This window comes from Hemicordylus capensis, chromosome 4 (genome assembly GCF_027244095.1).
Source record: "Hemicordylus capensis ecotype Gifberg chromosome 4, rHemCap1.1.pri, whole genome shotgun sequence".
Taxonomy (NCBI): domain Eukaryota; kingdom Metazoa; phylum Chordata; class Lepidosauria; order Squamata; family Cordylidae; genus Hemicordylus; species Hemicordylus capensis.
This window is the reverse complement of record NC_069660.1, coordinates 224,705,731-225,272,905: the sequence shown is the minus strand read 5'-3', so window position 1 is coordinate 225,272,905 and position 567,175 is coordinate 224,705,731. Positions and strand designations below refer to the sequence as shown.

General features: G+C 43.7%; 3 protein-coding genes across 22 annotated transcripts; 2 read left to right on the top strand and 1 right to left on the bottom strand.

The window, feature by feature from the left end:
* Positions 1-119,795: 119,795 nt before the first annotated feature.
* Positions 119,796-241,415, top strand: ZNF236 (zinc finger protein 236). 16 transcript variants are annotated; one of them, XM_053247162.1, is made up of 35 exons: positions 119,796-119,925; positions 124,179-124,285; positions 127,771-127,913; positions 133,158-133,322; positions 134,476-134,654; positions 137,435-137,559; positions 141,806-141,978; positions 145,241-145,387; positions 148,022-148,093; positions 151,053-151,217; positions 152,185-152,410; positions 153,162-153,434; positions 156,320-156,523; positions 158,738-158,882; positions 177,285-177,545; positions 183,706-183,956; positions 186,097-186,198; positions 189,963-190,114; positions 192,099-192,199; positions 193,063-193,214; positions 193,793-194,005; positions 194,330-194,600; positions 196,922-197,025; positions 197,473-197,838; positions 199,100-199,245; positions 201,313-201,556; positions 202,647-202,826; positions 213,808-213,966; positions 215,116-215,294; positions 215,847-215,975; positions 227,095-227,292; positions 229,186-229,315; positions 238,066-238,242; positions 239,751-239,886; positions 240,068-241,415. In XM_053247162.1, exons 2-34 carry the CDS (start codon positions 124,237-124,239, stop codon positions 239,873-239,875), a joined length of 5,706 nt encoding a protein of 1,901 aa, XP_053103137.1. In that variant the 5' UTR covers positions 119,796-119,925; positions 124,179-124,236; the 3' UTR covers positions 239,876-239,886; positions 240,068-241,415. The 16 variants fall into 16 exon arrangements, 15 of the variants coding, with proteins under 15 accessions (XP_053103137.1, XP_053103130.1, XP_053103142.1 ...); XM_053247158.1 differs by adding an exon at positions 122,552-122,699 and having other exon boundaries at positions 119,815-119,895; positions 239,751-241,415; XM_053247159.1 differs by adding an exon at positions 122,552-122,699 and having other exon boundaries at positions 119,818-119,925; positions 239,751-241,415.
* A 19,456-nt stretch (positions 241,416-260,871) lies between these two features.
* On the bottom strand, positions 260,872-475,698 carry MBP (myelin basic protein). 4 transcript variants are annotated; one of them, XM_053244441.1, is made up of 9 exons: positions 475,609-475,698; positions 395,929-396,001; positions 361,998-362,091; positions 294,056-294,483; positions 274,091-274,201; positions 272,168-272,203; positions 269,564-269,596; positions 266,066-266,200; positions 260,872-262,671 (listed from the first exon to the last, which is right to left on the bottom strand). In XM_053244441.1, the coding sequence occupies exons 2-9, from the start codon at positions 395,974-395,976 to the stop codon at positions 262,615-262,617; spliced, it is 942 nt and encodes a 313-aa protein (XP_053100416.1). In that variant the 5' UTR covers positions 395,977-396,001; positions 475,609-475,698; the 3' UTR covers positions 260,872-262,614. The 4 variants fall into 4 exon arrangements, with proteins under 4 accessions (XP_053100416.1, XP_053100417.1, XP_053100413.1 ...); XM_053244442.1 differs by lacking the exon at positions 475,609-475,698 and adding an exon at positions 448,530-448,628; XM_053244438.1 differs by lacking the exon at positions 475,609-475,698 and adding an exon at positions 431,101-431,156.
* LOC128322689 (uncharacterized) lies at positions 466,019-508,525 on the top strand. Of its 2 annotated transcripts, XR_008305886.1 has the most exons (9): positions 466,019-466,172; positions 466,682-466,705; positions 467,441-467,475; positions 468,694-469,518; positions 469,700-469,825; positions 470,005-470,046; positions 470,131-471,511; positions 472,755-472,817; positions 507,514-508,525. XR_008305886.1 is itself a non-coding variant. In XM_053244437.1 (7 exons), the coding sequence occupies exons 1-7, from the start codon at positions 466,141-466,143 to the stop codon at positions 470,427-470,429; spliced, it is 1,383 nt and encodes a 460-aa protein (XP_053100412.1). In that variant the 5' UTR covers positions 466,019-466,140; the 3' UTR covers positions 470,430-471,639. The 2 variants fall into 2 exon arrangements, 1 of the variants encoding a protein (XP_053100412.1); XM_053244437.1 differs by lacking the exons at positions 472,755-472,817; positions 507,514-508,525 and having other exon boundaries at positions 470,131-471,639.
* The last annotated feature ends 58,650 nt before the right edge of the window (positions 508,526-567,175 follow it).

Genomic DNA, 567,175 nt, shown 5'->3' with positions numbered 1-567,175 from the left:
TAAGTGGTCTGATTAATGGGCCATTATATTCTTCTTTCATCCCAGTTTCCACTGAGAAATCAATCTGTTTGAGAAATTCCTTTGTTACAAGGTGGGAGGTGGGAGCAGTATAACAACCTCATCCGCCTGTATGCCTTACAGTTGGTGTAGAACCATATGAGATGTGACATCATCCTTTTCTCAGTCATGTGGTTCATGATCTGGACCTCTCAAGCTCTCTGGAGAGAGATTCACCTGTGCACTTGATGTGTTACTGTGTGTGATGTGCTGTGTGTTGCAGAGTGCATTTGCACATCACGTGCTGCTGTGTGTTCCTGCATGTTGTTGCACATAGTGTTCTTGTGCATTGTGTGCTGCTGTGCATGACATACCGTGGTGTATTACTGAGCAGGGGTGCGGGGAAAATGGATCAAGGGGGGGATAACTGTCCCTTGCCACCAGTGTCTGGGAGGCCACCAAGGCTCCTCCTCACCCTCAGCCAGGCCATCCCCTTGCCCCCTCCTGCACACAGCCAGAGAATGAAGTGCTCACTGGCTGGGAGTGTAAGGTGCTCCCCTCTTCTCCCCAGCCAGTGTTTCAATGAAATGCTGACTGGGGAGGATGGGAGAGGGTCTGAATTGACCCTCTCTTGGGCAGTAACCACACCCCTGACATCAGATGCCCAAACCAGGGACAGGAAAACTCTGCAGGGACTGACTGGCCCCATCCCGGGTACTGGCTATCTGACATCAGGTGCAGGGGGGGCATGGCTTGGGATGTGCACATGCTTTGCCCATGCAATTAAAAATCAAAAGGGGCGGGGGAGCCGCCAGCAAGACGTCATCCTCCGACTGCAGGCAAGCTCCCTATGTCCCTGTTGCTGAGTGTGTTTTTCTACTACATGTTGCTACATGTGCTTGCAAATGACATACAGGTGCTCACACAGAAAGTGTAATTTATGGTACCTACCTTAACCCCTGTGCAATGTAAGCAGCGGACATGTTCAACATAACTTCTAATTTCAATATTGTTGGATCTGTAAGTCCCTTAACAACTTACTGTGCTCAGTCACACTAACTGTCTGTTATGGGGTCCAAAAATGGGACTCCCCGCACACACCCCTTGACACCCCTACAAGAAGTGCCTGGCATGGCTTGACCTCTTTTGGGGTGATAGAGTCTGGGAAAGGAACAGTGTTTAGCACAGAAGCGAAAGAGCAACTTAGGGAGTCAGGTGAAGAAGGGGACATGGCTATCACTTCCTATCATAATGGGAGTCTACAAAAGGCTCCCCGGCACCCCAAAATATACTTCCTGCATAGCCACTCGAAGGTATTTCCAAGACTCACATGGCAGGTCTCCATAGGCCTTCTTTTTCCATGTCTCCACATTCCTCCCCTGGGAGTTAAAGCCATTGAGTCATCTCCTTTGGATTTTTCTAAACTCAAAGGCTAACGGAACAACTTCCTATAACCAGTATTTTGTTATCATGATAAGCCTATCTCCTTGTCTAGTTCCTTTTTGATTCCCTTTTAATATGGCTTTATATGGGAAGAGCCTCCAAGCAATCAGTTACTCAACAGGGGACTGATTTAGCATCCTTTTTACCCTATAAATTGACCCTCAAGCTCCTCCAAAATGGCGCAGTCTCTAGTGTGCATTCAAAAGACTGTTAGCCCTCTGCCTGTCACCATCACACTCCATTTTTCTCAGTAGAGATGCCAGCTTTCTTCTCTTTACATCAGACAGGTAAATATAAGGACCTTCCCTTCCTCCCATTCTAGAAAGTTTTTGTTTTTCCATTCCCAAGTCCTAGTTTCCTATTCTCTGTGTTTGTTAATGTGCAACTATGTAGGTTAAAAGGGTTTTAGATCTATTGTTCACCCCCCAAAAGTGGGAAATAGGTACATCCCCTTTCCCCATGGGGAGGGCAGTTAACTCCTCACCAGAATACAAAAAGAGTCCTTGTAGCAACCTGCAGGTATGCCTAAAGACCACAGACACATAAGAAGTAGGTCAATTGGGTGGAATGATCCACCCAAGTCTTGACACCACAAACAAAATAGATGCACATCCTCCTACAGACCACTCTCTCATGAGAGTTTGAGCCTTACTAGGCTTTTACCACTGATACATGGCACATTAGGACAAGATAAGGCTTCTACAACAATGTTGCTTCAGCAACTGCTTCTCCTAAACTGAGATCTTATATAGACCTGCCTCCAGGATCCAGTCTCAGGCTTCTTCCTCTAGTTCCAACAGCTGTAGACGTTTAAAGGAGCCATGACTGGTTTCTTAACCATAGGCTCCTGTGACAGTGGAGATTCCTCTGCCACTGGTGGGTTTCTACGGAGTCCTTGGAATCAGATGATATGGATAGAGGGTGTCCTCAGGGCATACTGGGGACAATGGTTCTTCTGATTCAGCTGTCTCTTGTGGTGCCTGTTCTTCTGAATTGCCCTCTTGGAATCCTGGTACTGATGGTTGTTCACTAGAGTCCATCGTTAGCCTGTTAGAACTGGGATGCACTTGTGCTGCAAGGGGGTCTATGATCCATTCTGGATCCTCATCCTCTGAGCTCTCTCCACTTGAGCTAGATGTGTGGGATGGCAGGCTGGGGTTCATGACAGCTCCATTCGCTTCTCTGAATCTCCAGATGGGCTCAGTTTGCTTTCTCTATCCAGACTTGTTGGGGCTTTCTGCACACTTTCTCTCTGCTACCTTTTGTATTCTCCAGATCAAGTCAAGCTAGATATCTCATATCTGTCCCTCTCTTTTCCCCATTCATTCTCCAGTTCTCTGGACCAACTCAGTTCTACTACCTCTACCTGAATTTGTTTGGGTTCTTCTTGTCCTTTTCTCCCTTATACAGTCCTCCAGACTGACTCAATTTACATTTTTGTCTCAAACCCACTCAGGTCTCTCTCTCTCTCTCCCCCCCCCCTCCACTTCCTCCATAGATATCCAAATCAACTCAAACCACTTTCTTTCCCTGCATTTGTTCAGACTTGTTTCCCTCTTTCTTCTGCTCTTTCTCCAGATCTTTCACTGAGTTTCTTTTGTGCCTGACTCAGATCTATCTTCCTCTCCCTCAGCATCCTCCTCCCTCCCTCATCCTCAGAACTGCCTACACATTTAAAGAGCCAGTAATGGCACAGCGGGGACTTGATTAGCAAGCCAGAGTTTGCCAGTTTGAATCCCCACTGGTATGTTGCCCAGACTACGGGAAACACCTATATTGGGCAGCAGAGATATAGGAAGATGCTGAAAGGCATCATCTCATACTGTGTGGGAGATGGCAATGGTAAACCCCTCCTGTGTTCTACCAAAGACAACTACAGGGCTCTGTGGTTGCCAGGGGTCGACATCGACTTGACGGCACACTTTACCTTTACAGCAGACATTAAGCATTAGCACCCAGACATGTGTCCACCTTTGCGTATTCTGTGTCACATGGAAATGCTCTGCATGGTTTATCACATCCAAGCCTCCACTCTGTATTTAATAAAATATATTTTTATTTAGATTTTAAACCTGTGGTTGTGACTTTCTGGGTAACTGCCTACTTTATAACCATTGCCTAAAAAGTCCTCAAAGGGCACAACAGCACTCCCCCTCACCAACATGTCCATGCATACACACCTTCCCTTGCAGCTCTGAGAACGAAACACAGACACAGGAAAGCTGAAAGAAGCCACTGCAACTAAAATTCTTTACACCAGCCCATAGGAACTGCTCGCTCAGTCTTGAAAACCCATAGGATTAGCATTCAGACAAAAAGTCACTTCTGATCACACTTCTGCAGAATAAATACTTCTATAAAATCCTATCAATAAAAATTAAGTATGTCGGATGTCGGACTTTGGAACTGTAAAATTGATAAGTTTAGGTTTAGAATTTAAGTTTTCTTATTAAGAAGTTAAAACTTCATTCAGATAAATGGTGATTGAAAGTGAAATATTTTATTTTGTTTTAGCTTTTCCAACTGATGGGACTGCATTTGATATAATAAAATGAGTGACTCCATCTTTGCACCATCAGGTTGAAACCTGATGCACCAGGTTTCAGCCTGAGACATTAAACCCTCAAAACTACATTAACAATGGAAATGGTGATAATACTTAACTGTGTGGCATGACTAGTGGTTGCACCTATAAAAAGTTCTCCCTTTTTTAGCAGCAGAGTAAAACACTTAGTAAACAGTCAATCTGATTTTAATCACTGGGTTTTGTGTATTTAAAGAGTTACCTAGAGGTTATTAATTATTTCTGCAACTGACTTTCCTCATAAAAGTGGGTGTTTAATCAGGCACCATATATTTGTCTGATTAACAGACAAATCAACAGCAATAAGCTGGATCTTTTGCCTCATTCCACTGCCGTCCTTGTAATTTAAATATCCTGTTGTGTAAGTATAAGGACAGGAAGTGAGTTATACAAAACCTTACAATAACAATATTAAGTTTCAAGTAAGCAGATGTGCTCTGTGTGGGTTTTTCCTTCCAGTTGCAGTATAAGTTTTCCTATTGCGACAAGGGATGATCTTTCTGTCAGGAAAAACTGCTTTATAGAAACTCTTCCAGAATAAGTGTTGCCAGTTAACACATAAATACTTTCCAGATAATAACAAATTACACTGCCCCATAATGCAAGGCTTTAATTATTTAGCTTCATGCTTTATTTGTTCCATGAAACCAAAAACTTCTTTTCAGTAGACAGAAGCTTGATGGCAGAAAAGGTTTTTAGTTATACAGTCATCCATTGGTGTGTCATGCTTTTATGCAAATCCACATTACAAAAGAGATGGTAAGATAATCTTATATTTCATACATATCACAATTAGTTCCTCATCAAAGGCTCTTGAGTAAACTTAGCAGTCATGGGATAAGGGGACAGGTTCATGTGTGGACTGGTAACTGGTTGAAGGACAGGAATCAGGGGCTAGGAATAAATGGACAGTTTTCACAATGGAGTGAAGAAAGAAGTGGGATCCTTTAGGGAGCTGTACTGAGACCAGTGCTCTTTCACTTATTCATAAATGATCTAGATGTTGGGGTAAGCAGTGAGGTGGTCAAATTTGTAGATGACATGAAACTATTCAGAGTTGTGAAATCCAAAACAGATTGTAAGGAGCTCCAGAAGGATCTCTCCATACTGAGTGAGTGGGCAACAAAATGGCAAATACAGTTCAGTGTAGATAAGTACACAGTGGTGATGACAATGACATTTGACAATAGTCATCAAATTGAAGAAAAAACCCCAATTTCACATATATACTGATGGGATCTGAACAATCAGTGACTGACCAGGTGGATGGCTCATTTAAAGTGTTGACTCAGTGCATGGCACCTGTGGAAAAAAAGCACATTCCATGCTTGGGATCATTAGGAACGGTATTGAAAAATAAAACTGCTAGTATAATAATGCCCTTATAAAAATCTGTGGTGTGGTAACATTTGGAGCACTGTGAACAGTTCTGGTCACCGCATCTCAAAGGGATATTTTAGAAATGGAGAAGGTGCAGAAGATGGCAACCAAGATGATTGGGGTCTAAAGCACTTTCCTTATGACTAAGGGAAGACATGATAGAGGTCTATACAATTATTCATGGAGTGGAGAGAGAATTTTTCCTTCCTCTCTCACAACACTAGAACCAGGGATCATCCTATGAAACTGATTGCCAGGAAATGTAGGAGCAACAAAAGGAAGTACTTTTTCACACAGTGCATAATTAATCTATGGAATTCTGGCCACAGGATGTGATAATGTCCTCTGCTTGGATAGGTTTAAAAGGGGCTTAGACAAATTAATGGAGGAGGTCTATCAATGGCTACTAGTCTTGATGGCTATAGTCTACCTCCAGGTCTAAAGTAGGATGTCTCTACATACCTGCAGAGGAGCAGAACAGGAGAAAGAGCATGCCTTCACCTCTTGCCTGTGGGTTCCCAGAGGCATCTGGTTTGGTCACTGTGTGAAACAGGATGCTGGACTATATAAGCCTTGGGCCTGATCCAGCAGGGCTGCTGTTATCTTCTTATATAGTTCTCCTGATACAACTGCAACAATCTTTTCCTCTAACTGCATTTACAACTTGGTTTCATTGTGAAAAGTCATTCTTCCTTTGAGCGGCATAGAAATAAAAGCTGATGTGTAGCAACAATACTCTGCTTGTATCTTCAAATGTTTTGGCCTTTGAAGAATTCTCTCTCTTTCTCTCTCTCTCCCCCCCCCCTTTCTCTTCCTTCCTTCCTTTCTTTTTTTCAGTGATGTTTAGATTTTGTTTTTATTATGTATCCAAACACCTTTATAATTAAAATGAATAATTGTGATTGAAGACTATAGACAATTCACTCCCTACCATTGAAGCTGGTAACAAAAGTAGAACGCTATTTGTGAACCTATTTTCCTCTAATAAGATTATAGGTACGATTATCCTGTTCCCACTGTTCAGCCAAACCCAGCCAGTTTTGACTGTGAATGCACAGAGGGGGTGTGGGTAATTGCATGTACAAAGACCCAAAGCCTTGCTTCACTGATATAAATGAAGTTTTGTCACTGATTTCAGCCCCACCAGAGTTTCTTTCTGTTCATCCGGCTATGTATGATAATGATTGTGAAACAGAAAAGAAAAGAAATATCATATGGGAGGTTGTAAGCATTGGGATCACACCAGTGTCAACTCCCATCCATACAATGCTTTTCAAGATGAATGATCTATTGCACAAAGCATGCATGCAACTTGCATTTCAAAAATAATCTAACGTTACTTACAGCATACTCCTATGCATGTTTATTTGGAAGTAAGTCCTACTGGCTTGCTACATAGTAAATGTGTTTAGGACTGTAGCTTTAGGAAGGGTTCAGCTATTACACAAAACTATTATTAAACTTATGGTTTAGTGTTCGTAACATAAGACTTGTGCTCGTACTCTCCCCTTCGCATGCAAAAATGTACAGCTTCTGTTTGTGGTTTATAACATTTATCATTGCATCTGAACCCAGCAAATCCCTATTAATTCTAACTATAGTTTGTGAACAAACCACATACTGATTTGATATCTTGGCTTGTTCACAAACTGTGGTTGGAACAAATTGGAATTTGCCCAGATTTGATGTCTAGCCTTTCTTAGGAGAATTAGCCCTAATTACAGGCGTTCCAAGTTCTTGATTCGGGCAGGGATATATTTCTCCTAGGCCATGCCTGTTTATACTTTTCCTGTTCTCTATCTATCTATTTTATTTATCATACTTATATACTGCCTGGTATGTGCATCTCTAGGCAGTGTATAATTCAAGAACAATTAATATAATATATTTCAAAACAAACTGAATACAATTGATGTCAAAAATAAACAGATTTATTAGTCAAATTATAATAAAAGAAAACATATAGGGGAATAAAACATATACAATAACCAGGTATTATGGGTAATAATAAGGAAATTTACACCAAAATGATAAGCACGCCATAGTTTATAAACACAAACAGTGATATGATTACTTTTACCTCTTTTAAAGGTGTGCATTTTTAGATACTTTGTCATGACTGAGCCAAGTTGTCCTCCATAATAGACGGGAAGAAAGTCTGCTTTCTCCATTCCAGCTCCCACATGATCACTTTCCCTTCCTCCTACTTTCATCTTGACAAATGCATGCCTGCCCATCAAGAGTGTGCACAGCACTCCTGCTCTGGCTGGGCACTCCTCCTAGCCTGTTTGGGGTCATGAGAACAGCCCTCCTGCATCTGAGATATTTGTATGCATCTGGATTTTCCCAGGCTTCTGTGCTGTGGCCTCTCCAAGAACTGGGAAATGCTAGGTGGGTATGATGGGGGCCTGCTTTTTCACGCCTGCAATCTACAGAAGCAAATGGTGAAGATAAGCAGCTTACTGGAGGACAGGGCAAACGACAGAGGGTGGGTTCAGATTATACTCCAAAGTGCCTTCCCAAACACATGGTGTGGGGGTATTGGCATTCACATCTCCCCCTACTCACAGCGTGCCAGCTTCTCATTGCACAAGACAGTTCATCCAAGCCACTCCATGATACACACTATAAATGCAACATAATTTGTGCACTTAGGAGGCAGCATGCTGGCATGCCAGGGGGACTTAGGCATATCTATGGAAAATAGCACCCAGGGCAAGCACTGAAATTGCGCCCCTGTCCAAACATCTGGCACAAACTTAGAATAAAAATTGCTTTGTTCCAGTAGGGTGGGAAAAAGTAACTTAGAAGGGAAATACAAAAACAAGCCCACCTCCCACACACAAAATCAGCACAAGGTTCCTGTAAGAATTCAGCAGAGAACTGGGTTTTCCAGCGGTCCCCAAAATTGTCGCTCCCCTATTGACTGAGCCGTCCATGATTGATCCCTACAGTGAGCATAATTCATTACAGTAGAGGTTTTCAAATGTGTGCCCTCTGATGTTGCTGGACTACAGCTCCCATCATCTACAGCCAAAACAAAAACCCACTGTGGGTGATGGATGTTGTAGTCCAACACCTGGGGACCCATGTCTGAGAACCCCCTGCACTCAACAACCGACAAACAAAGAAATAACTAGTTTGACGTCTATGTTTTTACATTTGTATTCCACTCTTCTTCTAAGGAACTCCGGGTGGCATATATGGTCTCCTGCATTTTAGTCTCTAGTATCTGAAATAATTAAACAAAAAATTGTGAACTGGGGAGGAGGTGGGAAGCAGCATGGCACTGGTGTACCCCCCCTTCAAGTGGTGCCCAGGGCACGTGCCCTGTCTGCCTCACCCTAGATACACCTCTGCTTGTGTGCCCATGCTCTTCCCACATATGTTTATGAGGGTGGTTCAGAATAGCATCCAACTCAGCGTTGCAGTGCATTTGAAAGTACCTGCCATATTTATTTATTTGTTTGATTGATTGATTGTTTGTTTGATTGATTAAAATCCTATTCTATCTCAGAGTGACAGCATTTTTTCAAAATGTTAACAGTTCTATCCCCAAGGAGCTAACAGTCTTATGCTCTAGTATTCAGCTAGTTTCTGTACTTGTTACAGCTGTGTCTCATTCACCCCCTTTCCATACTTCTGCATAAGAGAGGAGAGCTGGTCTTGTGGCAGCAAGCATGACTTGTCCCCTTAGCTAAGCAGGGTCCTCCCTGGTTGTATGAAAGGGAGACTAGAAGTATGAGCACTGTAAGATATTCCCCTTAGGGGATGGAGCCGCTCTGGGAAGAGCAGGTTTCAAGTTCCCTCCCTGGCTTCTCCAAGATAGGGCTGAGAGAGATTCCTGCCTGCAACCTTGGAGTAGCCGCTGCCTGTCTGTGAAGAAAATACTGAGCTAGATAGACCAATGGTCTGACTCAGTATATGGCAGCTATAGGCAGAACCTATGTTCCTATGAAGAGATGTGCAAATTATGCCAATCTAACTCATGCAGAAGTGAAGCATGAATAACCCTTAGGTGCATGTTTAAACATGAGCAAGATACATAACCAGATGGAAAATAGTTACTTCTCTTGGACATAACATAAATCCCGGCTACCTGAGCAAAGAGGTACTTTTTACAGTGGTGGTTCTCTTATATTTAGCTCCTATTCAACCTGGAGCACATCCTTCCAATGGTGGTTGCTGGTGTTTAGCTTGTATTTCCTTTTAGATCGTGAGCCCTTTGGGAACGGGGAACCATCGTATTCATTGTTTATTTCTCTAAATAAACCACTTGGAACACTTTTATTGAAAAACATATAAATGCTTGTAGTAACAGTAGTCGTGTCTTGTAGCATAGCTAGAACTAAAGTCTTCAGCACTAACCTAAAGTCAAACCTAATAGTGACTTTCTTATGTGGTTTTACATGTTGGCTTGTGTTTTCATGTGGCACTACCAGAATCCAGGCAGAATCCTAGTGAATATAGAGAAAAATCAACATTTTTCTGTTGCCCCTGCACCCCCAAGCACAAAAAACCAACAACAACAAAGCATCAGTGGGCAGAATAGTGTTTGGGTTGTATTTATTTTATTTGCTGACTTTCTTCAAAGGCTTTTAAAGCAGTCACCTCTCATCGATTTGACCCAGAGCCTCTTGAAAACATAATTCTGATAACAATATTTCAGCACTTCTCTTAGCTCAATATGTGTGCAACCAACAGTTTTTCAACCATCAAGGGGTAAAAATCAATTCAAGTTTTAAGGTTTAAAACACATTTTCTCAGTCTTTACATCTGCTTAATTGCATGCCTCCCCCAAAACCTTCTGTGAGTTATATTTCCTGTTTTGCAGGAATCTGTCCCACATTTCACATCCCTCACCTTTAATTTAACTGCAAATTGATTCAGTATCAGATTTAACAGCCTTTGGGGTTTGCTGTGCAAATGGTTCTGTTGCCTATTCATAGAACCTTATAATGGGACTTAACTCCAGTTTATCCATGGAACTGTCAGGCTCTCTGGAAAATAATGGCTGTTGACAATTGTAGAGTTAAAATACAGGATTAATGATCCGCTTTTAATGTGCAAATAAGGCATTCAACATTCTCCTTACCAGCACATTTAACTCAAATTCAGTGTTGAAACAGGTAGTGTAAGTTGATTCCTCAGCCAAAAACAGCTTGATCAACTATGTTAGAACAAATCCTAGATTTAAACATTACCAGCCCCTGAATTCCAACACCCTTGCACACGCACACACTTTGCAATAGACATGCTCTCATCCCACCCAGCCTCTTGCCTTCCCTTGGCAAATAGCTAGGAATTTCCTGAATCAAAGATGCATCATGCCTGGTTCACCCCTCTGAATTTTGGAGGGCAGAAACAAAATGCCTCCTAGGGGGGCACAAGGAATGAATTATCAACATTCTTCAATTAGCACTGAGCATTTGACTGAACACTGTTAGAGAACATGCTGGGAATGGAGGCCCCATTGTTTTGAAACAGCACCTTTATTTGTTTGTTTGTTTGTTTGTTTATCATTCAATTTATATACTGCCCTTCCTAAAGCGGCTCAGGATGGTTCACATTAAAACACAAATATACACAATAAAACAATTAAAACCAGATGAAAACGGACAGCCCTCGGGGAGTTTCCAGTGTCCAGAGCTGGTGACCCTGTCGAGGCCTTGGTTGATCTCTGGAATGGAGAGATGGCCCGGGCTGTTGACACGGTTGCTCCTAAACACCCTCTCCGGCTTGGTGGAGCTCGTTCAGCTCCTTGGTTTTCCTTGGAGCTTAGGGCGATGAAGCAACTAGGGCGACGGCTGGAGTGACGCTGGAGGAAGAGTCGTCACAAATCCGACCGAACACAGGCTAGAGCCCATTTTAGGGACTATGCCGTGGCGGTGGGGGCGGCGAAGAAATGCTTTTTCTCCGCCTCCATTGCATCTGCTCAGTGCAGACAAACAGAGCTGTTTCGTGTGGTGAAAACCTTGCTCCACACATCCCCCCGGACAATGGGGGAGGAGTCATTTACAGCTCTTTGTGATCGGTTTGCCTGTCACTTTGCAGATAAAGTCGCTTGCATCCGTGCTGACCTGGACTCCAGAGTTTTGGCAGTTCCGGCAGATGTGCCTTTGGTACCATCTGGTCCCGTTGTGTTGGATTCTTTTCGGTTGGTGCGGCCTGAGGATGTGGACAAGATCCTCGGCAGTGTGCGGGCGACTTCGTGCGCTCTTGGCCCTTGCCCTTCATGGTTAATAAAAGCTGCCAGGGAGGGGACAGGCAGATGGTTGGAGGTGATCGTTAATGCTTCATTAAGGGAGGGCAGGATGCCATCGTGCCTCAAGGAGGCGGTGGTAAGACCTCTATTAAAAAAGCCCTAACTTGATCCCTCCAACCTGGACAACTATAGACCTGTGTCTAACCTTCCCTTTTTGGGCAAGGTGATGGAGCATGTGGTGGCATCCCAGCTGCAGAGGGTATTGGATGATACGGATTATCTGGACTCTTTTCAATCTGGCTTCCGCCCCGGGTATGGGACTGAGACTGCCTTGGTCGCTCTAGTGGATGACCTACGCCGGGAACTAGACAGGGGGAGTGCGTCCCTGTTGGTTCTGCTGGACCTCTTGGCGGCGTTCGATACCATCGACCATGGTATCCTTCTGGGCCGCCTCTCGAGTATGGGAATCGGAGGCACTGCATTGCAGTGGTTCCAGTCCTTTCTTGAGGGGAGGGTCCAGAAGGTGGTGCTGGGGGGCTACTGCTCGGCCCCGTGGCCGTTGGCCTGTGGGGTCCCACAGGGATCGGTCTTGTCCCCCATGCTGTTTAACATCTACATGAAGCCGCTGGGAGAGGTCATCCGGGGATTTGGACTGAGTTGTCAGCAATATGCGGATGACACTCAGCTCTATCTCTCCTTGTCATCTGATCCTAGGGAGGCGGTGGATGTCCTGAATCGGGGGCTGGAGGCCGTGATGGGGTGGATGTGGGCTAGCAAACTGAAATTGAAGCCTGATAAGACGGAGGTACTGTTGGTCAGTAGGAGAACCAATCGGGATGAGGAGATTTTACCGGTTCTGGATGGGGTTGCACTCCCCTTGAAGGAGCAAGTACGCAGCTTGGGGGTACTACTGGACCCGGCTCTGCTTTTGGAGGCTCAGGTGGAGGTGGTGGCCAGGGGTGCCTTTGCATGGCTTCGGCTGGTGCGCCAGCTGCGTCCCTTTCTCAAGAAGGCAGATCTGGCCACGGTTACCCACGCCTTAGTCACGTCGCGGCTGGATTACTGTAACGCGCTCTACGTGGGGCTGCCCTTGAAGAATATCCGGAAACTGCAGCTAGTGCAAAATGCGGCAGCGAGGGTGTTATCTGGAGCTGCCCCTTGGGAACATATCACCCCCATTTTGAAAGAGCTGCACTGGCTGCCGGTTCGTTTCCGGGTCCAATTCAAGGTGCTGGTTTTGACCTTTAAAGCCCTTAACGGTTTGGGCCCAGGGTATTTGAGGGACCGCCTGTTCCCAAGGTTTGCTGCCCGCTTGACAAGGACATCTGAGGGGGCCCTGCTCCGGGTGCCGACAATGAGGGAGGACCGGCTTTCGTGCACTCGGGACAGGGCCTTCTCTGTTGCTGCCCCTAGACTCTGGAATGCTCTCCCGGTGGCCATTCGTTCCTCAGACTCCTTCACGGCTTTTAGAAAGCTTTTAAAGACTTGGCTTTTTACCCAGGCTTTTACATGATCATTTTTACTGCGGCTTCTCTGTGTTTTTATCTGTTATGTTGTCGTGTTTTTATGCTTGTTTATATGTTTTTAGCTTGATGTTTTTATTGCTTGATGTTTTTACTGCTTTTATTGTATGTTTTAATTTTTGTAAACCGCCTTGGGGTTTTCTTTTAACGAAAGGCGGTATAGAAATGTAAACATAAATAAATAAATAAATAAAAACTTTACAGCTCTCCTGAAGGCCTCCAAGGAAGGAAGACGTATATCCACAGGGATTGCATTCCACAACCTAGGGATGGCAGTTGTGAAGGCCCAATCACAGGTTGCCCCCAGATGAACTGGTGGCACTCGAAGACTGATCCTTCCTAATGATCTTTTTTCTTTTCTTTTCCTTTTCCCCTTTTTCCTTTGTTGCAATAAGGTTACAATATGTAGACATAATCAAGGATATTAATAATAATAATTATTATTATTATTATTACTACTACTACTATAATAATATAATTATTATATAATTCAGCCATCCCAGGTCCTTGGGAAAGACTCGATGTCTGGATAAAACAAACCAGTCAATAACACCTGTCTGACTGTGTAAACAAGAAATAATAATACATGTAAATATAACTGATGATCTTAATGAGCACTGGAGGTCTTGTTGGGAGAGACCCTCTCTCAGGTAACCCGGGCCTAAGCCATCCAGGGCTTTAAAGGTAATAACTGGCACTTTGTACTTTGCCCAGAAACATATCGGCAGCCAGTGCAACTGTTTAAGAACAGGCATAATTTTAAACTTCCCAAACTTCAAAAAGTAATCTCAACCCAATGTTTTAATTGAATTATCCATTTGCACAAATCATCCTTAGTAAATTGGTCTGATGGGCTGATTTCATATCAAGGTGTGGATTGGGTTACAGCCAGACATCATGCTGAGATATTCATCCTGGAACTCATAATTAGCTCACTTTCTTGTAGGTTTATGAGATCACCCGGCATTCTGTGTGTGTTTCTGTTTGTGTCCCCCTATCAACTTCGCAACACCTGAACCAATATGAACCAAATCGGGTACAGCTGTAGCAACACACAGGGACACCTCAGTAGTGCAGTGTGGGATTATGTCATCCACCCCAATCCAAGATGGTGGACATGTAAACTTTTGAGGTGCAAGTGGGATAATTTGTGAACCAAAGAGATAGAACAATATGGATGCCCAAATGGCATGGTGTGTGATGATGTCATCCACTCCAATTCAAGATGATGGCCGCATGAACATCTGAGGTGCAAGCAAGCTTGTGGACTGTCTAACCAATTTAAACAAAATTAGGTACAGTTGCAGTGAGTGACACATAAGGACACCTTAATGGCATAGTTTGTGATGATGTCCCCCACCCCAATTCAAGATGGCGGACATGTAAATATTTGAGGCGCAAGTGAGCTAACTTGTGAACTGCCTAACTGATTTGAAGCAATTTTGCTACAGCTGTGGAGACACAGGCCCTCTCTCTCAAGTGGAAGTTGAAGTTTGTTAAAAATTTTATTACTTTAAAATCAATTATTTGGCTTGATTTTACAATAGCTACTATCTCTTTATTAGAAACTTCTTTATTAGCAATTAATTTTGGCTACAGTTATGTTATTATTTTATTAATTGTTTTTTCTGTAAGCTGTTTTGAAATGTTTTTACTGAAAAATAGGAATACTGTTTCAACAATTTCAACATCAGTTTCTATTTGAAACTAATTATAGATGTGAAGATGGCAGAAAATGATAGTGTTTGGGGAAAACACGCTCAGATCTGTTTATTGATTGGCACCTGACATTTCCAGGGAATGTGCCAGCATTATGGAGGGGTATTCATAAAATATATGAACACATTTCAGATACACTGATATACAAACAAATAGGTCTGACCCTCTAAACAAACAAATAAGTCTGACCCTCTAAAAATCACTATATTTATAGTGATTTTATAGTTTTGATTTTAACTGTTAATTGATTTTAATTGTTTTTATTTTGATGTAAACCACCCTGAGCCATTTTTGGAAGGGCAGTATATAAATCGAATGAATAAATAAATAATAATAATAAATATATCACTGTATCTGAAATGTGTTCATATATTTTATGAATACCCCTCCATAATGCTGGCACATTCCCTGAAAATTTCAGATGCCAATCAATAAACAGATCTGAGTGTGTTTTCCTCAACCACTATCATTTTCTGCCATCTTCACATCTCTGAATTCGTTTCAAATAGAAATTCCAAGCTACACCCCTATGCCAGCGTACAAAACAGTACTGAGTACCACTTCTGCCTCTGCAAGACTACCATTCCCCAGACAAGAGAGACCCTCTCAAACCAGTCAAGAGGAACTGGCTTTTAATTAGGTGTTCTGTATATCTTCAATATTACATACAAAAGTAAACACAGGGATAGTGTTTGCTTAAATGCCTTCCAGTACCACAAAATGATCAGGCTTCTATATTTAACACGAACAAAAGAAGGGCAATTTCTATTATAATATATAGATCAGCTTTCATATTTTTTTTTTAAATTAAAAGTTTAATAATAGACCCTTACTTGGGCTTGAAGAATTGTATTATAATTTTCAATTGTTGTAGAATCCCATTAAAAACTTGGTTATGTATACAACATTAACTATTGAAGAAAGTTTATATTCATTTATAACTGAACAATATATTTTAACCTACAGTGTAATAAGAATTTAATACATACTGCAATGATGGGCAATTGTTGGAGGCGGAGAGTGGGATTCTCTTTATTTAGCAGGGGGAGAGTAACTGGCCCTATCCACCCCCAGCACAGTACTTCCATTGACTGTTGCTGGTGTCTGTCTGATGTTTCTTTTTAGACTGTGAGCCCTTTGGGGACAGGGATCCATCTTATTCGTTTGTTATTTCTCTGTGTAAACTGCCCTGAGGGTGGTATAGAAATTGAATTTTTGGAAGGGTGGTGTAGAAATTGAATTAATAATAATGTGTCGAATAGTTTCGCATTATTGACCATTTGAAGTGCGTCTTCTTCACTGTCCTTTATATATTCTTCAAGGCCTCTTTTCTCCTCCTCTGCTGTTTGATGGACTTGCAGCATTCCTCTTCTGCCTGAGCTGCAAGGGAGGTATAGCCTATCTACATCACTGCGGGGGTGCAGAGATGATGGATGGTCATTATTTTCCTGGCCTTACGATCATCATTATTTCTTGTTTACACAGTCAGACATCCCAGGTCCTTGGGAAGGACTCGATGTCTGGATAAAACAAACCAGTCAATAACACCTGTCTGACTGTGTAAACAAGAAATAATGATGATCGTAAGACCAGGAAAATAATGACCATCCATCATGCTCTGCACCCCCGCAGTGATGTAGATAGGCTATACCTCCCTTGCAGCTCAGGCGGAAGAGGAATGCTCCAAGTCCATCAAACAGTAGAGGAGGAGAAAAGAGGCCTTGAAGAATATATAAAGGACAGTGAAGAAGACGCACTTCAAATGGTCAATAACGTGAAACTATTCAACACCAATGAAAGAAAGCAGGCCTACAAGAAAGAACAAGTCAAGAACCGAGCAGAAAAATGGAAAAATAAGCCACTGCATGGTCAATATTTGCATAATATAAGTGGAAAATCAGACTCACCAAGACCTGGCAATGGCTTAAGAATGGCAACTTGAAGAAAGAAACAGAGGGTTTAATACTGGATGCACAAGAACAGGCACTAAGAACAAATGCAATAAGAGCAAAAGTCAAAAAATCCACAACAAACAGCAAGCACCGCCTTTGTAAAGAAGCAGATGAAACCATGGACCACCTAATCAGCTGTTGTAAAAAGATCGCACAGACTGACTACAAACAAAGGCATGACAAGGTAGCAGGGATGATATCTGCAAAAAATACAAGCTACCTGTAGCCAAAAATTGGTGGGACCATCAAATTGAAAAGGTTGAAGAAAATGAAGATGTAAAAATATTATGGGACTTCCAACTACAAACAGACAAACATCTGCCACACAATATACCAGATATAACTGTAGTCGAGAAGAAAGAAAAACAAGTCAAAATAATCGACATAGCAATACCAGGGGATAGCAGAATAGAAGAAAAAGAAATAGAAAAAAATCACCAAATACAAAGATCTACAAATTGAAATTGAAAGGCTGTGGCAGAAAAAGACCCAAATAATCCCAGTGGTAATTGGCGCCCTGGGTGCAGTTCCAAAAGACCTTGAAGAGCACCTCAACACCATAGGGGCCACAGAAATCACCATCAGCCAATTACAAAAAGCAGCTTTACTGGGAACAGCCTATATTCTGCGACGATATCTATAACAATTGACAATAAAATTCTGGCATCCCAGATCCTTGGGAAGGACTCGATGTCTGGATAAAACAAACCAGTCAATAACACCTGTCTGACTGTGTAAATAAGAGATAATAATGCTGTACCTGTGTTCAGATGTCTGTGTATGTAATGTTTTTGTATGAATGACTGTACCTGCATTAATTTAAAAAGTGAACTTGAGTACAGAACCCTTCAAACGCAGGATACAGATAGGAAGTGTACAGCTGTATCTGCATTGAACGTAACATGTGAACAATTTACATGTTCTGTGTACAGATCTGTACCCATATACACTGTACACAGATTTTTTGATGTGTGAAGAGAACTAGAGAGGTGGTTACATTGGCTGGAAATCCTCTCAACCTATGCACATAGAATCGAAGGCAGGGAATGTTGATTAACAGGAGGGAGTCTCTGACCAAATCAAGTGTTGATGGGGAAGGGGCAGCCAGTTAGAGAAAGAGAGATTCTTCCTTGGGAGAGGCATACCGTGTGTGGATCTGGATAGACAGTCTGAGTGAAGCAAGCAAGACAGAGCTGGAGATCTCCTTGGCCAATGGAAGTAGCACTATGCAACTGCAGGCGCACAGTTGTGTAATTGCAACACTGTTGGGGCTGCCTGGCATGTGTGCAGCAGCGCCACCATTTATGCAACACTGTTGGGGCTGCCTTGCATGTGTGCAGCAGCGCCACCATTTATGCAACACTGTTGGGGCTGCCTGGCATGTGTGCAGCAGCGCCACCTGATGGGCCATGCCAGCACAGCATTGCACATCATGTCAGTCAGTGTCCCCAACAGTGTCCCCTACATATCATCTTTATATAATGGAACAGATTTATCTCTGGTCAGTCAGTGCTTATGTACACCAAGTGACAATTTTTACAATAGGTATCCAGACCACAGACATAATGCTTTTCTCTTGCCACCCCCAAATATTCGTAGCTATAGTCGCTGAGAGATATAAACAAGCCTGGAGCCAGCCTATGTGACTACCGCAGACACCCAAAGTGCAGCATTGCACATTCCACTTGTTCTGAAAATCAAATGCTTTTAATTCTTAAAAATAAAGAAAAGCTTCTATAAGATTAGATTAGAATATTTGGTTGAATTTGCAGATCCATGTGTCCAAATTTATCATCTTACATGACAGGAATAAATCATGCATGCAGATTATGCATCAAAGTCATGCAAGGGGCTAGAAATACAGGTTTCAAAACAAAACAAAGCTATTCAAAAATTGAAGAAATGGTGCCTCCTTCCCAGGAGAGTCATTTGATCTAAGGGTATCAAAAAGGAAATGTGTATTAAAAACAATGGATATAAAGAAGGAATAGTCATGACAAGTGCTCTTGAAATACACTGTCTCTAACCTTGATCCTTCTCTTGGCCTCTGAAATGGCACCTTTGTTTATTTGAAGACCCATATAACAGCTTGTGATAGTTCCAATAGTCTTACAACATATATCTTTCCAACATGTATACGTGCGTTAAGCAGTTCTGAGTAACTTTTAAGGCCTAAAAAGCAAGTTGGATTACCAATGCAGCTGATGCAATATTTCTAAACACCTTACATCGAAACTTAAATCTGTTTGAGGCTGTCATGGGGAATTGGGTCAGCTGGCATTTCGTAACTCACCTTCCAGCCTCGTATTTAAAACTAATGATCATGAGATCATGGGATAAGCTAGAAAGCTGAGTGGAATTCTTTTATAAAGTTAATTTACACTCTGCAGAAAAGACACTGACGTTCATCACAGACTGTGTGAGTGGAAGCTGGTTTTATAGTCAAACTGCTAGACAAAGCATGCTATTTTTGCAGTCCAAGAAGTGTGAAACATTTAACATTACTATTTTAACTTGTATGAAAATGGTACTCACATCAATTTTAGGATTAGAAAAATCATTATTATTGAAAAGGTTATTGACTTTTGCTTCCCAGTGATAACACTCTTGTAACAGTCTATAAAATATTTAGATCATTCTTGCCATCTCCCAAGAAATTTAAGTAGCATTCCTTTTAAGCAGAATAGACACCACTTTTCTCTTTACAAAATAATTAATATAAGTACACAAAAATATTTGAGAATGCTTGACTCTATCTATTTGCTACAGCTGATTGGACTCTTTCTTTAATGTAAGGAAACTGGAAAGGAAATTGTATATTCTGAGTGGGTGGCTGCTGACTTTAATTTATAGAACCCGAAAGACAATTGTCTGCAACTATTATGAGAGGGATTATTTATTTATTTTTTGGTAGATAACATATCACTTGTGCAGAGGTATGTTGCCCTGTTGCTGAAGGGTCAGGTGGTATGAATTGCAAACATAACAATATGTAGAATGTTTTCAGGCTAAAAGGAAAGAATTAATTGATTCATTGAACTGTGCCTTTGATTGTTTGATGTTCCATTTCTTCATTAATAATAAGGCAGCGATCTAAAGTTCAGGGCAGGGTGAATGTCCTTAAAGTGCTAAATCATTCCTATTTTCATTAGAGGCTGCTGGAGCCACCACATGAGCTGAACAAAATGTCTCTTTCCTATGCAAAATTAGGATCCTATTATGTAGATACCACATCCCGTTTTAGAAAGCTTGACACTTTGGCTTATTTTGTGTGACTTCACTTTAATCAGAAGAAGGCTGCAGTCTTACACGTAACTAGGCTGCTTTAAATCCTATTGGCTTCAATGATATTTAGGCAGCCTATATATAGAACTGTAGTCAAATATATCTATATCTATATCTATATCTATATCTATATCTATATCTATATCTATATCTATATCTATATAGACTTCTTAAAAATGCCTTGTTGAAATTGTAATTCCAAAATCATTTGTTTATCAGAATTTCTATCTTTTCTGATCTTTTGACATCCAGTGGGAGTTTTGAAGTTTTCTATGTACTTAGTTGTCATTTATCATGGCAGCTGGAAAACACACTGACATAAATTTAGTAAGAAAAGGTGAAAACGCAACTGACATCTCAAGGCAAGATGGAGTTGGGTTTGGCTAGTTTATTTGTGGTAGGTAAGAGATGTTTTATACTTTTATTACAGAGATCAGCAAGGTTAAAGAAAGAGCCTTGGGGTTGGAAATCTCAACTCCACAAGTATACAGAATAGCTAAAGAGCAGATCTAGTTTTGTCATCTATAGGCTCTCTCATGCAACAGCTTTATTCCTCAGTTAGAAATAATATCATCCTTGCACTGCTGTTATCAGTGTCAACAGAGATGTAATGCTGATGTGCAGTTTCCCTTTTTCTGATGCTCTGCTGCATTTGATGTTAGTACTGAAAAACAGTGTGCCTAAGACCTGGACCTGTTCTGGCTTCCATCTTCTGTCCGAGTCCATGTTATTGAGCCAAGGGGAAACGTCCTTATCCTAATTCTATTGGGCAGCAAAGGAGTTTGCCACTGAGGTCAAAGGAAGCAGGATCCGATCCAAATCAGCCAATTGGTTCTTCTTCTTTTTTTAAACTGTTAAAAACTTTGACAACTCCCTTGCAAATACAGGATGTGGTTCTGGGCCTGGAGTGGCTTTTTTGGCACTGTAACACTAACTGTGTACTTTGAGATTTTTTTTTAATTTAGAAAGCAAACCGTTTGTGCTGTCTGTGATTGCTGGGGATTACCTACCATAGCTGTTGGGTTCTTTTGGTGTCTGTGTCCACCCCACATGCACTTACCTTAATTATAGTTGCAAGAAGGTTATAATTCAATAAACTAGGAAGCAATGATTATATTCCGCAACTACATTACAGTGTATCATTTAGCTGTGGAAAATATTACGTGATTAACTTAGTGTGAAAGGAAGAAGCCCAGGACTCAGTTCTGCCATGTCTTCTACAAACAATTCAATTGAACTGAAGCAACTACAGATATAGTATAAACTCAACAAAGAACATTAAGAAGGTGCAAGCTTGTCACTATTCACTTACAAGGGGTCAGTACATAGTTGTAGCTGATTTCATGCACAGCTGATCTTAAATGTCTCTACTGAAAACATCAGGGAATCAGTGTGAGCACAGTAGGAAATTGTCAGCCCCCCCCCCCCGCTTAATTTGGATTTTCTTCTTCTTCTTGCTTGTAGCCAGCCCCCAGTAGTGTTAATAAATGGGGTTATTATCAACTGTGCTGATTTTTAAAGTTTTCTTTTACAGCCCCAAGCTGCACCTTTGCTGTTCTGTGTGCCTGTTTTGATTTGGCTGAAATTGTTCTGTTTTCAAGAGAAGCAAATTTCCTTGCTCCATCTAATACTGATTTTTTAAAAAACAACCCCCAAAATATGTCTATCCTTTACATGTGGATGGAAATCTTGCACTGACCTTTAGCTTACCCATCAACTGTATGAGCTAAACTAGTTTGTCCCAGTGCTTGAATTATGGGGAGGGGGGATTAGGAAGGCTTAATGAAATCTGCAAGCCCTCAACTATGGACAGCCCATGTCGTTTTAGGCAAACAAGGTACTCTGTAGTGTTTGAAAAAAGGGAAGCTAAGTAAAATAGTAAGATGGCCAGGTCCCCACTGGGCTCACTATAAGTCGAGAACTGACTTGGCAATTTAAAATGCAGGAGCTGAATGCCTAGAGTGTCAAGCACCAAGTTGAAGCCATGTGGTGGGTGAGCACATGAGAGCCAGAGCCTTTTCACTTATGGCACCTCAACACTGAATACCCTCTTGGTGGAGATTTAGACCCTTGTTATTGTCTCATACGCAAAGGGCTGGTTCACATCTCATGTCAGTTAAACAAAAAATGGAGACCCAGTGGTGCACATACTCCCATTGAACATGACATCTGAACTCAGGATTTTCTGGCAGTCTCTAGTTGGTATAGTGTAAACCCAGCATTAAACCAAGCTCCTTAACCTCAGATTTGAACTCAGCTTATCAATGTCAGCTTAATGGGGGGTTGGCGTTGCGCCAACCAGAGATTGCTGAAAAACCCTGAGATTAGACTAGAGATCTGCATTTGAGTGATTCAAACTTGAATCGAATGACCTTTAGAATAAAGGGCCTGGTTCAAGTTTGAATGAAACCGACCCTGATCCAAGCTCGAATCAGTTTGAGTGATTCAAACACTATTTTGTCTTTGTGGTTTTCCCTTGCTGATTGAGCGGTTTTTTGTGGGGGGGGGGGGTTGGCACTGGCTTCTGATTGGCTTGAGATCTCCTTGCTTCTTGACTGGCTTATCATACAAATCAAGTGTTGTCATGGAAAACTGTGCCCCATTGGCTGGGAGGAGCCAAGGGGGGGGCAAAGGAGGGATTTTCAAAATGTATTTAAGGGACTGCTTAGAGGCAGAGAACCATGTTGTGCCTCAGGAGAGGAAAAGGATCAGAGAGAGACTGCAGCAATTCAGCACTGGTGGTGACCTGTGGGTTATCTTTCCTTCCTTCCTTAATTTTATTCATATATATATATATATATATATATATATATATATATATATATATATATATGAAATAAATATGTTGTACCAGTAGCAGCCCCAGTGGCTTTAACTGGGTACTTGATTTCCCTCCCCTTATTTCAATTGTTTTTTTTCTTCTTGCTTGTAGCCAGCCCCCATTGGCTTTAATAACTGGGGTGCTCTGCTGATTGTTTAATGTTTATTTTGCGGCTCCAAGCAGCACCTTTGCTGCTGCTGTGTGCATGCCTGAATGTGTGTATGTAGGCTGGTGAGTTGACTTCTGACTGGTGCCCAACCTGTCAGGCTCTCTCTGTTTCCCCCTTTTCTTTTTACAAATTTATTTTTAGGTGAATGGATGCTTGACTGGGGCCCACCTGCCCTACCCCCAGCTGTTGAGTCCTGGTGTCTCCTTGGCCCAAGAGAACCTCTGAGAGCCTCCCTGGCAGGCCCCAGCCAAAGAAGCCAGAAGACACCAGGTGAGCCCCCTGCCCTGGTCAGGTTATATAATCCAGAGTTCTTTACACAGGGCCTCATTTGAGGAAGAGAGGGATTAGGTACTAGTAGGACTGTAGGACAGGAGGGGTTTGGGTTAGAGAGGCCACAGTAATCTGCTGCCCTTTGTCTTCCCTTCCCTTAGACTTGCCCCATTGTTGCTCACTCCCCTCCCCCCCACATCCTGCTTATTTATTTGGGGATATTTACTATTTCTAGCTTATGTGTGTACACTATAGTGCTATAGATAGGACTGTGTGTTGAACACACACAGCATAAGTAGACCATCCCCTACCCTACCCCCCTTTTAAAATACCCACCTTAAAAGTGCTTCTTCTCCATCCATCAGAGTTAGGGCTTCAATTTAAAGATGTCCAGGATGGTGCAAGGCAGTGCCAGGAGCAGACTGCTAGGCAGAGGGAGGAGGGGTGACACTGCTGGTCACGGTGGACAATGACAAGATGGGCCTACTTCCCAAGTTGTCCCCACTGCTGTGGTGCTGTGCAGGCACACCTATTTGGAGGAGCCTGGTACCACAGCGCAATTGCCTGTGGAAGCTGAGGTAGAATTAGTTCCTCCAATGTGAGGTAAGAAGGTCTTCCTGTGGCAACAGAGGAGGTGTCATTGGCTTAGCCCAGCCAGATCGCTCTCGCCATCTTCCCCAATCCCTGTTGGCAGTGTGATCCTCTTGTCTGCGACTGAGGAGGAAGAGGATGTACTTCTGCTTCCTGGACTTTCTCACTGGGGGCAGTTGTGGTGGCAGCCCCCCCCCCCCCCGAGCAAAACAGCAGTCCAAGTAATACCACCACCACAACCAAAATGGTCCTGGACCAATAGCATCCTGGTGTAGGACTACTTTGAGCTCTGCCATGGTGACCCAACCCATGCTGCCTGCATCCACTGCCAAACACAGGTCAGCAGGAATAAGGACCCTAAGCATTTTATGACAATGAAGATGCTCTAGCACCTGTGATGGCATCACCAGGGAGTCCATGCTCCTTCTGGCAGCAATAGGTCTGGTGTGCTCTTGACTAGTGGCAAGGCAGCTGCTCCTGGGAAGGTGTCTATGCAGTGGGTGTAGTCAGTGGGCAAGTAGACTGGTTGTCCAGAGCCTCATCTCATCACCCAGACCACTAGGGGTGTGCACGGAACCAGCCTGTCCAGTTTGAGCCCAGACCAGAGCACCCCCTCGAAACCCCCCCCCCCAGTTCAGTTCGGTTTGGGGAAGGGCTCATGGGCATATTTATTTATTTATTTATTTATTTAATTTAAAAATTGACTTGCCCCCTCCAGGGGAGTTGTTGCAGGGGGGCGGTCTGTGGAGGTTTCCTCTCCCCCCCCACCAGCCTCCCTTGATGCCAATACCACTGGCCAGCTCACCTTTTAGCCCCTTCGGGCTTTACCCCTCCTGTGAGGTGGCCATTTTGTAGGCTGCCGCACCTGCGCAATTGGCCTCCAAAATGGTCACCATGCCAGAGGGGGAAGGCCCAAATGGAGCCTCCATCAAAGGAGGCCGGCAGGGGGAGGGGGAACCTATGTGGACTCCGCTGCCACCTCCAACAACTCCGCCAGAGGGGATAAGTCACTTTTAAATTTTTTTTTAAAATGTTCGCAACCCCCCTGAATGGTGTGTGTGTGTGTGTATGTGTATGGTGGTGGTGGTGGGTTGGTCTGGGGTCGGACCAAACAGGGGATGGTTCGGTTTAACCCTGAACGGTCGTATAGTTGCACATCCCTACGGGCCACTGCCGAGATGATTGCTTTGGATGACCACCCATTCCAGGTGGTGGAGAATGCTGGTTTGCGCCAGCTGCTCCAACTGCTTGCCCCCGACTACAACATCCCCTCATGCACCACCTTCAGCAGGCAGGTGGTGCCCTCTATATACCGGGCATTCAGGAAGGCCATGTGTGGGCTGTTGCGCCAGCAGCGCCTGACACAGCATGCACTTCACTGCCAATCTGTGAATCAATGGCAGTGGGCTGCTTGTTTCTTTCCCGTCCTTCACAGTGCACTGGTGGGGGCAGGAGAGCAAAGGGACATCTGCTGGTGGTGGTATGGCCAACCGCTCCCATGCAGCAAAGCACAGGTGGGCTGTGCTGTGCGTTCAGGTGCTGGACACTGACCAGACAGCAGGGTGGCTCTCTGGTTAGTCAAACCTTTGCTGAGGATTCATGGTCAGATATGCACCATGGCCCATGATGAGATGGACTGGTGCCCTGATCCATGTGTCAGGCTGTCATCCAGGGCTCAGCACCAATCTGAGGCCATGGTGTTAACCAGACACAAGCTGTCAGTCTGTCAGGCAGAGATGTTTGCTAGAGAAGAAGAGAAGAAAATAGACTTCTTCTCATGGTAAGAGAATAAGTTTTGTTCCTTGTCAGACTCCATCAGGCCATGACTGCCCTGTCCTGCTCCTGTTTCTCTGTGGCAGGCAGGCAGGCAAGAAGGAAGAAAGGTTGGTTTGATTCTGTAGTTTTCTCAGCACTGAGTAAGTATAATATTTTTGCTGTGCTATTGCTTGCTGTTAACTATCTTGTTTTGCTGGATCTCAGATTGATAGGCGGAACAGATTGAAAGGTGGAAGACTGTCTGCCTTCCTTGAATTGTGTTTTGGTATGTTTGTGAGATGGTGTTGTGATGAATAACTGACAGTGGCAGCTCAGCTGTGTGTATATAATATTTCTTGGTGATTGCTGTGATGATCTCAATGTTTGGCCTCAAGACTAATTTGTGCTTCACTCACTGCTCTGGTTTGCTCTGTATTCTGCACTGCAAGGTGTTCTCACATCAAAATGTGTCTGAAGACATTGTTTTAGTTGAGCTTATGGCTATGCTTTTTGCTAAGCATGCTGCTATGGCAGCTGTTACAATGGAGTCATAATTGTGTGAGAGAGCAACTTGTGCCAGTGATGTTACTTCAGCTCAGGCACTGTGGCTGGCAGTGGCTTTTGGGTCAGTCAATTTTGGACTGTGTTTGATGTGTTTTCTATGTTGGAAGGGACAGATTCCCTTTTACTGTGTGCTTCTAATCTGCAATGCTAAATTTGCAAGGCAGGGATGCAAATTGCAATGCAAAATGTGCCATGTGCACAGTATAGTACATGTGGGGTTTTGGGGGGAGAAAGGTAAAAGAAAATTAAAAATTGCCCCTTGTCCATTTATTTTGTGGGTTGGGTGGTAGTAGTAACCATCATGCCGTACCACCCAACCCATTTTGGTGTCCCTAGGACCTACCCAAGGGGAACATTGGGGTGATTCAAATTCCCCATTGTTCCCTATGGCTGAATCACTCTAATTGATTTGAGTTGATTTGTTGAAACAGCTGGCAATGGCTGCTGTTTTGATGAATCAATTCAAGTATTTTGCTATTTGATTCAGGCTTGAATCGAATCACAAAATATGATTCATGAACATCTCTAGTTCAGATGAAACACTCTGTGGAAGTTCATGTGCTGCTGGGATGTTTAAACAAAACATTTTGTTTAACGGACATGAGATTGATTGTGTGAACCAGCCCAAAGATTGTAAACCTGATGTTTATTTTAAATGGATTTTATATTGATCAATGTGTTACATTTTGCTGTAGGCTGCTCTGAGCACTCTATGAGCAGAATTACAGGATATAAATGTATTACATAAAGATGGTGGAGATTAAATAAATAAATAAATAAATAAATTTGAATAATAGGCATTATACATTTGGTGTCAACTGAATATTTCTGTTTAGCTGTTTATCTAAGACTGTATGTTAAGCAACAGGAGTACTCCTCCTCTTTTCTATCCCTGTTCTTTGCAGAAGCAACCAGCAAAGCAAAAATGTCTTGTTCAGTTACTAATCCTGCCTACAACACTGACTTAGGGCATGTCTTAACAGGAGGTTCTTACAGTTCTGGTGTGGTGCCTAAGGAAATTATCTGAGGTGTAGGGAGCAATAACTGCAACAAGAAGATGTGGTGTGGGGCAAGGCCTTTGCACAGCCTGGTTTGTAGCTTTTCTGACTAAAAGGAATGAATTGTCATGTTCTAGAGAGCTGTACATGAACTGCTTCCTTGGTGCTATGATTCTCAGGTTGTGGCTTGGGTATGTATGACCCCTGCTGTGCCTGTTCTTATTGACTTCAGCAGTATTTGACCTTGTAAAACAGAGGTCATCACTCCCAAACATTTCTTGTTTAGGCTTGATTATAAGGTTAAAGTTCAAACTAGATTAACCGAGCAATTCAACTCAGATTTACCAAGCTTTCAAGTAAATTATACCAATCCAATAAGAAACCTCAATGGATTTATGAAATATACTTGGGTAGATTCATGTAATTTTTGAGTGACAAGAAACTAGTCTAAGTCATTCGGGTTTCATTGTGCCTTTAACTGGTTTGGCTTGGCTCTAAATCTTAAGGAAGAACAAGGGCAGCCTTCTGAAAAAACCTCCTACTCTAAAAACAAAGGAACAGACAAGAGATGCCATTTGGGCAAACTCCTCCATGAAGTCGCAAACTTTCACACAGCCCTTCTCCTGAATTTTCATTTTGATAATCTGGATTTGAGCACATCCTTCATTTGTATGACAAAAAGAGTTGCATTGCAAAAAGAGCATCCTTAATTCTGCATCACAAAAATAGTACGTTTTATTTTAAATGCACATGAAAATCATATACAAGTGGGTTCGTTCTAAAGTATACTTACCTCCACTAGCTAATAGTCCATGAAAGAGCAGCAGAGACTTAAAATCATGAACTCTCTCCTTCCCCGCCCCCCCAATTAGCAAGAAACAATTTTTGAGGCAATTGGCAGCTGAGGGGTGGCTGATTTTAGGATGGGAAATGCTGTGCAAGGGGAACAACTGCTACCTCCCTTTCCCCTGGACTCCTGCACCTTGGGTTTGATCTTAATCAGCCTACTCCTCACAACTATGTTTTGTAAAATAAACATGTGGGAATCCCAGTGACAGAATTCTAACATGCTCTTAAAGCAAAATCTGTTTTCTAAACTATTTTGTAAATTAAGCAAAATCTTAACTCCTCATTGTCGTGGGAGTAGAAAGGAAAGATCTGACTCTTTCCACTCTCCTCCGGGCAGCTGAGCCCTGAACCGTAACATATGCCCTGATCTTTTTTTATGGGCCACTCAATCTTGGTCATATCCGCCCCATGTCATCAGGCACAACAATTCCACCAACTTTTAATGTAATTATTTTTAGTTTTCTAATAATATCATTTGCAACAATACATTCAATCCATGTTAAAATTTCATCAAAGAAAGGGAATATAAAAGACGGGGAGGTAAAAAGAAGAAGAAAATAGAGGTGGATAACAGTGAAAATGGGAGAGAGGAAATATAGCAGGCAATGAGGTAAAATCTGCTTCTCTGGTAAATAAGTATATCTACTAATATCTATACATTTAAGCATCTTGTGGCTAAATAGTGAAGAACTCTCAAGACAAAAATACTATTAAGCTAAACGTGGAAATTTTTAAGCCCAGAGACCCACTGTCTAGTATGTGTCTGTCACCTTGATCTCAGATAGCAAGATGACACAGCCATCCAAACAGCAACAGATTGCAAATGTATGGATTTCCATCCCTGGACATTCTGATGCTTTGCAATATGTGCTGTCGGCCACAGCCATGTTCAAGCCTTCCTTTAGAGCAGCAACATGCTACTGTAACATTCTAGCTTTGTACCTTGTTAGAATGTTCCATTAGTTTGGTTCTCCTAGTGAACTTTCTAGAGGTAACACAGGTGTCTGTACACATTATTGGACTTGGGAGCATTTGGACCAGTATTGTCACTCTTCTAAGACTGTTTTCCCACTTGACAAAGACAAACGGAGGTCACCATTTCACCATTGTAGTTTTGTGGACTTGTTTATAATGGACTATAGCACTCTCCACAAAATGGACTTTACCATTTCTTCAATGCTATAGATTTAGTTTCATCTATGTGATTTCCTATTTTATTAGTTTTATCTTAGATATTGAGGCTATTCACACGACCACTCAAAAGCGGGCTAAGGGAGACCAGCCTGCTTTCAAGCGGTTGTGAGAACCGCTGGGAGCTGTGCGACTCCCAGCAGTTAGCCCACTTAATTGCCCCCCCCTTAAACGGGTTTAGCGGAGCTCCCATTAGACAGAAACCGTGGCATCCATGGGCCTACACATGTGCTACCTAGTTGCATCAACTGCTCTGCCCACATTTTATGTTAGAGATAAGCTACAATTACGCACTCCTAGATTCTTATTTACCTTAAGCAATATAAAACTCATAAGCTGATGTCTTGCTCAGAAAGGGTTTCCTTTCAATCAAAACTTCTTAGCCTATGTTCCAGTAGGCTTATGAGATCACCCAGCATTCTGTGTGTGTGTCCATGTGTCCCCCCACCCATCAACTTCGCAATGCCTGGACCAATATGAACCAACTTGGGTACAGTTGAAGGGACACATAGGACACCTCAGTGGCATAGTGTGTGATAACGTCATCCACCCTGATCCAAGCTCTCCGCTAACCCCATTTTGTCGATTGTGAGTCACCATGGTGTAGCTCCGTGCCATGGCAACTCACAAAGAGACCCCCAGCCTCAGGGGCATCCTGCGCACTCATGTGGGTTATCCTGGGTCTTCCAGTGGCCAGGCAGCCCCTGATCCCCACCCCTACCGGCTCCATGATGGAGCTGGTAATCACGTGGGCAGCTGATCTGGCCGCCCAGGGATGGCTCCCCATTTGTGTGAAGGGCTAAGCCCGCTCTCCCCGCAAACCAACTCTAGGCGCTGCGCTTTGATCGTGTGCAGCGCCTCATTCTCTGAGAATATCTTTGATTATAAAATTATACTGGACCAAGTTGTTTCATGGTCTCTATTGTATGGTTTGTGCATAGTATGGTGGGGATCTTATTGTTTCTTGTTTGCTTGCTTTAAGAGATCCCAGTATGCATTATTTATCTTTGCTTATGTAGTCCCACCTTCTCTTTTTGACCCCACTTTCTGGGTCAAACCAGTGTTAACTGCTGCTCTTCCCCCTCACCTTCCAGGCACATACCAGCCCTTGTCTCTCAATGCTGTGTGAGTTTTGATGCATTCCCCAGCTTAGTGCCAAAAGGGAGAGTAAGGCGGCAGCAAGACACAGGGGCCAGCCCAGCAAAAGTGGAGGCAGACCACACTGGTATAGTAAGGAGCAGCTCACATGTGCCCCAACAGAAGGGCAGAGCATGCATTGCTTGCTCCCAGCAAAGAACAAGCAACACATGCTCTGCCCTTGTGCTGTGGCCAGTGCAAGCCACTCCTTGCCATACTAGCATGGGCTGCCTTCAGTTTCACTGGCCCCTGTGCTCTCTCCCAACCCAAAAGTGGACCTGCCTGGTGTTGGAAAAGAGAGTAAAGGCTGACCCCTGGGTCTTGCTGCTGTCCTCTCTCTTAGCATGAAGTTTGTCAGCTTTTGATGCTGGAGGAAGCACATGGCAGTGAGAGACAAGGTTGGCATGGATCTGGAAGGTGAGGGGGGAGGACAGTGATTAGCACTAGTATGATCCACAGGGCAGGGCTAGGGAGGAGGAGGGGTAGGCCAGGACAAAGAACACTGGGTGCAGCAGCAGAGGTGAGATTGTGGTGGCACAACCAGGTAAGTGAGTGACACCTGTGGTGGTGGTGAAGGGTGGGGTGCCTGCACTCGCCACCCCATAGCCTGAGGTCATTGCCTCACCTTCCCTCGTGTGGGAGTTGCCCGTTTGTTGGATATATCAGCAGTTCAACCTCAGAAGAAGGCTCAGATTCTGCACATGTTTCAAAGTGCTTGAGCACTCTGCACATGTTTCAGAGAGTTGGAAAGCAGCAAGCTTCTTTTGTGTAGTGTTCTAGCCCTCTTGATCCAGTGTGAAAGTGATTATGGGAGTGCCATCATGCCTCCATCCTACCAAAGGGGCACAGTCATCTCTTGTGGCACAGTCATCTTGTGTGTTCCACCTCTATACAGGTAATTCTGTAATGACACAACTAGTTTGTGAAAAGGGGTCTGTTAGACCCATTGTTGAACTCACTTACATTCCCCATATTCTTTGAGAAGCCTTTGTACCACAGAATACAATACAGTCCTCTGGTTTGAAATAAAAAAATGAAATAGCTAAGCAAAAAACCCCTTGGTATGGTGCAGTGTGCCAACTGAAACTAATAGGACTATTTTGCAGTAAATGGATTGAGAATCTGCAGAGCCTTAGTTTGTAAGCCCATTAGACAGAAACCGTGGCATCCATGGGCCTACACATGTGCTACCTAGTTGCATCAACTGCTCTGCCCACATTTTATGTTAGAGATAAGCTACAATTACGCACTCCTAGATTCTTATTTATCTTAAGCAATATAAAACTCATAAGCTGATGTCTTGCTCAGAAAGGGTTTCCTTTCAATCAAAACTTCTTAGCCTACTTTCCAGTAGGCTTATGAGATCATCCAGCATTCTGTGTGTATGTCCATGTGTACCCCCATCAACTTCACAATGCCTGGACCAATATGAACCAACTTGGGTACAGTTGAAGGGACACATAGGGACACCTCAATGGCGTAGTGTGTGATAACGTCATCCACCCCAATCCAAGATGGCAGATGCGTAAACTTTTGAGGCACAAATGGGCTAACTTGTGAACCACTTAACCGATTTGAACCAAATTTGCTACAGCTGCAGGGATACATAGGGATGCCCAAATGGTGTGGTGTGCAATGATGTCATCCAGGCCTATTCAAGATGGTAGTCACGTGAGCATCTGAGGCACAAGCCGGCTAATTTGTGGACTGTCTAACTTAGGCATTCTCAATATTGGGTCCCCAGATGTTATTGGACTTCAACTCCCATAATCCACAGCCCCATGGCCTTTGGCTGGAGATTATGGGAGTTGAAGTCCAATAACATCTGGGGACCCAACGTTGAGAATCCCTTGTCTAACCCACTTGAACCAAATTTGCTACAGCTGTAGGGACACATAGAGACACTTCAATGGCATAGATTGTGATGATGTCATCCAACCCAATTCAAGATGGTGGACATGTGAACCTTTTAGGCTGCGGACAGTCTAACTGATTTGAACCAGATTTGATACAGTTGTAGTGAGTGACAAACAGAGACACCTCAGTGGTGTAGATTATAATGATGTCATTCACCCCGATCCAAGATGGTGGATGCATGAATATTTGAGGTGCAAGAGATCTAACTTGTGGAACTAGATTTGAATAATAATTAGAACAATTGTAGATACAGTGAAAGGAAAGTAGGCTGATTAGTTCTTATTAGAACAACTTGTTTTCTTTTAGAACAATGGTCCACATGTGATCCATTACATGGCAACAGTGCAGGAATTCACAGATGCAGGACAAGGAAGCACCACTATTAACTACTATATGAATATACCGCTTTTCAATCAAAGCTCTCAAAGCAGTTTACACAGTAAAATAAATAAGATGGTTCTCTGTCCCCAAAGGGCTCACAATCTAAAAGAAACACAAGGCAGACATCAGCAAGAGCCACTAGAGAGATGGCATGCTGGGGTTAGATGGAAGCCCCTTGCTTTCCCCTTGCTAAATACAAGAAAGTCACCACTTTAAAAGGTGCCTCTTTGCTCAGCTAGCAGGTACCAGACAGAGTCCACAACCTTGTCTGTCTGTGCTTCAGTGAACAGCTTCAAGTGACTTATCAGAATTTTGTTTTGTAGTTAATTGGAGGTACATATGGACATGTGAAGCTGCCTTATATACTACGTCAGCCAACTGGTGAATCTGACTAAATATACACTGAATGGCAGCCGCTCTCCAGAGGTTCAGACAAGGCTCCTTCCCCGTTCTACCTGGAAATGCCAAGGATTGAACTTGGAACCCTCTGCATGCAAATATCTATATGCTCTGCCACTGTTCTGCAGTGCTTAGTCTTAGCCACTCCTTATTTTCTCTTAGGGATGGGCAGAATTCAGGCTTGCAAGATCGACTTTGTTTCTTACTAGAACCCCATGTTTTACCAACCAGAGCTAGGTGCAAAATGATGCAAAACTGATGAGAGAGAACATGGCTGAATGTCAGCGCACATGCTGCACTTGGTGTGATGAGTCCTAAATTGTGCAGGAAACCAAACTCCCCATAACTAGCACTAAACAAATGTTTAATAATAGCAAGTATCACTGTGTTGGTGATTGGATTAAAAACTTCCTCTCGTCAGAAAAGTGCCTTGATATTTCCATGCCCTTCGAACAAATTTCACATGGAGACTGTTTATAATTGTTCTAGTGAAATTCTGTTTGCCTGGCACAAAGCACAAGAAATGCTTTGTTGCATTTATCCAGGAGGACTATGATTAAGGATGCTTTCTCTGTGTCACTCCATCATTTAAATTACCTGGCTTTTAATTATCCCTGATGAGGCAAAAAGGGGGGGAAAAGATTTGAAGATTGGGGAAAGATATATGGATCAGATCTTATTTCTTTTTCTGTTATTTCCCCCCTTGCAGGCGGGAATCCGGAGTTCTTCGCCAACTTAGCTTTAGTTTTTCTTCACACTTTGGATCTCAGCTGACAAAAACTAGAGCAGACTGAAAGAACTGTGCAAAACACAGAGGGAAACAGGAAGGGGGGAACCGTGATCCAAGTAAGAGCAGCGACACTGTTTAGTATTCAAGAGACTTTCTCTAGCCTAGAAACCAGGCTTGGTATCATATTGCAAAAGGGCTGTCCGGCTTCATTGCACTCCCTCAGTGCTACATATTTACTTTTGTTACTATGTGTAGCAGCAATTGTATTCTATCCTTCCTGCTAAGACCCCGAAGGCAAACAGAAGGTTAAGTATAAAAGGAGGAGCAGAAGGGGAGAAGTGGGTGGGAAAGCCAATGAGGAAAGCAAAGGGGAAGATCACATTGCTGGAGAAGAAGGAGTCGGGCAGAGGGATGAAATTAGAGCCTGTGTGGCATGAGAGAAGAAGAACAAGTTTGAGCAAAAGAAATGCAAGCGCAGTCTATGGTGAGAAGTGTAATATAAATGCAATGTGACTTGCTCTGCTGAGGTTGCAGATGGAAAGAACATGCAATCGAACTTGGCCAGAGAAAGGGAGGATTGAACAGAAAACACCTTTTGCGCAACCAATAGCACCTCCCTGAAAAATGACAGTTCACATTATCCAAATCCAGCAGCCCAAACAAGGAAGTAGCAGGCATGTCATATATACACTCTTGTTTGCCGAACACCCAACTTTTCACCCACACATTGAACTGAGAGTCACGTCCTTCTGGTGAAGTGCTTTGCAAGCTAGGAATCGGGATGCACTGCTTAAAACAGTCATGAGATACACTGAAGAGCTGACCCACTGACCTCCCGAAGAAGAATTAGCTGTTGCTTTCATTCATGTCCGAAAGAGAGTTCTCTCCTCTTCCTCCCAGCCGCTAAGCAACATATGTCAAATGACCTTCTCTCACTTCAGCATAGCTTTAGGAAAGCTATGACCAATGTCCTTGAACTGTTTTGGATGCTTTGCCTTGCGGCCTTTGCATGGGCTAAGCACATGACATACACATGGGTTCTAAACACCTCGCTTTGTCTGTGTCCCCATAAATTAAGGCAAATGACATTAGTTGCTCCTGCAGAGGTCATTCAGGAGGCCATGCCTTATTCTAAACACACTTTCACATTTTTTGTTAAGCCCTGTTCAGACATTACATTGTACATACAGGTGTCAGCACACATGTACATGTTTTTGTGTGAATGACTGTATGTGAACTTGGATACAGGTCCCGCAAATGCAGGATGCAGATAGGAAATATGATACTTTACATGCATATACCAGAGATGTGTTGAACATAATGTGTGAACAGAATTATAAACAGGAGTTTATCCTCCATGTTTCCCCCCATAAGAAGCATCGTGTTCTCTGGTACCATAGAAGGTAGCATGATTTATAAAGTCTTGGCTGCAGAAGTGACTTTTGAAGGGGAACTTAAGATCGGGCTGAGAGAGATTCCTGCCTGCAACCTTGGAGAAGCTGCTGCCACTCTGTGAAGACAATACTGAGCTAGATAGACCAAGGGTCTGACTCAGTATATGGCAGCTTCCTATGTTCCTATGTAACTAGAAACCTCTTAGATGATGGGTGTATGTGTGACAGAAACAGGTAGTCCAGATTTTTAAAAAAACCAAAACACCTAGAAATGTCAGGCAATTATAACAAGCAACAACTGCCATCTCCATTCAGCTTAATGACCTTGGGTCTGTTACTATCTTTCAGCCTAACCTACCTCACAAATCTGTTGCGTTGACAAAATGGGACTACCCCATGTAGGCTCTATGCTGCTCAGAGCTCCCTGAAAGAAGGGCATATTATTTATTTTTTATTATTTTATTTTATGTTTACATTTATATCCTGCTCTTCCTCCAAAGCCCAGAGTGGTGTACATGTTTATGTTTATCCTCTCACCAACCCTGTGAGGTAGGTTAGGCTGAGAGAGACGTGCCTGGCCCACAGTCACCCAATGGGTTTGAATGGGGATTTGAATTCAGGTCTCCCAGACCTAGTATAATACTCTAACCACTACGTCACACTGACTGTGAAAAATAATGTATACAATAAATCATTCATTTGTGTCATGAGGTCATCTGCTCACTCAGACCTATTCTAATACAATTTAAATGGCCTCACCCTGGGCTTGTGATTTGGAACTGCAATCTTAAAAAGGCATACTTGCATTCAGGCTAATTTAGTAATACTTCAATACAACAACAACAAATATTTATATGCCATTTTAAAACAAAAGTTTCCAAAGCTGTTTACATAGAGAAATAATAAATCCATAAATAATATGGCTCTGTGCCACCAAAGGGCTCACAATCTAAAATGCAAATGCAAACATAACATTTTAAAATAGATCACCATCTAGGGACTCATTCAAGGGGCTTTTCCCATTCACCTGTTGAGCATATTGGGTGTTGCTTGAGGGAAACCAAGTACTTTTCGCCAGGGGCGTAACTACTATTAGGCAAGGGGAGGCGGCTGCCTGGGGGCCCCCATGCCTTGAGGGACCCCCCCAGAGGCAAGTCACATGAGGCAAGTCACATGACTATATATTGTGAAGTGTGTGTGTGTGTGTGTATCAGCGAGGGGCCTATTTAAAATTTTTGTCTCTGGGCCCACTCCAGCCTTGTTACGCCCCTGCTTTTCGCCTTGGGGTCTTCCTGTGCTCAGCCTGAGAAGGCAGTCTTGTGAATTGGACTGCTTGTGCTAAACTCAGGATGGCCTCTGTCAAAAGTGAGGGCCAACATAACAGGGAACAGCAGGCTGAAGAAGCTTCATAAATTGGGACTGCTAGGATCGGGGATACTGGAGGAGAAGAAAAAAACGGTTGATCCTAGCTGTCTGAAGGGATATTTAACATATGGAATGCTATAAACAAGTTAAAGAGGAAGGGCAGAGAAGAAGAAAAATATGCAAATGCCAGCAAGATTGACAATGGTAAGACACTTGCATAAGAAGCCACATGGAGTGAAATAAATGGTCAGGCTCCGCTTGTTAAAACACTAGCCTTAAATATACATATCTAGCTAACATGCATGCACATGACTGGGGCTTATCTCTTCCTGAGAAGCTTTGATGACACAGCTTTCCTGATCCTTTGCAACCTGTATAATCTGTGTAGGCATTGACTCTGTTAGCACTGTATGTAATCTAGAGATAAGCAGAAAGGACTGTTATTAAATGCTGGCCTGTAGCAAGAGTCATCTAGATTACAACAGACCTATCTACCTTCAATGGGTTAATTGAATAAGGATGGGCTGAAAATTAGGTTAGAAACAGCCAGCACAAAAGTAGGATATGGTGTTTGTAAGAAATCCATTCCTTCAACCAGGCCAGATTTTGAAGAACGCTTTGTTACAGTGCTATACTAGGTGGTGGAACATATACATAAACTGGAGAACAGGGAAGCAGTCTAGTACAGAAGGCTTGTGTTGCACCATTTGTAATCCCTGTGAAGAGAACTGCAGAATTTCAGATGATGAAGAGACAAAATACCTGGTTAAAAGGTTAGTTTTAGGCCCATTCACATGTTACTTTCAACACTCATACAAGTGTAAAATGTACACAGGTACAGATCCGTACAGTCATTTGCATGTTATGCTGAACGCAGATACAGAAGTACATTTTCTATCTGTACCATGCATTTGAAAGGCCTGTATACAGGTTCACTTTAAAAATGAACACAAGTATAGTCATTCACACAAACATGTATGAGCGTACAGACACTCATACAGCATAATGTCTGAATCGGGCTCTTATTTATATGTAATGTTCAACACTCAGATGAGTGTACACAGGTACAGTTATGTTATGTTGGACACAGGCATAGCAGTACACTTCTTATCTGCACCATGCCTTTGAGGAGCCTATCCCCAGGTCTATCTATCTATCACATTTGTACACCGCCTCAAACTTTCATCTCTGGGTGCTTAACAATAGCATAAAACAAGTTAAAATATATACAAAAACTTAAAACAATTTAACAATTTAAAAATCATGCACAAATTAAAACATTAAAATTTTAAAGAACTGGAAAAGCTTGGGTGAAGAGGTGGGTTTTCAAATACTTTCTAAAAATTGTCAGAGATGGGGAGGTTCGTATCTCAGTAGGGAGCACATTCCACAGTCTCGGGTCAGCAACCAAGAAAGCCTGTCGCTGTCACCAGCCGAGCTGGTGGCAACTGGAGACGGATCTCTCTGGACGACTTCAATGGGAGGTGGGGCTCATAATGAAGAAGACGTTCTCTTAGATACTCAGGGCCTAAGCCATTTAGAGCTTTATAAGTTATGACTAGCACTTTGTATTTTGCCTGGAAACCTATTGGCAGCCAGTATAACTCTATCAACAAAGGAGTGATGTGGTCTCTCTGAGATGACCCAGAGGCCAACCTGGCCGCCGCATTCTGTATCAACTGAAGCTTCCAGACTATGTACAAAGGCAGCCCCACATAGAGCGCATTGCAGAAATGAAGTCTGGAAGTTACCAACATATGTACCACTGTTTTGAGGTCATTCATCTCAAGAAATGGATGCAGTTGGCATATCAGCCAAAGCTGATAGAAATCCTCACCTCCGGCCACCTCCTCAACCTGAGATACCAGGGAGAGGTGTGGATCCAGAAGTACTCCCAGACTGTGAACCTGTTCCTTTCGGGGAAGTGTGACACCATCTAGAACAGGGAGATCAAAATAGTCTCTAGAGTTCTGACCCCGCACAATAAGTACCTCAGTCTTATCTGGATTGAGCTTCAGTTTATTCTCCCTCATCCAGACCATTACTGCTTCCAGACAGGCATTTAGGGAGGATATGCCATCTCCTGAAGAAGTTGATATGGAGAAGTAGATCTGGGTGTCATCAGCATTCTAATAACACCCTGCTCCAAATCCCCTGATGATCTCTCCCAGCGGTTTCCTGTAGATGTTAAAGAGCACTGGAGAAAGTATGGAGCCTTGAGGGACACCATACTTAAGCTCAGATTTTGAAGAGCAACAGTCTCCAATTGACACCATCTGGAATCTATCTGAGAGGTAGGAGCGGAACCACTGCAAAGCAGTGCCTCCCACCCACAATCCCCTCAGACGTTCCAGAAGGATACTATGGCCAATAGTATCGAAAGCTGCTGAGAGATCCAAAAGGACCAACGGTCATGCTCCCTCTGTCAATTTCCAATTGGAGATCATTCTTCAGGCCAGCCAAGGCAGTCTCCACCCCATAGCCTGCCCCAAAGCCATTTTTAAATAGGTCTAGATAATCAGTTTTCTCCAAGACCACGTGGAGCTGGGAGGCCACCACCTTAGACAGGCTTCTTCAGATGTGATCTAATGATTGCCTCAGGCAGGTGGGCATCCTGTCCTCAGGTAGGGGGGCATCCTGTCCTCCCTCAGAGAAGCATTTATAATCTCTACCAGGTCCTCTAAAACAACCTCCCTGATGGATAGTATAAGCCATGTTGGGCAAGGATCAAGAGAACAAGTGGCAGGCTGCACCTTTCCAAGCAAGCATCCTCAGGAGTTACAAACTGAAACTGATCCAGGGTTATCACATAAGAGGAGCTGCTGGACACCTCAGCATCACACTCTGTAACAATTGTGGAGTTTGAATCTAAGTCAGCCCGAATACGAGAGATTTTATCCACATGACACCCATGGATATGAGGAACCCCTCATGCTTCTCACTCATGTTTGGCCAATAGGGCCTCACAACTCCCTCCCTTTTCTCCATCCTCCACTGCCTCTCCTCCTCTTGCACAACTTGGCTTTCCCCTGCCCCACAAAGTTCAAGTTCCCAAAGCAGCCAAGTTTTTCCAAATGCCCACCTTCCTCCAGCATTGCCGGGCTCCGCTTCTCCCTTCGTCAGTTGGCAAACAGATTCAGGCACCAAACTTGTCATTCTGCCACAGCTGGTTGCCCCCTTGCCCCACATCTTTACTCTTACCTCGCTACCCAGAGGCATTACCTCATTGCCTCTTCTTCCTCCTAAGCTGTACCATTGCCCCAGTCCCACCATGGTCACATGCAGAGTCCCTCCCGCTGCAGTGGGAAGCTCTCTTCCTTCTCCTCCCCTGCTCCAGTGCACCAGCTGTCTAAGCCAGAATACAGAAAAGATGAGTGCAAAGGCCACTCATGGTTGTGCAGGGGTGCTGAAGCAAGGGGACCTCTTCCACCTCTTCACTACATGACCGAGATCCTTTTGCAGCAGTGTTCCTGCATAGCAGCACCTAGTCAAACAAACAGTTTGCAAGTTTGCAAGAGTTTTTCAAAAAGAGTTTGCAAGAGTTTTTCAAAAAGAGAAGGTGGTATAATCTTGGGGAGTCATAAAGGGTGCAATTAGCAAGATGAGCTGGCGTAGGCCCTGGCGGGGGTCACAGAGGGGACCAAAAAATGCTTTTGAATGGCAGTGCTAAGTCTTACCCCACATTACTGGGAAGGATTAACTGAGCCTGAAACTGCTCAGGGAGGAAGAAGGAGGTGAAATTTATTAGGCAAGGGGGATACTGCTGTGGTTGTTTCTGCCTCACCTAAACTAGCCCTTCTTGGAGCACACCTGCTATGATCATGAAGGAGAGGGGACAACTCCTAGGATCAGCAACTCATGGTAAGGGAAAGTTGCACAGGAAGCAAGTCTGAGTGGAATAGAGGGCTGACAGGTGGAGCCAACATTCTCACACAGGTAGCTACACTTTCATCTCATGCTTTCTCTCCATACAGTACAGCAAAAATGCTGTAGTATCCCACAGTGCCATTTCAACACTCTCCCAAAGGGCAACTTTTTAAACACACTTGTATTAAGGGCCAATGGTCATGAATCATCATGAAAAAAGCCATTGGCTGTATGGCACTTGCTGTTACTGTGCTGAAGTTACTGTAAATCCCTCTCTCATGTGAACACCCCCCACCCCACCCCCAGAGGTGCTCTTACCCCTGGACTTCCGGGCAGAAGTCCATGGCATCCAAAGCCCCTGCCCACCCCCCATCCACTTTAGTCTGTCCTGGGAGGTGTGGTTACCCAGCTGAGCATGATGATGGTTAGAGTTCTGGACTAGGACCGGGGAGACCTGAGTTCAAATCCCCATTCAGCCATGAAACTAGCTGGGTGACTCTGGGCCAGTCACTTCTCTCTCAGCCCAACCTACTTCACAGGGTTGTTGTGAAAGAGAAACTCAAGTATGCAGTACACCGCTCTGGGCTCCTTGGAGGAAGAGCGGGATATAAATGTAATAATAATAATAATAATTATTATTATTATTAATAATAATAATAATTATTATTATTTACAGGAAAGGGAGGCCTCCAAAGGCCTTTAGGTCCAGGCTCCAAAATTACCTAGGTGCATCTCTGCCTACCCTAAGCATAGTGAAGCAGGAGTAACTCACAGTTTTGAAAAGCTCCTGGAGGGATGCTGTGCTGGGATTAACTAGGAACAGCTGCTCTCTCCTTGGTAACGATGAGAGCTGCTCTAAAAGGTGCCTCTGCCCAGTTAGAAGGGGTGAACTGCTAGTAGCCGAACAGTAAGCTAAGTAGGCTTGTGCCCGAAACGTTTCGGCAGCCATTGAAAAGGCCGCCGAAACGTTTCGGGTGTCGGGGCAGATTCGGTGATTCGGCGCCGGCGGGGGTAGGGCTTTAAGGGCGGGGGAGAGTGTACTCACCCCCCCCGCCGCGTTTCCCCCGCCGGCGCTCTCCGAATTTGAAGCCCCTCGGGGCGGCAGCGTTCCTCCTTGCCGCCCCGTTTGCCCCCTCGGCCGGAAGTGGCCGGAAGTTCCGAACGCGCGTGCGCGCGCACGATGGGCGCACGCGCGCTTGGAACTTCCGGCCACTTCCGGCCGAGGGGGCAAACGGGGCGGCAAGGAGGAACGCTGCCGCCCCGAGGGGCTTCAAATTCGGAGAGCGCCGGCGGGGGAAACGCGGCGGGGGGGTGAGTACACTCTCCCCCGCCCTTAAAGCCCTACCCCCGCCGGCGCCGATAAATATCGTGCACATCCCTAAAGCTAAGCTCATAGTAACGTACCCTTGATTTTAGTGGTTTCCATTCCATTGCTGGTGGAGCCCATCAAATGGCAGATCATTCCATATTGTAACTTCTATTTGGTTAACTCTGTTTTACATTATTCCACGAGTCTGTACATATTGTTTTGCATGGACCTGACTGAGGAAAAGGGGGCAATGCTTTAAAGTTAACTTTAAAGACAATTTTAAGGGAGTGCAGTAAACTAAACAGCATGTTATTAATTAAGAAAAACCCGTAAGCATTCACAGACATAAGCTATATCGTGAATCATGATATCCATTTTAACTAGCTGACCAGAGCTTGCTTGGACTATGCTTTACTAACTCAGTAGGACTTATGTCCCAATAAATATTATTGGACTATAACTGTTGAGCTACAGTGGCTCCCCCTACACCCACTGGCTTCTCCCCAAGTCTCCTAGGCCGGCTTTTGTTTGTCTGTTTTGGGCCCATCTAGGCCCGCTGCATGTGCATGGCAGCCATGTTTTTTGGTCTCTGTGCATCTACATGGGCCATTTGTGTGACCATGCAATTTACGTGGTCACACAAATGGCCCGTGCACATGTGCAGAGGTAAAGAAAATGGCCTCCATGCATGCAGAGAGGGCCAAGACAGGCCTGAAACGGACCCAAACTGGGCAAAAGCTGCTATCAATGGCTACTAGTTGGAGGGCTATAGGGTCTCCTATAGGAACTCCCAGCCTCAAAGGCAGGATGCCTCTGAGTATCAGTTGCAGGGGAGTAACAGCAAGAGAGAGGGCATGCCCTCAACTCCTGCCTGTAGGCTTCCAGAGGCATCTGGTGGGCCACTGTGTGAGACAGGATGCTGGATTAGATGGGCCTTGGGCCTGATCCAGCAGGGCTGTTCTTATGTTCATATGTAAAAGCTAGCCTGGGAGACTCAGGGGGAGGCTAGATGTGGTAGGAGGAGCTGCTGCAGCCACAGCATCTCACCGCTGTAGCCACCGAAGCTGCCTCCAGGGCAACTGTGATCGTATGAGTACTTCAATTTACTTACAGCCATGACTTAGGGAACCCCCTGCCACCCGCCTTGCACCAGGCTCAAACCAGCCTGAGTGGTTTGGCTCTATCTCAGACCAAACTGAACCTGGTTCAGTCTGAGGTTGGGCTTTCAAACCGAATTGGTTTAAGTGCAAACCGGCTCAATTTTGAGCTTGTTTCCACACACCTTGTCCTGGTCCTTGGCAGGTGCAGAATGATATTCTGCATATTTATTTATTATTTATTTTTCTATGCAAATTGCTTTGCGAATTTTTGTTGAATATATATATATATATATTTGTTGTAGTAGTAGTGGCTTGAAGGCCATCCTAGTTGCGGCATCTACGTATGGAATGTCCCCACGCCCCCAAGCCTACATTGGTGAGAACGAGCATGGTCTAGTGCAGTGTTTCTCAACCTTTTTCGAGTCAAGGACCGCTACATTCTTTGTGTGCAGTTTCCCAGACCAGCAGTTAGTAAAGGGGTTTCAAGTTTATCTATTAGTGCTATACTGCAGGCATGCACAACTCAAATGACCTGGTGGGCCAAAACTGACCGTGACTTGGCTCATGGGGGCCAAGGTCAATTTTTAGGGTGCTGATTATTAAAGTAACACTTAGTATCAATCAATTAACTAAATCAAATTAAAGTGAAATTAATTAAAATGAAGTTCTTTTGAAGTTCTGGCAGGCCAAGATTAATTTAAATTAAAATAAAATGAATTAAAATTTCTAATAAAATAAATACAATACAATCTGTAAAAAATACATAACAATAAAATGCATTGCTCTTCCTTTCCACCTCTGCCAAATCATCACGTTTGTAATCCCCAAGTCGTACCGAGGAGAAAACCCTCTCCATGCATACTCCAGCATGGTATTCGTGGCGGCAGCTGCCTGGCTACCTCCCACCCGGCTGCCCACTCACTTCCCGTGCCTCTCCCAACTTGGGCTTCAGACACAGTTTCTCAACTCTGGTGAGAATGACCTTTCTCAGCTCCGCCAGGAGAGCAGAGAGAATGGTGCACCTAGGAATCCCTACCTTGTGCCGTAAGCTCCCCTCTCTTTATGCATATACAAATCAGCTTTCTTTTGACTGGCTGGAACGCGATAGTCATCTTGAAAAACTGCCCCTCTCATTGGATAGCTCCTAAAGCGCATGCAAATGAATAGCCTCCCCTCTTCTCTCACCCCTATGTGTATTACTGTGATGAGAATTTTCAAACAGTAACTTTACACGTCTCTTACTATAAGCAAATAGTTCCAAGCCCCCACCCCTCTGTATTTATCACAAGGCAAAATTCTGCAGTCCCAGCTTTGAGCTAAAGAGAGTGCTGAGTCTTCTCAGACCTGTTCTGGGCAGCGGAAGGGAGGAGGGAGGAAAAGGAAGCAAGAAAGGCTTTGGAGGCATGGACCAGCACCCAACTCTTCACGGACTGGCACCAGTCCCCGGACCGGCTGTTGAGAAACAGTGGTCTAGTGGTTAGAGGGTTGGACTAGGACTGGGGAGACCGGAGTTCAAATCCCCATTTGGCCATGAAAATCACTGGGTGACTCTGAGCCAATTACTTATCTCTCAGCCTAACTTACCGCACAGGGTTGTTATGGGAATAAATAAACATAACCATGTAGACTGCTCTGGGCTCCTGGGGGAAGAGCAGGATGTAATTGTAAAATAAATAAATAAAAATTCATCCTTTCTGCATTTCTGAAGCAAGCTGTCATCCTTATTATAGTAAGTTATGTTGCTTTCATCAGCTTTGAACAAGTACAAAAACTGCAGGTGTGGTGTGGAGGAAAAAGTACTACAACTTTGTACTCCAATAATTTCTTTACTGTATGTTGCAGTAGAAATGGCTCTGGAACCACTTACAGAAGCACAGTTGCTAATGGATCCCCTCACTCTTTCTGGGTATTCAGTATTGGTGTTGGATGTACTGTGCAAAAAATAACAGGATTGCACTGTTTTGATTCTGTACCTTTATTGGTCACTTTAAAAAAAGAAGAAGCAACAATTCTTCCTGTATTACTGTGACAAACTGAACATCTAGGGCAACCATAAGCCTTGCCAATGTTTATTATCATTGGAGGTGAATGCATGGCTGAGCTCCATGAGCACATTGGCGCATCCATGATAGAGGCTGTTGTCTTGAGATGACACCAGTGTAATTGTAACCTAACATGTCACGAAAAACTGGCCCTAAACTGTCTTACTCTGAAAAGTTTTGATAGGACCACTAATTCTACTCTAGTGTGAACAATTTTAAAAGTACAGCCTAAGAGTCAAATTCTTGAGAATTCTTGGACTACTTAATTAAGTAAAATAGACTTGAAGGGGAAATTTGCTTTGTGGCTTCATAATTCATATGCCAAGCACTTGCCTACTCCTGTCCTAAATTAACAGTGCAAGCTCTGGGTATTATTAAACTACTCCTCAGGAAAAAAAAAAAATCAAGCATCAGAGATGTGCAAAATGTTTTGATGTTGAAATGTTTCAATTTGAAACAATTTGAAATGGGCCATTTCGAGTGTTTCAAGCCGGTTTTGAGCTTGAAACAAAACACCCTCTAATTAAAAGGCCTGTTTTGAGCTCGGAACAAAACAACCCCATTTCAATCAAAACGTTTCAGCATTTCAAGCGCCATTTTGAAGGCTTGGTTGGTTTTCTGGCACTGGCTTCCAATTGGCTTGTGATCTCCTTGCATGTTGGTTGGCTTGTTATCATACAAATCAAGTGTTGTCATGGGCACCTGTGCCCCCATGGGGAGGGGGACACACACAAAAGGATGGAATTTCAAAATGTTTTCAAAGGGACTGGGAGGCAGAGAGAGCCCCTATGCCTCTCTTGAAGAGGATACATCAGGATAGTAAGAAGGAAGGTTTAGTTTTGTGGATTTCTTTTCTCAGCACTGAGTATAATATACTGTGCTATTGCTGTTATAACTATCTGGTTTTTCTGGATCTCAGATTGACAAAGGTAACACTTGGGTGCCTTCCTTGTAGTTTACTTTGTCTGTGAAACAGTGTTGTGGCGAGAAATGGACAGTGGCAGCTCTGTGTGTGTGTGTGTGTGTGTTTAATATTTCTTGGTATTTGCTGTTATAAGCTCCATGTCTGGCCTTGAGACTAACTTGTGCTTCACTTACTGCTCTGCAATCTGAATTGCAAGGTGTATTAAGTCAAAATGTGGTGGAGGTTGCTCTAGTTGAGCTTATGGCTATGCTTGTTGCTAAGGGCACTGCTGTGGCAGCTGTTGCAATGCTAGGAAGTAACACAGAGTCATGATTGTGTGTAAGAGAGCAACTTGTGCCAATGATGTTACTGCAGTGCAGGCACTGTGGCTGGTAATAGATTCTGGGTCAGTGATTCTTTTTTTACCATTTTTGGACTGTGTATGAAATGTGTGTTCTGTGTAGCAAGAGATGGATTCCCTTTTACTGTGTGCTTCTGGAGTGTTTTTCAAGGCAAGGTTGCAAAATGCATTGCAAATTACAATGCAAAACCTGTGTGCATGCACTCTGTGAGTGCAGCTTGTTCCAGCCATAGGGAGCAATGGGGCACCTTGAAAGACCTCATTGTTCCCCATGGGTAGCTCTTAGGGACACCAAAGTAGGTTGTGTGGTAGGGCGTCATGGGTGCTACCTACCACCACTGTTCCCTGTAAGAGGGGAATCCCAGATGTTGTTGACTACAGTTCCCAGAATCCCTAGCTGTAGTGGGCTTTGGCTGAGTATGCTGGGAGTTGTAGTCAACAACATCTGTGTCATAAATCTGTTAGCTCGGCTAACCCAACACGATTTACAACCCCTTCAGCTCTCCCCCTGTGAGTTAAACAGAAAGTAGCAGCGAAGCTGCATGAAGGAAAATGAAAGACTCACAAAGAAAAATAGTAGCAAATGAATAAAGTCCCCTGAACTGAAGTAGGTACCACACTCTATGATAACTGAGTAATAACTGAAAAGAAAACAACAGAGCAAGAAATGACTAGAACAAAGGACATCAGAACAAGGAATTAATGGAACAAGAAACAACAGAGCAAGGAAGAACAGAACAAGAGCAAACTGGAACTCTAAAGGTTGAGGAATTCTAAATAGGAACACGGTCTGCGGTAAGCAAAAGTTGCTAACAGCAATCTGTGCAAGTCACAGACTGCTTAATATATGGCTCATGAGAACTGGCAGGCAATCAGGCTTCCCTGAGTCAGCACTTCTCCTTCCTCTCCTGTGATATCCTGAGCCTGCGTGTCTCCCACTGAGCCTTCCTCTTGAGACGTCTTCTCAAGACAGGTGAAATCCCAGCCTCCTCTTGATCAGCCTCCTCCTCAGCCCTCATGTCTGGCAGCTGTTCCAATTCCTTAGCTCCAGAGTCTGATCTCCCTGCCAAATCCTGTTGCTGTGCCTCTGAGCCCTCACTACCAACCGAGTCCTCTCGTTCCTCCTCTGACTCTTCTGAGTTGGAGGGCTGAGCCATGACAATCTGGGATTTTCTGTTACAGGGAACAGTGCACCCAACGCACAAAAGAAATGGGAAAATGGGTGATTTTTAACAAAGTTTTATCATTCCCCCCAAACAACTTGTTTTTTCACCATGCTTTATTTAGTCACAGGCTTAGGTAACACAAGCACACCTGGGATATACAACAACGTTTTTGTTGTGAGTTCATACTTTATATGTACCTGTATGTACACTTATATTTCAAAAACATCTTTCTCTGACTGGTTACTATGGTGAGGGAGAGTTCTTAATCCTGTGGAGGGGTGTGTGAAGAAACATTAAAACCCACACAGGGCAGAGTGTGCTACTGGTGGTAAAGAAGTTCAGCCCAAGAGATTATCTGGAGACATTAGGGTGAGTTCAAAAAACAAATAAAGATTTTTTAAGAAACTAAAACATCACATACTAAGAGAGAGACATTGAACAACATATACAAACAGGTACTAGCCTTCAACAACAACTGAACAGTTCTGACAGTTTTCCTCCAAGGGCAAGCTCTGGCCCAGGTTCTTCCTCTTTCAACAATAAGAATGTATTCAGTAACTAAATAGCTGTGTCAAATAGTAGGTGGGTAGGGACAATTCCCCTTTCAGAACATATCTTACACCAGTAAGCCATATAAACCAGCAAGGTTATTTTATCACTGTAACAGGAACAAGGGATAGATGGAAGGAATAGTCCAGGCACAGAAAAGGGAAATATTTACAACAAAAATAGAACAATAAAAACACTGTAATCTACCCTATGATTACTACTGGTTTAAGTGGATAACCATTAACATAACCAACTGTTCTGCAGGTTCACTGGGAAGAATCTCCACAGTGACTGGTCTCTTTTCCACCAGTAACTACAAGTTACTCAGTTTGGATTTACCCATTAAGACCACAGACTGTTGAGATTTGGTTGCATCCAATAGTTAATAAAGGATAGTACCTTCATGCCACAGCAAATATAAGGAAGACTGGGGGTTGGCTGAGAGGCCAGGCACTCTTTTCCCCCCATCTTCCTGAGCTGGGAGATTTGCCAAGCCAGTCCTGCCTCCTTCCTTTGGCCTTGACCAGCAGATAAGACCTGCTGTTGGAATTCCTTCTGCCAATTTGAGCCACTGTCCTAATGAGTTGCAGCTGTGGGGACCGGTTTCATCAACCAAGTTCCAGAGTCCAGGGGAGAGGTCGGGTTTAGGAAGTCTGGCTTAAAAGGACAGAGGTAAGCCAGAGGCACAGCCACTGGCATAGCTGCTGGAGTGGACACCAGTAGGTGGGCTGCTTGCAGGCAGCCACTGAAGCTGACTGTGAAAGGGGGCTGGCTTTTGGTGCTGAGCCTTTGATGTGGGAGTGAAGTCTGAGCGGGAGTTATGCTCAAGGTCTTCTGGTTTAGTTGTTTGTGTGTGTGTGTGTGTGTGTGTGTGTGTGTGTGTGTGTGTGCTTTGGTATGTTTGTTCGTTTCTTCTGTTTTAGTGGTTTGTACCAGGCTGCTTACAGGTATGTGTCTGGGCTCTCTCGTTAAGGATGGAGCAGGGGGTGCGGTTGATGAGGCGGAATAGAGGATTGGGTGTTGGCAGGCTAGCATGCAGTTACAGGGGAGGGGAGTCCAGTAACTTAATTACTGTTTCCCCTTCTGGCTGCCCTGTCACCTCTCAGGCCTCACGGAGTAGTTCCAACTCCCCACTGAACCTATCCATGCTCCTTTGTAATGCCAGGTGGGCTCAAAATAAGACCGATATCATCTATGATTTGATTGTGGATAAAGGAGCCGACCTGGACTATATAACTGTGATCTGGATGGGGGAGGCTAGTGGTCTTGTGTATGCCCAACCTCTTTCCCCAAGATACTCTGTTGCTGAGCAGGTTCGAGGAAGTGAGCGATGGGGTGGGGGTGGGGGTGGAGCGGCTGTGGTCCATAAGAATAACATTTCCCTTACCAGGATCTCTATGAGATAATTGACTTATAAGGAATGTGTGTACCTTAGGTTGGGGACTCAGGATATATTTGGGATTCTGTTGGTGTACCGTCCACCCCACTGCCTAACAGACTCCCTAACTGAGCTGATGGAGATGGTTGCTGAGTCACCCAGGCTTTTGGTGCTGAGAGATTTCAGTGTCCACTTTGGGACTGGCTTGTCTGGTACTTCTCAGGAGTTCATAGCGGCCATGACAACTATGGGCCTATCCCAATTAGTCATAGGAACACATGTTGCTGGTCACATGCTGGATTTGGTCTTTAGCTCAGATCATGGGGGTGTTCTGTGTGTGGGGTCTCCATTGTCATGGATGGACCACTTCCTGGTTAAGGTTGGTCTCACAGTCATGTCTGACCCCTGAAGGGATGGTGGTCCTATTAGAATGGTCTGCCTGAGAAGGCTGTTGGATCCAGCAGGATTCCAAAGAGCCTTGGAGGGTTTTGGAGTTGGTTCTGCCAATGATTCAGGTGATGCCATAGTGGATACCTGGAACAGGGAACTTACCAGGGCAGTAGACACAATCACTCCTAAGTGTCCTCTCCAACCTGCTTCAAAATTAGCTCCATGGTATATGGAGGAGCTACAGGAGCTGAAGCAGCAAGGTAGACAACGGGAGCACAAATGGAGGAGACTCATCTTGATCACCCAGTATAGACTCCATTTGAAGGCCTATGCTGTGGCAATACATGTAGCAAGTAAACGATTTTATTCTGCGCATATTACTTCTGCAAGTTCTCATCCAGCAGAGCTATTCCGGATTGTTAGGGGTTTAACTCAAGTCCCTTCTGTTTCAATTATTGTTCCAGAAACAATGTCTCACTGTAAGGCATTCAATGAGTTCTTTGAAGATAAAATCTCTCACATTTGGACTGATCTGGACTCCATTATTTCTGCAGGCCATGTTAGGGAGGTGTCCAGCAATCCCTCTTGCAAGGTTTGATTGGATCAGTTTCAATTTGTGACTCCTGAGGATGTAAACAAGCTGCTTGGAGCAGTACTGTCTACCACCTGTTCTTTGGATCCTTGTCCAGCATGGCTAATTATATCTTGCAGGGAGGTTGTTGAAGCTGGCCTAGTTGATATCATTAATACCTCACTGAGGAAGGGCAGGATGCAACCTTTTTTAAAGAAGGCAGTGGTTAGATACCTTGGTGACGGATAATTATAGTCCAAACTCCAGCCCTGCCATGGTTGGGTAAGATGATTGAGAGGGTGGAGGCTGACCAGCTCCAAGTGGTCTTGGAGGAAACTAATTATCTAGATGTAAACTTCACTTGCAGCAGACTTTGCTTGGTTCTGGAAGTTGCTTTATAATCTGCAGGCACCAGTGCTTTGACAATAAGCCTGGAAGAGCAAAATAACAAAATAAAAAATGGGAGAGACTAAGCCCAAGGAACAAGTCAAATTGCCACTATTGAACATGAGGAAGCTGCACATACTATAAAAAGGGTAATAGTATTCTACTTTTAAGGGGAGAGGGGAAAGAACTGAAGAATAGGCCTTTATGTGCTTTAAAAGTGGTGTTTATGTTTTTGTAGTTGTAAAGGTAAAAAGTTGACTATCTAGAGGCTGTTTGTTTATAACGGCCTGTGAACTACCTCTATTGGAATGGTTGGTTGCTAGGCAGCCATTTTGTTTACTAAGATGAGATATAAATAGACGGTGTTTTAAATTTATGCTGTGAGCTTACAGTAGAGCTTTCATTTAAAATACAGAGAGTTGAGGAAATGAAGTCCTTCAGACATGGGCGTTGTTAGCCCTGGGCCCATGGCATGTGCCCCAAATGTTTTCCTGGGTGCCCTGGATCTGTTTCCTCCCATCACCAACTTTGTTTTCAGATTGAGGGACCTACTCTTGGAAAGAGGAGGCCGGCTTGGCAGATCTGGAGCATGGTGGTGGCTCGCTCTTGGGGCAATGACCCTGGTAGCCCGCACACTCTCTTGGCAGTCCAGAAGGACAAGGCAGAGCTGCTGCGGCTGTTGATTCTCTCCAGGGGCTGGTGGCCCTGCAATTTATACCCAGCAGCAATGCATGCTGCTGGGCTTAAATGAAGAAATGGTGCTAGCATTGCTGAAGATCAGAAAAGAAGAAAGCTTTTAAAAAGTGGGGGAGTGGGGGCAGGGAATGCCATACCTTTGCTGCCATAAAGAAAAAAACCTTAAAGGAGGTATGAAAAAGGCACAATAAATAAGCTACAAAATCAGTACTAATGGGGGTAATGAAGTTAGAGCCTATGGGCCCCAGATTGTTTCAGTACTTGGCGAAGCCCCTGCCTTTAGAACTGATTGGTTGTTTGAATAACCTGTTGGATAATGCCATTGGTCCCTTGTGGCCAAGTCAGTGGGAAAGAGGAGAAACAGAACCCTTTCAGCAATTGGATGGAAGCCTGAACATTCCATATTGGAGGGTATATAAGCAGGGATTTAGGGGAAGTAGGACTGTGGATTTTGTTGGGGGACATTAAGTGGGAGGAAGCCTGAGGAAGAAGACATCAGTCATGGAACTGAAGGCTGAAGTGAGCTGGTCACTAGGAGGAGACTTGAGTGGCTGCTGCAGCAGACAGGAGGTGTGGCAGCACTCTGAAAGTTTCCTGGGAGAGCCTGTACCATCTTCAGTAGATGACATATGTGTGAGGAGGGATCTTGGTGGCTGGGGTATAGGAGCTAACGTGAACAGAGTTCAAGACTTCAAGGAACCCTACAGTTGTCAGTTTTAGAACGGAATGGAGTATCTGTGCCTAAAGATTCAAAAGCACTGCAAGAGCCAAGGAAAGTCTGCAGCAAGTGAATTGAATCCTAAAGGGCCCATGTATCAGAATACGTACTGGGCGTGAGTTGACACTGAGAGGCGGATTAGGGGAATTGGCTGAAGGTTGAGCTGAAGGTTAGAACAAGATTTAGGAGTGTGCAGAAATGGGCCGTTTCTTGAAATGCGTTCCGAGCTTGGAACAGAATGACCCGCTCTGAGGTGGAATGTTCCGACCCTATTCTGAGTGCCCAATTGTTCTAATGGAATGTTTTCCACATTTTGCATTCCGTTCGGAGCTTGGAATGGAACGCAAAATGTGTTTCATGTAGACCTCTAACAAGATCAGTTCTTTCTTATCGCCCCCATAGTTAACAACCAGGCAGTATTTATTTTTAAACCCTTTTATTTAAATATTTAATAATATGCAACATTATAATATATACTTTTAGTATAACCCAACAGTATAACATGTACTTTAGTAAATAGCCTCATACTTTTTAAAGCTTGCCAAGTCTCAAAATTTGGTTCTTCCATGCTCAAAGTCAACAGCATCTAAGTGGTAAGGTGTATTTTTTCTGATTTTAAAAGGCAATGGGGCATGCTGGAGATAAAATTCCATCTTGGAATGTCTTATATACATTTTGGATTATCTTATATACCCTCTGATATATCTATGTATTGTATATATTGTAGATATAAACCACCTAGAGATATCAGTTGTAGGCGGTATATAAATCCATGAATAAACCAATAAAATATTGCCAGTATCAGAATAACCCTGTGCCAAGGTTTTCCATCATGGAAAGGAAACTGAATTCCCTCTTTCCCTGTAGCCACCTGTGCTTCCCAGATGATGTCCCTGTGGGTTGGGGGGGCCTTTGGGGACATAGTTTCAATGGCACAAGTAACTGAAGAGGGAAAGGGAGAATCACCAAAAATCAAGTTCTCCCTTGCATGACAGAAATCCCTAGATAATAAAGTTGAAGATTTTTTAAAAAATCCTCTATATTTGGGGATTCTGAAGGATCCTTGGTCCTTTCAAGGACCAAGCTTTCACAAAGGTAGACAGGCAAGGTAGATAATTGGAAAGCAAGTTTTTAGGATGATTTATTTCCATATAGTAGGGACATACTGTAAGTATATTCACAAAGAAGGATGCAAGTTAGGTTAGGACTTGCTGTTTAATGGGACAGTAGGATAGTTAGCTGGATAGTTAGCTGAATGAACCACCCATGAAACAGGCAGTGTTCATTCCTGATTATTTATTTATATCCTACATTATTTTTTTTAAAGCCAAGACAGCTAACAAAATTTAAATACAATATATAAATGCTATGCCATAAGATTAAAACTTATATAAAAACATATCATAACAAAAAGAGGGAGGAATAAATGAAAAAAACCAACCCAGCACAGTAGTTGGAACTCAAAGGCACAGGAGAACAGAACTGCTTTTGCCTAAGACCCCAAAGGCAGACAGAGTAGGGAGGGAGTGGACCGCCACAGAATGAATATTCTATAGTCTGGGGGCAAAAGCAGAGAAGTCCTTCTCCTATGTGCACAACAACTGAGCCTCCCTTGGTGTGGGCATGGGGAGCAGAACCACTTCTCCTGCTCTTCTGTGGTGGGCACACACCTGAGGAAAAAGGCAATTTCCCAAACACTTGGGGCCTAAGCTGTTAAGGGCTTTAAAGATAATCAACAGTACCTTGAATTGTGCCTGGAAACAGACAGACTGTCAGCGCAGCTCTTTTATGCGGTTGGCACCAACTTGTTTGGCGGCTACTCGGGAATGGGCCTTCTCTGTTGCTGCTCCTGGACTCTGGAATGCGCTTCCTGTTGAAATAAGAGCCTCCCCATCTCTGGCAACTGTAAACCGCCCTGAGCTGTTTTAGGAAGGGCGGTATAGAAATAAAATAAAATAAAATAAAATAAAATAATTAGTATTTGGGGGAATTTGCTTTATATTCTTCAGGGGTTGCTTAAATTCCCCAAACCAAGACCCTTAAATATAGAATTATGAACTTTTACATTGTTCTAAATGCACACTGGCAAATTTAATAAGCCTGGAGAAACTTAAGTTCTACCAGAAGGGAGTTTTAAAATGCCTCGATAAGCCAGTACCAAGGCCAGAGAAGATGACCTTTTTAGTGTGCTGTTTATTCAGATCTTAACATGCAGATGTTAGAAAAAAACAAGATGAAGGAAATGCATCCCTTAGGCCAGATACCACAGGATGGAACAGAATGTTCCCAGCACCACCTTCTGGAATCTGCCTGTTGGGCGGGGACACTGTAACATGGTAGCTCCCCTTCTACTTCTTCTCTAGCAGGCCACTAACGGTGTGCATAAAACAGATTTTGTGTTTTGTTTCAAGCTCGAAACAAACCACAAAATGGTCGAAACATTTAACTGAAACAGTGGCCAAGCAGGCTGTTTCGATGAAACAAACTTGAAACATTTTGAGTGTTTCAAATGTTCCGGCCATAGGGAACAATGGGGAAACTTGAAGCACCCCATTGTTCCCCATGGGTAGGTCCTAGGGACACCAAAGTGAGTTAGGTGGTAGGGCATGATGCGTGCTACCTACCACCCAACCCACAAAAGAAATGGGTAAGTGGGCAATTTCAAACAAATTTTTAACCTTTTCCCCAAACCCCCATAGGATCCCAGAAAAATTAAATGCTCCTAACTAAAGAAGCAGGCTTTACTTGTGTGTGTGTGTGTGGGGGGGGGCTTTTTTGGAAGGGAGCGAGCAACAATGGGGTAAGTCAAAGGGAAAATGGACTTGCATCCTGACTTATGTTGATGATTGATTATTACATATGAAGAAAAACAAGACAGCCATGAGATTGTACAGCACCTAAAAAAGAAAATAGAGGTGAAGGGACTCGGAAGCGTCTCCTATTACCTTAGCATCCAAATAGAAAGAGAAGGGGATAGGACATTCCTTCTCAACCAGAAGCAGAAGATAAAGGATCTTCTAGAATGCTTGGGGCTGACAGATACCAACAAAGTCAGTACACCAATGGATGCAAATGTTTGGAAACAAGATGGAGACAGCAAGCCTTTACCAGCCGACAATCAATACAGAAAGGCAATGGGAAAACTTCTGTACATAGCCACAGTAACAAGGCCAGATATTGCTTCAGCAGTGGGAATCCTGAGCAGAAAAGTAAATGCACCAACCAACAATGATTGGATTGCTGTCAAAAGACTGGGAAGATACCTAAAAAGTACTGCACACTTCACGTTGGAGATTCCAGCAAGCAGCAATCCCAGACTAGTGGGATACATGGATTCAGACTGGGCCGAAGACAGAACAGACCGCAAGTCCACAAGTGGACACCTGTTCTTATATGGAGATTGAGCCATAAGTTGGGCTAGCCACAAACAGCCACATGTTGCGCTCTCATCCACAGAAGCAGAATATATTTCTGTAGCCGAAGTGTGCAAAGAAGCGGTGTGGATACTCCAGCTACTATCAGACTTTGGAACTGAGGAACCAAAGCCCACAATGTCTGAGGATAATCAAAGCTGTATCCAGATCTCCCAGATGGAGAAGATTAAGTCTCAAATGAAGCAAATTCCCATAAAGTATCACTACATTTGAGACATGCAAGAAAAAGGGGGAATCCAGACATGCAAGAGAATCCAGGGGGAATCTCTTCTGTACTGCCTAACAGAAGAGATGGTGGCAGATAGATTGATTAAGCCAATGCCCAGAGACAGATTCCAGATGCTTCGTGAAAAGGTGGGAGTCGTGAGCTGTTGCAACAGGTGATGAGAAGGGGTGTTGGAGATGGATTTCTAGTGCATCAACCTTTTGTACTAATGGCCTACTAAGGGCACTGGGAGCAGAGGTAACTCGTGAGGGTCTCCTTACCTGTCCGTGCTTTCCTCTGCTTTATGACCCCTGCTTTGACTCTTCAGGTATTTCCTATAGTGAGTCAGTCCTCTTCCTTTCTTCTTAGAGAGCAGATGCAAACATCTCTCTCCATACCTCTTCATTATGTAGCTGATAGATAGGATAGGTCTTTCCTATCTCAAATGTACTTCACTAGTAAATCTGTTTAGCTTAGATTCTACAACAATCTCCATGTGTGTTCTTTAAATGTACTTCACCATTTACTTCATAACTGCAACAACTAAACTCTGCACTCTACTCTGTAACTGGAGTGGGTAGCTTCTTTTGGCGCTTTGCAAAATAATCACAAACCCCAACAACAACAACAACAACAACAACAACAAAATATCTTTATTTACCGCTTTTCAAAAAATGTTTCCAAAGCGGTTTACACAGAGAAATAATAAATAAATGAAATGGATTCCTGTCCCCAAAGGGCTCACAATCTAAAAAGAAACATAAGACAGATGCCAGCAACAGTCACTAGAGGGATACTGTGCTGGGGGTAGATAGGGCCAGTTGCTCTCCCCCTGCTAAATAAAGAGAATCACCACATTAAAAAGGTGCCTCTTTGCCCAGTTAGCAGGGGTTAGCAAACAGAATGAATTGGTTGGTACAAGGCATTGGTACAAGCTCTCTTCCTGAATTGCCACCCTCTGTGTTGACAAGTATGGTTGTGGTGTCCATGACAACCAAATAAATCTCAAAAATGGTTAAAAAAATCCACCCAGACAGTACACCATGAAATCACAAATGCAAAACAGATGCTGGGCCATCTTCACTGAAGACTGTAATCTGGAAACGCATGGGAGTTTCTGCCCTTGATTTAGTAGTTTTAAATGCCATAAAGCTGTTTATATTCACTGTCAAAATATTTGCACTGCATATGCTCACAGTCCCTGTGGTGGAAATGTATTATTTTTCCCCTACTAGCATGGCAGAATAAGCACCAAACAAAGATGTATGCCTCCTGTTCACTGCTGGCACAGGGCAGCAGTTTTGCCTTGGCCAAAACATTTGTTAATGAATCATCAATGTGTGTTGCTTGTTCCTTTTACCCTGGGTAAGCTTCCTGAAAAATTACAATGTATGTGCACTTTTTGCCTCCCTCTAACTGCAAGGCTTTCTGTGTCGTCCTTGTATTTGTTGGTTGATTAGGCTTACTAATCTTTGTTAATGGATGGTAACATATTAAGTATTTTAGGGCAACTTAGGGCAATTGTAGTATCACTGGGTGTAGGAAAATATGTTTCTCTACACTAGAACTACCGGTATTGATTCTTTGGAAAATATACTTAAAATGGTTGAATTTATTTATTCATGAATAATCTGATCTCATAAGAACATAGGAAGCTATCTTATACCAAGTCAGACAACTGGCCCATCTACAGAAGTTGAGCATTCAGTCAGTCTTTCTTATGGCCTTTGACCAATAACACAACATTTAAAACAATATAAAATTTTAAACATAGCCATATAAATAGCACAACTGTACATTGGATCTAACCATTAGTGAGCAGAGTGTGGTGAACTCGTATTGCAGAACAACAGAATTTTGCCACTGTGTGTGTGATAGATGAATTCACATCTATTAGCAGATATCTGGTATAGAATTCATCCAATCGATCTGGCAGATTATGTAAAAGAGGGTCTATATAAAAGGCACACCACAGAAACACATGTGCAACTGATTCAGTCTCATCAGAGTTACAGTGGCAATATCTCTGTTCAATTGGAATTCTATTGTATCTACCAGCCAATAATTCTGAAAGGAGGCCATTCATATGGGCCCTCGTAAAGGCCCGTCTATGTTTGAGGAAAGTGAAGAGAAACAGATAATCTGCTGGGCGAGTTCTCATCCCAACATAGAGCAGAAGGAATTACCTAGATGTCCTTGACAGGTCTTTCTGAAACTCAGTATCCCAGCTCCTTCATTTAATAAGTTCTTTGGTCCTGTCTAAAGCCACAGAGAGGACTGCCTCAGGTGAAAGAGCATAGGTACAGCATTTCCTGACACAGTTCTCCCACCAGCTCGAGCAGTACCTATCCAATAGTAACAAAAGAAGGAGACCAGAGGACAATATGTTGTTTCTTGCCCAGTTTATTAGTATTAGATACCTAGTATTAGATACCAGGCTCTGGCTTCTATTGAGATAACGCCCAATTCCAATCTCAAAGAAGCATTAGAAATACATTTGGGTCTCTGATATAGAGGCTAGTCTCACGATCGCCCAAAAGTGGGCTAAGGGAGTCTAGCCCGCTTTGGGCCGATCATGTGCTGCAACGGGACCCGTACGGCTCCCAGCAGCAGATCTCCATAAATACCCCTCCCCTTAGATGAGGTTAACGGAGTGAGCGCTCCATTAACCTCAATGTTTTGGTCATGTGTTGATGCGGCGTGCAGCGACACACAAGTAGACCCCTTCCTGGGCTTGGGGGGTCTCTCCAGGATGCCCCACACACTCATGCGGGGGCACCCTGGAACTTCCGGGGGCCACATGGCCCCTGATCCCTGCAGCCCCTGCTGGCTCTGTGACAGAGCCGGCAGTCGTGTGGGCAGTGGATCCGGCCGCCCAGGGCTGCCTTTGGGTCATCTGCGGGGAGAGTGGGCTAAGCCCGCTCTCCCCGCAGACCTCCTTTCAGCACCTCACACTGCTCGTGTGACTTGCCTCATAATGTTCTTAAGAACTTGGCTTGGACCTGTTCCAGAAAGAGAAGTTCAGCATTGTCTACTTTGGCTGGCAGTGGCTCTCCAAAGTTTCAGGCAAGAATCTTTCCCAGCCCTACGACAGAGGCCAGGGATTGAACCTAGAACCTTCTGCATGCAAAGCAAATGTTTTACCACTGAGCTGTGGCGCTATCCTCGTGGATGGGATGAGCAGTGAGGTATCCGTGTAATCAGGTAACTATGTAATCATTCCCAGTAATCAGGAGATAATCATGACAGTGAGATCATCGTGTCTTGAGGATAATATGACATTATTCAGAAAAAAACCCAAGTGGACTTCAGTGAGCACCAAGAAAATATCCAAGCTGATGAATGGGCAATAAAATGGCATATGAGATTTGGTATAAGCAAGTGTAAAATGGTGCATTTGGTATAAAATTGTATTTTGTTGCCCATATTGGTGGACAATGAAATAGAATCTATTTTCCTAGTGTCATATGGACACAGATGGGATCTGAATTCCCTATGACCTAGGAAAAAGCTCTGGAGGTCACAGTGGATAGCACAATAAAAATGTCAAGCAAGGATGCAAGTAAACAAGACAGACAAGGGGCCAGTTCAGATGAACACAGCCCAGCACACACAATAGTGTTGGGAACATGCAGGGTTTTGAAGCACGTGTAGAGGGGTAATTCAGATGACCGTTCCTCTCATACCCTGCTCACTGAGCAAAGAGGCACCTTTTTAATGTTGTGATTCTCTTTAGCAGGGGGAGAGCAACTGGCCTTATCCACTTCCAGCACAGTATTCCTCCAGTGACTGTTGCTGGTGTCTGTCTTATGTTTCTTTTTAGAATGTGAGTCATTTGGGGAGAGGGATCCATTTAATTTATTTATTCCCTATGTAAACCACTTTGGGAACTTTTGTTGAAAAGCAGTATGTAAATATTTGTCATTGTCATCATACAATTAAAGAACATGCTGAGAACACTTCAGTATGTCCACCAGTGACACAAGGTGGGTGTGCTCTCAACAGGGATTCCATCATTTATTTATTTTTAATTTATTTTTACATTTCTATACCACCTTTCGTTAAAAGAAAACCCCAAGGCGGTTTACAAAAATTAAAACATACAATAAAAGCAATAAAAACATCAAGCTAAAAACATACAAAACAAGCATAAAAACAAGACAACAGATAACAGATAAAAACACAGAGAAGCCGCAGTAAAAATGATTATGCAAAAGCCTGGGTAAAAAGCCGAGGCTTTAAAAGCTCTCTAAAAGCCGTGATGGAGTCTGAGGAACGAATGGCCACTGGGAGAGCATTCCAGAGTCTAGGGGCAGCAACAGAGAAGGCCCTGTCCAGAGTGCACGAAAGCCGGGCCTCCCTCATTGTCGGCACCCGGAGCAGGGCCCCCTCAGATGTCCTTGTCAAGCGGGCAGCAACCCTTGGGAGCAGGCGGTCCCTCAAATACCCCGGACCCAAACGGTTAAGGGCTTTAAAGGTCAAAACCAGCACCTTGAATTGGACCCGGAAACGAACCGGCAGCCAGTGCAGCTCTTTCAAAATGGGGGTGATATGTTCCCAACGGGCAGCTCCGGATAACACCCTCGCTGCTGCGTTTTGCACTAGCTGCAGTTTCTGGATACTCTTCAAGGGCAGCCCCACGTAGAGCGTGTTACAGTAATCCAGCCGCTACATGACTAAGGTGTGGGTAACCGTGGCCAGATCTGCCTTCTCGAGAAAGGGACGCAGCTGGCGCACCAGCCGAAGCTGTGCCCCTGGCCACCGCCTCCACCTGAGTTTCCAAAAGCAGAGCCGGGTCCAGTAGTACCCCCAAGCTGCGTACTTGCTCCTTCAAGGGGAGTGCAACCCCATCCAGAACCGGTAAAATCTCCTCATCCCGATTGGCTCTCCTACTGACCAACAGTACCTCCGTCTTATCAGGCTTCAATTTCAGTTTTTTAGCCCACATCCAAGCCATCACAGCCTCCAGCCCCTGATTCAGGACATCCACCGCCTCCCTAGGATCAGATGACAAGGAGAGATAGAGCTGAGTGTCATCCGCATATTGCTGACAACTCAGTCCAAATCCCCGGATGACCTCTCCCAGCGGCTTCATGTAGATGTTAAACAGCATGGGGGACAAGACCGATCCCTGTGGGACCCCACAGGCCAATGGCCACGGGGCTGAGCAGTAGTCCCCCAGCACCACCCTGGCAGCTTTTATTAGCCATGAAGGGCAAGGGTCAAGAGCACACAAAGTCGCCCGCACACTGCCCAGTCTTGTCCACATCCTCAGGCCGCACCAACCAAAAAGAATCCAACACAACGGGACCAGATGGTACCAGAGGCACGTCTGCCGGAACTGCCAAAACTCTGGAGTCCAGGTCAGCACGGATGCAAGCGACTTTATCTGCAAAGCGACAGGCAAATCGATCACAAAGAGCTGTAGATGACTCCTCCCCCATTGTCTGGGGGGATGTGTGGAGCAAGGTTTTCACCACACGAAACAGCTCTGTTTGTCTGCACTGAGCAGATGCAATGGAGGCGGAGAAAAAGCATTTCTTCGCTGCCCCCACCGCCACGGCGTAGTCCCTAAAATGGGCTATAGCCCGTGTTCGGTCGGATTCTTGACGACTCTTCCTCGAGCGTCGCTCCAGCCATCGCCCGAGTTGCTTCATCGCCCTAAGCTCCGAGGAAAACCAAGGAGCAGAACGGGCTCCACCAAGCCGGAGAGGGCATTTAGGAGCAACTGTGTCAACAGCCTGGGCCATCTCTCCATTCCAGAGATCAACCAAGGCCTCAACAGGGTCACCAGCTCTGGACACTGGAAACTCCTCGAGGGCCGTCTGAAATCCAAGCGGATCCATAAGCCTCCAGGTGCGGACCATCTTAATTGGCCCACCACCCCTGCAGAGGGCAGACGGAGCAGTCAAACTAAACCCCACCAGGTGATGATCTGTCCATGACAAGGGAGTGGTCTCAAATTCCCCCACCTCCAGATCATTTATTTCCCGGTCGGCAAAAACCAGATCCAGAGTGTGTCCCGCCACGTGGGTAGGGCCCGATACCAATTGAGACAGGCCCATGGTTGCCATGGAGGCCATGAAATCCTGAGCCGCACCCACTGGGGGGCCTCAGCGTGGACATTGAAATCCCCCAAAACAATACGCCTGGGGGAACCCAAGGCCACCTCCGAGACCACCCCCGCCAGCTCAGGTAGGGAGACTGAAGTGCAGCGGGGTGGTCGGTACACCAACAGAATCCCCAGCCTACCTCGGAGGCCCACCCTCAAGGACAAACACTCGAAATTCTGAGATTGCCTGACCGGGCACCTGGAAACGGGGAGAGTCTCTCGAAAGATGACTGCAACTCCTCCTCCCCGACCCTTGAGGCGGGGCTGCTGCACGATCTGGAAACCTGGAGGACAAAGCTGAGAGAGACCAACACCGCCCAGCGCATCCAACCAGGTCTCCGTCACACATACCAGGTCAGCACGCTCATCCACAATCAGATCGTGGATGAGAGATGTTTTTGCGTTTACTGACCTGGCATTCAGCAGCAGCACCCTAATCCTCGAAGGAGTGTTCTCAGAGCTCCCTAGGGTCAGAGGGTTGGGAGAAGGGCCGGAAAAAGGAACAGGCCTCAATTGCCTGGACCGATTTCCCCTGTAACGGCCTGCCCAACTCCCACCGCCATACCTCCCTCTGCCCGCTACCCGTGATATTGCCACCCCCACTCCAGACCCACTTTTTCACTCTCCCAGACACATCAATATGTATAATAATATTATGATCTGACTGTTCAATTCATTTCATACTAATTCTTGAAACTAAACCTGTCTGTTTTGCGCTGTCACCATCTAGGTTATTTTGTGAAAATTCCTGAAGATTATCTTTATTGGGAGAGAAATGTGCTGTAGGTCCAGCTCTTTGCTGTCTCTGCTTTGGATTGTGTATTTGTGTGTTTAAAAAAAAGGATCTGAGAAAACCTTCATTTCTGTATTTTCAACTATAGCAATGAAAATTCATCAGAAACTAGATTCTTCAGCTTGTAGGTACATTAGTACACTAAATGGAGCTTTCAGCAGCTGAATCGCGGCCTAATGCGCCTTTGCTTACAACGGTGAATGTTGTCCAATTAGTTATTTTCAGGTCTCCTATGACTGAATTGCCATCTATTGTATATTGTTCCTTTTGTGATGCATTAACTTGACAGGACATCAGATTTACTTGATATAAAAAGAGGAGCAGAAGAGGGAGGGGCCGCCAAGCAAAGGAATATGTTGGTGTGATTCTTTCAAAAGTATTGCTAAAGAAGTGTGTCAGTTTCCATGGCAATGACAAGACTTTTTTGTGTGAATAACAGAAAATTAGGTGTTCAAATAAGCTCCTGTACATAATCAGCATGTGAAATATTTCTTGCCTCAGACTTTTAAAAATCATTATTATTAATGAATACACATGTTTAATGTGTAAATCCAGTGCAACCTTCTTCAGGAGTTATACTCCCAAGGTCTGTAATGACAGCCAGTTTCAGCTATGTTCTAGGGAAAATGTTATAATGAGTCAGAGAGAAATATAAATGATTGAAGGAGAATGTTCTGTTATTTTTGTGGGATTTGCATGGAAATTTTTATTGCTGCATGATGACCGATATGATTTTTCAAATGCCCAAGAAAATGTCAGTGAAATGCAGCCTTATTATTTATTGGCTCTGAATATACTTCAAGCAAAGGAGTAGAAGATATTCTAAAAGAAAAGTCTAATAGCATCTAGCTGCAACTGTATGATATGTACAGAGCAAACTTAACTGTAAAGAGTCATGTTAAATGTTGAAATAATGATGAAAGCACCTCAGTGTCTTTCACTGTGTATACAGTCTTCAGAGGAACACATTATATGGAGTAAACAAATGGACAGCATCCAGACTATTAGTCATGACTAAGCCATCTTAAGTGGCACAATGGGGAAATGCTTCACTAACAAGCAGAAGGTTGCTGGTTCAAAGCCCCGCAGGTTTTTCCCCCAGACTATGGGAAAAAACCTATATCGGGCAGCAGCGATATAGGAAGATGCTGAAAGGCATCATCTCATACTGCGCAGGAGGAGGCAATGATAAACCCCTCCTGTGTATTCTACCAAAAGAAAACCACAGGGCATTGTGGGCACCAGGAGTTGAAATTGACTTGACAGCACACCAGAGGCGTATCTAGGGAAAATAGTGCCTAGGGCAAGCACTGAAATTGCACCCCCTGTCCAAACATCTGACACCCATCTTTCACATAACTTTACCATAATATCAGCTGAAAAATACAAGTCAAGCTCATTAATCTTTTAATATTTAAAAAAATATTTAGCAGTGGACGTAGACCACTGACCAAAAAATGCTGGAAAATTTCAGTATGCTGGGGCTCATGAAATACCCAAATACTATGTGGAGGTGTACTTGGAAAACTAAACAGAAGTGCCTGTCTAATTCTCTACTATGCATTGTAGCATCACTATTACATAAGTTTTAAAAATAAATGGAGAATTTGGCTTCTCCCAGATACTCTGAAAATAATTAAAGGATATGCAGAGTAAACTGTGTCACTGCTTGGAATATATTCAAGTATTTCAGAAAGACAGTTAAAATGAGCAAAAGAGAGCAAGAAACTGCCAGTGGGCCTTAATACTAAGGATTTCACACTGATTCAAAGACAATCTCACCATTAACAGCCATATTATTAAGACATCACATTTAACTCACTTATCACAAGACGCAAGTAAGAGCAAATGAATACAATCCTAGCTCAAAAGCTTCAGCTCAGTATTCACAAGCCCTGATTCTCTGTACATAGTGCCAAACTAAATCAGTGTACAGTGACTTATATTATATTAAAAATTTTTAATTTTGTTTACCTGTAGCCCCTTTGGGGGGCTTCCTAAAGGCTGTGGGGGGGTCTGCAAAGGGTCCCCCTCCCCCTGCTGGTCTCTAGGGCCTCGCAGGGACCATTTGAGCATGTGCGGTGACAATTTTTTTTAAAAAATATATTTTTAAAAATGGTTGCTAAAAACAAAATGGCCACCATGCATGCTCAAATGGCCTCTGCCAGGCCTGGCCTGGTGCCGTTTGAGCATGTGTGGTGGCCATTTTGTTTTTGGTGGCCATTTAAATTTTTTTATTTTGGAAAATGGCACCCCCCTTCAAGTGGCGCCCGGGGCACGTGCCCTGCCTGCCCTACCCTAGATACGCCCCTGCAGCACACTTTACTTTTAAAAAACACTGAGAAGCCACCTAATGGCGCAGTGGGGAAATGACTTATCTAGCAAGCCATAGGTTGCCGTTTCAAATCCTCACTGGTATGTTTTCCAGTTAATGGGAAACACCTATATGGGGCAACAGCGATATAGGAAGATGCTGAAAGGCATCATCATACTGTGTGGGAGATAGCAATGGTAAACCCGTCCTGTATTCTACCAAAGACAATCACAGGGCTCTGTGGTCGCCAGGAGTTGACACCGACTCGACAGCACACTAAGTAACACAGAAGTCAGTGAGATAAGATAGTCATGACTAACTTAATTCTTCTGCATGACTGTCTGAGATTTTCGACAGAAGCCTTAAATCTCGCAATCAACTTCAGAGCAGGATCTTTAAATCTCAGAGTAGAACCACTCATGCTGGGCCATTCCCTGTATGGATTTGTTGTGGTTGAACCCCTGCTACAGATCGCCTTGGAAAACTAAGTGCTCCCTGTGCTAGCTTTGGGCACACATCTTGGAATTTGGTGCCAAGCCAGGACCCTGCTATCTTTCCTTGCCTGTTGCTTTGGCAGAATCTCTGCAGATGGGACCACTCAATCTCCCCGGCAAGATTTACTCACTTTTGGTTTCACTCACAAAACAGCAGATTAAAGACTGGTATTAAAAGTTCCTCTTTACTCCCTTTACACACACTCTCTCTCCCCCTCCCCTCTTTTTGCCCACATTTCAACTCCAAGATATTAGAGCCCTCACTTCCTCCTCCCACTCCTTTTCCTTCTCTGGGAGTTGCTTTCACTTCCTGTACAACCACAATTGGTCAACTTTGGTCTTGTGCCTCTGCTTTTTATAAATCAACTTTATCCCTAGTTTCAAAAGCCTTGCCTCCAAGTCTGTTGCTCCACTGGGGTAACCTCACATTGTCTTGCCTCTGTCTAGATCATGGCCCATTTGCTATACATGCCTGCAAGATTGGTTTCAAGTAATTTCCCCCACTTTGTCCCAGAATTAGAAGAATTTTGCTGCAGGACAGGAGGGGAGCAATAGGAGCTCTTTGGGTGGGAAGAAACTGGATAAAAATTATTGGAAGAGAAAATAATGACAACTCTGGGCACCCAATGAAAGAGTGATAAAAATGGGTGTGGTCATGCCTCACTTAGCCAGCCAATCACATCTGCACTATTGAGTGCAGGGAGGGGAGGGGAGGAAGGAAGAGCAAAGACCAGTGCCTAGAGAGCTACTGCAGATGAGCCCAGGAGCTACCACAAGCTCCTTACAATACGACTCCTCAAGGGCAGCTTTGCGGGGAGGTGCATGGCAGGGGCAAGAGTACCCCCCCTTCTGTGCCCCCCTCAATTTGTTCTGTGATGCCACCACTGTGACTCCTTAAACTAAACCATAACCCCCCCGCCCCCACTGAGGTGAATAGCACCTGGCGTGGAAAGCTGATTTCAGTTGGAAAAGTTGTCCAGGTGGGAGGGTTAACTTGTCCCTCACTCAGTGCCACTTGCCCATTCAAATGAACATTGCCACCATCCCTGGCATAATCACATCTCCTGCACAATGTCTAGTCTGGCCCAGTCAGCTGAGCTTTATTTTGCTTATTGGCCAAACACTAAACTAACATTATAGTATTTTACAAACCCAACATAACAGAAGTTATTTTATATTGGGGTGATGGGGAACGTGTGTGTACAACATCATGTCACTTCCAATATAGCCTTAAATACAGCACAAAATTGATATCTGGCATGAATTTGGTTTGCACATTATATACATTGCCCAATATATTTTTGGGTTAACGGTGACTTCCTTTTTATCATTCAGGCAGCTGTTGCCACAAAAATAGCATTTGATATGAGACTAGCAGTTTTATTTGAACAGCAGAGGTACTTGATTTGGATGAGGCACCTATAAACAAGCTGTTTCTCTGGTAGAATCTAGCGGGTGCGTTGTCATCTTCCCAATTTCTTTTTGCAACGGAAGGTAATTTTGGCTGGAGTGAAAAAGTACCTGATCCCGCCCCCCACCCCCACCCCATTACCTGTAGCTACATTTCACCTAGTCATGTCAGAGTAATGTACAAGAAATGAGGCTCTTGAAAACAATGACTTGGAAAGAAGGGAGACTTTTTTTGTTGTTGTAAAGGGAACATGCTAATAGTAGCTCACAACTAGGAATGTAGGGCTTACTGCATCTTAAGTGATGTATAAATATTCCCTGAGTTGATTCCACAAAGTGAAATGCCCTATGTTGAAGAAATATATTCAAAAATTGTCAAAAAAATTGCTCATAGCTGTATGAAGGAAATGCTCATGTTAGATAGTTTGTGACTTTCCAATTATATTAATGATTTCAGAAGATGGAAGGAGGGTAACGTTCAGAATGGATTTTGTAATTATGAGCCATTTTGTAAAGTTTAAAATTGATTTTGTAATTATGCACCTCAGACAATATACAGGCGGGGGTGTCTGCATCACTGGTGGCAGGGGCGTAGCAAGGTTGGAGTGGGCCCAGAGACAAGATTTTAAAATGGCTCCCCCCTCACTGAAGCTCAGTTAACGAAGTAAAGAAATCTTATATGAGGCTGAATAGTGGTAACAAAAAGCATAGTGTTTATATATACATACATACATACATACATACATATAGTAAATTGTGGATGATGCAAGTCATTTAATGGTACTAGAGGAAGACATGCTGTCCTGGTAGCTCCAGGTCTTAACACTCACATCAATTTTGAAGGATGAATACAACTGAAGGAAGCCTGGGTGGGTGTTCAGCTGGGGGAGTCAGTCATGTGACTTGCCTCTGGGGGGGGGCCCCCAAGGCAGTGGATCCCCAGACAACTGTCTCCCCTTGCCCTATTATAGTTACGCCCCTGACTGGTGGGGATATTTGGCCCCAAACCAGGAGCTCATGTGGCTTCAGAAGTGATAAGTAATGTGGTACAAATCAAAATTTGTCTTCATCTATCTAACCCCCCCTCCCCCCCTCCCGACGTTAAAATACAACAAGGCGGATAATATGAGTGTTTGACTTCACAATAATGAAAAATGATTAAATATTTTCTAAAAGGATGCATATGTGTTTCCTATCTGGCTGAGAAATATATAGGTCTCAGCTCAGTGTGATGATTTAAGAATGCTGCTAAGATGTTTAAATGTCAGTATTTATAATGTAGAAGGCAAAACCACCAGAGGTATGGCTGCCCTCCTAGCACGATGGTGCTATAAATTAATGAAATGCTGCCCATCTCAAGTTCATTTTTAAAGGGGACTAGCCTCTTGGGTTATTTGTCCTATTGCTATTTGCTGTCAAGAACTTTGGCTTTCATGCTGATACAAGCACTTCATTCCAAAATAGGGTTTCATCAAGGAAACCTCTAATGAATAGCTCTAAAGCATCGAAGCATACCATTTGCATTGACTTGTTAGTCAAGCTGGCAATACTAAATGTACCCTACGCTCAGCTATGCTGCTATATTTCAGTCATTTCCACTCTGTGGGAAAACAGATGAACTTGTGAAAGATGGGTAGAAAGAAGCACCAGGAAGCTGATGGTTAGATACAGTGAATGCTGAAGCAATTTGCTTTTAAAACTATGAACATTATATTCTCTAATATTTCCTGGCAGAGCTTCAGTAGCAAGAAAATAAGCATTTCCATATGTAAGAAAATATTCCTTTGAAATACAGATTTTTTTTTCTTACAAGAAAGAAACACAGGAAGAAGCTGTTATGTTTTAAAGGTAAATGTTCATTATTGTTTTTTTACCATGCTGAAGATTTTGTACACTTATTCTGACTCACACTAGGGAGATAATCACATTTCTAATCTGAGATTAATTTATTGGACCAAATCCAGAGCTGTATTTAAAAGCCCACTACAAAATACAGTTAACCACATCTGAGCTAACAAATTATGGGCATGATCCAGTCAAAGTGAAACACTTCAGAATACCATTAATTTCAAATCAGTGGGTCATGGGCTATTGTTTTGATGCTTTATTTTGATGCTATATTTAATAAAATAGCAGTAAATATTTCATTGAGATTAAACATCACAGTTTCCCTTGGTATGCGGGCTACAGAAGCCTACAGAACATGGATAAGAGATTTATTTCAAACATGTCAGCTTTCTTGTTAGGCCTTCTGTGCTCAGTCTTCTTGTCAACACGGCACAGTCAGAGCAGAGGAAGGAAGATTTCAGTTACATAACATTTCTATCTGATCTTTGGGCCAATAGGGCCCCAAGATGCAATAAGAGAAAAAGTATGATAATAGATGGGTTTCTTCCAAAACCTGGTGATGAGAACAGTGGCTGTATCCTAACCTTTTGTGCTGTGGCACTCCATGGTTGGAACCTCCTTCCATTCATGGAAGAAGAATGGCACTCACAAAAGGGGTCCTTCCATAATGGAAGGACCTGTGAATGAAAGCAGATTCCAACCACAGAGTACCAGAGTATGAAAGGAGACAATCCAACCCAGTATCTTCATGACTACAGTTTAAAATCTTAATAATTAGCATTGCTTGAAAGTGTATTGTTTACAAGTGTGTTTGCTAACTATGGGTCCACATGCTAGATCTAGACCCTGAAGCAACTTCATAATGTCATGTAAAATGTTAGGGTGCAGTTGAAAGGTTTTGCTCACAGTTTCACCTTAACAGGAAAAAGAGCAGTGAGGTGTTGTGTGTATTTAATAGCAATATTATCGGATTGCTACAATGCAGAATGTACCATGTAGAAAGCCAAAGGGCCCATGACAACTGAAGGGAACTTTCAGGATTTGTTCCTCACCACTAGGGATATGCATGTATCGTGTTTTGAGAAGCAATTTGGAACACATCCCCTGCCCTTTAAAATAGAGGAGAGCAGGTACATTCCTGCTCCTCCGCTTGCTGCCACTTCCTGAATTGGCTGCGCTCCTCCCAGCTATCTTCATAGGTGAACGGCGCTGTCTCCAAGCTGCCCCCATGAGATGCTGGCGCACACATTGCTTCTGTGTGGTTGCTCTCCTCCATTTTAAAGGGGCAGGGGATGAGTTCTGAATCACGTCTTGAAACAGGATTTGTGCAATATGGTTCATGCAAAATGGTTCTAGACCTCTATTTGTTAGGGCAAAGGTACTGAAAATTTTGGCCAGGGTTTTCTCCAGAAATTGACATTCTTTTTAAGGAGCTGATGAGACCCCTAAATTTCAAACAAAAATTAATCATACTCTGAATAATGCTATTCTCAGTTAATACGTTTGTTTGTGCTATTAAACATAAATATTTGCCTTGTCAAGTAACATTCATAACCCACACCTCCCACCCCCCGCCCAAGAGATAAATGTCAAAGGATTTGTTGCTGAAGAACTGCCGAAGAGATCTAGCAATCAGTAACTTTACCGTTCCCTTATCAGTTGTTGAAATGCAAGATACAGAAAAGAGGGCATTTGAATATCTCATTGCTCATACTGATTTCCTCTGAAGAGAAAAGAAATCTGGCTATAAAATATTCCTGACAGTTATTATTACTGCATTCTCGATCAATAGGATTTCTCTCTGGGCTGTATTGTCCAGATGTCAAGAGGAAATTGTGGATCAAGTAAGAGTATTTTATATTCTTGATGGGCAACATATTACTTGTAGTCTCCAGCCCACCATCCTAATGGGCACAATGTCAGTCAATCAATCAGTGTGAGTGTAATGTTGCAGGCTTAACTCTTTCTAGATTTAGTATATCCAAAATGGTACATATTAAATGTAAAACTATACTTGCATAGAGAATCAGACCAGGGAGTGGTGTCCAGTCCAAAAGCAGCTTCTGCAACATCCTCTCAGAACAGGTAAACTTGGGAGGATAGGGAAAATCTAGAGTAAAGGGCATATAATGCAAATCCACGTATTCTAGATTTTGAGAAGATAAGCCATTCCACCAAACATATTCCCAGTCCCCTCTGTGAGCTGCTGCTTGAGTGTGTAGCAAGGCAAGGAGGCTGGTTTTTTAAAAAAACATTCTGAGCTCTGGTCCTTTGGGTGACTTTAGGGAGATATGCCATATGCCCCAGACTGAACATTTTCAGCTCTTGAAATTAACTCAGCTTGACAATGACCATACCTCTTGTTGACTACATTTGCAGCTGAATAATAAAGGTTGACGAATATGATGTGAGTAACTCAAGAACTTCATGTCTTGGCTGTACTTGCTCAGGAATATGCTTGTTCTGGCTGCAAGGGGGCAGCCAGTTTCCCAGAGGGCAGCTCTACATGTGGACTTGAAGCTGCTTCATAATGCGCCAGACGGACCACTGGTCAGCCATCCCAGGATGGTCTATTCTGTTGCCCTTGAGGGTCTTGGGCAGAGGTCTTTGCCATCACCTACTACCTGACCCATTTTAACTGCAGATGCCAGGGATTGAACTTGGGACCTTCTGCATGAAAAGCATGCCCTCTGCCACTGAGCCGTTTCCTTTTCTCCAGACATCTAGATGAGGTATGAGAGGCCAAGAGACGGTCACTCAGTGAGCCTCATGGCTCAGCGGGGATTAGAACCCACATCTTTCCAGTCCTAGTCCAGCCCTCTAACCACTACATTGATTTAAAGGCACTGAATGTATCTTTTCTCCTTCCCTTTCAGGTTATAATAATAACTATTATCTTCTGGTGTATTTCAGACATACACTTGGGAATTTCCTCTGAAATGAGCAACTGTTCTAGTATCAGAATGTGTGGGTCCTGTAGTTTAGGGTAGTCACCTGGATGTTTTGTGTTTTTTTTTAATGGTGTGGGTGTCCAACCCCCCAACCCCTTATTGTGCTTGGTGAGTCTGGTGTGGCCTCAGCCCTGTGCTTTACAACTGCCTCTTCACATGCATTGTATTGAACATAATGGAACAAAAGAAGGCTAAGAGTTCAGCCTGGGAAGCACACTGTCAAGAGGCTCTAGGATTTATTTAGCTGTCTCTTTTGAGTGGTTGCGTTGCATCTGCCAAGTGGTGGCCGGAAGGCTAAACTTAAATGAACTGTGACTAAGAACTGGTGACATTGCCGTTCCACTCTGTGTAAAAATTCATGGAAGCCACCCTTCATTTGTGGCCAGGGTTTTGCCCTAGAACCTGTTTTCAATTTCAGGGCTAAGCTCAGAACTTGTAGAATGCATAGTCATGCATTTTTTATCAGAGCACCTGAGACACGGTCCTGGAACCTCACCAGGTGATCTATCGATGTGTAGACACTACTTTTTGTAGGGGCCCTTTAGCTGTGTCTGAAGAGTGAGTGATCATACAATTGATGTATTATGTGTGTCCTACAATACAGAACTTGTTTGCCCAGGGAGTCACTTTTGCTCTTTCCTTTAAAGTTTCCCTGAAACTTAAATTTAAGGATTTTAGGTTATTTAGGGATGTTCCATTGGTGTGCTTTTAAAAACACAGTTATGAGTTTGGCTGCCTTGATTCTTGTCAATAGGCCTGTTATGAGGCAACTGATATGAGTTAACAACAGCATGATATGAGTTAACTGATATGAGTTAACAACAGCAGTGGCATAGTGGGGGGAAACGGCGCCCAGGGCAAGCTCTGGCCCTGAAATTGCGCCCCCCTGCCCCACCACATACCTGTGTGTGCCCCCCGGTGAGTGCAGCGGTGGCTGGCGGGCGGCGGTGGGACTCGGGAGTGAGCGCGGTGGTGGCTGGCGGGCGGCGGCGGGACTCGGGAGTGAGCGAGGTGGCGGTGGCTGGTGGGCGGCGGCAGATCGCCGCCGAGTGCAGCAGAGCAACGCCAAGGCCTGCCTTCTGGCCCGGCGTCGCTTCCCAACTGCGAGGCGCACCTGCGCAGTTCATTAACTGTAGTTGGGAAGCGACGCCGGGCCAGAAGGCAGGCCTCGGCGTTGCTTTGCTGCACTCGGCGGCGCCAGCCACCGCTGCGCTCACTCCCGAGTCTCGCCGCCGCCCGCCAGCCACCGCCACGCTCACTCCCGAGTCCCACCGCCGCCCTCCAGCCACTGCGCGATCCAGGGGCGGTCGGGGGGGCATGCCACTTTTTGGCGCCCCCCACGTGGCCCACCGGAGTGGCGCCCAGGGCACGTGCCCTGCCTGCCCCCCCTATCGTTACGCCCCTGAACAACAGAATATAAATATTTTCCAGTTTCTGGAAATCTCTCTTCCTTTTAGATGGTGAAACCCTGCAGCTAGTGGGGCAAGGTAAGAGAAAAAGCGAATAGTAGTTCTGAATTTAGACACAGACAGGTAAGAGAGCTCGGAGTTTTTAGCTGGAATGAAATAAAGCTGAGGCATCCTTGGAATGCAGCTGTTTTTTGTTTGTTTGTTTTGGGTTTGTTTGTTTTTAAACCTGCTGCAGGATTAATATGCCCTATTCAGATATTAAGCTAAAAGATGCTAGGCATTTTAGCAATGTCTAAAATGAGGCTGGAAGTTCCACCTCGGCCCCATCACTCACCCCCATCTCTGTGGAGCTCATGGATGCAGCAGCATTCATCTGAAGAGGCGAATACCTTATTGGTGAATGTGGGTGTTTTCATGACTGGGAGGCTGGGATACCCTACTTAGCCTCTCCATCATGGAAGTGCCCACATTCATGGATATGGAGTTCACCTCTTCAGATGAATGCTGCTGTTTCCGTGTGTGGCCCATGAGTTGTGCGCTTCGAGAGTTAAGTGATGGGATTGGGACAAGACCTCTGACCCCATTTTAGACACCATACTTGCACACAGCATCTTTTAGCATATGGTCTGAATAGGGCTGTGGTTGTGCTGTCTGATGGAGGAACCTGCTCCCAAAGTGCTGTGCTTTTATTGTTGTGAACAGCAGATATGATAAAGACACCAGAGATACCAAGTGCTCTCATTCAAACAAAAACAAACATGTCTGTGGTACTCTTTGGCTCCTCATTAGTAAGGGACATGGGATTGCTTAATATGCTTCAATACTTGAGTTGTTTTGTTATTTTATGCAAGTTCTCTGAACATGTTATTTGTAAAACATCCTGAGTGAGGAGGAACTATTTAAATAATGTCATCATTACCCCTCAGACCAGTTTCCAGGTTTTTCTGACTCTAATACTCTTCTGTTTGATTGCGCAAATGCCTATCTGTCTGACACATTAGCTGACCTCCACAAAGGACAGGAGAACAGAATCTAACTACGCTAAGTGTCCAATTTCTTTCACAAGTAGAAAAGAATAAAAAGGATCAGCACTTAATTCAACTGAGACTAGCAGATAAACAGAAGACATCAAAGGCTGTTTTATAACTTTTGGACCTGATGTTCTTTTGTGCAGATAATGTGCATTTGTTACACAATTGTTGCTGAGGCCTCGGATGTCTTTCCTTAAGGTGGTGCCTTCCGTTGGAGAGATATTGTATATTGCCAGTACCCAAGTGACAACATTTTGAGGCTGTTCTCACGACAGGGTTAGGCTGGTCATGAAAAGTGGCAGGATCTTCATGGATTCCCTCCGTTCCCCACCTGGCTAACCCTCTTAATGAACGGGCTATTAGCCAAAGCTAAGAGTGCACTTGCACCTTTATCCTGGCTATCGAGTATCGGTCTCCTCGGGCTGAATTAGAGCACATAGAGTTCCCATCTGATGGGGGAATCCCCAGTGCATGCCGTGTGTTGCATTGTGGATACCCGGAGGCCGGAACAAGAAGTTTCAGCCCTAAATCCCTCTGCCCCGTTCCATGGAGCTCTGAGCAGGGCTGCCCGTGTTGGCGTGCAGGAGGCATGCCGAGGACAACCTGCTTGGTCGTCTGCTGGGAGGTAAGTGCATCTAACCCTTTCTCACTGATCATGAGAAAGGAACCTTTGTTATTAAGAAAATTCTGTTTTGCTGTACCTTTGCCAGCTTAGCATGTGCACTGTGATCATGGATGTCACACAGACTGTATGACTATCTCACACACACACCTGTTGGATGATTGTTCATCATTTGTGAACAATTCAGCTTCTTCCCTGGAGCCCTTGGACCACACTGATTGCCTGGAGGATTCTTCCTTAGCTAACCTAGATCCAGCCCTAAACAAACACTTCTTGAATCCAGGAAACTATCCACATGCTTTTTCTGTGGTTTGAACCACTAGCCCTGTGTGACTTATTCTGTCCTGCTCTGGGTGCTGCCACAGTCTCTTCTCACACAAGGACCAGGTTGTCTCAGACCCTGGACAGCTCACAGGGCAACAGGCCAGGACCACAGCCAAAGCTAATCAGGGAGATCCAGAGCTAGTTTACAGCAACAGAAAGGGATTACTCCAGCAGTGTCTGTGAACAAACTGAAGAGTTTTATAGGCCTCCCTCAGATGTCATGGGAAACCTGAGGCTAACTCACCTCAGGTTAGCCTCCTGTGATGTCTGAATTATTGGAACCATGGTTGCAGAACCCAACCGCAGTTCCAATTTCTCCTCCGAACCTCCAAACGAACCCTCAGTTTGTAGTAAGGTACACTTGCAAAACTGAGGGTCTGGAGGCTCCAATGTTTTGTCCGGATTAGGCAATTCACCTAAAGGAGGAAGCTCTTCCCACCAATTATGTACAATTGGCTGCTGTGGCTTTCTTTTCAGGGACAGAGAAAGCCTGCACAGCCCATTCCTAGCCCTTTGCAGTCTCCCAAACTGCAGATCTTAATAGTCTGGGAGCGTGCTGGGAGACTCAGAGGCCAACTGTGGGTCCTTCGGACCCTCAGTTAAAAGGTACATCTGAAGGTGCTCATAGGCTCCTCTTAAGGCAGGGTGGCCTGGCCTCGCCCCTTCCAGGAACAAGCTTTGGTCATCTTAAAGGGGCCTTTTCCAGTTTTGCAGGTGCCTGTTCTGATGGTGCTGGGAGGCCCTTGGACAATTTCGCCAACTCAAGGGATGTCTAGGACCAAGCTAGACATAACTTTAACCATTGGCATTGGCACACATTGGGGCCCTTGAGGGACATAGATGGGAGGAGTGTTAAAACTCCTGTGCTCCCCTGCCACCATCTAGCTCTCCCATGTCCCACGATCGATTGATTGATTGATTGATTGATTGATATTTATATGTCACCCTACACCTATAGGACTCAGGGTGGCTTACAAGCAATAATATACACAACACCTTTTCAGGTGTTTTCACCTTTACAGGAGAAAATGAAACCACACCAAGACCATGGACTTATTAAAGACAGATCTACTTCAGTTCTTCGTTGATAACTCTTGGAGTTCTTGCCGCTGATTTGTTGTTACTGTTAAAAATATTATTCATTGTGGCTGCAGCTTATTCTGGTGATTTACATAATATGCTGCTTTGTTGGTGCACAATGTTTCTACATGATCTTGGCAGTCAGGATGTGGTAAGGCAACTGTTGCTTGGATTCTGTTTTTTTTCCCTTTTTCTTTTAATCTATTGCTCAAATCCCATGCTTCAGCTATTCTATATTTAATTTGAAGCAGCCACTTCTTTGCCATGGATTTGCACACAATGACTGCAATAAAACATGTGGTTTCAATATGTGAAATAGGCTTAAATGTGCCGGATGGTGGCCTTTTACTGCAGCTATCATCCCACATGGAAGAACTTTGATAGCAAGGCTTATAGTCCTAGATCTTCATCTGGATTTTTATCTCGCCTCTTTTCCTGAAGACTTGAGGCAAATTTCAACTTTTAAAAATAAATATACGACACAGAAAGTGCTAAAAGAATAAACTGTGACCTTTATTTATTTACATGTATGTCATAAATTATTTACATTTATACAAAAGTTCCCTTAGCTCAAGGAGAATGACTGTGTCAAGAAGGCAGAGCAGCTGAGCCAGTCTCCTCATGAGTCACAGACAGTGGAGGCTGGGAAGAGAGGTAGGAAATGGGAAGAGCATTGGAATAAATCATTCCCTTCTTCCACTGCCACCAGGCATAAAAGAAAGGATGCTCAGTTTGGAAGAGGAGGAGAATCTTACAGGTATGATGGGTCTGGTACCTGACTGAGAGTTGCCTCCTATGGGAAAAGCTGTCGGGGAAAGCCTCGACAGTCTAAAAGCAAGACACAGATAGTTTCCATTGCATACAGCTAAAGACCTGAGCTTAACTAACTCTAGGCAGATGCCATAGCCTAGGAATGCCTAGGCCAGTAATGAAACCTGAAGTCTGATATTCTCTTTGGGGAACTGATATCTACCTGGGAGTACACAAGCTTCTGACACCCCCCAAAACTCTCTAAGACTCTCTATGTGCTTTTCTGTCATGATGCATTTGAGAATTCATTCACCCTTTACTCCTTCAGCCCTTAAATGAATTTTTAGAAGCAATTCCCCACCATATGGACTTTCTTCTACTGTTCCTTTCTCCACCAATGTTAGTCCTTTCTTTCCAACAGAAAAACTCTGAACATTTTCAAGTCACACTCTCATTCTGCCTTGCATCCCCCATTGCCTGTCTGCTTGACATCCTTACCTCAGGACATTCTGTCCTAGAACATACCCAGTGCTTGCATTAAGAGGAGAAAGGCATGGGGCCATTACTGAAATCCACAAGTTCCATATCTGAAAACCTCCAATCTGTTAAATCCTTCCATAGCCTTCAAAAAGTAGTAGCTAAGGTGACCAACCCAAAAGGTCATGAGGCCCTCAGGTCCACCTGTAATTCAGTAATTGTATTTGCCACCTTCTTTCTGCCCTTCCTCTTCCCAAGCTTATCATTTTCCTCCAATAAATGAGATGCTTCATCTCCACTTCCTTCCATATAGCAACTTCTTGTTTTGCCCCAAGTTGAATGGCTGGGCTGCCCATAACATGCCACATTTAAAGATGGGAGCTCTCATCTACTTCTGTTCCTTTCCCCTGCAGACTAAGTCCCTGGGGCAAAGATACTACCTACTCCATGGTAGAATAGCTATGCCAACACTTGAGTATTAACACCACAAGCCTTATTGAAAATTGATGCCTGGTCAGTGCCTTTGAAAATGGTCACCTTTTTAGGCAGTCTGGATGAATTAATATTTAACAATCAAATCTCTAATAAATATCTCGCAAACAGTTAATGAGTCTCTGTGTTTGACCAACACCAATGCCAACTATTTCAGACCTGGTTGCTGTTTTGTTTTTAAATTAAAAAGGTTTCTGGCACTTATTTTTTATAATGCTATTCAAGAAAACACTTTGAAACAATTCCTGTTGCACTGGACTCTCTCTGCTAAGCTACAGGGCTGTTTAAAAAGTCTGACTGACCTACTTTGAGTGGGAGCATAGAAACCATGAGCATCCATTAAAATAGGAAGGTAAGACAAATGGGCTTGACTGTAACAGTTACAGACAGACTTGGGTGCTAGACAGCAACATTTCCGATAAATGGTTGTATTCCTAGAGTGTTAAGAATGTAATTGAGCTACAATCTGAGTATATTCCCATGGTCAAACCACCATATGAGAAGCTCTCTCATTCTAGGATACCTTTTGATCCTGCCAAGTGGTAAGGATGACTTCACCACAATTTAGGTGTAGATGTGTTGCTGAATGTGTGCTATAAATGATCATTTGGCTGCACCATCATACAGTCCAGATGGACTGAGGCTTCTTTATATTCAAGTACCCCTTACTGATTAACCAATAGTTTTTGATTCTGCTGATAAGTTAGTTAATTTAAAAATTCAGAGCTCTATATTGCTTAACAAAAGTTGCAGGAAGAAAGGGAGGGAAATTGTGCAAAATAGATTCCAAAACAAAAAGATCAAATATTCAGACTGGAAGAAACAGAGACAGCCCTTTGAAAACATAACTGATAGTAATGAGTTTCCAAAATGTATTATGTATTAAAACTGCATTCCTGCCTATTGCCATATGAAACAAAGCAACCCAGGATAATCCAGCCAAAATGGCTACCACTAAAGCAGCAGCATCTACAATAGTATAAGTAGCTGAGCTTGCATGTAAAATAGCCTAACATCATGATGGCGACATTCATACGCTGATGAAAGCTGCGGCTTCAAGTTCAAACCGTAAATCACATCACAGATGTTCATCCAACTGCGGTCCAGCAACCTCTGGTTTCAGGAGAGGAAAGCCCCTCCCTCTCCCTGGTCCACCAAGGCCGATTCAAGCAAGCTCCGTAGCGCATGTGATGCTAGACTGTGGGCAAGACATCAGCATGTCACTAGAGCGGCTGCCATTGGCCACAAACTTCAAGGGAGTGTGCCAAGTGCGATCATGCCCTTTCGGAGTAGTCTGCCTGCCCTTGACATGGAAAGGGCATTTAAATCCCTTTAAAAGCCATGCCATACCAGTGCTTCTTCTGACAGCAACTGCACCACTACCCTACTAAGAGCACTGCAACAAAACTGTTCCGCACAACCACAATATCTGGGGGGAGTCTTTGGGGGGCATTGTTTCCATGTTGCTCACGAAAGGGAAGGGAACATGATGATTTCCTAGGAGGAGATATGTATATGAGGGAGGGCAAAGGATCCTGGCGGGTCTGTCCTGCCATGACCTAGGATGCCAAAGCCGTCCATGCAGACCAAACCACACTCCTGCTGCCCTGGCCGCTTGCTGCCAGAGGACTAGTATTCTCATGACAGGGCCAGTGTATTGGGGAGGACCATAGGATAGAACACCCTCAGTCTTCCATCACACTGCTTGTTGGGTTGTTGAGCTTTTGTGGGCCCACCCGCTCTCTCTGGTTAACAATAGAACAATTACACTGCAACCCCCTCCACCCATGGGAAGCCATGCATGGACCCAAAGGAGATTGTGACACTCTATATGTCGGAGCCTAGCCGCGTGTGAGGACAGGGGGAACACCAGGTGCAGGCATGGATATTTATTCTCATTCAAAGTTACTGGGTTTGGGCCGGCATTGCACCTTATGCAGATCTGCCACCATGAGAGGGGAGCTCCTATTTCCAGCAACCATGGAAGAGCGGGGTAGCTGTTTGGGGGGCACATGCAAGGGTGGACATGTCCAATCAATCAATCAATCTTTATTACAGTCATAGACCAGCATAAAGTATATGGGTGATTAGATGTTAAAAGTGAGAGAAGATAAAAAGTGATTACATATAAAATGGTACATATTAATACTAAAAGGACTAGAAATACTAAAAGTAGTAGACAATATGCCAAAATCATGAGGGCCTAAAAGCCTGAGAAATAGTAAAAGTCATAAAAATACACTAAAGTCATAAAAAAAATGAGGGGGGGGGGAGATAATGGTGGACATGTCCAAGTGGGCAGATGGCAGGCAGAGGGCATGCTTTGGCAGTTTCTTGGTGGTGATCACCAAGACAGGGAGAGCTGTTGGAGGGGTACCCATTTCCCACTGCTGGCTTGTACAGAGCAACCTGACTGGGCAGCATCTGCTGTCCAGTCCCCATGGCCTGACATACTCATGAGAGAGCAGTCTGTGGGAGAAGGGGGATTGTCACCACACATTTTTAGTGCTTCTTTCCGACACCCCTGTCCCCACAGACGGTTCTTCTCAGGAGTTGTGAGGGGGTGTCCCCATGACCTTACACTCTCGTGAGTGAGTGGTCTGCTCAAGATCAGCATCCATCACCATCACATATGAGGACTCTCCCCTTTCAGTGTTGGTAATGCTGTTCCTGCTGCCTGGCCCTTCTTATGAGTAAGCCTAGGGACCACACAGGTGTCGCCAAGGGGAAGGGGCTGGGACCCTTCTTATGAGGACCTGCTTATGATGCCACCTGGAGTGTTTGTGCTTCTGAACATACATAATTGTAGCTTCATTCTCGGGGAGCAAAGCACTCAGTGTCTGTCCTGTCATCCCGTCCCCTTTCCCTCCTGCTTGCCAGGAGTGGGGAGGCAAGGGATGAAGTAGGAAGAGAGAATGCTTTTGTGTGACTTTGCTTATTGACAGACTGACAAGTTTGGGATGGGATGTGGTGACTGGGTTTGTCGGGTTGGAGACAGGAGGAGCGGGGTGAGTGCTCAGAAAGGTGGCCAGCGGGAGGTGCCTGAGGTATGGAGCGATCCTGGGCAAGTCTGCACCACTGTCTCTATGACTGCAGTTCCAAAAGCTGACAAGAACCGTGGTTGTGGCGCTGTCCATATTCGGCCAAACCTGGTTTCGGTGGTAAACTGTAGTGCAAACTGAACATTCGAATTGGAGTTTGGCGAGGCAAACTGCAGGTCACTTTCAGCTTGAAACTGTGGTTACATGCATTCAGACATAACAGGGTTCCAACCTCTGCTCTATTTAACTCCATTTTCATGTTACGTTCGAATCCGGCCTATGTATGTTGTCATAATTTTACTACACTGTTGTTAACGTGGAGTCATATCTGCATTACAAGATGTAAGCATGAACATTTTTACTTGGAAGTAAGTCTTCTATATCCAGTGTTGCATACTTCCTTGTAAGTAAGTGTGTTCAGGAATGCAGCCTTTGGAGGCCAAACTACTATATGCCAAATGTATCATTGTATTATATTGTATTGTATTTTCTTATTTTCTTATAAAATTGTCATAGGGGATGCAGTCCTGACTAGGACCATAGTATGGATGGTGTATGTGTCTGTGTGTGTGTCTGTGTGTGACATAACCCTTTCCCCCCTGCATCCAGTCATGACAAAAATCAAGAGGTTTCCAGAGTCAAATAAAGTTTATTATTAAACTTTTTTTATTTATATATATATATATATATATATATATATATATATATATATATATATATAAAGTTTTTTTAATGTTTTGTATTGTTTTTGTGTGTGTTGTGATTTGTTGTGCTTTATGTATTGGTATCGGATTTTTTTTTTAACATTGTGCTGTGACCTGCCCAGAAAACAATTAGTTATGGGGCAGTTAACAGATAAAGTTAGTTAGTTTTTTAATTATTTTTCTTAATTATTATTAATAATTATTATTGTTATTATTTAAATTATTTAATTTATTATTATTCTCTGCCCCAAGAGAGAGGGTAACATTAGTGCCAATGCCAGATTTCCACTAGGGCAGGACTGATTTTAAATGGGATTATAGCATGGGGGGAAAGGATTAATTCCAGCTTCCACCACACCATGTTCCTGATCTGGAAAGGACTGCAACAAAAGGCCAAATGACAGTAAAAATATCAAAGTGGTCCCATCTTTTCTTTTCTTTTCTTTTCTTTTCTTTAGTTAGGCTCCCCTGTGGCTATTTAAAACAAAAGCAAAGGAGAAGCACAATGATGCTTTTACTATTATGTTATTTGTTCTTTTGTTGCAATCCTATCCTGGTCCAGCTGGTGTTCTTCCAGGATAGGATAGCACTGTAAGATCTCTGCTCCCTCCCACCCTTTAAACAGCTTTACTTACAGCACACTTCTAAGGCTGACTACAATAGCAGGTTGATATTTAGGATAGCATCTGATAGCTACACCAGCACAAATCATGTGCCTTTACACCGACATTTTGTAGTAAGATGAGCATCATAGGCAGATTTTTCAGAACAAATGTTTTGGATTGGGGTGCAAATGGTGCTCCCCATCTTCTAAAATAGAATTGTAAGAGACATTTCTTTCCATCTTCTCAGTCAACACTTTCAACCACAGATCCACATTTTCCAAAGCATAATTTTAATGAATGACTAAAAAACACTGAAACAAATCTGAAGGGGGGTAAGGTTCTAAATTTGATTGATAATTGCCTTCATCCCTCCTCCCATTCCTACCACTTCTCATTCCTGATGCTTTTCATTCATTAAACTGATGTATTCCGACACCTACATTTACGTATGGGTTTTTAAAAAATACAACAACAAAGGATTGTATTCAATGGTATATTCAAATATTTCAAGCTTTGACTCTTGTGTAGTTCGAGCACATTTTCTGAAAAGAAAATTTTCTAGAAGTTGGTTGCCATCTTCTGGGGGATGGAGAAATTGCACTGTTTTTAGGTAATGAATTGGCCTTCAGTTTGTTTCAGGAGATTGAGTAGTTTTGCTATACTAGGCTCTTCACAAGGCCAAAACAGCTAGCCCCTATACAGAAGCAAACTAAAGCCACCTTCACAGCTCAATTTGACAACAATCTTTTTGAGAGTTAACGTGGGTCATAAACTGTTTTAGTTCCACAGACTTTCAAACCACAGAGATGAAAATAAGCACACCTTTGCCTTCATTATCTGTGGTTTGAAAGTCTGTGGAACTAAAATAGTTTATGACCCACGTTAACTCTCAAAAAGATTGTTGTCAAATTGAGCTGTGAAGGTGGCTTTAGTTTGCTACTGTATAGTGGCTAGCTGTTTTGGCCTTGTGAAGGTCCTAATCTTTTTGTCCTAATCTTTGTACAAGCCTTTAATGAATAGGCAAAGATTAGGACAAAAAGATTAGGACCCTTAGTGAGTGGAGACTAATGGCAATGAATGATTTACAATGTTAACTACAAAGTAGGCATAGACTGCATTCACACATAACGTGAAACTGGAGGTTGATGAGCCCATGGTTAATCTTTCAAATCATGAATCGCATTGCAGACATTCGTCCAATTGTAGTCTGCAACCTTCATATTCAGGGCAGGGGAGCCCCTCCTTCCTGGTCTATCGAGATTGAATCTTCAAACTGGCATACAGGCTGGCAGAGGGCACGCTTTGACAGTGTCTTTGTGGCAGCTGCCAAGACGAGGAGGACAAGACCCATCCCTGCAACTTGTATAGAGCAACCTGACTGAGCAGCATCTGCCATCTGGCCCAAATGCATTTCTCCATGGCCTGACACTCTTGTGAGAGAGTGGTCCATGGGAGAAGGGATCCCAGAGAAGAACTTATTTTCCCTCTGTTACTCAAATTTCCTGGAAGGTGTGAGCTCTTTTATACATATTACTGTCTCACGGATTCAGCTCTGAGATTACAAAAATTGTAGCTAAATTTTTCTACATTGCCATTAGGTTAAGGTCCCTGTTGATGAGCCCAATTGATGAGCGCTTAATTGCGAGAGCTGTTTATTGTTTTTAAGTAATTTATTATGAGTGATTGTATTTTGTTTTATTGTGTTTTAGCATTGTTTATTGATTGTTGTATTGGATATATTTGTTACTTCTATTTTTGCTGGCCAATGGCTGTAATAAAAATGATGATGATGATGATGATGATGATGATGATGGGAGAAGGGATGTCATCGCACATTATTAGTGCTTCTGCCCAACACCCCTGTCCCCACCGGTGTTCCCTCTAACAGGAATTCCCAGATGTTGTTGACAACTCCCATAATCCCCAACCAAAGGCCACTGCAGCTGGAGATGCTTAGAGTTGTAGTAAACAACATCTGGGAATCCCTGTTAGAGGGAAAACTGGTCCCCACAGACAGTTCTTCTCATGAGCTGTGAAAGGGTATCCTCATGGCCTTACACTCTTATGAGTGAGCAATCCATTCAGGAACAGCATCCATCATCATAGATGTCAAATTGCTCCTTTCACAGGAGGCAGTGCTGATCCTGCTGCCTGGTCCTTCTCATGAGTAAGCCTAGGGACTGCATGTGTTCTCCCATGGGAAAGAGGCCGGGCCCCCACTTCTCCAAGATGATTGTGCAAAAATAAGATCAGAACTATTCAAGCATTGCTGGTTGTGGCTACCCTTTAAACCTGACCCCAGGTATTGCTGCCCTGCCATAAGTTGCCATCCCAGTGCTCTAAAGGGGTTGCCCTGCTTATGTTGCCACCTCAACTGCATGTGCTTGTTAACATACTCCTTTATCACTCCATATTTGGAGAGCAAAGCACATATTGCTTGTTTTGCTGTTCTGTCCCCTTTCTCTTCTGATTGCCAGGAGGAGGTAAGGGACAGAGTGGGGAAAGGGCATGCCCCTTTGTGACTTTCCAATTTGATAGGGTGACAAGCTATGATGGGATTTGGTGGCATCCTGTTGCCAGGCAACTGCTTTGTTGGAGCAGGGCAAGTGCTGGGAGAAGTGGCCAGCGAGAAATGCCACAGGCATGGAGTGGGCGTGATGCTGGGTGGGTCTGGGATGCCATCTCTATTATTACAGTTCCAGAAACAGCAAGAAAGCACAGTTATGGCGGCATCTGCATTTGGATGTAACACTGCTGCTGCGAAACCTCAGGTTGCGGCGGTGGAACTCATTGCAAACTGAAGGTTCAAATGGGAGGTTGGCGAGGCAAACTGCAGGTCGCTTTTGCCACGAAACTGCAGTTGCACACATTCGGACATTCACAAATTCAAATCTCTGCCTATTTAACTGTGGTTTCGCATTACGTGTGAATGCAGCCATAGAATTACTGTTGCAGGAAGAACAGCCTGAACCCCATATTTCTCTCTCCTCACAACATCACCATTCTGCCAAGAATAATATTCCCTGATGCAGCAATGCAATCTTTATCATTGATTTGGCATTCCTGGTGCCTTAGACTAACAAAAAGATTGTAATAGGTCAGAAAGGACCATGCCAGCATAGCAGCAGCCTGAAGGTATGGCCAACTGTATAACAGGGCTGAAGCGGATTGAAAAGCATGTCAGTTCTGACTCAACTTTCTGGCTTGAAGGAGTTTTTGGAAACTGGCACAATAAGAGTTGTTGGGCAAAGACTGAAGGTTGATCAGACACTTCCCTTTTACAAGAGCCCCAAACACCACCCCCTTGAGTAATGTGTGAGAATCACTGTCCAGTAGCAACAAAAGAACCCTAAGAAGGCCTTGGCAGCTTCAAGTCAATCAAGCCGTTGTCTTTGAGCCATTAAGCATCATTTCCAGCATGGTTACATACACACCTAAACCTCGGTTGTGGCCGGCGGGAGCGGCAGCAGTGAGATGCCTTTAAGAGTCCTTATCGGCGATACTGATGGCACTAGCAAGCCATAGGGAGCAGTGGCACACCACCTGGCGTCCCAAGTGGTGGCTGCTCCACCTACATCAATCACCTGGTCTCTGCACATATGCATCACCATTTGTGTGGTCAGCATGGCGTTGCTGACCATGCAAGTGGCCGCTGTGCATGCAACAGAGGCCAGGTGACTGCTGTAGGAGCACTGCTGCTCCCCGCAGCTTGCAGGTGCCAGTGGCATCACTGGGAAGGACTCTTAAAGGTACCTCCCACCACCACCCCCTGCGCTGCCTTCAGTGGCCGCCATTGCTAACCCTTCCTTGAGCACAGGGAAGGTGCCGCTATAAGAAAGGAACCTTCCCCCCCACCCTGCAAAGTGTGCATGGTTTATGCGCCCTTACCAGCCCGCATGATGTGTTTTTCTTGATCCCATTGGACACCTCCATGTGTCCCACGTTTAGCAGGCTCTGGCTTACTGTTGGGGGACTAGTAGCATTAAGTCCAAGCTGCCTTTCCACTGCACCAGAAGCCCTGCTGACTCAGCCCCTTCCCTGCAACTTCTCACTCTCCTGAAGTGGGTCAGTGTGAGTTTCAGAGTCACATTCCTGAGCTGTGCAGATCCTTCAGTCATCTTCATCACCTGAACAGCCTATCCACCTCCTTCCACTCAGAGAAGGGCGACAATGACCTTGCAATCAGTGCCCACCAGCTGCACAGAAACTTAAGATAGTTACAGGTGAAACTCGGAAAATTAGAATATCGTGCAAAAGTCCACTAATTTCAGTAATGCAAATTAAAAGGTGAAACTGATATATGAGACAGACGCATTACATGCAAAGTGAGATAAGTCAAGCCTTAATTTGTTATAATTGTGATGATCATGGCGTACAGCTCATGAAAACCCCAAATCCACAATCTCAGAAAATTAGAATATTACATGGAGCCAAGAAGACAAGGATTGAAGAATAGAACAATATCGGACCTCTGAAAAGTATAAGCATGCATATGTATTCAGTACTTGGTTTGGGCCCCTTTTGCAGCAATTACTGCCTCAATGCGGCGTGGCATGGATGCTATCAGCCTGTGGCACTGATGAGGTATTATGGAAGACCAGGATGCTTCATTAGCGGCCTTCAGCAATTCTGCATTGTTTGGTCTCATGTCTCTCATCCTTCTCTTGGCAGTGCCCCATAGATTCTCTATGGGGTCAGGTCAGGCGAGTTTGCTGGCCAATCAAGCACAGTATACTGTATACTTTTCAGAGGTCCGATATTGTTCTTTTCTTCAATCCTTGTCTTCTTGGTTCCATGTAATATTCTAATTTTCTGAGATTGTGGATTTGGGGTTTTCATGAGCTGTACGCCATGATCATCACAATTATAACAAATTAAGGCTTGACTTATCTCGCTTTGCATGTAATGCGTCTATCTCATATATCAGTTTCACCTTTTAATTTGCATTACTGAAATTAATGGACTTTTGCACGATATTCTAATTTTCTGAGTTTCACCTGTATATTTATTGGGATTCTATTTTCTTCACTTGGTCTATCACCCCCTTCTTTCTCCCCTATGCTATGATCCTCCCTAGCTTGCATTAGGTAGGAACTAGGTGCTCTGCTTAAGGTCCAGCATTTTGTAGTTACCGGCTCCCCAAGAGGTTGCCAACTACTGCTTTAGTCTTGTGTGCATCTGTTCTTTAATAAACTTAACCCTTGTTTTCCAAAGAAGCTTGTCTAGACTCTGTCACTCCCCCTTGAGTACTTTAATTCTGACCCTGACTTTTCCTGCAATCAGCTTTCCAGCTACCTTACAAAACATTGTTGTATGTATGTTTGCACTCCACTCGAGTTCATTTCCCGACATAAGTTGAAAGCGTTGTCACTGAGCATGATAACAACCACGCATCTGATCAAACATGGTAACACTACAGTCAGAAAAACACATTTTCTATTGGGTGTCTTAAACAGGTCAGTTTTTCTTGTCATACTTCTTGTAGGGATATTCACGAACCAGTCTGGAGGCCATTCTAAAGGCCTCCGAACTGGTTCGAAGGCAGCGCTGGCTCAAAGGTTTGATGCTGCTGGGGGTGCCTCTTTAAGGGTGGGGGAGGGTACATTTACCCCTCCCACTGCTCCCACCGCTAGCTCTCTGTTTTTAGTGAAATCCATGGAGCAGCAGTGTACCTCCCTGCCGCCCCTTCCCCTGTTCTTGGCTGGAAGTGGCCGAAGGTATCACCTGCACGTGTGCCCATCGCATGCGTGCGTGAAGTGCAGGCGATACTTCTGACCACTTCCATATGCTGCCGCCCCATGGATTTAGTTAAAAATGGAGCGCCGGGTGTGGGAAAAGCAGCGGGAGGGGTAAGTGCACCCTCCCCTGCCCTTAAAGAGGCACCCCCACTGGTGTTAAACCGCACCTCCGTGGTTCCGTGAACATCACTAACTTCTTGTTTTAAAAAGTACGAAACGTTTCAAAATACACACTACCAAAGCTGTGAGATCCAATTCCCAAGCAAAATGGCAGCATTACAAAGTCCCATAGGTATAACTGGAGGGTAAATGCCTACTCTTAAGGCACAAATTAATATCAGCAATCAGTAGAAAACATGAACAACAAACAAGCAGTAATATTAAATAGGTATGGGGAAGAGTATGAGATGGATTTTTAGGTATTGGACCATTGCAATGTAAAGGTGAACAAATCTTCAATGGGGTTTGGGTTATGTAGAGCTGCAGTGTTCTGCTACATATGCTGAACACAATACTCTGATTCCATTGTGATGAGAGGATTTTGTGCTACAGGGCTTGCAAAAATAAGGAAAAAGCCATCTGTTAGAGATTTTAATATGTTGGGGGCTTTATGTCCACCCTGAGCTACAAAGATTATACTTTTCTTCAGGCACATGTAGCCATGCTTAGTGCATAAATCAAACTTATTCTGTTTCATCAGCAATGCAATATTCTTCCTGGCATGCTATCACCTGTTTGGGAGGGGGTGGGGGCAGGGGCAGCACAAAGAATGACAAGCTACACTTATGTGTATAATAGTGTTATCAAGATGCTAGAAATTGTCAATATCTATCAGAGGTGAAGATGCAATAGAAAAACCAAATCACTTTACTATCAGTCTTTGAATAAAAATATGTGCTGTAAGTCTTGTAGAAGAAATGAGTCTCTTGTAAGCAGACAGGTCCTCAAAGGAGGGATGTAGCCTAGGCAAAATCTTATATGTTCTTTATCAAAAAAGAAGCAGAACATCCTTCTATTTTCATAATACAGGTGACCCTCATTATTTGAGGGGGTTCCATTTTGGCCTACAATCGCAGATAACAAAACTGTGAATAATTAAACCTTGTCAATGGGAATTGGTGGGTTAGGTTCCAGAGGCCAGGAAAATGACCAAAAACATACCAAAAAGACAGGGTAAAAACAGAAATAAGGATGGAGCACAGCACTGCCTTGGCCACTTCAGATCTTCCGCTCTCCCACTCTCTAGCTCCTCCAGCCAGAGGCTTATCTAGGGAAAATAGCGCCTAGGGCAAGCACTGAAATTGCGCCCCCTGTCCTAACATCTGACACCCATCTTTCAGATAACTTTACAATGATATCAGCTCAAAAATACAAGTCAAGCTCATTAATCTTTTAATATTTCAAAACCTATTTAGCAGTGGACATAGCCAGACCAAAAAATGCTGGAAAACTACATATTTCAGTATGCTGGGTCTCATGAAATACTCAAATACTATGTGGAGATGTACTTGGAAAACTAAACAGAAGTGCCTGTCTAATTCTCTACTATGCATTGTAGCATCACTATTACATAAGTTTTAAAAATAAATGGAGAATTTGACTTTTCCCAGATACTCTGACAATAATTAAAGGATATGCAGAGTAAACTGTGTCACTGCTTGGAATATATTCTAGTATTTTAGAAAGACAGTTAAAATGAGAGTAAGAGAACAATAAACTCCCAGTGGGCCTTAATACTAAGGATTTCACACTGATTCGACATCACATTTAACTCACTTATCACAAGAAGCAAAGTAAGAGCAAATGAATACAATCCTAGCTCACAAGCTTCAGCTCAGTATTCACAAGCCCTGATTCTCTGTACATAGTGCCTTTAAAAAAATTTACCTGTAGCCCCTTTGGGGGGCTTCCTAAAGGCCGGGGGGAGGGGTCTGCAAAGGTTCCCCCTCCCCCTGCTGGCCTCTAGGGCTTCGCAGGGACCATTTGAGCATGTGTGGTGGCCATTTTTAAAATATATATATTTTAAATAAATGGCCGCTGAAAACAAAATGGCCACTGTGCATCCTCAAATGGCCTCTCTGAGGCCTGGCATGGCCTGGGGCCTCACAGAGGTCATTTGAGCATGCACGCTGGCCATTTTGTTTTCGGTGGCCATTTTTTAATTTTAAAAAATGGCGCCTCCCTTCAAGTGGCGCCCGGGGCATGTGCTCTGCATGCCATACCTTAGATACGCCCCTGCCTCCAGCAAAGCCCCCCCCCCAGCCCTCTGCTCCAGTAATGTGTAATCATGAAGTTTCCTCACCCCACAGTTGAAGTCCAGCACTTAGCAGCACAAGCCCCAGGCCTGTTTGGTTGGTAGGTAGGAAATGGGGACCAGGTTACACCACTTCAAAATTGACTCTTGCAAGCTTTGAATGTTGCATGAAGGACGGGAAGGAGGAGAGGCTGTCAGCAGCTTCTTCTCTTTCTTCTTGGAAGCTGTCAGGCACATGGTAAGAATGAGGAGTATGCCAACCTTTTCTGCAGGTCCAGCTTCTGGTCTCCTGGCTGCCTCAGAGTGGTGCAGGAAAGGGGTATATACCATCACCCTTATTCCTTCTCCTGTGCTGCTGTACTGAATTTCACTTCACTTTTTTTGGCCCAGTTTGTTCTGAAATAGTTGAAAGATAATAGCTGAAACAGATCACGTTCCAGATGTACGTTTTGGACAAACTCCATGATTTGGTCAGGCAGAAGTCCAAGATGCAGGGAACCAGAATTTTAGGGCAGGGACAGGCAATGGAAACGCAGAGCCTAGAGATTAACACCATTAGAATATAGATCTCTGGAGACTTCCTGAAAGTCCTGATGAAAAACATGCTTGAACTTCCTGGGTGCTTGCTAAATAGGCAGCATAATAAATCAGGCTTCAATTAAAAGAAGGTGGGCTGATACACTAGAATAATAAGATTCAAAAGGCCCTGGCCTCAATGCAGTGGTTCATAAAATAATTAATCTCCTTTTAATGTGTCTATTGATTAATCAATTGAAGTAAGTATTATAGCACTCCAAAAGAGGCAATATTATGAGGCTATATAATGAAGAATGTGGAATAAAGGCAAAATTATGTGCAAATAATTCTTCATTGGGGAAAAACTTTTAAATAACCCTGCATCAGTTCTAGCATACAGGTTTCATAAAGCAATACCATCAGTAGCATATACTTCAAGAGAGAACAGACCCAGTTTTAAATGAACATTTCAAATGTGCAATGGAAGAAATAATTGCATTGATTTGATCAACTGTTACAACAATCTCTACCTTCTTTAATATAGGGTGACACTAACTGGTTGATATTATTGCTTGCATGCAGGTAAATATCTTGAAATTCTACAACAAAGATTTTTGGCCTTTGTAATTTATAAAAAATAATGCAGTTCACTTTAGTAGCCTCTTGGGACACAAAGATTTAGAGACAGGTTCAGTTTTCAATTTTGGAACAGTTTGGAAAAACACCAGGAGAAATTGCTTACTTGGAGTATTGCAGGAGGCACCTGGGTACTTTGGAACTTGCTGTCATCAATCTGTACCCTGTTCTCCTAGGTGTAGGATTTACTGATAAGGAACATGTGTCTTTTGCTAATAAAAACCAAAATTCACATGGGATGCTGTGCCTTACACTTGGAATTTCATCTGCAGAGAAAAGGTTTGCAGATAAAACTAATCAGTTCAAGAACAAAATATTTTACCTGCAGGGTACACTACATCTTACACATATATACTGCCCCTTTGGGGACATCTGTGATCCCTGAGTATTATAAAACACTTGTTCTCCCGTTTCAAAAAGTGCAAGAATCCAACTCCTACTTGGTTGATCAGTTTATCAAGTCAGGATTCAGAACCTTTTATGGTGGTGTTTTCGAACTAGGGCCACAAGAATCCACCCACAAGTGATTTCTTTGAGTTGCATTTATCTTTTCCCTCAAAATCCTTGTTCTCTCTAATGACTGGGGTGGTAGTGGTACAGAGTTCACTTAGGTGCAGATGTCTGTTGTAGTGAGATCTACTGCTGGGTTCATCTGTCTTATGCCATCCACACAGAGCCCATGTCAAATATTGCTGGAGGAGCCCAATGAGTGGTAGCAAGCATGAATTGTCCCTTTGCTAAGCAGGATCTGCCCTGGTTGCATTCGAATGGGAGACTACATGTGAGCGCTGTAAGATATTCCCCTTAGGGGATGGTCCGCTCTGGGAAGACACCTGCATGCTTTTATGCGGAAGGTTTCAAGTTCCCTCCCTGTCAGCATCTCCAAGAGAGGGCTGAGAGAGACTCCTGCCAGCAATCCTGGGGAAGCTACTGCCAGTTTGTGTAGGCAATACTGAGCTAGATGGACAAATGGTCTGACTTGGTATATGACAGCTTCCTATGTTCCTAACATGTCATAGCTGTCTGCAGCTAGCCAGATATGTCTATCTGCCAGCTAGCCAGATATAAAATATCAGAGAAGTTGGGCTTATTCCAAAGAAAATGTGCACAGGACTGCAGCCTAAACGTGCATCTGCCTGTGAACATGACCATACCAGAGACAGACTTAGCTACCAAGGGCAATGTTGTGTTCTTCAGAAATTCATTATTTGGTCTCCCTAACCGATGGTTCCCCTTAACAACCTCTGCTTTACACTAGTTGCTCTCTGACTACTTTAAGTACCTCCATTGTCAGGAATTAACATCAGATCCTGTAAGCCACAGGCACTTCAGAAAACAACCACGTATGGTCTTTAGCACCTTTAGATTGGGTGGAAATTGCAAACATTTGTGAACCATCATCTCTTTCTGAGATACTTTCTGAAGATAGGCACCTCTATCTTCATAAATGAATATCAAATCCTATTATAATATAGCCTGTTGAGCACCAACCTAAGTTGCTTAAAAGTACTTTTGATGTTACCTAGGTATCCCAAGACAAGGCGGGATCAAACAGCACCCCCAAAGCTGAGAACCTGATCTGTAAGTGGAAATTGAATCTCACCTCTAGGACAGACTGAGTACCACCTTGCCTAACTAAAGCACCCACTTCCATGATCTGTTAAAGAGTTAAAGTTCCTCTCTCTCTCTCTCTCTCTCTCTCTCACACACACACACACACACACACGTGTCATAATTTACAACACTTATTTGTATGCTTTGTGTTCAAAAGCTACAGATTGTTAGAAGGAACACATGACTAAATATCTTAAATTTTGCTTTCCATAAGTACTAAATTTTTTGTTCTTTCTAACTTTCCACACACTACGGAAAAAACCCACCAAATTTAATTAAGTACTTTTCCCCCTTGTAGAATATTATCTTTCTGAAATCATGTGACATGTATGTACTTGCTGGCTTGTGGGTAAGTAACATTTTTTGTTAGTAGGTACTTTTGTTTGCATTATTCACAAAGTTATATACTACTACAATCATAGGTGTGGAGAAGGCAAATGTCCCTGGGCCCGGAGGGTCAGAGGGCCCACAAGGGGCCCAGAGGCAGAGGCCTCCTGCGGGGGGGCCTCCCGGTGAACTGGGAGGCCGTCCTGCCGCTGCTGCTGCCCCATCTCTGCCTGCTGCCCTGCTGGTATTTCTCACATTCGAGCTGAACCATGAGTCAAGGCACACATGCATCCACTCCCTTTCTCTTCTGCAGCAGCGGGGAGGAAGGGGGGGCCACCAGAAGCTGGTGCGGCTCTTTCTGTTTCGAGGACACAAAGCAGCGGCTCCACTGGCAGCTGTGCAGGGCTTGGTAAGGGCTGCATTTCCCTCCTCCCTTCTGAATGGAAACGCGGCTTTGTGAAGCGCCCTTGGATTTACTATCTCTGGACATTACGATGGGGAGGAGGAAGAGGCAAGCAGGCTGCCCCACCCCCTCGTGTCTGCATGGGGCATGGCTTGGGGCACGTGTGGGGGCGTGTGCATGCTTTGTGTGCGCTAGAGGGGCCCCCTTCCTGCTCTTTGTCCCCAGGCAAGCCCGCTACACCCCTGACTATGATGAATCACCCCTGCTAACTGAGAATCCATGCTAACTTTTTCTATGTAATGTATGATGTTTTCGCTTTGTGGGTTTTTTAAAATTTAAGTTGTAATAGTATTTGGGTTTCTGAAGCAAGCAAGGTAGGCTTGGAATCATAGGAAGAAATGATAGTTGGATTTTCCTTTCAGAAAATAAGGGAGTAGTTAATGAAAGATGTTTGAATGTTTTCTCCAGAAAGTGAAGTTGTTCTTAGTTCCTTTATTAAGTGGGAACAGAGACACCAAAATGACATTCTTTGTGTGCAGGGCTGGATAAAGCTAATACGGGGCCTGTAGCATATGTTATAAAGGGACCCTAATTTTTTTTTAAATGCACACATATATATATTAAAACATAAATTATTTACTTGCAGAGTAAAATGATTCAATTTTTTCATTTGCTTTATTTTGGAGTATGGGAGACCAAGCCACAAACTCACAGTGAACATTTATATACCGTTTTTCAATCAAAATTCTCGAAGTGGTTTACATAGAAAAATAAAGAGTGGATAGATGATTCTCTGTCTCCAAAGGGCTCACACTCTAAAAAGAAAAATGTGGTAGGCACCAGCAACAGCCACTGGACAAATGCTGTGCTGGGCCTTCTCTTCAAAGGCACATTTAACAGAAAAGGGATATTTTATCTAACATGGACCAGATAAAACAGGTAAAGTTTTAACTTTAATTCCCAGTTGGAAGCCAGGCGTGCGGGGCCCTCGAAAATGCGGGGCCCTGATCCAACATGGCAAGCGCATCAACTTTAGAGGTGCAAGTGGACTAATTTGTGAACCACCTAACTGATTTGAAACAAATTTGCTACATCTGTAGAGTCACATAGGGATGCTCAAATGGTGTGGTGTGTGATGATGCCATCCACTCCAATTCAAGATGGCGGCTGCATGAACATCTGAGGCGCAAGCAAGCTAACTTGTGAACCGCTTAACTGATTTGAACCAAATTTGCTACAGCTGTAGGAACACATAGGGACACCTCAGCAGCAAAGATTGTGATGATGTCATCCACCCCAATTCAAGATGGTGGACACGTAAACTTTTGAGACGCAAGTGCACTAACTCGTGGATAGTCTAACCGATTTGAACCAAATTGGCTACAGCAAATAATACAGCTGAATGGACACATGGGGATGCCCCAATGGTGTAGTTTGTGAAGATGTCACCCACCGTGATCCAAGATGATGGATGCATAAACTTTTGAGGCGCAAGTGCACCAACGTGAGGACTGTCTAACCAATTTGAACCAAATTTAGAAAAGCTGTAGTGAGTGACACACAGGGACACCTCAATGGTGCAGTTTGTAATGATGACATCCACCCCGAACCAAGATGGCTGACACATGAACATTTGAGGCGCAAGAGATCTAACTTGTGGACCTCAGTTTGCACCAAATTTAGTCCAGATGTAGAGACAGTGAAAGGAAAGTAGGCTGATTAGTTCTTACTAGAACAACTTGTATTCTTTTGTATTTCTTCTGTTAATGTAGTTTTGTAACTTTTGTTTGCTTTAATTATTGAGAATCACTCCGAATATCTTTAGGACAGAGAGCTGGGATAGAAATGTTTTAAACAAAATATGTATATTATTAAAGCTATTTTCCCCTTTTAATGCACATATTTATTGTGCTATAAATTGATGGATCTGACAAGTTTGATTAGCACAGTGGCGTGGAGCACTGAGGATTAGAAATACAGCTCTTGTTCAGCCTACTTATATGAGACATTAGTACAGTGCCCTAGTGCATTATTATTTTGTGCTACTGCTATGGCCACAATTGATCCAGGTCAGGCCAGAAGGTAATGTCTCCAGGACCACATTGACTTTTGGCCACTCAGGAATGGACGCAGGTCAGCCACAACTGTTAAGAGCCACATGTTGATGTGCTGTTGGACCTTTCTGCAAATGGGTCCCCAGTGGTTAGTATGTTCACAGCTTTGGCTGAGTTGCTTATAGATGTGTTCATATCACCAGCTCCAGAATTTATCACGTCACCATTTGGGGCAAGGGACGCAGTAACATCTGACTTAGGAAATGCTCCCTCTGCATGGTAGAGTATGAAAAAAATTATTGTAGAAAACACAATATACTAAGGGAAATTTCAACAAACAGAGGTGGTGGGTCAGGCACATCTGGGCACATAACTGAGAGAAACTGGGGGCACTAAAAAGTTTGTGAAGAGGTTGGGCCTCTGATTCGTTCTCCTACTGTGCAGATTGATATGAGTCTGAAAGATGGAATTGTAGGAAGCCACTACACAGTCAGAGAGAACTGAGATGTTCAAACTAAGGCCCTGGGTGCATATGTGCATATGCCAGGGACTAATAAAGCAGTTGTCTGTGGTAACCATCCCCAATAAGATATCAGGATATCCACAACATGTGGATTTTACCTGCTAGCTAGTTAGTCCCAGAGACAGATTCCCTTAAGAAGACCTTTTCATGTACCTTTTCCTGGTCTCTTCCTCCCAGTCCAGCCAGGGTTTGCTTCTGCATACTGCTAAGAGATGGGCAGGATTGCAACAGACAAAACATCCAGGAAATCATATCGTATTTCCTATAAGGCTGTGATCTTCACTGTTTTTAAAGCACGGGGGTCCTTTGGCAAAAAAAAAGCCTTCACTGTGAGAGCCATTTCCCACTGTGCTGACCTCCACAAAGTACTATACTTTTCTCAGTGCTGAGAGGGCCCTTTAAAAGAGATGAGACCCTCTCTTAAGATCTTTAGGAGGAAAGCATTGGAAAGGGCTACACTTCTCGGCACTCCGTGCATGCCTTCCAAGCATGGGCGTCAGCAGGGTGGGTAAGGAGCAGTTGCCCCCCTGGATTCTCCCAATCTACATCAGTCAGTGCTTCATTCACACTTGCTCGGGGTTATTATTATTCATTTGTTTATTTTTTAAAAAATATTTATTTAAAGTATTTCTATACCGTGCAAAACCTGCATCTCTGGGTGGTTTACAATTAAAATCATTGAAAACATTACATCAATTAACAATTAAAATCATTGAAAACATTGAAAACGCAATATTAAAAATATTAAAACTATAAATCTAATTAAAAGCCTGGGTGCGTAAATGTGTCTTCAGTGCCTTTTTAAAAGTTGCCAGAGATGGAGAGGTTCTTATTTTAACAGGGAGCACATTCCATTGTCCAGGGGCAGCAACAGAGAAGGCCTGTTCCCGGGTAGTCACCAAACCAGTTGGCAGTCACTGCAGACGAACCTCTCTACATTATCTTAACAGGCAGTGGGGCTCATGGCAAAGAAGATGTTCTTTAAAATACCCAGGGCCTAAGCTGTTTAGGGCTTTATAGATAATAACCAGCACCTTGTATTTTGCCCGGAAATGTATCAGCAGCCAGTCTAATTCCTTCAACACAGTCGTAATATGATGGTAATAGTATTGACCTGGCTGCTGCATTCTGAACCAACTGCAGTTTCCAGACCATGTACAAAGGCATAAGAACATAACAACATAAGAATCTGTTGGATCAGGCCCAAGGCCCATCTAGTGCTGCCTCCTGTTTCACACAGTGGCCCACCAGATGCCACTGGGAGCCTACAGGCAGGAGTTGAGGGCATGCCCTCTCTCCTGCTCTAACTCTCCTGCAACTGGTATTCAGAGGCATCCTGCCTTTCATGCTGGAGGTGGCCTATAGCCCTCCGACTAGTAGCTGTTGATAGACTTCTCCTCCATGAAGTTATCCAAACCCCTCTTAAAGCCATACAGGGTGTTGGCCGTCACCACATCCTGTGGCAGAGAATTCCACAAGTTATGTGTTTTTTGTGAAAAAGTACTTACGTTTGCTGGTCCTAAATTTCCTGGCAATCAATTTCATGAGGTGACCCCTGGTTCTAGTGTTATGTGTGAGGGAGAAGAATTACTCTATCCACTTTCTCCACACCATGCATGATTTTATAGACCTCTATCATGTCTCCCCGCAGTCGTATTTTTTCTAAACTAAATAGCCCCAGGTGTTGTAGCCTTGCCTCATAAGAAAGGTGCTCTAGGCCCCTGATCATCTTGGTTGCCCTCTTCTGCACATTTCCCAGTTCTACAATGTCCTTCTTTAGATGTGGTGACCAGAATTGTACGCAGTACTCCACGTGTGGGTGCACCATCATTTTGTATAAGGGCATTATAATATTAGCAGTTTTATTTTCAATCCCCTTCCTACTGATCCCTAGCATGGAATTGGCCTTTTTCACAGCTGCAGCACATTGAGTTGACACTTTCAGTAAGGTGTCCTCCACGACTCCAAGATCCCTCTCCTGGTCAGTCACCGACAGCTCAGATCCCATCAACATATACTTGAAGTTGGGGTTTTTTGTCCCAATATCCATCACTTTACACTTGCCAACACTGAACCACATTTGCCATTTTGTTGCCCACTCACCCAGTTTGGAGAGATCCTTTTTTGGAGCTCCTCACAATCCATTTTGGATTTCACTACCTGAAAGCGTTTGGTATCATCTGCAAATCTGGCCACCTTGCTGATTACCCCTACTTCTAGATCCTTTATGAATAAATTAAAAAGCACCTGTCATAAGAACATAAGAACAGCCCTGTTGGATCAGGCTCAAGGCCCATCTAGTCCAGCATCCTGTTTCGCACAGTGGCCCACCAGATGCCGCTGGAAGCCACAGGCAGGAGTTGAGGGCATGCCCTCTCTCCTGCCATTACTCCCCTGCAACTGGTACTCAGAGGCATACCCTTGAGGCTGAAGGTGGCCCACAGCCCTCTGACTAGTAGCCATTGATAGACCTCTCCTCCATGAAGTCATCCAAACCCCTCTTAAAGCCATCCAGGTTGTTGGCCGTCACCACATCCTGTGGCAGAGAGTTCCATAAGTGGATCACACGTTGTGTGAAAAAGTACTTCCGTTTGTTGGTCCTAGACCTCCTGGCAATCAATTTCATGGAGTGACCCCTTGTTCTAGTGTTGTGTGAGAGGGAAAAGAATCTCTCTCTCTCCACTTTCTCCACGCCATGCATGATTTTATAGACCTCTATCATGTCTCCCCGCAGTCGTCTTTTTTCTAAACTAAAAAGCCCCAGGTGTTGTAGTCTTGCCTCGTAAGAAAGGTGCTCTAGGCCCCTGATCATCTTGGTTGCCCTCTTCTGTACCTTCTCCAGTTCAACAATGTCCTTTTTAAGATGTGGTGACCAGAATTGTACGCAGTACTCCAAGTGTGGTCGCACCATCATTTTGTATAAGGGCATTATAATATTAGCAGTTTTATTTTCAATCCCCTTCCTAATGATCCCTAGCATGGAATTTGCCTTTTTCACAGCTGCCGCACATTGAATAGACACTTTCAACGGGCTGTCAACCACAACACCAAGATCCCTTTCCTGGTCAGTCACCGACAGCTCAGATCCCATCAACGTATACTTGAAGTTGGGGGTTTTCGTCCCAATGTGCATCACTTTACACTTGCTAACATTGAACCGCATTTGCCATTTTGTTGCCCACTCCCCCAGTTTGGAGAGATCCTTTTGGAGCTGCTCACAATCCGTTTTGGATTTCACTACCCGGAAGAGTTTGGTATCATCTGCAAATTTGGCCACATCGCTGCTTACCCCTGCTTCTAGATCATTTATGAATCAATTAAAAAGCACCGGTCCCAGTACAGATCCCTGGGGGACCCCACTTCTTACTTCCCTCCATTGTGAAAACTCTCCATTTATACCTACCCTCTGTTTTCTTTCTTTCAACCAGTTAGCAATCCACACATGTACTTGTCCCTTTATTCCATGACAGCTAAGTTTCTTCAGGAGTCTTTGATGAGGAACTTTGTCAAAAGCTTTTTGGAAGTCCAGGTATACTATGTCAACTGGATCACCTTGATTCATCCACATACTTGTTGACACTCTCAAAGAACTCCAAAAGGTTTGTGAGGCAAGATTTACCTTTGCAGAAGCCATGCTGGTTCTCGCTCAGCAGGGCCTGTTCTTCTATGTGCTTTACAATTTTATACTTGAGTATGATTTCTATCAATTTGCCTGGAACAGACGTTAAGCTAACCGGCCTGTAAAGGATCCGGATTGCCCTTGGATCCTTTTTGAAAATCGGTGTTACATTTGCTACTTTCCAGTCCCCCGGTACAGAGCCTGATTACAGGGATAAGTTATATATTTTAGCAAGGAGGTCAGCAATTTCAGATTTGAGTTCTTTGAGGATTCTTGGATGGATGCCATCCAGCCCTAGCGATTTGCTAGTTTTCAGTTTTTCCAGACAGTTTAGAACATCATCTCATGTCACTTCTATCTGACTCAGTTATTTAGCCTCCATCTCCGAAAAGTCTGTTTCAGGAACAGGTATATACTCAGCATATTCTGCCATGAAGACAGATGCAAAGAATTCATTTAGCTTCTCTGCAACCTCCATATCCTCTTTAACAATCCCTTTCACTCCTTCATTCTCCAATGGTCCACCCTCCTTCCTGACAGGTTTACTGCTTCTGATGTATTTAAATACATTTTTGTTATTCTTCTTGATGCTTTTAGCTAAATGTTCCTCAAACTCTCTTTTTGCCGCCTTTATTACCTTGCATTTCTTTTGCCAGAGTTTGTGTTCCTTTCTGTTCTCCTCATTTGGGCAGGCCTTCCAATTTCGGAAGGAAGTCTTCTTCCCTTTTATGGCTTCCTTGATGGTACCTGTTAGCCATGCTGGCATCCTCCTGGACTTAGTGGTACCTTTCCTCCTTTTGGGTATACAGTCAAACTGGGCTTCTAGCATTGTGGTTTTGAGTAAACTCCATGCATTCTGGAGCAAAGTGACTCTCTTGAGTCACTCACTCCCTATAGCTTTCTTTTCACCATACTCCTCATTTTGGAGATGTTTCCTCTTTTGAAATTCAAAGTGTCTGTGTAAGACTTCCTTGGTGATTCCCTCCCACATGTATGCTGAATTTGATTGCGCTATGGTCACTGTTCCCTAAATGGTCAATGACACTGACATCACACACCAGGTCCTGGGTGACACTCAGGATTTAGTCCAAAATTGCCTTCTCTCTGGTTGGTTTCAAGACCAAATGTTCTAGGGCACAGTCATTCAGCATATCTAGAAATTTGACCTCTTTGTCATTACCTGACTGTGAATTTACCCAGTCTATGTGTGGGTAATTGAAGTCATCCATTATTACTGCTCTGCCTCGCCTTGAAACCTCCCTGATTTCCTCCTGCAACTCCCAGTCACTGTCAGCGTTTTGATCCAGAGGGCGATAGCACATCCCCAGTAGCACATTTCCTTTCAGGCCTTGTATTATCACCAACAGGGTTTCTGTGGAGCACTCCAGTCCACCTAGGTTTTCTAGGCAGCCCCTCATAGAGCACATTGCAGTAATCGAACCTAGAGGTTACCAGAATAGCACATGTACCACCATTTTCAGGTTGTTCATCTCAAGAAACGCAGCTAGCGTATCAGCAGAAGCTGATAAAAAGCACCTCTAGCCACCGCCTCAACTTGGGACACCAGGGAAAGGTTTGGATCCAGAAGCACCCTCAGACTGTGTACCTGTTCCTTCTGGGGGAGCGTGACTCCATCCAGAACCAGCAGATCAAAATCATCTCCCGAGTTCTGATGCCGCTCAATAAGTACCTCCATCGTATCTGGATTCAGCCTCAGTTTGTTATCCCTCATCCAGCCCATTACTGCCTCCAGGCAGGCATTTAGGGAGATTATGCCTTCTCCTGATGATGTTGACATGGATAAATAAATTTAGGTGTCATCAGCATATTGATAACACCCTGTACCGAATCTCCTGATGATCTCTCCCAGCAGTTTCATGTAGATGTTAAACAACATTGGAGACAATATGGAGCCCTGATGGACACCATACTAAAGTTCAGATTTTGAAGAACAACAGTCTCCAAGGGACACCATCTGGAACCTGCCCGTGAGGTAGGAACAGAACCACTGCAAAGCAGTGCCTTCCACCTCAATCCCGCAGACGTTCCAGAAGGATACTATGGTCAATAGTATTGAAAGCTTCTGAGAGATCCAAAAGGACCAACAGAGTCACACTTTCTCTGTCAATTCCCAATTGGAGATCATCCATCAGGCCCACCAAGGCAGTCTCCACCCCATAGCCTGCCCAAAAGTAAGTTTGAAATGGGTCTGGATAATCAGTTTTCTCCAAGACCTGTTAGCCCCTGCTAACTTGGCAAAGAGACATCTTTTAACGTGGTGATTCTCTTTATTTAGCAGGGGGAGAGTAACTGGCCCTATCTACCCGCAGTACAGTACCTTCAGTGACTGTTTCTGTTGTCTATCTTATGTTTCTTTTAAAAGTGTGAGTCCTTTGGGGACAGGGATCCATCTTATTTATTTATTATTTCTCTGTGTAGACCACCCTGAGTGATTTTTGGAAGGGCGGTATGGAAACCGAATAAATAAATAAATAAATAAATAAATAAATAAATAAATAAGACCACCTGGAGCTGGGAGACCACCGCTGAGGAAGCGTTACTTTCTCTGCCTCTCCGAGCTCCCAGTGTCAGCACTTGAATGAAGTGCTGACTGGTACTGATTAGAAGAGGGGCGGAGCTTCCCCTTTCCCCAATACTGGCCATATCCTGTGTCAATATCAGATACAGAGAGGCATGGCCAGTAATGGAAAGAGGGCAGCTCCACCCCTTTCCCAATCCATCAGTCAGCCCTTTGTTTAGCTTTGTTCAGCACTGACTGTAGCTTCTTTCTCTGCCTCAGAGAGGCAGAGGAAGTATCCCATATCAAGTGTGAACAAGGCACTGACTGGTGCAGATTGGGAGAAGGGCAGATCTGCCTTTCTTCCCAATACTGGCTAGGCCTCCCTGCATCTGATGTTGATGCAGGGTGTGTGGTTAGGGCGCTTTTGCTCACGCACCCATTTACAAAAGGGGAAGGAGCCACCAGTGGGAGCTTAACCCCTCAGAAAAGATCCTGCAGATGCCTATGCTTCCAAGATGGTGTTGGAGCTCACGAAGCACAGCACTGCACAGTGAGAAATGGCACCTCTGCATGGTGCTAGGGGGACTATGTAGAGGCTAAAGTTCATACAGGCCCAATATAAAATTAGTCAGGGAGCTGCACTTTGGATTGAAGGGGGCTGCCCCTGATCCTTGGGCCTTACAATGAAGAACTCTGTTATAGCACATTTGTGTAGAGTTTTGCTGTGAACTGGTCATATGCCCTGAGATTTCAAAGCTTGTTTTCAACACCAGTCTCTGTTCTGAAATATGTGCTTTCAGCCAAGTACCAATATCATGTTCTTTACAAATGAAATTAAAAAGTAAGACTTTGAGGTAGGCTTGAACTTTGGCAACTACCTTTTCAGAACTGAACGTTGTATACACACCTACAAGAATACAAGCCTTCCTAATGATATGCCTGTACTTTCATTGTCTTTGCACAAGAAAATAAAATTTAAAACTCCACCAAAAATAGGAAATTGTGAAAAGAAGTTTTCCACGGAATAAATGAAGGTTATGATAAACAGCACTTTATTTACACTGATAAAGGTAACTAGCTAGCACAAAAATGGTGTGTATGAAAATGGGATGTCCTATTGTTTATTCAGAGGTTTGAAAAGAAATAGGTCAGTTAGTTTGTTTCCATGGTGACTATTATTGAAATAAGACAAACTGACATCAAAGCTGATTTTTTCTCTTATTCGCTACCTTCTCTTAAGATCATTTTCATCTGAGAACTCTACTGGATATTAACACAATCTTTGGACAAGCTTTCACAATCAGATTCTTTTGTTGTTAATTAACAGGAAGAATGTATGGTGCAGAATATCCCATCAGAACAGCTCAGTTTTATGAGCCAATGATATTCCCAGCTACTCCAAAGTCATCAATACACATTCAACAAAGACAAGGCCTTGAAGGCTTGTCTTTGTTAACATTTACTTGCTGACTAAGGGCACCATTTGGATCTACTGAAGTTAATGCACATATTTGTTTAGTTCCATAGAACAGGAATCACAAAGGAAGACTTCAGAGTTGTTCATTCCTTCTGCTAAACACTAGATCCCACTAATGAGTGAGTGAGTGAGTGTGTGTGTGTGTGTGTGTGTGGTGGGGGTGGGTGGGTGGGTGGGGGGGAGAATCTTGATCCCAGATTAGACTAATGACCTGAAAATTAGCTCCCACTGCTCTTGCAGCTAATGACAGTTAGAAGACAGCAAATCCTAGAAATAATTGTTTTACTTTCCAGATATTTGTGTGGTATATCTTGGTGTGATTATGTGGCCTACAACTGGCATTCTGTCTGTAAGCATATAATTTATATAATGCGCATTTTTATAGACACATTTAATTATATAGAAATATAAAAGTAAATTTCTTAGGTATTCTGTAGGATCAGCATTTCTGAAGCATTGTGAGTACCCCCATATTGCTGATATTGCAGTTCTACATCTTGTTAGTCTTGTGATAGCAGAGCTAGCTCATGCATTGATGGTGACATTCACCTTGCGTTTTGCTGGAACAATGTACATATATATTTGGGGACATTTGGGGTGTTTTAAAAAAATCATTTGGGCTCCTTTTTCCCACTTTGGCACTTTAAACTTAAAATGTTTCCTAATGGACATTTCTAACCCAATTAAATGAAACTGTCACTGCAGTCCTATTCAGGCTTTACATTGTACGTGCATTCAGGTGTCTTTATACATGTAACACTGTGGCGAATGCAAACTAGCTACCGCGGGGCACTTGGGAATTGGAGTTCCAAAGTGCCCGGACTACTCTGAAGTCTAGAAGGGTTGGGTGCAAGGGGGAAGGTGTGGCGTATGATGGTAACCAGTCATGATAGGAGCCCTAGAATAGCTAGACCCCCTACAGTTGGAAGGCTTAGTTCATGAGTGTGCAGTCAAACAGAGAGCTGAAACACCTTGGTGTTTCTGTTTTCTCTGGTGAATTAAGAAGGGCTAACCCCATGAGAAGGCTAACCCCTGCTGCCAGCAAGCCAACACAAAGACGGGTCAGAAGTGTGTTGGGTCTTTCTTACTGCTTTGACCTGGTCTGCTAGCCTGATGGCACCCATAGTTACAATCCCCAGGATCCTTTGCTTGCCTTAATAGACATATCCCCTCCCAGGAAGTCAATAAGATCTGTTACTGGAGTACCAGACGAGCAGCCCCAGGCCTTCTGTGGTCCAGCAACCAGTGTCTTTCCCCGGGATTCTCAGGCATGTCCCTTGGCCTGGTTCCCACCCCTCACCTGCACCTTTGGGTATATTAAGATCAAAGAAACTAGACTCCATTGATAACATCTGAGAACCCCAGGAAAGGGGCTAGACTGGGCATTAAGTCAATGAAAGGGCTCCTACTGCACTCCTTGCATGGGTATCTATTCTCCTTTTATTTAAATCATGCTTCCCCAATGCCGTTCTGTCCCTTTAAATGCAGGAACAGCAGGGATGTGACATCCCTGTTGCCAATCAGCAGGAGGAGGAGCAAGGAGATGGCAGAGGGTGGGGCATCTGCTCCAAGAGGTGCCAGTGAGAAATGCAGCTGCCCTAGAACTGACACATTTTTGGCTGCTCTGAGCTGGCCTTTCTATGGCTGCAGGAGGAGCTTGCACATGAAATCCACATTATAGCGGTGGCAGAATTCGGTTGGCACAATGGTGCCTCAGGCTTCAGCAGTAAAATGTACTACAAACTGAGGTTCAAATCAGAGTTGCCAAAACCTAAGGGGTATACTCATGGGTCAAATGGGCCATAAGCCAGAATTTGGCTTTTTTAAAGCCAAATCTGGCCACCTAGGTTCAAATTCAGGTTTGGAAGTGAAAACAGAGCCATGTTTGGGTGATGTAATTATGGCTTCATGCTTTCGGATGATCACAAACTCAAACCTCTGGTACGTTTACCTCTGGTTTGTCATTATGTCCAAATGGGGCCTAGTTGGCATTATGTCCAAACGGGGCCTAAGTGTTGTGTGTAGATGCATGCAACAAAAGCTCAATGGCTTATTTTCTAGGGGGGAAAGCACATTTAGGAGGGAGGGATATAGAGCAGAGAAATGGGGGGGAAGGAAGAAGAGAGAAGGTGCTTATCTCTTTCACCATCAATCACTTCTTTGCTCCTCAGCTGCTTTTGCCCTGTGGAGTTGTCTCTTCAAATATGCATATAGAACCCCAGAGTTGGAAAAACAAAGCAGGGAGGAAGGATGAGGTAGCAGCAGCGGGTAGGAAAAGCCCCCACCTCCCCTGCCATTTCTCCATTTAAATCCCCTTCCTGTAGGAAAAACAGCTGTCAGGCTTTTACTAGATGCCTGTGTCGGTAACATGCAGTTCCACCCCACACTGTATGCTATTATGCAGTATAATTAATACTAATCCTATTAATTGCTGTATCTGTTTTAGTCACAAGACAAACATTACTCGCGAAAGAACACAAACTAGATGACTTGGCAGTTGGTGAAAACTCTGAACTTGTATAAAGCTTCCTGCAATAATTTCCCTCAGGAAGAAGAAATGTATGTCTGCAGACCCTCCAGAATCTAGAAGCTGAGCCTCTGACTAAAATGAATAATTCTCTATTTTATACTTCCCTGACAGATATTTTGCTGGGTTGGCCTGTTAAGTCCTTTGTCACAAGTAACCACATTAAAGTAAGGTCAAGCTTTTCAGCATGCAGGAGAGTCAGGAATGAAAGCTTTTTAAACTTGTTTAACTCCTTTGAAACGTACAGCTACCATGGATTCATACAGTGTATTTGCTTTCTTTGAAATCCATAAATAGCACTCACCATGTTTTCTCTGAGGTCATTTTGCTCTGCTGAGCTCCAAGTACTTTTTCTATTCATCAGTTGCTCAGTCTGTGTACTTTGGTTGATGACATCAGCACAGCCCCATTAAGTGAATTACAGCCTTGTATTCTCTCCAGAGCGATCTCTAATCCTGTGCCTTAAGTTTCCTGAGTTGAATGGACTAAAATAGAAACATATTGGTGTGCTACTATTTTGTGCTACTATGAATATTGCAGTTCATAGGCAATGTGGCTGTATTGCTCCTTGCACATCTCTGTTTCCTAAAGTTATACTCTGCAGAATCAATCATTGATTAGTGAGGCAACAAAAATCTAAGTGTGATACTCAGAATATAGCACTATTGACACAGAGAGGCCAAATTCTTACCCATTTACTGTATACCCAACTGGTTACCAGAGTCCAGCTGAAGAGGGCTTTGGTATCCCTTAAAGCAGGGCTGCACAACTTTGGTCTTCCATCTGTTGTTGGACTACAATTCTCATCATCCCTGACTACTGGCCACTGTGGCAGGGGATGATAGGAGTTGTATTCCAACAACAGCTGGATGGCTGAAGTTGTGCAGCCCTACCTTAATAAAAGCTGCTGAGTGGTTGTCAGCATAGCCTACCACAATACAGCTGGAATTAACATATTCTTATATCATGTAATTAAAAAAAAAATCCTAGGAAGTAGGTTGTTTTGATTTACCCAGTTACCCAGTCAATGACAAAGTTAGGTGATAAGGACATTCATATAATTGGCAATCTCTATGGGACCAAAAAGCAGCGGTTATTGTTGAGGATCAATTGACAGAATGTATAAATATCAAGAAGGGTGTTCGACAAGGATGCATACTTTCACCTCTTTTGTTTAATATCTATTCTGAAGAAATATTTTTCAAAGCTTTATATGAGGTAGACGAAGGAATTGCTGTTGGGGGTGAATGAATAAAATAATCGTAGGTATGCCAACAATACAGTATTAATATCTGATAATGAGTATGATATGCAGGCAATGTTAAATAGAGTAGTACAAACAAGTGAATAATGTGGTCTGACCATTAATACCAAGAAAACTAAAGTCATGGTCATTACAAAGGGGCAGCCTGATGTGCCAAACACTATAGTGGGAAATAATGTATTAGACATAGTAACATATAAGTATTTAGGTTGCAGATTAAATAATAAATGGGAGAATACACAAGAAATAAAATCAAGAATAGAGCAAGCAAGGGGTGCTTTTACTAAAATGGGAAAAAATATTATGTAATCATGAACTTAATTTGAATTTAAGGATCAGAATGACTAAGTGTTATGTTTTCCCAATCTTGCTTTGTGGAATGGAAAGACGGATGCTCATCAAAGATATGTGTAAGAGGCTTGAGGCTTCTGAAACATGGATGTATAGAATAATGTTGAAAATATCCTGGGTAGAAAGAGTCACCAATGAAGAATGAATTAAAACATGGAAATTTTAAGAACAACAAAAGAAAGGAAACTGGAATATTTGGGGCATGTGATGATGTCAGCAATCTGGCCACCCAGTAGGGAAGTCTAGGATGATAGTTCACCAAAAGACCAAACTGGGTTGAAGAAGTGAAACACAGCTCAGAAATCTCTCTCTCTCTCTCTCTCTCTCGCTCTCATTCTCTGGCTCAGGCTGAAAGCTGTCAACACCAGGGATGAGATACGTTGCCTCTCAGGTGGCAGGGATTCAAGGCTTATCAGCCCTCTGCAAGAGGCACTTACTTCTCCTGATGGTTTCCAGCTGTGCTCACCATTGTGTGACACGCCTCTGCTGCGGAGTCAGTGGGGGTTGCCTGCACAGCTCATCCTCCGGTTCATCTGTTGCTGTCTCTGCTGCCTCAGACTGCTGTGCCTGCTCTGAAACATCAGATGGACCTGCCTCAGCAGTCTCTTGGGAACCGACAGCCAGGCTCTGCCCCTCAGGTACCCCTGCATCGGCTGAAGGGCTGTCAGCTTCCCCTCTCTCCTCTCTATCTGAGAGCGAGGGTGTGACAGATAAGACATTATAGATATCATCTTCTGCTATTAATATTGCAAGGAAAGTTTGAGGGCAGGAGGAGGACAGGAAGAAGGAAACCATCATGGCTGAAAAACCTTAGAGACTGGTATGGTAGAAGCACTGTGCCACTATTTAGAGATGCAGTGTCAAAAGATCAAGTAGCCTTAATGATAGCTGAGCTCCAATAGGAAAAGCAACTAAAGAAGACGAAGACCCAGTCAATGGAAATTTGGACTTCAGATTCTTCCATTACTAAAGATAGCACTTTGTGCCAGTGGCTGCTGGTAGCTCCTGGGACTGGGGAGTGGGGGCACTAGGCAGGGCAAGTGATGGGTGTAGCCACAGGTAGTGAGAGGTGGAGCCAATTGTGGGCAGCTGTGGAGGTAGAGCCAGGACTAGGTGGGTGCCTTAGCAATAATTGACAAAGTGAAGATTTGTAGCTAATGAGTGGGATCAAAATACAAATACAAACATACACACAAGCACACAAATCTCAGTTGCTCATCAGCAGAGATGCAGAGAAATATGAAAAACATCAGTTGCTTTATAGGGATGTGCAAACCAGTTCGGGGGTTGAGGGTCAAACCAACCCCCCCCCCCCCGGTTCCGTCTGGACCGGGACCAACCCCCCACCCCGCAAGTTTGCAATTTTCTTTTATTTTTAATTTAAATTTTTTTTACCTCTAGCTCCTTCGGGGGGCTTCCTTTAATTTATTTTTTAAATAGCCACTGTCCATGCACACATGGCTTCTGCAAGCCCCTTGGCCATGCCAGGCCTCTTAGAGGCCTCATTTGTGCATGCGTGGTGGCAGGCAAAATGGCTGCCGTGCTGAAATACTCAGGCCCAAACAGAGCGGTAAACTGGGCTGCAGTGGTGATTATCGAGGCTGGTGGGGGGAGGGGAAACTTCATCTCTCCCCCCCCCCCCGTGGCCTTTAGGAAGCCCCCCAAAGGGGCTAGAGGTTAAAGGGGAAAAATTATTTTTTTCAAAAAAAATTGTGAACCCCCCTGGACTAAACCAAACCGGGGGAGGTTTCAAACGGGGGCTGGACTGAACTGGTCCATCAGGTTCAAGTGAAGTTCACACTCGAACCGAACCAGGCCAGCTGCTTCCATGCAACCCCTATTGCTTTATAGTGCTTAACAGGACTACAGGACTTTGTTGTTGTAAACTGCCCAGAGACATGAGTTTTGGAAGGTATAGAAGTGTGTTAAACAAACAAACAAATACAGCAGTGTGTAGATTTGCATCTAACATGGCAGGATCAAAACACAACCTCATGCCCAAAAGGCTGCTTCTGTTGAGAGTAAATGCATTCTGAAGTCACTAGGGCATCTCTGGCTGCCCAATTATTTCAAAAATGACTACTACTGCTAATAAATAACTCTGAGCCAGAGTGGTACAGTGGTTAGTGTTTTGGACTATATCCAAGTTCAAATCCCCATTAAGCCATGAAATTCATTGAGTGATTCTGGGAGTTACTTATCTTTCAGCATAACCTTCTCATAGGGCTGTTGGAAGGATAAGTGTAACCATGAGAACCACTCTGGGCTTCTTGGAAAAAGCACAGGTTATACATGTAAAAGTAAATAAATCTATATAAGCCACAGGCAAAGCAGAGACAAAGCCAACTACAAAAGTGGAGAACAAATGCATTCTGAAGTTACAAGAGCAGCTCTGCTTGCCTATTTCAAAAATGCATACATAAATAATAGAAAAATCACAGGTTTTTCAATGATGCTTGCAGCAGCTATGAACCATCTCCTGTAACTTAGAGGACACCATGGGAAGCAAAGATGCACAGGAACACCCTCCCCCCACTCCATGCCTGCTGAATAGCTGGGTGCCACTCTCTTGTGCCACCTTGGGTGCCCACCACTTAGCCTAGATGTCCATCCTAGCAAACAACATTTTTTTGTTTTAATGAAGATCAATTCCTTAATCCTTGCCCAATGAATCATAACTTAGAGAGGACATATAAAAATTACAGATACTGGCCACAATCCAGAGAAAAACCAGATTAGCTCTCTGAATAGCAAATGGATTTTTAAAATTATTTTTCTTCCAACAGAATCTATTCCTTCTCTATACCATATCCACACGAAAAGCTATTTCTGCAATTATTTCAAAAGCAGTTTGGACTCAGAAATCCATGCATATGCCCTAAAAGATCTTTATGGCTTCTTGCACCATAATTAGGTCCAGTCTTACAGTTTGCTGTTTCTTCTAAAGTTTCATAGCATGTCATTTTGGAAAAGGACCATAATTCTTCCCATACAGATCAGATCGGATAGCAAGGGAGAGAAAGCAGAGATTGCATTCCTCCCCTCCAAACAAACACAAAGAAGCCAGCAAAAGATCAGACTTACCACCAGACAGTCTACTCTCTTACCAAAATGGTGATTGAATTTTTCTGAGTAGCTAAAAGAAAAAGACTTCCCCACCCTCTGGGTACTCTGATTGGCTGGCTGAGGAGTCAATCAGCCTAGTCTCTCTCTGATTGGTTTATAGGGTGGTCCTAGGACTGCCCACTTTGTAAAAACGAAAGTTTTTGGAGGGTGAGGGCAAAAATGAAAGTAAGCATGCTTACTGGATCCTGTCTTATTAATAACTGGTATTTTTAAGCCTGTTATAACAACGGGCGCTAGGTTCCCCCCCCTTCTTCTTTCTTCCTTTCTCTTGCCTTTTTTTTTAGTGGTGGATCCTGGGTGGCTGGGCGGGCGAAGGGGGAGTTGGATCTGGCCGCTGCTTTAGTCTACGGCTCTGTGTGTCGTGCTTTGTGTCACTTGTAGTTCTTGGTGCCCATTTGTGCTCCTTTAAGAAGTGCTCCTTTCTGCCGTTCCGGGGCCGCCACCATTTCTCCTCTCTCTGCGGCCGGACTGAGAGTTCTGCCCCCGCAGCCCATAGTGCCGCCCGCCCCCGCCGACTCTCCCTTCCTTGCGGCCGGTCCGGTCCCTTTGCCGCCACCTCTGCACTCCTTGCGGCTGTTCCGGACCTGTCGCCGCTGCCCCTGCTCTTTTTGTCCGGCGGGCCAGATCCAGCGCCGCTTCTCCGATACCCGCGGCTGGCCTGGAGCCGCCGCCTCTGGCTTCCTGCGGCTGCCGCAGCCGCCTCTGCCCTTCCCATGGCCGTCTTTGATACCCGCGGCTGGCCTGGAGCCTCTGCCTCTGGCTCCCTGCGGCCGCCGCTGCCGCCTCTGCCCTCCCCGTGGCCGTCTTTCCCCTTGCCGGGCAAGCAAACGAACAACATGGCCTCCTGTTGCCTGTGTCCGTTTCTGCCTCGGCTGTACTGGGCATGCGCTCTGCGCATGCTCAGAACGGCCGAGGGAGGCACGGACACACGCCTTGGTGTCCACGGACGGACACCAAGGCTTTTATTAGAGAGGATAATCTTTTAAAAGATTTGGGGCTTTTCATTTGTTCTTTGCTATCGTTGCCCACCTCCCAACTCTTAAAAAAGTTGCAGGCAAGAGCAGCAGGGAACAACAGAGGGAGGCAGTAGGCACACAAAATGGAGGCACAGACAACATGACTGACTGAGAAAGCTATGATAAGCACCACCCACTTTTCCCACAGATAAGATCCACTCCTGCTTTGTTCACTGCAACACTCACTACTTTAGGGTCAGGGAGGAGTGGCAATGGCCATTCTAAGCCAGGGATTCTCAACCTTGGGTCCCCAGATGTTACTGGACTTCAACTCCCATAAGTCCCAGCCTCAATGGCCTTTGGTTGGGGATTATGGGAGTCAAAGTGCAACAACATCTGGGGACTCAAGGTTGAGAGCCCATGCCATATCTGCTAGGTTAGCTATGACACATTTCCTTTTTACAGCGGAATAGAGGTCCTCAAATACACTTCATAGGCGAGGACCCTCAGTGTTCTCCAGAGCCTGTAGAAAGCTGGAGATTCTCAAACCTTACACAGAGTCTTGGAAAGCAAGAAGACACCTCACTGCTTTCTGAGGCTTACAGAAGCCAATGCAAGGTCTGGGAGAACTCCCACCCATGTCCAGCCTCTGGAAAAAGTCAAAGGATCTTCCTGAACTCATGGAGCTTCTCAAAGAGACTGAGTGCAACAAAGATAACCTCCCACCATCTACCAAAGGAGTCTTGTGCCTTGCAGTCATGCTGGTCTACCAAGGTGATCAGGGTGCTTCCAAAGCACAGCATCATATCCAAGTCAAGACGCTTTGGGCCGGTGGTGAGCACAAATTCAGCTGCCTACCTAAGGGCAGCCAAAAATGCATGGGCCCCAGATAACTGACGCAGAAGCTTTTAGATGGTTGGATGGACGAGTAACTTTCCACCTGCTCACACATCCTTATTGTGAATGATTTCTCACATGGATGCCAATTGAAGGGTTTGCTTGACATCAGCTTACCCAATGAGGATCATCTTGTGCCAATATTTCTTCCCAAACCTGCTTTCCCATGTGCATATATTCCGATGGGAATTTTTGTGAGATAGCTATTTCCCAATCATACACATTCAAAGGCTGAGCAAACTCTAACTCTTCAGCCTCACTCCCTTTCTGTGGTCTTTTTTTTTAAACCTGTGGGCCCTTTGGGACAGGGAACTACCTTGATTTCTTTTTTCTATGTAAACCTCTTTGAGAATTTCTGTTGAAAAGCAGTATATAGATATTTGTTGTAGTCTTCAGCAGAATCTGGTGCCTAATAAATGCCCATTACTGGGAAGGGATGACTTGCCTCCATAAGGGCTGAGTGAATGCCACTGCTCATCCTCCATTTTTACCTCAGATAGCTTCAGCTAGAGCTGCTGCCTGGAAAATGGTGACTAGGAGAGTAATACCAGAGGGTGAGGGCAGAAAACTTGGTCCGAGTGATCGTGGTGCAACATGGAAGCTGCAGTGTTTCTATACCTGATGCTGAATTCCTCCACATGATTTAATTTACTTTACCCAACATAAGAGGAATACAGTGTTTTAAGCATAAATTAAAATGTTATTTGCATTTAAATTTTTTATAGCATATCTTCCACTCTGGCCCGGTTGTTCAAATCTAGGTTTAATGTGGGTTACGGACATTAGTGTGATTGTGTGAACCCATACCAAAACAGGAAGCGAAGATTCATCTCAGGCCATACACTACCTTGGTGTGGGTTCACACAACCATTCTAATGTCAGCAAACCACATTAAACCTAGATTCAAACAAGTGTGTGAACCAGGTCTTATGTTTAAATTTTTATTTACATTTAAATGTAAATTAAAGTATAAAACCCAAGGGGGGAAAATATTGTGTTTCTAACCACATACATAATCTCTACATTCAAAATAAGGAGAGGGAAGAGCTGGAGAGCAGCAGGCACATGAAAAGGGAGAGGAATTATCCCCTGAAAGTTTTCATCTTGTTTCTCAAATGTCTCACACCTTCTTCTGATTTGACTGTTGCAATAGAGTCATCAAATTCTGGGGAAGACAATAGATTTTTCTGATGCTGGACTCAGTGTGGGGAACAAGAGCTTTCTTCAGAGATTATCTCCAAGTTCTTCTGCTTGTGGGCTGCGAATAGGAGACACATACCCCATACAGAAAATTGTATGTCAGAACCACAATTCAACTCCTTATAATGCAATTCATTTCTTTAACTTTGGTAACACAGACAGTTTAATTCAGTTTTTAAAAAAAGAATACAAATAATGAATTTAAAATTTGTAGAGGATACCAGTCCAGCTGGGGTGGGCAGGTGCCAGATTGGTCACAGTGCCACCTAGTGGCCTTTATGACAAATGCAGATTCCTCAATTCATTCCTGTATGTAGTAAATTTTTATTGACTACACTAGTTTTTTTAAGCCCGTTAAAATAACGGGCGCTAGTAGACCACTATTGCGTTCTCTGGCCCTCCTCCTCCTGGCACCCACCTGGGCCATGCCCGGAGTCCCTGCCGCTCCTCCACGGCTCGCCTGGTTGGGCTTGAGCATCTGCACCTTTCCTTCTGAAAATTTAAACTCTTAAAAAAAATTTTTTTAATGAAATGCCGGCTCTGCTTTAAATAAAGTTCTCAGCACAATCAGCCAGGAGGGAGCCTTAAGTTGTCCTCTCACAAGGTGTGGTCCCTTTGCTTGCACTTGAGCTCAGCAATACAGGTGGGTTGTCAATAGAATCAGTGCCAGCTGTAATAATAACAACCACCCAGGGAAAGCCAGGCTGAGCTATGGGGATGGGAAGGAGTGCGGCAGAGAGTGGCAGGCAGTTCCTAATACCTCAGGGAAAGCAAGGACGGGATCATTCAACAACAGGATTTGAAACTGATCAACTCTGGAGTCCAGCCATCCAGAGCAGCCAGCCAGCTCAGCTCAGCTCAGTCTCTGTGGCTGTCAGCTTAACTCTGCTGCTGGTTCCTGTTAAATAGGACACAGACTCGGAGAGGAGCTGCCTGCGAGCCTGTTTGCTGGGAGTCGAGGCGGCAGGGGAAGAGAGCAGAAAGAAGGTGGACTTGGCCAGAGCCCAGGTGGGGAAGCAGAGCATCCCCAGTTAAGCGCTCCTGCGTTGCCCTGATGAAGAGGAGAGGAAGGCTCTGAGGAGGGCACTGGGGGAAAGCAAGAAGACGGAGCGAGGTGGTGGGATCCCTGCGCTCTGGCAGGCACAAAGGAGCTCGAGGCTTTTCCCATTGCAAGGAAGTATCAGGAGAGATTCCAATTCATTCTTGGGTGTTTTTGGAGCCAGAGGGGGGCTGATCTTTTCACAAATGTTCTCAGTTTCTTTCATCTCAACCCCCTCGTGCCAGATTATCTCTCTCTCCACAGCTTTCGCAAACCCGAACCAAATCCTCTCACCTTTCTGTAGTGTGTGAATGTAAGAGCCTTTGGGAGGATTTGATTGCCCATCAAAATAAATGAACGAGGGGCGGGAAGAGGAGTGGTGGACGTGGACTGAGCTTCGGGCATATTATATACATCTAAAAATAAAGCCAAAAGGGAGACATAACATTTTTCAGGAGCAGGCACGGGGGGTGTGGGGGGGGGGGAGAAGCAGCGGCAGCGAGAGAGATGTGGGTAGGGGGAGAGAAAAGTCCGATTCTAGAAAGAAATTTCGCCCATTGGAGCCCACAGTGGGTGGGTGGGTTGCAAAACTCTCCCCTGAATGAACCCGAAAGAGCAGAAGGAGAAGCTGTGAATGATGCACCTCAGAAACAGTGATCCCTCCTCCTGCATTCCTTGCCTGCTTTCCTCAGCTGGCTTCCCCCGCCGCCTCGTTCCCCCGCCCGACTTTGGCGGCGGCCGCTTCTTTTCGGCCCACCTCTTCTCCTTCTCTTGGAGTTAGCTGTGTTGGCCGCTAGTGGGACCGGGGCCAGCCATCCCCTGCCTCCGCCACGCTGCCGGGCGGGACGCCCCTGCCAGTGGGCTCAGTTTTCCCGCCGAGCCCACTGCCGCCAGTGGGCTCAGTCTCCCCGCCGCGGCCGCTGCCGCCAGCGGGGCCAGTTCTTCCGCCGTGGCCACTGCCGCCAGCGGGGCCAGTCCCCCCGCCGCGGCTGCCGCCGCCAGCGGTGCCAGTCCTTCTGGCTGCTAGTGGGCCCAGGCCCAGCCTCCCCTCGCCTCCGTCTCCACCTCACATCTGTGGCCGGGCTGCCCTGGTTGGCCGGGCCCAGCCGCCGCCGCCTCGCAGCCTGGCAAGCCGCCTCACTCCCGCCTCTCATCAGCAGCCGTCGCCACCGCCTCTGCTCTCCCCAGGCTTTCCCTTCTCTGCGGTTGGGCCGTTTCCACCGCTGCCCCCCCCCCGCAGTCCAGCCGGTCCCGCTGCAGGTCCTGGTGCCTGCAGCCGTTTCAGCGGCAGGGTCGGTCCCGCCGCTGCCGCTTCTTCCGTCCCTGTTCCCTGCTTCTCCTCCACCTGGCCTGGGAGACAACATGGCTGCCCGTGTTTCTGCGGCCATATCTTTCTTGGACGTTCTGGGCATGCGCAGAGCGCATGCCCAGAACAGCCGAGAAAGACACGGGCCGAAGAAAGACACGGGATCACGCTTTAGCTCTTTATTATAGAGGATAAGATAATACCCTTCTTTCAAGGTATGCAAGCAATTTTTCTCTCATGATGAGCTATGGAAAGCACATTGAATATAGTAATGACAACCCTTCCATCTTCCAAAATACTTTCTTAAAAAAACTAAAATAAAATATAAAAGTAAATGTGATACACCATGAGCCAGGTCTCATGATCAGTGAGACCCAGTTCCTGGGAGTGCGCGGGGAGAGCGGCCCCCGGAAGCTCCAGTTTACTGGAGCTCCATAATGGAGCTCCATACTGGAGAGACCCCCGGAGCCAGGAGGTGGCTTTTTGCCTTCCCTCCGGAGGTCTACTCGCAAGTAGCCACGGTGCGGAGCTGCGCCGCAGCTACTCACAATCAGGCAACCCAGGTTTGCGGAGCGCTAGCTCCGCAAACCCGGGCTAAGGGGATGGCTACTAAAGCGGGCTAGCCACTCGTAAACCACCGGGCTCGCCTGTGAGCCTGGTGGTTTACACGATCAGGCAAAATCGGACTAGGCTCCCCAGCCCGATTTTGCCTGATTGTAAGAATAGCCCCCATGTTAGTCAAATATATAGATCAAAAACAGAATAAGCCAGCACCCTCTAGTCTAATATTTTCATTCATGAGCTTTTGTGGGTTAAAACCCACTTCCTCAGATGCAGGTTATAACCCATGAAAGCATATGCATTAAAATATTAATTTAAACAGGGCTACCCAACTTCAGCCCTCCTACACATGTTGGCCTACAACTCCCATCATGCCTGATTATTGGCTGCTGTGTTTGGGGATGCTGGGAGCTGTAGTCCAAAAAGCAGCTGGAGGGCCAGTTGAGTAGCTCTGGTCTAAAAGGTACTGCCTTATTCTTTTTTTGATCTAATATAAAAGGCATATTGCTGGTACATTTAATTATCTGAATATCTACTGCCAGCATATTTAAGTATCATTTATTTGATAATCCCACCTTATCCTAAAGAGGATAATTTCATATCTAGTAAATAGGCAAGAAAACTTGCAAACATGAATAATGTTACGATAATCCTACTGAATGCAAAATACTTTGGACCCCATGTTAAGTATTATTATTAAAAGTATTCAATTAAAATAGCAAATGTCCAGAAAGTGTTCGCTCCTGCAATGGAGCCGTCAAGACTCTTTCTCCTGGGTTCTCCTTCCTGTCCCAGATTGGCAGTCTCAGGCTCCAATCCTATTATGCCTCTTTACCTAAAAGCAAGCTCCATTGACAGCACAAGCCTATGCATGCATACTCAGTCGGTATAAGTTCTATGCATCCAAGGAAGTGCAGATAAGTGTAGGACAGCCATGTTTCCAGGAAGGCATGCGATCTAATATTAAGGGACCACTTTTGCAAATACCATATCACTTCCTCCAGGGATGGTTACTATACACAGAAGTAAGTAGCTTGCCTGACATGTGTTCTTGCAGAAAGTTTGTTCAATAGCTGATACTTCCTAATCTCACCTCTGACTGGCCAGTGCCTTTTTGAAGGGTCAGACTGCTACATCCTTGCTGCCAGTGCACTGCCACTCCCAACATATTTCTGACATAGTTTGGCCAAGCAGACTAGTGACACTCCTGTGGCAGCAGGGCCAAGAAGCACTCCTCATACTTTGAAGTAGCACCAGCAGAGCTTGTACCATTGGTGGAAAATCACTGGTGATATTGTCAAGTGCAGAAAGTTGAATGCCCAGTAGACCTGGAGGTTAAACTGGATAGAGTAGAATTAGAATGCAGCTTTTTAGAAGAGAACTAACAGCAATCAAAAGCAAATTCAGTATCAATAAAAAGATAAATCATTAAAGCTTTTGAATTATTGCGGGGGGGGATCTCACTCAGCAATAGTACAGGAGGAAACAATTCTGGAAGTGGGGAACAGAAGCAAAAGGGGGGTGGGCAGAATATAGCAGTTCTCAAATGAAGATGCTCCAAGTTAAGATGAATGGCTCTTGAGAGGTTTGTAAACTGCCACCTTGTTTCAACTTTACAACTGTTTCAACTTTAAAAGACTTGCTGTAGGAAAGGAGGCTCTGCTAGATAGCTGTTGGTATGCTAGAGACCACCAGGGCTGTATCCTGGAGAGGCCCAGAGAGCCACAGAAGGATTGGAAGCGGGAATTGCAAAAACCACCCTCCTCATGCAAAACATTTCTTGGCATTCAGAACATTAGTCTGGATGTCAGCCACTAATTCTAAGCTTGCCCATAGATCCCATCAGGAGGAATTTTAACAGACATAGGTGATGTTTACAGGTATAAGCCAGAGGAAATCAACCTTCAGACAACCCTTCTGATGGAAATGCTATTCTTCATTTTAAAAACAAAAAGAATAGAGAGGATTTTATGCCCTGCCCTTCAAATCCAGAAAAGGCAGCTCTGAATGACCTTTTCTATGACCTGGTACAAACAGAACAGCAAAACATATGGATGGAGGATGGTTGATTTGGGTTTAAGATAGCGAATATGTTAAACGAAACCAACATCAATAGACATTTTGCTTGTATATCATGTTTATTGCAATAAAAATGTTAATAAAAACGATAAGACTTTGAAAGGGGCCCTTACTGAAGTGTTCCCTTTGAATAACTGCTTTTTGTAGCCCAAAGAAGTGCAGATTACAGGATCAAGGCTCCAGTCTGTTCCCTTTGAACTACTCCTCCAAAAATGGTGAGAGGTCCCAGCTTCAGGATTCCTGAATCAGGAACTCCAGCAACCCAGTTTTTCTTCTTTTACGAACTGCTTTTTTTTACAGCCTTGTACAAAGCAGAGGTCCCAGCTTCAAAACCTTCCAGCGTGTTGTTCCCTTTGACGAATGTCCTTCGGCAGCCCCGCAGGATGCAGAGGTCCCAGATCCAGACAGAGAGCCCCCTTTACTCCCCAGGATGAAATGAGGTTGGCGGCTAAGAAGGAGCTTCTAACAAGGGCGGCGGCGGCGGCAGCGCCCGGCTCACCCCCAGGAGGAACAAGCCACAGACGGAGCCCACCTCTCGCTCCCCCCGCCAATGCTTCGCTCCAGCCAACTATACAGGCAGCGCAGCCGCCCACGTGGCTGACGGAGTCTTGCCCTCGCGAGACATCCGGGCTCTGCGGTTCTGCTTTTTCTCCTCCCCCCTTCGCCGCGTCACGGAAAGGCGACGCAGGAACTGCGCTGCCGCTGTGGGGGGAGCCGCGGAGGACTAGGTAATCGCTGGCCGGGAAGAGTCCGGGTGAGTCTCCTCTTCATCTCCCTCCCGAAGGTGCGTCACGGGAGCGCGGGAGAGAGAGAAGGGGGAGGCGCGCTGCGGCGGGGGGGAAGGAGAAGGGGCGGAGCGAGCAACAGCCGGCAGTGGCTGGAGGCCCGGAAGACCGGGTGGGTGTGCGCCGCCGCTGCAGCGCGAGGCACCGCCGCTCGCCCCGCAGACTTGTTTATCTCTCTCCTCGGCTGCCTTCCTGGTCGCCTGAGGCGAGTGGCGAAGGGATGTCTGCCCCCAAGCGGGGTGGCGGGGGGGGGGGGAGGAGCCCCGCCACAGGCTCCGAGGAGGGGAGCGGGGAGAGGTCCCAGATGCAGCCTGAAGCGGGGCGGGGAGAGTCCTTCCTTCCTTCCTCCCCCCCCCACCCCCGCTCTGAGAAAAGTCCTCCTGTGCCCAGGATGGTGATGATGGGCAGTGAGGAGAGTCGGCTGTGCCGTTTCCCCCCAAGGGAATGTTTAGTGGGAAGAGGAAGGAGAGTGAGAGGAAATCTCCTGGCGACCTCCGTGAGAAGCAGCATCATAACAACCCCCGCCCCGCCCCCGTAGATTTCTAATGTGAGGGTGTTTTTTCTTTGTTTTTTCTTTTGTCCCCCCCCCCCTCCGCCTTTTGTTTTGGTCTAATATTTACCGTCTGTGTGATCTTGCCAGTGTCATTGCAGAGCCCCATAAGGCTCGGCCAGTTTTCCTCTTGTGATGCCACCCTTATGCTGGTATTTTTGAAAGTCTGGGAAAACCAACCTGAAGCTATTGGCAATTAAAGGGAATTGTTGTGCTTAGGATAAACATTTCCCCTATAAATGCATAAGATTTTACTCTGTCATGGTTATCACATGGTCCTTTCTCCATGGAGCTTGGCCCAGCATAAGCATAAGTATGGCCTTGCTGGATCACATAATGGTCCAAAGCTTCACACACTGGTCAGCTAGATGCTTTTGGGAAGCACCCAAGCAATTTGTCATGAATGCAGTAACTTTCTCCCACCGTTGACTCCCAGCAACTGTTGACTCCAGCAACTGCATACTGCCTCTTTAGCTTCTATTTAGCAATCATGGTTCATAGCTGTTGATAGATCTATCCTCCATGAACGTGTTTAATTCCTTTTGAAAGCTAAGTAAGTGGCCTGCCATATCTTGTTGCAGTGAATTTCATTAAATTAATATGTAATGTATGAAAAGTTATTCCTTTACTCGACTGCACTATAACTCAGTGAGGTAGGCTGAGAGATGCTGACTGGCCCAAAGCCGTCCAGTGAGTTTCAAATTCATTTTTGTAAATTGGTATGTTTAGCTTTGGACCAGATGTTAGGGATGTGCATGAACTGGTTTGTATACTCCCAGGTGATGGTGGGTGGGGGTCCTTTAAAGGGCAGGGAGGATGCCCTTACCTGCCCTGCTGCTTCCCCCCCAATGGCACTCTCCCCAAAAGCATTGGTGTGGGGTTGCAGCGTACCTTATTGCAGCCCTGGTGAATGTCGCCACGCAAATGGCCGGCATGCGTGCCGTGCGCACACACGTCTGCCGTTTGTGTGGTGACGTTCACTGGGGATGCAAAGTGGTACACTGCAGCCCCACACCAACACTTTTGGGGAGAGCGCCGATGGGGGGAAAGTGGCACGGCAGGTAAGGGCACCCTCCCTGCCCTTTAAAGGAACACCCCCTCCTCTGAACTGGCTCGAACGCCAGACTTTCAAACTGGTTCAGCGCTCCAGAAGAGGTTCGTGTACATCCCTACCAAATGTTATAAAATAAGTGACAAGAGTTCCAGTGTCTGGGTCGAAGTGCACAGAATTCTCTTAAAAGAAACATCTGGCCATCAAAATCTTTATACTGTGCTCAGTTGTGCACGTTTCATTTTATTGTTGGCATCAAAGTGGATGATAGGAAAAAAAGTGTTTTATTGCAAGCAAAACCTCAAAATTTATTTTTTTAATTTTATGACCAATTATAGGTTTCACATTTTGGTACCGATTAGTAGTGTCTGAACTTTTTTAAGTGGATGCTAACACTTCTCAGACCTATGTAAAATTTGCCCTTTACTGGTAAGCTTTGTTTTGTGAATTCTTTGCACAGATGATGTGTGAACAAAACAAAAATTATTGTCTATAGATGACACATTACAGCTTCTTATATCATTGGCATACTGCTAAACTGTAGCAGTTTAGTGCAGAGAACATAAGATCAGCCCTGCTGGATCAGGCCCATATAGTCCAGCATCCTGTTTCACACAGTGGCCTGCCAGATGCCATTGGAAGCCTACAAGCAGGAGTTGAGGGAATGCCCTCTCTGTTGCTATTACTTCCCTGCAACTGGAACTCAGAGGCATCCTGCCTTTGAGGCTGGAGGTGGCCTATAGCCCTCCGACTAGTAGCCATTGATAGATTTTTTCTCCATGAAGTTCTCCAACTTCAAAAGAATCGCATGCAGTGCAATCCTATGCATGTTTGTTCCGCAATGAGTCTCATTGTGTTCAGAGAGGCTTTTTCCCAGGCAAGTGTGCTTAGGATTGTAGTTTTAAAGGACCAGGCAACTATCCTTCCACTTTGATACAGGACATACAGATGCATAGTCTGCATTTCTGATCTGGTACTGGACTGCTTTGAATTGCTTCTCTCCACTTGCCCTTTTGTCTTCCAGAGCTTGGAGAAATTAAAGGAGAAATAAAGGCAGCCTCACAAACCAATAGTGTACACATTATTTTTTTCACACAATGAAAAAACTTATGAAAATATTCACTGCAAAGTATGATAATGACTATCATCATACCATCTAATCTTTTTTGAAGGTTAGTCAAATTCATGGAGGGTAGATCTATCACTAGCTAGGATAGTTGAATAGAACCTTAGTGTTCAGAGGCACTGTCCTTCAACACCTAGGAGTCTAGGAATAAATTTCAGGGAGTGGCCATCAGCTTTTTACCTGTTTGTTAACATCCAGAGGCATCTGACTGGCCCGGATCTCCCAAATTATTCTCTACCACCCCCCATTAACTTCTTCACTTTTTCTCACTTTTCCTCACATACCTCAAAGAAAGAAAATATCCAGATTTTCTCTCACCATCAGGTCTATCTTCCCATATTGTCTCCTACCTTACACACACACACACACACACACACACAGAGACAGTCTGTTCCCTCTAATTTTTTTTCATCTGTGTGCAGAATGAGTTTTGTTCTGGGCAGTATCAAGGCAGTGTGCGTGTACATGCATTCAGAATGAGGCCTTCCAGATTCAACCTGAGTGGGATCTAAAATTAACTGAGTGGACATTAAAAAAGACTTGTGTGCGCACACACACCCTCACATCTTAGAGGGAACACTGCTTACACAGCCCATTCATCACTTTTTAGTCACAGGTTAGAATTAGTTGCCAGGACAAGCTTTCCCATTTGGTCCTCTCCCATGCACACAGCCCAGTTGTAATGTCTGTTCTTGTAGTGCCACTTTCATGCAGGAGACCAAAGGTGAGGAATTTTGAAATGTACAGCTGCTATTCAGTCATACTGCCTGCAGATTATGCCCACCAGCCCGCCTTCAGCATGCACACCTCCACTTTGGCACAGCACAGTCACCTGTATGGTACTCAGAACAAGTCTATGAACCTTTTGTGCTCCCATGCCAACTTCAGCTTGAAGCCTTAAAAAATATCCCTAAACAGTTTTTAAAATTGTGCCAGCTATGTGTGTGTATCTTGATTTTGAATAATTGGGTTCTTGGCCTTTTCCAAATATTGGGGCTCAGCATGCTATGCACACTGAAGAGGCTACCAGTGAGCCTTTTCCTTGCCTTAACAATTCCAGCATGACAGGTTTGGGGTTGAAATGGAATTGAGGCTTGGAGACATGAAACTCTGCACAGACACTGACTTCCCTAAATTCTGTATAGCTATATGCTATAATTCTATAATGGCCACTGCCAATATATTCCCATACCTGGAGTTCATAGAGACGGTTGCTTATGGCAGAGTATGAGATTATCCATTAAACATAAGTTCAAGTGGCATTTTGTCCATGCTCAGGTCATCTGTTTGCAACTCCTGGTTGCAAATAGTCTGAATCTCTCTCTCTCCATGCACTGTGTTTTACAGGTGCTTTAGCTATAGTGATGGTATACAGATAGACCTGGAGAGAGAGAAACTAGGATTTTTCTTTCTTCCCTTTTGTGATGAGCAGAGTGGAAGTCTTAAGGAATTAATTGGGATGGCGGGCGGGGGATGTAGTATCATGGAGAGAAATTAATTTGGGGAATCTTCTATTCTGTTCCAGTCCCACTGAGCAACTTTTCACTTCAGGAGAGACTGAGAAGATTCTTAAACTTCCCTTGATGGCAAGACATTGCTCTCACAATTCCACAGATCGCTCTCTTGGTATAGGTGAACAAAGTTTACTTTCACATCTACTTCTTGTGGGTTTGAATCTCAGATGGGAGTTGCTTGTACCGTTCTGTGTTTCTCACACTGTTTGAATAATTGGTATGAGTCAGAGGTCATAGAATAAGCAAGGAGACTAGACTGGAGAAACCTGGAGTGAACAAAGTGGGAAAGGCAATAAAAGAAGTTTACATTAAAAACAAACAAACAAAAAACAAGCTGGGATAATGTTTATGGGAATAATTCTGAAATGATGCCTAAATCCTAGGGATGTGCATGAACCAGTTTGGAGGCCCTTTTACTGGCCTCTGAACCGGTTTGAACCCTGGCTGGTTTGAAGATTTGATGGCAGGAGGGTGTCCGCCTTTAAGGGTGGGGGAGGATGTACTCCCCCGCCGCCACGTTCTCCCCGCCTGGTTTCCGCCGCCAAAGCACAATTTCCAAAAAGTGTGTCTGTTGAAGGGTGTTAAAGGCATCCTCACCCTCTGTTGAATTGGCCCCTGCTGGTTCCATGCACATCCCTACTAAATCAATTGATTTCAATTAGTTTGACCTGTCTAACTTTTCTTAGGATTGGCCTGTAAAGAACCATGCAACAAAATGGAACATAATATGCAGATTGTTTTACAAGTTTTCTTTCCTCTAATGAGGTTGGATTTTGCATTTTGTTATGTGTGTGTTTTGTTTAGGATTTGATAATAGATTGCAAGTTCAGAATTGTCCCTGTAACTTTATATTTAGATGCTTATTGTGTCTGCAATCCCCAAATTTATTTAAGAATAATCCTGCTGAAATAACTAGGACTGTATCAGCACAAGCTGCTGCTTATATGTTTTAGCCACCAAGGCTAGAAACCAGGAATCTTCACTTGTGCGTGCAGATTCCTCAAGTGGTGATCCACCAGAAATGTAGACTGGAGAATGTTTCAGGGCAGCGAAATACTAAGGTTCTGAACAGGCTCTGTTAGATCGGAAGGGCTGTAGACGATTTATTATTTGGGCTGGATTTCTACCTGTGCAGTGAGTTCTCCTGGTTTGGTCCATTAGCTTTAATTGTTAACATGGTCGTTTGACTCTAACTTCCTGGCACAACTGCTGTCAGAACAGCCCAAGACTTTTGGGCACTTGTCGCGGTCAAATGCTGCCACCCACTGCCACTTCACCTGCCCATTTGCTTCCTGCTACTCAGTGGTAGTGCAAAGAGCCACTCCAGGTTGTACACCTCCTCCTTGTTATGCTTGATTTAAAAAGGAAGAATGAGACCAAACAGAAGAGAAAGTGTGGAGGAGAGGAGAGTGGTGAGCTACAACATTTCCCCACCCGTCTCTTCTCCTGTCCTGCTCCCTCCACTAGGGATGTGCACAAACTGGTTTGAATTCTGGCCGTCTCAAAGGTGTGGTGCCGGCGGGGGGTGGGGGGTGGCTTTAAGGGTGGGGGAGGATGCACCCCCCCCATTTCCTCCGCCAGCGCGCAATTCTCTAAAAGCCCCTTAGGGCGGCAGCGTACCTCCCTGCTGCGCCGTCCTGACGTCCGGATATGACCGGAAGTACTAGCTGCGCCTGTGTGCACCGTCTGCTCACCTCATGTATGTCGGGTGCGTGCACAATTGCACATTGTGTGTAGCCGCTAGTAGCAGCTAGTACGTCCGGTCATATCCGGACAACGTTGGGATGGGGTGGCAGGGAGGTACGCTGCCGCCTCGATGGGCTTTTAGGGAACCTCGCGCTGGCGGGGGAAACACAGCGGGTGGGGGGAGTGCATTCTCCCCCACCCTTAAAGCCATTCCCCCCGCCGGTTCCGTACACATCCCTACCCTCCACTGCCTCCTTTTCAATCTAGCACATCAAAGAGGAGAAGGAAGGCTCTGAGCAGCTCTTTGCACTGCCACTAAGCACTAGTGGTGGTCAGCAGGCGTGGTGGGTGGCAGCAACCTACCCCCTCTGCCTGCAGTGAATTTGCCTGCTAGGCAACCCTTTTAGTTTATTATGACTGAGGCTGGCCCTGGCTCTAACTGGTTTGTAGCTCTTTGCTAACAGCTGCCTAAGGCTAAGCCTTGACTATGATCACCTGGGATATCTACACACGGAGCCAAGGGTTTCTGATTCTAACCCTGGTGGCCAGAACATATAGGCTGCAATTCTCTTAACTGTTGCTACAGTACCAGTGATTTTGGTATTGGGGCTATATATTTACATTTGGGAATTGTAGACACAATGAGCGCTCTAAATATAAAGTCATAACTCTGAACTTACAATCTATTATCATTGGTTTTCCCCCTTAATATTGTAAAACATCAGATTAAAGGGGAAAGGTTATCTTGCATTGATGTATGCTGCCAAGAGCTCTTACGCTATATTTTTTATTCAGGTTAAGCTTATCTTTTACAAAATAACAAAAAAAGAACAAAATAGTATAACATTGCAAAAACACATGGAGACTTTTGAGCAAGTGAGATTGCTTCATTTTGTAAAATGAAGCATCAGCCATTTTTTTGTAATTTTGAAAAAGATACAAGAAATACAGATCATTAGGCCAATACAAGCATTCTTTTAATTACAAAAGGCATTAAATCAAATTATGGAAAAAAGTGCAAATGATCTGATATTGTCCTGGACGTTATCACTCCAAAATAATTAAAACATAACCCATTTTGTACAAATTTGTTTTGTGTCTCAAGTCCTTCACAAGTTCTTATGTAGCTTGTAATTTCTGACATAACCACAGCATCCCAGATACTATAGAACTACAGAGTAAGAGGACTTGAGATAGATTTTCCCCAGCAATGAAGTATGGACATTTTTGCCGCAATTAACAGGTTAGTTACTTATTACACATTAATTACACATTAATTTCTTTAACAAGTCCATGCATATAATTTAATAAAGTATACAAAGGATTTTCAGTTTCTCTGTAACTGTAATTTGTTCTATGTAATACAAAACAAGTATCCAGACCTTCATGATCTTTTCACATCTAGAAATTCCAGAAACAAAAGCAGAAAGGTCTAATCTGCAGGAGGGTTTCCTTCTTTGCTGGTGTTTCACAAAGAATACTTTCAAGATTAATTTTATATAGTTATATTGAATATATGAATTGGTCATATATACCAATTCATTTTCAATATGTTCTTTTCAGGTTTGAAGTGATTATAATTGTTAGATACATTTTTCCTAAATATACATGTGCACATACTGTGGTATTGTTACTCTAGATCTCTTCCATGTTTTTAAAGGTGTTATCTTTAAACTATTGAAGGAGATAATTTGTTATATCAAATTTGTTGTTGTGATATCAAATTATATTTAGATTATATATAATTTGTTATACATTCTCTTGCTATTAGCATGATGCATCAAATATTCAAATGTAGTGGACTCCCTTATTGGGCCATAATTTCTCAGTATTTCAACAACAGAATGTCTAATTTGAAAGTACTTTTTCGAACAGAAGCATAGTTGTATTCAAAAAAATGTTGTGCTTGTTTTATAGATGGTGTTCTAACACTGAATACAGAGAACAATAATTATTCCCAGCAAATACCAAACTTTCGCAAGTGTGAGATTTGTTTTCTGTCTTTTTCAAAAGACACACAGTTCCAACGCCACATGAGGGATCATGAGCAAAATGACAAGGTGTGTATCTTTATAAAGTTGGGTAGCTTTTATGACAAAATGGCTGAGGTGGAAGGTGTGCACATACCTACATTTAATTTCATCTTGAATAAGCTTCCAGGGATTCTTTCATAATTTAATATTTGAGGACACTTAAGTCTTCAAAACTTAACAGAATTTAACTTTTAAGTTTAACAGAATTCCACAGAATTTTCTCATTCCCTTCCCTCATACATATCCAGCAAAATACAAGATAAACTTTATGTGGATATTTTATTATACATAGGCTGTTAATAACTAGCTGTATTAGGAATTACAGCTTGTTTGATTTACTGAATGTGTAAATATATTGATGAGGTATGGAACAATAATATAGAAACTCAAGCTTTATCAAAAATCTTTTTCTAACTTTCCAAAATTTTCCACTGCTTTAGTGTGTAATCTATGATAACATTTTATATTTACTATACAGTATTGCAAATTAAATATCTGGATTAATAGTAGGGGGAAAATAATTTTTCAAGGAAATATTGTGTTTGCTTTCCTATCTTGAAGCTGAATAGGTTAGGATCTGGATCAAGTTCTGTGGAGATCCATAAGAATGGGTTCTGCACCTGTGCAAGAGACCACACGGTAGCCATGCCGCCGCTTGTCGAGGTGTCCAAGCCACGCGTGCAGCATGCTATTTAAGGGGTGGCTAGATGTTGCGTTCCTCAGTTCTTTTCCGACGCTGACAGCCCGGTATCCAGTACCACCGACATCAACTCTCCACATGTCAGTATTGTCGATGTCAAAGCAGGTGACTCCATGCCTTCAGGCACCTTTACAGGTCCTTTAGGCCAATGATGATGAAGATTTGCCTACTGATGTCGAAGCCAGGCTTGATGCTGCTAGGAGTCGCACAATTATGTCCATTTTGGATTCATCTTCAAGCACCCCATCAACATCCCCCTTCAAGGATGTTGATGGACAAGGATCCACCCACGGACGAAGGCGCTCCTGCCACCGTGAGTACACAACCTGTGTCACTCACTGCCGAACACCTGCGTAGCCCCCTTCCTTGGCACAGCTGTGGTTATGCACATGTTCTGTCTGCAGCGGCTGAAGACTCAGCCCCCAACCTAGGAGTCTGTTCTTCAGGCACCCCTTACCAGCAGCCATGGAAGCCATATATCCCTCCTTCCACAGCTGTGACAGTCACTTCCTCGAGGCCATTGTCTACCACAGCATCCCAGACAAGTCTGTTGCCTACAACACAGAGGGCAGTACAAACTACAGGCCCGTCCATACGCACAGTTGCCACTCAAACGACACCACTGTTCACAGTGGAGTTATCTACTGCACATACACAGATAGCCATTCCATCATCTTCCAGTGGTTCAGCCTCAGAACACTATGGCTCCTTGGATTTTGAATCTGACCCAGAAGGTGAAGATACCTTGCTGGAGCCCCTACAGACGCTGCCCCGACAACCTGTGTTTCACCAAACGAAGGAATGAAAATATACCACTGACATGTCCATGCCATGGCAGAGGCATTGGGACTAGACTTGAGGTCTGAATTGGAGACAATAGATGACCTGGTCTATGATTTCATGCTTAAAACACAAAGCACAGCTCCGGTGGCCCTTCCCATGCTCCCTGTAATCACTAGGGCAGCGAAATGCGCATGGGAGGTTCTTCACATCTCAACCCCCACTTCAAAGCACCTAGAGAGTTTGTACAGGATACAGGACAAAGACAATGCCTATCTTTTAAAGCACCCAGCACCCAATTCCCTAGTAATCAATTGTGCGACTGCTTCCAAAGCTGGGAAACAGCATGTAGTTCCACCAGAGTGGGAGGGAGAAAGTTAGACTATTCTACCTCCTGTTTATCCATCAAAGTAGCAAATTATGCTGCATGTACAGCCAAATATGCTCATAGTATCTGGGAGACTCTGCAATCCGATTTAGACTCAGTGGCCCCTGAGGATTTCAAGTGTAAGTTCCTACAGACACTTGAATGTTCAGCAGAATTGACCAGGCAACAGCTGAGCATAGCCAAACATTTGGCTGAGTCAGAATCCAGGTCCCTGATGGCAGGCAGCCGTAACTCTGTGCAGACATGCCTGGCTGCGTTCAACCAACCTCCAATCAGGCGTGAAAGACAAAATTGAAGGACTTCCATTCGACGGCTCTGGTCTCTTCAGTGACACCACTGACAGCACCACGGAGCAAATGAAAAAATCAAAATTTACGGCAAAGACTTTCACGGCGCAACCTTCAACGTCATCTTACACACCAAGATATCACACTCCATATTAAAAAAACAACGGCCGTCCTACCGCCAGTAGGATCGCCGCGATTATAGACGGCAATACAACCCATACCACAAGCGGAATTTCCCCCCCAAAAGGGAAGCAGACGCAATCTTGTTCATCCAAGACATCAGACACCCAGAAGCATATTTGAGAGACAAGTCAGTCCACTGGCAGCACTCTTCTCCCCATTCCTGCCTGTGGGGGCCTAGTGGCTCACTTTCAAGGTCACCCAGTGCATCCGGCGCAGTCTGTCCAACAACTTCTGGGCCTCATGGCGTCTTGCAATATGGTACGTCGCTACACGTGGCTGAAGATGCGAAAGCTCCACTTGTGTTTTCTATCAATATTCTGCACAACTGTGGACAGCCAGCGGAGACGCCTACTTCTTCCACCACAGATTCTTAGATGACTGTCGTGGCCAGACCGCAGGAACCTGCTTTAGGGTGTACCCTTCCAAGCGCCATTACCATCTGTTTGATCACAACAGATGCCTACCTGCAGGGCTGGGGGGCCCACTGCGAAGGTCGCCAAATTCAGGGCCGGTGCACGGCGCAGCAAGGTTGTCTGCATATCAACTTCCAGGAGCTCCTTGCAGTTTTCCAAGCACTTCAGGTGTTTCTGCCTCTCATATAGGACAAGGTTGTGCAGATACACCTTGACAATACGACAGCTCAGGCCTATATCAACCGCCAAGGCGGGACTATGTCTCCGAGCTTATGCGCTCTCAATGTTCAACTGTGGCACTGGTGCATCCAGCACCATGTGTCTCTGGTGGCAGTTCATATCAAGGGCCTAGAGAATGTCTTGGTGGATGAGCTGAGCCTTGTGTTCCTCCAGGACCAACACCACGAGTGGGAGCTCGACTCGTGGCACATAGTTCCCCTGTTCCATCGCTGGATGCAACCTACGATGGATTTATTTGCAACCTCCAAGAATGCGAAGTGTGACAGCTTCTGCTCTAGAGCAGGACACGATCCCCTGTCCTTGGAGGATGCCTTCCAACTAGACTGGTCGAGGGAAACGCCATACATGTTTCCACCACAACCACTGATTGCCAGGGTGGTGGCTTGTCTCCTGTCCGAACCAACTTCCTGCATCCTTGTTACGTCATGGTGGCCAAGGCAACTTTGGTTTCCACAAGTACTCAGACTATCGGAGAATTGATACCACCACCTGCCAAAGGTGCCAGACCTCCTCTCCCAGGACAACGGACTCGTCTTACACCCAGACATCAACACCCTTTGTCTGACTGCCTGGCAAATAAGCTTCTAGAAAAGATTCTACTAAATTAATGGAAACCGTCTACCAGACTGAACTACCTGGGAAAGTGGCTCCGGTTTAAGACGTATGCCAGGACCCAAGGTTTTTTGCCTGGAAATGCTTTTGTCTGGAATGTGTCCAAGCTGAATCGCAGGGCTTGGCTAATGTTTCTTGGAAAGTCCATTTAGCTGCTCTCTCCTTGAAACATGTGGGTTGTGAGGGCAGGTCTTTGTTCTCACACCCCCTATTCAAGGCTTTTATGAAGGGCCTCACTAATGTCTTCCTGCCAATAAAGGCTCTGATAGAACCCTGGAGCCTGTCGTTGGTACTATCATCATTGACACAAGCTCCTTTTGAGCCAATTACTGCATCATCCTTGCGTCTAGTCTCCCTAAAGACAGCTTTCCTCGTGGCAATCAGCACGGTATGGTGGGTGAGCGAGCTGACAGCTCTAATGATAGACTCAACATACACCAGATTCTACGTGGATAAGGTCCTCATTTGTTTGGACCCATCCTTTCTTCCAAAAATTGTCTCTGACTTCCACTTGAACCAGGACATTGCCTTCCCAACCTTCTTCAGAGAGCCGTCAACAAGTCTGGAATGTGCCATGCACTCCCTGGATGTGCGCCGATCACTCCTATACTACCTAGACTGCACTAAGGGGTTCTGAGCTACGCCACGTCTCTTTGTAGCCTACAAGGGCTCAACCAAGGGCTCCTGTATCTCCAGACAACATCTGTCAAGGTGGCTAGTTGAGCTAATCATACTTACGTACCAGCTCCTGAACAAGTTTCCACCAGTAGCCATCAAGGTCCACTCCACTTGGGCCTATGCTTCCTCAGCAGCACACCTCTCGGGGATCACCTTCCTGGACATCTGTAAAGCAGCGACATGGTCCTCGGAGATGCCTTTCATTAGGCACTATGTCATAGATGTGTGCTCTGCTGTGGAGGCGAGCTTTGGGAGAAGTGTACTTAAAAGGGTTTTGTAATAGCACTTCTGCACCGTCCTCCTTAGGGAGCTTGCTAATCACCCATTCTTATGGATCTCGACGGATCTCGATCCAGATAAACTGGTTGTTCACCTGTAACTGATGATCTGGTAGAGATCCATCGACATCCATAAGACCCTCCCGTTCCACCCCTATCCAGTAGTGCTCTGCTATGTGCATAATTGTGTGCTCGCCGTTTCTCATGATTCACCGTGTCAACTTACGAACTCACCTGTTCGACTGGATAGTCGTCCTCCTTGTTCATCCAAGAACTGAGGAACACGACACCAGCCACCCCGTAAATAGCACGCTGCACACGTGGGTGCGTGGCTTGGACTCCTCGACAAGCTGCGGCATGGCTACTGTGTGGTCTCCTGCGCAGGTGCAGAGTCCATTTTTATGGATGTCAACGGATCTCTACCAGATCATCAGTTACAGGTGAGCAACCTGTTTTTCAATTATTTCCAAAAGGTATAGTTTGAAGAATGCTTTAAGGTGCATTGACAGAAAAGCAATAAATTCAATGGTATATAAATAAGGTATTGAAAAGAGACTCATTGGGAGGATTCAGTCAAGATGTCTTACAACTTGGCAATTGAAACTGCCTCACTTGGGGTCCTTATTGTGAAATGAATTCTGTTTTATATTTTGTACGCTCAGTGAGGAGATTAAATTTAAATATTGCCTTAATTTCATTGTCTCATAAATAGCCTCATCGATGTGACCAGTGTCCAATGTCGTTCAATGTTGAATTCAACCTTACACTGCATAAATGTACCCACAATGGAGAAGACCCTTCTTGTCCTGTGTGCAACAAAAAATTTTCCAGAGTGGCTAGTCTTAAAGCTCATATTATGCTACATGAAAAGGAGGAGGTAATTATATTAAGCTACTTCTTTCAAGTGCTCATGGGCTACAAGATTAATTGTGTTCCAGAGTCCCCAGATCCTTACAAGAATGTTATTTACATCAAAACAAAGGACTGACGGAGAAGATGCCCTTCACTAATCATCTTATTTTAATAGACAAGGGAACATACAGAGTTTTACCCTATAGTAACTGCATTTCTATAATAAAAAAACAGAATTATAGCACTTGCAAAGGAGCAATGGCAAAGAAACCCAATTCTGGTTTTATCTTATTCTGAAACAGCCTTTGAGGATCGTAATAAAACAAGCAGGACTAAAACTTATATTTTTGTTCATTTCTAAATAAAAGCTTTGTTCAGTCATAATTCCAAAATGATGCATGGTGCTTTAAGCTTTCTTAAAGTTTTAGATGATTGTTTGGCATCTATTGCTGTTATTATTGTCTGGTTATTGACTGTATTTTTAAAATAATAGTATCTGATGTATCTGATCCTTGATTGTAAAATAAATCTGATCTGATCCCCCAACAAAACAAAACCAAAACCAAAATGATGTATGATGCTAAATGACCATTGTGCTCACACTCCTTTTCTTATCTCATGTGATCTGAATCAGTTTGCTATTTCTTGTTAACCACACACCATAATTTACTGTTATTTCAACACTGGGTCACCATGGTTTGTGCTGGTCTTTGAAACTGAGTTTCAAGCTATAATTTGAAGTTTATATGCAGTCCTGGTTTGCAGGGCAAGTGCAGATGTAATGGCAAGCTATGGTTTGTGTTGAAGAGCCAGCCAGTAACTAATTGACTCTTGAATATGCGAGCACAATACTCATTCACATATTTTGCACTATACTTTGGAATTACTTGTGAATCAACTGATCAGATTGGGAAGACCTATAAGCTGGTTTTGGAAAGCCAAGGTATCTTTGTAGGATTTGATTGTGAAATTATATATTTAACATAGACCATTGGTTACAGATTCTTATTAGCCTCAGGGAGATTTGAATAAGTCCTCAAGGTATCTGAATTGGCATATTTGGATTTCTCACCATTTTCTTTTGAAAAGTTAGGACACCTTCCTGAGTGGCAAAATATTGCCATAAAATGTTTTTATTTAATTCTAGAAGTTAATTAACCAATCTACTATTTTTACAGAATCTTATCTGTTCAGAGTGTGGGGATGAGTTTACTTTGCAGAGCCAGTTGGCTCTACACATGGAAGAACATCGTCAGGAGTTGACTGGAAACAAAACCCATATCTGTAAAACCTGTAAGAAAGAAGTTGAAACCTCTTCCCAACTAAAGGAGCATATGAAAACTCATTACAAAATAAGGTGAGAGTGGCTGGATATTTGCATGTTCAGGAGTCTATTGGGAATTGACAACCTGCTGTAGTTGAGCTATCATGCTTGTCCTTCTCAGATCCACTCTGGATTACTTGGATAGCTCATCCACAGTGGATGAGCTATCCATATTGCCATATAACACAGAATTTTTGCCAAGACATAATTTGTGGGAATCCACAGTGGTCAAGAAAGCTGGCATAGTTCTGTGTATAACTTCATTATTTAATTCAGTTGACTTTTCCAGATATCACTGAAAGTCTCTGAGGAATATCAGACATATTTTGTTTCACATGGCCACTGTAGAACTTGTGACTTGCAAGAGCAACCCAGGGCAAAACAAACAAATGATTATGCTGAGTAAGATGTATTTAGGAAAAAAGAACATACAGGTGGACCTCACTATATGTTGATCCAGCAACCGCAGTTCTGTGTATCTGCAGGCAGATAATGAATGCCTGTTAGCATACGCAGTAGGGGAAAACGGCAGAAAGGGGATTAATTCTGGGTATACGCAGGTCGGGGGTGGTAGGAAATGACCTCAGAGGTCATTTCCAGTTTCCATTTTGTGGAGGAGAGCCATTTTAGGGCTCTTTTGTTAAAAGAACAACAAAAAAACCCCGTGATTTTTCACGGAATTTCTGGGACTTGACGGGGAGTGTCCTTGGGCTCCCAAAGGCCCACAGAGCACGGTAGGGCACTTTATTTGGCCCATCTTTTAAGGTTTTTGGATGCTTTAGGATTAAAAGTCCTAAATACTAGTCTAGGAACCTAACTCCTTTGTTCCCATAGACTCAATGCCTCATTATCCGTGGTTCCGTTACCTGAGGTAATATGTGGGAACGGAACCCCTGTGGTAATGAGGTAGAGTGTTTTTTTATAACTAGTACGCTGACTTGGTTTTAGAAGCTTAGCTGCATAGGTACAGATGTACTTCTTATATATGAAGTGTCCGGCTCTTCACCCCATTTTTATAGGTGTAAAGATAATGGGAATCGGGTGTATGAGTGTAGCATATATGTGTGTTTCCATATATGTGTACACATTTTCTACCTCCTGTGGTCTGGCCTGGTCACCTTGCTGGAGCTATGACTAGTTACGCCTTGGCCTGTACCTGGCTACCCTTAAACACCTCTTGACAGGCTGCACACACACCCTCTCCCTGCACCCAGGTCTCATTTTTTTTTTTTAGACATGATTCCATTGCCATGGTTACCTTTGGGGAGGAGCAGTATCTCGATGGCAAAGCTCATGCTTTGCACGAGGAACTGGGCCCAGGTTCAATCTAGCAGTTTCTAGGGAAGGCAGGGAAAGATCTTGCCTGAAACACCAGTGAGTCACTGCCAGTCAGTGTAGACTATACTTACTTGGAGGGACCAATGGTCAGATTTGGTCTAAGGAAACTTCATATCTTTGCCCTTCTTGTTACTCTTATGTTGCAGTTGCCTTGCTGCTAAGGTGAGGGGTGAGGATAAAAAGCCTGCTTGGCACATGGACAGTCTTTTTCATTCACTGCAGGCCATGACTCACTGGGAAGATCCTCCACATTCTGCATTCCAGGATGGGCCTCTTGATGCCCATGTGTTGCACTGTATTTTTGGAGAAGAGTGTGAATGGGTTGGGGGGCTGCTGCCTCACTGTGTGTACTGTATTTCCATATCTGAGAATGTGTGAATCCACTTATAGTGCAAAAAATAAGCATTACAAAGAGTCCATCAATAACAAATCATGCTGAAGAGTCCTGCCTGCCCCTTAACTAGCATATATTGTCACATATTGCCTGTGTCTATGGATTCTGGTCTGACCAGGAGATGACAAAATCATGCTGATGACATCAAGCAGTGCAAACTTATCCTATATCAAAGGATGAATAACTTGAAGCAGAATGACATCATCAACTCATGGAGTAAGGCGCTATTGTCAACCTTGTAGTTCTGTCTGTGAATCTGAAGTAGTTGCTAGGAAAGGTAAACAGTAGTTTAGATATCTTAGGCCCAGCACTAGCCTTCTCTAGGCTAGTGCTCCAGTTTGCATGGCTGAGGACCATTGCAAACCTCTTCCTTATTTTATTTATTTATCATATTGATATACCTACTGCCTGATATGTGTATCGTTCCTTACACCATGCAGATAATGTTATGTGGACAGCTAATGTCTATCTGGTGCCATATTCTTCTTAATGGCTTGATTTGTGTCTTCTCCCTTGGTTTTTTAAAATTATTATTTAAATAAATTGACTGGGAAGTCCATCTTCTATCTCCATTTTTTGGTAGCTTATTCCACAGAGCCTGTCTCATGTAGCTGACAATTCTTACTCTGTTCTGTGGAGAACTTGAAGTTATCTCTGAATCAAAACACAACCATGTATATTTCATCCCTAACTTATTTCTAACCAGCCTGCTCAGAGAGTTTCTCCTCTTTGACTAGGGCTACTCCATCTGTAAATAGAGAGGAAAAGGACTAAGATGTTATAAGAACCCCAGAGACCCCACATGGTACTAACCAAAGGGCAGTTGGTGGTGTTCTTGTGCTAGGTACTTGGAATTGATTCAGTGGGCAATGTTTGTAGGAATTATGCTTTGTACTATATTGAAATTTGCTGTCAGCATCCATCTTCTGTATTGTGTACCTGATTTGTATTTCTAATTGCAATTCTTGCTTGATCCCAAATCCGTTGGGACAACAAGATGAATTAGTTTACCTTTCAAATGAGCTGGTGACTAACGGATCAAATGCACTGTAACATTTAACTGCTTCATACACATCCACAGGGTATCAAATACCAGGTCGTACAATAGAAATATCGACAGAAGTGGGTTTACATATTCGTGTCCTCATTGTGGAAAGACGTTCCAGAAACCAAGTCAATTAACGCGACACGTTCGAATACACACGGGTAAGGTGAATACATCCACAGCAAATATATTTGAAATTGCAGATAGACCTGTGACTTGATTCAATATTTTTTTCCTAATTGGTGCACACATTGCTTTATTTATATGTTCTTTCTCACTACAGGATAATTAGATTCTTACAGCCACTGATCTGTATTCTCGCAAGAACAATGTGATATTCTGTACTGGCCTTACATAAAACAAGTTTGTGGGCTTTGCATATGTCATAGCAAAAAATGATGTTAATCCCATATATGTAGCAGGTATTTTCAGCAAGTTACAGAATGAACCCCATACTTTCCACTCTTGGAACTTTTAGTGTGAAATAGCACTTAATAATATAATTAGCTATGCAACTGTGAAAATGGTGTGAATGGCATCTGCCCTAGTTTTGAATTAAAAGCTCGATGTGCACTGCACAAAATTGGAGAAATTTCTTAAGGTTCACGCTTTACCTCTGCTGCGTGTATGACCTGCATGCTGGGGTATATGAACTGCCGATAGGCATTAATGGGCTTGTGCATAGTATTATGGCATAATACTCACACACCCACTTTCCTAAGTGGTGGGAAGTTTCAGGAGCAATGCTACCCAGGTTTAGCTTCCTTTGGAGGCGAGATCATTGGAGGCTTATAGTACCTCTGTAATACTTCACTTAATTACAGATTTACACATTGAGCATCAAGTGGAGGTAAACAGCAACACCTTCCTACAAGAATCATATCAGAGGGACCCTGTACCCTAAGCTTGCTTCAGCTTAAAGCTTACTCTCTTATATCTTCTCCATTCAGTCTGTCCAAAACTCCTTCTTTCTCAATTTGCTTCTTTTGTCCTTACTTTACAGTTGCACACCAGGCCCTCTTGTCAAGAGGAGGGGTCCGCAGGTAGGATGTGTGACAAACCTGGATGGTTTTCCATCTTCAGGATGAGATCTCTCAATCATTAGCTCACATTAAGAAGTTTTTTTAGTTTATTTAAAAATACAGTCAATGACCAGATAATATTAACAGCAGTAGATCTCAAACAAATCATCTAAGACTTTAAGGAAGTTTAAAATAACGATAATCCAGATAACTCAGGTCGTATCTTGCAGACAGCAAAACAATGTTTTGCGACATTTAAAGAAGGGGCAACATTAATATCAGACAATAAAATTTGCAAATCAAATGCATTTGAGTGCCCTGGATAGTTTGACAGCATGGTAAAATTAATCGAGCCTGAGCATCTCTAAAATATGGTCAGAGGTGCACCTAAGTAATTTGGAGCTTGGACCTAAAGGTCTTTGGAGGTTGAGCATCATTTTTTAATGTGTATGTTCTTGAGGGTAAAAACCACACCATCCAGGACAGACTAAAGACAATTTGGGGGCCTCCAGGGGATGTGGGGGCCTTGGACCTCTGCCTCAGAGTACAGGGGTAAGAGTGCCTCTGAATATGGTCAGTACAATAAAACATGAGCAGAAGATTCAACCACCCCAGCTCCACACGGGCAAACCCTGGTCCTGTAAGGAACCTTATTGAATTTACCTTCAAGTACAGCAAATATTAAATCTAACTAACGTCAAGGCTCTTCTTAGCTTGGGAACCATGATGGAATTCGCATTAAGAAATATGAACTGCCCTTTCCCTCAATCATTAAGAAATAGCAGCATCCTTCATTCCAGGCACTCTGGCCAACCGAGATGGCAACAGTGATGGAGAGGAATCTGGAAACCGGATCCTACAAGGAATTGTTGAGGAACTGATACATTTCGTATGGTGAAGAGAAGACTAAGGGGAGATGTGATATCCATCTTCTGATATCTGAAAGGCTGCAAGAAGGAGCAGACCTGTTATTTTTTTGTTCCTGAGGGCAGGACTAGAACTAATGGGTTGGAATTACAAAGAAGCCAATTTAGGCTAAACCTTAGAAAGACTTTCCTGACTGTAAGAGCTATTCAATGGTGGAATAGTCTGCCTTGTCCAGTGGTGGAAGATGCTGAAAGGCATCAAATCAAATCAGCTTTTATTTCGATCAGTGACCAGAACAAAAAAAAGAGAGAGAGAGATCATAAAATGGCAATACGCAGCTTGCATGCAATGTAACAAAACTTGGCCACAGAATTAGTACTCATACTATCAAATTTAGACAGTAATAAATCAAGATAAAAGTCATCTGAACGGCCAGAAAAAGACTTCAACAAGGGTGAAATAAAATCTAAACGGGCATCCCTGTAGAGGTCACAATAAAGAATAAAATGTGCAGTAGACTCAATAGCACCTGAGCCACAAGGGCAGAGGCGCAAAACGTAAGGAGTCCCCTTGAACCTTCCCTTAAGAACAGATGTTGGAAGAACATTAAGACGTGCAAGGGACAAGGCACGCCTAAATTTAGGAAATGTTATGTTACTTAGGTAATCAGCAGGCTTAAGATTGTAGAGCTGGTTACCTATATACAAACCTCTAGGTATTTTGGAGCCTTCAACCTGTAGGTCAGTATCAATTATTCGCTGTTTAATAACCTTCATAGCTGTGGTAAAGCCCATCCTAGCAAGTTCTTCAAGTGGGATCCCATAAAGCTGAGATTTTATTTTGAGCAACCGTTTTCATCTCGAATCAAAGGAGTCGGTCATAGTGAGAGGGACTAACCCCACTTGTGAGAACTTCAATTTTAACCAGAATAGGAAAATACATTTCCAATAAACCGATTCCAAAGTATGAAGGCCTGCCTCCTGTCTAATAGCGGCATTTGAGACACTATTTGGGACCTGGAAAATGGATCTAAGAAATTTTGTCTGTATGGCCTCCAGAGGTGAAAAATTGCAGAAAGGGCCCAATTGTGCACCATACATAAGCTGTGGATGTACTTTAGCTGCAAAGAGTTTAATGGCAGCAGGTATATATGCAGCGCCCTTCGTGAAATAAAAAGATCTAATTGAATTGGCCGAATGCTGGGCTTTCTGTATGGCATAGTTCAGGTGGGTCTGGCGGCATGAAGACTTGGCATAGTCTTCCTCCTGAAGCATGGAAGACTATGCCAAGGTATAGAAATATTTTAACTTGTTCAATTAATTGGCCATTTATTTTCAATGCATGGGGCTTGGGGCGTTTGGCAAATACCAGTACTTTAGTTTTCTGGTAGTTTACCTCAATGGCCTCCTGAAAGGCATCATCTCACACTGCGTGGGAGGAGGCAGTGGTAAACCCCTCCTGTATTCTATCAAAGACAACCACAGGGCTCTGTGGTCGCCAGGAGTCGACACTGACTTGATGGCACACTTTACCTTTACTAGGCATTGCCTTAGGCAAAGACCATGCTTGAAGCCCATTAATAATAATCAGATCTCCATATTTTTAATATTAGCCTTGCAGTTATCTGCTCACCTGTTTGCATGGAACAAGGAGCAGTTGCTTCTAGACAACAGCTTGCTGCTGTTTCAGTTTGTGTTTGCCTCTTAGATTTAAATTAACGTTTTCCTCCCATAAGGGTTTGGCACTATAGTGCAATGCTGATGTCATACCAGGAGCAAGTATTTTAACTTTGAAAAGCTTGATATATCATGCAAGTTGCTCTATAACACTCAGACTAATACAGTAATTTCTAGGCTGTTATCTCGCTCTGTATGTGTGTAAATTAAGAGATCTGCAAAGATACTTAATTCCTGTTCTTATGTCTACTCTTATTTTGGCAATCAAAACTTATCTCTTTTTTTGTCCATTTTGTTCCTGGTAATGAGATGACTCCAGTTTATATAAATCGCTTAATTTAATGAAAAACAAAATAAATGTTAGTTTTCATTAGTACTGAAGAATCTGGTTTGATGAGATCAGTTTCTAGGTGAAATTGCAGAAAATGAACACAAGAGGTCATCCTGCCTCTAATTTTAAAATAAACTTTCTCAGGTCTCTCCCCCCCACCCCCCAACATATTTGATTTACAGACAACTTGTGCATGTGTCCAGTAGTCATTTAAATAGATCCTTTACACTGAATACAAAGACTTTTTAAAAAAAATTGTGTTGAGTCTTCAATTATTGCGCTTGAGGTTTGTTTATAATCTGACCTTTTCTATGTCACATATACATTTGGAAGTAAATAGCACAGTTGATTACATTTATAGGCAACTGGCAAGCTCTTCAAGAAGCAAACTTCATGTATTGTATTTTATACCAAATCCATTGTAAAATTAAAATAAATTGCGATAGTTTAATGTTGCTCATGACTAATGAGAGCGCTTCTCTCTGTGTAACAAATATACTTTTTGTTTTAGGTGAAAGGCCATTTAAATGTAGTGAGTGTGGGAAAGCATTTAATCAGAAGGGGGCATTACAAACCCATATGATTAAACACACTGGTGAAAAACCCCATTCCTGTGCCTTTTGTCCTGCAGCCTTTTCTCAGAAAGGCAATCTTCAGTCACATATTCAGAGAGTTCATTCAGAGGTAAATAGCTCAGTTGATTACATTTATTGGCAATGTACTTTATATAAAGATCTTTAATGTCCATTTCAATATAGTGAGTCCACACTTTCTGAACCATTAATTGCATGGTCCATTGCTAGATGAAATAAAAGTACCATATTTTCACGTGTATAAATAACCTGTGGGTGGTTTATTTTTTTGCAAACAACAAGGGAGGGCAGGGATATAAAAGCACAGGCTTTCTTCAAAAGCATTAATATCGAATCTTCCAGTCCCACTGGTCCCCCAATCCTGCCCCATCACACTCCACTTGCTAGATCACCATCCTCCATTTAGGAAGGTTTGGGTGCTGATCCAAGAAGGATCAGCTCAGCACATCTTGCGGTCCTGGGCAAGTCTTGGCAAAAAGCTGAGCCTGAAAAACTCCCCTCCACCTCTCTCAGAAGCTGATGGGAGTTGTGCTTTGAATGTCTCCCAGAAGCAACCCCCATGACTGCCTGTGGGACTACATTTCCCAACAACTCTTGAGCATCCAGTGGCTGCTCTTGCATCTCATCTGCTACTTTAAAGATAAGAAGGGGGTGATAAATTACATACAGGTGAAACTCGAAAAATTAGAATATCGTGCAAAAGTTCATTAATTTCAGTAATGCAAATTAAAAGGTGAAACTGATATATGAGATAGACGCATTACATGCAAAGCGAGATAAGTCAAGCCTTAATTTGTTATAATTGTGATGATCATGGCGTACAGCTCATGAGAACCCCAAATCCACAATCCCAGAAAATTAGAATATTGTGAAAAGGTTCAACAGTCTAGGCTCCAGGTGTCCCACTCCAATCAGCTAATCAATCCATAACACCTGCAAAGGGTTCCAGAGCCTTTTAATGGTCTCTCAGTCTGGTTCATTAGAAATCACAATCATGGGAAAGACTGCTGACTTGACAGTTGTGCAGAAAACCATCATTGACACCCTCCATAAGGAGGAAAAGCCTCAAAAGGTAATTGCAAAAGAAGTTGGATGTTCCCAAAGTGCTGTATCAAAGCACATTAATAGAAAGTTATGTGGAAGGGAAAAGTGTGGAAGAAAAAGGTGCACAAGCAGCAGGGATGACCGCAGCCTGGAGAGGATTTTCTGGAAAAGGCCATTCAAAAGTGTTGGGGACTTTCACAAGGAGTGGACTGAGGCTGGAGTTAGTGCATCAAGAGCCACCACACACAGACGGATCCTGGACATGGGCTTCAAATGTCGTATTCCTCTTGTCAAGCCACTCCTGAACAACAAACAATGTCAGAAGCGTCTTACCTGGGCTCAAGAAAAAAAGAACTGGTCTGTTACTCAGTGGTCCAAAGTCCTCTTTTCTGATGAGAGCAACTTTTGCATCTCATTTGGAAACCAAGGACCCAGCGTCTGGAGGAAGAATGGAGAGGCACACAATGCAAGATGCTTGAAGTCCAGTGTGAAGTTTCCACAGTCTGTGTTGATTTGGGGAGCCATGTCATCTGCTGGTGTTGGTCCACTGTGCTTCATTAAGTCCAGGGTCAACACAGCCGTATATCAGGAGATTTTGGAGCACTTCATGCTTCCTTCCGCAGACGAGCTGTATGGGGATGCTGACTTCTTTTTCCAGCAGGACTTGGCACCTGCCCACACTGCCAAAAGTACCAAAACCTGCTTCAGTGACCATGGGATTACTGTGCTTGATTGGCCAGCAAACCCGCCTGACCTGAACCCCATAGAGAATCTATGGGGCATTGCCAAGAGAAGGATGAGAGACATGAGACCAAACAATGCAGAAGAGCTGAAGGCCGCTATTGAAGCATCCTGGTCTTCCATAAAGCCTCAGCAGTGCCACAGGCTGATAGCATCCATGCCACGTCGCATTGAGGCAGTAATTGCTGCAAAAGGGGCCCAAACCAAGTACTGAATACATATGCATGCTTATACTTTTCAGAGCTCCGATATTGTTCTATTTACAATCCTTGTTTTATTGGTTTCATGTAATATTCTAATTTTCTGGGATTGTGGATTTGGGGTTCTCATGAGCTGTACGCCATGATCATCACAATTATAACAAATTAAGGCTTGACTTATCTCGCTTTGCATGTAATGCGTCTATCTCATATATCAGTTTCACCTTTTAATTTGCATTACTGAAATTAATGAACTTTTGCACGATATTCTAATTTTTTGAGTTTCACCTGTAGTACCATGCTACCACATATATATGGTATACGATATATAAGGTATGCAAGGGAGAAAAGGCCATTGGACTGTCAACCCCCTGCAACCTGTGGAATCTCACAGGTAACGAGCTACCTTGGTACTGTATATTTCTGCTTGAGATTACTAGCTGAGATCACTATGTGCAGGAAATGAATATGTATAGCTTCTGGAGCATGTGAAAGAATTTTTTTTTAAACAAATGCTTCCTTGCTGAAGAGCTATTTTAACTCAAAACACATAAGATTTTATGGAATGTCCAATTTTATTTAGACATGTACCACTTTACATTCTGTGTGTATAGAAAACTGGTGCAATCCCCTGAACTCACCATCAAGGTGAGGAGCAGGTCTTGTGGTAGCAAACATGAATTGTCCCTTTTGCTAAGCAGAGTCTGCTCTGGTTTGCATTTGAATGGAAGACTACATGTGAGCACTGTATGATATTCTCCTTAGGGATGGGGCTGCTCTGGGAAGAGCATCTGCATGCTTTCATGCAGAAGGTTTCAAGTTGCCTTCCTGACATCTCTAGATAGGCATGAGACAGACTCCTGTCTGTAACCTTGGAGAAGCTGCTACCACTCTGTGTAGTCACTACTGAGCTGGATGGACCAGTGGTCTGACTCAGTATAAGGCAGTTTCCTATGTGGCTACAGCACCAACTTAAAACCTTTCTTCTTCTTTTCTCTTTAGTCCCACCCCCCTTTCATCATTTAATTTGCTCAAGTCCAACAGTAATTTAATTTCTTTTCTTTAGTTACGGTACATTAAAAAACTCCAGGATACTGCTACTTATAGTTGAAGTATTTTTCAGTTTCGTGAATTGAAAGTGGGCTTTAATTTGTGCAGGGAAAGGATTGTGCTATACAGAATATTTAGGAATATAGCTGGGCCTTTTCAAACCCTTGAGTTAGTTTATAATTCAAACTTGTCTGGGTCTCTCAGCTGGGGAATAAGATGGAGAGTATATTTAAAGAACTCCTAGTTTAAAACTTTGTTTTGCTCTATAAAATGCAATGTTTTAAGATTTGGTTTTTTCCCCCTCATTTGCTCCTGAAGGTGAAGAATGGTCCTACATATAACTGTACAGAGTGTAGTTGTATCTTCAAAAGTTTAGGCAGCTTAAATACTCATATCAGCAAGATGCATATGAGTAGCACGCAAAATGCAGCAAGCTCTACCACAGAAACCTCTCCTATTACAACGGTAACATTTATATCTTATTCTCTTTCGGTCACAGGGATTTTGAATATGCTTGTCCATGTGTATATTATCTATATGAGCTATTTCTGTTTTCTCCAGAGGGTGCAAAATCCATCAGGAATGTCTTCTCTTCTGGTCCCACTGAAATTCATGGTGGTTTTGCAAGAGCACAGTGCTCTTTAGCAATTCCCATTCATTTCAGTTAACTATGCCAGCAGAAGTTCTCATGGGACTAAGGTTTTCATGGCCTTCAGCATTGTTTTTGTCAATAGATTAGTAATGTTACAAACTTAAGCAGGTTGCATGACTTGTTTCCACCTGGGCCTGTCTGCATTTGTGGGCTTGCTGACTTGTACAGGCTTAAATCTCCGTGACTACAGCTGATTGATGTATGACATCCCTGATTTGAGGATGTGTTCTCCTTGAACTTTTAGTCTTGCCTTATGAAACAGATTTTCCCTGCCATTGAATCTGTGTGTGTGCGTGTGCGTGCATGTGCGCGCGCGCACACACACACGCGTGTGTAAGATCCAGACTTCAAATTGCCCACTCTATATACAGCTGATGTAGGCCCTTACCTATGAAATCTCACCCCACAGCAAACTGGTTGGTCTTTTAAAGTACTTCAGAAATATTTGTGTGTGTTTTTTTTACATCAGATTAGTGAAGTTTCTCTTTTAGAACAAATTTTAATGAAAAACTATTTTTCTGAGAGCAGCAATTTTAAATTTTTACAGGGCTATATTCTGCACAGACTTTGGATGTGTACAAGCCGTTCGTGCACCTGGCAGCAAGGCAGGGAGCAGTTCCCTTAGAAAGCAGGTAAGGAGCTCCTTACCTGCTCGTCCCTGCCCTGCTTCTTTTCCTCCAGCAGCTCCCCCTCTCCAGAATGCTGCACTCGGCTGCTGCGCTGTTCCCTGCAGCCTCCGTGTGGCATCAGCATGCATATGGCTGGTGTGCATGCTGATGCCACATGGAGACTGCAGGGCATGGTGTTATGGAGAGCTGGCACTGCCGGTGGAAAAGCAGTGGGGTGGAGACAAGCAGGTAAGGAGCTCCTTACTTGCTTTTTAAGAGAACCACTCCCTACCCCACCAAACCAGTTTAAACACCAGCGCCCAAGCCGGTTTGGTGCTTCTCAGAGGAGGCACCGAAATGGCTCATGCACAACCTTAGCATAGTCCCTTATCAGCACTATGGTCCTGCTGGGACTTTTGTGCAGCTTCAGAGGCAGCCTCAGTGGTATAGTGATGGGGATGCTGCTGAGTTAAAGCGCTTTTGGGCAGCAGCACAGCTTTCCATTGGGAGAAAATGTGTTTTCAGTAGATTAATCAGTTCTTTTAAATCTGCATACTCTTCCATGTGAGAAAAATATTTCTGGAGGAGAAATAATATTTTGTTCTTAGATGATGCATATAGGAGTCATAGTGGGGAATTATCTTAGAATTATCTTTTTCTCTCTCATACAAATGATGCTTGCTTTCTGTGGATTTTTAAATCACAAAAATATAAATTATAATCAGCACAAAATTTTCATATATCATGAAGCCTTAAATATCAATATAGTACACCTAATGGTGCAGCGGGGGAATTCTTGACTAACAAGCAGAAGGTTGCCGGTTCAAATCCCTGCTGGTACTATATCGGGCAGCAGCGATATAGGAAGATGCTGAAAGGCATCCTCTCATATTGCACGGGAGGAGGCAATGGTAAACTCCTCCTGTATTCTACCAAAAGAAAACCACAGGTCTCTGTAAAGAAAACCACAGAGCTCTGTGGGCGCCAGGAGTTGAAATCTACTTGACAGCACACTTTACCTTTACCTTACCTTACAGTATTCCAAATTTTATTATATTAATGTATCCAAATATTTTCTAAGTAAAAGATGGAATGAGAGGTCATTAAGGTCATTCATGAGAATCGTTATTCTTAGCCAAAAGATTAAAATATCCTAATTTAATTATGAATGCTATATGTATGCATATAGTTAACAGCTGAAAAGAACTTGAATGCATTTGTATTATATCTCACTTTCCAGAACACTCTAAATAGTTGTGTTTGAAAATAAGTTTCCTCTGCCTTCCATCATTTAATATTGTGATTTCTCTTTGGTTTTTTCAGCTGTGTTTCATCCACTCTTAGCAAGATGGTTGCTTATTTTTCAAAACTTTCCCCATTTTTGGCAGTTACTAACATAGATGCTGTAAGGAGGTTAGCCATGTGCTTATAAACAACAACATACTTGTGGTGGTGTTTCATTCTTATGAAATAACAACAATGAGCCCTTTGCTGACTGATTAATTAGGGGCAAGTTTTTAGTCAGTCAGAATGTTTTAAATCTGATACTCCAACTGATTGATTAAGCATTGCAGTCCTGATCCTGCAATATTTTTACACTTCCTGGCTGACATACTGCACAGTGAAACATCCAGTGGAAGTAGCACTGTGCAACTGCATGGATGCTGTTTTAAGTTGTTGCACAACTGCCCTGTCTTGCAACACCCTCCGGGCTGCCTTTCATGTTGCACAACTGCCCTGGTGGATCCCTAATGCCAGTATTTTCACTGTGTAGAGTGTTGGCTCCTGTTTCCTTTTAGTACAGCTGGTTAATATCTTTGCTGTTCTCTTTTTCTATAGGATTCAGTCACTCAGCCTCTGACATTAGCAACAGTTAACTTGTTGCAGCCTGTTGATAATAAATGGAAGAATGTGAGTATTCTAGTTCTTAGATTAAAATAGTCCTATTCAGTCATTCTCAAACTAGGTACACTGTACGCAGGTAGCAGGGGAACAGAAGCATGCAAGCAGTCGCATGCCCCATTCTGATTGGCTCCTTCGTCATGCCCTCTGCTCTTCCCAGGTTCTGTGCTTGTCTGAGGAGGGAACTGCTGACCTTGGGGATGCTGACCTCTGCACAATTTAGACTCCTGGAACGTCCAGGGTCCAATAATGTGGAGTGAGTGTCCCTAGGTTTATTGCTGAAAAAAGGGTTGAGTTAAGGGGCACGTCAGTGTGGGGAAGTGTATTCCTGTTCCCCTGCGTCTGGATACAAGTGACTGACTGAATATGGCTCATGTGTCATTGCTATGATGTGTACTCATGGATGTCTGTTTGAAGAATTTTCCATTTATGTTAAAGAGATCCAGTAATCTCAAAGACGGACTTCAGAGGACGTTATGCTTGTCTGCCAGTTTTAGACCCCATTGCTGTCATCCAACAAGGGGAGACTTTGTGCTGCTCCTTATAGTGCTGGAGAGTACTGCTGGAGGGAAAGAATACCCTCGTCCAGCATCTGGGCTTTGCAGAAAGTCTCCCCACAATAATATTGCACATTAATGTGTATGTAATAATGAAGAGATGATCAATATGGCCAGTTCTGACAATGCTGATTACCTATTTGGAAGGGGGCTGAATCCAAGCACCTGCTTCCTCTTCCCCAACAGGTGGTTAGTGCTGTCAGAGCCAGTAATATGTGTGGCAGTCGAGTGGGGTGATCTTCATGCAAATGAGCAAAGATTGTGCAAGAGCATCTCTGGATTGGGACGAGTGTGCTAGATATGAATGTAAGAGAACATTATTATTATTGCTAGCTGTTTAATAAACATAAACAGTAATGTTAAAATATTATTTAAACACTCTTGAAAAATATGGGACTATGTGTGCATTTATATCTCTCTTTTTGTAGAACAATTCTATATAATTGTGGTTGTAGGTTTAAGATTTATCATTGCCTGTTGGATATTTAAAATGCTTTTTCTTCAAAAGATAAAATCTTTCTTTTGGAGTATAAATTGTTTGCCAAAGAGAATAATGAAGAGCATGTTAATATGGTTGTACAAAACAAGAACATACTTCGATTTTATTTTATGCAGAATGTTTTAGGTACAGTACCTTAGAATATAATGGCCAACATTCTCTGCAGCCTTACAAGGGCGGAGCAAGAACTCTGCCCTTGCAGCTGTGGTTGTGGGTGACTAATTGTGGGGAGGAGGGCACGATTTTTGCTTCTGTTCCCTCCCTGCAAAATCCCTGTTGGCTGCCAGGAATATGTCTCTGGGCTCTGTGGACAACCTAAAGTGGAAGTAGATGCATAGGCAGAGGACAGGAGTGCACACTGCTGATCTTCAGGGATATCACATGGAACAAGGCTTAACCATGGTTCCATGTTACATCTGAATCAGCTCAATGTAACAAATCAAGGTGGTGGTTCATGGGGGGGAAATGAGGTATGTTAAAATGTTACGGTATCCTGCTATCCGAATGAGCACTGTAGAGCTGCAGCCTTGAAGGTGATCTTCTCTTATGGTGTGTGAAGGAGAAGTATGAAGTCTTCTGGTTTCCATTTTTAAAATAACTGCAACTCTACATGTCATATAAACTCAGGGAACTGTGGCTAGTTATAACTATGGTTTGTTCACCAAGCAGCATCTGGAACCAGAGTCTGATGTCGGTTTATTTAAACAAAGAATAATTAAAATTAACCACAGTTTTCAGTGCAGAGCATGGGGTAGCTAGAAGCCCAAGCTTCAGTGAGCATGGGGTGAACTTCAAGAGAGGCTCCTGAGGAATCTGCAGAGAAACTGCTACTTCCACAGATATCAGCCTACTGATTGAGATAGAACATAGTGGCACAAAGCCCAGTGAGCAATCTCAGGCATCTTTAGCAGAGAATGTTGAGTGAATCTGCATACAGGCTGCTAACCTCCTCAGACTTCAGCCAGTGGTGGCGAGAATGGAGTATGGCAAGAAACTGGTGAACTTGTATAATCTCTGACATCTTCAGCAGAGGCTACTGGTAAAAGATGCAGATGGGTTGCTACCTCTTCAGACGTAGGCTTGCTGCTCATTGTATTTATTTCTCACCAAATCACTTCATGACTTGGTGGACTAGCTTTGTATGTCAGTTTAGGCTTCAAGTTGTTCACTTTGGGAAAAACCCTTGGATTTTGGAATGGATTTTATAGAATCAATTTCTTAGTAAAACAGAATACAGGCAAACCTTGCTATTCTTAACCCTGACATCCACGGTTCTGCATATCTATGGTTGGGCAATTGATACCTGACCTTGGTATACGTGGAGAAAAGAGGTTAAATTTCACATATCCACAGTTTTGGGGTGACTACAAGATCATTTTCCATTTTGCAGCACTAAGCCATTTTGTGGCTCTTTTGGGGGGATTGCTGTGATTTTTCACATTAAAATTGTGGATATGCAGCTTCTAGGGGGCATTTCTGGACAGCAGAAGACCTGCGGAGCGCAATATAACACTTTATTGCAATTATTTTAGCCATTTTTAGCTTTTCCTGAGCTTTCTTCTTCTTCTTCTTTTTTTTTGCACTTCAGGAACCTAGTCTCTCCCCCCCCCCCACACACACACCATTGCCATAGACTTAATGCCTCATTATCTGCAGTTTCAGTACCCGTGGAAATTGGCGGGAATGAAACCTCCGCAGATAACAAGGCCCACCTGTATTCTTTATTGTCAAATTTTGAATGTATTCCTCGCCCAGTTCTATTAACATATGGACTACTTCAAAATATACAAGTAGGCCTATTTTACTTTTCTTAAAAAAATAGCAGATAAGTTCCAAATGTGTTTGCATATACTTTTTAATTCCTCTACAAATAATTCCTTTGTATTCAAGGCTATATTTATTTTGTCCACAGACAGAAAATCCAGTAACTTCCGTTGCAGGACATCAAGGGCAACAGTCTGTAACTGATGTTATTCAACAACTCCTTGAGCTGTCAGAGCCAACTGAAAATAATCAGTCCCAGCAACCTGGTCAGCAACTCAGCATGGCTGTGGGCATCAACAGAGACATTTTGCAGGTAGGGAGACCCCATGTCCTATTTTGGACTCCCATTTATAGCATGTGGACTTCTATGTTTGACTTGACCCCGGCATATCAAGCAATATGCTAAGTTTCCTTTTAAAAAAAAAATTAGGGGACCAACTGACTCCTCTTCCCCACATTCTTCCCATTTTTTTTCTAAAATGCTCCCTAGTTTCAAGCTGGCAGCTGAAATTAGCAGAATATCCTAACCAATATAAGTGCCTAACATTGAGACAGAAGGGCGGAATATAAATAATTTTAATAAAATAATGAAACAATGAGCCTCCTTTAGGAGGGGGGATGCCAGCTGAAGATGAGCGAGAGGCCTGCGACTGTTTCTCCTTCATCTTAATAATCCCCCATAGTTTCTGTACCTTCCCTTCCCTACAGAAACCTATGCTATGATTTGCTTGTGCTGCAAATCCACTACATCCCAGGATTCTCTAGAGTTGAGCATTTGTATGGGAATTGGAGCACAACATCTGGGTCCCCCTTCTAGCTGGCTTCAAACTTGGATTCTTTGGTGTGCAGAACTGTCATACCTCTATCTGCAGCATTAGTAGAAATAATAACATGGAATAATGATGAAAATACAAATATATATTAGTGGATGGTATCCCAAAGGATTTATTTATTAAATCTGATTGAGCAGCAACTTTTTCCAAATCATGGTGCTGCTCTGATGATGTCTAAAGAAAATTTCTAGTTGGTAGACTATGGGAATTGTTATAAGGTACTTTTGCTTTAATTCTAGATACTGCACTAGCATTACAAACTACTGTTACTTTTTTTTCTTGGATGAGGAAACTTGAAAACTTGTATAACTTTCAAATTAACAGTGAAACAAATCAAATAGAATTTCTTGAATAATGGGTTTATTAAATACTTGCTTAATTCTGTGGGTAGAACGAACTGGAAATAATTATGAATCTTGCTTTCAATTTAATTATGTTTTTTCTTAGCAAGCCTTGGAAAATAGTGGACTATCTTCAATCCCAGTGTCAGCAAATGCTGACTGTAGTGATAGTAAGCCTACTCCAACTCAGGATGAGAATGCACATGTTCAGAATCTCTCTAGTCATCAAGTGGACTCTAGCAACACAGAACAAGTTAAAGAGCCCGAAAATTTAGATAAAGCGGATAAGAAGGAGAAAAGGGTTCTGAAGAAAAAGTCGCCATTTTTACCTGGTAATACTAAAATTGTTAGATTATATATGATACCTGTTGCTTTTCTGTCAGAGCTATTTCATACTGTGTGGACTTTTCCCAGAGAATATGATTCAGGTTACATCACTATACACTGAAATATTACAATATAATTGCTTGTATATTCTGTCTCATTTTCTCCTATCAAACCTGTATCAGTATGTCTTTCTGTATTAGAAATCTGAGTTTGGACTGCTTTTTATCTACATGACATTCACAGGTGATAAATGTATTTAGGAAAGGTGAATGTGCATATAGCACTTGGTCATCATATTTTGTAAGCCTGTGCAAAGTTGAGTTGCTTTGCTTTAGGGACCAGTTTAAAGCTTCTAGAGGTCTCCAGTTTGACTGGGCTCACTTCGAAAGGGTCTGCTTAGCTTTGAGCTGAATCCTTCAGCAGCTCAAAGTGAAGCTTTGTCCACCCCCACCCGAATGTTTATCTGGACCGGTGGGTGTAAGCACAAAAGATTCTAATACTTCTCTTCATTCTTGATGTGAAGAATAACCAGTCACATCCCATGGCTTAACTTTTAAAACAACATCCCCCCCCCCCCATTTGCCATGGAGGGAAATGGTGGGAATTTGTTGTACTTTTTTGAGACTGCAGCCATTGCAGTTTGTTTTGATTGTTCTTCTCGCATTCTGATTTCTCCTGTGAGGCTGTTGTATTTGTGATATTTTAAGCAAACAGAATATGTACTTTTCGTATCAGTTGTGTAATTTTCTGTTTCAGGTTCCATACGTGAGGAGAATGGAATACGATGGCATATTTGTCCGTACTGTTCTAAAGAATTTAAGAAGCCCAGTGATCTTGTGCGACACATTCGCATCCACACTCATGAAAAGCCATTCAAATGTCCACAGTGTTTCCGGGCCTTTGCTGTGAAGAGTACTCTCACAGCACACATAAAAACACACACCGGCATTAAGGCTTTTAAGTGCCAGTATTGTATGAAGTGCTTTTCTACCTCAGGAAGCCTAAAAGTGCACATTCGTTTGCATACAGGTAGGACCTCCCATATATCCTTCTAGTATTAGAAGAGTTGTTTAGGAATAGAAAATCTTACCAAAATATTAAGAAGCAATAGTCTTTATAGGCCTTTAAAAACCTTTTTGTTTGTTTGTTTGCTTGGTCACTCTGAGGAATTTAAGTAAAACTTCAGTAAAACAAAAAACCCACTAATACAAACATCGCAAATATTTTGGATATCTAGATTTTGAAATGTGACTAATTCCTATTTTGGGAAGAAAAAGGGGGGAAATCGCAACATCTTCACGTGCCATAAGTTGTATTTACATGCCAGCAATACTGTGTATAACTAGAATGTGTGCACTCCAGCCAACATCATGCATTGTCCATAATATGTATTTATTTATTACTATTTTATATCATGAATTTATAAAAACGTGTGGTACAACAAAACAAGTCAAAATAATAAAAAACAAGACAATTGAAACTACACAACTAAAATAATTATAACAATTAAAACCTCAACTAAAAACCTGATTAAACAGGTGTGTTTTCATTGCCTTCCTAAAAGCAACCAGAGATGTTAAATATTTTACTCTATTAGGGAGTGTGTTCAAAAACTCAGGGGCAGCTATAGAGGATACCCGACCCGAAGTATCCAGCAGTATAGATATGCACAGAACTGCGGCGGGGAGGTTTGAAGGCAGTAGGGGTTTCTCTTTAAGAGCCGGGGAGGATGTGCGGCACGTCGGCGATTTCCGGTCATATCTGGAAGACCAGGGTGGCAGGGAGGTACGCTGCCACCTTGATCCGCTTTGTAAAACATGGATGCCGGTGGGGGGAAAGTGGCGGGAGGAGTACGTGCACCCTCCCTCACTCTTAAAGAGAGACCCCTAACGGTTCTTTGAACCGGTTCCATGCATATCCCTGTCCAGCGGCAACTGTAGGCAAACCTCTCCCGATGTCTGTAATAAGCAGTTGAGCTCATGCCAAAGAAGGCATTCGCTTAGATACCCTGGGCCTAAGGCATTTGGGGCTTTATTGGTAATTACCAACACTTTGTGTTTCACTTAGAACTATATCGGCAGCCAGTGTAGGGCATATAAAATGAGTAATATGGTCTCGCCAAATTACCCTGGAGACCAACCTGGCTGACAAATTTTTCACTAATTGAAGTTTCTGAACTACATATGAAGACAACCCTACGTAATCAATTGCAGTAGTCAGGCCTGGAGTTTACCAGTATGTGCACTGCTATTTTAAGGTCGTTCTCTTTCAGAAACGGATGCAACTGACGTATCAGCTGGAGCTGATAAAAAATACTCCTGGCAACTGCCTCAATCTGAGGTACCAGAGAGAGGTTTGAGTTCAGAAGTACCTCTAGACTGCTTACCTGTTCCTTCTGGGGGAGTGTAACCCCATCCAGGACAGGAAGATCTATCACGTCTCCTGAATTATGACCCCTTACAATTAGGGATGTGCATGGAACCGGCGTGGGTGGGGGTTTCAAAGGTAGGGGGTTGCTTACCTTTAAGGACCGGGGAGGGTGCCCTTACCACTCCTGCCACATTTCCCCCGCCGGCGTTCAATTTTAGAAGTCCCCGTCAGGGTGGCAGCATACCTCCCTGCCACCCCGGTGTCCTCCTCGGCCGGAAGTTAATGGAAGTACCTGGTGTGAGTGCACGTCATCGTGCGCATGCGTGACAGGCACTTCTGTTAACTTCTGGCCGAGGAGGGCAGCAGGGAGGTATGTTGCCTCCTCAATTGGGACTTTTAAAATTGAGCGCCAGCAGGGGAAATGCGGTGGAAGGGTTAAGGGCACCCTCCCCCAACCTTAAAGGCATGCCCCCCGCCTTCGAACCACCAGAACCACCAGCTGATCAAACTGGTTCAGAGGCCCATAAAGGGCCTCCGAACCGTTTCTGTGCACATCCCTACTTACAGTAAGCACCTCCATCTTGTTTGGATTCAGCTTCAATTTATTATCCATCATGCAACCCATTACCACCTACAGGCTGTCATGTAGGGAAGTTATGCAATTTCCTGATGAAGCGATCATGGAAAAATAGATTTCTATTTCAGAAGTTTTTTGTAGATGTTAAGGAGCATTGGAGATGGAATTTGTTACTGATGAATTCATTTATAGAGTTTAATGTGTGTTGGCTTAGTAGCTGGGTAAGCATAATAGGTTACTGAGATTAAATATTATTGGTTGTGTATGGTAGATACACATAACTTAAATGTTGTACTTACGTTTGGAGAAGGAGATGGGCACAACTTCATTGCCTCACCACACAATTGCTATACCCATTTTTGCCAAACAGTAGTTATAGGGAATAGTTAAAATATGTTTAATTTGATAAAATATTTTAATATACACCCTATAACATTTTTATTATAATTATTTATTTCCTGTAATATTTTAATGTCTTCTAATTTTATTAATATAAAAATATCCCTATACACTAATGTCTTGATCCAGAGAATGAGTCCCAAGTGCAGAAGATGCTTCTTTATGCAGAGCTTCTCTGGATTAGGAACTATGGGCATAAAGTAGATGCACAAGTGGATGTGCATCCAAATACTGATGTAAATATGCATTTGATTGTGAATGGAAATGTGTGCTTTGCTGAACATTCTGTTGCACCTAGCCACACATAACTATGCAGTTGGGTATCCACACATAACTATGAATGAGTTTTGGCAGTAAAATATTGGGGCATTACAGAGAAGCTGGACGAAGTGTGTGAATCCCAGATCTTGCCATGTGATCAGAGTGTGTGGAAGTGGGGAAATAATATCTGTATAGAAGTGCAAAGGGCAAAATGTTTCAGTGAATTCAAGAAATGTAAGATTGATTACCTTTTTTGTTGTTGTTTATTCTTCATATTAAAAATAATGCTTCAATTTTCTTTTTAAAGGGATTAGACCTTTTGCTTGCCCTCACTGTGATAAGAAGTTCCGAACTTCAGGTCACAGAAAGACACACATTGCCTCTCACTTTAAACACACGGAACTAAGAAAAATGCGGCATCAGCGTAAACCTGCTAAAGTTCGACTAGGAAAGAACAGTGTTCCAGTACCTGATATTCCTTTGCAGGAACCTATACTCATAACAGATTTAGGTAAAATATGTACAATATGATTTTGCTTGTAAAGAATGGGAAATATGTTCACCTGTGCATTCTTCCTTACTTATTTACCAGATGATAGTCCAGGTTCTGGGGTACTCTCCCCTCCATCCACTAGAAGGCAGGTTTTCTTGAAAAATGAAAGACTTGCTTGAGGATTTCAGCTAAAGTTGAAACCATGTCTTATGTCAACCCTGGGATATAGTTAGCTGTTGCTAATCAAATAAAGCCCTTTTCACACATTATGTTCAACATATGTACAGTCTTTGCACAATGTATGCACATACACAGGTATAGTTATTCACACTCCTATGTTCAGCATGTGTACAGTAATACACTTCCTGTCTGCACCATTCATTTGAGAGGAGCTGTACCCAGATTCAGTTTTAAAATGAACACATGTGTAGTCGTTCATACAAACCCGTCCACTCATACAATGTAATGTCTGAATAGGATTTTTATATGGCAGAAATATAAGAAATACAGAGTAGATTACTAAAGGAAGGGAGTCAAAGCAGAGACTACAAATCAAGTGCGGATCTGGATAGTGGGTTCAGACCTTCATAATGATTGGGTTCTGCGCCTGCGCAGACCATGCTTCGGATAGAATTCGTTAGCTCCTCGCAATGCCAACCACCAGCAGCACGTGACTGCAGTACACTTAAGCGGCGGTTAGGCGTCCCTTTCCCCAGCTTGTCTCTTACACACATGCATGTAACATGTAAAGACATGTTAAAAAAAACAAACCCACTCCAGCAGCCATCTAATGAAGTCTCTCCGACAGCAAATGTTGCAGGGTTGAAACCAAGATGATCAGGGCCCTAGAGCCTTATGAGGCAAGGCTACAACACCTGGGGCTTTTTGGTTTAGAAAAAAGGCGACTTTGGGGAGACATGATAGAGGGCTAGAAAATCATGCATGGTGTGGAGAAAGTGGATAGAGAGAAAATCTTCTCCCTCTCACGTAACACTAGAACCAGGAGTCATCCCATGAAATTGATTGCCAGGAAATCTAGTACCAACAAACGGAAGTACTTTTTCAAACATCGCATAATCCACTTGTGGAATTCTCTGCCACAACATGTGGTGATGGCCAACAACCTGGATGGCTTTAAGAAGGGTTTGGATAACTTCATGGAGGAGAGGTCTATCAACGGCTACTAGTTGGAGGGCTATAGACCATCTCCAGCTCCAAAGGCAGGATGCTTCTGAGTACCAGTTGCAGGGGAGTGACAGCAGGAGGGAGGGCATGCTCTCAACTCCTGCCTGTAGGCTTCCAGTGGCATCTGGTGGGTCACTGTGTGAAACAGGATGCTGGACTAGATGGGCCTTGGGCCTGATCACAAACACGAACATGTGGATGCACCAGCTGCACGCCTCCTCTCCCACCCCTTTGTTGTCTTCCACTTCCGCAACATGCTCACTCTGACAACAGCCTTTTTTTAAATTGCGAAGCAGGCTTCACCAGAGAAGTTGCTCTGGTGAAGTCACAACAACAACAAATGTTTATATACCACTTTTCAACAAAAAGCGGTTTATGTAGAAAAATGAAGAATAAATAAATAAGATGGTTCCTGTCCCAAAAGGGCTCACAGTCTAAAAAGAAATAAAAGATAGAAACCAGCAGCAGCCATTGGTGGGATGCTGTGCTGGGGGTGACATGGGCCATTGTTCTCCCCCTGCTAAAAATAAGAGAATAACCACTGTAAAAGGTGCCTCTTTTGCTCAGTTAGTAGGGGTTCAAAAGCTTCAATTTGCCTTGAGTTGCAATATTCACCTTTAGTTAAATTACTGATTAAAATAGGAACTTTGAAACTTCATAACTTCAGAAATAGGCAGCAGATTTTTCTCAAATCTCCTTGAGATTTTGACATAATCTAGATTGTCAAAAGGAGAACTTCTTTGGATAGGAACAAAAACAGTTGCAAACATGGTGAAGATTGTAGTTCAAAGCAGGCTTTTAGAACTGCTATAGTTCAGCCATTCTTCATTGGAATTTTTGGAACTTGGTCAGATCATGCTCCTTACCAGGTAGATACTCTATGCCAAGTTTCATACTGACAGGACTGAAGAATCTTGATATTAGGAGTAAAGTGTTCTATTCCTTATTGCTGCATTTAATTTTTAATTGGGGGAAACAATATGCTAGGCATAGTTCATTTTGGGCTTGGAAACTTTATTAATATTTCTGTTTTTCTTTTCCATGCAGGTCTCATTCAGCCAATCTCAAGGAATAACCAGTACTTCCAAAATTTCTTCAGTAATAATTTTGTTAATGAAGCAGATAGACCATACAAATGCTATTATTGCCATAGAGCATATAAAAAGTCTTGCCATCTTAAACAACATATCAGGTAAGTTCTGCAGAATAAAGGAATGTTTATGAATTTTTTAAACATTTGAAGGAATAGCAAATAATTCCTCCTCTGTTGCCTCTGTCCTGCACTACCTTACTTAAGACCCATCTTCATTCCAAAGGCATGTAATTAGGTCAGGGAAGACAGAGAGCTGGTCTTGTGGTAGCAAACATGACTTGTCCCCTTAGCTAAGCAGGGTCCACCCTGGTTGCATATGAATGGGAGACTTGAGGTGAGAGCACTGTACAATATTCCCCTCAGGGGATGGAGCCGCCCTGGGAAAAGAATCTAGGTTCCAAGTTCCCTCCTTGGCATCTCCAGTATAGGGCTGAGAGAGATTCCTGCCTGCAACCTTGGAGAAACTGCTGCCAGTCTGTGTAGACCATACTGAGCTAGATGGACCTATGGCAGCTTCCTATGTTCCTATGGTGCTGCAAAAAACAGAGATTGTGATATTCCTTTTTGTTTGCTCATTTGGTTGGGAAGAAAGCATTTCCCTCCAACCTAAATAGAGCTATCAGTCTGCACAATGCCTATTTTCTGTTCTCTGAGCAAATAACCAAACAGTAACAGGTACTGGTGGATAAAACTTTTAGGAAAATCATTTTTCCTAGTTTTTTATATATGATTGACCAAAATAGGGATGTGCATGAAACAGATTTTACGTTTTTTGTTTCAACCTTGAAACAAAACACAGATGGCCGAAACGTTTCGTCGAAACAGCGGTCAAACTGGTTGATCTGGATCGTGATCTGTTGTATCCATAACATTGGGTTCTGCGCCTGTGCAGTGACCTCACGGACTGACTAACTAGCTCCTCGTGGCGCCTCCAACTGCCATGCACGTGCTCCTACTATCCCTTGCAGTTGGGGTGCATTATACTCAGTTTCTGTTAGACCGTCGTTGCGTCTACACCTTCGGACTATTTGCTCCTCAGGAAAGAATTGTTTTTGGATAATGACTCGGAATGGAAAGCGACCAGTGAATTGGATAGTTTGGACTTTGGACTGTACAAGGATAACGTTTTTGGATCTGCCTTAAAACAAAAAGTATACAAATGATGTCTGAGGCAATGTCCGCCAAACCCAAGACTACATTCAAATGCTGCTCTGAGTGCCGTGCAAAATTACCAACAACGGACACTCACGATGCATGCTTGTTATGCCTAGGAGAGCAGCATAACCCAGCGAGCTGTAAGTTCTGCTCCTCGTTTTCTAAACAAACTTTAAAGAACAGGGCGCTGAGATTGAGGGCTGCGCTTTATGATGATGCACTGCGCTCTCCGACGGCAAGACCCTCGACATCGACACCGATACCCACATCGACATCGGGATTGGTCTCGAAAGCCTCGGTACCGGAGCAAGACCCTCCTCTGGTGGATTCTGCTAGTCAGCAGTCTAAAGCCACCGTGGTGCAGGAGTTCAAGCGGCCAGAGGAGGTGGAAAAGAAACGCCACTGGCATCAGCGACACAAGCATAAATTGACCACAGACGAAGAGCCGGAAGGCTCGCCACCCCAAAAGCGGACTAAAAAGACCTAAATCCGCAGCCAGACTCCGTCGCCAACGGTGGTTGAGTCAGAGTGTGAGGATTGGGATTCCACAACAGCGATCTCACTGTGGGTGACGATCTCGCTGGAATGTTTGGAGCGTGATACGAGAACGCTGCCACTATATTCTCAACCGACGGTATTGGAACAGACTGCGTCGGTATCGACATCGGGACCAAACTCGATGCGGAGCGTTGTCAAAGCGTTGATATCGAGAGAAGACTCGGCATCGAAGTATGCATCGACATCGAAGGGTGCATATCAGCGGTGTGGTGCAATGGAGCTCACCCCAGCTCATACACCAATAATGTCACCAGCCATGATGCCTCGGCAGGTTTATTGCACGGAAGACTATTTAGATTTTGGAGAGAAGGTAGCGGCAGACCAGGCTACAGGGAATCCAGGGATGAGGACAGACTTGCTGGCTCTCCTTGACTCCACAGATAGCACTCCATCAAGATCAGCGTTCCATAGTTTTGCTGGTACCGAAGTCAACCAAGGCACCGGCAGGACAGTGCTTTCTATACCAAGGACGCTGATACCGAAGACTACCTCAATGTCACCGGGACAGACACCTTCAATGTCACCGGTACAACTGCCCCACATGTCACTGATGTAGCCCCACTGCTACATTATCGAGGCCCATCCAAGTATTGGCAACCACTAGCCCAATGGGTTTTTTGAGGCCACAATTGGCAGCTACCAGCCCGATTGGTTTTTTGAAGCCACAGATGACAGATAGGTCGATGTTGACCAGACCATCACCATTGTTTGTCCGCCCAACATCAACACAAATAGCTCATTCATGTGGTTTTGCACATACACCGTCAGTGGTGTACCCTATTGATTATGCGGACTATAAAATTTGGAAAGTGCAACAGGAGGCTGGACTCCTACAGCCATCGTTACACCAGGATAGAGGTGTGATAGCCACCACATCTGTTCCAGCGGCCCAGGCTCCTCCAGAATTGATGGCTTCTGCTCCAAGGCCTGCGCCTTCTAGGTCAGCAGAACCCAGATCTGAACCTCCAACTGTGGTGAAAAGGAATAATATTCCTGCCACACCTATTGGGATACCAGATTCTGGGCATGCAGATTCCTCAGACACCTCTGACACTGATGATGAGGACTCTACAATTCCGACGGAGCCGTTAGAACCAGAATTGCCGGCTGATGTACCTCCAAATACTTCTGTGTCACCAACAGAAGAGTTAAAAGCTTACCATATCCAGATAAGAGAGATGGCTGAGGCCCTAGGTCTTGAATTGAAACAACCAGAGTTAGATTTAAAGGATCCAGTCTATAACATGGTGGCGAAGGCTAAGGTATCCCATCCAGTCTCTTCACCCATGCTTCCAGTGATAGCAAAGGCAGCCCAGTCTGCATGGGAGGTCTTGCAGACGTCTACTGCCACTTCACGGAAGTTAGAGGGCCTGTATCGGTTACAAGAGGAAGATAACACCTACCTCCATGAAACATCCAATACCAAACTCCTTAGTGGTGGAATATGCCTCTTCGAAGGGTGGACAGTGGCATTCAACACCCGGTGATAAGGAAGGGAGGAAGTTAGATGTGTTGGGCAGGAAAGTCTATGCCACCTCAAGTTTGGCAATTAAGATAGCCAGCTACTCAGCATGCCTAGCAAGGTATGGGCTCCACCTATGGGACGTTCTATTTCAGGACTCCGCTGCTATGACACCCGAGGAGATTCAAGGCCATTTCAAACAAACGTATGAAAAGACCACAGTTGTGACAAGACATTTGCTTAGCACATTTAAGCATGCAGTGGAGACGGAATCTAGAGTGATGAACACGGCAGTAACGCTGCGCCATCCACTCCGACAGCGCACGATGACACAAGCTTTAGTACCCAAGACCAACAATACCGGTCTTGTGCGTGCCGTCATATCCATCATTCTCAGATCCCCAAGAAGGATGGGGGTATACGAGCAATTATGGATCTGAGGGACCTGAACTGTTATGTAGACACCAGGAAGTTCAGGATGATTACCCTGCAGGGGATTCTACATCTCCTAGTTCAAGAAGAATGGGCAGTGACCCTAGATTTGAAAGACGCATATTTTCATATAGGGATATGCGAGAAACATCAAAGGTTCCTTCGGTTCACGGTAGGAGATACAGCATCCCAGTATGTAGTTTTGCCGTTCGGCCTCTCCACAGCTCCACGAGTATTCACCAAGGTAATGGCGGTAGTCGTAGCATTCTTAAGAACAAGGGGGATAGTGGTTGGACGATTGGCTTCTGTTACACAAAGAGAAAGAAGAGTTACTTTCGCAGATCCAGTTTGTGCTCCACCTCCTGGAAGATCTGGACATCAACGTAGAATTGAAAAAATCCAGATTGCAACCACAGCAAAGGGTGAGCTATATAGGTGCGGAGTTGGATATGCGAGAGAAGAGAGCATACCTGCCAGAGGCCAGACATGCGCACATCAAGAGCATTGTGCAGTTGTTCCAAAGGCAGCCACGACAGCCAGCAGTGGCAGTGCAGAGACTCATGGGTCTCATGGCATCCTGCAATTCAACAGTTGACAACACACGTTTGCATATGCGGACAGTTCAGTTGTGGTATCTCAGCAACTTTTGACCGAATTGCGACAGCCAACAAAAGATGCTTACACTTACATTTCCAGTACTGAGGTCTCTAAACTGGTGGACAGTAGCGGCCAACATGCAAATGGGTGTCCCTTTCCAGCTGCTCATCCCTATGTATACTCTAACGATGGATGCCTCCCTATACGGCTGGGGTGCGCATTATCAGCATCATCAAGTGCAGGGACGGTGGTCCATGCACCAGAAAAGAAGACACATTTTCTCGAACTCCTTGCTGTCTTTTTAGCACTGAAGGCTTTTCAGCCGCTATTGCAGGGGAAAGTGGTACAGATACACCTAAACACCACGGCAATAGCGTACCTGAACAAACAAGGTGGAACAGTGTCACACTCACTAAGTCTATTAAGCCAACAGATCTGGTCCTGGTGCATAGCTCGGACCATAACTCCAACTGCATTACATATCAAGGGGACAGACAATGTTCAAGCAGACATCCTCAGCCGAACACTGTTGAAGGACCAGCGCCATGAATGGGAATTGAACATGGACTATCTGAGAGCAGTCTTCAACAAGTGGGGTTAGCCGAGTGTGGATCTGTTTGCGACTGCTGTCAACAGAAAATTTCAGAGATATTGCTCACGTGCAGGTCTTGGCAGAGATTCTATGGGAGATGCGTTCCAAATCAGATGGAACGAAGACTTGTTTTACCTGTTTCCACCACAACCGCTAATAATGCGGGTAGTCTCCCAGATGCTGCGGGATGCCACGAGGGGGATCTTAATCACACCATGGTGGCCAAGACAGCAATGGTTCCCATTGGTGCTCTGGCTATCGAAGGGAGTTTACCACAAATTTCCAGGGCGCCCGGGTTTGCTGACTCAGAACCGCGGGACTGTTCATCACCCCCAACAAGAGACCTTGAAGTTAACGGCGTGGTGCATAGGTTATTAAGAAAGATACTACTGAATACTAGGAAGCGCTCCACGCGCTTGAATTATAACAGCAAATGGAAAAGATTTACAATTTATGCTAAACGACATGGTTTTCTCCCAAGGAAAGCCACTGTCAATCAAGTACTACTATATATGACGACTTTGAAGATGGCAGGATTGGCAAATGCTTCTTTGAAGGTACATTTGTTGGCTATCTCTTCAGAACATAAGGGATGGGGGGGCTCTACAGTGTTTTCCCATGCAAAATGGAAGAGATTTGTCAAGGGGTTGAATAATTTATTCCCACCATTGCGGAAACTACAACAACAATGGGATCTGACACTAGTACTGCAGGTTTTGTTGCAACAACCTTTCGAGCCAATGGCCAGGGCTTCCTTGCGGTTAAAGGCTTTAAAGACTGTGTTTTTGATTGCAATCACCACAGCCAGAAGGGTCAGCGAGCTTGTAGCTCTTCGGGTAGATCAGCCATACACGCAGATTTACCCACACAAGGTTATAATGGGCTTAGATCTGCAATTTCGGCCAAAGATAACATCTGAGATCTGGATCGTGATCCGTTGAGCCCATAAGTGAATGGGTTCTGCGCCTGCGCAGGCACCTCTCGGGCCAACTAGGTAGCTCCTCGCGACGCCCAACCGCCTTTCTGCACGTGCTCCTGCATTCCATCTATATAGTGCGGTTGGGCGTCTTCCGTTAGTTTCTGTTTGACCGCCACAGCGTTCAGACCTCGTGTGGGCTCCTCGGTAGACAGAAATAACAAACTTTACTTATACGGCTTGAAAATTGGTATTGAATATTGGACAGGATAAACGGAATTGGATATTTGGCTTGACGGACTAAGTTAGACGACAGATTGGACTGATTTATCTGGCTTTACCTGGACTGCTAAACGGAATCGGAAACTTGTTTAACGGACTAATTTAGACGACAGATCGGACTGATTTCTTTGGCTTTACTTGGATTGTTGTTGAATTTTGCAAATTGCTTCACGGACGGTGTTGACGAACTACAGTTCGGATTGCTTACAGACGGACTGCTTACGAAAAATGGAGAATAAAACTACGTTTAAGCGTTGTGTGAGGTGTCGGGCAAAGTTGCCATCCACCGACCATCATGATGCCTGCTTGTTGTGTCTCGGTGAGGAGCACAACACGGCAGCTTGTAAAATTTGCTGTGCATTCTCGAAACAAACGAGAACAAATCGGGCGTTGCGCCTTAGAGCCGCGCTTTATGAAGACGCACTCCGCCCGCCGACCCCTCGCCCTGTAGATCCGTCGACATCGACTATGGCATCGACATCGGCTGCGGTATCGGGTGCAGGGAGTCACGGAGCTGTCGCAGTACAGTCTAAAACCGTGTCTGATAAAGCTTTCAAGAGACCTTTGGAAGTCTCTTCGAAGGAGCACAAGCGGAAGGAAAAAAGACATCGACGAGAGGAAAGCGTCGGGCATGAAGGTGAGAAGACTGGACATAGGCTGAAAACCCCATCACCTTCCTCGGTGCAGGGATCGGAGGGTGAGTGGAATACAGAGCATCGAACTTCAAGCCCGGTCTCGACACCGAGAGCCTCGACGTCGAGGACACTCTCGACATCGAGAAAGGAACGAAAAGGCATATCATCGGTACCATCACCCTCGACGCCGAAGCCCTCGACATCGAGGAGTGAGCACAGCGGGATCATTTCGACATCGAGCTCGACATCGACATCGAAGGCGAAGAGCAACCGTGACTCTTCGGCGCCGAGAGAGACTGTACACCGCGTCTCCCTCTCCCCTGCACACACTCCTCAACAGTCTCCCTCGACTCCACGGAACCAGGGAAGCCACCGCTCTGATAGAAGTGCGACTTCGGCACTCAGGAGCCTGATGGCATCGGATCCGAACACCCCTGCAGAATCCACATTCCAAGGGTTTGTGAGTGCAGGATTGGATGAGGAGGAGGAGGAAGGGGAAGAGGAAGTGGAGTTGGAGCCGGCGCTCCCCCATCCAAGGACTCCATCGCTTTCCCCAAGAGTGGCAGCAGAACCTTTGATCCAGTCACCCTTGGCTGTGGTACCACCGTTGCCTGGGTATTTGGATGACAGCATACGCCATCCAACAACTCAACCCTCGCATACGTGTGGGTTCAGACACACACTCCCGCATGATTACGCGGAATATTTAAGGTGGAAGGCGCAACAACCCGACCCACAACCTCGGGAAGAGAGTCATCCACCTGCAGCCGCTGCCCACAGGGAGAAACCAAGTGGGAAGCGGAAGAGAAAGAGCACTCCGCCACCACAGAGCCCATCGTCCAGAGAATCTTCTCCTGGGTCAGTGCATCAGGACTATGGTACTGAGGATACGGATTCTGATCGAGGCAGTGGACAGACAGAGCTTCCACCTGAAGTACCACCTCGCCTTTCGAAATCCCCAACTGAAGAACTCAAAGCGTACCATGTAATGATTAGAGAGATGGCAGAGGCTTTGGGGTTAAATCTGCAGCTGCCAGATACTGAGTCTACCGATCCTGTTTACAACATGATGTTCCAGTCAAAGGCTTCGCATCCAGTATCTTTACCCATGATACCGGCTATATCAAAGGCAGCAAAATCAGCATGGGAGATGGTGCATTCAGTGAATCCAACTTCAAAGTGCATTGAAAATTTGTATCGGATATGTGATGGAGAGGACACTTACCTGCTGCAACACCCGGATCCTAACTCCATTGTGGTGGATTGTGCATCTTCATCCAAGGGCGGCCGTCGACACACGACTCCTGGAGATAAGGAGGGCAGAAAAATTGATGTGTTAGGCCGCAGGCTGTATGCTACTTCAAGTCTAGCTATCAGAATTGCAAATTACGCAGCGTGTATGGCGAGGTACACTCACCTCCTATGGGACAATTTGCTCCATGATTCGACCTCCATGTCCGCGGAGGAGCTGCAAACTAGGCTCCATGAGGTGTACGAAAGGACGACCGCAGTAACAAAACAGCAGCTTAGTACTTTCAAACACTTAGCTGAAACTGAATCCAGAGCCATGGTGACAGCAGTCACCATGCGTCGCTATGCCTGGCTACGTGCAACATCTCTCCAGCCAGACATGAAAGACAGGGTTGAGAATCTGGCTTTTGATGGAAAGGGTCTTTTCCATGAGAGTACAGACACTACCATGGAAACACTAAAAAAATCTAAATTTACAGCAAAAACTTTCATGGTGTCCACCTCAACAACTGGCTCCAGAGCATACAATCCCAATAGACAAAGGCCATATCGTTACCCAGATAGGGGAGGCTTCAGGAGACAGAACAAGCCCTACCAGAGATCTAGAGGCTTCCGGAACAACAACAACAACAACAGAAACAAAAGCCAAAATAATCGTCATAACAACAAGGAGGCTGCAAAGCAGTCGTTTTGATTGCAATGTCAGCCCACTACACTTAGACACAATTGCCAGGACCACTACCATCGGCCCTGTAGTTGTCAGCTCAGACATCAGACTGGCAAGCCATGCTATGGCATGGCACAACATAACATCAGATCAGTGGGTTCTGAGGATTGTGGAGACGGGTTATGCAATCGAGTTCACAACTCTACCCCCGTTCTCAGGGCTCCGTTTCACGAGATCAACACCAGTGTTGGAAGAAGAGATAAAGGTGTTATTGGAAAAGAGGGCAATTGTGACAGTGCAGTGGGCGAAGAGGTTGTCCAGATTCTACTCCCGCTATTTTCAGATACCCAAGCGGGATGGGGGGATACGGGCAATCATGGATTTGAGAGACCTCAACGATTTTGTCTGGACCCGGAAGTTCAGAATGACGACGTTGCAGGAGATTCTACCCTTTCTGGAGCAGGAAGAGTGGGCGGCAACGTTATACCTGAAAGACGCTTACTTCCATGTGGGCATCCAGGAAAATCACCGAAAGTATCTACGCTTTACGGTGGGGACTACGATTTACCAATATACTGTCCTCCCTTTCGGACTATCAACAGCTCCAAGAGTCTTTACCAAGGTGGTGGCAGTGATAGTTGCATTCCTTCGCACTCAGGGCCTAGTGGTCTACCCGTATTTGGACGACTGGCTCCTGGTGAGCAAGGACAGAAAACTGTTGGAGACTCAAATTCAAACGATGCTACATCTTCTCCAGGAATTGGGGGTAAATGTGAACTGGAAAAAGTCCAACATGACCCCAAGAAAGAAACTCAGTTTCATAGGTGCCATCCTCGATTTAGAGCAACGAAGGGCATTCTTGCCGATGGAGAGATGCATTCAGATCATCGCGTTGGCAACTCGATTCCACAACCAACCGGACCAGAGAGCAAGGGTGATCCAGAGGCTTTTAGGCCTGATGGCTTCGTGCAACACAACGGTTCGTTACACGAGACTACGGATGAGACCCCTTCAACGGTGGTTCTTGAACCACTTCCGTCTCAATGTGGACAGCCAGAACATGCTGTTGCACCTTCCCAGGGGTGTACAAGCTTCCTTGCAGTGGTGGATGAAGGGAGTAAATCTCTTACAAGGAGTACCGTTCAGACCTCTGCTTCCGAAAGTGTGGATCACAACGGACGCATCCCTACAAGGGTGGGGTGCGCATTGCGCCCGAGATTGCATTCAGGGTCAATGGACGCCTCATCAGGCAGAATACCATATCAATTATCTGGAGCTAATGGCTGCATTTTTGGCGTTAAGAGCTTTCGAACCACAACTAAGGGGATCTGTGGTACAGATCCAGATGGACAATACTACAGCTATAGCTTATCTAAACAGACAGGGAGGGACAGTTTCTCCAACACTCTGCACCTTGTCGATGAAGTTGTGGGACTGGTGCATCGCCCATGCCATATATCCAGTGGCGATTCACATCAGAGGGGTGGACAACCACCTGGCGGATGCTCTCAGTCGGAGCACTCTGAACAACCAGAGACACGAGTGGGAGGTCAAGGGAGACTGTATCAGACAGATTTTCGATCGTTGGGGCACCCCTGCGGTGGATGTGTTTGCCACGGAGGGGAACAAAATTTGCAAGAGATACTGTTCTCGTGCGGGAATAGGTGTGGGGTCTCTGGGAGATGCATTTCAGTACGAGTGGAGCAAAGGGCTCCTTTACCTGTTCCCGCCGTTGCCTCTCCTAAATCGGGTGTTGGCACAGATCCTAAGGGACGAGGCAGACTGCATACTGGTGGCCCCGTGGTGGCCACGTCAGCCGTGGTTTGCCCTGCTGCTTCGCCTGTGCAGAGGGCAGCATTACCGTCTACCAGCAATGTCAGATCTCCTGCAGATGGCAGGGGGCAGGGTACTGCACCCAGAGATAGAGACCCTAAAACTAACAGTGTGGAGAATAAACTTTTAAACAAAATTCTGTTAAATAGCAGACGCAGGTCTACTAGGCGTAGCTACTTCTGTAAGTGGAAACGATTTAGAGCATATGCACAGGCGAGTGGATTCAAAGCACGGACGGCGTCTGTGCGCCAGGTGCTGCTTTATTTAACTAGCCTGAAAGTGAAGGGCCTAGCAAATGTATCATTGAAACTACATCTGGCTGCTCTATCCTCGAGACTTCCGGGGTGGGATGGAAAGACAGTATTTACTCACCCCGAATGTAAAAGGTTCATGAAAGGGCTGAATAATCTCTACCCTCCACTTAAGAGACCTTTGGAGCAGTGGAGTCTGTCTTTGGTGCTTTCTGCATTAACGGAGAAACCCTTTGAACCGTTACATGAGGCTAGTTTGCGGTTATTAACGCTAAAAACTGCATTTTTAATCGCAATAACCACAGCGAAGAGAGTGGGGGAATTGTCAGCGCTAAGGGCGGACAAACCTTACACACAATTCTACCCGCATAAGGTGGTGATGAGGTTGGACCCTAACTTTCGTCCAAAGGTGATAACAGGGTTCCATCTGAATCAAGAAATAGTCTTGCCAACCTTTTTTAAAGATCCTCAGTCTCCTTTGGAGAAGGCACTGCACGCTCTGGACGTGCGTCGTACACTGCTGTATTATTTGAAGGGGACTAAAGAGCACAGAAAGTCAAATAAACTGTTTGTGGCCTATAAAGGCAGGAACAAGGGGAGGTCGGTGTCTCGGCAACGTATTGCCCATTGGCTAGTGGAACTAATCTTGTTGGCTTATAGACTGCAGAATGTAACGCCGCCAAAAACTATAAGGGCTCATTCTACTAGAGCCTACTCAACTTCGGCAGCTCATCTGTCAGGGATTAAGATGGATGACATCTGTATTGCTGCAACATGGTCATCGCAACAGCCGTTTATAAAACATTATGCAGTGGACCTGCGCATGGTGCGACAGGCGGAATATGGGCGAAGTGTGTTAAAAAGGGTGTTGCCTTAGAGGGCATTCTTCTGCACCCACCACCACGGAGGGTCAGCTAACTAATCACCCATTCACTTATGGGCTCAACGGATCACGATCCAGATAAACAGGTTGCTTACCTGTAACAGGTGATCTGGTAGTGATCCGTTGAGTCCATAAGACCCGCCCAGAAGCCATCCCCACTGCAGAAGTAGATTCATCAATTGGCAGATTGCGCATACAAGGCGGTCTGCACAGAAAACTAACGGAAGACGCCCAACCGCACTATATAGATGGAATGCAGGAGCACGTGCAGAAAGGCGGTTGGGCGTCGCGAGGAGCTACCTAGTCGGCCCGAGAGGTGCCTGCGCAGGCGCAGAACCCATTCACTTATGGACTCAACGGATCACTACCAGATCACCTGTTACAGGTAAGCAACCTGTTTTTTCATATCAATGCAGATATAGTGCTGCCCACCTTTTTTCAGAAGCCGAAGTCACAACTAGAAAACGACATGCACTCTTTGGATGTCTGGTGTGCGCTACTTTTCTACTTGGATGCTACCAGACATCTGCACAAGATCAAAAAACTCTTTGTACTATACAAAGGGAAATCTACGGGCCGTCCGGCTTCTAGGCAGCCCCTAGCCCAATGGATTGTACAGACGATAAGGTTAGCTTATGTGGAGAAAGACGTAACGCCGCCCACAGCAATTACAGCATGTGCTACTAGGGCTTATGCATCCTCAGCTGCAAGCCTGGCAGGAATTTCAATGGCAGAGATCTGTAGGACAGAGACATGGTCCTCAAGCCAACTCTTCATAAGACATTACACAATTGATTTGCAACAAATGAAGGAGGGAGAATTTGGGCGTGGAGTTCTAAAGCAAGTCCTGCCATGAACAGCGACCCACCACCGGGGTAGTAGCTGGCTAATCACCCAATGTTATAGATACAACGGATCATGATCCAGATAAACAGGTTGCTTACCTGTAACAGATTATCTGGAGGCGATCCGTTGTATTCATAAAACCCGCCCAAACCTCCCCGCCGTATAGGAGGCAGGACATGAACTCATAAGATTGCCAGAAACGGCAGCTGGCGGACCACCAGAAACTGAGTATAACGGCGCCCCAACTGCAAGGGATAGTAGCAGTCATGTGCATGGCAGTTGGAGGCACCACGAGGAGCTAGTTAGTCAGTCTGTGAGGTCACTGCACAGGTGCAGAACCCAATGTTATGAATACAACAGATCACCTCCAGATCATCTATTACAGGTAAGCAACCTGTTTTTTCGACGTAACAAAGCTCAAAACATTCTGTGTGTTTTGGCAATAGAGAACAATGGGGAAACTCAAAACACCCCATTATTCCCCATAGGTAAACGTGGATTTTGTGGGTGGTAGGGTGTGATGGGTCCTATGGTGGTTGGGGAAAGGTTAAAAATTTGTTTAAAAATTGTCCACTTGCCAATTTCTTTTGTGGGTTGGGTGGTGGGTATTACCCATCATTAGGGGTGTGCACAAGCTGGTTAGGCTGTCTATTCACAGACCGCTGAACTTGTTCGAGCTGGTTCGGAGGCAGGGAGAGGGTTGTTTTAAGGCCCCTTACCTCCCCCGCCGCATTTCCCCCACTGGCGCTGCTGTCAAAATCACTGGTGTGGAACAGCTATATGCCCTTTTGCTGCTCTGGTCAGCATAATACTGGAAGTGGCTGGCGCACATGGGCAGGGGAAACGCGGTGGAGGAGGTTAGGACCAGTGGTCCTTCTAATTTTTTCCATCTCTGTGCGGAATAAGTTTTTTCTGGGCAGCAGTATCAAGGCAGTGTGTGCACATGTGCATTCAGAGTGGGGCCTTCCTGAATGGGATCTAAAATTAACTGAGCAGACATCAAAAAACTTGTGAGTGCATGCACATGCCTTAGAGGGAACACTGGTAAGGATGCCCTGCTGGTGCCTTAAAGAAACCCCCACCCCACCCTCCCGGGAGTGCATGGAACCAATTCCATGTGCATCCCTGCCCATCATGTCCTACCAGGCAACGCACTTTGGTGTCCCTAGGAGCTACCCATGGGGAGGGAATAGTGGGGTGTTTTGAGTTTCCCCATTGTTCCCTATGGCCTGAACAAGCTGCACTCAGAGTGTACTGCACATGTGTTTTGCATTGCAATTTTGCATTTTGCAACCCTGCCTTGAAAAACGCCCTATAAGCATACAGTAAAAGGGAATCTGTATCTCCCAACACAGAACACACATTTCAACACAGTCAAAAAATGGCCAAAAAAGAATGATCCAGGATCCACTGCCAGCCACAGTGCCTACACTGCAGTAGCGCCATTGGTGCAAGTTGCTCTCTCACACACAATCATGACTCCTTCCATTACTTCCTAGCATTGCAACAGTTGCCACAACAGCACCCTAATTTAGCAGCAAGCATAGTTATAACCTCAACTAGAGCAACTTTAGCCATATTTTGACTAAGTATACCTTGCAATGCAGAATGCCGAGCAGACCAGAGCAATGGGAAGCACAAGGTAGTCTCAAAGCCAGCCATGAAGCTCATCACAGCAATCACCAAGAAATGTTACACAATACACACACACACACACACACACAGAGCGCAGCCACTGTCTATTTCTCACCACAACACTATCTCGCAAACAAAACAAACCACAACTCAAGGAAGGAAGGCACCCAAGTTCTACCTTTGTCAGTCTGAGATCCAGCAAAACCAGATGGCTATAGCAGCAATAGCACAGCATATTATACTCAGTGCTGAGAAAATAAAACCACAAAATCAAACCCTTCTTCCTTCTGTCCTGCCTGCCACAGAGACAGGAGGACAGAGCAGTCATGGCCTTGGGCAGCTCAGCTCTGAATAGGATGGAAATAGCAGAAGACAGCATGGGTTAGGTCACCAGGGCAGAGCTCAAAGTGATCCCACACCATGCTGCCATCGGAGCTGGTCCATTCCCTTTTCAGTAGTGGTGGTACTGGGACTGCTGGTTCATTCTGGGGGACTGCCGCTGCCCTCTGTCTGGGGCTGAGAAGGTCCAGGAAGCAGAATGACTTCTTCCTGCTCCTCCTCAGTCTGAGACAGGGGGATTGTAATGCTAAGGGGGGTTTGGGAGGATGGTGAGACTGCTTTGTCTGGGTTAGCAGCCAACACAATCATCTCCTCGTCCTTTGCCACAGGAAGAGCTTCTTCCCTGATGGGAGGCTGTCTCCCCTAATTCTAGCTCAGCCACCACCAGGCAGATGAGCCTGCGTGCAGCCACATCAGTGGGTTTGACTTGGGAAGTAGGCCCCATTTGCCATCCCCCACCAAGATCAGCATCACTCTTCTTCTGACTGCCACTCTGCTCCTGCCTCTGCCTTGCACCCTCCTGGACATCTTGGGGTTTTTGTTTTTTTTTAAATAAAAAATTCAAGCCCTAGCTCTGATGGGGGTGGGGGAAGAAGAAGCGCCTTTAAGTATTTTAAAAAGGAGTGTGGTGTTGGGTGATCTGTTTAAGCTGTGTGTTCAACACAGTGCTATCTATTTGATCTCTCCTAACCCACCCCTTCTGTCCTACAGTCCTTCCTGGTACCTAATCCCTTTCCCAAACTAGGCCCTATTTAAAGAACTCTTACCTTCCAGTGTCTTCTGCTGGAGTCTGTCTAAGTGCTGCTCTCAGAGGCACTCGGCCTGAGCAGACACTGGGACTCAGCAGCTTTGGTTAGGCCAGAAAGGCACCCACCAGTGTTTTTACTAATAGGGATTCCCAGATGTTGTTGACTACAACTCCCAGAATCCCCAGCCTCAATGGCTTTTGCTTGGGGATTCTGGGAGTTGTAGTCAACAACATCTGGGAATCCCTGTTAGAGAGAACACTGGCACCCACTCAATCAAAAAAGAAAAAGCTGGAGGGGACCCCCAAAACACCAGGGAAACAGAGAGCGCTTGGCAGAATGGGCACAAAGCAGAAGTCACAAAACACACCAACCTGCGTAACAAAAAATGAACTCCAATCCAGGCACACAGGAGCAGCAAAGGTGCAGTTCGGGGCTGCAACATTAAAAAAAAACACCAGTCAGCATAGCATCCCAGTTATTAAAACCACTGGGGGCTGGCTACAAGAAGAAGAAGAAATCCACAGGGGGGTGGGTAGTGGGGAAACCCACAGCAGCACTCAGTTAAAGCCACTGGGGTTGCTGGTACAATTAAAATATGGTGGGCGGGGGGCTTTCTTTCTCCCTTCTTAAATACATTTTGCCTCTCTTGGCTCCCCCTCCCTTCTCCTTCCCCAGCCAATGGGGCCACGGTTGCCCATGACAACACTTGATTTGTATGATAACAAGCCAAGCAAGAAGATCACAATGCAATCGGCAGCTGGTTCCAGAAAACCAATCAGCAAGGGAAAAACAGGCCTCCGAAATGGCACTTAAAACATTTAGATTGCAATGGTGTTGTTTTGTTCTGTCCTTGAAGCAGGCCCTGTATTTAAAGGGTGTTTTTGTTTCAAGCTCAAAAAGTTTTGCACATTACTAGACGAAAACATAAGAACTTGTCATTCTGTATGATCTAAAGTAGTGACCTTCAATTTTTCAAACTGTGTTCCATCTTTAATCCCAACCTTTAATATGTGACCTGGTTTCAATACTTTAAAACATGACTTTTTCAAAAATTGTTGAGGGAAGGATGGAGAGCAAGAACCTGTTAATTCTCCTGGCTGCATCAGCAGCTTTCTATACCATGTCCTTCTGGTTTGCCTTTTCAGGTTAGGACTTTTTGGAGCTGCTTTGTAGTTCCATTTCAACTTCACAGATGCCAAATTGAATTTCTGGGAAATTGTTGTTTCTCCCTGCACCCACAGGGATTGGTTTTGTTTATGGTACTGTTTAGAATTTACATGTAACTGCTGGGTGGCATTCAAAATGAGGCTTCATCAGTATACTGAAGAGAAGCAAATGGAGTAGATTGGCATCAGATCCAGGTGAAGCAGAGCCTTTTTTCATCTTGCACTGATTTTCCAGCTGTGTCCTCCAGAATAATAAGACTGTTGCGACTGTCATACACAGCTTGGTAGCTTATAGTTTGGACTATTATAATACACTGTGTGCTCTTGAAGACAATTTGGGAATTTCATTTGCTTCACAATGCAGCTGCATTTGAATAGTATTCACGTGAATCATATGCGTCTATGGAGAAAGCCACACCGGCTGACAATCTGTTTCTGAGTTACATTTAGAATTCTGGAGTTGACCTTGAAAGCCATCTGTGGTTTGACATCAGGATACCTTATAGAATGCCTCTTCCCACATGAACCTTCTTGGTTACTTAGATCATCCAGTGGTTCTATTCTGAGGGTGCCTTCCTTGACCGAAAAGAGGATTCTCATGCACAAGAACCAGAGTCTTATTTGTAGATGCCCCATTTATGTTGCATGCCCTCCCTTCTCCCAGTATCTGCACAGCTAGTAGGGATGTGCGAGCTGGCGCAGACTCAAGCTTGAACCAGTTAGGTTTCAGGGCTCAACCTCTAACCGGGCCCGACTCAGCTCAAGCCTGGTTCAGGACTGCCAGACACCTTAGAATTAGGTTTTTTTTAAAGGTTGGACTTGCCACTGGCGAGTTTGGTGGCCCGGGGTGGGAGGTGCTGCAGCCACGGGGTGTTATCTGGTGGCTTTCCTCCCCCCCCACCCGCTGGCATCCCCTTCTCCCCAGTCTCCTATGGGTTATTTTGGCCCTCTGTGAGTGCACGGCAGCCTGCTAAAGGGCCAAAACGGTCTGTAGGAGATCTGGGGGAAGCCTCTGGAGACCTCCCATGGCTGCAGCAGCACCCCGCAACCAGGGCTGCCCAACCCAGTGGCGGTGGTGAGTCGGACTTAAAAAAAACTGATTCTAATGTTTCTGACACCTCCAAACAACAACTACTATTTATATACCACTTTTCAACAAAAGTTTCCAAAGCGGTTTACATAGAGAAATAATAAATAAGATGGCTCCCTGTCCCCAAAGGGCTCACAATCTAAAAAGAAACATAAGACAGACACCAGCAACAGTCACTGGAAGTAAGATGTATAGGGTCAGTTACTCTCCCCTTGCTAAATAAAGAGAATCACCATCTTTAAAAGGTGCCCCTTTGCCCAGTTAGCAGGGCCCACACCAGTTCAAATCTGAACCAAATGAGGCTCCAAGTTTGGGGGTGCCAAAACCGAACATGCCCAGGCAGACTGGTTTTACACACATCCCTAACAGCTAGCTCCATTTTGGTTATTGGTAATAACATGAACCTCTGCTTTTAACTGCACTTGGGTATTACGTTTTTAGTTTTGGCTTTTTTATATGTGTATTTTTAGAATTCGTTCTTCTCAACTGCCTTCCTGACCCAAACTGGGTAAAAAGGCAGGATAAAAATGTATTACAAAAATAAATACAAATAATGAATATTTTACGTTGTATAATTTTATGGCTTGCAAGTGCTGAAAGCCGCTAGTGTGAATTTCACTCAATCCAATATGCATACCTTGCCTCCTGTTGATAAGGCAACATTATTCCACCTCCATACACCCTGCAATGGCAGCATCACATATGCTACCCACTATATATATTCTAAGTATTAATATCCCTACTTTCCATCAATGATGTATTAGGTTAAGTAGCAACACACTTGTTGGTTATGACCTACCATTTAAAAATCAGTGATCATTCCAAAATTCAGTACTCTTGATTTATCTTAATTGTGGAATTTAGGAGGTGTAGCAGGTAACTTTTAGTTAACAGTGGTATGTTGCAATCCTTATCCCAGTTATTTAGAACTAAGTCATATGTAAGAGTTTTAGGTTTTATATACATTTTAAAAAACACACAGTTGTATAATGTAGCATCGCGTGAATGTATAATCACATTTTCATCAGTACCATTTTGCCCTGTAAAACTGAGGATCAAGCTTCTTTCCCTTGATAATTAATAAGCTTGAGCAGTCACATCTAGTTTGTTTTTTTGTTTCCCCTTCTGTCACTTTTTGATTGTATTTTATCTGTTTTTAAAGATCACATACTGGTGAGAAGCCATTCAAATGTTCTCAGTGTGGAAGAGGTTTTGTGTCTGCTGGAGTGCTAAAAGCACATATTCGAACGCACACTGGCTTAAAAGCTTTCAAGTGTCTTATATGCAATGGGGCTTTTACAACCGGTGGGAGTCTGCGGAGGCATATGGGAATCCATAATGATCTTCGACCATATATGTGCCCATATTGTCAAAAAACATTCAAAACATCTTTAAACTGCAAAAAACACATGAAAACACATAGGTATGTACTTTTAAGTTTCTGAAAATCATTTCAGGATTCAGTACTTGATGGTGTATTGATTGATTGTGGAATATTTTTTACTCTTGGAATGTTGGATCTGTCAATATACTAACTGAATTCATAGTCAGTCTTTGAATAAACTATTATGGTATTTACTGCAGTGAAAGGAAAGTGAATGGAGAGTCAAATTTAAGCACAGAACACAAATTTTCAGCAACATAATGATTTTGCCAATTTATTAAGAGATGCAGCTGTGCCCTTCTCATTCATTGGCTGAGCACCTGAGGTGTTGCAGAATGCTCATGAACACTCATAACTGCTAAGCAGTGTTCCCTCTTAACGGGTTCCCAGATGTTGTTGACTACAGTCCCTATACTCCCCAGCCAAAGGCCATTGCAGCTGAGGACACTGGGAGTTATAGTCAACATCTGGGAATCTTTAGAGGGAATACGGCTGCTAAAGTAGTTGCATTAAGACTTTCTGTTGTCAGATCTTTTCACATCCACTATTCTGCTAAGGAACTCCTGAACATCTGCCAAGCTATCTCCACATTGTAAAGGATTCTGGGGAAAATATTCATAGAGCACACAGTTAATTCACACAGAGTACTTTTGAACTGAGAGTTCATGTGTCCATGAGCCGTTGTATTGCAGGGGAAGACAGGTGATGGTGGACAACTTGTCTTTTAGAAAAGATTGTCTTATATTATTGGTATTCTTATTTGCAAAACCTCAGAGTTTGCTAGAGCATGATTTGAAAAACCACAGACTAACAAAGATTGCATACTTGAAAATGCATCCTCATGTAATTCGCCCAGTCGCTTGGCACACATGTTGCTGTGCAAGAGCCTTAATAATTCTGAGCACTGCCTATGCTCTGAAAGTGCTCTGTAAGACAGGAAACACGTCACAATAGCACACATGCTAGAGGACTGGGGGAGTTGCACGAGGGCTCCTGCCACGTGCCCACAGAGGCTCAAACCATGTGTGCGTCACCAGCTTTGGGGCAGAAGAGGTTGCTTACTGTTTTAGGGATAAGGTGTAGAGAAGTGAAGAGAGAAAAGTCTTTCACAGCAGTGATTAACTGTTAGGCTGAGTATGTGAATGTTGCAGGGGAGTAATGGCAGGTGAGAGGGCATGCCCTCAACTCCTGACTGTAGGCTCCCAATGGCATCTGGTGGGCCACTGTGCGAAACAGGATGCTGGACTAGATGGGCCTTGGGCCTGATCCAGCAGGGCTGTTCTTATGTTCTTATGAGTGTTCACATACAGTGAGTACATGTGAATTGAGAGTGTGTAACTTAATGGTGTGAATGTAGGGAATGTGAGTGAAATATGGTCAAGAAAAGGTAATGCAAACAAATCATGTCTGAGAACTGTTGTGTGACTCTTCATTTATGCATGTGTACATACATATCCAGCCCATGGAAAATTGCTTTATCTTAAAAATTATTGCTGCTTTGTGATTTTTTTCCTTTTAAACGATTATTATCATTATTACTGTGTTTGTGATTATTCTTAAGAAAACTAACAATCAGAAATTGTAGAACAAATCAGGACACTTAACTTACTGGACCTGGAAATGATCCATTGTCAGTCATGAGAAATGCGTTACTGAGCCTGCTCAGGGACCTTCCAGATGGATTAATTGGCTCCTCTCTGGCACACCTCCATGCACATGCTCAGTGCCTTCCTTTTCTCTGCAGTCAGGCGCCATTTTGATACAGTTTATTTTCAACCGGTTATATGTCAAGACTTGTGGGTTTTTGCTCCCCAGAAAAGAAAGCATTATTTTGGACAGATTTTACAATGATTTTGAGACTTTGGACTGTGCGTTGACTATTCTTTGTGTTCTGGACGTCGGATTGGTCGTTTGATACCCTACGCTGTTAGAAGGGAGATCGCTGAGAGAAAGAAAACTACTTTTAAACGCTACTCTCAGTGTAGAGCCAAATTGCCTTCAACTGATGAGCATGATCTGTGTTTGCTGTGTCTGGGTGAACAACATTTCCCGACGACTTGTAGGATTTTCAAGTTTTTTCCAAAGCAAACTTTAAAAAATGGGGCATTGTGCCCCAAGGCAGTGTCATATGGCGACACACTGTGTCCACTGAAACCAAGGCTGGAGTCGACGCCGAGATCAGTCTCTACAGAACCGACACCCTGTGCGTGCACATTTTCAAACCCTGATGGATGATCTTGAGGAGATTGTCTTCAAGATCTTGAGGAGATTGTCTTCAGGAAGCCAAAGACTGTCGGTACTGGGCATAAGAAACGTAAGCAACATTGTACTTCTTCTGACAGTGAATCACCACCTTGGAAAAAGCACAAATCGAAGACACCGTGCCCATCAAGGTCAAGAACTCCTTCGTCATCAACAGTTCAGTCTTGGGTGGCATCAACATTGGTGGAATTTTTTATATTGAAGCCTTCGACTTTGAGAGACTCTAGAGTGTCCACCGAATTTTTGCTCCCGCCGTCGACATCAACGCATTCATTGACATTGGTGATGCTGACCACCACGGTATCGACAGTCGATACCGAATTTGGTACTTTTCATCGAATGTTCCGAGTTCATCTTTGACAACGGTAGCTCCACAAGCATACGTTAGCTTTGTCTCTGGCAAGAATGCCTGTGAGGTCTCTACTACTGTTTTTCGATACCACTGATGGCACCCTTCTGGATCAGGGGACTGCAAAATTTCTTATAAACATATTGGATTTCTCCATGAGCACTCTTTCTGGATCTATGTTTTAGGGATTTCTAAGTGGAGGCTTAGATTTTGAGGCTGATGAAGAGGAGGACTTGACTCTGAAAACCCCGTCAGTGTCCCCTTTCAGAACTGCTACAACTAGACCACTCTTTTCATCTTTCCAACCAGTGCAGATGGCGAGTGTAGTACCATCAATTACCAGTACTTCAATGTGGAGACCAACGTCAACGTTTGTACCTCCACAACCATATGTGTCACAAAAAGACCCTAAGAACATAAGAACAACCATGATGGATCATGCCCAAAGCCCATCTAGTCCAGCATCCTGTTTTGCACAGTGAACCACCAGATGCTGCTGGAAGCCACAGGCAGGACTTGAGGGCATGCCCTCTCTCCTGCTGTTATTCCCCTGCAACTGGTAAACTCCCCTGCCACAGGCTTATGGCTTTAGGCACACTTTGTGTCCAGCCACACAGCTGGGTTGGGCTGAATTCAAGTTGTGGAAGGTGCAGTATATGCGGCAGGGACATGTGCCATGACAACCATTGCTGACTACTCAGTAGTGAATGTTTCCAACACAACCCCCTGTGCCTTTACCTCATAGGTCAATCTCTGGGGTTCCATTGGCAGTTAACCAGGGTGTTCAGACGGCCAATTGAGATACCATTAGCACCTGTGGCACCTGAACCACCTCAGCTTCCAGTCGTACCTGCTGGAGAAACTTCGGAACCACTTCCATCATCACATCTGTCAGACGTGCTGGTTCCTGAGGAACCCCTGGAAACATCTGACGACTCTTATGACTTGTGAATCTTCAGATACTGGCACGGATGGGGGTGCCGGTGCACCAGAAAATCCATAAGATCCACCTTCAGATGTACCCCACAAACCGTCCACCTCGCCTAATGAAGAACTAAAGTCTTATACTAAAATGATACAACAGATGGCAGGGATGCTGGGTCTAGAGATAAAACACCCTGCAGCCGATCTTGAAGACCCTGTCTACAAGATGATGGCAGCTGTTTAGTCCATGCAGCCTATTGCTTTGCCCATGTTGCCAGTTATTATGAAAGCAGCTAAAACTGCATGGGAGGTGATACAAACCTCTACACCAACGTCAAAGTGTTCGGAGAGTTTGTATCGTATTCAGGATGAGGACAATTCTTACCTATTAAAACATCTTGTCCCAAACTCATTAGTTATAGACTGTGCATCCTCTTCTAAATCAGGCCACCGGCATACTACCCCTTCAAACAAAGAGGGCAGAAAATTTGACGTCCTTGGGCATTGTGTCCGTTCCACTACTAGCCTATCCATTCACATTGCAAATTATGCAGCTTACATGGCCCGTTGTTACAATTATTGTCTTTGGGATTCCTTGCAAAAGGAAGTTGCTATGCTGAAACCAGAAGAGTTTATGAAGAGATATGATGAAGTGCTTAATAGGTCAGCAGAACTTACCAGGCAACAGTTAAGCACTTTCAAGAACCTGGCAAATGAGTCCAGGACAATGACCATGGCAGTTTCTCTCAGGCGTCATGCCTGGTTGCTCTCTACCACACTGCAAAATGACATGAGAGACCAGAACATTTACCATTTGACAGAAAGGGTCTCTTTAGCGAATCCATGGATATGTTAGAAACATTTAAAAAATCAAAATCTACAGCCAAAAGTTTTTCAACTGCTGCTTCTTCTACTCAGGGCCCTTCCCGCTACCATAACTATAATCATTAGTGTGCTGGTTTCAGATATCGGGACTTTAAGGAGTATGAGAGACAATACAAACCTTATCAGAAGAACAACTACAGCCAGAGGAATAAAAACCAAGGCCCCCATACTGGAAAGGACAATGCCAAGCAGTCCCTTTTGATTTCCAAGATGGTCCACCACTTGTACCGTCATCACCAGCTGAAGCCATAAACACCAGTGTGTTGGCCATCAGTGGTATGCCTTCAGTAACACCTCCTTTGCCACCCAGTATGATCAGATTGGTCAGTCATGCTTCGGCATGGCACCAGATAAAATCAGACCAGTGGGTTTTGAGCCGCTTCATAGAGCAAGCTTGCAGTATTTGATGCTCAAGACTGCGTTTCTGATTGCTATTACTACTGCTCGTTGTGTGAGTAAACTAGCTGCTTTATGGGAGGATTCACCATATACACAATTTTTTCCTAACAAAGTGGTTATGCATACTGATCCAGCATTCTTACCTAAAGTAGTAGCGGATTTTCACTTGAATCAGAACATAGTGCTTCTATCTTTCTTTCAGGAGCTTGAAACACGACTAGAAAAAGTGTTGCACTCATTGGATGTCAGAAGATGCTTCTACATAATCTTAGAAAAACGGAAAGTATTAGATGTACTAAAATGCTTTTTGTATTGTTTAAGGGTAAAAATAAGGGCATGTCTATGTTGAAAATTAGGCAAAGATTATCGCATTGGTTGGTGGAACTAATTTTCTGAACGTGCAAATTACAGAACCAACAGCCTCCAAAAGTGGTAAAAGCACATTCCACAAGATCATACGCTACTTCCTCTGTACACTTATCTGGTCTTCGCTTCAAGGACTTGTGTGCAGCTGCTACATGGTCTAAACATTTACCTTTCATAAAGCACTATGCCATAGACTTGCGTATGGCTGCAGAAGTCAAATTTGGAAGAGAGGTACTCAAGAGAGTTCTAGAGTAGTGAGTTAAAAGGCTGCACCCTCTGCCATGGGGGGAAAAGCTGATTAGTCACCCATTTCTCGTGATGACAATAGATCACTTCCAGATAAACAGGTTGCTTACCTATAAGGTGATCTGGAGGTACTCCGTTGTCAGTCATGAGACCCACCTGTACCTCTGTGCTGCAGCATCAGGACAAGGCTGACTTACCTGTTTGGTCACTTGATTGGACAAGACGATCGTCTGAACATCAGGCGGTTCTTCAAGAAACTGAGTCAAAATGGCGCCCAACTGCTGAGAAAAGGAAGGCACTGAGCATTTGCACGGCAGGGAGGGGCGCCAGAGAAAAGCTAATTAATCCATCCGGAAGGTCCCTGCTCAGGCGCAGTAACTTCTCATGACTGACAACGGATCACCTCCAGATCATAAATTATGGGTAGGCAATCTGTTTTACTGTCAGTACAGATGTTAAGTGCAAGCTTAGGTGGTTTCCTGTATTTAAAAAATCATTGGTTATGTAGAAATTAATCCAAACAGCTATATAGTTACGTTTCCTTGTTGAGCCTTCCAAGTCATCATTTTGTAAGTACTATTTTGTTACCAGTTTACAGGCAAACATCTATGGAGATTTGGTATTACTGAAGCAAACTGAGAAGTAGGTCATCTAAGACAGAGATTATGCTGTTTCAGATGTTCTCAAGTAGATTTGCTTCACTAAAATCAGCTCCTGGTATCACCCCATGTCTGACAGTGCAAGAGACGTCTCTTCCTCCTCTTTCAGGTATGAACTTGCACAGCAGCTGCAGCAGCATCAGCAAGCTGCTTCAATAGATGATACAACAGTAGATCAACAGAGCATTCATGTTTCTACTCAGATGCAAGTGGAGATTGAAAGTGAAGAGCTGCAGCAAACAGAGGCTGTCACAACAGATCAGGAAGCTATTTTGGACTTGGACCAGCAGCAGGTTGTCGACACAGAAGAAGCGGGACTGAGGCCACAGTTGGCTGATCAACCACTGGGGCAAGATGAAGGTAAATGTTCAAAGCATATCAAATACATAGTAAAGAAAGTCAGTGTAAAGGAAACCAAATAGGTGACTCTAAACCCAGTTACAACATTTAAGGTTAAAAATGCACCAAATCTGGTTTGCAAAAGTACACTAAAATTTTGTAAAAAGTTTGTCAAATTTTGTTAAAAGCATACTATTGTCTACACTTAAACCCTTTCAAATCCTTAAATTTTCTTATTGTTAATTTAGTGTAGTAATGCAGTAATGCAATAAAGAGCATTAAAAAAACTATTTGACATGTAAACTCCACTATTTCATTGCTGAAATGATGTAATTGTCTTGATCTTGTGCGTGAACCATTTTGTGGCATCTGCCAAGCTGTGACTCGTTATTGATGAAAAGTTCAGACTTCGCAGATTTGCAGACAAATTATATTTTCAAATATTTATCATATAGACAAAATTTGGCATCCAGCGACTGTTGAGGCCCCGCAGATTATATAATATTTCACAAAGGAAACTGTAGTTTAAATATAGCATTAATTTGGGCTGCCTTAAATCCACAAATCCCAGTTCTGACCTTCGGTTTCAAGTTCAAGACCACACCTGATGCCACTTTGTAGTGGTGTTGGACACAGGCATATCTTTTTCAAATTTCTGTGCATTTAATTTTTTCACTTGTAAGTTTATACCACCCGATAACTTCCTTTCTTGTCAGTGCTAGACACCATTACCCAACGCCTGTTCAGACACTGCTAACTAAGGAGAAGTATTAGCTTGGTAAAATCTGCAGATTCTGATGTGCCCCTGCCTTTCAGTATGGAAGAGAGTTCAATCAGATCTGGGCTCCAGCTCATTAGTTGGACAGAATACTTCCTTTACCTGCTTTTACTTTGAAACAATGAGGATGATAGGTATTGAGTGTCGGCCAGGGCTGCAGGTTGCTGTATCTGAATCCAGGCCTGGAAAGACAGTTCCCTAATCCAGAGACCTTGAGCTCATTTGTTACTGCTGGGAGCTAGAGTCTGAAGTGTAATACAGACAGAAAGCAATACTGTGACTACACAAGGGCATAAAGCCAGATTCCTAGTATTTTCACCAGACTTGGGTCAGACCAGAAGCTTCAGATGCCTGCTAATTGTAAAGGCTGATTCTGAATGCCTGTTTGCTTCTGTGCCTGAAGACTGCTTCAGGCTTGAGTGCATATAGTCCTGGGTAGGTTATGTGGTGCTTAATTTAAGACCTAGAGTCCCTTATGACAGGATGTGTGTGTGTTTTAGTGTTAATTGTGGCATTGAGCCAGCGTGGTGTAGTGGTTAGAGTGCTGGGTGACTCTGGGCCAGTTACTTCTCTCTCAGCCTAACCTACTTCACAGGGTTGTTGTGAAAGAGAAACTTTAAGTATTTAGTACACCACTCTGGGCTCCTTGGAGGTAGAGCGGGATATAAATGTGAAAATAATAATATTAATACTTCGGGAGATAGTGTTCAGGTACATGTATTACTGCCTAGATCAGATGTTTTATTCCTGTTATTTATTTATTTATTAAAAGACCTGTATGCTGGTATTCTTCATAAATGAATTTATGGCAGCTTACAACAAAATTCATTAAAAAAATTAGAGTAAAACCAGTCTCTGAAACCATAAAAGTGTAGGAGAAGGCTGTTAAAACAAGGCATTCACAAAGAAATATAGTTATGGGAAGGCCAACTGGAATAAAAAGTCTTCAACTTTCATTTAAAATTGAAGGAAGGGACAAGTCTAAGATCAAGTAACAGGGGCTTGTCCATGTATCACCAACTGCTTGTGCTTCAGAAGGTGGTGAAATGTGCAGGAGAGGCTCTTCGCATGATCTCATGGGCTGGGCAGAGCTATGTGGGATAGGCAGTCCTTCAGGTATCTTGGCCCTAAGCTAATAAGAGGTTTAAAGGTCAAAACCAACACCTTGAATTGCACTCTGTCATCAAGGGATATGACAGCTTCTGTGAGCTGTAGGTTCAGTTCTGGTTTGGATTTTCCCCTCTTGAACTTGCCTGGTCAGATTTGTTTGAATTTGCTATACTTTTTACCATCTCCTAGCTTCCAAAATAGTTAAATCAGTTTGACTGGGTAATTACTAAGCTGCTTAATTTCTTTTTTCCTGATTCATATTAACAATTTCAGATAGGTTTGTGACATCCCAGCATGCACTGCAAGATAATATAAATCAATTTGAACAGCAAACTACAGCACAACAATCATTTGATCAACAAGGATTATCACAAGGTTAGTAAAATTATCAACAATAATTTTCAGAGTAACTTTTGTCAACAAGTTTTTGGAATTTTAGCTTCAGCAATATGTAACTGTACATTTGCTGCAATCCCAAAATGTTATCGCATGCACGAAAAGGAGTCAGTGCATGTGAATCAGAGGTTCAAAGCCATTTACATTTCCCTCCATCCTAATCTGTGAAACCAAAGATTTGGAATTTGCTGTCTCTGTATGTTAGAAGTAGAACTTGCAGAAACCATCATAGGCCACTGTTGTATCTCCTTTTTCATCTTTTTTTAAAGGCATGAACCTAGTTTTAAATATTTTCTCCTAGAAAACACTTCTTTCTTATTATAGCATACTTATTTCATAGAAACGTACATTATTCAGTAGAGCTGTACAAAGCATGGTTAAACATCTATATTGTACAAGATTCCTATTCTACTTGGAATGCCCTCTGCAGATTTTCCATACTTTGAAGTTTTCTTGAAAGTCCTGGAGCCCTTCAGGAATTTTGAATTTCAGGTAGGTGTATATGGATACATGTGTTTAAATTGGTGGACCCTCTCCCTGTGTCTGCATATATGCTTCATTCTCCGCAGTTCCCATTTTTTTGCCAGTTAGACAAGAAAATGAAAGTCCAAGACATTTGTTTTAATCCTTTTGTGTTTACAGACTGTATTCATTTTTGGCATGTTGATTACTTTGGGATTTCATAAGGAAGGGGGAAGTGTAATCTCGATGGATTATTTAGTTAGTTATTTAGTGCATTTATACACTGCCCTATACTAAAAGTCCCTGGGCGGTTCACAATATAAAAATCATTAAAACATTAACATAATTAAAACAATTTAATATACAATAAAAACTCTAAAAACCAAAACGATAAACTAAACGCCTGACTAAACAGGTATGTTTTCAGTTCCTTTAAAACATTCAGAGAAGGGGAAACTCGAATTTCATTATGAGCGAGTCCCAGGGCAATTCTAGAAAAGGCCTGGTTTCGAGTCACCACCGAGTTGGTCGCAACCACAGCCGTACCTCCCCACAGGCGGTGGGGTTGACAAAGAAGAAGGCATTCTCTTCTATACTTTGGACCCAAACTGTTAAGGGCTTTATAGATAATAACCAGCACTTTGTATTTCACAAGGAAACTTATTGGCAGCCAGTGTAGTTCTTTCAAAAGGGGTGTAATGATCTCTTCAGGTAGCCCCGGAGACCAACCTGACTGCTGCATTGTTTACTAACTGCAGTTTGTGAACTACATACAAAGGCAGCCCAACGTGGAGCGCATTGCAGTAGCCAACCCTGGATGTTACTAGCATATGCACCACTGTTTTAAGGTCGTTAATCTCCAGAAATGGACGTAGCTGGCGAATCAGCTGAAGCTGATAGAAAACACTCCTGGCCACTGCCTCAACCTGAGAAATCAGGGAGAGGTTTGGATCCAGAACTACTCCCAGCCTATGTACCTGCTCTTTCCGGGGGAGTGTGACCCTGTCCAGAGCAGGCAGATCTAAACCACTTCCTAAGTCTTGACCTCTCACAATGAGTATCTCCATCTTGCTTGGATTCAGTCTCAGTTTGTTCTCCCTCATCCAGCCCATTACCGCCTCCAGGCAGGCATTTAGGGAAGTTAGGCCATTTCCTGATGAAGCTGACATAGAGAAATAGATTTATGGATTGAATTGGAGTTCCTGCTCCTTCCTTGTGCCTCCCCCTCCAAGAAGCCACACTTGAGGAATGAGCAATCATAAAGAATGGCATATGGTGTGGCATAGGGCACTGCCACTGGAGGAAGAGGTGAGGGGAAATCATGGAACACTGCCCCTTCCCCTGTTTGAGTGAAAGTGCCTTCTGCTCCTGCTAGGATTCTTGGATCCAGCCCATGCTAGCAGTGTAAGTCACTACCATAATTTGCCATTAACTGATATTCCCAATATGAAAGATTGTCAAATTATGTCCTGTCCCCCTGTCCCCGTCCCCCCACATTTTTTATTAATTTGGCAAAATAATGATTTCTCTAAGATCATGAACCCACTTACCGAATGTGGCTTTATATCTAACTTTTATCTAAATGCAAGGATTATTTTGTACCTCCTGCAGATTGTGGTTGGATGCTATTAAAATGAAGTGGAATCACAGAAGTTACTGTGGTTAATTGTATGGTCTCTTTTTGCATGCACATGGAAACACACATACTGTACATGTGCGCATATATGCACATAGCATTGTTGGCCTTTTGTTTTGTGGCCTTGTTAAGGTTATGGCTTGTGGTTTAATTTGACCTGGTATTTAAAACAGTATTTTTGGCCATAAAGTTTTGTTTATGGGATTGCTACATTTTCTGATTTATGCTCAAGTGAGACAGGCAGATTGTGAATTTAGATTCACTAAATCTGGGTGGCAATTTTGTAGGGCTGCAAATGATGAACGATATGGGAAGTTCTTATTTTTTTAAATCAAACCCTTTGCTAGAGCCGTTCCTATTTGAACAATTCTCTCTATTTCCAGATTACCAGGAATCAAAAGAAAGTCCACCATTCCAGTGTTTCAAATCATTGCAAAGTGATATGGTGATAGTGCCTTTTTGAGTACTTTTTTTGTTATTCTTCTAATAACTCTTATTCATTTAGTATGGTTGGGAAATGAAACAGAATCAAACAAATTTTGACATTGCTTTAATATTTTTCTGAGTGGTGGCACATAAAATTAGATAATGGTCTGCTGGAACAGCACTCCAGGGCAAATTCTGGACATTAGTTAGAGGCTCAAGGAAAGATTTTCCCTTCACTACCCTGAAGAACCTTAAAACCACTGGGCATACTGGCTGCTATAATATGTTAGCAAAGGGAACCACTCATTCCTAAATTTGCTTTCAACAGCCGACTTCACTGGCCATGGAACTTTTGTTCAAAAAGGGGAACAAGCAGTGAATTCAAAGAAATGCCTTTTCTTTGTATATAGTTGTTGTTGTCCGTCCTTAGACTAGGTTTTATGTGACAAGGAAAGAATATTAACATTTCACTTTTAAAAGTAATTTCTACACCACAGTGTTTTGCATTTGTGTGATAGGGCTATAGGGAGCATGATACTAATGTAGATAAGGGAGCTGGGTCAACCTGTTAGACACATGCATACATACAATTAAATTCAAAATTTGAATGGCTCTTAGATAATTAAGGCTTCTTAAGGAAACTTCACACTCTGTTCTCTGGAGGATATTGTTGGAAAGAAAGCAAAATACAGGTAAGTAACCTTCTTGCTGTGAAATTTAGTGGATATCCAGAATTTTTGTGTGTTACTGTTTTTCTTCCAGTTTAAGAGAAATTATTCTTACCTTCCCATAAGCTATCATTATGGTGTTCTTTGTTATATGGCCAAATTCTGTGTGCTGCTGTATTGGCACAGTAACACATAGGGTTAGTTTCTGTTGACCCCATGCCATTACTGTAGCCTTGGCATGCATGCTTACCAACAAGACCCCATTTTGAATGTGTATGGCAGTATCAGTTATGGACAATTTCACAGCTCTAACAGGGGCAAAGAAGAGTGGGGATGTTAGAGTATACTAGAGCTGCAAAGGGCAGCAGAATGTATTGCATCCTTTAGATTTATATGCAAAGTTTGGAAGAGAGTTTCCCTTACATTGCTGTTCACAGGGATCAGAATGCCACTATAGGTGTATTATACAGTTGGGGTGTTTTATTTTACAGAATGTTGCAGAAAGTCAAATGTAATATAATACAAAGGCTCTTAATTTTTGTGTGTGGCAGGTTTTACAGTTAATGATGGCTATAGTCAGCCAAATCAGTTTCCAGCAGTACAGCAGCTTCAGGATTCAAGCACCCTTGAATCCCAGGCTCTTTCAACAAGTTACCATCAACCAAATCTGCTTCAGGTTCCTACATCAGATCCTATTAATGTAGTAAGTATTTATTGAAAGGTCTTTCTTATTTATTTATTTTTACATTTCTCTTCCTCTGAAGAGCCCAGAGTGGTGTACATCGCTTATGTTTACCCATCACTAGCATGGTTCAAACCATTGCATGTTTAATATACATACGTACAGGAGAACCTCCATTATTCACAGATCCGCGTATCGGCGGGTGTCTAGTAGACACCCTTTTCCAGTATACACGGATACTAATGGGTCAAAACCCATGTATCTGTGGTTCCTAAAGGGCTGGAAGTGACCGCAGAGGTCACCCCCAGCTGCCATTTTGTCGAGGAGAGAAGAGGATACCGGAGGAATCATTTTGTGGCTCATTTCTTGTTTAAAAACTGGAATGTTTCTCGCAATTTTTCACAGTTTTGTGTGCAATTTCATCCTTTGGAGGGCTTGCCTGGGCACATGGGGCACTCACTGAGCACACCACAGTAAGTTTGGGGCAGTTTTGGTTTCCTGCCTGATTTTTCCCTCCATCTTGGAACCTAACCCCCCTTTCCCCATAACCCTAATGCCTCGTTACTCGCAGTAATTAATAGGTGAGGAGCGGAACCGCCGTGAGTAACGAGGGTCTCCTGTACGTGAGTGAGTGAGTGTGTGTGTGTGTGTGTGTAACAAACTGCCCAAATGGTGTATTGCATCATTTCCCCAAAGTATCTGGATTCATGAGTGTGTGTGTGTGTGTGTGTGTGTGTGTGTGTGTGTGTGTGTGAGAGAGAGAGAGAGAGAGAGGGGGTGGGGAGGAGAGAACAGTGTGTTTTCTCTGCTTAGAGCACATTATCTCAGTACTCTTTACAACATCTCTATAATTTAGGCTAGTTGCATTATCTCTATATTTGTGGGGGGTGGGGTGAGGGGAGGAGGATATTCTGCTCTTTAGTTGAAGAGTTCTCAAAGTGGTTTGCAAAGTAAAATAATAATAAGATGGTTCCATGTCCCCAAAGGGATCACAATCTAAAAAGAAGCACAAGACAGACACTAGCAACAGCCACTGGGGGGATACTGTACTGGGCTAGCTTGCCTAAGGCCAGTGACTTAGTTCATGGTAGAGGCAGGATCAGAGCCAGTTTCTTAACTGCTGTGCTACAGTAGCTCTCAGTGTGGATTGTAGAGGATGATGATTATTTTCTTACGAATCCTGATGAGGAATAGGATGAACATGCATCTGTTCACCAATTTTGAAGGTGTGTTCAGTTGCCACACAAGTCCACTGGTTAAATCCAGGGTTTAACTTCTCTTCTTACACATTTCAGTGACTAAATGTATGATAAACAACCTCAGAACAGTGGCACATATGCTGGTAACCTCCAGACTGGATTACCGCAATGCACTCATGTGGGGCTGCCCTGGTATGTAGTCCGGAAACTACAGTTGGTACAGAATGTGGCAACCTGGTTGGTCTCTGGGTCATCCAGGAGAGACCATGTTACTCCCGTACTGAAAGAGCTACACTGGCTACTGATAAGTTTCCTAGCAAAATACAAGGTGCTGGTTATAATCTATAAAGCCCTAAACAGCTTGGGCCTTGGGTATTTAAGAGAACATCTTCTTTGTCATGAACCCCACCACCCGTTGAGATCATCAGGAGAGGTCCGTCTGTAGTTGCCACTGGCTCGTCTGGTGGCTGTTCTGGGCTTCATAGCCTTCTCCTATGCTGCCCCGAAGCTTTGGAGCGCGCTCCCTACTGAAACAAGAACCTCCCCATCTCTGATATCATTTAAAAAGTCTTTAAAGATACATCTGTTCACCCATGCTTTTAATTAAATATTGTTTTAATAGTTTTAACATTGTTTTGTTTTAAAATTTTAAATTGTTGTAATGTGTTAACTTTTTCTCTTGTCATTTATTTTGTTTTAACTACAATTTTAACCTGTCACCAAAATGACTAAATTTAGATCTTTAATGTGTGTTTTTAATTGTTAATATTGTTTTGCTAAATAAAAGATTATTATTTTATTTCCAGACTACACGCTTGATACAAGATCAGTCACAAGAACTTGAGCTGCATACTCAGCGCCCCCCATTTCTGGAAGATAATGAAGATCAAAGCAAACGTTCTTACAGGTTCATGAAACTTCACAATTAGCCATTCTGCTGCTGGCAGGAAACATTCATTCTCCTTTAAATTTCCTAGTAGGGATAGTGTCAAGGGTCAGCTGATTGGCCACAGGCCCAAGGACCACGCACATTGAAGGGCCCCACTCAACTGACCCCTGAAGATCGTAGAGTGTCCATTGTTGCCCAAGATATGGGTGGCAGTGGTGGCATTTCCCATTTCCCATGAATGTTTTAATAGCCTGATATAAGAGGAGTAACTTCTGTGTTCCTTTTGTTCTTATTGTTTTGCATAATCTTGGTACCCTGCAATAATATAAATTGCTAGTGACTGTCTACCAAAATCATTATGGTTATCCAGGAACAGCATTTCACCTTATGATCCATAGGAACATAGGAGGCTGCCTTATGCCATCTAGCTCAGTATTAACTACACTGACTGGCAGCAGCTCTTCAAGGTTTCAGGCAGGTGTCTCTCCCAGCTGTACCTGGAGATGCCAGAGATTGAACCTGGGACCTTCTGCATACAAAGCAGATGCTGTACCACTGAACTATGGTCCCACCCACCCCCGCCCTTACTATGCAAAGCCTATTTGTGGCACACAAACATGTGGTCCGCCGATTTGAGTATTTAAGTTCAGAACCACTGAGGCAGCTGAAATCCCAAGACTCCTGCTTAATCTGTTAATTGGGTGTTATGCTGCTGAGAAACATCAAGGCCACTATAAACTCAGGAACTGCAGTCTCTGATAATAATATCAGTTGTTTCTGGTATTTAACCAGTAGCATATTAAAACTTGGTGCTTTTCTTTACAGATAATTCTCAAAGCATGAGAGTCCATTTTATTAAAAGTAAACTTTAATTTTAATAGGTGCGAGTATTGCAACAAGGGTTTTAAGAAGTCCAGCCACTTGAAGCAGCATGTACGTTCACACACTGGAGAGAAGCCTTATAAATGTCAACTGTGTGGTCGAGGATTTGTTTCTTCTGGAGTCCTTAAATCTCATGAGAAGACGCATACAGGTGATGACATACTGTGTAATGTGATTTGGTTCCTTGGCAAAATCCTTTTAGCTCTATAGCTACAGAATACTATACATGTTTTTTGAACATAAGAATATAAGCAAGAACTTGTCTTGCTGGATCAGACCAAGGGGTCTCTAGCCTCTTGTTTTCAGTGGTGGCCAGCCAAAGGCAGTGAGTGCTCCCAGGCAAAGCTCATGACTGTCTCAAGCCTCTGGTATGCAGAGGTAAACTAACTCAGAATACACAGGTTTCATATATCCATTATGGCCAATTCCATATTGGTATTCTGTATATCCTTTATGAATTTTTCTAAGCTAGTGGCCATCACCACGTCTGTGGGCATGAATTGGATGCAAGCCCTCAGCCCAGTTAGAATGTGGCTTAGATTATTGTGAGCAAAGCTTCATTCCACTTGGGCTTGTGTGCTTCCCCTTTTCTCTCATGAGTCTAAACCATAATTTATATGATCATCTGAACCAGAATTGAAGCTTAGAAACTCAGCTTTCCAACCTTTTCTTCATGGGGACATGTGAGACAACCAAAAAAGTTTATGGTTTTGGTTCACTTTCATTCAGGAGTTAAAGCATTCAGCTGTAGCCTTTGCAATACATCCTTCACTACTAATGGAAGCCTTACTAGGCATATGGCAACTCACCTGAGCATGAAACCATATAAGTGCCCATTTTGTGATGAAAGTTTCAGAACCACAGTTCACTGCAAAAAGCACATGAAAAAGCATCAAACTGTGTCCTCAACAGCAGCAACAAGTGGTGAAACAGGAGGAGGAGGTGAGCAACTCTTTCTGGTTAAACCTTAGCAACCAATTTGAGTTAATATTCCAGAAATATTGATTTTTTAAAAAATCTTAATGTGTTAGACTACAGCACACACCAGACATGTTGTGTAACTTGAAGATGGGATGGGTACATAAACTACATTCCTTATTCTTGTAGCTTGATGGGGACCCACACACTGCCCACTTCAACCTTTAAAACATTTGTGCTTTTATTCACATAATTTTTCATTAATGTCCAAGAAGCTTGTTTGATGTTCTTAATAAGCATTTCAAGATAATCTAAATAAAATGTTAATGCTTCTCTCTAAATATGCAGAAGATGATGATGAATCCTCTGAAAGAACTACCTCTAGAAAATCTAGGCCTGGTGTAATCACTTTCACAGAGGAAGAAACAGCTGAACTTGCAAAAATTAGACCCCAAGAAAGTGCTACTGTCTCTGAAAAAGTTCTTGTTCAGTCGGCTGCAGAAAAGGACAGAATTAGTGAAATCAAAGACAAGCAAGCAGAAATGGAGTCTGAACCAAAATATGCCAACTGTTGTACTTACTGTCCCAAAAGTTTTAAAAAACCTAGTGATTTAGTAAGGTAAGGTGTATAATATTCAAAAGCTTAAAAAAAACCCTATCTTAAATAAGCTACTTAAACATCTTCTTTATATTAATGCGATTGATCCAGTCTAGAACAGTGATCTTCACTTTGACAAAAAACTTTTCATTGTCAGAACCAGTTCTCACTAAGCTGACCTCTGTGAGTGCTGTGCAATTCCCAGTACCGGGGGCAGAGGGGAGGCCTTTAAGAGAAACAGCCCTCTTGAGCCCCAGTGCCATCTTACAAGGTGCACATGGACTGCTGGGAAGTGTAGTCTTTCCCAGCACTTTGTCCATAGAGCAACTTCCAAGATTGTCCTGGGCTCAAGAGGGTTTAATTTCCCTTAAAGGAGCCCCACAGCGCTGTGAGAATGCAGCACTGCACAATGGAGCTGTGCAGAATATTTGGCTTCAGCTGAAGGTTCACACGGACCTAATAAACAGTTAGTCATGGAGCCACTCTTAGATCACTGGAAGCCACCACTGGTTCCTGGCCATACAGTGAAGATCACTGGCATAGAGAATCACATAAGTAACTCAGCATGCCTAGTGATGCTTTTGACATCTTTTCAAATTACCATTCTGTGTCACAGTGAAAGACACTTGATATTCATAAGTTTCAAGTTTTCTGTTTGGCATATGAGGAGCTTAGTGTTCAAGATAAAAATATCAAAGAGCTCTCTGAATTGTGACCATTATGTAGAAAGTTGTCACATGGGAATCCACAGCTTGTTTTTCATATCAGGGCTCAGATTAATCAAGTATTTTTGGATGTGTGTCAGCAATAGGTATTTTTACTTTCTATTTTTTTTAAAAAAAATCTCTCTCACACACAAACACAGATTATGAAGTATAGCATGGGATTGAAAAAGCACTTCTCTGCCGCTGGATGAGGACATCTCATGTGGGTTGTCCTTCCCACGTGCTCCAGTAGGCAAGGCTACATTAATTAAGAAAAGAATCTTAATAGCCTTGGAAGGAGAACCCCTCCCAGTTCTTATAATCCTGTATCTAGCTCCAGAGGCAACCCTTTTCTCTTTAGCTAAGCCTGCTCTTCCTCTCTTTCTTCCTCCCAAATCCTAGTTTTCTCCCCTATCCTTGCTCATTTTTTACCCTTCTCTTTGCTATATTAAAAAACCCTTTATTATCTCCTTGCTCTTCTTCCCTTTGGGGAGTAAAATATGGTGAACCTTTCCTGGCCTCTGCTCCACTGAGGGAAAGAGGAAAGAAAGAAGACCTCTGTTTTTCCTCCCCCGAGGAAACACCATCAGCATGCAGTTTCTACCTGTGCTGTGACCTCAGGCACACTGATGACCACTTAGTCGCCGCTCACTGTTGAGGGAGGAGGAGAAGGAGGCACAGACCCCATGGAAGGGCCTTCCAGCCCATCCACACTCAGGACCAAGCGCTGGCGCTCACCATCCTCCACACCAGGGGACATCCCAGCATCTTCTTGCCTATCCTCCCTATCCAGACAACCCCTCCTCTTGCCCCTTTACCTGCTCTTCCCACTGAAGTGCCTGCTACATGGCAGGCTTGGTTTAAAGGGATGTTGGATTAGTGGCTTTCATAGCACACACTACCCAAGCCAACTAAAAAGGACAGACATAGGGATTCCTTCTCCTCATCTTGCTCGTCATGCTCTCCTAAAAAGAGGAAGACAGAGTCATAACAGAAGAGATCCTTAGGTCATGAAAATGAAAATGTCTAAGAGCTATAAGAAAAGTAAGGGCAGCCGGGATTCTCCATCTCACTCCTCTGCATTTTCAGGCTATGAGTCCCCAGATTTCCACTCCAGGGAACCTGATCTGAACCCGTGAGCCCTGGGCCCCGTAATTGATCTAGATGGGCCAGATAGTGTCCCAAATGACCCCGATAATCCCATTCCAGGGACAGAAGATCCAGATGTAGAGGTTGACTCCAGGGAGGAGGGAGAATGGTCAGATGATCAAACCGCTGAAACCCTCTCTAGATCTTTTTGTCTTTTTCCATCAGATGATTTTACATATTTATTTAACAAGGCCATTTATACCTTGAGGCTCCAACAAACGAACCCACAGAAACACATTCCCCCTTCCAGAGAAGCACTTGTGTTCCCTATTGCCAAAACAGCATGATCTGCTCTTTACTTTTCCTTATTGTTTCTCAGACATGGTCAAATGAGTGAAAAACCCAGAAGCATTTAGGAAGCCCACTCCTCTTATTAACAAGTAGATGGAAGATTAACAAGCAAGGCCACCTTGATATATTTGAAATTGATATATTTGTTTCATTCAAATTCATTAAGCATATAGTAACAGAACAATTATTTTTGGCTAGGCATGTTCGTATCCATACAGGAGAAAAACCATATAAATGTGATGAATGTGGGAAGAGTTTCACGGTAAAGTCTACTCTGGATTGTCATGTAAAAACACACATGGGTAAGTAAAACTTTGTCTCCTTCCAATTCTGTTGGGTAAAAAGAGGTACATTGTTATACTTAAACATTTTATGCTGATATATTGGCCAGAATGTTTCGGGTTAGAATGTGCCCATTTTGTCCACAATTTTTGGACTACAGGGACCTAACCACCACGATGCCATTGCCCTAATTTCTTGATATTGGCGGCTTCCTTTTCTGGGGTAATGGCGGGGAACAGAACCCCTTTGAAGACTGAGGTTTTCCTGTATTTAAATCCATTAAAATAGCTCTTGATGTGCTTCCTCCTTGATGATAATCTTTAAAATATGAGGACTCCTCCAAACAGACCCTCCAAAAGGTGAAATGCCAAGTTTCAGCATCCACACGCTTTAAATCCAGCATAAGTACAAGGAGAAAACGACCTTTATTTCCACCCTTTATCACATTCTGATTCTTTTTCTTTTAGGTCAGAAGCTATTTAGCTGCCATGTATGCACTAATTCATTTTCTACAAAAGGAAGTCTGAAAGTGCATATGCGCCTACATACTGGAGCAAAGCCCTTTAAATGTCCTCACTGTGACTTAAGGTTTCGAACCTCTGGGCGCAGGAAGACCCACATACAATGTCACTTTAAACCAGAGTCCAAAAAGGTCAGAAAGCCTGCACCTCGTACTTCAACTGAGGGACTACAGCCGGTAAATCTTCTTAATTCGTCCTCAACCGATCCTAATGTTTTCATCATGAATAATTCTGTGCTGACGGGCCAGTTTGACCAAAATTTGCTTCAGCAAGGTCTCGTGGGTCAGGCTATACTTCCTGCTTCTATGTCAGGTAAAAATTATTGCTTTCTATTATTAGTTTACAGAAGCACCAATCCCTGATTTCTAATAGTTGTGGTCTGGGAAGGAAAAGTTCTGTTTGTCCACCAAAGAAAGGATAAGTTTCAGTGATTTTAGAACTGTGGCACCATCACTGCAGGAAGCATAAGAATTCCAACTATAAGAGTAATTAAGTACTGAAGTATAGTTAACCTACTAAAGTGAGACATTTCCTTTCTTGACACTTTGCAAGATAAGTATGAGGAAGCATCTTTTGCAGGTAATCCTGCCTCAGGACAAGTGTTGAGCTGAATGGGTCTTTAACTTTTGGTTATGTGACTTAAGAGTTTGTCAAATTTTGGTTTTCATCCACTTATAACACAAGTTGAGTTTGAATGGTGATATTTTGGCTTGTTATTGAAACTTGGCTCACATAAAGACTAACCTCCTTGTACCTAAGAACATTTTGCTCATGCAGGAGGGCAGGGGCAGTATTTGCCAATAACCCCTGAAAATATGTCTTCAAAAGTCCCCAAACTCTCAGGGACATATTTTAGGGAGCAGCAGAGAGAGGAGGAATTGGTGAAAATAACTCCTCTCCCATAATGCATGTGAAATCTTAGATGTCCACATTTTAACATTATGTGAGCCATGTTTGTTTTCTTGAAAAGAAAACCTAACTAAATTGGAGCATATAAAGACTTCATTTGTTTGTCTTTTTAGCCTACTTTCCTTAAGGAAAGCAAGCTTATGAGATCACCTGGCAATGTGTGTGTGTCCCTTATCAGCTTCATAATGCCTAGAGAAATATTAACCAAATTGGGTACAGTTATAGGGACACCTCAATGGCGTGGTTTGTGATGATGTCATCCACCCCAATTCAAGATGGTGGATATGTGAACATTTGAGGTACAAGTGAGCTGACTTGTAAACCACCTAACTATTTTGGACCAAGTTTAGTCCAGTTGTAGGGATAGTGAAAGGAAAGTAGGCAGATTGGTTCCTACCAGAACTGTATGTTCTGTGTACGGACCATTTGTTGTTCTTATTGACAACCATGCTGTGTAAAAAATCAGCTAGGGCAAGAAAGTATTTGCTTTTCATGAATGCTCATAACGAAAAGTATTTCGATATCATTTACTGATATGATGGTGATGATGTGTGTTTTTACATAGTGTGAATAATTGTATATGTTCAGCCATAAAGGTAGATCTTGTTAACGTATGAAAAGAGTATAATGACATAATTAAAATTATTACTGTTTTCTTTGCTAGCTGGGGGTGACTTAACCGTCTCCTTGACAGATGGTAGTTTGGCAACCCTTGAAGGGATACAGTTACAGTTGGCTGCTAACCTGGTTGGGCCAAATGTTCAAATTTCTGGAATTGATCCTACCAGTATTAACAACATTACATTACAGGTGTGTTTTATTATCTTTTATAAACATTATGCCAGAACTTATGCACAGATAAATGCCTGTGTTCTTATGGTTCCCCTTTGCTTTCATTCTTCGTCTTCTGTTTAATGGCTGTTTTAAGTTGTAAGCGAAGAGTTAAGTTTGGTTCAGATATCTTCTATCTTTAGCTGTTTAGGCTTTGCTGCTGTATACGTGTGTGGTGTAGTGGTTACAGTGTTGGACTAGGACCAGGGAGACCTGAGTTCAAATCCCCACTCATCCAAGAATTGCTCACTGGGTGACTCTGGGCAAGTCATGCATCTCTCAGCCTCACAGGGTTGTTGTGAGGATAAACATATCCATGTACTCTGGGCTCCTTGGAGGAAGAGTGGGATATAGATAGATAGATGATAGCTTGTGTCAGATCTAGATCTAGTTCTGATGAGAGTAGAAACAGCTTCCTGTAGGTAGTGCTGTTTTTATTGAAATCTCCTGAAGGGAAAGAAGGCTGATTAGATCATCATGTCCATGGCTGTGCTTGTGTCTGTCCCTGCCCACCCTCCGCAATAACTTTTATGTTTGCAGTCTGACACAAACTAAATTTACAATATGTAGGAAGAGATCATGATGGGTGGGGTGGGGTATTTTGTTCTGCCACCTTGAAAACAAACATGAGGTCATCTGACTTGTATGTTGAAAAAAATGGAAGGTAGAGAATCTATTAGTTCTACTTAGAATGTCTTGGTTTTGCATTTATAATTTTTAAAGCTTTTGGGGTTTTTTTGTTCCTTTTCCCATTTCAATTGGAAGGGTAAGAGTCTCACCTAAAGACGTTTTCTCATTGTCATCTCATCCCATCAAAAGGGTTCTGATTTGGGGTGTGCAGTCTATGGATAGAAGAGAGCATCTCTCACCATTCAGAGAGATGAAGAGACGCTCTTTCCTTAGAGGAGGGATAAAAACTTTTGAAGATCTACCATTATTTTTAGCAGAGGAAAACGTATTGACTGACATCCAACTAACACTGCACTGGTGCTACATCGGAAGAGTGACTTTCACCAGTCTGCCCTTCCCTCTCAAGCCCACCATGCCTCCTGAAGATATGTCCCTGAGAGTAGTTTATACTTTTTAATACAGTGGTCCCTCGACTTACGAACTACTCGACATCCAAAGTTTTCGACTTACGAACGACATAAATGACCGGAAGTCGTTGCCGGTTTAGATGCGGCTTCCTCGACTTATGAATTTTTAGATGCGGTTTCCTCGACTTACGAATGTTTCCAGACCTCCGTGGGTGCGCTTTTCGACTTACGAAAATTTCGACCTACGAACGTGCGTTCGGAACGGATTGACTTCGTAAGTCGAGGGAACACTGTACTTAAAAATATTAGATTTAGAATATTTACTTTTACTGCCCAAATTACAGTTTGTAGCTCATAATAGTTGGACAAGAAGCTCTTATTTCCACCTCAGAGCAAATTTGTACATTATCCCAAGTGGTTCTGCAAATATCTTGGGCTTCCAGTAGTTTCACTGCTGCTGTGATATTTGGAAGGGAACCTGTATAGCTAATGTTTGCAAACTTTGATGCATATCCAACTTGTGAATCTTAGCCAAGCAAATATTCATCCATAATTTTTCCATTCTTCATTGATACTTAGAAGGATTATCTAGGAGGAGATGTTGTTCTAGATAATCCTTCTCCAATAAGACCTGAGCCCTCACATCCTTTAAACTATACCATATTTAGTAAATTTGTGGAGGCATTGGCTAGGCACACATGATTTGGAACCTGGAACCACTCACATTTGCACAATATCCTGTAATATGGTTTTTGTAGCTGAATTCAGTGGCTCCTTTGTTGCCTGTTGATTGCTGGCTTGACATCATAAACAGAAAGTCTGTGCAGTACCATAACAATGGATACAAATTACCCAGCTTTTGCTATAACTAATAAATTACTGTCTCTAGTCAACGCCAAGTGAATGTTGTGGATCATGGCCACTAAAACTAGCCTGCTTGAGGAAAATGTTTTCTTTAGAAGTTCTAATATTATGTGAAGAAGTTCATATATTAATGTTTGTTTTTCAGATTGATCCCAGTCTTTTACAGCAGACACTGCAACAGAGTAATGTACTTACCCAGCAACTAACTGGAGATCCACATTTAGCTCCTTCAAACGCCTCCCTACAAACTGCAGACAATTCAGTGCCAGCAAATGTAGTAATACAACCTTTGTCAGGTTTATCCTTACAGCCCACTGTTACCTCGTCAGCAAATATGACAATAGGACCCATGTCTGAGCAAGAATCTGTATTGACTACTAGCACTACTGGTAAGTACAACTAAGAACAACAGTTTTCCAGTTTGACATTTTTTTGGTCCAACTGGAGTGTGGATGAAAAAGTTGCCCAACTTTTAAATAAAAGTTACTTTGTTCATGCTTTCTGAAAGTTATTATACAAATAGTTAACCTGAATTTCAGTAATACAGAAGACCTCATTTTCTGCGGGTCATCGTATCATGGTTTTGGCTGTTCATGCTAGGGCCATAGGGACCTGGTTTCCATTATCACGGGGGTGACTACAGGATATTTTCACCTATTTATGGTACCTGTGCATGCAGCAATGACTTCTGGTGGCATTTCCAGTGGCAATTCTGACCCGGAGGCAGCACAGAGCCATTCTTGGCTCTTTTCCACCAATATATAATCAAAAACCAGAAACTTAGGAGATGTCAGGGGGATTGCTGGAGAGCAAGGTATTGTGCCTTAGTCCTCTTATTTCCTGTTTTCTCCCTTCTTTTATAGTGATTTTGGCACACTTAAGTGTGCTGAGGAACCGAACCCCCCAGGTTCTCATAGACTTGAGGTTTCTTTATTCTCGGTTTCCATATTTGTGATTGTAGGCGAGGACAGAACCCACATGAAAAATGAGGGCCTCCTGTATATATTCCCTTAGAGAGGAGCGGGAAAGTTCTAAGTGGCTATCACTGAAACACTTGGCAGCAGAACCTTAGTATTCCTAAGGGTTCTGTCTTGTCAACAAGTCAAGACAAGACGTTGGTATTCCTAAGCAACATTACAAATAAAAGAAGCTTTTCCTATCTCATAAAACCATTTGCTGAGAGGGTAGATAGTCTGCAGCCTGTCAGGATACAGCCCCTTCTCCAGAATTATTGTTCTCCCTTTGAAGAGAATCCTCTTGGACTCTCTAAACTTCCACTGCAATTAGGTGGGACGTGCCATGCTAAGGCCTGCCCTACTATCTCCTGACTGTCATATAGCAGGCAAAATGATAGTAGTTTATTGTTACAGTGCTCCTTTTGAGCACCCTTTTTTGGTGGAAAAGTGGCCCATACATTTAAATAAACAAAAGCAACAAATTGAAGCTGGCCATTGAATTTTTCACACTATTTATGTTTAGGTTCACAGGATCTCTCTCAGGTTATGACTTCACAAGGCATGGTATCAACCTCAAATGGTCAGCATGAAATTACATTAACAATTAATAATTCAAGCCTGAGTCATGTTTTAGCTCATGCCTCTAGTTCTACTAGTACAAATTCATCAGGAAGCCCTCAAGAGATCACCCTCACCATATCAGGCAAGTAAACTGATTCTTTGTGCAATTCATTTCTGATTCCTAGTCTATGACTCTCTCAGTAATATATGATGATCCATTTGTTAGTGGCTGATTTCTCCATCGGCAAGATGCAGCTGTTGCTGAAAGTAAAATCTGGAAGAATAAACACAACTTGTGAGCTTTTAATATTAAATGTAATTGCTTTAAAAGTGGAGGAAAATAGGCCTTTGCTGGCCTATTATTCCTTTAGATGTTTTGTTGAAGAAATTTAATAGAAATTTATTAGAAAGTGTCTCGTTTTTCCTGCTTGTTACCCTACATTGGTCCAGGATGTAATTTGATTTGTTAAATAGTTTTGTTTTTTAAAGTATTTTCACATAACATCACATTTTTATTGAGCAAGATAAGAAAAATGGTGAGCAAGTTCCATTGCCTCTTGCCACAGCTTAGACCTGTCTGGTCTTCCTAGCTGCCAGTAACCGCTTGTTCTCCCCCCTTTCCCATGCTGCTGTGATTTGATTTGGGGAAGATTAAAAGAAGACTCACCTGGTCTCTTCCTGGCTGCCTGCTGCTTGCTCTTCTCCTACTCTCCCTGCCTAGCAACAGTGTGATTCCTGCATCTCCTTCACGTGATGGGAGTTGGGAATAATCCATACAGAACCTGGTTCTCTCATGATTGCAAGATTCCCTCAGTTATCTTCACAGTGTTATAGCCAGAGTGAGGCTAGGCATGGCAGAGGGAATAATTTGCAGATGGGAAGGGAAGCAAGCTGGCTGATGGTGTTTGTATTGGCCTGCAAAACCAAACCATTACATGGTCAGCATATAGCTTATGAAGCATTATTATCCATTTTACTTCAGACAGATGCGATTGTGGCATTAAGAAGTGGTTTATTCTCTGGTAATTGTTATGTTTTCCAATTCAGGTTGTTTCCCTTTCCACACAACAATTAAGCCTCTTTCTTTCAGCCAAGGGGTGTGACCAGGCCTGCAAGCTGCCCGCCACCATCTCCCAGCTGCCTTCAGGGCGACTGGGTTATTCAACAGCAGATCAATGACAAGGAAGGAGCTGCCTCGGACTGCCAGTCTGTAGTTTAAAGTCTATCCTTAGGGCAGCCAGGAGATGAGGGAGGGAGATGGTGCTAGGCCAGTGGTGGGGCCAGTCTTACCTGTCCACACTGCCCTTTCCCATCTCCCTTCTGCCATAGGAATAGTTTTAAACTGCAGATAAGTATCATAGGGCTAGGATTTCCTTTCTTGCTACTGATCTGCAGTTTAATATTCCAGCTGCCCAGAAGGGTAGCAAGCCAAGTGAGGCCGTGCTGGCCCAGCCTCCTGACACTGGAGTGGGTATCAGAGAGTTGAATCAGAATAGAGGGGGGCTGGAGAGCAGCAGACAGGTGAGGTGATGCCTGCAGGCGGTGGGGTGGGGGAGGGATGGGACAAGATGCCCACGCTTGTGGGACAGGATGCCCACACTTGCTGCCCCATTGTGTAAGCACTGCCTGAGGCTATAATCTCACCTCATGGTCAAGCTGCACCCGTGAAGGCCATTTTGCATGGTGTGCCAAGGATTCCAACATTGCTGGAGTAAGTGTAGTTATCTTCTACTCAAAGTCTGAAAGCCTGTAGGGCTATACATAGAAAAATAGTTTGATCTAACAGCTTTTGGGCAAAGATATCTATCAACTGTCCGAGCATATTTTATCCTAGCCAAAACCACTATTTTGCATTCTTTGCCTCCTAAAGTCATGATCAACTAATACAATTTATGTTGTTCTGTCCTCTGAAACCAAGTCCTTAGATAAGCATTGCAGTCTTAAAGATCATTGGAATTCGGTATTCAGATTCCACGTCATTTTATTCATTCATCACTTTTATGGGGGTAGGGGAGTGATTCTGTGTTGTCTTCATACCCCTGTGCAGGGGAAATAGCTAGCTTCACATAGACCATCTAGAAACTCCTATACAAATCATTTGCTTAACAGCAAATTTGTTTCATGGATGGCACCAAAGGGAACCCCCCAACAGAAAGCCCTCTCAGCAAAAAGCTCATATAATTACATCAAAAGTCAATCCTCTTGACAGCGTAAGCCAATTTTTTGATGGTTAGCGGGCACAGTTCCACATATACAAACATCATAAAGCCTTTATTATATAAAATAATAATCTAATGAAATACTTGAAAGTATAATGTTAAAAGTGTAGCAGTAATTTCTTTCAAGATCTTTTAAGGTAATCAATGTTCCCTCACAAAAACGGGTTCTATGCCTGCAAAGTCACCCCCAAGAAGGATTCTTCAGCTCCTGAAGGCACTCTTGACTCTGCCTACTGTGTGCGAGGCACATCCATTATTTTTGGCGGTTAGAATGCCTGTTACTCAGTTCCTTCTTTACTTTTGTGGTGTTCACCTCATGAAGGATTTGTTCCTCTCTTTTCTCGATTCCTGAAAGAAATAATCAATAGTTTATTCTGCCTCTTCGGACAACGGACTGTTTATGGTTTCTTTTTTGGATTATATTTGGCTATTGTTCTAATGGACAGAAAGGACTTTTAAAAAGTGTACTTCTTGTAGAGAAACTCTCCCTTCCTCAGATAGGCATGATCAATGTTCAGTATGTATGGGTGAAAATCACAACGTTAGAACGTGCAAAATTAGCTTGTCCTCTATACAAACAAGGAAAAGCAGAAAACTCCATCTAAGAGTGGCTTTGTATGTGAGCATGCTGAGACCTCCAACACTGATGCTAAGGTTGCTGCTACCATCGACTTTGGCATCTTCTATGTCAGTTGATTGTCAACCCTCGGGATCGAAGTTGACTTCAAAGTGTTCACCGAGATCAGACTCTCAGGCACATCACTCTGAAAAAGAGCATGAAAACTCATTGTTCAAGAAGCCCTATATTGTCAGCAAAGATCCTCGACACCGGCATTATAAGAAAGCCACTCAAGCTCGAAGTATCATGAACTTCAGCGATACTTCAAAACCAACTTCATCCACAGAATTTTTAACATTAGGTTCGGAGAAGTCCTTTTATTCCCCACCCCCCCCACCCCAATCTGCTGTCCAGGAAGGTCAGCAAAGATTTCCAAAGTCTCCAGTTGCATCGGCATCAACTTCGATATTGAACTCGGTACTGGCACTGTCCTCAGAATCAGTCGCCCTGACTATCAGTGATGCCATCAGTGCCAAGACTGACAGTGGACATCATATTGCCCCAGCGTCAGTGATCAAAGTGAAACAATTTACTCCTCAGAAAACTGTAGCTGGCACCTCTAATGCTTCCCCTCTAGCTGTGGACTTTTCACCTGATAATCCTCCAACTAGCTCAAACCATGACAACAGGTTTGATTCGAGTACAGGTCATCACTCTTTCAAGGCAGCTTCCTCGAGTATACCAGGACGGGACAAATCTGCTTCTAGGAATTTGAGGTTGCTTATAGGCTCTATTATCTCCACTCCATAAGGTTCCACCAGTTGCTTCTCTATGCATGCACTGGATGCAGAACAAGAATTAGAAGCCATGCCTGTCCCTAAGACTCCCTCAGCATCCCCAGCAAGGGTGAAACTTTTGTACTCTCACTGCTATATGCCATTCTATCATTGGAGGGAAAGGTACCACCATTCTTCTCCACATTATTCATCCATGGGATGTGCTGTGGAATATTGGAGTTGCCTGGGAGTTTTAGACCCAGGTTATCTACGGGGTCTTAAATGCTTCAGAGATCCATATTGTCTAACATCACCTAGACTTGCTTACAGTTTTGATGAATATAGACTGTGGAAATCCAGGATAGATTAAGAGGTAATCTTGAGAGGGTAAATACCACTAAAGATCCTCCTGAATCCACCGAGCCTACCAAAGACTCTCCATTTAAGAGACCTTCAATTCTTATGCAGCCTCCTCAAAAGGAAGTATCTGAAGAGTCTGATTGAACTCACCTTGATATTCCTGATGTTGAAATTATTCATCACTCCCCTCCTCTTTCAGAGAAATCACCTGAAAAGAAAAGAAAATTCAGATGATGATTATGATTCCTCATCTTCTGAGGGAGATTCTGTGCAAACAGAGAATCCTTCAGATCCTTTTCTTGATGAAAATGTAGCCAATCAACCATCTATCTCACCAACAGAAGAGACAAAATCTTACAGAATCCAGGTAGTGGAGATTGTAAAGGTTTTAGGATTAGAGTTAAAAACTCCCAACACATGAAGTGAAAGACCCAGTGTATGATTTCATGGCCAGTTCCTCTTCCACTCAGGTAGTGTCTTGACTAAAAAATCAAAATCAGCATGGGAAATACCATCAGCCTCTTCCTCCACATCAAAGAGACTGGAAAGCCTTTACAGAATTCAGAAAGAATTGTGCCCTTTTTCTTTTTAAGCATGCACCACCAAACTCAGTGGTGGATTGTTACATGAACATCAAATCAGGCAAGAAGCACTCAGCCCCGGTAGATGAAGAGGGAAGAAAGCTGGATACCACGGATCACAAATTTTACTCCTCAACTTGCTTGCCAATTAAGATAACCAACTGTATGACCTGTATGGCCAAGTACTACTATCCTGAATGGGACACCCTTAAGGATGATCTAAAGAATGCACCAAAAGGTTTATGTGACAAATTCAAAACAGTTCTTGCCAGATCTGCTGACATCACAAGATAGCAATTAAGTACTACCCAAACGCCTTACAGAAACAGAATCTCATAGCATCGCAAGCACAGTCTCCCTGAGAAAGACATGCAGGGCTTCTATCGACTTTCCTTCTTTCTGATATGAAGGGACAAAATAGACAATTTTACCTTTTGATGGTGAGGGTATTTTCAGCCTGTAGACTGATGAGACAATGAAGTCCCATTATACAGCAAGAACCTTCACTTCTACTCTATCACAATACTCCTACTCTCCAAAATTTAAGGGTTACCACAGGCAGAAATTCCCATATAAACATTCTGACCAGAAAGACTGTAATATGTCATTCAAATACAATTGGAAGAAAACCTTTGGTCAGAATTAGACACAGCAGCAAAGAACAAAGCAACAAGATCAATCAACACAAAGTATTTGACCCCTTGGTCCAAAATTTATCTCGAGTGACAACACTGCCCCTTATCAGACTTGCCCCTTTTCCACATGCATGGTATCTCATAACATTAGATACATGGGTGTTGAGAAGTATAACAGGATATGCAACAGAATTCACCAGCCTCCCGTTTTCTTTGGAATAAAATACTCCTAAATTGGAAGGGGAAGTCCAGTCTTTGCTGGAAAAGGGGGCTATAGAACCAGTTCCTCAAAAACGTCAAAGGACAGGTTTCTACTCGTGATACTTTCAGATTCCCAAGCTGGATGGAGGCCTCTGCCCCATGATGGACCTATGACACTTATTCGTGAAAATAAGGAAATTCAGAATGATAATGTTGCAGGGCATTCTTCCCTTACTAGCCAAGGAAGAATGGCTTTTGACGCTAAGCTTAAGACACCTATTTGCATATAGGGATTAGACCAAGTCAGAGAAAATTCTTAATATTCACTCTGGGACACAAATTCTACCAGTACGCAGTACTGCGTGTATTTTTAAGAAACAACTAAAAACACATCTTTTAAAAGAGGCTTTTAAGTGTTTTATCTGCTGCTTATATCTGCTAGGTTCTTTAGTTTGTATAGTTCTCAGTTTTTAGCTTTTTAAATAACTTTTAATTGGAAACTTTTTTTAAAAAAAATGTAATTTTATTGTCATTTTAACCTGAGCTTTTACATTAACTTGTTTAATTTTATTAGTCATGTTTTACAGATAGATTGAATCTGTTTTATTAATGTTGTGATCCGCCCTGAGCAGTAGTGTACTGGAGGGGTGGGGTATAAATATATTACAAAAATAAATACTGCCCTTTGGCCTTTCTATGGTGCTGTTTTGTATATGTTTACAAAATGCATGAGTACTGTAGTAGCACACTTAAGAACACAAGGCATATTCATTTTCCTATCGCTCGACAATTGGTTATTGGCTTCAGAGTTCAAAGACACCCTAGTCTTCCAAGTACAATATATTCTAGATTTCTTGCTGGAAATGGATACCAGAGTAAGCTGGAAGAAGTCAAACCTACAACCCCAAAAAGAATATAATTCATAGGTGTTATCCTGGACAGAGAGACATAAGAACAGGCCTGCTAGATCAGGCACAAGGCCTGTCTAGTCCTGCATCCTGTTTCACAGAGTGGCCAGTCAGATGCCTCTGGGGAGCCCACAGGCAAGAGGTATGTGCATGTCCTCTCTCCTGCTGTTGCTCCCCTGCAACTGGTATTGAGAGGCATTGTGCTTCTGAGGCTGGAGATAGCCCACAGCCACCAGACTAGTAGCCATTGATAGACCTGTCCTCCATGAATCTGTCTAAGCCCCTTTTAAAGCCATCCAAGCTGGTGGCCATCACCACATCCCATGGCAAGGAATTCCATAGATGAATTATGCGCTGTGTAAAAGAAGTACTTCCTTTTGTTGGTCCTAAATTTCCAAGCCTTCTGTTTCATGGGATGACCTCTGGTTCTAATGTTGTGAGAGAGGGAGAAAAATTTCTCTCTGTCTACCCTGTCCACTCCATGCATAATTTTATACACTTCGCTCATGTCTCCCCCTAGTCACCTCTTTTCCAAGGTAAAGAAACCCAGATACTGTAGCCTAGCCTCATAAGGAAGGTGCTCCAGGCCCCTGATCATTTTGGTTGCTCTCTTCTGCAGTTTTTTCAAGTTCTACAATATCCTTCTTAAGATATGGTGACCAAAGCTGTACACTAAGACAACACTTTCAATGAGCTGTCCACCACAACCCCAAGATCTCTCTCCTTGGTCAGTCACCGACAGCTCAGATCCCATCAGCGTATATGTGAAGCTGGTGTTTTTTGCTTTGCTTACTTGCTTACTTTGAACCACATTTGCCATTTTGTCGCCCAGTCCCCCAGTTTGGATAGATCTTTTTGGAGTTCCTCACAATCAGTTGTGGATTTCACTACCCTAAATAGTTTAATGTCATCTGCAAATTTGGCCACTTTACTGGTCACCCCAACTTCTAGATCATTTATGAGCAAGTTAAAGAGCACTGGTCCCAGTATTGATCTGGGGGACACACCTCATTTTCTACCATTGTGAAAACTGTCCATTTAGTCCTGCTCTCTCTGTTTCCTGTCCTTCAGCCAGGTACTGATCCACACATGAATCTGTCTCCTTATTCCATGACTGCTAAGTTTACTCAAGAGTCTTTGGTGGGGAACTTTATCAAAAGCTTTTTGGAAGTCCAAGTATACTATGTCAACTGGATACCCTTTATCCACATGCCTTTTGACACTCTCAAAGCACTCCAAAAGGTTAGTGAGGCAAGACTTTCCCTTGCAGAAGTCATTCTGGTTCTCCTTCAACAGGGCCTGTTCTTCTATATGCTTAACAATTTTGTCCTTAAGTATGCGTTCCATCAATTTACCCGGCACCGAAGTTAAGCTGACCGGCCTGTAATTTCCCAGAGCCCCCCTGGACCCCTTTTTGAAAATTGGAGTCACATTGGCTACTTTCCAGTCCTCTGGTACAGAGCCTGATTGTAGGGACAAGTTGTATATTTTTGACAAGACAAAAAGGACCCACTTCCCAGAAGGCAGAAGGCTATTGATTGTCCACACAATCTCAGTCTTCACAACAAATCCAAAACAAAGGGTATGTGCTATTCAGAGATTATTAGATTTGATGGCCTCTTGCACAGCCACAGTGAACCATTCAATGTTAAGGATGCATTGCCTCCAAACTTGGTTTCTATAGATGTTCAGACCAAACTTGGACAGTCAGAATATGTGGCTCACTCTTCCTCCACTGGTGATTTGGTCCCTACAGTGGTTGACCAAAGTGCTCACACTATCGGGAGATGTCCCATTCAGACTTTCAGCTCCATCGATAACAGTTATAACAGATGCCTCACTAAAGGGCTGGGGAGCCCACTGTGTGCGGTATCCCACACAAGAAAAATGGACCCCACAGCAGAGCTCTCTTTACCATAAACTTCCTAGAATTGCTAGCAGTACTACATGCACTAAAATCCTTTCTAAAGGACTAAAAAATCAAACAGTACAGATACTCCTGGGCAATACAACAGCAATTGTGTATCTTGATCATCAAGGAAGGATAGTCTCACTATCCCTCTGCAATCTAGCACTTCAGTTATGGGATTGGAGCATACACCATGGTGTACCTCCAACAGCTCTAAACATCAATGGAGTGGACAACACTTTAGGAGAGACTCTCAGCAGCTACCTAAACTTCTCCAAGCAGCACAAATGGGCGATGAACCAGGAGATTATCCACAACCTCTTCAAAAAGTGTGGAACCCCCCTGATCAATTTATGCACGACGCAAAACAACAAGAAATGCAAACGTTACTGTTCCAGAGCAGGTCTGGGGAAAGACTTGTTGGAGAATGCCTTCCAAATGCCATGGAGGCAAAACCTCTTCCCTCCTTTCCCCCATTATCCAAAATAATGAGCAAGATACATTAGGAGGACACAGTGTGCATTCTACTCACTGCATGGTGGCCCAGACAGCCATGGTTTCTAATCCTGCTTCATCTATCACAAGGACAGTGCTTCCAACTCCCACAACCTCAACATCTGTTCTCCAAAGAGACGGGTCACGTCTTCCACCACAACATCCAAGTGCTGAACCTGATAGCCTGGAGGCTCAACTTTTAGATCATAAACAAAAGGAGGGAATTGATAAGACATAAATATAAATATAAATGAGAAAGATTAATACACTATGCAGCAACTAAGGGATTTGATCCCTACAAACAAACCTAAACCTATTCTTAACAAACCTAAAAAGCCTAGGCCTGTCAAATGCTTCCATAAAAGTCCATGTGGCTGCTTTCTCAGCAAGACATTCTGGGTGGGATGCATGTTCTGTGTTCACCCATCCCAGCTCAAATAGGTTCTTGAGTGGGATCAATAACTTATTTGCCCCAGTCAGAGAGCCTATTGAACCCTGGAGCCTCTCGTTAGTCCTTTCTATGCTAATGGAGCCTCCATTTGAACCTCTGCTCTCCACTTCACTTAAGTTACTCTCTCTAAAGACTATTCTTGGTTGCCATAACATCGGCAAGGAGAGTCAGCGAGCTAACAGCCCTTAGGGTAGACTCCCCTTACACAATATTATTTCCAGACAATATTGTTTTAAGGACAGATACAGCCTTTACATCCAAGATTGTCTCAGACTGCCACATAATTCAAGACATAGTTTTATCTTCTATCTCCATGAATCCATTTGCTCCTCTGGAGATGTCAATGCACTCCTTGGATGTCAGGAGGTCCATGCTATATTATATGGAAAGGACACAAAGAGTTTCAGGAAATCCAGTAGACTATTTGTTTCCTTTTAAAGGAAAGAAAAAGGAGCAACCTATCTCCAGACAAAGACTGTCATACTGGCTTGTGGAACTAATTTTCATATGTTACAATAAACAAGGTGTGGCCCATATGTCAGCCATAAGTATGATGGACATTTGCAAAACAGCAACTTGGTCTTCGGACCTCCCTATTATGAGATATTATGCTGTGGACATGCACTCAGTGGTGGAGGCCAATTTTGATCAGGCAATTCTAAAGAAGGTGCTGTAGCTGCATCCTATACCCACCACCATTCAGGTGAATTCGTTAATCACCCTTTTTGTGAGGGAACACGGGTCACCTTAAAAGATAAAAAGGTTGCTTACCTGCAACGGGTGATGTTTTGGTGATCCATGTTCACTCACAAAACCTGCCCTGCCTTCCCCGCTGCTAGGATGCCTCCACAGAATTAATGACTTACTTGACTTCACCCATCAACACTCATCAATCCATATCAGCTGTCGATCAGAAACTGAGTAACAGGCGCTCTAACCACCAAAGATACCAGAATGCCTCGCGTGTGGTGGATGGAGCACCTTCAGTTGCTGAAAGATTCTTCCGCGGGAGTTACTGTGCAGAACCCTTTTTATGAGTCAATGTGTATTACCAAAATATCACCTGCTACAGGTAAGCAGTGTGTGTGTGTTTAACTTCATCGCATATTTCCGGAGCGTAATTCACATGATCAAGATTTCTGTGTTGTTCAGAACTACCCATGACAAATTCAAGGCATCTTCCAGCTCAACATGAATAAAATCAGAAGTCATTAAGAAAAACCACTTACCGCTGTGTGTAACAGAATTTTCAGTCCTCCACGTTCTCCACCAAGGCCTTTTGAGAAGTAATCTTACAATTATTTTAAGAGTCAGAGGTCCTGAGCTGTTGAACTTAGGAAGAAATTTGCATTTGGAAATAGAGAGGTCTCAGTGTGGGATAAAACAAAATTTGCAGTTTCAGAGTTGCTACATAACACTTACTCCTCTCCTCCTCCCTCGTGCATATTCTCTTGACTAGTTTATAACAAATATAATATTTATGAATAACTGGCAATGGTGTTTGTTGATAACAATAGCTGGCCTTGGAAAACCATAATATACTTGGCTGACATCTAGCCAACCAAGGATACAGCTGAGAAGCGTGTGTGAAACAAGAGTGATTTTCGCTGATCATGTCTGACCTCAGAAGTGCCCTGTGTCTTCCAAAAATATGTCTTTGAGGGCTGCAAAACCCTCAGATTCTTATTTTTGGATACACAGATGACTGCAGAGGGAAAGGTTTGTTTTGAGGTTTTTTGCCAAAATCACCCATGCACAAATGGAAGCACACTTGGTCTGGATATCTGCCAGGCATACCTTGGCATATCTAACTCCATCTATGGTTTGTTGTTTTAATTGAACTTTATGTGTTTCTTTCTGATATCTGTTTAACTTAGTGAAAGTAATTTTTATGGTTTGATAGGTTCATAACGTGATGTTTTGATAGTATTACAAGTATTTTTTGTGTGTGTTTTGCTATTTTAAAAGAACCCTTATATTCAAAGAAACAAAAATATTCAGTAGATCATAGATTCTATTTCCCATTTAGGGCAAGATCTTATTCAGCACAATTCCTCTGGTGGTAGTGAACTAAATGGAAACTTAAGACTGGCAGCACCAACTATTAGTAATCAATCAGCAGGTGCTACATTAACAATAAGTAATGATCAGCTCCTGTCTCAGAGCCCAGCACTCAACAGTACTTCAGGTATGCATTCTATAATTTTAATCAAGTATATTTTTATATTATATTTTTATCAATTTTAAATGACTAGTTTAAAAACTAGTCTAAGCCAGTATTTTTAGTACTTTTTTCTCCTTTTTATTAATTTCCCCATTTAAAAATTGCATTAGAGTGTTACACAAAAATATGTTGTTTCAAGTGCTTGATATAAATGTTTTTATCCCAGCCTGTCATTAACAAACCACATTTGTGTTGATTAATATGTGTACATAGCACTTGTTGTGGAAGATTGACAATCATGTATTTATAAGAAATATGTTATTTTCCAATTGTAATAAACCCCCTTGTATTGTACGCAGCACTAACTTGTAAAAGAAAATGGAGCGAAACCATTGTTTCCATTTGTTATATACCCTACCAAACTTAGACTTGTTTCTGTTCTCCCTTTCTTTGCTCCTGTGTTGCCTAGACAAGCAGAGCTACTGCTAGTTAGTACAAATTCTATAGCTTGTGTTGACAGAAAGCCAGAAACAGTTTTCTTGCTGACAGACTTTTCTTGCTGCTTACACACAGAGGCCTGCTCAACTTAGGCCCTCCAGCTCTTTTTGGACTACAACTCCCATAATCCCAGCCATATTAGCCAGTAGCCAGGGATATTGGGAGTTGTAGGCCAACATCTGCAAGAGGGTTGAAGTTGAGCAGTAGTTTTATTCTAAAGTGCACGGTACCTTGACATGGGGAGGCAAGCAGATCACTGACTGGAATTAATGTCCTGTCATTCAGAGTTGATTTAAGTCCATTGATTGTAGTAGAGAGCAGGAGCATGTTTGAGGAGTAAAGAAAGAACGAAGTGTCTCGGTGAAGCAGTTGTTACTTTTAAAAATGCACTCCCCCTTCCTAAAATGTATATCTCCGTGTATTATATGCATCATGGACTGAGGCTGTTATTAAAGGAAGGAAAGTGCATTATAATTGAAAAATTACTGTATGCTTGTATACATAGCAACAAACGTTTTTGATCTTAAACTTCCGTTCATTAAATAGTGGAGGGACTCTCTCTTAATCTGGAATTATTTCTGTTAAAACTGGAATTGTGTGCACATTTAATCTAGTAAGACACCTTATTAGATGTCTAGGTACATCTAGACTTTTACAATGTTGTACTTTTTACAGAGCTAAATGCATCAAGTGGAAACCTTCCTTCAACACCACCCCTGTCTCAACCACCTCAGAATTTAGTAATGTCATCTCCTGGAGTAGGGGGAGATGGTAGTGTCACCCTGACTTTGGCTGATACTCAGAGTATGTTATCTGCCGGTCTTGATGCAGTGACACTTAACATCACATCGCAGGTTGGTGTTATTTACTGGAAAATTGTTCTGTTCTGTTCCTAATGTTTGTTAACTACCGTTGTAAACTAGGAGAAAGTAAGCCTGAAGACAGCTTTAGATAGCTATTAACTACTGCAAAAGATTTCCTAAGACTTTCTTAATATCTCCAAAGTCATATTATTTTTAAGATGTGCTACAAAATTCTTAAATTGAACCTCTTTGACTTTTGTCCTCAGATGACTTGCCTGTTACTTTCCCATTGACTTTGTGGTGCATCTGCTGCTGCCAGCATTTGAGAATCAATTTGTCAACTGCTATTATTTTTGAGAAATTCTCATTTATTTATTTTTTTGAGACAGTACACACTCAGAGGGAATGGGAGATTTGCTTGAGGGATGCCAGCAGTCCCTTGCAGTCCCTCGAAGAACGCCTGCTTCATTAGTCAGGATGTCAGCCATTTACCCTCTGAAATCATGAGACATTCACAATTATGTTAAGGTTTATAGCCTTACTGATTATGACAGTTTTTATTTTCCTCTAGATGAAATTGCCAAATTAATTTTCTCTTGGCAGGGGCAGCAATTTCCTGCTTTACTCACAGATTCGGCTCTCACTGGACAAAGCAATTCAAGTTCACAAGTTATACTAGTGAGTCATACACCACATTCAACATCTGCAAACCATGACGAACTAGCATATCAGGTAAATGGTTTTTTATAAATTTGCCTTGCATATAGACACAAAGCATGTTCACATTGTGTTCTATCATTAGGAAAAACCTTTTCACATTTTCTTATCCTAATTAATTTAATCTAATTAATAGTTGAGAAATAACAGTTGAGACTCAATATTTAGCTGAACTCTACTTTTTCAAGAAGAATTTGTGAAGCATCGTATTCAGAATTATTTTGGACTTTCCATTTCTCCATAGCTGTTGCTGACCAGATTGGTATGCATTTTTGTAATCTCTTTTCAAAGCCATCTAAGTCTCAGCTTAAACATCATGCTGAGCTAGCCAGGATTTACCTGTGTGATGCTGTTTCCCCCAAAATTGCCTTTAAATTGGTTTGCCTTGCCTATGTGAGCACTGCTAGCATGCCAGAGATCCATAACCTAGACACAAGTTGTGCTGGCCTGCTAACATCACACACGCATGCATGTGCGCATGCACACACACTCACACTGTTTAAGGCCCTGGTTTAAATGAAGTATCGGATGTGTACAGTACTACATGAGTAAGATCTGGAAGAGATCCGTTGTCATCAAGGGAATGGGTTACTGCTCCTGCGCAGAGACCCATGGATGGATTAACTAGCTCCTCTCTGGCTCCCCTCCCTGCTGTGCACAAGCTCCGTGCCTTGCTTTTCTTGGCTCCTCAGTTTTAGAAAAGAAAGTGTTACTTTGGACAGATTTTCTAGTGCTAACTCGGACTGTGACCTCAACTATTCTTCATCTTTCCTTGGACTTCATTCTTAGATATTTGAACTTTCGATACTTTGACTTCAGACTGTAGATTGACTATTCTTGGGACTTTGATTCGGACTTGAAGACTCCCTTCCATGGCTTTGCCATCGGGAAAAGTCATAGCTGAGAAAGAAAATGACATTTAAGCGTTGCTCTCAGTGTCAGGCGAAACCTCCCTCAACTGATGAACATGAACTCTGTTTACTCTTTTTGGGAGAGCAACAAGTCCCTGCTTCTTGTAGGATTTGCAGATCCTTTTCAAAGCAGATGCTGAAGAATCGCTCTTAGCGCCTCAGAGCCACTCTCTACAGAGATGTCCTGCCAACGCCGAGGCTGGAATCAACAGCGATCTTTTTCTGTGTCTGCCCCGGGGTCTGTGTGCATAGTCTCAAAACCTGTCTCAAAGCCAATCTCGAGAAGATTGTCTTCAAGAAGCCCAAGTCTTATGACCACAGGCATGAAAAGCACAAGCGACATTGTGTGGCCTCCGATAGCGACTTCCCGCCTCCAAAAAAAGCATAAGTCGAAGTCGGCTCATTCTTCGAGGTCGAGGATGCCCTCGCCATCGACAGTCCAATATCAACCACCGGTGCCGTCGTCAAGCCTGTCGAAGCCACCCTCTGATACAGGGGCTGGTCTTTTTGTGCCTCTTTCAACGCTGTTGTGTTCAGTGCTTCTGACCACCCCATCAGTCTCAACAACTACTGCCATCTCGGCATCGATGTTGACGCCAGTTTTCCCAATTCCAACTACTTCAGTCTTCCCCTCGACTTCGATGTCGACAGTCGGTATCGATGCTGGCATCTTGCACCATGCTAATCTGTCTTCTCTGACGGCTGCTGTTGTTCTGCAGCAGCATAAACCGCTGTCTCTCTTGCCTGCGAGGACACCCTTGAAATCACCTCTTAGGCTCTTTGATACTGCAGACGATGCCTTGTTAGATGAGGGTACTGACAAGTCCCTGTTGAGTGCTTTGGACTCCGCCACGACTACATCTTCGGGTTCTATGTTCCAGGGATTCCTCACTCCTGGTTCGGATACCGAGGCTGATGTCAATGACGATGTACCCATTCCGAAGGCACCTTCGATGTCTCCACTTTGGATTGGAGCCAGGTCTTCCACCTATACAGTGCCAACGATTGTTCCACCTGCCACTGCTTTGCCCTTGAAACCAACGCCTTCCTTTGTGTTGCCTCCTTTGGTACCTCCAAAGGACCCCATTCATGCCTGTGGGTTTAGGCACAATATTTCCCCATCCGCACAGTTGGATTGGGCAGAATTCCAATTATGGAAAACTCAGCGGATGCTGCAAGGCATGTTACCTCATCAGCCTATGCTTCCTGCACCACAGTGTGTGCCGCCTGTCCAGCCTCTGACAATGCTGCCTCCTAAACCACCTGTACCACCTGTGCTCATGAGCCAGTGTGTTCAGATGACACCAATGCCACCCACGTTACCAATGAAGCCCCCTCCTCAGCTGCCAGTTCTGGACCTGCCTGCACCTGCCCATCCACAGGCTCCACCTGCCCAGTTGAGCCCTTGGAGTCTTCTGAGGGAGATTCCTACGATTCCTCTGAATCTTCTGACATGGACAGCGACGGTGACACACCAAGACATCCTTCTGATCCCCCTTTGGATGGGCCTCCAAGGCTTTCCACGTCTCCCAATGAAGAATTGAAACCATGGACTAAGATGATACAACAAATGGTGGAGATGCTTGAACCTGAAATCAAACATCCTGCTGTTGACCTACAGGACCCTGTCTATAAAATGTTGGCAACCGTGCAATCCACACAGCCGATTGCATTGCCTATGTTGCCTGTTATAGTCAAGGTGGCTAAAATTTCCTGGGACGTCTTGCAAACATCAGCCCCTACGTCGAAGCGTTTAGAGACACTTTATCATGTATTTCAGGACTCGAGGAATCATGTCTTCCTATACCTCAACAATTGGCTCTTAGTGCACAGAAACAAATGCAAATTGGAATCCATATCCAGTTCACTTTTCATCTCCTGCATGACTTGGGGATCCAAGTCAACTGGGCTAAGTCCAGACTTCAGCCAGTTCAGACTATATACTAGGGATGTGCTCGAACCAGTTCAGAGGCCATTGTAGAGGCCTCCGAACTGGTTTGAATGTGGCGCAGTTCGAAGGTTCGGTGGCGGTGGGGGGGTTGGTTCTTTCAGGGTGTGGGGGGTGCACTTATCCCTCCCACCGCTTCCTCCCCGCCGGTGCTCATTTTAAAAATAAAAATAAAATTCTTGGGGCAGCGGAGTACCTCCCTGCTGCCCCTGCCCCCATTTTCAGCTGGAAGTACCATGTGTGTGTGCACATGTTGCATTGTGCAGTTACTGATGGACAAAATTCGATTGTGCAGTTACTGATGGACAATTCTATGGCAATAGCCTATGTGAACCGCCAAGGAGGCACAGTGTCCCAGTCTGTCTGCTTCCTAAGTTCCCAGCTATGGACTTGGTGCATCTCCAGAAACATCTTCGTGACAGCTCTTCACATCAAGGGGCTGCAAAACATCTTGGACAACGATCTCAGCAGGACCTTTGATGGACAGCAACATCACGAATGGGAATTGAAACAATCCTGCCTGGACCGTCTTATACAGAACAGGAGACTTCCCCACATAGGCGTCTTTGCTTCGGCAATGAACAAGAAATTTCCACAATAGCGGGCGTTGGACATGCCTCCCTAGGGGATGCTTTTCAACATCACGGGGAGGGGGGACCTACTTTACCTGTTTTCCCCTCTACCCTTACTCAACAGGGTAGTTGGCAAGCTGATACGCGACAACGTTCAAGCCATCTTAATAGCACCTTGGTGGCTGCACCAAACTTGGTTTGTGTCGTTACTCAGACTGACAAACGGCAACTTCTCTCACCTATCTCTGGAACCGGACTTGCTGTTGATAGACGCGGGGGAAATTTTGCACCTGTCTCTATGAACCTTGCGGCTCATGGCCTGGAAGGTTGGCTATTGAAGAATATCCTTCTCAACTCTAGAAGAGCTTACACTTGAAAGAGTTATGCAAGTAAGTGGAAGTGTTTCAAGGTGTATGCAAAGGACCATGGCTTTCGGCCACTGAAAGCTTCTACTGAGATCCTCCTGTATCTCACTAGCCCGAAGGATGCTGGCTTAGCTAATGTGTCCCTTCAGGTCCACCTTGCAGCTATTTCTTCTAAGCATGCCGGCTGGCAAGACCACTCTGTGTTCTCGCACCCGATGTGCAAGAGGTTTTTGAGGGGTGTTAATAATCTTTATTCCCTTCTCCATCCGTGCTCCTACGGAACAATTGAGTCTCTCCCTGGTTCTAGCCTCCCTAATGGAAGCTCCCTTTGAGCTTCTTCATGAAGCCAGTCTACGTTACCTAACGCTTAAAACTGCCTTTTTGATAGTGATTACTACCGCCAGGCGTGTGAGCGAACTGACTGCTTTGCGCGCAGATGCACCATATACACAATTCTATCCTAACAGGGTTGTGATGCATACCGACCCGACTTTCCTGCCTAAAATGGTTACAGACTTCCACTTGAATCAGAATATCGTTCTCCCCTCCTTCTTTCAAAATCCTGAGTCTCGCTTGGACAAGGCCTTAGATTCCCTTGATGTACAACGTTGTCTCTTCTACTACCTGAAACGTACAGCGAATATTAGGTGGACGAAGATGCTCTTTGTCTTGTTTAAAGGCAAGAATAAAGGTCTTTCCGTCTACAGACAGAGGCTTTCCCATTGGTTGATGGAGCTTATTTTTCTAACATACAAGTTACAGAATCAATAACCTCCAAGACTCATCAAAGCACACTCCATGAGAGCGTATGCTGCTTCCGCTGCACGTTTATCTGGCCTCTGCTTTAAAGACATCTGTGCTGCGGCTACCTGGTCGTCGCACCTGCCTTTCATCAAACATTATACTGTTGACTTGCGTTTGGCTGTGGAAGCCAACTTTGGGAGAGAAGTACTCAAACGGGTTCTCCAATAGTGGGTGAAATGGCTGCACCCTCCACCGGGGGGTGGGGGAAGCTAGCTAATCAACCATTTCTCATGATGACAATGGATCACTTCCAGATAGACAGTTTGCTTACCTGTAACTTATTATCTGGAGATGATCCGTTGTCAGTCATGAGACCCACCCGTACCTCCCCGCTGCAGCATTTTCAACACAAGACTGACTTACCTGCTCAGTCAATGAATCCCATGCTGTGCGGGTAAACTATAATCAGACAGGTCTCCAAGAAACTGAGATGAAATGGAGCCCGGCTGCCGAGAAAAGCAAGTGCACAGCAGGGAGGGGCTCCAGAGAGGAGCTAGTTAATCCATCCGTGAGATCCTTGTGCAGGCACAGTAACCCATTTCTCATGACTAACAATGGATCAGCTCCAGAGCATAAGTTACAGGTAAGCAACCTGTCTTTCTTCTTGTTTGCCAGGATTGTGTTTAAATTGAGCCTGTGTTCTTGCAACAGCTGGCAGTAATTAATTCTATAATTTAACTATGCATGATGTGAAATAGTACCTTCCTGAATGTATTAACAACCAGTGTCCTTGAATTCATATATTATGCAAGAGGAAACAAATATCTCTAGTCCTTAAATGCCATTCATAATTTTTTATTTATTATTTCTTTAACACACTTCTATACCGCCCAAAACTCACATCCCTGGGCAGTTCACAACAAAAAACTTAAAACAGTAGTTAAAACAAAATAAGTGACATAGTAAAAGTTAAAACATTACAACAATCTAAATTTTTAAAACATTTTAAAATGATGATAAAACTGTCAAAACAATATTTAATTAAAAGCTTTGGTGAATAGGTGCTTCTTTAAAGACTTTTTAAAAATTGTCAGAGATGGGGAGGCTCTTATTTCAGCATGGAGCACGTTCCAAAGCTCTAGGGCAGCAGTGGAGAAGGCCCGTCCCTGAGTAGCCACCAAACAAGCTGGTGGCAACTGCAGACGGACCTCTCCTGATTATCTCAATGGGCGGTGGGGTTCATAACGAAGATGTTCTCTTAAATACCCAGGGCCCAAGCTGTTTAGGGCTTCATAGTTTATAAACAGCACCTTGTATTTTGCTCAGAAACTTATCGACAGCCAGTGTAGGTCTTTCAGTACAGGAGTAATATGGTCTCTCCAAGATGACCCAGAGACCAACCTGGCTGCCGCATTCTGAACCAGCTGTAGTTTCTGGACTACACACAAGGGCAGCCCCACATAGAGCGTGTTACAGTAATCCAGTCTAGAGGTTACCACCATATGTACACTGTCCTGTGGTTGTTTATCTCAAGAAATGGACGCAGCTGGTGTATCAGCCGAAGCTGATAGAACACACCTTTGGCCACTGCCTCAACCTGGGAGACCAGGAAGAGGCTCAGATCCAGAAGCAGCCCTAGATTGCGTAAATGTTCCTTCTTGGGAAGTGTGACCCCATCCAGAACAGGCGGATCAAACTCATCTCCCGAGTTTTGACCCCTCACAATGAGTAACTCCTTCTTATCTGGATTCAGTCTGTTTGTTATCCCACATCCAGCCCATTGCCTCCTCCAGTCAGGTATTTAGGGAGGTTATGCTCCCTCCCAATTATGTTGACATGGAGAAGTAGATTTGGGTGTCATCAGCATACTGATAGCACCCTGCATCAGATCTCCTCCCAGCGGTTTCATGAAGATGCTAAACAACATCTGAAACAATGAGGAGCCCTGAGGGACACCATACATAAGTTCAGATTTTGAAGAACAACAGTCTCAAAGAGACACCATCTGGAACCTACCCGAGAGGTAGGAGCAGAACCCCTGCAAAGCAGGGCCTCCCACTCCCAACCCCTTCAGATGCTCCAGAAGAATACTATGGTCAATAGTATCGAAAACTGACGAGAGGTCCAAAAGGACCAACAGAGTCATACTTGCTCAGTCAATTCCCAATTGAAGATCATCCATCAGGCCGACCAAGGCAGTCTCCACCCCATAGCCCACTCGAAAGCCAGTTTGAAATGGGTCTAGATAATCAGTTTCCTCCAAGATTGTCTGGAGGAAATTTCAAAGATTTATATCATTATCTCTGCACTCTTTTTCTAAACTAAAAAGCCTCACTTCTAGATCACTTGCATTTGAGTCATCAGTTAAGAAGGCTGATTTTAAGGGCATTCTGGCTGAGTTTACTTTTTAATTTGTCAGTTAAAAGCTCTGTTGAGCATAATTTGAGCCAGCATGGGGTAGTGGTTAGAGTGCTGGACTAGGACCGAGGAGACCCGAGTTCAAATCCCCATTCAGCCATGATACTAGCTGGGTGACTCTGGGCCAGTCACCTCTCTCTCAGCCCAACCTACTTCACAGGGTTGTAAAAGAGAAACTTAAGTATGTGGTACACCGCTCTGGGCTCCTTAGAGGAAGAGCAGGATATAAATCTAATAATAATAATAATAATAATAATTTTCCAGATATACTGCCTGCAACAGTGATTCACATGTGGATTTCTCTCCAATGTCCTCTGCAGTGAAGACTTATACAGATACTTCATTTAGCTTCCCAGCAATTTTCTTCCCTTCCTTCACAATCTATTTTGTACCTTTTGGCACATCTATCTAGCATATATGTTGCCTTTATAACTGGTTTCCTGATTCTAGTAGAGATAAATAATTTTTGTATATTATTATTATTTTCATTATAATTCCACATAAACAAAATATTAGTTTTGCTTATCAGTCTCTGCAGCTTCTTCCCTTTATTATAAATAGCTGTTTTTAAACAGCAACTACAGGTGGACCTCACCATCCATAAGGGCCCCATTCCTTCAGATTACCGCAGGTAACAAAACCGTGAATAGGGAGGCATTGAGTCTATGGGATTGTTGGATTAGGTTCTTAGACTAACCTGCCCCCTCTGCCCAAAAAAGTGAAAACAGGCCAAATAAAGTGCTCTACCATGCTCCACATCTCTCTTGGCATCTAGCAATGCCCCCGAAACGTCCCAAATGGTTCCAAAAAGTCACAGATTTTATTCCATTTTAAAAAAAAAGTTTTTGACTAAATGAGCCACAAAATGGTTCCTGCAAACAAAATGGCAGCCAGAGATGACTGCAGAGGAACCTCAGGTACATGGGTTTTAACCCTTTCGTATCTGTAGATGAGGTCGGTCTCGGGTGTCTATTTGATACCTACGGATACTCGAAACAATGAATAGCAGTTCTGTGTATAACAATGTTTGCTTGTACTGTATTAGAAAATAATGTTTCTTTAGCCAACATCCATCTGTGTTATTCTTTACTATTTCCCTCACACTTGATTCTTGTCTTTTTCCTCTTTTCATGTCTTGTTTTGAGCTTAGGAACATAGACAGATGCCTTATACCAAGTCAGACCATAGGTCCATCTAGCTCAGTATTGTCTGCGCAGACTGGCAGTGGCTTCTCCAAGGTTGCAGGCAGGAGTCTCTCTCAGTCCTATCTTGGAGATGCCAGGAAGGGAACTTGGAACCTTCTGCATGCAAGCACAGAGGTGCTCTTCTCAGAATGGTCCCATCCCCTAAGGGGTTTCTTACAGTTAATGATGTGCAGAATGTTTCGAGCTCAAAACATTGCAACTCAAATGGGACCATTTCAAGTGTTTCAAGTTTAAAACAGGACACCTTTCAAATAAAGGGCCTGTTTTGAGCTCAGAATGGAATGACGCAGTTCTGAGTCAGAATGTTTCTAGTGTTCGAGCACCATTTTGGAGGCCTGTCTTTTCCCTTGCTGACTGGCTGGTACTAACTTCTGGTACTGACTTTCAGTTGGCTTGTGATCTCCTTGCTTCTTGGTAAGCCAGTGCCAAAACAAGTCAGCAAGGGGAAAAATGGCCTTCAAAATGGTGCTCGGAAGACTTGAAATGTTCTGAGCTCATTCCATCAGAACTGGCTTGACCAGTTGTTCCAACAGAACATCCCACACACTTGCATTCTGTTCCAAGCTCAGAACAAAACAGAAACCCCACTCCGTGCGCACCCCTACTCACACATGTTGTCTCCCATTCAAATGCAAACCAGGGTGTACCCTGCTTAGCAAAAAGGACAATTCATGCTTGCTACAAAACCAGCTCTCACTTGATTTGTGGCCAATCCCATATGACCGTGTTAGCAACCATGTTACCTCAATTGCATATCCTTCCATAAGTTTCACCTGTGATTAGTTGCCTCACTTCTCATTTAGGTGTGATCAATATCATTTTTACAAAAAAAATTCCTTACAAATGTTCTTTGCTCTGAACTTCCTTGCCTGATACTACTTTTTGCTACTTCCACAATAATAAAGTAATTATCACTCTAGAAATAATTGAATGTCTTACCTGTTTTTTGGGAGGTTAATGTCTCTTTCAATCTCGATTGAGTTCAGTCAAGCAATTGACTAAATTAACATTTTTTATTTAGTATTCCAAGAATAGTGCAATAATTTATGTATTTTAAAAAACATTTATTCATATTGATTAAATATGTTGGCAGCATTGGGAATACTGCTCTAGTCAAACAAACAAAGAAACAGCCTGTAGCGGATAGGGTTTAAGCCTGGAGCTTTCAGCCACTGTGCTTGAATTGCCTCTGGTCTTTGCTCACAGAGTGGGAGTGCTCAGAAAAGTGGATTGATGGAGACATAAATCTTACGAAAATTATCAGGTAAGAAAATTTCTGTACTCAAGGTTTGCTCACATCTGGAAAGCATTTGTCTTTTTTTCTGATATAGTTTTACCATTTGTCATTTGGGCAGAATGTGATGGACTGATTCCTGAAGAGTGGCAGAAGGGTATTCTGCTCTCTCATGTGGACCAGAAAGGGAAACCCAATCTGTAAATTATCCTGGGAGGTAGCATCTCCCAGCTACAGGTGGGCAAAGTACAACTGAGCTTGTTTTTATACAAAGCCCCTTATATTATAAACAATCCCACTCAGATCCCTCTCTGTCCTTCTTTCCTCCCCCTTCCCTGTTCAAATGGGAGCTATAGAGCTATAGACGTATAGTGAAAAAGCAGTCTTAATGCTCACAGGAGTGGGAAATTATTATGAGGACCCAGAGGACAGAACTGATGTTTATAGTGCATCACCTAAGCATGACAGATCAGTACCTAGAAACAGTTGGATGCCACAGGTTTTGTAGCTTTTAAAGCTCCAGCCTGAGATCGTGCTGATTCTAGCCATAATGCAGCAACATTAGTGTTGGTCAGGTAGCTTATATAGAGGTGGTTCTGCCTGAATCCTCGTCAACAGCTTACTGCTCAGTCACATGTTCTAAAATGACAGATACAAGCCTCCAAGGATAGGTAATCCACTGTGCTAAAGTGCCTGTTGGATGGCCTTGCAGTCATTTTGAATAGGACCAAGGAGGTTACTAAGGAGGGAGAACTTAGTTTTCTCCTTCAAATATGGCACTTGACAGAAGTTTTAGAGGACACCTCTTTCCAGATAGTTACAATCATAGAAGGCAATAGGCCCTTCCATATGGGTTTTAACACATTCTATAAAGGTAGAGCTACCTCAATAATGTTGTGAGCACACTCTCTTCTTGGAAGAAATCTACAGGGGAGCCATTTATACACTTTCAGAAGCAGGGTGTTTCAGGCACCCTGCATTGTCCCAGTGAAGACACAGACATCGAGGAACTTCCAGTGGTCATGGCACTATTCCAGAGCAGAATATGTTCTTGCCACTGTCAGAAGAAGGAATTTCTTATCTGTGAATTCCTATTCCAGTAAGTGGCATAAGAGTATTCTGACCTTCCCTTCTAACACTAGCACTTTCATTCCTACATAAGTTTCAGACAAGGACTTTCAGGGATTATTTTTCTCTTTCCTGTTAGTTTATTTATTAGTTGTCCCAGTTTTTTCAATGTTTTAAAGTTGTATATCCATTTGGGGATTGGGAGAGGCATTCTCCTGTGATGAATGACAAATTGGCCCTGCTTTGCTGGTCCATGTGCAGAGGGGTGTTCTAGGAGCAGAATAACTTCCTGCCACTTGCTGGAACAAGAATTCACAGGTAAGAAATTCTTTGTCTCTGTAAAATTGAGTGAAAATATATTGTGCCTCCTTAATCTCTTATCTGTGTCTTGTTTTGTAATGACAGAACAATGATTATAAATTTTTAAAAAATCTGGGAAGAACAAGTGTCAAAAATAGTAGTTTGCCTCATTGTTAACTATTCTATTTTACTGAAGAGTTGGACTAAATGTTACATGATATACGCGTATATCATCACTGGTTCTGTTATCATGTGTTCTTCAAAGCATGGCCTTCTAATAAATAACTAGTTAAATAATTCGTGAGTTCAGGTTTACACATGTTTGCTTCCCATAATGATTTCCGTATACATTTTATGTCACTGTTACAGGTGAGTGAGGTTTCTCCAAGTTTGTCCAAAAGTATTCAAGCTGAAAAGGAGCCCCGTGTGCACCAGTGTTTTGAATGTAGTCAAACCTTTTCTTCAACTGCCATGCTGATGCAGCACAGTAAAGAAGTTCATGGCAAGGAAAGAATCCACGTTTGTCATATCTGCAATAAAGCCTTCAAACGGGCAACACACCTTAAGGTAGGTGATAAAGCTAAGAAACTGTTATAATGAAAATGAAATGTGTTCGTTTTATCCTCTATGTCTAGAGAAAAGGAGTGTTCATTTTTAGCAGTAAGATCTGCCTCAGCATGGTGGTATTTGCTGAAAACCAAGAACTGCTGCATTGCTAGCCGTACCCTTATAAACAGGTTTTCATTTAACAATGAATGGGAATGCCTACAAAATTATTCCCATCTACACTTTTTCTGGGATATTGGGGTGCCAATTACTTGATTTTATTACTGATGTGCCACTGATGCATTCGTATCCCATAATTCTCCAGTTTTTGTATCCAGTCTCTGCTCAAGCTACTGCTTGCCACAGTTTTCAGTTTGTTTGTTTTCTTACAAGCTGCAGATGTACTTCAGCCCGTAAAGGCATTGATTAAATCATAGCTCTCAAAGAAATCTTGATGCGATCAGAGTTTTGTCTATCTGAGTTCATTTTTGTGTTGTGACAGAATCAGTACACATTGGTAATCTGTAATGAAAAGGGGAGAGTGAGAGAGACTGAAAACTTAACTTAAGCAGACATATGCCCCATCTGAAATTTAAGTTACCAGGAAGCAGGAGGAGCAGAATGCCAGACAGAATGACTGCTCGGAACAATAATGGAATGGGAGGATCCACTTGTCTCTAATAATGGAATGGCCCGAAATAGATTGCCGGCCTTGGCATTTGTATGATACACCTCTTCTCAAGTACTCTCTTTTTACAGGGGAGTCTCTGCCATGAAGTATCTTACTGAAGTATTGCACCTGCTCTCTGGAGCACCTTACTTAGAGAATCAGCTGGCTACCTTTCCCTCCCTGTTTAAGAGGCGGACAGAGATATTTCTTTGATGAGAACTAGTATACAGCTGTAGTTATAGTGTTGGACTAAGACTGGGGAGACTTGAGATCCAATTCTGCTGTGAAACTCATTGGGTGACCCTGGGCAGTCGCTTCCTCTTAGCCTAGCCTACCTCACAGCATTGTTGCATGGAGAGAGGGAGAAATCTGCATGCATTTTATTATAAATTGTCTGGCATATTGAGAGAGAAGTCTTGTGGACTTCTTGATGAGGAAGCAGAACAGAAATAGAAGAAATACATAGTATATATTAAATTCTGTATTTTAGTATTTAATTCTGTAGTTATGGAAAGAGAAACAAACTTTCATTCTGGTTATTAGTGGCTCCTAAACATGTCTATAAGTGTGGCCTTCTTTCCTTTTAAAGCCTGAAATTTGGTAAGACAGGCTGCTTCTTTTTTCAGCATTCTTTCTGCTGAAACAAGACAGTTGTAAATGGTCTCTTTTCCCATTTCCCCCCAAAATGGTTTATAATTGTGTTTAACTTAGCATGGTGCTGCCTTTATAAAGGGTTATGGTTTTGGCCTCTTAAAACAGACTGAATTTCATCATTGCTGGCCTTATACTTTGTAAATGTTCACAAAGATCCAGTTCAGATGATCTGAGCCTAAGGAGCTCTGAACTTACATGCTCCCTCGTCCCCTTGCATGCATAAATCAGGAGATGAAACTAGAATCTGATTCCAGTTTCATATTTTGGCTTGTAAGCTATAGTTCAACCACAGTTCCTGGATTCAGATGATGCTGTGTTTAACAAACCAGGATTCCTTCCTCACATCCAGGCACACAAGGGGAGAAGGAAAGGAAAGAGTGGAGGAGGGATCACACAGGCTCAGGCGCAGCTCCTTAGGCTCATGTTCACAGTCCAATGAAATATGGTTTGTTAGATAATCTCATCCAGAACAATAATATGTGGGAGGAAACCCAGTACTTTAGCATGATTTGTTTTTAACCTACTAGTCCTGTAATATGTTTCGTATGTTAAAATGAAACACAAAAATGTTTGCTGTGTGTTTTGGTTAGGAGCATATGCAGACACATCAGGCTGGACCATCACTAAGTTCCCAGAAGCCAAGAGTATTTAAATGTGATACTTGTGAAAAAGCCTTTGCTAAGCCAAGTCAACTGGAAAGACATAGCCGCATTCATACAGGTAACAAGTTCACATACAGGTGACTAGACATTTACTGCTCAGAGAATTTATTTTTATTTTATTTATTATTCAATTTCTATACCGTCTTTCATAAGGCATCCCAAGGCGGTTTATAAAAGTTAAAATACAACAGAACTCTAATAGTATAGGAAATAATCTGCTGGTCAGTAAATGTAGGAGATCACTTGGATACATGAAGAGGATTCTATGCAATCCATGGCTTCATATTGTGGTGTATGTACAAACTGGAGAATACAGACTTGTGAAATTCAGACTCTGTGATTGTACTACTCTGAGAGAACAATAAACTTTTCTGCCTATGCTTCTACATCTATTTAGTTTGTGACTGACAGTTTTCAAGACTGTGCCCTGACTATAATTTCAAGATACTGGGTTTTTTTTTTAAAGATGTCCCATGCTATTTTTCTAAGGAGAACATTTTTTATTTTTAGAATCAGTGAGGTCCAGTGAATAGAGACAATTGGATCCTGGAAGCACAGATGTTCAGTTTTCCTAGTAATCAGGTTCTTTTGGATATAAGAGTACAAAAATTCATATTTCTAAGTATTGAGAAATTTCCTAAAAGCTTCAGTATTCTCATGAGTGACTGAAGAGTCAGTTGGTAGTAAGCATTCTTCTATATGTAATAAAACTCAAAACAAGTACAGGTGGACCTTGATATCCTCAGATTCGCATATCTGCGGTTGAGAAAAAATCATGGTTTCCATATGTGCAGCTGCAGCCTGGAATGGAACACATACACGCACACACCCAGCAAAGGTTCAGAAAGACAAGTACTTCTACTTTGTTTCCACTGGAATTGTGGCAGTGTCCTAAGTTAGCTGTGCTTTTGAATTACATATAGTTTCAGTTTAAACTTATAGATGACTTAAAGATATTCTTTCTGGAATAAGAATGTAAGAATTGTTTTGCTGGATCAGACGTAGGTCCATCTAACCCAGGAGTCTCTCTTTAATATTGGTCAAACCAGATACATTTTGAGGTTCTCAGTCCTCATTGAGTAGTTCCAACTACCCACAGAACCTGATCATGCACCTGACAAGTTTGAACCTGACAAATTGGTTCAAAATAAGACTGAAATAATCCATGATTTGATCATGGATGAGGGAGCCGGCCTGGCTTGTACAACTGAGGCCTGTCTGGGAAAGACTAGCCACCTCATGCTCAGCCTCTCCCTGCTGGGTACTCAGTTGTGGAGCAGGTATGCGGAAGTGGGTGGAGTGGCTGCGAGCCATAAAAATAACATCTCCCTTACCTAAATCCCTCTCAAAGAACTGGCCTATATTGAGTGTCTATACCTTGGCCTGGGGACCAGGGATAGATTGGGAATTCTGTTGGTGTATTGAGCACCCTTCTGCGCAACAGAGTCCCTAACTGAGCTGAAAGAACTGGTTGCAGAGTTGGTGTTGGAGTCACCCAAGCTTTTGGTGTTGGGAGACTTCTGTGTTCACTTTGGGACTAGCTTGTCTGGTTTAACTCAGGAGTTTATAGCAGCCATGACAACTATGGGCCTATACCCATAGTTATAATTATCCCAACTAGTCCCAGAGCCAACACATACAGCTGGTAACACTCTCGATTGGGTTTTTTGCTCAGATCAGGGTGGTGCATCATGGGTGGGGACTCCTAAAGTGTCTCCATTGTCATGGACAGACCACCATCTGGTTAATGTTGGTTTCATGGCCACAACCCACTTCTTCAGGTGTGCAGGACCTATTAGGATGGTCCACCTGAGAAGGTTATTTGATCCCATAAGATTCCAAGAGGCCTTGGAAGGTTTTAGAGTTGGTTCTACTGGTGATTCTGGTGATGTCCTGGTAGAGACCTGGAATAGGGAACTTGCCAAGGCAGTAGATGAAATCGTGAAGTGGGTAACTTCTCAGCTTGACTATTGTAATGCGTTGTACTTGGGGCTGCTTTTGTATGTTGTTTGGAAACTTCTGTTAGTTCAAAATGCAGCAGCCAGATTGGTCTCTGGGGTTTCTCGGAGAGACCAAATTGATGTGAATTCCGGTTCGTCCTTGGGTCCGCTTTTTAGCCAATCAAACAGACTCCATGGGAATCAATTAGAGGCGTTCACTCTCTCACTCACTCACTCTCTCTGTTCACACTTTCATTCACTCTTGCCTCGATTCCCAGATGTGGCGCGTTGTGACGACTGGCGCGTCCCGGGCCCATAAGAATCCTCCACAGACAAAACGCTGTGAGGCGCGCTGGATCTCATTGTCCCGTGACGGGTCAGACTGTCCACCCAAGTCACATCCGAGTCACGGCACCAAATTGATGTGAATTCCGGTTCGTCCTTGGGTCCGCTTTTTAGCCAATCAAACAGACTCAATGGGAATCAATTAGAGGCGTTTATTGCACTGCAGTTGCAACAGGTAATCAGAGGGCCTTACGCTCTCAGACTGATTACAAATTGGTTATAGGTGCATCTTACATTTATACAAACAATCTGAATGATGCTGATACCCTAGACATAGTATACGTGGCAACAAAATGGTGGACTAAGTATCTAGTACGCATGCGAATGATTCATTGTTCATCTGGTGATCACTCCTTATTTGGTTACATCCTGTTTTCTTAACTGTCAGCAAAGAACAGTGAGAATCATGTGAGAACCAAGTTTCTTTAGATACAATTTAGTGGAGAGAGATAATGACGTTGATCATGTGAGGCCGTGATGGCTCTGAGCTGGCCTGAGGTTACTTTAAGTCAAACTGAGGTTTTCTAAGTAAAATGGAGTTACTTTGGCTTTCTAAAACACATCAATATTATGACTGTTTATAATCAGCTGCACAGGCTCCCGATGTGTTTCTGGGCAAAATACAATTGCTGGTAATTACCTTTGAAGCCCTAAATGGCTTAGGACTGGGTTATCTGGGAGAGTGCCTTCTTCAGTATGATCCCCACCACATTCAGAGAAGTCCATCTCTGACTGCTGCCAGCTCTCTTGGCAGGATTCAGGATCAGGCCTTCTCTGTAGCTGCTCCTGGCCTGAGGAATGCACTCCCTATGGATATTAGAGGCTTAAGAGTTTTAGCAGCCTTTAAAAGAGCCCTTAAAACATATATTTTTAGTCTGGCCTTCAGTGATTACTGAAATGATTTTTAAATGGTTTTAATTTTGTTTTAATTAATTAATTGTTTGTTTGTTTGTTTGTTTGTTTGTTTGTTTGATTTTTAGACCGCCCTTACAAAATAGCTCAGGGCGGTTCACAAACATCAAAGACCCTTTAAAACAATTTAAGAGCACTGGAAGGCCAGGCCGAACAGGTATTTGCTTTTTTAATTCTGTTTTTTATATTTGTGAACCGCCTAGAGCCATCTGAGTGAGGTGAGATAAAAGTCTAATAAATAAATAAAAAGGCTTAAAGATCTCTCCTTGTTTGTACCCAGTATGTGATGTTCACTGCTATACATGTACATGAAGTTCCATTTCGCTGTCTTGGCTAATAGCCACTAATAGACCTTTGTCAGTCGGTTTTACTGTGGGAATATCAAAGTCAGTATTTCCTTCTCTCTGCTCTTTCTACACCATTTATAGTTTTGTGTGTCTGTCGTATCTTACCATAGTTGCTTCTTTTTTGTGAAGGGTTGGGGGGGAATACTTGAGCCTTTTCTTGTACAGAAGGTGATCCAAGCCTTTGATAATCTTAGTTAGCTTTTTCTCTGCCTTTTTTCTAGGCTTCCAGAAGGCATTGCAAACCCTTTGGCATGGCTTCTCCCCCAGAATAGCAGTAAAGATCCACTTCAGTTTCACTTCCCTGGGGCAGAAAAGGCACCCTTCCCTTCCCTTCCCTTCTCTTCCTTGTGAGCAGGCTGGCAGGTTTTTTCTTGAGCTTTGCTGAGATAATTTTTTCCTGCTTCTCTTTTCTCTCCCATCACCCCACCGTCCAGCACATCTTAGAGTGGGACTGGGCCCTCCCCTGGAGTGGGGATGTTGTTTTTCCTTCTGGCCATGGTCTGCGATGGCTGGATCTCCCTCAGCAGTGGGGTTACTGCACAGCTCTGTACCATGGCAGCATCTCATGGCTCACTTTGACCCACTCCTGCCGAATACAAGGTTGGAGGGCATGTCCAGTGCCAGAAATGGCAACAAGCCAAAGAGGGGAGGTGGGGCTGAATGCTCCACCATCCGGTAGGCTGGGTATGACACTACCAGTGGGCACATCAGCATCCAGTACCACATATGGTGGCAAGCCAGCAAGCATTTCAACACGCTGGTAGTTGGTTTTAGCTTGCAGATGGTTACATCTGCATCCAGTGCCAAGAAGAGTTTGCAAGCCAGGTGTGCTTCAGGCAAATGGGCACTAGTCCTACCTTCTCCACTTCATAGAAGGTAGGCAGAGAACAGCAGCACAGGTGCCTGTGGCACAGTGCAGGACAGTGGCATATGAATACTAACTCCACAGGGCAAGGTTTTGGTGTGAGACACTGGTAGGGCTGTGCATGGAACCAGTATTTACTGATGCAGTTCAAATTTGAACAGACCCACTCTGGTTCTGGTTCTGGCCGAACTGAGCCCGATCAGGTTTGACCTCCGAAGCAGGGTGGACCAGTTCAGGTCAATGCTTGTAAAGGGGAATCAGGTGGGGACTCCCCCCCCCTTTACAAGCAAAGGGGGATTCCTTTAAGGTCAGGGGGAGAGGGGGACTTACCTTCCCAATGGCCGTGGGATGCTGGCAGCAGAACACTCCTCTCCCCCCCCCCCGCTTCCCCACTAGCAAGAGCACTGGGCTATCTACTCTAATGTCCTCTGTGTTCTGCAGTTAATGCACAGAGGGTTCTGCAGTTAATGCACACATAACTGGGCCTCAGCCACTGGTCTGGGCTGCTATTGGGGAGGCTGATGGGGGGTTCTTAGAGGAGCCCCCGCTGCCAGGAAAGTAAGTTTTCCCCCACCTGTGCTTGAGGTGAATCCTCACCTTTACAAGCATTGCTCAGACTGGTTCTGTTTGAACTGGGGCCGGGCCGGTTCAAATTCGGACCGGCTCCCTCTGGGGGGGGGGGGGGGCTGTCCAGTTTGAACTGGGCCAGTTTGCCTCAAATTGGGGGTTGAATCGAACCAGTTCACACACCCCTAGAAAATGGTGCCCAGATTGTCATAGAGGGCTTGAGGCCCAACCACATCCCTTTCCTGATTTTTCTGTGGCCTGGGCCTATCTCAAGCTTTTGCAATGGGTCAAGGCCCTGGTGAGTAAGGAAGTGTCAGAGGCCAGACATCTAAATAAGAGGGGGAACAAATCCTATAGCCCATGCATCCATTCATTCCTCCTCCCCCCATACTCCTTGCCTCCCCCTTTAGACCTTCACCCAGAGTTAGGGTAATGGGCTCTGGTATGAAGAGCCAAGGAAACCCCCCCCCCCCAGCACCTCCAGGGCATCCAGTCCTAAAGAGAGGGTGCAGATGCACAGGTAGCTACTTCTTCCGAGTGATCTGATGTTTCCTTTGCATTGAACACTAAGGTATCAAAGGAGATGGGAAGACAGGCTTGGGTAGACTTCTACCCCTTCAGGACAAGCTTCTTCAGGGTGAGCATTCCTCACCTTGCTAGTCTAAACATGCACATGCTGCAGGTCATAGAAGAGGTAGCTAAGTTGCTAGAACAGGTGGTTGCCCTTCCATCCAAAGGGGTGAAGACAGTTTTTTCCAAGGAATTGTCCAAATACTACATGGTTCCATTTCCTAGGTTCTTTTAACTGGCTTCTTTTATAAGCAAATGGACCAGCTTTTCCAAACTGTGTCCAGTTCATTACTGGGTCCTTAAAAGTAGAGATGTGCACGGAACCGGGCAGGGGTGGTTAGAAGGTGGGAGGTGTCAGACTTTAAGGGCGGGGGGTGCACTTACCTGTCCGTCCTTTGGGGCGGCAGTGTACCTCCCTGCCGCCCCATCCCCTCTTCGGCCGGAAGTACCTGTCGTGTGCTCAAGCCCACCCGACATGAGTGCACACACACACTCCAGGTACTTCCGGCCACTTGTGGCCGAAGAGGGGATGGGGCAGCAGGGAGGTACACTGACTCCCCAAAGGACTTTACAAAAACCGAGCACTGGTGGGGGGAAAGCGGAGGGAGGGGTGAGTGCACTCTCCCACACCCTTAAAGTCCACCCCCCCCATCTTCAAACCTCCCACTGTTCATGCACATCCGTAGAGCTTCTTCAGGTTCCTATGGCTGTGGCGACATTGACTTCTTCAACCATTATTCCTGCAGATGTGGAAGAGGGACCTAGAGATTCATGGGGCAAGAGAGTGGATGCTGTGCTGCACAGGGCTTTTGAAGCCTTGGCTGCTGCCTTCTTGGCATCTGTCCTTAATTTGGTCTTCTCTCAAGCAGTCTACCTCTGGGTGGAGGAAAATATTCTGAGACTATTCCAAAAGCAGTCTTTAGATGACCTAAAGAAAACTGCAATTCTGTGACAACCGTAATTGTGGCTAGGTAGAACATCTAGTTGCAAAACTGGCACATGGTTCTGGGTTCAGAGGCCAGACTAGTCAACTCTCCTTCTGCATCCAGACTCTTTGGAGAGCATCTAGAGATGTGTGGGTGATGGGCTTCAGCGTGTGGTGTTTGCCCCCATTCCAGATTTTGCTTCCTCCTCCCTGCAAATTTGGTGAGGCCTCAGCAGGCAATGGAGGGTGCAGGGGAGTGGAGAAGTTTCTTCACCTGGATCCTCATCTCTCCTAAACTGTGGTTGGCTTTGCTTCTACCTCTCTCTTTGTGCCCTTCTTGCAAGCTATTTAGGACTCCTGAGCCATCCTTCATATCCTCAGGGGCTCTCTCATCATCGGCCTGGCATTTAATACTTCCTTGCAGCCTCTACATGTCTTGCAGGAGTTCAGGGTCCAGTCTTGCGAGATTCCAAGTTATCACGAGACTTCGGCTCTCTTTCTCTCCCCCCATCCCCAATTGGCCAAGCAATTGCTTCACTCAGGATCAGCTCTCCTCACTCTCCGGCCCTTCATCAGCCTCCTGAGGCAGTGTTGCTTCCCACAGCCGCACCCGAGCCCTCCATGAAGGGAAATGGACAAGATGGTTTTTGTTGAAGCCAGAGATGAGATGGCCTTGCCTTTTGCCAGATGGGGCAAGCATTGATACATACTTCAGTGGTTTTCTCATCTGACCCACAGATGGTCAGCACTCACTTTTATAGACTGTAATACCAAAGTGGGTATGATGTATGCCATACATCAAGGGCTCTCTTAGGTGCCCTTTTTTCTGCATCCTTCCTTTGCCATGGGGCACAAGAACAATCTTTAGCCTGACCTCAAGTAGCTACAGGGATCAGGCAGTGTGTGGTAGCAGGAGATCTACTCTCTTTTGCCCTAGCTTGAATTCATTCCATGACCTGCAGTCCGTTGTGACTTGTCACACAAAGGGGGACTTCCTGGCTTCTATAGACCTGTCATGTATACATGTTTGGGTCAGAAAAGCATATCGGCTGTCCCTGTACTTTTGTTAAAAGAGCCACTTCCCAAACAGCTCTGCTGTTTGGGTTGACTTCATCTCTCAGGTTATTCTCGAATGACCTTGTGGCCTTGGTGGAGGCCTGAAAGTACAGAGGTCTATCTCTACCTGTACCTGGATTATATCTTGATCTGGTCACTTGCAAGTGAACAGGGAATTGTCACTGTCAAGGGAACCCGTCACACCACCCTGGAGTGTCTGCAACATCACAGTTACGTGATCACCAGTGAGAAGGAAGACTTCTTTGTCTCCAGTGCAGAGCATAGAACAGGTTAATGTAGTCTCAGACATGATGCTGCCAAGATTCTGCCTCAGAGGGCAGGTGAAATAAGGTGGTCCTGCTAGCGCATCAGGCGTGGGATCCCACTGACCCCATGACTCGGCTACCGACTCAGCTACAGCTGTTGGTCATAATGGTCTTGTGCCAGGACATGAGTCACAGGTTGAAGTTTCACACTTGTTCTTTGCAGAGTCTTTTGTTGTCTTTCCAGAACAAGATTTGCCTCTCAAGCTCCTCTGCAAGCTTCAGTCTTGTGGAATCATTGCCTACCTTTAGACTAGTGATTGGATACACTTTGACTTTGGGGGGTGGGAGGAGGATGCAGTCTAATGGCTCCACATCAGGGAGCAGTCTCTGTAGATGCCAGATTGTTCTAGTGGGAGGGCCTACCTGAAGGATTGGACAGTTCAGGAAACCTGAGGTGAGGGCATGGAAGAACATCAGTTGGCTGGAACTACAGGATCTAAAGTTGGCCCTCTAGATTTTCTAGATGTGGTTTGCGATCATGTCTTGATCAGAATGGACTTGTGTAAGCCCAAGCTTACATCAATCAACAATGTGACAGGTTGTGATCATTTAACAGGAAGGCCTGTGATTTCTTGATATGGGTGGATTATCTGACAGCATTAGTCAACAGTGGCAGATTGGCTTAGCTGGGCCTTGATTCAGGAATCAGAATGGCAGCTGCATCCTCTAGTATCCTTTTATTTGTTTGTTATCTCTCTTTGTAAACCACCCTGAGCCATTTTTGGAAGGGCGGTATAGAAATCGAATTAATAATAATAATAATTAATAGTAAGGAGATAGCTAGGGAAGTAATTGGCTGTTTTCACCAAGCTTTCCATAGTAGCTCCAAGATCTCTTTCCTGGATGGTCAGGCAGGTCAGGGCCTATATGTGTGTTTTGTGGTGTGGGTTGGTGTGTTTTGCTTCACTGTGCATCTCTTTGCACTTTATCTGTTAATGTTTCCTGTTTGTTACAGGAGAACGACCATTTCAGTGTACACTGTGTGAGAAAGCCTTTAACCAGAAGAGTGCACTACAGGTTCATATGAAAAAACACACAGGGGAAAGACCATACAAATGTGATTACTGTGCAATGGGCTTTACCCAGAAAAGCAATATGAAACTTCATATGAAGCGAGCTCACGGATATGCTGGTATGGAACATTCACTAAATGATCATTTATGTAGAATACCATAGGGCTTAATCCTCCTCTGTAATTTACAGCAAGACTCAGAATTTCTCATGTCCTTGGATTGGATTGGATTGAGCAGTGGAAGTATTTGTTCTTCTTTATTCCCAGCCTTTGTCTCTTGGCATTCAGAAGTGGATAATTGTTGCAGGATGTGTGTGTATTTGTGCTGTATAACTCTTTCTTATATTAATATGAACCTCAGTCATTCAGTTGTCATGTTGTTAAGGACAACTACTTCAATCTTGCTGCTGAGGCTAAGGGAGCATTTGGGTAGATTCCCTAATTCTTTCCAGTCCCAGCCATGACTCAGGCAGGGTACTATGAGAAATCCCACAGTCCATTCCCCAAACCACAACATGTTAGGGAGAAAAATAGGGTTGCTAATTCTAGGAAAGACCGATCACTGATTTGAGTTCTTGAAAGAAGACGCAACTGAACTTGGATTACTACAAAGCTGCTTAAAAATACAGGATCAATCACAACTTATGAACTCTCTCTATATACATATTTTTTAAAAAATAAAACCAGCTCTCGGTGAGTATACATACCTATCCTAGCAGTTATGTACCATAGGTTTCAGCTGATAATCATACAGTTCCAAAGATGTCATAGGGAAGAGCACTGTTGTCTGAAGCTTGCACTTCCCATCTTTAAGTGCAAGAACACTATCCTGATCCTGCATTTCATAGTTTTTGTCATTTATAAGTGGTGATTTTTGAACAAGAGTGCTATTTTTTTCTGTTCCTGAATCCATGCTGGCATTTAAATATATATATATATATATATATATATATATATATATATATATATATATATATATTTTAACATTTTCTATCCTGCTCTTTCTCCAAGGAGCCCAGAGCGGTGTACTACATACTTAAGTTTCTCCTCACAACAACCCTGTGAAGTAGATTAGGCTGAGAGAGAAGTGACTGGCCCAGAGTCACCCAGCAAGTATCATGGCTGGATGGGGATTTGAACTTGGGTCTCCCCGGTCCTAATCCGGCACTCTAACCACTACACTACGCTGGCTCTTTACAGTGCTATCTTGCGTATTCTTACAGTTAGGACCCCTTACAAGGATCCAGTGACTTTTAATGGCACTAATGAACATATGGAACTCGATTTCCCTCAATGGCCGTTCCATTAATTTAAATGGATAGAGGGGTTTAAGCATGCACATTCCTTAACATAGGTAGAGCTGCTCTCTTTGTAGAAATGAATGGAGATCCCAAAAGCAAAATCACTTTTGAGTACATTGCATCATAATTATTGTGTTGAACAGGAATACACATTTGTAGGTAAATAATACATAAATTTTTACTGGCTTCCATCTTCTTTTCCAGTTAAAAATTGAATTTCTCATTGTGTAATTTAGTAAAGTAGCTTTTTGTATCGAATTCCCTTGTATTTATAGTAGATCTTGTGCGATCCCTCTTAGCATTGTTTCTCTTGCACATTTATGGCAGGCACAGTACAAGAATCCACCAGTCATCAAGGACAGGAAGGTGAAGACATTAATCGTGCTCTGAACTTGGAAGAAGTTGTTCAAGAATCTTCAAATGAGTGGCAGAGTATAACCAATATTTTTTGATAACAGATAAGGTGAAAGCTTAAAATTAAATTTTTTTTAAAAAGCTTGAAATGTTTCAGGACTAGAATTTTTCTAAAAATAATCATTTGTGGATTTTTACTATGAAAACGTCACGTGTTGAAAATAAGATAATATAGCTTTTTAAATATTTACAAAATATCTAAAGAATTATTGTCTTTTGTAAACTTGTAGGATATTGGAAAAACATCAGATAAACTTTGCTATATTGTCTACAATCAGTGATCTCAGGTACATGGAACTTGTTCATCTTTTCAATCCACCATAAATGTATTCAGTTTAAAAAAAACATTGTACCTTAGTATCAGTGAAGGCTGGTTAGAAGGTAGGCCATACGGGCATTCTTCCAGTCATAAGGATGTCTTGACTATTTAAGATTCATTGTGGTTGGAAGAAAAATATCACTAAATTAGATGCATGTACTAGAGAATTCATGCCACAGTGCAGACATTAAATGTCTGGTATTCTTTTAGTCCATTAATTGGCAATATGTTGTGGTGCTGGTGTTGCTGACATGTCAGAACACAATGGACCATATTAACTTTATTTCATGTTACCCATTATTAATTTCTCAAATTCTGCTTGTTCAGCTACAGATTCAGCAATAATAGTTCAAAAAATAAATAAATCCCAAAGTAACAGCAGAGTCTCCATAAACTGAGTAACAAACGCATACATTTTATTTGTAGGTCTATGTCAGAGAAACCTTAGCTGGATAGTTATGAAAAACACAAGCCATATGTTAAAGGTGGTAGAACATATACAACTCTACATTGTCTCTATCAGACCATGTGAGTTGCAGTGCAGGTTATAGGTAATACAGACTGGTTTCCACAGACTGCCCCAAGTGCATAAATGCCTACTTTTTTCAAGCCATTTGTCCTGAGAGCTTTTTTTTTAATTTTTAAAACTACCTAGACTTTTCAGTACATCTCTGAAAAGTCAAATTTACTCAGAAAAAGTATAATCATATCAGAAGAAACACTGGAATAAAGCATATGTTCTGTTTTAGACATTCCAAAGACAGAAAGATCTTGCTTAATTTTACTTTTTTTTTTGGAATTTATTTATATGTTATATATATGTGTATGTATGTATATATACAGATATTTAAGCCTCTATGTGGCTGATGGGTATATTTTGTAAATAATAATTCCAGTTTCAAGAAGTGTTCATAAAGTTTTCAACTTTAGATGCACTTCAAAATCAGTATTGATTCATTTTATTGTAATGTAGACGTGAATTTTACCTTTCTGAAAAATAATTGCTTTTTATTTGCTCTTGGTTCCAGAAAGAAACTATCTGTATATATAATTTACATTTTGTGTATTATAAGACCGGTACTTTCTATTTCCTCAAGGGGAAAAATTACTGCTTTTGATAGGACATCTCATAATTCTTTTGTTAACTCTGGACATATGTATATAAGTATTATAGCTGGTGACTTGAAAATAACACTTTTGTTATGTGGAAATATTTAAGTCAGATATATGTTAAATAATATTAATTTTTTTCAAAACTGTTTTGTGTCCGATATGTTCTTTTTCAGAAGGTTTAATGGACATTCCTTTGATTGATAGGGAAACATTGTTAGAGTAGTGTAGCTGAGTAGGTATAATAAAGTGCCTGGTCTGGAGTATTTGCATAGGCTTACTATCATCATACCTAGTTTACATGGTACAGCTGCACCAGTTCAGTCCCACCATCCTAACTTCCTGTATTGGTGCTATGTCCTTGGCGTGTTTACCTCACTTTCATTACACCATGGCTCACCGTAGTGCACTATGGTGCACCAAATCCTCTCTGCACAGCAGACCATAGCATTCTAGGGCCTTTTTTTTTTTTAAAGGACCACTTGTAAGTTTCAATCATGTTGAAGAACCTTTTTCGGTGTAGTTTAAAATATTTACACATTACTTTGTGCCAGATGTTATTTTGGTCCTTTTTCAGTGGAAGAAACCAGGTCAGTATTAAAACAGAATTCTTCTGGGTAAAATGACATCATGCAAAATGTGGAATCCACATTTTGATTTGCAGCATCCTCCATTATTTTTACTTGTCTTCATCCAGTGGTCCAGAACCTCAGATGCACTTCATCCACTAGGAGGCAAGTAAGTTTGAAGAAGAACATTCAGACATAGGCCATCCTCTCCATAGGCATTCTTTTCCTTCGTCATTTGGGAATGGATGCAGGTTCACTTCCTGGCCCTTGGGACTGGCTACAGCAGTTTCTGTTTGTTTGGTTTTTAAATTCTTTCCCCCCACCTTTTATTGCCTACCAGGCAATAAAAAGGAAAATCCAGGCTCTGTTCAGCCTGTGTCAAACCAACCCTAGTGCTGCATTCAACCCCCAACAAATATCTTCTTCCCTCTTGGAGGGTCAGAGTGCTCAGAGCCATATTTCAAGGGTCTGGCCTGAACTTTACCAAAGAGGCCCTGAACAGAAGGCCAGTATCAGGTGCCGCCTCTTCCCTGCCCATTTATGGTTTCTCCCCCCTGCTTTCAGTTTGCACTGGAGTGAGGGCAAGAAGAGTGACATGGTCTGTACAGGCTAGGCAGGTATGCGTGGTCCCAGTATGGGGGAATTGCAGCCCATCTCACCAGGACAAGCAGTCACCAGTTTCTTTGCCATTAATCAGCTGTGTGTCTGCTCCCCAGGGCCCGGTCTCATGCTGGGACACTGAAGGTCAGGCTGGAATTGGAACTCCTGTGTCTCTCTTTCTCTCTCTCAAACCATGCTGATCATGCAAATGGCTGCTGTGCATGAGCAGAGGCCAAATGCATGCCAATGTCATGCAGAGGCAGCTGGGGGAGAACGCCGCCGGTGCTCACTGATAGCTGTGGGGAGTTCCATGCTTAAGGAAATGGACCTGCTCTCTGTGTTAAGGGGATGTGTAAGCCCCCTGTTTTAAAGGGATGTGGTGCAGCTTGGATTCCGAATCATGTTTGGTGCACATCCCTACTTGCAACAATGATTTTGCATTCCAAATCAGACAGTCTTAATAAAATTAATTTTGCACATAAAAGCAGAAGAGGTTGATTTGAAGTCAAGCTCTTGATTTAAAGTTTTATGTGATGATTCAGCATTTGCTTGCTTCTCATGTTCTCCGTGGAGTCCCACAGAGTTGTCCTGTGCTTGCACACAGCATTCTGCTGAATTATGAAGAGTACTACCTAGCGAGATGGCTTTCTTCCTCCTCCTTTTAAGAGCAGAGTTTGCACACCACAAGTCTAGCACATAAATAAATACATTCCTTTTCTATCTTGATGTCATACTTTGTCAGGAGATGACATTTTATTTATTTTATTGCAAAATTGAGGAACTTTGGATTTTCTAGGAGCTAAACTGGATGAAGAACTGAACACAACAGTGAGAGGAGGAATTTTGTTTTCATTGATGTGTTTGGTGTGCCACCTCTTCATCTTCCCCTCACGTTGGCTTCTTTAGAAGCAGTGTTTGAGCCTACCTGGACATGATCGCCTATGACTTTATAGCACTTCTTCCAATAAGTGGCTGCTGGTTGTGATTACTTACTGTTGAGAGAAAGCTGCTATCCTTATCTTCTTCCATTTTCAGCATGATTTCCAGTAGAGGATGGGGTTGGGGTGCTTTGCAACTCCATAACTTTGTATCCTCTCCTGGTAATCCTCCTGTATATATAGGGAGAATGTGTGGAAAACAGATAATTCTCAGCACTCTTGTTTCTAGCCTTGTGCTTGTGTGTTTCAGTCTGTGAACAGCATCAGTTCTGGCACCATGTCATGTATGAGTGCCACACATTCAATAGTGGCTCTGAGGCAGGATCTTAGGACTCCCTTCTTTATGTGAGCATTCAGACACAAGATGGCTTCCACTGCTAGCTTTTTTGGCCATCAAAAGCTTCCCTCAACCTCAAATTGTAAAAAGGCCAGATGAAACAAATTTGTGTTTTTTGTTTGTTTGTTTTGTTTGGTCAACTGATGGAACATCCTCAAGGAAGGGGACCTCTGGGAAGGGAATTTCATAACATAGGGATAGCCACCAAAAAGGCCCCCTCTCACATGGCACCAAGTAGACCTCCCAGGTACTGGGAAGAGGGCCTCTCATGATGTCCCCATGGAATTAACAGATTCCTGCGAAACTAGAGGGCCCCTGAAGTACTTCCATCACAAACCATTTAGAGCCTTTAAAAGTCAACACCAGGACCTTGAATTGTACCTGTAAACAAACTGGTAAACAATGTTGTTGAATAATGACTGGTGTAATATGTTCTGGGGCCTTGTTGGTCAAGACCCTCACAGCTACTATTTGGACCAAATGAATTTCTGATGAGCCTTCAAGGACAACCACATATAGAGTATATTACAGTAATCCAATTGAGAAGTAATGAGGGCATAGATAACAGAAATGGGTGGCTGGCACACTAACCCAAGCTGGACAAAGACCCCTCCCTACTGACCAAGGCCAACATGTGAGCATCTAGGTGTAATGCTGGTCCAGGAGAACTCCCCAGCTGGAAACCTGCTTTTTCATGGGGAGCCTAAACCCACTCAGAACCGTTCTGTATAACCAGATTGAAAGGAATTGTGATAATCAGTTTGTCCAAGAATGGCAAATTGAAGATTGGCCAATTAGCTGTGAAGAATCTCTGGGTCAAGGGAGGGCTTTTTCAGCAAGGGACGGATCACTGCCTGCTTTTATGCCCAATAGAACCAAGACCCCACCAAAGAAGTATTCAACAGCCCCCTGACCCAATAAGTCAGCCACCCTCCAGCTATCTTCATCAGTCATGCAGGGTAAGGGTCTAGGCAGCATAATACAACTTACCTTAGTGCAAACACATAGGAACATAGGGAGCTGCCATTTACCTAGTCAGGGATGAACAATGTGTACTGGGATCTCTATATCAAACACACGAGTAGCAATGAGATTCCCCCTTATATATTAATGTATAACAAACACTGCTGATATGAGTGTCCTCTATGTTGACATAAGAGGTTCTGTAAATCTGAAGGCACACTCAACTTCTAATAGAACCAACATTCAAACAGAGACAATATTTCATAAAGATACACTTGTGAGGGTAATACAATTCATAGTATAAAAGTCAATATAATCTATATCAAATTCACAATGGTGACCCAGTGATCTCTGTTTCATTGTTAAACTTTGCCAGGTGTATGACAATCTTAGAGGAATTAGAAAGTTTCATGGCAACTTGATGACACTGGTGGTATTTGTAATGGCCAGTAAGGCCATGTTCAAACATTCTGCTTGTCAAGCAAAGTTTCCCTCATCGGACGGCCATCACCTTTGCCTTCTGTGTTTGGGGGAATTGCTCTTGGTGCATTTGTGCATCCACTGCCGGAAATGTACGTGCCAAATATGTTGCAACAGAACCTCACAACTTCAGTCAGTGCTGTGGGAGAGAGCTCTGTCAGCCTCAGTAAAGATGGAGTCAGTTAGCACGACATCATCAGACCACCCATTAAGTTTAGCCCCTGCTAAGATGGCAGACTCGCTGACTACAAGGCATCAGAGTGCCAACTTAGCCTCTCTCACCTCAGCGCTGCCGATGAGTCCTGCAACGCCTGTGGACCCGCTGACCTCAGGATAACTAGTGCCATCAACCTTGGGCCCGCCTTGAGGACTGGTGAGAGGAGCGATTCCATTGTACTCCCACCCCCAACTCAGCAGTCACATAGACCAAAGAAGATCAAAGAAGAAGAAGCACCCAGTCACCCAGTTATGCCACATGCTTTTCCAAGATTGTGGGGGAGACTCAGACATTTCAGCTCACTTGGGATCGAGAGAGTTCATGCCCCCTCCCGAGCAGGATGGATATCACCGCTCACTTCAAAGGAGCACAAATATAGATAGATACTGAAGGAAGCAGTACTCATCTTCCCCTTACATTCAGGACAGATACAGCTATTTCTCTAACGATCAATATAGTCCCAATGACAGAGAAGAGCTTCACAGGAACTGGTATGCAGACAACATACAACGCTCCCACAGTTCTCACCATAGAGAATGGGTCTCTTATTATGGCCATAGATGCCATTCCAGATCTCGATCCCGACTACCTCACTACCACAGCTAGTCCAGGTCTCAGATATGGCATCATAATTCTTGCCTTAGGAGATCTTGATCCCCTTCACAGCTTAGACGGAGCCACCACAACCCTGAACAACCTTGTGATCTACATCACTCTCTTCCAGGCATACCAACCTCGACATCAGTCCTGCCTATACTGCCACCATCCATTCCAAGGCAGAGATGGTGCAGCCAACATCTCAAACTTCAGAACAACATAACCCCTCAGCCTTCAGAACAACTACTACAGTCTACTGAATCTGACTCTGACTCAGATGCTGACTCTGCAATCTTGAGTACTCTTGATGTAGCTTCTGGATCCACCCCAGAAGACTGGGTAGAAGACTCAAAATCTCCCTTACCTTTGGAGGACCTACGTTCATTCTCAGAGCAAGTGACCAAGGTGGCAACTGTTCTTTGTCTTCAACTGAAGGAACAGCCAAAGACTTCTTTAAAAAAAAATAAAAAATTCAAAAGACTGCTTCTTTACAGAATTAAACTATGGCTTTACCCATGAATCCAGCACTTTTAGAAATTATACACGGCACTGGAAGGCAGGGCCAAACAGGTATTTGCTTTTTTTAATTGTTTTTTATATTTGTTGACCGCCTAGAGCCATCTGAGTGAGGTGAGATAAAAGTCTAATAAATAAATAAAAAGGTTTAAAGATCTCTCTTCGTTTGTACCCAGCATGTGATGTTCACTGCTATACATGTACATGAAGTTCCATTTCGCTGTCTTGGCTAATAGCCACTAATAGACCTTTGCTCAATTCATCTAACCCGGTAGTCGTCATTGCATCTTCTGATAGTGAATTCAGTTAGTTGACGACATGTGAAAAGATCCTTTTGTCTGCCTTGAAACTGCTATCAGTCGGTTTTACTGTGGGAATATCGAAGTCAGTATTTCCTTCTCTCTGCTTTTTCTACACCATTTATAATTTTATGTGTCTGTCATATCTTACCATAGTTGCTTCTTTTTTGTGGAGGGGGGGGGAGAATCACACGTCCAGATGCTGAATCACACATCTAGATGCTATGCTGTGCAAAGAGATAGATTTGTTACTACAGAAGGGAGCAATAGAACCCATTATAGGCCATCAACCATTTTCCTTACTTCACAATTCCAAAGAAAGATGGAGGTTCCATTTGGGCTTTCTTCTGTCCAGATGGTGTGCATGAAATGCATGGCAGCTGTTGTACGATGCCTACAAGAAAGAGGCATACAGATTTTCCATTTCCTAGATGATTGGCTCTTAGCAGCCCCACACCTGTCCATTCTTCAAATATACCTCCAAAGGACCATGTCCTACTGAACTGATTGGGTCTCAGGACAAACTACAAAAAGTCTCAATTGCTACTCAACCATCATATAAAATTTCTAGGCATTGTCTTCTATTTCAACAAAGCCGAGCTTGGGCTACTACAACGACAACATCACAGATCTCAGTTCCATCCTTTGGAAGGTGGCTTGCCACCCTGCGAAAAGGAATCAGCATATGTTAGGTCTCATGGCATCCACAACAGCAGTTCTGCCTACAGCCCAATTATGCATGTGCTCTCTATAAAGGTGGTCCCTAGATGTCTTCCAACTTCAATGGGATCACTAGTCCAAGATGCTTCTTATTCCTCTTACTATTCGAAAAACGCTTGCTTGGTGGGTTCTCAGATCCAGATTCTGCAATCCACATCCTTTGTCAGACCAGATCCGCATGGCTACATTGTCACAAATGCACTGGAAAGGGGATGGGGTGCTCATCTCAAGGATCTTTGTTTAAATGGTCAGTGGACCCGATGATAAACTACTTGGAGCTTTTAGCGATATTCAAAGCTCTCAAAGCCTTTCAACCAGACACTATGGGATGTCATGTACAGATTTTGACTGCAGAATGAAACTTATTAAAAATTAAACCGAGCTGGCGGTAACTGGAGACGAATCTCTCCATATGACCTCAATGGGCAATGGGGCTCATAATGAAGAAGACGTTCTCTTAAATACCCAGGGCCTACGCCGTTTAGGGCTTTATAAGTTATAACTAGCACTTTGTACTTTGCTCGGAAACCTATTGGTAGCTTGTGTAGCTTTATCAGCAAGGGAGTGATGTGGTCTCTACAAGATGACCCAGAGACCAACCTGGCCGCTGCATTCTGTATCAACTGAGGCTTCCAGACTACGTACAAAAGCAGTCCCACATAGAGAGCATCTCAGAAGTCAAGTCTTGAGGTTGCAGACATATGAACCACTGTTTTGAGGTCATTCATCTCAAGAAACGGGCGCAGCTGGCATATCAGCTGAAGCTGATGGAAAGCCCCTCCGGCCACCGCCTCAATGTGAGATACCAGGGAGAGGTGTGGATCCAGAAGTACTTCCAGACTGCAAACCTGTTCCTTTTGGGAAGTGTGACCCCATCTAGAACAGGCAGATCAAAATCATCTCTGGAGTTCTGACCCCACACAATAAGTACCTCCGTCTTATCTGGATTCAGCTTCAGTTTATTCTCCCTCATCCAGCCCATTACTGCTTCCTGGCATTTAGGGAGGTTATGCCATCTCCTGAAGAAATTTACATGGAGAAGTAGATCTGAGTGTCAGCATACTGATAACACCCCGCTCCAATCCCCTGATTATCTCTCCCAGCAGTTTCATGTAGATGTTAAATAGCATTGGAGAGAGAGTATGGAGCCTTGAGAGACGCCATATGTAAGCTCAGATTTCGAAGAGAAACAGTCTCCAAGAAACACCATCTGGGATCTTTCCGAGAGGTAGGAGCGGAACCACTGTAGAACAGTGCCTCCCACCCCCAACATTCTCAGATGCTCCAGAAGGATACTATGGTCGATTGTATCGAAAGCCACCAAGAGGTACAAAAGGACCAATAGTCGCACTTCCTCTGTCAATTCCCAGTTGGAGATCATCCACCAAGCCAACCAAGGCAGTCTCCACCCCATAGCTCACCCGAAAGCCAGTTTGAAATGGGTCTAGATAATCCGTTTCCTCCAAGACTGCCTGGAGCTGAGAAGCCACCACCCTCTCAATTACATTGCCCAGCCATGGGAGGTTGGAGAGAGGCCTATAGTTGCTCAACTCTGAAGGATCTAATGCAAGCTTCTTTAGAAGAGGTCTAATAATTTTCTCCTTAAGACAAGGAGGCATCCTGCCCTCCCTCAGAGAAGCATTTATGATTTCTACCAGGCCTCCTACAACAGCCTCCCTGCTAGATTGATTTCTACCAGGCCACCTACAACAGCTTCCCTGCTAGATCGAACAAGCCATGTTGGTTAAGGGTCAAGCGAACAAGTGCAGGCATCACTGTTTCAAGCAGCTTGTCCACATCCTCAGGAGTCACAAAGTTGCTGGACACCTCCAATTCAGACATCGAATTAATTGTGGAGCAGGGTTGCCAGAACCTAAGGGGTATACTCGTGGGTTAAATGGGCCGTAAGCCAGAACTTGGCTTTTTAAAAGCCAAATCTGGCCACCTAGTTGTGGAGTCTCCATCTAAGTTGGCCCAAATTCGAGAGATTTTAAATTCTTAAAGAAAAATTCTTTAAACACATCACAGTGGGTAACTGATGGCTCCAAATTCTGATTCAAGGAAGTGGGAGCGCATACTAGCCCCCTCACAAACCTGAACAACTCTGCTGGGCGTGAACTCTCAGAGGCAATACGGGCAGAAAAGAACTGCTTCTTTGCCGCACGTATTGCCTGAGCATAGATCTTTAAATGTGCTTTATGTTGTAATCTGTCAGATTCGAGTCGAGTCTTTCTCCACTTGTGCTCCAGTCGCCTACCTTGCGGCTTCTTCCCCCGTAGATCTTCCATATACCAAGGAGCCAGTTTTGAAGTGGTTTGAAGTGAAGTAGTTTTGATGTCTTCTGCCCTGGTGAGCATATTTTTCCAGTTCTCCACCAGGTTATCAACAGGATCACTGGCAAGGCCAACATTAAATCTCTCCAAGGCTTCTTGGAATCCTTTTGGGTCCAATAACCTCTTCAGGTGGACCATTCTAATAGGCTCCTTGCCTCTGCAGAGGTGGAAAGTAGTTGTAAGCCTAACCTTAACCAGATGGTGGTCCATCCATGAAAATGGGGAGATCATAGGAGTCCCCACCCATGGAACACCACCCTGATCACAGTAAAAGACCCAATCAAGTGTGTGACTTGCAGTGTCCGTCGATCCAGAGACCGCTTGGGATAGGCCCATAGTTGTCATGGCCACTATGAACTCCTGAACCACCCTGGACAAATTGGTCCCAAAATGAACATTGAAGTTCCCCGGCACCAAAGGTCTGGGAGACTCCAACGTGAGTTCTACGACCAAGACCGTGTGCTCAGTAACGCATTCTGTTGGGCACCAACAGAAGTCCCAATCTATCCCTGGTCCCCAAACTTAAGTACACACATTCAATATGGTCTGATACCCTAACAGGGACCCTGGTAAGGGACATGTTATCCTTAAGGACCACAGCCACTCCACCTCCCTGCTCACATCCCCTCATCTGCTCCTGTACAGAATACCCTGGAGGGAGAAGCTGGGACCATACTGGGCCACTAGCCTCCCCCAACCAAGTCTCGGTGATGCACACCAGGTCGGTCCCTTCATAATCAATTCATGGATGAGTTCAGCTTTATTTTGACCGACCTGGCATTGCAAAGGAGCAAGGTAAGGCTATGTGGGTTGTTGGCAGTGCTCCCTAAAGTCACAGAACTGGCAGGACAGCTGGAGAGGTAGACAGCTATTAAATTTCTGATTACCAATGTTACTTCTATTCCCTACCACTGGAATAGCTGCCTCACAATCAACGAAGGCACCCTCTGTCTCCCCTTCTCCAGACAAACCCAAACACATTACAACTTCTTCAACCCAATCTCAATAACAAAACTGGCACACCTACTGCTACAACTCCTTAAGCAGCCAAACTGAATATAGTGTACTCTGACCCTCAGTCCTACCCGAAGGCTGGCACCAAAGGTCGGCTGGCTGTGGCGGCCACCTGCAGGCTAGCCCCACTGCCTGCCGCAGCCCCCTTCCTTAAAAAGCCTCCCCAGAGTCCTTCCTCTCACGAAGGACTCTGGGCAGGGCTGGTGTAATCAGTCAGTGCCTACAGGTGGTAAAGGTCAGGCGGTTGAGGGAAGGGAGGTTCCCAGTCAGACAGCAAGACTGTGCTGGTCTAAGTTGTTCCAGCTAGCAAACAAAGGGTGGGGAGGAGGCAGCTATAAGTCTCCCAGCCGTCCAGCAAGAGGCTTGATAGTAAAGAGTCAAAGCTCACCTTCTCCGATCTCCTTCCCAGTTACAGATAAGCAACCTGAAGATTAATACCATCAGTGTCATCAAGTTGCATTGAAGCTTTCTAATTAAGATTGTCATCCACTGGACAAAGTTTAACAGCGAAACAGAGGTCATCATTGTGAATTTGATATAGACTGTATTGACTTGTATACTATGGATTGTATTATCCTCATATGTATATCTTTATGAAATATTATCTCAGGTTGAATTTTGGTTCCATTAGAAGTTGAGTGTGTCTTCAGATTTATAGAACTTCTTATGTCAACATAAAGGATACAATATGAGAAACAATAAGTTCCCCACCATGCAATAAAGAGCACGCAACAACTTGATCCAGTATAATTTTATAATCAAAGATATTCTCAATCTAAGAAAAAACAAAACAAAACAATTGGAAACCACATAATTGAAACTAAATATGTTACATTAGAGGAATGGTGAAGTCCATTGTGTGGAGAGTAATAGAGTCCATTATGAATTGTTTCTTTGCCTGGTTGGAATGCTGTAGCGGACTGGTTGTTTTTACTATATCCTTTTGTAACATAGATGGTTTTACACATTGTGAGCTTTGTACAAGTTTTTTCCTTGATATTTTATAATCATGATATTTGTTATAAGGTGCCCTTATATTGGGAATTTTTTGAAGGTATTCTCATTTGAAACATGATTACAATCTAGATAACAATTGAGTTTTATGTTTCTTAGAAGATTGGATTTTGAAACATTTGGACCAGTGCTGTCACTTCTCAAAGACTGTTCTCCATTTGATAAAGACTATCATCAAAACTGGGGTCACTGTTGTGGATGTGTGGACTTGTTTTTAATGAACGGTGTTACTGTCCACACAATGGACTTCACCATTCCTCTAATGCAACATATTTAGTTTCAATTATGTGATTTCCAACTGTTTTGTTTTATTTTTTTATTAGATTGAGAATCTCTTTTTAGATTATAAAATTATACTGGATCAAGTTGTTGCATACTCTTTATGGTTTGTGCAATAAACATGGTTATGATCTTATTGTTTCTTGTTCGCTTTATACCTAGTCAGACTATTTGGTCCATCTAGCTTAAAACTGTTTGCACTGGCTGACATACTGTGCAATGGTATGCCAGCCTAGTAATGTTGGATGCACACAAGTTGAGCAAATGCAAAGTTTGCACAAATGATGTTAAACGAGAGTAAGCCCATTATTTATTTATTTATGTACACTTATATACCGCTCTTCCTCTGAGGAGCTCAGAGTGGAGTACATAGTTATTTTAATCCTCACAACAACCCTGTGAGGTAGGTTAGAACATTATTTCAATTGTGTGCAGAGAACTGAACTTAAAGTAGCTATTCCGCTAATATATTATAAATGCAGTATAAATGTTATATATTAGCATTTAGACTGTAATGTATTGCTTGCAAGAGCTTCACATAATCAAGCTCGTAAGGTAAGCAATTTTTATCATTATACCCATATTATTCCTTTTTTGTTATTATTTGGATGGCATCCAGAGCAATGTCAGCATAAGCCATTTGCTCTTTCTCACAGTCCCCAGAACTACTCAAAAAGCCACTCTCAAGGGTCAAGGGACCCACAGCAAAGCATGGGATATGCTGCAGTTGGCTGTTGGGGACAGGCAACTCTAGAAAATGGGCAGAGACAACTTCCACTCATGGAAGTTCTGCCCACTGAAAATGTCTCTGCCTAGTTTCCAGGGCATCCCTGCTCCCTTACAGCCATCCTCAGCACATCTTATCTTATGCCATTGCGAAGGTTCACTTGGCCCTTGTGATTGGCTTTTCAGGTGGCTCTGGGGTAGAGAGGACGGTGGGAAGGAGAAAACATCTTGCTCTGGAATGCTCTGCATACCACCCATTATGACTTAGGTTTGAAGAAATGTACTAGGTGTGCAACGTAGTCCACCATTGTTCTTCCCTTGTTGCTCTACGGCAGGGCTGTTCAACTTGGGCCCTCCTGCAGATGTTGGCCTACAACTCCCATAATCCCTGGCTATTGGCCACTGTGGCTGGGGATTATGGGAGTTGTAGTCCAAAAACAACTGGGGGTCATATGTTGAGCAGGCCTGCTCTATGGGAAGGATAAAGGTGAGGCACATTGGCTTACAACAGCCTTGGAATGTAGTTGGCCAGTGTTGCTTTCACAGGCTGCAAATCCAGTTAAGCCATGGAAGACATCTGAAAACACATACAGAGCAACTCACAGCAAGAGAGATAAACAAAGAGCAGCCCTCATTCACCTACCAGCTGCCTTTGCTTCAAGCTTCTCAGTCTGGCTTTTTTCCTCTTCTTTTCTTTTCCACTTCAGAGATGGAGATTCAGTGAAGTATCAATCCAGCAAGGAGCACATTCTAAAGTGCTTGGCCTTTTAAGGACTTTGAAACCTTGATACGTTTCATTGAACCAGTGCATGATAGACCTTTTGTAAAGCCCTTGCAGTTGTGGCATAATCGAAAAGGGAAAACTGAAGGTCTCTCATGTGTGGGCAGAAAAACGTCTTTGCAAACATGTGACCCTGCCCTTCAACGTCCAGTTCTGAAACTTCTGTAGCTCAGCTGTTCTTCATTGGGTTTTTAAAATTTGACTAGATTATACCTCTCGTGAAGTAGACTCTCTTTGCCAGGTTTCATATTGACAGGACACGTTGTCTTGATGTTATGGTAAATTGAACATTCAGGCTTCATAATGACAAGATGCTAGGAAAAGCCACTCACTGCCTCTGCAGCTCTAAACTGTGAAGAACACTTGAGTCACATACTTTTTTACTCTCAAGAAGAAAATTGCAAATTGCTTGAAATTGGTTTCCAACATATTGTTGATCCCAATAAATAATGAAGAAACATGTACTTACAGCTAATAGTACACTTGTGTTTCAGCTGTTCATGAACAAAATGTTCGAGCACATTTTGGAAGCGGGGACTGGGAGCTGCCGGAGATGAGAGCAGGTCTTTACCTGCTCTCCACGGCTCCATGCAGCTTCCTGATGGGGTGATGAGCATCCCTAGAAGCCCCACGTGGTGTCAGTATGTACATGACGTCCATGCTTACACGGGTGCCATTTGTGTGGTCAGCATGGTGCTGTGTGGTGTTGCTGACCACGCAAAGGCTGCCTGTGCATGTGTGTGCTGATGCTGTGCGGGGCTTCTAGGGACGTGCATTGTCCCAGCAGGAAGCTGCATTGGGTGGCAGAGAGCAGGTAAGGACCTGCTCTCCTCTTTCTTAACGCTCCTGGCCCTCACTTGCAAAATGTGCTCAAAACGTGGTTCGTGCACATCCCAGCCAGGGTTTGTGCACATCAACAAGTCAAGCCTCCTCCCTCTCCGAATCTTGAGTCATCTGGGTGTTCCTTCTTCAGATAACTCAGTATCTGAAGTTTCTAGTGGTTCTCCGTATGCTGAAGCTCATCTCTAAAACTGCTAGCCGTTGGTAAGTAAACTTTATATTCTCCCTTGCATAGTTTGTCTCTCTCGATATAGATATTGAGCCAGTTTGGATCATATTTCTTCCATCAGACGCAGGATGTGCTGTAAGGATGTGTGCACACTGTGAATGCACACAACCTTTCCCAGGCCACAGTGGACCTTTTTCTAATTGCATGCGGAGGTTCATTCAAATAGCCCCTCTACCTGCACTGCAAATGCTAATTTAAACTAGTTTTAAATGCAATCAGAGCAACTGGTAGAATGGTGGAGTGAGGGAACACAGGAAGCTGCCTTCAACTGAGTCAGTCCATTGGCCCATCTAACTCAGTGTTGTCTACGCTGACTGGCAGCGGCTCTCCATTGTTGCAGGCAGTATTCGCTCCCAGCGCAACCTGAATATGCAGGGAGTGAACCTGAGACCTTCTGCATGCTATGCAGATGCTCCATCCCATTGGGTCCCCAGATGTTATTGGACCAGAACGCCTACACCGTTCTGACGGAGTCCCTTTTCAGATAGGAAGAGGAGATGGGAAATCCCCATTGCATCCGCAGAACTCTGCTCTTGCTTCTCTGGGTACAAGCCAATATGTTGTCACTTCCTATGCTTGTAATTAGTTTTTAAAAATCTAAATACAGTTCTTAGGGAAAAAATGTTTTACATATCTTAGAAGAGATTACATATGCAAAAGATCTATCAGCTCTTGGAGCACCAAATATCCATAAGCTACTTATTCAGTGATATTAGCCCAACAGTCCAAGGAGAATGTGCAAGAATTCTGCTTCTTGCTGATTCCCCGAAAGCCTGAAATTTTAACTGTAGGAAATATACAGAAATTCTGAGATCAGGTAATCAAATATGGAACAGAAATTATATGTATTTGCATCATGTAATCAGCATAATTTATGTGATGCAGATTTCCCAATTATTTAGGACAGGATTTCTTCACCTCGGGCCCCCAGATGTTGTTGGACTACAACTCCCATCATCCTCAGCCACAAAGGCCATGTCTGGGGATGATGGGAGTTGTAGTCCAACAACATCTGGGGGCCCAAGGTTAAGAAACTCTGATTTAGGAGATTTCTGGTGGTGTTTTGGCAATACCCCCCAAACGTGGAATACTTTCATTCATTTTTTTTTAATTATTCAAATGTGGAATACTTTCCATTAAAATGCATTTGAGTAAAAAAGTCCCAGTCCTAGTTCAACACTCTAACCACTGCCACACTGGTTCTACTACACCACTGTAAGACTCCTCTATAATGCAGAATATCCTAACAACTCTGTTAGAAATATATAAAATACAATGCAATTCACTGCATTATATTATACAATCAACACTAAATGTGACATTAGGGAAGGTATTGTATTGCCAGCACTGTAATGATACTTTTCCTTTTCACAAACCACAAAAATTAGATAGTCAAAAAATCTGCCAGTTTAAGACCAGAGTTAAAGCTCATTTTAGCTCAAGCTCCACAAAGCCGGGAAATTGAAACCTAAGGCTGATGCCTTAACAGATGTACCATGTGATCAGTAATGACGTGCAATGTCACCAATTTTGCCCGTTGATAGCTTGCTTTTGATGCACCTACATAGGGATGTGCCAACCAGTTCAAATTCGAAGCAGCTTGACATCAAACAGGCCCGGTTTGAGGGCTCGACATTGAGCCAGCCTTAAACCAAACCCGCCCTAGTTCAGCTCAAACACGAGCTGAACCCCCTCCCCCAACCAGCAGGGACATGCACGGAACCAGCAGGTGGTGTTTGATCCGGTCCAGAGGGCAGGGGTGTTACTTTAAATGGCATGGAAGGTACTGCCTGCCTGCCAGCCCCCACCCTGCTGGAGCTCTTCCAAAAAAGCAGACGTGCAGGGCTGTAGTGTGCCTCCTTGCAGCCCAGCCTATGCAAATGGCCAGCGTGTGGGCCGTGCACACGCACACCAGCCATTTGTGTGGTGACGCTGGTCCGGCTACAAGGAGGCACACTGCAGTCCTGCGCACCCGCTTTTTGGGAAAGCGGTGGGGTGGGGGCTGGCAGGTAGGCAGTGCCTTCCCTGCCATTTAAAGGGGTGGGGGAACCCCGCCCTCCTGGGAGTACAAAGAACCAGTTAGGAACTTAGGAAACTACCATATACTGAGTCAGACCACTGGTCTATCTAGCTCAGTATTGTCTTCACAGATTGGCAGTGGCTTCTCCAAGGTTGCAGACAGGAATCTCAGCCCTATCTTGGAGAAGCCAGGGAGGGAACTTGGAACCTTCTGCTCTTCCCAGAGTGGCTTCATCCCCTGAGGGGAATATCTTGCAGTGCTCACACATCAAGTCTCCCATTCAGATGCAACCAGGGCAGACCTTGCTTAGCTATGGGGACAAGTCATGCTTGCTACCACAAGACCAGCTTTCCTGCCCACATTCCTACCAGCTGATTTGAGGGTTCTGACTGTTATATTTATATATGAAGGGACTCACCACCTCTGGGGCCATGGCCGCAGGGAGATTTCCCCCTCCTCCCTCTGGCATCCCCTGGTCTCGTAAAGACCTGGTTCAGGTGGTTGGTCATGAAGGTGTCCATTGCGCATGTGCAGCGGCCTCCAAAATGGCCGCTGCAACTACACCAAGGCCCCAAACAGGCAAAAAGATGCCCAAATTGGGCCTTTATAGGACTGAGGGAGGCTGGCAGGTGGAGGGGGAACCTCTGGAGGCATATCTCCTATGGCCGCGGCAGCACTGCTGGAGGTGGTGAGTTCATTTAAAAGAAAGAAAAAAACTAACTGTCAGAACCCCTGAACCGGCTCAAACCCGTACAGAACTAGGGGGTGTTTGGGGGTGCATAAAACCGAACATGCTCAGTCTGGTTCGAGTTTGGTTCAGACCCGAACTGAACTGGGCAAACTGGTTTTGTGCACAGCACTACACCCATATGGATACCATCTTTGCTGATGCCAGGCATTCCGTCCTTCCCATCTTCATTTGTCCTCTAAGGAAAAGTGTGAGTGCATGGAGGGCAAGTTGTAAGCGAGCAGAATTTGTGACATTGCACAACATTGTTACTGATCACATGGCACACTTCAGCCCAGCCTTAATTCTGATCTTAAGCCAGCAGGTGTTTTAACTAATATATAAAAAGTTTGAGGCAGAAGTTGTCCTTGCGCTGCAGAGTTACACATAGGAAACTCCATTTCACCCTATAAATCTCTGAAATTGCTTCACTAAAATTTCCAATCTCAGATACTTATCCCAAAGACTTTTCAGAAGTGAGAGTCAGCATGTAAAAGAGATTGGTAACATGTTGCTCATATGACCTTGCATTAGAAGCTATCTACTTACATCTAACAATATCTGAGTGTTGTTTGATCCATCTAATGAGATACATGACTGTGGGGGAGAGGTTTGGAAGTTAACCTCCTTGATGCTGATTCACTATGTATTCAAAGTTTTTCTATATGATGTCTTACTACATGCTTTGAAGATAATATTTGCTTCTGTAAGAGTTGGTAGGAATGTAGGAAGCTGCTTTATATTGAGTCAGACCTTTGGTCCATACAACTCAGAATTGTCTACACAGACTGGCAGTGGCTTCTCCAAGGTTGCGGGCAGGGTCTCTGTCAGCCTTATCTTGGAGATGTCAGGGAGGGAACTTGGAACCTTCTGCATGCAAGCACACAGATGCTCTTCCCAGAGCGGCCCCATCCCCTGAGGGCAATATTTTACAGTGCTCACACGTGTCTTCCATTTAAATCCAAACCAGAGAAGACCCTCCTTAGCAAAGGGGACACTTAATGCTTGCTATCACAAGACCAGCTCTCCTCCCTTGTTAACTTAAAAGGAATTTTTAATATTTGATATAACCGGACACTTGATAAAGACTCCAAAACAGTTATACACCCAGTTTCTATTGTGTGTTATATATTGATTGGTGCATGTATTATGTTGTGTATTGTGCTCCAAATGTCATTATTAGGATAGACATCATTTACTGTATTTCGTGTTCTGCATTGTTGTTTTGATTAATATTTTTAATCTTATTTTTGACTATTCACAATTATTATTCACACATGATTTCTTAATTGATACAACAGTTTTCATACTACATTCCATTTTACATGTGTCACATTATTTGGATCTGCTATATGTGATTTCAAGTCCATGTTTCAGATCCTTTTTCACTGGTTATGTGGTCAATGTTATCTTGCCCATGATGATGGAATGGAACAGTTTTTATAGGGACATAGGTATTTCTTTGGACCTCACATAGCTCTGTTTGTTAGGTTAAAGAGTCTAAGGATCAGCCCAGGTGTGAAGTTTGTGGTTTTTATTATTATGTAATTGGAATGTATGAACCTGCTATCAATATTTGCATGCAGAAGGTCCCAGGCTCAATCTCTGGCACTTCCAGGTAAGGCTGGAAGAGACTCTTGTTTGAAACCTTCAACAGCCACTGTCAGTCAGTGTAGACAATATTGAGCTAAATGAACAACGGATCTAACGTGTGTGTGTGTGTGTGTGTGTGTGTAGAAACTAAAAGATGAAGCCCAAACAAAAGAGTCTGTGAAGAGAGATCAGATTAACTCCACCAGAAGTCCCGGAAGCATTCCAAAACCAATTAGGTGTAAACGTGTCTTGGTTGGACCATTTCAAATCGGATAGTGGGAGAGGAGGAGAGCCACCCACGGCTTGCCCCACTACGCCCACAGGGGGCAAGCCAAGCCACCACATCCCACGGGGGAACGGCTCGCCCTCCTAAAACCCAGAGGAGGGGAGCCACCCACGGCTTGCCCCGCTACACCCACAGGGGGTAAGCCAAGCCACCACATCCCACGGAAAACGGCTTGCCCTCCCAAAACCCAGAGGAGGGGAGCCACCCACGGCTTGCCCCACTATGCCCACAGGGGGCAAACCAAGCCACTGCATCCCACAAGGAAACAGCTCGCCCTCCTAAAAACCCAGAGGAGGGGAGCCACCTACGGCTTGCCCTGCTACACCCATGGGGGGCAAGCCACCACACACCCACCCTACCTTGGTAGAGAGGAGCTCCACCAGAGCTGCGGACAAGCCCAGTGAGGTTTTTTTTTCCCCTGCAGAAGGATGCCAGACCACCTGGAAACCCCCAGAGGACACCCCGGATGATGTGCCACCTCCCACCCACAAGTTGAGACTGGGTTCCCCCGCTCTCCTGGCTTGGACTCTAATCTGGACTCTGTCCAGATTCACATACGCGTGGAACTGAAGGAGGACTTGCATACATTGGCGATGCTTTGCAGCTCGCGACTAACTCAGATGGACACTTATTTTCTTATGGCTGTCTTGACCTGCATGTATGTATGTACGTATGTATGTAACCTCCCGCCTCGGGAACGTGATCTATAACATATCTGCATGCTAAACGAACCATGCCAGCACAGCAGCTGACCACGCCAGGAACTCCTGCTGACAACACCCCTGGAGGACCCCCTGGACCTGGAGAAGACCCTCCGCCATCAAGGACCCACGCCCAGAGGCTGCAATTGGCAGAAGAAGACTGGCACGGCCCTGCCGGCCACATGCAAGGTGAGGCTGGGATCTGTCCCTCCCTTGGACCTTTTGGACATTCCTCTCACTGAACTCTTTTAACTGGACTCTACCCAAACCCGTAGGAACTTGCGTACAGTGCTATATTCTCGCTACCATTGCAACCACACATTCATTAGTATGCGGCCATGTTTTGTCAGGAAATTCTATTCACTGTTGCTTTTGTAAACCATATGTTAAACATTCTCTAATAAAAGTCAATTTGTTCAAAGAACTTCCTTGTATATCAAGCCCTAGTATGGCTGAGAGAAGTCTAGGCTAGAACCCTTCTCCCTGATATATAGTTTTTATGTGAAGGGGATTTTTTAGTGAAGGGGATATTTAGTTGGCAGCACAACCCTTGCATTTTAATTGCCTTTTCATCAAAGCAACTGTTAAGGATGTTACTCTCCTTTCAGGACGGTGTAGAAGTAAGATGGGCAGAAAGAGAATTTGCTCAGATATGCATCTTCCATTTTCTTACAATATACTCTTCTAAAAGGTGAATCATTTAATTCCAGTGAAGGAGCGGGGGGCTTGTTTTGGTTTTCGGTTACACTTTTGGTTGATTGATGTGCATGATCCAGCTGCAAACACACATTGTTTTATTAACCCTTAAAAAACTAAATTCTGCAGATTTCATTAAAAGTTGAGTATTTTATTTCATAATGATTTTTTAGGAGTTGTATTCATACACTTTTAAGAACAATACACTTAAATGAAACTCACTATTATGTTGTGGAATACACAACTGGATGAGGCTACACATAGGAAAATACACATAGCCAACAACATAGCTTGAAAGAAGATGAAATAGATGTGTGTGCTTAACAGGTTTTGGTGTTCTGTTTTGCTTAGTTTTTGTGTTTTTCTACCCTCTCATCTTTCATTGCTGCATATTAAGAATGTTGCTCAAAACCTATGGTAGATTAAAGTGATCTATCATTAATAATAACTTCCACTATAGGTCAGTTGGCATTAACATCGATAACTCCTGGTATTCATTTGCTTAGCTAAAGGTAGATGCCAACTTAGCCTTAAATATAGTGTCTACAATACATAATAAGCTCAAATAAAATCTTGAGTGAGTAAAGGAAGGTCATTTAGAGACTGAATAAGTTGAAGGTAATAGAACAGTGCAATTCAGAAGAGCATTTTTCTCCATGTGAACGGGTAGACCCATTTCCACATGTGTGTATAGCTTCGTATATGTTAATATCTACCTCTAATTCATTAGTTTTAATGTATATCTACCATACAACAGTTAAAGGCAAAGTATGGTTTGCTCTGGTGCACTGCATGTTTAACTCTGCTGTGAGAACATGGCTAGAAATGCTAACTTTAGGTGTGCAGTACTATCTGAAACTTCCTTGCCATAGGGCTTTCTGTCATTTAGAAATTAGACTTTAAAATTTTAACTGCAAAAGAAATTACTTTGCAGCAAGTGCCTGTATGGAGTTGCAGGGACATCCACTGTTCACATGCCCAGGTCTTAAATCTCCCGTCTTCGGGATTGTCCCTTTTTCTGTTGTAAAACTAGTCTAATTCAAGTTTGAGATCCTCTTTTCTCTCTCCCAGCCACTCTTAATTCCTAATGTGTTGGGTGTGATGAGCAATTGGCCATGCACCGAGAAGTTCCATGGAATGTGCCTCATTCCTCATTACCATTGCTCAGTCGCATTGAAACAGTAACAGCTGCCTTCTTCCACATCTCACATACCTTGAGCTCCTAATTTAAAGTACCTTTCCATGACTGCCTAATCCAGTTAGGAAAAATTAAAAAAATAAAAATAATCTGTGAGAGAAAAGGCTACTGAGGAACCAAAAAAGAATAAATCAAAACCATACCAAATAATAAAAAAAATGTGGATAAACAGTCCTTACAACTTCTGCACATATTTTTATTATTATTATTTTGTTTGTTTACAGCAGAGGTCTCAAAGGTTTGTTAATGGCAGCGCTCAAAAAATGCAGACAATTGTGTTTTATGTGGTAACATAAGGTTTAGTGGAAAATAAATCTGAAAGGGACTTAATGTTGTACGTGCTTGAAAAACTAAAGCCCTATGTCTTTTGGGAACACCTTGAAGAAGAATGAATAATATGGGGGATTTGGTTACTTTCCTTAAAGTGGTGCTGCCGACCGCAAGTAAAAGCTACGTTGCAAGTTTGGTGTTTGGTGTTTTGTTTTTTGCTTTTGCTCAAATGTTGGTCAGCATTTGCTGAGACAATTTTGTATACTCTTACTGCATGCGCAACTCAAGTGACATTAACGAATAGATTGTGTTTCTATCTAGGGAATTCTGCTACTGGTTATTAAATCTTTAAGGCAGCTATGTTATGAAGCAGAGAACGTAGTCCTTCAGTGACATCTTAGAGCTTCAGCGCCTAGCGATGGGAGAGCCAGACCGGGAACCGGGCCGGGAACCAGATCCTCCCTTTGAAAGGAGAAGAAATGTGATTAAAATAATCATACTGTTTTTACATACAGCAGGCCTGCTCAACTTAGGCCCCCCAGCTGTTTTTGGACTACAGCTCCCATAATCCCCAGACACAGTGGCCAATAGCCAGGGATTATGGGAGTTGTAGGCCAACATCTGCAGGAGGGCCAATGTTGAGCAGCCCTGACATACAGTATACGTGTGATTAATCCAATTCCACTGAATCTTTGGTTTTCATTGACTCCAGGACAGTCCTTTGTGTAGGGCAACTTCCCACTCTCCATTCATTTAAATAAGCTTTTTGTTGAAATGCTGCACAGGCTTCTTTGAAATGAATGGAGGTACTTACTGGTTTGCATCAAAAGTTCCTTTACTACTCTGATCTCCAAATATATCACATTTCAAAATACTGCTTTCCTTTTGTGAGAACGACTTTTAATGACCGATTGTTCAGATAGAGAGTTTATTCTATGATATGCTGCATAAACAAGACTGCTGCATCGCCTATAATAAGTCTCTTGTTCAATTGACTCAAGTCTTAATCAAGTTGTTTCTACAGAGGATTGGACTAGATGTGTGTTTTGCCCTGTTGAGTTTTGATTTTGTGGTTATTTTTCTAATGATACCATCGGCAAGCATTGCATTGCCTCTTTTCAATATCTCTCTGTTCATTCGTAAACTAAATTGCTTCTGAAACACCCCATTGCTTCGTTCCATCATTCAAAATAGTCAGAGCATGTTAATTATATTTAATGGACTATTAATTATATCCTACAACTCGTCTCTGTGTTCGCTATTGTAGGCCTTTTAAATCTGTTACCTGACAGGTAATACCAGTTAAATATACCTTCCTTTAATTTTATTTCAAGGATTCAGGATTTTTTAAAAATGGAAAATATGGTGAATAATGCACACCATTTCATACCCTGTTATACAGATAATCTACTTTTATTTTTGCAGAAATTTTCAAAGGGTGAAGTGGGAAACATCCTGCTGATTGGAGCACTGGTTGAGATCACTAATGTCTATAACGAGAGAAAGCACCCTTGGAAATAAATGATGGTCTCAAGGGTGAGGGAGGCATTTTCCACGAAAATGAGACTAGTATGTAACAGCAGAAGATATTATGCTAAACATTGATGTGTTTAATCAGTGCTGTCTAATCCTTCCGCTGTGTGAAACTTCCTCACCATTCTCAAACCCACCAAAATATAGTCCTCTAACGGAAACACTGGAAACATGTAACAATATAAAAAGCCTCTTTTAAAACAGCAGGTGGTTATGATTAGGAAGGAAGGGGACAGTCCTACATGTATACTTTAAAGTGGGCCCAGTTTATGCAGTGGAATGTTTGTTCGAGTTCGAGTTCAAAAATTGTGACTGGGGAAGATGGGAGTTGTCGTTCAAGAACAGCTGGAGGGCCAAGTTTGCCCATTCCTGATGTAGACAATACTGAGCTAGATGGACCAAGGGTTGGACTCGGTACAAGTCAGATTCCTATGTTCCTTTTTCTGGTTTGAGTCTTATTTGTTGGATGAGCAACTTCAATTCAAAGAGATGGGGAGCTCTGGAATCTCCTTTTGATCAATGTGAAAAGATGTTGAATCCACTTATGTATGACTTTGCAGAAAATAATCATGCTGTTAGATGGCAAACCATGGTAAACCCTCTACAAGCACCTCATGTTTTATTCAGACTTCAAGCACAAATCTAGCCATTTAAGCAGAGGGGGAAAGACAGTATGTTTTACCATATGCTCCTCTTCTCCTGGAACATGTATGATGTTAAGCCCCCCCCCCCCCCGCCAACACAGTTTTTGTCTCATCAAGGACCTCATGTTTTATTCAGACTTCAAGCACAAATATAGCCATTTAAGCAGAAAAAAAGACAGTATACTCTTTTTTCCTGCTTAAATGGCTAGATTTGTGCTTGAAGTCTGAATAAAACATGAGGTCCTTGATGAGACAGAAACTGTGTTTGGGTGTGTGTGTGTGTGCTTAACATCATACACGATCCGTCACATCATTTTGCTTTCATCTAAGGAAGCCTGAAGCATGTTGATCCAGTTAAGTCATTTTAACTCTGTTTAATACCTTTGAAATCAATAGGATGAAATAGGCTTAAATTCAAGTACTTCATGTTAACTAGATTGCGAATCAATCTATTTTCCTTTCATTTCCAATACTTGTATAATTTTGTACAATTCCTTTTCTATTATACCTTTTCATCTTTACTACTACTGCCAAAGACATGGAACACAGAGCTATAATTTGCCTCGAATAGAGCAAGCATATATTTCCACAGTAACTTCTTTCTTGAAATATATTTATCCTAATGAAGATAAGATTTGGGTAGCAATGTGCTGTTCAACTTAAAACAAACAGCTCTTTCAAAACATTTGACTGTAGTTAAGCTATGAGAGTGGACAGGAGACAAAATCAAAACATTCCATTTGTGACAAGATCAAACATTCTTCTTTTTGGATTGGCTACAGAAGTCGAAAGGGATTTTACATGTACCTTTTAATAGGACCAGAATCACCAAATAAGCCAATTTTAGCAATTGATTGTTTTATTCCATGGGCTTAAATTTGGCTTTGCAATTATTTTCTCCAGGTTGGCCAGTTGGTGTCCCCAAGTTTTATCACTTTTCCCTGTGACATTGCACATGTCCATATCGGTGTTGTCTGCTACTGAGAACTCAACATCTGGATGAGGAAATATGTTGGGGGTATTGGCTCACGTGCCTTAGGAGTATGGAGTAAGAGGTCTCCTTGCAAGATCTAACTAATGGCATGTGGGGCTTGCTGCACAACTCAGTGAAATAGCCACCATTGGCCAAGGGGGGATAATTATCCCTGGTCCATTGGTGTCTAGGGGCTGCTAGGGTGCCCCCTACTCCCCCTCCCCTACACCCAGCTGATGAACGAAACATTTGCTGGCTAGGAGAGACAAACATGCAGACCCTTGCCCTTTCCCAGCTGGCCAGTACTTTGTTGGTTGGTTGGGTGCTTCCTTGGAGAGAGGGAGAGAAAAGAACACCACAGCCGGTAAACAAAGTGCGGCTGGCTGAGAGTTGACCAAGGGCCACACGTCCATGCTTCAGTGTCCTGAGGGCTGTGTGTGACCCTCAGAAACAGAATTATGCAAATTGAAAGGGCTTTTGGAGGGAAAGAAGAGTGACAAAAATTGCCCCCCTCCCTCCATGCCCCGTTCCCTATGGAAAGATGCCTTCAGTGCAGGAACGCTCAAGGCTTCTTGAGGACCCACAGCCCTCCTTCTGGTGATAGAAGGCTGCGGATTATGTCGCCTATTAGTGATAAAATAGCTAAGGAATACTTCTCCCTCATTCCATTACAGCAAGTTCTTAATAGTATTTTTTTTAACTTTACCAGTCTAAAGATTTTGGATAGTGTGCCTTGGCCATCATGGTATCCCTTGTGTCCCTTATGAGCATATTTGTGCTCATAGAATTTGCCACTTCCATATCCAGACCTTCCATATCCAGACTTGTGAGTTTCACCACCCTGCAAAAGAAAAATTACAAATATTTCTGGTTTGTCATTGAAATACATAACTTAGGAAAACTGAGGTGGAATGCTATGTGCATGAAAGAACAGGAGACAAGAAGAGCAGTATCGGATCCAAATAACTAATGATGGGCTGGGGGGATCTTCTGAGTTGGTAGCGATAAAATACATAGTTAAAGATGAGTAAAATACCTGTACTACATAGCTGAGTGTCTAGTCGATTACATGACTGACATAGCCTATATGTATGGAGGATCTTTCAGCATACTTTGGTTTCCATTGTTTGGGTATTGTCTGAGGTGGTAATGAGCCATGATAATTAATCACATAAAAACTGATGAGAGCTGTTTCATTCAGACTTGATAACAGCTACCAATATGTACATGATATAACAGTGGAGGAAGGTACTAACAAAAATAAATGTCGTAGTGCAAAATTAATGTATTAATCTTTAAAACTTTTATCCCTTTGAAAAGTTCTCCTGAACGTTATTCAAGGCAACAGAAAACATGGGATCTTTTCATGAAGCAGGTACTTACACTTCAGTGTCTTCCAGATTTTGAAAAGCATTGTTAAAAACAAAGAAAAGTGGCTGAAAGAAGTCTGTCTGAAGAGAAGTGGCCTTTAAAGCAGAATTTTTCAAATATTTTTTTCCTCAGCAATTGTGAGCAGATGGGCCCTAGATTCCCCCTTCTTCAGAGAGGCACAAGAAAGAGAGCAAAGAGCAAGTTCTGCCACCCAGCTGGTGAGACCCCCATCAGGGGCCCGGGGACATTGTCTCCCCTTGTTCAATTGTAGCTACACCCCTGATTGTGAAGTGGAATTTTAGTGTATTGCTTACTGTCGGCATTGTTCAATATGCAAAGCCATTCCAAACTTGTGAAATTCCCTAAGAAATACACAACATACAAGTAAATTTGGTATTTTTCAAAAAAGTGTATTATACCAAAATGATAGTCAAATCACTCCTAAAGGATAAAAAGATGAGTCAGTATCAACACCTGGTATGCTGAAGCCGCCAGACCTTTGTTGCTGCCTAGTAAGAGGTGAAAATTACAAGGAGCTGAACTGAGGCCATCCAAGCATTTCACTGAAATCATAAAGCAGCTGGTAATTGCCTTCCATCAGCTAGCAAAATGTCTAGCACATGATGATCTCCACCCTTGTGGTTTCGTTGAAAATCTGACTTCACTGTAAATTATAAATCTAGTTACAGGCTTCCCTTCCATTTGTTGCTTCCATTAACTTCTGCTGAATTAATGAAGCTTTCGCTCTTTTCTTCCAAAGTATCATTGGTTCCAGCTGTAGTTCTAGCATCATTTGATAGTTTTAGGTTCCAATGGAGGCAGCTATAAAGCCATTGAACAGATACACCGGCTCAGTTTGAAGACATGCAAGAAAAGCCATGTCAGAATTTTTTTTATTACTTATATGTACAGAAACAAAAGAGAATGAGTGAGGAGCATAACAAGAGTATAACGCCTGTCCTTTGAAGTCATACACCTGACCTATTTGCAGAACAATGTTTTAGAAAATGTTCTTTAAACTGAGTTTTGTTTTGACTTTAAAAACAAACCAACCCTCATGTGGTTTCTCCTTTTCCCCCCAGGGTATGGGCCTCATCCACCACTGATAGTGCTCTGACCTGGACCAGGTAGTCAGGAACACTCTGTGATTTAAACATTATTTTAAATATGTGGCAGTGTAAGGGCAGGGTAGAAATAAGAACTGGAGATACATTGGTGGTGATCCACTGGAGAGCAAAGTCTCCTCCTCCCATTTTGAATCATCTCTGGCACTTTTCCACTCTTGATGAGTGATATGATCTATGAGGCTGTTCACATGAGCAGCCCAACTCAGGCTTGGACAACCCTACTTGGGTAGGGCTACTCATGTGAAGTGCCAGGGTTGAGGCCTATCCCGGCGCTGCCTTCCCAGGAAGCCTGGGATTCTACCCCCCTTTTACCTGGGTAAAAGGGCATGAGCATGCCCTTTAACCCAGGAACAGGGTTGTGTGTATGCTTGGGTTGCATGTAGCCCGAGCAGAGCAGGGCGCCTAGAGCTCCCGGCTTGAAGGGAAATCCCTCAATATACGATGCTCCTCATGCAATGCATTTCGGGGTACCTGAAGGTCTGGAGGCTATTTTCCTGGCCTCCAGAAAGAGACTCACTGCTCAGAGCAGCATGGATTATGTGAGCCTGCAAGCTGCTTGCCACACAGGGAATGACTGATCGTCTGGGGGGGAAGGCAGTTTCAACCTTGTGTGTGCCCCTCATCCGCCTGAGTAAGGGTTGTGAGAACGACCTTAATGGCTGACAATACAGAGCAAGGATGCACTGGGACAGTGGGGAAGTGACCATTTTTGATGCCGCCTTCTTCACCAGGAAGCCTTCTGCGTCACCCCAAAATATGTCCCCATTGCAACCATTGGGAATGGCACAGAGGGCTTCCTGGGGAAGGGGATGGTATAAAAAATGGTCACTTCACCAGTTGGGAAGTTCTGCTAGGCTGCTCTCTTCCTACAGTGGTGTCTCTTTGCTCTGTATGTTAGTCATTATGTTTAATTCTAAGAGATCTTCCACGAAGCCCTTTATTTAGAACTGAAGAGTCTAACAGAAACAAAACTGAGTCTAAGGCAAGGACTAAGAGGAATGATATTAAGAAGTCTGGACACAAAGTAGTTCAGGATCTCAACAACTTCTTGCTGAAGAGCTTCCTGAATGTCTAATGGCATCACAGTGCTCTAATAGCTTATCCAATCTAGTGGTCTGCATAGGGGCCCACTAGAAATATAATTCAACCTATAATAACAAAATAAAAGTGATCATATCCTCCTCCTCTTCTCTTGCCTGCAGAAGAATATATTGGGCATCAATAAGTGGCAGTATTGCTCTCGCACCAGGTAGGATGCAAAATGTATACAGCATATCCAACGGCTTGCCTATATTCTTGGTTCCAAACAAGAGTGGAATGTTGTGCAATTCATTATTCCACACCACCAGTTCTTTTTACCTCATCGCCCCCCGCTCCAACACACACACATACAGATCAGTTGAACCTTTAAAGGGAAGCAATTTGCCATGCAGTGCAGTTGCTCTGATTGTGCTCAGGCAAAAGAGATTTTAATCACACTGTAAGCTTAATAGGCTTCTGGATAAAAGCAAGCAACAAAACCGTGGGCATAAGCAAACTGCTTGGGGAGCCAGGAGTGGATCAGAAGGGCAAAGCAAACAAGCCAAAGTCAGAAACATCAATATCAGGATTCTGCAGCAGCTAGAAAGGCAAACAGAGAAAAACAGATGCTGTTTGGGCCTTGGTAAAACAAAATGGCTGCAAGTGAAAGCTTGTTTGTCACCTACCCAGCTAAATCTGGTGAGGGATAATCCTCTCCCCTGCACATGTAAGAAACAGAAACAATGACATGGTGACCACCATGGAGCAAAAAGGCACTGAAGGTGTACAAGAGAAGAATCATCAGTGAAAGAGGCTTTCTCTGTTCACTAGACTCAATGTTTCAGTGATAAAGAGGCACTCATACTGGGGGTTTTGAGGCAGCAACTCAGAGCCAGGTTCAACATTTCTTTTGACAGTGTTCATTTAAAAACCCGTCTCTTAAAGTACAAGCATGTTTCAAGAGTTACTGAACAGTTGGGCCCTAACTCCTCCTTGCTTTACTCTTTCTCACCAACTCCCTACTGGAGTTTCACTAGATCTCTCTCAGCAGTGAAATAAACACATATATAGCTGACACTTCCCTGTCATTTCATGTGGGTCTTAAGATGTGGGACTGTAAAAAGCGATGTAAGAGGTCCTCCCTTGTAAAGTGCATGTTTTGAATACATAGTGCTGTAGAGTTTGTTTCTTGTAGCTTGAGTACTCAGGCAAAGCTCTTCTCCTGAGAGCTAGTTCAAGATCAAGTCAAGATTTGACAGTTGTAGTCTAAATGGGCCACATGTCTGAGCAGTCTCTGCAGCTAGGCTTTATATTCTGGTGGCTGCAATCTGGTGGGAAGCTGGTCTTGTAGTAGCATGCCTGAATTGTCTCCTTTGCTAAGCAGGGGTCCATCCTGGTTTGCATTTGAATGGGAGACTACATGTGACCACTGTAAGATATTCCCTTTTGGGGATGGGGCTGCTCTGGGAAGAGCATCTAGGTTCCAAGTTACTTCCCTTGCATTTCCAAGATAGGGTTGAGAGAGACTCCTACATGTAACCTTGGAGAAGCCACTGCCAGTCTGTGTAAATAATTCTGAGCTAGATGGACCGATAGTCTGACTCAATATAAGGCAGCTTACTATGTTCCTAGAGGGAACTGACAACTTGGTTTGAAGTTCTGATTTTCTAGATGTTAATGTCCATTAAAATAAAGTCTAACTGCAACTGTATGTACCACACACCTTATGCATGTGAGCGGTAGGGCATATAAAGAAATAACCTTGAGGTCTTGCCTTAGTTCCTGAATGTTGTAGGTTACATTATTAGAAGAATTGTAGTTCGTTGGCCTCTTATATTTGTCTTTGAGGAACCAAGGAACACCTGTGTTCAAATGTGAGCCTCCTCAGCATTTTCTCCCAATTGTGGGTAGATTGTGGGGAAACAATCTGTAAGGACAATTGCCAAGGTAGATGCTTGAGGAGAGAACCAGGACAATGGCAAGGAAGACGGGGGGGGGGGGGGGGAGGTAGTGACCACTGTTGCTGGCTGCATTTCAGATTGGAATCTGCTTAAGTGTGTAGCTCCTCCTGAAAGCAATGTAGAAGTGGGAAGCAGGAGAAGGAAGAGGTACAGCCCCAGCCTGGGATACATGGACAAAACACAGGGATTCAGTTGCATGTTGACGGAGGCTATCCTGACTGCTGGCTTCTTGAGGACCCTGAATAGGCCTGGCCCAAGCCCCCACTGTGCCTGAGGTGGTATGGCAAGCTGTAGGCCCCCCCCACACACACACTTTTATTTTATTTTACTTTACTTTACTTTATTTTATTTAACACATTTGTATACCACCCCACACACAAGTCCCATGGCACACACCCCTGCAGTGTGCCAGTATCCTCCTACTCTGGCCTCCTCAATCCCCCTTGCAATGCACCCTGCATGTCACAAGCCAATTTTTCTCCCTCCCCACCTGGACCGCCCCAGACCTGAGGGTGGCAACCACAGTCACTCTTCCTCCTCCCACTTCCTACCTTTTGAAAAGGCAGGATGAGAAGTGGAGTGGGAGGAAGGGTGTGCCGGATCCTGCAGGACCTTCCATTCCAGGCCCTGTTCCTGGGAGAAGCAGGATGGGAAGATACAGCGTGGTGGTAGTAGGGATGCAGCTGCTGGCTCTGGGTAGGGTAGGGTAGGGTAGGGTAGGGGCAGGGGCAACCACCTGCCTGCTCACTCATGGAGTGGTTAGTGATGCCAGCGGCTAGAGGCAGTGGGCTAGTGGAGAGCTAAGTTGCAGCCTCCAACAATCCGTTGCCTGAAGCAGCTGCCTCCCCATCCCTCAGTAAGGGCCAACTCCGACCTTGAAGAGCATGCATTCACAGCCTTTGGCTCTGTTCACAAAAGGAGCAGAAATAGCTAGGTGTGTTTTGTAAAACCTCTCCTATCTCTGGTCTGAAGCTTGTAGGCTCTGATGAGGACATGAGGGACTGCTCATGGGGAGGACCTGCTCATGGGCAGCAGGGGAGGACCTGAAGACTGATCTCCTTGTACCAGCTGCTTAAGACAGAAACGTGCCTGTTGAAAGGGACTATTTATACTGCACAGCAGCTTACTGGGAAGATTATACAAAGCACCTCTATATACAAGGATATGAATCATGCCCCATTACCCCAAATGCTTGATCTCATGCATGGAGAAATTGTGTGCTTAGTTTACTTGACTATATCATATGGTTTTGAGTGGCAGAATGAGCTCCTGGATGAGACAAAATGGCTCAAGTCTCATTCTTTGGGTCAACTTTTCACAGACTCTTACCTTTGCCTGCATGGGAGGTGGTGTCCTGGGTGACACCTGAAAAGCAAAGCAACATTGTAAATAAGAACAATGAACTCAGGACAAATATTAAGCGTCTTTTCACTGGGCCCTAGTCAATAGAGATTCATTCATTCATTCATTCATTTATTTCTTTAATTTAACATATTTTTATACCGCCCAAAACTTATGTCACTGGGCCGTTTACAACAAAATAGAAACAGAAAGTAAAGACACAAATGTAAAGGAGATTAAAGCTGTTCACACGCTCCCTGTCGAGGCGGGGAGGGCAGCAGAGGAGGAAGGCAGGGTTCAATCTACCTCCCCCCACCCCGATGATCTTGGGATAAATCTTTGGCTCGCCATCACACTACCCCATGCACGCAGATCAGTGGAGCCTGAGACTCGTTTTCCCAGCCTCTGGGAATCCCACATTGTGCTTCATGATGAGCATGGTGCATTGGGGAGTTCCCCCAGGAGCTGGGTGCCCTAGGCGTCCAACTCTGTGACTGCTCCAGCTATGTGCAGCCCAAGCATACACATGACGGTGTGCTTGCGCCCTTCTACCCAGGAAAAACATTGGATACAAAACCCAGGCTAACTTGCAGGGCGCCACCAAGATCGAAGCCAATCCTGCCCTACTAACCATTTGGATCTGAAGGAAATCAAGAAATATCTGGGCTGCTGTTGATACCAAGACTGATATCTGTCTAGTTGAAGGCATCCTTCAAGCATTTCAAAGCTCTGGTTCATACACCTTAAGTGGCGCAGTGGGGAAATGCTTGACAAACAAGAAGGTTGCCGGTTCATATCGGGCAGCAGTGATATAGGAAGATGCTGAAAGGCATCATCTTGGACTGCTCGGGAGGAGGCAATGGTAAACCCCTCCTGTGTATTCTACCAAAAGAAAACCACAGGGCTCTGTGGGCACCAGGAGTCAAAATCAACTTGACGGCACACTTCACCTTCACCTTAGTTCATACATTCAGGCGTTTTCAGGAATGGCCACTACAAAAATGCAGTGGAAGAGTAATGCAAGCCAGGCAGGTAGACCCTAATGTGTAGCTAGGAGTCTAGGACTGCAGACCTGTCGCACAGATAGACTCATAGGTGAGGCAAGCTCTCTGTGTAATCAACAGAAGCCAAGCATGTGTAATTGCCCCCCCCCGCTCAGTTTTTGATAGCAAGACTCATGCAATCCAGGGCCTGTGTGTGATCAGCCAGTCACAGAGAGGGCTCAGTTCACACTGGGATTTATTGGGGTGGGGAGAGGACACCTACACATCTGTCCAACATGACAGTCTTGTAGACTGTCTCTCTTCTTCCTCCCCCACACACTGAACCCACACACCTGCCCTGCCCCCTGGTTAAACATCTGAACTCAGGTATGGGTTATTCATTTTGGAAAGTTATGTTTTTCATATGTTTGGGCTTTTTAACACATTTCTTGAAAAAGGAGGGAGCAAGGGACCTCTCCCTGGTAGGACCTTTGGCTTTTTGGGGCATATTTTATTATGAGTATGACAGCACTTCAGTTTCAGATCTGAAGAAAACTTTCCTTTGCCTCTGAAATAACAGTCCTGAAACAGGTAATCAGAGTTGGCTTTTTTTTTTTTGCCTGTGGTTCCCAAATGATATATTTTAGACAAGAGTTCATTATGATGGCTCTAAAGAGGCGGCCAAGAACAGAATTTATTCCCATTCTCCCCCCCCCTTCCTATGAAGTGCATATAGAGCTGTAGATCAAGGAAATTGTGTTTCATTTCCATCCTCTTACTTTTGCCATTATTGGCTATGAAAATACAAATAAAAGCCACCAAAAAGGCTTTGCCCACTCTTTCACAAGAAAACTTACAATTTTAAAAAACCACCCCCCAAAGGATTTACTTTCAGCCCAAAAATGACTGACTTAGATGCTAAACTTACAATGTTCTTGAAGAAGTGGAGTACTGGGTTGTCCTCCACATACCGTCCATGTTGAGACCTCGGATGAGGCAGGGAACTTACATGGCTAGCTCTGGCAGCGTGATGATAGTCCTGAAACACAGGATAGGTGGTATCTATTAGGGCAGGGTGTAATCTAAAAGGGTTAATGTTCACATTTGGAAAGAAAATCTGTATTGAAAAGAGGTGTTTATATACAGTAAAGATAAAAGAGATGGTAACGGACATTGCATCCATAAGAACACAGACAGAGTCCTGCTGAGTAAAGGGCCATCTCATAATGGCTATCAGCCTGTTTCAACCATGGCCAGCCAGCTGCTTCCTGCAAGTCCCCAAGAAGGGCACAAGGCAACAACCCCCCCCCCGTTGTTTGTCCTCCCTCCCCAGCAACTGGTATTCAGCAGCACACTGCCCCTAAACATGGAAGCGCCATTTCGCTGTCATGGATAAGAGCTAGACCTTTGTTCCATGAATGTGTCTGATTGCTTTTTCGAGATAAGAGCGTTCAACCATCTCTTCTTGTTACAAACTAATTCCACATAAGGGAAACATTTCATCATTATGTCTAATTATCAGCGAATTCCTCGTAAGTGACCTTTTTTCCTATTAGCGCCACTGCTACTTTGACTTATTTTATTTATTTATTTATTTATTTTACATATTTTTATACTGCCCAAAACTTATGTCTCTGGGTGGTTTACAAAATAAAAACAACGTTAAAACATAAACAAGAAATTTAAAACACAACAATTTAAAAATTTTTTTTAAAGATTTCCCAGCCTTTATTTTCAACAGCACCATAAAAGACATGGGAGTTAAGCCACATGAACATGAAACTACCTTATACTGAGCATACAGACATTGCTCTGTCTCGTTCAATACTGTCTACTCTGGCAGGCAGTAGCACTTGAGATATCTTGAATAGATTTCCCAACTTGTGCTATCTGAGCACCTTGCCGGTGGCATTGTTGGGGATAGGAGCTGGGACCTTCTGTATGCAAATTATGTGCTGTGATCCACTAGGGGATAATTCTTTCCCCTCAGTGACTGTGTGTTGCATATTGAATAAGCAGGACAAAATGTATATACTTTTAAAATAGAAATGTGTACGTTTGGGTGGATATAGAAAGCTGTTTAGTATTTGGTGGCTTCTTGTAAACTTGCAACAGAATGCAGGCAACCCCAAGAGGAACTGGTTATTCCTGTCGGACCATGTGACAAGTTGAGGTTTAGCATGTGCTCCCTACCTAACATTTGCGATTGAGTTGCAGTGATATTGCAAAATGTACTTCATAATGTGACCAGAACGATCATGAGAGCTCCCTGCAAAGTTGCATACATTCTGCACTGAGTTTACATGTTGCCAGTTTGTGATAAATGATCATCTCTATCCACCAAGCATGTTAGTAGCAGTTTGTGCAACAGGGAAAACAAGGCAAAATGATACAATTTATTGGTCCAAGTATTATTCAAAATGTTGGGTGCAAGCTTTCAGGTTACACAGAACTCTTCTTTAGGCATTAGTGTTTCAAGCAAAGATAAAACAAATTATATTACATGCAAAGGCTAATGAAAACCAAGTAATGCTGAATGTTTTCTATAACAAATATGTTTAAACAGAAACTGGCCTTTCCGGGTTGCAAAGCTTACTGGAGTAGGCCAGCTCGTTCCCCATAAAATAAGGCAGCGAAACAAGTTAGGAAGAGGCTCAGAAAAAGAAAAAGAAAATTCAGCTAGGAATTGCAAAGCATTTTCTATATCCACTAACCTCATGCCCCATAGGACCCTTGAACAGTAGAGAGTAGCTAATCCAAAAGAGACTGGACATTATATTAGTAGCACTGGAGATAAATTTGAAATGCACACTAGATAAAGGTTCACTTCAAATCATAATTGATTTATTCCATTGTGACTGAAAGATCACAAAATTTGAGGTTGGAGGAGCCTTAGAGGTCCCACATCCGGCTCAGTCAAGGAAACTGCTGCAGCATCCTGAGAGATGGTTGGTCTAACCACTGTTTGAAAACTTGCTGGGAAGGAGAGCCCACCTCTGCCTACCACAGGTATGGCCCTCTTCTGTTTTGAAAGGATGCCCCATCCCTAAATGTGATTAAAAGCACAATCTAGGGCAGTTACATGTGTAACATTATCTGGATTTCATGCTTTCATTTTTGCATTTGTAATCAATTTTTCCCTCTGAATACCTGAGAATTATCTACTTTTCCAGTCCGCCTGACGAAGAATTCTGTGTAACTGGAAAGCTCCCATTCTCCTATACCAATGGAAGTCCTGAGAGTGCTCCCGTGCCTTTCAGAAGCACTTTGAGATGCATCCTTGAGGTGCTAAGTAAAATAAGGCGTAATAAGCACTACATTTAATAGATGATATATATGCACTTTGGAATATAAATTTTATGCCCTTCTGCTTGTTAAAAGCAAAATACTCATGCACTTACCTGCTATTCTATATGGTAGCAAGGCAGTCTTAATCAGATGTTGAGTACAGTATCTGAATGTTTCATTCTCAATATTGTAGCTAGTCGTTTTTAACTAATCAGTATTCATCTCCGTTTGCAACTCAGTAGGTGAATTCATATTTCAGGGGTGCCAATGAATGTTTGCAGAGTGGTTGGAGATTGTATATAGCAACTATATTTTTATCTGTTTATTTTGATTGCTAGTTAGCTGCGTCTGAAATCTTGTGTTAGGCAACAAAACAAAAATCAGAAGCAAATGATACTTTATCAATATCAATGAAATTATGTTGACTTAACCCCAAGTCCCAGAAACAGAGACAACAAGAAAGTCTTACAAAAAGTGTATGTCATTAATACTGATCTCTCTGTAATTTTAATAGACATGGTGGATGCCAATGGGTATATAACACCTCTGTCATATTATTCATAGTCTCACGTAGTTAACATCAAATGGTTCTGATTTGTGTTGTTCCCATGAAAAATCCACTTGGTAGACTGATGTGAAAGTTAGAAATCATAATGAATTTGAGCTTCTCTTGCTTATCCCTTTTACTGTTGTTATTTATGTTCCATACCTCCTGGCAGCCCTGAGGCTGAGAAATCTTTTTTTTTTAAAGTGATTAAGACTTCACAAACCACGCAAATGTGCTCCCACATTGCATGTTTTCTGCACATGGTCTAAAGCTTCAGAGACCTATTTATTTTTGAGTAACTAAGTATTGCAGCACCGACATCTTGTAAGTTGAGCAGCAGTGCACGAGGGAGCCCTGAGAAGATCATCAAACTACAGGTGAAACTCGGAAAATTAGAATATCGTGCAAAAGTTCATTAATTTCAGTAATGCAAATTAAAAGGTGAAACTGATATATGAGACAGACGCATTACATGCAAAGCAAGATAAGTCAAGCCTTAATTTGTTATAATTGTGATGATCATGGCGTACAGCTCATGAAAACCCCAAATCCACAATCTCAGAAAATTAGAATATTACATGGAACCAAGAAGACAAGGATTGAAGAATAGAACAATATCGGACCTCTGAAAAGTATAAGCATGCATATGTATTCAGTACTTGGTTTGGGCCCCTTTTGCAGCAATTACTGCCTCAATGCAGCGTGGCGTGGATGCTATCAGCCTGTGGCACTGATGAGGTATTATGGAAGACCAGGATGCTTCATTAGCGGCCTTCAGCAATTCTGCATTGTTTGGTCTCATGTCTCTCATCCTTCTCTTGGCAATGCCCCATAAATTCTCTATGGGGTCAGGTCAGGCGAGTTTGCTGGCCAATCAAGCACAGTACACTGTATAATTTTCAGAGGTCTGATATTGTTCTATTCTTCAATCCTTGTCTTCTTGGTTCCATGTAATATTCTAATTTTCTGAGATTGTGGATTTGGGGTTTCCATGAGCTGTACGCCATGATCATCACAATTATAACAAATTAAGGCATGACTTATCTCGCTTTGCATGTAATGCGTCTGTCTCATATATCCGTTCACCATTTAATTTGCGTTACTGAAATTAATGGACTTTTGCACGATATTCTAATTTTCCGAGTTTCACCTGTATATGAAAAGAAGACACTGAGGTCATTAACACAATCAAAAACTGTGTTCTACCCGGGTTTGGGAGCTGTAAAACTGCTCCCAATTTTTGGTTGTGTGGAAGCAAAGGAGAAAAACCTGGGTAGACGTTACTGTGTGGAAGCAAGGTAGAAGAAAAGCTTTTCCTCTTTCCTTGCTTCCACACAATCAAAATATGGGAGTACACACAGCTCCCAAACCCGGGTAGAACACAGTTTCTGATTTTGTGAATGACCTCACTTTTTTAAAAAGTGTGTTTCTATGGCAGATATAATTAAGAGAAATGTTTTATTTTTCAAATGCCATTGGAAACTCATTTTAGTTTGCTCTGTTAGATTTGCTTTACTGTGTGCATGCATTTATATTCCAGAAGAGCAGCATAGGAACATAGGAAACTGCCATATACTGAGAGACCATTGGTCTATCTAGCTCAGTATTGTCTTCACAGACTGGCAGCGGCTTCTCCAAGGTTGCAGGTGGGAATTCTCTCTCAGCCCTATCGTGGAGAAGCCAGGGAGGGAACTTGAAACCTTCTGCTCTTCCCAGAGTGGCTCCATCCCCTAAGGGGAATATCTTGCAGTGCTCACACATCAAGTCTCCCATTCATATGCAACCAGGGCGGACCCTGCTTCTTTAAGGGGACAAGTCATGATTGCTACCACAAGACCATCTCTCCTCTCAAGAGCAGAATTGGGTGTCATTACAATTCTGTCCATCAACCCATGCCCACCCCCTCCCCAACAATGGGCACTTCATTTTTTGTGTTTTTAGTTTTTCACTTTCTTTAAAAGTTGTCAGTGCTGAGCATTTTGAACAGAGAACAAGTGCTATCAAAAAGCTCAGCCTCTTACTAAGTGCACTTTTGACTTGCGTAAAGTTTCAAATCGACAAACCTGAAAAAACAAAAAAACCTAGACCCTGCAAAGTCTTTTTTACTTTGCATGGGCTATGAGCAATGTACATGCTAGACTGTTGTATCTGAAAGTCCCAGCTTCAGTTCAGCCCAGTGAACTGAGACCACATTCCACTCACTCTTCACTTCCTCCCCACCCCTTCTTGTGCTGCTCTGCTTGCTGGACTTACCTGGTATGACCCCTTCATAGGCACTTCTCTTGTGTAGAGAGACTGCAAACCTAATAGATAATCTGTAAGAACTCCCCCCCCCACTCCCCATACACAAAAAACTAATTTTTATTTTCATCACAATTTTTGTTATAAACCTCCACAGGACTTATTCAGTGGTGGTATAGGAACGTAATAAATAATACATTATATATAATTGAATGTTTTAAGAGCTTAGCAATTTGATTCATTCTTAATGCATTACATGATGCATAGCCCTCCATTCCAGAAAAGAGGGCTATGGGTCACAAGAAGCCACCGGTGTCCCTGTGCTGAAGGCTTCTTTCCACAGCAGACCGTGTGCGGACGGGGAGCGATTTCGTTGTGTGGCCCTCAGGAACAGATTTACACAACTTCAAAGAGCCTTTGGAGGAGGGGAGTGATGTGAAAATCGCTCCCCACCCCACCGCCATGCCTGGTCTGCTGGGGAAAGAACCTTTCAGCACAGGAACACTGAAGGTTTCTTGTGGTCACCCCATCGTCCTTCCTGCGATGGAGGCCTGTTCATCCTGCCAGCCAACAAAATCAGTAGGTAGCTTAGTGACTGTTCTAAGGAACATGAGAGGAGGCCCAGTGGGAGGAAGTCCATTTATTTCACACAGTGATCACAAGGCGCTTCAAGGTAGCCCACTATGCATAAAAAGCCACAGTGTTTACAAGACAGCATTTCACAAGGCCCCTCTCCCCAACACCTGGACATAGATGGAGGAGCAGGGAGAGGGGGTATGGAACCGTGGGTCCATTAGATCTACAGTTCCATGCTACGTCTGAACCTGGTCATTGCTTCCATGTGACTGTGGTGGGATAGGTGGTTGCTGTAGATGTTTACAAAGGAGAGTGGTGTGCTTGTATCTATTGTACCTGAACCAGCCCATCGTAAAGCTGGAAAGACCTCTCTCTGAAACTTTGGAGAGCCACTGCCAGGCAGTGTAGACAACACTGACCTTGCTTGACCAACATTCTGAGTCAGTCAAAGGCAGCTTCATATGTTCATGTTCACAACAGAGACATTACCAGCCTGAGCTCCTGTAACTAAGCAACAAGCACTACCAAGGCAACCAGGCAGGTGGATGAAAACCAGGAGATAAGGGGTGAGTGATGGGGTGACTTCAGAAATCCTTAAAATGCCATTTGTCAAGCTGAACGAGGGAACCACAATGCTGAAAGAAAGGCCAACAGGGCAGGTGCTATGCCATTCAGTTGTTTTCTTTGTATCTTCTTTTTTGTGATCTTGTAGAACCAGAGGCCTAGTTGTACATTTTTACCAACAATTCATATGTAAGATCCGTATGCAAAGACAGGTTGTTTTTATCATGTCGAGGGTTCCTTACATCCAAGGCCTGCAGCTGTTTCTTCACTTGTGGGAAATGGATGGTGGTGGTGGTGGTAGTGCTTCCATCTCATGCAGGAATGCTGCAAATAAGACCTGACTATCCTGCAAAACACAACTTGCCTTTGCCTCAGTATTGTGGCTTGGTTCTGTCACTTAGGCTCAGCTCCCCCTCCTTTAACCTCTACCAACTCTCACCTCTCCTGCTACCCCTCCGAAAGAGCTGCAGTGTACACAAGGTTTTTCATCACACAGAAGAACTACAGCTGACATCTCATGCACATTTATTGAACAAATATTACATCAGATTCTGCGAAAGTCATTGGAGAGCTATTCATAAGGTGACCACATGTAAAGTTGGAGCATACTTATACTTTTAGTCATAAGAACATAAGAACAGCCCTGCTGGATCAGGCCCAAGGCCCATCTAGTCCAGCATCCCGTTTCACACAGTGGCCCACCAGATGCCGCTGGAAGCCAACAGGCAGGAGTTGAGGGCATGCCCTCTTTCCTGCTGTTACTCCCCTGCAACTGGTATTCAGAGGCATCCTGCTTTTGAGGCTGGAGGTGGCCCACAGCCCTCCGACTAGTAGCCAATGATAGACCTCTCCTCCATGAAGTTATCCAAGCCCCTCTTAAAGCCATCCAGGTTGTTGGCTGTCACCACATCTTGTGGCAGAGAATTCCACAAGTTGATTATGTGTTGTATCATTTTGTGGGTGTCGCTCTTCTTACTCCAAAACCTGCAGCCCCTGAAATGATGAAGCATAGGAGGGGGGCATGATCCCACTTAGCATCTGGTCACTCTATGCATTATTGTCCCTTCTGCACCTACTAGTTTCCTTTTTTGCACAATACAAACCATTAAAAGTACAGAAGTACTGTCTTCCTTTGCACGTAGTCATTCTAGGGATAAACTCTATGTAAAAGTCAATTGCGCGTAAAAACGACAATCTTATCCAGCATTGCTTTTCCCCAAGCCCTTGGAAAATGTGTGACTTGCACAGAAACTGTGCTGGATAGACTGTGCCCCCAGAAAAGATTGCAGTCATGGACCAGCCAGTACTTCATCTTTATCTCTTTGAAAAATAAAGGCCCACATCCTGACAAAGGCTGCACATGTGCTACATGAGATGTGCCCATGCCACGGAAGGCTTCTATTACCTTAGCTGTGGTGATCATGTGGGGGGCAATTTATCTCTGATCTCTGCTTCTCCTGGCAGTACCCTGTGTCACCCAAAAATATTTCCCTGAGGGTCATGCAAGCACACCCTTCCACCTCGGTCTCTGATTGTGTTCAGTTCAGTCCAGACACAGAATTGGGCAGCCAGTTCAGACACAGAACTGGGCAGCTAGAGCACCCAGCTGTGGAGATACCCCTCAATGCACTGCGCTCCTTGTGCGGTGCATTGTGGGATTGTTGGAGGCGGGGCTGCATCCCCCTGGCCTCCAGATGGTCATTTGGCGGCTCCAGGCAGTGTAGCTTGTGTGGGTGTGTGAGCTGCTTGACCTGAGCATGAGATCATCGGGGGGGGGGAGATAAAAGCGCTCCTGCCTCCCTCCCCACCCCCAACCCTCCCTGCCCCATCATCCTAGCTTGTGTGAACAGCCTTAGAGTCTGTTTTTTTTTAAAAAAAATCCATTTTAGTCACTTTTGGAAAGATGTTTTGTGAGCCTTTGCATTGTTTTAAGTACAATCCAACTCTGGGACTGGCACAGAGTGTGTGGATTCATAGGACGCTCACATACCTCGTGGCCTTCCCACTGTTGCATTAGTGGGAATCTACTGTTGCATTAACTTCAGTTGTCAAATATTTCCCTCCTGCACTGTTTACACGAGTACTTCATTACGGAATTAGCTCACTTCTGTTTCTCTCTGCCTGCTCCCAGACTGAAGGTCAGCTTGCTGAGTCCAGCAAGTCTTTGAATTTACATGGAGGCTGCTATTTGGACTCAACATTTCACCAATACTCACAACAAATAAGCACATACTTGGGTTGATAGTCAATGTTCAATGGAGTGTTTAAGATGCCCTTATGTTTTGTGCAGATCCATAAGTGTCGCAGCATTGAACAGCAGCAGACAACACTTGTGTGCAGGCTGGTAGGCACAGGACTCATGACCAGGTAAGAGCCTTGAAAAGGACAGAGCACCAGCATAGGGAAACACCTTTTGCCAGCCTCCTCATGAGACCCGTAACACTGAAATTGGCCATTCATATGGGGAAAAGCAAAGACTGTTTCCTTGACTTGCTATTGGTTTTAAGAACAGTTTGTATTTATGGTGACCAGGTGCCTATGAGGACAGGCCTCATGTGTCTCCACACTGAGCTTACCTCCGAGTGTAATATTTACATAGTCCCTGAGATGGAAAAAGTGACTGAGAATTGCTTGCATAGCAAAAAGGACTGCTGTGGATGTCATCACCCTTGAAAAATTGTTTTGCTCAGTTCTTTCCAGGAAAACAACCAGAATTGCTCTGAACTCCAGACCTTCCCTCTCTATCTTCGTAGTACAGCTTCTCCTAAAGTTCTTGAAATGGGAAGTCCAATTTTATTCGTGTTTACTTGGAAGTAAATGTCAACAGGACTTCTTCCCAAGTAAGTACTCATAGGATTACAGCTGTAGATCCATGATAATTTCTATGTGTTGAATCCCTTGTTATTTTGTAGCAATAACCTCATAATCAAAACCAGCTTTGAAGCCACTATCCAGTACAGAATTAAGTGCAATCAAACCCATTTATTTTAATTTGCTTAAGCATGCTTAACCTTGTGTTGGATAGTGGCCTCTGTTCTTATCATGAGAAAAACCAAGGATAAAACTGAAGAGAGTATTAGAATTTTGTCATGTGTGATCTTGAAGAAAATAAGAATCTTTGTTCGTACCAGTTCCTCCAACACAATACTATATTTTGCTATTTATTTATTTCACCTATATTGCATCTTTCCTCCAAGGAGCTCAGTGAAGCATACATAGTTGTTTCCTCATTTTAGCCTCACAACAACCCTGTGAGGCTAAAGATAATGATTGAGATTAGGCTGAGATAATGATTGGCCCATGGTGACATTCTTGGCTGATCTGAGATTTGAATCTGTCGGTTCTCCGTGCAACACTCTAACCACTAGAGCATGCTTCTATTCTTAGTGTATTGACACCTGATTTGACACTTTCCCAGTAGTAATGGTTTCCCCCTTTCTTTTTAAAAGATCTACTATTATTACTGTCAGTCATTTTCCATCCCTTATATTCTATGTTGCTATTATTTTCTTGGTTCAGAAACAATGAGATAAAAAACTATTTCTGGGAGCCACTACAAATGGAAAAAAATAACCTTGATGATGATGGAAAGTGAAATGTCCTGAAAGGAGAAGCTATATTTCATCAAATGATGATGATGATGATGATGATGATTACATTTATATCCTGTTCTTCCTCCAAGGAGCCCAGAGTGGTGTACTACATACTTAAGTTTCTCTTTCACAATAACCCTGTGAAGTAGGCTAGGCGGAGAGAGAAGTGACTGGCCCAGAGTCAGCCAGCTAGTATCGTGGCTGAATGGGGATTTGAACTCGGGTCTTCCCGGTCCTAGTCCAGCACTCTAACCACTACATCCCATATGTTTAAAACAAACAAATAAAAACTAGAGTATATAGTTGTTTACTGCTGTATTATAATTCTAATAGTAGTTTGTCTCTAATGCTGAAGCCATATTCCAGGATCTGGTGAACAACTAGTTCTTTTGGAGGGACATTTTGAGAAGTGATGTTGTTTTACTGCCTCAGTGAGAACTAGGCTGGCACGGATACCACATTCCCACATCCCCTTTGCCTCTGAGTTAAAACTGAGAGGTCAAGTAGGGCTTTTTAGGTGGATGGATGTGGTCTGGGAGCTCTAAGCTGCCAATTCCCATTCTACAACAATTCAATTGACTATACTAAATTGGGCAATTATCATTTTGCTTATTGGCCAACAACTATCAGCCCATTATAGTATTTGTGTGCAAGATAGTTCTAGAGGGTAGACCCTCTTGAATGACATTAGGTATTAGGTTCCTCTCAATTTAATACATTTATATTAAAATGTATTAGATGTCCTTCTAAACAATAATGATGGAAACAATAGAATATAAATCACAACGATAACAATGCAAAATAAAAACACAGAGAAGAGAGAGCATATTCTTTTTTTCACAATTAATATTTGCAAGGATCAAAGGGACACTAGAATGCAATGGGTGTGCAACAAAAATGTAGACAACAGATTTTTCCTTCTTTGTGTTGCTGAGGTGCTTCCAACCACCAGATGGCGTTAGCTATTTAAAATGTGCATCATCTTACAGAGAAGAGAAAACAATTTAATAAGTCCCCTCCCACCCCCGCTGCTAGGCCATACCTATTAGCAGCATTCATCTACAAGTGGAATACATATATGTACAGTAATATGTGATAATCCACATATGAAATGCATGCACTTTTGTGTAGAATTCTTTTAATGTTTGAAACGGCTTTGAGGTTCAGAGTTTGTAGTACTGAAGAAACCTCAGATTGTTGGTAATTAGGAAGGATCTCCTTGCCCATATGGTATATTTATGGGCCCACATCCTACCTAGGGGCAAGAATAATGGGTGGCCTACCAAGTGAAGGGAACCAGGATTAAAGACTTTCATGGAAACCTAACAACTGAGTGTCTTTCTTAATACCATTGATTTAAGAACCCAGCCCAATAAAGCATTTATGCATGTAGGCAAGGTTCATAATGTGAAAAGTAAGCGCATTACCACCACCAGCTCCCTGAAGGCCAGTGGAACAGATCTGATTACTACATAATCTACCCATCCCACATCATTAATTTAGCCATTATCAGTGTGCCAAATGGAACCAAATGGAACCATGGAACCAAACCACAGGGATGTGACAACCATACCACATCAGCCGTCTGTGAAGAAGACCCAACTGTCCAACAACCTGTGCAATATGAGAAAAGGGAGAGCAGCAAAAAGCATCCCTCCTCTGTTGCATGCACGCACGCACCATCTTTTGGCATATGCAATGTTAGTTTGGATGTCACTGGTTCCTAGTCGCCCTCTGCCCTGAGCTGAGTAGCCTTAGGCAATGGAGAGTCTGAAAATCCTGGTCCTGTCTCACATCAGGATATTTCTGATCTACCTTACAGATTGTCTGAAGGATTACTGAGAGGCTCCAATACAATACAATGGACAGGTCAGCTGAGGTTGCATGTGCGGAGACCCTCTTAACATCCTGATAGGATGCTTCAGATGTTTGTTGAGGAAGGGACTGAAACTAGCCTCAGGTTTTGGAGTAGAGAGAGTGCATTATTCACCATCCAGCTGTGGATTCATGTGTGCATATGATAATGTAAGTGAAGCACTATGATGAACAGTTTAAATGCTGGGTATTATTATAAGGCATTGTATGAACCTGTGTAATTAAACTAATCTTTAGATTTCTTAAAGCTTGAAGGTGAATGTAGACACTATTTGGACTGTTGCTACTGATCTGAGGATATCTTAAATCAGTTACACAAGAACATACAAAGTGCCCCACTGGATCAGACAAGATTCATGTAGATCAGTACTGTCTGATCTATGATCGTAATAAAGTTTATCTATCTATCTGTAGATCAGCATCATTTTTACCCAGTGGCCAGCTGGATGCTTCTGAAAGCTGACTAAGTAAGTGCCCCCGCAACTCATATTTAGATATACCGCCTCTGAACGCAGAGGCCCTATTGAGCTACCCTATGAGCCACGGAGCCTATCGCCTGTGAATTTGTAGAATAATCTTGTAAAGGTGTCAAAGCCATCACGAGAGTTGATGGTGATGGGGAAATGCCATCTGGGGAGGTGTTGTAGTCAAAACTGTGATCAGCAGAAGGGTACAACTTTGCATGTAGAAGATCCCAGCACACAAAATTTCTGGTATCTTTTGATAGGGTTTGGAAAAGACCCATCTGAAACCCCAGAGAGTTACTGCCAATCTGTGCAGACAATACTGATCTAGGGGGATGAAAAGTCTGGCCCAGTTACATATGTTCAAGTCAATTATGCATAGTCTAAAGAAGCAGATACTTTTAAAGTCTAAGTACACTAATTATATTATCATCATAGCTTCAATGTGAATATTTAGATGTAGTCCATTGAAGACAACAGAGTCATTTGAAAAAGATGTAGACGTGAGCTTGCACCAGAATTCAACGCTTTTTTGAATGAATGTTTGTTTTACAGCTTGTTAGTAAAAATTGTAAAGTCAAATGATTTGATTTTCAACGTGTTGTTAAATGGTGCTCTTTGCATACACAAATATATTTATATGACTTTAGGCATTTGTAAAGCAGGGACTGCCCACCTGAACAATGAAAAGGGCATGCTGTGGTTTAGACAGCCAATTTTCATTCTGTCCATCTTCTAGGTAAATTACATACATGGTCACCCCGCAGAACTATTTGAGGAAAAAAGTTTTATCTTAGACATCATGAATGCTAGCGAAGGGAGACATTCATTGTCACGTGGTTTAATGATTAGCAGCAGTTCTACCATTAAGTGGTACTTTCTATACAAATGTTTGCCACCCTTCTCTGCTAATGTATGTATTGACACAGACTTCATGACTATGCCCCAGAAAGTGAAGTCAGTGTTTTTCAAAGGATGTTAATGTAAATCCCACCTTCATTTCACTGGTGGGAAGAGAAGCACATTTAGAAGCATCAAACTTCCCGGAATGAATACCAACTGCATTTTCCTTCCATGTGCAGCTTCAAAGGAGTAACTGTGGATTGCACATAGAAAGCTGATTTTGTTTTGTGTCTTACCCACAAAGACTCTACCAAAGAATCAGAGGCGTAGCTAGGGGAGAGAGAGCCTGTGTTCACCCCTCTGCAGCTGCCCCTTGGAGTGAGGAAAAGAATGAATAAGATAGGGAGGGGTGGAGCTGCGGGACCCTCAGGAGTTCAGGTTCTTTGAACCCATCCGCTCAATTATAGGTACACCCCTTCAAAAAATGTCTTGATAATAGATCTGAGGATATCTGCATACAAAGGCTTAATTCACACATATTTATATTATATTTTAAGGCATCATCCTGCCAAAGTTAAGCAGTTTCTACTTCTATTTGCTGCTTCTAAGCCATCTGAGGGGGGAAGTTAAGTAGGCCCTTTACTCTCCCACAAACTCATGACTTAGAAATTTTGGTTGGATTTCACCCTTGGCTTATGAACTCATTTTACCATTTGTTGGGAAACTATCAAAATCTGAGTTCAGTAAAGGCATGAGATGGATAGAGTTTCTGAACAAAGTTAATTGTGTCATACTATCTAATCAAGTAGGAGGAAAGCCAATGAGGCTGACTTGGTAATAAATGTAGTTAGGACTTCAGTCCAACAGCTATGACAGGACAAAGAATATTTTGCATTGACATTACTTCATCTGAATCCAGTCAGCTGTCAAGCCCTGTCACTACTAATCCCATTATACAGTCTATCAGGTATATTTGGACAGGCTTGTGTGGATATCTCTTTATCTATCTGTATATTACATTTGTATTTCTTCCAGGATGGAACTCATTATTGTATGTTGGCTCTGTTGCTGATGCTCTGAATAATTTAACTGGTTTTTTTCTGCTTCCCTAGGAATGGTACACTGATAATCTACTCATAACTAAATGTTAGTAAACCAATGACACCCAGTGATATTATCCACATTATTCTTTGTTCTTATTAAAGATGAGCATCAACATTTCTATCGCCATCATAACCATCTTTTTTCATGAGGAGCTTGTTAGACAACTAGTCTAACCCTTTGTATCCTTCTTGCATCCTCTATTCTGTACACTTCATGTCCTTTGATAAACAATTCAAAAACTTTGATAAATGTTGATAAACAATTCACCTTGATAAAGAATTCCTTATCAGAAAAGTACTATATGCAAACTTGTTATGTTCAGGTTAGGTTGTTAATAATGAATTACACTTAAATAATTAGTAGACAAGGTTGCAGTGAGAAATCTATTTACTAAATGCATATCAATATTCAAGCATAGACAAAAGGTCAAATACTGAAACAAAATCATATTATGTTACAGACTCCAGAAAACTAGTATCATTAACTATATGTTTTTACAATGCTATAATTTATACATCAATTGTACAAAAAGTGTGGATATGACAAAAATTTCCTAGAGACAACAAAGACTTGAAAGAAGAAAAAGTCAAGGTACATAAGTTCCTTCAGAGCACTGGATACACATTGAAAGTCTCTTAATTGCTTGAAAACCATGATGAGTTAGTATCAATGTGACTAATCAATATGCAAAGCATTTCATATTTATATCAACAGTATATTGTTCATACAGTTTTCATCCACATAAAGGTCAAGTTTAAGATTCTTTAAGAACACCCAGTTTGTTTGATCCATTCTAATATTCCTGCTCCACTTGCTGCTGAGAAAACAGTTCACATGATCTCACCATTTTCCTTAATTATCAACTCTTTCAACTAGTTTTAAAAGTCCAAGTCATTGTCTTTCTCTAGGTATATCAAAACTTCCTCAGTGTAGCATTATAGAAGAAAATGTCCAAGGTTGGTCAGAGAAAGAAAAATCCCAGTCTCTACAAAACTGTGTGGCTCCTCAATAGCAATATAAAGAAGGTGCAATAGTTTTACCTGTTTAGACCCTGGCATTTCAGTGAAAACTGGCTCTTTGGAGCCACTGTAAAGGGATGGCCCTATGCCAAAACCATAGGTACTCTGTTCATGAGGGTGCTGAAGGCACAAGTGCCACCTAATAACCTTGCTGCAGAGTAAAACACAGAAGAACCCTACCTACCTACTGCTGTCATCTAGCCAGGGTTTCTTCACTCTAGTGCTAGCAGTTCCTATCTTTTGACAGAATTTCTCCTACCATCTGTATAGCCTGACTACCATGTTTCTCTTGCATCGGATGCTTTATATCTGCCTATCATTAAAATGCAATAGTTGAGCTCCATCTGAAGTGCCTATCACTCATCCATACTCTAAATAAGAGTTGCATATGGTTGGAGTTGTCTGTCCCAATTAAAAAAACAAACCAAAAAACCTTCCATGTTTTTTGTCCTTATATGAAAGAGAAGGAAGGAAGATGCGATTTAAGCTAAGGGGAGAACTGAACAAAGTTTCTGGGAGAGAGATTGAGAGATCTGGAGACACAGATCTGGGGACAGAGCGAAGCCTTTTCTTAGGAGGACGGGAGGAAGAGTAATTGTGAAAGGAGGGAATTTAAGATATAATTTTTGGTAGGACCAAGGCAATAGCTGGTAAAATGCTGAGGACTCAAAGAGCACTGTGAAAAGTTATGCCATGCTCAGGGTGTTTTAAGAGCATGCTTCATTAATTCTGAAACAGCTTCTAAATGAACTTGATATATTTTTTTAACTTCACAAATAGAAAATACTCAACTTTGGTGGAACCAGTTTCTATGGAAATGTGCTCAGGACTACTGCATTATAAGTATAGTGAAAACTATCTGCAGCTTGATCCCAAGGTTTGATGGACAAGTTAAAAAATCTTTCCAAATTGCAGTTCTAAGCTAGTGCTGCAACTTCACAGTTCCTTTGTACTCGTGTGTGTGTGTGTGTGTGTGTGTGTGTGTGTGTATATATATATATATATATATATATATATACACATATATATATACACACACATCAGTGAAAATGTTTAGGACCATTATTTAGCCCTTTTAGCACAAAGGCTAAAACTGATAAAAGTGTTATTTACAGTCACTCAACATTTAGAAGGGAAACCTCAGTGATAAATCTGATGTAAAGGAATAATTTGATGTTGTAACTTGAACAACATTTACATTTTTCCTTCTAGAATAAACAGGAATATTCTCAATCCAATGACTCAAGCAGGAGAAAGCATCACTGGACTGTTACTGAGATTATATTCTTTAATGCCACAAGCGTTTCATTTGTACCAGTCAAAGTACCATATGGGAGACTCACTGAAGTCACTTCAAATATGCCACTTGGTTTATCTCTAAATAAGAACTACAGCTATAAAGCTTTTAGATGTCAAACTTTCTTTGCCATTCCTGAGTAATTTCTGGAGAAATATTTCAGAAAATATATATTAAATCTTAATATGGTAACACAGGTGATTCTTCTTTTGTCACACAGGAGAGATGGAACCTTCATACATTCATATTGGCACATTTAATTCTCCTCCCTCCCTCCCTATCATAATGCAGTGCACATACCAAGGCAAGGGAGAACCTGCCTCCTGCAGGGATAAGGAGGAGGAGGAGGAGGCCAAAACAAAAAAAGCATTATTCTGACTTTTCTTCCTCCTCCTCTTGTCAAACAATGGAGAACGTTATTCACACATGTATTTTTTCATCCATGGATGTTCATAAGAAAAGAAGAATATGCCTCCACAAGGAATTCATAATGCTCTATGAGTGAAGGTCAGCACTCTCTCCAGACAAAAGGCCATCTGTGTTTGCTGCATTCCGACACTCACTGGTGTGGGCAGATCAGATATATGATCTAGTACTGGGGAATGAAGATCAGAACATTGCCCTGACCATCATCCCAGCTCCTGCTACCTAATGATCTGAAGCTTTGGATATCCTTACCAAGTACCAACTGACTCTAGGCACCGTTTCCTATAGGTCTAGAAGAAATCTTGTGTGGACATTCTGTTCTCTCATAATGCTGCATCTCCCCAACATTTTCTAGGTAATTGGTACTGAAGTTCTGCTGTATTGTATGTTTGCAATTTTGGTCTGACACAAGTTCCATTCAGTCAGACACAGGATTCTCAGCACCACAGCTTGGCTGATTATGAATCTTGTCTCTTGCAAACATAAATTTCGTGGTGCATGGTGGAATATGCAGGGTTTGTTTTCAATTTTTCCTAGTCATTTTTCTAGATGCTTTCAAAGTGCATCAGTGTAGTTGGTTTTTTAAAAAAACTATTACACAAATCCAGGAACTACTAACTATTTTGTTTTTAAATACAGTGAGAAAAACTATATTTCTCTATTTCCATCTATTCCGACATAATCATGAACTGACAATCCTTCTCTGACACCCACACTGTTCAAGACAATTGAGGAATATTAATAACTTATGCATTCCTGAAAAACATACACATGCACACCTAGTATTAACAAATGTTTGTGGCACTTGTTGAATAAACATCCAGCATTGAAAGTCTCCTGGAATGGTTTCTCAGTTTCCTAGGAGATGTTTTTCATTACCAGCATTATTATTTCAGAGAGTAATATTGTTGCATGATGGCAAAGCCAGTTGTTACTGACTTTGGCCAAGGCATCTGCAAGTCAGCATTTAAAGAAGTTGTTCTGTTGAAGCTAAACAGTATTTGAAATTATTTGTAACTGTTTATTTTTTATTATTTAGGCACTGGGTTAAATTTACCAGTAAGGTCAGTGGAAATAATCAGAAGTGTGCTATGAATCAACAATACAATTAACAATGATATTTCAGACAAGTGTCTTTCTATACAAGAATCCACTCTAAAAGGTAAACAGATTTCACAATGATTACTAAATACAGAGACACCCACAATCTGAACCAGATTTGATTTACTACCACCAAATACCTGAAATGAATGCATTTGAATCAATGTGTGAAAGACTAGGACATGACTGCTTATTGTAGGTACAGGTTCAGCTTCTATCACCATGTTGTTCTGCTGATCGATGTGAAATAGTGTCTTTTTACAGGTGTGCCACAACTACCAGTTCTGTGATTTTAAAACATTCTGATCTAGATGTATGCCAGAGCTGATCTAGTCAACTAGCATGAAAAACACGGTTATGATACATTCTGTTCCACAGTCTGTCCGAAAAGGAGCAGAGAAGTTTTGAAGTGCAGTCAATTATTATTGCAGATATTTGACTGTGTTTGCAAATAACATTAACTATATGTTGAATGACTTGCCTAGAGTGGGAGCATAAAGCAAATCTACACCATATTAAAAAAGAGAGAACTAATTCCTAGTCTGGTGACTAATTACCAACCCACATTACTAACAGTAGTCGTAACAAGAAGCACTTCTCTTCTGCTGCACAGTCTGATGATCACAACTAAAGTACTTAAAGCTTAGCTGTACTGGAATGTCTTAACATTTGGTTCAATGGTTCTGAAACAAAAGCAGAAAAATGAAACTGCAAGCAGAAACCTCTGGTTAGGACTGAGTGCTTCTCCATGTAAAAAGACACATTTCACTTCAGGCAGAGCAAAGACAATGTAGAGTGCTGAAGCACTGGATTCTCACAGGTGTGAACTATGTCTAAAGGCAAGGGGAAGAATGAAGTACATCAGCACTTGCGCAAAAGGACTTGGCAGCAAAGTTTCTGACACTTCAAAACTATTTGACAGATTAGAAAGATACATATAAAAATATAAAATGTAACAGCCAGTAGCCAAATGGTTTAGAAAACATGGATACATAGAAGATTAGAAGAAGAAAACAGCAGGTGAAGGAACTGATGCTTTCCTCAAATCTCAGTACCTTTCTGCTATTTTCTCATCTGGACATGAACACATTTCACCCCATGTATTGGCACTACTTTTGCTACTGATACTGCCCCTCAAGGTTTTGAAAAGTAGTTTCTTATATTAAATCTCAAAATGTTGGTCAATTAATACAGTAATACAACCTCAAAATGTTGGTCAATTAATACATTTAATACAGATATGATCCAATCTTCTTGTAATCCCCTTTCCCCCATTTTTTATTTTCTCATGCAAAAATAAACAAATTATAAACTAATGATCCCCAAGTTTCACAATGTCCCTCATCACTCACAAAGTCATATTCACCCAGCCTGGTGCAACAGACTACCAACGGGAATCCAAAACAGACTTTAAACAAACAGACATTAAATTTAAGTCAGCATCTTTTAAAGCTATCACAGAGTTGCTGTAAACAAATGTATTTCTAGGACTTCTCTGCAGTCAGTTTCTGAGAAAAACTGCAAGGAAATATCACTGATGGGAAAAATCAAGAGAGAGAGAGAGAGAGGGAGAGAGAGAGAGAGACAGATTCTCCCCGTTTTGCAAATGTGCTGCCTACAACTAGTTAACAATAAGCCTCCTCTACAGAATTTTACCACAGCCAAAGCCTGGTAATAATCCCAGCATCCAGTTGCAACATTAGGGGTAATTAAAAGTGTTGATCTATCTGTTTTTTTAAAAAACAAAATAACACTTTCTAGTGTAGCTCTGGTTTGGGTTTTTTAAAATTGTCATAACAGGCAAACATATTAGAAACAGATAAAAATACCATCTTGACGGCTAATTCAACTCTTGCTCTATGGAGGTTATTCAGTTCTCTTTGTTTTTTCTCCCACCCTTCCTTTTACAATTCTGGACTTTATTGCAGCTATTCTGTTCTTTCCTCAGAGCTCACCTTGCCCCTCCTGGGGACATGTTTGTCACCTCCAAAGAATCTGCCCAGTGAGTCAAGTAGACCTGGTTCCCTGTATCTTCTTGGGGATCCATGTCTAGCATGGTCTATCACACTTGCAGATGCAAGCTTGGACCCATGCCGGAAAGAGGAGCGTTTCTGTGAAGCCATCAAATCCGAGTTCTCAGAAGCTGTTGCACTGTCTTCCTGAATGGTCTGTAGCTCATCTGATTCAGAGGGCCGATCTTTGAAGGTGTTGTCTTCTCTCCCTGGGGCATCTCGGGAAAAGAGGCGGACCAAATGGGGGCGACCAGTTGTGTCAGCTGGGTTGGCCTCCTTCCAGGCATTCTTTGGGCCTACTGTGCCCTTGGAGTCTGTCACCGCTGTGCTCTTAGTGGAGGTCCCATTGTTCTGGTTCACATCTGCCTCTCCTGCAAACAACAAGGATGAGATATGAATACAGGCCTGTGCAAAACAGAGCACGGGAACAATGCTGCTTTCTTCCCCTTGCCTTGAGTTACTTGCTTCACACAAAGTCCACAGATTCTATGCAATCGCAACAGAACTGCCTTCTACCAGACCCAGTACATTTTACCCGAATTAATCTATCTTGAAAGAGGTGCTATCAGCCTGGTTTTTCTTTTCTTTTCTGAAACCTGTATAGGGAATATAGGGAAAGCTCTTTCATTTAGGTACCCTTTTGCTTTTTCTACTATTATAGAGTCTACCCCTTTACTTTATTTAGCTAGTTAGCTAGCTAGTTAGCACATTTCTATATTGCCCTAAACTCATGCTTCCGTGTGGTTTACACAGTTTAAAAATATAATAGAATCATTTAAAAAAAACACACCAATTAAAAAACATTTTTTAAAAAAATATAATATAACATATTGCTCATGGTTCATTCCAGTTTGGATTTTTTAAAAAAAATTTCAATGAATTTTTTATGAAATGAATTTTTTTCCTAAATGGCTTTATTAAGTTTCTGGTCATGACAATTCTGCACGATGGCCAGTCTGAAGCTTCTTCTCACTGACCACTGAATGGACAGCATCCATTTTGGCATGACTCTATTTTGTCTCAGTGATCACGCTCCACACCCTTCTTTTGGATGCTTGGTTCGGCCAACATCCTGACTAACGCTGTGCTTGGTGCAAGAAAATCATGTACTTGCACTAAATCACCAAGATTTTTTGGAGTTGCCCTCTTGCGCAAAGGTTCCCTGAAAAACATATGAGCTGTGCCACAGACTGCACACCTTGTGCAAATACAAACATGATAGTGCTAGTGCAAAACTAGTTTGGAATGAAAGCTTCAGACTTTGCACAACTAGCTAGTGCAACATCCTTGTGCAAATGCAACAATAGTAAGGGCATCGAACAGTATTTCTAAAATGGTCCAATGTTGCTTCTCCGCAGAAGTTCAAAATTAGGCTTGCATTTGCTTTAATCTCTGAAAGATTCACTTAAGTTAATATTTTTAAAAAATCACAGTGGTGTCTAAAGTCTGCTCACAAATGCACACAGCATCAAGGGCTGACTTGCATGTGTAAATGAGCCCTTCATAGGTTGAACATCATGAGTATTAATATCACTTCAGATCATCATCTCAAACACAAGGCTTTTCAGTTACACCAGGCTGTGCATTCAGCAGCTGCGAGTCAGGCTGAATAATCAAAGGACAAGAAATCAAGTGATGTACGTACATCTATTAGCTGGCCTGTGCAGGTTTGCCTGAAGGCCAATTAATAAATGTACGTGCTCTAAAATTGGGGAGCTCTCACATATCTCCTTGCTTGCACTTATTACTCATAAGTGACTCAGAAAGGCCATTATCAGGATTGCTTCCGCTTGATCTCTTATAACGAATGGGAGAAGTTGGGTCGATTTGAATATCAGCCGTAGTGGGCTCCATTTCTGGGAAAGTAGCTTATCTGGGAAACTGATTGCTTTGGGTGTCTTTTACCCACCTTCTGCAAGTAAATAACCAGGTTTGACTTTTTGCACTGGGACACGGAATCTAGACCTGATTGTAGGGTAATAATGTGTTGAAACAAAAAATATCTAGGCCAGAATGTCTTCCTCGGTGCTTCAATTGTAACTTGTTATCCTGCCCAACATCACACAATTCACACAATTAGCCCCAAATACAGAACTTGGTAACTTCTTTTTACAGAGTGAAAACAAAACATTTGCCACCAGAAGGAACCTGCAGAAATATGTACAGTTTTGTTGTGTTTTAAAAAGTCAGTCATGCTGGCTGATATCCAGAGCCACGAGCTGCTTGTGGAAGGATGTTGTGCTAGCCCCCAAACTGTTGCACATCTGGAGCTTGCACTCCAAGGATGCTTGCGCTTGCATAACCGTTTCACAAGTGCAGGACACTACATTTGTTTTAATGGGGTTACAGTTCAATAGCACAATTCTGCAAACCCTCCTCTTCTAGTGCAACTAAGCTAACTTCTTGTGCGAGTGCAAGTTTGCTCATTCTGCAGGTGGTCCATTGCTCTGGATCTCAGCTACTATCTTCCAATGTGACCCATCGGGAATCAATATCTCTTTGGGGACCCCATTCACATTATGATTTAATGAGCCCTACGTTTGAGGACTTCTGAGATCTGCCCTCTCCTCTCAGAGTCCTGTTGCCATGAGTGATGGGGGCCCACTCCCAGAAGGAGTATGCTAAGTCAGGGGCAGGGATTGAGAAGGTGTAGCAGCAGCAGCAGCAGTAGAGCTAGCTAGCCTTTCTGACAGGTACGGCCTTGAAACTGACATGCAGGGAAGAGGCAGAAGATGGAGAAGAGGAGAGCAAAGCCATGCTGAGTGAGCTAATGGAGTGGCTTGCAAACCCCCTCCCCATCAGTTTTCATGCTGGGCCAGCAGCCTGCGCAGAGATCCCCACAGCATCTTTCTTATTTATTTGAGTTTTGTAAATTTACAAGCTGCCCTTCCCAAAGCTTCCAAGGCGGCATACCTTTTAAAACAACAAAATATGGCGACATTCAATAAAAAGCAGCAGCGAGTAGAGGCCACAAAGTCAGTAAATGAAACAGAACAGTAAAACAACAATTAAAACCAGTTATACAAATATAGTCTTTGCCAGGTACTGAAAAGATAAGGACATTGGCACTACCGCTCTGGGAGGGCACTCTATATCTGGTCATCTTGGTTCCGTTCCTGGCAATCCTTTGGGCTAGTTTTTATTGCCATTATTACGTGTGCATGCACTGTTCCTGTTCTTGAAGCTGTTGCTATGGGTTGAGCTTTTGCAGATGAACTTCCTGGAGCAGGTTTGATTGGTAAAGTTTGCTTCTTTATCGAAAAGTCTGAGTTTTATATAGCAATCACAGCCATGCCTCCACAACTTCAGTAGGCCTAGATCTTCCAGAGATTCTGACAAATGGATTCAGAAACTTTAAAAAGAAGAAAATAAACAGCAAGGACAGGGAGAGAAGGGATTTTACTCCTGGAATTCCCAGCCTTAGTAGCCTTGGTAGAGCTTGAGAATATTTAGGAACATATGAAGCAACATAGCTATTCATTGAAGTAGCACCGGAACATAGGAACCTGCCATATACCATTTGTCTATCTAGCTCAGTATTGTCCACACAGACTGGCAGCGGCTTCTCCAAGGTTGCGGGCAAGGATCTCTCTCAGCCCTATCTTGGAGATGCCAGGGAGAGAACTTGAAACCTTCTGCTCTTCCCAGAGCAGCTCCATCCCCTGAGGGGAATATCTTACAGTGCTCACACTTCTAGTCTCCCATTCATATGCAACCAGGGCGGACCACAAGACCAGCTCTCTCCTGTATTATGACAGCCATGCCACTGTCATAATATATAACATGGGTGTAACCATTTGTCAGTAAATTAACTATATAGGCATGAGTGTTTTTTTTAAACCCCTTTTCTATTTTTGTAGAACACCAGTTACCTTACTAGGTCAAGCAGAAGTACAGCTTTTACAAATCCTCCTGGAAGCTTGCAAGCCGAATATGAGGTAATGGCCATTCCTGTTGCTTGTGCCTAGCAGCTGGTATTTAGATGTATACTGTTTTTGTACATGGAGGTTTCACTTAGCTATCATGCTGTAGATCTACCAACAGTTATCATCTCTGAAAGTATAGTTATTCATATCAAACTTCCAGATAAAAGGGGGAATGTGTTTGTTTTTAAAGGAGGGGTGTGTGTTAAAGGGCATCTGCACTGTATGTGTTATGGGAGTGTTAAGCTACCAAGAAGGAGGGGGTTGGGGAATAGGAGGAATGCAGAGATTATGCCACAAATTGAGCCCTTGCAATGGAAGGTAGTTTGGCAGTGGTCAAGTGCTCCTCATCAGATCTACACTTTGCGCTAATTCAATAGTATAACATTCTGCTTAGGGTCCACTGGCGCACAACCAGTTTCCATTCACCCGAGTGGGCCGAGTTTAATACTGATGTTGTCGCTTGGGAGGAGCAGGCTTGCTTCAGTTCCTCTGGAGTTGCAGGGTGAGCTCAGCCTTCTGGAATGAAGTGCTTTCAAAAATGCCCATGGTCAACATGCCAAAAACTCCCTATTCTATTCGTTAGGATATGTACCAGATCTATGGGGTACAACTATCAGAAAGTCACCGGTGGCGAAACATTTTGTACCTCGATGCTGAAGGCTACTTTGAATCCAGAAACGGAGAAGTGGACGACTTGGTTGAAACAAAGAGACCAATGGGCCAAAATGAGAATCACCCCTCTTCAGCAAGACTGTCTAATAGTGTTTAAACATATTTGGCAAAGGTTGCTTGAGCAATTTGTTCACTAAGAATACGTCCCATGACAGCTTTAAGGTTTATTATTAAGAGTGTCCCTCCCACCTTTTTTTGCTTCAGGTTTGGTATGAGCATTTTTGTGGCTACACTGATCAGTATTCCACATGTCCTAAATTTAATATTCTCCTTGGCAGGGAATAGGATGGGTGGGGTTATGGGAAAGGAAAGGGGAAGTAAAGAGGCACAGATTTGGCAGTGGGCTGTGAGTGAAAGGGGAAATTGCAGTGGTTGCAGCCTGTTTTGAAACATTAGTATTTATTGTATTTAATATACTGTACTACAATTAAAATTATTAATGAAAGGGGTGTGTGTGTGCATTCAGTGTGTTTTATGGGACTCTGATGATGTGTTTTATGGAACTCTGATGTTTCCAGTTAAGTTCCCTGCAAGACTGAACTTCTGTATTGTATGTACTGTATGTTCAAGTTTCTTAAATAAAAAAGTTTCCCATTTTTCAACATTTCCTGCCAAAAGTTATACACCTTTAACAATTCACAACAGACAGAAATCCAACAGGTACAGTAGCCCAGAGCTATATTTCAATATAAGGAAAGGCGGCACCTATTGGATTTTTGTCTGCACATGGCTGATAAAAGCAGAAAACCTTATCAGGAAATAACTGGCAATTCTAATTTCAGAGCAATCCTCAGGACAAAAGCTAATTTTGCTTTACAGTGACAGCTACCAATTAAGAACTCCGAAGCCAAAGGCAGTGTTTATTGACAACAGTTGCCGAAGTTTTCTTGACTTCAGCAACTTTTTTTTGCTGACTGCTGACTATGGAGATTTTAAGTTGTAGAGGAAATGTTCATACCTTGTAATTCTGTGTAAAAGTTATATGAAGACTTTGAGATGGGAACGAAATCAGATCTTAATGCCTGCATAAAGATTCCGTGAGCAACTAAAACAATATAAGGAATTTTATTCACTAACACTGGCTAGATTCTATGCCATAATACATATTCATTGTAGAGGAGAAGAAAAAGAACAATAAAGATATTGTATTTAATTAAATGCATTAACAAAACACCAGAGCATCTGCATGCTAATATTTTTACAACAGTTGTGCTTTGTGTCAGTGAATGCATTTATTTGTGGGCAACAAAGGAGGGCATTTGTACCACAGAAGTAGCTTCTCCCAATACTAGCTAGAACATCTTATGCCTTGCTTTAGAAAAGAAAGACATGAAAATATACATTGGGGTGTTTTATTCCCCTATTCCCCCCGGTGACAGCTTCGATGTTTTTAAAGCAATAGTAAAATTGTATGTGCTGAATTTACTTGGTTTCATTTGTGTATTTCTTTTCCAAAGTGAAGAATATGAAGATAAAGCTCTATGTAGTAAAAAGGAATGACTGATGCTCAGCCTATTCAACGAGAGCTGGGCAGCGCAAGGCCCAAGGGCCCAATTTGACCTGTCAACAATGTCCGTATATGAGTCACCGCAGCACGGAGTGGCCTGGGCTGGGGGAAAACTTGGGCTACATGGCATCTGAATAGCTTCCAGTGCTGGCACATGGATGAAGAAGAACGTCTAATCCTTTCCAGCAACATGAACTCTGTCTGTGTGCATATTTGCACACCTGAGTCAATTAAGGTTATACAGAAACTACAAAAATTTAACCCCATGAACTCAGTAGTACTTTATTCTGAATAAACTTCCATAGGATTAAAATGTGTGTCCCATTAAAGATTATAAGCTTATTAGTTTATTATTGTTATTAGATCCAATATTGTGATCCAACAACAGTAAGGGGCTCTCTTATTGTTATTGTTATCATTATTTATTATTTTATTCAATTTCTATACCACTCTTCCAAAAATGGCTCAGGACGGTTTACACAGAGAATAATAAATAAATAAGATGGATCCCTGTCCCCAAAGGGCTCACAGTCTAAAAACAAAAAACAAGATAGACACCAGGAACTGTCACTGGAGGTACTGTGCTGGGGGTGGATACAGCCAGTTACTCTCCCCCGCTAAATAAAGAGAATCACCATGTTAAAAGGTGCCTCTTTGCCAAGTTAGCAGGGGTGTTGCTGTTATTAGATGATGATGATGATATTGTGAGCCTTTTAGGGACAAGGAAGCAACTTTATTATTTACCTTTCAACGTAAACCACTTTGAGAATTTGTTGTTGAAAAGTGGTACGTATCTAGGAGGATCTCAATATTTGCAGGGGTTCCGTTCTCAGCTAGTACTCTAGTGCCTCACAAAGTACGAAGTATGTATTATAAATACATATAATACATGGATACTGAAACCGTGAATACCAAGGAATTGCGGCAATGGAAATCTGGGGGTTAGGTTCCGAAGGGCAGAGAAATGGCAAAAAATGGGCAGAACACAAACTAAAAATGCTAAATAAAGTTCCGTACCATGCTCCACGGGTACCCAGTGTTCCAGCAATGCGGAACACAATGCAGAGTCTCAACTCTGCCAATTTTTATGGGAAAATCGTGATTCTAAAGCATTTTTTCTTTGAAAATGAGCTACAAAATTGTTCCAGTGCTCAAAATGGTGGCAGAAATAACCTTAGAGATCATTTCCAGCCAACCTGATCCATGGATATCCACATTTCACCTCTCCCTATTTTTTCTGCATATACTGAGGTCAGGTGCCAATTACCCAACCGTGGATACATGAAACCGGGGATGCTGGATCTACGAGTAATGAGGTCTTCCTGTATAAATATTCATAGTTGTATAGAACTAACTTGCTCCAGTGTTTTCAATGGGACTTTGTCACAGCTAACTTTAGCTGGATGTGGGCACTGGTGTTTCATTTAAATTTGACCTTGGTAAGTCAGATACAGCCTACTGACCTTATGTTGCATACTGCCATATTATATTAAACAAACTGCAATTTAATTTAAAACATTTGTTTTTATTAGTTTATAAAATAAAACAATTAAAAATGCTTATGAAAGAATAGCTATATCTTTGCCTACTTATGACCACTCAAAACAAAGGGAAATAAAAGACAAGGAAGCCACAACTTGAAATGTATAAAGGTCACAAGCCTATTTTCACAATGTATAAAGGTCGCATGCTGTCATCATGTATGTTTAGCCTATAACATTCCTCTAGATTTTCAAAAACAAGAATAAATTTAAATGTCCTTTTCACTCAGATTGTCTTTGCAAACAGAGGTCAACATTTCTTGCTCTTGTTCGTTACATTGGGTACTAGATGTTTATTTGTGTACCTAATATCCTGGTGGGAGGCACACAATGCATAATTTTGGAATATTCCAATGCCAAGCTTGCTAAATATCTCCACAAATTTATTTCAAGATTGCTACACCATTTTCTAAATGTAATTAAGAGTTTATGTGTGCTATCCAACTATAGACACCGCCTCAAGCACTAGAATAATGTCAGAGTTGAAATCACATGTACTAACAATCAAGTAAAATATTAAAACAGATTGAATCATTGCTTTTCTTACAAATTCCGTATCCTTGCAGTGTTCTGACTGAAGAAGTCTTGTCCATCTTGGCAATTCAGAATACGATCATAAAGATAATACTTCCATCCATAAATCTGAAGGTCCTACACAAGTTAATTACCTAAAGTATAATTCCCAAGTCAACAAACCATGAGAACCCACTCTTAAGCTTTATCTCTGACTTTCCTTCTGCTGTTAAGGATAATCCAACCCTTAAGTTAAACACACTTCAATGAAGAAGTCCAGTATAATGTTATTATGCTTTTAGCTCACTCTAATCCAGCTACAGAAACAGTTTATATAATTTTATCAGTAAAACAACATGTGGTATTTATGCACTAATTGTTACCTATGCTGGAGTTTTAGATCAGTGGGTGTCAAGAGGATGGATGTCTCTATACTCAATAGTTACTACAATGCAAAAACAACTTTGAGGGTCCCGGTAACACTTGTGGAAAGTCTTCCAAACTCAAGAGACTGCATGTACAATGTAAAAATACTTTTGGAACCTGAAGATGTACTTTGTATTCTGTGAAGCATATCTTGTCAGGCTGTGCTAAGACTCCATGCAAAGTCAATGTGCTTAAAAAGCAACTGTAGCAGCAACTCTTCCATTCTTCAGGTATGCCTTGCAACAGGACAGGCCTGTGTGTAACACTTAGGATCTGGAACTCAGAATATGCCAGCTCTTTGGAATAGTGCTTTGGACAGCATTCTCATACACACCAAATGTCCCTATTTACCAGAACAGCCTCTGTTTTCTGGTACTGGTCCCTAGTGAGTACTGGTCCCTAGTGTTTTTCCTTTTGGTATGATTTTGGAAGTGCCTTTTAAATAGCTCTGCTTGTGTGCACACAGATGTTCTCCTCTGCCCTTCTTTAACTAACTGACCAAAGAGACACCTTTTAAAGTGGTGATTCTCTTAATAGGGGGAGAGCAATTGGTCCTACCCAACCCCAGCACAGCATCCCTCCAGTGGCTGTTGCTGGTATCTGCCTATGTTTCTCTTTAGACCGTGATCCCTTTGGGGACAGGTGACCATCTTATTTATGTATTATTTATTTTTCTATGTAAACCTCTTTGAGAATTTTGGTTGAAGAGCGGTATATAAATATCAGTAGTAGTAGTAGTAGTAGTATCCAGAGAGTAAATGTAGAATAACATGCCACACAGCCAGGCTTACTGTGAGATTAAATATTCTATTTAAATTCTTAAATGTTAAAAAAGGAAATTATTAAGGTAGAACTATTTATGCACACACAACTCTGATTGCTCAAGTCAAAACAGGGTTTGGCAATGTTCCAGGTGCAGGGACCCTGTAAAATATAGTTGTGTGCCCTGGAGACTGCATGTGCCAGGGCTTCTAGTGCTTGGGATGCTGCCATTGCAGCACGAATTTTGGCAACATCACGATTGCAGAATACATGAATACTGCATACTGCAAATAGAGATAAGTCCTTAGTTGTATGGGCACGTGGTTCTTCAAACAGTGATTCGAACAGGGGCATTATAAGCACACAAGACTGTCTAAATTCTCATCTGCAGAATGTTGGTGGACATACCTGTGTTTTTTCTAATACAGCTGGATTCAGAGGCTCCTTGCCCATGCAGGTGCACCTGTACATATAGAAAGCTTCACACATGCAAGGGCTTCCCCATACACTACAAAGTGCACATCTCTTTTTGTATATGGTACATCAGACCCCTGTATTAAAGCAGATGCAGGAAGATTGTGCACAGACAACCTCTCCCTCTTTCTCTCCCCCCCCCCCGCATTTTGTCAATGTTAAAGTTAAGTATAGCAGTGGCATTCTAACTGCCAACGCGTACTGGGCAGTACTGAAGAGATTTGCCTGGTGTCCAGAACACTTCTTGTTCCTCCAGTGTTCCGAACCCAGGAATGTCTGGGGAAAGGGAGGATTGACTAGGACGGAGTTTCCCTTCCTCTGCTCCTCCAGTCACTTGGCTCGCCCAAGACTACTGCTCTGCTTGGGAGCTGGATTTTGTGTTCAGAGAGACCCAGAGGGGTGGGGGAAGGGGGAAGCACAGCCTGAGCCTTGAGTCAGTCCATTGACAGCAAGGCGGGGGTGGAGCAAAGAGGAGAACACTGCACAAAGCAATCCATTCCCTTCCCCAGCCGCATCCACCTCTCTTCCAGGACTGGCTGAGTTTAGGAAGATAAGGAGAGCCCTGTTGATCAGAACACGCCTATCTGGCCCAGCACTCTGCTTTCAGCAGTGGCCAATTAGATGCCATCAGGAAATTGCCAAGCAGTCCTTTCCTGACATTCAGAAGTGTACTGGTTCTGAACATGGAGAACCAGTACACATGTAACTGTTGATAGACCCACTCTCCATGAATTTGGTTTTATTGAAAGAGGATTGACCATCTAAGTTAGGTATTTATGGAGCCTGGGGCAAGAGGTTCCAACTGGACCTCCAATTCCACCCTGGCCTCAAAGAAATGGCATCACTGTTCTTCCCCATAGCTAATCTGCAATGTAAGAATGCCTCTGTGTTGGCATTTGAATCACAAACCTTGACCTTGGGGATGAGGCCGTAGCTCAGGGGTAGACATCCACTTTGCATGCAGCAGGTCCCAGGTTCAATCCCTCGCATCTCCAGGAAGGGCTGGGAAATACTCCTGCCTGGGACTTTGGGGAGCTAACTGCCAGTCGGTGTAGACAATACCGAGCTCGATGGACTGATAATCTGACTTGGTATAGGCAGTTTCCTATGTGCCTATTACTTTCCTATCTTGGAGGTGCTCTGAAGCGAGTTAGAAACTCGGGGCTATTTGCCTCCTTGGCCTCCTTGCTGCCTTCCCGGAGGCATCTGGTCAGCTACTGTGAGAACGGATCTGGACTAGACAGACTTTTGGTCTGATCCAGCAGGCTTGTCTTTGTCCTGATGAAAATGTGGTTATTGCTTTTATGTGGACTCTGCAAAATCCTTTCACAAGGTAAGACTCTGTTTGATTTGCCTGTCAAGTATCTCTGTAAATGTGAAGGCAATTCTGGGGGTGCACTCTTTTTTTTTTTTTTGCACATACTTTTTATTGAATTTTGACAACATCAAAAGACAAACACAAATAACACAAACACTCACAAACACACACTATAAGGACTTCCATCTCATCCTTGGAACAAGTGTTGTTATCAATAATCAAGATCTTGCCTAAAGGTTAAACATTCTCTCCCCAGTAGTTCATAAAATGTTATCTATTAATTATTATCAACACATCTGCATTGGCCCATATCTTCTATTCTCTTATATGTTTTATGTCTATCTAAAAAATACTGGGGGTGCACTCTTGATTTGCATGGGGTGATGACCAGACTGTTGAGCAAACTGAGTTTGCTGTAGTTTGTGCTCAACCCTCCCCTGTTGTCGTGTACTGGAGGGGAAGGTCCATAGAAGCAAGCTGGCCTTCAAGCAGCTGGCTCACTATTACCAACCTACTTATTAGCTCCTAATTAGCTTCAGCAGAACTGCAGGATCCCTAGGAAGTTGGAACACAGTTGGAAGTCATTGAATGAAATGACTATCTTGATTCTTAGTTCGCCTCATTTGTTTCTTTTCATGTCTTCACCTTTGCATTTCCCCAACATATGTTGTTTATTAGCATTTCAGAGTCCCATTTTACTCCACTCATTAACTAAATGCTCCAAAAGCAAAAGCACAACTCTATTCCTTCTGATAAAGTGAAAAGTTAGCATAGTCCAATAATTCAAAGCCAGGTGCAGAGGCTGCACAGACAAACACTGCAATCCTGCCACCGGTTCTGCACAGACCAGTCCTTTAAGCCACAAGTGGGCTTATTCTGAGTAGCTGAGTGCAGAACTGTACCCTTCTATTTCATTTTTGCCACATCTGAATAATCCCTGTTGACTACTGGCAGCTCTCCAGAAGCAACCACCTGGAGTTGGTGGCTTTTCACCTTGCAATAACAAAGGGTAAAAGGTTTCTGCCATGATGTACCAGGTGGAAAAGTCACATTTGCACCAGAGAGATTCATGCTGAACCTCACATAGAGACACAGTCAACCTTGTGGGACATTTACATTCAAACAAGCCTGTGAATAAATACATTTCATAAATACACTTTATAGATGTATATGATAAATGCACTACATAGATTTTGTGTATTTTAAATTTGTTTTTGTAGTGATCAGACTTCCCTCCCTCTAAAGAGTTAAATGGAAGTGAACCCTTGTCTTGACTGACAGGCTGGTGAACTCCAGGGCTCAGCCAATCAGCACACCAGGTGGGTGGGACCTAGAAAGCTGTTGCCAGGAAGAAGGGAGTTCTTTGTTAGAGAAGCTAGGCCGGAGGTGCACAGGAGGACATGTGGCTATGGAGGCTGGCTGCAGGAGAATAACTCTGTAGATCCTTGAAAGACAGGAGGGCAGGAAGCTTGAATTCTCATCAGGAGTTTTGGTGAGTTCAAGGAAAAAGGGAAGTTTAGCATAGGGAAAAGTTTGTTTAGTCAGACTTTGTGTTAGAGATGTTATATTTCTTTGGTGTGTATGCTTCTGCATATTCCTGATGGAAAGCAAATATTGTGCTGTCGAGTCGGTGTTGACTCATGGTGACCATAGACCCATGTGGTCCACAGGCGTATTAGTCTAAACACCATGGTGAGATAAGGCTGGTATTAGAATGAAAGCATACATTGCTTATACTTAGAATGATGAGTGTTTTGAATTGCATTTATATGTGGGAAGGTCAGCATTCGGTAGGAGACTGAATAGATATGAGAGTCTATATGATGCTATGTGTTGTTTTCTTGTTTAGGCATATCTGAAGAAATAACAAACAGATATGAAACAGATTAATATCCAGAAAGTCTGTAATATGATATATTATTTGGCGTATTGCACATGGACTTGGTCCTGAAAGCGTATGATTACATTTCGCATATTGTCTCCACTTGGAATGGATGGAGAAGGAGATGTATTACCACATTATCATATTATGAAGAGAACATCCTCCCCACTGGATTCCACGGGATTTGTATCTCTACTGTGGACTAACAGCTCTACAGGATAATAACTGGTTATTCCTATATGTGAAGCTGTACTATACATCTGGGGGAAGACTCCTTGTCACACTTTGATGTACTTTGTTATGTTTAGTGTGCAAGCCACTTTGGCTCCAATATGTCTACTAGATAAATTAATTGTGGGAGTTAAGTTGATGGTTTGAGTACTCCTTTTTCTACTGTTCTAGTCACATTGGGTTGGTTGATATAGATGTTTTCCATAGTCTGGGAAACATATCAGCTGGGATTCAAACTGACAGTCTCTTGCTCCCTAGGCAAGTTGCTTCCTACTGCACCATTAGGTGGCTCATACATATTGTTCTATTATTGTTTACCTGTAAAGTAATTAAAATAAGAAACACTAGCCTGCACCCATCCTACCTAGGGTGTTGCAAAAGACTATATAAACATTTAAGCTTCCATTAAAGCAACCTATTTTTGTAACCCTACTAAGTATTCTTAACTGTACCTAAAAGCTTAGAAAGTCTCAGGCGGAAGCAGTATGTAGAAATGGAATAAAACTGGTGTTTTTTTTAAGTTATTTTCTTTTTATAAGCCTCTCCGAGTTGTTTTTTAACTCAGGAAAAGGGGGCCCCAAAGGGGGATTTCTCTGGTGCCAACACGTCCTCATACATTCAGCAGCTATCCATTTTCTCACCACATGTAGGCTTGCACGTGTCCAGCAGCAAAACAGAGTTTCCCCTAGGATTCTACCCCACGCCCAGGGAGCTTCAAGCTCTGTTAATAAGAGGGGTGGCGGCAGCATTTTGAACCTAGATAATACAGAATAGTATTAGAGGAAGCCTAGCCAGGCAGCTCAGCAGGGATGATTCAGCATTTTCCCCCCTCATGTGAGCTTACTCTGAGACAAAAGCTTTAATCTGCTACAGTTTTAATTGTGATTTTATATTGTATTTTTGTTTCTAGGATCTGCTTTGGGGTTTTGAATGAAACATAGTGTATAAATCTGGATATATATTTATAAATGGGTGGCTGAATATTGGGGATTAACAGATATTATGCATGTGGGCACTGGGTAAGACGTTCGGACTTCCACTGTCTTCAGCTGCTCTGTTATAGGAAAGGTACAGTAGCTGCAGTTACAGTTATGGAATGTCTGTGATGGAATGCTCAGCTGTGTTGGATTGGCTGCTTGAGATAATGCCAGGTGCTGGTTGAGGCCACTTGAGGCTAATACTTTGAGTGTATATATCCAGATGTTCTCTAAATATGCATGGATGGATTGATGCTTGGATGTATGGATTGTCAGACAGACAGAGTGACAGGAGATGTGCCCATTGAAAACTGTTCAGAGTTGTGAACATGCATAGAAAGAAATGTTTAGGGATGAAACCATCTGTTCCGATCCTTGGAGATCTGCAACATGTTCCATGCTAAAGAAGAGAATCTAAAATGCACAGACAAGGTTGTGCAGGATTTTTATTTCCCTCTTGCATAATACAAGGAGAACTCTAAAGTCCCCAGACTGAAGCAACCAGTTTCCTTGATTTATTGATGCAACATTGTGCCTCTAGCCAACTAAGGGGTTCATTTTGTATCTCACTGAAGTCAATGGCAACAGAAGGTGAATTACAGAGAATGTCTATCTCCATTGAAATGTTCCTGATGTATAATGCCTTAGTGCAGAGTAAGGTTTCATTAGAACAAAATATATAGTGTAACTAAACATTCAGAAAAGCTACAAAATAATGAGCAAGTTTGGATTATAGATTTAGCAAGAAACTTTTAAGCTCCCTTTGGATTTTCACACACTGGGGCAGCATGGTTATCTCCTGTGGATCTGGGACAGGAGGTAGAACAAAGGCCCTAAAGTTGAATTATTTAGAGTAGGCCCAGTTTGCAGTACATTCTCCTTGTTTTCTAACGATTTCTGGCATGGATACAGATTTCTTAGGGATATGGGGGAGAAGAAGCAGAAAACAAAAGCCTGTGGTTGCAGCTAGTGGGATTTGCTATGGCAGAAATTTGGAATCTATGAAAAGCATGTGGCAGCCATCCACACAACCCCGCAGAGACTCAAACCTTTTCAACAAATAAATTCTAACAGGACACCCACTTGTTTCAAGCAGAAATGATCCTTTGTGCTTCTAGAACATATAGTTTTTATTTAGCCTAAGCACCTCGTACATGAGGCCCCTCATACAGCAGAGTGCACAGAAGTGTCATGATGCAATGCACAATTTTTTAAAGGGTCCTTTTCCTGGACAAGTTTTTCTTTCTTCTATCTTCAAAGGGAAAGCTGAGGTTGAAGGAATACATTTGCTTTAGTAAAGGAATACTGAGCTGTTTTCCTTGTCACAAAGGCATTAACGAGTGCCTATGGTACCTGTTGGACTGGCATGCTTACCTGGGTTAGTAAGCTGGTGATGGTGGTGGTAGGGATTATGGATTAGGTATGTGTTTGAGGTATGTAGTGGTCATACCAGTTTTCCATTAGAAGCAACTCTTAACAACTTGGGGGGAAAAGAATGATCTTATTATTTTTGGATGATCATATTATTTTACAAATCTAAGGATAAGTGGCGATGTTTCTGTCCCACTTGCTACTAAAGCATTCCAGCCTTGCAACACGAGGCATAATGGAGCAGTTCAGACATGGAACCATGGTTAAACTTCAGTTCTGAGCAATGTCCCCAAGCCTTGGTAGCATGTGCTCCTCCCTCCCCTGCCTGCATGAGCCTAGAAACAAACCAAGATGGGTTATGATGTCCAAACATACTGATCTTGGTTTATTCTAACTTAGATCCCTAAAACAAAATCTATGTCTGAAGCCAAGGTTTGAAGTAGGCTTCAGATTTCTTTTAGAGAACCTGGGTAGAATAAACCAAGAGGCAGTTCCCATGATCCCCTGAGTGGGCTTCAGGGCGGGCAGCGGGGAAGGCTGCAGGAGCTTACCTTCCCTGCAGATGATTCTGTTGCTGCCTCTGGGTGTGCAGATCACACGCCCAGACGAGCCGCTGCCCCAGACAGCACAGAGGTTTGGGGGCTGGGGTGCATTGTCCTGGCCCCTGGAAATCCTACAATGCACCACACGAGTGTGGAGTGCATTATGGGGATCCTCCCGGTGGCGGCCAGGAGCTTGCTCCTATGATAGTGCCGGCTGGTAGCAGCTGCACCAACACTTGAGCAATTAGCCCAAGTTAAGGGTGTGCTCACGCCCTTCACCTCGGCTAACCGGCAGGCTACTTTGGTGGGTTTGCTGCTGAGGCGCCACTTGGGTCCGCACAGATCCTGTTGGTTCTTATGTGCAGCCTAACCCGGGCTGGGCATCCCTGCGCGGGTTAGGCTGTGCATGAGAACAGCCTCCAAGATTAGTTGGTTCAAATGTATCTTGTTTTGTTTCTAACCACTATCAGACGTAGAATTCCTTGGAGGCTTGGGGAGCGGAATGGGACGTGTACTCCTGAGACAAGGGGTCATCAGGCAGAACCAATATTTAACTATGACAATGCATGACATCTGAACCAGCTAAATGGTTTCTAAATGGTCTGTAAGGTGACGCACAAGGAGGCCAACATCTACAATTTCTTTTCTCACAGGACCTTGTGCAACATCAATGTGCCAACTTGCACTTGCACTGCGGGCCACAGGACAGGGTCAAGAGAGCAGAAGTAGTCAAAGAAAACCTTCACTTGCTGAACTGAGCATTTTACTGCTCAAAGAAAATTTAGGGAAACACACAACATTCAAAGGGCTCAGTTACAATAAAAGGCCACTTCCTTTCCCTCCTGAGTAAGTCTATAAAAGAGGAAGACGAGGAGGCCTTTTACTGTAACTGAGCCCTTCCAGTGTTGTGTGTTCCAAGTGGTGAGGGGGAGAATGAGTGAGTGGGCAATGGGGAGGGGGTGAGCGAGTGAGCAGGCGGCGGGGAGGAGGTGAGCATGCGGAGGGGAGGCAAGTGAGTGTCAAGCAAGTGGGCAAGCAAGTGAGTGTCAGAGAGGGGGCAGGCGGGCAGCAGGGAGGGAGCCATGGGTGGCGGGGAGGGGGCGAGTGAGAGTGGATGGCTGACACTGAGCAATAAAACAGGGACTGTGGTGGGAGTGGGGTGGGCAAGGAGAGCAACAAAGTCCCAGCACACAGATGATCTGTGCGGGTTCAGCTAGTTTTCTGTAATTGATGTTAAGCATCAAGGCATTTGTAGCAATTATGGACTTTTCTGGAATATAAACAGTTTGTTCAGTTAAATCTCACTTTGTTTTGTAGCTCTGTAAAGGAAAACGCTCTTGGATTCTTAAATATTATATTGAAGTAGCCACTCTGTGCAACAATGCTGTGGAGAAGAAAGTTGTTTAAAGGCAGTTAGCTAATTTCCCCGATTTGGGGCTCTGAGGGTAAATGACTGATTATTTCTTCTTCTTCTTCTTCTCCTTCTCATTATTATTTTTATTAGATTTCTTATTTTGTGCAGCAGATCCAAGGATGGAGCTATACAAGCAAGAAAATTGGGAATGTCTCTACCTCTAATTGGATTTATTTTGTATTAAGGCCTGTCATAACAAATGACGCTGCAAAAATATGACAGCCACCTTCAAGATTATTTTTAAATCTAAAAGAACATTGCTTTTTAGAAAAGGGAATCTATTAATGCCATCACTGGCACCTTGCTTCTTTTCTGACTTTATCTTTGTGTGTAGGTATTGTTTATACGTACAAACACAGACATAGAGATGCAGACAGATAGATACTTTGGAAGCCGTTATCAGCAAGATCAAAGTGGTCATTAATGCTTTTGCCATCACAGCATTGGTGAAATATTTTATTGGATGTCTTTCTCCCCACTCTCTGTCTGTGCTTGAAGTGCATGAAAGAATAGTAAGCAGACCTTCCCTCTGATAGGGGTGAAGAAACAAACAACGAGCTCTTCCTCACTATCAGTGAGAAAGGGCTTGGTACGCGCGAGGAGGAAGGCTGTAAAAATGTACCTTGGCTGCAGACGTTTTCCCCGTCCATGCTGGGTGCGCGGAGCGCAGACAGTTGGGGGCTGGGACATGCGGTCCTGGCCCCCAGAAATCCCATAATGCACCGCACAAGTGCACGGTGCATTGTGGGTAACCCCCTGGTGCTGGCCGGGAGCCCCGCAGTCTCCCAGTCCTGGCTGTAAGCAGCCGGTGCTGGCAGGGGATTAAAAAACAGGGCTAAGGGAATGCTCACTCCTCAGTGAGGGCAGGGCCGGGCGGCAGCAAGAGGCACCTTTTAACAAGCAGGTGCTTACGTGTTTGTACGTTTAGGCAGCACCTGCAAGCTGCCGTGCTCCAACCGTAATCCTACACGGGGCAGCGGCGCTCCGCCTGGCATCTGGCCTGGCAGTGGTGTAGCCCTGGTCTCTGCACGTGCATGGAAACAGGGCCACGCCATTGCCCCACTGGATGTGGGGGGAGAGCCGCCGCCCTGCATGGGATTATGGGTGGAGCACGGCAGCTTGTAGGTGCTGCATAAACGCTGGTAAGCACCTGTTTATTAATCCTTAAAGGTGCCTCTTGCCGCCTCCCCAGCCCTGCCCTCACCAGCTGCTACTGGCTCACTCCCTTAACCCCATTTAAGAGGCTGGCCTCTTCGGTGGGTTTGCCGTCACGGCTCCCGGCAGTTCCTATGATCAGCCAAGACTGGGCCTGGCTTTTTTAGCCTGGTTTTGGCTGATCGTAAGAACAGCTTCAGTTACTGCAGTGAAATCTGGAGACCCATGGCTGGGAAAGCCTGGAACAAAGCATCATTTCCTCAGCAAAGCTCCTAGCCTGTCTGTGCCCCACGCCCCGACAATTCCAAGAACTACTAGTGTCCTATAATCTTCCTGATCAAAACAGTTTCCCCCGACAAAAGACTACAAAGTATGAAATAACCTAATGTTGTTCAGCTGAAATGCACCTTTAACCTCGAGAAGGCAGCATTCTGGCATCTTTATTCAATACAAGTGAATTTTGGCCCATTGAATAACGGGCGCTAGTAACGGCGCACCTGGCCCCCCGCCGCCATTCCCCCTCCCTCCGCTGTCCGGACGCCCTCCCAGCTCCTTTGTGTCCCCCCCACCTTTAAGGGCCAAATTGGCCCAGGGACTTGCCCCCGCCAGGCCGGGGAGACGGAGGCCGGGCCGGGGGCGGAGCGGAGGCCATGTAACTTTTTAAAAAATTGCTTCCGCCGCCGACGCCGCCGACCCTCCCTCCCAGCTGCCGAGTCCCCCTTACCCTGGCCGACTGCTGACGGCCGAAGGAAGTCCTTAATTTAAGAGGCAGAGAGGAGCTCGCAAGCAGAGTTCCTCTCTGTGCAAAGCCTCTTGCCGAACTGCTGCTTTGGGCGCAAGGGACGCAAGCGCCCAAAGCGGCAGTTCGGCAAGAGGCTTTGCACAGAGAGGAGCTCTGCTTGCGAGCTCCTCTCTGCCTCTTAAATTAAGGGCTGTCTTCGGCCGACAGCAGTCGGCCAGGGTAAGGGGGACTCGGCAGCTGGGAGGGAGGGTGGGCGGTCGGCAGTGTCGGCCGCGGGAGCAATTTTTTATTAAAGTTACATGGCCTCCGCCCCGCCCCTGGCCTCCGTCTCTTTCAGCCGAGGCGGCGGCTCTGCCGCCGTCTCGGTCAGTTTCCCCCTCCTCCGCAGTCCCGGCTTCTTCGGGGCGGCCGTTTCTGGCCGCCCAAGATGGTCGCCGGGTCCTGGTGTTTGTGCCTCCCTGGCTCTGTTCTGGGCATGCGCTCCGCGCATGCCCAGAACAGCCGAGGCACGAACGCACGCTTGGTGTCTGTCCACGGACGGACACCAAGCGTTTTATTAGAGAGGATGACTACATAAACAAAATCTTGATTACTCAAACCTGTATAAATGGTTCGTGCTTCCAAATCAAAACATTAGGGCCAAATTCAGCACTGCTGGGGGGTGGGGGAAGCAAAAGGCTTGGTACTAGGTGTGAAAAGAAGCACAGGGGAATTGGAGGCAATGGCAGCATTCTTCCTGGAGAAAACAGCAGCTGTGGGACCCCTATCCAAATAAAGACCATGTAGGGGGCAAAGGGTTAAGTCTAGCTTCTCCACGCCATGGTCTGGATCTAGATTGGGCTCCCCATAGCTGCTATTAAACAAAACACACACATCTGGCCTAACTGTGGCTGACATCCAAAGTAATGCAGCAGCAGCACACCAAAGAGTAGGGGGTGATTCTTGATGTTCTCTCGTTCCCTCTGCAGCCCATGGTGGCTCCTGAAAATATGTCCCCAAGGGCTGTGGAACCCTCAGTCTAGGGAAGAAGAATGTAAAACATTCATCTTTGGACTGCCATTTAGTTGTCAGGATTAAGCAAGTGTGAGTAATTCTAATTTAAGGGGGCATTTTGCTTGTAATTGCATGTGTTGTATTTCTAACTTGTAGTTACATGGCCTAAGCTGGGGGTTTTCAACCTTTTAAAAACAAGTGTACCCCTCAGGGGCGTAACAAAGCTGGAGTGGGCCCAGAGACAAAATTTTAAAATGGGCCCCTCGCTGATACACAGACACACACTTCACAATATATAGTTATGTGACTTGCCTCACGTGATGTGCCTCTGGTGGGGCCCCTCGAGGCGTGGGGGCCCCCAGGCAGCCACCTCCCCTTGCCTAATAGTAGTTTCGCCCCTGGTACCCCTTCTGGTGCAGCAGGAAATGACTTGACTAGCAAGCCAGTTGTAGCTGGTTTCAATCCCCACTGGTATGTTTCCCAGACTATGGGAAACACCTATATTGGGCAGCAGCGATATAGGAAGATGCTGAAAGGCATAATCTCAAACTGCGTGAGAGAAGGCAATGGTAAACCCCTCCTGTATTCTGCCAAAGACAACCACAGGGCTCTGTGGTTGCCAGGAGTTTACATCAACTCAGTGGCACACTTTACCTTTACCCCTTCTATCTCAAAGCTGTAGCTCATGTAGACCTTATAAGCAGTCAAGAACTGTGAACCTCAGAAATAAATCATGCCAAAGTTGATGGTAAATAAAACACAAGCTAAGTGAATCTGCCCTGGAACCAAAAAATAAAAAATTTTTTAAAAAAGGAACTATGCTGTAGCTTCCTTCCTCCTCCCATCTTCTCGAGCCTCATGTTCAAGGCTCCATAGCATACTCTTGACCTGACCCTGCCTCTCCCTCCTCCTCTTCAAATGATTGGCTGGCTAGGTGCTCAAGCTCAGTCCACTCCCACCCCCCAGCCTAGGGTTGCCATATTCAAGCTCCCCAGATCCGGGTGGCCTAATTTGCATATTATGCAAATTATGTGGCAACTAATTCACAATTTATGTATTTATTTACTTGACAGATTTGTATACTTTCCCCTCCTCCTCTGCCCTCCCATGTGATCGGATCCAGAGTAAAATCCGGGCAATCTGGGCAGCTCATTTGAAATCTGTGTAAATCTGAGTGGAATTTAGCAGCCAGGTGGAGGAGCCAAAATCTGGGAGCTACCCTAAATTCCGGGGGACATTGCAACCCTATGATTGACAGGCTGGGCAGAAAGGATGATGCTGAGCATCAGCAAGCATTTTCCTCACTGCTGAGTCTGTTAGTCAAGCTGAGGGAGAGATGGGCTAAGCATGAGCACGTAGACAGCCAGGGGAGGGAGGGATGCTGCCTGTCACTCTACCCCTCCTGGACAGGGAACTAACAATGTAGCATTTAAGAGTCAGGGAGGGGGAGCATTCTGTGAGCCCCCTATGAATCTTCGAAGTACCTCCAGGGCTTCAAGTATCCCTGGTTGAAAAGCTCTGCCCATAGCCATTGGGAAAGGAGGAACCTGAAACTGAGCCACGTAACAACAACAATAAAAATAATACATCCATAGTACAAAAAGGCAGATACAGTATTTTAATTCACTATAATCTCTTCATACGGTCCCATTTTAACAGCACTTTTTACTAACTATGTTGTTAGAGTACACTCAGTTATATAGTACCATGAGGTCTACAAACTTTAATTTTTGAGAAGGAAGGAAGGAAGGAAGGAAGGAAGGAGAAGGTGCCTATAATTATATATAATATATTACTGTTGTTTAAGCCAGTGGTTTTCAAACCTTCTAATTTCAGAGAACTCTTTCCACATCAGCTTCCCTGCTGAAGAAGCCCTGTATATCTACCATGGAATCCTTGAGCAGTTAAGGGAATTCTAGGCTATACTCAAAGGCACACACACACAGTTTATATGATGTTCTGACCGGACCTCTTGGCCTAAAAACTGTACTCTGTGAACTTAGGGCCAAACAGGATGTTGCATCAGAATTTGGCCCTGAGTTCACAGAGTACAGTGGTGAATTTTGACAACCTCCCACCCTCTGGAAGGGCTCTATGTCACCCAAAACTATGTCCCTGAAGGTTGTGCAGACTTCAGGAACGTATTTTGGGGAGGGGTGGTTGTAAAAACTCTCCCCACCAAGTGCCAGTAGCACTGGCACATCTCACATAGTACAGTGTTTTGACAGGATGATGGTCCATGATTAGAATTCCCCTTTCCCCTGCATCTCAAACAGCAATCATGGGGAGCCTTGATATGGATTGGTTGCTGAGAAAGGGAGGCCCAGCCCTTTGCTCCATGTTGATCCCCTGACTTATATCACCCCTTTGAAGCTGCTATTAGCAGAAAACTTAATGGGCAGAAAAAAACCTGTGTGCCTATAGGTTTCCCCCTCTGCTGGCAATAACTTTGCAGGGATGAAATCTGAATTAGAGTTGCAGTGTGGGGGCAAAGGGTTAGACCTCCCCTTAACAAAATAACAAACTTCCCCAAAACACACTTCTGAAAACCAATGGCTTGGACAAAACCTTTCTGTGCAAGAAGGACATGCAAATATGTGTTCTGCATTAAATAACATGAAAAGAAAGGACTTTTTGTTTCTGACAGCAAGAAACATATATTAGGGCAAATTTCCTTCACTGTGACTTCAAGCCTGAGAAAATTAGTTTGTGGTAAGTAATAAAACTGAACATGAGATTAAATCTTCTCTATCAGGCCCTTGTAGGTTTCCTATTATGCACTCCAGCATGTCCCCAAGTACCCCGCAGGCAGAACCACAAGGAGCACAGCACCAGAGTGTACAGCCCCTTCTGGGTCCTATTGACTATTGTGTAGGGGGAAGGGCAAGATGATATGCACTGTGCCTTTGCTGGCTTTTCAAAATCCCTTTGTTTGTAAACCGCATAATCACGCATGCCCAAACAGCCTGGGGACACAGTCAGTTAATTGCTTCTGCCAGAGAAAAGGGAAGGAAGAAAAAGAACAAGGATCAAACTATTGATGAAACTGCCCTCAAGGAGTGTTTTAAGCATGCAGTTATCCCAAAGATGAGAATTTAAATATTCCCAGAGTTTAAAAACCTAACACAGGGATTCTCAACCTTGGGTCTCCAGATGTTATTGGACTTCAACTCCCATAATCCCCAGCCCCAATGGCCTTTGTTTAGGGATTATGGGAGTTGAAGTCCAACAACATCTGGGGACCCAAAGTTGAGAATCCCTGACCTAACACATTTGAGCCATTCCCGAAGCACACAGCCACCTTGCTGTGGCTGAGACAAAGTGGTGTGGTCAGTGCCTGGATGGGAGACCCATGTATGCCACATTTGGGGATGGGCCTCTAGCTCAGTGGCAGAGCATCTGCTTTGCATGCAGAAGGTTCCAGGTTCAATCCCTGGCATCTCCAGGTAGGGCTGGGAAAGACTCCTGCCTGAAATCTTGGAGAGCTGCTACCAGTCGGTGTAGACAATACTAGGTCAATGGTCTGGCTTGGGAGATGGGTCAATGCTCTGACTTGGTATAAGGCAGCTTCCTATGAGGTTATATATAAAATCACAGGATACTCACTCACTCACCGAGACGATTCTCACGATTGCCAAAAAGCGGGCTAAGGGAGCCTAGCCCGCTTTTCAGTGATCGTGAGAACCACCAGGCTCGTAGTCGAGCCCAGTGTCCTCAAAGCGGATAATCCGCTTAACTAGCCCTCCCATTAGAGGAGGTTAGCGGAGCGAGTGCTCCGCTAACCCCGTCTTTTGGATTGTGTGCTGCGGCAGCGTGGCTCACCCCCGCCGGGTGACTGAAACAAGCCTCCCGGCCCTGGGGGCACTTGCGTGGGGCATCCTGGAACTTCCGATGGCCGTGCAGCCCCCGATCCCCGCAGCCCCCGCCGGCTCCGTGACGGAGCTAGCAGTTGTGTGGGCGGCCAATCTGGCCACCCAGGGCTGCAGCCTGGATCGTCTGCGGGGACAGCGGGCTAAGCCCGCTCTCCCCACAGAATCCCCTCCGGCGAGTCTCACCAATTGTGAGACTCACCTCACTCACTCACAAAAACTGTTTACTAGGGGCCAGTAGGCAAAGTTCTAGATGGCTATGAATGATGAAAACGAAAGTTACATAAAGTGAGATGTAACTCACCTCAAACGCACTAAAACAAAACAGAAAAGAGAAAAGGAAAATAACATAAAATAAACAAGAACTGTGGAGAGAAAAGGGGCCAAGAAATGTTAGGGATTGTTAGCCGGTGATACAGAATGTCCTGCCATGTGAACTGGGTTCCAACTGACCTCTTTTAGCATGATTTAGAAAAAGATACCAGACTGTGCAACAGGAGCTTCTCCACTCCTCTAGAATGCCTGACTTCTTGTGTCAATTTCCAGAAGAGATATATGCCAAGCTCTGGAGTACCAGGTTTGTACAAAGAATTCTTAGTTCTTAATGATCAGAGCAGTTTACCCAATGGAAGTCGGAGATCTTTTGATCTGCCCTGTCACTCAGTGACAACATAGCATTTTAAGTCATAAACACTACCAGAGACTTCACTCATCTCTTCCTCCTCCTGCACCACCACCACCACCACATACTTTAGTGCATTACAATATAGGGTTGGGCCCCATAAGAATGAATGGGAAGCTGCCATATACAGAGTCAGACCATTGGTCCATCTAGCTCAGTATTGTTTACACAGACTGGCAGTGACTTCTCCAAGGTTACAGGCAGGAGTCTCTCTCAGGCCTATCTTGAAGATGTCAGGGAGGGAACTTGGAATTTTCTGCATGCAAGCATGCAGATGCTCTTCCCAGAGCAGCCCCATCTCTTAAGGGGAATAGCTTAAAGTGCTCACATTTAGTCTTCAATTCAAATGCAAACCAGGGCAGACCCTGCTTAACAAATGGGACAATTCATGCTTGCAACCACAGACCAGCTCTCATCCTCCCAATTTATGAGTGCATTTGTGAAAGAGTTGCACTCATGGATGTGTCCTGGCAAGAGTTCAGTTCACCTTCTCATCATGGAAGAAGCTTCTGAAATGCAGCAGTAAATTGGGATCCAACCCAGAGACTGAAATATTGAATTTGCTAGATACAATTATGACTTGCAACAGAATTCCTAGAACTTGAGGAATTTTTTTAAATTGATGAAGAGTAATCATCAATGAAGATGATCAGCTTCATCAGTAATGAAGTTATTGATCAGATGCCAGAACATTAAATTAGATTAAATTAGATCAAAGCCAATTTCCATAGTTTATGTCCAGACCATCACCATAGTTCTTTTCTTTCTCGGAACACATTTCTGCATGCTCCTCTGTTTGAAACTGCAGATTGGTTTGTCTTCTTAATACAGAACATGCACAATTACACCTGTACACCCATGCATCCCATGCTCCATAGGCCAAAGCAAGACTTCCTTGCTGAATGAGGTTATCAATTTCCAGAAAGTACTTCAAATAAATGAAAAAGGAAGTGTTTGCATGTGCTTTATGGTCTGTGAATTGTTAGCATCATATATTGAACAAGAACAGTTTGGTGCATCTTATGACTCATTTACACATTCAATGGGTCAATCAGCTGATGACGTGAGCTGAAGGACTCAAAAGCCCCTGGCAGGATTAGGGCTCTTGATTCACCCAGATAACAAATATAAATGCCAATAAAGACCTTTAGCATAGTGGGTGAGGTTCACAATTACACAGAAAATGCAGTGAACCATAAAAAGTTCCAGATAGTTAGCTAATTTTCTAGATTTACTTTCCCAATAGAAAAGGATTCATCATCTTATAAGTCCTCCCCTTTGTTTGATAAGATAGCTCTGAGTTTTGGCTGCACAAACAAGCCTTCACTCAATCCTGACACGTTGATTAATAGATTTCACCACTGTGTCACTCTTCTTTTCTTCTAAATGCATCTCAGCGTATTTTTTCAACAGATTTTTATCCAAGCATCTTTCACTTCTCATTAACAATGGCCTCCATACTGCACAGCGAGCTGCCAAACCAAGGAAGAGGCCCACTTGCTGCTTCCAAGGCACTGTAAGCCCACAATGATTCCAATGGTGGGGCTGCCGAGTGCCTACTAGGAAGTGCATAAATTTAGTTGCAGTCTCATCACAAGCGTATTGTCACAACTGCATTCATGCACTCCTTTTTAGGCATGCAGCAGCCTTGCCATTGGAAGCAGTGTGGGCATGCTTTACAATGTCTTGGAAGCAGCAAGTGTGCCTTTCGCTTGGATCAGTGGCTCCCTGCATATGGAGGGAGGGCAACGCTTCCAAGGCCCATCTGAGTTACCATGACAGTAACTAACTGCCATGCATTCAATATTTTCCTAGTGGTTTCCAAAAGTGATCTCTATGCCATCACTTTTAGGTATGCTCATCTTCATCTTCTTTTACTTTAACCAGTCATTGTACAATGCATGCTTTTCAGTTACATGTTATTTGAATCAGTCTCCAAAATATATAATGGAAGGAAGAACTCCTGCCTGTCTCTGAGGACTGAATTCCTCTTGATCAATAACTGTTCATTTAGTATTTGTAATGGTTATTTTATTATACATGTTTTTAGGCTGCAATTTATTTTCATCAGTTTCCAAAATAACAATCTGAAGGAAGAACCCCTGCTGTCCCTGAGGATTGATTTCCACCTAATCAATGAATGTTCAGTTAATTTCCTCCTCCCAGTATGCCAATTCTATCAACAAGTGTTTAAATCTTTTAGTAGCCCAGATTATTCCTCCTCTTTACTTCTCTCCCATATACATTATTTTGAGACAATGATTAAACTACAGGTCATGTATGAAGAATATATTGGAACTGGAAATAGTGACCCACGTACCATGCAGTGAAAGGTTGGTTGAGAACCTGCCTGTGCTGCTGCATGTGTGTAAACACTGCCAGCGGTGTTGTGCTCTGACTTAAAGTTGCGCAAACACAGTTGGGTGATACGAGTCCCATTAGAAATAATGGGCGTTGTGTCGCACAGTTGTGCTTGCACAACTTTAAGTTGGAGCGGAACTGCTCTGCTTGCAGCACTGCCAGTGGTATTTATACATACACAGCTGGGTGCTCAACCACTCACATTTCATTATGGGTCAATAATAATAGTGCTTCAGCTTTTTAATGGAAAACACACCACCACCACCAGCAGTGACCTGGGAATGGATTCCCACAAGCAGAATCATCTAAATGTCTGCCATGTGGGGATAAAGTAAACGGTAAGGTGTGCCGTCAAGTCGATTTTGACTCCTGGAGCCCACAGAGCCCTGTGGTTGTCTTTGGTAGAAAACAGAAGGGGTTTCCCATTGTCTCCTCCAGCGCAGTATGAGATGATTCCTTTCAGCATCTTCCTATATCGCTGCTGCCCAATATAGGTGTTTCCCATAGTCTGGGAAACATACCAGCAGGGATTCGAACCGGTAACCTTCTGCTTGTTAGTCAAGTATTTTCCCGCTGTGCCATTACGAAGTACTAAAGCTGCGCTTGCAAATGCAGTTAGCTCCATCAGGAAGTGTCCTTCGAGTTCTATATGCAAATTATACTTTCTGTTTAAGCATGTCCAACCTCTCAACCTTTCCTTGTAGTGTTCTATTTTCCAATCTACTGAACTGCAGTGGATATGAAATTTACTTTTAAGAAACCCTTTCCACTCACCCATTCCTGGAAAACTCACTAGACTCCTAAATATGATTCAATGCTACAGGAAGAACAATTGGTGGCTAACGGTATATAAAAGCAACAGTGATCGATGGAGCTTAACACAATATCAGCTTTTCAGTCCAAGCATGCTGGAGGGAGAAGTTGCTTGCACAGTACCAAGCTTTGTACCAGTTAGTGGGAGTTACTGCTATTTTTTTAAATGTAAGAAAAACCACCACATTTTTTAAAAATGTAGCTAGCTTTTCGAATATGTATAGTATTCTTCTATAACATGGTACAAAAAGGCACACAGAAAGAAAGCTGTGGGTTTTGCAACAATAAAACTATAGGAATAGTGATAAAGATCCAGCTCCCAAGGTTTCATTGTTTGAAAAAGACTTTTTGAACTCTATGGAGTTCAACATTAGTTCTTCCTCCACTTACATATTCCATTGAGGTTAAGGTGAAACTAGTAATCCTGGATCATTTGATAATGGTTCCCAAGGCAAAAAGAATAAGACAGCACAGCTGGTCTTCTGGTAGCAAGCATGATTTGTCCCCTTTGCTAAGCAGGGTCTAGTCATGGATTTCTGCTGCAGGTTATTGGAATTTTGACTTTGGCAGTTTTACATATTTTATAAAGGAAAAGATAGCTTAGTTAAAAACCATAAGCTCAAACTTTGGGCGTGAGGGACAATTCCCAACCCAGCCAAACGGATCTTACGGATATTGAAGAAAGGTGAACTGTGAAATGACAGTAACACTGCTTGGTGGCACAGTCAGACAAAACTCCATCAACTGCACCATATATACTATTGCAGCACATAATTTCAATTTCAGTAATAAATGGGTTTTCAATAGTGAATATAATTTCTGAATCACTGTCAAAAGTGTTAGCCTTGATTTATGATTGCATCACATAAAGAAGGGGTTCCCAACCTGTGGTACTCCAGATGTGGCTGGACTACATCATCCCCAGCTACAATGGCGTACACCTGGCATACCAAAGACAGGTTGGGAACTTGTATAATAAAGCATCACATATCTGCCTTTCACCATATCTTTGGGGAAAGGTAGATTGATAATATTAAGCACAAACTACATGGGGTTGATTTTCTCCCCTTCTCACTTTCTCCCGTTCTCAGTTGTATTTTGACAAAATATTGAAAATGTGACTTGACAGTGGCTGACATCCTAAGGTTGAATGCATGCTTTCAACAAGAGTGTGCAGGCAGCACTAGTCCCCTTGCTAGTCCATGCAGGTCTGAAGCACAGCATTCTTGTTCAAGAGTACAATTATTTTCAGCACTCCCCTGTGCTCTGGAAGTGCTCTGTTACTTTGGAAACATGTCCCTGGACCCTCAGGGTTAGGAAAGTGCATGAACCTTGGTTCGTGCAGGGGTTCGAATTCGAACCAGTTCATGGTTCGGTGAACCAGTTTGTTCAGGTTTGGCCCAACCATGGACTGGTTCTGCCGCAGCCAGAAACTGCACGGAGAGGTGCCTGCTGTACTCATTTTTAAAGGTGCTGCTCACTCCTGCCCCCACCCCCGGCATCCTCGAACCACCGAACCTGTTTGTGATTGGGCCGAACCAGAACGAACTGGTTCGCTGAACCACAAACTGCTTTGAATTCAAACCCGTGCACCAACTCAGGTTCGTGCACATCCCTACTCAGGGTGTTGTTTCCACAGAGCACTTCCGGAGCACAGGGAGAGTACAGAAAATAGTTGCGGATTTGTTCAAGTGTGTCCATGTTTCGGAAGCATCAGGACAAGTACAGGGGCTAGTGCTGCATGAGTGTGGTTTATTTATTTATTTATTGTTGCCTTTCGTTAAAAGACAACCCCAAGGCGGTTTACAAAAGTTAAAACATACAATAAAAGACAATTAAAATATTAAGCTAAAAATATATATAAAAACAGACCAAATTTAAAATCTATAAAATACTAGCATAAAAACAATACAACAGTTAAAAACACACAGAAGCAGCAGTAAAAACGATTATGTAAAAGCCTGGATAAAAAGCCAACTTTTAACAAGCTTTCTAAAAGCCGTGATGGAGTCTAAGGAGCGAATGGTCACTGGGAGAGCATTCCAAAGTCTTGCTAGACTGTTGCTAGAAGAATGCACACAATGTTAGGATATCGGCCAGCGGGTGGATTCAACAATATGCAATGTTTACTATATGGCTTTTAAGTTTTAATAAATGACATATTATGAAAATTGTTTCCTCTTCAAGCACAGTGCCGGGAGAGACACACCAATAGAAATATCAATAATGTCTACCATTTTGTGGCTCCTAGCTTACCAAGGTACTCCACAGGAACTGGGCCCAAACAATTTCTTACTTTAGCTGCTATTTTGTCTGGTTGTCATAGAATCACAAAGGTTCACTGGTGGATATTTCCAATGTTACATTATTGCTTCAACAAATGTACAGTGCTTCCAAAGTATAAGTAGACGAGTCCATTGTCGTAGCTTTTACCCCAACGAGCTATGAGTGGAATAGAAGATGGTATTTGACAGTTTGAAACATAACTACTTTTAAGTAACTGAAATCAATGGGACTTGCTTCAGTGTAAACAGTATCAGGTTTCTTAACTTCATGTGACACTAAAAGCACCTAAAAGCCCCTAACACGTGATCAGGCCAATGTTACTTACTGGCACAAATAAAATAATTTGCCACATTTTTCTCCTTGTAGAAATAGCCTTCCAATTAGCACAAAAATGTTTCAAGTCAAGTAATTCACTCAGACTTGTCCCCTCATTCAGTCATAGTGCCTACACAACACATGCCCTATAAAACAAAAATGGAGATAGAGGATAAGAGTATTATACTATATAGTAGCAAAACAGCTAGCAGTTTGCCAGCATGCCCACCACACCACAAAATCTGGACGAGGGTGTGTGCACAAAACTGGTTCGCCTGGTTTGGGTCTGAACTGGCCTTGAAACGGACTGGGCCGGTTCGAGTGATCCTCAGAACTTTCTGTGCCTTCCCCCGTCGTGGCAGCCTTTTTGGAGACTGCAGTGCAAGTGCAATGCACCCCTGTGTGGCAAGGCCCATGCAAGGCCCACTGCGCATGTGTGGTGGACTCCAAAATGGCCACCACAATGGGGGAAAGGCGCAGACAGGGCCGAAGATCATCTGAACCGGACGCATTTTGATATAAGGAAGGCCGGCAGGGGAAGAAGGATCCCCCCTCATGGCCTTTGAGAAGCATGCCAGAGGGGGTAAGTTAAAAAATAAAATAAAATAACAACATATAAAAAAATATTTGGTGGTGATGTCATAGAGCTGTCAAACCAAACCAGTTTGACTTCGAACAGGTTTGGATGCAAACCTGTTCTCACATCCCTAGTCTGGACTTTTTGAGTCTAAAAGTACCCAAGAAAAGTGCCAAGGTTTGTTCAAACCATAACCCTAACTCTAACTCTAACCATAACCCTAACCCATGCTTTTCCAATAGGAGAGTTTTACTACATTTACATTAATGATTTTTGGGGGGATTTTTTATTTTTATTTTGTAATCTAGGTGAGGTCTGGAACCTACCCATGAAAATGGCATGTTTCTATCTTTCATGGTTTGGTCTAAGAATTTAACATCAGTGAGTGAGTGAGGCCCAAGCAGCTTTATATAGAGAGATACTCTTGTGCTGCTTCCTGATTTTTCAAGCATTAGCATGCACATATACTTGTTTCAAAAAAATAGGGAAGATCAATTTATTCCTAATTTTAAAAAAATGGTTCAAAGGATGTAAATCTATGCCGTTTATTACAAAGAGAAATATCTAAATCTCTGACCAACAAGACAGGAAATTAAAATAAAATCTAGTGGGATTTAAGAAATCTCTGAAGGTTGGGGAAAAAAAGATAACTTCTGAGTAATCAAAACATCTCTAAGTACATTCCAAAGCTCTCCCCCACAACAAATTTCATTCAGAAATTGCATTTATAAAGAGAAAGATCTGTTAAAAAGAGTTTTAACCCAGACTATTAACTGCAACCCATGCAAACATGCAAGTTTATATGAGGAGATGGCTTTCTGGTTTAAGCCATATATCTGCAAAAGGGCGCTGTGTGGAGAAAGAAAATTTCCAGTCAGCACCCTAGACTATGTGCATGGCACTCATTTGCGGAGAAGGGCTACTTTCACACCACCACATAATGGACGGTGTTACTTATCTAGTTACTTATCTCAGTCCCCCCTGCTTCCACAAGTGGTCAACACTTTCAACGCCAACAGCACTGGCTACCTGTTTGCACACAGATTAGGCAGAAGCCGCTGTTGCATACAAGGATCTCTGGACTGATGTGGGATTGACTGGCTAGAGTGGGGAGGGTATTTTCAGAATGCTCCTTCAATTCAATAAGGTTTTCCACATGGCCGCTGGGGTGGGCTGGGAGGAAGGCAGGAACCTACCTGTCTCCCCCCACATGCCACATGTTGCTCTGAGGCTACGCTGTGCTGTGCGCCCACACAATTAGCACTGTGGTGAGCCCACTGGTGATTGGAACCCGGGGGAGGCAGAAATCTGGGTATCCCACAATGCACTGTGCAAGAAGCAAAGTGTCCTGGAATATCTCCGTGCTGCTGGGCTGCTCCTTCTCGGGCTCTATGGCTAAGATGGCTGCAGGCAGCCTGCTCACCCATACAACCAGGCAGAGGGGTAGGAGATGTGCATGTGCCTACCTCACGGAGGAGGAGTGCCAGGATCAGGAGTAATCCTGGCGGTTCTCATGACCAGCCCTACCTGAGCTAGCACTGCCCTGCCCAGGTATGGCTGATTGTGAGAATGACCTCCTTGTCTTGAAAACTTCCTGTCTTGTAACAGGGACTCCATGGTTCACATAGAGACATAATAGAGTACTTCCCTTCATGGCACAAGGCAGTAGTAGAATACAAAGATCAAGTAGTTAAGAGTGCTGGACTAGGACTTATTATACAGTGTGCATGGTTACAACACCAACTGAAGCTCTGTCTCCATGGAGCCAGCGTGGTGTAGTGGTTAGAGTGCTGGATTAGGACCGGGGAGAACCGAGTTCAAATCCCCATTCAGCCACGATACTAGCTGGGTGACTCTGGGCCAGTCACTTCTCTCTCAGCCTCACCTACTTCACAGGGTTGTTGTGAGGAGAAACTCAAGTCTGTAGTACACCGCTCTGGGCTCCTTGGAGGAAGAGCGGGATATAAATGTAAAATAAAATAAAAAAATAAAAAATAAAACACAAGTTAATGAAACACTCCACTGTCCTCTTTTATATATATTTTAAAACCTGCACACAGTCTCTCTCAGTGGCATTCAAAGTGGCTTAATTTAAAATACTCAAAAAAGCCAGTATAAAAGTACACATGACAAAATACGTGACAGTAACCAAAACAAAGCATGCCAAATAAAACAGTAGAGCTATAAAAGCCATACCTTGTATTCCTGGAATGAGAACTCAAACAAAACCAGATTAAACTAACTGATAACACCCACCAACAACCCAAATTACACTAACTGATAATGTCCACCAAAAGCCCCTGAACCTTTATGCTCCTTCTCCAAGGCATCACCTTCCCAGAGGGGATTTTACTATCTAAAGTGGCTGGCAGGCCCAGACTTGGCTCTCTTTTGCTGCCTGGCAGCAGCTCTCCAAAATCTCAGGCTGATATATTCCCAAACCTCTTGCCTGAAATCCTTTAAAAAGAGAGGCAAGAGACTGAACTTGGACTTTGTGCATGCAGAGCATATGCTGTGCCATTGAACTGTTTGGAAGGAAAAAAACAGAAGCTATACAGCCTAACTGTTTAGATGCTGTATAAGATGCTGGGTGCGGGGGAAAATGAGTATTTTTTAAAAACCAATCTGGATGGGAGCTATTATTGAGCAAGCATTGAGAAAGGCCTGGCTGTTTTACAAAGCTTTGATTTCTATTATAAATCAAATAAAATGGAGAAAAGGCTATTGTTGTTCTTATTCACTGTGGGGATGGTATTAAATCCACTGCAACAAACACAGGTTTTATTTCAAAGGTTTATCTCATTTATATGAGGGATGGAAGTACATTGCTTATGTATTAAAAACACGGAACATTTTGGGATGCAGGAAACAGAAAGCCTATAACATCTTGTCCAATTTGGCTTGGCTAAGCAGTGCTGACTAATCCTAGAGTTAAGCTGATAACACAAGGAGCCTATTTTCACGATTGGAGAATGGGCTCAAACGGGGCAAGGGGAGGAAACCTTGAAAAGCTTCTCTCCCCTACAAATGGATCCTGTCCATGTTGCTGGGCAGCTGGATTGGCTGCCCAGACAATTACCAGCTTCTGCCGGTAGCAGGAAGGGAGCAGGAAGGTTTGGGGGATGAGAGGCCCCCAGATCTTTCCTGGAGCAAGTGCACAGTGCATTATCGCGAAGCCGCGTGGCACCAACACACAAGCATTTAGCCCGCTTTTTGGATGCCCTCGCACCCCAAACCCGGGATAAGCAGCAGGTTCCCTAAGCAGGCTTGCCATCATGCCATTGCTGCCAGCCACGTGGCTCCCGGTGGTACACACGCGGACCGAAATCTGGGCTGTTCTTCCTTTCGGTGCGCGTGTTTTCGGTGCGCATGTGAATAGCTTCAATCTGTCTGGGATGAATAGCTAAAACCGGATTGTTATATAGTTAATAGCCCACATGTGGAATCGGAAAGGTTACAAACATGGGACTTGCTGGTCAATGGACCGAATAAAGATGATTGATTGAACATGGGAAAACTAAGGGGGAACAATCCTATAAAGTAATCTAGAAAAGTAGAGGCTAGTGCAGTGTTTTGACACTGGGGGTCCCAACACACAGTCTCCAATAACAGCAGCCAAGAAACTATCCCAAACTATCGGAGGCCTGTCCCTGTCATTCAAGTTATAGGTAAGGAACTGCTTGTACTCAGGCAATGCCTATAGCTCTACTGGAGACAAACGGATTAATAGGGGGCTGGTTTGGATAATATCCTACTGGCCCCATGTGATTAGAAAAGGGGTGTGCTGGGGTCTAGTAAGGTTGGAGTAGGCCCTGGGACCAGAAGTGAAGCTGTGTCCCTGCCCCCTTCCTTCTTCTTCAGAGAGGCACAAGGGAGAAAGCAAAGAGCAAGCTGTCACCCAGCTTGTGGGCCCCTCTCCCTCATGGGCCATTTGTTCCCTCTTGTTCAATTGTACCTATGTCCCTGGGTGCACTGAGAAAGTTCCCATCATGACATCTTCTTCAGACTTTCTGACTTCTGAAGACGTCAGAAGCTGATTACCTCCTGACATGTCCCTTTATTGTATACCCCCCTAATCTGAATGGCTACTCTACACACACTTTGCCCCCTTTCTACTCATGTGGGCCAGTAAGATATCATCTGAACTGGCCCTTAGTCAAAGAAGTTGACTAGTGAAAGAATTTACTACGGTTCTTCAGGGTTACTTTCAATGATCATCGCCATTCTCCTTTTTGTAACAATTGCCTCATTATCTTGCTGGCCTTGAGAAACCAAGGAATGGAAGAACATAGTTCACCAAGTCTGGAGTGTTTAACCAGCCACATTCCCAATGGTTTAGAAAATAAAAAGTCCACAAATCAGGAAATATCCTGACTTGATTAAAAAGCAACTGTTTGCTATTCGCTTTGCTACTGCAGAGAGCTCCAAACTACAATTAGATTTCATATCTTACTATTGGAGAAGAGGCACAGGCCATCCCCTGCTCAGACTACTTATGGTGAGCACTTCCATACAAGCGCGTTCATGAAAACTCCAAAAGTCATACTGTGAACACAAAAGCTTGATTGTGAATTGGTTTAGGGTGCATTTTCAGACAGGCAGCTAAAAACATGTCCTTGACCCTATTCCCTCTTTGAAGCTCCATAAGCTACACAGATTGTTTCTTAAAGAGTCAAATTCTTCATGTTGCTTCTGCTTCTTCTTTTTATCTGCATACCAAATTGGATGGATCATTTGGATGAAACTGAATCAAGATTAAATATAAATAACTAAATGAAATGAGCAACTGAGGATTTACAGATAAAATATCACATCACCTCAAACATAATCAATGGAGACAATGCATATTTTAGATGTGAGTAATATGGTGAGAAATCAAATCTGGATAGAGGTGCAGATAGATAGACCTTCCTTTCACGGATGAGACAACAGAATGTTTTTTAGGGAGCTGGGAATGTGAATCTGCTGATGTTTTTCAAATAAGGCAGGGTTGGTTAATGCAGAGATAGCTAAGAGCCTGGGACAGAATAGGGATTATGTTGGTGTGCTGCCCAGTTTGTTGCTCAACAGTGTCCCTACCTAAGCTGACGGACGGAGGTGGTCTCAAGTGTAGTGATGAGGATCCCAAGACTTCTGATGCCAAGAGATTCTCTCATTTATGCTGAGGCCACCAAGGCTTGGGCAGCCCAAGCCTTCACATTGGCCTGTCCCAAGTAATATCTGGATCCACACATAAGGAGGGCATGCACTTGATCTCACTTTTAGAGTGCTCAAAGAGTGGGGCAAACCAACATTTATTCCTTGTCATGGTCAGATTTTGGCTATGAGCAGCTACCCAACTCCACAGGGCTGGCTGGGGGTCTATCAGGATGGTCCATCTTAGAGGCTGATGGATCCAATTTGTTTTCTGACAGTTCCAATTGATTCTCCAGCAGATGTGTTTGGTGTTCCTGTCAAAGCTCTAGCTTAACTATGGGCTGCAGGGATGACCCAGATCATAGACCCAATTGCTCCCAAATGCTCTCTTCTTTCTCTAGTAACTAGGGCAATTCCTTGGTTTTCCTTGGAGTAATGAAACAAGAGGGATGACGGTATTAATTGGTGGAAATCCCATGATGAAGCTGTTAAAACAAAGGCTAGAGCACATTTTATGTTTACTATGTGGTGGTGATGGCAGCAAAAAACCTTTTTTTACCACCACCACCACCACCACCACCACCACCACCACCACGTCAGTTCAAGTCAGTTGTGCTGTACTGAGTGGCAAAGAAGAATTGGGAAAAAAGAAAAGAAAGAATTGGGCCCCTAGGGGCAACCATAAGAAGCACACTGTGACAAATTGACTAGATACTTTGGCTGTGTTCAGGCCTTATTAGACAGTGTGCATGGTTACAACACCAACTGAAGCTCTGTCTCCATGGAGCCAGTGTGGTGTAGTGGTTAGAGTGCTGGACTAGGACCGGGGAGACCCGAGTTCAAATCCCCATTCAGCCATGATATTAGCTGGGTGACTCTGGGCCAGTCACTTCTCTCTCAGCCTAACCTACTTCACAGGGTTGTTGTGAGAAGAAACTTAAGTATGTAGAACACCTCTCTGGGCTCCTTGGAGGAAGAGTGGGATATAAATGTAAAAATAAAATAAATAAAATAAATATGTCCTAGCTCACCCCATGTGCTTATCACAAATAAAGTGTTTCTCTGAAAAGCCAAATGCTATGCCCAGGGAGCAGGGGCACAGTGAGATCAAAGGCGGCCCTCGGATGAGATTTAAGGATGGCCCCACCACAAATCTTCATGGCCCACACCTGCTTCCAGCCACCAGTGGTGGCCTTTGCGGCAGCCCCCTCCTGCCACTGTTGCCTGCCTGCCATTGCCAGCAATGCCCATCTGGAAAGGAGAGCTGGTCTTGTGGTAGCAAGCATGACTTGTCCCCATAGCTAAGCAGGGTCAACCCTGGTTGCATATGAATGGGAGACTTGATGTGTGAGTACTGTAAGATATTCCCCTTAGGGGATGGAGCCACTCTGGGAAGAGCAGAAGGTTTCAAGTTCCCCCTCTGGCTTCTTCAAGGTAGGGCTGAGAGAGATTCCTGCCTGCAGCCTTGGAGAAGCCGCTGCCAGTCTGTGAAGACAATACTTAGCTAGATAGACCAATGGTCTGATTCAGTATATGGCAGCTTCCTATGTTCCTCTGTTGGAACAAGGGCCTCACCGGGCCAGTTGTGCCAATGCAGTCTGATGAGGTTGGTGAGAGAGAACACTACCACAGATTCGGAGCAGCATGGCAAAACCGGGTGCCTGGCATCTCAGGGGCATAGCCCACAACAATATGGCAGGCAGGCGGGGGACACCTGCTCCCTTCATTCAATTATACCTACAGACCTGCCAGGAACATCTTCTCCATCACTACTAATCAGTAAGCAAGAACTGATGACAGAGTAAATAGTAGGAGCTTTGCAAATAATGGTAGGGAAAAACAGTAACAAAAGTTCAAGCACAGACATATCCGTGTGATATGAATCAGCTACTTGCCACAGAAATAGATGGTCTACCACCAGCACAAATACTACAAGTGGTACAAGTAGCAGAGAATTTTGGCACTCCTGGAGAGGAGCGGGAGTGCCTGCTGACTTGGCAAGGGTATAAAGTGAGGGCTTCTTTATTGCCCGTTTCTTCCACATTCACTGCTGTTAGTTCTCCAGCTGACTTTACTATGATCAAAATCATACAAGGTTCCAGAGGATGTGGTTATGCCACAGTGTGCATGAAAACGGCTCACACATTTTGGATGCAACTTGTAGCACAGCAAAAAGGTCACCAACACTGTCATAGAAGATACCAAAGCAGCCATTGCAAATGGGTCTTTGAAGCCATTCCTTGGAAGCTCACAAACAGAAGACATTATCCTGTATATTGCCCTAACCTATTCTATACATTATCCCAACCAACAGCTAAATAGCCCAAGTGATCAATACATTTCCCATTCTTTTCTGCATCTGAAATCAGAGGATGAAAGTGTTGGTTAGACAGGAGATAATTCACATTAGCATTATTGTTGCTCATGTTCATGGGGCGAATAAAACAGAATAGGCCAACTGATAGTTTATGTCTCTTATATGTCCAGTGAAATAGGATTCTAGTGCATGAGAGATTCATTTTACCACTGCATATAATAGTGAGATTCTGTTTCCAAATGTTTTCAATGACTATCCTTTGGGACTTGATCTTATCTGAGTAAGAGTGGCAAATGCTGTCCACTACAGCCCATAATGGGTACATTACTACTATGCTCTCAGTGTGATTTCCCCCTCATTTTTATTCATGGCAGCAAGATATGGCAAAATGACTGCACAGCCAAAACATGAATTAAGAGGATTGTGCACCCATCTGCTGGAAGGATTAAAAGCCTGGCTTGAGTCTTTTTGCAAAAAATTAATGTAAGTGTAATTAACATACCACACACCTTCAATTTTGTGTTTGCAATAAAACCTTTTCCCCATGCAAATAAGACCGTATTACAGTGACACATTGGAATTACAGACAGCATACAAATGACAATTATAAAAGCACATGAAAACATGTAGAAAAATAATTTTATTACAGAGTAATAGAAACACTCTGTCTTCACACCAATATTACAAGAATTTTGTTATATTTGGGGCCTTCTGACATTAGAGAGACCAAATGCCATTAAAGTGTGTGTGTGCTCTACTACTCTGCTCTGGTAATGTCAGAAGATCTAGATGTTGGAGATGCCTCTTTCCTATGCCAATGTTGGCCCTCCTGGAAACTGAAAGAATGCCAGGGTGGGAAGAAGTTGTTGCTTCTCCAAATGAGCAAAGTGAGATGGACCCACCACTGTCAGGGGCCCACTTTGCTTGGGGAAGGCTAAATGCAATTATACATGACTGCCTCTGAGCATGCCTGGAAATGCCTTCATATTTGTCTTCTATTCTCTCACCCTGTTTCCAGTAGGATATCAACTGAACAGGCAAGTGACAGTAGCAAATAGTGCTCAGTGGCAAAAGGCCTGCTTTCTCAGTTGCTGCAGTCCATAGTTCCGAAGTGGTCTCTGTGCTCTTAGTTCCAGTGGTTTGCCATGAAGCAAACTTTTCCTACCACACCCATCAGTCACTTGAGAGGCTTTTAAGGACTGATTGCTCAAAAATGAGGTTATTTAACTAGGAGCACAGGAAGCGGCCTTATACTCAGTTAGACTATTGGTCCATCTAGCTCAGTATTGTCCACATTGATTGGCAGTGGCTTCAAGGTTTCAGGCAGGAGAAATGCCAGTGACTGCATCGGAGACCTTCTGCATGCAAAGCTGATGCTCCACCTTTGAGCTACCATTACTGCTCCAGCCTATGACATACATGACTGTATGTCATAGGCTGGAGCAGCAGCTGCCATTTTTTTCTTTCTAAGATACATTCCTGTCTATTGGAGAATAATGGGCACAATTGTGCCTGCTGGGCCTCAATGGCTTTGAATTTATTTTAACACAGTAATAACTTCTTAGAAGAAGTATTTAATGTAATAATTTGATAATGTCGAACACATATTACAAAAGTGCGGAAGGCGTGGTACGAAGAGAAATATATTTAGGAAGGGGGTGAAGAAATGAATGGGCAGAGGAGGGAAGAATGAAAATAAACTGGAAGAGAAAATTGAGGGAGAGAAGTAAAATTAGGATTGAAAGAACTCAAGGGAGGGATAAAATAAATGGGAAGAAATAAACAGAAAATAGAAAAGGAAAGGAATGGGGGAGAAATTAGCCTGCTTTGAATTTGGTTGGTTGTGAGGGACTCTCAAAATCTCACCACTGCTATGAAGGCACTAAACGGAATTAAGCTAACCACTGTGCCTGAATTCTGAGACCACTTTGCCGTCCTCAGTTTCATGGTGAACCGTCATCAGTAGACATCAACAATAAAACACTTTATATTTATTTTATTTAAATACGAATAATTCCCACCCCTACTTAGAACCCCTGAACCAGCTCGAATTTGAGCTGAGCTGGGGCTATGGCGGGGCACAAAACTGAGCATGTCTGGTTCAGTTCAAGTCTCAAGAGAGATGTATAGGGTAGGAGGCTCCTGTTCTCATGAGACCTCACCTGCCTAAGACTGTGCTACTGCTAGTCTTCTCAGCCAGAGTACTGCCCTCACCCTAGACCTGCCTGGCACCAGCCTTCATCATGAGACAGTGCACCTGGCTCATCATCTTGCTGATCGTGCATGACCGTGGATGCTGATCGTGCATGATCAGGTTGGGCTTTTGCTCCCTGATGCTACATGGGAGGATCCAACTATCTTATTAAAGACAATAGTTCATTAACTCTCCAGCATGCTATGGTGACTCTCAAAGCTCTAAAGGTAAAATCAGAAGGAATCCTTTAACTCTCATTGTGGTTTGAGCATGGTTCCACTGTCAAAGATCTGTATCACTGCCCATTGCTGAAGGACCAGGCCCTCAGAAGGGCCTGCTGCTGATTTGTGAGACTTCCTCTGTGTCTGAAACCTTTGTGTGGTGGTGAAGCAGCAGAAGATAGCCTTGATATAGGTCTATGCATAGCTAGCAGCTGGGTCAGTGGCTCTGAATAGCAACGATCAGCTATTCAGCAGAGAATAAAAAGCAAGGGAGCACTAAATCTGGTCCCAGGACATGATCTGAGGGCTCATCTATCTTGCTGAAGCTAAAGCAAGTCTGCATCTGGTCAGTGCTTTAATGCATAACTACCTGGGGAATCCCTTATACATCAGCTTGAGTTCCATAATAGAAGAAAGTAGGACATAAATGTAAAATAAATGAATCTAACCCCCTTTCCTCTGGCTGCTCCCCTATCCCAAATAGGTGGCTCTGATGTCTGCAAAAGCTAAGCAGGGCTATGCACACATAATCATGCCTGGTGGATCGTGCAGAGGAATCCTGTGCACGGGCAGCTGATTGAATCGGATACCATATCATGCTAGGAATGATTGGTGCTGAAGTCTGCTTCCATTCACATTATTGCACCAGAGTATTTATCTTTACAGAGGCAACTACATGTGAGAGCAGCAGGGCCCAAACTAGGTGCTGGCAATAAAAAGGTGGGATGGAGAGAAAATGGAGAGAACTGTTATACAGGTAGGCAGGATAAGACGGAGGTACTTATTGTGCGGAGTCAGAACTCTAGAGATGATTTTGACCTACCTGTTCTGGACGGGGTCACACTTCCCCAACAGGTTTGCAGTCTGGGAGTACTTCTGGATCCACACCTCTCCCTGGTTTCTCAGGTTGAGGCAGTGGCCAGGGGTGCTTTCTATCAGCTTCAGCTGATATGCCTGCTGCGTCTGTTTCTCAAGTTCAATGACCTCAAAACAGTGGTACATTTGTTGGTAACCTCCAGACTTGACTTCTGTAATGTGCTCTACGTGGGGCTGCCTTTGTACGTAGTCCGGAAACTTCAGATAGTTCAGAATGCGGCAGTCAGGTTGGTCTCCGGGTCATCTCGGAGAGACCACATTACTCCCTTGTTGATGGAGCTACACTGGCTGCCAATAGGTTTCCGGGCAAAATACAAAGTGCTAGTTATAACTTATAAAGCCCTAAATGGCTTAGGCTCTGGGTATTTAAGAGAACGACTTCTTCGTTATGTGCCCCACTGCCCGTTGAGGTCACTTGAGGAGGTCCGTCTCTAGTTACCACTGGTGGCCACACAGAGACGGGCCTTCTCGATTGCTGCCCCGAGATTGTGGAATGCACTCCATGCTGAGATACCATCCTCCCCATCTCTAACTATTTTTTCAAAAAACATTTGAGGACCCAACTCTTCACCAAGCTTTTTCAGCTTTTTAAGTTTGTAGGTTTTAATTTTATGGTGTTTTTTTTTAAATTGTTAAACTATTTTAACCTTTTATATTTGTTTTAATTGTTTTTATGTCACTGTTAACCACCCAGAGACAAAAGTTTGGGCGGTATATAAATTAAATTAAATTAAATATAAATATAAATAAATGAATGAATAAAGGCTGAGCTGAACCGTTTTCCTGCTTGTGCCTTTCCACCTCGATGCACTTTTAAAAAATTATTTTTTTAAAAAAAGCTATTCCCCCCTCCCCGTCCCATGGAAGTTACTCCTGATCATGGATCCTAACTGGGAGAACAACAACTACAAGAAAAGAGTATGAGTGGGGAGAGTGTTAAGTTCTCCCCTCCTATGCTGCATTTCAAATTACCCCGTCCTGTCACTCATTCTGCACAGGGGGTCAGCTGCCATCACAGCTAGCCTGGCCCCATGTTTTCGCAAAAGATGGATTTGTATAGTCTGTCTGGCAAAGGCATCTTTCCTCCTCTAAAGACAGACTATTTTCTTGTTCCAACTTCAGCTACCCCTTGCCTCCTTTAAAAATAATTGCTTTTTAATAATCCATGCAATGCAAAAATGTTTTGAATCTGAAATTGCCTGTGGCACTTGGACGGCAGCCAGTCTTTCCATCAAGAAAGACTTTGCTTAGAAAGGGGTTAGTTGTTTGTTTTTAAGGAGAAGAGTACTAGCCTGTAGGAGCCTTTGGTTTTCTTTAGAGGAGAGTAGGAGCAGGGTTTAGGGATCCAGAAGGACAGCCCTACATGATACGTAAAGCTCACTGTGTGCACAGGAGAACTGGAGCCCATACAAGAGTTCCCACATGTGCAAAGACCCTCCAATTTTATTTCAGCTATAGGGAAATTCTTTCTTATAGATAACAGAGAAGCCTCCACACCCAAGAGCTCTAATGTGTGCTTTAGAGCTTATGCGGAGCTTTGGATCAATGCCAAACATCTGACGTCTGGGTTAAAAACTTCCCAGATGATTGACTGCCTTCATCAGCGTGGCTCAGGAGTTGCTGAAATTGTGTATCTCCCTGAAAATCACATTAATTACACATTTGGGGGGAGGAACATTTAACACCAGTGGCAGTGTGGAAGCATTTCAAGGAAGCTCAAGGATGGTCCAAAAGAAGGTAGTTTCATGAGGGAACCCTCTAAACCACCTCATTTTTTTTGGGAAGACTTTTCAAAATCTAGCTTCGCTAAGCTGAGCCTTGGGTAGCAGTGGAAGCAGCAGCACTGCTGCTCTTCATGGCAACTGGCTCCTGCCAACCACTTTATTTCTCTGAAAATGAGCAGGGAAATGACAGACATCACATTGCATAATGCCCCAATGCCTTTGGGGGAAACACTGGTGGCCCCCACAGGACATTTTCTTGTGGGATACTTTTACTCACAGAGAGCTACTATTTTTGTGTGCAATGTATTGGGGAATGACGTGACATACATTGGTTTTACCGACAACCTTCACAGACGGAGTAGATTTCAACCTCTTAAAGCCTTTATAGTTCTTAACCTCATAGATTTGATTGCTTTTATAATCTCTATAGTCTTTATCCATTCTGAATTAATTTTAAATGTCAGTTCTAAAGCTACTCGCTTGAACTGCAGTTTTAAGATAGCTTACCACAGCTTAACAGAAGCTGTATAGCAGTGTATAGCATTTAGCTTTTGTACTACCACCGACTCATTAGCTACAGAGGCTCTACACATGATCAATGTGTAGAGCCTTATGGAGCAGTCGCTTGTTGCTAGGAGGCCAGATCGGTCACGCAGACGAGTGGCCGCTTCAATCAGGCCCTCCTGCAGCTGGCCACGGCTCCCTCGGTAGCTCCAGGGGTCGGTGGTTCTCACGATGGGGGAAAACCGGGCTGGGCTCCCTTAGTTTCCCCCCATCATGAGAACAGCCTCAATGTCTTCACAGTTCCAGGCATAGCCGGTTTCAATGCTGCTTCAGTATTGTTTTAATGTATTCTATCTTATGCTGGTCAAAGCCTGGAATAAAGACTGGCTGACTGACAAGCAAATGATACTGAAATCTCTTCATGGGGGATTTTACTGCTTTGTAAATAAATAGCTAAACTGGCTCTCTGGCCTACTTATGTGGATGCTTATTATATCAGGCACAATGAGCTGCATATCACTTCTATATGACTATTATTTGGTGGAGAAAAAACTTTGGTGCTATGGCCTCCCATTTTCAGATTTGGTCCGTATAGGCCTTTTTAAGGCTAAAGAATAATTCACCAGCACCTTTGGGATATGCACTTCAGAAAGGATAGAGTGTGAATTACACACTGTGTAGTTGTAGGAAGTTCTAGACAAATCCTATTCCCAACTAATTAGTTATACAAACTTACTTTCCTAAGTTCCACCATGCCTTTACTTTGTTCTATTTAAATGTGTTACCTTTGGCTGTTTTGGAGAGAAGATGACGCCATATTCCCAATGGCTCTGCCCCTGCCGCTCAGGCATGAATGAGTCAGTGGAGCATGTACTACTTTATTGTGCATTTTATAGAGATATACGTTCTTTTCTTATTGGTCCAATTTTGTTACACTGTCCAGGCAGGTGGGATGACTTTTATGTATATCTCTTCTTTTCTTCTTGCTGAGATTACCTACTGTGTGGCTAAATTTTGTGCTACTACTTGTCATATGATATCAGGAAACAAATGGTTAACCCTTACGTTCTGTAAGTACATATGTTATTTTGATGGTGGGTTGGTAGTCTTAGTAAATAATTCATTATTATTTATTATTGGAGTATTTTAAATTATACTGCCTGTAACTGTTGATTACTGTAATTGCTGGCTGGTCATGGACCATATTATATGATGAAGATGAAGACGACTATTATTTATTATTAACAGACATTTCAAAACATATTTCTGAAATAGTAATTCATTTCAAAGTGACAGGGTACTTAAAGATATTAGAATGATAAGAACTACAGATTCCTCCCAGCAGCCTGCATGGTCTGCTTGTCCTTCTGTGTTCACAGAAATGTCTGAGTGGGGGGAAAGAAGAAGGATAAAACCAGGGTAAGAATAAAAACAGGCAAGTGCCTAAATTAATCCAGGCTGCAAATTTACTGAGAATAGCTTCAATTATTTGGCATAGCATGGGCTAGCGAGTCATGACAAAGTCCCATTGAAATGGATCGGACTTAAATTAGCCATGGTTAACTTGTCTCATTGATTTCAATGATGCTTAGTTATGACTAACTAATCTGAATGTAGGCTACTAACAGTTCAATTGTTGATAGTGGTATAAAGCCTGACTGCTGGGAGGGTGTCAGGAGAGGATGGATTGTCTACGGCAGAGAAAAAGTAAGCTACTCTTTCCAGCTACAGCTGTCAACCTGGAGGTGTGGTCAGTCTGTCAGTCCTCAAGCTGGCTTGCCCTGATTCATCACTGCTCAATGTCCCTTTAACTTTAAGAGCCTTGTAGGCAGGCAGAATAGTCACTAAGTAAGGGATACCCATTGCCATTGGTTAGAAGTACAGGCACATGAGGGATCATAGCTCGTTTATTTGTTAGTAGTTTCCTTTTTGCTTCATTTCATTTTTTAAAAATACTCATTGATCTTTAAGCAAATGGCTGCAGCAAGACACCACCAGTGATATCAAGCTAAGAAAAACAACAGGTTTCAGCAATCTCATCTAATGAGAGGGTGGGGTGGGGGCAGCCCTGCCAATATGGAATCAGACAGATGCTGGGGGTGCAGCCGAGGTCCCATGTGAATAAGTCCCCAAGAATATTCTGCAGGAAAGGAGGCAGATGTGCTTCCATCATTGAGGCCAGTGCCCCTGGCCTCTGCTGCCTGCCACTGCACCCATTGAGACATACAGCATCCACATCTTCCCTCTTCATCTCTTTCATTCCTTTGGGGCTCTGCTCCAAGCACAGGGAAGAAACCAACTGGCTGGGCCAGGTTGCTTATATATAGCCCAGAAGCAAACCAGAGGAAAGAAGTTCTCCCTCTGGCCTGATTTCACCCCCTCCTCTCCCTGAGCTGCCCAGCCTCTACCAACTGGCTCACAGGGATGAGAGTGAGAGCCCCCTCCGCCCTTCTTCCCACCACACCTCCCACGTGGTGCAAAGGAGACCCCCACCAAAACAGAGACTAGAAATTCTTTCAAGTGTTTCCTTTTAGCCTTTGTAAATTCAGAGGGATGTTTGTGGCAAAAACTGAAAATTGAATTGAAAAAATTGGAAAAAAATGATGGCAAAAATTGGTAAACAATCAGCAGCAGCAAATGAAACTGAACTCGCATTCATGTAATTCCCACATATTTCTGCAGTCTCAATCCTAAACATATCAACCTAGGAGCAGATTCTAATGTTACCTCAGGTTTCAGATTGGGGCACCAACTTGTGTACAGTATCAAGGTTTTGAGAGAAATTATTATTGTTACTACTACATTTATATCCTGCTCTACCTCCAAGGAGCCCAGAGTGGTGTACTACATACTTGAGTTTCTCTTTCACAACAACCCTGTGAAGTAGGTTAGGCTGAGAGAAAAGTGACTGGCCTAGAGTCACCCAGCTAGTATCATGGCTGAATGGGGATCTGAACTCAGGTCTTCCCGGTCCTAGTCCAGCACTCTAACCACTACACCATGCCCAAGTTTTTCTCATTAGGTGGTAACCACTTCAGAATCTTTCTGTTTTGGTACTCTGTTTGGCACTCGCACTATGACATAACAATTATGTCGTGGACTGGAAGTTAATTATGCAAAACAGCTGAAGCCCTGCAACTCCCATATCTAAAGTAGCTCTGATTGGAAAAGTAGTTTTTTGTTTTTACATCTTGCTCTTCCTCCAAGGAGCCCAGAGCCCTTAGGTTTCTCCTCACAACAACCCTGTGAAGTAGGTGAGGCTGAGAGAGAGTGACTGGCCCAGAGTCACCCAGCTAGTTTCATGGCTGAATGGGGATTTGAACTCGGGTCTCCCCGGTCCTAGTCCAGTACTCTAGCCACTACACCACGCTGGCTCTCTGAGTTGCCCATCTCTGATTTATGTTAAAAATAGAAGTGCCTGAAACAAGTGGTTTGTGCATGGGTGATTGCTCTAATGGGTGTTGGAAAATGTGGCAGGAGAAAAGCGCTCAGCATTTTCTTCTAGTAACAGAAACTGAACCAATTTGGGAAGGGATCAGTCTTTAAGCTTCATTACAACAGAAGCTCTTTATATACCCCCTGGTGAGCTGTGCATTGAGAAACCCCTAATAAATTGAGCATTTCACTGGAGCTATAAAAGGGATGAGAAAAGCATAGGGAAAGCACTGGAGAGTGAGCCTCCTCTGAAAGCTACTGAAATAAAGGAGAGCATTATCAAGGGTCTGCTGCGATATTTGCAAGGCTTGTGAGGAGCTGCCGTCTTGTCACCACCAGGATGTTTCTACACAAGTGCCAGTGTATGGAGGCTGCAAATACTAGTTCTTTTCACGTCTCTATTCCTCATTTGAAATAAAAATCCCCAGACACTAATTTCCACTGTGCACCTCCTTGTCAGTCTTTAAAGAGACACTCCTCGTGCCTATAAAATGGAACAAAAGCACAAATCCCTGCATATTAGATGCTGCTGCTTCATAGGCCAAACTGTTTTAAAATTGCTCCTTTTAACAAATGTAACCCATCAAAGGAATACGTTTTTCTTATAAGACTTCTCAGAGAGTCTTTCAAAGAAGATTACGGATTAACAACTAATGAAATACTAGAATTTCAGTCTTGAACACAATGTGAAATATCACCTGCCAAGACTGATGAATTACACTGCCTAACCAAAAGGATAATTTCCATAATTATGCAGATGTCAAACTAGCCTCCCTCCTCCAAATCCTCCCTTACTAGTTGTATTGTGGTGTTAAAGTTCAGAATAGTTCTCCCAGGTGTCCTATAACAAACATTACTGTCCCATGGGGCCATTTGTCTCCCTTTCCCCGGCCTCATTTCACTCAATCTTGTGTTAACACCAATACTCCAATCCTGTTTATTTCACATTATGGACAAGATTCAGATAAAATTAGTTATGACATGCAGTGCAATCCTATGCATGTAAGAATTCAGTCGCAAAGTGTCCAACAGGATTTACTCCCTAATAAGTGTGTGATTTTAGGATGACATTGTTTTCAGTGGAACTTATAGCACAAGCCTATGCATGTTTAGTCAGAAACACATTCCATCGTGTTACTATAAAACACTATGGGGCTTACTCCCAACTGATTATGTATAGAATTGCAGCCTTAGTCACTGCTAGCTATTGCTGGATTGAAGCTGAGGTATTTAAGATTACGGTATTAGACATGTTCCCTTTTGGGCTGTCTTATCATACAGTCTTTTCTCATTAGAATATAACAACAGCCCAGCTGGATCAGGCCAAAGCCTATCTAGCCCAGAATCCTGTTTCACACAGTGGCCCACCAGATGACTCTGAGAAACCCACAGGTAAGAGCGGAGGCATTGCCCTCTCCTGCTGTTGCTCCCCTGCAACTGGTATTGAGAGGCATCTTGCCTCTGAGGTTGGAGGTGCTTATAACTAGACTAATAGCCATTGATAGACCTGTCCTCCATGAATTTATCCATGCCCCTTTTAAAGCCATCCAAGCTAACGGCCATCACCACATCCCGTGACAGAGAATTCCAGAGATTAATAATACGCGGTGTGAAAAAGTACTTCCTTTTGTTGATCCTAAATTTCCTGGGCATCAGTTTCATGGGATGACCCCTGGTGCTAGTGTTGTGAGAGGGAGAAAAATTTCTCTCTGCCCACTCTCTATACTCCATGCATAATTTTATACACCTCTATCATGTCTCCCTGTAGTCTCCTCTTTTCCAAGGTAAAGAGCCCCAGATATTGTAGCCCTGCCTCATAAGGAAAGTGTTCCAGGCCCCTGATAATCTTGGTTGCCCTATTCTGCACCTTTTCCAGTTCTACAAGGTCTTTCTTAAGCTACGCTCACCAGAACTGTGGCCAAATGTGCCCGCAGCATAGATTTGTATAAGGGCATTATAATATGCACATTTTTATTTTCAGTCCCCCCTCTAATGATCCCTAGCATGGAATTTGCCTTGAATTTGACACTTTCAATGAGCTGTCCACCATGACTTCAGGATCTCTCTCCTGGTCAGTCACTGACAGCAAAGACCACATCAGAATATATGTTAAGTTGGGTTTTCCCCCCTCACTACAGAAAGATTCAAAACATAACAAAGCAGTTGCTGGAGATGCCAGGTATTGAATCTGGGACCAGGTGCATGCAAAGCAGATGCTCTACCACTGAGCTAAGCCCCATGTTTGCTTTATCAGTATTTATCAAACGCATTATTTAAAAGCTTGTGTTTTTTTTTACAAGCAACTCATCAGATCATAATTAAAAGGTAACTTATTAAATATATAAATAATGTTTTCCCAGAAGTGTCGTGTCGCATATCTTTCTTACTTGACTATATTCACGTTACAAATAGACATATTTGCAGCCATTTTTAAAATTGCTTTTTCGCACATTTCCAGAAGACCCTTCATGAAATTATTTTTTGTGAATGTGTGGTCTGAGATGAAAAGGGAACCCTTCAAAACTTTACCTTGCTTTGTTGCTATACCCCAACATTACAAGAGCTCCCCATTATAAAAAAAATCAGGATACACTACCTACAAAAAAACCAATTTGTTTTTTTGGGAACTCTTGTAGCATTGGGGCTGGGACAAAACGTATTTATAATAGCGGGTTTTCAGCTCGACAATATTCAGCCTCATTTAGGATATTTTGTAGCAAATTGTCCCCCTCTTTAATATGTTTTCTATAAATTTATGACAGTACCTTTTTGAGAGTAAGGAGATTGTTTAATCTTAATCATTTTAATTAAAGATTAATTTTAATCTTAAGGATTAAAATTAAACATTAAAATTTAATGTTTAAGGTTTTTAAGATACAATTCTATTCTTGGTAAGTTATCTTTTGCCATAGCAGTAGTATTTAAGTCATGTATTGCATTGAGCTTAAAGTATTAAGTGGCTACAAGAGGGGAAAGAGGTTTGATATAGTTCTTTTATGGTGATATTTAAACATTATGCACTTTTAAGTGATTGCATTGGATTACAAGGAGTTTGATTTTTTAAATTAATGCCACTGATGAAGACTACACCATAGTTGAAACACATCTGGCTTGTAGTAAAGGATTACCAAGAATCTTCTTAGACTATAAGACAGTGGATCAGGTCTCACGATCAGTGAGACCCGGTTCCTAGCAGTGAGCAGGAAGAGCGGGCTAAGCCCGCTCTCCCCGCTCACTAGCAGGCAGGGAGCCCTGGGTGGCCAGATCGGCTGCCCACACGATGGTCGGCTCCAAGACGGAGCCAGCGGGGGCTGGGGAGCTCGGGGGCCATGTGGCCCCTGGAAGCCCCAGTATGCCCTGTGCAAGCGCGCAGGGCATACTGGGAAGAACCCCGAGCCGGGAGGCTGCTTTTAAGCCTCCCGGCCAGGGGTCTACTCATGAGTAGCCGTGGCACGGAGCCGCGCCGCAGCTACTCACGAGCTGATAGCCTGGGTTTGTGGAGTGCTCGCTCCGCAAATCCAGGCTAAGGGGCGGGCTACAGGAGCGGGTTAGCCGCTCCAGAACCACCGGGCTCGGCTGCGAGCCCAGTGGTTCTGATGATCGCAAAAATTGGGCTAGGATTTTCCTAGCCCGATTTTTGTGATCGTAAGAATAGCCCCAGTATGTCAAGCTTCATAATGAACATCTATCTGTGTAAATATTTATTTTTATTTATTTGATTTACATACTGCCCTTCCAAAAATGGCTCAGGGCAGTTTCCATCAGTGCTCAGGGCGGTTATGTATATATGGCAAAATATTGTGAAGAATTCACTTGGAGCAAATAGTTTTTGTTGGAACTCTATGAGAAACATCCTCTGGAACTTTTCTAAAATTTTACAACAAAAGGACTTTTATTCATTCATATATTTTAGTGCATGGCTTTGATTTTCATGATTGGGAGTACAGTAGATCTTATAAATTGGTTATATATGGAGAATTTGGGCTTTATTATAGACGACAAGTGACATTTTTCTGCATAGTAGAGTCATAGATTGAGGATGAATATTGTTTAGCCTATAATCTTACCTATATTTCTGATTAAAAGGGATATTTGATTACTTATGCAGATTGAGGAGTAGATCATACATTGGGGTTCTCTCTTCTTCATTCACAGAAAACAGGCAACACATCCTGCTCAAATTTGGCAAATTTGACTGGCTGAGGCAAAGTCGGCTACGGCTTAATTCGGATAAGACTGAAGTTCTGTGGCTGGGCCCAAAGAGGTCAGGGGGCTGTTTTCAGTTACCAACCCTTGATAGTGCTTGTTTGATACCTCAGCCTACTGTGAAGAGCCTGGGTGTGATTCTTGATGCCTCTTTGAATATGGAGGCTCAGATCATGGAGGTCGCTCGAAAGGCCTTCTTTCAGTTACGTCAAATACGGCGGCTGGCCCCCTATCTGTTCCCTCCGGACTTGGCCACTGTGATCCATGCAACGGTCACTTCCAGGTTAGATTATTGCAACTCGCTCTATGTGGGGCTGCCACTGCGCTTAACTCGGAGATTGCAACTGGTGCAGAATGCAGCGGCCAGGGTCCTTACTAAGGCGCCTTGGCGAGCACATGTGACACCTTTGCTCGTTCAGTTGCACGGGTTGCCGGTTGAGCCCCAGGTTAAGTTTAAGGTATTAACCTTAAAATTTAAAGCCCTACATGGTATGGGCCCTCCATACCTCCAAGACCGCCTGGTTCGATATGTCCCTCACCGGGTCCTGAGATCAGCCACAAGCAATGCCTTGGTGATCCCGGGCCCTAGGGATATTAAATTGCAATCAACAAGAGCCAGAGCCTTCTCAGTGGTGGCCCCGACTCTATGGAACGGTCTCCCGGATAATATCAGCACTCTCCATGATCTGTTGGCCTTTTGTAAGGCATGTAAGACTGAAATGTTCCTCTGGGTGTTCGGTCGCTGAGATAGCTGGTCGTAGAGTGATCTTGTAATCCATGGTTATTATGTCATATGGAATGAGTATTGTATGGAGTTGTGGTTTATGAGGCTATGTAAGATAAATTTTTATGAAATTGTGTTGTTGTGTACGTTTGCTTGTAAGCCACCCTGAGTCCTATGGGAGTAGGGCAACACATAAATATAATAAAATAAATAAATAAATAAAATTTACATCACATAGTGAAGACCTGTCCCTATCTTTAGAGGGCATTCTTGCCTTGAAGCTTTACATAATAGTCTACATTTCTAAGCAAAAGTGCATTTCCAGAAGCCTGGCTCCTAAGCAAAAGGCTTTTTAGCTATAGTGGTCTCTCATACAATTCTTCAAAGCCAAAGAACACTTCACTTCCCTCTCCTCCTTGACTCATTCACATGCCAGGTTTTTACTGTATTTGGTTGGAAGTCCTCACCACTGGGAATCAAGAGGGTCTGATGGATCCCAGTTATGGGAAAACGTATGTTTTAAGACTTTTTTGTTAGTAGCAATAACATAGCAATAGCTATGTCAGAGGGTCCCCCCACCCAATATCTTATGTCCTTTAGGCTTTGGAACCCTGAACAGATTAGCAATAGGATTGCATTTAATTTCTACCCATCCTTGGTCCTGCAAACGCTAATCTCAACACGAATCCTATTGCACAGGCATACAAAAACATTCCCAGAAACCAGCAAGGTTGTTACCCAATATTTAGATATGATTATATTTGTCATGGTGCCAACTTTTCTTGATGGAATCTCCTGTTTCTATTCAAACTTTGTTTCCCATCTAAGGAAGAGAAAAGCTCCACATCATACCACATAGCTCCATCATCAATTTCCTCAAAGCTAAGGTAAAGTAAAGGTAAAGTTGAGTTGACGTCGAGTTGATGTTGACTCCTGGCAACCACAGAGTACAGTGGTTGTCTTTGGTAGAATACAGGAGGGGTTTACCATTGCCATCTCCCATGCAGTACGAGAGGATACCTTTCAGAATCTTCCTGTATCGCTGCTGCCCGATATAGGTGTTTCCCATAGTCTGGGAAACATAGGTGTTTCCCATAGTCTGGGAAACATACCAGCGGTGATTCGAACTGACAACCTCTGGCTTGCTAGTCAAGTCATTTCCCCACTGCACCATTAGGTGGCACCAAAGCTAAGGTACTGAGCAAAAAACACCCCCCAAAACACACAGAAATATTTTGTTTTTTAATTGCAATGTGTGTATGTTATGTCAAGAACTTCTTGCAGACATACATATAGTGTTGCTTATATGTCCTTCCCATCTACATTTCTATTCAGACTTTGGGGTTCTGAATTACCTAATCATGCTTTCAGTACAGCACTGCTGCAGTGATTTGCCATCTTCTGTTTTTGCTGGATAGACTTTGTTCCAACCACGACGCATGTGCAGTGTGTCAGAGTTTTCACTTTACCTCTTCCCTCCCTTAGAATTAATATGCGCACCTGTGCATTTGTGTATCAGCAAAATTACTGTACAAAAAGAAATGCAGGTGGAATCGTGAAATCATGTCAAGAGGCATTTTTGTGGATACAATTGACTCAGGCCTATTGCTATTTACTCAGGATACAATCATAGGCCTATTGTTTTATGTAAACCTTTAAATTAAATGAGATATTTCTCAAGTTTCAGCATTACATTGATAAAATTGTGATATGAAAAAGGAGATCTGAGAGTGATATAGAGATAGGAAAGGTGAGAGACAGCATTAAGAAAATAACTGTATGGTATTTGGTACACTGAAAAGTACTATAACATTATTATTAATAGGCATGGTCTAGCCAAAATTAAATATTTAAGTCCATTTGATTTCAGTGAGTTAAGAACCTGCTTTCTGCTTGAGTAATGCATACTCACACTGGAGTAGTTCACACACAGTTCGATGGGTCCTGCACTCAAGTAAATCTGCACAGGATTACAGCCTTTAAAAAGTGTTTTCATACTGTTTCAGTTGTATCAAACAATAGTCATGACTTGTATCTGAAGAAATTCTTTTGTTTGCAGACATAGTTCCATTTGTGCAAGGGGAGAAGAGGCGATGTTTGCCACCCCGCCCTCCCCCTGGGAGCTGCCGGCACACCCTGAAAACTGGCTCCTGCAGAAGAATGAGATGGCAACAATTGCCTGCACACAAATGGAGCCTCTTCCACAAAAGGTTCCTAGAGTGTATTTGAACAATAGCAACTGGGCCAAACCAGATGTGAGATTGAACTCCGTCAGTGGCTGGTTTGGGTTTTACTTTAAAGTACAAGCAGCAGCCATGCTGGGTCTCAGTCCAGACTCGGACCGCAGCATCAAGATTGTGTGTGTGTGTACGCATCATCCTTTACCACCATCCTGTTTTCCCATTTAAAATCTTCCCCGAAGCTATTTCAGGCCCCCCAAGGTGCCACTGAAACAATCGCCACTAAAACCCTCATTTTGGATTGAACAAAACCAGGGAAGGGTTGTGCTGCGATTGAGGCTGCACAATGGCCTCACTGCCTTCTCGCCAGAATGAGCTTTGTGCCAGTGGGCTGCCGTTTGGCATTACTGCCGCAGCTTGTTCTCAAGGAACAATTATGTTTTCAATTGATGAGAGAAGTTGCCCTGCAAGTAGATCATTGTGAACTGCAGTAACCTCACAGCCTTCCTCCACTGCATGGCAGCTCCACCACATCTACCAATAAAAGAATTAATCAGGTAAGTTGCTGGGTACCAGCTTGCTTTCATTTGGGCTCTCTTTTCTCATCTTGTTTATTGTGGTGGAGAATGGCAGTGGAGGTATTACGTAAATGAGGTACTTGCTTCAAAACTCAGCATTTACTGATTATCACAGCACAGTGGCTCTTATTTGTGGTGTTCTTATCATCAGTTTTAAAGTGAAGGCTGCTTTACTACTTGTTTTCCAAATACTGCATTATTATAACAATAAATAACTGCTTCTTACAAAAAAAAAGACTTCTTGATAAGCAATAGAAAAGATATAAGAAAAACTTCAGTAAGTTATCAAGGACTACTAACTTCTTCAGCATTTAGTTATTTTTTCCTACCTTTGAAGATTATACCGAGTCAGACTATTCATCTATCTAGCTCAGTAGTCAACAATACCCCTGATAACTTGGCAAAGAGGCACCTTTTAACATGGTGATTCTCTTTTATTAAGCAGGGGGAGAGTAATTGGCCCTATCCACCCCCAGCACAGTACCTCCAGTGACTGTTGCTGGTGTCTGTCTTATGTTCCTTTTTAGATTGTGAGTAGGGGTGTGCACGGAACCGCCACACTGCGGTCCGGCACTGTGGTAGGGGGTAGCTTTAAGAGTGGCGGGAGGGTTTACTTACCCCTCCCGCCGCTTTCCGCTGTGGTGCCGTAATCTGCAGAGTAATTGGGGCAGCAGGATACCTCCCTGCCGCCCCTTCCCCGCTGCTGGTCTGAAAAAACTCCTAGTAATCCTTTGCACACGCGCACATCAGTGACGTGAAGCGCGTGCACGATGTGTGCGTGCGCGCAAAGGATTACTGGGAGTTTTTGCAGACCAGCAGCAGGGAAGGGGCGGCAGGGAGGTATCCTGCCGCCCCAATTACTCTGCAGATTACGGTGCCACAGCGGAAAGCGGCGGGAGGGGTAAGTAAACCCTCCCGCCGCTCTTAAAGCTACCCCCCATCCCCAATCCGAACCACCCAGGTCCGGACCGGTCCGGAGGCCTTTTCAATGGCCTCTGGACCATTCCGGGCCCATCCCTAATTGTGAGCCCTTTGGGGACAAGGAGCCTTCTTCTTTATTTATATTCGCTGTGTGAACTGCCCTGAGCCATTTTTGGAAGGGCGGAATAGAAACAGAATAAAATAAATAAAAATAACACTGACTGGCAACGTTTCTCAAGGCTTCAGATAGGAGTTTTCCCCGGACCTAGCGGAAGGTGTGGCAATTGAACCTGGGATCTTGTACATGCAAGGCATGTACTCTGCCACTAATCTACAGCCCCCCCATCTGACACCCCCCCATTCTAATCACCCTCTTTTCTCCTGCTTCTATATTGCTTTCCTGGAATATTTTATTTTGTTGTTTATTCACTGAAAACATTTCTACCCTGCCCCTCCAGCAAACTGTGGTTTGAGGCGGCTTACGGTAAGTAAATAAAACAATGATGTGATAAAAGTCAACACAACTTTAACAGAGAAAAAAGAACAGCAATTAAAAGCAAGAGGCCAAAACTGCTTAGGCTGGGAAACCAGTTAGAACTACATATTAAATGCCTCTTGAAATACAAGAGTTTTCAAGCTAACCCCCCCACCCCCGCGCGCCAAAATTCATAAAGGATAGAGATTGGCAAAGCTCCTCAGGGAGGGCATTTCAAAGCCACTATTGATGAGCCCTGTGCCCGTCAACCAAATCTGTGTCAGTAGTCCGGCAGAGAGCAGAGTCTGCATGGAGAAATGAAGGATTCTGGCAGTTTCATATTGGCAAGCGTAACCTGACATATACGCTGGTCTCAAGTCTTGCAGGGCTATGAAGGTCTACTTTTGTTTGAATAAAGGTGTCCCCCCCACCCCCCTGATACTGTTCAAGAAGCAAGTCCATACAGTTAAAACCTCCAACACATGCTCCATCCATAGGGATTTTAATTGCTGGGTCATTTTTAACATTATAGGGCATGTCACAGTACTTCAGCAGCCACTGTGGCAAAACAACAGAGGAAGCTGTCTTACACTGAGTCAGATCATTGGCTCAGTATTGTCAACACTGACTGGCAGCAGCTCTCCAAGGTTTCAGGCAGGAGTCTTTCCCAGCCCTACCTGGAGAGGCCAGGGATTGAACCTGGGACCTTGTGCATGAAAAACAGATGCTCCACCACTGAGCTAGGCTCCATCCCCTAAGGGCTTAGTCACCCATCCAAAGCAAACCCTGTTTAGCAAAGGGGACAATTCATGCTTGCTACCACAAGACCGGCTTAATCTCAAACCAGTCTTGGGATTTGGTTGGGATAAGTCTTCTTTCCCAGAACTACACCACAACTTTCTGTTCAAAATCTTCCCCAAAGTTCTTCACCAGTGGGCAGAACTCCCATGCATTATGACCATCCACCGGCACCACTCTTCAGCGCTTATGTAATGATATACATGCCTTACTTTATTGGACACTGAGGGCATTCACACAACATGAGGGCATTCACATGACTCATGTCATCTGGAGCACCAGGAACACGAGGGCATTCACCATTCCCAACTACTCCAGACCTGTGGAGCCCACCTTTTGTACCCGGCATTTTACCAAGGCACAATAATCTGTGGGTTAATTCTAATTTGGCAGGCATTTGTCTGTGCGATTGCCATTGGGGAGATGGCTTCCCTTGGCCCACTGCCATTTGGGGCAGCAAGCTAGTGGGGAAGGAGTGGCCATGCCGAACGCAGTGGCTGCTCTACTGAGAGAAGCTGCTGCGCTCCTGGGATGCAGAAGGACTTCCAATCCTAGCTCGGGCCTCCTCTGCACCGCTGCTCGTGTAGGTGCACAGTGGAAGCCAAGATGGCCACCACTCGTCTGCAGGGGAAGGCAGTGCATGACCTCATTAAATACCATTGGGTCATTATTTTTAAGTTCAGTTCTGTAGCACTGCCGAATAGTCATCCAGCCAGAAGAGATACCCATACCTTGGCCAATATCCTTCCTTTATGTCTTCCAATTCCTTCTTCTGGCTGCCATCTAATGTATGCAAGCTTTTTCTGACACAACATAGATATCAGTAAGCTATAAATTCAAAACCAAAACTTTAACCTTTGTCATGGCATGAACATTATAAATGAGACATTCAAAAAATGTCAAGGGTTAGACAGCCCCAGGGAGGACATCTCTGCAATGCTGAGGCTGTGGCTAATGAAGCATCTTAGACTTTGCCCAGGGAGGTGAGGTTTCAGCTCACTGAATACTAGAAGGTATCTTTTTCATTACACTAATGGTACTGCACAAATCATCAGCATCATCTGGAAACCACAGGACGGAGACAGGGCCATTTCCCATATTTTCCATACATTTCCCCAATTTTGAGTTTTTCCTATAAAATATTTGGGGAGCCTTTAAGTGAATCCACAAAGGTTGCTAGCCCAAATCAGCGTTGACACCTAGCCAGAAAACCAAAACTAAACAAACACAACCTGGCCTGCAGTTGTGCTTTTAATAGCATCTTGACCTGCAGAAATCAGCAGGTGAAGTTTTCACTGAATGGAAATAAGCTATGATCTTTTTAGCAGTTTGTTCTGCTAATGCCTGCAGAACACACTGTTGTTAAAGTCAGAGAAACAGAAGTTGGTTAAAAAGTTGGCAACTCTATCCCCCGTAAATTTTTACTAACCAATCTGCTCACATATACCTATGCAATATCTTTGTGGCTCACTCTCTGTTTCAAGAGGAAAAACAAAGAAGCAACTCTTTTCTCTGGCTGGTTGCCTTGAGGCAAATATCATTTGCCACAGGTAACCAAGTGGGTGGCTATGTACAAGCCTGTTGTAGGGTTTCAAAATTGTAGCTGTAATTTCCTTCCTTTTTCCATTGTTTGTTCTCTGGTTTATCTGGTAAGCTTAGGAAAATCCTGAGCTGGCAATAATCATAATAAAAAAGTATACTTGTGGTATAATGTTTGAATTTGAACTCTTGGCATCTTATTCAACCAAATTATTTTATTTAGTTTACACTGGCTATTTCTTGTTGCAGAAGATGAGGAGAATGGGAACAAACACATTTTATGTTATTGTCGCTAGCAAGAGATTTTAAAGCATCAGAAATGAAAAGCTCTTTTACAGAAACATTTTAATATCTCCTGTTCCTTTCCCAACACAATTTGCTTTTCTGCCTAGTAGAGCATGTGGCACCAGTTGGTTGTAGAAACGAATGCTTGTAACAGCAAAGCCTTTGCCATTCCTTCCATCCATTTCACGTTGAATGCTGACAGCAACATCTTTCAAGGGAGATGGAGTTGCTTTAATGCGGCATGCAAGACAGCATTCCAACATGACAGCTTTCAGGACCATTTAGGGTTTTATAGATTATTAATGCGCTCGCTTGCCTCCAGAAGCAACAAGGAATTACATTAGCATTGTTGGATCACTCCAATTAACAAGGCGGCAGCTGTTTCAGTGCCAGCAGATAAAGTGTACTGCAATAGTCCAGCCTACAGGTAGGAAGAATTTATTGTCAGAGAGGAAGAACCTCATCAATATACGCTGAAGAGACTATAAAAGTGTGTTTAGAATCAATGTTCCACCAGCATTTCACGGGATATACAGAACTAATAAGAGCTTAAGGTTTGCCCACATGTCATTATTACAGTAGCCCCAGAGTCACCCACAGCAGGAGATTCCCCCACAGGGAGATTTTATGATTTGTGAGTTCAGTGAACCAAGGTCAAGAGACTCTTGGTCCCCAGGAAGCCTGCAAGCCTCTCAAATCTATTAAGCCTTGCTGTTCAATGCTTAGGAGCTCAGTAGCTCCGTCTCCCTTTCTTTAGACCCACAAAGAAGTAGTAAGCTTAGAGAGGCCCTTGTAATTGGATTGTGTTTCGTGTGGCATGGTATGCAAGGCTTGCAAAAACTGGTCTCCTCCTCTATTGAGCCCCTTGGTGCGAAAGGGATGAAGAACATTCTAGGTGCCTTGGCCTAAACAGAGCCTCCCTTTGCCACTCAGGCTTGCTTCTGTGGTGATGGTGTTGGTAAAGTCAGGTTTGCTCTACATTTTATAGAGCAAAATTCATTACGTACTCAGCACTTAATTGCAATCTTGCGACAAATTCATTTTGTTGTTTACCAAATTCATTCCACAGAACTGACTTAAGTACTCTCCTTTCTACGATACATGAAAGCATCTAGAGATTATAGAACTCTGGACTACATTTTCTTAAATCTCAATTTCTTGTATCTGATATCTCCCTCCTAGTTTACATAGACTAAGAGGAATTAATTCATTATTCTTTTAGGAATCTTTTCAGCCACATGGTGGCCTATGTTCAAACACTTAGGCCATAATCCCAGGCATACTTCTGAGACTAAGCTCTATTGAACTATTTGGGACTTGATTGATTACGTACTGTCAAACGGATGTCGACTCTTAGCAACTTCTAGTGGACTTACTTCTGAGTAAACACACAAGGACTGTACTGACAATTGTTCAGTGTTTGCAATGGCAATACAGTCTGTCATTCTGTCAACATACAGAGCACATCTATATAAAATGGCTCCACAGCAGCCTTTTTACATTTTCAAGAAGCAAAAGAAAGAAGTAAAACTTTGTTTACAGATTGCCACAAAAAGGGCCTTTTGAAAAATGAACTGTGCTTATAATAATAATAATCATCATCAAAGTATTTATACAGCATCAACAGTGGACAAGGCATATGTATGATAGATTAACAAAGGCAAAAGATGGACCGAGGAACCGATGCTCAAAATTCTAACAGTGAGGAAGACAAAGGGAAAAGGAAATGCAAGGGTAAGAGGAGTGAATATGCACAAATGTAGCTACAAGTTGTTGTTGTTGTTGTTATTATTACATTTATATCCCACTCTTCCTCCAAGGAGCCCAGAGCGGTGTACTACATACTTGAGTTTCTCTTTCACAACAATCCTGTGAAGTAGGTTAGGCTGAGAGCGAAGTGACTGGCCCAGAGTCACCCAGCTAGTTTCATGGCTGAATGGGGATTTGAACTCGGGACTCCCCGGTCCTATGTTTCAGTTGAAAGTGATGAGTAAGGGATTAAACGAAAAACTCTACAAAAGAGGTAGGTTTCGAGAAGGGTCTGCTGGATCATGGATACTTTCACACAATCACAAGGATCCTAGTTAAAAAGTTAATCCAAATCAGTGAGCCCTGAGGCTCTGAGGAGCCGATTGTGAGAAACCTGAATTCCAGGTCAATCCTGGTCAAATCACTCAGGTTTACCAGCATTTAACCAGTATAAGTAACCAGGATTCAATCTGGTTAATTGGAGTGGTTTGACCAGGATTGCCCTGAAATTCTGACTTCTCACAATCAGTTCTGTGGGGCTCACTAATCCTGATTAACTTTTTAACCAAGATCCTTGTGTGACTGCAACCCATGAAAGGTGCTTTGAAAGAGAGGTAAACTGAAGGTAGAAATGGCAAGATCCCACACTCAACGTGAAATACTAAGCACAAGCAGACCCAGCGCAGAACGTCTGCGCCCTCTTCCCTGGATGTCTCTGATGCCCATCCGGCCCACCCACCCCCGGTTTCTGGTTGACTTTCAAGCTGGCTCGTCCACTCCCTTTCTGCCGCCGCCTCCTCACCCTGGCAGACGGGCCCGCTGCTGCCTCCTCGCTGCTTCTGCCTCCCCACTGCAGCCGGGCCCGCCGCCACCTCCCTGCTGTGGCCAGGCCCGCCGCTGCCGGGCCCGCCGCTGCTGGGCCCACCGCTGCCTCTCCACCGCGGATGGGTCTGCCGCTGCTGTCTCCCCGCCGTGGCCAGGCTCGCTGCCATCTCCCCACCACCGCGCCTGGGCCCGCTGCCGCTGCCTCCCCAATGTGGCTGGGCCTGTTGCTGCCTTGCCTGCTTCTCCTCGCTGCCAGTCCGGCGAACAGCAGCCAACTGGCACCGAGCCAATCAGGTGCCTCCCTCGCCAGCATGCATAGCCTTGCCACATCCCTATGCAAGGCTGGTGGCTAAGAGAATTAAGTATAATTATATTTACTCAGAATTCTCTCACTGAGGTTGTGAAGAATCCTAGTTCCCACTAAGTATATTTAGGATTGCACTGTCCCTCTTCAGTTAAGGACACAGATTACCCCTTTCCATCAGATCACATTCTGGATAACTTGGAACATAACAGGATGATAACAGCAACCTCTTTTCAAAACAACACACAAAATATCATGAGCTCTTTGCCCCAGGTTCCACATATAATACTCCAAGGCCCCATAGACATTTTAAGTATGTGGCTACCAATAAGAATCAAAAGGAATTCCTGCCACCAATAAGAATCAAAAGGAATTCCAACTGAATTTGGCAATTATATGGTCAAAAATAAATTACATGACAAATATGTTCCGGAGGGGTAACCATATTTTTCTTTTGTTTTCCAGCAAAAACAACAAGTCTTGTGTCGTCTTAAAACTAACAAGTCTCACATAGCATGAGCTTTCGTTACCTTGACAAAAATGTGCGTCAGCAGCAGAAATGAACATTTTCTAAAATAATCAAATTTCCTTCACAGCAGATACTAGCTATGGTGTGAATATATTTTGCCTGCAAAGGCTTTCTCATGAGGTTACATGCAACTATGGGAACCTCTTTTTAATGGTTGACTGTAAACATGTAAAATCTGTATGGAATGGAATTAGCGAAAGCTTATGTGCTAAAGTAAATACATTTTTGCAGTGCTGTAATTTATTTTTACTACTCTTTCAACCCTATGGCATTTTTAAAAAAGTCACCTTTCTGCTTTCCAGCCTCTAAATGCCTCTAAATACCAGTTGCAGGGGAGCAACAGCAAGAGAGAGGGCATGCCCTCACCTCTTGCCTGTGGGTTTCTCAGAGGCATCTGGTGTGCCATTTTGTGAAACAGGTTGCTCGACTAGATAGGCCTTGGGCCTGATCCAGCAGGGCTGTTCTTATGTTCTGAGGGTTGCCCCACATAAAATAAGACTCCTAAGTGGAAAGCAGTTGCATGCAGGAAATAGGAGAGCTGTTTTCATGTGTGCAAGTTGCACAATGAATTTATGAATGAAGCTCCCATGCATAAAGCCTTACGCACAGAAGGCTGGGCCCATGTGACTGGGAACCCTGACTTTACAAGGTTTCTGATCATACAGACTGTGCCGTTGCAAGCATGGTGACTCTGTTCAGACATTCATTTTATTCACAAATTGCATGCAGGAAAAGGGCTGGGGAAATCTGTGCTGATTGTCACATTGGACTGTTGCTAGATGTACCTGATATTCATGCACTAAGAAACTTCAGGCAATCCTAGTGTTCTCTGGCATCTATCTGCAATACATACACAGCTTCCCACAAGGTATTTCTTGGGAAGTATTCTGTCTTGTATGATGCAGGCCTTTATGAGTTGTCAAAGGTGAAAGCACTTTTGGATCTCATATGCACCTGCCAGCCATATACACATGTGTGTCAGATTATTACAGATAATGCATCTGTGTAAACAGTAGAATAGAACTGAAATTTCACAGATTTATCCCAGTGAAATCAATGGTACTAGCTGATCAGACACAGAGCATCCGGGGGAGAAGGCTCGGGCGGGCAGGAGAAAAAAAGGGCGGCGTCCCTAGTTGTCTCTGTCTCTCCTCCCCATCTTTATTCCCTCCTTCAGCCCCAGTCCATTCTCCCCCTCCCAGTCCACTTTCCCTCACCACCCGCCGGCAGCACTTTCTCTTGCCTGCCGGCCTGACCGGCACTTTCTAGTTCTCCCTGCCGCCGTTTCCTCCCCTGCCCGCCGTTGTTTTCTCCTGCCCACCTAAGCCTTCTCCCGCCTGCTCCTGCCTCCTCTGGCTGCCAGCCAGCCGCCCCCCACCTTCTCCTCACACCTGCTGGTGCCGTTGTTTGCCCGCCACCATTATTTCCCTGGCCCACTGGCCAGATGGCTGCTGCCACCACCATTTTCTCCCCCACTGTCTATCTGGTGGCTATATCCGCCTATCTATCCCCCATCACTATCTGGCGGCTTCTGAACTCTTGCAAGAGCTGCCACACATGGGATTAGCCATGGGCATGCCTTAGCGAATTTTATATAAAGATAGGACTTATTTCTGAACAAACATGCATAGGAATGGGCTGTAGGTCACAAGATTATGTAGAAAATTTAGACCTATACCTCCCTCTTCTGTTATTTCATTTCATACTTAATCCTCACTCGCCTCATCCATGGCCAGTATGACAGAGATGAAATTGCTACTTATGTTATCTTCTGTCTTCATCAAAAATTTACTTTCCCCCATACAGTCTCTTCTCAGAGAAGCTGTATCTATACAGCAATTACAACATTTTTTGTACTCTATTGCATCCCACAGATAGGTTTGGCAAAGTTACAATAAAATCACGTTTCACATTTCATAAAACACAGTTTACACAGCATCTGGTTGTACAAATGAGTTAAATTCAATAATTTATAGTAATTTACCTTAATATTGAATTACATTTTATCATCTTCATGCAAACCAAATAATGCTTTGCCTGTTGAAAAGTTGACCCCCCCGCCAATACCCATACAGCAAAATGTGCACATGTTAAATACTCTAATTTCCCCCCACCCCATAGTTTTGCCTTCAAGATGTGTAAAATATGTTGGTTCATTAACATTGTTGGTTTACTTTACATTTTGGTGGTTTGAAAACAAAAGACAAAGCCTGAACAAATCAAATAATGTTTAAACACATTCAGTCTCGAAATAAACATTATGGCGCACTGACTGGGGCTACTGCCAAATCAGCAGCCCCTTTTTCTCTTCCGCCTACTTTCCCTCTCTACCCTGGTATACAGTAATGTATCACAATGCATGACATGCTGTCAGTGCAGTTTTGCTCAGCCCTAGTTCAGTCTCATTGGCTCTCATTTCCAAGGATGGGGACACTCATGCTGTAATGATGTCACAACATGTGTTTCTTTTCTTTTCGTTTTCTTTTACTGTCATACTGTTGATTGCTTTATCATTTTTGTGAGCCACTCTAAGCAGTATTGCATTGGAGGAGCAGGATAGAAATACTGTAAATGAATAAATAGATAATTACAGTGGGTATAGGAAAGAATCACCCCCTTTGATAGAACTTAAATTCTGGTTCCTTTACATCCTGAAATGAAAACACAAAGAAAATTCCCTTCACCAGCTGTACTTATCCAATGCAACTTATAACATCCAACTGAAAAACATCACAATTACAGTCCAGCAAAAGTGTCAGAGACAAAAAACAAGAATTACTGAGATTGAAAAAGGATCACCCCCCCAATGTCAATATTTTGTTGAACCACCTTTTGCTTTAATAACAGCCTTGAGTCTGTTGGGATACTTCTCTATCAACCTTGCACATCTAGACGGAGCAATATTTGCCCACTCCTCCATACAGAACTGTTCAAGTTCGGTCACATTGGATGGTAGGTGTTGGTGGACTGCTATCTTCAAATCTCTCCACAGATTTTCTATGGGATTTAGGTCTGGGCTCTCACTGGGCCACATGAGGACGTTCACTTTTTTCTCCTTCAGCCACTGTGTGGTCAATTTTGCTGTGTGCTTCGGATCGTTGTCATGTTGAAAGGTGAATCTTCTGCCCATCCTCAACTGTCTGGCAGAGGGTAGCAGGTTTTCTTCCAGAATCTGACGGTATCTTGCCCCATCCATTTTTCCTTCTACCCTAACGAGGGCCCCAGTCCCTGAGGCAGAGAAACACCCCCACAAAAGGATGCTGCCACCTCCATGCTTCACTGTAGGTATGGTGTGTTGTGGATGGTGAGCTGCGTTGGATTTACGCCAGGTGTACTGTTTGGTGTTGAGGCCAAATAGTTCAATCTTGGTCTCATCTGACCATAAGACCTTTTTCCATTTGGCATCAGAATCTTCAAGGTGCCTTCTGGCAAAGCTCAAACGAGCTTTAATGTGGCCTTTCTTGAGAAGTGGCTTTCTCCTTGCGACCCTCCCGAACAAGCCACATCTGTGGAGCGCTCGTGAAATTGTTGTCACATGCACAGAACAACCACTCTTTGCCATGAAGTCCTTTAACTCCTTCAGAGTGGCCATTGGCCTCTTGGTAACCTCTCTTACCAGTTTCCTCCTTGCTCTTCCATCCAGTTTGGAGGGCCGACCGGATCCAGTGAGGATAGCAGTCCACCAACACCTACCATCCAATGTGACCGAACTTGAACAGTTCTGTATGGAGGAGTGGGCAAATATTGCTCCGTCTAGATGTGCAAGGTTGATAGAGAAGTATCCCAACAGACTCAAGGCTGTTATTAAAGCAAAAGGTGGTTCAACAAAATATTGACATTGGGGGGGTGATCCTTTTTCAATCTCAGTAATTCTTGTTTTTTGTCTCTGACACTTTTGCTGGACTGTAATTGTGATGTTTTTCAGTTGGATGTTATAGGTTGCATTGGATAAGTACAGCTGGTGAAGGGAATTTTCTTTGTTTTCATTTCAGGATGTAAGGGAACCAGAATTTAAGTTCTATCAAAGGGGGTGATTCTTTCCTATACCCACTGTAAATAGATAGATAGATCTTGCTGGGTTGGGTGTGAGGAGTGGGATGGAAGAGGAGGAGAAACAGTGCAGCTATTTTGGGTGTGCTCCGTAAGGCCTACTTCTGCTAACTGGGCCAAGGGCACTTTTTAAGTGATGGTTCTCTTGTATTTAGCCAGGGGAAAGCAATCATCCCTGTTCAAACCCAGCACAGCTTCTCTCCAGCGTCTGTTTGCTGGCGTCTCCATTGCATCTCATTTTGGAATGTGTGCCATTTTGGAATAGGGAGCCATCTTTTTATTTTATGTGTTACATAAACTGCTTTGAGAATGTTGTTGCTGAAAAGCAATCTATTATATAATAAATATTTATATATATTACATTAATATGACATAAAAAGTTCTGTGCACACTCAGGAGATATTACAGGACAAGTAAACAGACATTTCACTGGAACTGTACTTTCCATCTTATTAGACATAAATTTCTCAAATCAAAATGTGGTGTTTAACATTCTGAAAGTCCTTAAGATTTCAACAGAAGTGATACACATGTGAGGAATACAGAACCCTCTTTGCAGAATCTCAAGCAGCTCTACATTCCCCACCCACATATCCCATCTGCTTTAAAACTCACGTCCCACTAATTTCTTCTTTGTTATTGGGGCAGCTTTGCATCTAAACACATACAACTGCCTCTGTCACATCTACTTAGGTCTCAGTTTCATTCTTTTAAATGAAACTTTCTTTGCAGTCAGTGAGCTGAGATTCAAGGATATGCAGTGCAATACTGTGCATATTTATTCAGAAGTCTACTCAATAGGTAAAGGTGTATAGAACGGCAGTTTTAGTATTTTCAAATCTTTGGCAAAATAGACTCCGTCTAACCAAGCAACAGATGTGTGAATTTTGTTATTAATAGTATACACAATGGTGAGGTTAGGGTGTAAAACGTATTTACAAAGCTTCTAGCTCTAAGGCTACATACCAAAAACTTCATTGTCTTCTGAGGGTTCCTGGGTTAGCCTGACTGCTTTGGGGTCTACTTTATCTTCAGCTTCTTCCACTTTTGCTTCAGTATTCTGAAAAGATACATTGCACAGTTCATTTAAGAATGCATCTACAAAACATGTTTGTTGATTAGCAAATGTAATGCTTTTGGTAGCGCTTCATTTCTGCAACGAAAGATGCTAAAGGTCAAAACTACTGTTAAGTCACACTCAGACCCTTAATCCCAATAATCTGGGATGAATACAATAGACTGTACACATGGTCACAGGCATTCTCTATATTATTACTTCATCTGGGCTGAGTGTTAGCACTGAAAACAGGTTCTAAAACTAAGCATTAAGATTCCAATGCCAACTCCTGGCTCAAACATAAGCCCTGATATGAAAGCAATAAAAATACGAGTTGTTGATTTAGTGATAGTTAAAGAAAAAGTGGTGCCTTCTGTGGTAACCATGTGCCACAGTTGGTTAGCCATGCAGCAAAAACAACAAAGGTGTCATGACACCTTAAAGGCTAACATATTTATTGCAGTATCAGCTTCAGTGGACTCCAGTCCACTTCTGCACAATATGTGGCCAACCAAGTCAAACACAGCCCGCATAGTGTCCACTAGTTGTTTGATAAACCTGGCTTTACTGTCTGCTTGGGGCAGAGAGATTGTCAGCAACCTGGCAGCAGGCCATGGGCTGCATTTGGTCAAGCAGGTCATCAGTTGTGCAAGCCAGCTGTGCCTCCACATAACCTGCCCCATCTTTCCCATCACCTTTCCTCTTGGTCTTCCTTTCCTCTTGCCTTTAAAGGGTATGGCATTTCTGAGAAAGAGGAAAACAAGTTTTCACACAAAGTACGGAGACCTCATTTGTCAGGGCTGAGATGCTTGTTTAGGATCAACTTTTTTAAAAAATGGCTGACTAGTTTTCACATGCAACCCACAAGCCATACATGTGATTTTCAAAGGATGAACTTCCCTATATATATATATATATATATATATATATATATATATATATATATAATTTATTTATTTCAGCAACAAGGAAAAATGGCTAGCATTGATTACACATAAGCATTTTTCAGACGTTGAAAAATATAATCTTAGATTATATTACTCAACTTCCATCCCATGCCACATTCATTTTTAGGCAATGGGAGCTTATGGTTCATTTCTCTTAAGATGTTGCTGATGATTATGTGTTCTCTTTTATTATCCCCACTTCCTGAGATAAGCCCCACACTGACACTGGTCCCAAAGTGCCGATGCAAAGGAAGAGCAGAGTGAGGCAATGCAACTCCTGCTGTCTGTATTGCTGGCATGTGGTTCTCCTCCACTGTGTCACACAGTGGTGGGTGCTCCTCCACCTCAATTTGAAAAGTGTGCTGAGCAGCTATTCCTGCCTCCCATTAATGCATGCCCCTCCCTCTCATTCCATCCTGATAGAGGCCAACCTTGCCTTCTCTGATAGCAGCACGTGGAGCTTCTGCCCTCCTCCTTACCATCGTCCTACCTGTCCACTATGCTTTGAATAGAAGGAGGAGAAAGGAAGTGTATTAAGGTCAATAGAGTGCTGGCCTAGACTGACTCCACAGAGAATCTACTGGCCTCAATACACGTCATTAAGGCCAGTAGAATGCTGGCCTACAGCATCTCTATGGAGGCCAAATGTGCTCACCACACTTCCTTCTGCTCTGCTCCCTAGTTAGTCAGTGGAGGAAGAGTGATGGGGAGAGTGGTAGTGGTGATGGTTAGCATGCCATTGCCGGGGGTGGGAGGGATAGGGGGTGGCAATAGGTCGGCAGAGGCAGTTGATCCATTGCCTGAAGCAACTGCATGAGTTTGCTAATTAGCAGTCCACCTTTGGTATCATATCTGACTGAGGATTTTTACCCCATGTTTCCAATTTTGTATGTATGTATTTGATTTATATACCTCCCTTCCAAAAATGGCTCAGGGCGGTTTACATTGAATGTATGAATGTAGGAGAAATTAAAACCAGTTAATTAAAAAGCACACTTCCAAAGGTGATAGCCTTATATTCACATTCTATAATCCCAAGTAAGCTCTGATGTACTTCCCCAGCCAATTACCAGGATCCAAACTAAAACTAGTCATGACTAAGTCCTGCTGAAATAATTGATACAAGTTAGTCATAACTAACCTAAGACTTATTCAAGTTAGTTATGACCAACTTGACTCATTTATTTCAGTCATGCTTAATTATTACTAGCTTTTGTCTGGATCTTGCCCAATGTATATGTGTGAAGTTTGCCTCTCTGTTGAAGTAAATGAAGAAGCCCTTGTAGGTATACCCTGTGACTAGTGGGGATTAGTTGCTGTGAACATTGTCTGCTGGAACCAAAGGGAAACCAAAAACCTTTCAGAAAATGAATTTCAGAAAATTATCCTTTCTAGTGTCCTAACATGCCTGCAACCCATTGCTCATACTTTAAAGAAAAGAATATTCCCTTCATACCCAATCAGCTGAATGAAGAGCTTCGTCACATGCTTTTGATCGATCACTTCAATGCTCCATCACATCAATCATGCAATTTTCAAATCTTATCTTTACAAGGTTTACATTTCCACTAAAATTAAATTAACAGTGTTTTTATTCTGCCACAAAAGGAAATTGGGAGTATGTCCACATTGTTTATATTTACAAACTTGCTTAAATTGCTCAACCACTTGTGTCCACTTTATGAAGTCTACCACTATGATGATTTAATTAATGTCTATGAAGGTAACTTCATGAATTAACAGACATTTTAATTATTTCATTAATAAGATGAAAGTAGAGACAATTTTATGACTTGCACAAAAGATTTGCTTGTAGATACAGATATAAAATATCAATCTATAAATATATTGGGCAGCATTTCTAACTAAGATGACTAAGTTCCCTTGAAATTAATGGGCATGACCAACTTCGATTTCAATGATGCTTAGTCATGGGAGTCTGGATGCTCCCCATTATTTAGAGATATAGTTCCTAATAAATTATGATACCTAAATTCTAACCATCATCCAAACAAGGGAAGAAGGTGTCATGTTGATGGGACTTCTACAGGGAACAATTTAAAAAATAAATAAAATGCTAGTTCCCCCATGCCCAGCAATTTAGAATAGTTGTTCAGAAGTGGATTTCTACTAAATCTTACATTGTTTGCATGTTTGAGTATATGTGGTGAGGAGAGTGAGGAGCTAATTTCAATGAATTTTCTAAAGCTGGTTAACAGCAACTGTTACTGCAAGATTCAGGAAACTGTAGGTTATAGACAAGCAATTAAAAGTTTCCCAGCAGCTTTTCCTGAATAACAGCTGGTTCTGGTTCTCCAGAGATGATACCAACTTTTGCTGCATGCTCAAAATGTCCCTCTATCCACATCAGCTAAACTGAGGGTCTCTCTCAACCTTCGGGTACACTAAGGTGTAAAAAAAAAATGCTTTGCCCAAAGCCAGAACCTTAGGATCTTTCTTACCCCAGTTTGAAAATTTCACCTGCTTGATTCATTCCCTTCTATATAACCATGTGCAAATTAGTCTGCTGGCTGCTGAGCATCTTACAAGTAGAAAATAGATTTTGCAAATCTTCTGCAAATTGCTAGGATATTCTGAACAATGAAGTCCTTCAGTGACAAGCAGATTCATGCAAGAACAAATAGGTCTGGGCTCCAATTATATATGCTATTGTACATTCTGGCTTTCTTTCCTTCCATGTTCAGCTCAATGTAATGGCCAGACCCCTTAAGAGTTCCCTATAAGACATTCATCCTAGGGCTACAGAAATGTCTTTGTTACTGTTCAACTTGTTGCATCATTCATTGGAACGAATCCCAGAAAAAGTTCCTCCATGAACCTCATTCTCAAAATGACAGCTATCTGTTCCTTGTGACTAATAGTAGGTGTGTAATTCAGGATCACAAAGAAGGTGGCTGACCACTAGTACTATACAAGAGAAATATCGAGTCAGTCTATCTGCTCACTCTTCATTCAGCACTTCTCTTTGGAAATTGCCTTCTTTCATTTATGGTATCATTTGCATCAAACCTTTTAAGAGTTTTTGCCATTTCTTACGGTTGCCGCTTCTTACAGATAATACGTAGCACAGATATTTCCCCCAGTACCACAGGTGTGAATTTCAGCTTGAAATTGACAACAGCACGGTGATCTTCTTTGTAAGGGCTGGGGTCCAGTGGTGGCATTCATCAACCCCAAGCGCAGCTTCCTGACAAATTGTGTATTGGGCCTCTGTGAAAACTTCAGCCAAAACTGAATACTTTGCACAGTCCCCCAGGCACCATGTGGAGAACACCATTCTCACTGTGCAGTACTCTACTTTGCCCAGTGTTTGGGGGCTTGTTTAAGCTCTCTTATGCCCTGCACTATCTTGGAAGATGTGCAAAGAATGCTGGGAAGAGTAGCCTTCTCAGTGCTTACCTCCTAGAGCTAAGAGAGCTCTCTCTCTCTCTCTCTCTCTTAAAGGGCCCTCCCAGCACTGAGAAAAGTGCAGTACTCTGCAGAGGTCAGCATAGTGGGAAATGGCTCTTGCACGGAAGGTCCCCCCACCCCCAAAGTGGCCCTTTCTTTTATGGTCTGCAACAAATGGCATACTGCTGACTTCTTAAAATTGTTGACCTCATGTGATCTATTCCCAAATATATTCTTAATTCTATTTGAAGATGGCTGCAGTGACATTAACAAGCTCGGAGTCTTAGTACTCCCATACAGGTTGAGCAAGAGTCTTCTCTACTTTTCCTTCAATGCTACATTCCCCTCAAGGATGGTTGTATTTTGGTAAAGTTGTGCAAGGACATCCCAGAGGTATCTAGGGGAAACATGGAGTATGCCTTGCTCAGAAAAAAAAAAGCACAAATATTTCAGCAGTATGGAAACATACTCCAAAGGAGTTCATATACCTGCTGTAACTCACTTGAACTCCTCTCTGAGGGCTAATAATAAAGTTACTGTAGTAATTGTAACAATCTGCAGTGTGGTTGCCACAGAAAATAGCTTCGGCGCAGTCAGGGATCAACATGACTGTGGTAACTTATGATTTGACATCCTATGGGTTGGTCAGATTGCATGCTGGCACTGCCAGCCTCCAGGGAGATGCAAGGGTCACACAACATGACTGACCACCTAAGTCATTACCACATGATAAGGACAATACCACAACCACCTGAAGCCTTGACACAACAGAAGTGGTTTTCCAGAGCAACCAGACTTCAGTCAGCCATTACAGAAAACAAAAGTTCTAGCATGTTATGGGTTTGTCAAATTAAGTTGCTGCTCATGTGAACGTAGCCTATTTTAGGAGAGTGTGCTGTCTATCTCATTCATCTGTTTTGTCTAAAAGATAAATGGCAAACATAGTTAGAAATATTCTGGCAGTGACCGTTCAGTGGCAGCCTTACTTATGGTGACATGCCAAGTTTCTTTCATACCAATCCAGAATAAAAGCTATTGTTCTTTCAATGAATCAATGCTTCCTTGAGTTATTTCTGTCTCAGTGATGCTTTGTGCTCTCTTGAGCTTCAGAAAGTTTCTAACAAGTGCTACTCATCTTCCTAAGCTAGTGTTAAATGTTCTAGTGCTCTCTTGTGCTTAATTCTGTATCTGCAGGCTTTCACGATAAAAAAGATCTATGAAATTAATCCTTCTGAATGATCTATCAATGTAAAACAGGGGAAATTTGTTCTAAATTCCAAAGATCAATCAAAAGAGAAATTAATTGTCTTCCTTTTATTAAAATAGCTATCAGGTTTAAATTATGCCCTCATCCTCTAGGAAGCCTAGATTTTTCATGCCATATACTGTACATGTATATCTGTATAGATATAGAAAAACATAAGAACATGAAAAAGCTCTGCTGAATCGGACCAAAAATCTATCTGGTCTAGCAACCTGTGTCTACAGTGGGAAGTAGGGAGAGCGGCTGATGTACTGAGGGAATTACTTAAAGTGGTCCCATTGAAATTAAAAGGACAAGTTAAGCATTTATTGGGCCATTTTCCTCAGAAAGTAGTGTCTCAACATTATTGAGATATTCATCTGTTTCTACTTCTATTTTGCACCATCTTTGGAATTTAATAACAGGTTTTTTAAAACATAAACCCACAACATAATGAACACAGAGCAACATATCCTATTAAAATTACATCATATACAATGCCCTATAAGGACAGTACTACTTAAGGCTTATATCATTTTTCTGTTGTACACAGGAGATGAGAAAGCTGCATTGCGTTTATTGGGTCATTCAGGGGCTAACTGCACATTACAGACAAATGCACATAACAAGAGTCCTGACACAGGAAGAAAGAAAGACAGACAGAAAGACAGACAGAAAGACAAAATTTGGCGTAGAGAAGTGGCAGGTTGGGAACAGATTAAGCAGCATCAACTCCACAGCATCAAAACCCTTTCTTCCAAAATGACTTTTCTTTAAAAGAAAAACCACTGGGGCTCTGTGACACACATTTGCACATACTTTGTCACGAAGCCCTCAGACAGTGTGATATACAAACCATTTTAAAGTCACTATTTAAGCATATAAATGGAATTCTCAACCTAACCAGCCTCTGTACAATATTAATATTGACTATTCATCAAGTAGTTAAATAACTAGGTGCTGTACAACAGCTAAAAGAATAAGGCCCTGCAGGCATTTAATCTAAGATGAACATATAAAAGATGGGGGAGATGAATAAAATGAAATACTAAGGAATGGAAAAAATATAATGGAAGACTGATGAAAAGAAAATGTGTGAGAGAAAAGAGATCACCAGACAAGGTGCAAACAAAAATGTACAAGGATAGCAATTCACAGGATGGTAGGGTCCCAGAGAATGTTCCTCTCCTGTCAGAATTAGACCAGCACACCACCTCAGTGAATTCTTCAGACCATGATGTGGCACAGCTGTGTAATTCTAGGCATTTACTTAGTTCTGGCTGAGATTCCTGTAGTGATGAGGCTATCCTGTGATACGTACCACTGATATACTCTCTGATTTGGGGGCACAAGAAGGTTTAAATGGCTCTACCACAATCTCCAAGCACAGAACATAACTTTAGGCTGAAATGGGGTAAACCTCCCAGACTATCAAGTGGCTTGAGAGTTTACTGGCAACCAGAAAATGTCTGATGTGTTTCCATCACTGAAGCAAAACAGGCCTAGGACTGCTGAATGCTCAGTTCAGAATGCTGAATGAGAGACTGCTGAAGAACCCCATGTAGGCTACTCTGACAGGACAGAAAGAGTTTACCTAAATATAAGCATCTGAACATGATATTAAGGCTATTCACACGAGCAGCCTAATCCAGGCTAGGGCAGAGCAGTCTTGATTAGGCTGCTCGTGTGCAGTGCCAGGATTGGGGCTGATCCCAGAGCTGCCACCTCACCTTACTTTCGACCCTGGCCTTTGGCCAGGGTTAAGGGTGCAAGCATACCCTTAACCCCAGCACCGGGGTTATCTGTATGCTCGGGCTGCATGCAGCCCAAGCATACACAGAGTTGGGTGCCAAGAGTGCCAAACTCCTGGGGGAATCCCCCAAGGAATCCCCAGGAACACCCCCCTGGGGGAATCCCCCAACATGTCACATGGTGCATTGTGGGGTTCCTGGTGGCCAGGATGAGTTCTGGCCTCCAATGATTGTGTGGCTGTGTGACAGTGCACCCACAAGAACACAACGGATCGTCTGGGGGGAAGGTGGTGGAATCATGTCTCCCCCTTCACCTGCCACCCTCCCCGGCAGGGATTGTGTGCATAAAAGGCTTATGGTACTTGAGGACTAACTTTTGAACCTAATGTTTCATAGTCCTGGAGACACAAACCTGTACATTCCTGACTCAAGAACATTTGAAATGCTGCAAAATATAAACATCTGCTCAGAGTTCCTTGTAGATTAATGGTTTCCAGGGCAAAGTAATAAAACAACAACAAAAAATTTCATCCAGATTTATACCAAGAAGCTGACAGCGGAAAATGAAAGGAAAAAAACTCCTTCATGATGCTGGGACATTGCTGAAGGTAGCTCCTGGAGTGATGTGTGTGTATGGTAAAGATTTGAAGGGGAACTCTAAAATGTATTTTAAAAAGTCAAATCTTCTTTAGCTAATAAGGGTTTAGCCTAATAAGGGTTCAGGGTTTTTAATTTGTTGTAAATGTTCTTAACTTGCTGTAGCCTGGTTTTCCAGGGTTTTTAAACTGTTTTGAATGTTTTAACTGTTAATTGTTTTATGGTGTTTTATAGTCTCTTTTTAATTGTTAATTTATTTTCATTGTTTTGTTTTAATGTAAACTGCCCTGAGCCATTTTTGGAAGGGTGGTATAGAAATTGGAATGCATGCATGCATGAATGAATGAATGAATGAATAATAAGCTTCACTGATAAACTCAGCATTCAGATGGAATTGTAAGGTTAGATTCTTGCCTGTAAATTTTTTATTTAAAACCTGGGTTTCCTTCTGGAAACTGTTAATTGCTTCAGGGGCAAAAGTGTAGATACAGTATGGATTCAATGCACCCTACCCTGACATTTTAACCAAAACAATGGAGTAAATCAAAATAAATATAATTATAATTCTTTCTTTCCTTTCTCCCTCCACCACCATAACACGGGCAAGTGCAATCATCTTAGTAATATTGCCCCATTGGGGTGAACTCATTTGGTGGAGTAATTAAGTGGCAAATGCATGTCAGGAAGCTTAACTGACTTCTGCAGAATGAGTGGGAAATTGGGGAGGGATAAATTATTCATTTAATGCCAACTGGAAGGCTTTTTACATTTTAAATTTCAACCTCAAACACTGGCGCACTGCAACCAACAATCAAATGATATATGATTTTCTCTCAAGATATGTGGGATAGCAGGGGAATTTTTAGTGGGATAACCACTACCCCCTTGTAGTCCTGTGAAGAACAGATGACTCACATATAAAATGACCCAGAGGGCTTTATACCACTCTATATATTTATCCCAACTTATAGAGTAAGATAAAAATATGTGATGGAATATTTTGCTAGGACATCTAGAAATCCCAGGTCAACAAGATTTCCTGTCCAATTCTCTACTGGTGGAGGTAATAATAAAGTTGGCCACAAAACAGCACGCTTAAGTGCCACTGCAATCATCTGGGCTTGGAAGCACACTTTGATGCTTAATTATGTGTTTAATTGTGGCCAATATAATTTACTAGTCCTCTGCGCATCACACTTGATAGACAGGAAGGCAAAAAGCAGCCTCTGGAGAAGAAGCCTTCTTCACTTACAACTGTAGTGTTCATCAGCAGCAGTGACTTAGCGGAGGGGCTTTGGGTTTATTTCTTCCCATTTCTTTCCCGCACAACTAGGGATGTGCATGTACCAGTTCGGCGCCTCCTTTGGGAAGTGCCAAACCGGCTCGGATGGGGCAGTTCAGCGGGGCAGGGAGCAGCTCACTTAAGAAGCAGGTAAGCCAGTCCTTACCTGCTCCGCTGTTTTTCCAGGTGTGGTGCTCGCTCTAGCAAAGGCCACACATGGCTGCAGCACTGTTCTCTGCAGCCTGCATATGCGGCATGGGCATGCACATGGCTGCTGTACATGTGTGGCACTACCTGCTCCTTAAGGAAGCCACTCCCCACCCTGCCTGCACCTGCACGAGCCATTCGTGCACATCCCTAACTACAACGCTTCAGCTAACCTATTGCCTATGCCATATGCAAGTGCAGAGTCTTTTGGTCACATGGATGCATCCCCCAGTTACATGGCCATGGCTGAAGGGAGTCAGAGGAGCTAGCTTTTTGTTGTCCTTAGATTAGGAGCAGTACATTTTGGATGGCAAATGTGAAAAGTGTGGCCACAGTGTTCTTCCACCATAGAGAGAGGAACAAAGCTGGCAGCCTAATTAAAAACCTGTGAAATAAAAGCCATCGGAGAGCGCTGTGTAATGGGTCTTACGTCTATGACTCTGCAAAAACAACACATTAAAAACACTGGCAGGAAAAAATGGATGGTTAGAATTATAATATGATTTTGTAGAGCAATCAACTACAAGTATACAGCAGTTAATGAAATGGAAAGAGATGTCTCTGTTATAGGGGTACAAAGATTCCTGTTAATAATCAGGACACATGAAAGAAGACAGGCAATTAGAAATAGTGCAAAGCTCTTCTACACAAAATGCTTTATAGTTTGCTAATGCAAAAGAGGTCTTACCACTAGTATACATGGGATTGCACCGACTGCCAAGTTTTTAAAAAACAGTCAGGGGAACAGCACTTAACATAATGTGTGTCAGTGGATTATGCAAATACCAGAGGCAGAGCTGAGCTACCATTGGGAGATGACTCCGGTTCAAGAAAGGTTTCATAGCTGGGAGAGGTTTGGCATGTTTGTCTTTCTCTGCCCTACCTCTGGCTCGCTACCCTATCTTGCCTCACCTCACCTGCCGCTGGGGAGCTGTAGGGTTGCACTGGCAGAAAGGGTTATGAGCCAGCTCAAGGCTCTCTAGTAGGGGGATGCATGATTTGACCCTTGGGTTGACAGTGGCCACCTTGAGTGCATTTACAGATAGGCCGGTGATTTTCACAGCCCAGACTGTCACAGCCCCCACTCACAGTGGTGATTCTGAGAATGACGCTGAGGAAGTGGGACCAGCACTAGCTCCAGCTCTAGATCATGACACCAGACCAGAATCTGAGGAGGCAGGACCAGCATTAGTTCCAGCCCTGGATCTTGACGTCAGACCAGAACCTGAGACAGTCCTGGTGCTGAAATCCCCCAAAGTTGCTTATCCAGGGACTGAGCTCTCTGGGGAAACATCATGAGCCCAATACAGAACCAGCTTCTTCCACACCATTACACCCCCTGGTATCTGCACACCAACACCAGCAACAAGCTCAGCAGGAGCAGTGGGGTGGAAGAGGAGTGCCAGACTTTGGAAGGCTGCCCCCTCTAGGGCTTCCACTCTCCAGACAGGGAGGCACAGCCCAGGAAGGGTAATTTGGGCTCCGAGGTACTTAAGAACTGCTCTGTTCTGAGTGATGTAGAATCAACTTGCTTTGTCAGGCACCTCCAATGCCCAAGAACCCAGCCTCACTTTTGCCTTGCCTTGCTCTGCATTTGCCTTGTCTCAAGGGGAACCCAGGACCCAAGAGACAAGGCAGGGTGGGGTGAGACAGGATAGGACAGTGATAAACTAACAAATAAAAATGATAAACGAAAGAAATGTATTGCACAGTGCTGGCCAGATTTAAAATACTGATGAGACCTTTGTAAAGTTGTTCGACTGTGAACTCATCTATATACTTTGACAGTCATAGGAACATAGGAAATTGCCATATACTGAGTCAAACCATTGGTCTATCTAGCTCAGTATTGTCTTCACAGACTGGCAGCGGCTTCTCCAAGGTTGCAGGCAGGAATCTCTCTCAGCCCTATCTTGGAGAAGCCAGGGAGGGAACTTGGAACCTTCTGTTCTTCCCAGAGCAGCTCCATCCCCTGAGGGGAATATCTTGCAGTGCTCACACATCAAGTCTCCCATTCATATGCAAACAGGGCAGACCTTGCTTAGCTATGGGGACAAGTCATGCTTGCTACCACAAGACCAGCTCTCCTCTCCTAAAAACGGAAGACAAGGCCCTTCGTGGGTGTGTATTTTGAACATTCCTTTTTCAATAAACAAAGCTGTTGTCTGCTATATCAATACCACATCGGACATGGAGAAAGGTGGTCATTTTTGCAATCATCTCTGAAGAAGAAGAAGAAGAAGAAGAAGAAGAAGAAGAAGAAGAAGAAGAAGAAGAAGAAGAAGAAGAAGAAGAAGAAGAAGAAGAAGCCTTTCCTTCTTAACAGAACGATTTATGTTCCTGTCTTTCTTATTCCAAGGATATGGATGTCAGCAATTTCATTTACATACTAATTCCTTTCTTTGAAAATTACAGCAATTACCATATAATGGACAGTTTGCTAACACTGAAAAAGAAGACTGCAACTGTTACACTGACAGTATGCGAACAGAAACCAAACGTTTATCCAAGATGCACAGTAAGCTAGTAGTACAGAAGGAATACAGTATAGACCAGAATTTCCCAAAGTTTTCTTTTTCTCTTATTGTCATAAATATCTTCCCTCCCTAACAGATATTCCTTAAAATCCCTTATTTTAAAATAATTTTTCTACGGATATCTCACTTTAATCTTAGACATTAACCAAACATATGATGTGCAAACTATAGACTTCAGATATGAGAGACACTCAACAGCACTACTCAGGAGTTACTCTAAAGGATGATTTAATTTCAGTATGACTTCAGTCAAGTAATTTATTCAGGATGTCAGCCAATATTAATTATTCATATAGATTTCAATAATACATTGTACCATATATTGTACAAACTCCTCTATTATTGTTAATGGAATGTTATGTTTGATAGGTCATTCTGCTACCCACATCTCCTTGTTTTTTATTAACTCTATTTATTGTTAATAAAAACAACTGGAGATGAGGCTAGCAGAACATCATGTCCAACATAATATTCCATTAACAATGACAGATAGATATTGTACAAACCTGATCGGCCCAGAGTATATCACATGATTCTTCAGCAGCAGTTTTAGATAAAATATCTATGAATCCAAGTTAAGGCACTGAGATTACAACAAAATGATTCACCCAAATGCCATACCAAGGAGTGCCCTCCACTCCCAGGTAAGAGCTGACTCATCAGCAAATAGACATTCTTGTTCTGCTGTAAACAAACCAACAGGGTTCTTTCAAGCCAAGATGTATCCTATCTACGCCATTTTAGAGAATGCTTTTGTACTGGTTATAAATTGATCATTGAAAGAAACTAATCTCATGCCCTCATGATTGCTCAAAGAGTAGTTCAGAAATCATTCTGGGAAACAAAGGCAAATGTCTCATGACATCTTGTGGTTAAAGGTTGGTATTGATTTTCACTCTGGTTGCAAATACCAGAAGAGTAATTTCTTACATATCTGGCTAATCTTCTCATTAGATAAGAAAAATGCATATAGAGTAGACATATTAGTGATCCAGTATTCCGCTTTGTTGTGGAGTTTATAGCATCCAGGAGATTACCATTTCCATTAGACTCTATTTCATGTCATATATTTGAAAACAAATTCCAAATAACTATTTAAAATTCTATGCACACATACTGACATAAGAATCAGTATTACCAGAAAGAACCCTCAGCTAATTTCCAAAAGATACCAACAGACACATTGAAAAGATTTTTATGTTGCACATTATTTGGTGACAAAACCTATGGAGTAAACACAACTGCATGGACAGTACACTAAACAAAGCTCTGTCAAAATTAATTTCTGGGGCCTCCTTGTAGTAGGAGATCTGATCATTAGAGGTATAGGAGAAGGGTTTGTGACCTGCGTGTTGACTGCATGGTGACTTACCTGTCTGGTGCGAAGGTTGCGGACATCACATGCATCTAGATAGGCTGTTAGGCAGCACTGGGGAGGAGACAGCTGTAGTGGTGCACATCACACAAATGATGTTGAAAAATGCAGTCGGGAGGTCCTGGAAGCCAAATTTATGGTAAATCTTGCCTCATGAACCTTTTGCAGTTCTTTGAGAGTGTCAACAAGTGTGTGGATAAAGGTGATCCAGGTGACATAGTATACCTGGACTTCCAAAAAGCTTTCGACGAGGTTTCTCAAAGGCTCTTAAGGAAACTAAGCAGTCATGGGATAAGGGGCAAGTACATGTGTGGATTGCTAACTGGTTGAAGAACAGGAAACAGAGGGTAGGTATAAATGGAGAGTTTTCACAATGGAGGGAAGTAAGAAGTAGGGTCCCCCAGGGATCTATGCTTTTTAATTTATTCATAAATGATCTAGAAGCTGGGGTAAGCAGTGAGGTGGCCATGTTTGCCGATAATACCAAACTATTTAGGGTAGTGAAATCCAAAACAGATTGTGAGCAGCTCCAAAAGGATCGCTCCAAACTGGGTGAGAGGGCGACAAAATGGCAAATACGGTTTAATGTTGGCAAGTGTAAAGCGATGCACATTTGGACGAAAAACCCCAACTTCATGTATACACTGATGGGATCTGAGCTGTCAGTGATTGACCAGGAGAGGGATCTTGGGGTCGTAATGGACAGCTCGTTGGAAGTTGCGACTCAATGTGCGGCAGCTGTGAAAAACCAATTCCATGCTAGGGATCATTAGGAAAGGGATTGAAAATAAAACGGCTAATATTATAATGCCCTTATACAAAACTATGTTGCAGCGACACTTGGAGTACTGTGTACAATTCTGGTCACCACATCTAAAGAAGGACATTGTAGAACCAGAAAAGGTGCAGAAGAGGGCAACCAAGATGGATCAGGGGCCTAGAGCACCTTTCTTATGAGGCAATAATACAACACCTGGGGCTATTTAGATTAGAAAAAAGATGACTGCGGGGAGACATGATAGAGGTCTATACAATCATGCATGGTGTGGAGAATGTGGATAGAGAGAAATTCTTTTCCCTCTCACATAGCACTAGAACCAGGGCTCATCCCATGAAATTGATTGCCAGGAAATCTAGGACCAACAAATGGAAGTACTTTTTCACACAATGCATAATCAACTTGTGGAATTCTCTGCCACAAGATGTAGTGACAGCCAACATCTTGTATGGCTTTAAGAGGGGTTTGGATAACTTCATGGAGGAGAGGACTATCATCGGCTACTAGTCGAAGGGCTATAGGCCACCTCCAGCCTCAAAGGCAGGATGCCTCTGATTGTCAGTTGCAGGGGAGTAACAGCAGGAGAGAGGGCATGCCCTCAACTCCTGCCTGTAGGCTCCCAGTGGCATCTGGTGGGCCACTGTGTGAAACAGGAGGCAGCACTAGATGGGCCTTGGGCCTGATCCAGCAGGGCTGTTCTTATGTTCTTATGACTGTAGGGACACACCAGAAGCCCTCGTGCAACCCACCCAGTTCCCCTGCTTGCACATTGTTGTGCAAAAGCCCTTAGCGTTCAGAGTGCTGCCCGTGCTCCGGAAGATCAGAAACATGTCACTGTGGGCCAGCTATCATACCAAGTGCTTCCAGGTTAGCGACATGTTTCCAGTCTCGCACTTCTGGAGTGCAAGCAGCATGTGTGCAGCGGGATTGGGGGCATTGTGCAAGGGCTCCAGATACATCCCCACAGTTCTTCAAAGCGTGAATGCTTTGTTTGTCAGAATGTCAACCACTGTCTCTATTTGGGCAAAGGAAATAACTTGGGGGAAACGTTATGAAAATTCAACATGCTAGACATAACACCACTGGGTTAGCTAATGAAAAATGACACTTTATTCATTTGTTTAGAAAACACAACCAAGAAGCTACTGTGAATACTTCACTTTCATTAATCTGGAGGATGAAAACCAGTTTTTCCACACCAGAGAAATTGTTCCCTTCTGAAACTGAAGGAAGATTACTTTGGCTTTCTTTACATTTTCTTTTTGTAAGCATAACCTGCACAATATATTCTGGACCAAGAACACAAAAATTGATGAAAAAGGAAAATAAAATCCTGTCAATAAATTAATTTTAACCTATTGTGATGTCATATGATGGATTGCTTCTCCAACTGCATTAAAAAAATTCTTAGTGAGCTGCGTCTTCTGAGAGATTGGAATATTCTTTTCCCTTAAAGATCTTAACAGTAGCCCATCAGAGAGAGAAAACTGACTTATCAAGTGAGATAAAGTGGACATCGCTTATCAAAACAGCTATAGGCTGCACACAGCCATGACCTATGCCAAATGAGGACTGCAGTAATTCACTTGCAGGATGAGATTAATGGTCTGCCCATTTTGAGCACTCTGCCTCTATCTGTAGCTAGCCAGCTATGCTCGAGAAAGAAGATCACGAGCACACTCCACTTCCAATCAGGAAGGCTAAGGGAAGTTCTGGTCACTCCATTTCAACAAAAGTAGATTCAGAAAAGGTTATTCCGATATCCTAATTAAACAAAGATAATTACAAAGAAGATGGAGTCAGGTGTGGGGAGTTGGAATAGGAAGAGAGTGGCTTAGATAGTGTAAAAACCATCTCTGATTAAGTTATGTGCTGACTTTATGCTAGAAATAGTAAAAAACACATTTTAGTTGACACTACATAGTATATGTTGCAGAGCACTTATCAGTTTTTCAAAGCCAGTGGAAAACACAGCCAATTCATGAGTCATTACCTAGAAATCCTGACTTGCAGTTTCCTAGCACACTTCTTTTGTATCTCGTCAAATATCATCAATCAAACCAAGCTCATTGGATCTTCTGGTTAATGGGGCAGCAAAGAAAATACATAAGAGTGTCAGAAATCTATTTAGTCTCCAGTATCTCATCCATCACATAATCCAGAAGTGGAACTTGCTACTAAACACCTCTTTCATTAGATATAAGCAAACGTTATCTGTCTTTAGACGAGAACAGGGTATAGTGCACACACTTATTTCTCTCTGACTTAGCTGTTCTTGTTAAGTATGAATAATTAATACTTAAGTAATTAGTTAGAAAATTAAATGGGGAAGTGAATTCATTCTGATAATTATAGAAGGGGAATCTTACCAAGGTTACTTTGGCATTTGAATCCACCCATTACATCACAATGGATGAGTGGATTTTGAGTAAGAAGTAATAAGTTTATTGTTCATCATACTTTATTTACAGTCTTTGACCAATAGAGAAAGTTTGTTGTTGTGACCATAGGTCATAACATAACATAAAAGAAGAAATGCAACATACCAAGAAGTCGCATCTGTTAAACTGAGCTAAAACGAATGCTGTATTTAGAATATATAAAATTCTTTCTGAGTTTAAAAGAAAGCAGAGTGAAAGTAGCAACTTGAAAGCTGACATGTGGAATCACATCTGCAAGAAGATAATTCAAACATTCTTCATCAGACCACTGAAGTTTATCTATCTTCAGTATTTCCCCCCTGGTCTCAGCATAAATAGGGCAACAGACAATGCGCTCTATGTGGGGCTGCCTTTGTACGTAGTCTGGAAGCTTCAGTTGGTACAGATTACGGCAGCCAGGTTGGTCTCTGGGTCATCTCGGAAAGACCACATCACTCCTTTGTTGATAGAGTTACACAGGCTGCCAAGAGGCTTCCAGGCAAAATACAAAGCGCTAGTTATAACTTATAAAGACCTAAATGGCTTAGGCCCTGCTAACTTGGCAAAGAAGCACCTTTTAATGTGGCGATTCTCTTTATTTAGCAGGGGGAGAGTAACTGGCCCTATCCACCCCCAGCACAGTACCTCCAGTGACTGTTGCTGGTGTCTATCTTATGTTTCTTTTTAGATTCTGAGTCCTTTGGGAACAGGGACTTGTTTATTTATTATTTCTCTGTGTAAACTGCCCTGAGCCATTTTTGGAAGGGCGGTATAGCAATTGATTGATTGAATGAATGAATGAATGAATGAATATTTAAGATAACATCTTCTTCATTATGAGCCCCACCGCCCATTGAGGTAGTCCGGAGAGATCCGTCTCCAGTTGCCACCAGCTCAGCTGGTGGCCACATGGGGACGGGCTTTCTCAGTTGCTGCCCCGAGACTGTGGAATGTGCTCCCTACTGAGATACGATCCTCCCAATCTCTGACAATTTTTAAAAAGCATTTGAAAACTCACCTCTTCACCCAAGCTTTTTCAGTTCTTTAAAAACTGTAAGGTTTTAATTTGTGGATGATTTTTAAATTGTTTAAGTTTTTGTATATGTTTTAACTTGTTTTATGCTACTGTTAACCTCCCAGAGACAAAAGTTTGAGGCAGTGTACAAATTTGATAAATAAATAAATAAATAAATAAATAGTGGATGATGTCCTCCACTTGACCAGTGCCACAAAGACAAAGGCACTGTTCCAATGGGAGTTTGCAAAACCTCTCTTAAACATTTGCTGAAGGCATAGTCTGAAAACAAAAACTTGTAAAAGCCATCCTCAGTGGAGTAGTAATATCAATCAGATACTGAGAGAGACTTCTATGTTTCTTATAATGTTTGAGTAAGAAAGGTTACACTCCTACTGACATAAGACTCCACTGTGGTGCACTAATTTTGCACATGTTGGTAAATCTGAATTTTGGAGATGCTTTCAACTAGGTTGCCATTCCTCCAAGACTGGTCTGGAGTCTCCAGGAATCCACATGAATCTCCAGGTGAATACTGAAAGCAATCCTGGAGATTTTGATGGCTTGATATTGTGAAAGATAATGAAAAAGATTTCCAGGAACAGCTTCAGCCAGACTTGGCAATTCTAGTTCGTATCCCCCAACTTGTATATTTGAGGTGGTACTGTCCGAAGAGGAATGTTCCACATGCCCTGCTGAATATTATGATTACCAGGCTGTAGATCAAATAAAACTGTCTTGAGTCAGACCATTGATCCATCTATCTAGTATTGTCTACTTTGATTGGTACATAGGAAGCTGCCACATACTGAGTCAGACTGTACGTCTATCTAGCTCAGTATTGTCTACACAGACTGGCAGTGGCTTCTCCAAGGTTGCAGGCAGGAGTCTCTCTCAGCCCTATCTTGGTGAGGACAGGGAGGGAACCTTCTGCTCTTCCCAGAATGGCTCCATCCCCTAAGGGGAATATCTTGCAGTGCTCACACATCTAGTCTCCCATTCAAATGCAACCAAGGTGGACCCTGCTTAGCTAGGGGGACAAGTCATGCTTGCTACCACAAGACCATCTCTCCTCCCTGTAGTAGCTCTCCAAGGTCTCTCTCTGGCAGACATCTTTTCCATCACCCCCTAACAATTCTTTTTTTTTTTTTTAATTAAGCTGGAGATCCTACAGGTGGGACCTGGGGTCCCCTTTATAAAAAGCATGTGCTGTACCACTGGACTGGACTGCTATGGTTTTGGGGTTTTTTTAAGTGGAGCTCATTTGCAGCTCATTTTTAGAATCAAATATTTGCTCTGAGTTTCAAAACTAAGAAAGATGTGCAAGTTAGGAGCCCATGTTTCATATTTCAGAGGTATCTGAGGCATAATGTCTCACAAAGCATGTTTCAACATTGTTTACATTCAGATAACTTCAGTTAATTCAGTTGTATCCCTAAGTGAAAATACGATTAAGAAATGGATCTGACTTCCTGGCACACCCCTCACAAGTGCTTCAAGAATGTGTAGAATGCCAGAAGGTTCAGGGCTAGCTGCCATCATACAGAAGAGCCACTGGTGGAAGCCAGAACTTCTAAATGGGTGTCTCTGTGGCCAAATTTGCACGTAACATAAAACTGGAAATTGAGAAACCTGCGGTTTCACTTTGAGACTGTGAACCACATGTCCGTTCAACTGCAGTTTGGCAGCCTCCGGTTTCAGGGCAGGCAAAACGTCAGCATGTCACCAGAGTGGCAATGATTGGCTACGATCTTGAAGGGGCGTGCCTCGTCCAATCATGCCTTTTCAGAACAGTCCACCTGCCCTTGGTATGGAAAAGGCATATAAATCCCTTTAAATGTGCTGCTATGACAGTGCTTCTTCTGACAGAGATTCTACCACCTGCCTCCTAGGAGCCCTGCAATAAAACTGTCCCTCACAAGCATGATTCGGGGGGGGGGGATTGAGGGGGGATATTAGGGGCCACTATTTCTGTATTACTTAGGAATGGGAAGGGAATATGATGACTACCTAGGAGGGGATATGTATAAGAGGGAGAGCAAAGGATCCTGGAGGGTCTGTCCTGCCGTGACCTAGGATGCTCTTGCAAGGTCTCATCCTGGCAAAGCATTCCATGCAGATTAAACCACACTCATTTTCCTTTGACAGCTTGCTGCCGGCAGACTAGAACTCCCATGAGAAGGCCAGTCTACTGCAGAGGACCATTAGGACGAGCACCCTAGGTCTTCTATTGGACTGCATGCTCATGAGTCGAGCAAACCCAACAAAGGGTCCTCCGCTTGCGTAAGGCCCTCACTCTCTCTGGTTAAAGATAGAACTTTTGCACTGCAACCCCCTCTTCCCATGGGAAGGCTTGCATGGACCCAAAGGAGACTGCGACGCTCCATGTGTCAGAGCATAGCCACATGTGTGGAAAGGGGGAACACTGGATGTGGGGATGGATTTTACTCCCTTTAAAAATTCCCGGCTGTGGGCCATCGTTGCTCCATATGCCGATCTGCTGCTCTGGGGAATTGCGGTAGGGGGAGCCCTGATTTTCTATGACCCCAAGAAAGCAGGGTCGCCATTTCAGAGCACAAGCAAGGGTGCACATATCCACATGGGTAGATGGCTGGCAGGCGGCATGTTTTGACAGCCATCTGATCGCAGTTGCCAAGACAAGGCGAACAGTTGTCACATGGTTTTCCTGCACAGAGCATACTGGCTCGATATAGAGTCCCCATGGCTTGACACTTTCGTGAGAGAGCTCTCCATGGGAGAAGGGGTTGGGGCTGCTTGGCTGGGGCTGCCTTTTAAACCTGACCCCAGGAACCATCACCCCACCAAATGCCTGTCCAAGCACTGTAATGGGGTGTGCCCTGCTCATGTTGCCACCTGGAGTGTTTGTACTTGTAAACATACATCCCTCTCACTTTATTCTTGAGGAATGAAGCACTTACTGCCCGTTCTGTCATCCAGTCTCCTTTCCCCCTGCTTGCCAGGGGGAGGGAGCAAGGGACAGAGTGGGGAGAGAGCATACTCCTGTGCTACTTTGCCACTTGACAGGCTGACAAGTTTGGGATGGGACGTGGTGGTGTCCCTATTGCCGAGCAACTGTATACTGCACTGGAGACAGACTGGGTGTAGCTGGTGCTTGGAGAGGTGGTCAATGAAAAGCACCACAGGCATGGAGAGGGTGTGATCCCAGCCGGGTCTGTGCCGCTGTCTCTATTGCTGTTTCGAAAACCTCATAGAACCGTGGTTATGGCACCCCCCATGTTCAGATGTAATGCTTCAGTGGCCGAACCTCTGGTCTCCACGGCGATCCTTACTGCAAACCAAAGGTTCAAACTGGAAATTGGCGAGGCAAACTGCAGGTCACTTTCGGCTCAACACCATGATTGCACGAATTCGGACAGAGTTCCAACCTCTGCCCCATTTAACTCCATTTTTGTGTTACATCCAAATCTGGCCCAAGTGTCTTGCATTGTTCATATCCCTTTCCCATGACTACCAAATCCAGAATTATGCAAATTAAGAAAAAAAATATGCAAATATGCTCAACTAAAAATCATTGCGTAGGCTACAGAATTGGACTTTTTCTTTGGCATATAATTTTGATTACCTGTGTGCACTCCCTCCCCGCCCCCCAACATGGACTATACTCAGTCTTGGACATATGCTAAGGGTTAGAAAGATGTGACTCCGTGAAACTATGGTTCCATATTAATTTCGTTCTTTAATCCTGCACTAGATAATGCAACTTTCTTCATAATGTATTTGTAATGTATTTTACAAAAAGTGTTTAGTAAAAGATGCATTTAATACAAAAAACATGACTGATGTCCAGACTAGCACTGTCCTGGTGTAACAATGGCTGGCATCCAGATGAACACTGCACCAGTGCCTGAGCAGCAATTTTCTGTGATCTCCCCTTCCTTATGCAGCACACTGGGCCTCCTGCAGTCCTTGTCTGGAAGTCAGCCAGCATTAAGTTCATGTGAATGACCAAAGAGTGTTCACTAACTGTTTGCTCTCTTTTCCAGACGGAAGCACTCTCAGCTGCAATTTAGCTGAGGCCTAGCTCTGTAACATGCATAATCCAATGGCTGCTTTCATGGCAATCCAAACAGTGTCCTTGCACTCTTAAGCGGCACAGATACAATGTACTAAGATATTCTCATTCTAGTCTCAATCATATATATTTTAATGAAAGGAAACCAAGATTCCTTTGAATAATGTTCAAAACATGGCAGCAGGTCCATCAAAAGGTGATTCTTTAAGGCCAGATCTTTTCACAAATGGCAATGCATGAACTGCAGCAGCAGCAGCACAAAAACTGCTGGATCTCAGGAAGGCCACAACCCTCTGCACCTTTGAGCGCTGACTTCACTTGTCCACTACAAATATCACCTGTCTCCTTTATGTTTTGTCCCTATTCAAAACATACCTGTTCTTTAGTGTCTCTCTCCCCACCCCACTAAACCCTGCCCTCATGCCTAACTACATCCAACCAGTCTTCTCACTCTCTGGTTGTCCCTCTGTATATAGACTCTACACTGGAACTGGAACTCCAAGAACCATGGGTTCCTTGCTCATCACTTCATTAATACCTAGATCCTGATTCTATAAAGACTTAAGTGACACTGAAGGTCTGATCTCAGGATGCTCCCCGCACATCCGTAATCCTGGGGCATCTCACAGCAGTATAACCATCTAGTGTGCCAAGTTTTGCTTCCCACTGAAATTGTCATGTTGACTTGGAAACTTGAGAACAGTCTTTTAAAAAAAGAGATATTTGCATTCCCTCCATTCATCACCAAAATGATAATTGAAGTATGTTCACATAAGGTTCTCTAGAGACGTGGTTATTCTAGATAACTGCATCCCAAGAGATATTTTAATCCTCCTTTGTTTATAACAGCAAGTCATATATCAAACACTTGAAAGCAGCAATGCTATTTGCCAAGTAATAAACCAAGGTCTCTGCATGTACTGAGCATATAGATGCATTAAAAGCAGACGCGGAATCTACTGGCCTAAGCAATGCTGTCATCATAGATGGGCCACAAGAAGGCTCAGACGCATTGAAGCTTAAAATGCCAAGTATGGTCACCTTAATATTAAATTTAGTTTTCAAAGCTAAGGGGTAGGCAGAATTTTTCACCCCAAAGGCCAAAAGTCCTAAAACAGGGTTTGATAAAAATTTGATTTTAAAAATTTAAATTTGATTTTAAAAATTTAAATCTCTCTAAAAGTGGAAGACAAAGGTGATCAATAAATTAATAGAAGATTTATGGGGATGGAGGAGACCTGAGTGAGGATGGGTCTGGATACAAATGCAAGGGATAGGGGAGGTGAATAGAAAGTGAAAACAAAAGTGAACAAAACCTATTCATGCAATCCTGAGGAAACCTTTTCTGAGTGTACCCAGACGACTCCTCACTCAGGTCTCCTCCAGCAGTAGAAGGGGAACACTTATCATGGGAGCAGGCTGTAAAGAGACCCCACTTGGAAATATTTTAATGAAGTTACTGTAATTAAATTTCTCACTCTCTCCACAACAATTCTAACCAGAATCCCTTTCATTGCTGCTTCTCCCTCTCACACCAGTTCATCACAACTTTGTTTCTTTCTTTCCTTCCAGTCTCAGTATAATTGTTGCCCCCCCCCCGTCCTTTCTACCTGTTTCTAGGAGTGTGCTTGAACCAAAATACACAGTTCGCTTAGAATTTGAACCAATTCGAATCAAATAGTGTTGCGCCAAACCAGTTCAATCGAACTGACTGGCCAGTTTGTTCAACCAAACTGGTTTGATGGTTTGGGCGGCAATACTTATAAAGGGGAATCCGGTGGGGATTCCCCTTTACAAGTAGAGGTGTGGGGGACCCTGGCTCTGTGAAGCGGGGAGGTGGCAAGAGAGACAGTTAAAAGGCCCTCTTACTGCCAGGCTTACTGCCTGCCCAGCCACTTGCTCACCCAGTGCAGCCCATAATGAAAGCATGTATGCACGCTCCTGCCTCTTTTACCAAGTCGCCCGCTTGGCAGCGGGCATGTGTAAATGCCATTTACACTTTTGTTATGGACTGCGCTGATGTGGGGAATCAGCAGTGTGGTCAGCAAGCTTAGTGGCAAGAGGACCTTTCAACTACTCTCACTGCGCTGCTCCCGACCGCTTGTTCAGTGTGGAACCAGTCCATCAGAACCAGGCCTGATTCAGTTTGATCACGGACTGAATCGCCCCAGGTTCAGTCCGTGATCGAACCTCCGAACCGCCCCAGTTCAAGGTGAAATGGTCACGCACTGAACCATTCATGCAAACCTCTACCTGTTTCTCCTGCCCTAGTGGAACAATTCTTGAATGCTCCCTTGTTCAGTATATACCTGCATGTGGGCTTGGGGAAAAGAACACGTGTCTAGTAATACCTAGTTAGATACTCATTAGGACTTCTTGTTCTATTTCTATTCATTTCTGGAATGACTGTAGCTCATTAGGCACCAATAAATCATGCATTCTAGGGCACATCAACACAACTCATTGAAACCGTTTCCAAAAGAATAATGGTTGCAGTTTGGTATGGCAATGCTTTTGTTTGGACAACTCAAGAAAAAAATAAAATAAAACACATGCTAAGTACATTCAGAATAATTGGCTATGTTTTTGGAGAATCGTTCTGCTTGGCAAGCCAGAGGCCGTGTTACAAAGTAGATTTCAAAGTGTAGTTCATACTGGGCTTTATTTCTTCTTACTCGCTTACTCTGAACTAAGCCACATTGTGCTGGCAATAATGTGATCTAGTCCACAAACCAATTCAAGGGAAGAACTTTGGTTTAAACTCACTGACATCAGTGAGACTAGGCTGGTTTAAATCCAGCCATTTCTGCTTAAATTGGGCTGCCCATTAATCTTACCTTGCCTGCACCATTTGAGAATGCAGGCAAGGGGTTTCATATATGAATCTCACCTCAAAACCTACCTGTAAGTGAAAAGCTAGCCCATCCGGAAGAAGGCTAGGCAAGAACTCTTCTGCTAGCTTTACACATACAAGAAGCTAGGGGCAGAGCCTTTAAACATTGAGCAGACAGGTTCAAAGAACCCGGGTCGCCACCCCTCAAGGGCCGTGCCTCATGCCCCAGACACGCCCCCCACATCTGACGTCAGATGCAGGAGCATGATCTAGCTCCCAAGTGGGGACCCATTTGGAAGATAAATCAGTCAGCATTGTGTTTGCAGCATGGCTGGAGCAGCTCTCCCTGCCTTTAAAGGGCAGCGAGAATTGTTCCAGCTGTGCTGCAAATGCAGTGTTGGCCAATATAACTCCCAAGCGGGGCTGCACTGCCTCGTTTGGGAGCTAAACCATGCCCCTGCATCTGACGTCAGACACAGGGGTCGTGTCTGGGGCATGAGGCACGGCCCTTGAGGAGTGGTGACCCGGGTTCTTTGAACCTGTCCGCTCAATGGTTAAAGGCTCTGCCCCTGGCTTCTTGTATGCCCCTGGCTTCTTGCATGGCTAAACGCTCCCTGCATCTGATGTCAGACGCAGGGAGTGGGGGTAGGGGGCTATGGCGGCGGCAGAACCCAGGCCGCCGCTGGCCTCCTTCTGCACCTGCAAGAAGCTTTTTATCTGGGGAGTAATCAAACAGTTCACACCCTCCATGCATTCTGAAGTGGTACAGTCTAACTGGGAGGGCTGTACCATGTGAATATTATCTTACACAAATTCTCTCTTACTTCTTTAGAGGCAGATCACTGAACCAGAAGCAGGGAATCTCACAGGTAGATGTGTATATTGCAGTAACTTCCTTCAGATTAAAGGTGTGATCAATGATAGACAAACAGAAGGGAAATACAATTTTAAGCATACACATTTCAGGGTGTCATTAAGTCAAACTCAGTTTTCTGTAGGGCAGTCTATGCCATTTTGTTATTTGAAGTGTGATGTTGATCAAAGAAGTGATACAATACTGAAGAAACACTGAAGTCTGCTGAATACGGGACGTCAAAGCCTCGATTTTCCTTATTACCTCTTTTGCACCAGCTTTGATGCCATTGCCACTTCCTGTCTTGCATAAACATCTCTTTCAGAACTTGCCTTAATTATTTTCTGTACATTTATCCAACAGTGACTGTTGGTAACTTAGCACAGTGCTGCCAAACAGCACTGTTTGACAGTACAGTGCTGCCAAAAACACTTTATCTTAAGCTTCTTGACTCCTTCAGGAACAAAAACAAAAGCACTTGAGAAGCACTTCTGCAAAGAGCAAAAAATAAATAAAAACCATTATTTGCCAGTTCTCCTCTATCTTTACATAATCGTCCCCCTGTCTGAAGCATTTTTAATGCAATGTCAAAGCTATTTTCAGAAACTCATTATAAAAAAAACATAGTTGAAAGAAACTGGCTAATGATACAAGAAGAGAATCACAAATCCTCTGTTATTTTCAAGAAAGGCTATTGTTCAGTTCTGTAATTGCCTCATATTATCAGCAGGACTGTCTATCAAGACATGTAGGTATCGAATGCAGTCAGAATGGGTGCAACTCATAGAAAGGTGCTCAAACGGAGCACAAGTTTTATTCACAGAACTGCCTATATAGTTTATTCATACCCTCAAACTCCATTGCCAAGTGGGAGCATGGTTAGTGCTGGTCATAGAGCTGTAGCGATTGATTTGTATCAAGGCGCGTCTATAGCAGTTGTAGTTGACCTTTTTTTGTTACTGAGAGTCAGGATGATCGTTTTCCACAAAGAGTAGCTAAACTTGGAAGCTTGGCATTTGCTGCTACGACCACCCCCATGAAGTGATGTAAGGGCATGACTGCATGGAAGGGGCAGAGTAATTAACTATCCCTCCCACTGGGATAAGGCCAGTTGCCCATGCTGCCACAAGCACTTGCCTTACACTGAAGCCCTCTTCAGATATTATGCTGTATCTCTGTATAGCTGTCTCAGCATCTCTACATACTGTATTTTTGAGTAAATGGTTGTACACACAGTCATTTTAAAACTTTACAAAGTATGTCTGCTTGAAATGCAAGGGACAGATATGCAAATCAATCAATCACTCAATCTTTTTTACTGTCTTAGACCAGCATAAGGTAAAAAGAGCATGTAACGTGATATTAAAAGCAATTGAAAATGATCGCGTCTATGCCTATTAGTATAAAGACTGTGAGGTTACTATAAGACTGCTGTAAGGCTAAAATCTATGAGTGACTGTAGAATGCGGTAAAGGGACTATAAAATTGCTAAACAGTAGCATGAGGACTATAGAGTCACAGTAGGGCTAAAATCTATAAGATGCTGTTAAAAGCTGCATGCTGTAAAACTGCTGCAATGCTAAAATCGGTAAGAGAATGTCTGTAAAATATTGAAAGATAAACTGAGACAGTAAAAGCAATAGGGCTGAGTAACTGAAGAACTAGTTCTTGCTGGCAGCAAATTCTGCACGTTGCCACACAAAACTTGGCAACATTCTATGTTATAGAGGGATTACAGTCTGACAGTATAGGGAGACATAGGATTGGCCTGAGCATTCTGGCAACCTGCCAACCAGTGGGAAAATAAGGACATTTTGTAGAACTCTATAGAACAGGCAGTGAAGGAGGGCATGTTCGATAGTTTCAACTTGCCCTGAGTCTCAGGGGCACATACTTTCCAGGAAGGGGATCTTTCTGTATCTTCCTTCTAGGACAGCTGAAGGAAGGGCATCACAGCAAGCCAGGGTAAAGGCCCTTTTGTGGTTAGGTACTTCGACAGGGGCGTAGCCAGCCCGCCGGCGGCTTGTGTGCGGCTGCGGCAGGTGCCCCAATAGCCCCGCCCCCTGCATCTGACATCAGACGCAGGGGATAGCCACACCCCCGCGTCTGATGTCAGACGCGTGGGGTGTAGTCTGGCTCCCGAATGGAGCCTTGAGGCTCCGTTTGGGAGTTTAGGAGCAGTTAGACGAAGGCTGGTGCTGCGTTCGCAGCGCAGCCCAGGAGCGGCTCTTCCCTGCAGGGAAGAGCCACTCCTGGGCTGCGTTGTGAACACAGCGCCAGTCTTAGCTCCTAAAGGGGCCGCGAGGCCCCTGCTCGGGAGCTAAACTACCGCCCCCGCACCTGATGTCAGATGCGGGAGTGTGTGGGGGCCGCTCTTGCGGCCCCTGATTGGCCACCAGCCCGGGTTCTTTGAACCCGTTGGCCCAATGGTGGCTCTGCCCCTGTTCTAGCTGTGTAAGGTATCTAACGTCTCCTTAAGTGGTGCAGAGGGGAAATGCTTGACCAACAAGCAGAAGGTTGCTGGTTAAAATCCCTGCTGGTATGTTTTCCAGACTATGGGAAAGACTATGGGAAACACCTATATTGGGCAGCAGCAATATAGGAAGATGCTGAAAGGCATCATATCATACTGCGTGGGAGGAGGCAATGCTAAACCCCTCTTTTATTCTACCAAAAGAAAACCACGGGGCTCTGTGAGCTCCAGGAGTCAAAATTGACTTGATAGTGCACTTTACCTTTAAGGTATCCAACAGGTGTTGTTATACACCCTAGACCAGGGTTTCTTAACCTTGGGCCCCCAGATGTTGATGGACTACAACTCCTATCATCCCCAGCCATGTCCACTGTGGCTGCAGATGATGGGAGTTGTAGTCCATCAACATCTAGGGGCCCAAGGTTAAGAAACCCTGCCCTAGACTTTCAGAGAGAAAAACGTTCGGGGACCTGTCTAAGTCAGTGTGGCATTCTGCATCAATTATGCGCTGTTTGATAAGTGTCCTGGCCTGCTCATAACCCAATGAAAGCAGGTGGGAAGCGGAGAATCCAGGTAAGGATGGTTTCGCTGATGGAGATTGCTTCCATGTGGATTGGAAGCTATCCACCAATGTAGAGAGGGTAGGGACGTTGGGAGGAGGGATAGTCTTAGCCAGTAGTTGAGTATGGACAGCCAGCCTCTGGCCTCCACTTTCACCAGGCCTGCCTCCAATTGCAGACCAACATTATGTCAAGCACACGTACAGTCTGTGTACAGTGTATTGTGTACACATACAGTTATTCTCACACTATATTCAGTACACATACAGTACTACGCTTCATATCTGGCCAGATTTAGGAAGGGATGGTCCACAATTGACCAGTGCCTTGTACTGCAGCACCTAATCGAAAAATACTCCACTCACTGAAGACAGACTTCATTGATCTCAAGTCCGCTTTTGACTCCATCTCACAACACAAAAAAACTGGGAAAAACTGGAAGCCTCCACAATTGACTGGTGCCTGCTATTTCTAATTCATGCTCTGCATGATGACACAGCCCTGAAAGTTAGATGCAAACCCCAAAGACACTTATCTAATGCCGTCCCAACCCTAAATCTGGGATTTAGAGAAACTCTAAACCCTAATTGTGGACTGTACCTCCTTAAATCCAGCCAGATATGAAGTGTAGTGTTGTGTGTGTGTGTTGAATATTATGTGTGAATAACTGTATGTGTGCACAATACACTCTACACATAGACTGTACGTGTTTTTAACATAACATGCAAATAGGGTATGAGTCAGTAATTGACCCATTCAGTCCAGTACTGTCTATTTCAACTAGCAGGGCTTTCCAGGTTCTCAGGCAAAGAATTTTCTCAGGCCAAGTATTCCAGGGACTTTACCTGGGACATTCTGCATGCAAAGCATGTGCTCCAGCACTGAGCTATAACCCCTTTGGTGAGGCATGTATACTCCAAAAGCACAACAAGAAAAATACACTCACAGGAAGGTGAAATGATGTGAATATAGCCACACTGCATGTGAACACACAGTCACAAACCACTTTTCTGCTATCCTGAATCACAGCCAATTGCCCAGTTTATTCTTCAGCTTTCTAGTTTGTCCCTTCATTTTCTTTTCAATTAAAATTCTTTGGTTCTGAAAACTGACTCTTAAAAAAAAAAGAAGTGTGAACCACACACATACTGGTTAAGATATTTTGCTTTGTGCTACTGGAAACATCTGGCAAAACCAGACAGACAACTTACTCATCTTTGAAGGTGAAAAAACAAAGAAGATATATAATTCAAAATGAAACTACAGCATCTGAATCACTGTCTGCATATCTTAAAATTGATGCTACAACTGGCAGTCCAATCATCACAAATAACATTGTCTTTGGTAGCAAAGACTTACATACAGGTGGGTGGGTGAATAGCTTTGTGCGCTCTCTTTCATCGTGTGCAATCAGAAATGTCGGAATGCCCAAATGCGTGATTCTCGCCCGCCCTTCCACAGGGAAGCAGCAGATGGTGGGGCAACTGCCCCGGGTTGTACATTGGGGGTGAGGTTCTTTAATGCCCAATCCAGCACAGGCGAGGCTGGGCAGGTGGGGAGAATGCCGGGAGGATCTGTGGGGGAGGGTGGAGAGTCACGCAGGAGAGGTTGGGATCTAGTGCAGAGAGACTGGGAAACAGTGTGGGGATGCCTGGGTGCTGTAGTTCCTGGGAGGAAATACAATATAGGCATCCCTGCACGGTTTCCCAGCCTCCCCTGCATGACTCCCCACCCTCCCTATGAACCCTCCCGGCATTCCCCCCCATGCCCACCCACTCAGCCTCTCCTGTATCAGTGCTGGATTGGGCATTAACGAACCCCACTGTACTACCTGGGGCAATTGCCCCATGATTGGCTACCTCCCCATGGCGATGGGCACTGGGCAGAAATTGCACAGTCAGGCATTCTAGCATTTCTGATTGCACAGGCCTAGCATTCTCCATGGCACTCCTTTCCCTCTCACCTGTCCCTTTTTTCTTTAGCTGGGAAATGGAGAATCTCCACATTTGTCATTACAGGTGAGATCTAAGCACTTATGCTCCTTTGTTTTTATTGGGAAGGGCTAAAAAAACTCAACAACCAACAGCAAGTCCCTCTTGCATGAATCCAAAAAACAGTTTTTCCTTCGGGATGCCCTGTGCCTGGGACAGCTGCTTTTATATACGAATTAAAACAACAACAAGAAGATTATGAGGTTGTCCACACAAGAAGTGTGGAGAACCAGATGGGGTTAGGCGGGGAGAGAGAGCCAAGCTCACTGTCCCCGCACACAAGCACCCGCGGAGCCCTAGGCAGCTGCATTGGTTCCATCACGGTTCCATCACGATTACTGGTTCCATCACGGAGCCAGTAGGACTTGCGGGGATCGAGGGCCACCTGGCCCCTGGAAGTCCAAGGATTCTCCGTGCGAGTGTGCAGGGCTTCCTGGGGAGGGCCCCGAGACAGGAAGGCTTGTTTTAGACTCCTGGCGGGGGTCTCCTCACAAGTTGCCGCAGTGCAGAGCCACGCCATGGCGACTCAAGATCACCAAAATGGGGTTAGCGGAGCCAAGTAGGCTGACCGCTCGGAGCTGCGCAGCTCCTGGCAATTCCTACGACCGCAGGACAGTGGGCTGGGCTCCTTTAGCCCACTGTCCTGCGGTCATGAGAATAGCCTCTAAGTCAAATAAAATATTAAGACTCTGGGCTAAGTATATCTGCTTCAGAGTTTGGCCTGTGAAAAACTGCCTTCCTGAAAAAACAAAAAGACCTGCTGCTTTTAGGCAACTGCAGAGGTTCAAACCATTGGCCTGTTTATGGGTAAGAGGACATTATTAGTAGCAGCAGTGGTAGTAGGACCTAGCATTTGTATATAGTACTTTCAAGCAGTGAAAACAGTTCACAGAGATTATTGTAGCTTAGCAACAGCATAGTGAAGCAGGTAGAAATGATTATCCCCATATTACAGATGGGAGAGGGGTGCTGTGAAAGAGTTACTTGCCTGGGACAACTTAGTGAATTTATAGCAGAGGTAAGATCTGAGTCACAGTCTTCCTGATTTGTAGCTCAGTCTCTTAGCTGGAGAGTAAATGCTTTTTAGACTTCTCCTTGACCACTCACTGGCTGCAGAGGAGGTCGAAGGTATTTTGGCACCTGAGGCAAGGCGCCAAATGCTTCTCTGTCCCACAACCTTGGTGGGAGGGGGGTGAACCCTTGACCTTTGAAAGGAGCCGACCATTGCAAAATTTGACAATGGAAGAAGAGGCAGGGAGGAGGGAAGGTTGCCAGTCACCTCTCTCCTCCTCATACCTCCTGCAAGCTTCTTTTTGGCCTCAATCCAACTCTTGCAAGTTTCGCAAGGAGCACAGGGAGAAATGCAGAAGGCCATCTCAGATGAGTGTTGGTGTGGCAAAGAGTGATCCAATGGTGATTAGCAGTGAGTTGCAGAGGGAGGCTGGGGAGGTGTCAGGGTTAGGGTGCCCCAATAATCCATTTCTTTAGGCAACCCCCTCACTTCATCTTGACTGCCCCTGCCTGGCACATTTAAAGCACAAGGGGTTGATCTACAAACCCAAGAAAATTACATGGTACATGCTCCTGAGACTGCACCATTCAACATTCAGGTGACAGGTATTAATTTTGTTATTCAAAACAGATATACACAGGCTTTCTTCCAAAAGAAACCCAAAGCTGTTTACAGCAACAAAGGTTAAAAACCATTTCAACATAACAATAAAAAACCATTTCAAAAAGTGCTGGATAAAATCAAATATGGAGAACAGGAGAAGATATCAAACCAAACTGGAAACAGTTAACCAAAACAGGTGGATCTTGGCCAGTTGTCAAAGCGTGGACCTGTCAAACATCATGGGTCTGGGTTCCAGAAGACACCCAATGGATCTCTGAGGGATATCACTGAATGCTTCCACTTGTCAAAATCTTCCTGCTCTGGGAAAGCTAGCATCCAAGAGAGAAAGGCCACAGCCTAACCTTTTCCTTGGCATCCTAGTTTTCTTTATTCAGAAAGGGTTTGTTTTTTTAAAGCACATGAAAGCTTTGGAACATATGATCTTCCTTCAGCATTTCAAGTGGTAATGGTCCAGGAGGGCTGCACCACATGCTTTCTCTGGGCAAATCAGCTCTAAGATGCAGTCAGTTCGATGTAGTGGTTAGAGTGTTGGACTAAGACTGGGGTGACCCGAGTTCAAAACCCCATTCAGCCATGGCACTCATTGGGTGACTCTGGGCCAGTCACTTCTCTCTCAGCCTAACCTACCTTGCAAGGTTTTTTTGTAAGGAGAAACATAAACACGTACACTGCTCTGGGCTCCTTGGAGGAAGAGCAGTATATAAATGTAATAAACAAACAAACTGTTTCATGATATCCAAAGCAGTCTTCAAATTCCATGTGTCACAGACTCAGTGATACTATCAGGATAATGTGTTTCACTATGTTTCTCCTTAGCCCTGTTCAAGCTTTTAACAAAATAACATGGCACCCAAAGCAATTCGCACTCTGAATACTAAAATTTTTTAGGAGTTTCACTCAGTTTATGAACTGGAAACATTGTGGTATCAAATATGAGAGATGATTTCAAACACTTACATTTAGTTCTAACTTACTTCCCCAAAGTACTAAATTGCCAGGTTTGGTTTTCTGCTAAAACAGAGAGGAAATGCTTGCACATGCACACCCACAGACACCCACACACAACCCTATAAAATAGGGAAGCGGAAAAAATGAAGCATAAAATGTCAACTTGTTTTAGGGGCCTCAGTCACACAATTGTGAAATAGATTTATGCTTGCATAGAAACCATGGGGACGCTTTGTGAGTAAATTCAGTCACATGAATTGGACTTCCAACTTTAGTCCTGAAAAAGCTGTGGAACCAGAAGTTTTGAATTATGCAGGCATCAGTTGTTTACTTGCAGACAAGGGTACAAGTGCAGTTCCTGAAATGATGGTTTCAAGGTGGCCCATGCTGGATCACAGACTCATGTCACAGACTCCTGACGAGGGAGGGAGCAAAGGGCAACTGTGAACTGAACAAAGGGGCAACTTTTTAAAGTGGTGATTCTCTTTACTGAGCAGGGGGAGAGCAACTGGCCCTAGCCATCCCCAGCATAGCATCCTTCCAGTGGCTGCTACCGGTGTCTATCTTGTGTTTCTCACAATTTCTCGATTGTGAGCCCTTTGGGGACAGAGAACCATTTTATCTTAATGTTTTATATCTATGTAAATCGCTTTGGGAACTTTTGTTGAAAAGCGGTGTATAAATATTTTTCATATTAGTTGCATTAGTATGTTATTCCCCTTAATGTTTAAATTCTGTTTAAATTGAAAGCTAGGGTTCGCTTTAATAAAACAAAAAATGCACCAACAAAAAATGCACCTACTAAGGTATTTCCCCCCTATTCATGCATTTCTGCCGCTATAAAATTCAGCAACGTGTAATGAAATGTCTGTAAATATTACCAATGGTTGTTCTGTTAGACTAATTTCTAGCAAAATGCTTTCTCTTACCTTTACTTTCTCAGCACCCAGATCTCGTTTCCCAACATGGTTCCCCATGGCAATCCTCACGTTTCTTGCAGAACTACAACAGTAAAAAGGTAACACGAGTGAGAAAACAGGAAGGCGGCAGTGTTCTCTCTATTTTTCCCCGTCTGTGTTGGAATGCGTTTTGTTCTGGGCAGGAGCAATGTATGCATATATGCATTCAGAGTGAGGCCTTTTGATTCAACCTGAGTGGCATCTAAAATTAACTGAGAGGACACCAAAAAACTTGTGAGTGCAGGCACGCCTTAGAGGGAACACTGGAAGGGGACAATGTGCATTTCACTCAACCAATCTCTTACAGGTTCTGCAGAATTCTACAGAGTTATGTTAGGTCAGTGATTTCTATTTTTCAAGCAGGAGCCACTTTGGCAAAAAAAATAAAAAACCCAAAAAACATTCAGTGTGAGAACCTTTTCCCGCTGTGCTGACCTCCTCACAGTACACTCACATTAAAAATGAGTTAAAAAATGGTTTCCTGACCGAAAGGGGCTACAATCTAAAAAGGAAACATGAGACTTCAAGAACAGCCACCACCATGATACTGTAGATGATGACAGTTGCTTTCCCATGGCTAAATAATAAAAGAGCCTCCACTTCCAAAAGGAGCATCTTTGCTCAGTTAGTAGGGGTTAGCATGCATTAGTATGCCTCTGCACCAGTGTTCAGGGATTCCCAGATGTTATTGACAACAAATCCCATCATCCACAGCCAAAGGCTATTGCAGCTGGAGATGATGGGAGCTGTAGTCACCAACATCTGGAAATCCCTGTTCCAGGGAATACTCTCTGCACCCATACAGTTGACTATTTTACCATACTGTAGTCCATGAAAGCTTATGCTGAAATAAATTAGTTTGTCTTTAATGTGTTGCAAAACTGCAATCGTTCTATTTTTGATGCAACAGATTAGCACAGTTACCCCTCTAGAAATTGTCACCACACCCTAACACACCTGATAAAATATCCCTTATCCCTTGGCAGCATGAAATGGATGACCAAGCTACTATATGGCAAGACCACTCAGCCAGGGTTATCATGGCACATCTGTATATACAAATGACACAGGATCTGAAAACCATTCTTGTTCTTCAAAATCAGCCTTATTTGGATGTATGTCATTTGTTTCAAGGATCAATAAAAGCCGTTAAAAAGGAATAATCAAATACATTGGAAATAAGTGATTTTTAAGGCACTTTAAGGCATCCCCTCCACTGTTCCCTCTAACAGGAATTCCCAGATGTTGTTCACTACAGCTCCCAGCATCCCCTGCTGCAGTGTCCTTTGGCTGGGGATTCTGGGAGTTGTAGGCAACAACATCTGGGAATCCCTGTTAGAGGGAACAATGACCTCTCTTTTGTGCCTTCGCTGTTCATCAGCTCTCCCCCGTCCCCGTTCCCCACCCTGCCCTTACAACAACAAAACAAAACCCAGCCAGGTTACAGGATCCCTTAAAATAATCTGTATCTAGTTTTAAATGTATTTCAGTCTCCTGTTATTTTTAAGTTAGTTGCACATTCGTAAAAGCTGTGATGAAATAAAATAGCAGCAAAAATGTAGACGTCCTACATACTAAAAGGCAGCCTCAAGTCAGATGTTATTAAGGGAAATTAAACATATGGTGAGTAATTAACACTCCATATTTTAGGAAGATAAATTTGTTTGGTTGGCACAGTGGTGCTGTAGAGCAGTCTTATCAGAGAGACTATTGAATGGTGTGGGTTCAGTCTGAAATGTCTGTGATTTTCATGAGGTTCAGCTATTATTGACAGATATTTATTTATTCCCCACATGTTACTGGTGGCAGAGAAGAACAAATACATTCATTTTACTATGCATAATTTGCTGCTTTTGCAGTTTTCAAGTTTACCCAGGGCAGGTCTCCTCAGGGATATTCCAGGCCCTCTCCTGAAGGTTCAGCTTTCCTCAATAAAGGAAGTATATTCCCCTTTTACATTATATTCAAATATCACCTTTTCTCCAAGGAGTTCGGGGGGCACATATGGTTCTTCCTCTTCCCAGTTTGTCCCCACTATGGCAAACTTGAGATATGTCAGACTGAGACAATGGTCATCTTAAGGCTGAGAAGGGATCTGAATTCAGGTCTCCTCTGTCCTAATCCCACAGTCTAGTCACTAAACCACATGGTGAATGGTTGCCACGTGGAAATATAAGAAATAGTGGGTAGGGAGTATACAAACAGCAGTTCACTAAGACATAATACTTTTAAAGAACATTAAATATATTAGCTACTAGTCTGTCATTATTCAGTGTGTTATTCAGGAAACAACATGCCTAAGGCCAAGAAATGAATCTGTATGGGCGGGTCTAGTTTTGAACCCAAGTTTCCCAGGTCCAGTTTCTACCCATTGGACAAAGTTGCTTATTAGGGAGGAGGAATCAGACTAAATAAAAGTGAGTTGCTGCATATACCTCTGTTTTGATGAGAACTGTCTTTTGAGGATAAGGTGAGTTGTAGAAATAAATGCATTGTCCCTATCAATTCAACATAAATAGGAGTTTACATCTTACTTCTTTAGGTCTAAGATGTTATTAAGGAAAATGGGAAGGATAGGTACCAAATGCAGAAGCGAAACTCACACAAGAGGAGAAGTACCTAGTCAATGTTGAAGTATATTATAATATCAATGGTAAGAGAATATACATATAAGTGAGAAGTAAGCATACAGTGTACAAATATCCCAATAGGTGACAAAATTGAGCAGCATTGCCTCTGAGAAGAAGAAGCTTGGTGATTTACTTAGTTCTGGTGGTGGAACCTATCAGACATGAGAGCCACTGAAGGTGCAAGACATTTTTGAGCTCAGCTCCTTGAATATATAACAAATCTATTTCAAAGAATCTGGAGACCAAGAGACACATCTCTGACTGAGGAAGCATTTGAAACCTTGCATTAGCACTGCAAGTCTCTGCCATTTGTGTCTTCCAGCATTCAGAACTCTGTCATCACCCATGGAGTTTCTTCCTATTGTTCAGCTTTCGTCTGTTTCAGCATTTTGAATTTTGTGTTGTAACCTATTGGGATATTTGTACATCCCAAATGTTTACTCCTCACTTGTATGCATATTCTCTTACCAGTGATATAATATATTTCAACATTGACCAGGTACTTCTCCTCTTGTGTGAGTTGTTAGCCCATAATGAATATGAATGAGACAACTGTGTTTGGAAACAGGTAGCATGCTTGTGCACTCCTAAGAGAGCAAGGATTGGATACAGTTTCCTGCTGAGTGGCAAACTCATGTTTGCTACCATCTTATGCATGGAATATTTCTGAAAGTTTCAACTACCTCTGCATTTGACTCACTCTGATCCAAACTAGTAGGTGTATAATGGCAACACTGGCAAATGGAATTGTCTTACATTAAACATTAAGGGTGCATGCTATAAAACCACAAATTATCCAGATGCATTAGTGAGTTGTTTGAATTCCATTCATCTTCAAAATCTGACGGCTAAATACTAGTGTGGCTGAGCAATATAATTTACCCACTAATAATCTATAACTACCTCTGGAAGTTGGCAGACATGCAGAAATAAAGACCAATCAAGAACATTTAACACCCACTCTTTATGGTATACAGGAGTGCTATTAAAATGTCAATATCTTGAAAGCAGCTGGCAGTACATGAAAAATCATGCCAGTTTTATTGACATTTAGCTACTTCCAGGCAGCGCAGATCCAGAGGGAGTGCAAGGGTGCAGTTGTACCCTCTGAATTTCCGTTGAGTCTCACTGAGATTAGCAGTAGCAGAGATTTTAAAAATGGTTCACCTCCTTTTGCTGCTTGTCCTGCCGTCCCCCAGCCTTATTGGTTCTCCTGGAGTCCTATGCTCCTCCCCCACTCCACACTTGAATGTACTGTAATTGCAGAGCCAAGGAAGCTTGCTGTTGGGCTTCTTTCCTCAAAGAAGGAAAATAACCTTTTCTTTTTTTAAAAAAAGAAAGCCTTAGCTGTCTGTTTTGTTTGTGTGTGATTTGTTCGCTTTTCTTAAGCCACCGTGTTTCTCTCCCCCGCCCACCATCCCCATGAACCATGTGTTTTGTACATGTGAGAAAAGTCCCACCCCGTGTGTGTGTTCGAGAGTGAGTTTTAAACTTTTCTTATTTTTTAGAAAAATCATTTTCAAAGTATGCCAAAATTGTTCTAGTACAAACTTGTAAGAAAAAACCCTTCCCATCCCAACAATATGACTTTTTGTAAGGAAATTAGTCAGTGCAAAAGTATTAAAAGCTTTAAAAAGAGTAAGAGGGAAGAAAAAATGCTCTGACAAAATGGATATGTTTTTGTTTTTGTTCCTTCCTTTTGTTCCTGAAGCTACTTAACGGCTTGTAACTCTAATCTGGTCTCTGTGTGTGGGTTTCTTTCTCCCCCCGCCCCCCACCTTACTAAAAAAAATTATGCTGCTTTTTTAGCAATAAAGTTCTCAAAATGGCTTAAATAGCAAAATATGAGAAAATGGTTCTTTCTCAACATGTTTCCCCTTATAATCATTACTATTTTATTTTGCTTTCTTATTGTAACAGTAGTTCATATATTAAAAAACTTACATATTGTCTTTTTAATAAACCTTTAATGGACTAAAATACCCAAACTTCTTGAAAGCAGCTTCACAAATTGCTAAAATGAACACTAAGCATTTCCCCTCCCTCACCAAAAGTCTATTTTTATACACAATCCTGTGAGGCTTCAAAATAAGGCTTTGCAAATCAGATCACAAGAAACTCATTTTAAAAACTGCCTTGCCCATAAAATGATTGGTTGTCTTTAAATCCTAAGAAACTGGGGTAATTCCATGTATGACATTCTGCTGTCCTGTTTGAAATCAAATTGGTGTTTTTTCCCCCCTGTAGTGTATAGCCACACACTATACACTGAAGTATACAGACAACTATAGTTGCATATTATTTTTGCTTAAATGAAATGTTGTTAATAGAAGAGATCAAACTGGATTGCTTACTGCTATGATAGGTGTAAAAAAAGCTATTTGAATTTGCTTCTGAGTTTACATGCTTAGGATTGGAGTGCATGTGGCTTAAAGTCAACATATACATATATTTTATTATGACACACATCCTGTTCTTTCTCCAAAGAGTTCAGGTTAGTGTACATGTTCTTCCTCCCCACTTTTAACCACACAACAATCCTGCGAGGCAGGTTTGGAGGAGAGAGTCTCAGCTAAAGTCCCACAGTGAGTTTCATTACTGAATGAGGAATGCAAGTCACCCAATTCTAGTCTTGACACACTAATCACTACACCACACTGGTTCTCAACTGTGTGTGTATTGATTGCAGAAGAAATCTGATGCAGGAGAAAAAGGAGATTCATTTTTAGCAGCGAAGCAAACTAGAGGGGAGGAGAGTGTGGGATACCTTTAATAGAGCATGAAAAGATTTAATAATCAAAATGTGGGGAGTCTGTGGGTCCAAGTCCTAGATCTTTAAGTACCTAGCAACACCTCTGTAAAGGAGAGAGGAAGAGTGACAGGGTGGTCCATGCAAAATCTGGTATCAGCAGGTATGTCCAGAATTTCTTCTAAAACTAAACCCTGCTAACTTGGCAAAGAGGCATCTTTTAACGTGGTGATTCTCTTTTATTTAGCAGGGGGAGAGTAACTGGCCCTATCCACCCCCAGCACAGCACCTCCAGTGACTGTTGCTGGTGTCTATCTGATGTTTCTTTTTAGACTGTGAGCCCTTTGGGGACAGGGATCCATCTTATTTATTTATTATTTCTCTGTGTAAACCACTCTGAGTCATTTTCGGAAGGGTGGTATAGAAATAGAATAAATGGATGGATGAATGAATGAATGAATAAAACAAAAACACCAATCTTTCCCTGAGTGTATTTTGGTGTAAAAAGCAGTGAATTTGGCTTATTTAAGTAGTAGGGTGGTGGGGGAGAAGAGAAAAGGAATGAGAGAAAGAGCAGAGAAGAGGAGGAAGACAGAAGGCAGTTCAAGGCAATACAAGGTGGCACAAAGCTTTGTGTGGCTTCCGAGAGGTGCACTGGAATCCAATCCAGCCCACCGCCAGATTTGAGTTTGACAATCCCTGGCATAGTGCATTTGCAAGAGAAATAAAATCAAAGCCCCAATATTTTTATATATGGGGGGGATATTTTAGGGGGGGATTTCTGTTGCACCCCCTGTAATTTCCTGCTCAATCCACCTCTGCTTCAAGGAAGGTTATAGAAGGCTATATTCTCCACACTGAACAAAAAATTGCTGATTCTCTGAAATGCAATGGAATCTCAAGAGAGAAAGACCTCTAAAATGCACCTGGGATGCATTTTTGATAGTAGGTACAAGGAAAGGAGGGAGAGAAAGGTGCATCATTTGAACAGAGAGAGAGAGAGTACAAAATAGGTTGTGAACAGAACGCAATTAGGGCACAATGCTTGTACTTCAACACTGAGTGCATTTCATCTTGAGCAGGGGTGGATGACTCTGGTTTAATCAGAGGTCTTCACTAGTTCTGAGGTGTAGTGTAGCTCAGTGACTGTGGGTCAAACGGCATGTTATTTTAAGCACATGACTAGTCCTTGTGTACTTATTTAGCTACATATATAGCTAGAAAGAAAGAAAGAAAGAAAGAAAGAAAGAAAGAAAGAAAGAAAGAAAGAAAGAACATCTAATCTAGATTGGGGTAATGGAATAGGAGAGCAAAAGCTTCCAGCCTTTACAACTGCTAATGTTGTAAGTCCAGATTTGGCTCCCCATGCAGCTATTTGCCCTGGATGGGATGTTCCTACTGGCACCAAGGAAATCTTTGGATGTCATCAATTACTAAAACAATCTCATCTCTCTTTATTTGTATGTGCCGCCAGATCAAACTGCCTGGCATAAAGCTAACAAACTGCAAGAAGGAGAATATAACTGAAGATATTAATGTTTCCAGCCAAGAAAATACACTGCAGAAATATGCTCAAAACATAGACTGCTTCCAAATCATTCTGGAGTATATACAAAATTGACATGCCACACAGCAAACTATTTCAGAGTTAAAAGAAAAGACGGCTATAAATATAGATAGCTAATATAACTTGCTGGTTCACAATGATTGCTTTTGATCTAAACAAAGTGTTCTTATTAGAGATACAAGCATAACCCTGTCTAATATCATTTGGGGAATTGTACATTTCAGTGAGATAATATTTTTAGTGAAAACAAATACCACTGTTTCATTTTGGGGTGGGGAAACTGAGTGTTTCCAGATGTAATCTGGGTGAAGTGCCAAATACACAAATTAAGATCAGACCTTTTTCTTTGCTGTGGAAGAGTTGCATACTGTATTGTGTGGTATTCAGCCAAGCACTTTAAAAGACAATTCAGAATTAGTTATTTAACACAAACGGCATCTAGCACAGGGGCAGCTAATTGACAACCAAAAGGTCAGATGGGTTTCTGGCTCCACTGGCCCCTTCAATAGCAGACCTCTGCCACTCCGCCAACTTTCAGTTCCTTGCTAGGATTATCACTGGTTTCCTCTTCCCCTGGAGGAGAGGAGAGGAGAGGAGAGGAGAGGAGAGGAGAGGAGAGGAGAGAGAGAGAGTGCAAGCAGAAAGAATGGAAGAAATGCCTAGAGACAGTAGCCCTGCTCATGAGTAGGGATGTGCATGAACTGGTCTGGAGGCCTTTTTGCGGGCATCCGAACCAGTTCAAATGTCTGTTGGTTCAGCTGATTTGAAGGTGGGGGGGATATCTTTAAGGATGGGGGAGGGTGCTCTTATCCTTCCTGCTGTGTTTCCACTACCAGCACTGTCTTTTAAAACGGTCTGGTGAGGTGGCAGTGTACCTCCTTGCCATCCCGGTGCCTCCTCGGACTGGGAGTAGCCAGAAGTGACCGGTGCGTGTGCACACGTCATGTGTGCGCGCATGCCACATGCACACATGTGCATGTCGCTCACCAGTACCTATGAATCCACATATCATGGATGCTGTAGCTGCATCCCACATTCCCAGGAGAATACCACCAAGCTCCACCTCCCACGTTGACTCTGTAACAGAGCACAGCGTTTATCTGAGGAGGTAAATGTTGTACTTGGGGAGGGATAGGAACATAGGAAGCTGCCATATACTGAGGCAGACCATTGGTCCATCTAGCTCAGTATTGTCTACACAGACTGGCAGCGGCTTCTCCAAGGTTGCAGGCAGGAATCTCTCTCAAACCTATCTTGGAGATACCAGGGAGGGAACTTGGAACCTAGATGCTCTTCCCAGAGCAGCTCCATCCCCTGAGGGGAATCTCTTGCAGTGCTCACACATCAAGTCTCCCATTCATATGCAACCAGGGTAGACCCTGCTTAGCTAAGGAGACAAGTCATGCTTGCTACCACAAAACCAACTCTCCTCTTCTCCCTATGATTAGGAACACTGGTGGGAATACAGCGCTTGTTGGTAAAGAGGCAGGGCTTGTTGGCACACTGTCATGGACTGGTGACAGGTGTGGACACAGGCAGAATGCAGCAGGAGGAAGATTGGCAGCTGCTGAGAGTTTTGCCTCTACCCACATCCGGGGGGGGGCAGGGCAGTGCTGACCCCAAGAGTAGGCAGCAACTGCAACTCCAAGCATGTAGGCAATACATAGGAGAGCAGAGCTGGTCTTGTGGTAGCAAGCATGACTTGTCTCCTTAGCTAAGCAGGGTCCACCTTGGTTGCATATGAATCGGAGACTAGAAGTGTGAGCAGTGTAGGATAATCCCCTCAGGGGATGGAGCAGAAGGTTCCAAGTTCCCTCCCTGGCTTCTCCAAGATAGGGCTGAGAGAGATTCCTGCCTGCCACCTTGGAGAAGCCACTGCCAGTCTGTGAAGTCAATACGGAGCTAGGGACACCAATGGTCTGACTCAGTATTATGGCAGCTTCCTATATTCCTAATGACAAGAGAGGAGAAGGAGCCTCACCTTATCCTCTCCATCTGCGCAGAAGTGCAAAATGGGAGACAACTGAATGGGCAGGTATGACAGTAGCAGGGAGGAAGTGAGCTAACTTATGGAAGGGGGACCACTGCCCAAGGCTCCCTCCAAAAACCTGGAGCTGGCACTGGTTGGACACAGAAATATTAGACAACCTTGAATCTCAAGATGGTTTTAGCCTACTTTCCAGTAGGCTTATGAGATCACCCGGCATTTTGTGTGCCGCCCGCCCCTCCATCAACTTTCCAATGCCTAGACCAATATGAAGCAAATTGGGTACAGTTGTAGGGACACCTCAATGGCATAGTTTGTGATGTCATCCACCCCAATTCATGATGGCAGACGCATGAACATTTGAGGCACAAGTGCGCTAACTTGTGAACCACCTAACCAATTTGAATCAAATTTGCTACAGCTGTAGGGACACATAGGGATGCTGCAATGGCGTAGCTTGTGATGATGTAATCCACCCTGACTCAATATAATGGACACATGAACGTTTGAGGCACAAGTGGGCTAACTTTTGGGATATGTAACCAATTTGAACCAAATTAGATACAGTTGTAGTGAGTGACACACAGGAATACCTCAATGGCGTAGTTTGTGATGATGTCATTCACCCCAATCCAAGATAGCAGACATGTGAACATTTGCAGCACAAGTGCGCTAATTGTGAACTGATTAACCTATTTGAACCAAATTTGCTACAGCTGTAGGGACACATAGGGATGCCCCAATGGTGTAGTTTATGATGATGTCATCCACCCCAATCCAAGATAGCAGACACGTGAACATTTGCAGCACAAGTGCGCTAATTGTGAACTGATTAACCTATTTGAACCAAATTTGCTAAAGCTGTAGGGACACATAGGGATGCTCCAATGGCGTAGTTTTTGATTAAGTCATCCACCCCAAACCAAGATAGCGGACAAGTGAACATTTATGGTGCAAGTGCTCTAACTTGTGGACTGTCTAACTGATGTTGACCAAATTTGGTACAGTTGTGGTGAGTGACACATAGGGACACCTCAATGGTGTAGTTTGTAATGATGTCATCATCCCCAGTCCAAGATGGTGGACATGTGAACATTTGAGGCACAAGAGGTCTAACTTGTGGACCTCAATTTGAACCAAATTTAGTCCAGTTGTAGGAATAGAGAAAGCAAAGTAGGCAGATTAGTTCTTATTAGAACATTATTTTAAAAATATCCTTTTCCACACATACATCTCTGATCTCCTTTCCAATCAGCAAATTCCTTTTCCCCTTACACATATTTATGGACCATACCAAATTAACCTAGAACTGGAGGACACACCATAACTCTATACCCAATCAGTGCCAGGCAAGTATCTTCTGCGGCATTTAAACAACAGGATACAATGCACTGAAGCCATTGTTAGCTTGTCTGGTTGAGAATATGTCCCTAGTAAGATTAAACTCACGCCTTTGCAAAACAATTTTAAAAGTTATATTACAACTACTGGCTAATTAACACAGAGCTTCCTCAGCCCCCAGTCTCCCTCATCCCCAATCCAGAGGAAGTGCATTTCTCTCCCCTCCCCACCATTTCCTGCCCCAGAAAAGTATTATCCAGGTCTCTGCCTAATAGCACTTTTCAAATTGCCACTGTAGTAGTACAGACAATACTGTCCCTGCCCTCATGATTAGGAAGGGGCACTCTGAGAACACGCCCATTGTGACACTTTCCATGGATATACCAACAGTTTAAACAAGTATTTGGAGTACTTGTAGAGGATGAACAGCCGCCCCCCATGCAATAAAAAAACATGTGTGAAGAGGACATTGGGACATCTATGCTCTTGGTACATAATCATGTTCCTAATATGAGGAGGACATTGGGACATCTGTGCTCTTGGTTCCTAATCCTGTGGGCAGGGACGACATCATCCAACCTGGTCCACTGTGCTGAAGGCTGCTATTGGCTTCCAGTGCAGCACATGCAGATTCAACTGCAGAATGCTTTCATATAAGATTGAGCACGTACTTTCCCCACCAGAAATGCGCCCAATTTCAGGCATCGTCTAGTGACTCAAACATAGAAAGAGCTTGTCCACATCATGGGTGTCAGACTGAGAAAAACAATCAACTCTAAGTTTACAACACTGAAATGTAAAGAAATGAAGTTAAGAGGAAGGAGAATTCTTGCCTGATGTCACTCGCTTGTCAGTACATTTGTTTGGTTTTTCTACTTTCAGTACAGAGAGGAGGAATACCTGCTGCTGAGGCCAGGGATAAATAAGGAAGATATTTTTGAAGTGAACCAGTTTAACCAGCCTATTTGCTTCCTTGACTTGATCTTGTAGCTTGGCCACAGCACTGCTGGGGTCAGATTTTACATTTAAATCAGTCAACATGTGCAGATCAATATAAGATATGATCTTCCTGAGGATCAGCCCTCTAATGCCATACACTTGCCATATACTTGCTAACCACCTTATCATACTTCCCTACTCTGGTGCCCCTTCTTTAGCTACAAGAAGCACCACTGATCTGCCTCTACCACCTCCCCTCCCCCCTCCCACCCTTCTCCTTTGAAAATGCAAAGAGTGGGAAACAGGGAGTGGAAGGAAGTTTTTAGAAACTGAGTCCTTCTGCTCCCTACTAGGGGTGTGAACGGACCAGTCTGCAGTTGAACCAGTCCACCACGAACCAAGCACTTCCATCGTGAACTGCTCTGAGCTGGTTTGTCGGTTTGATCAATCCGGCTGGTCAGTCCGACAAACCAGTTCGTAGAGCGGCAGTTTGGTCTGCACCAATCTATGCACACACCCCACTCCCTACCCTCTCCCTTTTTAGAAGCCAAGGAGCGTCCCAAACTCTCAGAACCAATTTTTTTGGGGGGGCGGGAGGGCTGCAGGGGAATGAGGGGTTGGTAAAAATCACACTCCCCCTTGTACAATGGGGAGTTCCTTTCATATAAATATTAGCTAGGATCCAGCCTATTGTGTCTGAGGTGATGGGAAAGTTCTATGTAGTGTTTGATCGGTGATGGCTCATTAAGCATAAGTCACCACTTGACATACAATCATCAAGTGATAAACATGCATGTGTTAAACAGCCCCAAACAAGTATTGTGGCACTTTAAAGACTAATTTATTGCAGATTAACCATACTGCAATTGTTCATTTAACACTAGTTTTTAGCCACATTTTGCTAATCAACCAAATATATTCAGATTGACCATATCTACCAAAGCATAGGTGTTCTTGTAATCACTTCAAATGGCTGACCTTCCCAACATTTTCCAAACTGCAAATATTTCATATGATTGCTTACCATTCCGATTCTTCATTTTAGAGATGCATCTCTAACATTTCCCAGTTTCCAAAATAACTGTCTACAGAACAAGCAGTTCTGTACTAAGCAGTTCTGTTCAAAACTGAGGAAGACTTGATTTTTCCATCTGCTTCTGTGTATTCCTCTTGCAGAGTTACAATTCTTTCCTTTCCCAAGTACTAACTGCAAAGTCACTGAATTGTAACTCTGCAAGAGTCTTTCACCCTAACCTACCACAGAGGTTGTTATGAGGCTAAAATCACAACCTTGAGTTCCTTGGAAAAAGGGCCCCTAGATGATCTATTGTCCTTGGACAAAAGAGCCAGGATACACATTTAACAAATATATATGAAACAACGGAGAGACACTGCTGAACAAAATCACACATAGGAACATAGGTGCCCAATTTATACATGCCACAATTAAGTTATTTTTAGCTAAATCTTCCATGCAGTTACTCTCTGGAGCTCAGTTCTAAATAAATAAATAAGAAAGAAAGAAAGAAAGAAAGAAAGAAAGAAAGAAAGAAAGAAAGAAAGAAAGAAACCCTCCAATCCAAATCTTTCAGGTACCATGGTGTGTGCCCAATGCGGCACTTTGTCTGGAGGCAGGCATTTCCAAAATTGAAACACGGCAATGGCTAAGTATCTTTGATCTATGTTAAAATTGAATTTCCTTCCTTCAGGTCTGGATGCACTGGTAAACATAAGGCATAAGAAAAAGCCCTGCTGGATCAGGCCCAAGGCCCATCTAGTCCAGCATCCTGTTTCTCACAGTGGCCCACCAGATGCTGCTGGAAGCCACAAGCAGGAGTTGAGGGCGTGCCCTCTCTCCTGCCATTTCTCCCCTGCAACTGGTTCTCAGAGCCATCCTGCCTTTTGAGACTGGAGGTGGCCCACAGCCCTCCGACTAGTAGCCATTGATGGACCTCTCCTCCATGAAGTTATCCAAATCCCTCTTAAAGCCATCCAGGTTGTTGGCTGTCACTACGTCCCGTGGGAGAGAGTTCCACAAGTGGATCACGCGTTGTGTGAAAAAGTACTTCCGTTTGTTGGTCCTAGACATCTGTGGTACTCACAGATGGTTTTCAATCTTATTGGAAACAAGCTGTGGAGGAAAGGTTGTTGTACCATGGGCTATCCCCAGGTTATTTAAAATCTATGGATTTTTCAAAAGCCAAGTTGGTAGTTAAGCAATGTGGATTAGATATGGAGAAACAAACAGAGCTTAATCATATACCTAGAGGCGTTATCTTGGGAAACCAAGGTGCTATTAATAAACCAGCTAGCTAGATACCTTGGCATAATAACTATTTCCAAGTATCGCAAAGCTTCTCTAGCTCGTCTCAACACGCTTCAAATGGCAATCCTAGAAGGGAGGTACAATAAAAGACCTTATGCTGAGAGATTTTGCCCCTATAATAGTGGGAGTATAGAAACAACTGCACATGTACTGCTGTATTGTAGTGTTTATAGGGATATTTGTGATTACTATTTTTTACCCTTCATAAAAGTATTTCAGAGGCATTCAGATTTTTATTTAAATTTGCTTTTAGCAGATACATCTGATGGCATTTCTTTAAATGTTGCCAAGTTTTGTTCAATAGCTGGGAAAGTTCATTGGAAGCTGGTAGCTTTATCAGTTTAAATTTTTAGTTTGAGCGATGGTGTTAACATTAGTTAAGCCTCTAACTCTAACTGTATTATGGATTTAAAATGATTTCCCCCTTTTGTTTCTCTTATTGGGATTTTGTATAATTTTGTGTTATGCTGACTTTGTTTTCTGATCAATGATCGAAATAAATGATTCCTTCTTTCCTACATTCACATAGGAAACTGCCTTATACTGAATCAGACCATTGGACCATTTAGCTCAGTATTATCTACACTGTAGGGATGTGCATGGAACAGGATTTGTATTCTGTTTTGAGCTTGGAACGGAATGCAAATGCCCAGAACTTTCCATCAGAACAACTGGTCAAGCTGGTTGTTCCAACGGAATGAGCTCAAATGTTTTGAGTGTTCCAGGTGCCATTTTGGAAGCCTTTCCCCCCCTTGCTGACCTGTTTTGGCGCTGGCTTCTGATTGGCTTGCAATCTTCTTGCTTAGCTTGTTACCATATAAATCAAGCTCAAAATGTTCTGCACATCCTTAATAAACTGACTGGCAGTGCCTCTTCAAGGTTTCAGGCAGATGTCTTTCCTGCTCCTACCTAGAGATGCCAGGGAGTGAACCTGGGACGTTCTGCATGTAAGCATGCAGATGCTGTTCTACTGAACTATGGCCCTATCGCCTATGGGAGTATGTTACAGCACTCACATATAGTCACCCATCCAGATTCAAATCAAGGTGGACCCTGTTTAGCCAAGGGGCAATTCATGCTTGCTACCATAAGACCAGGTCTCCTTTCCTATATCCATTGGGAATAGTGGGAATAGGGCATGACGTGCAACAATGCAAGAGTCTATAGTTCCAGTATGTCCCTCTTGTGCAGCAGTGTCACTGTATGTGTTAGAACCCTGCAGTGGCTTGAGCAGGTCAGCCACTACTTGCATTTTGCTGCAGGACATATAAGCAAGTATGGATAAAGTATTAGTCTCCTGTGTTACCAGCAGAGCCTTTCTGTCAGGCTCCCAGAAGCCTCCCTGCTTATGTTCAAGCCTCCAGGCTTAGAGATCTCTCACTGTATATATGCTCAGGAGCCTCTCAGCAATCGTAAGCTTTCTGTGTGTACACATGGGGACAGGTCACTTAGTAGCAATGGGCTAGTTGCCCTTAGATTTGGCTACCACAGAACAAATTGAAATGGGGAACAGATGCATGGCTTCCCTATGTGGGACCCCCCCAACGCTGCCCTCCAGTAGACCCCAGAAGCAACCCAAAGCGAGTTAACTCTCTGTCAAGGTCATCCTGTACTAAGGAACCATCCTGGCTTTTCCTCTCCTTACACGAAAAGATAGCAGTGAGCCAATGTGCTAACTGGCTCAGCAGGAAGAGATAGATAAGTATGTGGGGGTAAATTTCCCCCCTTCCTTCACACAGGAGGTTGTTATCATACATACAGCTCCCAAGCCTAAGAGATGCACCCATCAAAAGTACAGATTAGGTTACCAGGCTTTTCCGTTTATGCAGATCCCCTTCCTTGCGTCTATACATTCTATTTCTCATGACAAAAAGCCTTGGCGTGCCTCGGATTCACACACTGTTACACTCAGGAAGAGTGATCAGCAACAATGCATTCCATGCAGGTCCATCCTGGCACCTCTAATCAGAAGAAAAGGCAAGAGGAATTTGCCCCCAAGGCATGTTTTGGGATATAAGTATCCCCACTCCCATGAGCCAGTGTGCTCTTGCTCCTACTCTCGCTCATTGGATGCCATCTACACCACACACCCTTGGAGTCACACCAGCAGCTTGGGCGATCCACTGTGCACCTGCCATCGCAACCAGGGGTGTCCAGTTTTTCGTGCCACTTTCCAAATCGGTCCTCTTACCAATCCATCTAGCTTGCCTAGCTGTCACAGGAAGCTGGCCCCATGGAGGTACCCTCCTTGTGTGCAACTCCCCTTCTACTAAGCCCTGTAACCCTCCTGCTTCCAATCATGCTGTCTTGGAGGATGAGATTCTGCAGCCCTCCCTGGAGTCCTGAGGTCCAGTCATCCAGGTCAGGTGAAGGTGAACATTTGCCCTACAACCGGGCCTTCTCTATCTCTTTCATAGATCTACGCTACCCCCATCTCTCTCTTGCAAGCCTCTTTCTCTTGCCTGCCTGGGATCTTACACAATTAGGACTCTAAGCTAAAATGCCTCATTGCAGTTAAATGTATTTTTTTTTTAAAAGAGAGAAATATTGCTATTACTAAAAATAGTAATATAATAGTAATACTAATATAATTCTCTTTTCTGTACCCCCTCCTACAATAAATGTCTTCTTTATATTTTGAAACTTAAATCTTGTCTCAGTCCAGACATTTCTTGAGTCCAAACGTTTGCACAGATTAAAAATGACATGGAGCTGACCCTCTTTAAGAGTTAATTCCCCCACAAAGCCCCAACACTGGGGTGCTGAGCAAACACCCCAGGGCAGTTCCATTAACACCTGGGAGATCTGGTTTTAAATCCCCACTCAGCCATGAAACTCATGGCACAGCTTTAGGCAAGCCACTGGACCAGTTGAGATAAAATTTCACCTCTAAACTGGCCCAAGTGATTAAAATGGGGATATGACAACGGCACACATGCCATTTCATCTTTCTGGCACATCCTGATATCCCCCCAGTGTGTATCTTTATTGCATGGGAGTGTGGTTTATCCGAGCCATTGCTCTATATGCAGCCCCAAAAATACTAGTACAAAGGAACACACTGGGAGGACATCAGAGCCTGCCAGAAATACCTCATTTTAATTATGTGGGCTGCTTCAGCAAAGGGGAAATATTGTCCAAACTGCCCTCCCCTCCTTCTGACCTACCTTGCAGAATCACTGGGAGAATAGATGAGTTATTCCTATAAATATCACCCTGAGTTCCTTGGGGGAAGGGTGAGATACAGATGTGATTACTTAATAAATACAAGTCAAAGAGTTCTTCATCAAAAAATACCGATCATCTTACATGCCCTCTGTAAACAGAACAAAATAATAATGTAGAAGCCTTAATAATATATCTTCTAATAACAATAAAATACCTTATTATTAGCCAATTACATTGTAAAGGAAAAAACAAATTTAGAGGTTTATTTACTTTGGCACGGGGTTGGTCATAAAATCTCCTCTCCTGAGTTCTTAAAGATGTTTGGCTAGGCCATAATGCCACCATCAGCACATGATTTCTAACCAGATGTTCAGGAAACCTGAGATATTTTCTGAGGCTATTCTCACAAGCAGCCAAGAGCAAGCGAAGGCAGCTAAGCCTGTGCTTGGTTGCCCATGGGAACCGTCAGGAGCCGAGCGGCCCCTCGGCAGCAAATCCGGCTAAGAAGCTGGGCCCTTAAATGAGGTGAAGGGAGTGAGAGCTCCCTTAACCCCATTCAACTGACCGTGTGTCAGCGCCGGCTGCTGAAACACTGACGGGCACTTGGGGGAGATCCCCCACAATGCCATCGTGGGATTCCTAGAGGCCAGGAAGACGTGTCCCGACCCCGGCACCGCCATGCTGCCTGGGGCAGCAGCAGAACGTATGGGTGCCAATCCGCACACCCAGACTTGGCACGAGGATCGTCTGCGGGGAAGGCGAGTTCTGCAGCCTTCCCCACCACAATTATTGTTCACTGTCCATTCATAAATAACCAAAATCATATTTCAATTATGTATTCACACATCTGTCTTGGCAGGCAATTAAAGTGTCTGTGAAAATATTGCTTGCACAAAGAATTATTACAGAGGAATTTATTATGGTCTAATAATGGAAGAAGATAGTATTTTTTTTCTTATTGTCAAAAAAAAAAAAAAGCCAGACTAGAACTAACCACACAGGTTCCTGTTTGCTGCATTGTGTAAGAACATTTAATTGCCTGGAATCTTTGCAAAGTCACACCTCCTTGATACATTTCCTTTTTCACAGTGTGATTCAGACAAAGCACATAGTTCTTCTGGCCTTGTGCCAAAAACATGTGGAAGAAGATGCTCTGATTTTGAGTCATTTTAAATAAAAATTTATAGATGTATCTCCCATCTTCATCCTTCACACATATCTACAATATTCTCAGTAGGGTGAGGAGAGCTTCATGTGGTTAATATTAATTAAGCAAAGCTGAAAAAACTGTATTTTATGTCTTTGTGAATTTTTAGTCTATGCTTTCAAAAAGGCTCAAGGCTGGTAACAACAGATGAAATAACAAAAGATAAAATATCCAATCAAAGTGATCATCTGTTATGTTTTGCCTATTCTAAAAAAAGCCCATCAGCTCCTGATGGCGTAGGTTCAAGTTCCTCAAAGCCATTCCAAATCGAAAATAAAATCCAATTCACCTGAAAGACAAAAGGCAAGGGGAGCAGGAGAAACATGACCATCCATGAGCATGTCCTGGCTGTTGGAGCTAGGCATATAACTGGTACCCTCAAGAAGGTGAGGCTATGATGGGCACAGGAACAGATGCATTCTCCTAGGTATTAAGGAGCCATTAAATCCACGATCTAAAGCCTCATCTGTGCTCTGATAAGCATATGGAGGTTACTCTTGAATAAGCTTCCTCATGTTTGTAGTCTATTATCCATCATTTCCTCATGTTTCTAGTTTATTAACCATCTGTAGTTTATTATCCATAATGAAGCTTGCCGTTTTCTACTGAAGCAAATGAATACCTCAGAGTTCACATTGTATCCAACTTTACCTGGAACTGTTCACTGCAAAATGGCTTTCCGAGTTAATGTTTTTCTTGTTAAAAGAATCAGTGCATTTCTTGATCCAGGTAGAAACTCTAAGGTTAGGAATCCAAAAGCAATTAAGCAGTATTCAAGGGGTGTGTGTGTGTGTGTGTGTGTGTGTGTGTGTGTGTGTGTGTGTTGCAGACTGCATCTTCATTTCTGTGAAGACTGCCTGAACAATAAATTGATGCATTTCACTTAACACACATTTGTATGTACAGTGATTCTGAAAAAAGAATGTGCATTCCGCCAGATCCTCTACATGCTAACACAGAGGTCCCAGTGAGTTTAATGACTGCCATACAGGGCAATTGTATGCAGGTTCTCAGATTTCCAGTCTTGAAGACAGGCTGCTCTTGAAAATATGAAGATGCCTCATACTAAGCCGGACCCTTGGTTCAACTAGTTCAGTCTTGTTTACACTAGACTGGCAGTGCTGCCTCAGAGTTTCAGAGAAAGGTCTTTCTCAGCCCTACCTGGAGATGCCAGGGATTACCTAGGAAGCTGTTTTATACGGAGTTGGACCATTGGTCCATCTAGCTCAGAACTGTCTACACAGACTGGCAGTGACTTCTCCAAGTTTGCCAGGGAGGGAACTTAGAACCTTCTCCATGCAAATGCCCTTCACAGAGCGACCCCATCCCCTAAGGGGAATTTCTTACAGTGCTCACACATGTAGTCTCCCATTCAAATGCAAACCAAGGTATATCCTGCTTAGCAAAGAGGGCAATTCATGCTTGCTAACACAAGGCCAGCTCTCCTGGGTCTGGAAACTGGGACATTCAACACAGAAAGCAGCTGCTGTGCCATTGAGCTACAGCTCCATAGCGACTCAGAAATAAGTGTTCATGGGACTGCCATCGTGGGATGCAGAATGAGCAGGAGTGATTCTTTAATATGTTTGCAATCATCATAGTCTATTCCAATTCAATTTCACCGCTAGCTGAACAGTTTCAATGTATGTATTCAACAAATACATGCTTGGGATCGGGAAACACTGCAAAACCTGACGCCAGCTGAGAGGGACTGTGCTCCAGAAGTACAGGTAGACTCCGTGGTACAAAAATGCAAGACTGGAATGTTATTCTGCATTGGCAGGAGTAGGAACAATGTGAACGCTAAAACAATATTAGAATGGCATTTCTCTTTCCAAGTCAGAAAAACATCCCATCGGCCTAAATCCAAATCCTTAAATAGTTCTTGGACACCAGAGGATAAATATTTGATTCTAAACAGTGGGGGGTTTTCTGCCTGCCAATGAGCAAAATAAATTGATTTTGAAATCAGAAATCAAGCAGAAGAATATTATTGCACCAATAATACAGCAGAATGTACATGCTATGTGCCTGATGCTGCTTTCTTATATGTAAAAGAATCTTCACCCTCCCCAAATGAGGGTGTACAAACACATGTGCTAAGCACAATGTGTGTGACCTTATGCAATTTGTAACTCGAATACAAAAAGCAGCTATCGAAAGATTATACATTCTGTTCTGTAAGCACACCATGTCATGGCTGACATTAAGCCAGAGCTCTTGAGGATCACAGTGAGTACACCAGCTGGCAGAACTAGTCCGCATTGTTCTCCATCTGGATTCAGTAATTTCCTGCCTCAGCCTCTCCTGCTGATCATCCTCTGCCTTCTGTAATTTGCACAGACTGGCAAAGCATTTGTCAGGAGGCTTACCGCCCCCTAGCCTATTCCGGGGACCATGAATGGGATTTATTGCTCTCTGCTCACAAACAAATTTACCTTTTCAATATGAACTGCCTTGGTTTGCTTAATACAATTTTTTAATTAAAACCAGAAAAAGGGCGGGGGAGCATGACATTATATTTTCTTTTTGTATTTACTTATTTTATTTTTACATTTCTATCCCGCCTTTTCTCCAAGGAGCACAGAGCAGTGTACATGAACATAAGAACAGCCCTGCTGGATCAGGCCCAAGGCCCATCTAGTCCAGCATCCTGTTTTGCACAGTGCCCCACCAGATGCCACTGGAAGCCGCAGGGAGGAGTTGAGGGCAGGCCCTCTCTCCTGCTGTTACTCCCCTGCAACTGGTACTCCGAGGTATCCTGCCTTTGAGGCTGGAGGTGGCCTATAGCCCTCTGACTAGTAGCCATTGATAGACCTCTCCTCCATTAAGATAAGAACATAATCTTAGTCTCACAACAACCCTGTGAGGTAGGTTAGGCTGAGAGATAACAAGAAAGAAGGGACTGAAAAATAAGAGGAAATATAGAATGTAATGGAAATGAAAATTTCAAGCTTATTTGGGACTAAACCAAGAAAACGCTCCTCTTGATATTACCTAGTGCAGAAACTGAAAAAACAAACCAAAAACAGAGTAAGGATCCACCATGGGGCGCAAGCACTGCACTTGGAGGGATGAGGCATTGCACCAAAAATCTGTATCTCAAAGATCTAGACTGTTCTGAACAATACTCTTAATAGCATTGTTATTGTAATAGCTAACTGAGCAAAGGGACACCTATTAAGGTGATGATTCTCTTATATTTAGCAGGGGGAGAGCAACTGGCCCTATACAACCCCAGCACAGCATCTCTCCAGTGGCTGTTGCTGGTGTCCACCTTATGTTTCTTTTTAGATTGTTAGCCCTTTGGGGACAGGTGACCATCTTATTTATGTATTATTTATTTTTCTATGTAAACCGCTTTGAGAACTTTGGTTGAAGAGCGGTATATAAATATTCATAGAGTAGTAGTTCAGGCACATAGTCCCACATGTGTGCTTCTGCTGAGACCACAAAAGAATCACATATTACTTGGTGAGTATACATCTCATGGGCAGTTCTGTCCAATCTAGGCACAAGGAGATACATTTTTGCTATAGTGACATTTTTAGAAGCAAACATAAGATCTCTTAACACATACATTGAAAACGTAATGTGTGAATCAGTCCTCATATTGAGTTACATCTTAGTATCATTTATTTCTTAACTTTATTGCTGTGCTAGGATAAATTACAACTAATTGGTCTTGGCTGGAAAATTCCAAGTGGGCAGACTAAAGACCTTTAGGTCTGAATGAATCAGCATTCAGATACCAACAGGATTGACAGACCTCTACTCAGAGGTCTGTAGTAAGAGCTGGTGGTATGTTGCCAGGGAGTTAACTGCAAAACGAAAGCAGGTAGCAAAAGTAGGGAACCAACCAGACCTAGGGTCTGCAGAACTGTGGACAGCTCCCAGGAAGCAAATGACGTGCTCCAGCAACTTCCAGGGCAAAACTGAGTACAGTGGTCCCTCTACTTACGAAATTAATCCGTTCCGAATGCACATTTGTAAGTCGAAAAGTTCGTAAGTCGAAAAGCGGTTTCCCATAGGAATGCATTGGGAACGGATTAATGCGTTCCGGAGCCTAGAAAAAAGACCCAGACCCCCAGTAAGGCTTGCAAACTGCACAGGAACATTTCTTTTCAAGAATAAACAGGCAGTAAACAGGCAGGCAAGTCAAGGAAACCGCATGTAAAATTCGTAAGTCGAGGAAACCCCATCTAAAAATTTGTAAGTCGAAAAAACCGCATCTAAAACCGGATCTAAAACTGCCGTTTGTAACTCGAAAAATACTTATGTCGAGTAGTTCGTAAGTCGAGGGACCACTGTACTATATAGCAGTGCTTGATCTGAAGACTGCAACCAGTCTTGATCCACAGTGAGGAATGGACCTCTTAAAGCAGCAGCAGTCTGGCCTGCAGCTCAGCATTCCTTCAATATTCTTGCTTTTGGCCTGTTGACATTCCAGACCGATGTGGGGTTGGGCATTGGTAAAGTGGATTCTAACTTGGACTGCCAGTTCTTGATCTATGACTGACAAGGTGGCTTCTATATGGTGTGTGTGTGTGGGGGGGCGCATATTCTACTCATCCCTGGGCTGAACTTCAAAGCCCTCTCTAGCACCAGACACTCCTGCAATAATACTCACTTTAAAATACCAAACATTATGTTCAAGTACAGATATAATGCAAGTACTTTTGAGGGAGCAAGGGTTTACTCCATCTAGAACAGGAAATGAATACAATTCCTTTCAACTAAGTCTCTAGGTATTTTAAAGTAGGCAGAGCATAATTATCAAACTGGAATGTAGCCAAGTCACTAATGATCTTCTCATACAATCAGATAGAGGTTAATGTTTGCTTCTATTATGAAGTTTAAGTCAATTTCAAACTTCAAAAAGATAAATGCTACTGAGACTTTCTTTTTGTCTATTTATTTCACTCCACAAATTTACACAAAGGATTTTTTTTCTCATTATGTGCAGAATTAAGGGATGCTTGACTCCAGCTCATGGGAATGGTCCTTTCTTATTACAAACGAAATCTGATTAAAACTTTGACTGTAACATGGACCATACATCTACATATTAACTTCTGATTTCTCAGATGTGGGCACGGTAACTGTACACATATCATGGTTGTATAAAAAAGCACATAGGTAGAAGTAGAGGAAAAGGTAGAAACAACGAAACAACAGTAGCAATAAGAAGCAGATAAGCCATTGATGGAGGAGTGACATTTGCTCCTAACCCTAGACACTAAGAACAACAGATTCTTAGATGGGTGGGATATACGTGTGCCCAAACATTCCGTTGTTTCCTTTCTTCTCCTTCATTCTTATCTTTGTTTTATACATATAAATATTTGCTCTATACAATGGAGCAATATTTGTATGGAGAAAAAAGAAAGATCTACACTTGATAGACACAGCTGCATCCATTTCCCTGCCCCAGAACCTGTTTCCCAAATCCATGGGAGAACTGGAAAGTGCAGCCTCCCCATTCATTGGTTTTCATGACCCATCTGCATACAAATTAATGGAGCAATATTCATTAGAAGGGGAAAGGGTATGCCAGGAGGAAAACCACCAACAAGGGAAAGATTCACACCTGCATCCACCATGCATGTTCTGCAGCCAGACCTGTAGGCTGAAGTGGCAAGGGTTTGCTATTTGGAAGATGGTTGATCAGGGGAGATGTACCCCTGCACCCACAGCAGAAAAGGTATCTCCTGAAATAACCTACACTAATCAAGCCACAGTATGCCTCAAAGAAGACAAATGCAATAAATAGCATGCTGGCTAATCAAACAGCTCAAAAACCCCAAAACAGGAATGTTTCTCAGTGCTCACTGATGGTTTCTGATATCAAAAGATACCAAAACCACAAAGCTATCCCTGTGCATACAATTATAATGGAAGCCATCTGTTTGTGTTTAACATGTCCAGATTTGGAAATTATTCATAAACAATCTTACAAACAATTGGAGCTGGTTTTGTGGTAGCAAGCATGACTCGTCCCCTTAGCTAAGCAGGGTCCACCCTGGTTGCAATTAAATGGGAGACTTCATGTGTGAGCACTTGTAAGATATTCCCTTAGGGGATGGAGCGGCTCTGGGAAGAGCATCTAGGTTCCAAGTTCCCTCCCTGTCAGCATCTCCAAGATAGGGCTGAGAGAGATTCCTGCCTGCAACCTTGGAGAAGCTGCTGCCAGTCTGTGCAGATAATACTGAGCTAGATGGACCTATGGTCTAATTCAGTATATGGCAGTTTCCTATGTTCCTATGTACATGCTGGAGATAATTGCCAAGTGATACTGTGGTGTCTCTGCCACACTTTATATTTCTTTTTTAAAATTGCCGGGGTGGGGGGGGGATGCAGTTTCTCTCTCTCCTATTCATTGAGGAATCTGAGTTGGCAAATAAGTGTGGCAAATCAGATTAACAAAACAGAAGTGACATACACATAGGCCTGTAGCCAGACATTTTGTGCTGTCTGCTAGAATACTGCTTGAATGTTTTTCCTACTTATAGCTTCACAAGGAAAGTGCTAGAGATTCCCTGAACATGCAGGAGGAGCCTGAAATATTCCTAAAGGGGCAAGCTACAATATAGCAGCTTGGGCTTATTAAACAAATAGGCTTATTTGTATTAAATTTAAAAATAGATTTCATTCCATCAAAAAGTAGTACTACCATTTCATCTCTAAAGAGAAGAATTCTGCTTGCACTTGAAGTACACAACTCATTTCCTACAAGCTGCTATGTTCAGTCCAGTCCTATGTCATCATACTAAGACATCCCACTTTCTTCAGTGGGATCGATGACCAAGTAGGTACACAAAGGATCATAGTCATAATTTGTTCCTAAATCTGTCCTCTAATCTCATAAATATATGCACGAAGGCAGAAGACAAAGCTGCTACCTGTTTCCACTAAAAGTGATCACCACCACTCTTTTTGCCTGAAAAATACTGCAAAATAAAACAAACAAATAAATAAACATGGGTAACTCAGAGTAAATTCCAAATGTGGAATTTGTAGATAATTCTAAAAACCACGCAACTGACATTTACAAATAGATATATCCCATTTTAGATATATTTTGCATTGCTCACGATAGGAGAATTTTTTTAAAAAAAATAATAATTCAAATTGCAGTTCTTTGTATTGGGTTTATAGAATGCTAAACCACGTTCACCCTGTACTTTTCTAAACCAAATGGTAATGCCTAAAGAAAGCATCTGCAGCACAGCTCAAACTCATAAGGAGAGACTTTCAATAAAGTGTAATCACAGATTCAAATTATCCACACACACATTTTTATGTATAACCTGCCTGTCCTCCGTAGAGTACAAGATGGCCTATATGGCATCTCCAGGTGGTCTCCATGCAGATCCTCTTAGCTTCTGCATTATGCCTTCAGACCATGCCTGGGGTCCAAATATATGAACTAAAATAATGAAAAGTTCTCATGGGAACAAGAGAAAATATATAGATAAAGGAATGGGAGTTTAGCAAAGTCATACATATCCTACAAGTGCTGTGCCACTCGTGATAAAATCCAGATGATAATCTAAACAGTTCACTATCTCAGACAATAAAAGTACTAGGTTCTAAAAGGTGTTATGAATTCACCAAGGTTTCACTAAAATATCACCTTAATAGTGGGTAACCCTATATCTTAAGTAAGAATCTTCAGTTACTCTGGCACTGTGGGAGTCACAGCAGTACCACTCCTTTTCATACAGTTGAATAGCGCAAGGAATCCAGGACTCCATGGGAGATGCTGTGGCTTGGAGAAGTAGTGTAACGGCTATCAGACTGTGCTCTGAATTAAGAGGCCCCCAGATGGAATCTCACTTCAGCTCTGAATCCACTGGGTGGCCCATTTCTTCTCAGCATACCCTGGGCAAGCCATCCCCTCTTCAATATGTGGATAATTACAGGGTTGCTGTAAGGATTACAAGAAGGCAATACAAGTGAAAAGCTTTGAACACTCAAAGGTACCTACAGATGATAAGAATTATTATTAACTAGTAAATGCAGGCCCGTTGAATAACGGGCACTAGTGAGTGCTCCGGGGGCCCCGGCCGCCATTCCCCCTCCCGCCGCCGCCAGCCTCTATGCTGCGGCCGGTCTCCCCGGCCGGGCAAGGGCCCCAAGCCGCCCGGCTTCGGCGGTGGCGCCAGGCCTCGGCAGCGGCTTCACCACCACCTCGGCCGGCTTCCCCCGCCGCCTCCTCCCCCCGTCCGGCTTCGGCGGCGCGGCCAGGCCGCGGCCATGGCTCTGCCGCCGCCTTGGCCGCGCCGTGTCCTCTGGCCGAGGTGGCGGCTCTGCCACCGCCTCGGCCATTGCTCCCCTCCGCCACATACCCGGCTTCTTCAGGGCGGCCGCTTCTGGCTGCCCAAGATGTCTGCCGGGTCCTGCTGTTCGTTCGTGCCTGGCCTGTTCTGGGCATGTGCTGCGCGCATGCCCAGAACAGGCCAGGCACGAACGCACGCTTGGTGTCCGTACACGGACAGACACCAAGCGTTTTATTAGAGAGGATGCTGGAGTATTTATTTATTTGTGCCACCTAATGGTGCAGCAGGGAAGTAACTAGGGAGCAAGAGGTTAATGGTTTGAATCCTCGCTGGTATAATTCCCAGACTATGGGAAACACTTATATTGGGCAGCAGTGATATAGGAACAGACTATGGGAAACACCTATATTGAGCAGCAGCGATATAGGAAAATGCTGAAAGGCATCATCTCATACTATGCAGGATATGGCAATGGTAAATCCCTCCTGTATTCTACCAAAAGAAAACCACAGGGTTCTGTGGTCACCAAGAGTCGGCATCAACTCCACAGCACAACTTTACTTAATTTATTTACTTATTTATATTCTGCTCTTCATCTAAGGAGCCCAGAGCTGTGTACATGTTTACGATCATCCTCACAACAACCTTGTGAGGCAGGTTAGGAGGAGAGAGAAGTGACTGGCTCAGAGCCAGCCAATGAGTTTCAAGACTGAATAAGGATTTGAACTTGGGTCTCCCAAGTCCTAGGGCTCCTCATGATAAACCAATGGCATGGGAAGGACAGATACTGCAGCAGCTCCCATGCTGCCTGAGTAAAATGGCTAATGGGCTTTACAGCTCCAAAAGACTCTTCTGAATGCTGCACTCCTGGTAGACTTCTCCTCTCTTTCCAAGAAAACGAAAGAAAAGGATGATTCACATCCATCCTTATGAGGTGGGTAAAACTCTTTCAAAGGCCATCTTGAAAATACATCAGGTACTTTGAGTGCATTAGTGTGCATTTAGCCAGTTGTCAATTGTTTTTTTGTGGCTGAAACACAGAACAGGCTCTGCTTGAGTGGCTTCCTACCACCACTGCACATCTTCAAAAAATAAAAGCAATTTGGTCTCTGAGTACAGCAGAAATGGAACACAAATTCTTTGTTTTGTCAGATGTCCCTTTCCATGAGGAGAACCAGGAGATACAGCACAACACAGTGGATAGGAGCAGTTGTGCGGGTTTATTTTCCGTGTGCCTAGCAGGCCTTGCCCAAGGACCCTTCTCTCTCTCCTATTATCCACAAATAATACTGAAATGTGGTTTTAATTTTTTAAAAACTTTTTTGTCCTTCCACATGGGTCTTGAATATGATACACAGATACATCCAACCATATAGCTGTAAAAGGAGCACCTTTCACATGGGCCATGATCCTGCTCCCCCCCACCCCAAACATGATTTTGAGAAAAGGGTTTTAAGATGTAACTTCACGTTTCACCTGTTTGGTTTTTCTCAAGTCTGGACAGATTTTAACTGTATAATTGCAAATTAAACTTCCTTGCAGTTTGCAGTGGTGTAATTAAAATCACCCAAGCCACATGGTAACCAAGAGTACACCATGTTGAACATCACCCATGTCCTGGCAAGGACAATCTGTACAGGTGAATTGGGCCTGTACAGACCCAATTCATATCCGTGTTACTCTCCTCTACCTCTTCTACTGCTTGGTAGTCCATACTTCTAGATCTCTTTCCTCTTCTACACATCTGCCCTTTTCAAAACAACACAAATCCAACAGAGTCCAAACCCTGTGATCAGAATTATGGAATGAAAGAAAGCCATACTGTTCAGGGGTTTGAGGAGAAACATTAAAATCTTTATACTTTCAACAGCTGAACAATTCTAACCAATTCTAACTAACCAAGACAGACCTATTAACATCACATCATGTCTCTAGCGACCAGAAAAGATTACTGCAGTGCTAAGAGCAATGCGTTAGAATTCTCACTTCTAACACTAGAGATATGCTTGAGATGCGATTCAGCATCTGAATTGTGGGCGCATCCCTTTAAGACTGAGGGCTTACACAACCGCTTTAAAGCAGAGGAGAACAGGTCCATACCTGCTGCTCCTTCAATCACAGCCATTGCTGTAATCCCGGCATCCCACCACCCCAAGTATGCCTGCATGCCAGCAGGGCATCTCCCAGATGCCCCTGCATGATGCCGGCATGCACATGACCACTGTGTATCCATGCCATCCATGGCAAGCCTGAGTGGCTAACACATATTCTGCTTCTGTAGAGGAACGAGCAACAGTGTTTTGCTTTTGATTGCACCAAATAATTGCTCCACCTCCATAAAAGAACAGGTATCCACTTGTGAATTTACGATCTGTTCTGCCTTCTGCCCAGCCTACATTCACATAACCCAATAGCCTAGGATTATTGGCAATTCAAATTTTAAATGAGCCGTACCGTCAAGAGACCTACCCAGTCATTTCACTGCAATCCAATCATTTTTGGTGGGTATACTCATATTCCTGCTTAAAATTCCCACAGCTCTAGCGATGTCTGGTCTTGTTTCTGTGGCAATATATATAGAAGTTTCCTAATTGCTTTCCTATACTGTCCACTGTCTGGCAGAAGTTCTCTGTTTGCATCTTGCTTAAAGATGCAAAAGTTAATTTCCACTGGAGTGCCGACTTCCTTGGCATCTGTGAGACCCAGACATTCTAAAAGATCTTTTATTTCTGATTAAGAAGATAACCTCCATCTGGTTCTCTTTCTGTTCCAAGATAATAGGAAATGTTCCCCAGTTGCTTTACTTTTATTTCTTCATTCAAATGCTTTACAACCTCATCACTATCTTCTCTGTTTTGACAACAATCAAGACATCAATAGAGCATATAAGTCTAAATCCATCTATTGTTTTTAATCGTTGAATATAGACAAGAGTTAGCTTTTCCTTGGATAAACCCTTGTTTAACTAGCAACTGATTTAGCTTTGTATTCCAGGCTCTTACTGCTTGCTTTAGGTCCATAAATGCTCTTTTGGAGCTTACATACAAGTCCCTCCTTACCAAGTTCCTCAAATCCTGTGGTTGCTCCATGTAAATATCCTCCTTAATATCACCAAGTATAAATGCAGTTTTGACATATAGCAATAGCACTTACATTTATATACCGCTCTATAGCTGGAAGCTCTCTAAGCGGTTTACAATGATTTAGCATATTGCCCCCCAACATTCTGGGTACTCATTTTACCGACCTCGGAAGGATGGAAGGCTGAGTCAACCTTGAGCCCCTGGTCAGGATCGAACTTGTAACCTTATGGTTACAGGGCGGCAGTTTTTACCACTGTGCCACCAGGGGCTCTTTATAAATGGTCTACGTACATTTTCCTTGCTGCTGCAGTACAAAGGATTGAACTCTTCTTATAGAAGAGTGTTTTACTACCAGGGCAAAAATTTCATCATAATCCTCACCATATTTCTGAGAATATCGTTTAGCTACTACCCTTGATTTATAGCAGGGGACATCTCCTTCTGCATCGTGCTTCACTTTTAACACCCGTTTGGACCCTACAGCTTTTCTAGGCAGATCCGTAAGTATCAAAGTATTGAGCTGATGTAGAGAAGGGATCATCATCATCATCATCATCATCATCATCTTGACTTGTTAGCCACCCCATAACAAATTGTTCTCTTGGTAGCTCACAACACAGCATTAAAACATCAAATAAAAATACATAACACATTAAATAACAACAGACCATTGGATCTCTTCTCCTGCAGCTTTTCTCCAATTGCAAGCTTGAGCAGCTGGCATTATCAATATCCTCCCATATACGAGGTTCCAGTGTTCCCTCTAAGGTGTGTGTGCACACACAATTTTTATCCGCTGAGAAAAACTCACAATCCACTAAGTTAATTTTAGATCTTGCTCAGAAAGGCCCTATTCTAAATGCACATGCACACAGACACACTACCTTGATACTGCCACCCAGAACAAAACTCATTCTGCACACAGATGGCGGAAAAAAAATAGAGGGAACACTGCTAGGCTCTTGCACAGGGCTGCACAACTTCGGCCCTCCTGCAGATGTTGGCCTACAATTCCCATAATCCCTGGCTATTGGACACTGTGACTGGGGATTGTGGGAACTGTAGTCCAAAGGAGAAGAATCAGTCGAGGCTCTAACCAAACTATGCCAGCAAATTTGGAGAATGACACAATGGCCAACAGATTGGAAGAGGTCAGTCTACATACCCATACCAAAGAAAGACAACAGATTGCACAAATCATCGCACAATATCCTTAATTTCACATGATAGCAAAATAATGCTCAGGGTCATCCAATGCAGATTACAGCCCTGCATGGAAAGAGAAATGCCAGATGTTGAAGCTGGTTTCAGAAAAGCCTTTGATTGCATTGATCATGTCAAGTTGTGGAATATCCTTGGGAAAATAGGTGTCCCAGAACATGGCATTGTTCTCATGAGAAACCTATACACCGGGCAGGAAGTCTATACACAGTCCAGACGGAACATGGTGAAACAGACTGGTTCCAGATTGGCAAAGGAGTAAGACAAGGCTGTATAATTTCTCCTTCTTTATTCAATTTATATGCTGAACATATACTGAGAGAAGTTGGATTGGAAGAAGATGAGCGTGGTTTTAAAGTTGGAGGAAGAAACATCAATAACCTGTGCTACACTGATGACACCACTCTGATAGCTGAGAATGCAGATGATCTGCAAGCTCTAGTAACAAAAGCCAAGGAGCACAGTGAAAAAAATGGGACTATAACTAAATGTAAAGAACACTAAACTAATGACAACAGGTACAGCAACCAGCCTCAGAATTGACAATGAACCAGCCTCAGAACTGACAATGACTGAAGTGGTGGATAGCTTCTGCCTTTTAGGATTGACCATCAACAGTAAAGGATCCAGCAGTCAAGAAATATGTCACAGACTAGCACTTGGTAGGGTTGCAATGAAGGCCTTGGAACTGATATTTAGATGCTGTGACATGTCTTCACCTACAAAGATTAGAATCTTTCAGACTATGGTTTTCCCCAGAATACTCTATAGACACGAAAGCTGGACTTTGACGAAGCAAGATAGAAAAAGTGTTGATGCTTTTGGACTTTGGAGCTGGAGAAGACATTTGAGGATACCGTGGACAGCCAAGGAAACAAACAAATGGGTCCTAGAACAAATCCATCCAGAATCTTCACTCAAGGCACAAATGATCAGGCTCAAACTATCATACTTTGGACACATTATGTGAAGACCCAGCTCCCTTGAGAAGTCCAAAATGCTGGGAAACGGTGAAAGAAAGAGAAGAAGAGGATGACCAGCAGCAAGGTGGATGGACTCAATTATGACAGCAATGAATGCACCACTGAGAGACCTTAAAGGCCAAGTGGAAGACAGATCATCCTGGGGAATATCTATCTATGTGGTCTCTAAGAGTCGACACCGACTTGACAGCACTCAATCAATCAATCAATCAGTCAGTCCAAAAACAGCTGGGGGGCCTAACTTGAGCTGGCCTGTGCACATTTTCTTTTCTAGTCATATATTATGTATTTATTCAATTTCTATACTGCCCTTCCAGAATGGCTCAGGGCAATTTAAAATTAAAACAAAACTATTAAAATCAATTAACAGTTAAAACAGAAATTATGAGAGTCTTTTTGCTAGAGTACCTTTTCTTGCTGAGTACCTTACCTCTGACTGAGCATTAATGTTCTGGATAGTTAGTTGGCAGAATAATCACATCAACTTCTTTCTCTGATTTTTCTTGTTCAGGCTCCTTTTGCATCTGAATGTCCAGTTTAATATCGGGTACTTCATCAGCAGTTGGCAATCCCCACTACCACCTCGCTCCATCAATATACACCACATTACACATTATTACAGTTTCTGTGGCAAGAACAAGTATTCTATACCTTTTACATCCTTGTGTAGAGCCAACTAATATCCCTTCCTCATACCTGAAGTTCAGTTTGTTCCTTTTAGACTTTAGCACATAGGCATATGCTTTAAAGGCAAAAACTCTAATTTGCTCCATATTCGGCTTCTTGCCATGCCAAATTTCAAATGACATTAGCTTTATAACTTTAGTAGGCAGTCTGTTTTGTAAATTAGTAGCAGTCATAATTGCCTCTCCCCAAAATGTACTATGCAGTCCTGCATCCAGCAGCATGCATCTGGCCATTTATATTAAAGATCAATTCTGTTTTCTTATTCAGGCTATTCCTTATTTCTAATTCCTGATTTCTTATTCAGGCTAACTACTTGCTTCACCATCTCAGAACTCTGGGCCCATAACGCTGTGGAGGGGTATGAGAAGAAACATTAAAATCATCACAGATGATTAAAGAAGGAACATTAAAATCATCACAGAGTATGCCCTGGTGGTACAGACATTTAGCCCAAGAGATTATCTGGCGACATTAGGTTGAGTTAAAAAAAAAACAAAGAAGCTATTCCCACGATCAGTAAAAAGTAGGCTAAGGGAGCCTAGCCTGCTTTCTGCTGATCATGGGAACCACTGGGCTCACAGGCGAGCCCGGTGGGTCCAAGGTAGATGGCTCGCCTAATTCCCCCTCCCCTTAAATGAGGTTAACAGAATGAATGCTCCGTTAGCTTCATTTTTTTGCTCGTATGCTGCGACAGCGCACAGCAACACATGAGCAGACCCCTGACCGGGAGCCTGCAGCCAGGCTCCCAACCTCAGGGGTCTCTCCAGAATGCCCTGCGCACTCACGCAGGGCATCCTGGAACTTCCGGGGGCCGAGTGGCCCACAATCCCCACAGCCCCCACTGGCTCCATGACGGAGTCGGCAGTTGTGTGGGTGGCTGATCCAGCTGCTCAGGATTTGGAGGCTGCTCATGTGTGGGGACAGTGGGCTAAGCCCACTCTCCCCGCACCAATCCTTCTGGCGCTTTGCATGTGTTGTGTGAAGCGCATCAAAGTTGTATTCAAAAACAAAAACATCACATACTAAGAGAGAGAGATTGAACAACATGCCCAAACAGCACTAGCCTTCAACAACAACTGAACAGTTCTAACTGACTCTGACCAAGACCCATTAACAGCTCATCATGCCTCTAGGGCCAGAAGAGGTCACTGCGGTGCTAAGAGCCATGCTTTAGAATTCTCACTTCAAACACATAATACCTTGCAGAGCAAGAAAAACATATCACAACTGCAGAAGGAGGGCCTTTTGTTGATGTATTGCTCCAAACAATAGTCCAGCTCTGCAAATATTATGCACGCTATTGTGCAAAAAATCTCAGAAAACATATTAATGCAAGTGGGGCAAGCAGACTGTTGTGGAAAGGCAGCAAAAGGAGCAACAGGAGTGTAGCAACCTTGGTTAGGGCCCTGAGACAAAATGTGAAGACCCTGCTTCTTCAGAGAGGTGGGAGGGGGAGAGTGAAGAACAAGGGGTTGCCCAGCCGGAGGCCCCTGTCCCTCAGGACCCAGGGACATGTGTTCTCCATTATTCAAGGATTGTCATGCCCCTTAGTAATAGCAGATATTGGGGTGTGCACAGAACCTTTTGCGTGGTTCGCTCCAAATTCAGACTGAACTGCGGGGGCCCACGGACTGATTCAGCTGAACCAACCAGCTGTCCCAGTCAATTTGACCAAACCAGCTCAAAGCAGTTCAGCAGCTCGTGATGATATGTAAGGGGAATCCAGTGAGGATTCTCCTTTGCTTGTAAATAGGAATTATTATTATTATTTTTTAATTTAGTTTGCCAGTGAGGGTGACGCTGGGGTGGCGGTGAGGCGTTGACAAGAAGCATCTGTAAATATAGATGCTGATGTGCTCTCCCCAGCAAGCAGACTGCACAATGGCGTGGCTCTGCTCTCCACATATGTGTGACCATGCAAAAAGGCTCTGCGCATGTGCGGAGGCCAAGTAAGTGCGGAGCCACGCCACTGCACAGGCTGCTGGCTGGAGGGAGCAGTGCTGCCGGTAAGCACCTTAGCACCTCCTTTTACAGGTGCCTCTCGCCACTCTCACTGGCAAGCCCCTTAGAAAGAATTTTTAAAGAATTCCCCTTTTTCAAGCCAAGGGGGATCCTCACCGGATTCTCCTTTACATAGCAGTACGAACAGGCGAACAGGTTCTCATTGAACCAGGCTCAATTTGGCTCAATCGTGGACCGGCTCAATCCATTTGAACCTACGCAGCAGACTGGTTCAGTTCTGGACTGTTAGTGTACACCCCTAATAGATATATGTATGGTCTTTACTGCCCACACCACCAAAAGTCCATCAGACATCATGAGCCTGATTGCAGCCAATCAATTCTGCCAACAGCTTCACGTCTCCAGTGCGCCTGCTGCTGCTTTATGTCATTTTTATTAAATATGGCTTGCCCTTTTCACTGAAGCCCCGAGTACAGACAAAACAGTCAGCAGAACAATGAGATTAAAGGGGGGGGGGGGCGCTTGTCTAAATAATAATTATTCTAATGAATGTCAGGAGAAAGTGGAATTGCAGCTGCTTTTTCCAAGCAAGTGTAATCACAATTTACACTGCAAAGAGTGATACTTATAAAGAAACTGGGGCATCAAACTCATTCTATTTGAACTTCTATTAGAGTCTGTCTCTCTCTCTCTCTCTCTCTGTGTCTGCCAATATAGAGTCAGAATACAGGGTTTCTGGTCAATCTGTGATATCTTGGATCAAAATCACACGTTGAAGCAGCAAAAAGCTCAAAGAGAATTTGAAATTGGTCTTCTTAACACCATTGGATACTTATTCTGTGAACGCCCTTGGCATTTTCTCTTTTTTATGTAGTTACTTGGGAAGCACACATAATCAAATTCCCTCAAGAGGGGTAATGCAGGGAACAAGATTTTAGAGTACAGAACACGGTGCTAAAGGACAGAGTGATGCTCACCACTGGTATGTCCGCCACCATTCTGACACTCACCCACTGCTAGTCTCACTGGCTGCACATGTATCACGTGACATGCTGCTTCAAACTTCTCCAGGTGCTCATAGCCCCATTTCAGGCAGCTGTCAGGGTGGTCCCATGTCCATAGCATTATACCCGTTAGCACTTTCATGCCAACTTGAGCCTATTCCAAGGAAAGACAGAGATTGAAATCTGAGGAGCCGCTGAGGAGCCACCTAGAAACTATCCATATGACATGTCCCAATTCCAATCAAGAAAGGCAGCAAACAGATGGGCTAAAGCAGGGTTTCTTAACTTTGGGCCCCCAGATGTTGGACTACAACTCCCAGAATCCCCAGACATGGCCTTTGTGGCTGGGGATTCTGGGAGTTGTAGTCCAACAACATCTGGGGGCCCAAGGTTAAGAAACCCTGGGCTAGAGGTTGCGAGAGCAGAAGACCTTTCAGGGGCTTTCTCTGGCCCTCAGGCTGCCAGTGGCTGCTCTCTGTTTTACAGACTTTGTCCTGTCGTTCTTTGGATAATGTTCTGATGCTCACGTTAAATTCTTCAGTGAATTGCTAACTTCTGCTTCAATCACCACTAAATTGTTGCAGTATAAAAACTATGAAATGTGTTCCTTTTTGCAACAGAGGTGCAGTGGGGTATATGAATATAAGAACTGCCTTGCTAGATGAGACCTGCCTAATTCAGCATTCTGTACTGTACAATCTGATAAAGGCCTTTTCCACAACGCGACACAAAAACCTTTTGAGCATACAGATTCAGCTTTAGAATTAATTAAGAGACTCCGTGAGGACATTCAAATAGGGAAACAAGGAAATATGGAAATGTGAATGGCTTGTATTTCTTCTTTCACTGCTTCTGCTAAAATATGCAACTTGAGATTTGAACTTTGCTGTCAGCAATATGCACCCAGATCCAGCTTACGATGTAATTTGATACCAGGGAGGCAGAGGAGATTCCGAGCTGTGGTTTGAAAGCCATGATGGATCATATTGCGGCTAACAAGCTCCAACTTTATCCAGACAAGGAGGAAGTGATGGTGGTTAATAGAAAGCTTGATCAGGGTATGGGGTTTCAGCCTGTTATAGACAGGGTTGAACTCCTTCTAAAGGAGCAGATTCGCAGCTTGAGGATCCAGCACTACTCCTAGAAAACTCAGGTGGCAATGGTGGCCAGGAGTGGCTTTGCTCAACTTTGCTCAACTTTGCTCAACTGCAACCATTCTTCAAAAAGGTTGATCTAGCCTCTGTCACCCATGACTTACTCATGTTGTGTCTGGAATATTGTAATACGCTCCATGTGGGGCTACCCTTTAAAAGTATTCAGAAACTACACAAGGTGCAGAATGTGGCTGCCAGGTTGATTTCTGGGACTGACTGCAGTGCACATATTACAGTCATCTATCTGTACCTGTAAACTACCTATCGTGATTTTCCCAATCGCGGATTTGAGAATCCGCAACTGGTAAATTGTAACCATCCTCACAGCTCTGACCTGAGTATCCACGGTTCGGTAATTTTTAGAAAAAACTTTGGGGTTTGGGGGAGGGTAATTTCAGGGGCTAGGAGATCATGTCTGGGGCCAGAAGGTCATTTCCAGTGGTCAGGGGGCAATTTCTGGGGGTTGGGGTGACTTTCAGGGGTCCGGGTGATGGGGGGGTTGGGGGGTTATTACCGGGGGTCAGGAGTCATTTCTGGAGGTCAGGGGGACATTTTTGGGAGTCAGGTGGGGATTCCCCTAACCCCCTGTTTGCCATTGAAACCAATGGCTCTCCAACCATGAGGCTTTCCAGGAATGGAACCCTCTCAGTTGGCGAGGGACAACTGTACTCCAATCCTGAAGGCTTTGCACTGGCTGCCAATCTGTTTCCAGGTACAATTCAAACTGCTGCTTATCTTCTCTATATATAATTCTCTAAGGTGTACCTGTGGCTAATCCCGTGCGTGGCAGCTCTTGCAAAAGTTCACAAGCAGAAACACCATGGTGATTGGGCTGTGGAGATTCCATATGCAAATAGCGAGGAGGAGTTTGTGAGAGCAGAAGCACCATGGAGATTGGGCATTGGGAATTCCATATGCAGATAGGGAGGAGGAGCCTGTGGCACCGTGATTGGGCAGTAGGGATTCCCTATGCAGATAGGGAGGAGGAGCCTGTGACGGTTAAGGAATGCAACTGTTACTAGTCGGAAGGTGTTCTTGACTGTAGAGGAGACTGTAGAGGTTGCTCTCTCCCAGCCTTTAGGAGGAAAGTGAAGACTGCCCTTTTTATTCAGGCTTTTGGCCAATGAGTGTCCCCCTGTTCTCTTTTATATGAATATGACATATATTTACACACCACTTTTCACTAAAGGTTCCCAAAATCATTTACAGATATTATTATGGTATTATTATTATTAATAATAATAATAATAATAATTCAATTTCTATACCGGCCTTCCAAAAATGGCTCAGGGTGGTTCCAAAAATGGCTCAGAGAAATAATAAATAAATAAGATGGCTCCCTGTCCCCAAAGGGCTCACATTCTTTAAAAAACACAAGATAGACACCAGCAACAGTCACTGGAGGTACTGTGCTGGGGGTGGATAGGGCCAGTTATTCTCCCCCTGCTAAATAAAGAGAATCACCACTTTTAAAGGTCTTTCTTCATTTAGCAAGGCATCAGTTACCTCCCTTCAGTCCCCACAAAACACAAATCTCTGCTTTGCCTCTACTGAAGACTCAGTTAACACTCAGTTAACCACACCACTCCCTACTCCCACCACAGGCTATTCAAGCCCAATCGGAATTTCCTCAAAAACACAATTCACTCTACCTGCATCACATATTATCATGAAGAGTGAAAAGGTAATGGTCTCGCCCCCCAAATATAGCCCAAATGAGCTCTCACATTCAGTTGGCGTGAAACAGGCCACAACCCAAATCCTAACAGATAAACTCAGCTCTACCCCAGGGTGGGCTCCACTCTCACCAGCAGTCCTAGATCAGCAGATAAAACTCAGCATCCCCACTCCATACTGCTCCGGCTCTGTGAGTAGTGATCAACATGTTCATGACAGGATGGGGTTGGCAAAAGCCAGTCACTCTAGGCGGCCACATTTCTTCTTTCTGTGGAAGAAATATTGCACATCCACATTCTTTTTTGTGCCTGAAGAGGGCTCGAAGGCCTGAACACACCCAGTACTAAGACTGGATTTCTGTTGTAGGCCATGAGTTTCCCAGTTCACAAGCCTCAACATTGTTTCATGCATGTGGGAAGATGGCGACTGTGCATGTGTGGGGTACTTTGGTCGATAACAGAAAGACAAATGACACATCTCACCCTTGATTTGATTACTTTTCTGCACAGGTTTTCGGCTTGCTCACCAGTACCTTGTAACCACTACTATATCAAGATTACAGCATGACAAGGGATAAAGACCATGTCCTGACTGACATTTTGCTTTATCGTTCCACTTAAATCAACACAGGATAAAAACAGCATGACATTATCTCAGTTTCCTAGTCCAGGACTCCCACAGGCAGATTAATGGGCTTCTACACAAGCTGTCCAACAGCAACCACTTTATGCAGCAAAATAAAAGAAACAAGTAGTAAGGGGCACCTTCCCAGTGGGCTTGCAAGCATCAGCTGGATCCAGCCTGTTTCTTTCGAAACAATAAGCTCTGAGGTATCATCCCACAAGACAGTGGTTCTCAAACATGGGTCTCCAGATGTTGTTGGACTGCAGTGACCAAAGGCCATTGTGAAGGGAGATGATGGGAGTTGTCCAACAACAGCATGACGGGAGTTGTAGTCCTCCAGGGCATCTGGGGACCCAAGTCTGAGAACTCCTGACATTAGGGGATGCTGCAGAGGCTGGCAGCAGAAGCTAGTTCGTAAGAAGAGTTCAGAGACAAGAACTTTAGTAGCTAAGAAACAGAAGGGCAAAAATTGGATACTATTATGTTGTCAAGATAATCGCTCAGAACAAGCTATAAACATTCCAGTGATTTTTAAAAAAATATAAGGGTGATTAAGAGACACTTCATGTTTAAAAAACAACTAAAGACCTTTTATTTGTTCAAGCTTTTACTCCTTAGGGGCTCTCAAGAGTCTCAGTTCTCCTGCTTCTGTTGCCTTTTTATGGTTGCTTTTTATTTGGTGCTTTGTGGTTTTTACTGCTTAACCAATTTTAAGGTTTTAAATGATTTTTATGGAATGTTATGGTATTTTAACTTTTGTAAACTGCCTTGGGATGCTTTATGAAAGACAGTATAAAAACTGAACAATCAATCAATCAATAAAATGAAGGGAAGTAGTTGTACAAGAGCCCGTATGTCTAGCAGCTGCAATGCTAGGAGGATCCAGGAGAGCTTGGGCCTTTTTTCTTTCTAGTTCCAACATCTTACATAGAGCAGTTTCAACATTTCAAGACATTTTATCTCTTTCCCAATGTGTTTAATAGGCCACAATTCTAACATGTTCTAGAAGACAAATTTGTTCCTCCTCTTCCCCCAGAAGCAACTCTGCATTCTCCCGAACAACTTCTGGTCCAGTCATCTTATCGATTCCTCTTAACTCCATGAGCGGATATAGGCAAAATAAAATTTAAAATCCCAAAACCTTTATATTTCCTGTTCTAGAAGGATCTTCTATCACACCAGTCCCAGTTCTAACACCAAATGATGTCATGGGATGGCCAGAAGGGATCTTCTCTACCTCTCCAACTCACTCATTTCCATTTTACATTTTTTGTCTTTTCTCTGTCCAGAAGCATATAGAAAAAGCTCAACAATGCATGGGATGTACCTTCCCAACGAGGCAGATAAAAGACACCAGTTGAGAACAAAAGTCTCAGACTGTTATGCCCCCAATCTTTAAGAACAATTTAGCTTTTAGGCATACCCTGAACTCTGAATCCAGCTCCTGATGGTACACATTACATACAAAACATAGAGAGAGAGAGAAAATATATGACGCACTACAGCATCTCTAGTAGATATTATTTCCATGAACACTTACAGTTAACCACTGTTTGAAACTGGGCTGGATTGTACACCATATGAGATGGGGGGGGCAATATAACGTTGGGTTCAGTGTTCTGTCAGGACCCCAGCCTGTATCCTTCAAACAAAACTGACTCTCGATGACACCCCCTCAGTCCTCCTCCTGATAGACCCTTCTGGTGGCAACTTTCTGTTGGCCAGTCTTGCGCTTCACCATCATTCCTGCAGCGTTTCCTGGACCCTGCAGCGCCTGTGCTGGGAGGATGTAGGAGGGGCTTCTCTGGGTAGGCGAATGCTGAGAGAAGTGTCTTAGGGCTCAACAGTTGTGAGGGGCCAGTGGAGATCAAGTTATCAGGAACAGAGGCAGACATGGGAAGGTCAGGTAAAGGAGGTTCTGATGACATGGGGTCTGGAACAGGCAAGGGTTCCCGTTGGGTATCTGTGGCAGGCAGCTCATTGTTGAGTTCAGGGGGCTGAGTGAGGCTGGTGTTTTCAGGAGGAGCCTCTGTCGCAGGTTCCTCATCGGAGGGCAGGTCTGGCTCTTCAAAGGGGTCACTGTCCACTTCAGGGCTAGGGTAAGGGTGATCCCTGACAACAGGCCTATAGAAGGAACTAAGCTATTCGTTTGTTGTTGTTGCTATTGTGAAGATCAGTCCAAATTGCTACTGAGGGTTAAAGTGACATGACCCTTCATTCTGTCACAGTTTTATTAGAAAAGATATCTGTATCTATTATTTATTTTTAAGAGTTTGTGCAAAATAAAGTCATACTCTCTGATAGTTTGATATTAGCCTACAGATAATAAATTTTGCATACACAATCCTGCCACTGAAATTAGCTGAATGCACTACCTTTTACACTGGAATATGCTCGGTGGACATTTAAATAATTTGTTGATAGTTTTTTTAAAGATCTGAATATAATCAGTATATCTTAACTATTATTGTTCTCAACAGATTTTTAACACTCAATAATCAGACCAATAATTCCAAAACAACATCATCCCCAAGAAAAGCAGAAGATCTTTCTCAGATTCAAATTTACTATGATTAAATTTACCATATATGGTCATTATTCAATAAAATGAATAATGTTTCAAGTTGAAATCCTACAAATTTCAAAATGTTCTTTTACTTCCCTTTTGCAAGCACATTAAAAAATTCTATTACATATATTTAATTTCTTGAACCTGCCTAGAACTTTAGTCTATGCAAAATGACTTGGCCCAGTCAACAATGGGCCTCACCAACTAGTCCTATATAATTATCATTCATATGAACTACTTTCAAAACTCACAACATATTGGTAAATTGTGTCGTCAAGTCAGTTTTGCCCACAGAGCCCTGTGGTTTTCTTTGGTAGAATACTGGAGGAGTTTACCACTGCCTCCTCCCGCACAGTCTGAGCTGATGCCTTTCAGCATCTTCCTTTATCGCTGCTGCCCGATATAGTACCAGCGGGGATAAGAACTGGCAACCTTCTGCTTGTTAGTCAAGCATTTCCCTGCTGCGCCACTTAAAGTGCAACACAACATAATGAGCATGATACAATTAAAGCACATCAACAATACCATTCTTTCATTGAAATTGTGAACAAGTTAGCAAAAACATACAACTCTCACAATACAGCAAACTATGGATCTAGCCAAACTGCAAAGTTACACAAGTTTTATTACTATTACCCCAACCTTTTATTCTTGTTGCCCTTTTAAAAAAACCCCAAAAAAACCCTTAATCTATAATATTAGGATCACTGAAATTTTATTCCAAACATTATCTGAACTTTTTCTTCAAAATCAAGGGTGATACTATGACCTCTTCCCCCATATCCCAGACAAAAGCATAATCAACAGAAGCTAACAAGTGCTCACATAAATAAAGCTGGCAGGAATGTTCCCTCCGGCAATTATACTGCAAGCTGTTACACAAGCATGTACCTGCACTCCAGAATTCAATCTTTGACTCTAAATACTGGAGGAGGGGTGCATCCTAGACACTCAAGACAATCCCACCCCACCCGCATGCTGAATATTGTTCTTGTTTAGATGCTGTTGATATGTGCAAGTGCCCTTAATGCCTCTTCATTTCAAGTACAATTTGACAAATGCACACACTGAGCAGAGCAGCTACTCATTAGGTTGGCAACCCAAACAAAGCAGCAGCAATAGAAATAAAATGTTCAGTGTCAGTCATTCTTGGCAGCAGTGACAACACGTGAAGGGAGGCAAACATGTAACTCGTAAGTCGAAACAAAGCAACCAGTGACGAGTAATTGAAAAATGAGCCAGGTGACAGCATGGAGCCAATCGGCTGTGACTTCCAGGAAAGCCTCACCTCAGCTCGCTGAGTTTCAATTCTCCATATCCTTTCAAGGACATATTGTCCCCATATCTTTAGAATTACTTTTGCTTGCTTTTGTTTTTATGAAATTAATCTATGCCCGTGTCGCTAAGACAGTTTGCCCAGAAAGGCATTTTCCAGCTTTTAATTCATACAGTGATAGGGTTTTCTGTATCGTTACTCATTTCATGAATTTGGGTGTCAGCTCTGGTCTGAGAGTTTAAGGAATCGAAATGCGGAGACCCAAGTTGATTCTGGACAAAGCCATTTCATGGAACAGACAAAAAACCTGTAAAGTGCACAAAGTTGCCTTATGATGACCAAGTTCCAGCTAGCCAGCCAAGCATCCATGTGATGCATACTACCCACCTCTCTTTCTTTCCTCAAAACGTCCTGAAAACCTTCCTGAAGACATTACTTGGAAGCATGTGATTGGGACTAGCATTCTTATTCAGGAAATTGCTTCTTCAGTAAATAGCAGCTACTGTAGATCAGGACTCCTTGTAGATTGGCACCATGGTGTGTGTGGGGAGATAGATTAACCTTCTACTTCCTCCACAGCCCTCATCAAATTGGGGATTCCCACAGCTGCTATTTCAACTGAGGGGAGGGAAACCCCATTTGTGTCTATGGGAGCTTCTGTTGTTGTTGTTGACATTGACGACTCAGACAAAACAGCAGACAGAGGGAGAACTCTTGATTGAAACTGTGACAGAGAAGAGGGTGAATCCCTCAAGACACACCACAGTCCCCATTCTCAAGGAGGGCTGATCCAACTGCTATTTATTGAATAAACAACATGCATGTTAGCCCCAATCAAATGCTTTAAGTACTGTCTGGTTTAACCCTTAACAGGCAACCAATCATTAATTAACCAGTGACTATCCAAAGCCAAACCAAAATAGATATAACAGCATTTGCTCACAACTATCCTTTCCTGTCCAACTCCTTTCCTCCCTCTGCTGTTCTATGACTCTTCCCTCTCCCTCTTACCTCCCTGATTTGTCTCCCTATACCAAAATACAGGAATGCTTAAGTTACTCTGTAAAGTGCTAGGTACATGGTTGGAATAATAATACATAGTTCTGGTAAGAACTAATCTGCCTACTTGCCTATCACCATTTCTACATCTAGACTAAATGTGGTCCAAATTGGTTAGGCAGTTCACAAATTAGCCCACTTGTGCCTCAAACATTCATGTGCCGCCATCTTGAATTGGGACAGATGACATCATCACAAACTATGCCATTAAGGTGTCCCTATTTGTCCCTACAACGGTACATAATTTGCTTCATATTAGACCAGGCATTCATATTAGACCAGGCATATTAGACCAGGCAAGTTGATGGAGAGACACCCACACCCACACCCACCCACCCACCCACCCACAAGAAATGCCGGGTGATCTCATAAGCTTACTTTACTTAAAGAAAGTAAGCTAATAAATGGTAACAATAATATTATTGACCTTGAAAGGTGGTAGATCTTAAAATAATCTCAAGCCCCCAGATAGAGTTATTTTCCAGTCCTGCTATGGTAGAATTTCCTTAGAAACAGATCCACATGGAGGCTCTGAAAACAGCACATCCACATGGAAACAGGAAGTGTTGTTTAAGACTCTTCAGTTTCCAACAGTTCATACTACAGAAAGGCAGCAGCTCAATATAAATACTGGTCCTGAAGTCTATATGACTGACTTTCAAGCTCAAAGAAAGGAAAAACAATACCTTCTCTATAGGATAAATCTTCCCATAAGCTTTCCACATGTCTGGTTTTAATACTATTCCTACTGCAGAAACTGGAATCCATTGGGATTATAGGAATCAAGCATGAAAAAGTTCTACGAAATCCTCTGAACTGTAACCAATAGAAGTACCCTAGGAATACTATTCAAAGGAGATAGCTAAGCTTCCATTTGTTGATTGATTGATTGATTGATTAACTGCCATCAAGTCGGTGTTGATTCTTAGTGACCACATAGATAGATTCTCTCCAGGATGAGCTGTCTTCAACTTGGCCTTTAAGGTCTCTCAATGGTGCTTTCATTGCTGTCATAATTGAGTCTATCCACCTTGCTGCTGGTCATCCTCTTCTTCTCTTTCCTTCAACTTTTCCCAGCATTATGGACTTCTCAAGGGAGCTGGGTTTTCGCATAATGTGTGCCAAGTACAATAGTTTGAGCCTGGTCATTTGTGCCTCGAGTGAAAATTCTGGATTGATTTGTTCTACTATCCATTTGTTTGCTCTCCTGGCTGTCCATGGTATCCTCAAAAGTCTTCTCCAGCACCAAAGTTCAAAAGCATCCATACTTTTTCTATCTTGCTTCTTCTACGTCATTTGTAGCTGCAAGAAAATTAAAGGTTGCTCTAGCTATCCTAAGTCACCTTAAGTGGCACAGCAGGGAAATACTTAACTAACAAGCAGAAGGTTGCTGGTTTGAATCCCCGCTGGTACTATATTGGGTAGCCACGATATAGGAAGATGCTGAAAGGCATCATCTCATACTGCACAGGAGGAGGCAACGGTAAACTCTTCCTGTATTCTACCAAAGAAAAACACAGGACGCACATTTTACCTTTACTTTAGCTAGCCCAAGCATGCAAGAGTAAACACTCAATTTGCACATTTAAGAATTGAATGACATTGCACTGGGGTTTATGCTAATTGAAGGTAGGTTCATCACAATAGCTAATTCTGAGATAATGATATCTCTACATTAGGAATAACTTTGTTTATCAGGCACCACTCTTCATTTACAGGTAGTATTTAGCTGACTTGTTCAAGTCAATGTCATTCCAACAGAGAACTAGATTCACTGGCAGCTTCAGCAAATAGAAGACCAGCTGTTTAGTTGCTAGAGGCAAATGCAGCAAAAGCACCAAAGTGAGTAAAGTAGGGAAACAGAACAAAATCAGCATGCTCCAACAAGCAGTTGGAGCCTCTCTCAGAAGCAAATGACACAAAAGGATCCAGGACCTCAATGCAATGGAGGCGGTCTCAAAGGCAGTTATGTAGCAAGAGAAAGCACAGGAGATGCTTGGGAACTGTGGAATGTGGGAAGGGGAGAACTGCACTGTTTCCCCACCAAAGAAGTTGTTTGCACCAATGGGCACATCAAACAACAGCCACAGGCTACCCAATGTGTATCAGGACTGTGGCTCTGTTCCTCATAACATGGAAGCCATGTTATGGAAGCCATAGAAGCTACGATTTCTCCTGGCAACTGTGACAAACTACTCATTTCTGCCAGTGTGGTGTAGTGGTTAGAGCGCTGGACTAGGACCGGGGAGACCCGAGTTCAAATCCCCATTCAGCCATAAAACTAGCTGGGTGACTCTGGGCCAGTCACTTCTCTCTCAGCCTAACCTACTTCACAGGATTGTTGTGAAAAGAGAAACTCAAGTATGTAGTACACCGCGGGATATAAATGTAATAATAATTATTATTATTATTATGCCTTTCAGCATAATAATGTAATAATAATAATAATAATAATCAGAATTCTAAAATGGCTTCAAAGGGTTATTTATTATTATTATTATTATTATTATTATTATTATTATTATTAACCGTTTGAAGCCATTTTAGAATTCTGTTTGGAGTGATCATTTCTTAATCACACAGTAGTGCCAATCAATATATCATACCATCAATACAAGTGCATTTTAGAAGTCCATTATCTTCTCCGAGTCACAGTATTTCTCCAAGGCTTTCTGGCAGATATAGTAGTAAGCAGGTCAATAATGCACACCTATGAGCACACTAAAGTTCAAGTGGAATAATAATAATAATAATAATAATAATAATAATAATAATAATAATAATAATTCGATTTCTATACCGCCCTTCCAAAAATGGCTCAGGGCGGTTTACAAAGAGAAATAACAAACAAATATGCATTTGCAATGCCCTTCCAGCCTGCTTCTGATAACTACCTAGAACACCTCTTCCATTACTAGAGTTTTAGCATCTGAAGCAAAAAGGAGAAGCAATGGAGATTGCACTTCAACCATTCCCATAATTTCAACAAAGATCATTTAGGCGAGGGGCTATAGTTCAACACCTGCTTTGCATGCAGAAGGTCCCAGATTCACACCCTTGTATCTCCAGATAGGGCTGGGAAAGATCCCCCTCTGAAACCCCAGAGAGTCACTGCTAATCAGTGTAGACAATACTAAGCCAGATGGACAAATAATCTGATTCAGCTGTAGCCAGTTTCATAGGTTCTTCAGGAAAGAAAGTGTGCAGTGGTGTAACAGAAGGCAGAAGGTGTTTCTTCTGAGGCCTGCTTCAAATGAATACCAAGCACAGTAGAAGCCGCTTGAAATGAAATCCACTTGGCTGCTACTCCTTGCTGCAAGCCACAAGTGTACTGCAATTTGCCCAACAGCAGAGCAAAATGCTTTACATTTTTACGATCCACAGAGAAAAATGCTTTACAGCAGCCTAGCAGCAGATCTGCATGGTGCACACCAACAAGCCACCTCCATGCATACTGCTTGGCATTAATAAGAAGTGAGCCTTATGACTGGACACTATTAAAAACATTGCCTGGAACCAAAGATGGGAACTGAAAGAAAAAATGGGTTGCCTGGAAATTTCAATTCACTTCCACTTGTGTGGCTTGCTGCTGAGTGCTAATAACTTAATATGGTTGGGAAATTCTCTGTACAATTGATTGTTCAATTATTTGACTATTCCACAACTTGCACTCTCCCATCACTTAAGTTTTGAAAAGCAATTACATTTTCTGATTTTAAACAATGTGCTGAGTGAAACTATAGGTATTTATAATTTGGAATTATCAGTCCAGCAGTTCTGAAGTTCAAAGATATGCTAATGAATTCCCTGTACAGGAAGTCTTTGTAAATCTGGTATGCAGACTCTTTTTTTAACTCTTTACTTTAAAGACTAAAATACTGTGTAATATTGGATTTCTATTATTGATTTTAATCGCTTTATCATTTCCAGTAGTATAGGGATACTTGTAGGCATGTGCCCGAAACGTTTCGGAGGCCATTATGAAGGCCTCCGAAACGTTTCGGCACTGGGGACGGTTTCGGCGCCGGTGGGGGTAGCGCTTTAAGGGTGGGGGAGGGTGTACTCACCCCTCCCGCCGCATTTTCCCCGCCGGCACGTTGTTTTTTTGAAGCCCCTCAGGGCGGCAGCGTTCCTCCCTGCTGCCCTGTTTGCCCCATCGGCTGGAAGTGGCCAGAAGTCGCGAGTGCACGTGCGCCTGTTGTGTGCGCGCGCATGATGGGCGCGGGCGCACTCGCGACTTCTGGCCACTTCCAGCCGATGGGGCAAATGGGGCAGCAGGGAGGAACGCTGCCGCCCTGAGGGGCTTCAAAAAAACAACGCGCCGGCGAGGGAAATGCGGCGGGAGGGATGAGTACACCCTCTCCCGCCCTTAAAGCGCTACCCCCACCGGCGCCGAAGATTTCCGTGCACATCCCTAGATACTTGTTGACTACTGCAGCTTTCAGGAATTATGATTTTAAAAATATAATAGATAATTATATTTAATTAAATATAAATATAATAATAAATATAATAAATATAAATATAATAATTATAATATAATATAATTGTATTACGATTTTTAAAATATAATGGAGCATACAATATATCTTAAGCACAGTACAAAATGGCTGGAAGGAGTTCATGTTTTCCAGTTTGTGTTTTTCCATTCTTTGAGACCCTTTCTAGCAGCAGAGCAACAGCAGGAAGGCCAAAATGAGATGCTCGCTCAGCACAAACATTTATATATGCACATTTTGAACTCTGCCTTTCCCTGTGCTTGAGGTAGATTACAAAAACTAAAATAATAAAGCAAAATAAACTTTAACAATTAAACCACTGAAATACACTTGTTCTGAAGTGATCCCAGTCTTGGGATTAAGTGACACTCTGGTCTTTTTCAAATTGCTTACATGATCCATGCACACGTGCTGGATGAATCTTCAGAGCATGAATAGAGAACATTTATTTCTGCCTTATTTGGTTCAGCTTTAATTATAACCCCTTGTATACAAAACAAGTGCTGTAGATTCTACTTCGTATAAAACAATGGGGGGGTTAGTTTTAAAGAAGGTCCCACCCGAGAGCAGTTATATCAGGCAGAAGCAGAGCAAAGGCCAAGCCAAGTAGTTAAAGGAACCGTGTGGGCACGAACGAGACAGAGTGCTGACGACTGGTGTCATAAATGAGCCAGTATGGTTGATATGCCCTTCAGTAATGACGAGGAAGGGCTCACAACAAGGGCTTGCTAATAGTGTTACCAAGTTCAGTGACTTAGTGGTAAAAAGGAGCCTAAGAAGTTCAAGTGGAACACAAGCAAGGATGTATCACACAAGTGCCTAAGGTGTTCCATCCCTGAAAAGCAGCCCAGGGCCCTCTCCTTACAGAAGTGGCTACACCCATGTTAAAGGGGAGTTCTGCTTCCACGCTCGAGATGTCATGATTTTTCTTTACAAATTCTGAACTCAGGGAGGGAGGAGAGCTGGTCTTGGGGTAGCAAGCATGAATTGTCCCCTTTGCTAAGCAGGGTCCACCCTGGTTTGCATTTGAATGGGAGATTACATGTGAGCACTGTAAGATATTCCCCTTAGGGGATGGGGTTGCTCTGGGAAGAGCATCTGCATGTTTGTATGCAGAAGGTTCCAAGTTCCCTCCCTGGCTTCTCCAAGATAGAGCTCAGAAAGACTCCTGCCTGTAACTTTGGAGAAGCTGCTGCCAGTCTGTGTAGATAATACTGAGCTAGATGGAACAACTATCTGACTCAGTAAATGGCAGCTTCCTATGTAACCAAAGCTAAAACCTGAGAATTCACTAGTAACTGCAGCGGGGTGAACTCTCTCTTCTAATAGTTGGTTATAGGATATAGTTAAAATTATATCTGCCACTGGACTAAATTCTCTTGGCTAAGGAGTATGCAAGTGTTTTTGCTCGTTTGTTTCACTTAACTTCTTTGTACTTCTTTTCTACAATTCTTTGTACTTCTTTTTCTCTAGGTTAATGTAACAATCACAGTCCTTTCTAACCATGACATTATGTGATTCATTTCTAAGGAAGAATCCCAATACACTGGACAGACAGTTTACACTCATTCATCCCACTTTGTTTATAAAACATTCCACTAACACAAACACATGGCTGTGTAACCAACAGCAGCAAGAAAGAGGATTACCTCCTCTTCCCCCATACCGTTTTTTTTTTTTTTTTTTTGCCACTGTTGGAATATATCAGCTTGAGCTTCAGTTTAGTTCAATCCATCAACAGCAAACATATTTGAGAGGAACGCAGAAAACCTCTTCATATCAGCAACAAAACACTCACATAATGCACTACATCATCAGCATTCTCAACCTTGGGTCCCCAAATTAGGGGTGTGTACGGACCATTTGGTGTGATTTGGTTCAAATTTGAACCAAATTTGGCCTGATCCACAGGTATGCGAACCAGTTTGGGTGAACCAATTAGCCAAGCCAGACAGTTTGACGAATCGGCTCAAACTGGTTCAAACCAGTTCACAGTCAAACCTCTTGAACTGGCCTGGTTCCCGGCAGTCCAATTCACGATCAAACTAGTTCTGCACATCTTTATTCCAGATTTTGTAGGACTACAACTCCAGTTGGCCACTGTGGCTGGGGATGATGGGGAGTTGTAGTCCAACAACTCTAGGGACCAAAGTTTGAGAATCCCTGCACCACTTATGGTTACCAGAGCCAGTTTCAGGTTAGGGGGACCACGGCAACATGCTTGTGGGGTGTCCGCTGTCCTCCTGCTCACCTGCCAATCCTTGCCACCAAATCACTAAAAGAGAGACAGAGTGAGTAAGTAAGTGGCAGACTCATGGTTTGTGTGTGCTTTTGTGTTCTCTCTCTCTCTCTCTCTCTGGGTGGTATGGTAGAAAGGAATGGTTCCCAGGAGGGTGAGCTACTTCCTTCCTCTGCGTGCTGCAGACATTCACTGAGTGGTGCAGCAAAGCAGATTGGGCTTGCTAGGCCCAACACCACACCAGCCAGAGGGAGAGCGCAAGTGGGCAGAGAGGGCTGCTTGTGCAAGCCCCTTTGACAGGCACATGCACTCCCTCAGGATGGCATGGGCAGGGGGGTTTCCTCTAGCTAGCCTTGTCCTTTCCACTGCTCCACCCTGACAGAAGAGGGAGATGAGCAAGCAGAGGCTGTCGCTGCTCCGACTTCTCATTTGCTCTGTTTGAGTGGCTTTACTGGGCCCCATCCCCCTCGCCATGCTGTCCAAGAAAGAGGGCAAACAAGAAAGCGGGGGGGGGGGCGGCAAACGGTGGAAGCAAAGGCCCCTGATCTTTGCAACCATCACATGCCAAAACAAGGGTGGGAGGGAAGGTGGATGAGCCGCCACCACCACCTCCCCCTCTCGCTTGCCTGTTTTGTCCCTCTGGTGGTTGTGTTTGGGCACCACTGACAGCTGTACTTCCAATCACTTGGCTAGCCCTCTGTGTCGGTCTAGTTTTACCTGCTCACTTGCCCTGTCCCTGCATGATGCAGTGGGGAGGGCTTGGCCTCGCAGGCCACCCAGAGGAAGCCATTGCCTCTGCAGCCACTGCCTCTGCATGCTCATTCTGCCTCTTTTTCCTTGGCAGAAGGCGTGGGCTTGCTGGGCCTCAGCCTTGGTGCCACGTCACCCAGCCAGGGAGCGAGTGAGAGGATGCAGCCGACTCACTTGACTGCTTGCAGTGGGCTGGCCCCTGTGGGGCTGCCCCTGGCCACCCACCTGTCCTCTTTCTCATGCATTGCTCAGAGGAAGAGCTGAGCACACAAGAGGGCAGAGGTGGCTGCAGGGGCGTAGCTATAATTGAGCGAAAGGGTTCAAAGAACACGGGGCCCCAGCTCCTGAGGGCCCTCCAGCTCCATCCCTCCCTATTTTCTTCATTATCTCCCTCATTCTGGGGGGCAGCCAGAGAGAGAGATGAACACGAGCCCACTCTCCCCTAGCTACGCCCCTGGGTGGCTGCCTGTACAAGGAATAGCGCTCAGCCCTCTCACTAGCTCATCTCTGCTGTGTGACAGCCGGCGGTGGAGGCGGGCAGGGGGGATTGGGCCTAGCAAGTAACTGGGAGACTGGGCTCCCCCTGAGTAGACACTCTCTCTGGGACAGCCCCATTTGGCCCCAGTCTCCCTACCATGCCACCCCCAAAAAGAAGGCAAGTGGCAAAGACAGGGACAACCTCCTCCTTCTCCTCTTGCTTATTCACCCAAGTTCATGGGCAACACAGCAGGCCCAATCGCTATCACTGTCTCTATCTCCCCGGAGGGAGAGGGGAGGAGAACAAACAACGGAAGTGTGGGAAGCGTGGTGACCGTTCCTCACAACCACAAGTCACTCGGCTGCTTTTGTAGGTGAGCGAACCGTAACTGTCTTGTGTTGCCTGTCCTCCGAGTCTGAGTGGGAATGGGAGGAAGAGGAGAAGGTGGTGAGGAGGAGGTGGTGGTGTTCCATAGAGTGAGGGCCCCTCTGCCCAAGAGGGCTCCAGCCTCCCAGAGGCTGTTGCATCAGCTTCATCAGGTTAGTTATAATTATAATAATATAATTATAATCCAGGTGCAGGGGCCTCAGGGGTCTCAAACCCTAACCATTTCGACCGTACAAAATTTATTTGCTACCAGTGACGAGCTAGCCAGTGCAGCGGATTAGGAGATGGAATGAACATGTTAGGTATGTGTCGCCAGCCAATAACACTCACACAGCACTGATCTTTTTTTTTTCATCTCTTTTAGCCTTATGGCTCCTCAGGCCAAAAATGACAAGGAGGAACAAGCCCGCCTTTTCTGCCTGCGATCCATCAAGCAAGTCTTCTCCATACAAGCACACTTTTCATTTTTTTCCATTTATATACACACACACACACCGGTCACAATATTTCACACACACACACACAGAGCCGCGCGCGCGATCTGCGTTATGTCTTGAGTGCAACGCCGCCAGCCACGTTAGGCAGATTGTCACTATCAGCCACCAGCCACGCCACCATCTCGGCTCCCCCGCGCCCCACCCGCTTCTCCTTTATTTGGGCAGCTCCCACCAGGGAGCGCTGATCAGAGCGACAACCCCGAAAAGAAGAAAGAGCGGAACGCACCCAAGGTGTCTTCTTTTCCCTCTGCGTGGCCTCTTGGGCTCCGGCAGGCTTCGGGGGTCTGCAGCATCCACCAGCTGAGGAGGGAGATCAGAGGGGCGAGGGCGGAGCCAGAGAGGACCCCCCACTCACTCAGAAGGAAGGCGATTTCGGTCGGGGTGGCGCGGGGGCGGGGGGGGGAAGAAAAGGCGGCCTGTGGAAGCTGGGAGGGCAGAGTGGGGGCGGCTTTGCTTGTCAATTTTCAGCCGGTAGAGAGGCAAGGGGGCGGGGGAAATCCCCCTCTGATCTGCTCCAAAGCTGATCCGAGTCGTCTGGCGTCTCGCACATTAAAAACAACAGACCCAAACTGCAGGCGCGTTTGTTCCCCGCTTCTTGTCCTGATGCCTCTGCCTGGAATCGCAGCGAGCGTGGCCTGCGCTGGGCTCCTTAATCAGACCAATGCGAGGGCTGGAGCGTCCTTCCTGCCGCCCAGGTGGGACTGAGTGCAGCCAGTCCAATGTGCTGGCGGGAGGCTGTCCCTGCCTGGTGCAGCTCGCCAGCCCGCTCCTTCCTTGGCCCCACCAGCAGCAATCTCCTAGGCTGGGCGGGGGGGGGGTCAATCCGCCTCCCTCCACCCCAGGATCTCCTCGCCTCTGCCACCTCCCTCCAGAAGCACCTTCGCCCAGGCACTGGAGCGCGGGCAGCCTGTAGCACCGAGGGGTGGGGCTCCTGCGACGGTCGTTGCACTCCAAACCAGGAAGGAAGCACCGAGTGAGACGCGCGCATGTAAACACAGAGGGCAAGAAGCCGCCCTCTCGCCTGGATCGCGCCTTTCTTCCTGCACGGCGGAGGGGTTATGGGCCTGGGTGAGGGGTGGTCAGCTCTGCCTCCTGCCCAGTCACTGAAGGTCCCCACAAAGCCGGGCAAGGTGCAAAGGGAAACTTCAGGAACTGGTTGCAGGAAACAGGAGAGAGAGCGAGAGAGCTGTTAGGCCGTTTCCACAAACGACTCTTTTCTTTCCATTTCCATGCATGTCTAAGCTTGCAGATACGGCTAAACGTGAGGGTGACAGACCCTTCAGGCACTCCTTTCCCCTCCTGGGGTGAGTCCACCTAAATGAGTCTTATCAAATGGTTCTCCAACCTTCTCTTAAGACATACGGAGATTCCACAACAGCCCTAGGCTACCTGTTCATCCCTCATCTCCCTTCACATAGAAAGTTATTCCTGTGGTGTCCAAAACTCAGGGGTGTAGCTATAGTTGAGCGAAGGGGTTCAAAGAACCCTGGGGGGTCCCAGCTCCACCCCTCCCTATTTTCTTCATTATCTCCCTCACTCTGAGGGCCCACTGGGAGAGAACACAGCCCCCCCATCCCCTAGCTAAGGCCCTGTTTATTGCACAGTGTCTACACTGATACTGGCACTTCGCCAAAGCTCCGTCGCCTATGAGAAGAGGATGGTACTCAGAAGCTATCTCTGTTCAGTGCGTCTGGCATAGGAGAGTCATTTCCTCCTCTGCATCCTTCCTGTTACTTGCAAAACTGCATGTTGATATGGTAATGCCTGAAAACCCCATCTGTACCCTGTTGTTTGGTAGCCTATGGCAAAGGCCGTGATCCAACAAATTGAAAACATTCAAAGGAATGTTTGCTTTTACTACTGCTATTCCAGCCCTTGGGTAATAAGGTGTTAAGGCTCTATTCAGACATCATGTTGTATGTGCATACAGAAGTCTGTGCACATGCATATGTTATTGAGTGTACATGCATTCACTTTGAAAGTAAACCTGGGTACAGGCCCTTCAAATGCAAGGTTTGGATACGAAGTGTATTACTGAACATAACATGTTAATAATGTGAAGTGCTGAACATAACATATGAGTAACTGTACATGACTGCATATAGCTCATTGTGGATTGGCTGCATTTAAATTGTCAAGGGCACAGGGTATGTGTGTCCCTGCTGATTCTACTGGACCTTTCAGCAATTTTCACTACCATGTGGTATCATTCTGGGCTCCCTAGCTGGGTTAGGATTGGGGAACATTGCATGGGCTTTCAGTCCTTTGAGTCAAGGTATTTGCCATGGGCTACTAAAGGGCTGGTCCCAGAAGACGGTGCTGGGGGACTGCTTCTCCACCCCATGACCTTTGGCTTGCAGGGCAATGCAAGGTTCCATCTTGTCCCCCATTGTTAATATCTACATAAAGCAGCAGGGTGAGTTCATCTGTCTGGGGATTTTGGTTGGAGTGTTCTCAATGGCCACCTTCAGACATAATGCGGAACCGCTGATCCAATGGCCCCATGGTTGTGTGTCCCCCCTCCGCCCACTCTCCCATCCGCATTCGGATGTTCGGGAGAGCTGCCTCCCTGCAGCTGACTGCAGAGAGCCGGGGAGCTGCCTGTGCAGGTTTCCTTGACAGAAGGACAGACTGCACAGTCAATCAGGCTGGAGTGAGGGAGGAGCTTCCTCCCTCAACTCTGGTTCCATGGGGCTGAATGCAGTGCCAGCATTTTGATATAATGCTGTTTAACATTTGCATGAAGCCCCTGGGAGAGGTCATCCGTAGGTGTGGACTGCGGTGCTATCAGTATGCTGATGACACCCAGCTCTACCTATCTTTTAAGTGAGCAGACACCAGGGAGGCAGTGGATGCTCTGAACCAGGGCTTGGAGGCTGTTCTGGACTGGATGGGGGCAAACAAGCTGAAACTCAATCCAGATAAGATGGAAGTGCTCCGGGTTGGTAGAACTGATCATCCAAGTAAGGAGGTAAATCTGGTCTTGGAAGGGGTCACATTCCCCCTGAAAGACAAAGTCCACAACCTGGGGGTGCTTCTGGACCAACACTGTCCTTGGAGGTGCAGGTGGCAGCGGTGTGCAGAAGTGCCTTTTACCAACTACGGCTGGTACGCCAGCTGCGACCCTACTTTGAGAAATTGGACCTGACCTCAGTCACTCATGTGTTGGTAACATCCAGATTGGACTACTGCAATGTGCTCTACATGGGGCTGCCCTTGAACACTGTTCAGAAGCTTCATATCGTAAATCTTTCAGGCTAGCCAGACGGAGCATAAACCAGGCAGAGGCAGAAGTATAATAGCAAAATCTTACAGGAAGAAATTCTCCAAACCAGGTTCAGTCCAAGTAAAATCCAATCAATCCAACAGAGTCCAAATCGAAGTCTATGGGCAAGGCCAACACAGTCCAGGCTCCAAACACGGTCAAGGCAATACACAAACACAGCCGATAAGCTTACAGGAAATTAATGTTGCTATCAGCAGGGTTGCTGTGGTGCAGTCATCTTAAATAGGCTGACCTCTGGTGCTGTTAATTAAGAGTTCGTGAGTCAGCAGCTTTGCCTGTTGTTCTATGCATGCAGTTCCTTAACTCTTGCTGTCTCTTGGACCAATGCCTCTCCACAGCAGAGACCAGTCGTGCCTCCTCCACAAGAGCTGACTCAACCAGCTCTAACTCATTTTCAACTCCCTGTGCGTCAGACCCACTCTCCTCTGCAACTTCTGGTCCTTGCCCTCCCTCCTCTGCTGTAATCTCTGTCTCCTCCTCCAGCTCCTCCTCGGAGTTTTCCAGCATCCCCATGACACTTCAGCTGGTTCAGAATGCTGCCGCAAGGATGTTCGGCAGCATTCTGAACCAGCTGAAGTGTCATGGGGATGCTGGAAAACTCGAGTCGCTTCACGAGTATTGCACCCATCCTGCGTCAGCTTCATTGGCTACCAGTATGCTTCTGGGCTAGATTCAAGGAGCTGGTATTGACCTTTAAAGCCCTACACGGCTTGGGGCCAGGGTACCTGTTGGACCGCATTTGCCCATATGAATCTGCCGGGGCCCTCTGATCATAATCTCAGGCTCTGCTCATGACCCTGCCACTAACAGAGATACGGTTTGCGGGGACTAGAGACAGGGCCTTTTCGGTTGTGGCCCCTTGGCTTTGGAACGCCCTCCCTGAAGAGCTTTGCCATGCTCGCTCCCTCAGTGTTTTTAAAAAACATCATAAAACACACCTTTTAAAGGAGGCTTTTTAATATCATTATTTTGTTATATCTGGTAGGTTCTTTAGCTTTTTATAATTTTCAGTTTTAATTTGAATCTAATAATTGTTTTTAATCTGACTTTAAAAAAATTAATTTTATTACTTGTATCTGTGTCTAACTTATTGTTGTAAGCCGCTCCGAGCAGTATTGCACTGGAGAGGTAGGGTATAAATATTTTAAATAGATAGATAGATAAAATTTAATGCTTGTGCTGCAAAACCGGCGTTGAAAATACCCAACCTCCACTCTGAACTGAAGGTAACCATAGGTCCCTTTTCACCTTTACCTGTGGTTTCCCAAATTTGGACATGCAGCTACAGAAATTGGGGGTGAAGGGACCTGCTGTTTCCTATTATGTCCAAATTCATCTAATATGCAGATGACACCCAGCTCTTTCTTTTTTCTGCCATCTGATCCTGGAGAAGCAGTGCAAGTCCTAAACCAGTATTGGGGCAGTATTTGACAGTATTTGGGGGCAATATTGGAGTGGATGGGGTGACTGAGCCTTAATCCAGATAAGAAAAATTCTGTAAAGTCTGTGTCGAGTCCTGGTGACCACAGAGCCCCGTGGTTGTCTATGGTAGAATACAGGAGGGGGCTACCATTGCCTCCTCCCGCACAATATGAGATGATGCCTTTCAGCATCTTCCTATATTGCTGCTGCCCGATATAGGTACAGGACAGTAGGGGAGCAATATAGTCTGTTTTGTGGGAAAACATTGCAGAGGAAAATCTATGGAAGCGAACATGAAAGCAACCCTGAACACTCAAAAAGAGAGAGCTTAAAAATGGCATGGTCGTGCCCCCACATGACCATGCCATTTTTGAACTGCTCTCTTTTTTATCTCTCCCATTTTTAATCTCTCTCTTTTCTCAGCCAGCCAATCAGATTTGAAGTATTGGCTGGAAGGCAAGCCCAAAAAACTTGGAGAGCTACATCAGATAAGTCCAGGAGCTACCAGGGACTTTTACTCACTGCAGGTTTTACCGCAAGTTTATGGGGAGGCTTTACTGCGAACTCAAAGTTGTCCCCAAAAACTGTTGCAAATAGTGGATTTTTTTTACCCCAGATATAAATCGGGCTACATTCTAACATGCAGTGAAAAACTCAAATTGTGTGTGAACTGCTGCCCAATAACTCGCAGGGACTTCAGGGCAAATCGAGCTGATATGTGAATGCATCCCCTCCATTCCAGAGGAGATGCGATTTAAAGGGCTTCAAAAGCCCCGTGTGAAAAGCTTCCAGGAGCTCCTGAGCCACCTAATCAGGGGCAGATGAAGCTTTTTGCCACCCTTTTACCTCAAACAAAAAAGGTTTGCCTTTTTAAAAATACGGTTTAAAGCAGGGGTGGGCTTACTTCTCGCCCACTCCACCCTTGCTGCAGCCGCTGCTGCCCACAGAGAGGGGCAGCAAAATTTGAGGAGGGGCAAAATTTGCCGCTCCTCAGATTTTGCCGCCGTAGGCAAATGCCTACTCTGCCTCTCCATTAACCCACCACTGCACCTAATGCCCACTCCTACAGTACACTCTACTCTGCACTTGCTACTTGAAGAACCTGAAATATATTCTACGTAATTTAGTAAGCACATTAAATTATATTGTTTGGTATATCTATTAATTTTTAAATAGGGCTGCATTTCAGCCATCTGATTGCTATGATTGGTTCTATCCCTGTGGTTTTGCCTAAAGCAATGTTCTTAATTGCAAGGCTTGGGAGCTAATGGCGGCTCCTATCATCCCTAAGTGCCAGTTCCCTACTAATTGTTTATTCAGTTAAAGGAAAGAACTTCTGGTTAACAAGGATATTAAACCGCCCAGAGTTTTGGGAGGTATAAAAATACGTTAAATAAGTAAATAAATAAAATATTTATGGATGTGGCAGCTCCAATTGAGCTCCAAAGATCGAATAAATTTGATAGCCATTGACAGAGGCGATCTTTCCCATAGACCTTGGGGATCTGGTCCATGGCCTCCTGTCTCCAGGGGAGCCGCCAAATGATCAGGGGGGCCTCCCCAGAGTCCTACTGCCACCCTGCGCCCACCCCACCGCTGCCCTGCACCTGCCCTGCTGCACCAAACTAAGCTATTTTGCCGCCATTTGTGCAGCTAGGGTGGGGTGGAGGGTGAGCAGAGCAGGCCTCACCCATGGTGGCGGTGGTGGGTGCAGCAGCTGGTGGACCTGTCTGGCTGGGCGCACCTGCGCAGTGGGAGTATTTGTTAGAGGTTGTTGATTTTTACCCACAATAGGTAAAACAGCAGAGCACTAAAGAATGAGCACACACTCTAGTTACAGAGTAGGTAGCAGAGGATGGTTTGGATATTGCAGCTATTTAGAGAAAACACAAGGAGATCCTTGTGTGACTAAACACTAAACATTTATTGGTTAAATACACTTAGACAGGAAAGACCTATATCTAATCTAAAGGACTACATAGTGGATAGGTAAGGAGAGAGAGAGAGAGATGTTTCCATCTGCTCTCTAGGAGGAAAGGAAGGATTGTGACTCAGCACAGGAAGTGCTGCAGAGTCAGTTCAGGGGTCATAGAGTAGGGACAGATAGGGGGACCCTGACTCACTGTTTCTACTCCCAATGCCCCTAGTGGTCATTAGGACAGTTGGTGCAAAAGGTCGATGCACTGGAAGTTCATCTCCAACAGTACTGACCTTGCAAACCCATGACATTGCAAGCCCATACAGGCCTCCCACGGGGGAAACCTGCTTGGCTCACTCCCCACCCCCCCGACCATGCAAATGGCAGTGAAAATGGCAAAGACTGGCATGGTGGGGCGGTGGCGGACTTCTGGCAAGTATTATTTTTTTAAAAAATTAAGGGGGTGGGTGGGTCTTGCAGCAGGTTGGGTCCTCCAAAGTCCTTCAGGTCTAGGCTCCAAAATCACCTAGGTGCACCACTGGCCATTGATATTCACGCCACGAGAGCATGAGATATAATATCCAGTCATAAGCATGGAAACACAACTTGACTAGGTCTTCTATGCTCCAATGCACTATCTACATAGGCTGGTGCTAAGAGTAAAAGCTAGGGATTAGTATTGCAGCAATGTGAAGCATTTGGTAATATGTGCCCCTGAGCATATGGTGAGTGCTCTTACCTCAGCAGGAAGTTTTCCACACAGGGCTTTTAGTTCGCCTCTCATCCAGAATGGAGGGGGTGTGTTCACATATTGGCCAAATTTACTTCCAAGTCCCTGTGAGCTATCGGGGAGCACTTCACACGCAATTTAGGTTTTTAATTGCAACCAATTTATATCCAGTGTAAAAAAGATCATCTTTTTGCGTTGGTTATTTTGGGCAAGTTTGAACTCGCAGTAAAGCCTCTCAGTCAACCTGCGGTCAAGTCTGGGAAAGTCAATCACTACTCTCAGCACAATTAGTCCTAGACAGCAGCAGCACCAGAAAAAGAATTAAGGGAGGGCCACAGAAAGGGCAATGTGCATTTCTGGATGGGTGAGCGCTACAGTGATCTGTCAAGCTCACATATTAGATTAACAATTAGATTAATACTAGTGGGCCCGGGTGCAGAGCATCTGCGCCTCTAGCTGGACACAGCCGTTGCCCGCCGTCTTGGGGACTGGGGGCAGAGCCAGCCATGCCGCTGCTGCTGGCTCCCTCCGCCTCACCCCCCCCACCATGCTGCCGCCTCCTCCTCCCTCCACACACCCCTAGAGTGCTGCTGCGGGCGGCCGGGCCGAGAGTGCCGCCGCTGCCGCGGGTGGCTGGGCCGAGAGTGCCGCCGCCGCAGGTGGTCGGGCCGAGAGTGGTGCCGCTGCCGCGGGCGGCCGGGCCAAGAGTGCCGCCCCCGCTGTGGGCGGCCAGGCAGAGAGTGCTGCCGCCGCGGCCGGCTGGGCCAAGAGTGCCGCTGTGGCTGGCCGGCCGGGCCATGAGTGCCGCTGCGGTTGGCCGGCCGGGCCATGAGTACCGCTGCCGCGGCTGGGCCGAGAGTGCCGCCGTGGCCTGGCCCGCCGCCTTGCCTCCGCAGCCACCCAGCCAGCCAATTCTCTTGGGTGCACCAGGCCCAATCAGGCGCCCCTGCAGCCCAGCCAATCAGCTGGGCTGCCGGGACGCATTTTTCCTGGGCACATCCAGGAGAAATATATAGAGAGAGATTTAAAATCTACATATTAGATTTTTGAAAAAGAAGTAATAGTATATTTCACGCCCTCATATTTTCACTGAAATAAATCCTGTTGAGTCATAAATGGGGGCAAGTTGGGGTGGGGGCAAGCTGCTTGTCTGGGGGCACTTGTCCCCCATGCCCCTCTCTGAAACTGCCCCAGGAAGTTATTCGCACATGGCTTCATGCTGCAGGGTAAGTGTTGAGCGAAGCCACATCGAATCACACTTGCGGCATTGAGGGAAACGGCCCCTCCCCTCTGCTCTCGGTTTTTGTTTTTGCAAGTTCACATCACATGCCTCCATGTTTTCCTTCCAGCCAATGGCAGGGGGAGAGCTATATCTGCATTTCTAAAGAGAGTATCCCTCTTATCATGCTAATGTCATTCTACATCAGTGCCTCTCCCTATTTGCTCTGGCGTTTTCAGAAAAAGTAGCTTAAAACCAATATTTTTAAAACCCGGAAATACATCGAGATAAGCTAGAATTCTCAAGACAAAGCCCGATTTGTGTGTGAAGTGGGTTCAACGATCTCGAAGGGACTTCGGGGTAGGTTTGGCTGGTGTGTGGACGCAGGCACTTTCTTCTGAAGGAGATTTGGGGTAGAAACCCTGTCCGTAAAGCCTCCGGGTCCCAGAATCCACATTCCAGAGACCTACACACAAATGAATTCAGAGGCAATACATATAAACCATGTACTGCTAAACAATAATATTTATAAATCAATTTGAACAAATTATTCACATTTATTAATTTTCTACACACACACAGGCTTTTGTCTGAGAGGGTGAAAGCAAACCAGGAGGAGGAGTCTCATAAAGATTTGTATTTCACAAGATGGATATTGAAGCAAATCCTAGGCTTGTCTGCAGTATCAGGCCTCAGGCTCTGTGCTGGCCCTACAGTTGACTGATAGCAGAAACTGCCACATATTTTTCCTTCCAGTCCAGCCGGTGAGGGCAGCGCCAGTTGTGTGTGTGTGTGTGTGTGTGTGTGTGTGTCAAAAGGCACCTTTAAACATAAATCAACAGGTGCTTATCAACAGTAGGGCAGCATCTGCAAGCCGCCTCAAACAGCCCAGCAGTGCCCTGACTGGCATCCCTGCAGAGACCAGGGCCATAAGAACTTGGACCAGAAACGGGGCCATAAGAACATGGAGACCAGGGCCATAAGAGAACCGCTGGCTGACCAGGGGGGAAATGACCAGTGCCAGGACCAGGGCCATAAGAATGCAGAGACCAGGGCCATAAGAACCCTGCTGGATCAGGCCCAAGCCCTATCTAATGCAGCATCCTGTTTCACAGAGTGGCCAGTCAGATGCCTCTGGGGAGCCTACAGGCAAGAGGTATGTGCATGCCCTCTCTCCTGCTGTTGCTCCCCTGCAACTGCCACAGTGCCACCCTGCATGGGATCTTGGGTGGAGCTCCGCTGCTTGAGGCAGCTTGCAGGTGCCACCCTAATGTTGGTAAGCACTTGTTGATTTATTTTTAAAGGCACCTCTTGATGCCCCCTGCCCACGCTGCACTCACCGGCTGCTTCTGTCTCCGTCCCTTCTCTCTAACTATGCTGACTGTAGTTGTCTGCTGAGGTAACAGCACTCACCATATGCTCAGAGGAGCGTGTCGCCAAATTCTTCTTAAACATTTCTGTGACACTGATTGCCAGCTTTTGCTGTTGCTACCAGCCTACACTAGCATCATCAGGCACTCCTGTGTCTGTGTAATTAGGCCTGTGTGATACTTCGGGCAAAGCTGAATAGTCCGCACAGTTCCCCATCAGCACACAGAGGCTATTGCTTGTGCCATGCAGAGCTGTACTTTTCCCAGGACTGGGCGGGGTGGGGGCACTTAAGAGAAACAGAGCCCTTTCAAGCAGCAGCAGCACCATCTTGGAAAGTGTAGCCTTTCCCAGTGCTCTGTGCTCACCTTTGAAGATGGTGGTGGGGCTCAACAGAGCTCTGTTTCTCTTAAAGCAAACCCTCCCTACTGGGGAAAGTTCAGGACTGTGGAGGGGTCAGTGTGGTTGGAAATCACATTGAAGGTTACCCTCCCCCAATAGTGTGAAAAATAGTGAAGATCACTGCCTAAAGCATCTCTTGAAGGAACTTATCTGACAAAAGAATCTGATTCTTCTGAATGAGAAGTCTATCTGCAGAATGTGCCCCCACCCCCTGAGACTAATGTTTCCTGGATATGTGTGAGAAAAATGGGAAATATCGAGTTCTGAAATGTCTCTGTGTTGAATGAAGCAAGCACCTTGGTGTGCAAGCAGACACATGGTTTTTAGGAGTCTGTTTTCTTTCTTTTAGGCTCTGTGTGTATATTTGTAAATAAAGCAAATAGAATATTTTCCAATGTTCACTCATCCAAAGGAAGCTGAGGTAACATTCTTTCTAGAACTCAACATTTCTGGAAGTGGGAAGTAATATAATAATAACAGCAATATTTTAATAGTACCTTGGGTACTGCAGACATACATTGTAGGGAGGAGAGCTGGTCTTGTGGTAGCAAGCCTGGTCCCCTTTGCTAAGCAGGGTCCACCCTGGTTGCATTTGAATGGGAGACTGCATGTGAGCACTGTAAGAAATTGTTGGACATGGAGTTCAAGTGCACTAGCCTTTTGCACCAACTATCCTATGACCTCTAGGCAGAGGCATATCTAGGAAAAATAGCGCCTAGAGCAAGCACTGAAATTGCGCCCCCTGTCCAAACATCTGACACCCGTCTTTCAGATAACTAATCTTTTAATGTTTCAAAAACTATTTAGCAGTGGACGTAGCCAGACCAAAAAATGCTGGAAAACTACACATTTCAGTATGCTGGGGCTAAATATTTTTTTTTAAAAAATGGCCACTGAAAACAAAATGGCCACCGCACATGCTCAAATGTCCTCTGCAAGGCCTGGCATGGCCTAGGGCCTCACAGAGGCCATTTGAGCATGCAAGGTGGCCATTTTGTTTTTGGCAGCCATTTTTTTAAATTTTTAAGAATGGCGCCCCCTTCAAGTGGCACGTGCCCTGCCTGCCCCACCCTAGATACACCCCTGCCTCTAGGGGCAGTGGGAGTAGAGGTAGTTAGCGAGGGTCTCCTTATCTGTCCCTGCTTGCCTCTACTCTATGACCCCTGCCTTGACTCCGGTCCTCAGGTACTTCCTGTAGTGAGTCAGACCTCTTCCTTTCCTCCTAGAGAGAAGATGGAAACATCTCTCTCTCCCCCTACCTATTAAAAAAATATTATAAAAATAATCAACACTATAATAAAGAAAGGAATTTTTAAATTATCTGGTCTTTGAAACAGTGTGAAGACTGTTTCAATATCATGCAGGAACAGCAGATAATATATTTAGAATAAAAGTTCTGAAAATAAACATCACTGTCATATGATTATGGAGTGTATATATATATATATGAATATGATGAATATTTATATTCATAGCAATAGTTAAGTGTTATAGTGTTGCTGTACAATAGGGTGCTGTCATCATAAATAGTGAGGCTGTGAATCCCTATGCAGACCTACCCAAAGGCAAGCCCTATTTAACTAAGTGTGACTTGCTTATAAGAAAACATGCAGGGAATCCAGCTGTACATGTGCCACTGGCACTGGGTTTCCAAAGAAAGTTAGTCTTGACCAAGCAGTGCACCAGTGAAATGATTGAGACAGAGACTGTCTAATTAATTTCACGGGACTTAGTCATGAGTTATTTTCTTTGGATATAGCCTATATTAACTGTAGACAAAATCAGCTCTCTGAACCCACATTTGTGTTGTTTCTATCCCACTCCATCTCAGGAAATTTAGATTTCCAACGAGGGTAAGTTGAGCAGCAAATTGCTCTTCTGTCCAAATAAATTGGATTTCTTTAGCTTGGGAAGAAGAAGATTTAAGCAAAAGCTTTCATCCTTGGCATTTATATGAAGCATTAAACCTTTGATCCAGTTTAAGCATTTTGGAAGTACAGACACATAATGGGAAACCCTTTTTTACTTTTGTCTCACATTTTTAGTATCTAGATTTCCAGTGTGTCAGATTTGAAAAATATCATTTAGGAATTGGGATTTTGCTTGACTATAACAATCATAGGGTGAAGATTGCAAGGAAGTGATTTCTCTCTCAAACAGGTCCTGAGAAGTATTAGGACACATTTGTACTGCAAATTTAAACTGGCTTCATGCCATTTTAATTGAATGGCTTCTGCCATTCAAGATTTTTGATGGGACTGCAAAGTCTTTTTGCAACACATCTGGCTAAAGCTGGTTCTAGCTAGTTCCCAATTCCTTATTAAGTTCAGAGGTGCGAAAGCCATTTGAATAACAGTATATTCCTAAAGATAATACATTGACATACTAATGCTCTGCTAGAATAACTTCTCATCCATTTTTCCAGAAACGGCATCATTAATGGGAATATTCAAAGACCCACACACACAAAAGGTGTGGTGTTCATACATATCAAAATTTGGAGAATAACGATCATTGTTACTGTTCCTCAGAGACATAGTAATGGCCCTTATATCATAAACATATCACATGGAAGTAAGTTTAGATGAAATTCATGGGATGGAAGCATGATGGGTTTTTGATCACAGACTTCTTTTCAAGGTCCTTTTGATTATTTCCAGCGAACAGGAGAGTGGCAACAAAAACAAAGCCTCCCCTGCTGAAATAGGGCTTTTAGATTTGGAAGATTAAAGCAACTCATGCTTCAGAAAACCTTTCTTCTCTGTATGGTTGCTTACCACATTTGGAATATGATGTTCAGTTCTTGTCGCCACATCTCCAAAAAGGGATAGGAAGGAACAAAGGAAGCTGTTTTATACCATTGGTCTAGCTCAGTTCAGTACTGTATTTACTGTCCAGCTCAGCTCAGTGCTGTATTTATCTGAACAGAAGACAATACTGAATTTAAGATGACCACTTTTAAAATACCGGTTGAATACAGTAGTTATCTGTAAGGAAGAAGACTGACTTTAAGATGACACCCTGATTTCTAACATCAAGGAGGTTGGAGAAAAATTAGTCTTGGATTCAGGTAAACTTGCAGAGGCTCTCTTCAGGCAGGAGTCCCTCCCAGCCAAACTTGGAGATGCCAGCAGGGACTGAGCCTGCCGCCTGGAATCTTCTGCATGCTAAATTGCTCCACCACTTAACTATGGCCCCGCCCAGGATATTAGAAAATAATTAGAAAAAGACAACCAACATGATTGTGGGGGCTGGATCCTGACAAGGAAAGGCTACAACATGGGGGGCTTTTTAGTATTTAAAAAAGGGAACTAAGATGGGACATGTTGAAGGCTTAAAAAATTATGCATGGTATGAAGAAGGCAAGTAGAGAAAGGTTTTGTCCTTCTTTCACAACACTAGGATCAGGGGTCATCCATTGGAACTGACTTTTTAGACATTTATTACTACTGCTACTTACAATTGCAGATATTTATGTATTGCTTTTCAGCCAAAGTTCTCAAAGCGGTTCACATTTTATTTAAAAAAATGGTTCCCTGTTCCCAAAGGGCTCACAATCTAAAAAGAAACTTAAGGTAGACATCAGCAGCAACAACCACTGGGAGTATGCTGTTTTGAGGCTGGATAGAGACAGTTGCTCTCACCTTTCTAAATATAAGAGAATCACCACTTTAAAAGGTGCCCCTTTGCTCATTTGGCAGATTTAGTATGGACCAATGAAAGTACTTCTTCACATAGTGCATAATTAATCTATGAAATTCACTGACACTTGATGTGGTGGCGGCTACTCGCTTAGATGTTTTTAATGGGATTAAATACATTCATGGAGGACAAGTCTATCAATGGCTATTAGTTATGATGACTCCATGTAACCTGCAAGTCCAGAGGCAGTATGCCTCTGAGCACCTATTGCAGGGGGCAATGGCAAGAATGGTGTATGCCTTCTGTCTTCTACTTGTAAGCTTCCCAAGGCATTTGGTTGGCAACTGTGGGAAGCAGGATGCTGAACTAGATGTAGGCCTTTGGTCTGATACAACAAGGTTCTCCTTATGTTCTTATTTATAGTCTGTGGCATTTCTATGCAAAGCTCAAACATACAGCATACACACAGTGACTATACTCTTGCATAGTTGTTGATAGCAATAATTCTACATTGTTCACAAAGCAATACTATTGAAATGTCATGTTTTAAAGCCGAACTGTTGCTACAAGAATTTGCATATTCTGAAATATTCTGAAATGCAGAGTTCTTGACAAGATCTCTGTTCCCACTTTAAACTGAAATTAATTTACGCTATTTCAAACATAGCGTAAATTAATTTCAATTTAAAGTGGGAACAGAGATCTTGTCAAGAACTCTGCATTGCTCTAGCAGCTCAAATGTTGCAAGGTCCAAGAGAAGCTTTGCAAAACAAAGGGCTTTGGAAAGTGCACTGCAACACCTGGTAAAGCTCATTAGCAAAATACTTTGCAAATACCTAATTAGTAATAGAAGACCTGAGTGATATAGTTCAGTGTTTTGCTTTGATACTACAAGTTTAGCTCTTTGACAGGTTTCAGACATCTCAGTGGGAGTACAGCTACCTAGAATATGGGAGAGCTGGAAGCAGGGCTATAGCTATAATTGAGCAGATGGGTTCAAAGAACCAGGGGCCCCCAGCTCCTGAGGGCCCCCCAAGCTCCAGCCCTCCCTATTTTCTTCATTATCTCCCTCACTCCGAGGGGCCACCAGGGAGAGGGTGAACATGGGCCCCCTCTCCCATAGCTATGCCCCTGGCTGGAAGGTAGGGATTTGAACTTCAAAATGAATATTTGAGGTCCTCCAGTGAACAAACCTCTCCTTACTCAGGCACTGATAACAAATATTTTGCATCCTTGTGGTCTGTTTACACTTGTCTGCTCTAGTATTCACCCTGTTCAATCTTCTAGCAGTCTAGCTAAAACCGCACCCTTGCCCCTATCCAGAGGCATATCTAGGAAAAATAGCGCCTAGGGCAAGCACTGAAATTGCGCCCCCTGTCCAAACATCTGACACCCATCTTTCACATAACTTTACCACAATATCAGCTCAAAAATACAAGTCAGGCTTGTTAATCTTTTAATATTTCAAAAACTATTTAGTGGTGGACATAGCCAGACCAAAAAATGCTAGAAAACTACACATTTCAGTATGCTGGGGCTCATAAAATACCCAAATACTATGTGGAGGTGTACTTGGAAAACCAAACAGAAGTGCCTGTCTAATTCTCTACTATGCATTGTAGCATCATTATTACATAAGTTTTTAAAATAAATGGAGAATTTGACTTTCCCCAGATACTCTGAAGATAATTAAAGGATATGCAGAGTAAACTGTGTCACTGCTTGGAAAATATTCTAGTATTTCAGAAAGACAGTTAAAATGAGAGAAAGAGAGCAAGAAACTCCCAGGGGGCCTTAATACTAAGGATCTCACACTGATTCAAAGACAAACCCATCATTAATAGCCATATTATTAAGACATCACATTTAAGTGGAGCCAGCATGGTGTGTGGAGCCAGCATGGTGTAGTGGTTAGAGTGCTGGACTAGGACTGGGGAGAGCCGAGTTCAAATCTCCATTCAGCCATGAGACTAACTGGGTGACTCTGGGCCAGTCACTTCTCTCTCAGCCTAACCTACATCACAGGGTTGTTGTGAGGAGAAACTTAAGTATGTAGTATACTGCTCTGGGCTCCTTGGAGGAAGAGCGGGATATAAATGTAAAAACAAACAAACTCATTTATCACAAGAAGCAAAGTAAGAGCAAATGAATATAATCCTAACTTATAAGCTTCAGCTCAGTATTCACAAGCCCTGATTCTCTGTACATATTGCCAAACTGAATATGTGTACAGTGACATATTATATTTAAATTTTTACCTTTAGCCCCTTCAAGGGGCTTCCTAAAGGCTGGGGGGGGTCTGCAAAGGTTCCCCTTCCCCCCACTGGCCTCTAGGGACTCACAGGGACCATTTGAGCATGTGCGGTGGCCATTTTAAAATAAAATATGTTTTTATAAAATGGCTGCTGAAAACAAAATGGCCACTGCGCATGCTCAAATGGCCTCTGCGAGGCCTGACAGGCCTCACAGAGGCCCTTTTGAGCATGCGTGGTGGCCATTTTGTTTTCCGTGGCCATTTTTAAATATTTTTAATTTTCAAAAATGGCGCCCCCCCTTCAAGTGGCGCCCGGGGCATGAGCCCTGCCTGCCCTACCATAGATACGCCCCTGGCAACACCAACTTGACAGCACTCAATCAATCAATCAATCAATCAATCAAGGGAGCAATAGCTAGAATGCTCCTGGCCTGTCCCCTAAAAATGTAAGAGTAGCATCCTTGGGAGGATTCATCCATCCACTGTGGGGCCATGAGCTGCCGTGGTGGGTCTTTGGGGAGGCCAAATAGGCGGTCCCTTAGTCCAAGGTTCATTTTGATGTGCAGCTGGGTGCATTCTATGCAGTGCATTTAAAAAAAAATGTGCAGTGGAAACTAAGATGTTGTGCAGTTGGGCCTATGGAGTTTAATAAGGGCTGTTGCCTAAGAAGTAACAGAGGAGCGGGGGGGGGGGGAGATATTGAATATTGTTTGTTTTCCATTTCATAACCTTATACAAGAAGTACATTACAGCCTTCTGTTTCTCTCGCTCATTCTTTGTGAGGCACCATCATTTTTCTTGCTTCCCCTCTTTCTTTGTCCTTCTCATTTCCCCCTCCTTCCCTCTCTGTCACTTTCTATTCATTTGCCTTTTCCCTTCTGTTAGCAAATGCTGAAGGAAGGGGATGCTTGTGGATAGGGGTGGGCTGCAGCCACTGCTAGTGCAGGTTTATAATAAACCTGCATGAGTCCTGTGTAACATCTGAGTCCTCTGAAACTCATGAAAGAGTACAAAGGCAACAGCCACACCCATTGCATTTCCCCAGCATCTGGGATTCAGCCTGTGCACCTGGAGGTTCTCTATAGCCATCCTGACTAATCGCCACAGAGGGGCCTCTCCTCCTCCATGAATTTTTATAACCCCCTTTCAAACCCATCCAAGCCAGGGATCATCACCACACCTAGTTCCACAAGTTAATTGGCTTTCTTTTTTGTGTATTCTGAACAGAGACAGGCCTTAGTGCTAAATGTGATGTAGAGGGATTTCCTAGCTAAGGGACTTCAGCAAGTGATTAGGTGGAAAACATGTGGGGAGCAGGGAGGGCAAGACAGGGGTGACTCTCCCCTGGTGCTTTGACACTTTGAGCTGCACAGCAAAGACAGTGTTTGGATTCAAACCAGAACCAGCGTGGCCAGTAACTGATCTTGCGATCTCACAATCAGCCACAGAATTCTGCCATCATGGTTCCCCTTGGAGACCTGTGAGGATTCTGCAGGAGGCTCACTTGGCAGTATTTTAAATAAGCTGCAGCATCTTTGATAAATTGGCTGTCTTTGGCTGTCAGTTTATCATCAGCTTATCATCTTAGCTGTCAGGATGGGTGGCTGCTGGTCATGGATGAACTGTAGGTAAGTCTCCGGCATGTTGGGGAAGCAAAATCTAATGGCTGCCTGGACTTGGTTTTTAAAGATGCCCTTCCATTGTTTTACATGCGATTGTGCTCTCTATGTGAACTTTAGTGGTCACAAGTTCACCACCAGTATTCACACCACACAGCTTCTCCTTGAAATGCAGGTGGCCCTCGAAGGTCACTTGCTGGGCTGATTTCCACTGTATTTCTTTAAAAAAAAAAAAAAATTATTGGTTTTTACAATATCTTAACAATCCCGTTACATCTAATTAAGTAAATATTGACTTCCCGCTCACCACTGTATTTCTTAAGCTTGCAGGTCCTAGACCTGTGAAATAGTAGCACCCAGGAGCTACTGGCTGGCCCCTGTGGGCCCACTTGGGGTTTTTTTGGGGGGGTGGAATCCTGCCCACCAGTTGAAGCTGATTTCAAAAGCTGCCCTCTGCCAGCACCCCCATGTTATTTCCAAGAACATGCCTAACCTTTTCTCCTTTCATGTTCCTTTAGGTCTCACCCAGAGGCAGAACCAAAGTGAGTTGCTTTTTCCCCTCTTGACTCCTCTTAATGCTTTTGGCTCTGGTGTGGCCAGCTAAAGGGATGGGGGTGGAGGGGGTGGGGATTGTTCAGACATAGCCCAAAGTGTGCCAGGTAAAAGTGTGCCATCGAGTCGGTGTCGACTCCTGGTGACCACAGAGTCCTGTGGTTGTCTTTGGTAGAATACAGGAGGGGTTTACCATTGCCATCTCCCGTGCAGTATGAGATGATGCCTTTCAGCATCTTCCTATTTTGCTGCTGCCCGATATAGGTGTTTCCCATAGTCTGGGGAACATACTGGCGGGGATTCGAGTTGTCAGAAATTTAAACCCTCTTATTCCATTTTTTAAACAAAACAAAACATCATGTATGTTCTTTCAGCTGAAGTGTCCCCTTTTGGGGGAGGGCTTTTAAAAAAGCTGAAAATCTTCTCTGGAGAGGGGTGGGAAAGCTGGCCTCATATCTATAAACTACAAGAGTGGGTCTGCCCCCCGCCCTGTCAACCAGTCAATCCCCAAGTGAAAACAATTTGAGCAAAATGCAGTGAGTGAATTTCAATAGCAATTACTTTCACTGTTCCCAACCATGGAATCATCCAAAATTAGCAGGGCCTTCTAGAAGGATTATGGGTGAGGGCATGCTTGGGATGGCACAGCACCCCCTCGGATTACTGGGGGGACCCCTCAATTTCCTGTGATTTGCTACTAAGAATGTTTCTCCTTATCTATGCAGGAAAGAAGATGAAGATGAAGAGGGGGCACAGACTGGTAAGTGGATGATGAGAGTGCATGCTTCTTCTCAGGGCTCCTCAACCCCCCAGGGAGTGTCTCCTTGGAGACCTGTTTCGCTTTGACAATGGAGAGAGATGGGCTGATGTCCATCTGATGGGTGAAAGGCAGGAGGGCAAATTCAGCCACCTTTATCCTTTGCTGCTGGCACTTGTTGCAGCCAAAAGTGTTGGTGGAGACCAGGGGGCCCGGGCATGTCACATCTGGATACCCTCCATTCTAGGAGGAGATGAGGAAAAGGCTGCAGGTTTGGTCATTCTCCCTTGGAAGTGGTGCAATTCTGAAAAAGCCCTGCAAGAACCCTTTGCCCACACCCAGCCCCAAGACATCCTCTGGGCCTTGTTCCCCTGCCTTGGAGAAGAGGAAGCTAAAGCATGCTGGTGTCTTGTTTCCAAAGCTGGTGTCTTGTTTCCTAGTCCCTTAGCTAGGACCCATGTAATTTGACAATTGGAGGATCACCTGCAAACAAGGGCAACATTTCCTGGCCAATGAGCTCTGAGATCAGTCCAAAGAGACTCTTTCTTTCTTTGATCCCAGTTTTCTGCCCCTCGGAGCTGGGCCTGCATTCCTCAGATCATAGCTATGCTTCCTGCTTATGGCGTCCAGGCAGATTTTCAAGCCCCACCCCTACCCCCGCACATAGGTCAAAAGGCTGTAACTGGGGATTGTTGCTTCAACCAGAGAGCAAACGCATTGTTTAGTCCATGTGAACCATCAGCTCCCACTATGCTCAAAGGAGAAGCCTCTTTCCTCACAGGTATGAGGAAAGAGGGCCCATAGTCCAGTAGTGGAACCAGTGCTTTGCACGCACAAGGTCTTGGGTTGAGTCTTCTTCATCTTCTGTTAAATGATCTTAGCTAGCCAGGGAAAGGCTTCTGCCCAAGAGCGGCTGTCAGCCAGAGTAGGGCAAAGTGAGCTAGGGGTATGACTTGGTAGAAGGCAGCTGCATTGGTATGTTCAGCAGATAGAGCCTGGCCATTGCACTCCCTTCTGAAGCGTCGTTGGTGAGGGCTGTCTTGCCAGTGCTATGCAATGTATTCCTCTTCATCCCTTGCTTGTTTCCTTGGGTGGACCACCTCACCCACAATCCCAGGCTGCATCCCAGCTGGTTAACCTAGGCAGAAAGGGGAGGCAATTTCTATCAGGGCTATGGGCCATCCTCATTTCCAGATTCCTGCTTTACTTCCTCTCTTTCAGGTCATCCCAGAAATCTGGCCCATGTTGCCCCGTGTCCTGGGGGACCCAGGTTGCACCATTTTCTGGGGGACCCTCTGAGGGAAGAGCCCAATGAGGCAACCTTGGTGCCAGGACCCCTTCCAGGACTTCATGTCCCCACTGACATTCTGGGGAAAGAGCTCAACGAGGAAACCTCAGTGCTAGGATCCCTTCCAGAACCTCACGTCCCCACAGATATTCTGGAGGAAGAGCTCAATGAGGAAACGTCGGTGCCAGGATCCCTTCCAGAACCTCATGTCCCCACTGATATTCTGGAGCAAGAGTTCAATGAGGAAATGTTGGTGCCAAGATCCCTTCCAGGACCTTTCATCACCAATGACATTCTGGGGGAAGAGACCAATGAGGCAACCTTGGTGCCAGGACCCCTTCCAATACTTTGTGTCCCCACTGACATTCTGGGGAAAGAGGTCAATGAGGACACCTCAAAGCCAGGACCTCTTCCAGGACGTCACATCACCAATGGTATTCTGAAAGAAGAGCTCAACGAGGCAACCTCAGTGCCAGGATCCCTTTCAGGACCTCACATTTCCACTGATATTCTCGAGGAAACGCTCAATGAGGAAACCTCGGTGCCAGGATCCCTTCTAGGACCTCACATTACCAATGACATTCTGGGGGAAGAGGTCAATGAGGAAACCTCAGTGCCAGGTCCTTCCATCCCCACTGGCACTCCAAAGGAAGCAGCTTTTGTGTCAGAGCCCTTACCAGAGCCTTCCATTGCTGACAATTACCTTGAGCAAGAAGTAGAAATCCTCAAAGGATTACAGAATGACTATGTCCAGCGGCGTAAGTATTGTGGCACCTCAGAACCCTTTTGCATAGACACCCAGCACAAAGTTCAGCTGGAGTTTTGATACTCAGCCCAAATGATGGACCAAGCACTAGCACTGCCCCTTTTTGTAAGACACCAGCACTCCGCCTGGTCAGAGCATACAACACTTGTTCCTTTTTGCTCTCTTCGTTGCAGAAATGAGGGTTCGCCGCATTTCCAAGCAGTTCCCTCGTTCTCTCCGGGCCATCAACCTGCAAATCGGACACACACGGACAAGGCTCATCCACAGTGAAGTGCGGCTGCAGCGGTGGGGAAAGGAAGGTACGTTTGCAGCACACCCCTGAAGTTGCTGCTGGGCTAAAAATGGCTCTTTTGCTCTCTGTTTCCTTCTCCTGAATGTTGAAATGTTTGATTTGAGTCTGCATCTAAGTTTCGGAGGGGAGGCCTGTGGGTGGGTTATCAGTGCTTGCTGAAGTGTTCCTTCGTTTTCTGTCTTTCAGGTGACCAAGCTCTGATGCCTGTAATTCAGACAGCTTCTCATGGTGAGCAGTGAGGGCAAGTGATGGCAGGTGTGGTAGTATGCCAGCGTTTGCGGCTGACCACCTGTTGCTTCTTCTCTCTTGCAGATATTCCTGAAGGCCCTGCTGCATGTCTCCGCCCCCCTGGGTCTGGTTCATCATTATCTTCTGCCTCGCTGGAAGTTGGCTCCATCCCACCCTCCGCCTCCACCTCTTCTTTCCTCCTGCATCCCTCTCCCCCTCCTCCTCCTTCCCCACCTCCTCTAGAGCCGGACCTTAGCAATGTAAAAGAAACGCTGCAGAGTTTGATGGATTTGCAGTTCCATCAGCTGAATGACCATAAGTCTCACAGAGGCAGCACCCCTTTTCCATCCTCATTGTTGTTTTCCAATCTAAAACACTTATAGTCTAAAAACAGAGATGGGCAAGCAATAGAGGAAGGAGAGGGAAGTTGAGGTGGGACAAGCGGGGAAACGATGTGTATGTATTTCAGCTGCACCTCCGTAGGACCAGAGAGACCCGGGTTTGAATTCTCATCCAGCCATGAACCTCGCTGGGTTACTTTGGGCTAGTCACTTGTCCCGCAGTCTAACTTAACTCTTAGGGCTGTTGGGAGGAAAAAATAACCATGTATACCTCCCTGAGCTGCTTGAGGAAGAGCAGAATGTGAATACTAAATTCATGAATGCTGATAATATGAATGCTAATATCAGCCCTTTTGAATTCAAGCTGGGCTGAAACAGGAAACCAAGGAGGATGACATACAATTGTGCTTATCACAATCCTCCTTATAGTGTTGTCAATGTACATGGGCAAAAGTTCCCGGCCACCAGGAGCATACAGTCTAAAGTTTAGCTTTGGAGAGAGAAGTGAGGAAGAGGAGGAAAGCATAAGGGGCATTCAATTCAAGCTGATGGAGCTGCCTCTGCTGAGGCATTAAGCCAAAAGCTGCACAGAGGAGGTGGGTTGCATTGGAAGGATAGGAGAGAGATGTGGGCCCACATGAGTGGTGGTTCCAGACCCAAGGGTCAGTGAGGGAGAAGAAAAAGAGTAGTTTTAGAGAGCAGGACTGAAGGTGGCTGAAGACAGAAGCTGGAGGAGCAAAAACCAACCAGACGGGGTGCAAGTTGGGGGAGGGGGGAGGATCAGTGCAGAGGGACAGGGTGGGGCATAGCCATGGAGGGTTTTCAAGGTAGAGATGGGAAGTCTGTGCTGGGCATGGAAAGGGACTAGAAGTCAGTGCAGGGACTGGTATTGTGGAGGACAGGCCCCTTGACCCTGTTTGTTTTCTTTCCTTCAAGGCCAAAGAGACCTCCGCAACTGCCAGGAATGTTTGCAAAACCTCAAGGCACTGAGGGGACAGCTCCGGAGACTGCGGAGCAGACTGGCAAGGGTGGAAGCCACTATGGGGATCCTGGTTCCTCCAAGGGAGCTGGATGTTGATGAGGAAAAAGAGGAAGACAAAAACCAGACAGTGCTTCATACATAGGTAGCAATAAAATGCTGCATATTTATTTAAAAAATATTAAACATTTGTTTTAATAGGATAGGATGTAGAGATAAAACAGCAATAGAACATGCATATTTACTGCTTAAAAATTAAAAAGTTGATTTTAAAGAAAATATAGTTGTCTTACTTTGAATATTCTTGGGTAGAGTTGGGTAAAAATGTCTTTGGGTCAAACCCAGCCACAGAAAAGGCTCTATGGCCTGTCCACTTGGGGCCAAGAGATGTTCTGAGAGGTTCAAGAGGTAGCTCAAGATAGACTTCTCCTTGCCAGGAGGCTTATACAGAGATTGTCTGCCCCAATATGTATGGTTAGGAGGCCTGATTTTGGCCCTGAAGAGGGATCTACCTCTTGTGGAAGAGGATGGAGTGGTGATGCAGAAGGGGAAGCTTGATTTAGGGCAGGGCTGCACAACACCAGCCCTCCAGCTACTGTTTGACTACAGTTCCCATCAACCCTGACTTTTGCCTAGTGCGACTGGGGACTATGGGAGCTGTAACCCAACAACAGCTGGAAGGCCCAAGTTGTGCAGCCCTGGGTTAGGTGAACCACTCAGGGCTGCTGGGTGGCAGGAATAATGGAAACGAGGCCAAGTGTTCCAAATGGAAAGGAGGCCAAATGTTATTCTCCAACCCCCTTATTTTCCACCAAGAGCCAAAGCAGCAGCTAGAGGCTTGGATCCAGGCAAAGAGTCAAGCTGAGTGACTGATTTGGCCCTGGGGAAGCAGCTAGGAGGTGCCCTCCCCATTTCCTTTGCAGGAAGAAAAGCCATGGGGGTGGCTCTCTGTGGAGCATGACACTCCCAGGAGAAAACAAAAAAGGCAACCTCCATATCAGCCTCCTCCCAGGGCCTTCCGACCCTGCTGATCTTCCAAGGAAAGAACCAAAAGAAGCACCCTCTGTATTAGGCCCTCTCCCAGGGCCTTCCATCCCTGCTGAGACTGAGAAAGGGACCTAAAGAGGCAAATTCTGCATCGGGTCCCCATCCAGGTCATCCCATCCCTGCTATGAGCAATCTCCCAAGTATGGGCAATCCATACTTGGGGGAAAGAACCCAAAGAGACTGGAGACAACCTCTATATCATGGAAGCTCTGCACCAGACCTCCACCCAGGGCAATCCATCCCTGTTGATACTTCAGGGAAAGACAATGACAAGGCACCCTAAGTAGCAGGCCCCCTCCCAAATGCAGGATCAGCAATGAGAACATACTTTTTGTCTCCAGGCCATTTTTCTGCAAGAGGAGAGAGAAGGAAAGCCTGAATTGGAACACTTGTCACTGCAGAAGGTAGGTTTGATATGACTGTAAAATAAGACAGCAATGCAGGAAATGCTACATTTGAGCCTATGGTTAGCTACACAGCTCAGTGACCAAATGCCTGTCCTTGACCATCTCTAAGAGCCCTTAAAGATGGTCAAGGACAAAGACATGTTTGCTCTTGATGCTCATCGTGCATGCACTGGGAAGAGTCATTAGAATCAACAGAAGGTGCCTTGTGAATGGGATACATTGGGCTTAGTACCTAGAAAAACACTTTAGCATAAGAGTGCTGTGTCCATGAATGCAGTAATACAAAGAGGTGATGTTTCAGACAAATGGTGAGCCTGAATCAGACAGCTCTAGGAAACTACCTTGTTATTCTGACAATGATTCAGGAATATCATCCAATCTTCAACGTCAGGTTCATTTGAAAAGTGAAGAGAGAGTTTCTGTAATCCTGGCACCATTATTACATTCTATTAACATTATGCTAATTAACTCGACAGGCATACATTGATTTTCTTGAAAGGATTCAATATCCTGGCCCAGAATGACCAACATTTAATCTACTAAAGTTTTTAACTTTAGAGAAATAAAAAGCTCAAGGAGATATGACTGTTTTGGATGCTCTTTAGTAATAATTGAACTACTTTAATAGAATTTCCTTATTCTGCTGAACCAGATGGCTGAATTCTGAAAGCACATTTAGCTAATAGTTTCTCCCCCCACTGCCCCTCTTCTTCTGATAGGGGATAGTTAGTTCATATCTTTATCAATATATGCCAGCCCAGGACCAACTCCAAAAGTAAATGGGATATTTGGCCCAGGGGTTGGGGAGCCAACAAATGAGCAACTGAAAGTCCCTTGCTGTTGCCTAGCAACTAATACACATCCCTTTGCCTTGACTCAGCAAAATTGTGCCAAATCAGATCTTGACATGGCTATCACCATGACAGTGACTGGAACAAGGCAAGAAAGGATGCACCTTGTCAAGAGAAAGGCACATTGCCTGCATTGCTCCACAGGATGTCCCAGCACTCTCTATGTAGGGACTGAAGTGTCCAGCTTTTAAAAAATGCTTGATTTGACTTAACTTCCAGTTAACAGAAGCTCTGCTCACAATCACAGCGACAATGAAGTAAGCTGACCCACTTCCATTGACTTTGGTAAAAGCAGTTCTGGAATGGCAGATTGCAGAAGCATTGTGGGTGGGTTGCCAAACTGCTGCTAGTGGGTGAAAATACAACACAGTAGTGGGCAGAGGCGTATCTAGGGAAAATAGCGCCTAGGGCAAGCACTGAAATTGCGCCCCTGTCCAAACAGGAATGATGGGACTTGTAGTAAACAGTTTCTGGAAATCCCTGTTAAAAGAAACACTGTACCATCTAGACATGGTTGTTGATCAAAACCTGAAAACATGAGCCATCTCTGTAAAAGACTTAGAACAACAGTCAGGAGTTATGTGAGGATTCCAACTGTCATTTTCTCTGTCTCATCTCATTCTTTTTTAAAAACATGACTTTGTCCTAGAGGATCACCTGCCCAAATAGCCACTAGCAAAATAGGGGAAGAAGAAGGTGGCGGGGGGGGGGGGTCTATAAACCAGTGAATGATTCCTGCCAGCCTTTGTCTTATGATGACTGTTGGCTCATGATGGGGTATATGTGCATTCACCACACTAGTGCTTACTTTGACACCAGGAGGGAGGAGGATACATTAGTTTGCCACACTAGACAGAGGCATTTGCAACAGGAGCAGACAGCCAAGTTCTGCCAGGGCCAAAACCAGCCCCTGCCAGACTAAGAAATCATTGTAATTTGCCCCTTCCTGTCACAAGCAGTGTGCTGTTCTTTTATTATTGACTGTAACTCTCCGATATCCCAGTCATGGATGGAAAATTCAGGGTCAATTTACAAGAGACACATTTTCTACATGGGAGTTTCTTCTGTGCAGGTGTTGTGCAGAAACCCATGTGTAGTGACCGCCAGGGGCATAGCAAGGTTGGAATGGGCCCAGAGATGAGATTTTAAAATGGGCCCCCAGCCCCTCAAAGTCCAGGGCCTCCACACACCCCAGGCCCCCAAGGATTTAAGTCTGATATTTCAAAATAAGTATGCTGCCTGGAAATACATTTCACTGAATACACACACGCACACTTCACAATATATAGTGATATACATTGAGTACTATATGTTTGTGCTACTTTTAATGCCTAGAACACACTAGAAACACTAATTATTAAAATGGCCCCCTCGCTGCAGATTAGCAAAGGAGACTTTCAACCATGCAGGGTGAGCCTATGTTTGTTTTCTCAGAATTCTGAACAAATTCAGTAAAATTTGATTCCAGGAGGTTTTTCACATGGGGCTTTTAAAGCCCTATAACACACATCTCCTCTGGAATGGAGGTGCTGCATTCACATGTTGGCCAGATTTACCCTGAAGTCCCTACAAGTTAGTGGGGAGCAGTTCACACATAAGAAAAATAAAATAAAACAAAAGCACACACATGCTTCACAGTTCTCACTCAGACCTTCTGGGTTGCAAAACAACTTGAACATAAGTGCATTTATGAGTGAGTGAATGAATGAATGAATAATATAATATTGTTCCAGAAGTTTTTGTAATTTTCTTCCATCAAACAAGCCACTTATAGGGCTTTTTAGATAGTTTTTGTTTTTAAAGCCAGCAAAGTTTCCACTCTGTTTTAAATTAAATATTCAGACTTCTCAGTCTCCCCGCCACCGCCACCCATATCAAAGCCCTATAATCCCTATATATGGGGCAGGGAGTAAACCACAAAAAGGAATTCACAGTACCTGGCAAAAGCTGTGCTGGATGTTCTGGGCAGAGGGTCTGCTGCTGCAGAGAACTCTGCCTGCCTTCTTCTTCCTGGCTTCCTTGGGGCCTGCCGAGTTCAGGCTTCAGGGAGGCCTACACAGAGGCCTCTCTGTAAGCCCCGCCCACCTGCTGATCAGCTGAGAGGTGGGAGTGAAGAGCTGCTCTGCAGTTTGCCCTCGGAGGATCCTAGGCCTCGCAGAAGGCAAGCAGGATGGCAAGTGGCTGAGGGGCCCTGGGGCTGGGCAGGTGGGCAATGGGGTGGAGGTGGCAGGAACTGGCATGGCACCCTCCCCTCAGTGGCGCCTAGGGCACGTGCCCTGGCTGCCCCACCCCAGTTCCACCCATGCCCCTATCAAGAAGCAAAACTGCAGAGTTAAGCACGTCCAGCTCTGGCATGCATGAGTTGCCCTTAGGACCTTAAACAACCTAAGCTGAAACTTCTGTCTCTCCACATGTCATATCTACCTCTGTCCTGCCCCAAAGATGCCCCTGTGCAACACAGGAAACAAGGAAGAGCACTGGTGTAGCAGCACTGGAATAGCAAATCATTGTTGTTTTATACCTGGGATAAGGAAAAATCCTTTTGCAATCTGTATGTCCTATTGAGTAAGCTTTCTGCTTGACTGTAGTCAGCCATAAGTTTGGGCCAGGAGTCTGGCAATAGCTTGCATTGTTTTTGGATGTACATGGCTCCTGATGCGCCGATATAATCCATATGCTGAAGCCTGCTATAGTACATATACATATTACTTTTGCTGTATTAGGGGGCAAATGTTTATGTTCAAAGCTGAGCAAGGATTTGAACCCCAGATGTGCATATCTGGCACTCTGCATACTGGAAAGAAGAAGCAATACTTCTGCATATACAGTTCTTGAACTCAGTCTGCCTGGTATGTAACAATAGCAGGATTGGGCCACAAGGGGATGGACCATTTTGAGAGTACAAAGCCTAGAAATCACTGCCAGGTTTTATCCCCTATAGAAACAGGTTGCTTTGATTTTCAAGAGTCCAGACTCTTTTCACTGAAGTATATTTATATTAATTTTCCCATGTGCTTTTGCAAGTTTTGTCTTTCCTTTCAATTACATATTCCTATTTAATATACAGAACTGAGTTTGCAGTTCCGATGTGGGGTTACCAACCTTGTTCTGATAGGGCTCTTGTGCTTTTGCAACTGCACACAGACTCAACAAGTGGATGCTGGGGAGAGCTTCACTTCCTGAACTGCTGCTTGTCATGCAACTCTCAATTGCATGGGAGCCCTATCAGAAAAACAAATGAGGTGTTACCAGTGTTCTGGAAGAGTCTGCTTCACTATATTACAATATATTACACCATATTACAGAATCCATCAAAATGAATGAGGATGAATATTTTAGTGGTGCTTAGACATTAGGGATGTGCACCAAGGTTTGTGCACAGGCTCGATGCCGAACCAGTTCAGCACCACTGGGGGTTGGGTGTAGCGACAAGTGGGATCTTTATAAAGGAGAAGACCAGGTCCTTTCCTGTTCTTAGGATGAGTGCCACCACAGCAGGAAGCATGGGGCAGCGGAAAGCAGGTAAGGACCTGCTCTTCTTCTTTTTAAAGGTCCCACTGACCGCTCCCCCATCCCTTACGGTGCCGAATCAGTTTGGAACGTGTCCAAACTAGTTTGGCACCAAACCTGTGCACAAACTTCGGTCCATGCACATCCCTATTAGTCATGACTAAAAAGTCGGGATGTTGCCTGGCAATAAAAACTGTTCTATCTATGGCTAAACTAAATGTGGCTTTAAACACCACTTGGCCCTGTGTGTTTGGATTTCTGTAGTAGCTTTGGGGGGCTCTGCGCCGATCCAAACCGGGACTATAGTGAGGGGGAGGTAAGAGAGATTTAATCCTTTGCCGGCAGCCTAGAGGTCTTGCTCTGGACTGGGATCTGCTTAGGGATGTGCACAAATCAATTTTTGTGCACATCAAAATCAAATTACCCCTGATTTGTTTTGTATCCAAATCTACCCCCTCCAAATCACCCCAGATTCAATTTGTATTTGCTTTGCTTTGATTTGGATTTGGACCAATTAGGAAAACTTAACAAGGTCCTAGGGGTGCCATATTTGGGTGGTGGTAGGTCCCCATGGGTGCCACTTACCACTCAAATATTAAGGCAGTGGGACACTTGGTTGATTTCTAATGAATTTTTAATTTTTTTTAACTGATTTTGAACATTTCTGCCATAGGAAACAATGGGGATTCAAAGTTGCCATATCCTAACCCGAAAATGGATCCCCATCTTTCATTTTATGGAAAAAAGAAATCTAAGCTCTAGCCCTTGTAGAAGTGGCGTTACGGAGCAAAATGTGCAGTCATTATTTTTCAAGTGTTTGGATTCTTTGGTATATAATAACATTTCATCATAATGAATCCCTATGAGGATTCATTGCACACCTTCATTTCTTCTGTTCATTTTGACTGTCACTGGACAGTGCCAACTGTCAACTGTGATGTGCCAACTACACCTCACCCACCCCCACCTGCAAGGCAGTGCGGTACTCATTTTAATTTTTGATTGATTTGATTGATTAAATGCCATCAAGTTGGTATCGACTCTTAGCGACCACATAGATAGATTCTTTCCAGGATGATCTGTCTTCAACTTGGCCTTTAAGGTCTCTCAGTGGTGCATTGATTGCTGTTGTAACCAAGTCCATCCACCTTGCTGCTGGTCATCCTCCTCTTCTCCATCTCTTTCCTCCAACTTTCCCCAGCGTTATAGACTTCTCAAGGGAACTGAGTCTTTGCATAATGTGTCTGAAGTATGATAGTTTGAGCCTGGTCATTATGATAGTTTGAGCCTGGTTCGAGCCTCTGCCTTGAGTGAAAATTCTGGATGGATTGGTTCTATGATCCATTTGTTTGTTTTCCTGACAGTCCATGGTATCCTCAAAAGTCTTCTCCAGCACCAAAGTTCAAAAGCGCCAATGCTTTTTCTATCTTGCTTCTTCAAAGTCCAGCTTTTGCATCCATAGAGTGTCATGGGAAAAACCATTCTAATCTTTGTAGCTGTAGACACGTCACGGCATCTAAATATCCTTTCCAAGGCCTTCATTGCAACCCTACCAAGTGCTAGTCTGCAGTGTGTTTCTTGAAAACGGAATCCTTTACTGTTGATGGTCGATCCTAAAAGGCAGAAGCTATCCACCACTTCAGTGTCTTCATTGTCAATTCTGAGGCTGGTTGCTGTACCTGTTGTCATTAGTTTAGTCTTCTTTACATGTAGTCCCATTTTTTACTGTGTTCCTTGACCTTCATTACTAGAGCTTGCAGATCATCCGCATTCTTAGCTATCAGAGTGGTGTCATCAGTGTAGTGCAGGTTATTGAGGTTTCTTCCTCCAGCTTTAAAACCACGCTCATCTTCTTTCAATCCAGCTTCTCTCAGTATATGTTCAACATATAAATAGAATAAAGAAGGAGAAAGTATACAGCCTTGTCTTACTCCTTTGCCGATCTGGAACCAGTCTGTTTCTCCATGTTCCGTCTGGACTTTGGCTTCCTGCCCTGTTTATAGGTTTCTCATGAGAACAATGAGATGTTCTGGGATGCCCATTTTCCTAAGGATATTCCACAACTTGACATGGTCGACGCAATTGAAGTCTTTTCTGTACTGAATAAAGCACATATTTACTTCTTCCTGGTATTCTTTGGCTTTCTCAATTATCCAACATGCATCAGCAATGATGTCTCTTGTTCCTCGGCCTTTTCTGAAACCAGCTTCAACATCTGGCATTTCCCTTTCCACATAGTGCTCTAATCTGCGTTGGATGATCCTGATCCTGATTTTGCTAGCATGTAAAATTAAGGATATTGTGCAATGGTTTGTGCAATCTGTTAAGTCTCCTTTCTTTGGTATGGGTATGTAGACTGACCTCTTCCAATCTGTTGGCCACTGTGTTGTTCTCCAAATTTGCTGGCATAGTTTGGTTAGAGCCTTGACAGATTCTTCTAATGTTGCCTGCCATATTTCTGTAGCTATTCCATCAATTCCTGTAGCCTTCCGACTTGGTAATGACTGGAGTGCTGATCTAACTTCATCTTTCTGTACTAGAGGTTCTTGCAAGTAGGGAATATCTTCTAGAGTATCTTTGATGTTGACAGCTCTGCTGTACAGGTTTTCAGTATACGCCTTCCATCTCTGTTTGATCTTCTCTGAACCAGTTACTATCTGGCATTCCTTAACATCCCAATTCGAGGTTGGAACCTCCCTCTGAGTTCAGAGATCTTTTGGAAAACTTGCCTTGTTTTTCCGTGTCTATTTCCATCCTCGAGGTCTTTACAGATGTCATTGTAGTATTGCTTCTTGTCTCTTCTAACAGCTTTCTGAAATTCCCTATTAAGTTTTAGGAATATTTGGAAATTCTCTATTAATTTTTAGGAATATTAAAATTTTTAGATTCTTTGGTGTCTAATAACGTTTCCTCATAATGAATCCCTATGAGGATTCATTACCCTATGAGGATTCATTACCCTATGAGGTACCCTATGAGGATTCATTATACGCCTTCGTTTCTTCTGTTCATTTTGACTATCATTGGACAGTGACAACTATCAACTGCCAGGTGTCAACTACACCACCACCACCACCCCACCACCCACACACTGGGGTACTCAGTTTATTTCTTAGGTGTTTTGTAGTGTTTAGATTCTTTGGTGTCTTCATTACACACCTTCATTTCTTCTGTTCACTTTGACCCCACTGCTTTGCAGGTGGGGGTGGGGAATTAGTGGCATCCCATGTTCCAACTACCCTGCAACCCACAAGCCTCTGGGTACTCACTTTTTGTTTTAGAAACTTTTGAGGGGTTTAGACTCTTTGGTCTGTAATGAATCCTCAAAGGGATTTATTATTAGGAAAGGTTATTAGACAACAAAGAGCCTAAATACTTGGGTGGGGGGGGAATCCTATAACATAAACTGAGTAGTACCCCACTGCCTTGCGGATGTGAGTGGGGTGTAGTTGGCACATGGCAGTTGACAGTTGGCACTGTCAAAAAGACAGTAAAAATGAATAGAAGAAATGAAGATGTGTAATGAATCCTCATAGGGATTCATTTTAGGAAAGTTATTATACACCAAAGAATCCAAACAGTTGAAAAATAGTTACACGTTTTGCTCCGTAACACCACTTCTACAAGGGCTAGAGCTTATTTGTTTGTTTGTTTGTTTGTTTGTTTAGTGAAAGCTGGGAATCTGGGGGAATTAATAGGAGGGATCTGAATCTCAAATTGATTTGAATTGAATCAAGCGTGATTTGATTTGTACCCGAATCTAGCCAATGGACCACAGGGATGATTTGTTTTGTCTCCAAATCACCCGAATCAGCTAGATTCGGGTGCAAATCGATTTGTAAATGAATCAATTTGCACATCCGATCTGCTGCAGCCTCTATTTACTCAAAGTGGGAAATTGCTATTGCTGCCAGTCCCCTCTCTCCTGTGCTGTAATCCTGAGCCAGATTGGCTCATTTACAAACAACGACAAAACCCAGAAAATTGCCTGTTTAAAATTAAATCAGTTTGGCCTTATGACTGCAGACACTTTGGTCTGACCTGAAGGATGAGTTTCTGTGAGGATTTGTTCAGATCATGGGGTACATTTGGGACAGACATGCACACTCTTGACATAGAGAATAATTTACTTTTCAAACATGATGAGCTAACTTCTCATTAACAACTAGTACCTGGTCATCAAGTTCCTAAAATAAGACACCGTTTAAGTAAAAGCTAGGTATGAATTCTGTGTGTGTTGATTTCAATCTTTAAGAAAACAGTGTAAGAAAAACAAAGGCATAATAAAGTAGGTTTAAGTCATTGTATGTGGGCTGATAAACACCACCATAAGAACACATTTGAAATTGCTTCTCATCTAATCTACAGTACAGCCAAGTTTATTTCAACTCCTGAGCAGTTATACACTTGAACTCAAAATATTGCAGTATGTAATCACCTCAGAACCTGCCTTTGAGTCACTTTCTTCTGTTTTCTCTCATTTCCTTATATAGGTTGGCACAGCAGCATATTATTATTATTCTTGTTTACATAGTCAGACAGGTGTTATTGACTGGTTTGTTTTATCCAGACATCGAGTCCTTCCCAAGGACCTGGGATGGCTGAATATTATTGTCAATTGTTATAGATATCGTCGCAGAATATAGGCTGTTCCCAGTAAAGCTGCTTTTTGTAATTGGCTGATGGTGATTTCTGTGGCCCCTATGGTGTTGAGGTGCTCTTCAAGGTCTTTTGGAACTGCACCCAGGGCGCCAATTACCACTGGGATTATTTGGGTCTTTTTCTGCCACAGCCTTTCAATTTCAATTTGTAGATCTTTGTATTTGGTGATTTTTTCTATTTCTTTTTCTTCTATTCTGCTATCCCCTGGTATTGCTATGTCGATTATTTTAACTTGTTTTTCTTTCTTCTCAACTACAGTTATATCTGGTGTATTGTGTGGCAGATGTTTGTCTGTTTGTAGTCAGAAGTCCCATAATATTTTTACATCTTCATTTTCTTCAACTTTTTCAATTGTATGGTCCCACCAATCTTTGGCTACTGGTAGCTTGTATTTTTTGCAGATGTTCCAGTGTATCATCCCTGCTACCTTGTCATGCCTTTGTTTGTAGTCAGTCTGTGCAATCTTTTTACAACAGCTGATTAGGTGGTCCACTGTTTCATCTGCTTCTTTACAAAGGCGGCACTTGCTGTTTGTTGTGGATTTTTCAACTTTGGCTCTTATTGCATTTGTTCTTAGTGCCTGTTCTTGTGCAGCCAGTATTAAACCCTCTGTTTCTTTCTTCAAGTTGCCATTCTTAAGCCATTGCCAGGTCTTGGTGATGTCTGATTTTCCACTTATATTGTGCAAATATTGACCATGCAGGGGCTTATTTCTCCATTTTTCTGCTCGGTTCTTGACTTGTTCTTTCTTGTAGGCCTGCTTTGTTTCATTGGTGTTGAATAGTTTCGCGTTATTGACCATTTGAAGTGCATCTTCTTCACTGTCCTTGATATATTCTTCAAGGCCTCTTTTCTCCTCCTCCACTGTTTGATGGACTTGCAGCATTCCTCTTCCACCTGAGCTGCGAGGGAGGTATAGCCTATCTACGTCACTGCAGGGGTGCAGAGCATGATTGATGGTCATGATTTTCCTGGTCTTACGATCCAGCGTCTCTAGCTCTGCCTGGGTCCAGTCTGTTATCCCTGCAGTGTATCTGATAACAGGTATAGCCCAGGTGTTTATGGCTTGTATGGTGTTCCCGCCATTGAGTTTGGACTTGAGGATTTTTCTAACTCTCCTGATGTATTCACTACCAATTTTTCTTTTAACTTCAGCGTGTGCGATATTATCAGCCTGGAGAATGCCCATGTATTTGTAATGTTCTTTCTCTTCCAGGTTCTTGATCTTGCCCTTTGGAAAATGTCCCCTTGGAAAATGCCCCTTCTAATGCTAACCTGTCCAAGTGTCTCGCCATTGATTGTTAACTGTGTACTCCACATGCTCATGGCTTTTTTTATAAATATCTGAAAGTTTTTGCTGACACCAGTTGTTTCTAAACATTTTAGTATCCATGTGTGAGGCAATGAATCAAAGGCTTTCTTGTAGTCAATCCATGCAACACTTAGATTTGTTTTTCTTCTCTTGCAATTTACTAAAATCATTTTGTCAATCAGCAGCTGGTCTTTTGTGCCTCTGGTGTTCGGGCAATTTCGTTTCTGTTCAACTGGAAGCTGTTTGTTAGTTAATAAGTGTTGCATGACTTCATCTGCTATTATTCCAGTTAATAATTTGAACATGGTTGGCAGGCAGGTTATCGGTCTATAATTACTTGGAACTGCACCTTTTGCTGGGTCTTTCATGATGAGATGAGTTTTCCCAGTTGTTAGCCATTGTTCAATATCACCTCCTTGCAAAATGTGATTGAACTGTTTTGATAGTTGTTTATGAAGGCTTGTTAGGTGTTTAAGCCAAAAGCCATGCAGTTCATCGTCTCTTGGAGCAGTCCAATTTTTAATTTTCTTTGCTCTTTCACTTATTAATTCTGGTGTTATTATTAGATCTTGCATTTGTTGGTTACATTTTTTGACCTCTTTCATCCAGCCTGCTTTTTTATTATAATCTATTGGATTGTCCCATAATTTCCCCCAGAATTGCACTGTTTCTTCTTTATTTGGTGTTTCTCGGTTTCTTGCAGTTTCTCCTTCTGTGCTTTGGTAGAAACGTCTCTGATTTGACTGGAATTGGAGATTCTGCTTGTGTTGTGTAATTCTGGCTTCATACCTGCTAATCTTTTTTGACACTGCTGTTATTTGCTGCTTTATTATTTCCAGGACTTCTCTAATTTTCCTTGAATCTAGATGGTATTTTTGGATCAGATACTGTTTGGTGTTTTCATTCTTCAGCTTCTTGTCTTTCATATCTTTCAATTTACTAGCATCTGATTTAAGCCTGGAGATTTTATTTTCTAATCGAATCTTCCATTTAGGTGATGTACTGCTTTCTTTTTTTACAGGTCCACTGATCTTATATCCGAGTTCTTGTGTTGTTATTGTTGCTGCACTGTACATTAGTTGGTTTATTTCTTGCAAATTATTGGTTGTTATCTCTGCAAGTGCAGCATTGACATCTTTTAATGCCTGAGCGAGTCGTTTTTTGGCAACTGTTTTTAGAGCGGGAAGTCGAATACTGGTGGTGGTTTGGTTCATGTGCTCAGTTATTTTTTACTTTAGTTCTTGTTGCTTTTCTGTTAAACGGCATTTGGGTTTTTGAGGTGAAGGCAAAGGGGTGGTTGCCTGGTTTTGATTTTGAAACAGTTCAGTAACAGTGGCATCCTCGATTTCCAACACCTCCTCCACCTGCGCCTGAGCAACTTCTTCAGTTGGTGGTAATTCTTCTTCCATATCTTGAGCCTGTGTTGTTCTTTGCAGTTCTTCCAGCTCAACTCCTGTGAATACTTTATTTCTGATTATGAATCTTCTCTGGTCTGCTAGCCTTTGTTCTGTTATTTCTGTATCTGGATGCTTCTCTTTCCAAATTTGGTACGTTCTTTTTAAATAACCTCTTCTAGTTGGACTAGACTTGTAATAGCAGATCATTATTTCCTTGTTGGCATTTTTTGTATATTTTTTTCAGTTAAGCGACGTTTCTTCCAGTAAATTTGCTGTATTCAGCCCTGGTTGCTCAACTGAAGATCCTGAGTCCTGTTGCCCACTTGCCACCAGATGTCCATGGACTATAGCACCTGGCGCGGTCCTTGTTGACCCGGGCGACGACCGATCCGGTATAGATTTATTAAAGTTACGTCTCACCATATTGTTGATGGGAGAGGCACTCTTTGTCTGGCTCCTCTGGTGAGACCTGTCCAGTGTGGTTGGACCTCTGGCATAGCTCTCACCTTCCTCAGAGCACACAAGCCCCACAACCACGCCAAGGTAGTGCCTCACTGGGGGGGGGATGATGATGATGATGATGATGATGATGATGATTAAAACTTTTATACTGCCCTTCCAAAAGGCTCAGGGCGGTTTACATTAAAACACCATTAAAAATCAATTAATAATTAAACAAAAATTATAAAGCATAAAACAATAACTAACAATTAAAAACATCATAAAACAACAATTAAATAATCAAAACAATTTAAAAACAAGTTTTAAAAAGCTGAGAAATGGCCTAAACATGTGATTGTATCAGCCAATCCAACATTTGAGATGCTCCAGCTGATTACATTCTTGATCATCTGTTAAGTTTTTATACATAAGAACTATTTTCATCTGCTTCCATACCATTCAGGTTAGTAAAGGTAACACCCAGGGTAAAGGGGCATTAGTCCAGTTAAATGCAGGGCATCTAGTTCAGGAATCCACTTCTGCATATGGTGGTGGAATATGGAGAAAGTACAACATCTCCGTGCATTGAGTGAACAAAGGAAATGATGTCCAAAAGATTTGGGTGACATTCTTCTCTGCGGGTCGAGACAGACGAGCCCTAATCAGCCAACTGTGTCCTTCAGCCCTGGCAGAGCTTCCCTTCTCCAGTCAGAGGTTTGTGGAATCACTCTCTGGGAGCTCCTTTCCCTGTCTTCTTTAGAGAAGCTCTCCTTCACGAGGGAAGCTCTCCTTTCCCTGCCTTCTTGAGGGAAGCTCTGCCAGGGCTGATGGGCCCCATCCTCAGCATTGGCCTGTTCCCCTTGCATCTGAGATCAGATGCAGGGACCAGGGCTGAAGCCTAAACCCTCTCCCATCCCTCTCCAGTTAGTGTTTCTTTGAAACACTGGCTGGAGAGAAGAGGGAACACCTTGCGCTCCCACCTGGCAAGCACTTCATTGTCTAGTTGGGTGCAGGAGGGGGCAAGGGGCATCCTGGCTGAGAGTGAGGGGGAGCCTTGGCGGCCACCCCACACCCTATTGGCAGAGGGGTGATCACACACACCCTTGCTCCACGGTCCTTTTGCCCCTGCTTGCACAGGACTAGGCCTGACAAAGCCTTTTGCAGGCAAGACACTTCAGACAGCTTGCTAAATTCTACAGTAGAATAGAGGTGTGCACGGAACCATCTGGCCTGGTTCGGTTTGAGGCCGGAGCGGTCTCGAACGGAACCAGGCCAGTTCAGTCCAGCCGCATCAAACCCCACCCCCTAGTCCGGTCCTGGACTGGGTTTTTTATATTTTTTAAAAAATTTAAACATTAAGCAAGTACCGGTAGCCCCTTCAGGAGGCTTGCTGTAGCCACAGAGGGGGGAGGTCTGCATGGGTTCCATCGCCCCCCGCCGGCCTTCCTCATCACTGCCGCGGCCGGGTAAGTGAAGCCTTTTTGGCCCTTTCGGGCCTCCGTAAGAGCGAGCGGCTGCCATTTTGGCGGCCACTGTGCATGCACAAATGCCCTCTGTGAGGCCAATTGCCTCACAGAAGGCATTTTCACATGCGTGGCGGCCACCAAAATGGCTGCCGCTCGCTCTTACAGAGGCTCGAAAGGGCCAAAAAGGCTTCACTTACCCGGCCGCGGCAGTGATGAGGAAGGCCGATGGGGGAAGAGGGAACCTGCGCACACACACACACACACACACACACACACACACACACACACACACCGTGGCTACAGCAAGCCCCCTGAAGGGGGTGCAGGTACTTGCTTGATGATTAATTTTTTTTTTTAAAGTTCGCGGGCCAGACCCGGTGGTCCGGTTCTGGTCTGACAGAATGGGGTGGGTGGGTGGTTCCGTTTGACTACGAACCTCTGAACCCCCAGACCGAACCGCCTGGCCGCCGGACCACCGGACTGATTCCGCAGATCCCTACAGCAGAACAAGCTCACAAGCCCCCTACAGGGACAATCAGAGGCGTAGCAAGGTTGGAGTGGGCCCAGAGACACGATTTTAAAATGCCCTCCCCCTCACTGAAGCTCAGCTCATGAAGTAAAGAAATCTTAAATGTGGCTGAATAGTATGTGCCACAATAGAACATCATCCTAAATTGTTTTTTAAAAGGTTTTGTAAATTGTGGACGATGCAAGTCATTTAATGGTGCTAAAGAAAGACATGCTGTTCTGGTAGCTCCAGGTCTTAATACCCACATCAATTTTGGAGGATGAATACAACTGAAGGAAGCCCGGGCGGGTGCGCAGCTGGGGGAGTCAGTCATGTGACTTGCCTCTGGGTGGCCCCCCAAGGCAGTAGCCCCCCAGAAAATTGTCTCCCCTTGCCCTATTATAGTTACGTCCCTGGGAACAATAGAATTCTTTGGGGATGGTGGAAGTTGTAGTCCAACAATATTCAGCAACCCAGGTTTGAAAATCCCTGTGGTAATACTAAGATGCTTCATAAGGCAGTATAGGACCAGGGCAATGTGAGGCCATTTTGCTTCTTCTGGCACCATCTTGAATGGCACACACAGAGCATGGGAAATCATCATCCTTCCCAGGGGTGGAGTCACCATTGTGCAAACAGGTTCAAAGAACCCGGGCTGCCAATGAAAAAGGCCACCGAAGCTCTCAGGGGGCATGGCTCGGGCTCCAGAAGAGACCCAAGTGAACTCTCCCCGACCCACGACTGGGCTCCAGAAAGCCCCAAGTGAGCTCTCTCTCTCCCACTTCCATCCATTTCAGGCAGCATTTGCTGCCTAACAGCCTTTATTCCCCTTTCTCTCCCTCCAGCGAGGGAGAGAAAGAGAAATAATAGCAGCAAGCACTGCCAGAAATGGATGGGGGAGAACTCGCTTGGACTATCTTAAGCCCCGGCCATGGCCCCTTTGTACGTAACATCACATGCACAGGGGGGATGACTTGAGCTCCGGAGAGCCCGAGTGAGCTCTCCACCCTGGTCATTTCAGGCAGCACTTGTTGCCTGACAGCCTTTATTTCTCTTTCTCTCCCTCACCAGAGATCACCCAGATCTCTCTAACTCCACTGGAAATGCTAGTGCGCCTTGTGTGCCTGCTACTAGCACTGACAAGGGCAGTGTGCCAGGTTTCATGAGGCAGGGCACGCTGCCAGCCAAGTGCTGGACATTGTCATCGCACAAGAAGCGCCCTGGTCACATGGACCAATGTCTCCTCACCCGCCTCATAGGAGAGATGATGGCCACTGACGACCAACCTTTTCAGGTGGTCGAGAACGCTGGCTTCCGCCAGATACTCCAGCTGCTAGCGCCCGACTACACCATCCCCTCAATGACCACCTTCAGACGGAACATGGTCCTTTCCTTGTACAGGCGGTGCAGGGAACTTGTGTCAGCCATGCTGTGTGCAGCACCAGCTGGCACCAGCATGCATTTCACCACTGCTCTGTGGAACAGTGTGAGTGGGATGCACACTGCTTTCCTGGCCCTGACCACCCACTGATCAGGTCCGGAGAGTGAGGGGACCTCCGGTACTGCTTCTAGCTCCAGGGTCTCCCACACCGCATTTTGGCACAGGTGGGCCATCTTGTACATGGAGGCCTTGGGTGTCAAGCACACCAAGGAGGAGGTGGCAGCCGTACTCGGCTGCCAAATTGAGGAGTGGATAGGTGAGTTGTTACACCTCTCCCAGGACTTCATTATGACAGACAATGGCTCCAATGTAACAACAGCAGTAGAGTCAGTGTTGGAACTGACAGTGTGAACATCCGCTGCATGGCACACATGCTTCACCTGTCTGTCAGGGGCACCCTTGGCCTCAAGGAGGTGAAGGCATCCAGAGAACATGGCCGCCCCATGGTAGGTGCTGTTGCTGCCAGGGCTGCGCTTGTGGAGAAGTTTTGCAAGATTGCAGCCCACTTCGACCGGAGTAAGAAATCCAGGAGCAGCAGCGTGCCTATGGTCTTCCACAACATCTCATCTCCACAGATGTAGATACTCGGTGGAACTCCACCTTCCTCTTGTTCCAGTGCCTGCTGGAGCAGGAGGTGGCCCTCAACGACCTAGCAAGGAACCAGTACTTGGGCGTGTGCAACCTATCCAATGCAGAGTGGAAGCTCATGTCTGCGATGTTGTCAGCACTCAATCCATTCCTGTTTGCCATGAAGAGCTTGTGTGGTGACACCACTCCTCTGAGCTAGGCCCTGCCTGCGGCTCTCCTCCTGTAGAAGCTTATGGGTGAGCTTTGGACTTCTCTGACCATGTCAGAGGGGTGTGCTCTGGCTGGAAGGCAGAGAGCCGGGGTTGTTGACTGGCTGGTCGTTGAGTTGGGTGACAGGGAGGAGTACATTCTGGCTTGTCTCTGTGACCCAACCATCAAGGGCAATGTCAATTGCGCCAGTGACTTGCCCAGGTGGAGAGACCTCCTAGTTGATAGAGTTAGGGAAGAGGAGGTCATTAAGACCGGTAGAGACCAAGGGGGTGGTGATAGTGCACTCCCCGAATGTGCACGACCCACACCCAGCAGACGACCCCTCCCACCCCTTCTTCCCAGTCTGGCAGCACGGCATCCCAGGCAGCGGCGCCAACACCACAGGCAGTCACTCCGGCTAAATCAGCTCAGTGGTTTAAGCAGGTGTGCTTTGGTGCCTTGCCCGGTTTGCAGGAGGCTCAGCCTACCAGGCCCACCAGTGCTGCACAATGCATTGCCCAGTACATGGAGGTGCCTGTGGAGGAAGACCCTTATATGGACCATGTGCAGTCCTGAGCAACCCACCACCAAGTCTGGCCGGACCTGGTGGTGGTCGCTGAGTGCCTCCTGTAATGCCTGCCAACAAGCGTCCAGAGAGAGCGGGTGTTTTCATGTGCTGGTGATGTGATAACACTCACTCGGTCCCAGTTGGACCCTGGCTTGGTCGAGCAGCTGGTTTCCCTTAAAGTTAACCTCCCCGTGCTGGGCTAACACAAGCTGGAGGTTGAGCTAGACGAGTGATTGGCTCATGGTTGACCCATGGCGATGGTCATCTGCCCAGCAGCAGCTTCCACTCATCCCTCCCCTCCCCTCTTTCTCTTTCAGCTGTGCTATGTTGCAGTGTGCCCGCTAGTGCTGTGAATTGGCAACTGGATACACCCCCCCCCACTGGTGTAACCCGATGCTGAACTAACCCCTGGTTCCACCTGACCATATAACTTGGGGGGCTGTGGGCACACACAGAGACACTACGCAGTTTGTCCCAGTGTGGTTCTGTGTAGATGTGTAAATATTTTGATGTGTGTTGTGTTGCTTGCCTTTGTACATAATTGACTTGTGGGGAGCGGGCAGCAGGACTGCCAAAATGTATATTTGCAAATATTTCAGAGTGTGTAAATATGTGCTTGTGTAGATAGAAGTGTTGTGTGTGCATATGTGTGTGTGAGTGTGTGCATGCCTGGAGATTTCTTCTGCTGTGTGTGTGTGTGTGTGTGTGTGTGTGTGTGTGTGTGGCTGGTGGATGTTGTCAGTAGTAGTAGTAGAGGTTTTTCCTTTCCATTCTGTAGATAGTGTTTTTGTATGTGTCGATCGATAGTTGTTGTTGGTGTAAATATATTATATTATATTATATTATATTATATTATATTATATTATATTATATTATATTATATTATTTTATTTTATTTTATTTTATTTTATTTTATTTTATTAGATTTATATACCGCCCTTCCGATACAGCTCAGGGCGGTTCACAACATGATAAAAACAATTAAAAACAAATTAACAATTAAAATTAAACTATTAAAACACAATAAAACCAATGAAACAGCTAAAAGCCCTGAAAACCAGGGAAACAATTTAAAACAGTTTAAAACTGTTTATATAGCTGCTGTATAGATGGATTTGTATACATACTTGTGTATATATGTATTTGTTAATTGTTTTTATTAAATGTGCCCCCCCTCTTTCTCCTTTCATTTGGTTCTGCTGACACGCACGCAAACACACACATCAGACACGCATGTACCAGCCATAGTGGTGTGCCCGAACCGGTCCGGTGGCCATTCCAAAGAATGGCCGAACTGCCGGACCGGTCCGGCCCTGCCTGGTTCGGGTCCGGGTGGGGGGTATGCCCTTAAGGGCGGGAGGGCTTGCTTAGCCCTCCCGCCTCCTTGCCCCCGCCAGCGCCCGTATTTCCTAGTATAGGGGCGCTGGAAACCAGCCGCCCCCCCGGTGAAAGAACTCCCCATGCCAGCCCTCCCTCCCTCCCAGCTAGCTGGCCGCCCGCCCGCCCGCTCGCTCACCGTTCACCGGATAGAAAACGAGAGGAGCTCCGGCACAGAGCTCCTCTCGTTTAGAAGGCCTCCTGCAGAATGGTGTTTTGCTCGCGCGCGCATGCACGCGCCACAAAGCACACCGTTCGCCGGAGGCCCGGTCTACCCGCCGGGAAAGGGCCAGGTAGACCGGGCCTCCGATCGCCGGAGGCCCGGTCTACCCAGCGATCGGAGGCCCGGTCTACCCGGCCCTTTTTCGGCGGGTAGACCGGGCCTCCGATCGCTGGGTAGACCGGGCCTCCGGCGATCGGAGGCCCGGTCTACCCGCCGGGAAAGGGCCGGGTAGACCGGGCCTCCGATCGCTGGGTAGACCGGGCCTCCGGCGATCGGAGGCCCGGTCTACCCAGCGATCGGAGGCCCGGTCTACCCGGCCCTTTCCCGGCGGGTAGACCGGGCCTCCGGTGAATGGCGTGCTTTGCGGCGCGCGCAAAACACCATTCTGCGGGAGGCCTTCTAAACGAGAGGAGCTCTGTGCCGGAGCTCCTCTCGTTTTCTATCCAGTGAACGGTGAGCGAGCGGGCGGGAGGGCAGGCGGGCGGCCAGCTAGCTGGGAGGGAGGGAGGGCTGGCATGGGGAGTTCTTTCGCCGCGGCGGCGGGGGGGGGCAGCTGGTTTCCAGCGCCCCTATACTAGGAAATACGGGCGCTGGCGGGGGCAAGGAGGCGGGAGGGCTAAGCAAGCCCTCCCCGCCCTAAAAACAAGGCCCCCCTTCGGTGCCGGTCCGGACTTCTCCGGACCGTGCACATCACTAACCAGCCATGATGAGTAAGTGGTCTCCTGCCACACCACATCATGTGTGGTCTCCACTCACCCGTCTCTGAGCTGGACTTTCCTATCCCTTTAATTTTTTCAGAGTCTCCCCTCTTTCCCTTCTTCTAGCTAGCAGAACACACACGAACACACCAAACACAAACACGCATGCACGCTGATGATGACTATATGTACTCTTGTGCCACCACATGCCTGGGGCCCTGTGTGGCCTCCAGCAAAGATGTGGTGGACCAGACACTTTGAGGTGTGTCTTTCCCCACAGGCAAAACACATGCATTGCACATGACAAGAAGAGCAGAAGAACCAGGTGAGTGGTGTGTGTTACTTTAAGTTCTCCTTCAGTGTGTTGGTGTGTTTTTGCCTGGCCTAGCTTTCTTTGCAGTTTGCATGCCGGCTTGGTTTTATTGCCTTGCAGAGTCTTGTTAGTTCTTGTGGGTTTGTGGCTGTTGTTGTGTAGTCTGTGCTGTTGTTTGGTTTAGTCCCCTTAGCTTTGTAGTTGTGCGGGCACAGCAGCAGGTGTGTTTCTGTGGTGGTTTTTTGGTTTCCAGTTTTTAGTTGTGTCACTGTGTGTTGGTATGGTGGCAAGCTAGGTGCACAAAACTGGGGTGGGTGGTGGGCACCCAGGGGCGCCAAGCATCCACTGAACCCCCAAAGCAATCAGTCTGTGTATGGAGAGATCTTCATAGGGATTCATTGAGAGAACTCATACACTGTACAGCCACCAAGAATCCAATTTGTGCTTGGACTTATGAGTTCTCACAATGAATCCCTATGAAGATCTCTACACACACACACACACACCAGAGAAGCTACTCTGATAGAGATAGACTTGTTAAAAGGACAGTAACAAAAAAAAAATCTAAACTAATTCTAAACTAAAAAAACCCAACAAACAAATCATGAACACCACCGGCTTGGGGCTGCCTGGGGGGAGTTGTGGCACAACCCACTGTGCCCCCAGACCCACTTTGGCATGCCCTGCCACCCCTCAAAGGGGGGATGGGGCTCCCTCAAATCCCAATAATTCCCTATGGGAGAAATGCAAAATTGGAAAAATCTTCAAAAATCCATTCAAAGCTGTAGGAATGTCCGATTGCTTAGGGGTTCAGTAGGTGGTTGGCACCCTGGGGTGCCTACCACCCACCCCAGTTTTGTGCCCCTAGGTGCTCTACATAGGGAGTAATGGGCCAGTTCGAGTCCCCATTACACCCTATGTAGAAACCTTTTAGAACCGGTTCGAATTGGGTTCAAATTTGAACCAAACTGGCAGGGTATGTGTATGTGTGTGGTTGAGCAAACCAAAACTGAACCTACCCACCCTGGTTCAAAGCTCGTTCAAATTCGAACCAAACAGGCCAAGCCAGTTTTGTGCACATCCTTAAGTACAGGGCCAGGGCAGCATGGGGCATCTTTGCTGTTTCCAGGCACTCCATCTTCCCCATTTTGATGTGGGCCTCAGAGGCCAAGGAAAAGTGGGGTGCATGGAGGGCAAGTTGTAAGCAAACACAATTTGTGACATTGGACATCATTACTGATCACATGGCATGTCTTAAGGTTCCAATTTCTTAGCATTGTGAAGCCTGAAGCAAAAGGAGGTAGCCTTAACTTTGGTCTGAAGCTGGCATGTTTTTCGACTGTTTAATAAGTATATTAGCTTTGTTTTCAACTGTGGCTTTAAAAATATCTTTTAAACTTGAGGTATATTTTGACAGATGATGAATGCGTTCTACCAAACAAACAAACAAACAAACAAAGTAAATCTCTTCATGACGGGCAAAAAAAAAAAAAAATTGCAACTGAAGAAGCTTTATCCAATCACTGAATCTGAATTTCAGAAAAGGTTGCCTTTTGCTTGTCACAGCTATAGTGTTAAAAAAGCAAAAGAACCTTACCAGACTAAAATGTTACAGTGATAATTTATATTCATCAATCTTATTGTCAGTTTTGCCTTTATAAAGGCCTCTGAAATAACATCCTTGCTGCTGTGAAAAGATCATTCTCCAGATTACATAGATACAACTGAACCCTTGGAAGAAATTACTTTAATGTAGTAGTTTTATTACACTTTAGAAAATGTATAAACATTAGAGGTGGAATTTTTGAAGCCCCGAACGATCCTTGAACCATATTTTTCAGCTATATCATTTCACTCTAACTTTCAGTTCTGTACTTTTAAGCACTTCTTTTGAGTTAGAAAATAATGATATGCTAATAGGGTTCAGAAGACTCTCCCACCCCCATTACATCATCACACACATTGTGAATTAAGTAAAAAAAAATTAAATTTTGAAGGCAATTGCTGTGCAATATATTTTGCAGAAAGATTTCTATGTCATCAATTTTTGTGATGATTTTTTTCATTCTTTCAAAAGGCCTGTTCTTTTTATTGGAACCACAATCACTGTTATTACATTCTTTACAATTACTAAAAGGACAAAAAATGGGAGTGGGGGGAGACTGCGATTCCAGAGAGAGAGAGTTTGACAGAATGGGAACCAAGCCCTAATCACAGCACAGTGCTTCACCTGCCCATGGATTTGTTAGAAACAAACATGGATTTGTTTCCCCCACCCAACATTTGTTCCTTTTTTCAGCACCAGTAATGAATACACTCACAGCAAAACTGCTGCTATGTAGGAAAGGACATCGTAATTGCTTTATTACACACTCTTCTTCACATGACAGTTATCAGATGTGTACTTCATACAGAATTTTTTTTTAAGTATCATAATTTTGGATAGAAAGGCTGCAGTGAGTACGTTATTAAAAGTTGTTTATTGCCGCCTGAGGCGTTTACGCTGATGTGGCGTTTATGCTAGAATTCAGGATCAAGCTGTAGTAAAGTTTTAAGCATTCAGCAAAACAACCACCAAAAAAGCATGATCTCCCCCTCTAACTACGGTGTTTATGCTGCTGTGGCATTTTTGCTGTGTTTCTGCAATTTTTCAGCCTTTCCCCCTTACTGCGGCTTTTTTGGCAATGCAGCATTTCTGCCCAACATTATGGTATGCCTTTTTAATGTGTAGATTGCCTTCTATTTCCTGCTATCCTCGGAGACAAATGGTACTTAGCTCCATTCTCACACCTTCTCCATCAGAAGACATACCATAAATATAAGTTATGGACAATTTCCACTTGGCTTGATCTGGAACTGGTTCAATATTTATGGGCATTCTTCTCAGGTAATTCGAAAAAACCCCATCTGTTTTCCAAGAGCTCCCTCCTGGCTTTTAATGTTGGTTTGTGAACGTGGCTGGTATCACACACATGTGGATTATTTCTCTTTCTCCCTGGGAAACGTTGGTTTCATCTGCACCATGCATGGCATTGAACCCACAGCACTAGACATGGCACATAAACATCTAGAAATACAATAACTGCTGCAACAAATACACCCAGAAACAAGACAGGGAAGCTATTCCCACAATCCACAGAAATCAGGCTAAGGGAGCCCAGCCTGCGGATTGTGAGAACCTCTGGACTTGCAGGTGAGCCTGATGGTTCCACGGCAGCTAGCCCGTCTAAGAACCCCTCCCCTTAAACCAGGTTAATGGGGCAAGCACTCCATTAACCTGTTTTTTTGCCTGTGAGATGCTACAGCATGTCTTTGCACTGTGGTGACCCACGAGGAGACCCCTGACTGAGAAGCTCCAACAAGCCTCCCGGCCTCAGGAGTCTCCCCAGGATGCCCTACGCACTTGTGTGGGGCATCCTGGAACTTCTGGGGGCCGAGTGGCCCCTGATCCCTGCCACCCCTACTGGCTCTGTGACGGAGCTGGTAGTTGTGGGTGGCCGATATGGCAGCCCAGGGATGGCTCCCTGCTCATCTGTGGGGAGAGCCCAGTAAGGCTCTGTACACCGATCATGTGTAGAGCCTCAGGGTTTTAGATCTGGACTTAGAACCACCACCACATAAAACATTTGCAAAAAAACCAATCAGGATTCTGTTCCACTTTCATTGGTTCCTGGTCTGTTTCTGAGCTCAGTTTCAAGTGCTGATTATGCAAGGTACCCCCATGCCCCCTTTATTTTGCAATACTTAGATGTATGCTGGCTGGGCAGACACGAGTTAACAAGAAGGGCTATTCCTCAAAAGAGTAGTCAAACTTTTCATAGGCAGAAAGGATTAGTCTTACTAATTACCTCAAAAGGACCTCAGATAAGGCTGTATCACTTCCTCCTCACTATCGTACAGCATTAATTTCTGGTGTAGACCAGGGAAGAGGATTCTTAGTGTGAAAAGCATTCCAGTCTTCCAATCTGGAAAGTCTTCCTGACTCACAAGATGTTTTTAGTTTGCCCATTTATTGTACCCCTTACAGGTTTTCCAAACCATTTCACTTTATTGTTCTTCAAGATTGCACAGACCTGTGATTGAATGTATTCTTTTGTTAACCATGTATGTACAGCATGTATTCTTTTGTTAACCATGGATGTCATCCCCTGCAGTCATGAGGTGTGATTCGTGTTTGGCCAGAAGGCATGTTTTTGCTTATATCTACCCCAGATCCTAACAAATGGTGTGCTTCTTCTTTGGACCCACCACCTGTGTGTGCTTTGGCTCTGGCAGTTCCATCTACCACAGCCATTGCTCCAGCTTCACTTCCATCTTCTTGTTTAGACCTATCTCCTGATCCAAACCACGCTCTATGCTTGGCTGCCTCAGAGAACCAACCTCCCCTGGATTTTCCTCAGAACCAGCCACTTTCCTGGTTCCCTGTCTTGTGAGTGGCACGCTTGCCTTTCCTCTACCCTGTCCTTCTGCTTGGCCCCTGGGAAGGAGGACCCCAGCATTCCCTATATAGAAATTTCCAGACCAAAGCTTTGCTCAAATTGACACTGTTATGGACTGTTCACTCTAGTCTCACTAATTCCCCACACAAGCCCAAAAGTAGTCTCAGGATGTTTTGCCAGCATTCCAGAACAGTTCATTTAACAAACTCTTTACTCCAAGAGATATGGTTTGGTTCCTTTCTATTGTTGCGTCAGTGTCTTGTGAAGACTGTCTTGCTTTTACTTTCCTTTGGTCTAGCTTTCCACCTCCTTATTTTTATTTGACTCTGTAGTGTTGTCTTTTGCTTTTTGCTGCTGATTTTATTCCTATGCTACTCTAATCTTTTCTGCCCCTGCTAAACAGGCAAAGAGGCAGCTTTCCATGTGATGGCTCTCTTATATTTAGCAGGGAGAGAGCAACTGTTGCTATGCAACTCGGTAGCAGCTGTGGGGGCAGGGAGCAGAGGATGGGGCAGGCAGGCACAGCCCAGGCTGCACTTGTTTCTCTCTCTCTCCCTCCATCCTGTCTCTGGCTGCATTCACATGTAACAGGGGACTGGAGTTGGAGGGACCCATGGTTTCCTTACCGTTACATCTGAACGCAGCCAACTCTGGTCCCTTCAGCAGCGCAACCCAAGGTCATGCTGACAAGACTCCCATTTGAACCCTCAGTTTGGAGTGAGGTTTAGCTGCTTCAACCAAGGATCCAGGGAGCCTCCTTTTTGTCCAAATGCAGCACTGGGGGCTGCATTTGGCTGAACTGGAGGGAGGAAACTCCTCTCTTTCTCTCTCCCTGATTGGCTGTGCAGGCTGCCCTTCTGTAAAGAAGGAAGTCCACACAGCCAGCTCTCCTGCCTCTCTGCAGTCTCACTGACTGCAGAGAGGATGCTCTCCTGAACATCAGAATGCGGATGAGAGAGTGGAGGGAAAGGGCGTGTGCAGTCATGGGTCCATTGGACCCATGGTTCTCCATTACATGTGGCCTTTCTCTCTCTGCCCCACCTATATCTTGGACTGTGTGAGCTGGTCATTTGCTAGCTTGAGCTGTGTGGGGTGGTCAGTTACTGGGGAAAGAAAGAAAGAAAGAAAGAAAGAAAGAAAGAAAGAAAGAGGTACAAAGTAATTGCTATAATTCTTTTTTTTTAAAGTCAAGAAAGAACAATGATCTTACTTAGAAAGAAAATGGAAAGAATTTGGAATAAAATTGGAATAAAAAATACCTTGAGGCACAGAGTTATTGGCTCTTTTGTAGCTAGATTAACCAGAGAATTAATTTTGTTCAAGTGATTGATTTGTTTGGCTTTTAATTTTGTTTGTATTCCTATGAATAATGCTTGCCTGTCTTTTCTGCATATGTATACAAACTAATTTAAATTTTAAAAATTGTCTTTGAATTTTCCCACTGTTGATCAGTGAGCCACCAAAACCAGACCACACGTGTGGGTTTAGGGGGGCGTTATTTTCAGAGCAAGACCATGACCTCTGGCTAAACCTGAGCCCATGAAACTCATATCTTGAAAGTAGATTGCTAACTACATCTAGTATGCAGATTTTAGATATGTTGAAATGTAAACTTCAGATCTATGGAATAAAGGTAAATAGGAGATCCTAGTAGCAGAGAAATAATTGGGCTTCTTTGTCACTTTATAATATTTTCCTATGAGGGTTTCCCCCTCCTTTGTAGTTTTGTGTACTGGTGCCACCAAGATGGCTAGGATGGCTGCTATACCAAACTAGTCACCAATAATGGTGGTGTCCCCCACTCCAGTATGGAACAAAATCATTTGAGCAGCACTGCGAGGAGTGTGGGTAGGGGAGAGGATTGCACCATTACAATTGCTGGACTGGATTGTTTAAGCTACAGGAGGCGGATTTATCTCTTCCTACTCTCTTCTGGGGGGAAAGAATATTGATTTCCCTGCTGGTATTTTGTTATAGGTCCATATATTTTGCAAATAATCTGTTTAGCAGTGGAGAATCTGCAATCTTGAGCTCATTACTCCATAAACATATGGGATAGGATGATATGGAGATTCCTGCAAAAGTTAATACACAGCATTTTGTTAGGCAGCTAGGGAAGTGCGTCTGAGGGTGCTGCCAGTTCACCTGGTGGTGATTCAGAGATGAGCCTTCTTTATGGTTTCCCCAAGGCTGTGGAATGAACTTCCTGTTGAAACTGGAGCTGTTCTATCACTGATGGCTTTCAGGAAACATTAATCAGTTATTTCTTGAATAGGCCGATCTCTGTGTGGAAAGTGATAATTCTTTCTTCAGCTTTTCTCTATTTATGGTAAATCTAATCAGGTTATTCTGGTCTGTATGTTTTCCTCAGTGAGAAACATTTAACATTGGTGAATTCTACTCTTTGTTGACTTGTGAAACAGAAGATGTAGTAGCTGGAAACGTTGCCAGCAGGTTGGGATACTCTTCTGCCACAGAAAGGCATGCAAATGCATCAGTTTTGTCATCCATAGATGTCAGGTCTGAGACCTTGTTTTGAATGACTCAGCACCTCCAGGGCTGAAGAGATCTTCAAACACAAATTAAACCTTGTTTTCAACCAGTCAATCGACACAAAATATGCCTGCTGGGTGCCACTGAATTATTTAAGTGTTCTTAAATAATTCAAAAACAAATGTTTACAATCAAGTTCCTCTTTGCTTCATTTCATCACCTCTTTGGCACATAAACCAAGTAAAAGATCAAGGAGAGGAGGAACCCTGGGTGAAAAAGAGGCAACAAAACAAAACAAAAAACCGGTAACAGCACAAGGCACCTTATGCTGAGTATAGTAATGGAAAATGGAACTACATGTAATATACGCAATGGATTTCAAACATGTTCTCAGGAAAATGGCTTATCAGATAGGGATGTGAAAAACTGGTTCACATTGACTGGGTTCTATTCATACCAGCCTGGTTCAACCAGTTCAAATTCGACCAGCCCTCCAAAAAGGGGGCTGGTCTGAGTTCAAGCTGAACCAGACTCAGATCGAACTGGTTTGGTCCAGTTTGACTGGTTCTGCATGCTTGCAAAGGCAAATTTGGTAAGGATTCCCCTTTACAAGTGAAGTGCGGTACCCTATGAGGTTGAAATGGGAGGGTGAGGGACCTGGCTTGTGGAGGGAGGGACATGGCTCTAACAAACCTGCTCATGGACCAAGCGGTACGGTCTAAATTCAGTTTGAACATGAGCTGAACCGCCCAGAGTGGTTCTGTGCACACCCCTATTATCAGAAGCATATCAAGGATCCTTGTATGAGAAAACTGGTAATGATGGCCCACCTTTTCTGATACACAGCTTGTTCAGTACTACCAAACATTCCCTGCAAGCACATGTGACCATTTAAAAAAGAAAAACAGCTCTGAAAGTGTACAATTTGAAATTGATAAGTAGCATTTGACCTTTCCCCCTCGAGAACTTCCCACTCCAAATCACCCTCTCAGGCCTTCCCTGCTCCGTGAAGTCCAGAGCAGACTGGTGTTGAGCTTTCTTACTCTCATTTGCCAATAAATTTGTTGCCCCTTTAGTGACATTAGATGCTAATTCAATAAAATCTTCATTGAAACCATAGGTGAAGGACGCAGTTGTCTACAGGATACTAGAATTGCCTCCAGGAATTTATTAACTGGTTTATTGCTATTATTACGAATGTCATTTAAAACAAGGTTGAGGCCCTTTTAATTACTTTTCCACCTCTGCAGCTCCTTTCCATCTGATAGAAGATTGCTTTAGTATATATAAACACTGCCAAGTTAAGCATGTCGGATTCAGTCAGGCAGTTTGCACAAATAATTGATGCCCCCTGGTGACTCTGTATGATACTGTATCTTTTCTATTAAAGCAACTTTCTTTTTGAAGCTATTCTTCTCTTAGCTAATCTTCTTTAATAGCTTCTTTTCAGAGCTATTAAAGAAGCATTATTATGAAATTAAAGGAAAAGGGCAAAATGTTAATACATTGTTCATATTCTACAACATTTAAAGCTGTCATCGAGATAGCTGAATGTCAATATCCAACATGCAGACTAAAACCACATTGGTGTAACATCATTACCCATTGTATGAGGAGAAAGCCTGATTGTTGGTGATCCCCTGCCCACCCTGAAGCTCTCAGTGTCTCCTTAAAATATGTCCCTGAGAGCTGGGGGACCCTCAGGTGCATTTTCAGGAGGCACAGCAGGCTACAGAGGAGAGGATAAATTGCCAAAAATCACCTGTTGAAACAATGTCAGCCAATAATGTTTAATTACATGCCTCAATCAATTTATATCTTTTATTATTCTTCACCAAAGTCAAGGATATGAACACCTTTTACAAAGCAGGGCATAATGGTGCATCTGAGGATCAGATTAGACGAGACAGCAGAGATCCATTAGATTTCTTGTCTCTTTAGATTTTTGTTAAAAGCAGCTTGATTTGGATAAGGTCTGTGGCACTAGGAAATATGAATGTTTTCCCTAACCAGGTGAAACCAGGTATCTCATCTAGTCTGAGAGTGGTGTTGTAATAGGGTTGCATGAGCTTCTTACACTCCACATCTGATGATCCCATGCAGACTTCTTTGGTTAGGAGTGGCAGATGCGGTCATGTGGTGGACAGCAATTGACTGCCAAAGGAATGAGTTCAAAAGAATGATAGCCCCATTACCCTGCCAGTGGGTGTTGTGCAGCAGTTTTGGAGATGAGCTGGCAAGATCAGTACTTTGCTGGTGGGCACATGCTGAATGGCCAACAGCATTCTACCTGAGCACCCATGCTATACCCCCTCTCCCCAGAATGTGGGAATGTGAAAGATAAATACCTAAATACCAAACTCACCTGGTGGAGAACAGGGAAAGAGTTTTTTTGTGATGGCACCCAACCAGAGGCTCACCTGATGGGACCTTTTAAGGTAGATATTTTAGATCTGTTCCCTGCTGGAGTTTTAAAATTGTGCCGAGGCAGCTGTTTTTAACACTGTTGTTCTATATTTATATTTTAAACTTCAGAGCCTGTCTGAGAGTCTACAAACTGAAGAGTGCCATATAAACCCTGCTAACTGAGCAAAGAGGCACCTTTTAAAGTGGTGATAGGAGCGCAACTATCTCTATCCAATCCCAGCATAACACACTTTCAGTGGCTGTTGCTGGTGTCTACCTTGTGCTTATTTTTAGATTGTGAGCTTTTTAGGAAGGGGAACCATCCTAATTCTTTATCTATATAGACTGCTGTGAAAACATTTTTTTAAAGCAGTATATGTGAAGAGGAAGAGGAGGAGGAAGAGGAAGAGGATGATGATTTTGTAATAAATTAAAAAAACAAAAACAAAATAAAGGCTGTGTTAGGTTGCCAGTATCTTTATGTTCAAGTATGTCACCAGCCAAGAAAATGAGAAAGAAGTTAAGAAAGAGAAGAAATTCTTCTTGCTGTTGTATTGTGTTCTAGTTTAAATAGTAGCTAATCTATCTTAAATTTAGATGACTTATCTACCTTAAAGTTTGATCCACTTTAAGTTTAAATGGTAGCTAATTATCTAGCTAATGCAGAGGCGCTCTTACCCCTGGACTTCGGGACTGAAATCCAGGGCCTCCACACCCCCAGAGGCCCCAACTCCTCTTGAATCTGTTCTGGGAGGTGTGGTCACCACACCACGCCACCAGCTCATGCGGAGCCATGCTGGCTGAGTAGGACTGTGACCTATTCAGTGCTTTAGAGACAGAGAGGGGAGTGAGGAAAGAAATATGTAGGATGGGAATATGTTATGTTGCGTGTTGAAATGTTCCTGTTAATGCATATTTGCATAAATATACCTGTTTTATATTCTTATGTTCTTGTGAGGAGTAGTTGTTGTGCCCTCAAGAACCGACATGTTAAAAATACTGCATGTGTTTGTGTGTGTGTGTGTGTGTAGGGTGGTGATGCTTAACTTGCTGTGGGGAGTGGGTCGTGGGGGGGGTGGGCTCCAAAGGCCTTTAGGTCCAGGTACCAAAATTACCTAGGTGCACCACTGACCTGATGTAGCTAAACTGAATGGTAGTGGCTTGGGTTTTCAGACTTTGTCCAGGCTAACAGAGAACTGTTAAGATACTGGTGGTGTCTTGCCCATCTACCTATTGTGGAAGCCGCAACAACTCACTTCAAAATGTTTTTACTAATCTCCAGAAGGCTTAATCTTTTATCCAGAACTATTAATCTGCTAGTACATTAATTTCCACTATGCATGAAGCTTTGCATAGTTTTGGATGGACGGAATCTTTATTACAGTCATCGACCAGACAAAAATCTAAAATAAGTAGCAATTGTGATTTTACCTCTACTTTCTTACAGAACAGAGTTCCGAATATAACAATCTATATTATTAATTCTCTAAGACAGGCCATGCGTGGGGACGTGGTAGAAAGGATGCGACTGGCTGACAGAGTTTGCAAGCAGAAGCACCGGGCAGCGGGGATTCCATACGCAGATAGGGAGAAGGAGCCTGTGAGAGCAGAAGCACCATGGTGATTGGGCAGTGGGGATTCCATATGCAGATAGGGAGGAGGCGCCTGTGGCACTGTGGTGAAGGGGAGTGAGAATTCACTATTGAGATAAGGAGGAGGAGCTTGTGATGGTTAAGGTCCATTGGAATGCAACTGTTACTGGTCAGAAGATGTTCTTGATTGTAGAGGAGAGGAAACTATATATAATAAGGATAGCAGGAAGGGGTCTGCAAAAAGACGGGGTCGTGAGGGAGGAAGGATCCCCTTCAGGAGGAGGCTGCCGTTGTGTGAATTAAATGAGGAAAGTCAGAAGGAAGGGCAAGGGATGGGCCTGAGCCTGTCGGCAGCCTGAAGGAAATGAGCGGCCATGGCAACACTAGCAGCAAGGAAGGGCCCAGTCAACCACTGCTGCTGTTTGGGGCTACCAAGGTTATTGTCAGAGGCAGGCAGGCAGGCAAGGGACAAGCCTGGGCCTATCAGTGGCCTGAGGGGAACGAGCAGCCATGGTGGTGGCAGCAGCGAGGAACGGCCCAGTCAACCACTGCTGCTGCTACTGGGGGGAGGAGCAGGAGCGGGGCTCGGGTGAGAGTGGGGAAGTCTCTGGGGATAGGGGGATGCATCTTGGCCAATAGGTGGCAGCAATGCTGCAGCCAGGACCAAGAAGGGTGAATACTAATGCGCATATGCTCTAGAGCGTGCAAGAGTTCCATCATTGAAATGGAGAGAAATAATGGCGGTGGTCAGGATGCAGAGGTGGAGGGCCAGCAGGCGAAGCCCCTCCAGCCAGAAGAGGTGGGTGGACGGCAGGCGAAGCCCCGTCGGCCAGGAAGAGGAGGCGGCGGCAGGGAGAATTAATGTCGGCGGGAGGTGAGCAGATGGTGGGCAAAGCCCTACCAGCCAGGAGGAGGAGGTGGGAGGTGGCAGGATGGCCTGGCCCTGGCCCGCCCAATGGGGAGAGCTGTGGGGGGAGAGAGCTGCATGGGGAGAAAGCGAACGAGCGAGCTGGGGGGGAGAGTGAGCTGCGGGGGGGGAGTGAGCGAGCTGCAGGGGAGAGTGAGCGAAAGCGCTGTGGGGGGAGCGAGTGAGAGAGCTGCGGGGGAGCTAGCACGAACGAGAGCACTGCGGGAGAGCAAGCGCGAGCGTTGTGAGGGGGAGCGAGCATGAGTGAGAGCGCTGCCAGGGGGCACGAGTGAGAGCGCTGCTGGGGGGGAGAGAGCGAGAGTGCTGCCGGGGGTGAGTGATAGCGAGCGAGAGCGCCACCGGGGGGAGCGAGAGCGAGTGAGAGCACTGCCGGGGGCGAGTGAGCACGAGCACATGCACGCGCGCTGCCGGGGGGAGCGAGCGCGCGCACTGCCGGGGGAGAGCGAGCATGCACACTGCAGGGGTGGAGCTAGTGCACACACTGCAGGGGGGGAGCGAGCACGCACGCTGCAGGTAGGAGCGAGCGCGCTGCGGGGGAAAGCGAGCGAGCGAGAGCGCTGGGGGGGGGGAAGCCACAGGCTCAGTGCACAACTGCACAGATGCTCTGTGCGGGGTCCGCTAGTTTATAATATAACTGACACTCATGATTTTACCAGTTGCCTCTTTACATGACTTGCAATGTAACAAAATGTTGCCACCATGACAAAAATATTAATATTACTGTCCTTATGAGGCAAGGCATCTGGGGCTCTTTTCTTTGGAAAAGAGGCAACTAAGGGGAGACATGATCAAGGTGACTAAAATTATTTGCGGACTGGAGAGAGTGGACAGAGAAATTTTTCTCCCTCTCTCATAACACTCGAACCAGGTGTTATCCCATGAAACTGAAGGTCAGGAAATTTAGGACCGACAAGAGGAAGTACTTTTTCACACAGTGCTGGAATTCCTTGCCATGGGATGTGGTGATGGCCACCAGCTTGGACAGCTTTAAAAGGGGCTTAGACAAATTCATGGAGGACAGGTGTAATAATGACTATTAGTCTGGTGGCTGTGGACCACCTCCAGCCTTAGATGGATGATGTCTCTAAATACCAGATGCAGGGAAGCAACAGCAGGAGAGAGGGCTTGCCCCCAGCTCTTGCCTGTGGGCTTCCCAGAGGCATCTAGTGGGCCACTGAGTGAAACAGGATGCTGGACTAGATGGGCCTTGGGCCTGATCCAGCATGACTGTTCTTATGTTCTTATGTACTGTCACACAAAAGAAGAGACACATACAAGGCTGATGGCCTACCTGGGAATTTAGACAAGGCAGATAGCTTAAGTGCTGACCAAATATCCCTATAAAATAAACCGTGGAGAACATGAACATAAGAACAGCCCCGCTGGATCAGGCCCAAGTTCCATCTAGTTCAGCATCCTGTTTCACACAGTGGCCCACCAAATGCCTCTGGAAGCTACAAGCAGGAGTTGAGGGCATGCCCTCTCTCCTGCTGTTACTCCCCTGCAACTAGTACTCAGAGGCATCCAGCCTTGGAGGCTGGAGGTGGCCCACAGCCCTCCGACTAGTAGCCATTGATAGACCCCCTCCTCCATGAAGTTATCCAAACCCTTCTTAAAGCCATCCAGGTTGTTGGCCGTCACCACATCTTGTGGTGCATTGTGGAGCATTACATGATCGATCGTCTCAACCTCTCCTGACTGACATGGGCATATCCATTGAGAAAAATAAATACCAAGGTAGTGACCATCTAAAAGAGCTGAAGGCAATGCATTCAGCATGAAATTATGATCATTTTCAGAGAACATCTATCTATCTATCTATCTATCTATCTATCTATCTATCTATCTATCTATCTGATTTCTATACCGCCCTTCCAAAATGGCTCAGGGCAGTTTACACAGAGAAACAATAAGTAAGTAAGTAAGTAAGCTGGATCCTTGTCCCCAAAGGGCTCACAATCTAAAAAGAAACATATGACAGATACGAGCAACAGCCACTGGAGGGATGCTGTGCTGGGGGTGGATAGGGCCAGTTGCTCTTCCCGTGCTAAATAAAGACAATTACTATGTTGGAAGGTGCCTCTTTGCCAAGTTAACAGGGGTATATTATCTTTAATTCCAGGCAATCTTATTCCATCTATATTTTCTCTTTTAAAGGCCACAATAATAAAACCAATAGCTGTGCTTTCAGTAAGGCCTCTTGTCTGATCTGAAGGAACTAAAAAAGAAAGCCTTGTAGACTGAAAAATTTCAGTGTAGTAAGATGCTACGTGACAGAAGAATCATAGAAAGGGATTCCTGTTGTTCATTTCTGTGCAATTGCTGAAAGAGAAGCTCAACGGAAGTGCTAGACATGGCAGAGCAGTTAGCTATATTTGTTAATTCAGATGTTTGCCACATTCACATATAAAATAGAATGTGGAGGTTTGGATGCATGGGTGAGGAGGGAAAAACCCTCCCCCCTTTTCCCTTCTCTCCCCACACCCCAACATTTCCAGCCCAGTTTTCAGTACTAGAAATAACTAGGGGGGAAGTGCCTGAAGTGACAGAAAGTGGGGACGTTCAGTTCTCCTCACCCATTCATGACATTTGATGTAAAATTAGATCCTCACCCTGTTTTAAAGGTGAACTAGTGAAGCCAACAAAGTTGTGTGTGGGGCAGGGGGAGGCTCAAAAGGCATATTCCCCCCACTTGCAAAGTAATGTCTCATTTTAAGTAGTGTCCAGACTCCCCTGCAAAAACCATTATCTATTCAAAGGGATAACCAGCAATGGGAAGGTAGGTGCTGTGGGGAATAGATTTGCGTATCACTTATATGAATAGAAGCCACCTAATGGCACAGCGGAGAAGTAACTTGCCTAGCAAGCAAGAGGTTGCCGGTTTGAATCCCCGCTGGTATGTTTCCCAGACTATGGGAAACACCTATATCGGGCAGCAGTGATATCGGAAGATGCTGAAAGGCATCATCTCATACTGCATGGGAGATGGCAAAGGTAAACCCCTCCTGTATTCTACCAAAGAAAACCACATGGTTCTGTGGTTGCCAGGAGTATACACTGACTCGATGGCACAACTTTAATATGAGAATAGAGCAGAAACATGAAGAATTAACATGGTTGCTCCCATCATATTTAGTTTGGTCTGAGAAGACTGAATAAAAGAGGCAGAAGGTGGATTTTTTCAGTAATTTAAACAGCAACACAAGTAGAAATATTTATTCTTTATATTGTTCACTGGGCTGCAACTTTAATTGAGGATTTATGTGTCTTTCTGCTTTGTTTTCCTAACAGACTTGCCAAATAACCAGGAACAAACACTGCAGAGGTAGAGCGGGAACTGACTGCACATTTTGCTTCTTGTCCATTTCATCCAGCCTGCATTAGAATGCACAGGCTTAGTCCATCCAAACTGCCAGCAGCAGCAAGCAAACAGAAAGCATTTGTAATTATGCTTCCACTGGAGTTTACTGCATTCCACCCCTGACTTTCTCTATAGTTGTGCCCTCTGGCGCAGAATTTTTGAAATGGAACACTGGCATCCCTATTCCCAAAATTTTTACACTGTCAAAGCAACATTATTGGGAAATGCATGGACACTGCCAACTTGTCCCCCCTTCATTACTTCAGTTATGGATATTACTGCATCAGCACTGCCTTCCTCCTACAAGTGGCAGACAATAAAGCAGAGCATGGAGAGATTCTGACATGAGGATGTCACAAAATTTCTCTCTCCCTCCCATTGACACATCATCTCAAAGACAAATGAGGAAGAAAGAGACAGGCCTATGGTTCTTATGTGTTAGGGCTGTGCAGTGATGTAGTTGCAAATTCAGAAGTGCAGGTGCTCTCCAGGACAGCCCCTAGCCACACCCACCATGATAGCCACACCCACCCCAATGGCCAAAGCTCTCAGATAGATGAAATAATTGGGAGGGGTCTGTAACAAGGAGTCAAGCATCATGTAGACTCTAGGGAATGTACTAGAATGAATGACAGGGAATGCCCACTGAAATGCACTGGTTTCTTCCAAATGGCCATCAGAATGCATGGAATTTCTGAATGGCTGTTGCATTCAGAAATTCAATGCACACCATGGCTATTTGCAAGCGACCAGAGCATTTCAGTGGGCATTTCCTGTCATTCATTTTAGGATGTCCTGACACTAGTCTGCCTTGCATGCTGATTTGTATGCTGACAGACCCATGTTAAATACCTTGCAGCATCTCCAGGAACGGCTGGGAAAGAGTCCTTTCTGAAATCACAGAGACCTGCAACCAGTCAGTGTAGACCAGGGGTGGGGAGCCTTGGCCCTCCAGCTGTTTTTGAACTACAACTCCCATCATCCCCAGGATGGTGGGAGTTGTAGTTCAAAAACAGCTGTCGGGCCAAGGTTCCCCACCCCTGTTGAGTAGACAGTACTGAGCTAGATGGCGCAATGGCTTGACTCAGTATAAGGCAGCTTCCTATGTTCCTAAGATAGGAAGAATGATAAGAAACACTTTGAAAAGCAAAAGCAGTACACTTTTTTTCCAAATTAGAAAGCCAAGGGTTTTGCATCTCTGCTGAAATCCTGGAGGGGGGAAAGTACCGGGGCTGTATCCCTGCCTGTCCATGCAGCACTACACCACTGGGGCTGTGCACAGAACAGATAATCCAATTTTGGTCCGATTCAAAGCCAATTGGATTAAATATCTCATACAAATAGGTGGACTGTATCGAATCAAGCCAATGCAACAGATTGGACTGATGTGTCGTCCATGAGAAATAACAGGAAATCATAGAAATGGCTATAACATTGTTTTAAGTCACAATGGGATGTGTATTGTACTTGGCTGCTTTGAAGCATGGTAACCCCTTCGGAGAGGGCTTCATTTCCTAGATTGCAGGCATATAGGAGATTTGAAGTTCTATACAGAGTAATTGCACAGTCACAGAAGGGAGGAGGGGATTTTCACCAATCCTCTCTTCCCTCTGCTGCCCCTTGAAAATATGTCCCCGAAGATTGGGGGACTTTGAGGAACATATTTTCAGGGAGCATCAGAGACAAGGGGAAATAGGTGAAAATCACCCTTGTGAGATTGCAACTTTTATTCTCTGAGCCACTATAATTAGAAGGAAATGGAGATACAGATCAACCAATAGGCGTGTGTCCGAACCGGTCCGGCGGCCATTCTATAGAATGGCCGAACTGCCGGACCGGTTCTGCCCTGGTTGGTCCGGGTCCGGGTGGGGGGGGTATTGCTTTAAGGGCGGGAGGGCTTGTTTACCCCTCCCGCGCCTCTTTGCCCCCGCCAGTGGCCGTAATCTACTGTAAAATTGGGGCGCTGGAAACCAGCCGCCCCAGCCGCCGCGCCCCCCCCCGCGAGCAAATTAGAGATAAAAAAGGCTACTGCCTACAAGGAAAGGCTACTGCCGCCCTGCCGCCCCCCCACCCGCCACCCGCCACCCCCCCACGAGTGCTCACCAAGTTAGAAGAACTTAGAGAGGAGCTCGCGAACAGAGCTCCTCTCTTATCGAAGCCTCCGGCCCAACTGGGGCCTTGGGCGCGTGCGCACGTGCACTAGAGCTCTTTATCCTATAGAGCTTTTGCCGGAGGCCCGGTCTACCCGCCGGGAAGAAGCCGGGTAGACCGGGCCTCCGGCGATCGGAGGCCCGGTCTACCCGCCGGGAGGAAGCCGGGTAGCCGCTTCCTCCCGGCGGGTAGACCGGGCCTCCGATCGCCGGAGGCCCGGTCTACCCGGCTTCCTCCCGGCAGGTAGACCGGGCCTCCGATCGCCGGAGGCCCGGTCTACCCGGCTTCTTCCCGGCGGGTAGACCGGGCCTCCGGCAAAAGCTCTATAGGATAAAGAGCTCTAGTGCGCGTGCGCACGCGCCCAAGGCCCCAGTTGGGCCGGAGGCTTCGATAAGAGAGGAGCTCTGTTCGCGAGCTCCTCTCTAAGTTCTTCTAACTTGGTGAGCACTCGTGGGGGGGTGGCGGGTGGCGGGTGGGGGGGCGGCAGTAGCCTTTCCTTGTAGGCAGTAGCCTTTTTTATCTCTAATTTGCTCGCGGGGGGGGGGGGCGCGGCAGAAGCGGCGGCGGCTGGGGCGGCTGGTTTCCAGCGCCCCAATTTTACAGTAGATTACGGCCACTGGCGGGGGCAAAGAGGCGCGGGAGGGGTAAACAAGCCCTCCCCGCCCTAAAAGATAGGCTCCCCTTTGGTGCTGGTCCAGACTGCTCCGGACCATGCACATCACTATCAACCAAATGCAACATGCTTTCAGCAGCTGCAAGTTTGCAAAGCCATTCCCTTATTGGTCAGCTAGAGACAGGGGCGTAGCAAGGATGGAGTGAGCCCAGAGACAAAATTTTAAAATGGGCCCCCCCTCACTGAAGCTCAGCCCATGAAGTAAAGAAATCTTAAATGAGGCTGAATAGTGGTAACAAAAAACATTGTGTGTGTGTGCCACAATAGAACATCATCCTAAATTATTTTTTAAAAGGTTTTGTAAATTGTTGACGATGCAAGAGAAAGACATGTTGTTCTGGTAGCTCCAGGTCTTAACACTCACATCAATTTCAGAGGATTAATACAACTGAAGGAAGCCTGGGCTGGTGCATGGCTGGGGGAGTCAGTCATGTGACTTGCCTCTGGGGGGGGGGCCCCCAAGGCAGTGGGCTCCCAGACAACTGTCTCCCCTTGCCCTATTATAGTTACGCCCCTGGCTAGAGATGTCAATTAAACTTCTTTCCCCTTCAGCATTTTTAGTGTATGGAAAATCACCCCTTTCTCAGACAGTTGGAAAATGATATAAAGCTTTAGACTAGAGGGGGGAAAGAAAATATGTAATGCCCTGATGCAGCAGTCTGATTATATTAGACAATTTTGATCAGCCTCAGTTGGCCCTGCTTCTACTTCAGTTCCTATCTGATACCAGATTGTCCAGTATACCCTGCATTGAATTGGTTCCAACAGTGTGGAGCCCTAGCATGTCTGTCTCCATAACATGTAGTTTAGGCTCTCCCAAAATGTGCAGTGTAATCAAACCAAGCTTTTCCACTGGCTATAGTGGCTTTAGAAGCCAAGATAGAACCATTGCTGATTTGGTCTTTCTTCTGTATTTTTATATATATATATATATGACATTTATTTTTGTTCACAATGGTTGTTGTAGCAAACTTAAATATCTGTTTCTTCCCTTGACCATAATAAATCTCTTTATTTTGTGACTTAAGGCTATGATCATTATTTTTATTTCGTTCCTTGTGTTGTGTGTTTTCTTCAACACTGTATCTGAATGTTCTCAAAGTGTACAGGCCATAACAGGTACCTGAAGGGTCATTATTCTAAAAACTATTTATTCACTGGCTGTTCTCAGTTTGTAATGACCTGCCACACAATAGTATTAAAAGAATGAGCAGAGAAAGTATTTGCAGTGTTATGCCATAGGATGGATTAATAACTTGGTTACTGGTCATACAAATTAGACATTCTGAACTTTGTTCATGCGATTAATGTAGACATTAGAGTGTATTAGAGACAGTAATTTGTGAGTGCGTAGCAGGTGGCTGTACTATTTCTTGATTCGTAATCACAATGGTGCATAATTACAGCATGATTTTTTCAAGATCCCTAGCACAGACAAATAATATAATTTAAAACCAGAGTAAATTGTGTAGAATGGGATGTCTCTGAGGGCTGACTCATGTGTCTGTCCTGTGCCTCAGAACAAGTCTGTCTGTCTCTATCTATCTGTCTTTCTTTCTGCTCCACCCATCACATTTATATGCCTTTCTGTCAATGTTATCACAGTGATATACAGTTTTAAAAACTGCTATACAAATCAATAGAATATGCAAATATGGGATGAGTCTAAACCTAAGCATAACTGTTAGATTTTGTACTTTTAAAAGTACAGCTATATTTGACATACTGTAGTTCAGATTTGAATCAGTATTAGTGTGGTTGGATTTCTCTCTCTCTCTCTCTCTCTCTCTCTCTCCTTGTATCTGATTCATATGGATTATATGATACTGTTTTATGCAATTTTAATAAAAATCTAATAGATATGATGCAAAAGGAAAAGGTGGTGGGAAGGAAGAAAAAGCAAACAAATTCAGATACAATTTCTTATGCAATAGGTTAGTTCCAGGTAGAAATGCCCAGCAGAGGTGAAGCCAGGTAATTCTGGAGTCTGAACCTAGTGGGCTTAAGGGCCACCACCCCCAACCCTGCAAAATAAACATCTTCTCAATTTACACACATGCTCCATGGTTTCACACAACATTCTTCAGCACACAATTCTCAATGCTTACAAGTTTAAAAACATTCAAAAATATTAGTTATAATCAATACATTGACTGATCTGCTTCAGCTTTAATATGCAGAGCGTCCTCCCATCCTGCCTGCATCTGTGCTGAATATCAAAGCCCTAGGCCAAATCATTCCAGGAGTTATAAAGGTTTGGGCAGAAATGTGGGGTGCCTTACACTTTTTTAAAATGAAGGTAAAGGGCAGATTCATCTACATGGGGGTAGAATGCTGCTCCAAGGTTGGGTGTGTGTGTGTGTCTTCAGTTCCAGAAGTTTTTGTAATTTTCTGCCATGAAACAAGCCACTTATAGGACTTTTTTAAAATTAAAAAAAATTAAAAATATATTAAAAAATATACAGCTTTACCAATCTGATTCAAATTAAATACACAGAGTCCCCCACCCTGCCCTAGAGCTATGCCAAATTTCAAAGTTCTCTGCCAAGCCATTCCAGGAGATCTAAATTGTTGGGCAGAAAGGGGAGTGCTTTACTCTTTTTATGAAAGTAAAAGGCAGATTCTTCCACATGATGCTCCAAGGACAGGCTTCAGTTCCAGAGGTTTTTGGAATTTTATGCTTTAAAACAAGTCACTTATAGGACTTTAAAAAAACACGGATTGACAAATCTGCTTCGAATTAAATATACAGAGTCCTGGGCATCTGGGCCAGAGATCAAAGACCTAGCCAAGTCATATCAGAAATATACAAAGGGGGGGAATAATCCATACAAGCACGATATAATACTACCCACGCACCTTCTGGATGGCTCTCTCTCAAGGAGGCAGGCACAGCACACAAGCAGAGAGCAGGGTAGAGGGCTGGCACAAGTCTGGGGACACCAAGCACTTGGTCTTCCCAAGCTCTGCTGCTGGAAGCAGGAAGAGGCTTCCATGCTAGCCCCACCCACCCACCTATAGGGATGTGCCCGAACCTGGTCTGGAGGCCATTTTAGAGGCCTCTGGTTTGGATGTGGCCTGGTCTGGTGGCTCGGTGCTGGGGGTGTGTGTCTCACTTTAAGGGGTGGGTGGGTTGTACTTAGCCCTCCTGCTGCTTTCTCCCCTCCGGTGATCCATTTTTTACAAAGTTTTTGGGGCGGCAGCATTCCTCCCTGCTGCCCCTGCCCCTGACATTTGCAGGAAATAGCAGAAGTACCCACTGTGCGTGCACCCGCTGCCATGTGTGTGTGTCCGCCACGCACTTCGCACGTTGTGTGCACACGTCACGTGCATGATGTGTACATGCAACGTGCAATGTGTGTGGCGGGCGTGCATGCGTGGTGGGTACTTCTGCTATTTCTTGCAAATGACAGGGGCAGGGGGGCAGGAAGGAACACTGCCGCCCCCAAAACATTGTAGAAAAATGGAGCACCGGAGTGGGGGAAGTAGGGGGAGGGCTAAGCACAACCCCGCCCTTAAAGCGAGACCCCCCTTGGTGCTGAACCACGCCTCCGCAGTTCCATGCACATCCCTACCCACCTAACAGCTGGGCATCAGGATGAGGAAGCAGCAGCAGAGAATCTGCCAGAATGCTGGATGGGGAGGCATTGCAGAGCCCACACCAGCTGCTGCAGGGATATTCCGGGTGCTGGCTATTGGCAGGCATGCTGCTGGGGACCTCCAGGGAAGCAGGGAGGCTGGGGTCTCAGGCGTGTGCCCTGAGGTATAGGCTTAACAGTGGGAGGTGGGAGCTGGGTCAGATGGATGTGCCCTACCCAGGTTCTCTCCCCAGCATTTTATGAGGGTGGAGAGGAAACTGTCTGACCCACTGGCATGGCAGGTTCAGAATGTTATGCTGCAGTACATGTCAGCCACTGGCTTGAAATTCATCAGGCAACTGAAGAAATCTGTATCAAAATGGCTCCAGATTTTCAAGTCATGGCATGGTCAACAGTTACTGAGTCTATTTCTAGCACCCTCCATAATATTTCAGGGTTCCATTAAAGATAATCTGACATTCAGAGAATTTCAGGATCCTTCTGAAGAAGAAATAGTGGAGAATCTTGTCAGACAGTTTCTCCACATTCCTTGAATTAAACTTTCTCTGTGGAGGGCAATGTTGATGTGTGGGTGCATTCCAACAACGAATCTTCATATGCATTCTGAGCTGACACAGTAACAAGAAACAATGCTTCTATACTGATAATTGTCATAATGAGTATTAGACTAAAAAAAAGTCTTGTCCAGCATGGTTCTGAAAGCAATGATATTATTAGTCCATATTATAATTTTGATAACATTTCTAATGATGAAAACTCCCAACAGTCCTTATTACATATTCAGCTTAACATTAATACAAGTAATGATAAAAGTCATTTTCTTGAAAGGTGATCTGTATTTCCTGTGTTGAGGAAAATATTCCTATTGCAGAAGTGTACTTTATAAAGTTCTTTAGTTTCTGTTGGGCTTAAAGAGACAAAAGTTTGGGGTGGTGTACAAATTTGAAAGAAAGAAAGAAAGAAAGAAAGAAAGAAAGAAAGAAAGAAAGAAAGAAAGAAAGAAAGAAAGAAAGCAAGCACAGGCTGCAGTACTGAGCAGGGTCCATGCTCTGGACCCTGAATTCCCACGGAATTGTATTAATCATCATAACTCATTGAGCCACTGAAAGCCATTCCAAACATATCCCATGCATTTTGTAGCTACCTTTATGGTTCACATTCCATCAATAGGGAACTTTGAAGACAACTGGGCAAAATGCAAGTGTTCTGCAGATTTGGCAACATTAATCATTTTCAGAAGGCATTTTTCTAGAAATTGAGGAACACAAAATTAAATTAAGTTTTAAAGAATGCTAATCAATATTCAAGGATATTCACATCTAATGGAATAAAAAATAAAATGCCTGACTCTAAAAGAATGTTATGTTTTTTGTTCTTGAAGAAAATAAATGAAGATATGATAAATGAAGAAAATATTTATTCACATTTTTCCTATTTTAAGGATTACAGCTGAGTATATAATTGCTGTATTTATCTCTTCTAAACAATTCTATGCAATTTTTCTTTCTTTTAAAATACATCAGTACCATTTAAAATCAAGGCCAGTTAGCACCAAACTACATATTGCATTAAACACATCATTGAACTCAATGCACTTAACTTTTGTTTACGAAATGACGATCATGAGGTGGTGGAGGGAGCTTTAATGCTGATCAGTCCCCCACATAAGAGGGAGTGATCCAAGAGGAGTTTCCCTTGCAGGACAAAAAAGTTTTAAAGAATGCTAGTCAACATTCAAGGATATTCACAACTAATGGGGGGAAATAAAATGCATGACTATAAAAGAATGTTATGCTTTTCATTCTTGAAGAAAATATATGAAGATACATACATGAAGAAAATATGTGAATTAGTATTCACATTTTTCCTATTTTAAGGATTACAGCTAATGAGTATATAATTGCTGTATTTGTCTCTTCTAAACAATTCAATGCCATTTTTCTCCTTTAAAAATACATCAGTATTATTTAAAATCAAGCCAGTTAGGACCAAACTATATATTGCATTAAACATGTCATTGACGTCAATGCACTTAAGTTTTGCTTACTAAAGGAGGATCATGAGGTGGTGGAGGGAGCTTTAATGATGATCAGTCTCCCACATAAGAGGGACTGATCCAGGAGGCACTTCCCTTGCAGGACAAAAAAGCCAAACAAGCCTGGAACATAGGAACATAAGAAGATGCCATATTGTGAGTCAGACCCTTGGTCCATCTAGCTCAGTATTGTCTACACAGACTGGCAGCGGCTTCTCCAAGGTTGCCGGCAGGAATCTCTCTCAGCCCTCTCTTGGAGATGCTGCCAGGGAGGGAACTTGGAACCTTCTGCTCTTCTCATAGTGGCTCCATCCCCTAAGGGGAATATCTTACAGTGCTCACACACCAAATCTCCCATTCATATGCAACCAGGGCAGACCCTGCTCAGCTAAGGGGACAAGTCATGCTTGCTACCACAAGACCAGCTCTCCTTTCATTTGGTGGGGGATGATTCAGGTTGGAACTATGACAGAATAAAGAGTTAAAGCACTCCTCCTGCCAAAGTCCTGATACAGATTATTATCAGGAGTGCCCAGAGTACTGACTCGGCAGTCTCTGCTGGGTCCTACATCATTCCTTGGGCTGGCAGTATAAAAGAGCATGCTATCCTGGGTGGGGTTGCCCCTTTGGGAACCATGAGGGCAAGGGCTCTGCTCGCTGGGAGTAGTTTTAGCTGTTCAGTTATGTGCCTGAGTGAGGATTTGAACCCAGAGAGAGCTGGGGGTGCTTCAATTAGAGTGATTATAGGTAGGGGAAGGTATGGTGGGGGCCTCATTTACATCAGAGGAGGCAAGAGTGGTTCAACAACTTATTCCTATCCCTTCTTCTGGCTGTTCCGATAATAAGAGGTTCCCGGCTGCTTTGCCAGCTTGTCCTTCAGCTTGCTGGTGCTGCTGTGTAATGCCAGGTTGGTCCAGAATAAAATCTCTATCATCCATGATGTATGTATTTGATTTATATTTGATGTATTTGATTTATATACCACCCTTCCCAAAGTGGCCCAGGACAATTTATCTGGGGGGGAACAGAGCAATCTGGTTTATATTATGGAAACCTGGGTGCTGGAGCTGCGAGAGATTAGTCTTTCCCAGCTGTGTCCACCTGGGTATTTTGTGTAGCATCAACATAGGCTGGAGGGCTGTGGAGTGGGTGGTGGTGGCTGTAATCTATAAAGGCTCTATTTTCCTCTCTAGGCCCCCTGTCCAAGTGAGTGCTGGTTCAGAGTGTGTTTGTATCTGGTACAGGCTCTCGGGACAGAGTGGGGATTCTGTTGGTGTACCGCTCAGCCCACTGCCCAGCTGTCTCCCTCCTACCTGAGCTCACGGAGGTGGTCTTGAATCTGGTGTTGAGGACTCCCAGAATGATTGTTCTGGTGACCATGCTGAGTCTGCCTTGTTTGGATGGCCACCATGACAACCATGGGGCTGTCCCAACTGTTGTTGGCCCAACACATGAATTGGATATTGCACACTCTGGATCTGGTTTTTTTGACGGACAGGAGGGTGGTGATTTGAAAGTAGGGGATATGTCATCTATGCCCACAGTTACTCATGTTCTGGTAACTTCTCACTTAGATTACTGCAATGCATTGCATGTGGGGCTGCATTTGAAAACGGTCCTGAAATCACAGCTGGTACAAAATAGGGCTGCAAGATTATTAACTGGGCATTTTGAGCATATTACACCAGTGCTTTGACAGTTGCACTGACTCCCAGTCTATTTCTGGGTCCAATTCAAATTTCTGGTTTTAACCTATAAGCCCTAAATGGCTTGGAACTGGGTTACCTGAGAGAGCACCTTGCCCCATTTGTCCCAACTCAAACCTTAAGATCTTTGGAGGCCCTGCTCTGAGTGCCCCTGCCAAACAAGGTCGGATGGGTGGCTAGAAGGGAGAGGGCCTTTTCAGTGGTTGCACCCTGTTTCCTCCCCAGTGAGGGTCACCTGGCACCATCACTTTGTTCTTTTAGATGCCAGGTAAAGATCTTTCTGTTCACTCAGACTTTTAAAATTTGATTTTTAAAATTGACTTTTAAAAAGTTTTTTTAATTTTGTTTGTACTGTATTTTGTATTCTTCTTTTGGTGTGTTGTGATTTGATGCATGTTGTGTGTTTTTATTGGATGTTTTAATGTTGTGTTGTAAGCCAGCCAGAAAACACTCTGTTATGGGGTGGCTAACAAATAAAGTTTGTCTGTTTATTTATTATTATTATTAACCTGCATCTGGATTTGAGGGTAAATTTCTACCCCCAGGTGTGTAAAGATTCATAAACAAGCAAACCACTGCACTCTCAGCTATGCTCTTGTTGTCAAACTCTTACCTGCACTCTGGTACACAATGTATCCACAAGTATGGCCTCTCACCACGTATGGAATTTATGTTATTAATAAAAATATGTCACAGGGTAGAAAACCACACCAAAATGAATGGACTTCTTATGGTGGTTGGTTTCTCTCCCATACTCATAAGTCAATTGGGAGGGAAACCACCCACAAAATCAATGGAATCCCTATGGTGGAGTGGTTTCTATCCAATTCCCATTATAATTCAATTGAGAGAAAAACCACCCAGAAATGAATGGGCTTTCTATGGTAGAGTGGTTTATATCTCATGCCCATGTTAAGCCATATGCATGTGGCAGAACACTCTGTTTCTCTTTAGAAAACCCCTGCTAACTTGGCAAAGAGGCACCTTTTAACGTGGTGATTCTCTTTATTTAGCAAGGGGAAAGTAACTGGCCCGATCCACCCCCAGCACAATACCTCCAGTGACTGTTGCTGGTGTCTATCTTATGTTTCTTTTTAGACTGTGAGCTCTTTGGAGATAGGGATCCATCTTATTTATTTATTATTTCTCTGTGTAAACCACCCTGGGCCATTTTAAGGCACTATAGAAATCGAATGAATGAATGAATAAATAAATAAATAAATAAACTTCAGTTTTGTTTCCGCAGGTGATGATAGTATATCAAAACTAGTCTGAGGCACCATATAGTTCTGTGCTCCTGAGTTAGGGCAGATGAAACCAGTCCCTCCCACAATGTCAGACCTAGTATTTGGAACAGGTAAAGCATTCAGAAGTATCTGACTTTGCAGAAGCAGGGATTTTAGCCCACAGAACAAAGCCAAAAGGATCACAACAGCAGCAACTACAACATGTCAGCTTCAGTAAGCTTGTCATCAGTGGTTCAACCATCCGCAGTGCAACTCTGGTCTTTTCTCATTTCTCTAGCTGAGATAAGCCCAAAAGGGTGGGGTGTGTGTGGAACTTGGTTCTAGGTGGAGAGAGAAAGAAGATGTAGAAGTGGGCTGTGTGGCACTGAACTGTTTGTCAAACCTCACTCACCTGCCATTGAAGGTACCAAGATAATGGGTTACATGACAAGCAGAAATGGCAAAAGGTGGTCTATAACCAGTCTGTTACTCACCCATTGCACAGTGCTGAGGTGGGGTCTGCATCCTCTGATGAGAGGCTAGATTAAGAGATGTTTAGTCTAGCAGGAGCTGGGGGGTGGGGGACCATCGGGGACTGGGGACTATTGGGGACTGGGGACCATTGTGAACCCTGAGGTAGGAATCCAAATACTACCTGAAGTCCTGGAGAGCCACTGCCAGTCAGAGTAGACAATGCTGCTCTAGATGGAGCATCAGTCTAACTTAGTAGGCAGCTCATTCCTATGTTCTGATGGAAGCACCTTGACTTTACTGAAGGCATATCTTGGCCTGCTGGTCCTGGTGATGTGTTTCATGCCAATCAGGAAGTGCTGCAGAGATTGTGGGCAGTAAATTTGAGGCCTTCCTACTTCTGTGTCATGATGCAGCTGAGATGATTTGAGAACATTATGAGTAATTTAAGGTTCATTGACAAAGCCACATGACAGGAGAGAAGAGTGATTGCCAAGCAAGCTGCTCACCATTAAAGGTATCTGGACCTTGTTTGTGCAGAAGCTGCAACACCAGGGCTGTCCTTAAGGCATGGCAAGCAAGGCAACCACCCTGGGCCTTGTTTTTTTTTAACTCCCATTAGAATTAATTGGAAGAGGGCCCTGCACTGACTGATTTGCCCCTGTCTCTAAGGTGAGCCCTGTGCAGCACAGCTACATTCCTGGGTCTGACCAGCAGTTGATGAGCAGCTGTTAGGTTTCTGAGATGCTGTCCCTTCTTGCAACACATTCCAAGCAAGCCAAAGAAGTATAGTTTTAAATTATGGTGGTGCTGTGATGCAGAAGCATCCTACATACTGACAGGGAATGTTTGTTGGGAATTCTCTCTGGTAAGAGATACCCTTCTATTACAGCAGAGTGCACAGAAGCAAAACACAGCGGTGTCTGCCCAGGCATGCATGTTTGCTGAGAGCAAAAGAAACTTGGAGCCAGTTCATCGTTTCAAATCAATATGAGGTGTCTTTATTGGAGAACTCCATTCTAGATAGTAAAGTGGAGAGATAGAATCTCTCATCTGTTTAGCTAGCTGGATGCAGAGAGATGCTGTCTGCATCTCTGAACACATGGTGCAGAGAGAGAGGCAAGTGTGTGTAATAGGGAGAAGAAGAAGGAAGAAAGAGAGAGAGAGGCCGGCAGGAAGTCCCTGAGAGTATCAATCTACATATCAAAGGGATAGTGTCAGAGCAGTAGAGAGAAGGGATGACCAATGTCTTGACCCCTCTAGCCCTCTGACTCACTAATCTGTCTCCCTCTGTCATTGAGACATGAGACAGTGCAGAGTTCTTCATTTCCAACAATGTTTACCTCGGGAAGCAAGCTGGAAGACTACAACAAAGATAAGTAGGCCTGCTAGTTGCGCAACAATATGTATAGCCATGGGTCAACACTTGGGGCTGCTTGCTGAAGTGCGTGTAGAGGGGTCATTCAGATGAGCATAAATCACATACAATTAAAGGATGTGCCAAGAGTGCATGGGTGCATCCACCAGTGACAACAGGGCAAGCACGGTCTTGCTACAGACCTGACGTTCTCACGTATTCAAGGTAATGTTCATCTGAACCTATCTTGAGAGAATTGTGGTGAGGGATTATGATTTTCTCAGTGTATTGCTGGCAGAGGCTCTCCTGAGCAAAGGGTTGACCTGTGTAGGCACTATGAAACACAACAAGCCAGACATACCCCAGAGATGCAATTACATTCACAAAGTGAAGCACTGTCATCTGTGTTTGGCTTGGCTAGACAGAAGACGTTGGTCTTGTGTATACCCAGGAAGTTTGTGCCCCTGACAGCTGACAAGAAACCAAACAAGAAATCTGATGATTGTGGGTGACTGGACTGTGGAATGCATTTGATGAGCTCCCAGCGTGTCTTTAGGTCACTCACAGCAGCATGTCCTTTCCGCTGAAATGCTGAGTATGGAGCTGGTGAAATATGGATCCTCATTAGTATAGGGTTTGAAATGTTCATTTTTATTTGTTAGAAGGTCACATTCTCAGTGAGTCATGCAGTCACGCAGGGTGCCATGCCTGGGATGTGGGGGTCACTGCTGTACTTCCCTGGAGAGAAATGTTACATTATTGTGGGTTCTGTGGCCTGAAAAAGTTGAGGGGCATCCAATGTAACCAATGGGACTACTTGAGGGTAGGAAGTCCTACTCGTGTGTAAAAAATCATGACTCTGGATGAGGGTTAAACAACCATGACACATGTGAGAGCCAATTATGCTGTTAGAATAATGTGTAGTTCGGCTTTTACTATAAGAGTAAAGTGTGCTGTCGAGTCTACTATTCACACTGTTTTTCTCTCATCGCCCAAGGATTTATTTTTTATTTATTTATTTATTTAATTCAACATATTTCTATACCGCCCAAAACTTATGTCTCTGGGTGGTTTACTATAAAAACACAATTAAAGCAAAATTGAAACATCAAGACAATTTAAAACTTAAAACAAGTTAAAAGTATTTAAACAGTAAATCTAATTAAAAGCCTGTATGAACAGATATGTCGTCACTGATTTTAAAAAAGCTGTCAGGAAGCTGCCTTATAGTCAGGATTTACTCAGGAATCTGTCTTACAGTCAGACCATTGATCCATCTAACTCAGTATTTTCTGCACGGATCGGCTGCAGCTCTCCAGCATTCCAGACACAAGTCCTTCCAACCTCTACCTGGGGATGTCAGAGATTGAATCTTCAACCTTCTGCATGTAACAATCTGAATAGTACATTCTCAAAAATACTTTGCACAGTCTAGTTTCTCCTTGAAAGCCCTTAATCATTTGCTGTATTCATAATCAGGATGTGTAGCTCTCGCCAGCTGTCATGGGGTACTTCTGTACCCCTAGAGGCTCAAAACATTAATTAATTGTTGGTTCTTAACTAAATTTTTGTCCGTTTAGGACATTGTCAAGGACACCGAAGTAAACAAAACCTGCAAAGAGCAGGTCATTACCACAAATGATTTTGCCTCCATGATCAAAACACTGCTGGGGTACAAGCATGCCCCATTAGGGGTACAGCTGTACCCCTGAGTTAGTTGACTGGCAAAACGCCCACTAGCATAGTGAGATATATTCTTTTAGGATTTGGTTTGCCTCTGCAAATTTTGTTTGGTTGATTTGTGGGTCAGTGTTCATTCAAAGTTCACCATAATGACAAGTTTGGAACAATCTCACTTATTAATGACTAGCCATTAATACTAAACAGTGTTATCTGAAAAAGTCATTATCACCTGTTCTTAAGAGGAAAGAATCTCTTCTTGATCATGGCATTCTTGCCAAATCATTGCACTTTTGATCTTTCAAAATAAGAAGTCCCATGCCAGCCAGTCATCATTGCCTATAAATATGGGCTCCATTGCTTCTACATAAGAACAGCCCTTCTGGATTAGGCCCAAGGCCCATCTAGTCCAGCATCCTGTTTCACACAGTGGCCCACCAGATGCCACTGGAAGCCACAGGCAGGAGTTGAGGGCATGCCCTCTCTCCTGCTGTTACTCCCCCACAACTGGTACATTTAATTTATTTTTCATCTTCAGTTGTTTCATTTTTATGGTGAATTTCTTTCATTGTCATTTCAATCATTTCCAGTCATTTGCATTCTGTGTACCACTCTGCCATGGTTGCCAAGGCTGGCCAATGTAGGGTACAGAGTTACCCCACAAAAATAACATCTGCATTTTCATGACATCCGGTGAAAGTTAAAGAATGGTAAAAGGAAACATTTCCCAGTTTAAATGCATGCTTCGGGCTGAAAGGAGTGGATTCTAATTCATGCTAGTTACTATGAATACATGAATAATGATGATTTCTTTCTTCATTAACATGGAAACAAGGGTATTATTTGTGCAGGTAGCATTACAGAATTCTAATTAATGTCCACTTTCTGCTAACTTCAGTAAAGCAACATATGATATAGGCAAGTTGATTCATGAGTGTATATATACTAGTGCAACTGGAGTGTGTCTATATGTTTCTAGCTGGGTCCCCAGGCAGTTAGAATTGGGCACAAAGTGGTGTGCAGTTTTTGTTTCATTTGTATTTTAGATATGTTTCATGTAATTTATTTTTCATCTTCAGTTGTTTCATTTTTATGGTGAATTTCTTTCATTGTCATTTCAATCATTTCCAGTCATTTGCATTTCAGTATAGATGCTTTAGAATTATATATATATATTATTAAGCACTGTGGTGGCAATTTTATTACCCACATTAGCCCTATTCACACTTGTATAACCTGTGTACCATGTACACAGATACAGTTATTCACATGCTATGGTTTTCTTTTCTTTTTCTTTCAATAAAGAAAGAAATCTAATTGGTATCGAAATCGAATAAATAATAAGATTGCAACAGTGCACATAACATAATCAAGGATTGCAATTATATATGTGGCTATAACTGGGAAAAATTAATTCCTTAAGTATAACTTTAACATAAAATACAACCTATCTAGGAAGAAAGAAAGCAGAAACACACAACACCTTCTTCTAAGGATCTCTCTCTCTCTCTCTTCAGGAGTAAATTTGTCTTTCCATTGCTGTAATCCCACCAGATGCCGCTGGAAGATACAAGCAGGAGTTGAGGGCATGCCCTCTCTCCTGCTGTTACTCCCCTGCAACTGGTACTCAGGGACATCCTGCTTTTGAGGCTGGAGGTGGCCCACAGCCCTCCGACTAGTAGCCGTTGATAGACCTCTCCTCCATAAAGTTATCCAAACCCTTCTTAAAGCCATCCAGGTTATTGGCTGTCACCACATCTTGTAGCAGAGAATTCCACAATTGGATTATGAGTTGTGTGAAAAAGTACTTCCATTTGTTGGTCCTAGATTTCCCGGCAATCAGTTTCATGGGATGTCCCCTGGTTCTAGAGTTATGTGAGAGGGAGAAGAATTTCTCTCTATCCACTTTCTCCACACCATGCATGGTATTCCAGGCTCACCTTTGTCAGGCTCACCCTGGCAAAGCAGTCCAAAGGAGACCAAACCACACTCCTGCCCCTGTGTCAGCTTGCCACCCCGGGATTAGCCCTCTCATGAGAGGGCCAGTCTACTGGGGAGGGCCTTAGGCTCAAATACCTTCAGTCTTCCATCGGACTGTGCACTCATGAGTTGAACCATCCAGGGGCCTCGCTTGTGTTGGCCCCCCTTTCTCTCTGGCTAATGATAGAACTTTTGCAAAGTGACCCTCTCCTCTACAAGGAAGCCTTTGACACACCCAAAGGAGAATTTAACACTCCCTGTGTCCAGGCATTGCTGGGTTGTCAGACTGGGAAAACACTAGGGACAGATCTTTACTCTCATTCAAATTTCCTGGGCTCGGACTGGTGTTGCAGCATATGCAGATCTGCTTTTGCAGGAAATCGCAGGACGGGGAGCCCAAGTTATCTGTGACCCCAGGAGAGTGGGGATGCCGTTATGGGCAAAAAATAAAGATGGATGTATTCAAATGGATGGTCAGGCTGGCAGAGGGGCTGCTTTGACTGCTTCTTTGTGGCACTCACCAAGACAAAGAGAAGTGTTACCAGGGTACCCGCCCCAGCGGCTAGCTTGTGTGGAGCAACCAGGCTGAGTGATATAGCAATAGCAATAGCACTTACATTTATATACCGCTCTATAGCTGAAGCTCTCTAAGCGGTTTACAATGATTTAGCATATTGCCCCCAACATTCTGGGTACTCATTTTACCGACCTCGGAAGGATGGAAGGCTGAGTCAACCTTGAGCCTCTGGTCAGGATCTAACTTGTAACCTTCTGGTTACAGGGTGGAAGTTTTACCACTGCGCCACCAGGGGATATCTGCTGTCTGGCCTGCATGCGTGTCTCCATGGCCTAACAATCTCATGAGAGAGCAGTCCATGGAAGAAGGACTTTTGTCACACATTATTAGTGATTCTGCTGATCCTCTTGTCCCCCTGGACAGTTCTTCTCATGAGTTGTGAAGGTGTGTCCCCATGGCCTTGGAGCTGCATCCATCCTCATCACATATCTCTTCTTTTACTGGAGGCAATGCTGATCCTGCTGCATGGCCCCTCTCATGAAGCCTAGGGACTGCACGTGTTACCCAAGGGGAAGGGGCTGGCCCCTCTTTACCCAACATCATTGTTAAAATGAGACCTGAGACATTTAAGAATTCCTGAGTCGGGCTGCCTTTTAAACCTGACCCTGGCAGTGGTGCAGTGCATGCACGGAGGCTTGAACCAAGCCATGCTGGAGTACTAGGCTCAGTCTGGAGAGTCTGAAGGAGCAGCACTGCTGCACCCCACCACACAATGCTGCCATCGCCTCCGACTACGAGCTGCCCTCTCGCCATCTCTATTAGGAGCTTTTTAAAGGCAGGCAGGGTTCCTCCCCTTTATTTTTAAAGGGGAATCCTCACTGGATTCCACTTTTACAAGCATGCCTCCTCAAGCTGAATGGAACCATTTCCTAAACCAGTTTGACCTGGTTTGACCCTCAGACCGAACTGGGGGCTCGTGGTCTGGTAGTCCAGTTCAAGTTTGGCTCGAAGAAAACTACTGGAATCAGTTCTGTGCACACCCCTACCCATCGATCCAATGAGGTTGCCCTGTTTATGTTGCCACTGTGCCTGCATGTACTTGTGATCATACATCTTTATCACTTTATCTTCAGAGAGCAAAGCACATAGTGCCCATCTTGTCATCCGTGATTGCCAGGAGTGGGGAACAAGGGGCAGAGTGAGAAGAGGGCATGCCCCGATCTGACTTTCCCATTTGACAGGCTTACAAGCTTGGGATGGGGTGTGGCTGCATCCCTGTTGCTAGGCAACTGCTTTATTAGATCGGAGATGGGGTGGGGCAAGTGCTTGGAGAAGTGGCCAGTGAGAAGCGCCGCAGGCATGGAGTGAGCACAATCCCACGTGGGTCTGGGTTGCCCTCTCTGGAAGTTCCTGAGACTCAATATGCTGCCCAGCCGCCTCCACACCAGTGCTGGTTGGGCAGCTAAAGAGCCCACCACCACCACACTACCCAGGGCACTTGCCCCATGTTCTGATGCCTCCTGTTGGTGGGGGCTGGGATTTCTGATGTCAGAAATCCCCCTTTACTGACTTGCACAGCCCTATTATTTTGTAATGTTGGGAAGACTGTGCCATTTTCTCTATTTACCAATGGACAGACGATCTCTCCATCTGGCTGCATTTGAAATCACAGCCTATTATCATATGCTGAAAGAAGACTCTCATGCCAAGATTTGGAAGGCCTATTCAGATTTATTTGTGTAATTTTTCCCCTATTTATTTCAGATTGATAATTGTCTTAAGCCCTGCTCCCCCGCCCACCTTTTGTTGTAAGGATTTGTTACGACATTGAAACATTTGGTACTGGTTCTCCAAGGTTTCAGATTTTCTCAGCCCTACCTGGAGATGTTAGGGATTGAACCTGGGACCTTGTGCATGCAAGCAGATGCAGATGCTCTACCACAGAGCTATTGATATAGCTGGGGAAGACAAATAATGATTTACCCAAAGCACTCAGTGAGCTTCATGACGACCTCTTAGTACTCATCCAGATGAAGCCCAAGTGCATTGTATCCACCCCTTCTTGCCTTTGCCTCTCTTATCTGTTTTCCTGCCTGCTCAACAGTGTTCCCTCTAAGGCATGCACATGTGCGTGCGCTCACATGTTTTTGGATGTCCGCTCAGTTAATTATCGATCCCACTCAGGTTGAATTAGGAAGGCCCCACTCTGAATGTGCACACACACTGCCTTGCTATTGCTGCCCAGAACAAAACTTATTCTGCACACAGATGAAAAAAATAGAGAGAACACTGCTGCCCACCCATGGCTAAATGTAGGTTGTAAGCTCCTTGGGGCAGGGACCTGTTTTTGCTCACATACACCAAAGTTGTTGTATAAAATAGTAATGACTAATAATTATGGCTGAGCAACAGTTGTAACCTAGGTCTCCATCTACCAGCTGTTAACGTTGTTGCTACTTTTGTCTCTAGATTCCTCCGAATGCTGTCTTTTTCTGCTATTGTCCTGTCTGTCCACCCACTTCTGCCTGATTAGTTCCTTTATTCCAGCTTTGACTTACAGAACCTGTTCATCACCTTATCCAGAAAGAAGCCTGATTCTGTCATCACTTCCTGCCATTCTCACAGCATTAATCTAAAAAGGTAGATACTTGCCCATTCTTCCATTTCTAGAGGTAAACTACTAGAGTGTGCATTGAGACTGAGAGAAGCACTCACACTCTGTGGGGCTGCCGTAGCTTTTCTTTTTGAAAACTCAGATCTCTGTAACAGACAAACTTGAAGACACAAGTCTTCTCTGAAACACATATTGCCCACAGTTAGTTTTTTCTGCTTTATTAAACCACTTTCTGGTTGCCTCCTTTGACACAATAAAAAAGGGATACCTCTGCCTATAGCTCAAAGCACAATCAGGCATGTAAGAATCCTCAGCACAGAAGGGAACCTGCAAAATGACGCATTTGTGAATAAGGAGGCAATGTGCTTGAGTTGCTGCAGGAAATTTCTCTTACCATGTAAAAACCTGGAGAGAAAGAGATAGTATTGACATAATTATATTCAAGCTAAACGGGTGCATCAACCCAGCCAGAGCAAAAAAAAAAAAGGGGGGGGAGGGGGTATTGAACTACAAGTGAGAAGAACATTGATAAAGATAAAAATTCCCTGATATCTTAAAATCAAAAGATAACCACCGTATGCTGTGTTCAGAACAACTGTCACTTGAAGACACAATGAGGCTATTCACACGACACGAGCCACCTGGGATAACCAGGTAGCTCATGTTGTCTGGAGTGCCAGGAACCTTTGGCTCCTGTCTGCTCCAGAACGTTTTAGCCCTACTTTTAAATCTGATGTTTAGCCAAGGTTAAACGAACCTGCAATTCATTTAACCTCAGCAGGTGATTGTGTGCATCATTGCTGCAGGTAAAAAGGCTCCCCTCACCGGCCCACCGCCATTTCTGGCAGCAAACTATGGGGGAAGAAAGTACTTCTTTCTCTTTATGCACACCCCCTTTTTGGTGTATGTTTTTTTTAACCATTTCTTTTAAAATGTTCTTTTGAAAAAGAGAAGAAAATGGTGATTGGTCTCCTGGTGCCACATATGGGCGTATGTTGGTCCAAAATTCATTTTTGGATTCTGTGAAGGCCAATTATTTAGAAAAATGTACTTCCAAATAAGATGCCTGCTCTTCTTAACCTTTACAAGACATCACCTTAACCCAGTAATTATTCAATTATAGGATGGGCCCCTGTTGAGGGTGCAGAATACTGCAGGGGGAAAGAGATATGTTTCAGAGAGAGACAGGATCCTGCTACAAATGGAATTTCCCTTCTCCCAGCAGCCATGTTATAAATGAGTTGAGTGCCTCTTATGAGGATTCTTACTGATCCACCCTCGACTGACGAGACCAACTGCACCATCATTCCATCTGATTTGGAAAATGTTGGGCTTGATTATGTCTCCTGGCATATAATTTGAGGAGGAGGAGAGCTGGTCTTGTGGTAGCAAGCACATTTGCATTTGAACATGTGTGAGCACTGGAAAATATTCCCCTTAGGGGATGGGGCTACTTTGGGAAAAGGATCTGCATGCTTGCATGCAGAAGGTTCCAAGTTCCCTCTCTGGCATCTCTAGATAGGTCTCAGAGTGACTCCTGCCTGTAACCTTGGGGAAGATGCTGCCAGTCTGTGTAGACAATACTGACCTAGATGGACCAATGGCCTGACTCAATATAAGGCCGCTTCCTATGTTCCTATGAGATAGTCTGTTATACTCCTCCAGTAATACTGTTTTGTACTAGTGCACCCAAGCACAGCTCCTTGTTGTCCTTCCCATAGTCAAAGGCAAGGCAGCTGGAACAGCAGAACCCTGTAGAGCTCCAAGTGAGCAACTTGCTCTGGCAAAGAGCTGGACTGAGGTCTTCAATACCTCTGGGCTCAGGCTAACGCTCCCAGGCTGCACTTCCCTGCTAGCAGATCAGAGAGATTTAAACAGGCAGAGGGCCAGCCTTCTTGGCTGGAGTTTAGCAGTCCTCCTCTACTCTATCAATTCCTTTGAGTTTTCCAAAAAATGTCAATGCATTTTTCTGAGAATGTGCAATGTGCATTATTTACAATAAACCCTTGTCAAAATCTATGTGAATCTGGAATCTAATCGCTGCAAAAAGATTGTGTTTTTATGAATAGTGATTAAGTGGGAGAATTAATGTGTGTTCCATTTCAAAGATTAAATACTCAGCGGCTCAGATGATCAGTGGTTTTCAAAAATAGTTTAGTCATTCATCTCATAAACCACAATCGATACAAATAGAAGTGATACTGGATAGCAAAAGTGATAAATTTTTCATACTAACCGAATGCTTTCTAGAGGCAGCTCACAACCCCATGGAGCAGTGTTCTTCACTGTAAGGCTCGGGAGCCAGTGGCAGCTCCCAGTGATCCAAGTGTGGCTTTTTGACTAATTGTTTATTAGGGGTGTGCAATTCGGGATTTCGGGTGATTCGGCTCGGACCCGAACCGAATCACCCCTGTTCTGTTTTGTGCCCGAATCTGGGTCACCCGAATCACCCTTGATTCGGTTCGGATTTGGATTTAACCCGAATCTGAATCTGAATCGATTCGGGGGGGTAAAAAGGGGCCCAGGGGCAAAATTTTGGGGTGGGGTGGTAGTGCCCAATGGGTAGAGTCTACCACCCCAATTTCAGGGGGATTGGGCAAAATCCTGATTTTTGGTGAATTTTTAAAGTTTTAGTGACTTTGGGGCAGTTCGGGGGCATAGCATGGGATCTGGGGAAAAACTTCTGAGGTGTGAATTCTCATTCTATCATAGCAAATGAGATTTTTTTCAATTAAACAACTCTCATGACCCCACTTTCACTTTTTCACACTTTCCTTTACTATGAATAATATGAGGAAGTAATCAGTTTAGCACACTTCACCTTATGAAGACAAACCTCATAAAAATAAATTCACCAAAATTCCCCCCTCTGCCCAATAACTCTTAAATTGGGGATGGGTGGTAGCCTCCAGCCATTAGGCACTATCTACCAGCCCACCCCACTCCTTTGGGGCAGATCCACTTTCTGCCCCAAAGACACCCAAACTTCAAAAATTCTCAAAAAATCAGCCCTCTGCCCAATCCCCCTGAAATGGGGGTGGTAGCCTCCACCCATTAGGCACTACCACCGCACCCCACTATTTTGGGGCAGATCCACTTTCTGCCCCCAAACTGCCCCAAAGTCACTAAAACTTCAAAAATTCTCAAAAAATCAGCCCTTTGTCCAAACCCCCTGAAATTGGGGTGGTAGCCTCCACCCATTAGGCACTACCACCCCACCCCACTATTCTTCCCCAGGCCCCACTTTCTGCCCCAATATGCCCCAATCTGCCCCAAAGACATGAAATTTTCAGAAATTTACCAAAAATCAGCCCTTGGCCCAATCCCCCTGAAATTGGGATGGTAGCCTGCACCCATTAGGCACTACCACCCCACCCCACTCCTTTTGCCCAGATCCCATGCTATGCCCCCGAACTGCCCCAAAGTCACTAAAACTTTAAAAATTCACCAAAAATCAACCGTGAACCGAATCTCCCGAATTTTTTGTGCCCGAAATTCGGGTGATTCGGCTCGTGCCCGAAAAATATCGGGGGACATCGGGGGTGATTCGGTTCGGCCCCGAATCACCCAAAATTGTTCGTTTCGGGCACAGATCGTTCTGTACCCGAAATTTTTTGCACATCCCTATTGTTTATTAGGTCTAAGTGAAGCTTTATCAGAATACTCTGTGATTCCCACTGGAATTTGAGGCAACGGTTCCCACCTTGTAGTGCTGTGCTTTGTCCAATGTCAGTGGGACCCCTTTAAGGGAAACAGAGCCCTGGCACCATCTTGGAAGTTGAGCACTAGAGCACTATGAGGAAAGGGCTGGGAAGGACTACATTTCCAACTGCTCCATATGTGCCTTCCAAGATGGGACTGGGGCTCTTCTGGGGCTCGTCAAAGCTTTGTTTCTCTTAAGGAGGCCCTCTCAGTGCTAGGAAAAGTGCAGAACTGCTCAGAGCTCAGCACAGTGGGAAATGGCTCTCACATTGAAGGCTTTTTGCCAAAGTGTTCCCCTTTGAAAATTGGTGAAGATCACTGCCACAAATCTAGTCCAAATCTGGGAAAAGCCTCTGGTTTACATGATGTGCAATGTTATGGGACCATCATAGAAGCCACTGAGATTTCCCTCTGTGCTGCAGTTATTAAGTACCACTCACTGATGTGTTCAATATTTTTTAAAAAGTAAATATACTTAAGTAGTCCATTTCAGCTGGGACCCAATGATGCACAGAAGCAGACTTCTACATGTGCAGGGATGCACAAACAGCTGCTGCACATGAACAATCAATCAACTTCATTACAGTCACAGACCAGCATAAGATACAGGGTGATTACACAATGCAATAAGACATAAGGAGAACATTAAAAGAATGTAAAGTTCCATTGCTGGTAAAGTTGTGCCATTGAGTTGGTGTTGACTCCTGGCAACCACAGAGCCATGTGGTTTTCTTTGGTACAATACAGGAGGGGTTTACAATTGCCATCTCCCACGCAGTGAGATGATGCCCTTCAGCATCATCCTATATCGCTGCTGCCCAATATAGGTGTTTCTCATAGTCTGGGAAACATACCAGACTATTGATGTGGGTTAAGAGCATGGCCAAAATAGGGGCCCACAAATCCAGGCTATTTTTAATTGCTTTTGGTGGAATAATGTCCTCCCCTGGGGTCTTCCCCAATCTCAATTGAGTGACAAGGCTCTCAGTCTCAGATGTTGACACTGGTGTCCATGTGCGTGTCACTGCACATGAGATTACACAGCTAGAGCTGCATCTATCTAGCTTCAGTGAGAGACTCTGAATAGAATGGATCACCTGTCAGAGATTTAGCTTTTCCCACTTTCCCTTTCCTTTTCGCTTTCCATTCCCTCCTGTTAAACTGCTGAGCCACACTACGAAGAAAATTTAAACAGGGCTACCTTTGTTGGTCAATGCACACATATAACATTGCACACCACAGTTGTGCATATTTGTATACATGCTGGGGAATGCTGAAAGAAAGAGAAGAAGAGGATGACCTGCAGCAAGGTGGATGGACTTGATCATGACAGCAATGAATGCACCACTGGGAGACCTTAAAGGCCAAGTTGAAGACAGATCATCCTGGAGAGAAGCTATCTATGTGGCCTCTAAGAGTCGACACCCACTTGACGGCACTCACTCACTCAATCAATCAATCAATCAATGCATGCATTACTGTGGAACGGATGCCAAAAAGCATTTCTGTTGCATTTATTGTTATTCTCCTCTTCTATCACAATGTATCTAGAGAAAAGTGCATAGCAGACTATACAAATGATAATATCACAGATATTATCATACACTCATGGATCTTTTCAGTCTTTCGATGTGCCTGAGAGAAAGACAACAAACTAGCGAGTCTGACAAATCCTACATCAAAAGCGGGGGGAGCTTTTACTGACAGACACATTATGGAAATGCCAGCTGCTTCCCCAGAACTGCTTTCTCCTCTGTCCATAACTCAAGGCTTATAATAATCATATCATAAGTTATTCTTTAACTCAACCAGACAATTTTATAATCTGAAATGAGGTTAATTTTGATCAGACTTTTTTTTTGGTAGCTGTTTATAGTTTTGTAAGAATTAAAATCTTGTGGTCCAGTGATAAAAACACACATATACAACTTAAAAATGAATCAAGTCATAGGAATATGATTAACCTACAGTTGATATTTGTCATCTTGGATTTTTATTAGTGATTTTGCATTTTGAACTTTAGTGAAACAGAAGATATTCATGACTATCATGATGGGGATGGGGTTACACTCCTCCTGAAATAACAGATACATAGTTTGGGAGTAATTCTGGACTCAAACATCTCCCTGGAGGCTCAGGATGAGGCAATGGCCAGTAGGGATGTGCACAAAACTGGCTTGGCCTGTTTGGTTCGAATTTGAACCAGCTTTGAACCAGGGTGAGTAGGTTTGGTTTTGCTCAAACCGCCCCTCCCCATTCGGTTCAAATTCAAACCCAGTTCAAACTGATTCTAAAAGGTTCTACATAGGGTATAATGGGGACTCAAACTAGCCCATTACTCCCAGGGGTGCCTACCACCCACCAACCCCCGCCCCCAATTAGAAACTTCTGTGATTTTTAATGAATGTTTGAAGATTTTTCCAATTTTTGCATTTCTCCTATAGGGAATAATGGGGATTTGAGGCAGCTCCATTCCCCCTTTGGGGGGTACCAGGGCACCCCAAAGTGGGTCTGGGGGCATGGTGAGTTGTACCACAACTCCCCCCAGGCAGCCCCAAGCCAGTGGGGTTCATGGTTCCCCCCCGCCAGGAATTTTTTCCAGTTACAGTCCTTTTAACAAGTCTTTCTTTATCAGAGTAGCTTCTCTGGTCTCTCTCTCTCTCTCTCTCTCTCTCTCTCTCTCTCTCTCTCTCTCTCTGTGTATATAGAGAGAGATTTTCATAAGGATTCATTGAGATAATTCATACACAGCAAATCCAAAGTCAAATTGGATTCTTGGTGGCTGTATGAATTCTCTCAATGAATCCCTATCAAGATCTCTACACACACACACACACACACACACACACACACACACACACACACACACATATCAAGATCTCTCCATACACATAGGTTAAAAAAATTTGTTATTTTTTTTAACATTGTTTTGTAATTTGATAGTGAACCCCCCCGAACTTGGTGGGGGGGGATGATCGGTCCAGATCCAGACCGAATGTGTGTGGGGGGTTGGTTTGACCATCTGAAACGGCCTCTAGAATCTTCGAACCGGCTCAAACAGGCTTGAATAGAACCTGGCTTGATCGGTTCAAACTTGGACCAGCATTGCCAGTGCAATGCCCTATTTGGTCCAAGTTGGAATCTTCAAATTCGAACCGGTTCAAATTCGAACAGGTTTGCACATCCCTAGTGGCCAGCAGTGCTTTTTATATAAGGCCCTAAATGGCTTGGGCCCTGGATATTTAAGAGAATGTCTTCTTCATCATGAACCATTGAGATCATCAGGAGAGGTCTGTCTGTAGTTGCAACTGGCTTGTCTGGTGGCTTCATAGGGACGGGCTTTCTCTGCTGCTGCCCCGAGGCTTGGAATGCACTCCCTACTGAAATAAGAGCCTCCTCCCTATCTCTGACAACTTTTAAAAAGTCTTTAAAGATGCATCTGTTCACCCAGGCTTTTAATTAATATTGTTTTAATGGTTTTACTGCTGTTTTAAAATATTATTTTAAATTCTTTAGATTGTTGTAATGTTTTAACCTTTTTGTTTTTGTTTTAACTAATGTTTTACTTTTTCTGTTTTTATTTTGTTGTAAACCACCCAGAGACGTAAGTTTTGGGTGGTATAAAAATACGTTAAATAAACAAACAAACAAACAAACAAAATGATTCATGTGGTGGCAGCAGGGGGCCCACTCAGGCAAGAGGGTGTCTAGGAGAGCACTCTGCTAGGGGCCCCCTGAAACCTAGAGCTAAGTTTGATGATATCCTGTGTAGCAAGTAGGAGAAAAAATGGACTCCATTATGAATATATATTTTATACTGGACAGACCCAATACTAAGAGAATTAACATCTTAACACAAATCCATAGCTATATAATAGCCACTTTCCCTATGGTATTACACAGCTGCGGTACACCACAACCACAGGGGCAAGAGTGATCACATGTATTGTTCCTATTCAATCAGCTGCCTAATGGAAGAAAGGACAGCAATTGGCGGGGAAAGACTCCTATGATCAATCCTCCATTGGCTGCCAACTTTTCAGAATTGGCCAGGAGTCTTCAGGAACTGGCGTTAATCTCTCTTAAACTAGAGACAAAAGACAGCAGGTTGTCTAGTAATATCCGGGTTTTAGTCTCTAATATACAACTATAAAAGACTAAATGTCAGTATAAAGTGCCTGATCACTACATTGCTCCTTCTTGTTGCCTAAAACATTGGGTTAGTCAAGGCCCTGTGGGTGGTCTGCTGAAGAACTACTGACCTTTTGAAAATTAGCCCTATTGAAGTTTATGCCATTTCAAACAAATAGTGAAAATACTTAGTGGATGTACAGTTACATTCAGATCCCTGAAGAAAGAATATGTACATGCAGCATCCTGCATCTATAGAAAAGGTCATTTGAAACAGGATATAACCAGATCTTGTTTGCCTAATTAAGTGATATTAATGAATGAGCTGTCCCATTTATCTGAACACCTACTGAGGCTGCAGAGCACTTTCACCCACACAAAGAGGTGATCATTATAATGGTTTGGCTTTGAGCAAGGGTTTTTCAGGCATTATCTTCATTATCTATTATTCTGATTATTCCCTTAAGCGAGGGAATGATAGAATAGAAGAAGAAAACCCTACAAAACAGAAATATCAGAGATCACACCAGTCTTTTATGCAATTGCTTTTTGTTGGATTGATTTGTAGGCGTCCTGTACATTTTGAATTTCATTTGGTGCTAATAATCCATGGCACTTCACTCGCACTGGGAATTTGCTATAAAAACAGTCAGAATAAGCATGTCCCACCAAAGTCCCCATGGTGCCTGAGGAGCTGTGGCAAGCCAACTTCTCATAACCCACTCTGGCTCTTCTTTCTCCTCTCTATCTATCTATCTATCTATCTATCTATCTATCTATCTATCTATCTATCTAATTTGCCATCTGACTCCCAAGGCTCTAGGTGTTTCACAAAAAGAAACAGAACAAAAACAAAATAAAACAATTATTTAAAATAATTTAAAACATTCACAGATTACTAAAAGCCTGGCTTAATAAAAAAGGTGTCTTCAGGGCTCTTTTAAAGGCAGGTAAAGATGTTAAACTATGAATGTCTTAGGAGCACATTCCACAGCCCAGGAGCAACTACAAAGAAGGCCTGTTCCCAAGTCATCGCCAGACAAGCTGGTGGCATATGGATGACCTTAGTGTGCGGTGGGGATCATGCAGAAGAAGGCACTCTCTTAGATAGCCCAGTCCTAACCCATTTAGGGCTTTAAAGATAATTACCAGCACTTTGTATTTCACAGGGAGTTATTAACATGAGGCTTCATGCTGCAGGATATCTGAAGAGTGAATCTGCTTCGCAGCAGATTTGCAAGATGTTTGATTCAGGGGATTAAATGAACAGTTCATATAGGGTTGGCTCCTCTCTGCAATCCCTGGCAGATCTTTCTCCTGTGAGTTCGCACAACTTGCTCTGGATTTTTCCTCCAACCAATCAGATCTCAGAGGAGGAGGCGAGAGAGCTTTTTGTTGTTGTTCTTTTGACAGCTGGTTATAGAAGAACAGCATGACAAGTTGCCAAGCAGGCAGAACAAACAGCAGAACACTTAACCCAAACCTGCCGAAACGGACCCAAATCTTTGCTGATTTTTATGTTGAACTTGCCTCTGTACTCACAAATGCCTTCATCACCTCATGTTGCCCCCCCGTGCGTGTGTGTGTGCACACACACACACATCTCAGACCATCTAAAAGGCAGGGAAGTTTAAAGTAGAAATCATTGCTTTCTCTCTGTCATGAAGAAAAATGCAGGCAAATCAGCTAAGACAAAAAGGGCTCAGGTTACATTGGAACCTGTAGTCTCCATTCACTCTGAGCCTCTGGGTCTCTTGCCCCTTTTCCTATTCTGCACCTCTTTTTCGTGTTCCTTCTTCTGAAAGGCCAAGAGAAGCCAGGGTTCAAGAATCTTCTCCTCAGGTTCCCAACTGTTGTGCTTGGAAGACCAGCCTCCCCACTTCACCAGATACTCCAGCTTGCCCTTGCGGGGCCACTTGCTGAGGATGCACTCAGCAGCAAAGTCTGCTCTCCCACGCTGCTCAGCTCCTCCATGGCGCTGCCTAATTCGGCTTCCTCTTGCTCTGACTTGGTTGTTGCAGAGCCAGCATTGTGCCTGCACTAGGTGGGAGGCCCCAAGAGAGAGTGCATGCTCTCCTCCTCCTCACCCACTGCTGTCCTCCCTTTGCCAGGCAAAAGCTCCCCGCAAGAATTCAAGCACTGGAGATGCTGAGCACAGTGCACTATTTCCAAAGTTAAATAAATAAACTTTAGATAAACCAAGATAAACCAAAGTCTTGTGGGGACAACCATGATAGCAAAGAACTTTACACCTTGAAAAAGTACTAAGTGGTTAATAACAGAAAACGTTTGGGGAATGTTCTGCATTTGCAGTTGTTGCCTAAACAAGTTTATTTACCTTTTGCCATGCTAAAGCCAACCCTTCTTGCACAATCAGGAAAATGAAGGGAAAATGTGGGGTTTGCCATTCTCTTGAAAAGTATTGGGAAAATGCCGAATTACTGGTAATGGCCCCTACACACATCAAGGGAGAAGCGGTGGGGCATAACAGAAGCCTCGGGTTTTTTTTGTTTTTGTTTTAAAAGCCGCTGAAAATAGAGGATTTTTAAAAAGCTGTACATACTTCAGGCTAAGCCAGAATGCACAGCCATGATTCCGGGGGGAAACAGAGTCATGCCTGTACTGGTCCTTGATAGCCTACAGGGACTTCAGGATAAATGCAGCTAATATGTGGACTGGCACACTCCATTCCAGAGTAGATTTGAACCAAAAGCCATGTGTGTAAAGCCTCCTGGAAACCTATTGGTAGCCAATGCAATTCTTTTAACACAGGCATAATATGGTTTCTATGAGAAACCACAGAGACCAATCCAGCTGCTGCATTTTGGGCCAACTGAAGCTTCCAAACTACATACAAAGGCAGCCCCACATAGAGCACACTGCAGTGTTCAAGCCTAGAGGTTACCAGAGAGTGCACCACAGTTCTGAGATCATTCAGGGAATGGACACAGCTGTCATATCAACCAAAGTTGATAGAAGGTGCTCCTGGCCATAGCCTCAGTCTGAAAAATCAGAGGGAGGGCTGGGTCCAGAAACACTCCCAAGCTACATACCTGATCCTTTAGGGGGAGTGCAACCCTATCCAGAACAGGAAAATCTATCATGTCCCACAAAGTATGACCAATAACATGAGAATCTCCATCTTGCTTTGCTTCAGTTTCAATTTATTATCCCTCATCCAGTCCATTACTGCCTGTAGGCAGGCATTTAGCAGGGTTATGCCCTTCCTTGACGAAGATGTGATGGAGAAATAGATTTAGGTGTAATCAGTGTATTGATAACACCCTGCACCAAACCTCCTGATTATCACACCCAGCGGTTTCATGTAGATGTTAAAAAGCATCGGAGATAGGATGGAGCCCTGAGGGACACCATACAATAGCTCTTGTTTCAGAGAGCAGCTATCTCTGAGTGACACCATCTGGAATCTACCAGAGAGATAGGAATGGAGTAACTGCAAAGCAGTATTGCCTATTCCCAAATCCCCCAGACAATCCAGAAGGATACCATGGTTGATGGTATTGAAAGCCACAGCGAGATCCAAAACATTCAACAGAGTCACATTCCCTCTGACCATTCTTTGGTAGAGATCATCCATCAGGCTGATCAAGGCTGTCTCCACCCCATAGCCTGCTCTAAAGCCAGTTTGAAATGGATCTAGATAATCAGTATCTTCCAAAACTGCCTGGAATTGATCAGCCACCACCCTCTCAATTACCTTGCCCAACCCAAAGGAGGTTGGAGATTAGCTTATAATTATCCCTCACCAAGGGCACTAGGGCAGGCTTCTTAAGTAAAGGTCTCACAATTGCCTCCTTCAAACATGGAGGCACCCTGCCCTCCCTCAGTGAGGCATTTATACTGTCAACTAGGCCATCTGCTAGATATTATAAGCCACGTTGGGCAAAGGACAAGTGGTAGGCCAAACACTTCCAAGGAGCTTGTCCACATCCTTAGGAGTCACAAATTGAAACTGATCCATTCAATTTAGTCCAGAGGACTTACTGGACACCTCTGCAATTGACTCAGCCATAATCGTGGAGTTCAAGTTGGCCCGAATGTGAGATTCTATCCACAAAAAAGTTGTTAAAAGCATCACGGCAGGATGATGAGGAATCCAGCTCAAAGTTTAGAGAGGAGGGAACTTGAATTAATCCCCTCATAACTCTGAACAATTTCACTGGACGCTAACTTGTGGATACAATATGAGCAGAACAGAATTGCTTCTTCACTACACATATTGCCATCGAATAAGCCTTCAAATGGGCTTTATGTCATGCCTTATCGGATTTAAGTTGAGTCCTCCTCCACTGATGCTCTAGTCTTATCCCTTGCTGCTTCAGCTCCCATAGCTGTTCAGTATACCATGGAGCCAATTTTGAAGTGGAATGGAGAAGACACTTCTCCATCATGTCTACTGCCCTGGTAAGCTCCCTATTCCAGGTACCCACCAGGGCATCAACAGAATCACTGGCAGAAACAACTCTAAAATCCTCCAAGGCCTCTTGGACTCCTACAGGATCCAATAGCCTTCTTGGGTGGACCATCCTAATAAGCCCTGCACTCCTGAAGAGGTGGGTTGTGGCTGCAAAACCAAGCTGAACCTGATGGTGGTCCATCCACAACAATGGGGACACTCTAGGAGTCTCCACCCACAGAATACCATCCTGATCTGAACAAAGACCAAACCGGGAATGTTACCAGCAGTGTGTGTTGGCCTTGTGACCAATTGGGATAGGCCCATAGTTGTCCTGGCCACTATGAACTCCTGAGCTGCACCAGACAAGCTGGCCCTGAAGTGAACATTGAAGTTACCCAACACAAAAAGCCTGGGTGATTCCAGAACCAACTCTGTGACCAGCTTTTCATCACAACCACAGCTCTTCTTTGTCCCCAACCTGTGAGCTTCTGAGGCTCTCTTCCTCTCTCTCCTCACTGGTGCCGTTACAGGAATCCTTCCTTCTCTCCTTTTTCTCCAACCCTTCCTGGCCATGCCTTTTCCTCACCCAGCCGATTGAAGTACCAGATTGGCAAAGGAAGTGGATTGTTCCCCAAACCTCAGCTGGCAGTGCACCAGCTGCCACTACCACCCGCACCCTCTCCTCTTCTTCTCCCACTTCTGGCTCTCCAAAATCCAAGATAAGGACTGGAGGACAGTCTGAAGGAGGAGAGAAGTGTGCTGTGCTAGGGAGACATTCTCTTCTCTTCCTCCATACTTCCTTTTCTACTTCCTTCCTCTGGCTTTTAAAAAGCCAGAAGGGAAACAGGAGAAGAGCAGCAGTGGAGGTGCACAACTTCAAGTATCTTGGAGTAGTTTTCCACCCCAAGGGAATCTGGAAGTCCCATACTGAGTATATCATGCAAATAGTTTTTCTACACAAAAGGTGGAGAAATAGTTCCAGCAGCCCTGAAGCTTTTTGAGGCTAAAACTCTGGCCCAAATTCTATATGAGGCACAAGTGAGTATTTATATCAACAAAGATGATATAGAGAGAGTGCAAACAAAATTCTTATGGTCTACTCTTGCTGCCCCTAGATGTGTATCTAACGCAGCACTTAGACTGGAGACCGGATGCCAAAGATTGAGGAGAGGCTTTGGAAGCACATAATTAACTATTGGCTTAAGGTGGAGTTTCCCCCCACCATATTAATTCCGTTTGTTCCTCTGGATGATCATTTGTCCAGATGAAAATTGGAAATCACCAAGAAACTACTCTCATATGGTCTTTCAACAGAACTCATGATCCCCCTAGGATATGAACAAGCTAAACAGGTATTATTTCAGTGGTTGGATGATATAGAACATCAAAATGAAGTTAATGGGATGTCTCAGAATGTGTGGGGTTGGGTGGTAAATGCTGTTTGGGAACCAGCAAGCTATTTAACAACACTTGCTTTCTCTAGGCTGCGGAAGGAGTTATTTTAAGGGCCATATATAATGTGTTCCCTTCTGAACTACTGCAGGGTAGGTACTCCAAGTGCCACTAGTGGAGTGAACCTGCCCATGCGGGTCAGAGGAGGTAGAGACAACACAACATGTTCTGTTCAATTGCCCCTTTTATAAGGACTTCCATACAGGTTAGGGATGTGCACGGAACCGCAGCGGGGTGGTTCGGCATGGGTGTGTGTGTAGCTTTAGGGGGTGGTGGTAGTACTTACCCCCCCCTCCGCTCTTCCCCCTCCGGCGCTGGCACTTTTCCAAATGTTCTTGGGGCAGCAGAGTTCCTCCCTGCCGCCCCTGCCCCCGTCGTTGTCCTAGCTGGCTTAAAAGCAGGAAGAGCTAGGGGCGCGCATGCGCCCTTTGCGGCGTGCGCGCTTGTCTCCGCTGCTGGTGTGTGCGATAGCGTGATATATGCAGCGCGCACACGCCAGCTGTGGAGATGAGCGTGCGCGCCGCGAAGGGTGCATGCGCGCCACCAGCTCTTCCTGCTTTTAAGCTAGCTAGGACAATGATGGGGGCAGGGGTGGCAGGGAGGAACTCTGCCGCCCCAAGAACGTTTGGAAAAGCGCCAGCGCCGAAGGGGGAAGAGCGGTGGGGGGGGTAAGTACTACCACTCCCCCTCAAAGACACACACTCCCCCCCTGGGCCGAACCGAACCCCCGGAATTCCGGACCGGTTTGGAGGCCTTGACAATGGCCTCCGAACCGAACCATGCACACTACTAATACAGGTATATCACCCCTCTTCTGTCGAGATATCCAGATAGACTGGAGTAGTTTTACACATATTTATTGCTTTCAGATACAAACCAGAGCCGCCCAGAGACGTAAGTTTGGGTGGGGTATAAATTAAATAAATAAATAAATCATAAATAAAATAATTAACCTGTATGATAGCTAAATTTAGTGTAGCAGCTGTGAAAATATGCCAACAGACTTCGTTATGATCCAGTTGATGGTAATATTTCTATTTTGTTACTGTTCTTAATTTATGTATCTAATCTTTGATGGAAATAAAGTTTGATTGATTGAATAGCTCAGCAAGGAATTTTCATTGGCAGTCATCTTAATGATTTAACATCTCAAAATGCATCTTTTTAAGGAGGCTTTTTAATGCTCCATTATTGTATTGTTATATCTGGTAGGTTCTTTAGCTTCTTTAGCTTTTTATAATTTTCAGTTTTAATTTGAACCTAATAATTGTGGTTTTTAATCTGACTTTAATTTTTTTTATTTAGTTTTATTACTTTTATTGTATCTGTTTCTATCTTATTGTTGTGAGCTGCCCCAAGCAGTAGTACACTGGAGGAGGGGTATAAATAATAAACATCAAGTAAAATCAACTATCTGTTGTACATGGACGATCTGAAGTTGTATGGAAAGTTCCAGTCAGAAATCGAATCACTGCTAAACACTGTCCGTATATTCAGTAGCGATATAGCAAAGGAGTTTGGACTAGACAAGTGTGATGCATTAATAATGAACAGAGGGAAAATAACAAAAACAGAAGGAATAGAACTGCCCAATGGAAGCAAGATCAAGAACCTGGAAGAGAAAGAATATTACAAATACTTGGGCATTCTCCAGGCTAACATTGCACACACTGAAGTTAAAAGAAAAATTGGAAGTGAATACATCAGGAGAGTTAGAAAAATCCTCAAGTCCAAACTCAATGGCGGGAACACCATACAAGCCATAAACACCTGGGATATACCTGTTATCAGATACACTGCAGGAATAATAGACTGGACCCAGGCAGAGCTAGAGACGCTAGATCGTAAGACCAGGAAAATAATGACCATCAATCATGCTCTGCACCCCCGCAGTGATGTCGATAGGCTATACCTCCCTCGCAGCTCAGGTGGAAGAGGAATGCTGCAAGTCCATCAAACAGTAGAGGAGAAGAAAAGAGGCCTTGAAGAATATATCAAGGACAGTGAAGAAGATGCACTTCAAATGGTCAATAACGCGAAACAAACAATGAAAGAAAGCAGGCCTACAAGAAAGAACAAGTCAAGAACCGAGCAGAAAAATGGAAAAATAAGCCACTGCATGGTCAATATTTGCACAATAAAAGTGGAAAATCAGACATCACCAAGACCTGGCAATGGCTTAAGAATGGCAACTTGAAGAAAGAAACAGAGGGTTATACTGGCTGCACAAGAACAGGCACTAAGAACAAATGCAATAAGAGCCAAAGTCGAAAAATCCACCACAAACAGCAAGTGCCGCCTTTGTAAAGAAGCAGATGAAACCGTGGACCACCTAATCAGCTGTTGTAAAAAGATCGCACAGACTGACTACAAACAAAGGCATGACAAAGTAGCAGGGATGATACACTGGAACATCTGCAAAAAATATAAGCTACCTGTAGCCAAAGATTGGTGGGACCATAAAATTGAAAAAGTTGAAGAAAATGTAGATGCAAAAATATTATGGGACTTCTGACTACAAACAGACAAACATCTGCCACACAATACACCAGATATAACTGTAGTCGAGAAGAAAGAAAAACAAGTGAAAATAATCGACATAGCAATGCCAGGGGGTAGAAGAATAGAAGAAAGAGAAAGAGAAAAAATCACCAAATACAAAGATCCACAAATAGAAATTGAAAGGCTGTGGCAGAAAAAGACCAAACTAATCCCAGTAGTAATTGGCGCCCTGGGTGCAGTTCCAAAAGGCCTTGAAGAGCACCTCAACACCATAGGGGCCACAGAAATCACCATCAGCCAATTACAAAAAGCAGCTTTACTGGGAACAGCCTATATTCTGCGACGAGATCTATAATAACAGCAACAACATTGATAATAAAATTCAGCCATCCCAGGTCCTTGGGAAAGACTCGATGTCTAGATAAAACAAACCAGTCAATAACACCTGTCTGACTGTGTAAACAAGAAATAATAAATAAAATAAACACCTCAACACCATAGGGGCCACAGAAATCACCATCAGCCAATTACAAAAAGTAACTTTATTGGGAACAGCCTATGTTCTGCGCAGCAACAATATTGATAATAAAATTCAGCCATCCCAGGTCCTTGGGAAGGACTTGATGTCTGGATAAAAACAAATGAGTCAATAACACCTGTCTGACTGTGTAAACAACAACAATAATAAATAATAATGATTTGGAAGTTTAAACCCAATTACTGACTATGGCTCAACATTTTTCAAAAGAAGACCTAGATGAACAGTTTGAGCAGTTTTCAGATGAGTAATTTGAAAATAAACCAAAGAAAAAATCTGTATATTTGAGACCACTAGACAGACCAAGAAAAAAGAACAGAGAAAGCAGTCTGTGCCATAGTTGATATCTACGGATGATTCAGATGATGGAATGCATGGTTCAAGTGAGATAGTCTGGAAACTAATGAAATCACCCAGATGCGAAACAGGACTCAACTATTGAGACTCAAAGGTCAATGAACGAGGCCCTGTACTGAAGTGATGGGGTCCATTTGTCTGATCATGGCACTGACTTATTTCTTCAGGCCCTGCAGCGAGGCATTCGTGGAATTTTGGATTGGTGGGGTAAGCATGGCTATACTGCCAATAGCCTCATTCACTATGGTGAAAGCTATGTGAACGTTAATCTTATTGATGCTTCCCTAGGATCACAGCTTGTGTCAACACCTCTTTGTATACACCTCTTTCCTCCTCCAAAACTGAGCCATTCTTCAGTCTTGTGATCTCTTCTTTTCCCTTTGGCTTCTGAGAGTTCTTTGATATGCATGGCAAAATCATCATCCACATTAACTGCCATGGCATTGGGTTTTTGGCAACGTTTTGCCAGTTGATCTACAACTCCTTTCTCAAAAACCTCATAGCTCAACAGATAGCCAACATTTTGCTTTCAGCACAATATCATTCCAAGGCGCTCTAAGTGGTAATGGCTTGCCAAGTCACCCATGGAGTTGTGTGCCACTTCCACAGAACCTGCAGGTTGCAAGCAAAAGCCCCTTGCAAAAGATGAATCTGCCCTGAGAGTTTTCATCAGTTCTTCTATGGGAGGCCAATCAGAATGAGTAGCAGAGATGTTTTTCCGACTAGTTTGGAAAATCTCCCTTTAAATGTCTTGCATGAATTGGTTTACCTCATGGATCGGAGTGATTTAGACTTCCAAGAAGAGCTAGGAGTAACAAAGTTAAGAGATGAGGTGGTCACAAATATCCAATCTAGTCAACCACTGGAGAAAATCTGACCCTGATGGATATCAAGATAGGATAGGATGGTTAAGAACAGAATAACTTTGCAGGATGTAGTGTTGCACAGCAAAAAGCTAAATAATTTAAAAAGAGAGAGGCAAAAAACAGGTGGAAGAGACAGTGACTAGGGACAAGCAGCATGCCAAAGGTTTGAGTAAAAACAACAGAACCTCACCTTATTACTTTGTAATGCCAGGTCGGTTCAAAATAAATCTGAGATAGTCCATGACTTGATTATGGATGAAGGAGCTGACCTGGTATGTATTATGGAGACCTGGTCGGGAGAGGCTAGTGGTCCAGTTTGGTCCCAGCTTCTCCCAGAGGGTTACTCCATGGTAGAGCAGATGAGAAGATGTGGTCGGGGAGGTGGGATGGCTGTGGTCTATAAGAATACCATGTCCCTTACCAGGATCCCTGTCAGGGATTTGGCCTATACTGAATGTGTGTACCTAAGCCTAGGGACCAGGGGTAGATTGGGACTTCTGCTGGTGTACCAATCACCTTGCTGCCCAGTGGAGTTCCTAATTGAGTTGACGGACTTGGTTGCTCAGTTGGCATTGGAGTCGCCCAGGTTGTTGTTGGTGGGGGACTTTAATGTTCATTTGGGGACCGGGTTGTCAGGGGCAGCTCAAGAGTTCATAGCAACCATGACAACTGTGGGCCTATTCCAATTGGTCTCTGGTGCAACACATGATGCTGGTCACACACTCGATTTGGTCTTTTGCTGCGATCGGGGAGGTGTTCCATGGGTGGGGACTCCACCACTAGCCTGTCATCTCCCCATTGTCATGAGCAAATCACCATCTGGTTAAGGTAGAACTTACAGCCATGACCCACTTCTGCAAGGGTGAAGGACCTATTAGATTGGTCTACCCAAGGAGGTTATTGGATCTAATAGGATTCCAAGAAGCCTTGGAGGGGTTTAGGATTCTGTCGATGCTCTGGTACAAAGATGGAATAATAAACTTACTAGAGCAGTAGACACAATAGCTCCTAAGTGACCTCTTCGACTTGCTTTAAAGACAGCCCCGTGGTATTCGGATGAGTTACAGGAGCTGAAGTGGCGAGGTAGAGCGCAAGTGGAGGAAGACTCAGTGCAAGCCTGATTGGGCACAACACAGAGCACATTTGAAGACCTATGCTCTGACAGTATAGGCGGCAAAGAAGCAATTCTTTTTTGCCCGCATTGCTTCCACAAATTCACGTCCAGCTGAGTTGTCTAGGGTTGTAAGGGGGCTAGTATGTACCCCTCCCCCTTAAATTTAAACTTGGAACCATCAGTCACTCACTGTGATGTCTTTAATGACATTTTTGTGGATGAAATCTCTCAGATTCAGACCAAGCTGGATTCCACAGTTACTGCAGAGTCTACTGTGGAGGTGTCCAGCAACTCCTCTAATGAGATTAGATTGGATCACTTGCAGTTTGTGACTCCTGAGAAAGTGGACAAACTGCTTCGGACTGTGCGGCCTACAACTGGTTCTCTTGACCCTTGCCCAACTTGGCTTATTGCATCAGATAATCATATTAACAGGGAGGGTCTAGTTAATATTATTAATGCTTCTCTGAGGGAGGGCAGGATGCCTTCTTGACTTAAAGAGACTATTATTAGACTACTCTTGAAGAAAGTTACGCTGGATCCCTCAGAGTTAGCTAATTACAGACCTGTTTCTAATCTTCCATGCTTGGGTAAGGTGGTTGAGCAGGTGGTGGCCTCTCAGCTCCAGGCAGTTTTGGATGATGCAGATTATCTAGACCCATTTCAAACTGGCTTTCGTGTGGGCTATGGGGTTGAGACGGTCTTGGTCGGCCTGATGGATGATATCCAACTGGCTACTGACAGAGGGAGTGTGACTCTACTGGTCCTTTTGGATCTCTCTGTGGCTTTCAATACCATTGACCATGGTATCCTTCTGGACCGCCTGGGGGAGGTGCGATTGGGCAGCACTGTTTTACAGTGGTTCTGCTCCTACCTCTCTGGCAGATTCCAGATGGTGTCGCTTGGAGACTCTTTGCTAAGCGAGAACTGAAGTGTGATGTCCCACAGGGCTCCATAGTGTCTCCAATGTTTTTTAACATCTACATGAAACCGCTGGGAGAGATCATCAGGAGGTTTAGTGCTGTGTGTTACTAATATGCTGATGACACCCAGGTTTACTTTTCCATGCCAACCTAATCAGGAAATGGCATATGTTCCCTAAATGTCTGCCTGGAGGCAGTAATGGGCTGGATGAGGGATAACCACCTTGGAATTTTCTTAATGAAAGGTGGGGTATAAATTTAACAATTAAAAAAATAATAATAATTAAAAAATAACAAACTGAAGTTGAATCCAAATAAGACGGAGGTACTGACTGTGGGGGGACAGGACCCAAGAGATGGTTTAGATCTGCCTGTTCTGGATGGGGTTACACTCCCCCTGAAAGATCAGGTACATAGCTTGGGAGTTCTCCTGGACCCCAAGCTCTCCCTGGTTTCTCAGGTGGAGGCGGTGGCCAGGAGCGCTTTTTATCAGCTTTGGTTGATACATCAGCTATGTCCATTTCTAGAGGTGAATGACCTTAAAACAGTGGTACATATGCTGGTAACCTCCAGGCTTCATTACTGTAATGCGCTCTATATGGGGCTGCCTTTGTACATAGTCTGGAAACTACAGTTGGTACAGAATGTGGCAGCCAGATTGGTCTCTGGGACAACACGAAGGGACCACATAACACCGGTTTTAAAAGAACTGCACTGGCTGCCAATATGTTTCCAGGTGGAATACAAAGTGCTGGTTATTACCTATAAAGCCCTTAATGGCTTGGGTCCAGGCTATTTGAGAGCGCGCCTTTTTATCATAATTCCTGCTGCCTGCTATGATCTTCTGGAGAGGTCTGGTTACGGTCGCCACTGGCTCGTTTGGTGGCGACCCAGGACCGGGCTATTTCTGTGACTGCCCCAGGGCTCTGGAATAAGCTTCCTGCTGAAATAAGAGCATCTCCTTCTCTGTTTGTTTTCAGGAGGAACCTCAAGACCCTCCTGTTCTCTCAGGCTTTTAATTAGAATTTTAATAATTTTAATAATTTTAAAGAACTTGTTTAAATAATTTTATTTTATTGTTTTTATTGTCATGTATTTTAATTTGTGACTGTTAAATATTTTAAATTTTGTACACCACCTAGAGATATACATATCAGGTGGTATAAAAATATAAATAAATATAAATATATAAATAAATAAAAAGAGCAGGCCTATCAACATTTTTCTTACCTTCTCCAAACTAATCCAAATTACCTGGCAAAGCTGATCTTCCAGATGCTCCAGAATACATCCACCAAGTTTATGGATACAGTTATCTTTACACGGTACAGTGAGAAGAATACTTGCTTCTGAAGCTGTTTAAAACTGCCTTGGAAGAAGAAATAAATTTCAAGTTAGACCAGACTCATGATATTGTCTCTGAAAGTCCTATTGTCATCAAGAAAGTGGTTAGCTTTAATAGGGGTGCTTGAGGGCAGAACACTCTGTGTTATTTGTTGGCCCCTGTGGTGAAGGATGACAAATCCTTGGTCATAAATACAAGTCCTGCGGAAGTGTACAAAGCATGGTCTCATTTCTGAGTTAATGCCTCATAGGTTGAGGTATATAGCCAGGGTTCTGAGGAACTCGTTCCATGAAAAATTCCCAGATGCAACAGTAGGTGAGCTTTGGAAGATGAACTGTGGCAGATCCACTCCGATCAGTAGGGGAATTTGGGCTCTGTGGCCAAAGTCCTTCAGCATGCTACATCAAACTATCTCTTGAAGGAGAAAGTGCACATCTCTTATCAATTAACAGTTACGTCTCTTAAACAAATGAAATATTCAGTGGTGCAACTGCCATCCTTGAGCACTTTTGTGTTTTGGGTCAGTTGTCGGGCATGTCAGACCAACACTGGTACCCAGTTGGGTCTTGCCAACGTGGCCAAAGTGGAATGGCTTGGACATTGTGGGATGACCTGGAGTCTCTTCATGCCCCTCTTGGATGAGTATGTTGCCACACATGAGTATATTACTGGTGATGCATTTGGGTGGGAATGATATTGGGCTGCTTGGCAGCAAGGCTTTAATTTTGCAGGCGATTGCTGATTTTCAATGTTTCGTTGCCTGTTTTCTGGATATTGTGCTGATTTGGTCCTACATGATTCCCTGGTTGTGTTGGCTAGGCCAGGGGGTGATTCAATGTTAATAATAATAATAATAATAATAATAATAATAATAATAATTCAATTTCTATACTGCCCTTCCAAAAATGGCTCAGGGCAGTTTACACAGAAAAATAATAAATAAATAAATAAGATGGATCCCTGTCCCCAAAAGGCTCACAATCTAGAAAGAAACATAAGATAGACACCAGCAACAGTCACTGGAGGTACTGTGCTGAGGGTGGATAGGGCCAGTTGCTCTCCCCCTGCTAAATAAAGAGAATCACCACATTAAAAGGTGCCTCATTGCCAAGTTAGCAGCAGTGTTAGCAGAATAGTTTTGCCCATTGAATGGTCAGTTGGGAGGTTGGCTGGGTTGTCCTGGCCATGGGTGGACATGTTACTTCTCGTCCTAACATATGGACCCATGACAATACCTTGTATCAGGGTGATGGTCCGATTGTCTAATCATGGGAATTATTCATTTCTTGGGCCCTGCAGCAAGGCATTTGCGGAATTTTGGTTGGGTGGCATAAGCAGGGCTAAACTGAGGTTTGCCCTGCTTTTGTGGCTGGAAAGTGTGGGTTGGTATAGATTATCTCTATTGGTATCTGACTGGAGGACTATTTAAGGCGAGTAAGCAAACTGAGGAACAGCCCTTGCAGGTTTTGCGGCCCTTGGGCTCCTCGGATCTGCCCCTACCCACCACTCAGAGTTCTGTGGCCTGGGTGGGTGGGGCTCATTGGCCTCCCCTCAGTGGGGTTAACACCTTTTGGTTGTTAAATTCAGCCCGGACTAAATCTGGATGGCATAACACCCAGTCTTTCACCCTGTTCTGGGCAGTCCTCCTTTTGAGGCTGACCCTTAGAGGGGTAAGGTAAAAGGTAAAGTGTGCTGTCAAGTCGATTTCAACTCCTGGTGCCCAGAGAGCCCTATGGTTTTCTTTGCTAGTGTACAGGAGAGGTTTACCATTGCCTCCTCCCACGCAGTATGAGTTGATGCCTTTCAGCATCTTCCTATATTGCTGCTGCCCAATATAGTAACAGCAGAGATTCAAACCAGCAACCCTCTGCTTGTTAGTCAAGCATTTCCCCGCTGTGCCACTTAAGGTGGGTTCCCGCACTCTAATTGTTATGCCTCATTGCAGCTTATGTAATATTATATAATAAAAGTGGCCCTAGTTCATCTAATCACACCTGTCTTTTCTTTATTGGGCCTGGGTGCTCAAATATGTGGCAGCACCCTGCATTTGAGGAATGCTTGTCCTATTAAAAAGCAAGGGAATTATTCTCAACTGAGAAAAGGGAATAAGACTTAATTCCAGAAAAACGGACTTTCTAGCAAACAGACTTGCCTATGCAATAGTGAAAGCAATGAACATAATGCCGAAAATGATGAAAAATTGTGTGCTGCAAAAGAAATCACCTGCTTTGTTGATGCAAGTCAAAGTAGAAACAAAATATATTTGGATAGTAGAGCTACTTCACATTTCTTTAATAATTTGCAAGATTTCTCTGAGATTTCTCTGGAAAGCCAGCGTGGTGTAGTGGTTAGAGTGCTGGACTAGGACCGGGGAGACCCAAGTTCAAATCCCCATTCAGCCATGATACTTGCTGGGTGACTCTGGGCCCGTCACTTCTCTCTCAGCCTAACCTACTTCACAGGGTTGTTGTGAGGAGAAACTCAAGTATGTAGTACACCGCTCTGGGCTCCTTGGAGGAAAAAGCGAGATATAAATGTAAAAATAAAATAATAATAAGAAGAAGAAGCATGAAGCATAAAAATCCTATATGCCTTGCCAATGGGCAGCAAATTTTTGCAGAAGCAAAAGGGACAGTTTATCTGAAGTGTAATTTTGGCGCAAGTAGAGCATTTGGATGCAAAGCATATGCATATATTCCTAAAGAACTAAGAGGAAAATTAGACCGCAGAAGTGAAGAAGGAATATTCATAGGTTATGTATCAAGTAGCAAGAGCTACAGAATACTTGATCCTATCACAGAGACTGTTAAACTGTGCAGGGATGCATATTTTGATGAGAGGTAGAAGTCAAATTCCAGTGTTATTTCTGACTGTGATCTAGATTTTCCAATATGTGAAAAGGCTGAACAGTAACCACAGCAACAAAATGATATAATAGACTGTGATATACTATGATATAGAGAGACTTAATTGAGAAGGGGAGATTGAGACTAGGAATGTGCACAGAGCCGGGCAGGGAAAGTTCGAAGGCGAGGCGTGTGTCGGACTTTAAGGGCAGGGGAGGGTGCACTTACCCCTCTCTCTGATTTCCCCCTGTCGGCGCTCTATTATCAAAGACTCCTTTGAGGTGGCAGCATACCTCCCTAACGCCCTGTCACCTCTTTGACTAGAAGTACCCATGCATGCACAGTTGGGCTTTTGTATGTGTGACATGCGTACGCATGTGCCCAGCACATGCATGCAGGCCAGGTACTTCCTGGTACTTCCGGGCAAAGAGGAGATGGGGCGGCAGGGAAGTAGGCTGCTGCCCCGAAGGAGTCTTTGATAATGGAGCACCAGTGGGGGGAAAGCGGAGGGAGGGGTAAGTGTACCCTCCTCACCCTTAAAGTCTGACCCAACCAACTTCAAACAGGCTGAACAGCCGGTTGTTCGAATTGGTTCAGAGGCCTGGGCCTCTGAACAGATTTGTGCACATCCCTAATGGAGACAAAACCAAAGGAATCTAATCAAAAAGGGGAGATTGAGATGGAACAAGAAATGAGACTTCCAAGCCAAATAGTTAATAATAAAGGATTCCACCTAAAAGATTGTCACTGGCAGCCAGAGAAGGAGAAAATGTCAGAACTTACAGATTCATTCAAAATTGAAGGCATGCCAGATTCAGAGACAGATAATATGAATATAAATATGACAAATATTTATATACTGTTTTTCAACAAAAGTTCCCAAAGCAATTTACATAGATACAAATAATTTTTTAAAAGGCTCCCTGTCCCTAAAAGCCTCACAGTCTAAAATACAAACATAAGATAGACACCAGCAACAGCTACTGGAGGGATGCTGTGCTGGGGATGGATAGGGCCAATTGCTCTCTTCCTTGCTAAATAAAGAGAATCATGAATTTAAAAAGGTGCCCCTGCTCAGTTAGGGGATAGATTGCTGCAATCAGGAAAAGAAAAGATTGGATCTCACCTAGCGGCGAATCCTGCCATCTGGAACTGGGCAGTGGGAATAGGATGCTAGTTGCAAAAACCACACATGATGTTACACATGAGTAAGTCCACCATTTTGAATGAGCCTACTCATGGACAACAGCAACTAAGTGTTTTGAGCTTCTCAAATATAGCAGCAGCCAGCACCCCTCCCACACATGCCCCCCAAAGAAACGAAAACAGCCCATGGCTGATTCAAGATAACTTAGTGTCCAGCTAGCCAGGGGACAGAAGAGGCAGCGGATCTGCTGGGAGCCAGGGAACATCCTGCTTCCTCCTGTGGCTGCTGCAGTTTCCTGCCCCGCTCTGCTACTAGAGGGAATAGTCTGCTATTCAAGGCTATTCTCTCACCTCGTTGCTTTGGGCGTCCTGCATAACCACCTTCCTGGATTAGAGATAAAATGGCAAAATAGACAAGTGTTGTCTCTTTTGCCCTTACTGTATATGTCTAATCTGGGGAGGTGGTTATGTAGGATGCCCAAAGCAATGAGGTGAGGGAATAGTCTTGATTACTGGGGGGAGCGGGGAGGAAGCAGCCACAGGAGGAAGAAGGAAGTTCCCTGCTTACCAGCAGATCGGCTGCTTCCTTTCTTCCCTGGCTGGCTGGACGCTGTAATTTGGTTTTGGTTATTTTAAACTACTTACAGTGTTTTCTTTTTCTTTTATGTCCTTTTTTGTGGTGGTGGTGGTGGGGCATAGTCCACCCCGTGCTTACTGACTGGCCTCCACTGATGACAGTGTAAAAGAAAATGTGGGACCGGGAAAACAGGAATGAGACAATGAGAAGGGGTTGGGATTTTGCCATGGACATGGTGTCAGTTCTTTATTAGGGCATGCTTGTATATATTGGGATGTGACTGTGTACTGGCTTGGAGGTGGAGTCACTGTGTGTGTTTGTCTCCTCCTCACTTGTTGTCCAGAATTCAAACCAAGAGGTTCTCTCTCTGTATACGAGGACTGTTAGTCTGTTTGTTGTTTTCATAGCTTAGGTTTTAGTTAGCAATACATATCAAATTCCTGTTTTTTCAGTTAAAGTAGGCTTGCAGTGCAATCACATATGCAAGATAAGTGATTTATCTACAACAATCCCCTTATCAAATAATAGGAGAACCAACCCACAATGACAAACAGAATTGTGGGGCGGGGGGCGGGTCTCTCTGCTGCAGCAGCAGATTGCTGGCATGGAATCGCAGGAAGGGAGGCAACAGCTGACTCTGCAGAGCTATATCTACACTACAGGTTTATTTCTCTATATAACTTAAGCTGCCAGAGCTTCCCCAAAGTATTCTACAAACTGAAGCTTTATGAGGCAGTGGAGATTTTTTAGCTTTCCACCTTTGATCTACAATTCCTAGAGCTTCCTGGGATGGGATCATTGTTAAATCAGCTTACAAACATATTTGGTGTAGATATTCCCTTTGAGTACACACAAATGAAAGAATATATCATATGCACCAGGGAGATGTGAGGTCTCCAGCATGTGACCTCTATTTCCTTTAATATACAACAGCTCTAAAAGGCACAATAAATGGATTCTTCTAGGCAAAAGATAAGGGCGCCAAAGCAGGTAAATGCGATTTTGTAAGAATAGCCTATTCAGGCATTTTCTTCCTTTATGATATATCTCTTTGTTTCTTCTCACTCTTCTTTCTGCCTCATGTAGACTGCCAACTCTTTTCACTGGCCCATGTAGCTGTGCATTTAACAGCAGCCTGTTCTACTGCAATTAGAACAATGTTTATTTCCATGCGTGAAAAGCATTGCCTGCTGATTCTTGCATATCAAAGCCCTGTTAAAGGCTAGTTTGGTTGAAAAATTGGCAACCCGAAAATTGGCATGGCAGGGAAGGAAAAAACAGATGGCTTGAAAAGGCTGGATAATTGCAAGCTTTGTCAGAAGTGTATACACAATGTTAAAAAGTAGTTTCCAAAGTCTTGTTGAAATGTTTTTCTTCTTATATAGTAAAATATTACGCAGCCAGAAACTGCAGAGCTTGAAGAACTATAACATTTCCACTCATTTTAAGGGGAGAAAAACATGAATAAACCAAAAAGGAAAATCTTGCACTCCTATTTCCACTACAGAACAGAGCTGGCATGTAATAAAATGTTTTTGATCTCTTTTTGTCCCCTCTTAGCTTCTGTTTGATCACAGTATATCCATTTCCAAATACACAGGATAAAAGAGAATTCAAGAAAGAAGACTCAAACAAAATAGATCAGTAGTATGGATCAGACTAACCCATACCTTTTTCACAATCCAGAAAACTCTCTATTCATTACCATAACTGCCAAGTAATTCAGGATACAATTAAATAGCAATAGCAATAGCAATAGCACTTACATTAATATACCGCTCTATAGCCGGAGCTCTCTAAGCGGTTTACAATGATTTTTAGCATATTGCCCCCAACATTCTGGGTACTCATTCATCCCCCAACATTCTGGGTACTCATGCATTGCTTCCGCTTTTTCTGCACAGCAAACCACTGGTGGCAGCTTTACAATTTAGCTGGCAACCAAAGGAAGATCATCTAAAGGGAAACTACAGGAAAATGTGTATGCGGTATCCTTCATAATCTGTTTTAATTGCTTTCTCTCTCCCTCCCACCCATTTTTAGTCCTATAAAGGCTATACCTTCTTGGGGGAAAAATCAGAATGGCTTGATGTTTCACCATTTGAAAGGAACTGTACACAGTGTAGTGAATTCAGTGCACTTGGATCCAGTTTGGACTATCTTCTCCACTTATTTCAGCATACTGGGCCAGCAAGCAGTGCCAGCATCAGAAAATACAGGGGGTTACAGAAGGGGCAAAGTGCATTTATGGCTGGTCCAGCTGTGTCCCACATATTAGATTTCTGACAAAGAAATGGTCCCAGACAGGTGGGGGCAAACTACTTGTCTGGGGGTTGTTTGTCCATCCTCCCCAGCCCCCTGGAACTGCCCATGCAAACAAGAGGGCACCTTCCCTTCCCACCTACCCATTTAATGGATTTATTCTACCTCTGAGGCCACTCTGCGTAGGTGTAACATTTGAAGAGGGTGTAGACAGAGAAAATCCAATGTACTTACATTGAGATTGTACAAGAGATTCCTATCTGGCACATTAAGGATGCTGTTCAGGCCTAAGTACACGGCACATAAACAGAATTTAAACATTATGCCCACATATGTAAGTCTGGCAGAACAGACATATTTTATGGGAAGGAAGCAACGTGCAATCTGGTCCCCAACCACTCTGTACTGGGGGGACGGCATTCAGCCTGGGCAATAAAAATTTAGTCAAGGAGAACCATGCCCCCAAATGAATTGCTCTTTTATTGTGCATAGATTCATGTGACAAAATATCATCTTTAGAAACATAGTCCCAGAATCAGTAAGTGATCATACAGTTAATGTTGTGTTTTTATCACTGCTTTATTCTTAGGCAATTAACTACTTAAATGTAGTCAACTGACTGAAGAACTATGACCAAATATTCCATGTAGTTGGCAACTTCCCTTTTGTTTCATCAAAGTGTGACTTGTTAGCAAGGGCAGGACTGAGTGCTGCCTACTCTCTTGGGCTGCAGTAGCCAAGTGCAAACCTAACAGAATACTGAAGCTTTTCCTAATGGCCACCTGCTATAACTACAGACATCTCCAAAGAGGAGCATAGAGAAAGCAGTCATCCATGGCAAAGGTGACCTGGATTGCCAAAGTCTATCCATGACTCATTTATTTATTTTAATTTATTTATTCATCACATTTATATACCACCCAAACTTTAGTCTCTGGGCGGTCATAAGAACAGCCTTGGTGGATCAGGCCCAAGGCCCATCTAGTCCATCATCCTGTTTCACACAGTGGCCCACTGGATGTCCCTGAGAAGCCCACAGGCAAGAGGTGAGGGCATGCCCTCTCTCTTGCTGTTGCTCTCCTGCCATTGGTATTTAGTGGCATCTTGCCTCTGAGGCTGCAGGTGGCCTAGTGCCACCAGACTAGTAACCAAAGATAGACCGGATAAGAACATATCCTCTATGTTCCTCCATCTTCTTTGCTGCAGGAACCAGGGGGTTTTAATGTGATCTGTTTATCTTTTTAAAAAAATTATCAACATTTTATTGGTTTTCCAGCAATGTACAATATCATTTTGACAGATATTAATGTTCAACAGTCTTAACTGTGCAATGCATGACATGCAATGCATGATGAAAGGCTACAATGGTAAGGTGTGGAAAAAAGAAACTAAATAAAGAAAGGACAACCAGCAAAGCCCACACTGTGTCCCCAGGATAAGAGAGAGGGTTGCCGCTCAAAAGTCAAGTGAGGAACTGGAAGGGCTTGCCCTGCACTCTGCCCACCCAGACCCTAAGCCAATATATGCTCACCACCAGCCTTATGCTTCCTTAAGGCTGGGTAGAGCAAATCTGCCACACCTAAGATGAGCTTGAGTGGGTGGGAACATTCTCTTGGTTCTCTTTTAAGTATAAAGTGTATGCATTTCCTAGATTTGGGGGCAGTCTTTCAGCTATGTTGAAAAAGTATTCAACACTATGTTGGATACTTTTTCAACTATCACTGCACACAAACCACCCATCAACAGTATGTAACCCCACAATGTAGTGTCCACTCTTCAAAGACTTTCCAAAATGGAAAACTACTGCATGAGTACTACATCTGAAATTATAAATGCTTACTAAATGTGAGTGAAAACTTTGATTCTGACCTTTCTTTTCACTGTGGAGGGAAATGTAACAGAACATATCAACAGAAAAAAGAACCCTGGAGTCTTGGTTAGTACAATTGATTGAGAGCATATACTACTGCACTGTGTACAGAGGAGTGAACAAATCTTTGAATTCAAATTTAGATCTGATGCTCAGTCTGACATATTGCATTTGTTTACAAAATCATAACCATGGCACCACAATTTGGCTAGGTCCTCCATGCTCCAATCTACTACCTGAATAGGCCTGTAGATGTAGACAACAGTATTCATCATATGTTCAGAGCTGCATGTTACCAAACTCAACAACAGGTGCAGCTGTTCCATTAGAGGGAGTACAACTCTATGTAGAACATGTTGAACTCCTGCTCTTTGATTGATTATCCTACTGACCTGCAATACCTCTGTCTTAATTGAATTAAACCTAAGTTTTTTTGCACACATCAAGCCAATCACAGCCTCTAACCCCTGGGCCAGCACATCCACTGAATATATTGGGTTTATCTGGATGCATATTAGTAATACCATAGCCCAAATTTGGGGGCAATCTCCCCCAGAGATTTCATGTAGATGTTGGATAACATTGGGGACAAGGTAGAATCTTGTGAGATGCCAAAGGGAAAGGTGCAAAGCAGAAGTCCCCCAATTCCTTTGCAGGAATGCTCTGCAAAGTAGGACCAGGACCTGTCCAAGACTGTATCTCCTAATTCCTCCCAATCCCAAAACGCAGCACAGAAGGAAACCATGGTTGATGGTATTGAATGCCACTAAGTGGTCCAGCTGAACTTTCCTTGTCTAGTTCCCAAAGTAGTTCACCCACCAAGGCTAGTTAGTGAACAAGCCACAGTCCTCTGAATTCACTTGATGTGGAACTGAGGTTTGTTCTAAAGTGAAAGAAGAAATGTTCACTCTCCTCTGATATGTGAGAGAGGAATAGTGTGTACAAGCCGACATCTCCTTAGGCTCTTTCATGTTTAGACATGGTTTAGCATTGCATTTTATCTAGGGCATCTGTTATCTATTTCTTGGGTTCTGCATCCTTAAGATTGGACAAACACTTGATCACTCTCATGTATGCATATTTTGCTTGCAGTTCAGATGTGAAAATTGGTATTGTGTGATTTGGTGAGATTATAGAAGATGGTTTAGTGTGAAAAGATTAAAGTGCATATGATTTCATGCAGAATCAAAATAACCAAAGAATATAATAAGTATGTATAATGGTAAACATCCAGACGAAGGGAGCACTGGTGCTATGTGAGAACTGGTGGTGCTCCCCACGAGTTCACAACGTATACAGCACTGACGCTTGTTGTTTAAGGGGGGAGGGGGGATTTTGACAACTTATCATGTTCTGTGCCGCACAAAAATATGTCCCTGAGGATTGCGGTACCCTCAGGGACACAGTTTCATGTGGCACAGAGCACTTCTGAGGGGAGTTTCCCATGAACACCAAGAAATTTAGAACCAACAAAAGGACGTACCTTTTCACACACATAATGCCAGGGGCGTAGCATCCATTGGACAAGCAGGGACAAATGTCCCTGGGCCCAATGGGTCAGAGACCCCCCAAGGAGACCATCCCACCACTGCCCCTGTCCTGCCCTGCCCTGCCCCTGCCCCCACTGCCACCTCCCCTGCCCCCACCGCTCCTTCTTGTTTTGGCCTCCGGCTCCAGGGGGTGGGGGTGATCGAGTGGGACAGTCGGCGGTTGAGGCAATAGCTGAAATTGGCCCCCATAAAATTGTTGCTGCTGAGTTAGTTGAAGCCATTGGAAGTGCTGCAACTTCTTACATAGTACCAGTACTTCCTTAGTTTGGATGCGAGCCAATATATTTTTATTTTAAAGCATTCTCATCCAGGACCATGAAGTGCATTCACCCTAGCACACTGGTATTGGCACAGCCTACAATAAATGCAATAACCAAATACAATTAAAGCACAATTAAAACAAAGAGCAACAAAAATTAAAAGGAATAAAGGTAAAGGTAAAGCGTGCCATCAAGTTGATTACAACTAGCAAAGGCTAAAATGGGTTAGAATTGGAAAACCAATTAAAAAGAGATTTGAAAAATCTTTTGAAAGAGGATGGTTTTCAAACTCTTTTAAAAATGCATTCGGGAGGGAGACTTGCAAGGCAGGAGACTTTGGCATCCCAAAAATGGTGACTCACTACTGCAAAGGCCCAGTTCCTGGCCTCGCCATCCAGATCTGCATCAAAAGTAGGACTAAGAGCAGGGACTGTGAGAAAGGACCCTGGCACAGTCACGTGGATGAATGTGTTTCAACAGATATCCCGATTGGCTTCCAAAATGTTCTAAGCAAGGGTTCAGAATTCCTACAATTGCCAAATTGAACCTGATTCCTTTTTTTAAAAGCAAGCAAGCAAGCAGACAAACACACCCTTGCAAAACAGCAAACACCTCCACCAACAACAACCCCAGAAACACCTGGTGTTAATTTCAATTGGGTCATAACTAGGAATCAGGTTAAACATAATAATATATCCTTCATAAATATACATTTCTTGATTCCGTCAACTTTTGAGAACTATATTCATCTTTAAGAACATAAGAACTGCCCTGCTGGATCAGGCCCAAGGCTTATCTAGTCCAGCATCCTGTTTCACACAGTGGCCAACCAGATGCTTCTGAGAAGCCCACAGACAAGAGGTGAGGGCATGCCCTCTCTCCTGCTGTTGCTCTCCTGCAACTGGTATTTAGAGGCATTTTGCCTCTGAGGCTAGAGGGGGCCTATAGCCACCAGACTAGTAGCCACTGATAGACCTGTCCTCCATTAATTTGTCTAAGCCCCTTTTAAAGCCATCCAAGCTAGTGGCCATTGCCACATCCCATGGCATAAAATTCTAAAGATTAATTATGTTTTGTACAGGGCTGTAGCATGACCCCTGGGGGCCAGGGGACAGAACCCAGGTTGGGGGCCCCAGCACATGCCCCTGTGCCCCAAGCCATGCCCCTTGTATCTCACATCAGATGCAAGGGGCGGGGCAGCCAACATCTCCCCACTGCCGTCCCTGCCTTGCCCCACTGCCAGCGCTCCTGCCCTGCTGCGGCTACTTATCTTGGTCTCTGGGTCTGGGGGGTGGGGGTGATCAAGTGGGATAATCGGTGGGGGAGGGTTTCTCCTCTCTGGCCAAACTGTGTTCCTGCACAGTTTGACTATGGACATCATATGCACAATTTGGCCAGAGTGGAGAGGCCCACCACCACCATGCTTGCCTTGACCGCCAACTGTACCACTCAATCACCCCTATCCCCGGAGCTGGAGACCAAAATAAGAAGCAGCAGTGGGGGCAGGGGAGGTGGCGGTGGGGGCAGGGCAGGACAGGGGCAGTGGTGGGGTGGTCTCCTTGGGGGCCCCTTGGGGGGCTTCTGACCCATTGGGCCCAGGGACATTTTCTCCTGCTTGTCCAATGAATGCTATGCCACTGGCGTTGTGTGTGTGAAAAGGTACTTCCTTTTGTTGGTTCTAAATTTCTCGGTGTTCAGTTTCATGAGATGACCCCTGGTTCTAGTGTTGTGAGAAAGGGAGAAAAATTTATCTCTCTCTACTCTCTCTGTTACATGCATAATTGTATATACCTCTATCATGCCCACCTGTAATCACTTGTTTTCCAAACTAAAAAGACCCAGATGCTGTAACCTTGCCTCATAAGGAAGGTGCTCAAGGACCCCGATCATCTTGGTTGTCCTCTTCTGCACCTTTTCCAGTTCTACAACATCCTGTTTAAGATATGTTGACCAGAACTGTATGCAGTACTCCAAATGTGGCCGCACCCTAGATTTGTATAAGTACATTATTAAATTAGCATTTTTATTTTAAATCCTCTTCCTAATGATCCCTAGCATGGAATTTGCCTTTTCCATAGCTGCCATACTGAAAACATTGTTTAGTTCTCAACACTTTGTTTTTCATTCCTATTGTTTCCTTGACATACAGTAAAGGATTAAACACTTAAAGGACTGTAACACAGTGGAGTGCTTTGTTTTTCATTTTGGATGCTTGAACCTAGTTGTCAAGGTTAAAAAGAAAAGCTTTCCTTTAAAATGTTTTAAATAAAAAATTTAGACTGAGAGGGGGGAAAGGACTTTGAAGAGTTGATGACTTTTAAACAAGATTGATGACCCTTCAGAATCTTGTTTTATTTAAGTGAGGGGAGAGAGTGCAGCATTTTGGAAGATATTGTCAATGTCAGTTTTGGTTTTTTAAAAATGTGAAATTTACATATTCACAACTAACCTTCTTCACTTTCTTGTCTATTTGCATTAGTCTGGCAAGAAAGTTAAGCTTCTAAAGCCATAGGGTGGGAATGTAAACAATTCCTGCTTTATTTTATGTTAAGTAGGTACCAAAAAATAATGAAACAGACATATGCACGATTTCGGATTATAGGTTTCCTTATTAGTTTCTGTTCTAGCCCAGCTTTCATAACCAAGGTAGGAGAGGAGAACTCTCTTACCTTACATTTCTGATCATATGGATCCATTTAACTTTTCTAGCAGTTACTAGGAACTAGCAGGCCTGGAAACAATAGAGAGCTGTGGCTACAGGGGCTGCCTTCTGTGAATGTGCCACTCTACAAAGCACAGTGTATTAACCTATGCTTGCAGCTGTTTCAGTAGGACTGGGTCTGTCTTCTGACACTTTGTGACCAATCATAGCTCAGCTGCTGCTGTATTAAAGCTCTCCAGTCTACTGGCACTACAAAGCATGCTGGGGAGTAGAGATGTGCATGCATCGGATTTTGCAATTTGATTTGAGCATGAATCAAACAGCAAAATACTCAAATCGATTTGTTGAAACAGCAGCCATAGCCAGCTATTTCAATGAATCAACTCAAAATAACCTGAGTGATTTGAGTGATTCAACAATAGGGAAAAATGGGGAACTTGAATCACCTCATTGTTCCCAATGAATAGGTCCTAGGGACACCAAAGTGGATTGGGTGCTAGGGCATGATGGGTGCTACCTAACATCTAATCCACAAAAAATGGGCAAGTGGGTGACTTAATTTTTTAACCTTTCCCCTCAAACCTCATAGGACCCTCTCTAAAACAAACCCTCCCCTCCAGTCCTACAGTCCTGCCACTACCCACCTAATCCCTTCCCCAATCTAGGCTCTATTTAAGGAACTCTAACCTGACCCATGCTTCCTCTCCAACATCTTTGGCTGTGGGCTTCCAGCATCTTCACTGAGTCTGCCAGGTGTTCCTCTCGGAGGCACTCTTGGGCTGCACAGACACCAGGACTCAACAGCTGGGGGGAGGGCAGGTAGGCAGGTGTGAGGCAGGTGGTACAGGTGGGCACCAATCAGGCACTCACCCACTAAAAAAATCAAAACCAAACCCACTGAAAAAAATGGGAACAGAGAGAGCCTGGCAAGCTGGGCATGAGACAGAAGTCAACACACAGTCTACCAAAACAAAAAATGAATGCAATGGCACACAGCAGCAGCAAAGCTGCAGCTTGGGGCTGCAAAAATAACAATAATAACAATAATAATGATGATGGTGGTGGTGCTAGATCATTTCTACCCAAATCTACCTGTTTGGGGAGTTTTGTGGACAGGTTTTGTGGTGTGTTTCAGAAAAACCAGAAAGGGACAGAGTAGAACCATGTAAAGGTAGACAAAACATATGCTAACTGGTCAACGAGATCAAATGTCGATCAGAAAGACAGTAGGGATGTGCACGAATTGATTTTTTTTTGCTTCAATTTGTACCCTAATCGAATCACCCGTGATTTGTTTTGGGTTTGAATCTGGCCAGCTAGCACAGGGGTGATTTGTTTTGTCCACAAAACTCCCCAAACAGGTAGATTTGGGTACAAAATGATTTGTGCCCAAATCAAGTCACACAGAGAGCAGGTTCAGGTAGTGATTCTCTCAGCAGCAGGAAGGGGGTTGTAAAATAATTATTATTATTATCTTCTCTTTTCCTCAATCAGGAAAGCAGGAACAAAAAGCAGAGAATCCACTCCAGGCAGCAGGCAAGCATGGCAAAGCAAAACTCCTCTGGCTCTCTCTCTCTTCTCCCACGAGGCAGAAAGACAGAATGGTGGCCAGCTGCCTAATTAAGTACATTTGAAAATCCCTCCTTAGAACTCCCCCCATCCTTGTCCCCTCTTTGACCTTTCCCCTAGACAATGCAGGGTCAGTCACCCCTGGCAACACAAGATTTGAATGGAAATGAGCCAATCTGGAACCGGGGGGAGGCACCAGACAATCATTGCACACTATAAGTCACCAATCTGAAGCTTGGGTGGGCAGGATTTTCAAAAATATTTCCTGACACAAAATGGAGACAGCAAGAGAGATTGCCACAAAATGGAGGTCTGAATCTACAAATTTTTCAAGTCCGAAATCTGGGCGATTAGTATTAGACCCGAATCTGGCCAGCTAGCACAGGGGTGATTTGTTTTGTCCACAAATTGCCCCAAACAGGTAGATTTGGGTCATTTTGTACCAAAATCATTTTGTACCAAAATCATTTTGTACCAAAATCGATTTGCACATCCGTAAAAGACAGCACACATCAGGTAAGGGATTCAGCATAGAGATGCTTGTATGCTACTGCCAGAAGCATCCAAACCAAGATGGGCGAGCTGGAGTGCTTGGTTGCTAATGAAAACTTTTTCTATGTATACCACTTTGAGAACTTGATGAAAGCTTTTCACCTCTGCCAGATAATAAGATGTACTTTACAGGAACCGTTTCAAATTATTATTGTTCATAATAATCCATTCATCTCAGTTCAATTCCTTTAAGCACATAGCTTAAACCCCTTTGGCATCCATATGGCTCAAATACATGCTTAACTCTAGGCATGCATTTGAATGCTTTTGTGCACAGCTATCGTTTTATAACTCCAAAGCTAGGGATATAGGGATATATATGAAAGCTTCCTTTGAATAGACACATGCTCAAGCCCATTTTATGAAACAGAATGTCTTTGACGCATACAGATCAGACATTTAAGCCTTGATGAAAACAGAGCTTTACAGTTTGGAAAGCAAAATTATTGGTTCAAAGCTATTTTATCCTGAAATGACAATTTATGAATATTAATAAAAGTAACATTTTCAAAAATGACAAACTCCAAAATTGTTAGCACTAAATGGTTTTTGTAATAATGTTATACTTAAAAGAGGAACATGATGGTGTTTCATTTCAATGGTTGCTGAGAGTCCTGTCTCTCTTGCCCCACTCTGCACAGCCATCAGTCACTCCAAGCCTGAAATCCAAGATAGGTTTCTGCTTTATATTTTCATGCCAACCCATTCAAATCTGACAGTTTCATAAACCTTTAATGCAATAACAACAACAACAACAACAACAACAACAACAATAATAAATAATTTCCCCCAGTGAGGCACTACCTTGGTGTGGTTGTGGGGCTTGCATGCTCTGAGGAAGGTGAGAGCTATGCCAGAGGTCCAACCATACTGGACATCAGCAAGACCTGGCAATGGCTTAAGAATGGCAACTTGAAGAAAGAAACAGAGGGTTTAATACTGGCTGCACAAGAACAGGCACTAAGAACAAATGCAATAAGAGCAAAAGTCGAAAAGTCAACAACAAACAGCAAGTGCCGCCTTTGTAAAGAAGCAGATGAGACAGTGGACCACCTAATCAGCTGTTGTACAAAGATCGCACAGACTGACTACAAACAAAGGCATGACAAGGTAGCAGGGATGGTAAACTGGAACATCTGCAAAAAATACAAGCTACCTGTAGCCAAACATTGGTGGGACCATACAATTGAAAAGGTTGTAGAAAACGAAGATGCAAAAATATTATGGGACTTCCGACTACAAACAGACAAACATCTGCCACACAATACACCAGATATAACTGTAGTTGAGAAGAAAGAAAAACAAGTTAAAATAATCGACATAGCAATACCAGGGGATAGCAGACAGAATAGAAGCAAAAGAAATAGAACCCCCACCCCACAAAATACAAAGATCTACAAACTGAAATAGAAAGGCTGTGGCAGAAGAAGACCAAAATAATCCCAATAGTAACTGGTGCCCTAGGTGCAATTCCAAAACAACTTGAATAGCACCTCAACACCCTAGGGGCCACAGAAATCACCATCAGCCAATTACAAAAAGCAACATTATTATTATTATTTATTTGTCACATTTATATACTGGGAACAGCCTATATTTTGCGACGATATCTATAATAATAACAGCAGCAACATTGATAATAAAATTCAGCCATCCCAGGTCCCTGGGAAGAACTCGATGTCTGGCTAAAACAAAACCAGTCAATAACACCTGTCTGGGTGTGTAAACAACAACAATAACAACAACAACAACAATAATAAAAATCAGTCTGACTGTGTAAACATGAAATAATAAATTAAATAAAAAATTAAGTTAATACTTTTGATTGATTGATTGATTAAGTGCCGTTAAGTCGGTGTCGACTCTTAGTGACCACATAGATAGATTCTCTTCAGGATGATCTTTCTTCATCTTGGCCTTTAAGGCCTCTCAGTGGTGCATTCATTGCTTTCATAATTGAGTCCATCCATTAGGTCAAAATACTTTTGACCTAATATTAAATACATCAAGCTTCAGATTCTCAGGTGTGGTTGACATTAAAATCAATCTTAAAGAAAACTTTCCATCCTGTTTATAGCTGTTACATACAATGAAGCACACATTTAGATTTTTAAAAAGCAATAAGTACATTAAAGAGATGGATAGGAATATAGGAACATGGTAAGCTGCCATATACTGAGTCACACCATTGGTCTATCTAGCTCAGTATTGTCTTCACAGACTGTCAGTGGCTTCTCCAAGGTTTCAGGCAGGAATGTCTCTCAGCCCTATCTTGGAGAAGACAGGGAGGGAACTTGGAACCTGGATGATGCTTCGTTTTCTCTAGAAATGATAAAAATAGGTATATTGGTCTAATCTATTTCTATAGGAACATATTTATCTATGAAAAATAGTGTTCTTTTCTCTGTAAAACGGAAACTTCCCTCCATTATCTGTATCTACTAACCTTGTTTTTTAAAAGTCCATATACACTGCGGTAGCAAAGCCAGGTTGAAGGCGGCCTGGGTGCAAACTCTAGAGCACCCTTCCTCTCCTTTGCTTGCCATTCCACACACACACACCCCGCTGCTTTGCTTGCTGCTTTACTTCCCTGCCATGCTCATTCACCACTTCTCCCCCTTGGCTCACCGAGTTCTTCCTCCCTGCACTGCTTTGATCATCGCTTCTTCCCATGCCCCTATATGTGCTTGCTTCTCTCCCCCCCCCCCGCCTTTGCTCACCACTGCTCCCCTCACCTGCTCACTGGGTTTGTTTTTTTCATTCTGTGGACTGCTACAGTGCAGAGTTGGGATGAGTGCAGAAGTGGGGGTGAGCAATATGGGGAGGAGGAGGCAGCAAGGGTGGCCCTCCAGGGCCCCATTGCTTGTGTTCTTAGGACATGCACACCCAATTGTGGCTACAGCCTTGATATACCGCAAGTAAACACTGAAAAACCTTTT

Bases quoted from the DNA above. Each gene is read 5' to 3' on its own strand.
- LOC128322689 (XM_053244437.1), top strand. From the start codon at position 466,141: ATGGGTGGCTGCTGGTCATGGATGAACTGTAG. The intron at 466,173-466,681 runs GTAAGTCTCCGG...ATGTTCCTTTAG, and splicing joins TGGTCATGGATGAACTGTAG to GTCTCACCCAGAGGCAGAAC. The intron at 469,826-470,004 runs GTACGTTTGCAG...TCTGTCTTTCAG, and splicing joins GCAGCGGTGGGGAAAGGAAG to GTGACCAAGCTCTGATGCCT.
- ZNF236 (XM_053247162.1), top strand. From the start codon at position 124,237: ATGGCAAGACATTGCTCTCACAATTCCACAGATCGCTCTCTTGGTATA. The intron at 152,411-153,161 runs GTAATACTAAAA...TTTCTGTTTCAG, and splicing joins AAAGTCGCCATTTTTACCTG to GTTCCATACGTGAGGAGAAT. The intron at 192,200-193,062 runs GTTCATGAAACT...TAATTTTAATAG, and splicing joins CAAAGCAAACGTTCTTACAG to GTGCGAGTATTGCAACAAGG.
- MBP (XM_053244438.1), bottom strand. From the start codon at position 431,141: ATGTCACGTGATACATGTGCAGCCAGTGAGACTAGCAGTGG. The intron at 274,202-294,055 runs GTGAGCTCTGAG...CCTGTGTTTCAG, and splicing joins ATGTCCCCAGGAGGGGCAAG to GACTATCATCACGCTGCCAG. The intron at 272,204-274,090 runs GTAAGTTTAGCA...TTTGCTTTTCAG, and splicing joins TCCACTTCTTCAAGAACATT to GTGTCACCCAGGACACCACC.